The 512,935-nt window shown below is 40.5% G+C and overlaps 3 protein-coding genes and 1 long non-coding RNA gene across 7 annotated transcripts; 2 read left to right on the forward strand and 2 right to left on the reverse strand.

Annotated features, from left to right (window-relative positions):
- Positions 1 to 209,604: 209,604 nt before the first annotated feature.
- LOC126457787 (serine/arginine-rich splicing factor 2) lies at positions 209,605 to 219,672 on the reverse strand. 2 transcript variants are annotated; one of them, XM_050094374.1, is made up of 4 exons: positions 219,318 to 219,672; positions 217,047 to 217,187; positions 216,620 to 216,840; positions 209,605 to 216,529 (listed from the first exon to the last, which is right to left on the reverse strand). In XM_050094374.1, exons 1-3 carry the CDS (start codon positions 219,497 to 219,499, stop codon positions 216,627 to 216,629), a joined length of 537 nt encoding a protein of 178 aa, XP_049950331.1. In that variant the 5' UTR covers positions 219,500 to 219,672; the 3' UTR covers positions 209,605 to 216,529; positions 216,620 to 216,626. The 2 variants fall into 2 exon arrangements, with proteins under 2 accessions (XP_049950331.1, XP_049950330.1); XM_050094373.1 differs by lacking the exon at positions 219,318 to 219,672 and adding an exon at positions 218,732 to 219,062.
- Positions 219,673 to 219,887: 215 nt separating this feature from the next.
- Positions 219,888 to 267,235, forward strand: LOC126457789 (uncharacterized). Of its 2 annotated transcripts, none has more exons than XR_007585527.1 (3): positions 219,888 to 220,229; positions 263,632 to 264,227; positions 266,936 to 267,235. It is a non-coding gene; the product is annotated as an uncharacterized LOC126457789 (long non-coding RNA). The 2 variants fall into 2 exon arrangements; XR_007585526.1 differs by having other exon boundaries at positions 263,632 to 263,708.
- Positions 263,783 to 439,074, reverse strand: LOC126457786 (H(+)/Cl(-) exchange transporter 7). Of its 2 annotated transcripts, XM_050094370.1 has the most exons (17): positions 438,891 to 439,074; positions 417,445 to 417,573; positions 407,224 to 407,422; positions 386,801 to 386,910; positions 371,097 to 371,240; positions 369,105 to 369,282; positions 345,687 to 345,818; positions 332,671 to 332,830; positions 329,408 to 329,546; positions 300,897 to 300,990; positions 290,708 to 290,877; positions 276,373 to 276,552; positions 276,038 to 276,247; positions 275,768 to 275,932; positions 275,597 to 275,680; positions 264,138 to 264,218; positions 263,783 to 263,921 (listed from the first exon to the last, which is right to left on the reverse strand). In XM_050094370.1, the coding sequence occupies exons 1-17, from the start codon at positions 438,957 to 438,959 to the stop codon at positions 263,820 to 263,822; spliced, it is 2,346 nt and encodes a 781-aa protein (XP_049950327.1). In that variant the 5' UTR covers positions 438,960 to 439,074; the 3' UTR covers positions 263,783 to 263,819. The 2 variants fall into 2 exon arrangements, with proteins under 2 accessions (XP_049950327.1, XP_049950328.1); XM_050094371.1 differs by lacking the exons at positions 386,801 to 386,910; positions 407,224 to 407,422.
- A 42,346-nt stretch (positions 439,075 to 481,420) lies between these two features.
- On the forward strand, positions 481,421 to 484,239 carry LOC126455663 (zinc finger protein OZF-like). The gene is made up of 2 exons (XM_050091431.1): positions 481,421 to 481,626; positions 481,709 to 484,239. Exon 2 carries the CDS (start codon positions 481,798 to 481,800, stop codon positions 483,058 to 483,060), a length of 1,263 nt encoding a protein of 420 aa, XP_049947388.1. The 5' UTR covers positions 481,421 to 481,626; positions 481,709 to 481,797; the 3' UTR covers positions 483,061 to 484,239.
- Positions 484,240 to 512,935: the final 28,696 nt, after the last annotated feature.

Genomic DNA, 512,935 nt, shown 5'->3' on the forward strand with positions numbered 1-512,935 from the left:
TACACAAATAGCTACAATGCTATGATTAACAAATGTGCACAAGAATCAGTAATACTGTATTATTCCCACTTAAATGAGCAGAATAGAATTTTAATATATGATCACGAAAACTAAACACTGTACAGCTGTTAAGTATATTGCAAAATGTGTGATAAACACTAACACGTCAAAAACTTTCTTTCCATGGTAATAACTGTAAAAGATTATTTAAATTTTTATCATGTATTAATACTAAAATTCGCAAAGTGGTTAGTATGTTATAATACAACTGCTTAATTCAGTGGAATTTCATTATCACCTATCTCAGTGTAAACAGTAAGATGCAGTGAAGTGTCTGATTTGACAAACTATACCCTTCTAAAGAGCTATTTTGGAAGAGTCATTCTAGGTGTTTGTATATCCAGCAGCAGTTATTCAATGTGAAATCTAAAAACTTATGGTAAACGTGCACAATATGAACACAATTTCCATTTACATAACTGTTTTAAATGTTTTGTTGTAGGATATGGCTCGTGTGATGTTTTTTGAAATTTGTAGGGCAGACATATATACTTCACTTTATGCTGTTTCATTGCCTCAGCTTCTTCATCAGAAACACCAACAGGTAAAAATTAGATTAAGATACGTGAAAGCAAGTAATACTTATTTTTAACTGAACTGATTTGAATTTTTACACTAGTTAGACGTTTTGGAATTCCTACAACTGATAACCCATGGAAACATAATGAATCATTTATTACAGTTGGTACAAGTTGTCACTTGTACATCCACCTTTATACATCGCAAACTATCGTGATGAGCATGGCAAAGAGTAGGCCCCATTGTACCAGTTATTAGGGTTTCTTCCTGTTTCATTTACGCATGGAGTGAGGGAATAATGATTGTTTGAATGCCTCTGCGTGTGCAGTAATTATTCTAATCTTATCCTCATGACCCCTATGTGAGTGATATGTAGTGGGCTGTATTCCTAGAGTAATCATTTAAAGCCAGTTCTTGATACTTCATTAATAGGCTTTCTCAGGAAAGTTTACATTTATCATCAAGAGTCTTCCAATTCAGTTCCTTCAATATTTCTGTGAACTCTCCCACAGATTAGACAAACCTGTGACAATTCGCGCTCCCCTTAACTGTATGCATTCAATATCCCTGTTAGTCCTATCTGGTATGGTTCCCACACACTTGAGCAATATTCTAGAACCGGTTGCACAAGTGATTTGTGAGAATCTCCTTTGTAGACTAATGGCACTTCTCCAGTATTCCGCCAATAAACCAAAGTGTATCACCTGCTTTATCCACAGCTCAGAATGTATTATAAGATTCTACAACAAATCGATGTCAAGGATATTCAATGGTAGTTTCGTGTATCACTTCTACTACCCTTACTGCAGATGTGTGTGACCTTTTTCCTTTTTCCAAGTACTGGACTCAATTTTTTGTTCCAGGGATCTATGACAGACGACAGTTAGAATAGGGGCTAACTCAGCCACAAATTCAGTATGATGATGATGAGGTCCCATACTCTGAGGAACGTAGGGGACGATGTGGGAGACCCACACCAACGTAGGTGGCAACGTCCTAGCAGAGGTGGTTTGCCATTGCCTTTCTCCAACCGTAATGAGGATGAATGATGATGATGAAGACGACACAATAACACCCAGTCATCTCAAGGCAGGAAAAATCCCTGACCCCGGCGGATGTCGAACCCAGGACCCCGTGCACGGCAAGCAAGAATACTACTGCAAGACCACGAGCTGCGGACAGAATCTGACAAAGATTCCATTGGAGCCTATAGCTTTGTTCTATTTCAATGATATCACCGACAATAATACTTATTTCATACATCTTTTCAGTGGCATAAGGATTATTTATGCTTGGTTTTCCTTTATAAAGGAACTTTTGAAAATGGGATTAAGCATTTCAGCTTTTGCTTTGACCAGAATTTCTATGGGTTCTATGAAAGAGCACTTGACAATATCCTGCTACAGTAGTCACTGAAGATAACTCACATTGCTCTCTTGACAGCCAAGCGCATTTCATTCAGTGTCTCTCTATCTATAGCCCCAAGCTTTGTTTTGCACCTATTATGCGGTAATCTCTATATCCTTAGAAGTTTCTTTATAGTGACTCTGTATACCATGGAGGTTCCCTCCCATTATGAACTGTTCTATTGGGTACATACCTATCCAGTGCATGATCAACTATTCTTTTAAACTTAAGACAGAGTTCCTCTAGAAGCTTCTGCCCTGTGCTGAAAGTTTCAAATTCCTCATTGAGTTATGACATTACTGATTTTTATATCTAGTTTACTGAACATGTATATCTTTCTGCTTGTTTTAGTTGCCCTTTGTAGTTTCGTTATCATTGTTGCCACTATAGTATCATGATACTGATACCAGTTCATGATACCAGTTTCGATGTGGATATCTTCAGAGAGGTCAGGTCTACCTGTTGTTATTAGATCCAATATATTTTCGTCGTAAGTGGGGTTCCTAACTATCTGTTCCAGACAGTCTTCAGAGAAGGCATTCAATAAAGTTTCGCAGGATGTCTTATCACACCCACCACTAACAAAATTGTAATTTTTCCAGTTAATTGTTGTATGATTAAAGTTCCCACCGATGATTCTGGTACGATTGGGGAACTTTTGTATAAGAGACCTGAGGTTTTATTTAAAGTTCTCAGTTACATCAGTAGATGAGTCTGGAGGGTGATAGAAGGATGCAGTTATCATTTTATGCCCACTCCTGATACTGAGTCCTGGCCAGACAATCTCACATGTAGCTTTAATTTCTATCTCAGTGGACTTGAGTATCTTGTCTAATGCGACAAATACACCAGCTCCATTTCCCATTTGCCTAGCCTTTCGATATACACTTTAATGTTCCCTGAGAATGTCACTGCTTTCAGTTTCAGGTTTCAACCAGATTTCTATACCTAGTATTATGGGAACTTCATTGTTTTTCATAAGCACATCAAACTCTGAAACTTTATTGCAAATGCTTTGGCAGTTTACAATTAGGGTTTTAATACTCTCACCCATGGAAGGCATTTCTTTCGATCCTACTCTGATACTTCTGGGTTTCCTACAGCTATTGGTATCAGGATTGGATGGAGAGTTGCCTAATATAAAAAAGCCTTGTGTGCACCCTACACACAGTCAGCTTCCTGAGTAGCAGCCTCTAATGTCTCGTGAACAACTGACATATTTAGGTGGCCCTTACAGTTCTCAACCCTATGGCGCAAGTTGCAGTCTAGCTTGTCACAGAACCTTTGAAGTCTCTACTTCAGTTCTTCCATTCATCTCAGAACCGAAGGGCCACGAACAGTTCTGCTGCAAATAGTGAGCTTTGTTGAATCTTCATGCATAACGCTGGTCTTCTCAACCTTCTCTGCCAGTCTATGGAATGACCCAAGAATGACCTTGGAGCCCAGACGACAGGTATCATTTGTTCGAACATGTGCCACAATCTGAAACTCGTTGCACCTTGTTCCCTCAATAGTTGCCAGAATAGTCTCTTCAACATGTTGACTGAGGCACTGAGACATACACTGAGAGCACATGGTGTCCTTTCCTGTCTCTTGCTGCTATTTCCCTAAGGGGTACCAACTAACATTCGCTGTATGTTAGAACTGTCAACGATTAATAGACCCCTACCCTTTTGCATTTGCTTCCTCCTGACACCAGACAAAACAGGTTTCCCCAAAACAGATGAATTGAGTCCCACTGGCTCAGTTTCAATTTCAGTGAAATACAACACCTTTGTTGGCTACGAGGACTGGTACAACACCTTGTATCATCCCTGGTCCCCATCCACCCTGTAAAGGACGCCTAGACCTGCCATTGACACGTCACTTGCAGTCAAGTCTCACTTTCTACAATATTACATACGTCTACATTTTCATACACTTCATTTAAGCTTTTAATCACATTAATGCAGGCCAGTTTCACAGAGCTCATAAATATATCCAGCTTTTCCATGGAATTGCTCTGTGCGCATCCAGATCTGTTGAGAAACAGATTGTTACAGAGTAGCTTTTACCGCCACTGTAACAACTATTTGCATATCTTGATTCAAGATATTTGTACGACATCTGATAAGTGTTATTTGATTAATAATAATAGGCATTTACTATAAGTAACATTGCTTTTTACTAAATGTTACATCTATGAACCTCTTCATACAACACAACTAAGCTCTCTAACCTCTTCGAGCTCACAATGGAGCATACCCAGTGCTTTGTCTTCTGTGCTTAAGCCACATCATACTGACATTGGCACCACACAAGTTCCACAATCTGCTGCTCACATGTGTTTCAAACTAGATCCCATTACTTAGTATGGTACAAGTGCATTTCATACTTCGTTGTCGGACTCCAGTGGACAGTGGAACAGTGAACTGCTTCGCTCATCATTATTCACAAGAGACTGTACACCCTCTGATCATGTATTCTATGCAGCTTGCATTACTGGCTGTCACAGCCACAGTTGTTCCATCTGTGCTGGTCGACCACACTTTCAGGTCTCTTTAAGTCACAATATGGATATGGATAGTGCATCACACAGTGTGTTCACTAAGTTTGTACGCACTTCACGGCCACAACTAGTGGCATTGTTCGTCTCTACAGCGCCGGTCAACAGCATTCCCGCGTCTACGGCTTCATGTTCTGCCAGTATTCACCACATCAACACTGTGAGACATCCGTCGGTACTCAATCAAGATTTCACCTCTCATCATGGACGGCCATGTACACATGCTCCAGGCCTTCCATTTCAGTTTTCTCCCACCCAACAGGTGCCTATTGGTAGGTTCCCTAAATTACCCCCACTGTCGAAAGAAAACCCTCAGACCCAGGTCGCCCCCACTGACAACCTCTTCAACCTTCACAATATTATGAACAATGACATAGGGACTTGATCAGTGATTTAGTTCTGTCCCCACTCACTCAGTGCAACTACTGTATTGCAAACTCCATCATCACTGAACGTTTATCACACCCTCCATCTGAGGTGTTACGTAACATCATACATGAAGAGAACTTGGTATCATGGAACCTATCTCAGTTATGTCGATGCTTATGTGCATTTTTCGATCTAGAATTCATGCCAGACATTATACTGTGGACCTCGTGGCTTGTCAAACTTTCATACTAACTACAACAGCAATTGCTATCTCATGCCTCAGATCCATTGGAGGCTAAGCTGTGGCTCGCCAGCCAAGCTTAGAGCATTCTTTGGCACTACACCTACTCACAAACAAGGGCGCCAGTGGGTAGAGTAGGGTTGATACTGGTGACTACCCCTCCCTGCCACCTCCATTTCAACTGGCCAACAAAGGTCATGTGAGAACACACATTCAACTTCAAGATGACATATAGCCACTTGGTGGCAGCCTCTGCGCACTACCTGCACTGCGCACCTGACCCCCATTGACCTTGGTCAAAGTTTCTTCTGGCCACATGGCAGAGTCCACTCATACTCCAACAGATGGCATACAGGCAGCACAGAATATACCTCATCCTGTGTGTTCAATGTGCTGGTTGACAATGCAGCAAAAAACTGCTGACCTCCATGCAAATTTCCAAAACTCTTCCCATGGACTGTTTTAGGTGCACTGGCCCATGCTGCCTCCTCATCAGACCTCACAAAGCAACAGTCAGTGTATGCAACAGCTGTGTCATGTGGTTGTCTGTGTGTTGGGGACTGTACCTCAGGCCTTAAATATCTGACACTGACGCAAAGGCCAGTATCATTTCCATTGCATTGGCCCTTTGACACATATCGCTGACCAAACTGACTTTATATGCTGTGAACAACTTCAGTACCAACATTCAGGGCTCTATAGGCATTCAAGTTCAACTCATACCTGGCCTCAGTTTTACATGGAGCTTCCACAGCGCAGAAGTCGATGAACCCATGTTAGATATTGATTTTTTTAAACATTTTGGATTTTCCCCTAACATCTATGATGAAGCATTACTACGTCACGCTACCAGCTTCCTGATCCTACACTCATTCTGCCCTTCTACACCATTTTCCCCCTTAAACGACTCTCTCCTCAGCTCTCTTCCTGAGTGCTCCTCTCTAGGCATGACCCAAGAATGACCTTGGAGCCCAGACGACAGGCATCATGTATGCTAATGGCCAAATCCACCACTGCACTAGTCGAGCTTACACTTAAGCATTCTGCTTGTCGTGATTTACGAGTTCTTAATGACGCTCTTTGCCAGTGGATTGATGTAGCATCCACGAAATTGGCACGGGTTCATCTGATATTTTGCCAGTTGTCCAATGCAGTTTCAGCAAGCCCAGCAATGCTTCGACAGCTCACCCCTCACCCCGTGTGGCATTGTCATCTACACAGCTGTCTCAGGTCATTGACATTGTGCCTCCTGCTTTGCTAATGGACAGTATCGTTCCTACCACAGTCTCGAATGATGCCCTGGTAGCTGTCATTAGTGATGGTACTGGTCACAACATCAACACTACAGAGGGTCACTTCTTTCAACACAAGGCTCTGTGCCTCAACCCAAGCACCAACACAAGGCTCGGTGCCTCAACCCAAGCAAACAGAGCCATGCTAAAGCTAATGTCAGCGAGCTATCAAATAAAGGCATCATTCGACTATCAGCTAGTAATTGGTCTTCTCCCATACACTTTGTCCAAAAGAAACGCAAGTCGTTCCCCCTCTGAAGGGATTACAGAGTCCTCAACGCCCACACTGTCATCGACAATTATCCAATACCTAACATTCAGGACTTTTGTCAACACCCCAATTGTGCATGAGTGTTTAGCATACTCAGTTGCCAAAAGATGTGCCCTCAAACACTTATTTTCAAAGACGACATTCCTGAAACTGCTATAATCAATCCTTTCGGACTGTTTGAGTGCTGTTATGTGCCACATGACCTCAAAAATGCGGCATAGATATGGCAATGCTTCATCAGTTAGATATTGTTTACGCTTCCATTTGCATATGCATGTCTGGACAGCATTCTAATTTTTTCCTCTGCTGTTGAGGAATATGAACAGTACATGACTCACATCATGGACATACTTCATAACAGTGTTGAAATCAGCCATGGTAAATTCCAGCTAAGTAGTCTATTATAGCATATAAGCCAAAGATATTCGACCAACATCCAACCACGCTGAATTTATTTGTAACGTCTCTCTACCCATGGACTACTGCAAGCTGTGCAGATTCCTAAGCATTAAAAACATCTACCATTGAGGCCCACCCCCCTTGCTGCCTCCATGCAAACCCACTCATTGACACTCTGATAAGGGAAAAACACATTGCGTGTAAGGAAAATATTATGGACAGACAAGATGCTTCAAGTCTTCGACAACCTTAAGACCTCCCTTGCCCATACCAATCACCATAGCTCACCCAATACCTGATGCCCACATCTCAGTCACTGCCCACATGAGTGATATATCAATAAGCATGATGCTGCAACAGTGTCTGTGTCACCACTGAATCTTTCAGCTTCTTTCCTAAAAGACTCTAACCTGCCCAGTGTAAATGGTCAATGTTTGACCATGAACTCGCTGCAGGCCCAATGCCAGTATTCTATGGACATTAGCTACATACTAGGCTCTGACAATGTGTTCACACACTATCCATCCAGGATGAACATTATTATATCTCCTATTGAGATGGAAGGACTAGTGTGTGTACAAACAAGTGACACTGTGTTGTCAGATGTGCTCAAAGGCACGAATGGCTCATTGACTCTCGATCCTCGCCCCCTACCCAGTTCCCCCATTCCTATCATGTGTAACATCTCGATGTGTAGCCTCTGTCTAGTAGTACCCCCACCTCTTTGGCAGGCAGCATTTACAAAACTACACAGTCTGGCACCCCATGGCATCAAAGCCACTACCAAACTGCTCACTGAACGATTCGTCTGGCCAGGAGCCAAGAATTCCTGCCGCAAATGAAAGCGTGCTTGCATCCCTTACCAGTGGACTAAAGTCAGCAGACATGCACAACCTCGTCTTGGGACATCTGAATCCCAAAAGGGTACCTGCACCATGTACGCATCGACATGATTGGCCCACTTCTTCCTTCTGAAGGCTTCTGCTATATACTCTCCATAATCGACCGAGTTACGAGATGGATCGAAGCCATCACACTAACTGATACCACAGCTGACACAGCCACCCATGCTTTCGTCAATTTCTGGATTTCTCCTCCATTACCACTGACCAGGGCTGTCAATTTTAGTCTTCACTGTTTGCCAAACTTCGGGAACTTTCTGATATTGACAAATTACACACCACTGCCTATCAGCCACTGACCAGAGCATTGGCACTGCATCCTCAAAGCGGCACTCATGTCCCATGGTAGTTCTGGTCAGAGGCACTTCCATAGATCCTCCTCAGAGTATGGATGCCGCCCACAAAGAAGATTTACAAGCTTCACTTGCCAACATATTCTATGGCGAGCCCCTAATCATTCCCACTGAGTTTGTTGAACACACTCACCTCCAAAATGAAGACGTGCTCCCCACACTGCTTGAGTGTGTAGATGATCATATTTCCCATATCCACACCCTTCCATCAAGATCTTATTCCATACCATGAGTCTTCATACAGAAATATCTCGCACACTGTGACTTTGTCAGGCTATGTGATGACTATGTCTGTGTCTCTCTCCAGCCCTCATACTCGTGTGCTCACAAGATTCTCAGCTGAGGTCAGAATACGTTTGACATTTGCTTCAATGACAAATGTCAAACAGTTTCTGTGAATAGATTGAAATTCCCCTCATCATCGGGATGGATGCCCCCTCCCAAAAATACGTACAGACTCTCTTCCCTCTGACGATTCCATCATTACCTCTCTACAAAATACAGCATCACAGATATACTACGATCTTGCACCTCCATGTGATTCCTTGCTCTCCAGGTCACCTACTCCTAAACCCATTGTGTTTACCATCAACATCACTGACATCAGTCTGGATGACCTCTCTGTTTAGGTTCAAGACCATGCTATCTTCATTTTCGCTGTATCTTCATCAGTGCATCAAGATGCCTAAGCAACAACTAATTGGTGGCTATTGCGCTCCTTCAAGCTCCCTGCAGATGCTGACCTTGACCTCCTTGCAGCAAAGGCCTCAGGAAATGGAACACTCTCAGTCACCATCGCCCACTGATGGCAGTTTCTGATCTTCTGTTCTGATCCTTCACTACTGGAAGGAAGGTGGGGGGCTCTGTGGTGACTGTCGATCATAAGAAGATTAACTCTGTTGTTTAACTCATATGTTCTTTTACCAATGTTCTTTGCTTCCCTTCTGTTCACAGATTTTCACATATTTGTTGATTGTGTTATTGCTTTTAGTGAATAAAAGTTTTCTATGCTTAATCGAGTGTTGGTGATTTCTGACTCCCTCATCAGATGACTAAGGGACTGAACTTGTCACAACTTCTCTGTTAGCACTTGGTGTATGACATTAAACTCTCATATTTTTCTAGGTATCTGTACGACAGGTAAATGTAGTTCATTGACATCTTTATCCCATTGAAGTTAAACCTACACAAATCAAAACAAGTTTTGCATCACCTCAAATCCCAGAACTCATGAAGACAGACGTTGACTGTAAATATTGTATCACACACTGTTCAAAGATGTCACTAAACCCGCCCAAACATGTAAACAACCATGAATGAGCAGCGCCCAATAGAGGGGTTCTTGACAGCCGATTAGTTCCAATCATACCACCAGGAAGGAGGTACACGGCTCATGTTGTCTGGAGTTCAACCATGCCTAGACGGTTAATACCGCGGCTTGATCACGTCCACATTGTTACTTTGCGTCAGGAAGGGCTCTCAATAAGGGAAGTGTCCAGGCATCTCGGAGTGAACCAAACCGATGTTGTTCAGATATGGAGGAGATACAGAGAGACAAGAACTGTCAATGGCAGCCTCGCTGAAGCTGCCCAAGGGCTACTACTGCAGTGGATTACCGCTACCTACGGATTATGGGTCGGACGAACCCTGACAGCAACGCCACCATGTTGAATAATGCTTTTCGTGCAGCCACAGGACGTCTTGGTACGACTAAAACTGTGCACAATAGGCTGCATGATGCACAACTTCACTCCTGACGTCCATGGCGAGATCCATTTTCGCAACCACGACACCATGTAGCGCAGTATAGATGGGCCCAACAACACGGATTGGTATCACATTCTCTTCACCAATGAGTGTCGCATATGCCTTCAACCAGACAATGGTCAGAGACGTGTTTGGAGGCAATCCGGTCAGGCTGAACGCCTTAGACGCACTGTCCAGCGAATGCAGCAAGGTGGAGGTTTCCTGCTGTTTTGGGGTGGCATTATATGGGGCCACTGGTGGACATGGAAGACGCCGTAATGGCTGTACGATACGTGAATGCCATCCTCCAACCAATAGAGCAACCATATCGGCAGCATATTGACGAGGCATTCGTCTTCATGGACGACAATTCGCGCTCCGATCGTGCACCTCTTGTGAATGACCTCTTTCAATATAACGACATCACTCGACCTGAGTGGCCAGCATGTTCTCCAGACATGAACCCTATCGAACATTGTAACCTCCCCCTCACTTATCGACCTTAATGACAGTGAAAAATTAAACCACGTGTACCTAACGGAAATTTGGGAAAAGCAATCGCCACCGAAGTTAATCTGTCGGTAAAGAGGGAGGAAGGGTTACATCTAAATGAAAGGAAAAATGCAAATGAAATTGATGGAAATTAATTTTGAAAAAGGGTAAAGTTAATAAAGAAAGTAAATGTGCAGTCGTTACATTAACAATTAACTGGCGTTGATTAGATATTTGAGATTTGGGGAAAATTATGGTCGCCAGTCTTATGGAAAACTGATATAATAACTGAAAAAGAAAGGTTAATGCACATAGAATTAGCACTAAAAGTGTGGCAACTGAAGGTTCACACATGTTGTGTGAAAACTGAATGTTTCTCAGAAGTAATAAATTTCGCTAACTCTGATTTAATTTAACAAAAGAATTAATAAAACCGGAAAATTGAAAGTTAATTTAGTGAAAGAAATTAATAGTGAACTTTGTTTCTGAAGCACTACGAAATTAAATAAAATAAGGTTAGTCTTGGGCTACCTCAACAATCATCTCAAAAGCAACTTGAATCTATGCAATTTAGAGATAAGAGATTTAACTTTGAACTTGAATTAAACGATTTTGAACAATTAAGAATAGTAAAATTTAGTACATACCAAGGTGAGCTGCACTCACAGGTAAGCTAAAATATGGTAACAAAACTCGCACTCTCAATTTTTGCTTGTGTAATCTAAATATAGTTCTGTTTTTTATTGTAGCCAGCTATGAATACTTTAACTGAACTTGGAAATTAAAGCAGTGAAATGGAATGATATTACTTTAATGCTGGCGTTTGGATTTCAACAACACTCGGGTTCATTTCGGAAAAGGAAGGGACCCTGCTTGGTAATGCAATTGGGACAATGAGCAACAAAGGTTCATGCTAAGTTGCTGTATTTTAGTGATGCAAATGGAACAGTTTGAAAAGCTGAGGTCTGCCATACAGTTCTAAAACTTTATGTGCTTTCAGTCTTCCTTGTTGGTTGATTGGAGGTTTGAAGTCGTCGATCGAGGAGGTGGCGACAATCACTTATTGTCGGCCGTCGGTGTTGCAAAAGCTGGATGTTGGCGCGCTTTCTTCTCAACACAGTCACCAGGCAAAATGGGCTCTTGATGTGTGCCAGCTAATGTTTCCCGTCTGCGACACCGTGCCAGAAACTATCATAGCAAGTAGAGCACAATTACATGCTGCCAAACCCAGACGTCTGATGACCCCATATTATCTCAAAAATTGCCAAGAAGTTTGTGTCTGGTAGCACAACTATTTTCTGAAAACGAAATGACATTGTAAGCTTTACAAGGTGATCTAAAGAAGTTCTGTACTTGAAGTAATATTTGCATACTAGTTAAGTTTAACATGTAAATTGTACAATTATGTTATGAGAAGAGCATCAAGTTACACACAGACACTTCTAGAGCAGACTGTAGTTTTCATAAGAACGATCAACACTCTTGTTTTCTCCTTATTTATATAAAAAAATAACTGCCTAAAACCAGATTCATAATTTACTTTCGTGTACCAAGATCTGATTGTTCTAGGAGATGGTAAATCATTATTAAACTTCAATCTAACAAAGTCATATGTCTTAGCGGACTGGTAATGTAAATTGCAGCAAATGAACTCAGATCGGAATCGTGCCTCACACACCGCTTGCTTACATGGTTATCAACAGCATGTGCTGATTTTTCGAGCAAAAATAAACATATGACAATAAAGAATTTTTGACGTTTCAGGACTATTTCCGTTAAGGACCTTATCTTCGACAAGTACATCAATAATTTCCTTGTCCGCCTGTATTCACTTGTCATTTCGCCTAACCTTCTGCTGTAACACTTTTTTTTCTTTGCACCCACTAACTCTGTGCTCCCCCCCCCCCCTTTTGCGTGGTGATGGACCTGCTACATGAGGCCCATCACAACTTCATAATAAATTGTAAAGTTTTGTAACCAGCACCTTCATGAACAGCAGGTTACCTTGAGGTGACCATTTTCTGAAAATATAACAGATACTAAGAAAGTACAGAGGGACAGCTCCTTCTCGAAGTCTCCTTGTCTGTCCAGTTATATCCAAGTCTTCTGGACGAAAGTGCTGTAACAAACCATCTGAAGCAGTTGTAAGTGACCAGCTGGCCCCCGAACTGTTTTTACCCAGGTAACCTTCAGAGATTTCCTTTTTGAAATCTGAAATATCTTAGCCATTGAGAGATAAGAATTAATAATAACATAATTATTAGCAAGGTACCATTGATTAAAAACACATCACTAAGTGACATTTGTTAATACTAGATTTTTAGAATTTTTTGAAATATATATGAACTATTGAGACACTGCTGATACTTCAGGTAAGACAAATTGTAGTGTACTTATTTAGGCTTACATTCAGTGCATAATAAAATATACATTTGGTATCATCCGCAGAGTGAGGGCTCATGCAGTAGTTGGCATCTCACAATGGCACGACAAGTTGTTGCCAGAAACATCAATAAATCAGGGATGTTGGTGTGGGAATGCCACTTTATGTTTCGTTATACCATTGCAGTTGTAACGCTATTTACGTATGAGCTCAGTGCCATGCAGCTACAGTCTCTGTGTAGTCAGCAACCACTTGTCATCTTCACTTACTACGACAGTATCATCTTAACACAGATATGACGGCATACTAATAGAAGAGTTATTCAGAACTTTGTATAGTAGGACTTCACTGGACTTGCTGGACTGCTAAATTGATTTTGCCCTTCACTGTGTTTTTGGTTAGTGTGGGTTAGAAGTTAACACATTTATCAGAATCTAAATGGACTTGAATGCTGCAATAATTTAATTAAATATTGGCCCTGTCGTTATTGTGGTCAATTGTTGATGGGTGATTATTGTATCATCGTTGAATTGATCTTTTATAAAAATTGTGGCACAAGTTTATCGAGCATAAATAGGACTAACAACACAAGTAAAGCATGATGACAAATAAATGATGATCTGTTGGCAACACAAATACACTGAAGAGCCAAAGAAACTACTACATCTACCAAATATTGTGTAGGACCTCTGCGAGCACACAGAAGTGTGGCAACACGACAGGGCATGGACTCGATTAATGTCTGAAGCAGTGCTGGGGGAAAATGGCACAATGAATCCTGCAGAGCTGTCCATAAGTCCGTAACAGTACGAGGGGGTGGAGATCTCTTCTGAACAGCACATCGCAAGACATCCCAGATATGTTCAGTAATGTTCATGTCTGGAGACTTTGGTGGCCAGCAGAAGAGTTTCGACTCAGAAGAGTGTTCCTGGAGCAACTGTGTAGCGATTCTGGACGTGTGGGGTATCACATTGTCCTGCTGGAATTGCCCAAGTCCGTCTAAATGCACAATCGACATGAATGGATGCAGGTGATCACACAGGATGCTTACGTATGTGTCACCTGTCAGAGTCGTATCTAGAAGTATTGGGGGTCCCCCATATTACTCGAACTGCACACACCCCACACCATTACAGACCGTCCACTAGCTTGAACAGTCCCCTGCTGGCATGCAAGGTCCATGGAATCATGAGGTTGTCTCATCCGACGAGGCAACATATTTACAGTCGTCAACAGTCCAATGTCGCTGTTGACAGGCCAAGGCAAGGTGTAAAGCTTTGTTTTGTGCACTCAGCAAGGGCACACAAGTGGGCCTTCTGCATATTGATGATGTTTCCTGACACTTAGCATTGAAATTCGCAGCAATTTGCAGAAGGGTTGCACTTCTGTCACTTTGAATGATTCTCTTCAGCCATCATTGGTATCATTCTTGCAAAATCTTTTTCCAGCCGCAGCAATATCGGAGATTTGATGTTTTACCGGATTCCTTATATTCACAGTACACTTGTGAACAGGTCGTATGGGAAAATCCGCACTTCATCGCTACATTGGAGAAGCTGTCCCCCATCGCTCATACACCGACTATAACACCACATTCAAACTCACTTAAATCTTGATAACCTACCATTGTAGCAGCAGACCCGTTCTAACAACTGCACCAGACACTTGTTGTCTTATATAGGTATTGCCGATCACAGTGCTGTATTCTGCCTGCTTACATATCTCTGAATTTGAACATGCATACTTATACCAGTTTCCTTGATACTCCAGTGTGGTTGCAACAAATAGTTAACACTCCACTGGGTGGTGATAGGTTGACAAAGACTAAGGTTTTCCTGATTAAACTATTTACTCTGGCGCAAAATATGGATAACGCAATCTGAAATTATGTAACACTGAATACAAGTCCTCAGTTAAACTAAGTGAAGTGCTTTTGTATCCTAACACAGACCATCTCATAGCCACCATAAATGTTACATTCCAGTCTAAAATTCTTTTGAGAGTCTAAGACTTCCAAAAAACTCAACAGGCAGAGGGACGACGCAACCAAGTGGCTCCCTCGATACTGTTCTGCCCATGGTGAACATGGAAACTAGTAGATAAATTCAGTAGGTGCTAGCTCAGTTTTGCATAAACTAGCTCACTCACACATTTCACTCACTCCTTCACTAGCTCACAAAAGCTTACCCAGAACCTACTGAATTTATCTACTATAATTCAATCTTCAGGTCTAACTCACATAATTTCATTTAAAAAAGCCTATTTTATATTAAATTACCTAGAAAAATTAGTAAAAATTTATATTTTTTCATATCACATTCACAAATTATAATATTATTTTTATAAAATGTAAGCATAAGAAAATAAATAAAACGAATTTTGGTGAATGTAAATAAGTAAATAAATAAATAAATTCATTATCAAAAGGACCAAAATTTTCACAGAAGGAATTCCGGATCATGAAATTCATTAAAAAATTCATTCTCAAAAAGTGCAAAACGTTTCCTGTTGAACACCTTTCACTTGGTTATTCCTATAGACCGAGCATCCAGTCTCTGACCTTCTGTACGTCAGCCCATCATGGAGACTCTAGTATGATAAAAAAAAATTATTATTACTATTAAATATATTTCAATTCTTTCAATTTAGATCGGTATTTCATACTAGAATGTCGTGTTCCCAGTTTGGCACAGCTTTGCCACAGGAGACACGAAAGCGGTCGAAGACGTCCGTCTTCTGGTCGGCTCCTGATCGTTGTCAGAAGGAGACTAGTTTTTGAATACGCAAAGACTTCTATTACTTGGAAAAGAACAACCCGGATTTCTTTACGTAATCAGTATGATTTTTTAAATTACCTAAGGGACCTTTAACAATGAACAGTAAAAAAAATGCATTTGCAAATGAAATCATTCATAAATGGGGCAGCTATGAATTGTATAGAAGACAAGGAGCGGCCTTCTGTCTACGACCAGGATGCCGCAGTATTCTCTGCTGTAGTAAAGGCTGTTTGACATTTACAAAAATAATATGGCGTGGAGGATAAAAAAAATATAAAGGAAAAAGAACAGAATAAGAAGTCTGGTAAACACTAAATATATTCAAACAATTCTCACTACCAAATTAGGGCTTATTTATAAACAATACAACTTACATAATTACTTTTCTAACAGTATGGTGCGATCAGATTTCAGCCTGTCCTGTGCTGTCTCCTTGGTTCACGTTTTTGTCACAAATTATAGTCACTACTTTTCTCCTTTCGTTGAAGATAATTCTTGCACTGTTCAACACCTCCGATAACAATAACTTGCTGAATTACAGTCTCGAACATAAATTACTTTAATGTTATTAATTAATAATGTTGTCTGCACGCTGGCAAGACCGCTCACTTTTTTAGCTTAAAGTCGACCTCCTTTACGCTTTCACACCACAAGCAGAAGTACATTAAAATCTGAAGATCTACAAACGTTTTCTACCGTCATCTTTTATTTAGATCGAAGCGGAACGACAGTTCAGCTTCTGTTAAAATGTTTCTTTGACTGCGCAATCGATGTATTAGCGTCCGCGCTAGATGCGCATCTTTACAGTTACGTAAATTATACAAACCAAATGTCTTTCAAAGAATACTCAAAGCTTTCGTAGTACGGAAATACCAATAATATTACATCCGCGCTAGATGCGCATCTTTACAGTTACGTAAATTATACAAAACAAATGTCTTTCAAAGAATACTCAAAGCTTTCGTAGTACGGAAATACCAATAATATTACAAGACCTGACTCTGTGTTAACAGAGTGCTCCTTTATCCTGGGCTGAAACACACCATCCACTCTCTAGGACTTACCTTAAACCAGCCCATGGGATGGTGATGAATCATAAAGAAGCAAGAATGGAAAACGTTTTGTCATATGACTAGCTCGCCCCACACCACTGACACACTGATTACTTCGTGAGATAATGTCCAAAATCCTTCAGTCTACATACTTGGTTAAGAGGTTTGACAGAGTATAGAAGCTTGAAGATTCGAGTGACAAAGTACATTCGAATAAACACTACTTTCATCAGTTTACTGGAGATGTAAATAAATTATTTTCTTTACACTTTCGTATTTTATTTGAAGTGGTGAAATTGAAATAATATGTAAAGCTCCTCAAAATAAGATCTAAAAAGAATATTATATGTTAAAATTGAAATATATTCCCATATTTTTTTAAAGGGCGAGTGCTCTGAATGAAGTTATGAACTGCTTAGGTAACGCTGCCAGAGAATGTGTATGCAAGATTAAGACAAGTCAGTTAGCAAGCGGCCTTATCTCTGATGCCAGCACTGATGGAAGCATTGCACTAGGACTGTATTACCTTACTACCAGACAAAAATGTGCTCTAAACTCTCAGAGCTGTCAGTTGCCTGAGAAGACTCACACAGGCAAGACGTATATTGTTTTGTATGGTTGCATGGAGGACAAGCATCGATCTCATGCAAATATTAACCCTATTTGAAAATTCAGAATGCTAACATACTCTAATTGATGTGCTATATTTTTTCAGTTTGTATTTTTTCTATCTTTCTGAAAATATTGCAAAATGAATTGCAAACATGAAGTTAAGAGTTCTATACCTTTTTCCAATTTTTTAGTCATTTATATAGTTAAAAGTTTTCAATAAGTGTTCCGTGTTGTGCATTGTAAGTTAAATTTTTCTTACCATACATTGTTACACACGCTAAAGTATCTGTGGGAATTTTTTCATTAAAAGTTCCACAAAATTTCATAGTCTTTTTTATGAAGATACAATATTCTTTCTACGAGTTATGTTATTCAAATAGATAGGCTATTTCGTTATGAAATTATGTGAAGTTATGTCAGTGTTTGATTTGAGTAGTGGCTCTCGTTTAAAATCGAGAAATGCATAGTATGATTTGACAAAATTATTTGGTGGATTAATATTCCACATCTCTAATGGGAAAATTTCATTTCTTCCATTTTTCAAATATATATTATGTAGATTAACTTAGTCGAATAATGAAGACTCAAGTAACTTCTATTTTTAAGATTTTTCTGAAATGTGACAAATATGAAATATGGTATATCAAATTCTGCAGAGTTATATACTTTTTTTTTATATCAAGTTCGAAATTAGTCTTTCAATTCAATCCTGCAACTTCCACAGTTTGTAGTTCATAAAAAGATATCGGACGTTTGAATTTTTAATAATATTTTCTGTTTTTTTTTTTAACTCGTAAGGTGATCCATATTGAACATATTGTACATAAATTTCCATCTATTCTATTATAAGTTTTCCTTCCCTAGGAAATGTATGTTCAATTTCAACACCAGCATTGCATCTTCAGAACTAGAAGACCTAGCAAAAATAGCTGTTAAATGTGCCTCCCATATAATTGCTTCATAACCTCTAAAAATCCACCAAGTAGTCAAAGTGGATAAAGTACTTCATTTTTCTCACTCCTAATTTTTCCATTACTAAGAATATGTCCTTCCAAGCTTATTTTACCAGTAAGAGATGAAGTCAAATATGACATAGCTCTTGATGAAATGCAAGAATGTTCGATCCCAGATAAAATATTATTTCCTTTCTTTATATTCAGAAAACAAAACACTTTGAAACATAATTACTGACTAATGTTTTTGTTGGATTTTAACTCATACATTGGATAATTTGATTCTGATCCATTTGGATTAGCTACAATAATTCTAAGCCATCTATCACAAATATTTATTTCAATATCTCTGTCCTTATTGCGATCATTTAAATTATTTTTTGGTGTCTCATTCATAGGGAATGAGTAAAATTGATAACTCTCGATTTTGGTCATTATTTATGAAGGATAAATTTATTAAATTTATTAAAACATTTATAAAACAACTCTTACACAAGCACCATTAGAGTCAACCAGATTGTCATTTTCAGCAGTTATAGTAATCTCTAAATACTGAATAGGATAAAAAATAGAAATATCTATGGGACAATGTGGTTCATAAATTATTGGTCTTCCACATTCAGCATGTGGTTTAAAAGAAACAACAATATTAGTTTCTCTATGAAAATGATCAGATTGTTTAACAGACAATCCATTAGCAAAATTAAAATTATATTGATTAGTTCAAATGGAATAATTTTAGCAACATCTTCAGCAACGGTGTTTTCTTAGCTTCAACAACCTGATAACTAAATCCTACTATTTTACCAATACTATCTTTGATATCCATGTATAATTTTACATCATTTTCGATAACAGTTATATTTAAAATCTCATCTGCTTTAATATGAATATTGGGATTTTTCGAATGAATAAATTTTTCTAAACTTTTTTAAACTATACTGCCTATAGGAATTACTGTCTTTTTCATTGCAATATATAGTGTATTATTTTTCAGTGTAATATTTGGAGCTAAGAAAGTTGAATAAAAGCCAACCAATGTAACATTTTATATGTTTCTCTTCTTGGAGTGGTTAATCTTTTTTTGAGAATTGATGACTTACCACTTTATTGAAATAATTTACTAATTGTTAACAATAACAATTTACTTAAATAAATGACAGATTGGGAACCAAAAATAAGAATTTCAGAGAAGAAATTGAAAAATGAACATGGTAAAATTTTACCAAATTCTATTCGATGCGCTGTCATAGGACCAAGTGGTTGTTGAAAAAATACATTATTTATCCACAGTTATATTCTAGCTCCAGGATGGTTGAACAGAAATAAAATTAATCACTTGTATATTTATTCAAAAAAGTTTAGATCAGTGAAAATACCAAGAATTTATAAACAGATGTGAAAAAATTTGAAAATAAAATTAATGAAAAAATTACTGCTATAATGATGAAATTATTCCTTTAGATCAATGTCTTCATAATTCAGTAGCAGAATTTGATGAAGTCATTCTTGAAACTTAGGATATAGTTAGAGAATATTTTACTAGAGGAAGGCATAAAGGAAGTGATTGTCATCATTTAGCCCAAACATATTCAACAATACCAAAGCAATTAGAGATACTCTTAGTAGATGTCATAATTTTAGTAGATGACACAAATTTAAACCATACTTGTCATAAGTTCGTTGGAGGTGATTTAAAATTTGATGATTTTAAAGAAATATGTAGTAAATGTTAGAATGATCAATTCATATTTTTTATGATTGACATGACTATCAAACCGAATGAAGTTAAGTTAAGAAATAAGATACAGAATTTCATAACAATATAAACAAAAAAAGCCATTGGCTAAAGCCAGCTCTTGCTGCTGTACGAAAATTAAAAATAAACTTAAACATTTAAAATGTTGAATTAATGATTTTTTATCTGTATTAAATGTATGCAAAATACGACACAGAATTTGTTAAATCTAAACGAAAGAGAAAGAAAGCTGAAGAAATGAAAGAAACTTTGGAGAAAAAAACCATAAACAGAGTATGAAAAATATAAGAAAGAAAATCAATCAGTTATTGATGCTATTGAAAAGTAAAACAAGGAATCGAAGGACTAGATGATAATATGTAAAGAGCTATTGAAGAAAACAGACAAGCTGAGGAACAGAATCCATACCATCATCATATAGAAGATTTTGGAAACATACCAGAAATTATATCTTATGAAAGTTCACGAGATGATTATACACTAAATGAATCTGAAATACAGGAACTGTTGGAGAAATATGAAGAAGAGACTAAAAGTAAAAGAAAGACAGGTACTGTTAAAATAATAATGGATAGTGATACTATAAAAATAAATGTCTGTTGAAGAATATTAAATTATATTAATTGTAATAAAGATGAAGATTCCAGATTGAAACCTGTTGGTATATTTAAATATGTCGGTAAATGACCAGTTGAATTCAATGGAGATAAATTAATTATTGCCAAAAACACATATGAAGGAACAGACATATCATTGAATCTTTTAACTGAAAAACAGATGATAAGATGATAAGGTGAAAAATTAGATTTGGCTAACTACGCAGAAATAATATTCAGAGGCATTATATTCTGACAGTAACCCAAATAAAATAAAATCGAGTAGCAGTAATAAATACAAATATATGATAAAAAGAATTGTTGATGGCTTTTTGTCAAACTAAAGAAGATCAACTATTAATTCTTCAGATTATTCAGAAATTAGTTCAACTGAGAAAAAGGGTAAATGTCTAGTAAAAATTTTTTCAGAAGAACCCATCATATACACTCCTGGAAATTGAAATAAGAACACCGTGATTTCTTTGTCCCAGGAAGGGGAAACTTTATTGACACATTCCTGGGGTCAGATACATCACATGATCACACTGACAGAACCACAGGCACATAGACACAGGCAACAGAGCATGCACAATGTCGGCACTAGTACAGTGTATATCCACCTTTCGCAGCAATGCAGGCTGCTATTCTCCCATGGAGACGATCGTAGAGATGCTGGATGTTGTCCTGTGGAACGGCTTGCCATGCCATTTCCACCTGGCGCCTCAGTTGGACCAGCGTTCGTGCTGGACGTGCAGACCGCGTGAGACGACGCTTCATCCAGTCCCAAACATGCTCAATGGGGGACAGATCCGAAGATCTTGCTGGCCAGGGTAGTTGACTTACACCTTCTAGAGCACGTTGGGTGGCACGGGATACATGCGGACATGCATTGTCCTGTTGGAACAGCAAGTTCCCTTGCCGGTCTAGGAATGGTAGAACGATGGGTTCGATGACGGTTTGGATGTACCGTGCACTATTCAGTGTCCCCTCGACGATCACCAGTGGTGTACAGCCAGTGTAGGAGATCGCTCCCAACACCATGATGCCGGGTGTTGGCCCTGTGTGCCTCGGTCGTATGCAGTCCTGATTGTGGCGCTCACCTGCACGGCGCCAAACACGCATACGACCATCATTGGCACCAAGGCAGAAGCGACTCTCATCGCTGAAGACGACACGTCTCCATTCGTCCATCCATTCACGCCTGTCGCGACACCACTGGAGGCGGGCTGCACGATGTTGGGGCGTGAGCGGAAGACGGCCTAACGGTGTGCGGGACCGTAGCCCAGCTTCATGGAGACGGTTGCGAATGGTCCTCGCCGATACCCCAGGAGCAACAGTGTCCCTAATTTGCTGGGAAGTGGCGGTGCGGTCCCCTACGGCACTGCGTAGGATCCTACGGTCTTGGCGTGCATCCGTGCGTCGCTGCGGTCCGGTCCCAGGTCGACGGGCACGTGCACCTTCCGCCGACCACTGGCGACAACATCGATATACTGTGGAGACCTCACGCCCCACGTGTTGAGCAATTCGGCGGTACGTCCACCCGGCCTCCCGCATGCCCCCTATACGCCCTCGCTCAAAGTCCGTCAACTGCACATACGGTTCACGTCCACGCTGTTGCGGCATGCTACCAGTGTTAAAGACTGCGATGGAGCTCCGTATGCCACGGCAAACTGGCTGACACTGACGGCGGCGGTGCAGAAATGCTGCGCAGCTAGCGCCATTCGACGGCCAACACCGCGGTTGCTGGTGTGTCCGCTGTGCCGTGCGTGTGATCATTGCTTGTACAGCCCTCTCGCAGTGTCCGGAGCAAGTATGGTGGGTCTGACACACCGGTGTCAATGTGTTCTTTTTTCCATTTCCAGGAGTGTATGTTTCAAAGAATAAGGTTAGACATTTAATCGATAGATTAACAGTAATTCATGAAGAAGAATTACCTGGAAATAAAAATTATCATAATGAAAAAATTGGAATAATACAGATTTTGTTATTAATATTTGATTAGATTTTTCATCTTCCAGGCTACTCATACTGTGGACCTGAGACCAAATTAAAAGAAAGACTAGCAAGTGGGGATCCACGAATTAATCCATTAGATGACAACACTTGCAAAAAACATGATATTGCCTATAGAGATAATAAAGATTTAGAAAAAAGAATTCAAGCATATGAAGAACTTCAGTTAGCTGCAAAAGAAAGAATGCATGCAAGCAATGTGTCAGTAGGAGAAAAATAGCTGCAGTTGCAATTAGAGGAATAATTTATGGTAAGAGAAAATAGGTATGGGCTTAGGTCTCGATGAAAATGGTTGAGGATTATAAAATTAATATTTTTTCTTGTAATAAAATTTATTGTATTTTAAATGAATGTAATAAATGGCACAATTACAATTAACATTGACAATAAAATATATATTGGAAGTACAGCTATGATGTTATACAGAAGAAAGGCTATTTATCGAGACAAGGAATAGAAAACCTATTTTCGCACATAGGAGAAATTTGAGAATTGAGAATTCTAGAACTGAATCCCTAAGGTATATTGTTGTTTCATCAAGGAAAGAACTTAGAACTAAAGATCATAATGAGATGGAAAAGTATGATAATTCAACTTTATTGAATGTACTTTTGGCATATTCTTACAACTGTCAGAAGAAACAAGACCTAGAGAAAAGTCGTAAATTTAGAAGAGGTTTTCATCATAGACATATGCAAGATTCAGAATGGTATGAAAATGAAGAAAATAAAAATAACTGAGAATGAGAATATACTGTACTAAGCAAACCTACTGAAAGAACTTTTTCTTCAGCTATGTAGAATAAAAGTAGAAAAATTATTCATCCTTATAAATTGTTTATCTATATAAACGAATAAGTTTTCAATCATTATACTCTGCTAGCAAATGACAAAACTGAACCAAAGTCAATTAAATTTAAACTGAATAATGAACAATGAAATAGTATTGAACCATTTTTACCTGATGTTCAAAAAAGAACGAAAGAGAAAAAACTGTTGGAAATTAATGTGTTACGTTAGGTATTCCTGTTGTGAAAAAGATTATCGAATATCTAACAAAAAAGAACGAATGTTCTGGACTAACACAACATGGAGAAGGATTTCTTCCATTACTATTAGCTGCATTACCATACTAGCAAAATTTGGTTCACTTGGTAATAGTTCTGCAGCAAACGCAAATGCAGGTAATAAATAAATACAAGCTGGTGAAGAATTAGAAGAATAAAGGCATAATCTTGCCGTGGAAAAGAAAGGTGTTGGATGTAGAAAAAAATTTCAAAAAAATATAATAATTCTTTATCTAATTTCTATATAGGAATATTTGCTAAGGAATTAAAAATTAAATATTGAAGAGGTTTTATTATGATTGATGAATTTCCTAATAAAGCAAAAAATTTAGACTATGGAATAGTTATTATAAACAAATCTGATCATCATGGTACTCATTGAATTTGTTACTGTACAAATAATTATAAGAAAATTGTATTTGATTCATTTTGTGGAAATATTCTGAAAGAATTGGTTAAATATTTCGATACAAGTAAGCTGTGCTGGAATGGACAATGAATTCAATATTTTGATGAAGTAATATGTGATCATTTGCGTCTAGTTGTCTTAAAATTGCTGTCCAGTAATTATAAGTTTAATGGTATTTAAATTTAATAAATGGACATTTTTGGAAATAAGGAACAGCCTAAGGGTAACATGATTAATTGTCACTTATATTAAGAGAACATGAACAATGAATTAGAACCAAAAATTGAAAATTTAATGGAACAATGTCATGATGTTTAACATAACGTTTTTAGAGCAAATAAAGGGTTTATTGATTCTAAAGGTAGTGTAATTGTAGGTATAAAATTTCCAGTAAATGGTTAGAATGCTGTTGCTGAATAATGCTTAGAAACAGAATATGTTACAGAAGCTGAATATACATGTATTCTAACACATTTCGAAAAATATGTCACTTAAACACATATTAATCAAAAATTACCCAGATTCATCAAGATAATTTTACCAATATTCGAATTATTGATGAAAAATGTAATACACGCATACAGATGTTACATTTGATTTAGATAGGTGTAATAGAATAGAAAATAAAGTATATGTTAGATAAAATACTGAATTTACTTTTATGACTAGAAATTTACAAGCCATACACAATTTTTAATATGATTTCATGCTTAAAAGAATTAGTGTTATTGGTAAGACTACAACCAGACATTCAGAATTTGATGATTTTAATATTACAGTAAGTGAATCTGATAAACTATGTCAAATAAATAGTAATTATTAGTCATTAATGGTACACTATCTAGCTGTAATATTTAAGTATAAAGTAGACACTGTTGCAGTTGATGTAATGTTAATTGTATTTGGTGAATTATTTTACATTTAATTAAATTTTTCTTCTGTATAAACGGAAAACGATATCCACTGTTCAAAGTGTAAAAAATTTAGTTACAACTAAAAATGGAAGATAAAGAATCGAAAGTCTTGGTACAGTGTGTAAAATTAAAGAGAGTACATTCATTAAAAAATTAGTAGATGAAGTAGTTTTCTCTGAGACGGCCCATTCAGGTATTTGTGAAGAAATTACTAATGAATTACATAACAGATGGAGAAAATATCTTGAAAGGAAAAACGTAACGTATCCGGTATAGACAATTTATAGTGAGTAGGTCTAGTCGAAATGGATTCAGGTAATTGGAAAGGAATTACAAAAATAAATAAACGATATAAATATTTATTAACTGTTACAGATTTTTTTCAGAGTTTGTTTGGGCTATTTCAGTTACAGATAAAACTGGTCAGAATGTTTTTCATGCTTTTGGAAAAATATTGATGTCTAGGAAACTAAAAAATTTACAAACAGGTAATGGTAAAGAATTTTTATAACAAAGATTTTAAAGGAGTGATGAAAAAATAAAATAATTATCAGTATTCAACTTTTACAGAAATATAAGCATCTGTTCTTGAAAGACTTAACAGAACACATAAAGAGATGTGGAAAAATTTTGACTTCCTAGGATTGAACTAGTTTCGAAATTACTTAATCAATACAAAAACACAAAACATTCAACTATAAAAATGAAACCAACAGAAGTTAATGAAAAGAATTATAATACAACTGTTGTTGTAGCAAAAGATAAAATTAAATTTAAAAAAGAAGATAAAGTTAGAACCCATAAACTTAAAGGACTTTTTGAATAAAATATACAGCGAATTGGTGAAGAGAGATTTTTGAAACTGAATATGTTTTTCATTCTAATCCTGTATTATATAAATTAAGAGACTTGAATGCTTAAGAAGTAATTGGAAATTTTTATGTATATGAATTACAGGAAACAAAATATCCTAATTTATCTCTTGTTGAAAAATTATTGAAAAAGAAAACACACAAAGTATATGTTAAATGGGCGTGTTTTGATGGTTGACTAATAGCTGAGCAAATAAAAGCGGCATTATCTTATAAAATTTTTTGTATAAATGGCTACACTAAGAATGACAAAAGGTGCACTTTCATTGTTTCTCACTATATGTTATCCTAATGCAGATACAACAATATTTATGAATCATTTAGCTGATCAGAACTCGTATTATTTATATTATATGAAAGGTAATGAAATTTTATTGAACATGAATGCTTTAGAAAACTAATAGCAGGCTGAAGCCTGCTTTAGCTGGTGCTAATTATCAATCATTAAAATTATTTAAAAATTCAGTTCTGTCATTCCTTATAATAACTACAAAAAAGTTGAATTTTTATAAAAGGCACCAACAGAATGGGTTTGTTTCTTAAATGATGCATTAACGAAGTTAAAGTACCGTAATCTCTTAAACCTTTCCTCTTGTTGCAATATTAATTTTGTTAATTCTATATATCGAAAACTCTTACTATCATTAATATAAGAATATGCACGAATTTTGTATCATTCTGCTAAATGTTTTAATTCAACAACTTTCTCTTCCTCTAAATCTTTCGGAAATAGTTTTCGTAATGCCATTTTATAGTTTTTTATTAAATCTATTACTTCCTCTCTATGATAGTTATAGTATTTTTCTATTTTTAAAGTCTTTGTAATAGCCAGATGTTTTACATTTTACGATTCCATTTCCGAATGTTTGGGATACACGAGTTTCTTCAAATCGATATGATTGTTTTGTATTTTACCAATACATTCTATTAAATCTAGAGTAAGAATAACCTTTTATGTTTAAATCTATTGCTGTTTCACATAATTATAAACATTGTATCTTTAAAAGTTCTTTATTCTGTACTTCGTATTGTTTATGTGTCTTGGAGAATTTGTTATAACTATCTGCTAATTCTGTAAAATTGTTGCCCATTTATATTAATAAATTTTAATTAAAAATTGAATTTAAGTGGGAGAACTGAATTGGGGTACCACTATTCTTATTTATCAAAAAGTTGAATTTTGTGAGCCAGACAAATAGACAGGTTTAAAAGTACAACTCAACTTGATGAAGATTTCTAGTGTCATTGACCAATTCTTTTTGCGTATATTCATCCATAATACTAAAATATTTCAGATGGTAAATAATCCTCAAATTTTCTTTCATTCTTTGGTATAAATTTATTGAGTTAATATAATATTCAAGTCTTAACAATTCTTCACAGTATAGATGTTAGTCTCCAGTTCTATGTAACTGTCTTCTCCTTTCTATTCTAATGACATAATAATCATATTCACTATAACTGTTGAATAATTTTAGAGGAACAATCATATGTCAAAAATTAATATTGGTGTAACTACATGTGGTTGTATTTCTCTAATTATTTAATTTTCCTCATTAATTTGCAGTTTTAGTTGTTAATTTTGTTGTTCTTCTTTTTTTATTTATTTTCAAATTCTGTAGCTAGTTGTTAAGATTGAAAGACTTTATATTTTTTGTATAGTTAGAATAATCAAGAAATATTTCCTCAGGAAGATGGTGATGATAACTAATTTCCTTGGCTACTTTAGTTCTTAAACTCATTATAAGAGTCTTGAAGTTTTTAACAGGTAACAAAATCCAGAGTTTTTGTGTAAATTATTTGATTTTATTTGTTTAGCTTCGTTTTGAATATATTCAAACTCTAAAGCTTATTGGGCACTATATTTTATTTCAGTATAATCAATATTATAATTTTGAAGTATTTTTTACGAAATATCTTCCAAAACTCCTATAATTTTCAGCAAGGATGCTCATCCTGGCTGCAATTCCATAATAAATAAAACACACAGTATCATTAGTTATTAATAGATTCTTTTTTTCAAACAATGGAACCAAAATATATTTAAACCAACTACCTGAATTTCATTCATAATTCTCTTTCTGTATAAATTCAAATATATTCATTATATATCTTCCTGAACTAGTGACAGCTGCATTAGATGTACTTGAAACAGCAGTCATTTAAGAAAAATAATATTTATAAGCTTTTTAATTTTTTCTAATACAAATTTTGGTTTTTCTCATTCTTCTTTCAGTTGTCATAATATTCGATCCTTCACATTTTATGTAAATTATTTTGTGTTATTTTTTATAGATTGTCAAACTTTTGACAAACTGGGAATCAATATCCTTCCTGGGCTGTAAATCTTTACATACTGAAAATCTTTATGAATAATGTTTAAAATTTCGAGAGGGGAAATTTTTCCCCTCCAGACTACCATACAAAAAGGATTATATGAAATTAGTCCCGTATTTCTCGATTTTACGGAGTTTGGCTTTTTGTATCCTGGAAATTATCTGCAAAGAGCATCTTGGATTTCATAACTAATGAATATAGACCTGGCTCAGTGATAATTTTTGTAGAATTTGTAAATATTTAGGTAGCGTTGTTTCACCACAACTGAATTTTTTTATTTTTTACAATACTTTTCTTTAATTGTTTTAATTGCTTTTCGAGGTAGATTATATCCTAAAGGATCAGCAACTTGACTGGCATAAAACCATAGATTACTGTATTCATCAGTAATCATAAACACTTGCTTATTATTATATGTAAGCTTGTTGCTGATTTGATCTATAATCGACTCAGTTTAAGAGAGAAAATTTTTATTAAATTTTTAATTTTTTAGATTTAAAAATTAATGAACACAATTGTGGTTCATTAATAAAATTCATATCTGAATGTAAGTATAGTTGCTGGCTAAGTAATCAACATAATCACAATCTGGCAGGAAATTTTTCCTATCTGGAGTTACATACAGAAAATATAAAATGTCATTTGTATGTAATATAATCTTTTTTATTTACGTTTAATGAAATATAAAATATCATTTGTTCAAAATTTACACATGGTAAATATTTACCACCTGGAATTCCATGCAGAAGAGATAAAATAACATTAGTAATCAATATAACATTTTTCAATTTGTTTAAATTTTTCAGGGGCTAAATGTTTAGAACCTGGAATTCCATAAAGAAAAATTAAAATATTATTTGTAGTTAACATATTTCATCCGACTTCCGACAGGTCAATAATTTTCCCTGTGAAAAAATAAAAAACACTATGTTAAGTTTTATATAATTATAGGCCTGGAGTTTATGCACATCTGATGTATTATAAAATCTACATCATTGGAAGATGAATAAAAATTATTTCTAATAAATCTTGAGTCTAAATGGTCTGAGACTAATGCAACTTTGGTGCATGATCTTATTGAAATATATAATAACAGCAGTGAAGTGAAAAATGATACTGTAAAAGAATTAAAAGATAAAGCAAAAGAATAAGAATTTAAAGGATATTCTAATATGTGAAAAGAAAAAGTATTGCATTGATTAATTATAATTTTGAAAATTTACATCTTAAGGAATTGTATCAAATGCATTCAACAACAACTGAAAGATATAAAAGTAAATTTGATGAGTTTATTAAAATACATGATCCATTTACTGAATTTGGATCAAAGTATATATCAGGACATTATGAATTATCTGTAGATTTTATGAGAGAATTTCAAGATAAATTAGATTCGAACCTTATATTAGCACTACAACATAATTTACTTGAAGATTTTACTAGTGAAATTCAAGATAAAATTAACCCTTTGAGTGCTGCACCGGCGTGTGTGGTTGGCCGTGTCAAGCCTTCCCTTGGGGCCCTCTAATGCACTGGTAGCCACTTACACAGACTACTGTGTCTGCCTGAGCTCTTTACTCGGCTGTCTTCGCTCTGGCCTGAGGTTTTCCGGAACCACAGCGGTCGTGACAGTCTTGCAGTTAGTGTGATAACCGACATAACAAATAAATGCAGGATATCTCAATACTTATTCCATAGCTTTGAATCTGGATATGAATTGCTTGACAGACATAATGTACACTGAAACTGCTTATGCTGCTAACATGTAACTCCACATCAAAGGCTTTCTTTCCTTTGTAATTAGTTCTTGAGAATCGTTATAAGGTCTCACTACACATCTGTGTTTTATTTGGCATATTGATACTTAATTATCAGATTTTTGTACGCAACTTACGATGTAAACGCTGTAGAATCTGTAACGACCTAACATTGACATTCTTCTGTACTAGCGCACTTCAGTCCAGAACCGTGTGACTGCTACGGTCGCAGGTTCGAATCCTGCCTCGGGCATGGATGTGTGTGATGTCCTTAGGTTAGTTAGGTTTAAGTAGTTCTAAGTTCTAGGGGACTTATGACCTCAGATGTTGAGTCCCATAGTGCTCAGAGCCATTTGAAACATTTTTTGTACTAGCGCAATAATTCGCCTACAAACAACCTTTGAGTGAAGTGTCTGGATGCTGAGACATACTTTTGAAGCTAATCACTATATTCTGAGAGCATTAACCAAATAAATTATCCCCAAGGAAACTTCAAAATCAAAAATTCAATTCTGAATTCTTTTTATACGGGTCGCAATTGTTATCGTACAGTAGAAATAAACAATGATTTATAACTTTTGTTTAGAAATTAGATAAGGAAATACTCAAGTTCCTAAACTACCTAATTAAATGTTACCTTTAATTCCTAATGACCTTTTGTGCTTCAGAAACAGGTGAGTGTGTGCAACTGATCAACATGTGCTGAGATGGCCTTTCCAAGTGTAGGCCTAGAATTTTTTCACATATCCAGTCTCCTGGAAAAATAGGACAGCAATCCATTACTGAATATTACTAGAAAATTGTAGCCTGGGTTACGATAAAAGATATTTATTTAACTGGCGACTAGTTTTGGGTGAAGCCCATTTTCGAACAACCATGTCAAAAACGAATGTGATAAACACATTATGTTGTTGTTGTTGTGGTCTTCAGTCCTGAGACTGGTTTGATGCAGCTCTCCATGCTAATCTATGCTGTGCAAGCTCCTTCATCTCCCAGTACCTACTGCAACCTACACCCTTCTGAATCTGCTTAGTGTATTCATCTCTTGGTCTCCCTCTACGATTTTTACCCTCCACACTGCCCTCCAGTACTAAATATGTGATCCCTTGATGCCTCAGGACATGTCCTACCAACCGATCCCTTCTTCTAGTCAAGTTGTGCCACAAACTTCTCTTCTCTCCAATCCTATTCAATACTTCCTCATTAGTTATGAGATCTACCCACCTAATCTTCAACATTCTTCTGTAGCGCCACATTTCGACAGCTTCTACTCTCTTCTTGTCCAAACTATTTACTGTCCATGTTTCACTTCCATATATGGCTACAATCCATACAAATACTTTCAGAAACGACTTCCTGACACTTAAATCTATACTCGATGTTATCAAATTTCTATTCTTCAGAAATGATTTCCTTGCCATTGCCAGTCTGCATTTTATGTCCTCTCTACTTCGACCATCATCAGTTATTTTACTCCCTAAATAGCAAAACTCCTTTACTACTTTAAGTGTCTCATTTCCTAATCTAATCCCCTCAGCATCACCCGATTTAATTTGACTACATTCCATTATCCTCGTTTTGCTTTTGTTGATGTTCATCTTATATCCTCCTTTCAAGACACTGTCCATTCCGTTCAACTGCTCTTCCAAGTCCTTTGCTGTCTCTGACAGAATTACAATGTCATTGGCGAACCTCAAAGTTTTTATTTCTTCTCCCTGGATTTTAATACCTACTCCAAATTTTTCTTTTGTTTCATTTACTGCTTGTTCAATATACCGATTGAATAACATTGGGGAGAGGCTACAACCCTGTCTCACTTCCTTCCCAACCACTGCTTCCCTTTCATGCCCTCAACTCGTATAGCTACCATCTGGCTTCTGTACAAATTGTAAATAGCCTTTCGCTCCCTGTATCTTACCCCTGGACCCTTCCGAATTTGAAAGAGAGTATTCCAGTATTGTCAAAAGCTTTCTGTAAGTCTACAAATGCTAGAAACGTAGGTTTGCCTTTCCTTAATCTTTCTTCTAAGATAAGTCGTAATGTCAGTATTGCCTCACGTGTTCCAACACTTCTACTGAATCCAAAATGATCTTCCCCATGGTCGGCTTTACCAGTTTTTCCATTCTTCTGTAAATAATTCGCGTTAGTATTTTGCAGGTGTGACTTATTAAACTGATAGTTCGGTAATTTTCACATCTGTCAGCACCTGCTTTCTTTGGGATTGGAATTATTATATTCTTCTTGAAGTCTGAGGGAATTTCGCCTGTCTCATACATATTGCTCACCAGATGGTAGAGTTTTGTCAGGACTGGTTCTCCCAAGGCTGTCAGTAGTTCTAATGGAATGTTGTCTACTCCCAGGGCCTTGTTTCAGCTTAGGTCTTTCAGTGCTCTGTCAAACTCTTCGCGCAGTATCGTATCTCCCATTTCATCGTCATCTACCTCCTCTTCCATTTCCATAATATTGTCCTCAAGTACATCGTCCTTGTATAGACTCTCTATATACTCCTTCCACCTTTCTGCTTTCCTCTCTTTGCTTAGAACTGGGTTTCCATCTGAGCTCTTGATATTCATACAAGTGGCTCTCTTTTCTCCAAAGGTCTCCTTAATTTTCCTGTAGGCTGTATCTATCTTACCCCTAGTGAAATAAGCCTCCACATCCTTACATTTGTCCTCTAGCCATCCCTGCTTAGCCATTTTGCACTTCCTGTAGATCTCATTTTTGAGACATTTGTATTCCTTTTTTCCCTGCTCCATTTACTGCATTTTTATGTTTCCTCCTTTCATCAATTAAATTCAATATTTCTTGTGTTACCCAAGGATTTCTACTAGCCCTCGTCTTTTTACCTGCTTGATCCTCTGCTGCCTTCACTACCTCATCCCTCAGAGCTACCCATTCGTCTTCTATTGTATTTCTTTCCCCCATTCCTGTCAATTGTTCCCTTATGCTATCCCTGAAACTCTGTACAACCTCTGGTTTAGTCAGTTTATCCAGGTCCCATCTCCTTAAATTCCCACCTTTTTGTAATTTCTTCATTATAGCTGTTAATAAAACCATATAATATCGATAGCTATCTATCTTCTATGGTTTTATTATCAGCTACAATGTGGTTGTCAAAGTCTTTGTTTCAGATGGTGGCTTGAAAATGGGATTCACTCGAAACTAGTCGCTGCTTAAATAAATATCTTTTACCACAACCCAGGCTACAATTTTGTAGTAATAATAATGCTAGAAGTTTTTGTTTAATCAATGATATTTGCAGTAAGTTTAAGGTTTAACTTCTACCTAGGAGTTATGAAAGAATTCATAAATTTGTACTTACTTTTTATTTTTGCACCTTCTGTATGAACGTTTGAAGCATCCAGTCTGTGTTAGTCAGCACAGACTGTATGTTTCACATGTTCGTACATAAGTTGTTTGTCAGCAAGGTATTTCATCTGGAGAGGCTCTTCAAGCTCAGATAATTCGCTGACTTTTTTTTTTTTTTGCACACTTATATTTCCCATCCTCCTTTCTCATCTGGGCTTTGGACCGGCAATGGCGCAGTTAAAAATACTTTTTTTAATTTTTGTAACTATTTTTATTTTTTTTAATTTTTAAGTAATTTTTTCAGAAGTAAGGGCTTCATTTCATCTTCCAGCTGTAGCAACTTGGCTAAAAGTTCATCTCTGTGTGGTATCTTTCAACACATGGGTCAATGTTGCATGTTTTGCATTCATATTTCGATTCTCAGCGCACAATGTTTTTGCGAGCAGACTGCACATATACGCCATAGCCCGCGTTTCTTGGGCTGGGCACTTGGAATGACAAGTGGAAAGTGCTTCCTAGCAAAGTGAAGAGGATTCTCGTCATCAGAGGATATTCCTTTCCTACCTCTTCTCCGTTCTGTAGCAAATTTTTCCACAAGTTCGCATACCAGACATAAATGAAAATCTGCTAATGATGTTTTGCTCCCTGTCACCGATCTGTGAAGAGTGTGAGCATTCAAAATACAAAGGTCCACAACATGAAAAATTTTTTTTGTAACATTTAACATATTTATGCACAGATGCAACAGAGCGTAATAGCATATCGGAGTGGTCTACTGCTTCCATATTTGCATTGTAATCAACAACACATAGCGGCTTCATTACTTTTTCGCCAGTCGTCCTGTTTGTCTTTACCATGTCACGCATTTCTGTAGTGTTGCAGGTAGTCAGCATGAACACTTCTCTCCTGTCGCACCACTTGTTGGCAAGCATTGTGTCAGTTGACATGAACTCAACTTCTCCTCGTTTCAGTTTCTTTTGTAGCTTCGGAAAATTGCACCTGTTCCTACATACAGTACCGCATGCTGCTGTTCTCTGGTTGTGAAGTCAGAGGAAAAAGGCTGGACTTGTATACCAATTGTCGACCTACAGAGTATGTCCACGTTCAAGGTATGGCTTTATTAGTGTTGCCACAAAATCACCAGATTTCCCCAAATTATGGACTACAATTTCTGTAGTTGTGCCTGTGTATATAATGAAACCCAAAACGTACCCAGTTTTACAGTTGCACAACACGAATGTTTTGATTCCAAATCTACTTCGTTTCGAAGGAATGTATTGTTTAAAAGATAAGCTACCTTTGAACAATACTAGGCTCTCATCGACACAGAGCTTTCTGTATGGATTAAATGCACTGCAGAACGCCACAAGAACTGTATCAATTATTTTCCTAATTCTAAACAAAATGTCATCTCCACAATTGGCTGAGTTGTCACTAAAATGGAACATTCTCAAAAGTAACGTAAAACGGTCACAGGACATAACTTCGCCAAAAATTGGAGTACTCAGAAGTACATCGCTGGACCAATATTTCTTTATTCTCAACTTTTGAACACAAGCCATGAGGAGCCAAATACCAATGAAGCTATACATTTTCTCAAAATCTGTATCTTTCCAGGTGGATAGTCGAGAACGAACTGATTCCGACGTATTTGCCATGGTGAAAATAAAACATCGGTTTGTTTCAAGTGCTATAAATTTCAACAGATCTTCTGATAGAAGTAGCATGAAAAAACACAGAACGCTTGAATCAGGCGCTAGTTGGCAATTATGTCCTGAATATGAGTCATCAAATGCATGTAGTGCTGGACTGAAATCACGTCTTTACCCATCAGATTTCTCATTCTCACTATGGCGTGGCCTTTTACGAATCGATTTGTCTTCACTTTCAGAATCTGAAGAAGAACTGTCCTGGCGAGCTCTCCTAGGTGAAGTACATAGAGGTGTTTTACTACGACATTCTTCTGATGAATCTTTGTCGTCACTACATTCATTGAAGATACCACACTCACTGACACTGTCACTCCTTGTCAGTATCTCCAGTATCTCTTCGTCAGGGCAATGACGCCGATGTGCCATTTGTCTGTGGAACTCAAAAGTGACAGCACTCTAATAGTCCTGATGAAACAGCAGATAGCTAAATGACACCACACAAGCAGACTACAGAAGATCACACGAACCACCTAGCACAAATGTCTAACAGCAACTGCAAAATCCGTAGCAGAGTGTTTCCCAGATAGCAGGGACAGTGGCAGAGAACAATAAATAGGGTACACCCATCCCAGGTAGTGCACGGGAAAAAAGAACTTGCGACAGGCTGGAATTCAGCCATAAGCGGCTATTGACATCCGCAGGTCCACAGGCAGTGGAACTGGCTGTGGTATAAGCCACATTAGGACTCAAGTAAGGGCAAGGCCGCGTGGCGAATGCCGTCTGCAGGGCCCACGGGAAAGCCCACTTCAGCTGCAAACAATGTCCGCAGGCCACACGGCAAGGTGGAGTGCAGCGGCATATCACGTCTGCAGTACTCAAAGGGTTAATTAGGATCTATTACCAAGATATATAACATTATTTGAAAATTTATGAGATTATTTAAAGACAGATTAAACTGGACTTTAATATCATATTGTAGTTTACACATTTATTTCATGAGAAAATTTCAAGACAAATTAGTTTGTGTAGTTATCTCAGATAAACAAAAACTGTCTCTAGATTTTGTAAGAGTATTTCGAGATAGAATAGATTGGGAGGTAATATGATAATGTAAAATGATTAAAAATTTTACCAGACTATTTCAAAACAAATTTGATTGGACTATTACATAAAGAAAAGAAAATGTATCTAAAAAATTTATAAAAGAATACCAGAATAAAGTAAACTGCGAAGAAATATCAAACTGACAAAAATTGTCTGACAAATTTATGACACATTTTCAAGATTAAATAGGGATGAAATATCGTGTAAACAAAAATTTTCTGAAGATTTTATTTGAGATTTTCAAGATAATGTAGATAGGGATTATATAGCAGTGTGTCAAAAATTATCTGATGTTTGTATGAGAGAATTTCAAACAGATTAAATTGGGATGATATATCACCTTTACTAAATTTATCAGACGATTTTATAATTGAATTTAAAGATAAAGTTAACTGGGTATATATTTTAAAATATTAAAGACTATCTGAATCTTTTAAACAAAAAATATTGAAATCATATTAAAGGCCGATGGAACAATTTGAAGATTACAAGTGTTCTATATGCTCAAGTAATGAAAATCATTAATTTGTAAAAACAGACTGTAATCAGTTTTTTCATAAAGAGTCTATTGATGAATAGTTAAAAGAACAAATTAAACTCCAATGTGTAGAAATTTTATTAAAAGAGATAATGAAAAGATTATTAAAATTCAAATTGATGAAGATTTATTATATGTTGATGATATTTATGGAGATGGTGATGATGATATTTGGGATTAAATTAGTCTTATAACATTTTACTTTCTCAGAAATCTAATAAATTCCTTCTATATAACTGGAGCATGTTCAAATCAAAGTTTTGTAAATATTTTACTGCTGAGAAATCAATTAATAATTTTACTTCCCAGAAATACACAAACGATGGATATAGAACAATGTGTAGACATTTTGTAAATGAATACCATGTAAAAAATTGCAACAATAATCGAATTTCTCGTGAATGTGAAAATAATATTTCTAAATATAATTATAAAAATCATTTTCAACAAATTCCAAGTGAAAAACATTCAAAAGTATGGTTGCCAATGAAAAATGTAATGATTTTCAAGAAATTTGAAATTTAAGTAGTTTTTACGTAAATCCTCCACATAAATATAATAATAAAAACAAAAATGTACTTAAGAATATATTAAAAATGAGACAGGACATTCATCTTGTACTTAATATTTAAATATATATTAAATAGGAAATTTCAGAACTATAAAAAATTTGATCTCTTATTTTTTACAAACCAATTAATTTTTGTTTTCTATAAATACGAGGACCAAAATGGAGCAATTCATGGTTATTCAACTTTGTGATTAATGTAGAAGAAATAATTTGAATGGATATAGCAAATTAAATAAAGCCTATCTAATTAGATTTATTAAAATACTTCAAGTCACCTTATTGTAACATTAAAAATGATAATGTTATTTTCAAAAATATTGAAGGTAAAGTACTGAAAAAAAATTTTCAGTTTCTTATGACAGCTTTGAGAAAAAAATTAGAACTAACAATGAAGATAAAGCATTAACAAATATTTGCATTTTCTAATGACATCTTTGAGAAACGAAAATTGAAACTACTAATGAAATATTGTTTCTTTTGATACTAATTTATTTGAGAGACAGAAATAAAGTTCGATATTATGTAGTTTATACTGAATGTGCAAACAGATTACAAACTGTAAATTTTGAAAATAATATAAACTCTATTGAAACTAATCATTTCTTGACTTCAGTAAATTAGCAGAAATTATGAAAGTTGTTATGGACAATCTAAAATACATCATGGATTGGAAATATTTTTAAAGCTTTTTTGTGAGTACCAAATTCAGAAATACTATGGAATTTCAGTTCCTGACAGAAAACTATAGGATTACAAATAAAAGAGAGTTAAATACAAAATTTAAGATTGGTAAACAAAATATTTTATCAAAAACGGACGATTTTCAAGCAGGTGGATCAGGCTGTACATTAAATACAACTATTGATTTACAACTAGGCATTAACAGATATGTTCCACTGAGCGGATTATTGTGCATCAAATTATCAGCAAAATAAAACATAAAAAATTAAAAAGAAAAAATATACAGACCAAAAAATTGTTTCTGTGGGGTATAAAATGTGCATTGCATCCTGTAAATAAAAATTCAGAAAGTCACGAAACATAAAATGTTGGTCTTGATCTTGATCAGAAACATGAAAATTTTGAGTTTCCTGTAGTGGTTCATCATATTGCAAACATTGAAAATAAAATTAACTTATATATAAATGTCTGTTTGTTTGATGAAAAATATCAAATGTATTCATTAAAAATTAGGAAATGTTATGGTGAGATACAAATAACCTTCTTTATTTCAAGAAAGTACATAACTCATACTACTGTGGTATAAAAAATTTATGTAGGCTTCTTTTGAGTCAAATTAACAATCATGAAGAAGTAAAATTTGTGATATTCACTAGTAAATAAAAATTAGATAATCACACATTAAGCTGCTTAGTTAACGAACTGTTAAAAGGAAAAATACCAAGGAAAGGTTCCTATGTAAGTTTTAAAAATTATCGGCATACACAGAAACTTTCATTCATTATTTATGCTGATTTTGAAAGTTTACTATTGAAGGTGGATAACTGTCAACCGAATCCTGAAAATTCATTTATAATGAAATATCAAAAACATGAACCAAGCAGATTCTCTTATTATATTAAATATGTAAATGGTCAGATCCGGATTAATATCCTGTTGTTTATAGAGGGCCAAAAGTCATAAAAATTTTATTGAATGTATAAAAAAGGGGTTCAAGAAATTGGAAGGATTTATTCTGAAATTGAAGAAATTAAACCATTAACTCTTGAAGAACAATCAATATATAATAAATCAAAACTTTTACATTGTGTAAATAGAAAAGTAACGACATATTTTGTCCTGACATTGCCAAATAATTGATTAAAACGAATCTTCCATAACATGTACACATCGAGCTAAAAATATAACACTGAAGTATTTTAATTTTTAGGTGTCGTGAGAGTAAAAGGACGTCATGATCAACAACATCTAAGTTAGTATTAATTCCCCAGCAGATAAGTAGTGATAAACATACACAGGGTGCCTACGCTAACAAGAAAAAAAAATTCCCAGATTCCCCAGCTAAAAACACAGTTTCTCCTGGATGAAAACACACTTTTTCCGTGTTATTGACAGTATATTTTCCTTCGGAACTGTAAAACTTATCAATCCCTTTGAATGGTTATGTTTTTATACACGGGCAAAGAATTTTCCGGCACTTTAGAAAATGAAACTCAGGGAAGAAAACCCCTTATGGAAAGATTTTTGATGTGCAGCAACATGTACACTGCATATTTTCGTATTACGAAAGTATAAATTCGAATTCCACCCAACACCGCATGTTACTTTCCGAACCATTGTAATCGCTTTTGTAAGCCAGTCATAGCTCATGTCACGTGATCTCGCCAGCCCATGCAGCAGATATTCAGACTCCAGCACACGTGATGTAGTCAGCTAATAATAACAACATTGTTAAATAGCGTGTTGAAACAGGAAAAATTAATGTTTTAAATTAATATGCACAGTGTTGCTACAAGAAAAGCAAAGCTTTCACACATAACATTGGTCTCTAAGGTTAATAAGCTGCAAGAGAAGCTAAGCTTTCACATACAATGTTGATCTTTTTTGCGCATGTTACAGTTTAAGATATATCACACAAATGTGCCAGTAACATTTTTAACCGAGTCCAGTGAATTGTCCTGAATGTCTGATCTTCTGGGTTCGAAATACTTCTAAATGGTTCGTCATCAAATGCTCTATGATTTAAGAAATTCATCATACATTCTCGCACATAGTTCATCTTGCGTAAAAGGAAATTTACTTTTTTCAAACCATCATTCGCAGTATTTTCCCGCGACCTGTTAGAAATAGGTTCGTTTCAGTAGTTGTCAGAGAGCGGCCGATGACAGGCGCCACCGCGCTTTGGCAGCTGCTATGACGCAGGAAGCCCATATGTTCTTACGTGTAAATCATTAAAAGAGGTTACATTATGTCATAAAAGAAAAAAGACATCAGAGAATACTCCAAAAGCATCGGAATTTCGTGAACCATACTAAAATGGCACATTTAAAGTGCATACTTAAGGTGCACATTCGTATATCCAGATTTTCAATGAAGTAGGCCTCGACCTGATATTAAGCTTTTCAGTGTGGGTTCCATCATGTAAATTTTCATGGAGTACAAGTACTGTATTAACTCATTTTTGATTCTTTATTATGGCGTAATGCCACACGTGCTAGAAGATGAAAACGTGCACTTGAAATGGAGCGAGCAGTTGATATTAGCCAATAGTGTGGAACCAAACACTTCGTTTCAAACACATTGACTGCTTCAGCGTAAAAGGTTGATAAAAACTAAATTTCTATAGCAAACCGACAAAAATAACTACATTGTTCTACACGGCGATTAATGCATGACTGTCAGAAAAGTGGATAAAAATAAAATCTGAAACTAATAACATATATTTGCCTTCAGTAATTATGTGAACGTATTTTCATTCACTTGATAGCTCCCGGCCACAGAAATCCGTTTTGTTTTCATTTGATGTAAGAGTAGTAAACGAAGAGGAAACAGCAAAATCACTAAATGTAAACACGGGTCACATGGAGATTACACAATTCCTCACTGTAACTCCATCTGCTCAGCGCACCAGCCCCCGATCTACGATATTTCCGAACCAGGGCAATACTGAGACCCCTGCCCCCCTCCCTCAAGCGCTTGATATACCACGTCGAAACTTTAAGAAAATTGAATTTTCAAAAAATATGTTCATTTTGTAGCGGACATCTTTCTGAAGAGTCTGATACATATGTCCGAGGAAATGTAAGACACGTTATTTGGTCTTAAATGTGCCAGAGCACAGTGCCACCTCTCTTCATACAGATTCTTCTATTGCACGTCACTGTATTTCGCTCCCTGGAATTGAAGCATGTATTTTTTGTACTGATGCCATCAAACTATAATCAGGACAGCGGAAATGAAAATGTCCTGTGGTGCCTCTCCTGCTCCCAGTCGCCCAGTTTGACATCCTGCCCTCTTATTTAAAAAAAAAATCGCAATTAATACTGGATGGAATTATTTGTAATCGGGAGAACAAGAACTCTTCAGAAAATTTGCACTCTTTATTGCGTGTTAGCTAAGAACTTTCTGTTTTAAGTGACATAAAATTAAATATAGGATACATAAAACCAGTAAAGACAAGGGACGCGCAAAGACAGTTCACATTTCTTCAATCCTTAGCTTCTAGCACTGTTTTCTCTCTAATATTGCTACGGTTTACATGGCGTGCTTTCCTTTCTGCGAAAGAATCTATTATCATCAAAGTTCAGCAACGTTTAGCTACATGAAAAATTGAAATATCGTTCTCTAATACTGAGTAAGCTATTAATACAAGTAGTATCCAATACTCGTGTGATTTCTCTATCTGATTAAGTCTATTTTGTCAGTGTCTGCTTGATAAAACAAAATCGGCCTCTCTAAGACTGCAGAAATTGTAACACACACCAAATAAATGAGACTGTTTTTGCGCAAACGGTCATTTTTATAACACGACAGAATATAATTCATGAAGACCAGCATAAAATGCCTATTAGGCCTACTACATGCAAAAAGCTTTATATTAGAAAATAGTTACACATTTCATTCATACGCTCCAGTTTCTCGAGCATGAGATCAAAAAGCAGTAGTATGACATTTTTATGTAAATTTGGAATCGTCATTATCTTCCCTAATTTGTGTGGCGTCCCTGTTTCTTCTCCTTCCTCTTTCTAACAAACAATTTTGTCATGACTAATTCTGGAACTATTCTTGCCTTTGTCAAAACTTATACGCCGATTAACTCCACTAACCCTGCCAGAATCACCGGTTTAGTTATTCCTGATCCGGTTAGGCGTTTATATTTTCGTACAGACCTACTTCCAGAATAGAACTTAAGCGGCTGCTAGACGGGGACTGTACAACTGGCCTTTACTAGTCTAGCGATCTGGCCAAAAATTTTCTGACAAAATTACATTTTCTTGGATACACCGAGAAGATAGTATGTAATCTTTCTTACCTGTTATTCCTGTTAGTCGTTTATTTCCACTCTGGTAGTCTGACTCTATGGATTTCGCTAGTAATTATAACAACGCTTATCATTCGCAAACCCAATCAACAACATAATCAGACAGCGATTGGCCTTCACTCGTTCGGCTTTACTCCGCTCGGCTCGTATAGCCCGGTCCCCTTTTGCCTGCAGGAAAGTTTATTTCTAGATGCGACGAGGATTCCCCTGGCAGACATCACGTACACTATGCACGCATTAAAAAATCAACTTATGATTCATTCAGTAATCAACGTACGGAGTGTGTTCAGAAACCAACAGGGATGCGTTTCAAAATCATATGAGTAATCGATAGTCCAACGTGGGCTGGATGCTAGGCGCTTTGTGAAACAAGGTTTTTTCTCCCGAAGAATATGAACCTGGGGCTCCCCCACCCCGCAATTGTCTCACAGGTCAGAGACCTTGGTTAGCCACCTCCGCCGCCCCCCCCCCCCTCTGTCCTCTCATAGATCCGTGCCTGATGCGCATATGTGAATCTGACAGCTTGGGCGCGGCAGTAAAATTTTTCCCGGTTGCATCTAGCTGCCTGCTGCGACTGCTTACACAGCCAACAGCCACATTTCTGTAGCCAGAAGGGGGAGAAGGTACAACTGAACCTCATATACACTCAACTGCGCATGCGCATAAGCCCACTCGTAACTGCTAAAATGCATCTAATGTAAACAGTTGTGACGTCACGCTCATCGGAAGCAATTTGTTGTTAGGAAGCATTGCATAGTCTTCTTAAAGCCTTTGACACATTTTTCTGTTGGCAAACAGCTTATATGAGCACTGTGTTTTGTTGTTGTATATGGCACATTTCCTTGCATCCTACCATTACCAAATAATCCATTAAAACTTCCGTCTTTCACAACATGTACACATCTAGCTACAAAATATATCTTAGTATTCGAATTTTTGGAGCCAACCAGAAAAGACATCATGATCAGCACCAACTGCACTAATATTACTCCCTCAGTGTAGTAGCAAAAAACCATCAGACAAAGACCATGATGGCAATACTTCCATTCACGTGATCTTCGAAGTGTGATAGGTATTGCACCACGTTGTGTGCCCTGTGATGTGGATACCAAAGCTTCATGGGGTAGAAAGAGGGCGGGGGGTGCGTTCCAGAAATGACAAGCAACATGCATAGTGTTAGTCTGCACGCCAAAAAAGCATACTTAGCCGTGTATGTTTGTTAACGTGTCAACCCTGATGTGAGATGCAGCTCCCAAAGCTGATATGGAAGATTGAGGTCTTGCAACCTCGAATGGAGGGGCATCATAATAAATGAAAGACTTTGATACCATTTTAAGTGGAACTAAAATGTGTGTGTTGATAAATTAATACATGTAATCAACACCTAAGTCCTCACTGCCACTCTTATGCATCCATTGTAACAGTAGTAAATAGCTCAGAATACATTATTATTTATGTGAGCACTCACCAACAGTGCGAGTTTAGATAATTGATTCCAATATTAAACAACTGAAATTATAGACAGGTGGATAATATTCTAGATATGTCAAACATAATTGCCTTGAGCAGCCACTGGTGAAGTATCAGTGCAGTAGTAATGCAGCAGCAGTGCAGTAGGGAGTCGCATATTTAGCTTTCATATTTGTTTTGTAGTTTGATTCTTAATTTCTTTCCGAGTGTTTATGGGCTTGCATATTTAATTACATAAAATCCTTGCGTATTCTCGTATTTGAGAGGAGTAATATTGCTTATTGATAGCTGTAAAGTATAAATTCGCGGAGTCGTTAGTCAGTTGATTGTTTTGGACAGCCAGTGCTTTCTGTTTATTTCGTAGGGTCAGTTAGCAGCAGACAGAGGCCAGTGCAGTTTCATCTGTGCTTGCAGAGTGACGTGTGCGAGCAGCAGTAGCAGAAACTAGTCGTATATTCAGTTTTTCCTATTAGTTCCGCAAGTTTAATTCAAATTACTGTGTGTGTTTGTGTGCTTGCGTGGTGAAATTTTTCGGATCTTTGCGTATTTCCGAATTAGAAAGGGTAGTATGAAATTTTAATAACGGTAGTGTAACATAGCGTAGGCGGTTGTCATTTGTACTAAGACAGGGGTAGGATCGCATTGTAATATCTGTATAGTGGCGTAGTCATGGTCATTCGATTGCTTAGTTCGTAAGTAATTGTTCATATATTGCAGCTCAATCTGGCGCTGGTGACGCAACTGTGCAGTCGCATATTGTTGTTTTATTTGTTGCAACTCTATACGTCCAGACATTAGCAGTAGGATGGATAGGGTGTGTGAGTGCTGTGAGCGGGCGCAGGAAGAACTGGCCGCGGTTCGCGAGCAGCTGAGCGTGATGTTGGCCACGGTCAGCGGCCTTCAGGCTGCTGCCTCGAGGTGCAGCGACGGCGGATGGTCTGGCGCGTCACTTGAGACACCCCAGGTGTGGCTTTCTGCGTCCGCTGACTCAGCCGCCGAGGCACCTTCTAGTGTACCCGGCGCGTTGGGGCCGCCCTCACGTCAAGGTGAGTGGCGGACTGCAACGCGTTTACGACACTCGAGGCGGAGGGTCGATGTGGAGGCTGGCCAGCTGACCCCGCGCGTTCATCCTGTCAGTGGGCAGGTGGCTGCTCCTTCAGTAGGGCCCGAGCAGGCACACGGGGGCAAAGGTTTGCTGGTTATTGGGAGCTCCAACGTTAGGTGGGTGATGGAGCCCCTAAGGGAAATAGTGTACAATACTCGAAAGAATTCCAGTGTGCACTCAGTATGTCTGCCGGGGGGCCTCATCCACGATGTGGAGGTGGCCTTGCCTGCGGCTATCGAGTGTATGGGTGCAGTCGTCTGCAAGTAGTTGCTCACGTCGGCACCAGTGATGCCTGTCGCTTGGGTTCTGAGGCGATCCTTAGTTCGTATGGGTGGCTGGCTGATTTGGTGAAGACGGCTGGCCTTGCATGCGGGGTGCAAGCAGAGCTCTCTATTTGCGACATCGTTCCCAGAGTGGATTGGGGTCCTTTGGTTTGGAGCCGAGTGAAGGGTCTCAACCAGAGGCTTCGTCGACTCTGTGACGGTCTTGGCTGTAGATTTCTAGACTTGCACTATTGGGTGGGGAATCGTAGGACGCCCCTAGATAGGTCAGGGGTGCACTACACAAAGGAAGCAGCTACTCGAGTAGCAGAGTACTTGTGGCGTGCACGTGGGTTTTTTTTAGGCTAGCCAGTAGTACAAGGTGTCCTGATGAACACTCACCAGTCGACGTGCAGGGAGGGAAATCAGGACACGCTCAGTGTAATGACACTTCAGCTATCAAGATATTAGCAGTAAATTTTCAGAGTGTTCGCAATAATGTTCCTGAATTTACTGCCCTCCAGGAAGCGTGTGGCGCGCAAATTATTCTCGGGACTAAGACCTGGCTGAACCCTGAGATACAAAGTTCTGAAATATTTAGTGAGGGTTGGAACGTGTATCGGAAAGACAGATTAGACACTGGAGGAGATGGTGTCTTCATTGCAGTTGACTAAAATATTGTGTCTACTGAGGTCGAAGTAGAGTGTGATTGTGAAGTTATCTGGACACGTTTAACAGGGCTAGGAGAAATAAAGTTAATTGTTGGGTGTTATTACCGGCCACCAGGTTCCACCACGACAGTTCTAGAATCATTCAAAGGGAGTCTACACTCCGTATCGCAGAGGTACCCGGATCATGCTATATTAGTCGGAGGCGACTTCAACCTACCTAGTATAGACTGGGATGTCTATGGATTCATTACAGGTGGTACAGACAAGCTGTCGTGTGAATTACTTTTGAACACATTATCCGAAAACTGTCTTGAGCAGTTAAATCGACAGCCAACGCGTAATGGAAATATTGTAGACCTGGTAGCCACGAACAGACCAGACCTCATCGACAGTGTCAGTGTTGATACAGGGATTAGTGATCATGATGTTGTCATGACGACTATGGTTACGAAAGTTAAAAAGTCGGTCAAGAAGGCTAGGAAAGTATTCTTACTAGAAAGAGCAGATAAGCAGTTGTTAGCATCCCACTTAGTAAGTGAATCGACTTCATTTACTTCTGGTACGATGGACGTGAAAGAATTATGGGCAAATTTTAAACACATTGTAAATCACGCATTGGAGAAGTATGTGCCGAAGAAGTGGGTTACGGATGGAAAAGACCCACCGTGGTTTAACAGCGCAATTCGGAGAATGCTCAGGAAGCAAAGACAGTTGCACTCGCGGTACAAGAAAGATCGGGAGAATGAGGACAGGGAAAAGTTAGTAGAGATTCGTGCTGGTGTAGAAAAAACGATGCGCGAAGCATATAACCACTACCACCGTCATACCTTAGCGAAATATCTTGCTGAAAACCCAAGGAAATCCTGGTCTTACGTAAAATCGGTAAGCGGGTCGAAGGCTTCCATCCAGTCACTCACTGATCAGTCTGGCCTGGCAACGGAAGACAGCAAAACGAAAGCAGAAATTTTAAATTTAGCATTTCAGAAATCTTTCACGCAGGAGGATCGTACAAACGTACCGCCGCTTGAGTCTCGTACAGATTCCCGTATGGAGGACATAGTGATAGACATCCATGGGGTTGTGAAGCAGCTGAATGGGTTGAAAATAAATAAATCACCAGGTCCTGATGGGATTCCAATTCGATTTTACAGAGAGTACTCTACTGCATTGGCTCCTTATTAGCTTGCATTTATCGCGAATCTCTTGCCCAACGTAAAGTCCCGAGCGACTGGAAAAAAGCGCAGTTGACGCCTGTATGTAAGAAGGGTAGAAGGACGGATCTTCAAAATTACAGACCAATATCCTTAACATCGGTTTGTTGCAGGTTCGAATATAATGAATTTCCTTGAGACAGAGAAGTTGCTGTCCATGCATCAGCACGGCTTTAGAAAGCATTGCTCCTGCGAAACGCAACTCGCCCTTTTTTCACATGATATCTTGCGAACCATGGATGAAGGGTATCAGACGGATGCCATATTCCTTGACTTCCAGAAAGCGTTTGCCTCGGTGCCCCACTGCAGACTCCTAACTAAGGTACGAGCATATGGGATTGGTTCCCAAATATGTGAGTGGCTCGAAGACTTCTTAAGCAATAGAACCCAGTACGTTGTCCTCGATGGTGAGTGTTCATCGGAGGTGAGAGTATCATCTGGAGTGCCCCAGGGGAGTGTGGTAGGTCCGCTGTTGTTTTCTATCTACATAAATGATCTTTTGGATAGGATGGATAGCAATGTGCGGCTGTTTGCTGATGTTGCTGTGGTGTACAGGAAGGTGTCGTCGTTGAGTGACTGTAAGAGGATACAAGATGACTTGGACAGGATTTGTGATTGGTGTAAAGAATGGCAGCTAACTCTAAATATAGATAAATGTAACTTAATGCAGATGAATAGGGAAAAGAATCCCGTAATGTTTGAATACTCCATTAGTAGTGTAGCGCTTGACACAGTCACGCCGATTAAATATTTGGGCGTAACATTGCAGAGCGATATGAAGTGGGACAAGCATCTAATGGCAGTTTTGGGGAAGGCGGATAGTCGTCTTCGGTTCATTAGTAGAATTTTGGGAAGTGTGGTTCATCTGTAAAGGGGACCGCTTATAAAACACTAATACGACCTATTCTTGAGTACTGCTGGAGCATTTGGGATCCCTATCAGGTCGGATTGAGGGAGGACATAGAAGCAATTCAGAGGCGGGCTGCTAGATTTGTTACTGTTAGGTTTGATCATCACGGGAGTGTTACGGAAATGCTTCAGGAACTCGGATAAGAGTCTCTGGAGGAAACGAGGCGTTCTTTTCGTGAATCGCTACTGAGGAAATTTAGAGAACCAGCATTTGTGGCTAACTGCAGTACAGTTTTACTGCCGCCAACTTATATTTCGCGGAAAGACCACAAAGATAAGATAAGAGAGGTTAGGGCTCGTACAGAGGCATATAGGCAGTCATTTTTCCCTCGTTCTGTTTGGGAGTGGAACAGGGAGAGAAGATGCTAGTTGTGGTACGAGGTACCCTCCGCCACGCACCGTATGGTGGATTGTGGAGTATGTATGTAGATGTAGATGTAGAACACCATCAGTTGATTATCCATATTGATAACAAAAACATGTGATTAAACACTCCAGATGACCGCACTTTCGGTCATAACCTCTAAGTGTGGTTGCTATTACAGCCTTTTATGTGAACAGCACAATACCAGTGGTAGTGTGGATGCAATTTTATTTTCTGCACGGATGAGAGCTTACTAATGGAAGGAATACCATTAAAAGACACTTTACCATTTATAGCAACAGAATAATTGCCGAAAGTTTTAAATAATAATATATGACAGTAAAATACATTACAGCAGATGGGTACAAAAGTTTGCAGGCAGGCAGATATAACTACAGGATGGCGCATGATAAGTCACCTGATTCGTTTCATGAATACCACACTTGTTGTTGGCAGCATTTGTATTTTATTGATGAAGAAGTAAAGAATACAGCTTGGAAATACAACCTAATGAATCACATCTTCAGCATGACTGCCATTTTGGTTTACAACTTCTTCAAGTCATACAAGTGCATCTGCGACGACTCCCTGACACAGATCTTATGGAATGGTGCGGCATAACTCCACAAAGATGGCCCTAAGGTGCACTGCATTTTCGGGTTCTCTGTGGTACACCTTCTCTTTAAGGAACCCCCAAGGGAAGACGTTAGAGGGTAAATGTCTGGGCTGTGGAGCGGCCACATTCCTCCTCTTGCATAACGTTCTGGAAATCTGTTTTACAATACCCTAAGGCCAAGTCTTCCATGTAGGAAATCAAGCACAACGTTGACAGTATGGGGACGTGCTCCATCTTGCAAGAACTATTGTGTGTCCAATGGAAGACATGAGGCCATGAGTTGGGGAGTGAACTGGTTCCGGCGCATGTGTAAATAGCTTCACCAATTACTTTAGCATCAAAGAAGAATGGACCGATGATTCCATGGCTTGATATCGTGAACCACACGCACACTTTCTCCCATTAGGTGTCTTTTGTATGCATTATTCGCGGAGGTTCACCTGCCCAGAATCGAACATTCTGTTTGTTCACAACACCATTCACGTAAAAATAAGCTTCGTCAGAAAACTATGTGTTGTGTAACAATGCCTCTAGGGCTTGCTCGATTGCCCACCTTGCAAACTGCAGTCTCTGCTCCTTATCTCTCACAGTTAGCTTACGCGCCATGGTCATCTTGTATGGATAGAGTAGAGTGGGGTAAGATTGTGCTGCGGGTAAGACTGCGCAAGGCTTGTATCTCAGTTTTAGTAATGCAGCAGTTAGCTACTATGCAGGGCACGAAATAGCCTCTGTGGCTGACCCTTTATTGCCGTAGTTTGATTTTTGTCCTGGTGTTAACGGCTGCGCAATGCGGTAAGAACTGTTTTACGTTATTTTCATATAACATTTCATGTTCCGGAAATAAGCTATAACTCAGGCAATAATGGGATTATCAATTTTAACTTTATTCCATTATGTACTACGATGCATTGTCAGTCTTGTGGTATACTAACACATCTATATTCCTACAAAGCGTTCCCATGTGCAGTCAAAAGCTGCAGTGCCGCAGTGCGGGGCAAGTTTACGCGTTACAGGTGGGGAAAAACTGCGCAGTGCGTAATCTTATCCCATGCATTATAATTATCAGCTTTTTCATAGACCTAGAAATATTTATGAACGTTGAGGTTATACATCGACAGTAGTCCTCTAAGAATCCTTTTTTATATTTTAGCGTCTACAAAAGGAAAACCGAATGGAAACTATGCTCTCCAGAAATGCTGGAAGCTGCAAAAGAGGGCTTGAAAAATGACAAGTCTATACGACAAATAGCGAGGGAACTTGGAATAAGTGAAGCTGCCCCCAGAAATCGCCTTAAAGAGGGACGAGGCCCTTCCAAATATACTTTTATCTCTATGTTTTTTATTTTGGAAACTTTTGCCTACGTAGGGATAAGCTTAAAATTAATACTCCCACCCTCACCTTTTTCGGGGTTTTGGGGTAAATAAACTGGGAAGATTCAGAAGAACTTTTAATTATGAACAGGAACTGGAACTTGCCGAACACTGCAGATCTTTGGACAAATGTTATTATGGTATTACTCTGAAAGATTTCAGAAGATTAGTTCATGACTACTCTGAGAGGAATAACATAAAAATAAAAATTGACAAAAACACTAAGATGGCCGGAAAGAACTGGGCTTAGCCTTCGGATCCCACAGAAAATTAGTCTCGGACGTGTGATGGGGTTTAACAAACAGCAAACGAGCATCTTCTTTGATAATCTTTCGTCGCTGATGAAGAGATATAAATTTGAACCTCGTCGCATATATAACATGGATGAGTCAGGAATTACAATTGTTCCTAACGAAGTTCCGAAAATGATTGCAACATGCGGCAAGAAGCACATAGGCCAAATAGCATCTGCAGAAAGAGCTCAGCTGATAACTGTTGTATGTTGTATGGGAGCTGGGGGGAGTTACATCCCTCCAGAAATAATATTTCCTCGGAAAAGGATGAAGGAGAGTTTGAAGAGCGGTGCCCCTCCTGGGTTACTAATGATGTATTCGGACACTGGAAACATCAACTCTTATTTGTATCTCACATGGCTACAACATTTTGAAAAACACACGCAGCCAACAGAAGATAATCCAGTCTTGTTAATTTTGGACAATCACTCGTCACATTTGAGTCTGAACGCCGTTCTTTACCGTAGGGACCATGACATTCACGTGCTTACCATTCCTGCACACAGCAGCCACAAAATGCAGCCACTGGAACGCTGCTTTTTCAAGCCACTGAAGGACTTTTATTCACAGGACTGCGACCAGTGGCTCATTAACCACCCTGGATATGTAATGACGCAAGAATGTATCACTGAATTGTTTGGAAACGCTTATCAAAGGACGGCCACAATGACGAAGGCAACAAAGGCGTTCAAGATATGTGGCATTTATCCAATCGATCGTCACATATTCACCGAGGAAGATTTCCTGCCTTCGACTGTTACAGACCAAAGTGACAAATTTAATGATGCATCCACAGTTGAAACTGCATCTCTCCAGAACCAAAGTTCAGAGACATCTACAAATGAACCACAACCAGGACCAAGTACCTACGTTCCCCCGAAAGAAACAATTCCTTTGCCAAGAAGAAAAGAGTGCCAAAAAATACAGAAGTAAGGAAAGAAGTCAGAAATAGTATCTGGGACCCCATTCAAGAAGCAACTGGAATCCCAATCAACAGAACAAGAAATAAAGGAACCAAAGAGGAAACTGTTTGCTTCTGATCAAGCAAACAAAAAGAAAGCAAAGCAAAACTTAAATACATCTAGGGAAAATTCACAAACTTTTCACTGTCCAGGCTGTACTGAAAAATATAATAATCCACCAACAGAAGACTGGATTCAATGTCTCAAGTGCGAGGAGTGGTGGTATGAATCCTGCTCTTGTTATGAAGATTCTGGACACTTCATTTGTGATCTCTGTTAAAAAGGTTTTCGTCCGATAGGAATATTTTTGCCTGTTTTTGATGACAGGCCTAGATTTGTTCAATAGGTCAAATATTGTATCAACAGTAACTGTTATAAGCTGAGAAACAAGATATATTACGTTTATGTACGCTATAAATTAAATAAAAGACGAAGAACTACATGACACATATGTTTTTCTCATTTGATAATAATGCGCAAATTTACCCCACTAGAAACGCACTTTTACCCCACGGTCGGGTAAGATTGCGCATTTGCATTACTTTTTTTACTAAGTGCGAATTGCAGTTTAAATTGTTTCTATGACTTTCGGACTCTGTCATATAACAAGAAAACTTCAGGTGAAATGCCAGTTAAAATATAATTGTAATTTGTGACGTTTCCTTCAGTATATCGCTATTTAAACCTTAAGTGCGCAATCTTGCCCCACTTTACTCTACAAGCGAAGGCTGGATTGAATAATTTTTTTGTAGAGATCGGCGTGAAATTCCCAACTCGGCACTGGCTCTTCTTGTTTATTTACTCGGACTACCAGTCAGAGCCATTCGAACTGCTTCAGTGTTTCACGGCTAATGTATGGTACATGCATGTGGCCACTGACACTACAAAACAGATCCAGTACCTTCAAATTTTTGGTGTAATCAGCGTATTGTCCGTGGGCTGTCTCGCTTCCGTCGGCCGTCGTAATTTAATATATATATTATTATTGTTATTATTATTTTTTTATTGTTGCCGACTTACATGGTGGGCCTTAATAAAAATGATTTTTAAGTTGAACAATGTAATAAACTTTTCATATTAATTTCCTCGGCTAGTCAGTTCACTTTAAAGCAAGAAATCTTTAGTTATTAATTAAAATTGCGGCCCACACACGCGCGAGAGTATTTTTCTTACCTCCGTTAACCATTGTATTGTAGTCAGAGTCCTGGCTCTGTGTCTCGGCTATGGTACTGAAAATAAGAATCTTAAAGCTAAGTATTTCTGCAACTTCGTGCGGCTGTGGAGAAAAATTAATATTATACTAATAGCGGGCGAGTTTTCCGCTTCCGCTAATTTTTCATAAGTTAATATCGCCACGTAATGGCGTCGTTGGCTGCATCGGCCGCTGCGATTGTTGAGCTGTAAATTACTTGAATGCAGGTTAATTCAAGGAAGGCGGACATGAAATCGGGATCACCTCTTACAAATTAAAAGTGCAGAATAATATTAAATCATTATATTATATGTTTAACTCATACAAATATGCTTACATTTGCCAGCACTCGAAAGATGTCCGTCGATACACAATAAAGACAAGAGAAGAAGTAATGAAGACGACTAAAAAATTAACAAAAGAGTGTATCTTGTCACCTCTTTAGATCATTTTGTCATAAATTATTTCTTTGCATTTGAAACTTGGACAGAGAAATTATTATTTTACTGCTACATGAAAAAAAATCTCTTACAAATTATGAATGTCTTCTTTATAAATATTGTTTTTAAGTCTTTTCGTAATATGGCACTGGGGACGCTATATTGCCCCCCGAAATGTTTATGTCATAAAAAATGTTCATGTTTTTTGACATAAATATTTCCTCTTTCATGTCCACAGTGTCCACACGCAGATTTTTCTTTCACAGTTTGCATATGTCACATCGTATATTTAAATCGTTAAATTACTGAGGTGTGTTGCCCACCAAGTGTAATACAGATGAGGTTCAAGGTATACAACCACGAGTTAGTCCGGAATATTTAAAGCCCCAGGGGTGTCAACTGTTCGCTCCCCATTTGGCGCGGCCGTAGGGAAACCTGGGGAAAACCTCGGCGGAGCGACAGACTAACTACTTGGGTCACTTTCACTTAAATGTTTCTGGGATGTCATTGGAGTACAGGATGTGCAAATAATGTTTTGTTGCACCACGCAAAGAAATGAGGTCATTATAACAATTGATTGCGGTGTCGTTGATGATCTACGCCGCGACGTTTAGCTCGACGGCACGTTGGTGTGTTCGGTGCTAGGCAGTCGCGGCGGCTGCGGAGAGGTCAACGCCCGCTCGACGCCAGCGTGTCTCTCGCCGTCGCGGAACGTCAGAATCAGCTGATCGGCTGCACCGTTGGTGATGCGCTTCTGTCTCGCCCGAGCGTGGCGGAGTGGGATGATATTCGCCCCCCGCTCTTGTTGGCTGGAGTTAGCTCTGCTAAGCATCTCCGACGTAGTACATGAAACATATTTAGTACATGAAACATACACACAACCAACGTAATATTTGTTTCCCGCTGCAGATGGTTACGCTAGTGGGAAAGAAGCCTTTATTAGTGTGGCAGAAGTTGTTAAGTTTTCGCCAGTTTCCGAGTGTCAAGCTAGCACTGTCTTGCAGAATACATGACATGGACCTTCTCCCGTGAATGCAGTTTTGATGCAATACTGTTTCCATTACACGTCAGTTTTTGTCTTGACAAAATTATTTGTTTTCGCCGCACTCGCAGGCACTGGTGAGTGTCCCAATACGAGCTTAGCACAAACATTTGCCGTTTCTGCGGTCGCTATTTTGCAACAGTCCACGCGTCGCATTCCAATCTCGCATTGTTACAGTTGAAATTACGGTCTGTCCCAAAAATAGTGAATGTGGGTTCACTTCACGTTAACAGTTCACATTTATAAGCAAATTCACAGTTTTTCGTGGGTAATATTGGCGTTTGGCGTCTTTACCGCTGTTGAACGTTCAATACTAGCACTTCACTGCCCGTATCACAGTTTCACCTTCACAGTTTTTCACACTGTTTAAAGTAACTGTTTCGATTAGTTCACAAACACTAATGTATTTCATTCAGTCTGAACTGGATTTTGGCTCGTGCTGGATTTTACCAGTCTCTCGCACTAATTATCTCTTTTCATTTTCCACTTAGAGTCGTACTTGCCTTCAGATTTTTTGACTATACAATTGTATTTCTGTCTCATCTGAGGTAAGTCCCCATGTCATGTCTGCCCACTCATTGCGTACTTGCCCTCCAGACCCAGGCTCGACTTTACAAAACCTTGCCTCTCGCATTAGTGTAGACATTTTATAATCTAGGCCTAGCGTGCAAGTTCCTAGATTGGTGTTTGATTTGTGACTTTTGTTTACACTATAAATTCGTGTAAATCTCTGCCTTAGCAGATGCAATATATTTTAACAGTGCTTAGCGGTAGTCGCATTTACTGATTTGCTTTGTACCTTGTCCACAACACATGAGGTACCTTGGGTGATGTACACCCTGCACTGATATTGTTTAGTAAATTATGGTTGAGCATATTTCAAGATCGATATAGACATAAATACATGGAACAACATATACACTATAACATTGAATTTCATAAGTTGCGTTACTACTACAGTTCAAAAATATTCATGACACACTAAAGAAAAACTCTGTCATCATTACATGCTGTTGAATTTTTTAAATATTTTTTTTAAGCATTTTTCAACATGAAATTTTTAAAATATTCTTAAATCTACGTTCATTTTTTTTCTTCAAAATGCAATTGTTTAAAAATACTATTATTCCTTAACATCTACTAAATTGAATCGCACTAATCTTGTGTGCCTCATTGTCTTTAAATGTTATACTAAAATCTGAACATTTACTCACAAAAAAATACACTATAAACTTAACCTATTATTCATATATGTAACAGTTGCTCTACTAAGCTAACTTCTTTAAGTCTTTGTAAGCATTTTTTTCTTATTTCCTTGGTAACTGCCTCCTTCTTTGACCACGGGATGGTGTAGTTTGCGTGACAGAAAGTACCGTGAGGTACCACTTCAATGTTATAGGTGTAGCCCTCGATAACACCGGGTTTTTCCGAAAACACATTCTCGTAATCTGTAAGTAGCTGAGTCAATTCGTTTTGTTGTGCTTCAGTCAAATGTTCTGACTCCCTGATTTTCATGGCTATGAGTTTCCTTTTTTCGTCTTTGTCTTCAGTAATAAAATCTTTAAAATATACTTGTCTTGTACTTAAGTCAGAATATAAATTCATTACCTGTATTCCTTCGAATCTCGACTGAAAGCTCCGGCAATATTTACCGTGCACTTCCCGTGTCCTCAACAATGGCAAAATTACACGTCTATCCTCATTCATAAGGCTTACTTCCCCGCACAAGAGGTCGATTTTTGCGTCCCTCTGGCGTAAAAATTCCATCCCCAGGATGCAAGCAACACCTAATCCCTTAATTACTAGGAACGAGCGTTTCATTGCTTCATTTCCTACCGTAAACTCGACTTGCACCTAGTGCTTTATGATATGAGATTGTGCACCTATTGCACCTGTTACACGACAATTCTTCACTGGCAATACTGGTATTCTATTATTTTGACTCAAGTACTTGTAAAAATTTGCACTCATGACATTGGTTGACGCACCGGTATCGACTATTATCTGTATTGGTGCTCCGTACATATCTGCTTGCAATATAGCCTGCACAACACTTTTGTCGGTTCGGTTACATTTCTGCGGTATGTCTACAAGTTCCTTTTCTATTTTTGTTCCTTCATTGTATCTCAGCATACAAAGTTTATGACTGTTATCCGTGAATGTGCCCTCACTACACCATCCTGCAGCCAACAACGGAGAGCGTATTGTGGCTGTCTTTAGTTTAACGGATGAGCATTAGTGGGTTGACAGTTGTCTGTCACTTCCACTAACCTCACATTGTGGTTCTGGTTGTTGTTGTTGCTACTGTTGAGTTGGCCACCCTGCCTCCCCGATGGTGTATTTTGATATTGTGTATGGCTCTGGTTCTGTGGTGGTCGGTTGTAACTCCCTGACATGTTCTGTGACGGACCTGGGTTGGCGTTCCATTGTGGCGCTGTGTTTTGTTGCCACTGTGGTGTCGGTTCATTACAACCACCCCACTGGTTTCGGTTGTTCCGCCATTGCGGATTGCCGTTACCATTATATCCATTACTCATGCGTCCATCATTATGTCTCTTTCGATTTTGACGATTATAACCGTTGCCGTTATAACCATTGCCACTGTTTGTGCCTCGATTCTGATGCCGGTGCTCTTCCCTATTTCCGTTACCATTTGGTACTAAGTTACTACCATTACTGTGGCTGCTATTGTAATCGGCTTTTTGTTGATTACAGCCTGCATGGTTCCACTTGTTTTCGGTTTTCATATCTTCGATCAATAAGTCAACATAATCCACTATTTCCATGAATTGTTCTATATCGTATTCCGGCACATTGATGAAATATCTCTTAATTTCACTGGGCAACTTCATTTTTATTAATCTGATTATGTCACGATCGGACATTGGCTCGTCCCAGTACCTGGTTTTGTTTATATACTTTTCGAAATATTTGCGTAACGTTCCCATCTTAGGATTGTACATTTCTGGACTGTACAACTCCTTTCGTAGTCCTTCTTGGACGCTATCGGACCAGAATTTTTGCAAGAATGCACCTTCAAACTGTTGCATCGTTAGACATTTTTCGGACACGTCGGTGGCCCACATTGCCGCGTCACCTTGAATAAAGGAGACCACGAACTGTATTCTTTGTCTTTCTGTCCATGTCCTGGGAAACACATTCCTGAAGCTCTTAATAAATACAACAGGGTGGACATTTCGTTTTTCGCTATTGAAAGGTTGGAATGTCCTGTGTTTTATTACATTGTCCTCTTTTTTGCACGTCTGATTGCTACATTCTGGGACATTCATCACTTCGTGATGTGCGCTGCACGGTATCGCATGTTGTTCGTGCTCATAATTCGCATTAGGTTGCGGTTGCGCACTCGCACCCTGCCTGTCGTCAGCGTTATTACAGTAATCAGTACGCGGAGTCTGATTCATGATCTGTCCGCCACTGTTTACTTTGCTTTCCAACGCAGACAGTCTCCGCGCGACCTCCTGTTGCCAATTTGGCAACTCCGCAGTCACACGGGACTTAATCTGTGTTAATTCGGCATGTAGTGCGGCAGCGCTAGCGTCAATATTTACACTCACGGCCGCAGTCGCTTGTTCTACAGCTGTTTTTACGTCGCTTTCAATCTTTGCAGATATCTCGCGATCCTTTACATCTAGCCATTCATTTAATTCTTTTTCTACTTTTTGAGCTTGCACTTCCAAATATGCGTCAATACTTTTCCATGCATCTATCTCCACATTATCTACGCGGTTGGTTAAAGTCTGGACATTATCTTCAAGCCTAGCCTGCGATATCTGTAATTTTTGCATTTCGCCGGCTAAGCTTTGCACAAGATCGGGTATTTCTTTGCACGCATCCCGCATCTCGGCTAGTTCGCTTTGGATACTGTCGAGTTTTGCTACACTGCGCTGCCCTTGCTCAATGAGCTTTTGCGTTAATTTTTTCTCCTGCTCACGCAGCATCTGAGCCAGTTTTTCGTCTCTTTGTTTTTCCCTCTGTTCTGACATTCTTTCTTTTTCCCTTTCTTTCTGTTCTCTTTGTTGCTCTTGCTCATAGAGCATCTGAGCCAGTTTCTCGTCTCTTTGTTTTTCCCTCTGTTCTGACATTCTTTCTTTTTCCCTTTCTTTCTGTTCTCTTTGTTGCTCTTGCTCATAGAGCATCTGAGCCAGTTTCTGATCTCTTTCCCTATCTCTTTCTTCTAACCTGCGCAGAAATTCTGCAAATGGGTCTGCAATCGGTGAGCATACTGGTGCCCCACTTAATCTAGCACTCGATTGGCCCCCCTGCCCAGGCAGTGGAGTTGTTACTCTATTTTCATTCTGCTGTGGAGCGTCTTTCACCGTCCACAGATCCTCGCCCCCGCTCTGGAAATTATGTTATCCGAGGCGGTGGCTTGGGATTCGTTTACGTATTGCAAATGATCCTCACTTTCCATATTAACAGAATTTTGTTCTTCTGGTACGGATGCGTTAGGTTGTCCTATCTTACCCATACTAAATTCACTTTAAGCCACTGACGAATCTTTAACACTGATACACACACGATTAATTATCCCCTCCAAAAATAAACACATAAATACACAAAACACCGAAGGTATCTCATGTGCACATGGGTTCGATATTCCGCACAGAGCTACGCAGGATGCTTGCACAATAGGCCTTACCTTACTTATTTTTCTTTCTCGCAATCCTTTTTCTTTTCTACACTTTTTCCACTCCAGATCTCCTCAGGGTGTGGTTTTGTTGTTGTAAATGTACAAGAATTCATACAAGCATTAATATTTTACAACAATTAGACACATACATAATTACATTCAGTACAATAGAGTCAGATTTAGTAAATTTCGTATTTTCTTTAATCGGGCCCCACGCTGGGCGCCAATCTCGCGTCCGTCGGCCGTCGTAATTTAATATATATATTATTATTGTTATTATTATTTTTTTATTGTTGTCGACTTACGTGGTGGGCCTTAATAAAAATGATTTTTAAGTTGAACAATGTAATAAACTTTTCATATTATATTCTTCGGCTAGTCAGTTCACTTTAAAGCAAGAAATCTTTAGTTATTAATTAAAATTGCGGCCCACACACGCGCGAGAGTATTTTTCTTACCTCCGTTAACCATTGTATTGTAGCCAGAGTCCTGGCTCTGTGTCTCGGCTATGGTACTGAAAATAAGAATCTTAAAGCTAAGTATTTCTGCAACTTCGTGCGGCTGTGGAGAAAAATTAATATTATACTAATAGCGGGCGAGTTTTCCGCTTCCACTAATTTTTCATAAGTTAACACCGCCACGTAATGGCGTCGTTGGCTGCATCGGCCGCTGCGATTGTTGAGCTGTAAATTACTTGAATGCAGGTTAATTCAAGGAAGGCGGACATGAAATTGGGATCACCTCTTACAAATTAAAAGTGCACAATAATATTAAATCATTATATTATATGTTTAACTCATACAAATATGCTTACATTTGCCAGCACTCGAAAGATGTCCGTCGATACACAATAAAGACAAGAGAAGAAGTAATGAAGACGACTAAAAAATTAACAAAAGAGTGTATCTTGTCACCTCTTTAGATCATTTTGTCATAAATTATTTCTTTGCATTTGAAACTTGGACAGAGAAATTATTATTTTACTGCTACATGAAAAAAAAATCTCTTACAAATTATGAATGTCTTTTTTATAAATATTGTTTTTAAGTCTTTTCGTAATATGGCAATGGGGACGCTATAGCTGGGAGCCCACTGTGTGCCAAATTGAGCATGAAACCTTCTCTGTGTCAATGTGAAGCTGTTCGTCGCTGTGAACAGTAACACAATCTTCGTCTTTTGTGCAAGGGTAAATCGTCCTTCGTCCGCCATCGCGGCAAACTGAAATGGCGGATTAACAACTGAAGTGATGAACTAGCAACGACTTCTGGCGTAATTTCCATGAACTGCAAGAAGTTGAACGCACAATTGGAAAGCTATTGCCCCAATAGTATACTTGTATGATCAAAATTCAATCCGCTGACATATCATGAGCCATCAAGAGCAGCCCTGCTTGTGAGTGCTGCACAGTTGCGGTGCTCTCATTGGTGCTACCTGTGGATCCAGTGTGGGGGCCGGGCGACGCCTCTGGTAGCAGAGAACTGACAGCAGGGGCAGTATCTGAATGTCCCTGACGATTTAGCAGCAAAATAGTCGTGACCTAGTGTACAGCATTGTACCAAGGACACTATGCTAGTATTATGAGTGCTGGTGCCGTAAGGAGATGCGAATCATGTGGATTATTTCAAGATGTGTGGCGGTGGATACTTTAACCAGCAGCGATTCGCTCATCTAAGTTCGTCCCTGCAGTCTCTCACTATAATTGCCACTGAATCTATATTAATTGACTGATGTATTAACTCTCCTTTGAACAGAGTGATATTTAACTCTTCTTTCTTCAAGGAGAAGATGCAGCATCCAGCTCTGTGATGAAGAATGCAGTATAAATATAATCATAAATAATGTCACTGTGTGTTACAAAGTTAGTGGGTTATCATTCTCTGGATGAAGCAATTAAGAAATGAAAGAAACAGCCTCTCTTCACAGAAGTCATATTGTAAACATTTTAAACAATTATGTGTTGTTGTATGACATACATGCAATATGTCCATCCAAAATCAAGGACGGGAAAAGACGGATAGTTCAGGAATGGAAAATCTGATATCAGCTTAGGGAAACAGTTGTTGTTGTTGTTGTTGTGGTTGTGGTCTTCAGTCCTGAGACTGGTTTGATGCAGCTCTCCATGCTACTCTATCCTGTGCAAGCTTCTTCATCTCCCAGTACCTACTGCAACCTACATCCTTCTGAATCTGCTTAGTGTATTGATCTCTTGGTCTCCCTCTACGATTTTTACCCTCCACGCTGCCCTCCAATGCTAAATTTGTGATCCCTTGATGCCTCAAAACATGTCCTACCAACCGATCCCTTCTTCTAGTCAAGTTGTGCCACAAACTTCTCTTCTCCCCAATCCTATTCAATACCTCCTCATTAGTTATGTGATCTACCCACCTTATCTTCAGCATTCTTCTGTAGCACCACATTTCGAAAGCTTCTATTCTCTTCTTGTCCAAACTGGTTATCGTCCATGTTTCACTTCCATACATGGCTACACTCTATAAAAATACTTTCAGAAACGACTTCCTGACACTTAAATCTATACTCGATGTTAACAAATTTCTCTTCTTCAGAAATGATTTCCTTGCCATTGCCAGTCTGCATTTTATATCGTCTCTACTTCGACCATCAACAATTATTTTACTCCCTAAATAGCAAAACTCCTTTACTACTTTAAGTGTCTCATTTCCTAATCTAATCCCCTCAGCATCACCCGATTTAATTTGACTACATTCCATTATCCTCATTTTGCTTTTGTTGATGTTCATCTTATATCCTCCTTTCAAGACACTGTCCATTCCGTTCAACTGCTCTTCCAAGTCCTTTGCTGTCTCTGACAGAATTACAATGTCATCGGCGAACCTCAAAGTTTTTATTTCTTCTCCATGGATTTTAATACCTACTCCGAATTTTGCGTTAGTATTTTGCAGCTGTGACTTATTAAACTGATAGTTCGGTAATTTTCACATCTGTCAACACCTGCTTTCTTTGGGATTGGAATTATTATATTCTTCTTGAAGTCTGTGGGTATTTCGCCTGTCTCATACATCTTGCTCACCAGATGGTAGAGTTTTGTCATGATTGGCTCTCCCAAGGCCATCAGTAGTTCTAATGGAATGTTGTCTACTCCCGGGGCCTTGTTTCGACTCAGGTCTTTCAGTGCTCTGTCAAACTCTTCACGCAGTATCTTATCTCCCATTTCATCTTCATCTACATCCTCTTCCATTTCCATAATATTGTCCTCAAGTACATCCCCCTTGTATAAACCCTCTATATACTCCTTCCACCTGTCTGCCTTCCCTTCTTTGCTTAGTACTGGGTTGCCATCTGAGCTCTTGATATTCATACAAGTGGTTCTCTTCTCTCCAAAGGTCTCTTTAATTTTCCTGTAGGCAGTATCTATCTTACCCCTAGTGAGACAAGCCTCTACATCCTTACATTTGTCCTCTAGCCATCCCTGCTTAGCCATTTTGCACTTCCTGTCGATCTCATATTTGAGACGTTTGTATTCCTTTTTGCCTGCTTCATTTACTGCATTTTTATATTTTCTCCTTTCATCAATTAAATTCAATATTTCTTCTGTTACCCAAGGATTTCTATTAGTACTCGTCTTTTTACCTACTTGATCCTCTGCTGCCTTCACTACTTCATCCCTCAGAGCTACCCATTCTTCTTCTACTGTATTTCTTTCCCCCATTCCTGTCAATTGTTCCCTTATGCTCTCCCTGAAACTCTGTACAACCTCTGGTTCTTTCAGTTTATCCAGGTCCCATCTCCTTAAATTCCCACCTTTTTGCAGTTTCTTCAGTTTCAATCTGCAGTTAATAACCAATAGATTGTGGTCAGAACCCACATCTGCCCCTGGAAACGTCTTACAATTTAAAACCTGGTTCCTAAATCTCTGTCTTACCATTATGTAATCTATCTGATACCTTTTAGTATCTCCAGGATTCTTCTAGGTATGCAACCTTCTTTCATGATTCTTGAACCAAGTGTTAGCTATGATTAAGTTATGCTCTGTGCAAAATTCTACAAGGCGGCTTCCTCTTTCATTTCTTCCCCCCAATCCATATTCACCTACTATGTTTCCTTCTCTACCTTTTCCTACTGACGAATTCCAGTCACCCATGACTATTAAATTTTCGTCTCCCTTCACTACCTGAATAATTTCTTTTATCTCGTCATACATTTCATCAATTTCTTCATCATCTGCAGAGCTAGTTGGCATATAAACTTGTACTACTGTAGTAGGCATGGGCTTTGTGTCTATCTTGGCCACAATAATGGGTTCACTATGCTGTTTGTTATAGCTAGCCCACACTCCTATTTTTTTATTCATTATTAAACCTACTCCTGCATTACCCCTATTTGATTTTGTATTTATAACCCTGTAATCACCTGACCAAAAGTCTTGTTCCTCCTGCCACCAAACTTCACTAATTCCCACTATATCTAACTTTAACCTATCCATTTCCCTTTTTAAATTTTCTAACCTACCTGCCCGATTAAGGGATCTGACATTCCATGCTCCGATCCGTAGAATGCCAGTTTTCTTTCTCCTGATAACGATGTCCTCTTGAGTAGTCCCCGCCCGGAAATCCGAATGAGGGACTATTTTACCTCCGGAATATTTTACCCAAGAGGACGCCATCATCATTTAATCATACAGTAAAACTGCAGAAACAGTAGAATACAGATATATGTTCATCCTTCTTTTTGTACATATCTCTTTTTGGTACATGCATGTTTATATTGCATTTTTGCCTCACACAGTATTCCAATATTTATTAAATGACAAATACTGTGTTAAACCAAAATAAGATTTATCACTACTGCTCTCCACTGTTTACTGGCATTGTCCATGATTAGTGGACAATAGTATATAGTAGTGATGCATTTTACAAATATACATAACATAAATAATCAAATTTGACATGGAAGTACCACATAAACCACTATTTGGCCTAGTTGGGAATCAAATTTCTTTATGTGGCCAAGTTTATATCTTACTTATTCTTTGAATCCGTCGGCTTTATTATATTAGAATTCATTTACATGAAATTTAAATTATTCAGATTCTGAGAGATCATGTCTCGACTAAGGGCATGACTGAATTAGTCCTCTTTGCTCTGTTATTAAGGTTTAATCGCCAACCTTAGTTTGTATGGCTAAATCTCCACATGTTAAGCGGTGTTCATTGTGTATGTGCCTTGTGGTATCATAGGTGCAACTATGGATAACAGTTCAGTTTTGGGTCTATAACTTTGTAGATGATGACAAACTACACATCATTATAGAGTGCAGAGGGGTTGCCGAGTAGGATAAGTACACATTGATGAGTGTTTGGCTGAAAAGTTCGATGCCAAGTGGAGAAGCCATAAGGTTCTGACCATGGTTATGTAAACTACATGGTCCATTACGTATTTCAGTGTCCAAAAGACCATCCCATATCTTTGGCATCAAGTCGAGAGCTCAACATATTCCAGGTAAATTCCATAAAGTACCTGCTTTAATGCCTCCTTCATAGTGAAGTTGGGCATCCAACGCCACTACAAAGGGACTTAGAACGTTTTTGACATTGTAGGCAGACGCAAGTTTGATCGCTACTTCAGGCGAGAGCGTATCCCTCATTCAACACATGCTAAACATATGATATATGGACAGTTTTCCTTGAAGTCCCTTTTCAGTTCACATATGTTAAACAACCTTTCTTATACAGTTTTCTTTATATGTATTTGGCCAAGTCTGTAACATTTTTTTGACTGACATAAAGAAATTAAAATATGACTTAAATCTGCTTCTTATAACTACACAAATGTCATTTTAATATTAGCTGACATGCAGGATCCAATACATTTTCTTATATACAGGTCTACACATGCATCTGTCACATCATTTTCGATGTTTGCACAAAAATACTAAAATACAACTGCATAACATTTAAGAAGTCGTTTTCGCCTTCAAAATTACTGAGGCAATATTTCTGTGACAAGCTATTTCAGATTAATTAATTAATTACCCATTTACTTTTATGAGTTTTATGATGAGCTAGTACTCCCTTTAACTCTCAAGCCCATGATGTAATATTTGTTTACACAACTAATTTGCAAAACATGTTACATGTCAGGACTGAAAAAACAATATAGAGATATGCAATCTGATGCTATCCCTGAACTACTATCGTAATCTCAATTACCTCAACCGTTTGTAATTCCAGATTGCTAACAAAAGAAATAGAGAACTTCACTCTCATGTTTCCAACAGAAGAAACATAACTCTTAGCTACACCTCTAACAAATTTACCTGATGGTGGTCTACAAATCTACAGGGAGTTGTGAAAAGGAATGGAAAGAAGCATTTAACATCTGTCGAAATCCTTCGTTTGTCAAATAACGCCTCCCGTAACCCGGTAAAAATAATTAATTACTTATGTCTAAAGGAAAAATATATTTTGCATTAACTGCAGTGATCATGTAATGCTGATTGTCTTAGTGTTAATTCCAAGCTTACTGTGATCGGCGCGGCATTAACATCTCTGTTGCTACTATAAATTACGATGCGTGACCGATTTTGCGCTCTCTATTGTTCTAGCGCCTTTCTGTTAGCCTCTCGAACTATCAGATTCTATCTTGTCAGACATTTTAGTTCTGGTGAGTTCTATTTCTTAATATTGTAATTATTCCTTGTGTCTTATGACATATCGTGCATCGCAATTACTGCGATATCATTATTTTCCATGATGATTTCCTCTGCTGATGAGCATTATAATTTCTAAACAGGACTAAACTTTGTAAACGATAACTAATTTTCGCCATAAGTTGTTAAATTCCATTGTGTTTTCTTTACAGAAAATGTCTCCCATGAAACTTGTAAATGTACGAAACAGTTTTTCTAAATAATAATCTGAATTCTTGTATAATAAAACAGGGATGGTTTTCACAAAATTATTTATTAGTTAGATTTCCAGAGTTTCAGATATTCTATATTTCATCGTTAGTCGACCCCACTTCTGGACACTAATAAGAAAAAATATTTTTCTTAGCAAAGTTCTACCCTGCTCTTTAAAAGCTAGCCGGTATACCAGCCAAAAAACAATATATTTACCGCTGAATGACTTCTTCCAGAACTTCGCTACAGAAATTACAAAACGTAAATTATATGTTACTAACTTAACTTATAAAAGTTACTATTTACTGTCAATACAAGTCGTCTCAATTGTAAAATATTCTCTCTATTTAACAAGATTTAACATTCTTTTAAGTAAAATATAAATAGCAAGTTATATTTTATTGGTGCACAAGTGAGTGGCCATGATTTAGTATATCTTGCAATTTTGTGAAAACCAGATTTCTCTAGATCTCATATGAAAATTTTATTCTTTTTCGTACTACAATTTGATGTACTCCATTATGAGCTGCTGCAATCATCAACTCCGTGTATTCGAAACCAAAAAGCAACTAATAAGGGAAAGTCACACAAATGAATTTTTTATTTTTTGCTCTGTATAGTTCGTAGTTTTTTCTCCAGAAAAAATTTCTTTTGATTCTCAGAAGCGAAATCGTAGTTAGAAGTAGTATTAATCAGTGAATTTTGGAAGGGAGTGCTACGGAAAATCAAAATTGTCAAAAGCGACGCAAGATTGTTTTTTCGTGTGCAAAAGGGAAGGCGAAATGGCCGACTTGGCCGAGCACTGATAAATGAACGTCGCATCCAGAAAAATTGATTTATTCATTCTTGTGAATTGTTATTGCTGTGATTATTTTGTGTTAATTTTAAGAGCAAATTTCCGTGTGAAGATTTTTTTGACTTTGAATAATTTTTAGTTATGGTAAAAGTAGGAAAGACAGATAACTTTCCGTCGGTTAATATTGATAGCGAAGCAGAAAATAATAATGATTCTTTAATAGATATGATCTTTGACCCATTAGAAAACCCACTACTTGATTCGAACGTGGCAGCGAATTTAGAAAACGCACAGCCAAATGCCGACGCTAATATAGGCGCCGAGCAGAGCGAACGAGAGACAAGAAAAGACGCAATCTCAGCCGTAACGGATGCAAGCATTTCGCTAGACCCGCTTACCGCTTTCTTACAAAAACTTGAAATACGCGATCGACAGCGTGATCGCAAGCAGGAGGAGCGCGATCGCAAGCAGGAAAAATGCGTTCGCGAAATTAGAGTCGAACTAGGCACAATTAAATGCGAGCTAATTACAATGAAGGCATCTTACGCTCCAATTTTAAATCAAGTCAAGAAACTTGAAACTGATGCTAGCGAGTTGAAAACCTCTCACGATGAAGTGAAGACGAATGTGGAAACTTAACTTCTACAGTCGTCAACATTAAGCTCAACAACCAGAAAATCCTGGACGAACAATTAGATAGTCACAGAAAACAAGTAAATAGAGGTATATCCAGTTGGATAGCGGACAAGAAATCTGAAATTGATTCTAAAATAACTGTAGCAGTCAACAATGCTGTGCAGCGTGTACGCGCAGAGATGTGTTCCGGCGCGGAAGCAAATTACGATGAAGTACGTAACGTACATTCCGATAAAAAAGACACCAACGAAGAAAATCCTACGTGGAAGCAAGAGATAAACACCCGCATGAGGATCCTGGAAAGGGTTATGTCAAATGATACCAGATCGGAAAATAATTTTCCATCTCATTGTGAAAATCCTATCATTGACATTAAACCCACTTATGGGAATAAAAAGTATTTCAGTCACCCGATATAACGCCCGTCCAAGCTAAAAACGAAGATGAACCGTCTGCTAGAATCACCAAGATAGAACAAAGTTTGTTGAAATATCGTCATTTCCAAACTTTTTCCGAAGACAAGAAATCAGTCCACCCCATTGTCTTCATACGAGCGTTCAAGAACATTTTACCCCGATGTTGGACGGAGTATCAGAAGATACAGTTCGTTATGTCGCACATCACACGTGATGCAACTCTGTGGGCGAGCGAAACGTCAGAAGTATGTGACACATTAGCAGACTCTGAAAGAGCGTTTCTTTCTAAATACTGGTCCGCAGATATTCAGGAGCGATTGCACAAAGAAGTGTATTCGCCCGAATTATACAAGCCGCGGAAGGGAAGCTTGCGGAAATACTTTGAAAGATATATTGCGAAGGCAAGGTATTGGTCGGAGCCAATTTCTCACAAAGAAGTGCTCAGCATACTAAAGGCAAAACTCCCTATCCACCTAAGAGAAAAGTTATTTAATGTACCGGATGAGGACTTGGAACAGTTTCTGCCCGTGATCGACTCGCTCGATCTCATCCAAGAAGACGTTAAGTCGTATCAGGTTTATACCAACAACTGCAATAACTATCACAATAGTGATAACACTAACGTCAATGGCGGTAACAACCAACACCAGAGTGGAAAGAACCAGTACGCAAAAGTGAACGCAGCTGCCTATAATTAAAATAACCACCCAGCAAATTAACCAAACACAAATTACGAAAATAATAATTGGAATCATAACAACGGTAATCCGGCAAATGGAAGAATGGTAACGGAATTGGTTGCAATGATCCCAACCACAAAAGGAAAACACCATGGAAAAAACAATCGGGAAATTCCTGTAATAATAGCAGTAATGTACCGCTCCAGCAAGGGGCAGATGACAGGAACAAACGTAGTCAGCGAAATCCTAATCATGGAAATGGTTGGCCTAACTAACAGCCAATTTTATGGTTTGGGAATCCAACGCAAAACATGATGCAACCCATGCCTGTTATTCCGAACCCGAATAGCTGCAATAACCGTGACAACAGCTGCCCTACAACGAATCGCGTATGCGAAGTCGTAGAGCAGGATACCAATCCACAAGAGTTAAACTATAACCGACCGTTCTAAACAGCCTTCCTAATGCGGTCGTATTCTAACGTGGAGGCAACTTCAAATCTGACCTGAACACATTGAGGCACAACGACGGTGTGGATATCAGGGGAAAACTTTTACGAGAGCCGAACGCATGCAAACATACGGAAGATTATGCTGTGCAAGCTGCAGCGGAAGTTTCAATAAATGGCATCAGTGTGGAAGCTATAATAGACACATGAGCAACAACCAGTGTCATGAATTACGCATTATACAACGGAGTAAATCGCATAAGGAGACTTCCCGTTCTGCCTGTGCAAAACTGCCGCGTTTCGGGGGCATTAGGCGCATCTATACAGTGTGTGAAGCAACAGGTGCAGGCCGATTTGGTAGTAGAAGACGAGCACATACAATGCCACACTCATAAAAAAATTTGTCGGTTTCCTGCATTCTTGGCTGGGATTTTCTGCGCAGTAGGGATGCAATGATCCACCTACGGGCGGGAAAATGTGTAGTTATAAATAATGGTAAAAGAATTGCACTGAAGCTCATCAAAACTCCGAGCGTGGACGACAGATAGTGCCGTAACTTTGCTGTAAAATTAGTAGGTCCACGCATACTACATTTTGCGGAACAATTTGAGAAGACAGAATTCCTGCACTCGAATGATTCAGAAGCAGCCATACGCAGTAATCTTGCCACTATCAAAGCGAAAGTATCAGAATCATCCTATCTGGAAAACCTACAGAAGGAAGAGTTGGCCAATCTCAATTCAGGAGTACGCTAGTATTTTTGCGGAGAAACGCGGCGTAATAAAAAAACTTTGAGTATGACAAGGAAGTTGCCCCACATCAGACATTTTGCAGAATATAGTAGACTGTAAAGACGGAAATTCGTCAAATGTTAGAATGGGGAATCATAAACCCTTATACTCACCATACAGCAGTCCCCTTTTAGCGGTTTCTATACCGGGGAGCAAAATAAGATTAGCACTAGACGCACAGATGAGGTGTACATAGGAAAACAAACACTTCCTACACTTCTTGAAGTGAACTTCAGTACTGAAATGTGATTCCGTTTTGATGTGTATATAGTGTACATATCTAACGAACAGTATGTTACTAATGCATTCTATTTCTCAGTACTTAGATTTTAAGTTTGTATTTTTTGAATGGAGTGAAATATGTACTACTTAGAGAAGTGATTAATCATTTAACAAGCCAAGTCATTTTATTCAATTTCTTGGCGAGATTTGCATAGGCATTACTTGTTTGTTTTTCATTAAGATAAATTTAGAAATTACAGAAAGAAATACATAGATCTTCTGTTCTTCTTTTAAAATCAATTATTAGTACTTAAAGAGTTTTGATGGTTCTGATGAACGTTTTCATTTTCTATAGTCATTTAACAGTAGAATTTTAGAACATGTTTTTTGCTCGAGTATCATGTCGTTTTTGGAAACCCAGAATCTACTATGTAGGAATCAACATGGATTCCAGAAACAGCGATCGTGTGAGACCCAACTCGCTTTATTTGTTCATGAGACCCAGAAAATATTAGATACAGGCTCCCAGGTAGATGCTATTTTTCTTGACTTCCGGAAGGCGTTCGATACAGTTCCGCACTGTCGCCTGATAAACAAAGTAAGAGCCTACGGAATATCAGACCAGCTGTGTGGCTGGATTGAAGAGTTTTTAGCAAACAGAACACAGCATGTTGTTATCAATGGAGAGACGTCTACAGACGTTAAAGTAACCTCTGGCGTGCCACAGGGGAGTGTTATGGGATCATTGCTTTTCACAATATATATAAATGACCTAGTAGATAGTGTCGGAAGTCCCATGCGGCTTTTCGCGGATGATGCTGTAGTATACAGAGAAGTTGCAGCATTAGAAAATTGTAGCGAAATGCAGGAAGATCTGCAGCGGATAGGCACTCGGTGCAGGGAGTGGCAACTGACCCTTAACATAGACAAATGTAATGTATTGCGAATACATAGAAAGAAGGATCCTTTATTGTATGATTATATGATAGCGGAACAAACACTGGTAGCAGTTACTTCTGTAAAATACCTGGGAGTATGCGTGCGGAACGATTTGAAGTGGAATGATCATATAAAATTAATTGTTGGTAAGGCGGGTACCAGGTTGAGATTCATTGGGAGAGTCCTTAGAAAATGTAGTCCATCAACAAAGGAGGTGGCTTACAAAACACTCGTTCGACCTATACTTGAGTATTACTCATCAGTGTGGGATCCGTACCAGATCGGGTTGACAGAGGAGATAGAGAAGATCCAAAGAAGAGTGGCGCGTTTCGTCACAGGGTTATTTGGTAACCATGATAGCGTTACGGAGATGTTTAACAAACACAAATGGCAGACTCTGCAAGAGAGGCGCTCTGCATCGCGGTGTAGCTTGCTCGCCAGGTTTCGAGAGGGTGCGTTTCTGGATGAGGTATCGAATATATTGCTTCCCCCTACTTATACCTCCCGAGGAGATCACGAATGCAAAATTAGAGAGATTAGAGCGCGCACGGAGGCTTTCAGACAGTCGTTCTTCCCGCGAACCATACGCGACTGGAACAGGAAAGTGAGGTAATGACAGTGGCACGTAAAGTGCCCTCCGCCACACACCGTTGGGTGGCTTGCGGAGTATAAATGTAGATGTAGATGTAGATTCTCAATTTATGATGATGTATAGTTCTAAGTATGTTTTGTATTTGTCTTAGTGTAGGAAAGTCTCTAAGGAGAATCAAAGGAAATGACTTCCTTTTTTTTACTTATCAGAATATACATTCTTCATATGTGTAAGCGATAGCCAATTGGCTTTTCCTTTCTTTGCTTTTGCTTTCCACCAGTAGGTATAAAGCAGCGAGTTTTTTATCTCTTGGCTGAGCAAGGCTTCCTTTGTGTGAGTACAGTTATGCTTTTTGCGTAAATATGTAAATGAGAGTAATCCTCAAATGACTGAATGTTGTAAACCTCTTGTGTGAAATTCGTGTTAGTTCTGGACGATAATGATGGTCTAATGATCAGCATTTGTTATTGTGAAACTTAACGATGAGACCTCCATCGTGTGGGTAAATATTGTGCACAGCAAGGGACTTCCACATGGACTGTGTTAACTAAACTTTCAGTGGAACTTATATGGGACAATTCACGATGAATGCGTCAATAGAGACTTCCACCATAAAGCATGTTGGTGTATTTTCCTATGGACAAATGTTGTGATTCCATGAGAACTTTACAATAAGGCGTAGTGTATCACAACTAACTGTGTGTTGTGTTATAAAAGTTTAGGACTTGCAAACAGTGTAATCACGTTTATTTTGTGTGGTGACATTTCTCCATACATTGCTACGTGTAAACTGTATGAAGTGCTTGTTTCAGCGAGCAAGGACTGCGTGAAAACCAGATATTCATCTCTGAATCATGTACGTTAGTCTGGTGAACCGAAGACAAGTATGATCATTGGACAGAATCCGTACCGGAACTGCGATTTCGATCTACTTGTGAAAGACTGCTTCGTAAGTGCATCGGAACACTGAGTCGACGTTTTTGCTTCGACATGAACATTCAAATATCAGCCGCGGTCTGCATCGGGATAACCATTATTGACAACTTACCTCACCGGTGGGCGGAGCAACCCAATATTCGCCGAACCACTTATAGTGCAGCTCCGTGCGTTAACGGTAGTCTGTCGCACCCCGCATAACTTAAAATGCACCGCGAGGATAACAAACTTTAAGATTCTGGATTTGTTTAACCACCTGACTTACCTTACAGGACACTAACATCTGAAAATACAGTTTTTATAATATGTACCCGACCTATTTCATGTACATCGCCACCGAGCTGACATCCCTCCTTAATGGACAGCGACGCAGGGAAGTGCAAGAGTTCCAGTCCATTCCGAAGGAAGGAAGGAAGGAAAGTTGCAGCCGGGGGCCAAGGGTAGATTGCAGCCGATTCATCACCACTTACTCAGCATCCGGGGGGTAAATCCATCTTTAGTACCTTTATATGTAGGCCCCTGGACGACGATTCTACACTTCATAACCTTTGTATCAGCACTGCAGTCAACATCCTACAATTAAGCAACGACATGAAGACATCGAGTATGCTTTGCACTATATAGAGTCATTCCAAAAATCAGACTACATCTGACCAAAAATCTGTCTATAAAGTAAACTAACACCTAACTCAAATTATGCAGTACACTCACAGTAAAATTCATGAACGCATTTATTTGACAAAAAAATATTCTGTAGCAAGTATCTTGTGTAACAGTAACATCGCTTCTAATAATGTTTTTGCATTGTATAAAATACCTGAAATATTTAAATTTTCTTTCTTGAGCCATAATAAACTATCACATATATTACTATTTCACAGTACTAAATTGAAATACTTAAGGAGTTTACCTAAGTTATCTTCAAATTTAACCGAGATATTTTTCGAGGGCAAAAATGTATTTCACATCTTATACAGTTTTATCGTAATGAAATATTTACTATAAAGATTTTCTCTTTTGCAATAACAATTCGATTATCCTAATGTGAGGTGTATATGATTCATCTATAAGATACAAAATACTTGTATTATTTAACTCACTCGCATTTACAGCTATAACCAAACTAAGAATGTTGTATCATTAAGCGATGTGAAAATGTTTAAATTTGTTGAGAAAGCATGATGTTGTATATGACACCTATGCTTCCAAAATATTATGTAACTATTATAACTACTGTACTAGAGAACCTGTTGATTTTCTTTGAAATAACTAAGTAAATTATTGGTTTATATAATTTTTTAACCAAGATGGAATCCATAATAAAATATGTAAACTATCTTTGTGAGATGTGTGTTCCTCGGCTCACAGGGACAGTTTTTTTCTCTCATATTCGGTTTTGTTTTTCCCGGTTCCCCCTCTGCAAAATGAGTGAGCCCATCCTGATAACAAAATTGGCAAGTTAATATGAGGATGCACATAGTAGGAATGAGCAGCCAATGAAGGCTTCTACGAATAAGTGACTAAAGACATGTAAACCTGAAAAGGATTTGTAATCGTCTACACTAGGAAATGTTATTTTAAAATTTCAATTACAAATATAATTTTAAAATACCAGTCTGGGGAGCGATGTGAAATAACGCGTCCCATGACCTGGTAGAAATAATTAATTATTTATGTCTATGAAAAGATATATTTTGCGTTAACTGCAGTGATCATATAATGCTGATTGTCTGAGTGTTAATCCCAAACTTACTATGATCGGTGTGGCATTAACATCTCTGTTACTACTATAAATTACGATGTGTGACCGATTTTGCGCTGTCTATTGTTCTAGCGCCTTTCTGTTAGCCTTTCGAACCATCAGATTCTATCTTGTCAGACATTCTAGTACTAGTGAGTTCTATTTCTTAATATTGTAATTATTCCTTGTGTCTTATGACATATTATGCATCGCAATTACTGTGACATTATTATTTTCCACGATGATTTCCTCTGCTGATGAGCATTATAATTTCTAAACAGGACTAAACTTTGTAAACGATAACTAATTTTCCCCATAAGTTGGTAAATTCCATTGCGTTTTCTTTGCAGAAGATGTCTGCCATGAAACTTGTAAATGTACAAAACAGTTTTTCTAAATAATAATCTTTTTTATTGTAGAATAAAACAGGGATGGTTTTCACAAAATTATTTATTAGTTAGATTTCCAGAGTTTCAGATATTCTATATTTCATCGTTAGTCGGCCCCACTTCTGGACACTAATAAGAAAACATATTTTTCTTAGTAAAGTTTTACTCTACTCTTTAAAAGCTAGCCGGTATACCAGCCAAAAAAACAATATATTTACCACTGAATGACTTCTTCCAGAACTTCGCTACAGGAACTACAAAAGTGGGCGCTGATGACCGCGCTGTTTAGCGCCCGAAAACCTCAAAACACACACACACACACAACTACAAAAGGTAAATTTCGTGTTACCAACTCAACTTATAAAAGTTACTATTTACTGTCAATACAAGTCGTCTCAACTGTAAAATATTCTCTCTATTAAACAGGATTTAACGTTCTTTCAAGTAAAATATAAATAGTAAGTTATATTTTACTTCTACACATCATACAATAATTGCGCAAATTCTTTTTGAATGCTTCCTTTGGTTCTCCAACAAATTATTTACTCTGAGTTTGCAGCACTATAGGTAAAGTTCTAACATGATTGTGTCATAGAAGTTTATTAATGTTATTTGCTCAAAAATACCTGTAATGATTATACTTCAGTTTACTTAATTTATACTGCTCACTGTGGGCTGCAGCTGCTGTGTAATATTATATATATATTAAAAAGGGAAATGGATAGGTTAAAGTTAGGTATAGTGGAAATTAGTGAAGTTCGGTGGCAGGAGGAACAAGACTTTTGGTCAGGTGAATACAAGGTTATAAATACAAAATCAAATAGGGGTAATGCAGGAGTAGGTTTAATAATGAATAAAAAATTGGAGTGCAGGTAAGCTACTACAAACAGCATAGTGAACGCATTATTGTGGCCAATATAGACACGAAGCCCACGCTGACTACAGTAGTACAAGTTTATATGCCAACTAGGTCTGCAGATGATGAAGAAATTGATGAAATGTATGATGAGATAAAAGAAATTATTCAGGTAGTGAAGGGAGGCGAAAATTTAATAGTCATGGGTGACTGGAATTCGACAGTGGGAAAAGGAAGAGAAGGAAACGTAGTAGGTGAATATGGATTGGGGCTAAGAAATGAACGAAGAAGCCACCTGATAGAATTTTGCACAGAGCATAACTTAATCACAGCTAACACTTGGTTCAAGAATCATGAAAGAAGGTGGTATACATGGAAGAACCCTGGAGATACTGGAAGGTTTCAGATAGATTTTATAATGGTAAGACAGAGATTTAGGAACCAGATTTTAAATTGTAAGACATTTCCAGGGGCAGATGTGGACTCCAACCACAATCTATTCGTTATGAACTGTAGATTAAAACTGAAGAAACTGCAAAAAGGTAGCAATTTAAGGAGATGGGACCTGGATATACTGACTAAACCAGAGGTTGTACAGAGTTTCAGGGAGAGCATAAGGGAACAATTGACAAGAATGGGGGAAAGAAATACAGTAGAAGAAGAATGGGTAGCTTTGAGGGATGAAGTTGTGAAGGCAGCAGAGGATAAAATAGGTAAAAAGACGAGGGCTAGTAGAAAACCTTGGGTAACAGAAGAAATATTGAATTTAATTGATGAAAGGAGAAAATATAAAAATGCAGTAAATGAAGCAGGCAAAAAGGAATACAAACGTCTCAAATATGAGATCGACAGGAAGTGCAAAATGGCTAAGCAGGGATGGCTAGAGAACAAATGTAAGGATGTAGAGGCTTATCTCACGAGGGGTAAGATAGATACTCTGTACAGGAAAATTAAAGAGACCTTTGGAGAAAAGAGAACCACTTGTATGAATATCAAGAGCTCAGATGGAAATCCAGTTATAAGCAAAGAAGGAAAAGCAGTAAGGTGGAAGGAGTATATAGAGGAACACAAGATAATAATTTTGCATGCAGTATTAGTTTTCTGATGATTCAACAAGAATATGTGTGAAATGTTTTAGTATGGTTCTGTAAGAAAGGAAATTCGTTTTTGTGCCTAATGTCAGGAATTTGCAGAAAATAAGTGCACGTATTTTCTGCCTTTTGCTTCATACAGTACAAATACCAAAACCATATCAAGACAGGAAGCATAATATATTGATTATACTTGTGTAGTATGCTAGGTGCTAACAGTATGTCGTCTCAAAATCTTAATCACTTATCAAGTTTTACATACAAGGACCAATATCCATCCTAACTTTCAACTCATGAAAATTCCTCTGTATGGATTTTGAAACTGTTCTCTTTCACAATTGAGATTTCTATCCGATTGTGAAGTGTGTAGGGTCAAAAGAAGACTTCTCTGGGCATATATGAAGGTCATTAGTTATGCTGCTGATATAAATCAGCAAAATTTGATCTGCAACAAAATTACACTGTTGATGGAGAACCCTCATGGATGTGGAATAGGTCAAGATCTACAGTAACAAGCAAATTGCAGGCAATCTATATTAACAGTAATCTATCTCATCTGCTTAGTTATATTCTTAACTAGAGCAGTTAATTAATAAAGCAAAAAGGAAGTTACTACTTTGAAAAAATATCCTGCATCCACAGTTACACTAAATACTTGCTGTTTGCCACCCACTGGTAGCTTAATACTAACTTGGTTGCACTTGAATTTTTCAAACAAAATAGTCACTTACATCTGCAAAAACTGAGTCTTGCATGTAGTGCATTACTATTTAACACATAGCTTTACAATACACATTTGTACCTCCATGTAATCAACAAAACTCTAGATCTTCAAGTAATAAAAAAGTGGCTAATTTAAATATAGTTTTCTTTTCAGTTACTAGAAATTCCCAATTTCTTGCTTTGTTAAATGGGAGCTTGGTGAATACCTTATCTTCATGGCAGAATCCATTACTCCTCTAAGAATACTGGGCAAGAATGGAAAGTGCACATGAAAATGATGTTGATTGCCTTGTATTGTGTAAAGTATATCATAGTTCAGTTTTGTCAGTAAGAAAAACCATTAAGGAGTACAAGTATTGGTTAGTAAGAATTCCAAGAGCCTTAAAAAGCATTCTGCAGAATTTGGGGTTGTCTACTTTACACAATAATCACACTTCTGGTGAATAGACACTATTTACTACATATGCCAAATCACTGTATTTACTTAAAGCGCCCTGCCCCAAAGGATTCATTTACAGCTGAGTGAAAATATGCCAACACCAATGTTCAACATCCTCCCCCCCCCCCCCAAAGAGAACATTATTTACATGATCAGCAACATACACCCTAAACACTGTACACAGATATTAATCAAGCTTGATGCCACTATTTGTATTGATATTATTCCATATTTCTTTTACATGAACAGCTCTCTCAGAAGAATGAGGTAAAAAGCCTTTTTTAACAGGGAGCAGTAATTTATAATGACAACAGTTTCACTTCCTGACCTGGCGTCAAAAATTTCAACAGAAGTCTAAAATCAGCAGTTAACACAAAATAAAAATGATGGTACTGATGGTAATAGTACAAATTCTTAATTTATTAGAGAAAAACAGCGCTTATGCAGAATTTATATCCTTGTACTGTGAAAATTTGTTACTGTATCACTTAACACATGTCTTTCAGAACAACTTTATTTAATCCAATTTTTGCTGCATTGGAAACTCTGTATGGAGGGAAAGGAGCAGAAAAACAGTCAGTCATCTTAAAAATTAGGATGATAGCACGGTTTTAAGGCATAGAAAATTGGAAACTGATATTCTTAACTACACACTGAAACAAATATAGGGTATTATTTTCTCACCAGTCTGCAACAGAATTTAACACAAATACATAGAACCTTTACAGAATGGGACTCCAATTCATTAATGTATTTCACATGAACAAACTCAAAACTTACAGTTCGACTGTAGGTGACTATTTCTGCAGCTGTAAGTGCTGCCACATGTGTATGTAATTCTATTTTTAAAACAACCACAAAAACATTGATTATCAAACAAAACAATTTTTCATGGATATTTCTAACCAGAGCATGACGAAGCTTCTTGCTGTGGAGTCTCACTTCATCATGTAGCTTTATTTTACAATACTCAATCAGTACATTTTTTTCAGTTGAGAACATGACTATAAAGTGGAGGACTGTTTGACACGTGTTTATTCAGCTCAAGGTAAACATCATCCCTTATGTTCTGTAAAACTGATGTAACTAATTTCTTAAAAAGGATTTTTTACGTTTAGAATGGACATTTGTCTAATACTTTCTGGCCCATTTTGCACAGATAAACATGACCATTGGATATAATACATAAGCTACCTCTGTTTTTTCTGTTCGAGGTACCAGTACCTGTACTATAAATTTTAGACCGTGGAGAAATTTTTCAAATGTACCACTCCAGTTTTTTGTTCAGTTTCATAGCCAAATACAAAGTGTAAGAAACTGGATAACTTATGTAAACACAACACATTTAATCCATGTAAGGACTGAACAACTTTGTACCGCAGCTACTGCTCTCACCATAGCTCTTTCTAATGTCATTAGCAAAATCTTTACGTATTTAGCGACAGAACTGAACTACGCTATACATTAACACTTTTTCATCTGAGCATTCTCTCTGTTAAAGTATACTTCCGCGATAACTATACATTTCAGCAGACTCCAAGAATACACATCTGTTGTAATACACTGCAATATTAGTATGACTTGACTGTACAGCGCCACTTGGGTATTGTTTAGTATTGTTGGACGCCTTCGGTTACGTGTCCACATTTTGCCATCAGCAGTTGTAAAATAAACAGGTAATACATAGTTTGTAAATCCAATGAATGTGCTCTAAGTTATAATAAAAATTACATTGTAATCTTAAATTTTAAAAACTAATATCTAATATTAATAAATAAACAGACTCATCAGTCAGCAATGTTTGCTCCTGGCTTCAAGGGCAGAAAACTCATTGATCATATCTTCATATTTCAGATGGCTTCAGTTAGGAGGTCGGCTTCAATGTGTGGAATGGACAAGGCGTTCCATCTCTCATCAGACAACGTAGGTAAGTACGATTTCAGTCTTTTAAGAGCCGAAAATGAGCGTTCTGCTGAACAATTTGTAAGAGCCTTTCATAGAAAAAAAATTCTAAGAACAATGTCAACATTCGGAAACACGGACTGTAACCTCTCTCTTCGCAAAAATTTTTGCTCATTTCGACAAGTATATCAGTAACCTCAGAAGATTTCAAAAGTTCCACGAAATGTACATATTCACTAGGTAAGGAAGGCTCTAAATTTGTGTCATATGACGCTTGGAGTTTTGCTGCACGTTCAGCAAAATCGTCAGGTGAACTGTTCTTAAGGTTACTGAAAACTGTGAAGGAGTCCAACAGTGATCTATAGCTTTCCTTCCTACTCACTAATTCAGTGTACAAGTTGTCGAGTACTGGGAGAAATATTTCAAATCTAAATTTTTCCCTTCCAGTCAGAAAAACATCTTCAGCGTCCGCTTCTTCATCATCATGAAATTTGCGTTTTCGTGATCTTTTATACGTGCATTCATACTCTATATCAGCCACAATCTCCATGGATTTATTTTCACTATAGTCGAATATGCCGCGAATAGATGCAATAAATCCTACAAGTGATTGATATAATTTGTGCACTATTTTAGCATCAAAATTTACACTATTAAATCTCTGGAGTATGTTCTTCCAAACTGTCATCATGAATACTGTTTCTAGTCTGCTGAGTTGAGTCAATAAAGCTGAAGCCTCATTTCACTCAAGTGGTTTTTAAAACGCATTATTGGCAATATGTGTAAGGGCATCGATAACGCCCTCCCAGTTTTCATATAGACTTACACACGTTTCCTCTCTTGCTGACCAACGTGTTTTTGATAAACTTTTTACCGTTTTGCTTCCTGGTTTTATGAAAGAAAGAGGTTTATCCCAGCACTGTATAGAAGCAGAGAAAGAATTATGAAGGTTTTTCATAAATTGACAAATTAACATGCTTCCTGACAACAGCTTGCAGCACTAGTGCCGACTAAATTCAAAGAATGTGCTGCACAAGCCACAAAATATGCTTTCGGATTTCGTTCTTTAATGTGTGCCTACAAAACCAGTGTAGGTTCCTTACATATTACTTGCGTTGTCATATGACTAGCCTCTACAGTCAGTAATATCAATGGAATTTGTAGACAGGACTTTTAGTACGGCCTCAGCTAAGTTTTCGGACTTGTGTCATGGGTTTGGTAAAAACAGAAGGAAACGTTCAACAGGTTCACCATTCTCGTTCACATATCTTAATATGAAAGAGAATTGATCAAGATGTGAAATGCCTGCAGTAGAATGTATTATTATAGAGAAATATTTGGCCTGTTTTATTTCACTTATGATAATTTTTTTTATTCGTTCAGAAAGAAGCTCCATTATTTCATCACAGATTGTTGAAGAAAGATAACTTGTATGTCTCTGCCCTTGATTTCCACATCGTTCAATGTGCTCTGCGAGAAAAGGATCAAACTCGGCTATAAGTTCAAGACACATCATAAATTGACCAATATGTAATTACTGTAATTTTTCAGTGTGTCCATGTAGGGGAACTCCATGACTTGTTCGCTTCTTCAATACTGCAAGCACGCTTTTCAAAACACTGCGCCAGTACATTTTCTTATGTCCCAATAGATTACTCGAAATGGTTATCTATTGTCCCAAGTGATTTTTTCTCGTTAAGAGAAAGTATCACCTTGTAGTTCTTAGAGTTTATTACTGCTATCCAACACATTGCTACCATCAGTTAGAAGGGCAGAACATACTTCACATACTTCATATACTGATCTGAGTTGTTCATTTCATCGCTTCGTGTTTACAGGAAAAGTCTTTGTGCTCGTGTGCCGTGACGCCTGATGACAAAGTCAAACGCTTTGAATTTTCGGCGCGGTTGCAACAGCTCATGGAAGAGGATGCGTTCAGTGCGAAACTTGTTTTCAGTGATGAAGCAACATTTTGTCTTAATGGTGAAGTGAACAGACACAATGTGCGAAGCTGGGCGGTAGAGAATCCTCACGCATTCGTGCAGCAAATTCGCAATTCACCAAAAGTTAACGTGTTTTATGCAATCTCACTGTTTAAAGTTTACGGCCCCTTTTTCTTCTGCGAAAAAAACGTTACAGGACACGTGTATCTGGAAATGCTGGAAAATTGGCTCATGCCACAACTGGAGACCGACAGCGCCGACTTCATCTTTCAACAGGATGGTGCTCCACCGCACTTCCATCATGATGTTCGGCATTTCTTAAACATGAGGCTGGAAAACCGATGGATCGGTCGTGGTGGAGATCATGATCAGCAATTCATGTCATGGCCTCCACGCTCTCCCGACTTAACCCCATGCGATTTCTTTCTGTGGGGTTATGTGAAAGATTCAGTGTTTAAACCTCCTCTACCAAGAAGCGTGCCAGAACTGTGATCTCGCATCAACGATGCTTTCGAACTCATTGATGGGGATATGCTGCGCCGAGTGTGGGAGGAACTTGATTATCGGCTTGATGTCTGCCGAATCACTAATGGGGCACATATCGAACATTTGTGAATGCCTAAAAAAACTTTTTGAGTTTTTGTATGTGTGTGTGTGCAAAGCATTGTGAAAATATCTCAAATAATAAAGTTATTGTAGAGCTGTGAAATCGCTTCAATCATTTGTAATAACCCTGTAATTTATTTCATAAAGTAATCTTTTATTTTCACTGCACAGGAGCAAGAAGTGGCTAATTAATACGAGAAAGGCCGATCTTATGAAGAAGGATACACAATACCTGTACAAGAACATTAGAATTTGTGCTCTTCATTTTGAGGCAAGCCAGTTCATGAATTCACACAAGAAGAAATTAGTGTGGAATGCAGTACCAACATTGTTTGATGTTCCAAACCAGCCCCCAGCTGTTTCACTCAAGTGTAAATTGCCAAATAGATTTACTGTGTCAGTGCAGAAAGAGCAAAAAGCCACATGCTCTGCAGATGCCAGTGACGAAGGTGAATCAATTGCATCGCGAGTGGCGTCAGACTACAATAGAGAGGCTGCACTAGTTGTTTCAAGTATGCCATTAAGTTCATGAGAAGAAGAAGTAGATAAATTAAATGCAAAAATTGATCAGCTGAAGAAGCAAATTAAAGCTGCTGAGACTGATCGTACACACAGTTTAAAAAGTACATGTACCACCCAAGAACAACAAGAAGAAATGTGACAGCAGCAAATGTGGCTAAGGACAGGGAGATACTTGAAACCATAGGCTATCGATATCTCACAAAGAAAGCCTTCATCTTGTTTTAAACCAAGTTAGGGTGCCTGTTAAGGAAAAATGTGGGCTTCGTTTTGATGACAAAATAAAGGTGTTTCCTCTGAATCTGCTGTATTGCACTACTCTTGCATACAAATATCTGTCAGGATATTTTCATCTTCTATCAGTTAGATCTCTGCAGAAATACGTGGAAAGTATAAAACTAAAATGTGGAAGTAATGAAAAAATTTTTCGTTTATTAAAGGAGAAAGTTAAGCACTTTTCTGAAAGTGAAAAACTTGTAAATCTATGCATGTACAAAATGACATTAATGTCAAATTTATCATACAACATTTCATCAAATGTTGTCACTTAGTTTGAAGACTTTGGTGACACACAAACCCCACAAATTGCCAACATTGTTTTAGTTGTCGTGATAAATTGTTTGTTTTCTAAATTTAGGCAGCCGCTGTCATATTATTTTTTAATGAATGTGTGATAGCTGATGTATTAAGTAAAATATTTTTTACAATTGTATCTAGTATAAGAGAGGTTGGTATTACAGTTAAAAGCTGTGTGACTGACCAAGAGTCAAATTTCATTGAGTGGAGAAAATGTCTGGGTGTGACCTTTTGTTACTTACGAGGCAGAAAATATTTAATTCTTTTATGACACTCCTCATTTCTTGACGAGTGGCAGAAATAACTTATTTGAGTACAATATTTTCCATGAAACGGATAATGGCAACCTCGGTACAGTTTTTTGGGAAGACATACTTTTGCTGTATGACAGTGACAGTAGATGCAATTTCAGGTTAGTGTCTAAGTTAACTAAGAAAGCTGTAAAGTTGCCAACATTTTCAAAGATGAAAATTAGCAGTGCTGCATGTGTGCTCAGTCACATAGCAGCAGCTACAACCGCTTATGGTACTGAAGACTGTTGTAAGAAACTGAACTCAGTGTTTGACATTTTTAATTGTTGCAATTTCAGAGGACCTGTAACTCTGAAAAATGGCATTAAAAGTGATTCAGAGCATTTGACAATCTTATTGAGATTGAAACCGTGGATTAAATCCTGGAAATTTGTTGACAACAGTACTAAAGATTGTACTGAAAGAATCAAATGCAAAAAAGGTTTGCTGATAAATGTCTCTTCACTGCAGTTGATAGTGAATGAGCTCATAGCAGGAAATGACAAGTACCTGTTAATGAAGAAAGTAAATCAAGGTGGGTATGAGAACTTCTTTGCAACTATCAGGCATAGAGGAGGGTTCTGTAGCAGTACCTCTCCAAAGCAATTTACAGCTGCATTTAATAATGCCACTCTGGGTAAGTTAATGTCCATCAGTCAATAGTAATTGTGAAGGAGTGGATTGAGGGAAAGCAATTTTAGATGTAAAGGCTGTGCAGAGTATTGAATCTCCTGTGTGCTACAATTTTGAGAAGTCTGGCATCCCAGTACTGCCTTCTGTAGGCAAACCAGTAGACTTGGGAGAAGAAAACAGTCATAGGTATGTTTGTGGCTTTATGAGGAAAAAAATCTTGTCAATCCATAAATGTGAAGTATGTTCTGCCCTTCTAACTGATGGTAGCAATGTGTTGGATAGCAGTAATAAACTCTAAGAACTACAAGGTGATACTTTTGGTACTTTAACTATGTGCAGTGAAGAGCTGTTCAATTTTTTGGCAAAGTGTGAAGTTGTGTTCGCTAGAATCTTTGAGATGTATGCTCATCAATATCAGTGTGGCACCATGATAGTAAAGCATGTAATAGAAGTTGCAGGATTTCCTGAAGGCTGCTGTGAGGGAACAAATTTGCTGGTTGTAAAATACTTTGTAAGATTCATTCTGAAATTCGGTAATGATGAGCTGTCACAAAACAAGAATAAAAATATAAAATACTTACAGCTCAGGCATTTAGGATGCTAATTGATATCACAAATGTTTTGAGAGCAAAATTAAATCTGTTTGCTCTGCAAATTATGTAGTTCTTTATTTGTACCCATATGTCCTATTCCTGTCCTTTCAATGCTGCTGATTTTTTAAAATAGAGATTACGTATGTCAGTGGATAGCCAAGTTTTAAATGCTGTGTCAGATTACATGTGGTATGTACCTAAATTTTTCTGAAAGACAAGGGAATAATAGAAGTTGGGATTAAGTGAAGGGTAAATTTATTTAATGTCTTTTATCCAAGTTTATAAAATAGCATAAATCTCACAGGAAGTCGCTTTACCTATTTCTTGTGATTTTCATTTGGTGCACATATTTTTCCAACGTTTATGTATCTGTTTTGTGTCTAGGTTCTACAGGTGGTGGGCAGGAAATGAGATTTATGATAAACTTGCGGAAACAAGTGCTAGCTCTAGGTTAAAAAATGCACATAAATAGATCGTGTCTAGTTATGAATGTATTAAAATAAATCTGAAATCTGTTAAAACAAACGAATTACAATAGGCGCACAGCATCATAAAGTAAGCGAAGTATATGGTTGTAAACATAATCAAATCCTTTTAAACGCAAATACGTCCTGTTACATCTCATTTCCCGCCTTATACGATTTTAGACGATACAATTAACGACTCTGCTGCTACTGTGAACCCTATGTATTACACTGCAATGACATTTTATTAGTATAGACTGACAGTAACAAGAGATGGAATATTACTTTATTATTTTAATTACATTTTCCTATTCATATTGGAAAATTCACCACAACGTTTAGTGACAAGGAAATGTGGAATTAACAGCATTAAAAATCTCAAGTTCTCCCTTTATAATATGCCATTCTTTTGCTACTGCAGTTCTGGCACTTGGAGTGCTTCAGCTGTCAAAAGGTTGCACACTCTGCCTATAGAGATTTGCGACTGTTTATTTTAGACTGTGCTACAAAGTTTAAGTAGTCTTGTTGGCAGTTGATGTGGTGTGTTGTCATCTGTGTGAACACTGCTGTTGTGTCTACACACAAATGCACCTTTTGTTCCAACATAAAATAAAAATAACCTTTCCTCGAAGGAAAAAAGCTTAGTCACGAAATTTAATATACAATTTGCAATATCTATACAAGATATTACATTACACAAAATATTACATAACATTTAATTTTTTTTCAGTGGGGGATTTGGAAATTACCCACTTACTATATCCCAAAATTCATCTAATAAGTAGAAGGAGTTGCCATTCAGAAATTCTTTTAATTTCCTTTTAAATGGCTGTTAGGTGATGACCAAAGACTTTTGTGGCAGCATAATTTACCCCTTTCTGTGCGAAAGATAGATTTAATCTTGAGTGGTGAGGATCATTCTTTCTCCTAGTGTTGTAACCATGTACACTGCTATTGCTTTTGAAAAATCGTTCGGATTCTTAACAACAAATTTCATAAGTGAATATACATATTGTGAGGCTACAGTGAAGATCCCTAGCTCTTTAAATAAGTGTCTGCAGGACGATCTTGGATGAGCACCAGCAATTATTCTGATTACACACTTTTGTCCAATGAACACTCTTTCACTCAATGATGACTTACCCCAGAATATGATGCCATACAAAAGCAGGGAATGAAAATAGGCATGATAAGTTAATTTATTGAGATGTATATAACCAAAATTTGCAATGACCCTAATAGCATAAGTAACTGAACTCAAACGTTTCAGCAGATCTTCAGTGTGTTTTTCCCAGTTCATCCCCTCATCAATGCATACACCTAGAAATTTTGAATATTCTACCTTAGCTACCGAATTCTGATCGAAGTCTATATTTATTAATTGTGTTGTTCCATTTACTGTGTGGAACTGTACATACTGTGTTTTGTCAAAGTTTAATGAGAGTCCATTTGCAGAGAGCCACTTATTGCTTTTCTGAAAAACATCATTTACAATTTCATCAGTTAATTCTTATCTGTTGGGTGTGATATCTATACTTGTATCATCGGCAAAAAGTACCAGCTTTGTTTTTTCGTGAATATAAAATGGCAAGTCATTAATATTTATTAAGAACAGCAGAGGACCCAAGACTGAACCTTGCGGCACCCCATTCTTGATTGTTCTCCAGTTTGAGAAATCACCAGTTGTTTGCGTATTATGTGAAATGCTTATTTCAACTTTCTGCACTCTTCCAGTTAGGTATGATTTAAACCATTTGAGCGCTGTCCCATTCATACCACAGTACTTTAGCTTATCTAGAAATATTCCGTGATTTACACAATCAAAAGACTTTCAGAGGCCACAAAAAATCCCAATGGGTAACTTCCAGTTAGTCATAGCATTTAATAATTCATTAGTGAAAGTATATATAGCATTTTCTGTTGAAAAACCTTTCTGGAAACCAAACTGATATTTTGTTAAAACTTTATTAAAACTTTATTTTTACAAAGGTGTGAAGCTACTGTACAGTACATTACTTTCTCAAGAATTTTGGATAAGGCAGTCAGAAGAGAGATTGAACGGTAGTTTTTGACGTCAGATGTATCCCCTTTTTTGTGCTATGGTTTAACAATGGCATACTTCAGTCTATCTGGGAAAATACCATGCTTCATTGAGCAAAAAATATAGAAACAAAAAAGTCTGGGGAAAAAAACATATAGAAGCATGTTCCTGTGAGCTTAAATTAAATAAAAGCACATTTATAATTGTAACTGTATATAGGTCCCCATCAGGAAATTTTTATCTATTTCTGAAAAATTTGGACTCCTTGTTGTGCTATCTGTCAGACAGGGGGAAGCAAATTATTATTTGTGGGAACTTCAACGTAGATTCTCTGAAAGAGGGTAATAGGAAAAATGACCTTGAAGTATTACTCGGTTCTTTCAATTTGACACCTTTTATTGATTTTCCTACTCGGGTGGTAAAGGATAGCAGCTCACTGATAGATAACTTCCTTATAGACCAAGATAAGATTAACCAGATAAATGCTCAGGCCGTTGAGAATGGTCTTTCTGATCATGGTGCACAGCTAGTTACAATATATGACATAGCTCCATTCAGCAGTACTAAACAGTCCTCCAAAGTAGTACGTTCAGTCAACGATTTAACAGTTGTAAATTTCAGGGAAAGCCTACAGCAGCTAGACTGGGATGAGGTGTACCGTGAACCTGATGCCAATTTAAAATATAATTTATTTCATGACACTTTTGTAAATGCATTTGAAAACTGCTTCCCCAAGAAAATAGTTAAATATACTTATAAGAAACCATGTAACAGACCATGGCTTACTATAGTTCAATTCTTTTATCTTGGCGGCTCGCGCATGCCCGCCCAGACTCTGGAGATCGCTGCGTTGCCAGTTGCACACGACGCACGCGCCAATAGAAGCAGCGCCATAGTATAGCATAGTTCGCAAGCTTACGTGTAGGGGGGAGCGCGCAGTTCATGAAGTAAAGCCACCATGGCCGCATTAACCCTTTCGCTGCTACAAAGACGTGCTCCCTGCATTCCGCGCTGTGGGCGATTTTGTCACTGCACTGCTCGCCTCTGCAGGCACATTGTGTTCCGACTGCTTTAACACTCTTTATCATTCGATTTCACAAAAACTATTTGGCTCAAAAATTAGATTTTTACCTATCTTCTTGACTGATACCTTCCCCCCATAAATGACTTAATTTTGTTTCGATGTTCAACGCTGTTATTATGCAGCATTAAATATAGTAAACCTTTGCACGAAATTTTGAAGAGTTTGCAGAGGTCCATAGAGTATAGTTTCCGTATGGTCGATTTTAGTTGCCACAATGTTGAGAATGAAATGTGGACAAGATACCTATATATTTAATTTAATTTAAGTACCACATAAGTGTCGTATGTAATATTGAGAAATATTCCACCTTTCGCGACTGTAACAAAAGTTTTACTTACACTGGGCACGTTTGGCTTTATTTTAAAGCACTTCAATCAATCAAAAGGAAGTAGACAAAATACATTAAACAAAACTGTAGACTTACAAAAACATTAGGACTTGAATATACCGTCTGTCAGTGAAGTGTCGCGCTATTCATTCACGAGACTCAGAGGGCCATAGATACGGGTTCACAGGTAGATGCCGTGTTTCTTGACTTCCGCAAGGTGTTCGATACAGTTCCCCACAGTCGTTTAATGAACAAAGTAAGAGCATATGGACTATCAGACTAATTGTGTGATTGGATTGAGGAGTTCCTAGACAACAGGACGCAGCATGTCATTCTCAATGGAGAGAAGTCTTCCGAAGTAAGAGTGATTTCAGGTGTGCCGCAGGGGAGTGTCATAGGACCGTTGCTATTCACAATATACATAAATGACCTTGTGGATGACATCGGAAGTTCACTGAGGCTTTTTGCGGATGATGCTGTGGTGTATTGAGAGGTTGTATCAATGGAAAATTGTACTGAAATGCAGGAGGACCTGCAGCGAATTGACGCATGGAGCAGGGAATGGCAATTGAATCTCAATGTAGACAAGTGTAATGTGCTGCGAATACACAGAAAGATAGATCCTTTATCATTTAGCTACAAAATAGCAGGTCAGCAACTGGAAGCAGTTAATACCATATCTTATCTGGGAGTACGCATTAGGAGTGATTTAAAATGGAATGATCATATAATGTTGATCGTCGGTAAAGCAGATGCCAGACTGAGATTCATTGGAAGAATCCTAAGGAAATGCAATCCGAAAACAAAGGAAGTAGGTTACAGTACGCTTGTTCACCCACTGCTTGAATACTGCTCAGCAGTGTGGGATTCGTACCAGATAGGGTTGATAGAAGATTTAGAGAAGATCCAACGGAGAGCAGCGCGCTTCGTTACAGGATCATTTAGTAATCGCGAAAGCGTTACGGAGATGATAGATAAACTCCAGTGGAAGACTCTGCGGGGGAGACGCTCAGTAGCTCGGTACGGGCTTTTGTCAAAGTTTCGAGAACATACCTTCACCGAAGAGTCAAGCAGTATATTGCTCCCTCCTACGTATATCTCGCGAAGAGACCATGAGGATAAAATCAGAGAGATTAGAGCTCACACAGAGGCATACCGACAATCCTTCTTTGCACGAGCAATACGAGAATGGAATAGAAGGGAGAACCGATAGAGGTACTCAAGGTACCCTCCGCCACACACCGTCAGGTGGCTTGCGGAGTATGGATGTAGATGTAGATGTAGAAGTGCTCAGAGCTATGTCAAATATAATTTTGTGTGTGGCACACACAAACAGCATTTATTTGCTAAAACACTGATGAGCCAACACAAACGTTGAATATTGTGCTACCGCAGCACAAAACTACGAAAGGTGACTTGGCAATGGAGGACACAAAATACAGTCCTCTTATGATGCTTCAAAAGAGAGAAACGCGTATGGTCTAAATAAGTCGCTTATTACAGTTGCAGAAGAGGGATATATTTCAATACCATTGGTAAAACTGCGACTGTGGAACAAAAACAAGAAATAGAACATGAATACCATTGTGTATGTGCCATACCTTTCACCGATGGAAGTGCTTTAAAATAAAGCCAAACGCGCCGTGTGTATATAAAACTTTTATTACAGTCGCGAAAGACGGAATATTTCTCAATATTACATATGACACCTATGTGGTACTTAAATTAAAATGAGATATTGTTATACAGTAAATATTATATGCAATTTAGGTATCTTGTCCACATTTCATTCTCAACATTGTGGCAACTAAAATCGACCATACGGAAAGTATACGCTATGGACTTTTACCTCTGCAAACTCTTCAAAATTTCGTGCAATGGTTTCCTACATTTAATGCTGCACATCAAAACAAAATTAAGTCATTTATGGGGGGAATGTATCAGGCAAGAAGACGTGTAAAAATCAAATTTTTTGGCCAAATAGTTTTTGTGAAATCGAATGATAAGTGTGTCAATGCAGTGGGAACACCATGTGTCTGCACAGGCGAGAAGTGCAGTGATGACAAAATCGCGCACAGCGCGGAATGCGGGGAGCACGTGTCTGCAGCAGCGAAAAAGTTAATGAAGAGGCAAAGCACTAGAAATTTCATTCAAACGAATAAAATTCGTGAAGTAAGGCACTCCAATATTGTTTTTAAATAAAGAAAATATTAAGCACCGCACAACGCTTGAACCCATAACCTTTCACTTGGCAGCCCAACACCTTAACCATTCCACTACCTCAGCTCATCAAACAGTGTAACTCCATAATGACTCTTAACGGGTGCGGGGCAAAGTCAGGACATGCGGGGACCAAGCAGCAATCGGTATTGTAATTGTCAACTGTCGAAGCTGCGTTGGTAAAGTACCGGAACTTCAAGCGCTGATAGAAAGCACCGAAGCTGAAATCGTTATAGGTACAGAAAGCTGGCTTAAGCCAGAGATAAATTCTGCCGAAATTTTTACAAAGGTACAGACGGTGTTTAGAAAGGATAGATTGCATGCAACCGGTGGTGGAGTGTTCGTCGCTGTTAGTAGTAGTTTATCCTGTAGTGAAGTAGAAGTGGATAGTTCCTGTGAATTATTATGGGTGGAGGTTACACTAAACAACCGAACTAGGTTAATAATTGGCTCCTTTTACCGACCTCCCGACTCAGCAGCATTAGTGGTAGAACAACTGAGAGAAAATTTGGAATACATTTCACATAAATTTTCTCAGCATGTTATAGTCTTAGGTGGAGATTTCAATTTACCAGATATAGACTGGGACACTCAGATGTTTAGGACGGGTGGTAGGGACAGAGCATCGAGTGACATTATACTGAGTGCAGTATCCGAAAATTACCTCGAGCAATTAAACAGAGAACCGACTCATGGAGATAAGATCTTGGACCTACTGATAACAAACAGACCCGAACTTTTCGACTCTGTATGTACAGAACAGGGAATCAGTGATCATAAGGCCGTTGCAGCATCCCTGAATATGGAAGTTAATAGGAATATAAAAAAAGGGAGGAAGGTTTATCTGTTTAGCAAGAGTAATAGAAGGCAGATTTCAGACTACCTAACAGATCAAAACGAAAATTTCTGTTCCGACACTGACAATGTTGAGTGTTTATGGAAAAAGTTCAAGGCAATCGTAAAATGCGTTTTAGACAGGTGCCGAGTAAAACTGTGAGGGACGGGAAAAACCCACCGTGGTACAACAACAAAGTTAGGAAACTACTGCGAAAGCAAAGAGAGCTCCACTCCAAGTTTAAACGCAGCCAAAACCTCTCAGACAAACAGAAGCTAAACGATGTCAAAGTTAGTGTAAGGAGGGCTATGCGTGAAGCGTTCATTGAATTCGAAAGTAAAATTCTATGTACCGACTTGACAGAAAATCCTAGGAAGTTCTGGTCTTACGTTAAATCAGTAAGTGGCTCGAAACAGCATATCCAGACATTACGGGATGATGATGGCATTGAAACAGAGGATGACACGCGTAAAGCTGAAATACTAAACACCTTTTTCCAAAGCTGTTTCACAGAGGAAGACCGCACTGCAGTTCCTTCTCTAAATCCTCGCACAAACGAAAAAATGGCTGACATCGAAATAAGTGTCCAAGGAATAGAAAAGCAACTGGAATCACTCAATAGAGGAAAGTCCACTGGACCTGACGAGATACCAATTCCATTCTACACAGAGTACGCGAAAGAACTTGCCCCCCTTCTAACAGCCGTGTACCGCAAGTCTCTAGAGGAACGGAGGGTTCCAAATGATTGGAAAAGAGCACAGATAGTCCCAGTCTTCAAGAAGGGTCGTCGAGCAGATGCGCAAAACTATAGACCTATATCTCTTACGTCGATCTCTTGTAGAATTTTAGAACATGTTTTTTGCTCGCGTATCATGTCATTTCTGGAAACCCAGAATCTGCTATGTAGGAATCAACATGGATTCCGGAAACAGCGATCGTGTGAGACCCAACTCGCCTTATTTGTTCGTGAGACCCAGAAAATATTAGATACAAGCTCCCAGGTAGATGCTATTTTTCTTGACTTCCGGAAGGCGTTCGATACAGTTCCGCACTGTCGCCTGATAAACAAAGTAAGAGCCTACGGAATATCAGACCAGCTGTGTGGCTGGATTGAAGAGTTTTTAGCAAACAGAACACAGCATGTTGTTATCAATGGAGAGACGTCTACAGACGTTAAAGTAACCTCTGGCATGCCACAGGGGAGTGTTATGGGACCATTGCTTTTCACAATATATATAAATGACTTAGTAGATAGTGTTGGAAGTTCCATGCGGCTTTTCGCGGATGATGCTGTAGTATACAGAGAAGTTGCAGCATTAGAAAATTGTAGCGAAATGCAGGAAGATCTGCAGCGGATAGGCACTTGGTGCAGGGAGTGGCAAATGACCCTTAAAATAGACAAATGTAATGTATTGCGAATACATAGAAAGAAGGATCCTTTATTGTATGATTATATGATAGCGGAACAAACACTGGTAGCAGTTACGTCTGTAAAATATCTGGGAGTATGCGTGCGGAACGATTTGAAGTGGAATGATCATATAAAATTAATTGTTGGTAAGGCGGGTACCAGGTTGAGATTCATTGGGAGAGTGTTTAGAAAATGTAGTCCATCAACAAAGGAGGTGGCTTACAAAACACTCGTTCGACCTATACTTGAGTATTGCTCATCAGTGTGGGATCCGTACCAGGTCGGGTTGACGGAGGAGATAGAGAAGATCCAAAGAAGAGCGGCGCGTTTCGTCACCGGGTTATTTGGTAACCGTGATAGCGTTACGGAGATGTTTAATAAACTCAAGTGGCAGACTCTGCAAGAGAGGCGCTCTGCATCGCGGTGTAGCTTGCTCGCCAGGTTTCGAGAGGGTGCGTTTCTGGATGAGGTATCGAATATATTGCTTCCCCCTACTTATACCTCCCGAGGAGATCACGAATGTAAAATTAGAGAGATTAGAGCGCGCACGGAGGCTTTCAGACAGTCGTTCTTCCCGCGAACCATACGCGACTGGAACAGGAAAGTGAGGTAATGACAGTGGCACGTAAAGTGCCCTCCGCCACACACCGTTGGGTGGGCTGCGGAGTATCAATGTAGATGTAGATGTAGAACACCTCACACAACTACTTATAAACACTGTTGGTATGACTATGAATTACTCACGCTTCGTCGAAGTGCAATGGGAAATAAACAATTACCGCTGTTCTTTATTGCGAAAAAGCAGTTCGTGAGATTGAAACAAACACCTTTCCTTGCTATCGCCTGAATTAGGAGTCTTATTGCTTGTTTGGTTTAATTAATTAATAGAATATGAAGTAATTGGTATAAAGAATGCTTTTTCCAAACGTTTTGTAAAAGAAAGTCTGCTATCAAGACATTGCTTTTGTTCTATTACTTTATTTATGACTGAACGTTTCTAAAACTGAAGACACTCGTCCGTGCTCTGCACTGCTGTCGAGATCTGGCAACGTCGTTCTCTGTTCATTGGCTGACTGTGTTTTGTGACGTCAGATGCGCAGAACGAATCTAAACTCGGCCGCCAAGATATATGACGCGCACTTTAAGGGTATAAAAATATCTTGTAACCGGAAAAGGGAAATGTATCTGACAGCAAGAAGGAGTAGTGACCCAGAAACTATCAAACATTATAAAAACTACTGTGCTATATTAAGAAAAGTTATTAAAAAATCCAGAAGTATGTGTACCATATCTGAAATCAGCAACTCTGATAATAAAATTAAAACAATTTGGAATATTATTAAAAGAGAAACAGGTCAACCAAGAGCACAGGAAGACAGTATTACCATCAAACTGAATGAAAACTTTAAGAACAAACAGTCAGAAGCTGAAAATATTTTTAATAATCATTTTCTAAATGTTGTGGATATAGTAGGATCCAGGTATTCCTTAGAAGATGCTAGGCTGTTAATGGAAGAGGCCATACCTATGCAATTTGATACAATTGAAATCTCACCCACTTCTCCCTGAAATTAGGAAAATAATAAACTTGCTTAAAAGCAAAAACTCACATGGAATTGATGGCATTTCCAGCAAAATAATAAAAGCTTGTTCTCAACAGATAAGTAAGATTCTCAGCCACATGTGTAATAGCTCTCTGGAACAGGGCATTTTCCCTGATAGACTGAAATATGCTATTTTTGTACCTTTGCGTAAAAAAGGGGATAGATCTGATGTCAACAATTACCGTCCAATCTCCCTTCTAATAGCTTTATCCAAAATTTTTGAGAAAGTAATGTATTCAAGAGTAGCTTCACATATCTGTAAAAATGAAGCACTAACAAAATGTCAGTTTGGTTTCCAGAAAGGTTTTTCAACAGAAAATGCCATATATGCTTTCACCAATCAAATTTTGAATGATCTGAATAACTGAACACCACCCATTGGAATTTTTTGTGATCTCTCAAAGACTTTTGATTGTGTAAATCATGAAATTCTGTTAGACAAGCTCAAGTATTGTGGCATGAGTGGGACAGTGCACAAATGGTTTAATTCGTACCTAGCTGGAAGAGTACAGAAAGTTGAAATAAGCAGTTCTCATAATATGCAAAGATCAGCACATTCATCAAACTGGGGAACTATCAAGAATGGGGTTCCACAAGGGTTGGTCTTGGGTCCTTTGTTGTTCTTTATATACATTAATGACTTGCCATTCTATATTCATGAAGAGGCAAAGTTAGTTCTCTTTGCTGATGATACAAGTATAGTAATCACACCTGACAAACAAGAATTAACTGATGAAATTGTCAATAATGTCTTTCAGAAAATTACTAAGTGGTTCCTTGTAAACGGACTCTCACTGAATTTTGATAAGACACTGTACAGTAAATGGTATGACGCCATTAATAAATATAGACCTTAATCTGAGTTCAGCTACTTATGCAAAAAGGATCATTGCAAATTTTTGGTGATAACCATCTTAGTAAATTAGCTTACTACGCCTATTTTCACTCATTGCTTGCATATGGCATCATATTTTGGGGTAATTCATCACTGAGGAATAAAGTATTTATTGCACAAAAGCGTGTAATCAGAATAATAGCTGGGGTCCACCCAAGATCATCCTGCAGACATTTATTTAAGGATCTAGGGATATTCACAGTAGCTTCTCAGTATATATACTCTCTTATGAAATTTGTTATTAACAACCAAACCCAATTCAAAAGTAATAGCAGTTTGCATAACTACAATACTAGGAGAAAGGATGATCTTCACTATTCAAGATTAAATCTAACTTTGGCACAGAAAGGGGTGAATTATACTGCCACTAAAGTCTTTGGTCACTTACCAAATAGTATCAAAAGTCTGACAGATAACCAACAAGTATTTAAGAAGAAATTAAAAGAATTCCTGAATGAAAACTCCTTCTACTCCATAGAGGAATTTTTAGATATAAATTAAGAAAGAAAATTTAAAAAAATAAAGAAGTTGTTATATTAACTTAATTATGTTGTTAAATTAACTTAATTATGTCGTGTATTGGAAAATTTGACTCATTTCACATCATTACGAAATATCGTATTCGTGATCCATGGAACTAGTATTAATCTAATCTAATCTAATCTGATCTATTACATATGTTGCTAAGAATCCCACTTATCTCTTCGGAACAAGCTTTTATTATCCTGGTGGAAATGCCATCAATTCCATGTGAGCTTATATTCTTGAGAGAGTTTATTATCTTCCTAATTTCAGAAGGAGAGGTAGGTGGAATTTCAATTGTATCAAATTGTGTGGATAAGGCCACTTCCATTAACTGCCTTGCTTCTTCTAATGAACATTTAGATCCTATTTTCTCTACAATGTTTAAAAAATGATTATTCAAAATGTTTTCGACTTCCAGTTTGTAGTTTGTCAGCTTTCCATTCGTTTTGATGGTAATGCTGTCATCCTGTACTCTTGGTTTGCCCTGTCTCCCTTGTAATAATATTCCAAATTATTTTGATTTTCTTATCAGAGGTATTAATCTCAGACATGATGCACATGCTTCTGGTCTTTTTAATAACCTTTCTTAATGTAGTGCAGTAGTTTTTATAATATTTGGTTCTTTCTGGGTCATTACTCTTTCTTGTTGTTAGATACAGTTCCCTTTTGTGGTTACAAGATATTTTTATTCCTTTAGTAAGCCAAGGTTTTTTGCATGGTTTCTTATAATTAGATTTAACTACTTTCTTGGGGAAACAGTTTTCAAATTCTCTTACAAGTGTATCATGAAATAAGTTATATTTTAAATTAGCATTGGGTTCCTTGTACACCTCATCCCAGTCTAACTGCTGAAGATTTTCCCTGAAATTTCTAATTGTTGAGTCATTAATAGAATGCACGACTTTGGAGGGTAGTTTTGAATTACTGGATTGATCTATGTCACATATTACAACTAGTTCAGCACCATGATCAGAAAGGCCTTTCTCAACAGGACAAGAATTTATGTTTTTAAACTTATCTTGGTCTATAAAAGTGTTATCTATCGATGTGCTGCTGTCCTTTAATACCCGAGTAGGAAAATTAATGACACATGTCAAATTGAAAGAATGGGGGTACTGTGCAGGCTGCAGCACAATAAATGAGACATACGAAAGTTGGTTTCTTCTTCCTTTTTCGCCAAAAAAGCAAACTAAGTAAATAAATAAATAAAATTTTTAAACTGTTGTGAAGTGTATTTCACACATTATTAGACATTCTGCTTATGTTCTTTCTGTATAAACATGTGTTTAAAAATATAAAACATTCTCAGTATCAACATGTTTTTTTAAACGGATGTTATTAAATCAAAGCTCAGATACTGAAGACCACAGAGCTTTCACATTAATTACAATAATGGAGGGTTGACTTGATACTTCCCTGTAATTTCTACAAGAAATTTAAGTACAGTTGGGGTTTACTTAGTAAGGCCCACACATGTTATAGTATTAAAGAAACTGCTGATTAGTTTATCACAGCTTTTCAGGGGTCCTGATATTTTCATGGGGAAAATATGGGAGGGTTAAGTAGAATTCAACAACATTCTCGGAATAATAACTTTTCAAACATTGTATTGCAGATTACCATCCTGACAGCTTACTTCAAAATACTTTGAACAATCATGAAGATGATGCCAGACAGAAACCCAGTATTAAATTTCAATTCAGTCACAAAATGAACTATGTATATTTCCAAGCTTGTATTGTGGAATTTCGTTCAAAAGACTTATTTAAACTAGCAAGTTGTTTAACAATATTAAAAATTTTTGTCGTTTGTAAGCTCAGTTATTTTAAAACGTAATAGGTTAAAATGAGTACAAAGCCAAAAATGTCGCCCCCCTTAAGGTGCTGGCCCTAGGCCCATGCCTAGTGGGCCTATTTGCAAATCCGCCACTGTGTTTGAGAAGAGGAGGATAGAACAGGCTTCACACATGTGCAAGGTGAGGTGCTTCTTACGTAACTTTCATTTAGAGCAGATTTGTGTTGTAAGTTTAACGCCTTGTAAGGAGAAGAACAACGAAGCTTATTTGCTTCGACAGTAGGATGATGAAATCCTACTCTAACAACAAATGGAAATATGACAGTGAGTAAGAGTGTGAAAAACACGTAGTTTTATTATTTATTTTCATAGTATTTTAGAAAATAATGTGATTTTCGACTTAGCAAGTGTTGTTTTCATTTAACTAAAATAAAGTCAGGCTATTTTTATTCCACTGTTATAGGTGCCTGCAACAAAAAGTTCAGATCACACAACATTTACAAGCATTTGCTCCTAGAAATATAAAAGTGTCTAAAAGTGTCTCAAAAATAGAAACAACTTCTCTATTAGCATTCTCTGTAAGCGGAAGTGGAAATGATGGCAATGATAATTTCTCGAAATACATCTGAAAAGCATAGTTTCAGCCAACATCCCTTTGAATAAATTAAATAATGTAGAACTTCGAACGCTACTGGAAAAATATTCCGCACTAAAAGTTCCTGATCAGAAAACACAACAGACATCCACCCTGACGTCCAATGAGCTTTCATTTGACACTATTGATGTCGAAAATGGCGGTTGTTTGGAGCCAGTGATATGCAAGCTACATGGCGTCAGGCTTGGATCTGTCCTTGAAGTAATTGATTTGTAACAGTTCGTTGTGTCACTGTGGTGCCAACTGCTGCTAAAATTGTTGCTGCAGATGCAGTAAGCTGCACTGGAGCCACACGCCGAACACGATGGTCTTCCCTCTCAATAGTACCATATGCCTATATGGAGCCCAGTCTTCTTGCGACTGTGCATCCTTGTGATCACCACTGCCAGCAATCATGTGCAGTGGCTACATTCCTCCCAAGTCTTTCTGCAACGTTGCAGGGGGAACAGTCACCTTCTTGCAGTCCTAAAGACCTTGTTGAAACTCAGTGAGGTGTTGACAATGGCACCTTTGTCGCCTTAAAGGCATTGACTAACATCAACTCAGCAATTTCTATCTCAAAGTTTTTTTGAACGCTCATTGCATCTGCAGGATCTCCACATCTCGGTGGTGGGGTAAGGTTAGTTTTCACCACTTTATCACACTTGTGAGTGCTACAGGTCCGCAAGTCTCTCCTGCAAGGGTTTGTTTCTTTGTTTGTAGTGTTTCATTTCTAATTTCCTGTTCAGCTAATCCCCTAGGGACCCCGCATCCATGTCAGGGTTTTGCTCTGGTAGTACCTACTTCTCACACATGACACATGACATGTTGGAGTTGGTCTAATTTTTCATAATTTTTTTTAGACCTGAGTTTATTTCTACAGGAGGATCCACATTGAGCTAATCATGCAGTGTCTGAAAACGCTTGTACTATGAAGCCCAAAGTATCCACTAAGGGACTTTACTTTGTAGTATCTGGATTGTTGTATTTGGTTCTTGCTAGCGAGGCCCCATGACTTGCTCCCATATGGGATTTTTGATAGTACATTGCCTTGTAGAGCCTAACTTTCGTTAAGATGTTGAGCTACCTGCTGCGGAACAGTGGCATTAGTTACCTCGCCGTGCCAGAAGCTTTAAGCTTTAGGTCCATTGTGCCTCCCAGTCCATTGTGACTCCCAGATACTTGGCAACTGAGTTCCATGGCACCTCATGTTCCTGGATAGTAAGGTTTCTGTCTAGTTCGCTGAAGTATATTGCCATTGTTTTGATTGGGTTAATTTTGTTCTTGTCTGCAGCACTCTGCATTGAAGTTTAACTGTGTCTGTAGTCTCTTGTTATTGGCATTATGTGGGTTTCCACTCATGTAGTACGCAACGTCATCAGCGAACTTACCAGTCGAACGTTTGCAGTCGTTGGCATGTCGTTGACGTAGATTGTAAACGAGTGGTCATAAGACGGAGCCTTGTGGGATCCTGGACTCTACGAGTCCGACGTTCGATCTGATGCCTTCAGTTTGCACTCGCATCTTTTTGTAGGAGAGAAATCTCGCTATAAGTTTAATATAGTTGTCTAGGAACGTTGTTTGGTCTCATCTTACGTAACAAGTTCTCAAGCCATACCTTATAATAGGCCTGTGCCACGTCTAGGAAAACAGAATTGGTCGAGCTTGTCGTATTGAAATTCAGCATGACATGTTCCATAATTCTTAACAGTTGGAGCTCCGCTGAAATCCTTCGCTGGAACGCATGTTGCTCTTGTCAGATCGTCTCATCTTCAGTTAAAGTGTCCTGTAGTCTGTCCTTAATGATTCTTGCGAAAGTTTTTCCAGAGCTGGTCAGTAAACTGTCAGTCTGTGATTGGTAGATTAAGTCTATCATTAGATTTGAAATAGGAATGACGTGTGCCAGCCCCCTTTTTTCCGAAAAGGTGCAGTTGAGCCAGCAGCTGTCCCCGGCAGTCTCTTCATTTGTTCATTTGATATTGCCTCCAGACCAAATGCTTTGTTTTTCGCAAGATTCTTTAATTTGGTCGCTGGATGTTGTTAGTCGAGGTGCGTTCCTGGTCTATTGTATGGCTTTCTATTGTGCTGTTCGGTTAGTTATTATTTCGTACTCTCTTTCCCGGATGTCCAGGTCTTCCTGTATCAGTCGATTTTGTGTTGCAAAAGCGTTAGCAAAGGTTTGTGCTTTTTTGAATGGGCCATTCGTGAGTCTGTTTGCAGTCTCCAGCGGATGTTTTAGGTTTTTTCTCCGTCAGTCTTCTGACAAGCTGCCACTCACATCTGGTTTGTGGCAGATAGTTCGACATCTTGTCTTCCTATTTCTCAGTTTTCAATTCCAACAGTCCCTCCTGTAGTTCATATTGTAATCTACTGATGTTCCATCTGACACCCGGGTCTCGAAATTATTGTCACCTCTTCCTGATTCTATTTTCCCAGTATCTGAATTCTTGTAGTAATGGAAGCAAGCCTCTTCTCGCAATCTCTCGCGTATAATCGTAGTATTGGCCTCCTTGGTCGCCTTTAATGTCTTTTTGGTGAGGTAGTCGATAGCCATACCTATATCTTCTTTAGATGCGACGTTTACAGATGGTCTGAAGTTGTTGTTCATGTATCTGCTGAGTCTATTCGAATCACTATCAGTCGCCTTCCAGCGCTCTGGGTGATTTACAGGTCTTTGGATTTTCCCAATTGCTGTGTGGTGATCAGAAATAATGTCCACCACTGTCATCACTCGAGGTCACCGTCGAAGCCTTTAAGTATCGCTAGTCCAGTACATCAGGTCGATGACTGGTTGCATTGGACTATTGATAGGCTTGAGAGGTCCCCATACAATGGCGTCAAGGTTTTTCCTTCTGATTAGCTGGGCATTTTGTCTTAAAGAAGCTACTACCAATGTTACTTGTCCTGTTGTTGTCCATGTGGCTATTGCCATTGCCTCAAGTTGTTGCAATGGTTGCAGCCTTTTTTCCTGATGCTTGATGTTGTTGCAAAGGAAAACTGCCGTTCCACTTCCTCTTACATTTTGTTTACCGTTCTATAACTGTCATGTTCGGTAGTCGGGAAGTTTCATACATGCAGAGATGTGTTTCTGTTAATAACAGAGCGTCAACATTGTTAGTGGAGAGTAAGCCCTGTAGTTCTCCTTTCTCGTTTCTAGCTCCACTCGCTTTCCAGATGCAGATCTTAAATCCTCCATTCATCTTCATTCCATGGCGTGTGGTACTTTTAGTCACCAATGTTCACTAGTTCTTCAACTAAGATAATAGTGGCAGCTGCTTTCTTCAGGATCCTGTTGATCGATTTTTGGAACGAGATGCCGTTTTTAAGCGAGGTTAACAGTTTATCTCTGATAGGGCTTCACCAACTGCCATTTTTTCTGTGTTGTTGTCTGGAGCTGTTGCCATCTCGTCTTCCCAGTTGCTAAGTACACTTGAATACAATCTTCCTCTAGAGAGCTTTCTCCTTGATGTATCTTGGTGTTCGGTTTCACTCATTATCGATGTGCTGGCGTGTGTTGTCACGGTAGGTTCCGTCGCCTTTGTTGGTATCATTATTTTCACTGCAGGCGAAGTTATAGCTTTTGGTTTAAATTGGTTCATGCCTTGTCGCCCCGGATGCCTTCCTGAGCTTTCTTCCATCCTTTCCAATTTCCTAGATGACCATCCTCTTTGTACATTTGGCTTCTTTATCCATTGGTTGGGTACAAGATTCACTATTATTTGATCCTCAGCAGTAGTTTCCTGCGTCCGTCTATCTCTGGCAATTTTTACACTGAAAGAGGATCTCTCTATTGTGACTTTCATGCAACTTACATATTTGACATCGTACGTGACATCTAGTTTCTGACATTTTTGTAGAATAGCCGTAAATACAGGTTGCGGAACCAGTTGTCCAGCTTTGGAATCCTTTTTGTGATACTGGTGCACTTCTAGAACCATGTAACCTTTGTTTACTACTTCCTGTAGGGTTCATGTTTCTTCTGTATCTGGTAGCAGTTATTTAATGACCACTTTCAATTCCCTTTTGTATGGTTGTTGATGGGTATAGAATGGTATTTTATTGACTCGGCAAAAATTGAATCCTCCTGCATAGTCTTCCATGCTATCGAAATTGTACGATATGTTGTCTCCTCTGAACAGCGCTCTGTGGTTCCCTTCCATCACGTTTTTGATGGCCTTTGAAAGTTTTGTATGGTTTGCGTCGTAGTGGATGACCAGTGACGATACGCATTGTTTCTTCTCAGCGCTGTCTTGTGGCTCTGTGGTGCAGTTGGCTCGCTTGAGGCTGTTGCCAAGGCGTCGTATTTGTTCGTTGATTCACTGTTTATCTTCCTTTTTTTCGATTTTTGTGTCCTTCGTGCTGTCTTGCGATATATGGCTCTCCGAGGAGAAACTTTGATGAATTTGGTTGGCATCTTCTTGCTCTTCCATTTATTCATGTGAGTGTGAAACGTCGCTCGACTTTCTTTCGCTGCTTTCCCCTGAACTGCTTTTGTCCTGTAGAAGGTCTTATTGGATTCTTCTAATTTCTTCTAAGGCAGTTTTTATTCGTCGCCGTCTCGCTTCTTCTGCTTCAGGTTTGTTTTTTTCCTTGTGTAGGTGTTAGTCCCTAATGGTCTTTGACATAGTTTCACCTACAGGCCCGGACTGACCCCGCCATAGCAGGGGCCCTGGACCTGAGCTTTCCCCGTAACTACGTGACTAATTTCTAGCTAATCAGGAAAAAATCTCTCGTTTGTCACATCCTAACGTTCTACAACACGTCGTAAAAGTAGAATCACGACAGTTGTTGTGCTGCTCTATGTGCTGGCAGGACTACAACCTGACTGATGCGCTCACGACCGTTACAGCGTGTACTTGAAGCAAACCTGAGTTGCATCTTCACAGTGACGCTAGTCATGTGTAACTGGTATAAAATTGGAATAGACAACATCTTTCAGATTTAGAAACATGCCTACCGACTTTCGTTTATGGCGCAGTGTCTTGGTGCCGCGATTTTTTTTTTTTTTCCTTCTGTCTGTGCAGTAACTCATTCCAGCGTTTTCTTAAAATGTATTTTATATTAGTAGTAAGATGTCACTAAAGTGAGAATGCACCGTGATAAGCAGATGGTCTGATGAATCAACACTGCCCCAGACAACATATCTCTGTCAAATGGTAGTTAGTTCAGCCCCGTCGCTAGGAGTGTTCGCCAAATGAGAGGATATAAACCTGAGGGGCCTATTTTCTTGTGAGCTACTATAGGAAAACTGATTTCTTTAACGGTGGAAAGAACAATATACCCGTGTGTATATCAAGATATAAACATAAGTACAGCCCCATTAAAATAATTTCGTACCTTTTAGTTTAATAAAAATGGGTAGAGACAAGCAGTTTTCCTATTGACTTGCTCTGTTGGTGTACACATATCAGCAGGTTTACCACTCTACCCAATTACTCACGACAATAGCAAGGCGTTTGTTTTGTAAACGAAAAACGCTTTCTCTTGCTGTACTGTATTTTATTTTCCCAGACACGTTTCGCATTTTTTGCGCTTTAAGGCATTATCAGTTGGATCTACTTTTTCCTTTTGTTTTTCTATTCAACTCCACTTCAACTACTGAGGAAAGAGCCATTCACTACGTAAGACCTTGATCCAATATTTACTTCTGCATCGACAGCTGACCGTCCTTTGTCATTTGCTGTGTAAGGTTTGGTTTCAGTTATAATCTGAAGAATCCATATTTACAAAACTGACTTCTCCCTGACAAGATCAAAGATTTTTAACTTCAGGAAAGAAAATTTTATGTTAAGTGCTTTCGTAGTGTCGTTCGAACTGGAGGCGTTTTATTAAAAGAGTGGAAAATAAATTTTCTACTAGCGTCAGAAAATCGGTGCCATTTACGAACGCTAGCATCGATTGACAGCTCAAAAAATGGAAATGAGCGTATGGCATCGTTGGCCAGGAGGCCCCATTCTGGGAAGTTCGGTTGCCAAGTGCAAGTCTTGCTTCATTCGACGCCACATTGGGCGACTTGCGCGCCAGTGATGAGGATGCCATGATGATGAGAACAACAGAACACCCAGTCGCCGAGCGGAGAAAATCTCAACACGGACGGGAATCTGACCCGGGGTCGCTTCCATGGGAGACCATGACGTTACCACCCAGCTAAGCACGCTCAAAAACCTGTTTATAAGTCTGTTGAGTTTCGGTACAATATTCGCAGAGTTTTAGGTGATTTTTATAAATCAATGTTGCAGACTGCATCTGTGATAGCATTGTGGGAGACTACACAGAGTTTTAACGGCTGCAGTGATTAATTTTACACACAGGCCAGTACATATATTGTGGAAAGTGTGTAGGATATCACTGGAGGCAGATTACTTGTCCAAAGCCTACTATATTATTCTGCAGTAGCATAAAGTTATGACACCATCAATGTTATGTTTTTTCTTGTTAGAATTCGTAAATCAATTGCATGACACATCTACATTTAAATTTTTCGTACAATTGCTTTTCAAATTGTCTCCCTGTAGTGCAATTTCTTGGAATTAATGCCATATACTAAGCAATGGTCTAAATGTCTAAACTATTAGGTATTTTATTGTTATTAAAATCACAGGCCTCTGTGACACTTTAAAAATGGGAGAAACTGCAACTACAACCGTACCCTCAATGAGCACCTGTTCTGACACTCTCGTAGGGTCATTTCACACAGTCCAGCTACCAAGTAGCAGACATCCCCAAATTTGACAGAGCTAAACAAATGGACCAAAATAAATTAGTTGCGCGGGTATTCCTTTATAGACGCCCGAAGAAAAGAAGAAATATAATGCAGAGGCTTCACCCAACACGATACTGGGACATTCTTTATTCTTTTTGAGGACATGAGAAAATATGGTGATAAATTTTTCAACTATCTTAAGAAGACTATGGAAACTTTTCAATCTCTGCGCATAAAATTAAAGGATTCAATCCAAAGGCACAACACATTCAGAAAATGTTATCTATACACATTTTGGCAGTCACAATCAGAGAAAACGAATCATTTTAAATTTCATTGTAATTTCTATTCACATTCCAAAGGACTTTATTATATTAGAAAGGATCATGTAGCTCAAAGATATTTAAGAATGAAAGACATATGCATTAAAATATAGACTAATATTGTAATAGCCAAAATTAGTAAATACAAAACAACTTTTAAGAAAAAACTTGAAATAACTTGTTAGGTATTGAATGAATTAAGTGATGAGGTTTCTGAGTGGTATGAAACAGCAGACGACATGTAAAATGTTCCTGCGAGGACTTTGTAATGGTCTGTAGTGTATGGCGGTGGCCTCCCTGTGCTGGTGGTGTCCATGCGGTGTGCATTTACTGGCTTTGTGTTTAATGTCGGGAACGATTTGTAACACCATCAGGTGGAATGTTACTACTTCATCGTCGGCGGAGCCGTCTAATGACGGAATAATCTCACTGAAAAAAGTATGCCGATCTGGATTTTTCATCAACATCTTAATTAATTCAAGTTCAACTGGGTCGAGTTTGCTTCCTTTCGTTTTAAGTAATTTTGGTTTCTTAAATGTATCTAGATCCATTACGTCAAAACCGTGTAACAAGTATAACTTCACACGAAAGTACACTCAGATTGTGAAGACTACGACAACAAACTTCAACGGATGCGAACGCCAATAATGCTCTGTAGCAGCAGCACGGCAACTGTGTGCCATTTAGCCGGCACCAGGCAAGAATGAAATGTCTCATACAATGTACCTCCCGACAAAACCATGTACTGGCGACGTTTAGATGGTAGCAGTGCTGCTAAATCAGCTTTTCGGTGCTAATTGTGGCTTTTTATTTCTTCAGCAGGCAAGTGAGTGATTTATCTGGGGTCCCGAAAATTGGCGTTTTTCACAATCACTTTTCTAGCTTTCTCTTCTTTGACTATAGGAAAGCACTGAAATCCATGTTGATTAAAGAAAATTTATTTGCACTGAACTGAGATTTCAAAATATGCTTCAGTATCTCATGAAAATTTATTACAATGTTGAATTAAAAAGCACAACAAAGCAAACTAAGACTGTGTTGATATGTGTTGTGGGCATGTCAGCATACACATACATAAGACCAGACACGTAACTATGAAATACAAACATCTGATAGCCATTTTGGAAATGCTGTTGCACTACTAATGTCATTAGCAAAATTTCCCAACTTCACAATAATGAAATAAGTTTTTCTAAGCAAAGTAGAATTTTATTTATACAGAATGAATCAGAAGTGATAAGGAACCCCCTAGGCCGTTAATAATATTGCACAATTTTTCCTGCAGCGTAGTAGCCCTAATATTGAGTGTCTGGGGAAAAAATTGAAAGATTGTGCCATAATATTGACAACATCAAAAACTTTAGAAAGACTCTGCGCAACCCAGAGATATTGTGCTGTCTGTGGACAGCATTGACAATATCCTTGACACTGTCTTGCGTGCTAGTCTTTGGCGCTGAGTGTGGGAAATTTAAAATGACTGCAAAACAAGGGGGGAGAACATTTTTATTAGAATGCATAGAGCTCTATAAATCGGTGCTGCACAGACTCAATGTTATTGTGCAACATTACTGTGCACTCGAGAGAGAATTTTAATAACATTGAGCAATATAATTTTACATTATACTGCAGGTCTAGGAGCCTCTACACTCTTCACAGCTACAATAAACGATGTGCTAGCGACTGAATTGGAGAAGAATATTGAACTTCTATTCAGTGCAATATAGTTAGATAAGTGCATGAAATAATCTAATATTACAGTGCAGATATTATGAAGTTTGTCCTGTAAGTCCCTAGCAGAAGCATTATTTGTATTTTTACTGTGAGAAAAAAGCTATATGAAAGAAACCAATATGACTGTGTTTATTTAAACACATTTTTGCATCAAAATTCGTAAGGTTTTAAAAATAGGATAATATTTTTAATGCATATAGAAATAAAATGTCAGAATGTTATATCTCCATTTTCATCCAGAAATCCTTTCTCTAATGAGATGCACAAGGCACACAGGTGAATTTTTATTCTTTTGTGCTTTCCAAAAGCACTGCGTTTTTAAATATCTGTACGAGGACGCCAGCGCGTTTTGTTACTGTGGGTTGCCTACATCAGAGGCAGGTATGCACCCAGGGGCAAACCTATTATTCTCCTTTGATTGACAGGTTAGTAACCTACTGTTTATCTTTGATTGACAGGTCTTTAAAATATTGTTCTGCTAAAAGGACCCTTCCTTTTGATTGATAGGTCCTTAATCTATTGTGCCCCTGCCCCCTCCCACTCCCACCTCAGGAAACCTCCAAACCAGCCCCTCCCCCTCGCTGCTACTGGTACACTTTCAGTTCTGAGATATTGAAACAGCCCCTCTCACTATTATCAATTTGATTGACTGCTTAATTAAACTGATCAATTAATTAACCCCTCCCCCTCTTGTAAGATTCCTCCCACCTTCCCACCCGGAAATTGGCGGGAAAAAGACTCAGTTGATCGGACATTTGGAGGGAATTCGATTACAGTGTATGGAATATTGTTTAAACAATTTATGGAATACTGTTTAATTATTTATGGCAGTGTATGGAATATAGTTTATTTAGTTAAAGAATTTGTCTGGAAATCGGTTGCAGTATATGGAACATAGTTTATTTAAACGATTTATGGGATTCGAATTAGTTTGTGGGGGTTGGATTTCTCATACTCGTCATTCACTGCAGTTTGGAAAGATGCAGGTCTTGTAAGAAGTAATTAAATCGATCGCCTTTCTTTTTATTCCGACCTCACAAGGAATACAATCATGAAACACACATCACACATAATTACACAGTTAAAAACATTTCGTACACGAAGCACGCGCCACCCGTCATCCCCTGTTCACTGGACTGCACAGAATGCCACCGCACACGCTGCCAGGAGTCAGAACGCACCGGCGGCCCCCACGAAGTGACGGCGCGGCCATCAGCTGCTGAATCACGCATAGCCGTCAGTTCGGGTCTCGCAAGGATGAGACAGCTGCATCCCTTTCATACTCGACACCTCGAAATACCTGTTGTAACACGTGTTCACCTAGGCACCGTGGCTGGCGCGATGACGCATAGCCTTTCTACCTGCAGTCCATCGAAATGTTTGCATAGCGGATTACTCTCAGCGAAATGTCTTCATAGCAGCTGACCCTTGCAGGTGCAGCTAAAAGGCTATCGCTGTTGTACTGACATCACACGTCTATGTAACTAATAGCTAAGTCTCCCTCTGGCTGTACTGTAGAAACCTCTTACAATGCCCCCTAGCTCCCTAGAATAAAACAGGATGCATTCTTCCTAGCAATCCTAACGGGACAGCCAATCCATTACATATCAGTCACTTCCTGGAAGTCTTAAAGTGTCACAGAAATAGTTAATGATCGCTTTTGTTATTGTTTTAGGAGCTTTTGTACGTCTCAGCTTGCCTGTGTGGAAATTCTTGTTCTAACGGGACCTGTTTACGAAAATAGCCCAGAATAACACCAATTACTTTCTTCCTGATGGTCCTAATGAGACCTCACGTGTTCCCTTCGTGGAAATCGTGACATCCATACTTTCAACATACGTTTCAGAAACGGTAAACGTTCTTACCACTAAAAGCCTTCATCATGTCTGTGCACACTCATAAAAACACTGTTAATCATAAAAGCAGTCTTGTTGTTTGGAAAGAGAGCACTGTGTAAGCACAGTTGGGGGAAATCAGAACGATTACACAAACATAATTCGAAGCACTGTCCTACAGAAGAGAAAAATGGCGGGAATTTTCGATGTCCTACAGCTACTGTTCTGGAGATGTCCTAATGTCACAGTGGCGGATGAGTGACATCATCCCAGAACTTTCCATAGATACCTTGTGATGTGTCTACACAAGACAGCCTAGACACAATGAGAGGAAGCCGAAAGGCATGCGCTAAGTTAAAGCAGGATGGCGTGAGGTCTGAAACAGGATACGTAATGAATGCTATAAAGAAAAGTACGTAGCTTCTGGAATACTTAACTTTAATCCATCCTTTTGGTACATCTGGAGATTGTGGCGATACAAGTGGGACTCTTTAGATACATGCAATGTTACTAATGGCGCCTTGCTAGGTTGTAGCCATTGACTTAGCTGAAGGCTATTCTAACTATTGGCTCGGCTAATGAGCAATGCTTCGTCCATGTAGTCGCTAGCAAAGTCGTCCGTACAACTGGGGCGAGTGCCAGTCCGTATCTCGAGACCTGCCTTGTGGTGGCGCTCGGTCTGCGATCACACAGTGGCGACACGCGGGTCCTACATGTACTAATGGACCGCGGCCGATTTAAAGCTACCACCTAGCAAGTGTGGTGTCTGGCGGTGACACCACATTCCTCTCCCGCAAATCGGCGAACGGTCGTGTTATAAGGCTTCCGCCCGCCGTGGGGAGGACCCCTTGTTGACGTATGCGATGAGGTGGGGAGCTCAACAACAGGCGAGGCTGTGCCACCCGTACCCGGTCATTCGGTCCGAGGGGATCTAGGAAACGCCTGAAAACCTAGTCCAGGGTGCACGTCAACATGCGGTGTATGCGCCCGTAAAGAGGGAGGGGCCGAAGGGTCGACCTCCATTACGTCGGGGTATCCGACGCGCGAAGACGTCATGTGGTCCGGAGCGGGCAAGAGTTCCATGGCGGAGTACGGCTGGTCACAGGAAGCGATCGGCGGCACGTGACCCAGGGAGGCGCGTGGCGGCTGCAGCGAAGCGTCCACTGCGGGCGGCGCCGGCTGGAGAACAGGCGGCGGCGGCGGAGGCGGCGGCGGCGCGTCGCCATGGATTAAAATGGAAGGCATCGTCGGTAACACCTGGGGAGGAGGCGAGCCAGTAGATGGGTCCCCAGGGCGCTGACCGGACGGCACTATCGCTGAAAGCAGACGGGGAGCGGCAGAACCCGTGCGACGACAGAGGCGCAGCTGATTGAGATGCCGACACACCTCACCAGAGGCCCCCAAAACCAAATACATCGCGCGGCCGAGGCAGCGAAGAATGCGCCCTGCGAGCCAACGCCGTGAACCTCGATAGTTGCGATAGAATACAACGTCGCCTGGAGCAAAAGCAGAAGCCTGCCGCTGCACAGGAACCTGATGCGGCGGGTGCAGCAAAGACATCAAGGTTCGATGAGGACGACCGTGGAGCAACTCAGCCGGCGAGCGACCATCTCGGGGCTGAGAGCGATACGATGACAAAAAGAGCAACAACGCATCCTCCCGAGAATGCGACTCTTTCAACTTCAACATCTGTGACTTGAAAGTCCGAACCGGTCCTTCAGCGGCACCGTTTGACTGAGGCGAAAACGGCACGGATGTCAGATGTTGAATACCATTGGCCTGGCAGAATGACTGAAATTCTGCGGACAGGAATTGTGGGCCATTGTCGGAAACAATAGTCTGCACACGTTCAATCACACCTTGCGATTCTAAATCGTGTAATGTTCTTGCGACCTCATCACGCAATGCATGGGGAACATTGCGCGCTCCGAAAAATTTCAGTTGCGCGTTTACTTTCAGTTCCAAATGTGCTTCATAGTTCTTAGCGCAACCAAGGCCCGGTGCAAAAATGTCTGCAAATTCTTCACATAGCCGAGAAACACTGGCGGAAGGCACAGTCTGATTCACTGATAGGACCTGATTTACTATAGACATGTTAAACAATTGAAATAAATCGAAACCAAACAAGTTCACTGCAGAAGAAGAACGAAGAACGTAAAATGACACAAGTTTTGTTTGTCCCTTATATGTTGCAAGAAGGCTGCACTGTCCTAACACAGGGATATTCTGACCTGAATAACTATTTAACTTAACATTTGCGGCACGCAACGGAGGTTTGCCCAGTTGTTTGTACATGTCGTGATTGAGCAATGAAACTGCAGCTCCGGTATCGAGCTGGAATGGTATGACCTTGCCATTAAAGTCCAAATCTACAAAAGGTTTATTGTCCTGCTGACGACAAGAGCGACTGTCTCGTGCAATTTGAACTGATACAGGTACAGCATCACTGACGACTTGACACGATTTCCAGCGACGTCGACGCACAGTATTTGTGGGACGAACACAGGCACTGTTAGAGAAAGTGGCACTGGATGAAGTGGAATTAACTACATGAATGTCCATGGGTGAAGGTCCACGAGCCTGAGTGTCTTTGGTTCGATTCCGGCGCGAAGCAAAGGGCCTGGAATGGTTGTGATTGTCTGATCTGAGCTTTTTCTGGCAAACACTTTGAACATGTCCTTTCTTATTACAGAAAAAGCAAATAGCTTGGCGTGACGGGCAATTTTCACGCGAATGTCTAGTAGCACACCGTGGGCATGATTTCACTGCATTTGTATGCTGGCGCGGCACACCTAGTTTAGAGCGTGGCGGCAGCTGCGTGGACGTGCGCAAGGCCAGTTTACCGGTCCGAGCAGCGCGCCCGGTGGGCCGGTTAATGTTACACACGGCTGGCGAAGTTGCAAATGATTCCTAAGCAAAGTCAAGCGTGTCTTGTCTATCCAATATGTCTATCACTTGTTGAAGGGAGGGATTAACTAGTTTCAAAATCTGTTCCCGTATGCGAACATCAGAAACGTTCTGTGCTATTGCATCACGTACCATAGTATCTGAATAAGGGAGTCCACATTCACACTCAAAAGCACAATCCCTTGTAAGGCCTTGCAATGTTGCAACCCACTCCCTATTAGTTTGACCGGCTGTACGTTTTGTACGAAAGAAAGTATACCGTTTTGCAACTACATTAACTGTTTCCTTGAAATAGGCATCTAAAGCGGACAAAATTTCTTCGTAGGACAGAGTTGCTACGTCGCGTCGGGGAAACAATTTCACTATCACACGGTACGTTTGCACCCCTACACACGCCAATAAATGAGGCTGCCGCTCGTTACCTTGAATTCTGTAGGCGGCGCGATGAAATCCAAACTGGCGTGACCACTCCGTCCATGTTTCCACGTCTGCTTGAAAATTACGGAATGGTGGTGCAACTGCATGTTGTGGCTGCGGTAGCGATGAAGCGGCGGCGGCCGCATCGTTTCGCAGTGCACGTTGACCCTGGACGAGCTGGCCAAGGGCATCCAATAACACCTGCGTCTGCTGATTCTGCAAGCGATAAAATTCGGACAGTACATCTGGCGAAGCCATGACACAAGTAAATGTAAGCAATTAGAAAGAACAAGACCCTTTTTGGACTCGTCGCCAAAAATGTTGTGTCTAGACAAGACAGCCTAGACACAATGAGAGGAAGTCGAAAGGCACGCGCTAAGTTAAAGCAGGATGGCGTGAGGTCTGAAACAGGATACGTAATGAATGCTATAAAGAAAAGTACGTAGCTTCTGGAATACTTAACTTTAATCCATCCTTTTGGTACATCTGGAGATTGTGGCGATACAAGTGAGACTCTTTAGATACATGCAATGTTACTAATGGCGCCTTGCTAGGTCGTAGCCATTGACTTAGCTGAAGGCTATTCTAACTATTGGCTCGGCTAATGAGCAATGCTTCGTCCATGTAGTCGCTAGCAAAGTCGTCCGTACAACTGGGGCGAGTGCCAGTCCGTATCTCGAGACCTGCCTTGTGGTGGCGCTCGGTCTGCGATCACACAGTGGCGACATGCGGGTCCTACATGTACTAATGGACCGCGGCCGATTTAAAGCTACCACCTAGCAAGTGTGGTGTCTGGCGGTGACACCACATTCCTCTCCCGCAAATCGGCGAACGGTCGTGTTATAAGGCTTCTGCCCGCCGTGGGGAGGACCCCATGTTGACGTATGCGATGAGGTGGGGAGCTCAACAACAGGCGAGGCTGTGCCACCCGTACCCGGTCATTCGGTCCGAGGGGATCTAGGAAACGCCTGAAAACCTAGTCCAGGGTGCACGTCAACATGCGGTGTATGCGCCCGTAAAGAGACAGGAGGGGCCGAAGGGTCGACCTCCATTGCGTCGGGGTATCCGACGCGTGAAGACGTCATGTGGTCCGGAGCGGGCAAGAGTTCCATGGCGGAGGACGGCTGGTCATGGGAAGCGATCGGCGGCGCGTGACCCAGGGAGGCGCGTGGCGGCTGCAGCGAAGCGTCCACTGCGGGCGGCGCCGGCTGGAGAACAGGCGGCGGCGGCGGAGGCGGCGGCGGCGCGTCGCCATGGAGCAAAATGGAAGGCATCGTCGGTAACACCTGGGGAGGAGGCGAGCCAGTAGATGGGTCCCCAGGGCGCTGACCGGACGGCACCATCGCTGAAAGCAGACGGGGAGCGGCAGAACCCGTGCGACGACAGAGGCGCAGCTGATTGAGATGCCGACGCACCTCACCAGAGGCCCCCAAAACCAAATACATCGCGCGGCCGAGGCAGCGAAGAATGCGCCCTGCGAGCCAACGCCGTGAACCTCGATAGTTGCGATAGAATACAACGTCGCCTGGAGCAAAAGCAGAAGCCTGCCGCTGCACAGGAACCTGATGCGGCGGGTGCAGCAAAGACATCAAGGTTCGATGAGGACGACCGTGGAGCAACTCAGCCGGCGAGCGACCATCTCGGGGCTGAGAGCGATACGATGACAAAAAGAGCAACAACGCATCCTCCCGAGAATGCGACTCTTTCAACTTCAACATCTGTGACTTGAAAGTCCGAACCGGTCCTTCAGCGGCACTGTTTGACTGAGGCGAAAACGGCACGGATGTCAGATGTTGAATACCATTGGCCTGGCAGAATGACTGAAATTCTGCGGACAGGAATTGTGGGCCATTGTCGGAAACAATAGTCTGCACACGTTCAATCACACCTTGCGATTCTAAATCGTGTAATGTTCTTGCGACCTCATCACGCAATGCATGGGGAACATTGCGCGCTCTGAAAAATTTCAGTTGCGCGTTTACTTTCAGTTCCAAATGTGCTTCATAGTTCTTAGCGCAACCAAGGCCCGGTGCAAAAATGTCTGCAAATTCTTCACATAGCCGAGAAACACTGGCGGAAGGCACAGTCTGATTCACTGATAGGACCTGATTTACTATAGACATGTTAAACAATTGAAATAAATCGAAACCAAACAAGTTCACTGCAGAAGAAGAACGAAGAACGTAAAATGACACAAGTTTTGTTTGTCCCTTATATGTTGCAAGAAGGCTGCACTGTCCTAACACAGGGATATTCTGACCTGAATAACTATTTAACTTAACATTTGCGGCACGCAACGGAGGTTTGCCCAGTTGTTTGTACATGTCGTGATTGAGCAATGAAACTGCAGCTCCGGTATCGAGCTGGAATGGTATGACCTTGCCATTAAAGTCCAAATCTACAAAAGGTTTATTGTCCTGCTGACGACAAGAGCGACTGTCTCGTGCAATTTGAACTGATACAGGTACAGCATCACTGACGACTTGACACGATTTCCAGCGACGTCGACGCACAGTATTTGTGGGACGAACACAGGCACTGTTAGAGAAAGTGGCACTGGATGAAGTGGAATTAACTACATGAATGTCCATGGGTGAAGGTCCACGAGCCTGAGTGTCTTTGGTTCGATTCCGGCGCGAAGCAAAGGGCCTGGAATGGTTGTGATTGTCTGATCTGAGCTTTTTCTGGCAAACACTTTGAACATGTCCTTTCTTATTACAGAAAAAGCAAATAGCTTGGCGTGACGGGCAATTTTCACGCGAATGTCTAGTAGCACACCGTGGGCATGATTTCACTGCATTTGTATGCTGGCGCGGCACACCTGGTTTAGAGCGTGGCGGCAGCTGTGTGGACGTGCGCAAGGCCAGTTTACCGGTCCGAGCAGCGCGCCCGGTGGGCCGGTTAATGTTACACACGGCTGGCGAAGTTGCAAATGATTCCTAAGCAAAGTCAAGCGTGTCTTGTCTATCCAATATGTCTATCACTTGTTGAAGGGAGGGATTAACTAGTTTCAAAATCTGTTCCCGTATGCGAACATCAGAAACGTTCTGTGCTATTGCATCACGTACCATAGTATCTGAATAAGGGAGTCCACATTCACACTCAAAAGCACAATCCCTTGTAAGGCCTTGCAATGTTGCAACCCACTCCCTATTAGTTTGACCGGCTGTACGTTTTGTACGAAAGAAAGTATACCGTTTTGCAACTACATTAACTGTTTCCTTGAAATAGGCATCTAAAGCGGACAAAATTTTTTCGTAGGACAGAGTTGCTACGTCGCGTCGGGGAAACAATTTCACTATCACACGGTACGTTTGCACCCCTACACACGCCAATAAATGAGGCTGCCGCTCGTTACCTTGAATTCTGTAGGCGGCGCGATGAAATCCAAACTGGCGTGACCACTCCGTCCATGTTTCCACGTCTGCTTGAAAATTACGGAATGGTGGTGCAACTGCATGTTGTGGCTGCGGTAGCGATGAAGCGGCGGCGGCCGCATCGTTTCGCAGTGCACGTTGACCCTGGACGAGCTGGCCAAGGGCATCCAATAACACCTGCGTCTGCTGATTCTGCAAGCGATAAAATTCGGACAGTACATCTGGCGAAGCCATGACACAAGTAAATGTAAGCAATTAGAAAGAACAAGACCCTTTTTGGACTCGTCGCCAAAAATGTTGTGTCTAGACAAGACAGCCTAGACACAATGAGAGGAAGTCGAAAGGCACGCGCTAAGTTAAAGCAGGATGGCGTGAGGTCTGAAACAGGATACGTAATGAATGCTATAAAGAAAAGTACGTAGCTTCTGGAATACTTAACTTTAATCCATCCTTTTGGTACATCTGGAGATTGTGGCGATACAAGTGAGACTCTTTAGATACATGCAATGTTACTAATGGCGCCTTGCTAGGTCGTAGCCATTGACTTAGCTGAAGGCTATTCTAACTATTGGCTCGGCTAATGAGCAATGCTTCGTCCATGTAGTCGCTAGCAAAGTCGTCCGTACAACTGGGGCGAGTGCCAGTCCGTATCTCGAGACCTGCCTTGTGGTGGCGCTCGGTCTGCGATCACACAGTGGCGACACGCGGGTCCTACATGTACTAATGGACCGCGGCCGATTTAAAGCTACCACCTAGCAAGTGTGGTGTCTGGCGGTGACACCACATTCCTCTCCCGCAAATCGGCGAACGGTCGTGTTATAAGGCTTCTGCCCGCCGTGGGGAGGACCCCATGTTGACGTATGCGATGAGGTGGGGAGCTCAACAACAGGAGAGGCTGTGCCAACCGTACCCGGTCATTCGGTCCGAGGGGATCTAGGAAACGCCTGAAAACCTAGTCCAGGGTGCACGTCAACATGCGGTGTATGCGCCCGTAAAGAGACAGGAGGGGCCGAAGGGTCGACCTCCATTGCGTCGGGGTATCCGACGCGTGAAGACGTCATGTGGTCCGGAGCGGGCAAGAGTTCCATGGCGGAGGACGGCTGGTCATGGGAAGCGATCGGCGGCGCGTGACCCAGGGAGGCGCGTGGTGGCTGCAGCGAAGCGTCCACTGCGGGCGGCGCCGGCTGGAGAACAGGCGGCGGCGGCGGAGGCGGCGGCGGCGCGTCGCCATGGAGCAAAATGGAAGGCATCGTCGGTAACACCTGGGGAGGAGGCGAGCCAGTAGATGGGTCCCCAGGGCGCTGACCGGACGGCACCATCGCTGAAAGCAGACGGGGAGCGGCAGAACCCGTGCGACGACAGAGGCGCAGCTGATTGAGATGCCGACGCACCTCACCAGAGGCCCCCAAAACCAAATACATCGCGCGGCCGAGGCAGCGAAGAATGCGCCCTGCGAGCCAACGCCGTGAACCTCGATAGTTGCGATAGAATACAACGTCGCCTGGAGCAAAAGCAGAAGCCTGCCGCTGCACAGGAACCTGAGGCGGCGGGTGCAGCAAAGACATCAAGGTTCGATGAGGACGACCGTGGAGCAACTCAGCCGGCGAGCGACCATCTCGGGGCTGAGAGCGATACGATGACAAAAAGAGCAACAACGCATCCTCCCGAGAATGCGACTCTTTCAACTTCAACATCTGTGACTTGAAAGTCCGAACCGGTCCTTCAGCGGCACCGTTTGACTGAGGCGAAAACGGCACGGATGTCAGATGTTGAATACCATTGGCCTGGCAGAATGACTGAAATTCTGCGGACAGGAATTGTGGGCCATTGTCGGAAACAATAGTCTGCACACGTTCAATCACACCTTGCGATTCTAAATCGTGTAATGTTCTTGCGACCTCATCACGCAATGCATGGGGAACATTGCGCGCTCTGAAAAATTTCAGTTGCGCGTTTACTTTCAGTTCCAAATGTGCTTCATAGTTCTTAGCGCAACCAAGGCCCGGTGCAAAAATGTCTGCAAATTCTTCACATAGCCGAGAAACACTGGCGGAAGGCACAGTCTGATTCACTGATAGGACCTGATTTACTATAGACATGTTAAACAATTGAAATAAATCGAAACCAAACAAGTTCACTGCAGAAGAAGAACGAAGAACGTAAAATGACACAAGTTTTGTTTGTCCCTTATATGTTGCAAGAAGGCTGCACTGTCCTAACACAGGGATATTCTGACCTGAATAACTATTTAACTTAACATTTGCGGCACGCAACGGAGGTTTGCCCAGTTGTTTGTACATGTCGTGATTGAGCAATGAAACTGCAGCTCCGGTATCGAGCTGGAATGGTATGACCTTGCCATTAAAGTCCAAATCTACAAAAGGTTTATTGTCCTGCTGACGACAAGAGCGACTGTCTCGTGCAATTTGAACTGATACAGGTACAGCATCACTGACGATTTGACACGATTTCCAGCGACGTCGACGCACAGTATTTGTGGGACGAACACAGGCACTGTTAGAGAAAGTGGCACTGGATGAAGTGGAATTAACTACATGAATGTCCATGGGTGAAGGTCCACGAGCCTGAGTGTCTTTGGTTCGATTCCGGCGCGAAGCAAAGGGCCTGGAATGGTTGTGATTGTCTGATCTCAGCTTTTTCTGGCAAACACTTTGAACATGTCCTTTCTTATTACAGAAAAAGCAAATAGCTTGGCGTGACGGGCAATTTTCACGCGAATGTCTAGTAGCACACCGTGGGCATGATTTCACTGCATTTGTATGCTGGCGCGGCACACCTGGTTTAGAGCGTGGCGGCAGCTGCGTGGACGTGCGCGAGGCCAGTTTACCGGTCCGAGCAGCGCGCCCGGTGGGCCGGTTAATGTTACACACGGCTGGCGAAGTTGCAAATGGTTCCTAAGCAAAGTCAAGCGTGTCTTGTCTATTCAATATGTCTATCACTTGTTGAAGGGAGGGATTAACTAGTTTCAAAATCTGTTCCCGTATGCGAACATCAGAAACGTTCTGTGCTATTGCATCACGTACCATAGTATCTGAATAAGGGAGTCCACATTCACACTCAAAAGCACAATCCCTTGTAAGGCCTTGCAATGTTGCAACCCACTCCCTATTAGTTTGACCGGCTGTACGTTTTGTACGAAAGAAAGTATACCGTTTTGCAACTACATTAACTGTTTCCTTGAAATAGGCATCTAAAGCAGGCAAAATTTTTTCGTAGGACAGAGTTGCTACGTCGCGTCGGGGAAACAATTTCACTATCACACGGTACGTTTGCACCCCTACACACGCCAATAAATGAGGCTGCCGCTCGTTACCTTGAATTCTGTAGGCGGCGAGATGAAATCCAAACTGGCGTGACCACTCCGTCCATGTTTCCACGTCTGCTTGAAAATTACGGAATGGTGGTGCAACTGCATGTTGTGGCTGCGGTAGCGATGAAGCGGCGGCGGCCGCATCGTTTCGCAGTGCACGTTGACCCTGGACGAGCTGGCCAAGGGCATCCAATAACGCCTGCGTCTGCTGATTCTGCAAGCGATAAAATTCGGACAGTACATCTGGCGAAGCCATGACACAAGTAAATGTAAGCAATTAGAAAGAACAAGACCCTTTTTGGACTCGTCGCCAAAAATGTTGTGTCTAGACAAGACAGCCTAGACACAATGAGAGGAAGCCGAAAGGCACGCGCTAAGTTAAAGCAGGATGGCGTGAGGTCTGAAACAGGATACGTAATGAATGCTATAAAGAAAAGTACGTAGCTTCTGGAATACTTAACTTTAATCCATCCTTTTGGTACATCTGGAGATTGTGGCGATACAAGTGAGACTCTTTAGATACATGCAATGTTACTAATGGCGCCTTGCTAGGTCGTAGCCATTGACTTAGCTGAAGGCTATTCTAACTATTGGCTCGGCTAATGAGCAATGCTTCGTCCATGTAGTCGCTAGCAAAGTCGTCCGTACAACTGGGGCGAGTGCCAGTCCGTATCTCGAGACCTGCCTTGTGGTGGCGCTCGGTCTGCGATCACACAGTGGCGACATGCGGGTCCTACATGTACTAATGGACCGCGGCCGATTTAAAGCTACCACCTAGCAAGTGTGGTGTCTGGCGGTGACACCACATTCCTCTCCCGCAAATCGGCGAACGGTCGTGTTATAAGGCTTCCGCCCGCCGTGGGGAGGACCCCATGTTGACGTATGCGATGAGGTGGGGAGCTCAACAACAGGCGAGGCTGTGCCACCCGTACCCGGTCATTCGGTCCGAGGGGATCTAGGAAACCCCTGAAAACCTAGTCCAGGGTGCACGTCAACATGCGGTGTATGCGCCCGTAAAGAGACAGGAGGGGCCGAAGGGTCGACCTCCATTGCGTCGGGGTATCCGACGCGCGAAGACGTCATGTGGTCCGGAGCGGGCAAGAGTTCCATGGCGGAGGACGGCTGGTCACGGGAAGCGATCAGCGGCGCGTGACCCAGGGAGGCGCGTGGTGGCTGCAGTGAAGCGTCCACTGCGGGCGGCGCCGGCTGGAGAACAGGCGGCGGCGGCGGAGGCGGCGGCGGCGCGTCGCCATGGAGCAAAATGGAAGGCATCGTCGGTAACACCTGGGGAGGAGGCGAGCCAGTAGATGGGTCCCCAGGGCGCTGACCGGAGGCACCATCGCTGAAAGCAGACGGGGAGCGGCAGAACCCGTGCGACGACAGAGGCGCAGCTGATTGAGATGCCGACGCACCTCACCAGAGGCCCCCAAAACCAAATACATCGCGCGGCCGAGGCAGCGAAGAATGCGCCCTGCGAGCCAACGCCGTGAACCTCGATAGTTGCGATAGAATACAACGTCGCCTGGAGCAAAAGCAGAAGCCTGCCGCTGCACAGGAACCTGATGCAGCGGGTGCAGCAAAGACATCAAGGTTCGACTAGGACGACCGTGGAGCAACTCAGCCGGCGAGCGACCATCTCGGGGCTGAGAGTGATACGATGACAAAAAGAGCAACAACGCATCCTCCCGAGAATGCGACTCTTTCAACTTCAACATCTGTGACTTGAAAGTCCGAACCGGTCCTTCAGTGGCACCGTTTGACTGAGGCGAAAACGGCACGGATGTCAGATGTTGAATACCATTGGCCTGGCAGAATGACTGAAATTCTGCGGACAGGAATTGTGGGCCATTGTCGGAAACAATAGTCTGCACACGTTCAATCACACCTTGCGATTCTAAATCGTGTAATGTTCTTGCGACCTCATCACGCAATGCATGGGGAACATTGGGCGCTCTGAAAAATTTCAGTTGCGCGTTTACTTTCAGTTCCAAATGTGCTTCATAGTTCTTAGCGCAACCAAGGCCCGGTGCAAAAATGTCTGCAAATTCTTCACATAGCCGAGAAACACTGGCGGAAGGCACAGTCTGATTCACTGATAGGACCTGATTTACTATAGACATGTTAAACAATTGAAATAAATCGAAACCAAACAAGTTCACTGCAGAAGAAGAACGAAGAACGTAAAATGACACAAGTTTTGTTTGTCCCTTATATGTTGCAAGAAGGCTGCACTGTCCTAACACAGGGATATTCTGACCTGAATAACTATTTAACTTAACATTTGCGGCACGCAACGGAGGTTTGCCCAGTTGTTTGTACATGTCGTGATTGAGCAATGAAACTGCAGCTCCGGTATCGAGCTGGAATGGAATGACCTTGCCATTAAAGTCCAAATCTACAAAAGGTTTATTGTCCTGCTGACGACAAGAGCGACTGTCTCGTGCAATTTGAACTGATACAGGTACAGCATCACTGACGACTTGACACGATTTCCAGCGACGTCGACGCACAGTATTTGTGGGACGAACACAGGCACTGTTAGAGAAAGTGGCACTGGATGAAGTGGAATTAACTACATGAATGTCTATGGGTGAAGGTCCACGAGCCTGAGTGTCTTTGGTTCGATTCCGGCGCGAAGCAAAGGGCCTGGAATGGTTGTGATTGTCTGATCTGAGCTTTTTCTGGCAAACACTTTGAACATGTCCTTTCTTATTACAGAAAAAGCAAATAGCTTGGCGTGACGGGCAATTTTCACTCGAATGTCTAGTAGCACACCGTGGGCATGATTTCACTGCATTTGTATGCTGGCGCGGCACACCTGGTTTAGAGCGTGGCGGCAGCTGCGTGGACGTGCGCGAGGCCAGTTTACCGGTCCGAGCAGCGCGCCCGGTGGGCCGGTTAATGTTACACACGGCTGGCGAAGTTGCAAATGATTCCTAAGCAAAGTCAAGCGTGTCTTGTCTATCCAATATGTCTATCACTTGTTGAAGGGAGGGATTAACTAGTTTCAAAATCTGTTCCCGTATGCGAACATCAGAAACGTTCTGTGCTATTGCATCACGTACCATAGTATCTGAATAAGGGAGTCCACATTCACACTCAAAAGCACAATCCCTTGTAAGGCCTTGCAATGTTGCAACCCACTCCCTATTAGTTTGACCGGCTGTACGTTTTGTACGAAAGAAAGTATACCGTTTTGCAACTACATTAACTGTTTCCTTGAAATAGGCATCTAAAGCAGACAAAATTTCTTCGTAGGACAGAGTTGCTATGTCGCGTCGGGGAAACAATTTCACTATCACACGGTACGTTTGCACCCCTACACACGCCAATAAATGAGGCTGCCGCTCGTTACCTTGAATTCTGTAGGCGGCGAGATGAAATCCAAACTGGCGTGACCACTCCGTCCATGTTTCCACGTCTGCTTGAAAATTACGGAATGGTGGTGCAACTGCATGTTGTGGCTGCGGTAGCGATGAAGCGGCGGCGGCCGCATCGTTTTGCAGTGCACGTTGACCCTGGACGAGCTGGCCAAGGGCATCCAATAACGCCTGCGTCTGCTGATTCTGCGAGCGATAAAATTCGGACAGTACATCTGGCGAAGCCATGACACAAGTAAATGTAAGCAATTAGAAAGAACAAGACCCTTTTTGGACTCGTCGCCAAAAATGTTGTGTCTAGACAAGACAGCCTAGACACAATGAGAGGAAGTCGAAAGGCACGCGCTAAGTTAAAGCAGGATGGCGTGAGGTCTGAAACAGGATACGTAATGAATGCTATAAAGAAAAGTACGTAGCTTCTGGAATACTTAACTTTAATCCATCCTTTTGGTACATCTGGAGATTGTGGCGATACAAGTGAGACACTTTAGATACATGCAATGTTACTAATGGCGCCTTGCTAGGTCGTAGCCATTGACTTAGCTGAAGGCTATTCTAACTATTGGCTCGGCTAATGAGCAATGCTTCGTCCATGTAGTCGCTAGCAAAGTCGTCTGTACAACTGGGGCGAGTGCCAGTCCGTATCTCGAGACCTGCCTTGTGGTGGCGCTCGGTCTGCGATCACACAGTGGCGACACGCGGGTCCTACATGTACTAATGGACCGCGGCCGATTTAAAGCTACCACCTAGCAAGTGTGGTGTCTGGCGGTGACACCACACCTTGCCTCCATCTTGTTCAAACCAGTTTGTAGAGGCTGCTATGCCACAGCACAAAGAACGTCTTGTGAATGACTGGAGTATTCTGATTGGCTCTTATTGAATTTACTGATGCTGCTTGTGTGGGAGCACTGTCCGCCACTTTTTTCTGCAAACGATACTTTCAGCGACAAAACTATTTTGTACAGATAGCTATATTGCACTGACAGTTAAACCTCGCAAAAGTGGTCTAGAGATTGTTAAATACATCTCACATACTCACCATCCTGCTGTGCAGCGCCGACGGTAGAAACTGCCGCCATAAGATATAGACTGGAAATTTTCATCTAGAAATCCGAAACTTTATCAAGGTGCTGCATGCTGTAAACAACTGAGTATTTGGAAACTTATGCCATCTGCGAAGATCTTGTGAAAACTCGAAAGCAATAGAGCAAACTGATTTTTCCACTCACAAATATCGGTGTCAGTGATATAGCAGATTCCAAATCATCCTTATAATTTACAAAGTTAACTAAGGTGTTCCTCATGTCTAGAGAACCAGCAAACGTGTCTTCCACCTGTCTTTCCCTGTTAGATGCACACACCACAATCGACGTTTTTTCAACCAAATAAAGGCAGGAAATGTGCAGAAGCAGTTAGTCAGACAATTTACATGAGAGGGAATAATGGTCCAGCGCAAACAAACATCCGTACTGAATCTTCTCAAATATCCATCGAGAACACACGCGATCACGAAGGATACTGAGTATTAGTTCGCCGTCTGGAGGGCGACACGGTTAGGTCAGCTACATTACCGTACCCCATCCGGTCTTTTCATTAGGATGGCTCCTGCTGTTAGTGGGAAAGGTGAATTATTCCCACCACAGGCCACCAACTCCGCTCACCATGCACCCCCAGACAGAATCGTCCAAGGAAACTGGCTACGTATATATTTGAACACTGTACTTACAATTAAATATTACGATCCCAGTCTCTTATATTACATTTGACAATGAGCAAAGTATCAGAAATACCCCCTGCTGCTGGCAGTGGCTCTGGAGACAGAGATATCTGTACTACTGTTGTGGCTTGTCATACTTTTCCAACTAAAAAAAAAAAAAATCTTTCATTCCCTTTGCTATCGCACTATACCATATCACATCCTAACCTTCCTTATAACTGGACATAGTCATTTCCTTTGCACATGTCCGAACACACATCCTGATGCTCAAGGCGAACCTATCATACATCCCCTACTACTAATTATAACACTTCGCCAATAACTGATTGCTGGCGATACGAAACAATGCTGAGAGAAAATCAGCGATGGGTGGACATGTCTCATAAGTTTTTCCTGCAAGTGGTACCACTGTGTCTTACAAAGTGAGGTGTAATCGTCTTACAAGCCGCCAGATGTTAAAAACGCGATCGCGACGACCATGTTACTGTCACAAGTGGTCTTTAATCTACAGCTGCTCACCATTATCCTTGTTAAAAGCTGTACTTGCTTCATAAATGGAGGTATTGCAATACCTCCAAATGAAGTGGTGTTTGCAGACAAATACCGAGACACTGAACACAGACAGTGAGCGCCGGAGTATATATTATCAGACCAACGGTGCAACTTCATAATAAAATTACCGAATGTAGAAAGTAATTTGGCTAAGGAATGTTGTATGAAGCCGGTATTTGCAACTTCCTCATGCTACCACTGGATATTTCTCCAGTATTTGTAACGAAAACTGCTACGGTCGCAGGTTCGAATCCTGCCTCGGGCATGGATGTGTGTGATGTCCTTAGTTTAGTTAGGTTTAAGTAGTTCTAAGTTCTAGGGGACTGATGACCACAGATGTTCAGTCCCATAGTGCTCAGAGCCATTTTTACCATTTTTTTTGTAACGAAAAAAATGGTTCAAATGGATCTGAGCACTATGGGACTTAGCATCTGAGGTCATCAGTCCACTAGAACTTAGAACTACTTAAGCCTAAGTAACCTAAGGACATCACACACATCCATGCCCGAGGCAGGATTCGAACCTACGACCATAGCGCTTACGCGATTCCAGACTGAAGCGCCTAGAACTGCTCTGCCACACCAGCCGGCTATTTGTAATGTATTCTCTCTCTATGCCACATCAGAGGTTCGGTGAGATATCCACTGGATTATAGGCGATGGTTGACTGAGAAGGATCAGATGCAGTAAATGGTGTGCTGATTGAGGTCGTAAGAAATGTACACTAGCTTTTCAGATCTCTAGTGCCACATCTTCTTGTAGAAATGATATCTGTGATTTGGAATCAAGTCTTTCCATTCAACCACATACCTACATTATATCCAATGGAGAAGTCTTTTAATGATTACAGCCACTAGTATATCATAGTTCTGGCACTCTCATGTCTCGAAACTAGTCACCCTTTTCGTACCTATCTGCTACAGTAAAATTTTAGATGGCCCCTATGCCTCTTGCAACTGCTGCTATTTCTGCACCTTTGCACATGTGATCGTTCCAATTTAAGTCAGAACTGAGAAGTCAGAGAGAGCTATATCTACCACCTTCTGCAAACTGTGTAGAAACAGAGTGACCTGGGTTAGTGTGACAGGACCGTATTTTGACCATTCGTTGGAAATGCGAACATGTTGTCGTAGCACTGCCAACAGTGCACGATGTGTAAGGTCAGCACCAAACAAAGTTCACTTCTGCAACACGAGGTAGTATAAAAGACAGTACGGAACTGAGTGAAGTATGAGTACTTTGCTACTGCATCATGGTGCACTCCCAAACTACATACAGGTTCCGCAGTCCAAAGCAGATCCACGTCCTTCAGGGCCCATTCACTTCTATCACCCCAACATGTTATCATCATTATTCTGTACCATCGAACAGAGAAAAATTACAAACTGTAAGAGCTCCACTAACTTCATCTGACAGAAGATTCAGTAAGATTTTTACTGGATCTCTCTCCTCCCATGTATCAAAAACAAATACCGTCTGTGTGCCAGCATCGAGCACAAGTGATGATCCTATTAAATATGCAGGTCTTGACCTATTGCACAGACCAGCCTGTACTGTAGGAGGATGACCATATCCCACAAACTATACCATAAATCGCAAGAGATGCTCCCTGCAAACCTGTGTTATTGTTTGAAACATTGTTTTTTTTCTGCTGTAACACGCTTTGTACACTGCCATACATTTTGTTTTTACTGCCATGACTTCGAGGTCTGTGTGAGGTTCTAAACTGACATTAACATTGCCTCTCACAGAAAACTAGACGTCAGTCGGTATAAATCATGTTGTTGTTGCTGCTACCATAACACAACACACACACTGGATGATTTTAAATAAAAGACAGTACAACATAAGCAAACAGGAAAAGTATGGTGGGGTTCTGGAGCGTTCCAAAACTGCTGTCCGAAGGTGATTGATGACCTCTACATTTAAACTCATCTGTCACAGTGATGGTATAGCTGATGACTCTGTGTTCCATTTCGATTGATTCCTCATATTGCAGTCATGTACACAATCACTCTCTTTGTGCTAGCCATCCCTGGAAGGTGTTGCCCCTCCACCAAAACTCCTTCTCCATCTCAAATAAGTGATGTCAGTCAATCATTATGAGGTAACCAACAGCGTACCAGTGGACGGATGGGATGGAAAAGACACCATTGATGTACTGTAATAAAAAGCAGCACAGTTGATAGTGAGTACAATTTTAGCAATTTTACACTAATTTCATGACCGACCAATGATTCGACAGCATGCTTCCCAATTTCAGTATCATTGGAAACCCTCCTTCTCTACTTTGCGATTGTCATTGCGAATGTAGATAGATAACTGTGCAGTATGTCCATTCATTGTTAATTCTCGAATATATACATCATCAAAGTATACCAGACAGTGATCTACATATTTCTAGCACCTCGAGCATAGTGCATAATGTATGGTCAGTCTCTACGGAGATGGGAGTCACAGGGCATTCTCGCAGTCTGAGGATAAATCTAGAGGGGAGGTGTGTTTATTGGAGGGGGAGAGGTTATTTAATTGATCATTTTAATTAAGTAGTAAATCAACTGATAGTAGTGGCAGGATGTATTCCAATAACTCAGACCTGAAAAGCCTTGAATCCCCTAAAACAATGTTCCATACACAGCAATCGATTTCCCTCCAAATGACCAATCAATTGAGTAATTTCCCCGCCATTTTCTGGGGGAGGAGGAGAAAGTGGGAGGGGAGGGGTTTACCAGAGGGGGAGAGGTTATTTAAGTAGTCAATCAGATTAATAATAGTGACAGTGGCTATTCCCATAACTCACACCTGAAAGTGTATCTGTAGCACTGAGGAGGGGTGAGGGTGGGGGGAGGGGGAACAATAGGTTAAGTGCCTGTCAATCAAAGGGAAATGGGGGTGACATGGAAAAGCACTTAACAGAACAATAGGTTAACTCAGACCTGAAAGTGTACCTGTAGCAGCGAGGAGGGGAGGTTTCTTGAGGGGGAAGGGAGTGGGAGGCGGTGGGAGAACAATGGATTAAGTGCAGTGACATGGAAAACCACTTAACAGAACAATAAGTTAAGGACCTGACAATCATGTTTTTAACATCTGGCGGCTTGTAAGACGATTACACCTCTGAAACTTCCTGGCAGATTAAAACTGCGTGCCCGACCGAGACTCGAACTCGGGACCTTTGCCTTTCGAGAGCAAGTGCTCTACCATCTGAGCTACCGAAGCACGACTCACGGCCGGTCCTCGCAGCTTTACTTCTGCCAGTATCTCGTCTCCTACCTTCCAAACCTTACAGAAGCTCTCCTGCGAACCTTGCAGAACTAGCACTCCTGAAAGAAAGGATACTGCGGAGACATGGCTTAGCCACAGGCTGGGGGATGTTTCCAGAATGAGATTTTCACTCTGCAGCGGAGTGTGCGCTGATATGAAACTTCCTATCAGATTAAAACTGTGTGCCCAACCGAGACTCGAACTCGGGACCTTTGCCTTTCACGAGCAAGTGCTCTACCATCTGAGCTACCGAAGCACGACTCACGGCCGGTCCTCACAGCTTTACTTCTGCCAGGAGAGCTTCTGTAAGGTATGGAAGGTAGGAGACGAGATACTAGCAGAAGTAAAGCTGTGAGGACCGGCCGTGAGTCGTGCTTCGGTAGCTCAGATGGTAGAGCACTTGCCCGCGAAAGGCAAAGGTCCCGAGTTCGAGTCTCGGTCAGGCACGCAGTTTTAATCTGCCAGGAAGTTTCATATCAGCGCACACTCCGCTGCAGAGTGAAAATCTCATTCTGGATTACGCCTCTCTTTCTAAGACACAGTGGTACCACTTGCAGGAAAAACTTGTGACACATGTCCACCAGTCGCTCATTTTCGCTCAGGATTATTTCGTTTCGCCAGAAATAAGTTATTGGCAGTGGCAGTGGCCTGTGGGAGCAATGATTCACGTTTCTCGATAACGGCGGGAGCCATCCTAATGGAAACACTGATTGGGGCACAGGAATGTAGCTGACTTAACCGTGTCACCCTCCAGAAGGCTGAATAGCAAACTAATACTCAGTATGTGTTGGATATCCTTCGTGATCCTGTGTGTTCTCACGGTAGCCAGAAACAGTGACACCTTTTTGCTGAGGAGAACCTACCCAGCCTTTGTAGAACAGTCTTCGCAGTGCATGTACAACTGTCAGGTGGTCGGTACAGTGTGTCCTTCCCGCCATTTTTCTCTATGGAAAGTTCTAGGATGCTGTCACTCATCCATCCCCCCCCCCGCCCCCCCCCCCCCCGCCCCCTGTGGCATTAGGACACCTCCAGAACAGTAGATGTAGGATATCGAAAATTCCCGCCATTTTTCTCTTCTGTAGGACAGTGCTTCGAATTCTGTTTGTGTAATTGTTGTGATTTCCCCCATCTGTGCTTAGACATGCTCTCTTTCCAAACAACAGAATGCTTTTATGGTTGACAGTGTTTTCACGAGCGTGCACCGACATGATGAAGGCTTTTAGCAGTGAGAATGTTTACCGTTTCTGAGGCATTTGTTGAAAGAAAGACGTCAAGATTTCCACGAAGGGAACACGTGATGTCTCGTTAGGACCATCTGGAATATTGCAATTGGTGTTATTCTGGGCTATTTTCGTAAACAGATCCTGTTAAGAGAATAATTTCCATGCAGACAAGCTGAGACATCACGAAAGCTCCTAGAACAACAACAAAAACGACCGTTAACTATTTCTATAACACTTTAAAATTTCTGGAAGGGACTGATATGTAATGGACTGGCTGTCCTATTAGAGTCACTAGGAAGAAGGCATCCTGTATTACTCTGGGGAGCATTGCAAAAGGTTTTTATAGTGCATCCACAGGGAGTCTTCACTGTTATTTACATAGAGGTGTGACATCAGTACAACACTGACAACCTTTTGGCTGCACCTGCGAGTGTCAGCCACTATGCAAACATCTCACTGAGAGTGATCCGTTATCCAAACATCTCAGTGGACTGCACGTACAAAGGCTATGCGTCATCACACCAGCAACGGTGCCTAGGTGAACACGTGTTTCGACTGATATTTCTCAGGTGTCAAGTATGAAAGGGATGTAGCCATCTCATCCTTGCGGGAAGTGAACTGACACTTGTGCATGGTTCGGCAGCTGACTGCCGCGTCGTTACTTCGCGTGGGCCGCTGGTACATCCCAACTTCTGGCAGCATGTGCGGTGGCTTTCTCTGTGGTCCAGTGGGCACGGGACAGTGCGTGGTGCGTGCTTTCTGACCGAAAGATTTTTAACTGTGTAATTATGTGTGATATTTGTTCATGACAGTATTCCTTGTGTGATTGAAAAAAAAAGAAAGGCGATCGATTTAATTACTTCTTACAAGTCTTGCATCTTTCCAAACAGCAGAGAATGATGAGCAAGAGAAATCCAACCGCCGAAAACTGACTTTTTACTAATAAACAATATACCTTTGAATTTCCCTTTGTGAGATCCATCCTCACAACAGCAGAGCCCCCAATTTCCAGGTTGAGAAGAGAGGGGGAGAGGGGAGGGTTGTCGATTTTCTGAAATTTTTTTAAAATAAATAAATAAACTATATTCCATACACTACCTTGAATCCTGTAAATCGTTTAAATAAACATTATTCCACACATTGTCTAAATTGTTTAAAGAATATTCCATACACTGCAATCGATTTCTGGACAAATTCTTTAACTAAACAAATAAACTATATTCCATATACTGCCATAAATAATTTAACAATATCCCATAAATTGTCTAAATTGATTACACAATATTCCACACATTGCAATCGAATTCCCTCCAAATGACCAATCATCTGAATCTTTTTCCCGCCAATTTCCGGGTGGGAGGGTGTTTACCAGTCTGGGAGGTGTTAAATAATTGCTCAATTTAATCAACAGTCAATCACATTGATAAGAGTGAGAGGGGCTATTCCTATAACTCAGACCTGAAAGTGTACCAGTAGCAGCGAGGGGGAGTTTTCGTGATGGGGGGGGAGGGTGGGAGGGTGAACAATAGATTAAGGACCTGTCAATCAAAAGGAAGGATCCTTTCAGCAGAACAATAGGTTAAGGACCTGTCAATAAAAGGAGAACAGTAAGTTTGCCCCGAGTGCATACCTACCCCTTGATGTAGGCAACCCACACTAACAAAACGTGCTGGCATTCTTGTTGCCTTACTACTTACATTTTCTCTCCAGTTACTAAATCCATTAAATTGAAACGCTGAGTGTGCACTTAAGATATGATGCAAAATCCTGTGGAAGAATTATTTTCTGAAGTTGTCTTAAACTGATTAACAATGCTGATGTGAGTAAATCTGAGGAAATTATTTCTTGAGGACTTGATTCCAACGTAAAAATAGAATTCCATCAATATAATGTCAGTGTAGATTATATTTTGGCTTTATAAAATTTGATCAACTTGTTCTTCATACAGTTGGAGTTGTGTAACAATTGTACCTTGCTGCATTTTCGTATACGACCTTCTCCTTAAATACCGTACAGAGTATTATTATCGCAAAATAGTACCACATTTGATTTCATCTCTGTTTGTGCACACATTTAGCTTATTTCCTTTTGGAGAGGAATGAAGTATTATGCAGGCTGCAGTTCTCTTGGTGTTGTTTTATAATAATGTGCATTTAGCAAGTAATAACCGAATTAAAAAAACGTGAACTAAAGTCAGGAGCTTCTTAAGAGTGTAGTTTTCCTGCTCACCAACAAAAAAATATACCGGTACTTACAAGAGAATGGTCCAATACGACACGTCGAGGCCTACACAGGAAGAGCACAACGAAAGAAATGCATTGCCAAAATTTTAGCTGCTAATAGGCACTGCAAGTATTTTGTAAAAAATGTTGAAGTTAACACTTTTTGCAGCACAAAGAAGAGCTTATAATAGCGGTTTGCACAGCCCTGCCCGCCGAGCGCGTGACACAACGAATCACTCACGCAGCGCCCCGTAGTGGAATTATCCAGAGTTCACAGATACCATTTTTAAGCACCTAAAGCCTGGTTTACAATGGAGCGAATGGAAGGGAACATGTGCGAATGAGCATTTGCAGAAAATTCACTACCATTCACTTGTATATGGGTAGAATCGTTTATACTAGAGGGAACAGAAAAGAACATGAGGTAGCAAACATTGCCTATGAGCACAGTGTTATTAGTTTTTAGTTTTTGGAGCTAATATTTGGTATACAGCTCTATCTTGTTAGAGCCACAGTGTGGAACTTTGCTATTCAGTGAGGATTATTTTTCATGGCGAGCGCACTGTACTTGACAGAGTATGCAAAATGGCGCAGGGACGGAAGAATTTAAGTGTCTCAATTTGTATAGAAGCGTGACACGTGTGGAGATCGTGCACTTTTCATGGAACTGGATCTCCATCTCTCCTTAGTACTGGTGCAAAATTTTCCTTGTATATTGGCTGCCATTTTTTCCTGGCTTCTCATTACCACTGAGGGGAAATTTATAAACAGAACACTAATTACCAACTACTCGTGTAAGGTCTAATGGCAAATCGCGCACTTCATGATACAGAGAGTGCAGGACCATATCCTGTTCAGACCATAACTTTTTCACTATGGTTTTTAACCAAGCATTCACTTCTCACAGATGTTGGAGTGGGGACGAAAAACCTGTGCTTCGGATTCTGCATTAAACTGCAGGTCTCCATTTCCCGATTAGGCAATTGGGAAAGGTTAGTGGCACGTAAGTAGCTGCAGTGGTACCCAGTTGAAAGACCTGTAAGAGGCCTACCAGGTACATCAGACAGAATTCTCTTTTGCTCTTGCTTGTTGGCCTGCTTACTCCAGTGAAAACCTTGCTTGAACTATACAAACATGTTTTTGAAAAACTTCATATCGACAGTTCAATCCTTGCACATGTAATTCTAATAAAAGTGGCTAGCAGAGAGAATAAAATCATGCTAGTGTTTGATGTCACAGACGACTTCCATCAATGAGGACTTGTAATTTGTTGAAATGAAATGTGTCGTGGAGCACTAGACTTACTAACAATTCCTGCAAGCCATTCTTTATAGTAATATTTTAATGTCGTACATTTGACTATCGGTCTTTGTTTATTCCCTATAATCGTCACAAAAATGCGAAGTGGCTATTGAAGGACAAAAACTAACATTTTTCTTGTACCAGGCACACTGGGCAAAGGAAAAATCGATGCCGCTAGGCACTTCACAGTAACCATTAGTTTTATTTAGGCAGAACTGGGATGGAGTCAGAAATGACCCCGGCCGTTGTCCAGCATACCAGGCATACTTGATAAATTCGTGAAATGTGGCGAAGAAAACTAGTAATGCACAAATGACTTGAGCTTAAGAATACTGTTCCGCTGATAAACCTGATAATTTCCTGAAACATGCTATCCACTATCGAAAAAATTCTTTATCGAGAGGTTCCAGGCGGAATCTACATTACATCTACAGACTTTTTGTCGTCCTCCACAAAAACAAAGACGTCTCTATGTCCGGACCATGAATCCAACAGAAGCAATGAATTAGTTTCTGCAGCTGGTAGGAAAACGTTTCGAACGAAACGTAATTATTCTTTCCCATTTTTCCAGATTTTGATATTTCAATTACAAGACTTTTGCAACTAAGCTCCCCATTATTTTTATTTTTGGGCCTAATCTGCCTTGCGGATCTTGAAGACAGATATACAGCTGCTGAAAAAGTGAACCACTAATCACTAGCATTCTCGTAAAAATGAAATGTCGTGTGACTAGGGCCTCCCGTCGTGTAGACTGGTCGCCTGGGGTAAGCCTCTAGTTGACGCCACGTCGGTGACTTGCGTGTCGATGTGGATGTGATGTCGGATGAGGAGGACAACACAGCACCCAGCTCCGGAGCGGAGAAAATCTACGACCCAGCCGGGAATCGGGCCATTTTGCACGCATTCCGTCGCGCTGACCACTCAACTATCGGAGCGGACGGCATTCTCGTCTATGAATGTGTCATTCCATTCATTGATTGGGCAACCGACTCCGTCATTTTTCACCGCGCATTGATAAAGTGCGGTGTGCATGCAGTTCTTTCAAGAAACCTGACTGATCAGCATTATAAACAGCAGTTGCGGGTATAACAGCAAGAAGTTTCGTCTTTATGTCAGCTATGAACTTCTCTATAGCATTGTGTATCACTGGCAGCTGCTCTACAAGTTTACGTGACGTAAACGTGGTAATTTTGCGACTTCCTATTCTGTACGATTTCTTTAACCTGCATAGTCAGGTTGACGATGCTTGGAAATTGCCAATGTTCATGTCAGATGCAATTCAGAGGGGCCCCTCTCGTAGATCTCGGTAACGGTGCATAGCCTCTCACAAGCAGTTTCAAATCTTTCGAACAGTTTTTCATTCAGATGGTTTCGAGTTTCCGTTTGGCGCATATCTCTTAGTTTGTGTATCTCATTTTTCCATTAGTATAGTTCACGCTCCGATTTTACGAAACAAAAACGCCTTTGCACACTGCGTAACGTCAAGCGATTTTCCCTGCCTTCGTTTAACCAATATTTCACCGCCTCTTCTTTGTCGCTGAAAGCTGTTGCAGTGCGTGATTTTCTTTTCTTCTAACCACAACTCATGGAATCCTCACAGTTATTTCCTATTTCTTCTAATGTATTCACAATTTTAAACGAAATGTCGATATCATTCGAATGAATGTAAAGCAAATCAACTAACAATTGACACATATGTACGTTCTCAGGATAAGTAGGTGACTTCGGAAGGAAACCATGTTCTTCATATTTCATCATTGCTAAATTGAGAACGTTAATTGGATTCCACATTACTGTGAAACTGGAAGAAAAAAAAGGTGCTACTTACAGGCATGCCTTACGAGAGCACAATAAATATTAATTCAGCTTTATCTGTGTTGTCAGTACTTACTAGTTCTGCAAAAAGGTACTGATAATTTGTAATAGATGGTACTTGAGTGGCTAATTCGAGAGAATACTAATGTGTCCTGTAGTCTCAGAAACTATCAACGAACGGTGAAACATGCGCCCGCGCGCGCGCCTTGATGCGCATGCGCAGTTGCTAAACCGCCACTAGGGGTGTACATTTCTACAGCCGCCTGGTGCGCTACGAATTTGGCAATTTTCAGCTATTTTTCTTTGTAACACTTGTAGTGCCTCTTAATAGCTAAAATTTTGACAGTGCATTTCTTTCAATGTCTTCTTCCTGTATAAAAAATTTCAGTGTAGGTTTCGACATGTCTTGTTGGGTTGGGTCATTCCCTTATTATAGCGGCAGTAATATTTTAAGATGCGCTTAATTTTAATTGACGTCGGCGAATTCGGCCATGAGCAAGTTGGCTGTTTACCTCAGGCGCAGAGGGAGAAGTAGCACGGCCACTGCGGCATTAGAGATGTGCAGTGGAATGTTTTATTGTCTTACACTTTTGACAATTCTAGGGCATGCGCGACTCTTAGCGATCAAGTGCTAAGGTATAATTTATGAACAGAAAAAACTGAGTGTGGCAGCAATATCAAGCAGAGAACACTCGACACGAAGTGTTCCGAATGGTGCCAATATTCAACAAGTACACCGGGGCCGGCGCCAACTTTTCGCGCCTTTATTGTAGTTAGTCTATTAGGGCTCATAACATACTAATTTACGTAGGTTACCAATTAATCATAAGATCGTTACATACACTGCCGGAAGTGACTCCCACAATATCAATATTGGTTCTTGAGCAATGAAGTCTGACGACCACTAGATCCAATATACTTGTCTTGTACTTAAGTCAGAATATAAATTCATTACCTGTATTCCTTCGAATCTCGACTGAAAGCTCCGGCAATATTTATCGTTCACTTCCCGTGTCCACAACAATGGCAAAATTACACGTCTATCCTCATTCATAAGGCTTACTTCCCCGCACAAGAGGTCGATTTTTGCGTTCCTCTGGCGTAAAAATTCCATCCCCAGGATGCAAGCAACACCTAATCCCTTAACTACTAGGAACGAGCTTTTCATTGCTTCATTTCCTACCGTAAACTCAACTTGCACCTAGTGCTTTATGATATGAGATTGTGCACCTATTGCACCTGTTACACGACAATTCTTCACTGGTATACTGGTATTCTATTATTTTGACTCAAGTACTTGTAAAAATTTGCACTCATGACATTGGTTGACGCACCGGTATCGACTATTATCTGTATTGGTGCTCCGTACATATCTGCTTGCAATATAGCCTGCACAACACTTTTGTCGGTTCGGTTACATTTCTGCGGTATGTCTACAAGTTCCTTTTCTATTTTTGTTCCTTCATTGTATCTTAGCATACAAAGTTTATGACTGTCATCCGTGAATGTGCCCTCCCTACACCACCCTGCAGCCAACAACGGAGAGCGTATTGTGGCTGTCTTTAGTTTAACGGATGAGCATTAGTGGGTTGACAGTTGTCTGTCATTTCCACTAACCTCACATTGTGGTTCTGGTTGTTGTTGTTGCTACTGTTGAGTTGGCCGCCCTGCCTCCCTGATGGTGTATTTTGATATTGTGTATGGCTCTGGTTCTGTGGTGGTCGGTTGTAACTCCCTGACATGTTCTGTGACGGACCTGGGTTGGCGTTCCATTGTGGCGCTGTGTTTTGTTGCCACTGTGGTGTCGGTTCATTACAACCACGCCACTGGTTTCGGTTGTTCCGCCATTGCAAATTGCCGTTACCATTATATCCATTACTCATGCGTCCATCATTATGTCTCTTTCGATTTTGACGATTATAACCGTTGCCGTAATAACCATTGCCACTGTTTGTGCCTCGATTCTGTTGCCGGTGCTCTTCCCTATTTCCGTTACCATTTGGTACTAAGTTACTACCATTACTGTGGCTGCTATTGTAAGCGGCTTTTTGTTGATTACAGCCTGCAATGTTCCACTTGTTTTCGGTTTTCATATCTTCGATCAATAAGTCAACAGAATCCACTATTTCCATGAATTGTTCTATATCGTATTCCGGCACATTGATGAAATATCTCTTAATTTCACTGGGCAACTTCATTTTTATTAATCTAATTATGTCACGATCGGACATTGGCTCGTCCCAGTACCTGGTTTTGTTTATATACTTTTCGAAATATTTGCGTAACGTTCCCATCTTAGGATTGTACATTTCTGGACTGTACAACTCCTTTCGTAGTCTTTCTTGGACGCTATCGGACCAGAATTTTTGCAAGAATGCACCTTCAAACTGTTGCATCGTTAGACATTTTTCGGACGCGTCGGTGGCCCACAGTGCCGCGTCACCTTGAATAAAGGAGGCCACGAACTGTATTCTTTGTCTTTCCGTCCATGTCCTGGGAAACACATTCCTGAAGCTCTTAATGAATACAACAGGGTGGACATTTCGTTTTTCGCTATTGAAAGGTTGGAATGTCCTGTGTTTTATTACATTGTCCTCTTTTTTGCACGTCTGATTGCTACATTCTGGGACACTCATCACTTTCGTGATGTGCGCTGCACGGTATCGCATGTTGTTCGTGCTCATAATTCGCATTAGGTTGCGGTTGCGCACTCGCACCCTGCCTGTCGTCAGCGTTATTACAGTAATCAGTACGCGGAGTCTGATTCATGATCTGTCCGCCACTGTTTACTTTGCTTTCCAACGCAGTCTGTCTCCGCGCGACCTCCTGTTGCCAATTTGGCAACTCCGCAGTCACACAGAACTTAATCTGTGTTAATTCGGCATGTAGTGCGGCAGCGCTAGCGTCAATATTTACACTCACGGCCGCAGTCGCTTGTTCTACAGCTGTTTTTACGTCGCTTTCAATCTTTGCAGATATCTCGCGATCCTTTACATCTAGCTATTCATTTAATTCTTTTTCTACTTTTTGAGCTTGCACTTCCAAATATGCGTCAATACTTTTCCGTGCATCTATCTCCACATTATCTACGCGGTTGGTTAAAGTCTGGACATTATCTTCAAGCCTAGCCTGCGATATCTGTAATTTTTGCATTTCGCCGGCTAAGCTTTGCACAAGATCGGGTATTTCTTTGCACGCATCCCGCATCTCGGCTAGTTCGCTTTGGATACTGTCGAGTTTTGCTTCACTGCGCTGCTCTTGCTCAATGAGCTTTTGCGTTAATTTTTTCTCCTGCTCACGCAGCATCTGAGCCAGTTTTTCGTCTCTTTGTTTTTCCCTCTGTTCTGACATTCTTTCTTTTTCCCTTTCTTTCTGTTCTCTTTGTTGCTCTTGCTCATAGAGCATCTGCGCCAGTTTCTCGTCTCTTTGTTTTTCCCTCTGTTCTGACATTCTTTCTTTTTCCCTTTCTTTCTGTTCTCTTTGTTGCTCTTGCTCATAGAGCATCTGAGCCAGTTTCTGATCTCTTTCCCTATCTCTTTCTTCTAACCTGCGCAGAAATTCTGCAAATGGGTCTGCAATCGGTGAGCATACTGGTGCCCCACTTAATCTAGCACTCGATTGGCCCCCCTGCCCAGGCAGTGGAGTTGTTACTCTATTCCCATTCTGCTGTGGAGCGTCATTCACCGTCCACAGATCCTCGCCCCCGCTCCGGAAATTATGTTATCCGAGGCGGTGGCTTGGGATTCGTTTACGTATTGCAAATGATCCTCACTTTCCATATTAACAGAATTTTGTTCTTCTGGTACAGATGCTTTAGGTTGTCCTATCTTACCCATACTAAATTCACTTTAAGCCACTGACGAATCTTTAACACTGATACACACACGATTAATTATCCCCTCCAAAAATAAACACATAAATACACAAAACACCGAAGGTATCTCATGTGCACATATGTTATAGACGGATATTGTAAGATGTTATGGCTTTGGGTAAGAATTGATTAGTGAACATTATTGCATCATTGAGGCGCAGGCTCAGTTACTTGGTATTTTCGTGTTCGTTTGCACGTACTGGTGCTGAATGATGCAGGAGATATGATGCTGAAGTAAGCACTGCACATCCCTGTTGTCATAACTTCGTATGGAATATTTATGTTTCACAGTTTTTGTTTTACAGCGTTCCACCGTAGTTGCCGTTGCAGTAACGTCCTACTACGTGGTCCGTGACGTTATATTAATTGTTGGCGCACAGGAGGTAGCGTCCAAACTAAAAACGTTGTCTGTACAGTTTCGAACACACACTGATCACAGTTTTGTGTTTTCGGTCACTGCACACAGATATGTTTTGTTAATGTTTGTACCTCGCGTTTTTTCAGTTGTACAGCACATCAGTGTTCACTGTCCAAGTTTATCACTAATACAGTTCTCGAAGTTCACACTTCTTCCGCGAATACCAACACACTATTATAGTTCCTGTTAGTATTGCTTACAGCATGACTTTCATACAATTGTACTACACGATTACTGGTTTTTTATATAGCATAGTGACACAGATGTTTGTTCGTTTACACAATATGTTACAATGAAATTTCACAGATCAAAAGCACTTTTGTTCTGTTATTGCATACAATTAAGTGTTACATCATACATGCAACGGATTCTGGCCTGACTTGCAATACTTTTATATTTGTGCATTAATAAATTTGTAATACGGTATATTCATTCGGGGATTAGGACCGCTGCACATGTGCTTGCTCCATAAGCTGTTAGCGTAATCGCGTATCCTATAAAAGGTTTGCAACTGTCAAAAACAGGCTCTAAAGTGGAGCTCTCATTTAATCTCAAATATTGTGGCTAGATGCTTATACTTTCTCATTTATGGTCAAAGCACAGCATCACAGATGTCACATGGTATGTGCACAGTCTTTTGCATACACCTTTCTGTTCATTTTTCATGTGACATATTAGAATATTTAGTGCATTCTTTAAATAAACATTTATCACACAGCATAATAAAATTTATAGTTGTTGTTGTTGTTGTGGTCTTCAGTCCTGAGACTGGTTTGATGCAGCTCTCCATGCTACTCTATCCTGTGCAAGCTTCTTCATCTCCCAGTACCTACTGCAACCTACATCCTTCTGAATCTGCTTAGTGTATTCATCTCTTGGTCTCCCTCTACGATTTTTACCCTCCACGCTGCCCTCCAATACTAAATTGGTGATCCCTTGATGCCTCAGAACATGTCCTACCAACCGATCCCTTCTTCTGGTCAAGTTGTGCCACAAACTTCTCTTCTCCCCAATCCTATTCAATACTTCCTCATTAGTTATGTGATCTACCCATCTAATCTTCAGCATTCTTCTGTAGCACCACATTTCGAAAGCTTCTTACTAACTCTAATAACCACTGAAAAACATCTTACACTTACTGATCATGTTTCTAAACAAATTCTATCATTGGACTGATGGTCCTTTAGCTTCTTTTTACTCACTTTTGAAGGCTGATGTGTAAATCATTCCTTGACGTAAAGACAAAACATCTTACATACTAAGCACAAAAAAAAGCATCAGATTCTTACAACTACACAAAAATATATATTGAAATCTGCGCAAAACCCACATATTACACAAAAATATGGTAAACCATTCACGTCCTATTGTCAGGTACCACAAATTTCTTCAAGTCCTTATAGGGCTACAATCCTTTTATCTTCCCGCTTATCACATCAGCTGTAAGGTAGCTACAACCATGTGGTATTTGTACAATTTTAAAAGGTCCATTATACAGCATTTGCCATTTCTTGTTCTTCTTTGTTATGAGTGATGATTTAGGATGGTTTCTTATCAAAACTAAGTCGTTTATCTGATATGGGACTGTCCGTTTTATTAACTTGTCATATCGACTCTTTCGCTGACTAGCGCAGCTCATCATGTTGCTGATGGCGTCTTTCATTTTATCCTCTTGCCTTTTATCTGTGCGCGGCAATTTTGGTAGCGGCATGATCCATTCATTTAGTTCTGCAGTACTAAATAATAACTCATTGGGTGTGTATCTGGTAGCTGGATGAGGTGGATTGTTGTGTATATTTTCAAAGATGGGTAACAATTCCGGCCACTTTGTATGTTGCTGATGAGTATATGTTCGGATAAATCTGTTGAGTTCCCAAAAAATTCTCTCTACGGGACTTGCTTCCAGATGGAAATGTGCAACTAATATATGCTTTATGTTTTGGTCACGTAGAAACTCCTTCCACAGTTGACCAGTGAATTATCAAGCATTGTCTGTTAGAACGTTTAGTGGTTTTCCTTTTTTCGGTATGAATTCTTTTGATATGCGTTGTATCATCTGTTTGGCAGTAGTGGTTTTCATTGGAAACAATTTCGCATACTTAGTAAAGGTATCTTAAACAGCTAATATATATTTCATTCCACTGCGAGTCATAGGTAACGGTCCTGCGATGTCCGTTGACACAATTTGAAGTGGCTGTATCGGAATAATTGGATACAGTTCTGTTTTGTTGCTTCTATTGTTGGCTTTAGCTTTCTGACAAACGTCACACATTCGTAATATCTTGTGGACCACACGTTTACTATTCGGGATGTAACAATACCTTTGTATTATTGCTACACACTTCTGTATTCCTACATGTCCCCACGCGTAATGCGTGTACCAGATAAAATTTTGTATGTATTTGTACGGGATACACACGCACCAGTTTTCTGAGGCAGTGTCATTTCTGTGGTTCAATATGTTGTTCTCCACTTTGTACCGCGAATTTTCGCTGTTAGCTTGCTCTGATATTAGTGATCGTTTCACTTTCCTCCAGGTATGATCTTCGTCTTGCAGCTGTCCTACATTCTTGCACAGGTGCAAATATTCGCGACGGCATGGTTGCGACGTCATTAATAAAACTTTATATTCTGATGCTCGCTCGATCATTTCATCTAGCTGTGACATGCCTACTGGCAGACGTGATAAAGCGTCTGAAATGACATTAATTTTCCCTTTTATGTAGATAATTTTTAAATTATATTCCTATAGTGCTAATGCCCAACGGGCTAGTCTGGCATGTAATAGTTTTCAGGTTAATAGGAAGCTTAAGGCTTGGTGATCACAGAACAATTTAATTGATTTGCCATAAACATAATAATTAAATTTTTGCAGAGCCCATACAACACTCAGTGCTTCCATTTCGGTCACCAAATATGCTCTTTCACATTGAGTAAGCACTCGGCTGGCAAAAGCTATAACTCTTATTTCCCTGTTCCCATTGGTTTCTTCTACTTGAAACAGACATGCTCCTAAACCATTGGATGAAGAGTCGGTGGCTATACAAAAATACTGGGTCATATCCGGATGATAGAGCATTTGTGCGTTCACTAAGGCTCCTTTGATCTCTTCATAAGCTTGCTGACACTCTGCGGACCAGTTCCATGTGACATTTTTTCGCAATAAGGTGAGCAAGGCTTCATTGTTGAGCAGCTGATTCGGCACAAAACGTCGGAAAAAGGAGACTAGTCTGATAAATGATTTTAACTGTTTTTTGTTTGTAGGCTGTGGGAATTCTTTGATCGCTTGTATCTTCTTGGTATGAGGCATTATTCCGGAAGGTGATATGATGTGTTCAAGGAATTTAAGCTGAGCCCTCCCAAATTTTGATTTTTCAAGATTTGCAGTTATTCCTGCTTCTGCTAGCTTTTTTTAACGCTCTTTCCAGGATTTCTATATGTTCTTCCCATGTGCTTGTGGCGACTAGAAGGTCATCCACGTAAAGAGTAACTTTTTCTAATAAGTCTGCGCCTAGCGCTTGGTCCAATGCCGTAATGAATACGCCTGCGCTTACGTTGAGTCCAAAAGGTAACACTTTGAATTGATAACTCCTTCTATTAAAAATGAAGGCGGTGAATTTTCTAGATTCCTTGGTTAGCGGGATTTGCCAGTAACTACTTCGCATATCTATCGAGGTGAGATATTTGACTCCATAGAATTTCTGTATTTGTTCTTCTAAATTCAGCAGTCTCGTCCTAACGGGTACTATAATTTTATTAATGTTCCTGCCGTCTAGGACAAGTCTGGATTTTCCATCTGGCTTGGCTACAACTACCAGCGGACTGCTGTACGGCGAAAAGGATGGTTCTATTATACCCCATTGCAGCATTTTTTGTATTTCTTTGTTAACTGCCTCCCTTTTCGTCCACGGTACTGAATATGATGCTTGGCAGAATATCACATGGGGAAACACATCTATATTGTCCATGTACCCTTTGATGATTCCAGGTTTTTCAGAGAAAACATCACTGTAGTTATTCAATAACTGTGTGAGCTGCTTTCGTTGGGATTCAGTTAGATAACATGATTCTTGTGCTTTGTTGTTAAGGGTTTCGGTCCAACGAAGCGTTTCGTTGTGAGCTACGTCCGAATAATATTCTCCCTGGCCCCTTAAATTTTGCTTAATTGAAATATGGGCATCTCTTCGCTTTTTACTCGTACACTCAGGTAATCTTTACCGGGTGTACTTACTGTTCATATTAAATCCAGTAAAATCTGCTTATTTTCATTCAGTAGGAAGATCTTCCAACTGGAGAACTCAATTTTTGCTTTCTTCTCGCTCAGGAAACCTCCCCCCAGGATGCAGGTTACTCTCAATCCTTTGACTACGAGAAAGATGCATTTTACGTTATCTTCCCCTAGGCATAAATCTACCAGCACCTGATACTGAACGTTTTGTGCTTATGCTGCCGTGGCTCCAATGACACAGCAGTTTTGTACAGGAAATATCGGTAAGTTGCGGTTTTGGCTCAAGGTTTTGAATAGATCATAGCTCATAACATTAGTAGTGGCACCTGTATCTATGTATGTTTCTACTGACAATTCATTAATTCTAGCTTTTATGATGGTTTGTACTTAAGTTATTTCTTTTTTGTGACATTGTTTTGGTTCCATAAGTAAATCATGTTGTGTACTGTTTCCATCTTGGTACCTCACTAATAATATATTATCTTGGGTATTGTTTATAGGTGTGCCCCCCGTTTTTTCGCCGACCATCAATTGGGAGCTTATTGTGGCCGTTGTTCATTTGACAGTCTTGCACTATGGTGGTTTCCGTCAGTGGGCATTTCTACTATCCTTACGCTGCTATTCGAGTCTGTCCATGTTTGTGGTATTGCATTAGTATTCTGCATAGAATTCCTATTGTCACACTGGTACTGGTTACCGTTAGGAGGCGGTGGTGGTGGCATAGAAGTTTGCATCCACTGCACTGGGTAAGTGCGGTTGGCACTTCTGCCATTGACCTTCATTTCGACGTTTGTTATTGTAGTTATTATTACTGTTACTGTAGCCGGGATGTCCTCTATCTTCCCATCTACGTTTTTGATTGTAAGATGGTTGACCATTTCCGTTCTTCCTGTTTTGTTCTGCGGATTGATCTTCCTTTCCATTCCTGTGGCTTCCAAAATTGGAATTGTTGTTGCCATTTTTAAACTTGCGTGGTGAACCATTACTGTTCTCCCGGTCTTCATTTATCCTATTTTCTTCCTGGGAGAGATCGATTTCGTCCAGCACAGACAAGTACCGTTCCAGGTCATTTTCGGGTACATTTATTAATGTTTCTCGTATATAACCGGGCAATCGTAATTTTAAGATTCTGATCACATCACGGGCTGATATAGGGTCATCCCAATATCTAGTTTTGTTGATACATTTTTCAAAATATTTACGGAGTGTACCTTGTTTGTGATTGTACATTTGCGGGCTGTATACTTCAGTCCTCAGGCGCTCTTGAATAGCCTTAGACCAGTATCTTTCTACAAAAGATTTTTCAAATTGTGCCAGGCTATGGCAATTTTCTATGACTGCATTTGCCCATAAGGCAGCGTCGCCTTGTATGTGTACGATTATGAACTGAATTTTTTGGTGTTCATTCCAGGCACTCGGTAATACATTTCGGAATCCTTTTATGAAGATTAACGGATGTACTGTCTTCTTTTCCGCATTAAATACTTGGAATTGTCTGTGTTTTATTAAGCTTTCATCAATGTTATTGCTTGTGGAAGTAGGATCTGCCCTCACGGGGTTATGAATAGGAATGCTTCCCGTAAATTGTATGTTTTCTCTTTCCGAATCGCTGTTTTGTTGGTATGAACTAAACGTAATGTTCTCATTACCGTACACGTTCCTAACAGGCGTGCCACAGTTGTTGTTAAGCATTTGCAAATGTGCACGCTCGAGTTCCGCAATTCTGTGTGTCATTTCTTGCTGCCACAGCGATACCACAGTCTAATATAACAGTCGCGATACTCACTGCTGTAAAAGTTGTTGCCGTGTGACAGATGGAGCGACACTAGCGCTCCAAGCGGCAGGTAACGTGAACGTCAGATGCGTCGTAAGCATAATATTTGTTTGCATCCATTTCCTACGTAATTTCCGAATCATTTGAGTTATTTTCTGCCCTCCAAGGGTTTGTGTAGTATCAGCAGGCATATATGTTTCTAAAAATGATTCTAAAATAAGTGCAAGTGTGGACAAAAACCATGAATGGAGTGGCAAGCTACAACACATTCGTGAAGAAACACTTGTGACATTGGACAGAATTGCAGCTTACCACGTTGATATCAAAAGAATATAAACACACAGATTCACATGTAAGAAGCATTGACATGAACCTCTACAGCTCGTTTATCGTTCTGTGGACCTACTGTGTTTGTCATTGTCGCCTGTTCCACAAGTACGAGCTTCATCTTTATATTATTCTATGTGGGACAAGCAGCTGCCAAATAGTGGGAGAAATATGCTGAAAACATTATAATGAGCTGATTACATTAAATTTCATGAAAAACCAAATATTTGAATAATTTTCAAACAAGCTGTCAGCGAACAAGATGCTAACAAAATAGTGTCATCACACGAAAGAAGCAAGGACAATGAAGTGACTAACAAGAGAAGTGAATGAAATACATACCAAAGAAATCAGCAGCCCAAATGAGCCAACTTCTTCAGTTTCTTATTTGCTTTCTTGTTGTTAGAATCTAAGTCTTCATTCCAATATTTGAGCCGGTAAACGAGTCTCACTTTAACCAATATCTTGATCAACAGCAGCTTAGTTTCTTTACAACATCCAGGAGGAAAACTTGGGATAGCCATCAACAAGTCCACATATAATTCATCATAGTTTTTCTTGTGAGAATGTTCATCAAAATCTGAAGCCATCTGATTTTCACAATCCCTTTAAATAAACAAATATTTTCACTGAAAATAACCAAGCTTCCAAATTTGTCTTCATAACTTTTGAAATGGCAATAAAAACTGTCGAATCTTTGTGGCAGTTTCCTCTTCATCGTCGGTTGAGGTGGCTTATTTGGAATGTCATCAGTGTGGGTGCTGCATTCCACACGAGTTTGTTGTTGTCTGCGTTCATGAACTGGTTTTGTTCGAAATGTAGCGAACAAAACCTGATATTATTATACAGGTAAACTGGGTCTTTCTTCATAAGGTATTCTCGTCTGCTATTAACAAGTCATTTTCTGCTCCTAAAACGAAACATTCATCATTTATACACATATAGTTTGCAAGTGAACCCTGACAATACAGTTTAGTAACATCATGGTATATGCCTCTCGGGATCCTTAGGAAACCTAAAAATAAAGACAGCTGTGGTGTCGTCTTCCTGTTGTTGCTGCAATTTATTGCGCTATAAACGCTCCCGATGGTAAAAACCATTGTATAAATCAAAATAAACAATCACTATTTGCTTTCACGATCGCTCCGAACTCACAGTTTAACCTACCGGCCGCTTGGGGCGCTGCTGGCGCTGTAGACAACAAAATAGAGGCGAAATCTCGCGACTGTAATGTTAGACTGTGGCGATACTGGCAATTTGTATCTCGCTTCGCTTTTTTCACCTGCGAGTGGTAGTGTGTCTACTGTGGGTTGTTTACATACAGCTGCTCTGTTAGTTACTTTTTGCAGAGCAGACTGTATTTTGCTTCCTACACGTTCTGTGATCTGACTTTCTTTTTCAGTGAGCCAGTCATGGAACTCTTTTTCTACTTTCTGGGCTTGATCATTTAAAGCGTTTCTATGGTTTCTTTTTGTGTCATTTCTAAATTGTCCATTCGCTTTGCAAGCTGTTCTACTTCCTACCGGATGACTGTGTGTGGCGTCTGAAGCGTTTGCACATCTTGTGCTATGTTGCTTAGAATGTTAGGCAGTTCGGCATGTGCTTTCTTTATTTCTGTCATTTCTGAATGTATCTTTTCGAACATTGTACCCATACTTTCTATTAAGACCTTTTCTCTTTCTTCTTTTTGTTCCCTTATCTGATTGACTAGCTGTTGATTCCTCTCTTCCCTTAATCTCTCTCTTTCTTCGTTTTGTTCCCTTATCTGATTGACTAGCTGTTGATTCCTCTCTTCCCTCAATCTCTCTCTTTCTTCGTTTTGTTCCCTTATCTGATTGACTAGCTGTTCGTTCTTTTTCTCTAATTTCCGTAAAAATTCAGCAAATGGATCCGGTATTGGTGAGCATACCGGTGTGGTAGTTGTTCTAATCATTGGAAAATTATCACTAGCCCTACTAGTAGCACCTATCGGTTTTACTGTTTTCGTCTGCTGGCTACTTCCTGGGATATCACCGGAAACTACAATGTTTACATTTTCTCCCCCCCCCCCCCCCCAATCACTATTAATATTTAGTAAGGCAGTGTCACTATCCATATTGCTCAATAATTGCTCATTATTTGTAACATTGGACACATTATCTGGTTGCAAATCTAACACATGTCCAACTTTTCCCATAATGACGATATCTTTCACTGGGCTAACTACAAAAATTTTTCCAAACTACGAATGCGGACTAAGTTCACAAGTCAAACTGCTTATTGTTTCCAAAATCACAAAATATTAATATCTACACCACTGTGTACCATCTATGATACTATACTTTGATGATACGGGCCTATGTAACAAGCTTTTATGCATAGTGGTCCTTAGCTTGATTTCTTTTTTCTTTTCTTTTTGCTATCTCGTCCTCTCAGGGTCTATACAGCTCTTCTCCACTTTCCTCATTCAAGTTTATACATGAAATGTAATTTGATAGACATTAGAATACATACAATACATGTTAACAATTACATAATACAAACCCTAAAAAAAAAATTATCCCTTCGAGCCCCATGTAACAGGGCGCTATTTATTATATCTCTTAAAAAAATAATGTAACTATTTACTTAGAGGAAACACTCTTCTAGTAAATTTGTTTGTCCTTTGATTTATCGTGATCTGTTACTGATTTTCAGTTAAGTTAGTTTGTACGTTTAGCTTTTAAAAAAAACACACAAAAGAGAGATAATAAGCAAAATAATGAATTTTGTAGTTGCCAATTGTGGATTGTATCTGGTTTTACCGAGCGCCAGGCTCCCTACAAATTAGTACTGTATATGCAATAGCGTAGTATTACTCAGCTCTGAAATTATTACTATCACAGAAAATAGACAAGTTTTAATAAAATTATTTCACAGGATTCCTTCAATTAATCTCACTGAATATTTTAACATAATTTCTTCCGCTCCGGCTATCAGACATTGTGCTGTGAAAAAATATTTATAAATGTACCGCGTAATGGCGGCTAATTGTTATCAGTCAGAGATCACTGTTACTCGCTCCACAGCAGCTGGAAACATGCTAAATAATTTTCATTAAATATTCTTTTCATAAGATAAATGTGGCGTAGGTTCTTGAAAAAACACACGGAGATCACTTTATACTAATATATTCTTACTAGGACACAGTTTACACCATTAAACATTTGCAATTACATTACGACAGAAACAAATGCTAGCGCAGCACAATAGCTCACATAGCTTATTCCAGTTAACACCAGAATGAACAAAACAAAACAGACTAGACAGAAGAATGAACATTGCATTGTGTTTTATACTCTTACAAAGATGATAATACTTCTTTTAATTAGTTACACATTATAATCTCATACAGTAAAAATAATGTATTTTCTGCATCTATCGATCTATATTGTTTATTTTTACAGTTAGTGTTATTACCTTTCGCAGATAAATCGATGTTTGCAATTCATTTTGAGTCACATACAGTCATTTTTATTTATGTTTCACCTCGATAATGGTGAATATTGCAGGAGGGACACTACAGAGGTAAAGATTGAAGAAATGTGTATTTTCTTGCTTGTCTCTTGTCTATATTGGTTTTATGTATCCTATATTTAATTTCACATCACACAAAATGGCAGGTTATTAGCTAATAGACAGTAAAGAGTGCAACTTTTCTGAAGAGTTCTTGTTCTCCCGATTACAAATAATCCCATCCACTATTAATGGCAAGTTTAAAAAAAAATAAAAAAGAGGGCCAGGGTCATTCCATGTCAGATCAACAAATGAAACCATCGTTTTCAACCTTACCCTCTTGGATTTAAATGAAATTAAGTATGCCTATAGTATTCATAAATAGTACCACAAATTAATTTTTTCACGTTTTTCTGATAAAAAGTTACCGAGTAATGGACTTTCAAAAATTGAAAAAATGGCAATTTTTAGACTCGTGGAACAATGTTCTTTTCTTTATAACTCGTGTTCTAATTAAGCTAGAACAATAAAATTTACTTCATTGGAAAACTCTTTTAAAGACCTTTTATATGATACCAAACATCGTTAGTTTAATATAATATACACATTGTTTATAAAAACAACATTGTTGAATTTATCGAATTTTGAAAAACTGTATGTTTAAAATTCTCAAAAGAATATAGGTGATAGATACACTTTACATCTACATATTATGAAAGTTTCAACTTGGGATGAGCATGGGATCACTTTCAAAAGCAATGTTATGTTTACCACAATTCTCCAAAATCACAGTCAGATAGGTGACTATTTTGCTACACATGAAAATATTACAGTGTTAGATTTTGTTACATGGTCCACAAATTGTACTTTTGAAATGAATAACTGCTTATTACACTTTAGTACTAACTATTTATTAATAACTGTAATACCACGGGAAAAAAGGAATAAAGGAAGCTATCTCTCATTTTAAAGATTATATATAAAATGATTCTTTGGTGTTACTATCTGCAATCTAATCAGTATTTTATCTCTGGTTAATATTGTCATCAATTTTCACCTATTGTTGAAAGTGACCCACACATTCTTTTGTTGTGAGGCAGCTGTAGTGAAAGTATGTGATTAACTCTGAAATGTGCTTTGAATTTAGCTTAAAGGTACTTTTGTACAAACATCACAAGAGTGTGTAAGTTTGTATGCCTACAACCAGTTAATGTTTGCATACTGTTAACATAGTGAAATATTTTTTACAGGAAGTGAAAGAATAGAGAAGTAATATTGTGTAGTACTGGATATAGAAAGCTAGAGCATTCAACTTCAAAAACATTTTTTTAAATTAGTTTGTTCACTTGAGAAATATAAAAAGCCTAAAATTTCAGCTTTGTGCTGTAATCCATTTGATGAAAAGGGCCACAATAACCACAAGAAAAACTTACGGCCTGTTTCACAATGGATGATAACAAGAAAACCTTTCTTAACTTTAAATCAAAAAGTGTGTGACAACTGCCGTAAAAAATTGCACGAGTAGAAGTTTGTGATACGTCTAGCACAGAAAATGATAATGATCTACTGTATTCTGTGGTGAAACAAGTAACTGAAAAGGTTTTATGTAGTTGTGACGTACAATACATTGCAGCAAGTGAGGCCTCAGAAAGGTTCAATGCTTCTTTGCAGTCCATTGGTGAATCGTCAATTAAGAAGAAACGACTGTGTGAAGCAAAATATCCTAAGGAAAAACTAATTAAATTAACTTCAACAATTCAAACAAAGGTATTACAGCTTCCTTCCGAAATAGAAGAAGAGGTACATGATCATGCAGAATCTGAGATGATCAGTCAGCTAAAAGATAAATTTCATACATGTACATCTCGAAGTAAACAGATGGAAATTCTTACCATTTTACCTAAAAGCTGGAGTGTTAAGAAGCTTCAAGATGAATTTAACGTAACAAATCACATAGCTCGAAGAGTAAAAGGTTTGGTGAAAGCCAAGGGAATTTTGTCTTCCCCAAACTCAAAACCTGGCAAAATTCTTGATCAAACAACTGCTGATTTTGTTAGAAACTTTTATTGACCTGATGAGATAAGCAGTACAATGCCTCAGAAAAAAAGATTTTGTGCTTGTGAAAGATAACAGAGAAAAACTGCAATTACAAAAACGGCTTGTTTTAAGTAATTTGAAAGAAATTTACCCGAACTTTAAAGACAACCATCCAGAGCTCCACATTGGATTTTCGAAGTTTGCAGACCTACGTCCCAAAAATTGTGTTTTAGCTGGAAGTAGTGGTACATATAGTGTCTGTGTGTGTACTACCCATCAAAACTTCAAACTCATGCTGACTGGATGTAACATTCCACAGCTGACAAAGGATGAAGATAATCCAATAAAAACTTACAAAGACTGCATTGCAAGAGTTGTACGTAATCCGTCATTACCTGCTTGTCATTTTGGTGAATGTAAATTTTGCCCTGGCCCAGAAACATTTAAGACATATTTACAAGATTTGTTGAATACTAATGATATTGTGATTCTTGAGTTTCTCCCGGCGTATTTGATAGTCAAAATATCCACGGGTGTGCTGCCGGTCTATAGTGTCCAACAGGCACAATATTTCGGCGATCATACATGTCGCCATCATCAGGTGAACTGACGGACTGAGCTCCTGTGAACGTGCCGGCACGGAGATCCGTACGCTATGGCTGCTCAGAGGGAACTGGGTTCGGTCGCGGCGGCGGCCGATTTAAATACCCTCCGCCCGCGGCGCGCTCCCTCCGCCGTCCGCGCCCAGCGCCACGGTCGCGCGGTGGAACAGATTGCGACGGCGTCTGAGATGACGTCGGAGTGATGGCTCTGTCCGCCGTGGTCGTCACAACTATACGTTTGCTCGATTTACTCTTGATTAACCCGATCGCTGGTTCCCAAGCCTTGCTAAGATTATAGCCACAGTCACGGTTTATGAGGTCGTCATTGGTGCGAATTTCGATGGCCTCTCTAACAACGCTGTCCCAGTATCTCGACTTCTGTACCAGAATCCTCGTGCGGTCATATTCCATGGCGTGATTTTCCGACAAACAATGTTCAGCGACCGCCGACTTGCTCCGATACACCCCAAGACCTAGGGTGCCGTCAGCCCTTCTCTTGACCCTAGGTCATGTGGTGTATCGGAAAACTACGCACACTGATCTGTATTTGCACGCAGACAGCTGCCAACACCCTTCACAAAGGAATGGGGTACTTAAAACTCTAGTACATAGGGCGCGCACTATCTCTGACGCAGAGAGTCTACCCCAGGAATTGGAACATCTGAGAACTGTATTTCGGAAAAATGGGTACTCAGAGTGGCAGATTCAACGTGCTCTCCGCCCAACCACTGCGGCACAACCTCTTGAGATGGATGAAGTCACGAGGGAGGAGGTAGGCACTGCATTTATTCCATACACAGGCGCACTCTCGGGGAAAATCGCTCGCATTCTGAAGAAACACCAGGTCGGAACTGTGTTTTGTCCTCCAAATAAAACTCGTGCACTGGTGGGGAGCGCCAAAGATGACCTCGGTTTGAGGAAGGCCGGCGTGTACCAGATTCCGTGTCAATGTGGCAAGTCGTATATTGGTCAGACGATGCGTACCGTCGAGGATCGATGCCGTGAACACCAGAGGCACACTCGCCTGACGGATCCGAGCAAGTCGGCGGTCGCTGAACATTGTTTGTCGGAAAATCACGCCATGGAATATGACCGCACGAGGATTCTGGTACAGAAGTCGAGATACTGGGACAGCGTTGTTAGAGAGGCCATCTAAATTCGCACCAATGACGACCTCATTAACCGTGACTGTGGCTATAATCTTAGCAAGGCTTGGGAACCAGCGATCGGGTTAATCAAGAGTAAATCGAGCAAACGTATAGTTGTGACGACCACGGCGGACAGAGCCATCACTCCGACGTCATCTCAGACGCCGTCGCAATCTGTTCCACCGCGCGACCGTGGCGCTGGGCGCGGACGGCGGAGGGAGCGCTCCGCGGGCGGAGGGTATTTAAATCGGCCGCCGCCGCGACCGAACCCAGTTCCCTCTGAGCAGCCATAGCGTACGGATCTCCGTGCCGGCACGTTCACAGGAGCTCAGTCTGTCAGTTCACCTGATGATGGCGACATGTATGATCGCAGAAATATTGTGCCCGTTGGACACTATAGACCGGCAGCACACCCGTGGATATTTTGACTATCAAATACGCCGGGAGAAACTCAAGAATCACAATATCATTAGTATTCAACAAATCTTGTAAATATGTCTTAAATGTTTCTGGGCCAGGGCAAAATTTACATTCACCAAAATGACAAGCAGGTAATGACAGATTACGTACAACTCTTGCAATGCAGTCTTTGTAAGTTTTTATTGGATTATCTTCATCCTTTGTCAGCTGTGGAATGTTACATCCAGTCAGCATGAGTTTGAAGTTTTGATGGGTAGTACACACACAGACACTATATGTACCACTACTTCCAGCTAAAACACAATTTTTGGGACGTAGGTCTGCAAACTTCGAAAATCCAATGTGGAGCTCTGGATGGTTGTCTTTAAAGTTCAGGTAAATTTCTTTCAAATTACTTAAAACAAGCCGTTTTTGTAATTGCAGTTTTTCTCTGTTATCTTTCACAAGCACAAAATCTTTTTTTCTGAGGCATTGTACTACTTATCTCATCAGGTCAATAAAAGTTTCTAACAAAATCAGCAGTTGTTTGATCAAGAATTTTGCCAGGTTTTGAGTTTGGTGAAGACAAAATTCCCTTGGCTTTCACCAAACCTTTTACTCTTCGAGCTATGTGATTTGTTACGTTAAATTCATCTTGAAGCTTCTTAACACTCCAGCTTTTAGGTAAAATGGTAAGAATTTCCATCTGTTTACTTCGAGATGTACATGTATGAAATTTATCTTTTAGCTGACTGATCATCTCAGATTCTGCATGATCATGTACCTCTTCTTCTATTTCGGAAGGAAGCTGTAATACCTTTGTTTGAATTGTTGAAGTTAATTTAATTAGTTTTTCCTTAGGATTTTTGCTTCACACAGTCGTTTCTTCTTAATTGACGATTCACCAATGGACTGCAAAGAAGCATTGAACCTTTCTGAGGCCTCACTTGCTGCAATGTATTGTACGTCACAACTACATAAAACCTTTTCAGTTACTTGTTTCACCACAGAATACAGTAGATCATCATCATTTTCTGTGCTAGACGTATCACAAATTTCTACTCGTGCAATTTTTTTACGGCAGTTGTCACACACTTTTTGATTTAAAGTTAAGAAAGGTTTTCTTGTTATCATCCATTGTGAAACAGGCCGTAAGTTTTTCTTGTGGTTATTGTGGCCCTTTTCATCAAATGGATTACAGCACAAAGCTGAAATTTTAGGCTTTTTATATTTCTCAAGTGAACAAACTAATTTAAAAAAATGTTTTTGAAGTTGAATGCTCTAGCTTTCTATATCCAGTACTACACAATATTACTTCTCTATTCTTTCACTTCCTGTAAAAAATATTTCACTATGTTAACAGTATGCAAACATTAACTGGTTGTAGGCATACAAACTTACACACTCTTGTGATGTTTGTACAAAAGTACCTTTAAGCTAAATTCAAAGCACATTTCAGAGTTAATCACATACTTTCACTACAGCTGTCTCACAACAAAAGAATGTGTGGGTCACTTTCAACAATAGGAGAAAATTGATGACAATATTAACCAGAGATAAAATACTGATTAGATCGCAGATAGTAACACCAAAGAATCATTTTATATATAATCTTTAAAATGAGAGATAGCTTCCTTTATTCCTTTTTTCCCGTGGTATTACAGTTATTAATAAATAGTTAGTACTAAAGTGTAATAAGCAGTTATTCATTTCAAAAGTACAATTTGTGGACCATGTAACAAAATCTAACACTGTAATATTTTCATGTGTAGCAAAATAGTCACCTATCTGACTGTGATTTTGGAGAATTGTGGTAAACATAACATTGCTTTTGAAAGTGATCCCATGCTCATCCCAAGTTGAAACTTTCATAATATGTAGATGTAAAGTGTATCTATCACCTATATTCTTTTGAGAATTTTAAACATACAGTTTTTCAAAATTCGATAAATTCAACAATGTTGTTTTTATAAACAATGTGTATATTATATTAAACTAACGATGTTTGGTATCATATAAAAGGTCTTTAAAAGAGTTTTCCAATGAAGTAAATTTTATTGTTCTAGCTTAATTAGAACACGAGTTATAAAGAAAAGAACATTGTTCCACGAGTCTAAAAATTGCCATTTTTTCAATTTTTGAAAGTCCATTACTCGGTAACTTTTTATCAGAAAAATGTGAAAAAATTAATTTGTGGTACTATTTATGAATACTATAGGCATACTTAATTTCATTTAAATCCAAGAGGGTAAGGTTGAAAACGATGGTTTCATTTGTTGATCTGACATGGAATGACCCTGGCCCTCTTTTTTATTTTTTTTTAAACTTGCCATTAATAGTGGATGGGATTATTTGTAATCGGGAGAACAAGAACTCTTCAGAAAAGTTGCACTCTTTACTGTCTATTTGCTAATAACTTGCCATTTTGTGTGATGTGAAATTAAATATAGGATACATAAAACCAATATAGACAAGAGACAAGCAAGAAAATACACATTTCTTCAATCTTTATCTCTGTAGTGTCCCTATAAAATAAATAAAAAATGTGTTATTTTGAATATGTTAATTATTCTATCTGTATGATGGTGATTGTGATTGCAATTGGATTTGCTTATCTGGAACATGGACGTTTAATTATTCAGTATCAGACGCTTGACAATGGCTTTTTCGTAAAGGCAATGTTACTCGTAGTTGACCGTGAAATAAAACTGAATAATCGGACTTCGTAATTAAATCGTTTCCAAAGACTGCTGCGGTAGGTGCGGACTCATAATCTAAATCTCAATATTACAATAATTTGCCAGCCATGCCAATACGTCGTACAGAGGTGATTGTCTACTAAACATAAAAAAGTTACACAGTTAGTTAAATCAGATATATTCAATGAATAAGCCTACAGTTCATAATCCTACTTACTTTTATAAATATAAATTCTTTACAGAATCGAGTGCCTAGTGTGGTTGCAACTCGCAGTATTCTTCTATAACATGAAATATGGCGGTGAGCCAGACAATAAAAAAAAAATACGTGCTTCTCGCACCACTTCAACCAGAGCTCTCTCTTTCTTAATCAAACATAAGAGTAACGTAATTGTGCTTTTGTTTTATCAGCGACACAGCGCTGCAGTTGTGTGCCATAGGCTTTATTTATTTGTCACTGATTATTTATTTAATTATTATTTCGCGTTTCCGAGGAAACTCACGCTCGGCATGCAAATGTGCCTTTATATCCCTTCTGCAATATTCACCATTATCGAGGTGAAACATAAATAAAAATGACTGTATGTGACTCAAAATGAATTGCAAACATCGATTTATCTGCGAAAGGTAATAACACTAACTGTAAAAATAAACAATATAGATCGATAGATGCAGAAAATACATTATTTTTATTGTATGAGATTATAATGTGTAACTAATTAAAAGAAGTATTATCATCTTTGTAACAGTATAAAACACAATGCAATGTTCATTCTTCTGTCTAGTCTGTTTTGTTTTGTTCATTCTGGTGTTAACTGGAATAAGCTACGTGAGCTATTGTGCTGCGCTAGCATTTGTTTCTGTCGTAATGTAATTGCAAATGTTTAATGGTGTAAACTGTGTCCTAGTAAGAATATATTAGTATAAAGTGATCTCCGTGTGTTATTTCAAGAACCTACCCCACATTTATCTTATGAAAAGAATATTTAATGAAAATTATTTAGCATGTTTCCAGCTGCTGTGGAGCGAGTAACAGTGATCTCTGACTGATAACAATTAGCCGCCATTACGCGGTACATTTATAAATATTTTTTCACAGCACAATGTCTGATAGCCGGAGCGGAAGAAATTATATTAAAATATTCAGTGAGATTAATTGAAGGAATCCTGTGAAATAATTTTATTAAAACTTGTCTATTTTCTGTGATAGTAATAATTTCAGAGCTGAGTAATACTACGCTATTACATATACAGTACTAATTTGTAGGGAGCCTGGCGCTCGGTAAAACCAGATACAATCCGCAATTGGCAACTACAAAATTCATTATTTTGCTTATTATCTCTCTTTTGTGTGTGTGTGTTTTTTTTTAAAGCTCAACGTACAAACTAACTTAACTAAAAATCAGTAACAGATCACGATAAATCAAAGGACAAACAAATTTACTAGAAGAGTGTTTCCTCTAAGTAAATAGTTACATTATTTTTTTCAAGAGATATAATAAATAGCGCCCTGTTACATGGGGCCCAAAGAGATAATTTTTTTTTAGGGTTTGTATTATGTAATTGTTAACATGTATTGTATGTATTCTAATGTCTATCAAATTACATTTCATGTATAAACTTGAATGAGGAAAGTGAAGAAGAGCTGTATAGACCCTGTGAGGACGAGATAGCAAAAAGAAAAGAAAAAAGAAATCAAGCTAAGGACCACTATGCATAAAAGCTTGTTACATAGGCCCGTATCATCAAAGTATAGTATCATAGATGGTACACAGTGGTGTAGATATTAATATTTTGTGATTTTGGAAATAATAAGCAGTTTGACTTGTGAACTTAGTCCGCATTCGTAGTTTGGAAAAATTTTTGTAGTTAGCCCAGCGAAAGTTATCGTCATTATGGGAAAAGTTGGACATGTGTTAGATTTGCAACCAGATAATGTGTCCAATGTTACAAACAATGTGCAATTATTGAGCAATACGGATAGTGACACTGACTTAGTAAATATTAATAGTGATTGGGGGGGGGGGGGGGGAGAAAATGTAAACATTGTAGTTTCCGGTGATATCCCAGGAAGTAGCCAGCAGACGAAAACAGTAAAACCGATAGGTGCTACTAGTAGGGCTAGTGATAATTTTCCAATGATTAGAACAACTACCACACCGGTATGCTCACCAATACCGGATCCATTTGCTGAATTTTTACGGAAATTAGAGAAAAAGAATGAACAGCTAGTCAATCAGATAAGGGAACAAAACGAAGAAAGAGAGAGATTGAGGGAAGAGAGGAATCAACAGCTAGTCAATCAGATAAGGGAACAAAACGAGGAAAGAGAGAGATTAAGGGAAGAGAGGAATCAACAGCTAGTCAATCAGATAGGGAACAAAAAGAAGAAAGAGAAAAGGTCTTAATAGAAAGTATGGGTACAATGTTCGAAAAGATACATTCAGAAATGACAGAAATAAAGAAAGCACATGCCGAACTGCCTAACATTCTAAGCAACATAGCACAAGATGTGCAAACGCTTCAGACGCCACACACAGTCATCCGGGAGGAAGTAGACCAGCTTGCAAAGCGAATGGACAATTTAGAAATGACACAAAAAGAAACCATAGAAACGCTTTAAATGATCAAGCCCAGAAAGTAGAAAAAGAGTTCCATGACTGGCTCACTGAAAAAGAAAGCCAGATCACAGAACGTGTAGGAAGCAAAATACAGTCTGCTCTGCAAAAAGTAACTAACAGAGCAGCTGTATGTAAACAACCCACAGTAGACACGCTACCACTCGCAGGTGAAAAAAGCGAAGCGAGATACAAATTGCCAGTATCGCCACAGTCTAACATTACAGTCGCGAGATTTCGCCTCTATTTTGTAGTCTACAGCGCCAGCAGCGCCCCAAGCGGCCGGTAGGTTAAACTGTGAGTTCGGAGCGATCGTGAAAGCAAATAGTGATTGTTTATTTTGATTTATACAATGGTTTTTACCATCGGGAGCGTTTATAGCGCAATAAATTGCAGCAACAACAGGAAGACGACACCACAGCTGTCTTTATTTTTAGGTTTCCTAAGGATCCCGAGAGGCATATACCATGATGTTACTAAACTGTATTGTCAGGGTTCACTTGCAAACTATATGTGTATAAATGATGAATGTTTCGTTTTAGGAGCAGAAAATGACTTGTTAATAGCAGACGAGAATACCTTATGAAGAAAGACCCAGTTTACCTGTATAATAATATCAGGTTTTGTTCGCTACATTTCGAACAAAACCAGTTCATGAACGCAGACAACAACAAACTCGTGTGGAATGCAGCACCCACACTGATGACATTCCAAATAAGCCACCTCAACCGACGATGAAGAGGAAACTGCCACAAAGATTCGACAGTTTTTATTGCCATTTCAAAAGTTATGAAGACAAATTTGGAAGCTTGGTTATTTTCAGTGAAAATATTTGTTTATTTAAAGGGATTGTGAAAATCAGATGGCTTCAGATTTTGATGAACATTCTCACAAGAAAAACTATGATGAATTATATGTGGACTTGTTGATGGCTATCCCAAGTTTTCCTCCTGGATGTTGTAAAGAAACTAAGCTGCTGTTGATCAAGATATTGGTTAAAGTGAGACTCGTTTACCGGCTCAAATATTGGAATGAAGACTTAGATTCTAACAACAAGAAAGCAAATAAGAAACTGAAGAAGTTGGCTCATTTGGGCTGCTGATTTCTTTGGTATGTATTTCATTCACTTCTCTTGTTAGTCACTTCATTGTCCTTGCTTCTTTCGTGTGATGACACTATTTTGTTAGCATCTTGTTCGCTGACAGCTTGTTTGAAAATTATTCAAATATTTGGTTTTTCATGAAATTTAATGTAATCAGCTCATTATAATGTTTTCAGCATATTTCTCCCACTATTTGGCAGCTGCTTGTCCCACATAGAATAATATAAAGATGAAGCTCGTACTTGTGGAACAGGCGACAATGACAAACACAGTAGGTCCACAGAACGATAAACGAGCTGTAGAGGTTCATGTCAATGCTTCTTACATGTGAATCTGTGTGTTTATATTCTTTTGATATCAACGTGGTAAGCTGCAATTCTGTCCAATGTCACAAGTGTTTCTTCACGAAAGTGTTGTAGCTTGCCACTCCATTCATGGTTTTTGTCCACACTTGCACTTATTTTAGAATCATTTTTAGAAACATATATGCCTGCTGATACTACACAAACCCTTGGAGGGAAGAAAATAACTCAAATAATTCGGAAATTACGTAGGAAATGGATGCAAACAAATATTATGCTTACGACGCATCTGACGTTCACGTTACCTGCCGCTTGGAGCGCTAGTGTCGCTCCATCTGTCACACGGCAACAACTTTTACAGCAGTGAGTGTCGCGACTGTTATGTTAGACTGTGGTATCGCTGTGGCAGCAAGAAATGACACACAGAATTGCGGAACTCGAGTGTGCACATTTGCAAATGCTTAACAACAACTGTGGCACGCCTGTTAGGAACGTGTACGGTAATGAGAACATTACGTTTAGTTCATACCAACAAAACAGCGATTCGGGAAGAGAAAACATACAATTTACGGGAAGCATTCCTATTCATAACCCCGTGGGGGCAGCTCCTACTTCCACAAGCAATAACACTGATGAAAGCTTAATAAAACACAGAGAATTCCAAGTATTTAATGCGGAAAAGAAGACAGTACATCCGTTAATCTTCATAAAAGGATTCCGAAATGTATTACCGAGTGCCTGGAATGAACGCCAAAAAATTCAGTTCATAATCGTACACATACAAGGCGACGCTGCCTTATGGGCAAATGCAGTCATAGAAAATTGCCATAACCTGGCACAATTTGAAAAATCTTTTGTAGACAGATACTGGTCTAAAGCCGTCGGCACACGGACCGTGCTGTCGAACGTTAACGTTGAGCGTGTCAAGTTCAACGTGCTGCTGAACGCTCAGGAACGATGCGACTTGTACACACGGTACGTGGGCCCCAACGTGGTATACGCGATCGCAATGCACTCCAGCGGCAGTTGAGGGATGTTTCTAGTTCGTAAATCACAGTATTTACTCAACGGGCGCGCGTAAAATTCCCACGTTAGCTCTATTAAAACGCACATTTCCTCCATCGTCCACAAAAAGGAAAGTACCATGTCCAATCAATAAGGACACAGACTTATAAAAAGCTCCATTACAAACAGTGCGGTACAAATTTGGAACACTTCTCCGCATAAGATAAACATTATTTCACCATTCCAACATTTTAGTAAAACCCCAAGGTCAGTCTTACCTGATCACTGTTCCTACCCAGTAGCAGAATCTGTGCAACATGTGAATTACGAAGCGTGAAAGAAAAAGGAGCAAAATATCTTTATACAAGTAGCGCAAGCTGTCCTGTAGATCAAGCCAATCGAACAAAGTCGTCCCTCAAAAAAAGGTGAACTTATATTTACATAACATCAACTATTATAGTATATACTTATATTAAACTAATAATAAAGTATCAGAACCTAATAAAAAGGAGAATGTTAGGAAAAATAATTTGGATATTGTAACAAATAAAAAATATAAAATAAAATAATAATATAATATAATAATAATAATTTGTAATAATTATAATTGTTATTTGTTTGGATAAGTAATTGAGGATTAAAATTTTACGCCGTGAATTAATCGAGCTTCGCACGTCCGAAGATGTACGGAACGTAGCCAGGGCTCATTATGTATTTTTTTTTTGTAGACAGAGTCTGATATTTGACCTCAGCATCAATCATGAAAATGGAGTGACTAAAACTACTAAAACAAAGCAAAGCATAAGATTAAATAAACATATATTCATTTCAACATATACATTACGATATAAATTACACTTACGTAAAATTCTAGATAAATAATGGCAGATCATTCACAAATGAGAGCGACTTATTAATTCTGCGCCTCTTTTCTGCTAATAAATATCAATATGGCTAACTGTGGAGTCGCACAAAATATTAAGTCCTTCTAGGACAACGAATGACATGAGAGTGTTGATGCCTACTGGCTGTGACAAGAGAGCGGTGTTAATTGCTTTACTTTGCATTCTCTTGTCTTAAAAAATCGATAAATATAATCTAAGTTAACTAAATTAAATATTGTCTGTGCTCGAGTGCAAATGGTTCCTTAAACTGCCCCCCAAATTGCGAGAGCAATGGTGTACCACCTGCAGCTGAGCGATTTGTTGACGTATTTTCTTTATTTGTCATGTCATGAATCATAAGTTATTACGTATCTTGTTTCACAGATTCAACATACTTAAAATATGATAAAATGTCATACATCCACAAAAATACGTAAATAATATTTACATACAAGATCAATGAAAGTGAAAAGAAAAAAGAAAAATATTTGATTCCAAGCAGTATTGAACCCGGGAACTCCAGTACCAAAGACCAGTGTAGTGACTCATTGCTATCACTGCTAACCCGCAAGAAGTTTGCAGTTTTATGTAACAGTTTTACACAGACTGTAACGAATTTCATAGTTCGTATTCACTTGTGCTGTTACTTTGTAAAAATTTTGTTGGGCGTATAGTCCGTTGTTCTCTTTCACTTCAAAATGTTATTACACATGTTCATTCAATAAATAAAATTAATTAATGGTTTTGCGCATATTCAGAGATATGTGAACATATTCTCTTTAGAATGTCACTTGTTATTAAAGGTTTATACTGTGCTAAAGTCTTTGCACTTTAAAATAAATGTCACGTGTCACACGTTTTGTTTACATTGAGACGAAAGTTCTTGAAGAAACAAGTTGGAGATCAAGAATCTCGCAGCGAAGCGTGCTTTGGAAGACATAATTAAAATGTGGTTTCGTCTTGGTAGGAATTCATGGTGTCAGTGGTTCCATACTGACCAGTCCGTGTTACATCTACTCAATAACCTCCATATTTCGTCTTCCAAAAAGCGTATGTCGTCTCCTGGATATTGTGTCGTCGTTTCGTCGAAAAGTGTGCCGTGGTTTTGCTACTCACGTCACCTATAGTGTCCCATCATGAGCGCAGTGAACCGTTTTTTTTTTAATATTTGCACACTACTTGTCCATACATTGTTCGTTGCAAAACAAAATGTTCGTTCACAACAGAGAGCACACAAAACATAACAAATACCACTTCACTTTGAGTACAGTTTTCTGTTACATATTTACATAGATATAAAAATTTTCTGTGAAACATGTATCTATACATTTACACTACATTGTTTCGTAATACATATACATATTTTATATTTTTCAGTTGCATTAAACTAGATATTTACAAATATATATGGGTCAGACATAAAAAAATTATCTAATAGGTTCAGTGTATTGTGATACATTCAGAAAATCCATTTTCTTTTATAGGTCTCTTCCCCTTTTTAATAAAGTTTTCCTTTCAAGTATATTTTCCTTTACATCAGTACTACACAATAAGTGTTCTTCCTCATTAAATGTTTCCTGCAACATAAACTTTCATAATAGGTTAGAAAACATCCTTGAGATGATCTGTCCTGAAAAGTCATGATTACAATAAGACACGACACGTCACATCCACAATCAATTCCAAATTAGCACATGCACAAAGTATCATTTACAAATAAAATAAATTATATAGCCTTGCTCAATTAATCTCATTTGTCATTTCCTGTAGAGTGTTTTTTTTTTTTTTTGTGGATCGTGGTGTGAGTGTGAATAGCAAATCAAGTGTCTATCATGCCAATTAATATATCAGGTTCAGAGCAGCAATTGTCTCCGGTCATTTAGTCTGTCAGCTTGTCTGCAAGGTATTAACAAATATAATCAGTAACTGTGCTTTGCATGAAAATTGTTAGTTCTTCCTGTGTCTTATCTTCTTGCTGCTGCTGCTGCTGTTGCTGTTACTGCTGGTGCTGTAAAATGTAGGTACTTAAGATTATAGCTTATATCTTCTTCTTCTTCCAGCTTGAAGTACCAGATGTGACTTACCTTGTTTTTCTATCAGCATACTCTGCTAAGGGCTAAAAGTTTTCAAATCCTTGTGAGGGTACAAACCTAAAATTCTCTTATTCTTGGGGTTTTGTAACAGATATGCTCCAGGGTGTGGTATATCAATGATTGTGTAAGGACCTTCATATAGTGGACGCCACTTAACATTACGTTTTAGAGGTAATGACGATTTGTAGTGGGTCTTAAGTAAAACTTGCATGCCTATTGTAAAGTTTTGCCTTCTTTTCAGATTAGCACCATAGTTCTTATTTCTAATGTCAGCTTGTTCAGTAATTGCCATGAGTACTTCCCTTACCTTTTCCTCGTGTGAAGGTTTGGTGTCAGAAAATTTTGGTAGTGGGTTGCTCCATTCATTAGTTTCCTTTGTGTCAAACATGATTTCTCTGGGAGTGTAGGGTGTGTTGTATATATTTAAATTGTTGTGTATTTCCTCAAAAAGTGCTAGGTAATGTATCCAGTTTGTGTGCTGTGTTGAGGTATAAGTTCTCATGAATCTATTTAATTCTCTAAAAACTCTCTCACAAGGGTTGGCTGATGCATGAAACTTTGAAATAAAGATGCTCTTAATGTTATTGTCCTTTAGAAATTTTCTCCAGGTGAATCCTGCATAATACTTGGCATTATCTGATAGAATGGCTTTAGGTTTTCCACAGTATGGCATGTAATCATTCGTGAATCTTCTGATGATGGTGTTTGCTGTGGGTGACTTAATGGCAAAAAGTTTGATGTGCTTAGAAAATATGTCATAAAATGCTAGAATGTATTTGCAACCTCCGATGCTAGTTGGATGAGGTCCGCTAACATCTGTACAAAGTATCTCTGTAGGTCCAGTAGGTAAGATAGAGTGCAAATCTGTTTTGGTGGATTGATTTTGTGGCTTGGATTTTTGACATATGAGACATTTGCTGATAACATCATGTATTTTTCTTCTCATGTTTGGAAAATAGCAATATGTATGTAACTTGTTTAGACATTTCTTTGTTCCGTAGTGTCCCCAAACTGTGTGAGTGTGTGCAACGAGATTGTGTACAGAATCTTGTGGTATGCAAACGCACCAGTTAGTAGCATTTGTGTGTCTTTTGTAGAAAAGTATGTTGTTGTGTAACATGTATCTGTCTTGTAAAGTGTCATTGTGTTGTTGTACTATGATTTGTTTTATTTTGTACCAGTGTGGATCTGAATCTTGTAGTGTTGCCATGTTCTTGCATAGGTCTATGTAGTATTGTGTAAACTGTTTGTCTTGCATGAGTAGTATTCTGTAATCGTGTGTGTTCTCAAAGTCTGTATTGTTATGGTGTAATCCTTGCGGTAGTCTTGAAAGTGTGTCAGCTATTATGTTGTCTTTTCCCTTGATGTGCTTGATTTCAAAAGAGTAATTCTGTAATGCAAGTGCCCATCGTGTAAGTCTAGGATGAATGAGTTTACATGACAAAAGGAAGGTAAGTGCTTGATGGTCAGTGTATATAATGGTGTGTCTTCCATACAGATAATAATTAAACTTTTTAAATGCCCATATAATAGATAATGTTTCCAATTCTGTGGTGGAGTAAGATCTTTCACATTCCGTTAAAGTACGACTGGCAAAACCAATAATCTTAATATGTTCTGAAGTTTCTGTATTAACAAGTTGAAATAAACAACATCCCAAACCAATGTTTGATGCATCACAAGCAATACAAAAGTTCAAATTGAAGTCTGGATGTTCCAGCATGTTAGAATTTACTAAGGCTTCTTTGATTTTAGTAAAGTCATTTTCACAGTCTTGGTTCCAAATCCATACCTGGTTCTTCTTTAATAAGTTTAGTAAGTATCTGCTATTGAGTAACTGTTTAGGTATGAATCGTCTGAAAAATGAGCATAGACCGAGAAATGATTTTAACTGTTTCTTATTAGTGGGACTGGGGAAATGTCTGATAGCATCTAATTTTGAAGGGTCAGGTTTAATGCCTTGTGTGTTGATGATGTGTCCTAGGTATTTGATCTCACAACAAGCAAATCTAGATTTACAAATATTGGCAGTGATACCAGCTTGTTTGAATCTGCATAGTAAAGTGTTCAGGGTATCAGTGTGATCCTTCCAGGTTTTTGAGGCAATCAGTATGTCATCTACATAGTGTGTAACAGTTTCTAGTAAATCATCACCGAGTACAGAGTTTAGTGCAGTAATGAATACTCCTGAGCTTACATTTAGGCCAAATGGTAATACACGAAATTGATAAGTTCTGCCACCAAACATAAAGGCTGTATATTTTCTGGATTCTTTGCTTATTGGCACCTGCCAAAAGGTCTATTGTAGAGAAATATTTTGCATCCAAGAACTTCTGAAGTTGTTCGTCAAGATTTTCTGGTTGTGTCCTCACAGGTAAGATAATTTGGTTGATAGCTCTTGCATCTAATACTAACCTGATACTTCCATTGTGTCTTTTCACTACATGCAAAGGGCTACAATATGGAGATGTTGATGGTTCTATAATATTCCATGTAATCATTTTCTTTAGTTCTTCCCAAACTGCAGGTCGCAGAGCTAGAGGTACATTGTATGACTTGTGGTAATAGATTTGGTGAGGCTTGACTTCAGTCGTATACATATATGTGTTGATCCTATCTGGCTTACTAGTGAAAACATCCTTATTCCTAAGTAAAATATGTTTAAGCTGGGATCTCTCCTCTTCATTAATAGCATCACATTCTGATAACTTAGAATTAATTTGTGTAAATACATCATTCACTACCTCACCGTGTGATACAGGTTGTTGTGTGGAATCTACATCAGTCTCACGTATAATTTGTATCTTGTAGCCAGAACAGTGCTTGTTATGGTCTACTAGTCGTGTGTCCAAGTTCAAAACCATGTCTCTGCCTTCATACTTAAAATAACAAATGCCTTTGGAGAAGTCTATAGTACAGTCCTTCTCGCAAAGAAAATCAATACCCTATATACAATTGGCAGCAAGGTTTTGGACAACTAGGAAAGGCCATTGTACGATTCCATTTCCCATATTAACAGTCACAAATACCTGCTTATTAACTCTACTTGACTTATTACCTAATGCAGTTAATATTAAACAGTTCTGAACTGGGAACTCTGGTATCTTAGAAGTTTTCTTCATCATAGTATAAAAATTGTGAGAAATCACACTGACAGCAGCTCCTGTATCAATAATTATGTTAGTGGAAGACAGTACAAATCTTTTCTTTACATTGTGACATTGTGTGTTGTCATTTATCAGATCATCAGCTAAGTTTCCACTTTCATTATATCTTAAGAATAGTGTAGGCAACTCTTGTTGTGTAAATGTTAATTTTTCTTGTTTCACAGTTTCACTAGCAAGTGTGTATTCAAACATAGTTTCTAAATTGAAGTTGCCCCCCAAATGTTCCTCAGTCACGACCTGGGGCTCAGTAATGACTGGTTCTAGTTTACCTGGTTTGTCTGGTCATTGGTAAGTGTAGTTGTAGTTTCATTAGCTACCTCAATAATATTTACATTTGGATATTGTCTTTGCCAATCACCTGTCTGGTTTCGTTTGGCTGAAGTCACTTGTTGGTTTGTGTTGCTTGTTTGCGCAAAATTCCCTTGTGGCATCTGAATATGATTTTGTGGTGGCGGTTGCGGTGTTTGCCACTGTCTCACATAATACTGGTTGTCGTTCTGATTAAAGTGCGGTGTAAGTGTTCCATTTCTTGTGTAATCTGTGTTGTTGTTTCTTTGCCAGTGTTTCTGTTTTGCTTTGTGTCCGTTGTTGTTTCCATTATTCCTTCTTGAATTAAAATTGTTGTTTCTTCGTTTTTTGTATGGGTTATCTCCCTCTGTATAGTTGTAGTTGTTGTTTGTGTGCAGCTGTGAGTTGTGGTGACTGTTTTGCATGTTTACTGTGTGTTGCGAATTTTGCTGTGTGTTTGGTAATGTAGCAATGTAGACATGTTGATTCCTACTGCGTGAGTTGTGTGTTGGTTCTCGTTCTTCATATAGTAAATCAACAGCATCTAACTTTTCCAAAAAATATTCAGAATCGTCGTCCGGTAAGTACAGTAATTTCTCTTTAATATTAAAAGGAAGTCTTGCTTTCAGTGATCGGATCACATCTTTTGGTTTCACTGGTTCATTAAGGAAGTGTGTCATGTTTAGGTACTTCTCGAAATATCTGCGCAGGTTGCCGTTTTTAGGATTGAAGTGTTCGGGTTCAGTGACTTGTTTGCGGATACGTTCCTGCACAGTGGGTGACCAAAACTTATTCAAGAAGGCGCGTTCAAACTGCTCGTATGTTACACATCTGTCGCTTTCATGGTAAGCCCAGACAGCAGCGTCCCCTTGAATGTAATCCACAACGTACGCAATGCGTTTGTGGTCGCTCCACGAACGTGGGAAAGCGTTCCTAAAAGCTTTTAAGATGATGACAGGGTGTACAGCGTTTTTGCCTGGTATAAAAGGTTGGAATTTACGGTGCTTGAATAGACTTTCTTCTTCTTTGTTACGTGTTCGTCTGTTTCTTTCCGTGTAATCATTGAATTCTTCCCTGTGTGTACATGGTTCTTCATCAGAATAATTGTATTGTATTTCAGGTGATGGGTATCTGTTGGTATGCGTGTCAGTGTATTGTGTATTTGAGTGTTGAAATTCGTGTGAGTACATGTGTTCATTCCCGAATCGAGATTTTCTTCTGTGTGTGTAAAAATGTGTAGTGGGTGTACTATTGGGTTGTACCTGACATTGAGTTGTCTTTGTTTGCATATCGTCATCGATTACTTGCCTATTGTTGTTCATGTATTCCACTACAGAATCGTGCACAATATGTGGCAATTTGTTTTGTATACATTCTTCAAAAATTTCGTCTTTGTGTGCCATCCATTCTTTAAATTGTGAATTAATGCGAGACAAATGGGGTTCAGCCTCTATCTGTATTGTTGTGTGAATCTGTTTGTGAATGTCAGCTACGTTTGTTTCTATTGTATTCACCTTTAAATTAATTTCGTCACATGCGTGCGTGTTTGATTCTAGTTTGCAATTAATAGTTTCACAGGTTTTTGTCAAGTCATGGATGTGATTGGCATTGTCGCTTTGTCGTAATTCTAAATTTTCGAATTTTTCCGTAAGATCGTCGACCTGTTTGGAAAGACGTGTATTAATTTCCTCTACCTTTTGAGTCAGTATGGCGAAGTCTGATTTTATGTCATTTCTGAAGGCTGCATTGTCTGTCATTAATTGTGAGAATTTTTCGTCATTATCTTGCTTAATATTGGATATGCCTTCCAAAATTGAATTCAGTATAGCGCCAAAATTTTGATTGCAAAATGAGCTTGCCCCCGCCGCGTCATCAGACATAACGTGGTCTCTCAGGTTTGGTTCTGAATTGCTCCTCTCGGCGTTTATTTGTGTCTGTAGCGGATTATTTTGATGTGTTTGCGTGTCTGTATTAATTTCTGTGTCTGAATGTGTCTGTGTATCCATGTTTGCATTACTTGATTGTTGTTCCATTGTGTACTGGTGTCGAGTTTTTACCATATCGTGAATAAATTGTGTGCAAGAAAAAAAATTGTTTAAGCGCGTAGTGTGAAAATGTACTGCCTATGTGTGTGTTTAAATGACTGAGAATGATTGAGAGATGACTTTAAAGATCGAAAGTAGCATACGTGTTAATGGTGACTAGCCATGTTGCTTGAATCTTGTACAATGTCGGCCATATTGTGCAATGTAACTTGCGTATTGTTGGATCGGAATGTAATCGTCTGAATAATGAGATTTCGCGGAATTTGGAAAAAATTACTGAATCGAAACTGAATATTGAATTTAATGCTGAGAAAAATAATTTTGAATGAAAAATGTGCTTGGAATCAATTGTGGATGCGCAAGTGCTGCGTCTTACCGTACATGTCGTCTTGATGCGAAGATGGCATTTCCAGTCCAAATTCTCTCCAGATTTTATTCGTTTTCTTCAATATTCTCGTCACCGGTCAGGATGTACATGAAAAAGAACAATTAGTTGTAGTACAGATACAATAATGAGTCCTGGCACATAGTCGCCAGTGTAACAAATAAAAAATATAAAATAAAATAATACTAAAATATAATAATAATAATTTGTAATAATAATAATTGTTATTTGTTTGGATAAGTAATTGAGGATTAAAATTTTACGCCGTGAATTAATCGAGCTTCGCACGTCCGAAGATGTACGGAACGTAGCCAGGGCTCATTATGTATTTTTTTTTGTAGACAGAGTCTGATATCTGACCTCAGCATCAATCATGAAAATGGAGTGACTAAAACTACTAAAACAAAGCACATAAGATTAAATAAACATATATTCATTTCAACATATACATTACGATATAAATTACACTTACGTAAAATTCTAGATAAATAATGGCAGATCATTCACAAATGAGAGCGACTTATTAATTCTGCGCCTCTTTTCTGCTAATAAATATCAATATGGCTAACTGTGGAGTCGCACAAAATATTAAGTCCTTCTAGGACAACGAATGACATGAGAGTGTTGATGCCTACTGGCTGTGACAAGAGAGCGGTGTTAATTGCTTTACTTTGCATTCTCTTGTCTTAAAAAATCGATAAATATAATCTAAGTTAACTAAATTAAATATTGTCTGTGCTCGAGTGCAAATGGTTCCTTAAAATATGCTAAGATGCGAACCACCACCCTAATTATCATCATCTTACAGGTCAGCGACGCTTCTCATTACGCTAAACCAACACGAGGTAAATAATGTCAGTGACGCTACTCATTACACTAAACCAACACTAGGTAAATTATGTCTAATCGTATTGTATTACAGCTTTCTGAAAACATTAATCGTAGATATGTTACCAAGAACAATGCGTTTTGGGTGGATCTTCAGTGTGTAGCTGACTTCAAATAGCCTACACTCATAATATGCAAGTTACAATAATTCTCTTGGCAGGAATATGATGTTTCTCATTATTTTATTGGAACGAATCACACAGTTAACAACGGTTTTTCCAGTGATTCTCAATTTGCTGGTGCTCAGAAACGGCATATATACATATAGGCTTGAAATGAATGCCAATATGGCGCCACACAACTCCGTACTGAAGGGAGACGGCGTGCGTGTGACGTAGGTGGCGTTCTGCCATCTCATTGGTCAACGCTCAGACGCACGCTCAGAATATCTGACACGCCAGATATTACTCTGCACGTTCGGAAAGACTCCCGAACGTGCTGTTCCACGCTATGACGTCAGAAACTCGGCACGCTCAACGCTCAATGTTCGGATGCACGGTCCGTGTGCCGACGGCTTAAGGCTATTCAAGAACGCCTGAGGACTGAAGTATACAGCCCGCAAATGTACAATCACAAACAAGGTACACTCCGTAAATATTTTGAAAAATATATCAACAAAACTAGATATTGGGATGACCCTATATCAGCCCGTGATGTGATCAGAATCTTAAAATTACGATTGCCCAGTTATATACGAGACACAATAATAAATGTACCCGAAAATGACCTGGAACGGTACTTGTCTGTGCTGGACGAAATCGGTCTCTCCCAGGAAGAAAATAGGATAAATGAAGACCGGGAGAACAGTAATGGTTCACCACGCAAGTTTAAAAATGGCAACAACAATTCCAATTTTGGAAGCCACAGGAATGGAAAGGAAGACAATCTGCAGAACAAAACAGGAAGAACGGAAATGGTCAACCATCTTACAATCAAAAACGTAGATGGGAAGATAGAGGACATCCCGGCTACAGTAACAGTAATAATAACTACAATAACAAACGTCGAAATGAAGGTCAATGGCAGAAGTGCCAACCGCACTTACCCAGTGCAGTGGATGCAAACTTCTATGCCACCACCACCGCCTCCTAACGGTAACCAGTACCAGTGTGACAATAGGAATTCTATGCAGAATACTAATGCAATACCACAAACATGGACAGACTCGAATAGCAGCATAAGGATAGTAGAAATGCCCACTGACGGAAACCACCATAGTGCAAGACTGTCAAATGAACAACGGCCACAATAAGCTCCCAATTGATGGTCGGCGAAAAAACGGGGGGCACACCTATAAACAATACCCAAGATAATATATTATTAGTGAGGTACCAAGATGGAAACAGTACACAACATGATTTACTTATGGAACCAAAACAATGTCACAAAAAAGAAATAACTTAAGTACAAACCATCATAAAAGCTAGAATTAATGAATTGTCAGTAGAAACATACATAGATACAGGTGCCACTACTAATGTTATGAGCTATGATCTATTCAAAACCTTGAGCCAAAACCGCAACTTACCGATATTTCCTGTACAAAACTGCTGTGTCATTGGAGCCTTGGCAGCATAAGCACAAAACGTTCAGTATCAGGTGCTGGTAGATTTATGCCTAGGGGAAGATAACGTAAAATGTATCTTTCTCGTAGTCAAAGGATTGAGAGTAACCTGCGTCCTAGGGGGAGGTTTCCTGAGCGAGAAGAAAGCAAAAATTGAGTTCTCCAGTGGGAAGATCTTCCTACTGAATGAAAATAAGCAGATTTTACTGGATTTAATATGAACAGTAAGTACACCCGGTAAAGATTACCTGAGTGTACGAGTAAAAAGCGAAGGGATGCCCATATTTCAATTAAGCAGCAATTTAAGGGGCCAGGGAGAATATTATTCGGACGTAGCTCACAACGAAACGCTTCGCTGGACCGAAACCCTTAACAACAAAGCACAAGAATCATGTTATCTAACTGAATCCCAACGAAAGCAGCTCACACAGTTATTGAATAACTACAGTGATGTTTTCTCTGAAAAACCTGGAATCATCAAAGGGTATATGTACAATATAGATTTGTTTCCCCATGCGATATTCTGCCAAGCATCATATTCAGTACTGTGGACGAAAAGGGAGGCAGTTAACAAAGAAATACAAAAAATGCTGCAATGGGGTATAATAGAACCATCCTTTTCGCCGTACAGCAGTGTGCTGGTAGTTGTAGCCAAGCCCGATGGAAAATCCAGACTTGTCCTAGATGCCAGGAACATTAATAAAATTATAGTACCCGTTAGGACGAGACCGATGAATTTAGAAGAACAAATACAGAAATTCTATGGAGTCAAATATCTCACCTCGATAGATATGCGAAGTAGTTACTGGCAAATCCCGCTAACCAAGGAATCTAGAAAATTCACCGCCTTCATTTTCAATAGAAGGAGTTATCAATTCAAAGTGTTACCTTTTGGACTCAACGTAAGCGCAGGCGTATTCATTACGGCATTGGACCAAGCGCTAGGCGCAGACTTATTAGAAAAAGTTACTCTTTACGTGGATGACCTTCTAGTCGCCACAAGCACATGGGAAGAACATATAGAAATCCTGGAAAGAGTGTTAAAAAAAGCTAGCAGAAGCAGGAATAACTGCAAATCTTGAAAAATCAAAATTTGGGAGGGCTCAGCTTAAATTCCTTGAACACATCATATCACCTTCCGGAATAATGCCTCATACCAAGAAGATACAAGCGATCAAAGAATTCGCACAGCCTACAAACAAAAAACAGTTAAAATCATTTATCAGACTAGTCTCCTTTTTCCGACGTTTTGTGCCGAATCAGCTGCTCAACAATGAAGCCTTGCTCACCTTATTGCGAAAAAATGTCACATGGAACTGGTCCGCAGAGTGTCAGCAAGCTTATGAAGAGATCAAAGGAGCCTTAGTGAATGCACAAATGCTCTATCATCCGGATATGACCCAGTATTTTTGTATAGCCACCGACTCTTCATCCAATGGTTTAGGAGCATGTCTGTTTCAAGTAGAAGAAACCAATGGGAACAGGGAAATAAGAGTTATAGCTTTTGCCAGCTGAGTGCTTACCCAATGTGAAAGAGCATATTTGGTGACCGAAATGGAAGCACTGAGTGTTGTATGGGCTCTGCAAAAATTTAATTATTATGTTTATGGCAAATCAATTAAATTGTTCTGTGATCACCAAGCCTTAAGCTTCCTATTAACCTGAAAACTATTACATGCCAGACTAGCCCGTTGGGCATTAGCACTATAGGAATATAATTTAAAAATTATGTACATAAAAGGGAAAGATAATGTCATTGCAGATGCTTTATCACGTCTACCAGTAGGCATGTCACAGCTAGATGAAATGATCGAGCGAGCATCAGAATATAAAGTTTTATTAATGACGTCGCAACCATGCCGTCGCGAATGTTTGCACCTGTGCAAGAATGTAGGACAGTTGCAAGACGAAGATCATACCTGGACGAAAGTGAAACGATCACTAATATCAGAGCAAGCTAACAGCGAAAATTCGCGGTACAAAGTGGAGAACAACATATTGAACCACAGAAATGACACTGCCTCAGAAAACTGGTGCGTGTGTATCCCGTACAAATACATACAAAATTTTATCTGGTACACGCATTACGCGTGGGGACATGTAGGAATACAGAAGTGTGTAGCAATAATACAAAGGTATTGTTACATCCCGAATAGTAAACGTGTGGTCCACAAGATATTACGAACGTGTGACGTTTGTCAGAAAGCTAAAGCTAACAATAGAAGCAACAAAACAGAACTGTATCCAATTATTCCGATACAGCCACTTCAAATTGTGTCAACGGACATCGCAGGACCGTTACCTATGACTCGCAGTGGAATGAAATATATATTAGCTGTTTACGATACCTTTACTAAGAATGTGAAATTGTTTCCAATGAAAACCACTACTGCCAAACAGATGATACAACGCATATCAAAAGAATTCATACCGAAAACAGGAAAACCACTAAACGTTCTAACAGACAATGCTTGATAATTCACTGGTCAACTGTGGAAGGAGTTTCTACGTGACCAAAACATAAAGTATATATTAGTTGCACATTTCCATCCAGAAGCAAGTACCATAGAGAGAATTTTTTGGGAACTCAACAGATTTATCCGAACATATACTCATCAGCAACATACAAAGTGGCCGGAATTGTTACCCATCTTTGAAAATATACACAACAATCCACCTCATCCAGCTACCGGATACACACCCAATGAGTTATTATTTAGTACTGCAGAACTAAATGAATGGATCATGCCGCTACCAAAATTGCCGCGCACAGATAAAAGGCAAGAGGATAAAATGAAGGACGCCATCAGCAACATGACGAGCTGCGCTAGTCAGCGAAAGAGTCGATATGACAAGTTAATAAAACGGACAGTCCCATATCAGATAAACGACTTAGTTTTGATAAGAAACCATCCTAAATCATCACTCATAACAAAGAAGAACAAGAAATGGCAAATGCTGTATAATGGACCTTTTAAAATTGTACAAATACCACATGGTTGTAGCTACCTTACAGCTGATGTGATAAGCGGGAAGATAAAAGGATTGTAGCCCTATAAGGACTTGAAGAAATTTGTGGTACCTGACAATAGGATGTGAATGGTTTGCCATATTTTTGTGTAATATGTAGGTTTTGCGCAGACTTCAATATATATTTTTGTGTAGTTGTAAGAATCTGATGCTTTTTTTTGTGCTTACTATGTAAGATGTTTTGTCGTTACGTCAAGGAATGATTTACACATCAGCCTTCAAAAATGAGTAAAAAGAAGCTAAAGGACCATCAGTCCAATGATAGAATTTGTTTAGAAACATGATCAGTAAGTGTAAGATGTTTTTCAGTGGTTATTAGAGTTAGTAACTATAAATTTTATTATGCTGTGTGATAAATGTTTATTTAAAGAATGCACTAAATATTCTAATCTGTAACATGAAAAATGAACAGAAAGGTGTATGCAAAAGACTGTGCACATACCATGTGACATCTGTGATGCTGTGCTTTGATCATAAATGAGAAAGTATAAGCATCTAGCCACAATATTTGAGATTAAATGAGAGCTCCACTTTAGAGCCTGTTTTTGACAGTTGCAAACCTTTTATAGGATACGCGATTACGCTAACAACTTATGGAGCAAGCACATGCGCAGCGGTCCTAATCCCCGAATGAATATACCCTATGACAAATTTATTAATGCACAAATATAAAAGTATTGCAAGTCAGGCCAGAATCCGTTGCAAGTATGATGTAACACTTAATTGTATGCAATAACAGAACAAAAGTGCTTTTGATCTGTGAAATTTCATTGTAACATATTGTGTAATTTGATAAACACTTTCATATTAAATCTATATGTTTGTTTCTTTTTCAGAAAATTTTATATTTTATGTAAATACTTGTAATACCAAAACATGTAGAACCAACTTATGTAAGTAACACAAAGGATTAAATCTATCAGCTCTGCCGAGGTTTTTCTGGGGTTTTTCTGCGGCCCTCGTCCAAATGGAACAGCTTGTTATATTGTAACTGTCCCCAGCCATGTTATGTAAAAAGACTCAAAATGAATCTGTACCCATGACCTAATAGACGGTAAAGTGAACGGAAAGTGACCAACGAACGAAAGGAAAGTGACACTCGTGGTCTACAAGGAACAAACATTAGGTAGTGTGTTCCTTGTAGCCCAGGGGGCCGTGTAGTGTCCCTTTTGCAATATTCACCATTATCGAGATGAAACATAAACAAAAATGACTGTATGTGACTCAAAATGAATTGCAAACATCGATTTATCTGCGAAAGGTAATAACACTAACTGTAAAAATATACAATATAGATCGATAGATGCAGAAAATACATTATTTTTATTGTATGAGATTATAATGTGTAACTAATTAAAAGAAGTATTATCATCTTTGTAAGAGTATAAAACACAATGCAATATTCATACTTCTGTCTAGTCTGTTTTGTTTTGTTCATTCTGGTGTTAACTGGAATAAGCTACGCAAGCTATTGTGCTGCGCTAGCATTTGTTTCTGTCGTAACGTAATTGCAAATACTTAATGGTGTAAACTGTGTCCTAGTAAGAATATATTAGTATAAAGTGATCTCCGTGTGTTATTTCAAGAACCTACGCCACATTTATCTTATGAAAAGAATATTTAATGAAAATTATTTAGCATGTTTCCAGCTGCTGTGGAGCGAGTAACAGTGATGTCTGACTTAACAATTAGCCGCCATTACGCGGCACATTTAAAAATATTTTTCACAGCACAATAGCCGGAGCGGAAGAAATTATGTTAAAATATTCAGTGAGATTAATTGAAGGAATCCTGTGAAATAATTTTATTATAACATGTCTATTTTCTGTGATAGCTGAGTAATACTACGCTATTGCATTTGCAGTGATTTGTAGGGAGCCTGGCGCTCGGTAAAACCAGATACAATACGTTATTAGCAACCTACGAAATTCATTATTTTGCTTATTATATCTCTTTTGTATTTTTTTTTTTAAAGCTAAACGTAAAAACTAACTTAACTAAAAATCAGTAATAGATCACGATAAATCAAAGGACAAACAAATTTACTAGAAGAGTGTTTCCTCTAAATAAATAGTTACATCATTCTTTTTAAGAGATATAATACCTCCTAACCTTTTTTTCCTCTCTAATCTTGCTACAGCTTTACATGACGTGCTTTACTTTCTGCGTGTAATATCTCTTTATATTCGATGAATTATTCAGGTACAATTCTACCCTTGAATGACGTTTACTAATTTTCTATCTTCATACTCACAGAATCCATGCGAAAAGTAGTTCATACAATAGCTATGCCATGAGCGCATAAGTATTCTTTGTAGTACTCTCTCTGGTGGTTGTTAGAAAAAAAAGAAGGAGGGCTTCCGAGATTGTCTTCGTGCCGATTAGCCTGAGCTTGGTTTGGGTGAACTGTAATCTGATTCTTGAGATTTGTCACAGAAGATAACTGATAAGAACTGTACGATTAAAAGGAAATTTATATAGATTGCTCCTTCACGTAAAAGGTGTGTATTTGAAATTTGAGAATTAATGATATTTATCGATATATTGCGTAGTTGTTAATCAGAAGGGAACTTCCGAAAGACTGGATACGAACCTGCATTTAATAATCCAAGAGCTCCATTACTTCTTCAGAAGGTTAAACTTCATCAAAGCCTAATATCCGCTTGATATGAGGTTTCCCGACTGATTATACAACGCTCCCAAAAATAATGAGGCATTTTATTTGTACAGATTAGCAGACTGCCGCAAAGCATGAGCCTGCAGAGAAGATGAATTATCGCCTGATTTCATTCTATCAAGTAAAATTTCAGAATCATTTTGAGTGACTGAACTATGACTGTGTTTCCTATCATGAATGATTGATTGCTCAAACGAATTGAGAGCTACAGAAAAAGAAAGAAAAAAATTACAGTGGCGCCAATGTGACAGGACTCTCTTGGATTGTTATATAATATATGTATTTTTTGTTTCATGAAAACCAACGAGAACGAGAGGTAACTAATCTGAAGAGAGATTCGGTGCCCATAGTAAAAGATTGCTGATACCAAGAAATGATGTCAACTATTGGACAACACCGAGACTACAGAACATGGCCAGAGAAATCTAATTTTTGTATCCTGTAGTTAAAATAGTTTGAAATCAATTTAGAAAGAACTTTTTTCCAGATAGTAGTTAGATTGTAGAACTGTATATTGTGTGATTTACGTATCTGGACATTGAACTTTATACCATCTGTGAAGTAATTTGAAAGTTAAGTGTGTCTACGGCAGTAAATTTGAAACTGTATTTAGTGATTAGAACCTGATATTGACAGTTATTTAATGGTATTGACTAGAGCGGCATTTAAAATGTCATTGAATCACAACGAGAAGTGCAATAGCCTTCAGCTGTTTGCGCAGGAGCAGAGGCCACGGATAACAATTCTGAGACTGTTGTGGCTAGCGGTAGCAATATAAATAATCCTGCTGGTTCAGAAAACATTCATACAACAGCTGATCAGACTGTTGTTGACACATTAGTTGTTATTATGCAACAGTTGTCTCTATTAGCCGAAGGCCAAGCGGAGGTAAAACGAGACTTATCCGTTATACAAAATGAATTCAAAAATCAACTAGCCGAAAATCAAACAGAATTACAAAATCAGTTAAGAGCAACCTTTACCGAATTAGATCAGAGATTAAATACCCAGACACAGGAAATAAAGGAACAGGCAGAAAGGACCGAACAGAATCTTATTGCTCGAATTGAGCAGGTCCGCCAACAATGCCAAAATTGACACGATACAAAAACAAGTAGAACTGTTTCCTCAAGTAATACAAGCTCAAAAGGACATACAGTGTTCCGTAGCTATGATACCAGAAATAACAGAATCCCAAGATAATCTAAAGAAGCAATTTGACGAAGTGAAGGAAAAACAGGAGACAATGGAACATAGAATGAATGTACTTGCGGGAAAGTTTTCGGAAATGACATTAGAGCGGCAAAAATTTCCTTCCGAAACCGTAGAAGAAACTGTGGAAGTAGCTTTACAGTCTATTTCAGAGAGTCCCGACGAGAATTTTTTCAACAAAGGGTTAAAGGAAGTTCGGGAACTACTTGACGAATAATTCTCGCGTTGGAAAGAAAATATCGAAAGATCACTAAATCTCTCGTAGGAGGATTTAGAAACAGCGAGAAGTAGGAAACAACATTCTCAACCTGCGCGTGAAATTCCTTCCACGTCAAGATCCGATGAAGACAGAACTGGAACATCACAAGTTAGATTCGATATAACGGATAGCCACAGGGAAGAGTACGAACAGGATGATTTTTGGAATCGTAGTACCGTTGAGGAAAAGATGATTAAACAGAGACAATTTCAAATCTTTAACCCTGACAAAAAGAATGTTCATCCTGTAGTCTTTATTCTAAGTTTCAGAGGTCTATTTCCACGATCTTGGACAGAATGGCAAAAGATTAGTTTTGTATCTGGATATATACAAGGAACAGGAACATTGTGGGCATCCGAACAAACATCTTCTTGTAAATGTTACAAAGAATTTGAGCAGGCTTTTCTAGCAAAATATTGGTCTGCTGGAGTACAAGAAAGACTTAGGCAGGAAGTATTATATCCTGAGCCTTTCTCATTTTCTAGAGGATCTCTAAAGAGATATTTTGAGAAATACATTAATAAATCTTTGTATTGGGATGTACCGATTCCTTTGCCGGATATACTTAGAATACTCAAGTCCAGACTACCCACCAGTATAAGGAATCAGCTGTTATATATAAATGATAAGGATATAGACTCATTTATGACTACGCTTGATCATATTGATATAATTGAGGAGGACAATAAAAGGGCAAGAGAAATGTCATATCAAAGAAGAGTAACAGAAGCGAATCCGAGCTGCAACTCGAATGGGAATGGCAGTAATGGTAGCAGTAACAATAATCATAACCAACTACACTCTCCGAGGAGACTTAGAAATGGACAAAGTGCAAACAATAATTATTACCATAATGGAAACTTTAGTAATGGTGCAGCGAGGGGCTATTTTAGGAACAATAGGAATTTTAATCGGTATAATCCAATGTATGGCAACACAGGACAGTTCTACCAACACCAGCAAAACAACAACAATAATTACACAAATCAAGCAAGGCAATATAGTCAGAATTCACCACAACAACCGATAATCACTAAAGTAGCTGAAGAGACAAATACCAATCGGACCAACAATCAGTCAAACTGAACGTGACCGCATCGTGCCCCGGAGGAGCGGTCAGGGGATCTGTTAGGGGCGAAACGGTAAAATTACAATTGTTAAGATATAATGATGGTGAGCTGTTGACTGAAGAGTTAACAAAGGATTTAATAACGTGTCATAATGACAGATGGAGTGTTCCAGTACCGGAAGTATTTGTTGAAATAGAGGAAGTTCCAACGAATGTGATATTGGACACCGCCGCTTCCGCCAATGTCATCTCAGGCGCTCTTTTTTGGAGAATTATTAGGAAGAAGAAGGTACCAATTTTGCCAGTACAGAACTGCAAAATCATCGGAGCTGTTGGAGCACGCTCTACCAATGTCAAAATACAAACACAATTAGAGATGAAAATGGGAAATGTAGCAATAAAATGCACGTTCCTTGTAGTGGAGAAGTTATTAGTGGACTGTATTCTTGGTATTGGGAGTATGCAGGAGTACGACTGTCAGATTGATTTTTTGGACGGAATAGTTAAATTTAGATTAAATGGAGAAGAGATAGCACTGGATTTAAATAGAAAGGAAACGGTGCATGAGAAATATTGTCGCGGTGCCATAGTTCAATTAATTGACACTACAAACGGTCGTTGGAAGGAGCTTTCAAAGGATTTGATACAACAGGAGGACTTTAACCAAACAACAATGATAAAAGCTAGTGAATCAAATCAGCTTACTGCAGAACAAAGGCAGCAGCTTCATTATTTGTTAGAGGCATATGAAGAGATTTTTTATGAGAAACCAGGAATTATTAAAGGGTATATTTGTCACCTACAAGTGAAGCCACACCAGACTTATTGTTACACGCACTATCCGATCCCCTGGCGTTTAAAACAATCCGTTCAAAGGGAGATAAATAGAATGTTAGAATGGAACTTGATTGAGCCATCAACTAGTCCATATTGTTCTTCGCTCTTAGTCGTTCCAAAACCTGGAGGCAACGGACGAAAAGTATGAAGACCAGAATTTAAAATGGGAGGAAAAGATTCGACTCGCACTTGTCAATTTAACTAAAAAGGCAATACAACAGAAATTGACATATGATAAACGGATTCACCGGATTCAGACGTTTCATCTTAGAGAAAAGGTTTTTATTGAGGCGACACATCCATTCCTCGAAACTGATAAAGAACATAAAGAAATAGAATCTTATTTATACCGGACTATATGTTATTGTAAACATACCAAATCCTGGATCATACTTGTTGGCATATCCTGAATCGAAAAGAATAAAGGGATTATTCCTGCATAATGATATTAAGAAATTTTTTAAAGGATCGTATGTCTGTGATACCAAATATGGAGAAGAATTTAGAGTGGAATTTGACTATGAGTCGAATGTGTATATAAATATCAAGAAGTTTATGTTGTCTAGAGGTTAAGAGACAGTGAGATTACTCCTGTGATAGGTTAAGAGACGGTGAGATTACTCCTGTGATAGGTTAAGAGACAGTGAGATTACTCCTGTGATAGTTTAGCACAAAAATTTAAAGATAGGTAGAAGAATTTGTTAATTACTAGTGTTTGTAAGTGTGGACTATGAGCAGAAGCCACAGTGATATACAATGAAAGTTCATCTACATTTCCTCAAGACACGGCACTTATGTGAGAATTGCGTGTGAAACTTGAACAGTGTGGGATATGTAGGTAAATACGCTGTGAGTATGATGTGGGCTGTTCACGCAAGAAAAAAAATGAACTGTGAAATGAAGCAACAGTCGATAATGTCACTGTTGCAAACAATTGAAGAAACACTCTGGTTGCACGAGAGAAAATTATTATAATTTTTAGATTTTTCATTATGCCTTCTTTACCAGGAGAATTAATTTAAGAATTTTAATTAACTTTTTAAGAATAGCAGTTTGTGTGTTTCATATTATGGACATAATTGTTGAAATATATTTCCATAAATGTTCATGAGAGGATGAAGAAGATTCTGTGATTGGATGATTTGTTAAATGAACATACATCATCATTAATGATATTTATTTGCAAGTGGATCTATAAATCAATTAATTATAAGAATAATGAAAATTTTTCAAATTATTCCTTTTGTGGAGTCAGTGTCATATGCCTATGTTTAAAATTTTTCATCAGGTGTAAACTTAAATTTTATCCATAATTTCGTAATTGAAAGCAAACCTCGGACAGATTCAATGCTCTACTTCCACCTGCACTATAACAAAACGAAGATTTGATTAAAAATTTTTTTTTTGAGAGGAATACGTTCGATATGAGCTACAACAACATTTAAATGCCCACAGTCTATTTGGCAATGTTTTGCACAATCAGCAGTTGTAATGCAAAACAACTTTGGTATTGAGGACTACAAAAAAAAAATTCGCGATTGTCAGGACTGATGGATGTTCCAGTCCAGTACAGATGGAAGAATATAAGAGTCCACTCCGATTTTGAGTTCAACGATGAAATATGAACTTCGTTGCCTTAATCCACTCTCTTCCAGGGATTTATGCAGTCAGAACCTTTTCTTATTCCACTTTAAACCTCCTTCATGTTGACGTCCCTGACCATCTGTTCCTGAGATAATCTTCCTGTTTCTACGGCACATTACCGGCTTCTATCCTGTACCATAAGCCATCGCCTGTCCTCCGTGCCACGTCCACCAAACGCTGTACGTCGCCTACCCGGTGTCCGTACCCAGTGTTCCTGTTCCATCGACTTCACAACGAGATCGCCGACTACATCGTCGAAAGAAGAATTTTGAAAATTTTTTTTTTGAGCAATATTGTAAAATTTTTTTTGGCTATGAGGCACTTTTCCTTCGATCTATCTATGGAGCTTCTTATATTTCAAAATTACTGGATTTAGGCTTTCCTATCTTCTTTAATACCTGAGCTGGCGTCTATTCTTCCGGGTTTTCCAGGGTTTCCCTGTGAAGGCCAGTTCCCAAATGGGTAGACCTTTTTCGTAATTACACCAATCTACATCTTCCCTGGTTATGTACTCAGGATGCGGGTATACCCCGGTACATGTAAAAGCTACAGCTTAGGTATTCTCGTAACTTATTGTCTTAACATGTTACCCATACTGTCTATAGTAAAATTCTACTAATTCAAAATATTCCTCTTTTGAATAAACGACCCAACAAATTTTTTCTGTTAGCTCGCAAAGTGTATTATCATTAACTTTGCTCACTGCGAGGGGCAATTGTAATATCTCTTTATATTCGATGAATTATTCAGGTACAATTCTACCCTTGAATGACGTTTACTAATTTTCTATCTTCATACTCACAGAATCCATGCGAAAAGTAGTTCATACAATAGCTATGCCATGAGCGCATAAGTATTCTTTGTAGTACTCTCTCTGGTGGTTGTTAGAAAAAAAAGAAGGAGGGCTTCCGAGATTGTCTTCGTGCCGATTAGCCTGAGCTTGGTTTGGGTGAACTGTAATCTGATTCTTGAGATTTGTCACAGAAGATAACTGATAAGAACTGTACGATTAAAAGGAAATTTATATAGATTGCTCCTTCACGTAAAAGGTGTGTATTTGAAATTTGAGAATTAATGATATTTATCGATATATTGCGTAGTTGTTAATCAGAAGGGAACTTCCGAAAGACTGGATACGAACCTGCATTTAATAATCCAAGAGCTCCATTACTTCTTCGGAAGGTTAAACTTCATCAAAGCCAAATATCCGCATGATATGAGGTTTCCCGACTGATTATACAACGTTCCCAAAAATTACGAGGCATTTTATTTGTACAGATTAGCAGACTGCTGCAAAGCACGAGCCTGCAGAGAAGAAGAATTATCGCCTGATTTCATTCTAACAAGTAAAATTTCAGAATCATTTTGAGTGAACTATGACTGTGTTTCCTATCATGAATGATTGATTGCTCGAACGAATTGAGAGCTACAGAATTACGTAGAAAAGAAAGAAAGAAAAAAATTACATGCGCAAGAATCTATTACCTCACCAAATTTCGTCAAACGTTTTGCTACATGAATAATCGAAATTTCGTTATTTAATATTGGAAAAGCTGTTAATACAAATAATACCCAAGACTGGTGTGATTTCTCGATCTGATTACATCTATTTCGTCACTGTATGCTAGATAAAACAAAATAGGCCTTTCTAATATTGCAACAATTTTGTAACACACACCAAATAATCGAGACTGTTTTGGCACAAATGGTCATTTTTATAACACGAACTACCAATACCAAATGCCTATTAGGCCTACTACAAGCAGTTTCACATTTCATTCATACGCACGAGTTTCTCAAGCATGAGATCGAAAAGTGGTATTAAGAAATTTTTATATAAATTTGGAATCGTCTTATTCTTCCATAATTTGTGTGTCCCCGTTTCTACTGCTTCCTCGTTCTAACAATTTTGTCACCTGGTGATGTTCTGTAGCTATTCCTGCCATTGTCAAAATTTGTTCGCCGATTAACTACACTAACCCGGCCAGAATCTTCGGTTTAGTTACGCCGCGATTATTCTGCAGTTAGGCGTTGTTACATATTCGTACAAAACGTTTTCTGCATTACTTCCGAAATAGAACTTAAGCGGCTGCTGGTCCGGGACTATACAACTGGTCCTTAACTAGTGTAGCGATCTGGCCAAAAATTCTGTCAAAATTTCATTTTCTTGGATACAACGAGAAGATAATAGTAATCTTTCTCACTTGTTATTCCTGTAGTCGTTTATTTCCATTCTGGTAGACTGAACCTATGGATTTTGCTAATAATTATAACAACGCTGATCATTCGGAAACCCAATCAACCACATAATACGACAGCGATCACCATTCATCCGTTCGGCTTTACTCTGCTCAGCTCGTATAGCCCCATCCCCTTTTGTCTGCGGAAAATTTATTTCTGGATGCGACGAGGATTCTCCTGACAGAGATATCACGTACACTATGCACGCATTCAAAAATCAACTTTAATTCATCCAGAAGTGAACTTAAAAAGTGTTCAAGAACCAACAGGGATGCGTTTCAAAATCATATAAATGATCGATACATCAAAGTGCGCTGGATGCTAGGCACTTTGTGAAACAAGTTTTTTTCCCTCGAGAATATGAATTTGGCGCCCCCTTTTCTCGGTAGCATCTAGCTGCGACTGCTTGCACAGCCAACAGCCACATTCCTGTAGCAGTCAGAAGCGGAAGAATTTACTACTCAAACGCGACTCAACACTGCATGCGCATGAGCCCGCTCGTAATTGCTAACACGAATCAAATGTAAACAGCTGTGACCTCACTTCACGCTAATCGGAGGGAATTTGTTGTTATGAAGTATTGCATAGTCTTCCTAAAGCCTTTGACACATTTGCTGTTGGCAGACACTTGCATGAGGACTGTGTGTCGTTGTATATGGCGCATTTCCTTTACAATTTATTTTACTTTTTTTTCTCTCGTTTATGTTTAATTGTTGAAGTATTAATTAGCAGAATTAATTGTTAGAATAACTGTTCTTACCAGTCAAAATTACAAAAAATTAATGAAAACTAAAACAATGAAAAATTCCCGCGCTTTTCCCGGATGAAAAAATCCCCGGGTCGTATACACCCTGTTTTAATTACCGTATGAACATCTTCATTTGTTCTCATTCCTTCTTTATATAATTCTTTTCTTACTCGGAATTTTTGTGAATGAATTTAATTATATTTATCTATTACAATACTTAAATATTTGAAGAGGTTTCACTATCGTTTTAAAGACGAAATAATCTATTTACATTAACTGTATAATGGCGCCAGAAACTTCTTTCTCAATACAAAATGCGCATTTTTTACTACAATCGCACTACAAACACTTAAAACATATCCTAAATTCCAACTGTACTATTAACAAAGTAACGTTGTGAAGATGTAAACAAAAGGTGGGGCTATAATTAAAACGAAATTCAAGCAAAATGAATACAAATAGCGAATACAGTAACATGGACGAAAAAAATAGCACGATGAAACGAAAGAAATTAAATCAAAATTAAAATCACATGAACAAAGATTTCAAGCGGTAAAAGAATGACAGGATGAAAAACGAGAGCAAATGAAGTTGATATGGTGATTAAAATGATGTGACAAAGGAACAGAAATAAAAAAAATATCTTTACACCAATTAATTGAATATAAACTCACGGACTTTTGAACGTGAAGGTTTTGCCCTATCCATTATACCCTTAACCAGTCAATGAAATTCTGCTCTTTTTAATGCCGTCGAGCGTCACGCAGAATTCCGACGTTTTTGTTTATGACTCTCAAACGAGAACCCAGCATGCTGTGAGGCGTTTGATCCTACTACATCACCGGATGGAAGGTCTCAAAAAGACGATCCCACTGCTATGGACCTCTCCGTGTTTTAATTGATTATACTATTATATTTTAATTGGTTAATATGTGGTGAAAGGTCGCACATCAGTTAAACTAAAACACTACCTTGTTTCCCAAAGTTTTAAAATGTTTATACAATTGAAAATAAACTATATTGTTATGTATTGTATTTTAAACTAAGGACTATTAAATTCACTTTCCTGACAGCCACTGGGTATGTCTCAGACAGCTGGTGCAGCACTCCGAGCAGTGTGTGTGTTGAAGTACCACTGCGATAAGTGTTGGTTTCTTGTTCTATTCCTAAGCAATTTACAAAACAGCTGCTATATTTTTACCTCTAAGGCGCCTGTCTTACATTTTAGGCACCTGAATGATTGTAGATAACTGTACATAGAGCAAAAGCTCTGGAAGCAAATGACTTTATATTCCTTAGGGAAAAGGCACAAAATTCACAGTAACTGTGGATACTCTGTTGGAACAAAAAGAATATAAACAATACTTTATATGCAGCAAGCATTGACATGCTCCTCCGTGTGTAATAAATAATGACACCATACTGATTTTGTTCTGTTTCATTATTACAGAACTACAACTTTCATCTTTATTAGTACATTATGAGGTGTGAGGTGCTTCAAATTAATGGTAGAAATGTTATTGTAAACTTTTATTATAGTATGCAGATTACATTACATTTCACTTAACTGCACATGACAAAGATTCTCAACAATTACTATGTCACTGAAAAGGTACCAGGCAATATAATCAAATTAGTGAACCAAAATCTATCAATAGACATATTTATATGCATTAGTAGTGTCCATTCGTAAAAGCAAACCAATTTCAAGACATATAAATCAGCTGTTGGGGACAAGAAGAATGTGTGTGAAAGCTGAAACCAGTTAAAGACAGATGCCATTGTGATCACAATAACAAAAATATTAAATTAAAATACAAGATAAGTTTATTCAGCAGTTGTCAATGAAGTATGGGGTTAGGCCAAAACGAGATCTATAAAATGACAATATCTAGTTTTCGCGATAAATAAGTACAACAAATGACAGATTATTACCATAAGAGTAAACAAAGTACTGTTATAAGATTTGTGTTCTTACTGTGCTTCTAAACGTCGCCTGGAACCTATGGTGAATGTAACTAGCTCTACGTGCCCTGCTGAATTAAAACTGAAAGTGTTGACAAATGGACAGAGTTGTTTGTTTTTATGACAGTATGAATAGCAGGTCTTGATTCCTGGATAAACAGTTGCAACTTTGTTTTTGCACATCATAATGGATTTTTATGTTTATGCAGCTATTGGGTTCTGCTGATAATGATTACGTACCACCCTAAAGCTGGTGACCACTTTAGGAAACACAAAAATGACCACCATTATGTTCATTTCTACAATTTTTTGCATTATACAAGCTTTCATATGGAAAAACAATTATGGCAGCCTAATACTGCACATCAACAGAACATAATGTCAAACACAGGTGTGTTCACACTACATAGTCAAAAATGGTTCAAATGGCTCTGAGCACTATGGGACTTAACATCTCTGGTCATCACTCCCCTAGAACTTAGAACTACTTAAACCTAACTAACCTAAGGACATCACACACATCCATGCCCTAGGCAGGATTCCAACCTGCGACTGTAGCAGTCGCGCGGTTCCGGACTGAGCGCCTAGAACCGCTAGACCACCGCGGCCGGCACTAGATAGTCAACATATCTTAACGATGGAAGTGAGGTTATGGCACATAATCCATGACATAAAAAGTCAGAATGTTTAATTTTCCACACTATAGAGGGAAAAGTGTCATCCAAGTACTGATCTGCTCAACGCATTATGCAAGGTGGTCAGAAACAACTTGAAAAGCTTGTAAGGATGTGCTAAGCAATAACTAATAAGAAAAAAAAATAGATATGTTGCAGTGTTTCAGACTTAATTAGCATTTCTGTTAACCAATCAGGCCATTACCACCATAGATGCATTGCCAAACATGTTCTTAGTTCGGCTTCCTAAAATCGATACAGTAATAATGATGGTACCCGACCCAAAGGCTTGGCAGTCTAATGTGCTATTATTTACACTATGAGAAACACTTGACATCATATTTGCTGAGCCACTTTAATTTGCAGACGCAACAGCCCGATTGGTTAATTTCAATGCTAATTAACTTGGAAATGGTGCAACATACAGAATTTTTCTCAGCACAAACTATCCTACAACCCTAGTACAAGATTTTCATACCACCCTCTATAAACATACAATCTCATCAAATGCTATTTACAAAATAATATATAGCACTTGTTTAATAATACATTCTCTCTTTCTCAGCTGAATCATAAGCACAGCCAATTACTTCATGGGGGGGAAGAGAGAATTGGGTCCAGTTTCTGGCTAGGCTGGAGATTTTATCCCATGTGACTGGGTGTCATTATCATCAGTGACTTGCACTCGGTGGCGGAACAATCCGAGGAGATGGGGGCTTCCAACCAGTAATGCCATATGATCATTTTATTTCATTTTTCTTTGTTTCTTCAAATATATTAGTAAACATAATGTTTAAAAACACCAAACAATGGAAAATCCAGAATGGAATACAACAGTGTTATGAAAACGATACTTGCTACTCATCTTGTAGCAAAGAGGCTGGAGTCGCACATAGGCACAACAAAAAGAAGTCACAAAATAAGCTTTCGGTCAACAAGGCCATCGTGAAAAATAGACGACGAACATGAACGAACGAACGAACGAACACACACACACACACACACACACACACACACACACACACACACACACACACACACACACACACACACACAATATGGTGAGTTTCATCCTTTTCATAATATTTTTTTTTTAAATCACTATTTTTCGCCACCAATGAAGCCAACTTTCAATTATTAATGAGAATTGTTTCATTTGTTTATGCTGCATAAACTTTTATTTGCCCAGAGATTTTAAAACCTAATTTCTTTTTCCTCTCAGGTATGTAGGTTCGTAGAACTATTGTAAGGAAAATGACTTCCACACGGGCACGAAAACAAAACTGAAAGATTAAAATTATATAAAAGCCCAATGTCCACCACTTTAACATGGATGTGCAACATGAATAGTTTTCGTGTTAGCAAACAACACCTCTACTTACCTATCAACTTTAAAGTTCCTTCCCAAGAATTCTTTTTGTTATTTGGGGGGGGGGGGGGGGGGGGGGATACTATATCGCTAAAATGCATTGCAGTATTGTCACATTATGTGAGATCCCATGCAAACTTACATTCATCATTTCAAAAATCACCTGTTTCTGAAGTTGGGGGACACTAACAAATTTTCTTCCTGCTGCATTCTTTTTATTTTTTTTGCAGTCAGTATGTTCTCTAAGAGTCATTACTGGCATTTTCCATTCATTAGTAATACTGAACATCTTTTGTGACTAACTTTGAAGACATGTGGGAGCTGCATTTAAACAGAATTTACACTGTATCTGAAAGAATATCATACATATATGTCACAATAAATGTTACTAGATATCCTGATGCACAGGTGCCAGTATGATACTTCTTACATTTCTTTAAGCTTTCCCCACTGATAGAAAACTCCCTCACCATTCAGGTTTCCATCTGGTACAGCGTTACACATTTTTTCTTTCAATATTTCATCCGATAGTCGTACTGCCATGTTCAAGGTGCCAGGTGACAAAATTAAAACCACTTGACACAAAACTGTCAAGTGTAAATGCATGTGCATCAGAGAACTTTAAGCATCTAAGAATAAAACATAGCAAGCAGTCAACTGATCCACAGACGCAAAGTTTAATCTATGACTGACGCAGTTTACGCTGACTATGTTATGTGTGATGTACACACATTTACTTCATAGTATTGTAGCAAACTGTTTTAATTCTGTCGCCTGTCTAACATTGACTGTCGCATGATTATCTGCTGAAATGTCTTAAGAAATAACACATCTGGTTGCACACCCCAATGATGATAGAATCTGACACACTTCGTTTAATGATTTCTATACATTCCTTCCTTAAGGTCTCCGATTGCTGACCACAAAAGTGGTTCAAATGGTTCTGAGCACTATGTGACTTAACAACGGAGGTCATCAGTCCCCTATAACTTAGAACTACTTAAACATAACTAACCTAAGAACATCACACACATCCATGCCCGAGGCAGGATTTGAACCTGCGACCGTAGCAGTTGCGTGGTTCCAGACTGTGGCGCCTAGAACCGTTTGGCCCCGCCAGCCGGCAGCATTGTGTATAACCCGTTGCCAGAGATGAGGAAGTCGTAGGGCACTCTTAGCAGTGCCAGTTGTGTTGACAGTTCGAGTGATGCAGTCTATTGCTTGACAATTTGTAGCAGTTCTGAAGCGAATGCTATGAAGTGTTTTCTTCAGTTTAGAAACTGAGTTGTTTTGTAGGTGGCATAGCACTTAGCAGCCCAATCAGTCAAACAAATCAGTAACAGCTTGCACTGTATGTGTTTCAGCATTGTCCTGCAAAATGATGGTCAAGTCCTGCAGAAAGTGTCATCACTTCTGTCTCTAAGCTGGTCGTAGGTTGTGTTCCAAGCACACTCATAGTGTTCCAAAAATGAAAAGCATAAACAATGCTTGTGACTACTTTGAAGGTCAATAAAACTTGGGAAAAACGCATCTATTTTGTACAAGCTGTAAATACATAGTTGTCACTATTAAAGTTCCAACCCTCATATTAATAGCATATACTTTCAGATTTAAATATTATTGCATTTACGTTTATCACCACTTGGAAATGTCGCATCAAAAAAGATTTATGTAAACTATCAAAACAGGACACTTTTCCAGCGTCAAACTTATTGAATCTTCTCATCTTTTTAGAATTGTGTTCAAATGTTATAAATGCCAAAATACCCTAGGGCCAAGCTGGGAAACAACATGTATGTGTGTGTGTGTGTGTGTGTGTGTGTGTGTGTGTGTGTGTGTGTGTGTGTGTGTGTGTTGGGGGGGGGGGGAGCACCTGAAAGGCATAATATTCCACTAGAACCTTTGCAAATAAAAGGCCTCCCTTCAAAGCCACCAAGTTGCCAGACTACACTGAGCAATGACGACATGAGACTCAATCTTTTCAGCTCTACGGAGACAGAGTTCATGCCAACACATCTTCAAAGTTACAGTGAAAGGTTTTTACTTCCCAAAGATGCTGATGATAAATTAACTAAATGTAGATGATGTTACACATATAACTGACACCCTTAAAATGAAATCTGATGAACACTTCAGAATTTTCAGTCACAAGTATGTAAATTAATGCCGCCTATTTTCATGTTCTGAATATTAATGATAAAAATTTGTATTTGTGTATTCGCCTTCAATGCATTCCTATACCACTAACCAAATTGCGACGAAACTTTGGTGTGAGATGTGAACACAGACATGAAGTTTTCTGTGGATATAAGAACTACCTACCCACCAGCGCTTGATTTGTGAATGTATGTTAATTTCTATGTACCAGTACCTCTGACGAAAACATATTTCAACGACGAAAGTGTTAAAATGTTTTAAGAAGCATAACATTTCTCTCCCCTCCCCCCCCCCCCCCCCCCCCTGCTCCTGAGAAAGTCAGTACCAGAACTTTTTCTTACAAATCAAGCACTGCCGAACTCCCATAGGGGTGCGGGTAAAAAATTGGAGTGAATACGAACTTTAACTCAGGACCATCTGCAGCAATTTCAATCACATTTTTCACATACGACATTTGTACAAAATTTTTTTTTTTTTTTGGGGTGTAATATATCTCACCCAGCATTAGTATTAAGGATGAGAAGACGTGATATTTAACATAAAAAAAAAAATTAAATAAATAAATTCGATAAATACTGATAATATCGAATCCGCCGTTTTTGGGGTGATTAAAACTTCTGCGTGACAGACCAGACAGCATTTCATCACATAGAACTAGGGTGGTGCTGCAAAGACAGTGGCATATCACAAACTTGAAGGAATTTCTACCACCATTAGCACATGTTATTACTTGCTGCCTGGAAACATTTACTGACAGTAAAACATCCCTACGACTGAGGGTTTGTGGGAACAACGAGCGATGAAAGCTATATACAAAAGCACAACCTGCAGCATTTTCATCCAAATTTGGTATACAAATAACTCCTGCAATGTATAAAAATACTTGACAAGCAGTGAAAGAATAGAAACTGCACCTTCATGGGTGGTAGGCTTGATTATTGCAACGCCTGTATAAAGAATTGCAACAATGTACAACTTACATTCACTGTTGACAGGCACCTGAATTGGTCAGTGTATCGATTGTGATTGAAAATTGAGAGAACCGCGTTTCCTACTGATGATATACATTTTCATTTGAGGTTGGACTGCCACACAAATCCGTACACAATTGGATAAAGTTCACAGGGTGTCTGCACCATCATTGAAGACGATTTACTCTTGGATTAACAAATCTAAACATGGTCAGACATGGTCGTCCAACTGTGATCATCACAAAGGAAACCACCATGCTTCGGTAATGCAACGCGGCCAAATAAAAATTTCAGAAATTGCAGAGACTTTAGGTATCTCTATTAGTGAGTGCGTAATATCCAGCGTGGAGAATTGGCTATGAAGGTGTGTATAAGGTGGGTGCTGCAATTGCTCAGTTGACCAAAAGCACATCCAGAACAACATTTCAGCAAACTATCTGGCAATGTTCAAATACAATACATGAGACCTTTTGCACCAATTTGTGACTGTTGATAAAACATGGATCCATCATTACACACCACAGAAAAAAATGATAGTCAAAGGCTAGTGAAAGTACACTGAGGAAGGTAAAGACCATTTTGTCAGATGGTGACATGATGGCCAATGTTTTTTGGGATTCCCAAGGAACAATCCTCACAGACCACTTCGAAAAACACACAACCACAACTTGACTCTACTATGCTTCATTGCCGGTCACGATATCTGACCACTGTGGGATCAGTGGTGTGCTGACCACATGCCCTTCCATATCCATTTCCAGAGATGCCTTAGAGCTTATGATGACACAGTGGCCGGTTAGTACTGTTGGGCCTTCAAGGCCTGTCTGCACATGTTTCTTTATTTTATTATGCTTCATTGCTGAATTGTTTGGAACTTGCATTAGCTGGAAAAAGACGAAGGTTGGCACGGAAAAAGTGCACTTTCAAAAGGACAATGCACCATTCTGCACATCCGCGATAACAATAACAAAAGTACATGAATTGGTTACTCATCCATACTATTCATCAAATTTAGCCCCAAGTGTCTTCTCGCGGTTCCTGAACTTGAAACTTAAGATTGCTGGGAGATGAAGTGATAGTTGCAGTCAATGAGTATTTAGCAAAGTTGGACAGACCCTATTTTTCGATGGGATGCCAGAGGAGCACTGGACCAAGTGTATATCCCTCAAAGAAGACTGTCAAGAAGTAAGGTTAGTTATTTACAAAAGCAAACACATTTTTTCCCTTTTTTAACCACAGAAAATAGCAACAAGCTGTTTTGGACTTACACACTTGTCAAATCCTCTCACTAAAACAGCTAACCTATTTGTAGTAAGAGTACAAGCTTGGTTTGGCAAATGTGCCAAACCAAGCTTGTACTCTTACTACAAATAGGTTAGCTGTTTTAGTGAGAGGATTTGACAAGTGTGTAAGTCCAAAACAGCTTGTTGCTATTTTCTTTCAATAAATAGTTCATTTGGAACACAAAGAATATAGTGCAATCTGCCTCTCATTTACGTTGTTCAATGCACTGAACACAACTTGAGAATGAGCACTGCAGTGAGCCAACAATACTGCCACCATGTTTTGAGGCCAAAAATCATACCATATGGCTCAATCTCACGGATATGTCCTGATATCCTCTACAGATGCATTGTGTAAAACTCAGAGAATCAGTTATCAACAAATTTTTCTCAAAACAACAATCAGTGACCAGCAGAATACAAATCTCCTCCGAAATCAAATGTAACTGCGAAGTGAAATTTGTCACCATATTTTCCACCTAGTCTAGTCAGTGTAAGATTATCTCAAATAGCTGGCAGTAATGCTGCCAGCTTGCAACTGCTAAATGGAAGCAGCTGCAGGGAAATACCATAGCTCTCTGTAGAGTTGTCCCAATACTGACGCACTGCCGTACAAACTTTTAAAAAATCAAGTTACCTGATTGGTTGTGGTCGGCGTGCGCATTTGTCACAACCTGCCTACCGCAACTGTCAATCCCCGACTTCAACTTACCCAGGGGAAGAGGATAAAAGGGTGATGCACTGCTCATTTTAGACCATTTTCAGCCAAGTTCACTGGGCTCAACTGGCACTATTTTGAAGACTACCCAATTTCTAAATAATTACTGATATAAATTTGTAATAGAATAATCCAAATTATTTGTGCGTCCATGTCTTAAGTGATGGCGTTCTGTGAGGACTCATTCCATTGTAAACAAACCCACTTCATTACACAAGACACTAGACACCGCTGCGAAATTAATGACATTATTAAAAGTTATAATTTTCTAGAAGATTTCACTTGATATTAATCACTAGTCAGTCAACTTGCTTACAGCACAACTCCAGAATGTGATACTGTTACAACATATGATTGTAGTAGTAGGCACAGTCAGTCAAAATGTTGGTATGTCATGGAACCACCTACTGACAGTACGTCATGAGCAGGGAAGGTGCATTGCATGTCAGTGTCTGGCATTAGCACAATAGTGCAGGGCAATCCAATATTCTCTGGACATATATCTGTTGATCTTCCACAACATGACTTGACACCTTGCTTGATGTCACAATCACTCAAGTTTAAAGCAACACTTAACAGGTGCCCCCACCTCAAATTCTACTACATACATTATGTTCCCACCAAGATGTATTCTATAGTAATGCACACAAGACAGGACTTGGGGTAATGGCTTTTAGCGCATGGAGCAGTGTACCAAGTCACACTCCAATGCAGTGTTACCTACAGCACACACTTGGGTTGGTGGGTGGGTGGGTGGGGGGGGCATAGTGCACTAGGGGTTTATTTCCATTTTACTGTAGGTAGTGTTCAGAAATTGAAGTGCTCATAGTGTAAAGAAAAGGATAAGCATTACATTAGTAAGCAACAGCTGTAGCTTTTAGAGTGCATAAATTTTTCAAGCCAGTAGCAGAAAAATATTCTCACTAAATGTTGGGGTAGTATAATTATGACTCGCACCAGATCCATACAGTTATCTTGTATACTGGATCTATAGAACATGAATGAATGAACAAAGTAGAAAACAGCTTTCCTGCACATGTGCCGTTCCACCTGCCCATTTGCACCACCATAATCAAAATACTAGCAACAATTTTGGTTTATTAATGATTAATGAAAAATTCTGTCTGTGTGTGTGTGTGTGTTCCTGAAAACTATATGGAATATTTCCACACCATTGCCAACACATGGATTAGAAGTTGTATCTGAAGCGTTTAAAAACTTATGGTATCAATTAATGTACTTCTCTCCTCATCAAATCAAACCACAGCAGCCACTTTCAAACAATGGAAAATCCAGGACGGAATGTAACTCTTGTTGTTACCTGTTCGTCAGTCCACTTAATCACCTGAAGAATGAATGCTTTCCTCATCAGGCTGATTATAGATGAGCCAGTCATTTATTGCTGTCACGTCTAGGATACTGTAAACAACATGCATCAGCCACCTCCTGCAAGCGTCCATAGTTGCATATTAACAAATAATTTGATCAATGTCTATATCACACTTTGGGACTTTGTAGAAGGTAAGAATTTCTAAATTCTAATTTCTTCACTGTTACACTGAGTAGTAGTGTGCTGAGAATGACTTTTATGCTTAGTCCCTTGGTACATTATCCAATTATGGGTTCCCAGTCTTTTTCAAGATGGAATATCAGAATTTTTGTTTGTGCAGATGGAATTTGTCAGATTTGGTTCACTGTTCTCACAACCAACATTTTCCTCTACTTAAGTTCCTTGGCAAGCTGAAGGAATGTGAAGATGATTATCTCCACATCCGTCCTTGGTTTAGAAATGGTTCAGCGAGGTGATGAATAACACTATCCCAATGACTGCTCAGCCTTCCTCCTCATGAAGTTACAGGAAGTATTACAAATATATGTCTGCAGCTATCCAAAACTTTAGAGTGCATCAGGTTGGTTTGGTATAAACTGAGTAAACCTATGCCTTGTTTTACTTTCCAGTAACTGCCCATGAACAGCAATATTTTCACCAGGGTGTACCAGCAGGGGAAATTTTGAACAAATTGGATGAATGTCTCAGAAATAAGTGGAACTTGTTAGCTAGAGTGCATACAGAGCTCAGGATGACTGCTCATCAAAGTGGAGGAATCTTTTCTGTTCATTTCAACTGTTTAATTTCATCCCTGGTAAAATTAGGCCCCAAAGAAAGAAACTAAGGCAACAAAAAGAAAAACATTTAGCAAATCTATCAAAAGTGAAGTCCAACTAGCATTAATTTCATTCCAAGCCTTTGATTCTGTGTGCTCATACTTTACAGAACATATGTTCATTAAAGTCAGGTGTTGGCGAGTCATCCACACAGTTGCAGGCATACACTATTGGCCTGCTCCCCCTTCCAGAAATTAAGTCGCTCTCCTTCCATATGATAGCTGAGATGGGGAGAACCCTACAGACAGTAATTGCTCTTCAGCCTCACTACTTTTACTGTCAGTTGACAAGTACAATCATCTGAATTCAGTAAACCACTTTTTAATTTAATTTCCATTCTTCTTCAGAGTATACAAAATCCCTTCATTAAACACCATGCAGTCCAGTGTGGACACCTTTCCAACAAAGTGCCTATCATTTGAGGCACAGACTTAACCTTAGCAAAATGCGGTGCAAGCACCTCTAATTCTGAGAACAATACTTTGAGGAAGGGAGGGGGGATAGATGGATGGGTGGATGGATGGGGGGAGGGAGGGGGGATGGATGGGGAGGGAGGAAGGGAGGGGGGGATGGATGGGGAGGGAGGAAGGGAGGAAGGGAGGGAGGGAGGGAGGGAGGGAGGGAGGGAGGGAGGGAGGGAGCCGCCAGGGGTCAACTGACCCTCCTATTCTACGTCAGGGTGTATACATAGAGAAGAAATAAAAGTTCCCAGACTTTCCAGTTAAACACACACTTCTTCCTTGTTAAATAACACTATATTTTCCTCGGAGCTGTAAAATTTATCAATCCTTTAAATGGTAAAAGTTTCATGCACTTGTGATGCACGTTTGTCAATCATAGTGGATCACATGACCTTGCCAGCCCATGAGAGCAGATATTCAGAGCATAGGGCACGTGTTGTAGTCAGCCAATAGCAACATCACTTAAGTAACATGAACAACAATAGGAAAAATTCATGCTTTAAATCAATATACAAATAGTACAGCTACAAGAAAGGCTAATGTTTCACATGTAATATTGGTCTTCTTTGTGTGTTGTCCTTTAAGATATGTCAAACACAAACGTGCCAGTAAAATTTTAATGACATATGGCTGGTCTCCTCGATCCAAAATTGTTCCAAGTGGCTGGTCCTCAAAGTGCTATGTTGAGTTAAAACATTCTGCGATGTAAGAAATCCATCACACATTCTCACATGTATCATAATTAATCTTGCATGAAAGAAAATTTACTTTTAAAGTAACACTTCAAACCACCATTCGCAATATAGGTTCATTTGAGCAGTTACTAGAGAGCACCAGAAAACAAGTGTTACTGCATAATGGCATCTATAACGATGTCCTCTGCTCATAACACCTTTTGTTGCATTCCTGTTTGGAATTTCGTGTGTACTATGTCGTCATGTGTGCAGCACTGTCTCATGTTGTTCTGAGGTGACACACACACAGTCATTGTATTGAATGGCAATTGTTTTTACTTGGGGAATTTATCATATCCTACTCAGATAAGGAATGCAAAATAAGAAGAGTCCTTAGCATAACATTCATTTCAAAATGAGACTCTACCCGACTCACAAGTACCCTAATATTTTGCCAAGTGGTGCCTTTATCATAGATTTTTTTAAATTCATGCATACTCTTATGTAGCTTTTCCAATCAGGTTTACATCCACAAAGCGTTGCAGAAAGCTAGTAATAAGTAATACAAAACTTTTGCAAAAATAAAGACAGACATTTGTATAAACCAGAACTAAAAACAATAAGTTTTTCATGACTTGTTCAAACAGTATAAAGAATTAACAAGGTTATCTGTGGAGCCAAGAAACTGACAGCTCTTATTCGACTTGACAAGTAAATACAAAGCCTTGTGGGCAGATACAATAATAAAAAATGGTATGCTGCCAGCTTATAATTTACTGAAAAATGGCATTCTGTAAATATATGGGGGCAAACAACAGAAATTATGACAGTGTCAAGCCTAATGGAAGTATCTAACTAGTGTTGAAACATGTCTTGAGAACAAAAACATTGTGTTTCAGGTATGACACTTTTGTAAAATTCTGCTGAAACTGTTAGTATATTTGAAATGAAACATCTTATTCCATACTACTGACCAAATTTGCCAGCTTTGTCATCTTCAAGTGAAAATTTACTAGTTTGTAAATATACGGCATTAAAAGAGACAAACCAGAACGTCAATGAATACTCCCCAAAAGCAATGGAATTTCATAAACCCTACATCGACAGCCTCAGCAGAAAAGATTAATAAAAGCCATATTTCTTTAGCGACTGGCTAAAATAAAATAACTTTTCTGCAACACAATTAATGCTCGATTGCCAATAATGTGGAAATAAAACAAGAAAACAAACCAGCAACATTTGTCTTTAGTAATAGTAGTTTTTGATCTCCCACACTTCCCTTCAACACTAAATTGGCAATCCTGTGATGTCTCAGTGTGTCTTATCAATTGAACCCTTATTCAGGTTTTGCCACAATTTCTCTCCCCCAACCCCCATCTCTCCAATTCCGTTCAGTACCTCCTCAGTAGTTACATTATCTACCTATCTAATCTTCAGCATTCATCTGCGGCACCACATTTCAAACTTTCTATTCTCTTCTTGTCTAAACTGTTTATCGCTCATGTCTCACTTCCACACATGGCTACATTCCAAACAAATACCTTCAGAGAAGACTTCCTGACACTTAAATCTGTACTTGATGTTAACTTTCTCTCCTCTCAAATGCTTTTCTTGCCTTTGCCAATCTACATTTTATATCCTCTCTAATTTGACCATCATCCTTATTTTACCAGCCAAATAGCAAAATTCATCTACTGCTTTAAGTGTCATTTCCTAATCTAATTCCCTCAGCTTCATTTGATTTGATTCAACTACATTCCATTAGCCTTGTTTAGCTTTTGTTTATGTTAAATCTTATATTACCTTTCAGCACACTACCCATTCCATTGCCACTGCTTTTCCAAGTCCTAAGCTATCTGACAGAATTACAATGTCACTGGCATGCCCCAAAGCTTTTAAATCTTCTCCCTCAAGTTTCCTTCTCAAAAATTTTTCTTTGGTTTCTTTATTGATTGCTCAATGCATAAATTTAACATTGGGGATAGGCTACAACCCCTTGTCAACCACCACTTCCCTTTCATGTTCATCTACTCTTGCAATTGTCATCTGGCTTCTGTACAAGTTGTAAATAACCTTTCCCTCACAGTATTTTACCCCTGCTACCTCCAGAACTTCAGAGATCATGCAAGTCAACAATATCAAAAGCTTTCTCCAAGTCTGCAAGTACTTTAAATGTGAAGTTTATCTTTCCTTTACATATCTACTATAAGTCGTACGGTAAGCAATGCTTCGTGTGTTCCCACATCTCTCCAGATTCCAAATTTATCTTCCCTGCAGTCAGCTATCAGTGTTTGCATTCTTCTGTAAAGAAGTTGGGAGCATTTTTGGAACCATGATGTAAACCGATAGTTCAGTGATATTTGCACCTGCCAGCAACTACTTTCTTTGGAACTGGAATTACTACATTCGTCAAAGTCTTAGGGTATTTTGTCTGCCTCATACATCTTGAGCACCAGATGGACAGGTTTTGTTATGGCTGGCTCTCCCAAAGCTATCAGTAGTTCTGGCAGAATGTCATCTACTCCCAGGGCCTTGTTTCAACATATGTCTCAATGCTCTGACAAATTATTCTCTCAGTGTGTCTCCCGTCTCATCTACATACTGTTCCATTTCTGTAACACTGACTGCGAGTTCACCTCCCCCTTCTTCAGATCCTTCTATATATTCCTTCCCTTTCCCCCTCTTTGCACAGGATTGGTTTTCCATCTTAGCTCTTGATATTCACGACACCACTTCTTTTTTTCTCTAAATGCATCTAATTTTCCTATAGGCTTTATCTATCTTTCCCAAGTGATATTTGCTTCTTAACCTTTACCTAACATAGTGACAAACATGGGACACTATAACACCATAGTGCGGTCCATCTGACCTCTTAATTATAGGTGGGTGTAATGTTAACAATATGAATCTCTTTGAAATTCTGTTTTGCATATGGCAGAGTCTTTAATACAATGTAAATAAACATGAAAATACAATACATTAACATCAAATAATTATTGATAAACTGGCATTCAGATATGTTTACTCCACATCTCGTAAACTAATACATTTATGTGATTTTCATAAGCTATTAATGAAATTAATGCTTCAATAGATTTTGTATTTCTTGAACTAATGGAACAAAAAAAGTAACTTTTTTACCTGAAAAAATACCTCATGAAAAATCAGAGCCTTCCATATCACAACAGTGCTTGCAGGGCTGGGAATAGATGTAGCAAATATGCGAAGTCTTCCTTTTCTTGCTGGCTGGGCAGATTCTGCAAGTTTTCCTATTCCTAGGTCATTCTGCTTCTTCTGTTAGAGCATCAGGGCCTAAAATCCAACAGGTCATTAGTCTTAACTCCTGTGGAAGTTGTGGGTTCTGAACTCGTTTTTGCGTATGTTTCAGCACAAGACTACGGGCCAGCTCTTTCAGGATAATACCTCTGTCGACAGGAGCTTCATCTGATCCACTCTTCTGAAGAACATATGCATTTACTGTGCTGGTGTCCAATAAACAGTAGAATAAACACATCGACCAACGTCGAGTTCTTCGACTGCAGGAGTATATGGAGCACTTTTTGTCCAGTTCAACACCTCCTTTAGTGCCGTTGTTGCGGCAACAGAGTGGTGCCTTGCGCAAAACCGTACAAAGACAAACCAACTGGACTATGCTTATTTGGTTGGAAGGCTTGAGGAATCTCATTCTTTTTAAGAGTTCCAACAAAAAAATTCTGTTTTCCTTAACTCTTCTACAGCCTGTATTGAGCTGAACCAACTGTCAGCAGTAATGTTGCTATATCAGTTTCTTATTATCTGGAAAAGTATCGCCATCAGAGCCTTTTCCAGTGTACATACACCCATTACAAAAGCAACTGGTCCTTGCATCACACAAGAAAATTATTTCTAAACCGTATTTAGTGTCATAACATTTGCGATCTAGCCATTCCCACTTGGCCATTTTGCAATTCCTATCAGTCTCATTTAGAAATTTGTATTCCCTTTCAGCTGCTTCATTAACTGATTATATTTTCTCCTTTAACTGAAATTCAACGTATATTGTATTACCCATGAATTTTTACTACCCATCATCTTTTTACCTACTTGATCTGCTGCCTTCTATTTCATCTCTCAAAGCTACCCATTCGTCTACTACTGTATTCCTTTCCCATTCCTAGTCAGTTGTTCCCTAATGCTCCCTCTGAAACTCTAAACAACCTCCGGTTCTTTCAAATTATCTAGGTTCCATCTCCTTAATTTCCAATCTTTGTGCAGTTTCTTTAGTTCTGATCTACAATTCATAACCAATGAACTGTTTTCATGTGCCCCTGGAACTGTTTTAAATTTTAATATATTACCCTCATATAATCCATGCAGAATCATCCACTGTCTCCAGGACACGGAACAAATAAAACTTTCTTTCACGATTGCTGAACCAAGTGTCAGCAATTTAAATTGTGCTCTGTGCAAAATTCTCTTCTCCTTTCATTCCTTTCCCCCAGTTCATATTTTTCCTTCTCTACTTTCTATCAAATTCCAGTCATCACAAATTTTCATCTTCCGTAACTACCTGAATAATTTATATTATCTGATCATACATTTCTTCTACCACCTCAACTGCGGAGCAAATTGTTATAAAAACTTTTACTATTGTGGAGGGAGAGGACTATCTTGGCTATGGTAATGTGTTCACTTGTTGTTCATAGTAATTACCTTGCATTCCTATTTTTTTGATTAATAATTAAATCTCCTCCTGCATAACCCCTATTTGACTTTATATTTATAAGCTTGCATTTGCCAACAGAAGTCTTATTCCTCCTGCCACTTAACTTCACTAATTTCCACTATATCTAACTTCAACTGATCCATTTCCCTTTTCAAATTTTCTAACCTTCCCACCATATTATGGGAATGCCATTTTTGTTTCTCTCAAAGACAACATCCTCCTACGTAGTCCACACCCAGAGATCCGAATGCGGGACTATTTTACGCAATGGGACACCATAGATTTAAGCATGTAGCAGAGCTGCAAGCCCTCGGGAAAAATTTCAGCTGTAGTTTCCTCTTGATTTCAGCCATTTGCAGTACCAGCACAGCAAGGCCATTCTACTTGACATTACAGGATCAGATCAGATCAATCACACACACTGTTGGCTCTGAAACTACTGAGAAGGCTGCTGCCTCTCCTCAGGAACCACATTTGTCTTGCTTCTCAACAGGCACCCCTCCAATGTGATTGCACTTGTGGTATGGCTATCTGTATCACTGTCTCAGCCACCCCACCACTGGCAAGGTTCACAGAGGGACGGCTGTGTATTCATCTGAATATATTCTGATTCACTTGATAGCTCCCACACAACACAGAAATCAGTTTAGTTTTCATTTGACATGAGAGCTATAAACTAGGACAGCAGAATCATGAAATTTAAACGAGGGACATGTGGACACTAACCTCACTACCCCTCCCCCCTCCTCCTCCAATTGAGAATGTTCTGCACATACGCGAGTCTAGCTGCTTCGACACAAGAAAAATTTTTCTAGGGAGCATCTGGCTACTTATACAGCTAACACACACACACACACTTCAAGGAGCCAAAAGAGGGAAAAGGTGCCAAACACACATTAACTTCAGCTCTGTCCAAGAGCCCACTGCCAATTGCTCGAACATACCCGATGTAAACAGTTGTGCTGTCAAGCTTATCAAAAGTAGTTTGTAGGTATGAAGTACTGCGTAGTGTCCATCTTAAAGCCTCTGATACAGTTTGCTGTTGGCAGATCCTTTGTTGTAAATGGCACAGTTTCTTGGCAATTAAATTTATATCTTACTGTTATTCTTTCACTTATGTTTTATTGCTCCAGTATTATTACGAAGGACAAAGTAAAATTCTTTTTTAGCATATCAGTCCATACCATTCAAAATTAGAAAAATTTCCGAAATTACAAAAATCCCGCTTTTCTCCGTTTCCTCCCAGATGAAAAAATTCCCAGTTTTCCCCATTGTCTAGGTGCTTAGACACCCTGTTTCTGTACATAATGAAACAGTTTAAAATCAGTACAGTGTATTGTCAAGTCAAAGTTTCGTGAAAAAGGATCGAAACTGTTGTTTAACTGAAAGTTAGAAAAGTGTCAACGTCTTTTGTTGTTAAATCACATTGTTAGCACACTTGCAGAAGTGCAAAGCTTATCTTACAAATATGGCTGCCAGAAGTACAATTAATTGTGCAATACAGACCTTGCAACATTAGACTTTTTCTGTTTCACCCATCTACACAATTCCCATAATGGGCCAAAGTTAAACTTCAATGGACTGGAATACTGTGTTCATGTTGATATTATTCCAAATAAATGAATCTCAAACTTAACAGACATGCCACAACACAAGAAATTTAATACCACTTTTCACAAACTGAGTAACTTTGGTCAGTTGTAGGAAATTTGTTTATAAATGTGTTCAAACCATAATGAAAAGTGTGGAACAAACATGCAGTTTGGATGGGAAAATAGTTGTTCAAAATCCCAGTTAAGTGTTAATTCTTAAAAGTGTGTTGAGCCTCTATGGAGCCATCAAATGATAATTTCAAAATTTTTCTCCATAAATTTAAAAAGGAAAATGGTTCTTAAACCTGAAACTACATCCAAAGTTAAAATACAGAACAGGGAGAAGTCTGTTGGTGCACAGACATTAAATTACTGGACCTGTAATGCTTTCCAAGTACACAATGACAGTTGTCGATTAGAAACAATATTAAATGTTCAAATAACTTGCGGAAAATCCAGCTGAGTTACGTTGCCGACAATTGCACCAAATATTTTGGCAGGAGCAAACCCTGCCATTTTCAAGGGAAAAGTAAGCTTAGTTGCTGCAGTGTTGCCTTGAAAATGGTGGAGTGTGCTGCTCCTGAAAGATTGACAGTTGTCGACATTACCACCCAGCTGCATTCCTGTACGTTATTTGAACACTGTATACGTCAATAGAAACTAAGGTCTCTCAAATACTAAACCTGTTACCACATTTAAGTGCAGTAGAATTGTGTTAAGGGATGAAGTAAGTTCCCAGCATGGAGGCAGATGTGTGGGGGTAGATGGCTTCCTCCATGTGCACCACTAAATTTTCAGTGTACAAACCATAGCTCCCACAGCATTTCCTGTCCAGTTCTCTAACAGAAATAGAAAAAGTAATTTCACAGTGCATGTTCATATTGGGGGAGTTATTTTCTGTTCATTAAATGACTTTACTTGCAGTTGTTACATGAATGTTTAGGTAAAATTTGTTCCTGTATGTCTGTGTGGCATTGTCAGTGACCTACTTATAGTGCTGTTGGGAAAAATATTGATACTGTGGTGGCACTTTGCTGCTTCCTAATGTTGACACCATAGTCTAAAGCTGTGTAATTGTTTTTGTCCTTTGGCTGATAAAATAATGATTGCTCAGAAAGACACTGAACTTCTAAATATTGTTAAAAGGAAACTGCACAAATCTCTCCTATTCAGGAATTGCTGGCAATGTTAGTAATACATCTTCCAAGATGGCAGTGAATATATCTAATGCAATGGGACTGATCACGTTCAAGACATTAACAGTAATCTGTTGTAATGCATTGTTTGATTAATGTTGAAAGTTCTTTAACACCTTGATGACCCAATTCTTTTTCAGATTATGGGAGAGCTGAGGTGCTGCATTTGTTCTATCCTTATGCTGTGGAAAGTATTCTAGACAGCTGTAGTGGAGACAATGGAACGACATTATTCAATACATAATAACAGCAAGTTACATTCCAATAGTTCATTTAACAACACTACACACACACACACACACACACACACACACACACACACACCTCAGTGAAGTTATCTGCTCACAGGAAGAGAACTGTTCAAAAAAATGCTGGGGATGTACAATACAGGAGCACCTGACCAGCCCGAAAATCCGACACCCGTAATTTTATGGGCGTGCGCGCTTGATCTTCCATTTCGTTCCTTTGTGTGTTCAACGGGCTCCCAATGGTCTGGGAGCCACGGCAGAGGCTATAGTTGAAGTATCGGTCACTACATGGTGCGGCATGCTGGACAAGGGAGAACCACTCTTTTTGTGAGGCTTTGCAAGAAGGAATATTCTGCCACGCACTAGCTGAAGTGCATCATCATGGTAAAGCGTGGTTTGACAGATGATGAAATCGCTCGACTTATCGCGCAAATTTGAAAGAAGTGATGTTTACTTTTCTGAGAATGATGAGTTGCTTGATTCTGTTGATGCAGACTATATTCGAGAAGAAGATTTCGAGTCTTCAGGTAAGGAATGCAGATACAATACACAATATTTTCATTCAGGTTTCAACTGAAAGAGCTTTCAATACGTAACTACTGTAGTAAGAGATTTTATTTGCAAATATTACTTTTATGGTAGATTCAGACGAGGAGAGCGAGTGTCCAAGTTCTTCAGAAGCACGTATTGCCATTGTTCCTGTTGATACCACACTAAGTGCGTGGGCGACCAAGAGCTTCGCACCGTACCGATTCTGAGGAAGGCTGGACGATTACTGATCATCTGACAAATATCTATCCATTCTCAGGACACTCTGGAAAGTGCAACCTTACCAGTTTAGACTAGAATAGCACACCTCTAGACTTCTGTGTGTGTTTACTTACAGACAGTACGGTGAATCATATAAACAAGCAAACAAATCAGTATGCACAACAAAGCATAAGGAAACTACGAAGCACAAATTCCCTTTCCACTACCTGCTCACTATCAAAAGTGGAAAGGAGTTACTCTCATAAAAATAAGAAAGTTTCTGGCAATTGTAGTCCATGTGTGTGTTAAGTGTGAGGCCCCATATACAAGAGCACTGGTCCTAGAATCCTGTTGTGTCATGTAATTTCTGTCCATACATCCTGAGCCATGACAGGTTTCTTTCTATTTTGAGAAACTTTCACATCAGTGATAATTCAGTTGCTAAGAAAAAAGGAAAAGCTGGCTATGACCCACTGCACAAGATGAGACCCCTCCTAGATAGTGTCTGCTAATTTCTAGCAAGCATATACACCCTCTCAAAACAATTAATGAAGGCGCAAATTTCGTGGCAATTTGTATTCCAAGCAGTACATGCCACAGAAGCCAAATAAATATGGTATAAAACTGTACATATCAGAGGCAGGTTATGTCTGGAATTTTTCTGTCTATGCAGGTGAGAAGTCTGACACAGTGACACTCAAAGACATTGCTTGGAAATCTGTCAGGAAAAGGTTACACTTTGTTTACAGACAGATTCTACAGCAGTCCAGTCCTTGCTTCAGAACTGGAAGCTGCAAAAACTGCTCTTATGGGAACAACAAGAAAATCTAGACAGGGATTACCTTTGCTAGAAAACATCTGAAACTTCAGCGAGGTGAACTAACTTTCAGGTGTAAAGAAGATATTTTGGCATTCTGTTGGAAGGACAAAAGAAATGTGCACATGATAAGTACAAGGCAAACTGCTGAGATTGTGATGTATATTGGTAAGAGAGTCAGGCAGAAATCAAAACCAGCCTGTGTGGTGGGCTATAATAAAAACAAGTTGGGTGTTGACTTTCAGACCAACAACTATCATACGAGGCTTTGGAGCATCGAACTGTGAAGTGGTGGAGAAAGTTGTCATTCCACATAATACTAATGATGGTGATAAATTTAAGTATATTGTAAAACAAGGTAATTAGAAAATGCCTCAAAACATCACAGGTTATGACAACTATCTGTGCAGGTCTTTCAGACAGCTGAGATCCGAACTACAACCTGGTACACTGGGACTCCCCAGACTATCAACTGGAAACCATTTTCTGGAAAAGATTGAGACAGAAATAGGCAAGAAACAGAAGGAAAAACAATGTGTAGTGTGTTCTCTGAGGGGCAAAAAGCTTACTGGGAAAGTGTGGCCAAAGACACAAGCTACCAGTGTAGTGAATGCAAAGTGGCACTGTGCAAACTACTGTTTCAAAATTTGTCATACAAAGACCAAACCTGGCTCTTAAAATAAAGCTAAAGGAGGTTACTGTATATAAAACAAGCAGTATAGATTATTAAAATTCTTGTTTAAAATAATGTAGTATTCCTTCTGAGCATGAAGTGCATATATCCTTGACCAATTTTTCTTCTTTTCAAAAACAATGCTATAATCAAAAGGTTCATGAAAGCAAATATTAATTAAAAGAACAAAGTATTATACACAGCCTCAAACTAGAAAGTTCAGGCTTTTCAATAAGGGTAATCTCATTACTATAACAAAAATCATTTAGAGTTGTTGTAAATTAAGAAACACTAAAAAACAGCTAAGCCTTGTGATAGAGCATAAGGCGCTATGGCTCAGGGCCCAAAGCATTAACTGAATGTCCGTCACTTCTACCATATGCATCTCCCCTTCACCCTGTTACATCTCTGGAACAATTTATTACTCAATATGGCTCTACTGCACTTCAATGAGGTACTAATTAGTTTTAACCCAATTCATTCAAAAATAAACAATTTTATGCCATCACAACAATTTTTAATAATCTAATTTTTCCACCTCCTGAACACAGAAACTGTTAGTTCTACATGAAAAGGACTTTTTTGCAGAAAATTTATGTTAATGTTCGGACTGGGTAAACATTTTCATTAAGAAAAGCAATTTTTAGAGTTATTTGCTAAAAACTGAAAAATTACCTTACCCCTCTCCCTACTTGAATGCAAACATGCACACGTCAGGCTTTATATGTTGTTAATGACACTCCCCATAACTGCAAAAAATGCAACTACACATCTTTCCTCATAATTCTCCTTTGCTGATTGTACGATAAAAATGTTTTTTCAATACCACCATTAAACTCTGAACTACAAATGATCAAGAGCACTCCCACAATCAGGATACGAGGCACAATTTGCAATACACACACAATGGATTTCATAATAATGGTTGTGTGCACATTCTGCATAAGTCTCAAAATTCTTGTTAGAAGATGAAGGGACGTACTTTGCCTCTCTTGCCCCTTGCTAGATACACACTTTGAACTGTAGGATGTTCCCATGGACTTGTACCTTTGTCCTCCAAAATACAATTCCAGTGACTGTAAAATTGTTATCATTCACAATGATTAAAAAATTGCTAAGATGCAAGTTCAGAGTTGGACGACTATTGCGAACACCAGGTGTTACATGTAGTTAAAATTTCATTTAAAGTAGCCAAACACCACAAATTAACTGAAGAGTAAAATCCCATAACACCCGCTACCTTTGAACATACTTAGATTGACAAGTAAAATTAAAACTTTCTAACCATATGATTCCAATGTGGCTTTAGGAGCCAATATCAGATGGTGAGTATTCTCAAATGGAATCTTACAATGTATTCTGTCTTCTGCTAATGGATTGCAACAGCACCTCACTGGTCAATAGTGTGGTTGTTCTGTTCACGGCACATTCCTATTTTGAACACCTTCAACTTTATAAAATAACAACATGTAATTATTATAAACAAGAAAATTGCTTTAACTTGTTTCCACTGTTTACAGAAGTGGAGAAAGACTTAGATATTTTTAGAATATATTTCCTAAATTAGAATTTTCATCATTATCAGTGAGTCTCTCTGTAGTTCTTTTCCATGTGCATAATTAGTTCGTAATATCCACATTTCACTTTCAAATGCAGTAACAACCGTAAGTGTAATATAAAGTATGCATCATTTGAATAGATATTTTTTTTTTTAAGGTAATGGATTAAAATTTGCAGCATATCAGTCACAATATAAGAATTAGTTTGATTTTATTTATTTATAGAAGTCATGGCCACTGACAAATTGTTACAATTTTAGGTGACATATCTGACATTGAAGATAGCTGCTCCAATGCCACTGCGAGGCTACAAAATGTTTATTTACACAAGTGATTTTACACAGGGATTTATTCATAGTCAAACAATAACATGGTTCCTATAGACTACAACCACTGTTCAAAATCAAATATTTTTGATCCTCAAAGAATTTTTTGTTTTTGCAGTATCTAGAGTACACCCTATCAATTTAGAGTGAAGGTATTTACACAACACCGAGCATCTGCTGTTAAGAATGATATCAAAATTTATGTGGAAGAGCAGTTGAATGGAATGGACAGTGTCTTGAAAGGAGGATATAAGATGAACATCAACAAAAGCAAAACAAGGATAATGGAATGTAGTCTAATTAAGTCGGGTGATGCTGAGGGAATTAGATTAGGAAATGAGACACTTAAAGTAGTAAAGGAGTTTTGCTATTTGGGGAGCAAAATAACTGATGATGGTCGAAGTAGAGAGGATATAAAATGTAGGCTGGCAATGGCAAGGAAAGCGTTTCTGAAGAAGAGAAATTTGTTAACATCCAGTATTGATTTAAGTGTCAGGAAGTCATTTCTGAAAGTATTCGTATGGAGTGTAGCCATGTATGGAAGTGAAACATGGACGATAAATAGTTTGGACAAGAAGAGAATAGAAGCTTTCGAAATGTGGTGCTACAGAAGAATGCTGAAGATTAGATGGGTAGATCACATAACTAATGAGGAAGTATTGAATAGGATTGGGGAGAAGAGAAGTTTGTGGTACAACTTGACCAGAAGAAGGGATCGGTTGGTAGGACATGTTCTGAGGCATCAAGGGATCACCAATTTAGTATTGGAGGGCAGCGTGGAGGGTAAAAATCGTAGAGGGAGACCAAGAGATGAATACACTAAGCAGATTCAGAAGGATGTAGGTTGCAGTAGGTACTGGGAGATGAAAAAGCTTGCACAGGATAGAGTAGCATGGAGAGCTGCATCAAACCAGTCTCAGGACTGAAGACCACAACAACAACAACAACAACAACATGAAGGACTGAGTTTTATTCTTACTGAAGTTTACAGAAATCCTCCATAAGATGAGCATAATGATTTAACATTTTCAGTGGCAATTTGCCAGGAAACTTTTACATTTTAGTGAAGTTGTGATGCAAGTGAGATTTTAAATTTCAATTTCAGATAAAATATTGTGGTTGTAAAAGACTTGGTCATCATGAAAGAGCCAGAAATATTTTCAGAATAGAGCCATTTTACTAAAGAAATTTGCTAGAATGTTTAGTAGAAAGTCTTTATACCTCCTTTGAAGGACTGCTGCGGCAATGAAGTAACAGTTTCGGGCAAGACAATTGAAAGGAGCGTACAGTAGGAAGTCATATGGGGCACTGTTTGTTGCTTTTAGTATTTGTTAAGTATCATTTACCAGCTGTATGTGCTGCCACTGTAGAATGAGAATGGGGAAGAATGCTGAAGATTAGATGGGTAGATCACATAACTAATGAGGAAGTATTGAATAGGATTGGGGAGAAGAGAAGTTTGTGGCACAACTTGACCAGAAGAAGGGATCGGTTGGTAGGACATGTTCTGAGGCATCAAGGGATCACCAATTTAGTATTGGAGGGCAGCGTGGAGGGTAAAAATCGTAGAGGGAGACCAAGAGATGAATACACTAAGCAGATTCAGAAGGATGTAGGTTGCAGTAGGTACTGGGAGATGAAAAAGCTTGCACAGGATAGAGTAGCATGGAGAGCTGCATCAAACCAGTCTCAGGACTGAAGACCACAACAACAACAACATAAAGGGATGAAAACAATGGCCCTTTAAATATGAGTGGCAATGTCATCTTGAGGCTTGCAGATTTGCCTGACATCAGAATAAGATATTTGTTGAAATTTGGTTTGCTTCTACAATCTGGTTCCAGACCTAAAAAGTTGAGGATATATATGATGGGAACCCTGAGAAACACCTGACTGGCACAGTGCTCTTTGCAGACATATGGTCCATTTAAAGTGATGAAGGACCTATCATGGTGTTAAATTTGTTTGACAATACAGGAGTGCATCTAATTTCTTCATATAAAAGTCAAAAGCTTATTGAAGTTCAGACGAGGGTCATCTGCTGCTAGGCAATAAATGGAGTCCCTTAGCCTGCATAGCAAAGGGGTGCAACACTTACGAGATGTGCATGACATGGTAGTCCACCTATGGAACAAATATCAAATTGAAGTTCAGACGAGGGTCATCTGCTGCTAGGCAATAAATGGAGTCCCTTAGCCTGCATAGCAAAGGGGTGCAACACTTACGAGATGTGCATGACATGGTAGTCCACCTATGGAACAAATATCAAATGTTTGCATTTAAAAGCGTCAGTTGTATCTCAGAACAATATTTCATTCAGCCAACATGCCTTGGGTATCAACACCTGGCTACTGTATAGGAAGACTTCCAGAAAAACATATTGCAAAAATACAGACCACTACTTGATTTTGTCCATTGCAGGATGTACTTTGAAGAGGGGGGAAAACTCTTGTTCAGTTGCTGATTTACACTACAATGGTACAGGCCATTGCCTAGAACACACCTCTGACATTGCGAGATACTAATTGTGTGTAGAAAGCTGTTCTAGAATGAAGTGTATGAAAGAATGTTTTTCTATCGTTAAAGTTTATTTATCCACATTATTACAAAATGATCACGTGGATAAAATCTTTATTATTGGTTACTATTTTGGCAGATTAATGTGTTGAATTTGTGGTAAAACTGTTCAGGATTTTTACGTTAATATAAAATGCCTATTACCATGTGTTAACTACAAAAAATTAAAATTTCCGCAATTTAATGTGTATTCAGTAAAATATGCTCTTGATTTAAATAAAATGGTCAAAAGACAAAATTTTTATTTTTGTTTAAACCTGCCACACTGGTATTCCAATGATTCTAATTATCATACACTACAGCATTTTTCAAAAATATATTTACAATTCTTTGATGTAATTTGAAGTCATTATAATGTAAGACAAAAATTTTTCATTGTTCCAATAAATTCACCCCAGAGAGGGTTAAACCAAGTTACAGAGTTTGCCAAAAATCCTGTTACTAGTACTAAACGTTTTAACCCTAAAGTATTACACTAATAACGGAACTTTACTTACCTGCCACCAGAATACCACACAGGCAGAGAGAGAGAGAGAGAGAGAGAGAGAGAGAGAGAGAGAGAGAGAGAGATTAAACTTACCTGAAAACTTCCCATTATATATTCAGGACACATGGATAATAACAATGTTAGTATCTGTTCATGTTGCTTAACAAACCTTTTGAAAGCAAGTAAGCAGTGTAGAATATCTTACCTACTTTTAATTAACACAATACCTTATTTAAAGATTCTGTGGAGCTACCAGAGCAATTTTACACTCCTACGGATAGTATCTGTCACAATACGGCAGGACAATCTGTAACATTTTGAACTCGTTCAACAATGAGACACCATTTATTGGTATTTGCTACCTACTTATGCCGTCTAAGTAAATCAAAATTTCCATATCTTGTATTTCTCAGAAACCAGAGACTTCACTTGATATAAACTGATCCCATACTGGCAGTGGCACCAAGGAACTTGCATTACACTTCATCTTCAAAAAGTGTCATCACGCAGATTCAACGGTGAACAGCCGTTATGAACAACCTGCCAGTATTAAGTGGTGGTATAAAGGACTAGCAATTGTAGATTGACAAAAGAAACTTACCTTCCATTAACTAAATAAATAACATGTACTAGGGAAAAGAATGTAGCAGTACAAGTGATGGACCCTAATGTGCAACATGTAACACACGCTACACGTAAAATTGTTTCTACTACAACTTTCTTCCATTTCACAACCAACAGGATGAAAGCCTGAAGAGTTCCATAAAATATTTCACCACTGAAGTAATAAATGCGTTCGTGGCTCACATGCCCAAAAATTCACAGATCAATTACTTATCGATGCTATAATATCCCTCTGATAAAAATTGCAGAAATTGTTATTAACATCCCCATGTCACATTAGACCACCATACGAACTAATACACATACTAATTATATAGAATCTATCAGGGTAATAATGGCATCCCAAATATCAAGTGAACACCTAATTTCAAAACAGAAAAATATTTTACACATTCAACACCACGGAGTTAGCTATTGATTTGTGTGAAAGGAAGTGGTACACCTGGAATATAGTACTTCTGGTATACACCAATGAACCACTACTTGCACGTACTGGATCATTATTAAAAAATAAGTGTAATACGTATGAAATCAGTAACTGGAGTTATGCAGCTGAATTAAATGTATCACTTGTTAGCAGTGATTTTGAACTAGAACTCTGAGTAGAAAGTACAAATGAAGCAAAATCCACTGGACAATACTTCAAAAGAAGAGAATGAAATGAACAGTTAGAAATGGAGGAAGGCACTATCACCCCTACTATTACACATTCGACATGTTCAATAGTTTTTAAGTGGCAATACAGAGAATTTTCGCTTTGAAAATTATTTTAGTAACTGCAGCATCCAGAACTTCACATGAAAGAGCTGTACAGCAGAACCTCACCTCTAAATGAAACCAGAATGAACAAAACACAGTTTCATGTCTTGCACTTTAACAGAATAAAATGGTACAACAAGTGAAACTGGTCACATTTTCAATATTTCACAACACCAGTAAAAGGTTTGGTCCTTCATTGCCCACCTACAAAAATTTGCACATTTCTATGAAATCCTACACAGAACAATTGAACTATGAGAAACCACAGGAAGTCCTAATCTCCTGCCATTAGATAAACACCTTTACGAACATATTAACTCAAATCATTAACTACATAACCTGTAAGTTTAACTACCTACGCATAACAAATTCTCTATCCAGACATACATGTTTCTTACTTAATAATATAGTAAACAGCTTCGTAATGTAACTGATCTCTGCAGACAAATTAAAATACTGTATAAAAACCAGCAGTTTGGAAACCTACCTTTTCAAACTTATTTTCTTAAATGTTAACTTTATTCCCGATAAGCAGAAAAATTCATTTCACACCCACCCTCCTCAACAGACTAACATAAATTTACGCTCATCTCCTTAAGTAAGAAATATTTTCTGAACAAAAATAGTATATACCATACTTTCGATGCTCGCCAAAATTGCATCAGCAGCAAGTGTACCACATGGCTCAGCTTCTGCAGACAACACGTGCGGCGGCTGCAGCTGCCAATCCCAGTACAGCACGCTCCAGGAGTCAGGTAAATGGGACAGTTAGGAGTGATGCTTCTTAAAAAATTTGAGATCCAGCAAAGTGAAAGTCTGGCAACAACATTCCACCAAATATTTCAGCTTGTAGCCAGTGTAATTTGGTGGAGTAATAAATCAGCATCAGTGTAGGAATGGTTCAAGTCCGGAGAGGAAAAATTGGATGGAAGGTTTAACTGCAACACTGCCATCAGCTACCCGCAACAGCTAACCCGCAACACCGCTTACTCAGCCACCGAACGACCCCAACACAGCCTCTGCCACTCTCACTGGCTTGGCAGCACTCTCAGCCACCCGCCCTGCGGTAGCGGAAAAACATCGTTAGATCTCATATCTGAGCTCTGTGGCAACTTTTAGTCACCAAACAGTATTTCATCAGTGATATGTCCAAAATTTAGTCTCGTAACTAATAAACTCCCTCATGATCAAACTCAAATTAATGTTTATAAATACTGGAAGGAGTACACAAGATGAAATACTGTGAGGTTAAGTAGAAAGGGAGACAAGGAGTCATTATGAAGCATATGGAACTACACTTCTTATACAATGAGTGTATTAATGCAGTAAGGTATTAACCTCCAAATCCATGCTCTTGCCTTAAACAAAAATTCAAGTTATGTGATATACAGAGGTGACAATCAGACTAACACTGACATTCCAGATTATGTGATATTGAAAACTCTTATGCTGTTATTACAGGACGTTACAAAAATTACAGAATAGTACGCTGTATAATGAAAAATGAAAAACTTGAGAAAACTACTGTATGTATATATATACTGTCATTCAGACCTACATTTAAATAGCATGTTTTGTTACACTGAACACAAATGTTTTGCAATTCCTAAAAGCACTATAAGTAATCTGAAAAATAAGATATTCCTTAATGTTTCCTTGGAAATATGAATTTTCCTTAAGCACCTACCATCTGAAAATTTACGAAATGAAGCACTTTTACACAATAACACTCACTTCCTATAATTTACACAAAGGGTGGGACAATAGTGGAAAATTTGTTAACTGATCAAAGTAGCTTAATGTTTAATGCACAAACATTTACCAGTTACACAAATAAATTCACAATTCCTGTGAGATTGTTACAAATAAGAAATTCAAAACATTTTTAAAAATGCTACAGGAGATACATTACTACAGGCAATTCAGATTTCATTCCTACTCAGAACAATAAAAAATTTTAACAATATGTATGAAACCTATAAGAAAAACTTTTCTTGTGATTTAACCAGAAAAACTTCGTGATTTAACTGTTTCCCAATTGATAAAAACAAAAGTTTCAGCTCTGGCATATAAAATATTGAAGGGGGCCTCAACAATCAATGCATATGTAGCATTTCTGTCCATGACAAGCAAATAACCACCACAACTTCAGCCAGAAAAAGAAAGTCATGTCCAGTCAACTTTTTTATATCTATGTAGTTCTTTTGAAGATGAAAACTCAAAGTTTCAGTTACAAACACTTAACGCTTTCATCATGACAAATCATCAATACCTTTCCTTGCAGAAGACTGCTTCCACCACTAATCCACTAAAATGTGCAGAAACAATCCAACTGCAGCAAGTAACCTGGAAGCAGAAGCAGTGAACGAAAATATGAAATACAATTTGCAACCGGGAAGCGGGAAAGTAAAAAATGCAAGGTTCATCAAAACTTACCTATTATTCACTTTGATCTTGATCGAGATTTGCTCCTGCTGTCGCGAGCAGATTTGCTACGTGAGCGTGATTTGCCACGTGAACTCTTGCTATCAGAACGTGATCTGGAGCGTGATCGAGATCTTGTGTATGAACGACGACGGGATCTTGAGCGAGAGTAACGTGATCGTGAGCGCGAACGGCTCCTTGAGCGGGATCGGCGCCTGGAGCGTGATCTCGACCTGCATAATATGGAAGAAGGGCACAAACAAAATAAAAAGCATAAACGAATCATAAAGATCTCATATGTGAGCTATAACCAATGCCCACATGAAATGAATCACTTCCGGATTTATCACAGAAAGCAGTTAAGGAAAGTGATAGCCATGTGTCAACAATGAAATAGTTTTGGAATAAATCAGCAAGTGGTGCACTGATCTATACTTACCTCCTGCTACGGCGACTATGCCGACGATATGGCGATGATGGTCTTCCATAACGTGCCATCTGCACTCTGAGCTCCCTACCATCCAAGAGACGTCCATCCATGGCATCAAGTGCATCCTCTGCATCTCTCTTGTCATAGAATCTGAGAGAGCAAAAACTTCAGTTAGCAATAGGCACACTTATAACTTCAAAAATTAAGTTACACTGCCACTAATGCGCTGCTTATTATTGCACCATGTTTGAAATAAAGAGGTACACCACACACGTCAAGAACCCTCAGGGCTGCAATTAACATCTAAGCCTGTGTTAATCCAGCAGCAATGTGTTAATTGAATACACATTGCTGCTGGATACTGCCCAAAACCTGAACAGGCAAGAGGAAGGTCAAAGGGTAATGAAACCACAATTAACTAAGAAATTTGATACTTCTAAGAGTCTAGAACACAATTCTAATGACCATCTCACAAGGATAGCATTTGAAGTTTGTATCGATTTTTCTATACATTTGGACAAAATGTAACTGACAAATTGCAATGGCATTGTCACCATAAGCTAGAAGGTGCAATCACACCAAGTGATCTATTTTACAAACATTGGTGTAGTTATGCTGAGTACATTAGAAGTTCAGTCACATGCACGGCCTACCGACAAAGTTACAGCAGATATTCTGGAATCTCTGAATAAACTTACACTGAAAATGTGTGCCAATACGAAAAATTTATACTGCAGTACTTTATAAGTTCACAAGGACGCAGAACTAAAAAAGGAATACAAAAAACAACAAAAAATCAAATGTACTTCTTTCCTCACAATCGCAATCAGATTTAGCTGACATTCTCGAAATGGTAATTTAAGACTTCTGTTAAGAAGGCTTTCACAAAGTGTACCTCCACATGATGTCAAATCAACTCAACAAACACAATAGGAGGAAGACCGTAACTTAGCGTATTTCCATATCACACTTAATAGCTAGCAATTGAGCGTACTCCCAGGTATTTAATACATCATTTCCGGATACGCCATGAACTAAAGGCCGAACAACAATTTTTACAAAAATTTAATCCAAAGGCAAATAGATTATTCCCATAAAAACAAAAATTGGCAGTCAAAACGTTGAAAAGGAGTGTCTGGAAATTCAGGAACGTTATATATCCTGATTACATTACTAACATCGAGGATTTCCCAAGGGGAAAAAACTGAAATAATTTGACGGCTGAAATTCACAACACTTGAAAATATTACCTTCGCGTAACTGTACTAGTCCTAGAATCAAGAATTCAGCTGAATGATGTGATTATACAACTGAGGAAAATACTTAAAACTACTCATAAATTCACATAAAATTCACATAACGTTTATATAAGAAAGGGAATTTGTTAACATTTTATATGCGTGGCTAAGGTACATGCAAAGGACTTTCCAAGACCAACTCAGTGAAAACGAGAGAAACTGCGTAGTATTTATGTCAAATAGCTCACGACTGTTTAAAGTTTCAATTTCAACCGCCACACGATAAAACATAGATTCAACAATGATAAACAGTATAAATCTTCAAAAGTATCATAATCTTGTAAATGATATGTGTTATCTGCAAGATGGCCGAAGTGCACAAAAGGGGTCCTTCTGACGCCATATTGCTTTCAGGAATATCACACTTTGATTAGTATTCCATTTCATCTCTCTTACCTTACAAATGCGAAACCTCTGCTCTCTCTTGAAAATCTATCACGCGGTATGTAAATATCACCCACTTCTCCACATCTTTCAAATACGCGACGCAAATCTTCAGGTGTTGTTCGGTAAGTGAGATTGTCTACTTTCAAAGAAACCATTCCCTCTATACGAGGGGGCGGCCTACCGTAACTCATTTTATTTTTCTCTTGCAAAGAGCTATCACTATTACTGACAAGTCTACCTCACAGCAAACTCCCGCAGCAACAACGGCTACAAGCCTTTTCCTCCTACCAGCCCTACTGCCCGCAACAGATCAATCTCCACAATGGCGAACCCTCTAGCAAGATCCTGATACCGGAAGTAACAAATATGGCGACTAGTCAACACAACAACTTACTATGTTGTTTCCATTAGAAGAGGTCGCCTGAGACATAATATTTAAAAATTGAAAGCAAGAAAAGCCGTTTCCTTATGATTAATATAAGAAAAAAAAACTTTAAATGTAAGAAGTACTCTCAACATTTTATTTACTTTTTACAACTACCATTGCATGTCTTGAGAGACTACGATAGTCAAAACGAAAATAAAATTTACTCACCTCACAAATGCAAAACCTCGACTTTCTCTAGAAAATCTGTCTTTTGGGATATAAATATCCCCGAGCGTTCCAAATTTTTCAAAAACTCGCCTTAAATCTTCAGGTGTCGTTCTATAGGTTAAATTGCCCACTTTCAACGAAATCATGCCATCTATTCTTGGTGGCGGCCTCCCGTAACTCATTTTGATGCTTAATCGTAACAACAGCCGTTTCAGGAAACAAATATTACCTGTTTCTTATTCGCGTGGGTGCTAACAACATTGATATCAACTTAAACACACAGATATTGTCTCAAACGCAGTAGATAATCACTCGCTTTACAAAATGGCCTCCGTTAGAATACGTATGACGTCAGTTGCTATGGTGATGTACAGCGTCGTAAGACTACGGTCGTCGTGTAAGCACATCCTTTTTAGTTGTTTCTATTTTTCTGGATTACTTTTGTAAACTGAAATTGTATCAACCATAGTTTTTATTAATATTTAGAATTAATTAATTTAGCAATGCTGTGAGTAATATCTAATATTTTTAGACAGATATCTATTAGGTCGGTATACTTGATTTGTCATATTTTGGTAATGCGCCATAGATTGCATTGAAGCATTTTAACTGCCGTGTATGATCGAAATAATAAGATATTATTTTGTACTACAATCATAAATCTCTCTCTCTCTCTCTCTCTCGATGGTAGGCTCTTGGCGTTCAAACAAAATAACAACAGTTCGAAACTGTGAATGCATAAGTTCTGCAATCTGCAAACGCTAAGAAGAAACAATGACAGGTGAAAGACTTGTCGTTGTAAAGAGCGCTAGCCAGGTGTATGTTTGATTACGTAAGTGAAGTACCGCAGTTAGGAAATTAAGTGTCCGACAACACTTCAGATTGACAAAACGTGCTGTTCTATAGTCTCAGGTAATACCTGCGCGCGCTCGTTTTTGCATCAGTTCAGCTATGTAATGCCCTCAAATCTTTTGTCTAATCCAATGAAATACTTTCTCTCTCTTTTCTCTCCCCTACTCCACTCGATGTTATAATGCAGAATTTAACCACAAACAACTATGACAGTTGCTGAGAAAGCCTTTATTGTATAACTGGCAGTGAATTATTAGTAGCTGCACATCCACTCTTGCGACAAACCGTCAAGTGGTCAGTTTGCGAAGGGCTCTTGGTTCACTACAGAAAACAGATTTAATTTTCTCTTGGACCATCTTAACAGTAGTATTACGCATGTGATTCATGAGACACATTTACACGTAAGGATGTAAGAGTATGTAGTTTTGAGTTAATACTGACAACCGTACAGTAATAGTTGATTTTTAACAATATACAGGTAATTGGAAAATTGTCATGAAAACTTTCGGTGGGCGATTGTGATGTCTACCAGACAGAAGGAAGGAATTATTAATTTTTGTCGATTTTAGTGTAAATTTCGTAAAGGAGTCTGACGTACTCGTGAATTTTTCTAGCAAAGTTGCTCAAGATAGTATCCTTATATAACAAGAGGAAGTTAAGGAACCCCATGCCTCTCCTGTTAATCAAGATACACAGCTACATTAAATAACTTAGTTCACTGTACAGTTCAGAAACATTAAAAGGAATCAGCGAATGTGATTAATGACAGAACGATTGAAGATTTAAGAACCAGGAAACGCACAGCTGCACAGGATTTTTGGTACACAGTTTCAGTTGCAGGACTGACTTGAGACAAAAATCTGCAGGTACACTGACTATGATCTCTAACTTCAATTTACAACAAACAGTGACATCAGACCAAATAGTTTAGGCAATGACAAACTTTATATTTTTCATCAGAATGTATGTAATGGATCTAAGTAACAAACTGGACCAGTTGTCTGTCTGCATTAATGACACTGATGCAATATACAATGCCCATATGTTATGTTTGACGGAACATCATTTGACGGAAAGGATTGAAATGGTGCAACTATATACGTACAACCCAGCCAGCGATTTATTTTACTAGAAATACAATAGATAAAGGTGGAGTAATAATGCATGTTAAAAATAATATAATGTACAAGTCTGTAGGTGTAAAAAAATCTGCCTGTTATGTGATTACTGTTTACAGAGCACCCTCAGGAAAGCTTAGTCTATTCCTCAAGCAAATAGAATCACTTTTAACTCGCCTGTTCTCAGAAAACAAAGAAATAATAATGATTGGCGATTTTAATGTAAATTTTCTTACTTGTAATAATGATAGAACAGATTTTGAGAATGTAGTGAGTTGTTTCAGTCTGAGGGCAGTTGTTGGCTTTCCCACAAGTACTGCACAAATCTGATTGACAATATTTTTGTAGACAATAACACACTTGATAACATATGTGTAACAAAAATCTGAAATGGCCTTTTCAACCATGATGGGCACTTGTTAAAAATGCATGATGCAATACTCCGGCAGACAAGAGTAGTTTTACCAATCGAGCTTTTATACTAATCAATAGTGAGAACCTGGAAACCTTCAGCAGACATTGGCAGCAGTTGGAATGAGACACACTATATCAGGCTAAAGACGCCAGTGATAAATTTAACATATTCCTGAATGAATTTGTTACCATTATTGAAGCTGTATTTCCCAAGAGAATTTCAGAAAGCACCAATCTGAGTGTTTACAGGAGACAATGCATCGCTAAGGGAATCAAAACAGCCAGTAAAACAAAGAGAATGCTTTATATGTCTCACTCAGAAATTGTAACAAACCTCAGGATAGGGAGCACTACAAATTATACTGTAGCATCCGAAAAAGTGTAGCCTAATAAAAATCCAAGAGCATGTTTATTAATTCTGAAGTTAACAATAAAAATATTTGGAAGGTGGTCAAAAGGGAGACAGGAAAAACTGCAGAAGATACAGACAGTATCGAAGTGTGTCATAATGGAAGCTTGGTAGGTGAAAGCATTATAGTTGCCAATATCTTCAACAACAATTTTTTGACAATAGCAGATCAAATTGGTTGTAAAGGGTGTAGAGTTGAAGCCACGAATCTTCTACAAAAAGCAATGCAGAACAAAATTAGTCAGATGCCTGTACCCTGTATTACAACTGAAGAGATTGTGAAGGTAATAAGGCAAATGAAAAATAAAAATTCTACAGGTGTGGATAATATATCTATCAAAGTAGTATAGCACTGCTGCAAATTTATTCTTGAAGTTCTCTGTCACATATTTAACGAGTCCATAAATCAAGGTACCGAAACTGGCCCTAATAGACTCAAATATGTAATTGCGAAACCACTGTTCAAAAAGGTGATAAAGCTGATTTTTGCAACTACTGGCCAATTCCATTGTTAATAAGTATCTCTAAAGCCCTCAGAAACTACTGTTCAAGAGAATCATGGACCATCTGAATAAAAATATAATCCGTAATAAAAATCAGTTTGGATTCCAAAAACAGTACTTCAACTGAACTCGCCATTTTCTCATTTGTTAACCAACTCCTTGAATCTAAACAACAAAAGGTCTGCAGCTGGAATCTTCTTTGGTCTGTCTAAAGCATTCAGCTGTGTAGATCACAAAATTCTACTTACGAAGGCTGAGCACTATGGATTAAATGGTAAAGTAAGGATGTGACTCGAGTCATATCTAGAAGGCAGAAGGTAGTACTGAACAATTCTGCAATGGCATCTGCCTGCTCTGTCAGAGGCACAAGAAAATGTGGGGTGCCACAGAGCTTGGTGCTTGGTCCCTTACTTTTCCGCATCTTTAGTAATGATCTTCCATGCTGTATGACACAAAAATGCACTTCACCCTGTTTGCTGATGACACAACCATTATGATTGACAAAACACCCAACTGTAGTCTAGAGAACACTGCCACCATTGTATTCAAGGAGGCTCTAGATTGGTTCACTTCAAATGGTCTGTCACTCAATGTTAACAAGACTCAGTTCATTCAGTTTCAAACGGCAAATAAAAAAAATAAATAAATAAATAAAAAAAAACAGGAAAATATTGAAATAAAATGGGGTTACAAAGAAATATTGGTAGTTGATCGTTCCAAATTCCTGGGATTACACATAAACAACAATCTAAACTGGTCAGTTCACATTAACAACATATGTGTAAGATTGAATTCAGCAGCATGTGCCATTCGCTCTATTTCATCTGTTTGTGATTTGGAAACAAAGCTGTGTACCTACGATATTTCCTTTCACTCATGACATATGGCATCATGTGCTTCATGAACAATAACAATACAGTTTACAAATCAAACAGTGAATATCGTGATCATGATACAAGAAGTAAACACAATCTTCACAAAAATATAAAAAAATCTCAGCATGGTAGAGAAAGGAGTACATTATTCAAGCATAAAAGTATACAATAAACTTCCATCTCATGTTATATCAGTCATTGGGGATATGACTAAATTCAAAAAGTAGCTGTAACTTTATATTTTGAATAGTTCTTTTTATTCTTTACAGGCATTTTTTGACTGTGTGTAAACTTAGTACAGTGTGTTTAATTTTAAGCATTCCTATAAGAACTGACTATGTAGCTCTGGCGTATCAATTGGTGACATAATGTTTTTTATATGTATTAGAAGGTAAGACTTATAATTTGTTTGCGTATCGTTATTACTACTGTAATCTGTATTATTGTTTTAACACTTGAACCTCATGTATCTTTTTATATATGATTTATTTTGTAATCCTCATGAATGTTTAGATATGGTTATGACTAATAATCTGACACATTCTACATCCTAGTGATACACTTGCTGCAAGGATCTATGGAACACGAAAATAATTAAATAAATAAAATAAAATAAATAATAGGTGAGTCTTACAGTGAGCCTAATGCTATCTCTAATTTAATGTATTCTGTAGTTTGAAGTAATTTGTAATGAGTTTGTATTCACTTTTAAAAGAAGTTTTTCTGAAAAGATATCGAATGCAAGACTTAGAAGTCATTAAAAATACATTGGGTCACTTCATGTGTTGTAGTCTCCTCACAATGAAAAAGTGAGGCAGTTGAAGGCATTTGATTGTGCCGGTCAAAAATATATTGGAGAAGTTAAATGTTTATGGAATATGTAATTCAGTACACATCTGCTTTACTTTATTTTTTAGAAACAGAATGCAGAAAATAATCATGGGCTGTTCGAGTAGTACAAAGAGAGACCCACACAACATCTAGACGGAGAGAAATCACAGTGGGAGTCTGACAATATGCGGTTATTGGTTCTTTATTATTCTTGCTTTATGTTAGTAATCTACCATCTCATTTGAATCATGAGGCAGAATTAGTACTGTTGGCTGAGTATACAAACATTGTTGGGAAGTCAAGAAAGAACCATCAAGAGAGAAAATAATAAATGATGATTTTGTAAAGTTACTGACTGTTTTTGCGCAAAGGGACTAGCTTTAGACTTTGAAAGAATGCAGCTCATTCAGTTTTGTACTATCAAAAATATCCCCCCCCCCTCCTCCTCCTCCTATTAACATACCAGTGGTATACTAACAAGAAACAATAAACAGGGTAGGAATTTTTAAGTTCTTACAGGTGTGAATTGATGAAAATTTAACTGGAAGAAGATGGAGATGGAGATTGAGAATCAATAACCTCCAGATTAAAAGTATCATTGTTACACTGCAAAAACATTTCTGTTCGACTACTTTTGTTATAAGAACAAATATTAACATTGGGGACATAAGAGTTAACATATTTTACTCCACCTTAGACAGAAAGTATTCCTTGCAAAATAGAAAGCAATTAAAATTCTATGTGGGACCCACACACATCTTAGTGGCACCTCTTTAAGGAGCTGGGGATATTAGCCTTAGCCATGAACTAAATTTATTCACAATTAACTTAGTTGTCAGTATTCTACCTGAACTTAAGGGTAACAGAGATATCTGCATTACCATATTATCATTTAATGAATTTAACTTTTACGCAGAAATAAAGTGTATGATCGGGATATTAGCCTTAGCCATGAACTAAATTTATTCACAATTAACTTAGTTGTCAGTATTCTACCTGAACTTAAGGGTAACAGAGATATCTGCATTACCATATTATCATTTAATGAATTTAACTTTTACGCAGAAATAAAGTGTATGATCGGTAGAAGTGTTTTCATATTTAGCTTGGAACTTTTTTTTAACACCATAGAGGAATTATTGACTAAAAAAATTGAAATAGCAAGCATGTTACCTTTAAATATGTTTTCATTTCCTTTTTTTAAAATTTGTGTTTCATCTTTGTTCAGTTGACAGAAGTTCTTAACAACGTGAATAACCAACTACAACCTTGAATACAAAGTACAAGCTCAGACTGCAACTAGAATGAGGCAGCAGCATTGGAAAGTCAACCATTACCTCAACAGAGGAACCATTTTAGCATTTGCCCTGAGTGATTTGTGAAACCAATAAAAATCTGATCATGTAACCACCAGATTAAAAGTATCATTGTTACACTTACTTTGCTCAATACATAGTAACCATGTTATATTTGCAGTATCAATTTATATTATAAGTGTATCATCATAAAAGAGCACTACAACAGGGTCATTCCATGTCAGCCCCCCCCCCCCCCCCCCCCCCGCCCCCTCCCTGTGGGTCCGGGGGTTAGAATAGGCCCAAGTTATTCCTACCTGTCATAAGATGGGACTAAAAGGAGTCTCACACTTTTCAGCCCTTTGCGTTCAGGTCCCATTCTATGGTTTGAATTGCCACTTTCAAAATTCTATGGAAGTGCGGGCCATATTGGGAAGGACGCCTTACGTGGTGCACAAGTTATCCATAGTGCTCTTAGTTTCGATCTCCTGACTGTTTTGTCATGGCTTTGCATCTCCACCTGCGATTCAACTATTTGGGCGAGGACAGTTTCCGAGGTATGTCATCTTCTTCCGTTGTCTCCAGTCTTCTTTCGCCCCATGACGATAATGGATTTCTCTGTGCCCAATATCCAGCACAGTAGCCAGTCCGTTGTGGTGGGGCCATCATGTACCCATTTGGTGGTACCCCCTGACAACACAGAGATTGCACTGCTGATGCCCAAGATGTAAACTCCCCACATATGCCAAGGAGTAGATGCCTGTCTTCCTGGGGCATCAGGACCCTCAGCAATGACCACCATGCCAGGTGGCCTTTGCTGTGCCTGGGTGGCGCCCATGGGGAGAGCCCCTGATCGGAGTGGTTGGTATCAGGGCAGATGATCCACAAAGAAGCAAACTAAGTCATCTCTTGCTGGTGACTGTACGGCACCAGCAGTCCCTAGGAAGGGTAAGATCGAATACAGTGCCAACAGGTATGACCCTAAATCATTTCCCTCCCTCACTACAGTGTGGGAGGAACGTAGAGCTACAGAACAGAGAGAGCCATATTTGCCTCAGTTTTTAGAATGTAGCAGAACTGATGGTGACTCCTTTCTACCTATGAAGCCTCAGTTTTTTGTTGAACACCTTGAGGATAAGTTTGGAGAAGTGACAGCACTGTCCAAGATGCTAAATGGCGCAGTCATGATTCAGACAGCATTCACAGCCCAATACCAAGGGTTACTTGCCTGTGGCAAGCTGGGTGATACTCCTGTTTCCGTCACTCCCCATAAAAGCCTCAACATGTTCTGGGGCATCATTTTCCATCGCAAGCTCCTCTTGCAGTCTGATGACGAGCTTTGCGTCAACTTAGAATGGCGGGCTGTTCATTTCGTCTGGCGCATTTACAGTGGACCCAAAGACAACAGGGTTGCTACCGCTGCCTTCATCTTGGCCTTTGAGGGAGATTCATTGCCAGAAAAGTCAAGATGATGGTTTACCATTGTAACGTTAGACCATACATGCTGTAAGTGCTGGCACATGTCTTCCCACTGCACTTCCAGTGCCGCATGTTGAGACTGCGAATGTTCACTGCACCCATATACTCCATGTGCACCTTCTCTGACTTGCATCAACTGTGGAGAGCACCACTCCCCCCTCCCCCTGCGGGTCTAGGGGTTATAATAGGCCCAAGGTATTCCTGCCTGTCGTACAAGTCGACTAAAACGAGTTTCACACGTTTCGGCCTTTATTTGATGGTCCCCTGTAGGGTTTGACTTCCATTCTTCAAAATTTTCCCCAAGAGCGAGCCAATTGGGGAAGAGTGCATTACAAGGTGCGTCGTGTCCATTGTGCATTGAGATCTTATGCCTACTTTCTCGTTGTCGCATTGCAGTACTGCCCATTCTCCATCTCTTGGGCGAGGACACCTTCCTGGGTGTGTTTTCCACCATGCACTATGCAGTGTCGATTTCTGCGTCGACGATGACCACGGACTTCTTTGCACCTGATTTCCAGCACGGTAGCCAGTCTGTTGTGGTGGAGCAGCCATGTACCCTGTTGGTTGTAGCCCCCTGACCACACAGGGATCGCTCTGCTGATGCCTGCGCCATTAACTCCTGACGTATGCCAAGGGGTAGATGCCCATCCCCCTGGGACATCGGGACTCCTGGCAATGGCCATCCTGCCAGGTGGCCTTTGCTGTGGCTAGGTGGTGCCCGTGGGGAGGGCCCCTGGTCGGAGTGGGTGGCATCAGGGTGGATGACACGCGATGAAGCATAGTCCATCATTCTTGCTGGTGGTGAAACACCAGCAGTCTCTAAGCGATCACAAGCTCAATTCAATGTACAGAAGTACAACCCCAAATCGATCCCCTCCCTGGCCACACCATGGGCGGAACATCAGGCTAAGAATGCCAGCGGATCTTATTCGCCCCAGTACCTTGTATGTTCGAGAGCTGATGGGGAATCTTTCATGATGATGAAGCCTCAGTTTTTTTTTTTTTTTTTTTTTTTTTTTTTTTTTTTTTTTTTTTTTTTTTTTTGAGCATTTAGAGGACAAGTTCGGGGAGGTGGAGGGCTTGTCCAAAATGAGATCTGTGTCAGTCTTGATCAAAACAGCATCCTCTGCCCAGTCATGGGAGTTACTCGCTTGTGACAAGTTGGGGAATGTTTCTGTAACCACCATGCCCTATAAGAGCTTAAATATGGTCCAGGGTATCATATTTCACAGAGACCACCTTTTGCAGTCCGACGATGAACTGTGTGCCAGTTTAGAGCGGGGAGGTTTACATATCGTCTGGGGTGTCCACCAGGGTCCGAGGGTAATCAGGTTGCCACCAGTGCCTTCATCTTGGCCTTTGAGGGTGATACATTGCCTGAGAAGGTCAAGGTGATGGTCTACTGGTCTGATGTAAAGCCCTATATCTCTCCCCCGATACGGTGCTTTAAGTGGTGGAAGTTCGGCCGTATGTCTTCCCGCTGTACTTCCAGCATCACATGCTGAGATTGCAGACACCCAGCACATCCCAATACTCCATGTGCCCCGACTCCCATCTGTGTCAACTGCGGAGAGCACCATTAGCCTTGCTCGCCTGATTGCAGGATTCTCCAGAAAGAAAGGAAAGTTATGGAGCCCAAGACCCTGGACCAACTGACCTACATGGAGGCTAAGAGAAAATTTGGACACCTGCATCCTGTGCGTGTGATATTGTCTTACGCCGCCACTACTACAGTTCTGGCACCATCAGCTCTGCCAACCCAGGTCACCTCTCAGAGCCGGAAGACAACACTTGCCCCTTTGACAATGGGGGGCATTTCCCTCCCTGTTGCTCCTGAGCCACCTACTTCGGAAGCACCCCCCCCCCCGCCCCTGCCCCCCCCTCCTTCAACCATCGTAGATGTCCGTCCCCTCTTAAGTCTTCTTCGGCTTCTCTTGCTAGAAAGGGGTCCCTTGGGTCACTCCCTTCCCAGGTTCTTTCTAGTGGGAAAGACGACACACCCGCCAGTTGCTGAAGAGCCCAAAAGCAGCTGGTCGTAGGGCTTCACGGTTATCCTCAGTCTCGGAGCCTGAGCCAATGAAGTCCCCCAGGCCAGGGAAACTCAAGGATCAGCGAGAGAAATCCAAAAAGAAAACCTCAAGACCAAGGAAATTGTGGTGGCACCCACACCACTGCTACTTACAAGCTCTGCAGCTGAGGATGGTGTGGAGATTTTGGCGTCCGCTGAGGACCAAGATCTCGCCAAATCCTCAGACACAATGGATATAGAGTGCTCAGGCAATAAACTGGTGGCAACATGTGACTCTGAGGTGTAAACTGCCTCATTTAATGTTCCACGGCTTCCCAGTCTCTCAATGTCATCCTGCAGTGCAGTTGCGGCGGTTTTTTCCACCACCTGGCTGAGCTACGGCAACTGCTAAGCTTTACAACTACTATCTGCATTGCCCTCCAAGAAACCTGGTTCCCAGCAATGCAGAAAGCTGCCCTCCACAGCTATAAGAGATATTACAGGAACCGTAGCGACTATAATCGAGTGTCAGATGAAGTTTGCATTTATGTCCTAAATGCAGTCTGTAGTGAACATGTGCCCCTTCATACTCCTCTTGAAGCTGTGGCTGTCAGAATAAGGATGACACAGGAAATATTTCTCTGCAATGTATATTTTCCTCCAGATTGTGCAGTACCCCTGAATGTATTAGCTGCACCGATTGATCAGCTCCCTAAAACTTTCCTACTTCTGGGAGGTTTTAATGTGCATAATCCCTTGTGGGGTGGTACCATGCTTACTGGCCGAGGCAGAGACATCAGAACTTTACTGTCGCAATTCGACCTCTGCCTCTTAAATACTGGGGCCGCCACACATTTCAGCGTGGCTCATGGTAGTTACTCAGCCATTGATTTACCAATTTGCAGCCCAGGACTTCTCCCATCTATCCACTGGAGAGCACCTGATGACCTGTGTGGTAGTGACCACTTCCCCATCTTCCTGTCACTGCCCCAGCATCAGGCACATGGACGCCTGCTCAGATGGGCTTTGAACAAGGCAGACTGGGGAACTTTCACCTCTGCTGTCACCGCAGAATTTCCCTCACGCAATAACATCGATTGATGGTTGAGCAGGTGACAAGCACAATCGTTTCTGCAGCAGAAAACACGATCCCTCGCTCTTTAGGGTGCCCGAGAGGTAAGGCAGTCCCTTGGTGGTCGCCGGAAGTCACTGAAGCAATTAAAGAGTGTTGGCGAGCTCTACAGTGGCACAAGCAGCACCCTTCCTGGAGCACCTCATAGCCTTTAAATGGCTCCGTGCCCGTGTTCGCTAGCATGTCAGACAATGGAAGAAGACGTGTTGGGAGAGATACATCTTCACCATTGTTTGCCACACGTCACCTTCCCAAGTCTGGGCAAAGATTAAACATGTTTTAGGGTACCAGGCCCCAACAGGTGTTACCATAAATGGCGAGTTATATACCGAGGCAAATGCGATTGCCGAGCCCTTTGCTGAGCACTTTGCTCAAGCCTCTGCGTCAGAGAATTACCCCCCGCCTTTCGCACACTCAAACGGCGGCTGGAAGGGAACGTCCTCTCATTCACTACATGCTGCAATGAATCATATAATGCCCCATTTGCAGAGTGGGAGCTCCTCATTGCCCTTGTACATTGCCCCGACACAGTTCCTGGGCTTGATTGCATCCACAGCCAAATGATTAAACATCTCTCATCTGACTACAAGCGACATATTCTCGTTGTCTTCAACCGGATCTGGTGCGATGGCGTCTTTCCATCGCAATGGCGGAAGAGCACCATCATTCCAGTGCTCAAACCTGGTAAAAACCTGCTTGATTTGGATACCTGTCAGCCCGTCAGCCTCACCAACATTCTTTGTAAGCTGCTGGAACGTATAGTATGTTGACGGTTGGGTTGTGTCCTGGAGTCACAAGGCTTGCTGGCTTCATGTCAGGGCGGCTTCCACCAGGGTCGCTCTACCACTGATAACCTTGTGTCCATCGAGTCTGCCATATGAACAGCTGTTTCCATACGGCGAAACTGGATTGACATCTTTTTTGACTTATGTAAAGCATACGACACAACTTGGCGACTTCGTATCCTTGCCACATTGTATGAGTGGGGTCCCTGGGGATCACTCCCGATTTTGATCCAAAACTTCCAGTCACTCCGTACTTTCCGTGTCCATGTTGGTCGCTCCCATAGTTCCATTCATATCCAGGAGAATGGAGTTCCACAGGGCTCTGTATTGAGTGTTGCTCTATTTTTAATGGCCATTAACGGTCTAGTAGCAGCTGTCGGGCCCTCCGTCTCACCTTCTCTGTATGCAGACGACTTCTGCATTTCATACTGCTGCTCCAGTACTGTTGTTGCTGAGCAGCACCTAGAGGGAGCCATCCACAAGGCACAGTCATGGGCTCTAGCCCACGGCTCCCAGTTTTCAGCCACAAAGTCATGTGTCGTGCACTTCTGTTGACGTCATACCACTCATCCGCAACCCGCACTTTACCTTAATAACGATCCACTCACTGTAGTGGAGACATGTCAGTTCCTAGGGCTGGTTTTCGACACACGACTGAGTTGGCTCCCTCATCTTCTTCAGCTTAAGCAGAAGTGCTGGCAGCACCTCAATTCCCTCCATTCCCTGAGTAACACCAATTGGGGTGTAAATCGCTCTATGCTGCTGCAGCTCTACAGAGCCCTTGTGCAAACCCTAATTGCCTATGGGAGTGTGGTTTATGGTTCGGCAGCACCTTCAGCATTGCATTTACTCAACCCTGTGCACCACTGTGGGGTCTGATTAGCGACAGGAGCTTTTAGGACGAGTCCAGTGACCAGTGTGCTGGTGGGGGCTGGTGTACCTCCACTGCAGATCAGATGTGAGCAACTGCTCACCAGTTACGCAGCACACATTTGTAGTTCCCCTGAGCATCTGAATTACCGTCTCCCGCATTGGCAGCCCAGATTGGGGCTAATGATTGCGGTTCGCGTGCGGTCCCTTCTCTCCGAACTGCAGTTCTTCCCTTTATCACCTCTACTTGCGGTGCATTCACATACGCCTCTATGGTGAACGCTTCGGCCGCAGCTTCATCTGGACCTTTTGCATGGCCTTAAGGACTCCATTAACCCCCCTACTCTCCGCTGTCACTTCCTCTCGATTCTTGACGTGTTCTGGGGCTCTTTAGTTGTTTACACCAATGGCTCAATGGCTTATGGTCACATAGGCTTTGCATATGTTCATTGAGGACATACTGAGCAGCACTCCTTGGCAGTTGGCCACAGTGTTTTCACTGCAGAGCTGGTGGCCGTATCTCGTGCTCTTGAGTACATCCGCTCCTGCCCTGGCGAGTTACTTCTCCTGTGTACTGACTCATTGAGCAGCCTACAAGCTATCGACCAGTGCTACCCTCACCACCCTCTGGTAGTGTCCATTTAGGAGTCCATCTATGCCCTGGAACAGTCCCGCCATTCCGTGGTGTTTGTGTGGACCCCAGGATATGTCAGAGTCCCCAGCAACGAACTTGCCGATAAGCTGGCCAAACAGGTGACGCGGAAACTGCTTCTGGAGGTAGGCATCTTCGAAGGTGACCTGTATCCTGTCTTACAACGCATGGTTTTCCGGCTTTGGGAGACAGAATGGCGTAACAGCACACACAACAAGCTGGGTGTCATTAAGGTTCAAATGGCTCTGAGCATGCGTGTCATTAAGGAGACTATGAATGTGTGGAAGTCTTCCATGCAGGCCTCTCATAGGGAATCAGTTGTCCTCTGCGGGCTCGGCATTGGTCATACGTGGCTAACGCATGGTTACCTACTCTGTCGTGAGTACCACCTCCGTGTTTCTGTGGCTTCCAAATGACAGTCGTCCACCTCTTGCTGGACTGCCTACTTTTAGCCGCTCTGCGGCAGACTTTTAACTTTCCCAGCACCCTGCCTTCGGCGTTGCGCAGCAATACCCTCACAGCAGCTTTAGTTTTATGTTTTATCCGCGAGAGTGGATTTTATACTTCTATGCAGGTTTTAGCGCATGTTCTTTGTCCCTCTGTGTCCTCCACCCTAGTGCTTTTAGGGTGGAGGTTTTAATGTGTAGCAGAGTGGCTGGCTTTCCCTTTTTATTCTCGTGGTTGGCCAGCCGCTGCAATCTGCTTTCATGTTTTACTCTCTTCTTTTTCTTCCGTCTCTCTCTTGTTGTCTTGTCCTCTTTTGTTTGTTTTAGTGTTCTTTGCCTTCCCTTCATTGTTGTGGCTTTTTCTTTCTTTCCGTTTTATTTTCACACTTGTGGCATTGTTTTATTAGGAACAAGGGATCAATGACCTTGTAGATTGGTCCCTTCTTCCACCTTTAAACCAACCAACCAACCACTCCCCCTTCTCGTCAGAATGCCCAGTATTCCAAAAGGAGTGGAATGTCATGGAGTACAAGACACTGGACCGGTTGACTTACACAGAGGCTAAACGTAAATTTGAAAGATTACACCCCATTTGGTTGAGGTCGACATATGCTGCAGCTACATCACCATCTCCGTCCCAATTGCCAGTGGTTCCTCACTCTGTGCCACGGATAGTGGGCCCTCCAAGCCACCACAATACAATCGCTTCCTTGGTGGTAGGGGGCAAATCTTCCTTCGTTGTTCCCAAAGCACCTACTTTGGGAGCAAGGCACCCCCAAACATAGGGTACATCGGTCCCCTCCCCACCACTGGAGAAGCAACTGCCTCCTCCAGCTCCTCTCTTGTGGAAGGGGTCCCTTGAGGTCCTCTCTCCCAAGGTCTCCACTGATGCCATGGCGGACACTCACCAGTGGCTCATAGAGCCAAAAGCTGCTGGATGAAGAGCTTTATGGTCTTCGTCTGTGCCTGAAGCTGCTTCGGAGTAGTCTTCCCAGCAAGCCCCCAAGTGAAGCGAGCGAGCAAGCAAACTAAGAAGTAGTCTGCTAAGAAACAGGACCCTCTGGTGGCCCCAACACCACCACTCCCTATCAATTCTGCATCTGAGGATGTGGTGGAGATCTTAGCATCCCCTGTGGACCTGGATCTCACTGATGCCTCATCCACCATAGAAATGGCTACAAATACTTAATCGGTGGCAGCAGGTGACCAGGAGACATAACTTGCCTCTTTGCGCGCTTCATGCATTCGCAGCCTCATGATAATGTCATCCTCCAGTGGAGTTGTGGTGGATTTTTCCACCACTTGGCTGAGCTACAGTAACTGCTTTCTGCATTGGCCTTCAGGAAACCTGGTTCGTGGATATGCGGACCCCTGCCCTCCGGGGTTATAGGGGATATTACAAGAATCATAGTGACTATAATAGAGTGTCAGGTGGAGTTAGTGTCTATGTCCTGAACCTGTGCCCCTTCAAACCCCTATTGAAGTTGTGACTGGCAGAATAAGGACGATGCAGGAAATATCTGTCTGCAACGTATATCTTCCTCCAGATGGTGCAGTACCCCTGAACACATTGGCTGCACTGATTGATCAATAGCCTAAACCTTTCCTACTTTCGTGAGATTTTAATGCTCATAACCCCTTGGGGGGCACCGTGCTTACTGGTCGAGGCAGAGATGTTGAAAATTTGCTGTCACAACTCTACCTCTGCGTCTTAAATACAGGTGCCCCCAAACATTTCAGTGTGGCACATGGCACATATTTGGCCATTGATCTCTCAGTTTGCAGTCCTGGCCTTCTCCCATCTATCCACTGGAGAACACATGACGACCTGTGTGGTAGTGACCCCTTCTCCATCTTCCTGCCACTGCCCCGGTATCTGGCCCATGGACGCTTGTCCAGATGGGCTTTAAACAAGGCAGACTGGGAAGCCTCCACCTATGCTGTCACCATTGAATCTCCCCCACATGGTAACATCAATGTGGTGGTTGAGCAGGTAACTACAACGATCATATCTGCAGTGGAAAACGCGATCCCTCGTTCTTTACGCTGCCCCCAGCAACAGTCTCTTCTTGGTCGCTGGAAGTTGCTGAGGCAATTAAGGATTGTCGGTGAGCTCTACAGTGGCACCCTTCCCTAGAGCACCTCATAGCTTTTAAACAGCTCTGTGCCTGCATTCGCCAGCTTACCAAAAGACGGAAACAGGAGTGTTGGAAGAGATAAGTCTCGACCATTGGGTGCCATATGTCACCTTCGCAAGTCTGGGCAAAGCTCAAATGAGTTTTTGGGTACCAGACCCCAACATGTGTTCCCGGTGTTAACATAAATGGCGTGTTATCTACTGCCGCAAACACAATTGCCGAGCACTTTGCTGAGCACTATGCTCGTGCCTCTGCATCGGACAATTACCCCCCCCCCCCCAGTCTTTCACACTCTCACAAATCGGATGGAAGGGAAAGTCCTCTTGTTCATGTTCACTACATACCACAGTGAATCCTTTAACGCCCCATTCACAGAGTGGAAGCTCCTCAGTGCCCTTGCACATTGCCCCAACACAGCACCTGGGCCAGATCGGATCCACAGTCAGATGATAAAACATCTTTCATCTGACTACAAGCGACATCTCCTCATGATCTTCAACCGGATATGGTACAATGGCTTCTTTCCATCGCAGTGATGGAAGAGCACCGTCGTACCTGTGCTCAAACCTGGCAAAAACCCACTTGATGTGGATACCTATCGGCCCATCAGCCTCACCAACATTCTTTGTAAGCTGCTGGAACGTATGGTCTGTCGGCTGTAGGGTTGGGTCATGGAGTCATGGCCTACAGGCTCTGTGCCTGGGCGGTTTCCGTCTGGGTTGCTCTACCGCAGATAATCTTGTGTCCCTCGAGTCTGGCATCTGAACAGCTTTTTCCAGATGCCAACACCTTGCTGCTGTCTTTTTTGACTGACGAAAAGCGTATGACACCACCTGGCCACATCATATTCTTGCCACATTGTACGAGTGGGGTCTCAGATGCTCGCTCCAGATTTTTATCAAGCATTTCTTGTTGCTTCTCATAGTTCCCCCATATCCAGGAGAATGGGGTCCCACAGGGCTCTGTATTGAGTGTATCTCTGTTTTTAGAGGCCATTAACTGTCTAGCAGCAGCTGTTGGGCCGTCCATCTCATCCTCTCTGTATGCAGACACATCTGTATTTTGTACTGCCCCAGCAGTACTGATATTGCTGAGCGGCACGTACAGGGAGCCATACACAAGGCGCAGTCATGGGCACTAGCCCACTGCTTCCTGTTTTCGCCCTCAGTCGTGTGTCGTGCACTTTTGTCGGCATCGTACTGTTCATCCGGAACCAGAACTTTACCTTACTGTCGATCCCCTCACTGTAGTGGAGACATATCCATTTTTAGGACTGGTTTTTGAAGCCCAATCGACTTGGCTTCCTCACCTTCACCAGCTAAAGCGGAAGTGCTGGCAGCACCTCAATGCCCTCCGCTGCCTGAGCAACACCAACTGGGGTGTAGATCGCTATACGCTGCTGCAGCTCTACATAGCCCTTGTTCAATCCTGCCTTGGCTATGGGAGTCTGGTTTATGGTTCGGCGGCACCCTCAGTGTTGCATTTACTTGACCCAGCACACCACTGTGGCTTTTGACTAGCGACGAGAGCTTTTAGGACGAGTGCATTGACCAGCGTCCTGGCAGAGGCTGGAGTCCCTCCATTGCAGGTCAGGCATGCACAACTGCTCGCCAGTTACGTTGCACATGTTCGTAGTTCTCCTGCACATCCAAGCTACCGTCTCCTTTTCTCACCCACGGCAGCTCATCTCCCACATCGGTGGCCCAGGTCAGGGCTTACAGTTGCAGTTTGCGTCCGATCCCTTCTATCTGAACTGGAGACCTTGCCTTTACCACCTATACTCTAAGTCCATTTGCATACAACTTCATGGTGTGCACCTATGCTACGACTTCGCCTGGACCTTCCACATGGCCCAAAGGACTCAGTTAACGCTGTGGCTCTCCGCTGCCACTTCCTCTCAATCCTTGACATGTACTGAGGCCATGAAGTGGTTTACACCGACGGCTCTATGGCTGATGCTCACATTGGCTTCTCAGATGTCCATGGAGTACATATTGAACAGCATTCCTTGTCTGATGGCTGTATCTCATGCCCTTGAGCACATCCGTTCATGCCATGGGGAGCAGCCTACAAGCTATCGATCAGTGCTACCCTTTTCATCCTTTGGTAGCGACCGTCCAGGAGTCCATCTATGCCCTGGAACAGTCCGGTCATTAAGTGGTGTTTCAGTGGACCCTAGGATACGTCAAAATCCCAGCCAATGAACTTGCTGACAGGCTGACCAAACAGGCTACATTGAAACCACTTATGAAGATTGGCATTCCAATAACTGACCTGCGTGTTTTTTTTTTTCTCTCCTGGTTGACAGTGGCCCATATTCTGATGCACTGTCCCACTTTGACTGCCCTGTGATGAAATCTTCGATTACTGGACTGGTTTTGTTGCCACTGTTTTATCTGACAACACCTCATCGGCTGATTTAGTTTTACATTTTGTTCGTGAGGGTGGGTTTTATCATTTGATCTAAGTTTTAGCACATGTCCTATGTCCCACAGTGTCTGCCACCCTAGTGCTTTTAGGGTGGAGGTTTTAATGTGTTGCAGAGTGGCTGGCTTCTCCCTTTTATTCTCATGGTCAGCCAGCCATGGTAATCTGTTTTGTCACTTTAATCTCTTCTACCTGTTTCTTGCGTTTCTTCTTCCCTTTTGTTCATTTAAGTGTATGTTGCCTTTTCGTCATTCTTGTGGTTTTTTCTTTCCTTCCGTTTTGTGTTTTCAGTCTAACTTTCTTTTTTTTTTTCCTCATCCTTGTGGCATTGTTTTATTTGGAACAAGGGACCGACGACCTAGCAGTTTGGTCCATTTCCCCCCCCCCCCCCCCTCCCCCCCGTTTTAAACCAACCATGTCAGGGGAACTAGGTGTCCCCAGTTGACCACCCCCAAATGTGTAATAAAATTTAGTGTGAATCTACATGGTCTCTGATGGTTAAATATGAAATTTCAGTCCAGTATCTTCTGTGGTTGAATTTTTAGGGGCTTTTAAAGAGAGGCTTTTCATCTTTGCATCACATACAAAGGTGCATATATGCCAGATTTGCTAGTCTGTCTTAAAAGTTCTAGAATACATTTTGTCATTTGCTGTAATATATATGGACAACTTTTTAAGCTGAATCACACCATGCCAAAGCTAAAAAAATTCATTGCACTATTCTGAGAGCCAAAGGGTGACAGACTACTGCTACTTTTCATATGAACCAATCACACCAAAACTTCAGAGGATGCTTCCTACCTGTGATGCCTACATATGGTTCAAATTTAATTAACACTGGATGCCTAGATGAAAACATATACATCTGCAAAGTAGGCCAAAATTTCCTATGTGCAATTTTTAGGGAGCAGTATCTCAACTGTGTCTTGTTCAATCCTTTTTTCTTGCCACAGCTAGGAAGAACATGCTTTAAGATTTTCAGAGCTATATTAGACCTATTTAATTTCTGTATCTCGCATTTTGATGAGCAGGATTACGTTTCAAAAGTTATTATTTTAGCACTTCGAGAAGATTGAAAAGTGAAATATTTTGCTCATTAAATCCTATAATTAATTTTTTATTTAAGTATATAAATCAGTTTCAAGCATTAATTTAACACGTGCCATAAAAACAAGTATAATACATGACACAGCAAATTTACAAAACAAAAATACTAAATTGTCAGTTCCAGTTTTTATTAAACAGTTCTACAAATTTATGAAGGCAGATTGTGGATAGCTGTATTGTCTTCCTGATGATGATGTTGGTGGTTCTTCTGAAGTCGTGAAAATATGTTGCTCAGGAGTCCAGCAGGTGTCTTTAGCAGTTGGCCAGTGGAAGGAATGAGCAGAAACGTGTAGGTGCATAAAGCTGAAGAGGACATCTTGTTGTTCATGTGAAACATCACACGTTTCCAGCCCACCAAAAATTGTCATATATACATGCAACATATTGTCCTGATTGTAAACTGTAGCATCATTGTAAAATCTGCTTACTCTGAGCTGATTACAATTAATGGGCTTGAATTGATGATTTTCTCTTGTTGCGGATATTGTATGTCCCATGGCAAACCTTGTTTCATGATCAGGCTGAATTTGTTCAATTTCTTCTATTGCTACATAAAAGAACTTTATGCCTGGAATACTATCATCACAGAATTTGAACAAATCATATGGAGTCACTATTTGGTTATCGTAGGGCCTCAGCAGACTAGCATGGGCTGCTAGTCTTTTTGCTGTTCCCCAATGCTATCACAAGGCGATTTACTGTGGCTTGTTCCAAAAAAAAATTCCATTCGGCAGTGATGCCAAAATCCTTTTCGTGCAGACATAAATCGATGAAATTTTGGAAATTCTTATATTGAGTAGCTGTACCATTATTAAAGTAATAAATGTTCGTACTGTTTTCAATCTTTGTCTTTAAATAAGCTATTAAATTTATTTGAAAAGCATGGACAGCAATGGTATCGTGACAGAGACAGTTGCTATCGTACAAATGCTAATACTTTGACATTCTTTGCGACCAGAATAAACAACAAATGGATGTAATGTGACCCGACTATTCCTCCACTCAAATCCTTGCACAGCATCATGAACATCAAATGAATAATTCTCAGCAAAGTCCATAAATATAATTAATTCATTTTATGCAAGGTTTCTTTTTAGCTGCTTAGGGTATAAACTTTGGTGTTCTGACAGAATGTGATGGCTTCTTAAACATGTAATTTTCAGCATCAGTGTGTCCATGAAATTTTCAACAGTTATCTGACATGTCTCTAATGTGTCTGTCAGTATGGACCCATTGCTTGTATTCCATTGTTTCTTTGGGGTCATAGTCTTTAAAAGCCTCTCCAAGAAAAGCCTGTTGTTGCATTTTTCCTGGATGTTCCTCACAATGTTGCAGTATACAATCTATTGTTTTCAAACTGCATGCGGTTTTTTTTTTTTTTTTTTTTTTTTTTTTTTTTTTTTTTTTTTTTTTTTTTTTTTTTTTCATCAAATCCTTGTAGTCATCTTGGATGGATGTTGCTGAAGCCAGCATTAATTTGTCATTTTGATGAATTGCACATACACATACTGAATGTGATCCAGAAGCATCAACTGTAGTACACTATTTCAGCCTGAACTCACAAGCACAGTTGATTTCCCTATTGCTTACAATAAGCAATGAACGCTCTTTCAGGTTACAAAGTAGCAGGCATTTTTTGCTTGTGATTTTTTTCCCTTTTGTTCTTACTGTAACACAATCCTTTTTACCTGGGCATAAACAAGAAAACTTACCATCTTCAAAAATGTGAGGACATTTTGTTTTACTTAACATCATTGAGCTTTTCCCCTTTTCAGTTTACAGTTCTTTAGTTTCCTAGCCTTCTTCACCATTTTAGCTGAAACAGCAAATTCTTTATCTGTTTTTTTTTCAGTAGTCCAACTGTTTTGGGCTAGGGTCAAAATTTAAATTTTACTGCAGTTGCTTGAAGTCTGAATCTTAATCTGAAGTTCTTCAATTAATATGTCCTTATCTTTACATTTTTGGCACTCTTCTGTTTGTGTTTCAGTAATATCTACTTGGCACGTTCCAGCAGCTGTGGCAGTTACCTTAGTAATACTGCCTTGGGCTCTTAGAACTTTGCACTTTATGTATCCCATTGAATCCCTTTTGCTGATCTGTTGAAGCTTTAATGGTGACTCTCCAAATGATGATAATGAAGTATTAGCAGTAAGCATCAGCAACATCAGTGTCTTCAGTAGGTGGTGATTCTTGCTTATCAAGGTGCAATGATTCTTTATGGGCCGCTTCATGTCTACATTTGGTACAAATTTTCTGACCAGGTTTAAAAACTTCATTAGTCAGTAAATTCAACCTCTCAAATATTGCAATGGTTACTGGTGTTAAAGCCTTACTGATTACTTGTTTTTCTTTACTAAAAGGGGTTGTAGCAAGTCTTCTGCAGGAATTGAAATTGTGTCATCAACAAGGCATTATGGTATGAACAAATTTGGGCATCTTTAGTAAAACCAAGCACAGACCTACATCAGAGAAGCTCCTTGTTCACTGGTGACATTCCCGTAACTGATTGTAGTTGACTTTTGCCATAGAGGAATGGTAAGACTTATGACAGTCAGCTCCATCAGATCCAACAAAGTAGCAAGGTGCAAGGGTCTCGTGGTTCATTTTATTCAATAGTTTATTAACCTATAACGAGCAATTTTGAAGGCTCATGAATATCCTAGTTTGAAGCATAGCAGATTCAACCCACCAGGGTAGCTGAGAACGCTAATGCGCTGCTTCGTGGATTCAGGGAGGTGCACCAGCCTCGGATCGAATCCACCCAGTGGATTAACGAGGGATGGTGTGCCGCCGAGTTTGGATGTGGTTTTTAGGCGGTTTTCCACATCCCGCTAGGTGAATACTGGCCTGGTCCCCAAGTTAAATTCACAGAGGCTTTCTGGTACCCCAAAATATGTCAACTGACTTCAAAATGCTACCTTCCAAATTGGAGCTTACGGATCAGGGCTGGTGGAATTACTTAGAAAATCAGTAAAATAGCATGAATTTCACGTATTAATTGAAATGCACAACTTTCTCAACTCGTGCAGCTGTGTAGAAACATGCTGTGATGTAATGGAAATAGATATCTTGCTTATTAAACAAGAATTGACATCAAAGGGAATAGTTCATGTGAAACAAATAACACAATAAAATAACAGAAAGCTGGCAAAAACTGCCACCTCATTGTGACTTTCAGTAGTCTATTGCTACCTGAATACATCACGACAGGCTTTCTGGAGCATCAAGATTATGTTTTTCATCCGTAACTCTTTGAGGTGTTTTAAGTGCTGTTTTGGCCCTATGAACAATTAGTTGTAAAGGAGAAGCAACAAGCAGAATGGTACCCCTGAACTTAGCACTGACTGCCCATCTCCAGCTGTATGCATCAGCTGTTCTGAGAGCCATCCGTTATGGAGTCGAGCTGCCCCAGACTGCCCAATGTTCACTTAGTTAACTGCATATTTTCATTATATAAAAGTATAAATACGAATTCCATCAAATACAGCTTCTGGAGCACTGAAGTCGAAATTACATTGCGCAATGCACTTTTGTGAATCGATCATAACTCATGCCACGTGATCTCACCAGCCAATGGCAGCAGATAAGTGGAGCATAAGACATGTGATATAGTCAGCCAACAGTAACACTGTTCAGTAGCACAAACTCACAAATACAAAAAGTTAATGTTTTCAATTAATATGCACACCCTATAGTTGCAAAAAAGTGAAGCTTTTGCATATAATATTGGTCTTCAAAAATTTTTTGCTGTTTCTCTCGGCATGTGGTTACACCGGATCCTAACAGCACAGCTTAAATTGCAGCAGCTGAATATTTTTGACATGTTTGCTCAACAGCAATCGTGTCTGGTTGCTGCATCTGCCAGTTTATTTCCCCTAATTCTCATATGGCCTGGTATGCACCGGGGTCCAAAGGATAATCAGGTTGCTACCGGTGCCTTCAAGAGTGATACATTGCTCAAGAATGTGAAGGTGATGGTCTACCGGTGTGATGTAAAGCCCTATATCCCTCCCCCGATGCGGTGCTTAAAGTGCTGGAAGTTCAGCCATATGTCTTCCCGCTGTACTTCCACCGGCACATGCCGAGACTGCGGACACCTATCACATCCCAATACTCCATGTGCCCAGCCTCCCATCTGTGTCAACTGCGGAGAGCACCATTCGCCTTGCTGGCCTGACTGCAGGATTCTCCAGAAAGAAAGGAAAATCATGGAGCACAAGATCCTGGACCGACTGACCTACACGGAGGCTAAGAGAAAATTTGAACGCCGGCATCCTGTGCGCATGACATCGTCTTATGCCGCTACTACAACAGTTATAGCGCCGTCAGCTCCGCCAACCCAGGTCACCTCTGAGCTGGAAGACTACACATGCCCCTTTGACAGTGGGGAATTTCCCTCCCTGTTACTCCTGCACCACCTGCTTCGGGAGCGACACGCCCCCCACCCCCATCAGGGATGTCCGTCCCCACCTGTAAGGTCTTCTTCAGCTTCTCTTGCTAGGAAGGGGTCGCTTGGGTCACTCCCTTCTCAGGTTTCTTCTACTGGGAAAGACGACACCTGCCAGTTTCTTTCTAGTGTGAAAGATGACACCTGCCAGTGGCTGAAGAGCCCAAAAGCAGCTGGTCGTAGGGCTTAACACTCATCCTCAGTCCCGGAGCCCGAGCCAGTGAAGTCCTCCCGGCCAGGGAAACTCAAGGAGCAGTGAGAGAAATCCAAAAAGAAAACCCTAAGACCAAGGAAATTGTGGTGACACCCACACAGCTGCTACCTACAAACTCTGCAGCTGAGGATAGTGTGGAGATTTTGGCGTCCACTAAGGACCAAAATCTCGCAAGACCCTCACACACAATGGATATAGAGTGCTCAGGCAATAATTTGGTGGCAACATGTGACTCTGAGGTGTAAACTGCCTCATTGAATGTTCCATGCCTTCGCAGTCTCATGATGTCATCCTCCTGTGGAATTTGCGGCGGTTTTTTCCACCGGCTGGCTGAGCTACGGCAACTGTTAAGCATTGCATTTACCATCTGCATTGCCCTCCAGGAAACCTGGTTCCCAACAATGCAGAACGCTGCCCTCCACGGCTGTAAGGGATATTACAGGAACCATAGTGACTATAATCGAGTGTCAAATGAAGTTTGCATATATGTCCTAAAATTGGTCTGTAGTGAACATGTGGCCCTTCAAACCCCTCTTGAAGCTGTGGCTGTCAGAATAAGGATGACACAGGAAGTAACTGCCAGCAATGTATATTTTCCTCCAAATGGTGCAGTACCCCTGAATGTATTAGCTGCACCGATTGATCAACTCCCAAAAACTTTCCTACTTCTGGGAGGTTTTAATGTGCATAGCCCCTTGTGGGGTGGTACCATGCTTACTGGCCGGTGACTCCCATGTCAGAACTTTACTGTTGCAATTCGTCCTCTGCCTCTTAAATACTGGGACCGCCACACATTTCAGTGTGGCTCATGGTAGTTACTCGGCCATTGATTTATTGGTTTGCAGCCCAGGACTTCTCCCATCTATCCACTGGAGAGCACCTGATGACCTGTGTGGTAGTGACCACTTCCCCATCTTCCTGTCACTGCCCCAGCGTCAGGCACACGGACGCCTGCCCAGATGGGCTTTGAACAAGGCAGACTAGGGAACTTTCACCTTTGCTGTCACCACTGAATCTCCCCCACGCAGTAATATCGATTGACGGTTGAGCAGGTGACTAGCACAAATGTTTCTGCAGCATAAAATGCTATCCCACGCTCTTTAGGGTGCCCGAGAGGTAAGGCAGTCCCTTGGTGGTCGCCGGAAGTCGCTGAAGCAATTAAGGAGCATCGGCGAGCTCTACAGTAGCATAAGCGGCACCCTTCCCTGGAGCACCTCATAGCCTTTAAATGGCTCCGTGCCCGTGTTCACTAGCTTATCAGACAACGGAAGAAGGCGTGTTGGGAGAGATAAATCTCCACCATTGGTTGCGAAACGTCACCTTCCCTAGTCTGGGCAAAGATTAAACGTCTTTTTGGGTACCAAGCCCCAACAGCTGTCCCCGGTGTTACCATAAATGGTGAGTTACGTACCGACGCAAACGCGACTGCTGGTCCCTTTGCTGAGCACTTTGCTCGAGCCTCTGCGTCGGAGAATTACTCTCCAAGCCTTTCACACATTAAAATAGCAGCTGGAAGGGAACATCCTCTTATTCACTACATGCTGCAATGAATCATATAATGCCCCATTTACAGAGTGGGAGCTCCTCTGTGCCCTTGTACATTGCCCCGACACAGCTCCTGGGCTTGATCGCATCCACAGCCAAATGATTAAACATCTCTCATCTGACTACAAGTGACATCTTCTCGTCATCTTCAACCGGATTTGGTGCGATGGCGACTTTCCATCGCAATGGCGGAAGAGCACCATCATTCCAGTGCTCAAACCTGGTAAAAACCTGCTTGATTTGGATACCTGTCAGCCCATCAGCCTCACCAACATTCTTTGTAAGCTGCTGGAACGTATAGTATGTCGGCAGTTGGGTTGTGTCCTGGAGTCACAAGGCTTGCTGGCTCGATGTCAGTGCAGCTTCCGCCAGAGTCACTCTATCACTGACATTCTTGTGTCCATCGAGTCTGCCATCTGAACAGCCGCTTACAGACAGCAACACCTGATTGCTGTCTTTTTTGTCTTATGTAAAGCATACGACACCACTTAGTGACATCATATCCTTGCCACATTGTATGAGTGGTGTCTCCGGGGACCACTCCCGATTTTTATCCAAAACTCCGTACTTTCCATGTCCAAGTTGGTGATTCCCATACTTCCATCCATATCCAGGAGAATGGAGTCCCGCAGGGCTCTGTATTGAGGGTATCTCTGTTTTTAGTGGCCATTGACGGTCTAGCAGCAGCTGTCGGGCCCTGCGTCTCACCTTCTCTGTATGCACACAACTTCCGCCTTTCTTACTGCTGCTCCAATACTGTTGTAGCTGAGCGGTGCCTAGAGGGAGCCATCCACAAGGCGCAATCATTGGCTCTAGCCCATGGCTTCCAGTTTCCAGTCGCAGAGGCATGTGTCATGCACTTCTGTTGGCGTCTTACCGTTCATCTGGAACCCGCTCTTTACGTTAATGACAATCCACTCACTATAGTGGAGACATGTCAGTTCCTAGGACTGGTTTTCGCTGCTCGATTGACTTGGCTCCCTCATCTTCGTCAGCTTAAGCAGAAGTGCTGGCAGCACCTCAATTTTCTAAGCAACACCAATTGGGGGTACAAACCGCTCTACGCTGCTGCAGCTCTACAGAGCCCTTTTACAATCCTGAATTGACTATGGGAGTGTGGTTTATGGTTCAGCAGCATGTTCAGCATTGCATTTACTCGACCCTGTGCACCACTGTGGGGCTTGATTAGCGACAGGAGCTTTTAGGATGAGTCCGGTGACCAGCATACTGGTGGAGGGTGGTGTCCCTCCACTGCATATCAGACGTGCGCAATTACTCGCCCGCTACGCAGCACACATTCGTAGTTCCCCTGAGCATTCGAATTACAGTCTCCTTTTCCCGCCCGCAGCAGTCCATCTCTGCATCTGCGGCCCAGATCGGGGCTAACGATTGCAGTTCGCAGATCGGGGCTAACGATTGCAGTTCGCAGATCGGGGCTAACAATTGCAGTTCGCATGAGGTCCCTTCTCTCCGAACTGTAGTCCTTGCCTTTACCACCTCTACTTGCAGTCCATTCACGTACGCCTCCATGGTGTATGCCTCGGCCACAGCTTTGTCTGGACCTCTTGCATGGCCTTAAGGACTCCGTTAGCCCCGCTGCTGTCTGCTGTCACTTCCTCTCGATTCTTGTCGTGTTCTGGGGCTCTGAAGTGGTTTACGCTGACGGCTCAATGGCTGATGGTCACATAGGCTTTGCATATGTTCATGGAGGACACATTGAGCAGCACTCCTTGGCAGTCAGCCGCAGTGTTTTCACTGCAGAGCTGGTGGCCATATTTCGTGCTCTCGAGTACATCCGCTCATGCCCTGGGGAGCTATTTCTCCTGTGTACTGACTCATCGAGCAGCCTACAAGCTATTGACTAGTGCTACCCTCGCCACCCTCTGGTAGCGTCCATTTAGGAGTCCACCTATGCGCTGGAACAGTCCCGCCATTCCGTGGTGTTTGTGTGGAACCCAAGACACATCGGAATCCCCGGCAACGAACTTGCCGATAAGCTGGCCAAACAGGTGACGCGGAAACCACTTCTGGAGGTAGGCATCTCCGAAGCTGACCTGCGTTCTGTCTTACACCACCAGGTTTTCCGGCTTTGGGAGACAGAATGGCATAACAGCACGCACAACAAAATGTGTGCCATTAAGGAGACTATGTATGTGTGGAAGTCTTCCATGCAGGCCTCTCGCAGGGAATCAGTTGTCCTCTGCCGGCTCCACATTGGCCATACGTGGCTAATGCATGATTACCTACTCCATTGCAAGGATCCACCTCAGTGTCGCTGTGTCTCCCAAATGACAGTCATCCGTCTCTTGCTGGACTGCCTTCGGCGTTGGGCGACAATACCTCCACAACAGCTTTAGTTTTATGTTTTATCCGTGAGAGTGGGTTGTATACTTCTAGGTAGGTTTTAGCGCATGTCCTTTGTCCCTCTGTGTTCTCCACCCTAGTGCTTTTAGGGTGGAGGTTTTAAAGTGTTGCAGAGTCTTGTGGTTGGCCAGCCACTGTAATCTGCTTTCATGTTTGACTCTCTTCTGTTTCTAGCATCTCTGTTTTCTTGTCCTCTTTTGTTCCTTTTAGTGTTCTTTGTCTTCCCTTCGTTGTTGTGGCTTTTCCTTTCTTTCTGTTTTGTGTTATATGTTTTGTCTGTTTTATTCTCAGACTTGTGGCATTGTTTTATTAGGAACAAGGGACCGATGCCTTTGTGGTTTGGTCCCTTTTCCCGCCTTTAAACCAACCAACCAAATGCAACTCACACATACATGACCAATGACCACAGTCTGTGGCAGCTGAAGCCACACTACGTTGTTGGCTAAAAGCTTATTTTGTGACAGTCTTTTTGTTGTGCCTATCTGTGACTGAGCATCTCTGCTATATGGTGAGTAGCAACTATCCTTTTCATTATGTTATTACATTCCATGTAGGATTTTCCATTGTTTGAATTTACCATTCGAAAGGTGGCTAAGTTTTACTGCTCTAATGGAAAGTATATTGTCACTTAACATGGGGAAAAAAAAGGTTCTTCCACCCAGGAGTATTTCTTTTTTGTCGGTTTATATACCCAGATGAGTGTAATTTTTCCTCCTATCTATGTAATTATGTAGTTATGTAGTTCTCAATCATTCATAATAGGAAACACAGTCATAACTCAGTCACTCAAAATGATTCAGAAATTTTACTTGTTAGAATGAAATCAGGCGATGATTCTTCTTCTCTGCAGGCTCGTGCTGTGCAGCAGTCTGCTAATCTGTACAAATAAAATGCCTCGTATTTTTGGGAGCATTGTACAATCAGTCGGGAAACCTCAGATCCAGCGGTTATTTGGCTTTGATGAAGTTTAACCTTCCGAAGATGTAATGGAGATTTTGGATTATTAAATCCAGGTTCGTATCCAGTCTTTCGGAAGCTCCCTCCTGATTAACAACTACGCAATATAATCGATGAATAGCACTAATTCTCAAATGTCAAATAATGTAAATTGTTACACACCTTTTGTATGAAGGATATATATATATATATATATATATATATATATATATATATATATATATATATATATATATATATATACCCTTTTAATCGTACAATTTCGTATCAGTTATATTTTGTCATAAATCTCAATACTCAGATTACAGTTCTTCAAACAATGCTCAGGCTAATCGGCACAAAGACAATCTCGGAAGCTTTTTTCTAACAACCATCAGAGAGAGGACTACAAAAAATAATTACGCGCTCATGGCATAGCTATTGCATGAAACTACTTTGCGCATGGATTCTGCGAGTATGAAGATAGAAAATTAGTAAATGTCATTTGAAGGTAGAATTGTATCAGAATAATTCATCGAATATAAAGAGATATTACATGAGCCATAAGGCAAGGGGGTTGGGAGAAATGGTGGAGTAGGAATGGACAAGGATATCGTGTAGGTTTCGTGGTTGGTGAAATAGCACTTTTGGAGTGGTGGGGAGAATAGTGGGAAGGATATTCCTCATTTCAGGGCATGAGAGGTATCAAAACCCCAACAGAGAAGATAATTCAGTTGCTCCAGTCTTGAGTGGTACTGAATCATCAGAGGAACGCTCCATTATAGGTGGACATTGGGTATGTAATAAGTTACTGGAGAGACAAAGCAATGGGGATCTATTTCTGGACAAGGTTGGGAGGCCTGTGAGGGTCTCAGTGAGATACTTGGCCAATTTGGAGAGGACTGCTCATCACTAAGATGCAATGACCACAGGTGGCTGGTCTGTACCAAAGGGATGGCAGCAGTTGAATTATGGGTATTGTTGATGGTTGGTAGATGTGATGTGGATGGAGGTAATGCTGTAGCCATTCTAGACATGGAGGTCAACATCAAAGAAAATGGTTTGTTGGTTGAGGAAGACCATGTGAAATGAATGGGTCAGATGTTGATGTTCTGGAGGAATGTGGATTGAGTCTCCGCAATCCTAGGTTCAGATCATGAAGGTGTCAACAGTGAATCTGGACCATGTGAGAGGTTTGGGATTCTGAGTGATTATGAAGTATTCTTCTAGATGGCCCATGAGTAGATTGACATTGAAGGGTACCATGTGGGTGTCCTTTGTTTTATCATGGATTTGTTTGTATGTGATGATTTCGAAGCAGAAGTAACTGTGGGTGAGGATATAGTTAGTCTTGGTGACCAGGAACAAGCATAAAGGTTTGGAGTAAGTTGAGCATTGGAAGAAAGCATGGGCATTGGGGATTTTAATGTAGAGGGAGGTGGTATCGACAGTAGTGAACAGGGTGCTGGGTGGTAAACCAACAGGGACAGTGGAGAGTCATTGGAGGGAATGGTTAGTGTTAATTTATATTCGAGGGTAGGGTAAGGGTAATAGGCTGAATGTGTTGGACCATGAGAACAGTGATTTTCACTGTGCGGGCACAGTAACCAACCACAATGGGGTGTCTGGATGGTTGGGTTTATGGACTTAGGAAGCATGCTGAAGGTAGGAGAGCAGGGAATGTGAAGATAATGAGGGAGAGAGAGAGGGAGAGAGGGGGGGGGGTGCTTATTGCAGCAGATGTTCTATGTTCTGGGATGGGCCAAAGGATTTGGGAAGTGACAGGAAGTCCTGCTGGATTAACAAGGAGTGATTTAGGGGCAGCGAGGGAGGAATGAACTGAGTCAGTGGTTGGTACGATTGGTGGCAAGAAAGGAGGAGGAGAGAATGTGCCTATTTAGCTCAGTGTGATTGAATATGGGCTGGGGCAAAAGGTAAGGCCTTTGGAAAGAACTGACACTTCTGTGGAACTGAGGCTTTTGGAGGACAGTTTCAGGACTGTGTTTCCGGTCTGTTTAAGTTCTGGATAGTGTATGGTTTTGGTAGGGAGTTTCTGAGATGGCAAATGTAGTAGATCTGCAAGGCAGGGTTTGGCAGCTATTAGAGAATACAAGAGAGGTTTGATGGAAGTTCTTGTGGTGATTGTGGATAGTGGTGGTCAAGGTGGGAGTAGAAGGTAAACAGGTAGTAGAGCTTTTGAGGTTGTGTTGTGCATGCTGCTCTAGGTCCTGGAGGAAAGAGTTTTAATCTGGGAAATTGGATGCAGAAATTTGGGATTGCAGAGAGGAGAATTTTATGGATGGAGATAATGTATTGCACGGTGGTTTGGTCATGATTTTTAGGGGTTTCCAGGGCTAAGATGGTGAGGGCTATGTACTGACAAAATCTGAATGGACAGAGGTCATTGTAGGAGATCAGTTGGAGATGCATAATTTGATGAATCCATTTTGAGAGATTCTAGGAGATAGGCAACACAGGAGAAACAGTATGTGGGACTGGATTCTGGCCAAGGATAGGAAAACTTCCCTGTACTAGCACAGATGAAAGGGGCAAGGACCATAGTGAAGAGTAAAAAGATGCATAAAAATATGTGGGAAAGAAACGGAAATGACAAAACACATGAAGTGAAGGGAAAGAGCTGAAAACTGAGGGAGTAGGGCCTATACTGAAAGATTAAAGTGAACTAAAATCAATGTAACGGCACAATAAGATCAAGGAGAAAAATAAATAAGAAGACAATAATAGTGAGATGCAGGTCAGTGGGTGGATGAAGAGAGGAGGCAGTGTAACTGGCTTCCGTGACATCAGTACATGCGTGTTCGAATAAGGGAAAAAGGGGGAGGGGGTGTTTGTTAGGTATGGGGTTCAATGAAATACATGTGGCACAGGAAGGTACAGAAAAACACATGAAAATATATGAGGAAGAGGGAGGAAGTGTGATCAGTTTGTAGGTCCACAATAATTCTATCAGCAGGAAGAATATATGGCATGAGACACTGCACCAGCAATCCATGCTAGCTATCTGTTGTGTGTGGAAAAAGATGCAATCTTTCTGATCTGGTCTGAGAATGAGGACACCCTATTAACATTTCTCCAGGTCATCATCATCTTCCCCATTTGCTTCAGCTGGTCTTCCTCAATGCAACAAGCCATGTCCACATCAAATGTACTAACCACCAACAATATTTCCACTTTGACAACTGCCACACATTCCATATCAAAAAGTCTTTTGCATCTGCAGTGATGAGCAGTCACACTAAAAATATAGCAAGGATTTCACTGGGGTCTCCAAAGAGTGAAATTACCTTCCCAACCTTGTCCAGAAACAGATCACCCATGCCTTCTCTCTCATCACATACCACACAGTTCCACCTATGACTGAAGCAGCTGAATCACATTCTCTGCCAGGGTTTCGACTACTACTTCTCATGCCTGGAAATGAGAACTTTTTCCTTCCCACCCATCCCAAAGGAGTATTCTGCTGCCCACCGAATCTACACAATATCCTTCTGTATCCCTATTCCACCATTACTCGAAACACCCCTTGCCTTGTAACTCGTATCCCTGCAATGGACCTAGATGCAAAAGCTATCCCATACATCCTCCCACTTGTCCATAGTTGCCAGCTGACTTGTTGAATAGTTCATTATTTGTAATTCTAAATTTGTGTGCACTGTATATAAAGCGTGTTGTTTTGATATATATTTTTAAAAGCAATATATCATGAAAATAGTTTTGCAAAATAAGTAATTAAATGGTTTGGAGTTGAAAAGTGTAACTGTTCATTTATTGTCTTCACTGTCTGTGCAATGATTAACTTTGAATCCTTGATTTATGTATCACAACAGCACTGCAGTTCCTCCTAGTAAGATCATATTACATACAGGTATATAATTAAATGCTGAGGCAAAGTTGTGTGCCAACAGAATTACTGTTCATGTTTACCCTTGCCATGAGTGAAGTCATTTCAAATGTGGGCAACCACAGAAATTAAACTAAGAGGGGGCAAGATTCTAAAACTGTGATTATTGTTATAATTGATTTGGTGAGTCTGAAGACATGTCCTATCCCAGGAACTAAATAGTACAAGAGAAATACTAAACTTATTCATACAGTGAAGGCCTTCACAGTCAGTATTTACATTATTGGTGAGTTTAGTTGTACAGTCATTAGGCCATGGTCTAAGGTATGTGTCTGTGTCTAATGTTTTGTCTCATAATGCTAAGCCTACTTGAGTTTCAGTAACAACTCATGCGGCCTCTGAAAGTGTGGCCATCATTGGGAGACTAAATATTAGGCACAGAAACATCCCTTAGACCATGACCTAACAACTAAAATCAGCAAGAAACTAAACTTATTGTATTTCCAAGGAGTGACAGACGTCTAGTCAATATTTTTTTGGAGGTAGGTTACTTTGATACCTAATGGGTGAACATATTTCTTTATAGATTCTGGTTGCCACTTTTTTGAAAATGCTGATCCTGAATGACATCTATTCATGACTAAATAAAAAATATCCAACGAGTTAGGAAATAAAGCTAGAAGGCAGTCACAAAAGATATTACCTTTATTTACTAGTAACATTAAGTTGACACTGAACATTTAAAAGAGATATTTTTGAAAGGAGGGGGGGGGGGGGGGGGGGGGGGGGACTGAGAAATTTATGTTGAATATTAACAGGTATTACTAACAAAAGCTACCATTGAGCAATATTCCTCAAAATGGAGATACAGAAATAAATTAAAAAAAAAAAAACTGATTTAATTCTGATGCTATCGACAACACCGTTTGTTTACATAACTTCTCATCTGATCAAGTTAGTTGGGTTTTTGCTTATTTTGATGTATTCTATTTCTTAATGGTCTGAATTCATTAAAGCTTAAACAAATGTGTCTTGGAAACAGTATTTTTTGAGTTGCTTGACCCATAGGAGTGTGTCACTGGGATGCTAAAGAAATTGCATTGGCAGACTCTTTGAAGATAGATGTAAACTATCCTGAGATAGTCTACTAACAAGCTTTCAGAACAGGCTTTAAGTGGTCACTCTAGGAGTGTACTACAATCCTCTTTGTATCACTCACACTGTGAGGACAAGATTAGAATAATTACAGCACAGACACATTCAAATAATCTTTCATTCCACGCTCCATACATGAATGGAACGGGAAGAAACCCTAATGACTGGTACAATAGGATGTACCATCTTCCACGCATCTCACAGTGGTTAACAAGAATGTTTAGACATTGATGTAGATGTAGAACTGCATGCCAGGCCCAACATACAATTAGAAGAAAGTGGTAAACCTTCCAAAATCACTTTCACATGGGCATGTAGAATCAGGTTATAAAAGCTTAGGACTGAGCGAAAACTGTATTTGCCTCCCTGCTTTACACCATATTATGAAGCCATGATCAGTGAATTTACATCTCTTTGACTGCATGTTGGACTGTGTCACAGCCTGTAGAGATTGAAAAATGTATGTGGAGGCGACATCTCTTTGTCTGTAAAATTTCACACTTTTCTTTCATTTTCCTAATGCAGAAAATTGCATCTCTCTGAGTGTTGTATTTTGGCTTGTCCACAAATGAAGCTGAAATGAGAGATGAGTGAGGTTTCTTCCACTGATAGTTTACGTCAATCAAACTTGAAGTAAATTTTGAATGCTATCTATATCCGTGGTTCTCACAAAGTTTTTCCTCAGCCCCCCCCCCCCCCCCTTTTCACTAGGAAAAACAGTATCAGCCCCCCCCCCCCAGCCTATTGTTATTAAGAAAAATAGTCATGTTATATTTTTTCCTTATTCTGTTTACTAAACTCAATTTAAAAGGATATTATGCAGCAGAAACCAAAAATGACTCATTATAACAAAAATATGGAACAATTTTTTATCTACCACATTTTCATTTATTCATAAACTATGAAATGAATATTATTGACACTTCAGCAAACAAGAATTACAAGAGAAATAAAAAATTAAATTAAAAAGTTCATAGTGATGGATGAGCTTGCTTTTGAGAATAAGCTTTCTCAAGATGTGGAGGATTAGAAGAAAGAGCCACTGGAAGTTCTTTGTTTACATTTAGCTTTGATTGGTAGTTCGAATTCATAGCTGACAAAACTGAAAATCCAGTCTTGCACGAGTACATTGCTGCAAAAGGAATCAGAATCTTTATTACATTTTGGTTTAGCGTTGGGAAGTTCTTTCTAATATGTATCCAAAACACCAACAAAGCCATTTAATTAAATTTACTCTTCAGCGAAGTATCACAAATGAGTTCAATAATTGTTCTTGCTCTTCTGTGTTTAGAAATGATGACCCAGGAGCATTTATGAATGGGTTTTTAATCCAATTAAATTTATCGAAATTGTTGCTGAAATATTTCTCGAAGTGAACTTTTAACGTTGCAAGATGATGATGATGATGAAAGCAAGCTTTTATCGCCATTGGAAGTATCGGATTATCTGTATCCTCTACCAATGACATAGTAGGGAACATATCTAGTACACTAATCTCCATTCAGTTTTTGCGACAGCTCTAATTTCTATTTGAATGCCTTCACCTTTTCATTCCAAGACAGTACAGTTGCCTGATTACCTGGAAGTGAAGTGTTAAGAATATTTGGTTTCTCAAAAATATCAGTGAGGTAAGCCATTTTACATAAAAAATCTCCATTGTTGAAACAGTCGGCCGAAGAGGGCTTCTCTCCTATAAAAAACAGAATACCTCGTTCCTCAGTTCAAACCTTCTTTTCAGTACTTTAGCCCTTTAAAGCCATCAAGCATTACTAAAAAAAGAGCAACTGAATTTGTTCAGCACCCATCTCCTCACATTTATAGATTTTGCCTTAATAATATTAACTGTTTGTATAATGGTTTTGAGGACTTCATGAAGATTTGGACTAAGTTTTTTAGTGGCCACAGCCTCCCAATGTATCATGCAGTGAGTCCATATAGCAGCAGGAGCTACAGCTTTAACTTTGCTGGCAATCCACCATGAATTCCGGACATTGAGCGAACTCCATATGTGCATACTCCAATGCACCTATTTCATGATATACTGTTTTGATTTAAGAAAGTATTGAGCATGTCAAAGAGGTTTCAGCTGTAGCTGTTTTCAGTAACAGCTCACAGAAAATAAATTCCTCTCTAATGTTAAATTCATCAACGAAACAAACATAAGTAGTCAAATGAGCATCTTTATAAATGCCAGTTGCTTCGTCCACTTGAAGTTCAAATAGTTTTGTGCAATTTACAGATTAACTGCTTGAGTAAATCGTCAGAAATGCCTAAAATTCTTCTATGCACTGTGCCATTAGAGACAGGAATACTTTCCAACTGTTGAGCAAATGAGTTGCCAAAAATTGTTGATACTATATCAATTGCTGCTGGTAAAACCCGAGTTTCTACAACTGTATATGGTTTCTTGCATTTAGCAATTCTACGAGAAATTTGGTAAGAGGTTAAAAGTGCTTTAGATGTTACATTCGTCGTTATGATAAAGTTCTTCTGGGTAGATAATAAAACATTTAGTTTCCAGACAAAAAATGTTTTGGTTTTTCTGTTAATTCAGGATGTTTGGCTTCAAGATGTCTCTTTAACTTGTCAGGTTTCATGCTATCAGCAGTTAAAATAGTTGAACAACTGTACACTGCCAACGCTCTTCTTCATTGATTGTAGTTTTAGTAAAACCTAGCAATAAATAGTTCTCATTATACCTCCTCATTGTCGCCTTTGGGGTATCTCCCTCTCCTCCGCCAGTTGACAGACCACTGCTGTCTTGATGTTTGTCACTAATCAGGAACTGCTTCATACTGCAGTCAAGTCTTCCTCGCAAAGTCTTATTATAGACTATAATTATAGTCGCCACTATAAGGGTCCCCCCCATGAACCATGGACCTTGCCGTTGGTGGGGAGGCTTGCGTGCCTCAGCGATATAGATAGCCGTACCGTAGGTGCAACCACAACGGAGGGGTATCTGTTGAGTGGCCAGACAAACGTGTGGTTCCTGAAGAGGGGCAGCAGCCTTTTCAGTAGTTGCAAGGGCAACAGTCTGGATGATGGACTGATCTGGCCTTGTAACAATAACCAAAACGGTCTTGCTGTGCTGGTACTGCGAACGGCTGAAAGCAAGGGGAAACTACAGCCGTAATTTTTCCCGAGGGCATGCAGCTTTACTGTATGATTACATGATGATGGCGTCCTCTTGGGTAAAATATTCCCGAGGTAAAATAGTCCCCCATTCGGATCTCCGGGCGGGGACTACTCAAGAGGATGTCGTTATCAGGAGAAAGAAAACTGGCGTTCTACGGATCGGAGCGTGGAATGTCAGATCCCTTAATCGGGCAGGTAGGTTAGAAAATTTAAATAGGGAAATGGATAGGTTGAAGTTAGATATAGTGGGAATTAGTGAAGTTCGGTGGCAGGAGGAACAAGACTTCTGGTCAGGTGACTACAGGGTTATAAACACAAAATCAAATAGGGGGAATGCAGGAGTAGGTTTAATAATGAATAGGAAAATAGGAATGCGGGTAAGCTACTACAAACAGCATAGTGAATGCATTATTGTGGCCAAGATAGATACGAGGCCCACACCTACTACAGTAGTACAAGTTTATATGCCAACTAGCTCTGCAGATGACGAAGAAATTGAAGAAATGTATGATGAAATAAAAGAAATTATTCAGATTGTGAAGGGAGACGAAAATTTAATAGTCATGGGTGACTGGAATTCGAGTGTAGGAAAAGGGAGAGAAGGAAACATAGTAGGTGAATATGGATTGGGGGACAGAAATGAAAGAGGAAGACGCCTTGTAGAATTTTGCACAGAGCACAACATAATCATAACTAACACTTGGTTTAAGAATCATGAAAGAAAGTTGTATACATGGAAGAACCCTGGAGATACTAAAAGGTATCAGATAGATTATATAATGGTAAGACAGAGATTTAGGAACCAGGTTTTAAATTGTAAGACATTTCCAGGGGCAGATGTGGACTCTGACCACAATCTATTGGTTATGACCTGTAGATTAAAACTGAAGAAACTGCAAAAAGGTGGGAATTTAAGGAGATGGGACCTGGATAAACTGAAAGAACCAGAGGTTGTACAGAGATTCAGGGAGAGCATAAGGGAGCAATTGACAGGAATGGGGGAAATAAATACAGTAGAAGAAGAATGGGTAGCTTTGAGGGATGAAGTAGTGAAGGCAGCAGAGGATCAAGTAGGTAAAAAGACGAGGGCTAGTAGAAATCCTTGGGTAACAGAAGAAATATTGAATTTAATTGATGAAAGGAGAAAATATAAAAATGCAGTAAATGAAACAGGCAAAAAGGAATACAAACGTCTCAAAAATGAGATCGACAGGAAGTGCAAAATGGCTAAGCAGGGATGGCTAGAGGACAAATGTAAGGATGTAGAGGCCTATCTCACTAGGGGTAAGATAGATACCGCCTACAGGAAAATTAAAGAGACCTTTGGAGATAAGAGAACGACTTGTATGAATATCAAGAGCTCAGATGGAAACCCAGTGCTAAGCAAAGAAGGGAAAGCAGAAAGGTGGAAGGAGTATATAGAGGGTCTATACAAGGGCGATGTACTTGAGGACAATATTATGGAAATGGAACAGGATGTAGATGAAGATGAAATGGGAGATACGATACTGCGTGAAGAGTTTGACAGAGCATTGAAAGACCTGAGTCGAAACAAGGCCCCCGGAGTAGACAATATTCCATTGGAACTACTGACGGCCATGGGAGAGCCAGTCCTGACAAAACTCTACCATCTGGTGAGCAAGATGTATGAAACAGGCGAAATACCCTCAGACTTCAAGAAGAATATAATAATTCCAATCCCAAAGAAAGCAGGTGTTGACAGATGTGTAAATTACCGAACTATCAGCTTAATAAGTCACAGCTGCAAAATACTAACACGAATTCTTTACAGACGAATGGAAAAACTAGTAGAAGCCAACCTCGGGGAAGATCAGTTTGGATTCCGTAGAAACACTGGAACACGTGAGGCAATACTGACCTTACGACTTATCTTAGAAGAAAGATTAAGGAAAGGCAAACCTACGTTTCTAGCATTTGTAGACTTAGAGAAAGCTTTTGACAATGTTGACTGGAATACTCTCTTTCAAATTCTAAAGGTGGCAGGGGTAAAATACAGGGAGCGAAAGGCTATTTACAATTTGTACAGAAACCAGATGGCAGTTATAAGAGTCGAGGGACATGAAAGGGAAGCAGTGGTTGGGAAGGGAGTAAGACAGGGTTGTAGCCTCTCCCCAATGTTGTTCAATCTGTATATTGAGCAAGCAGTAAAGGAAACAAAAGAAAAATTCGGAGTAGGTATTAAAATTCATGGAGAAGAAGTAAAAACTTTGAGGTTCGCCGATGACATTGTAATTCTGTCAGAGACAGCAAAGGACTTGGAAGAGCAGTTGAATGGAATGGACAGTGTCTTGAAAGGAGGATATAAGATGAACATCAACAAAAGCAAAACAAGGATAATGGAATGTAGTCTAATTAAGTCGGGTGATGCTGAGGGAATTAGATTAGGAAATGAGGCACTTAAAGTAGTAAAGGAGTTTTGCTATTTGGGGAGCAAAATAACTGATGATGGTCGAAGTAGAGAGGATATAAAATGTAGGCTGGCAATGGCAAGGAAAGCGTTTCTGAAGAAGAGAAATTTGTTAACATCCAGTATTGATTTAAGTGTCAGGAAGTCATTTCTGAAACTATTTGTATGGAGTGTAGCCATGTATGGAAGTGAAACATGGACGATAAATAGTTTGGACAAGAAGAGAATAGAAGCTTTCGAAATGTGGTGCTACAGAAGAATGCTGAAGATTAGATGGGTAGATCACGTAACTAATGAGGAAGTATTGAATAGGATTGGGGAGAAGAGAAGTTTGTGGCACAACTTGACCAGAAGAAGGGATCGGTTGGTAGGACATGTTCTGAGGCATCAAGGGATCACCAATTTAGTATTGGAGGGCAGCGTGGAGGGTAAAAATCGTAGAGGGAGACCAAGAGATGAATACACTAAGCAGATTCAGAAGGATGTAGGTTGCAGTAGGTACTGGGAGATGAAAAAGCTTGCACAGGATAGAGTAGCATGGAGAGCTGCATCAAACCAGTCTCAGGACTGAAGACCACAACAACAACAACAACAACAACAACAACAACAACAACTATAAGGGTGCTTTGAGATACATGAGCCAAACTTTCCACTGCACAGGAGACAAAGGGTGTTCCGCCGACTATTGAAGGAAGCAACGCCACCTAGGAACAAAGCCTACTCAGCTTGTGCGTGCAGGCTTTGTTCCTAGGTGGAAAGAAGTCACCCGAAGTGCGACAATCATTTCAGACAGTGCTGAAAAATGTGACATCATTTTCATTGTTGTCGACCACTTCTGGCGTTAACACTGACATCGGGCAAAATTTAAACCAGATCAGCGGCATGTTGTTTGTTCGACAAAAGATAAGGCTAATCCAGTTCACGATGCACAGTCCTGGCTACAGGTCACCTATCTAATGGCTTTCAGTGGCAACAAATTTGAATTTCAATATTTCATTTAATTGCTAGATTTAAAAATGCTAATCATTAAGAAGTTTAATATTATGTTTAATATTAGACTTACTGTGTTGGACCTTAGAGTTAGAAATTGTGTCTCTTGAGAGAGTATAGCTCATGGTACACAAATTATCCAGTATTTGAGAATGAGAGCAATTACTAACTTCCAAAAATTTTAAACATAATTTCAAACCTATTTGAAACTTTTGTCACTTACATGCTTACTGTCAAATATTTAAGACATTAACTCATTTATAAAGAAACCAGACATTTGAAGCTGTTTCATTAGCAGAGTTTGGTTCCTTAAAGAATCAAAAGAATCAAGAGGTTACTGCTTTATTAATATAACTTAATTGTCCACCGTACCAACATTTCAGACTATCTCATCCCCCCCCCCTCTGTAAAAGTGGAGCTGTCTTTGCGTCCTAACTGGTCTGTGACACACATACAGAAGTGGCCGTTTGGCCCCCTTCGTTTTTCAAGCCCTCCAAAAAAGCATTGTTGGCTTCAGCCATAATACTACCCTCCTATGTAAGAGTACTGTAGCCTTATTAACTCATGTGGAGTTCACAGCAGTGCAAATGTTAATTCTTATACGTCTTCACTGCCTTTAGTTTCAATCAACTAAATGATCATAGTTTGTTGGCAATCATTAGAATTTTGCTGCTGGACTTATTTTAGACTTACAGATGGTTTTCCTTACAGATAAGCTGTTTCCTATTATCAAGATATCCAGGAAATACAAATGAAAACTTTTTTATTTGGCTGTTGCCTGATCCCATGATACTCTTTAGTCGGAATTTCAGGGAATTTACAGCTTTTTTAGTGGTGTCTTGTGTGCCAAACACATTAACCTATTTGAAGACCAATTACTTTCTTAAACAACAACACACAGAGATTATAACATCCACCTTCAAACATTCTACGCTGGAAGAACTGAATTGTTCTCATATTTTCTGACCCATATCCAGATTCCAAGAATTTAAACTGTCACTTGATGTTTGTCATTTGTGGCTGCTTACAGATGGCATAAGCCAGTATGGATTGTATGTACGACAGACAGACAGTAAATAGTGTGGCCATTAAGACTCAAGTTTATAATTAATGAAGGGGATCTTCACGGTGAATCACCGAATACATTTCTTCCATTAATACCATACCCACATTTACAACTGCTCTATAGAACTAGAAAATTTCTGGCCTTTAACTCAGCAAATTAAAGTATACTGTACTTCTGATACACACACACACACACACACACACACACACACACACACACACACACACATATATTACTCCAGGAAATTGAAATAAGAACACCGTGAATTCATTGTCCCAGGAAGGGGAAACTTTATTGACACATTCCTGGGGTCAGATACATCACATGATCACACTGACAGAACCACAGGCACATAGACACAGGCAACAGAGCATGCACAATGGCGGCACTAGTACAGTGTATATCCACCTTTCGCAGCAATGCAGGCTGCTATTCTCCCATGGAGACGATCGTAGAGATGCTGGATGTAGTCCTGTGGAACGGCTTGCCATGCCATTTCCACCTGGCGCCTCAGTTGGACCAGCGTTTGTGCTGGACGTGCAGACCGCGTGAGACGACGCTTCATCCAGTCCCAAACATGCTCAATGGGGGACAGATCCGGAGATCTTGCTGGCCAGGGTAGTTGACTTAAACCTTCTAGAGCACGTTGGGTGGCACGGGATACATGCGGACGTGCATTGTCCTGTTGGAACAGCAAGTTCCCTTGCCGGTCTAGGAATGGTAGAACGATGGGTTCGATGACGCTTTGGATGTACCGTGCACTATTCAGTGTCCCCTCGACAATCACCAGTGGTGTACGGCCAGTGTAGGAGATCGCTCCCCACACCATGATGCCGGGTGTTGGCCCTGCGTGCCTCGGTCGTATGCAGTCCTGATTGTGGCGCTCACCTGCACGGCGCCAAACACGCATACGACCATCATTGGCACCAAGGCAGAAGCGACTCTCATCGCTGAAGACGACACGTCTCCATTTGTCCCTCCATTCACGCCTGTCACGACACCACTGGAGGCGGGCTGCACGATGTTGGGGCGTGAGCGGAAGACGGCCTAACGGTGTGCGGGACCGTAGCCCAGCTTCATGGAGACGGTTGCGAATGGTCCTCGCCGATACCCCAGGAGCAACAGTGTCCCTAATTTGCTGGGAAGTGGCGGTGCGGTCCCCTACGGCACTGCGTAGGATCCTACGGTCTTGGCGTGCATCTGTGCGTCGCTGCGGTCTGGTCCCAGGTCGACGGGCACGTGCACCTTCCGCCGACCACTGGCGACAACATCGATGTACTGTGGAGACCTCACGCCCCACGTGTTGAGCAATTCGGCGGTACGTCCACCCGGCCTCCCGCATGCCCACTATACGCCCTCGCTCAAAGTCCGTCAACTGCACATACGGTTCACGTCCACGCTGTCGCGGCATGCTACCAGTGTGAAAGACTGCGATGGAGCTCCGTATGCCACGCAAACTGGCTGACACTGACAGCGGCGGTGCACAAATGCTGCGCAGCTAGCGCCATTCGACGGCCAACACCGCGGTTCCTGGTGTGTCCGCTGTGCCGTGCGTGTGATCATTGCTTGTACAGCCCTCTCGCAGTGTCCGGAGCAAGTATGGTGGGTCTGACACACCGGTGTCAATGTGTTCTTTTTTTCCATTTCCAGGAGTGTATATATAAAAACAAAGATGATGTGACTTACCAAATGGAAGTGCTGGCAGGTCGACAGACACACAAACAAACACAAACATACACACAAAATTCAAGCTTTCGCAACAAACTGTTGCCTCATCAGGAAAGAGGGAAGGGGAGGGAAAGACGAAAGGAAGTGGGTTTTAAGGGAGAGGGTAAGGAGTCATTCCAATCCCGGGAGCGGAAAGACTTACCTTAGGGGGAAAAAAGGACGGGTATACACTCGCGCACACACACACACATATCCATCCACACATATACAGACACAAGCAGACATATTTAAAGACCATAGTCTTCCCCCTAAGGTAAGTCTTTCCGCTCCCGGGATTGGAATGACTCCTTACCCTCTCCCTTAAAACCCACTTCGTTTCGTCTTTCCCTCTCCTTCCCTCTTTCCTGATGAGGCAACAGTTTGTTGCGAAAGCTTGAATTTTGTGTGTATGTTTGTGTGTCTGTCGACCTGCCAGCACTTTCACCACATTTTATGAATCTTTTTCACAGTTAACATGGCAAAAAGAAATTTTATGAAGATTATTCAAAGCAATATATGTGATACAATTTTTGTACTTCCCTTTCACGTAGTGTGATGCCGAGACCACACATATACCTGAAAGGAATAAGGCTGGTTGCCTTGTCATAATACTTTTCGATGTAGAGTAAGTCACCTAGTGTGACACTTACACACTAGGGTTTTGTATATCTAATAAAACTGCTACACAGCTGGGGTGTTTGCATGACAGGATTTTAGTGGAAAATTGCATATTTATTTTAATATTAGATAATTTATTGGTCATACAATGCTTGTTTAAAAAAGTATATAAAATATATTTACATACACTTGATAAATAAATATACTTCACAGCCATAAACACACATTACCACTCAAAGATTAAGAAATTCACAATATCTCAATGCATCATTGTACGTAGCATAAACGCCATAAAAATACTTGTGCATCGAAACATACAGTATAGTGCATTAAATGGTATAGATAAAAGACCACACTCAGGTTGAGAACGTGGCTGGTAAGAATTGTTATTGTCTTTTAGTTTCATGCAGCAACAGCAAATTTTGCTTCCATTGTTTTACAAAGTTGTTACTATAAAAAGTGCTTCATACTGGAATCTTATTTTTGTTTTGTTGTTTGGCTTACAGGTGCAGTGTTCACACAGACACATAGGTGATGGAAAGCGATGGAGCAAACATTAACAGATGGAGAATATTACTTCCTGGTACTTCTGATTACACTTCCTGTCAATTTGTTTTTCTGTCTGTGGGCTTGGCTTGGATGGGAGCTTTTTAAAAATAATTAGGGCTACATTGAAATAAAACTATCATGCCATTCAAATTTTTTCCGATATTACTAGTTCATCAAGTCCCATATTTCCTCTGTGCTTCCAGACTCTGTATCGCGCCAAGTCTTTCCGTGTAACCATACCAACCACCTGAAATCATTCCATATTAAGTCCAGATAATGATCCTACTCATTATAGTATCAAATACAGATAATTTTTCAACTTATGAACAGATACAACTAGTGTGCAAACAAAAGTTTCACTTGTGACCCTAGAAGATGCAGTTTTATATTATATTAAGTGTATTACTGTAGTAGAGTAGCATGTGACAGAGAGATATATATCCAACTTAAAACAACAACTTACTTCATTGGCATCATTAACAACAGGCAAATGTCTGAGCCCCAGAGCACGAAAGAGTCTGAAGACGCGAGGGAGTGAAGCTGACTGCAAGAGGTAGAAATTCTGAGTTATACAATTTGTAGCAACTGTTCATATTTGTCGTCATTTTATTATGTAGTATGAGATGCACACATTTTAAGAGTTGCTGTACTGTTGCACACAACATAGCAGTAATAGATGGTTATATAAACGATGATGAGCCAAGCAGGTTGACAGAATTGTCAGTAACAGAATTTACACCAGGCTTCCTTTTTTAATTCTCGTTGTTCCAGACAGTTAATGCATAGTGCTTAAGCACGAACAGCAGGTGATTTGAAACTGTACACCACTCGACTAAACAATGAACTGTGGAGCAGAGCCAAATACAGGAAAATGTGTTTTAACCATTTCAAGCTGGGCTCAGGCAATCACAGTACTGCCTGTGACCTACAAGAAAGCTCAACTCATTTTACATTCATTTGACCCATACTGTATACTTTAGTTATCCTAGCTCTCCCATTGTTATTAATTATATGAACTACTAACAAAGAACAAATGTTTAAAAATCCTGCAGCTAAACTAATTTTATTGTTTCTAATTATGTCTCCACAAATCGGCTATGGCACAAAAAGCTGTCTTGAAAAACAGGAGTTTGTTAACATCCAATATAAATTGTTGGAAAGTTTTTTCTGAAGGTATTTGTCAGGGGGCGTAGATTTGTATGGATATAAAATGTGGACAACAGACAGGTCAGAAGATAGAAAAGCTTTTGAAATGTGGTGCTACAGAAAAATACTGAAGATTAAATTGGTACATTGAGCAACTGATGAAGAGGTACTGTATTGAACTAGAGAAAAAGAAATTTATGGCACAACTTGACTAAAAGAAGCGATTGACTGTTACGATACACCCTGAGGTAACAGTCTGGTTGTGGGGGGAGAAAGGGGGGGGGGGGGGAGGTAAAATTGTAGAGGGATGACAACACAAGCAACTTCAAATGCATGCAGGTTGCAGCAGCTATTCAGAGATAAGGTGACTTGTACAGGATAGAGTAACGGGGGAGCTGCATCACACCATTCTTCGAAGCGAAGAGCACGACTATGGTGTCTAGTAATTAAGTTTATTTAAATATGTTAAAAGCTTTGGCAAGCTGGTATATGAATCAACAGGACATTCTAACTGCAAGGAAGTTTTATAATGAAATACTAGTAACAATTTCAGTTTTGTCCAGGTATGTGCAGTCAAGTGTGTTATTTTGCTATCAGAGTGAAGAAGAAATTTTCTTTTCCAAAATATGCTTTAATCTGCAAGAATGATGATGAAAATGGTATGTTAAAAACAGATAGATGCCTAGGATTTTGTGATGTGCAAGCTTCAATGTGCCAGGAAGTCAAACTGTAACCATTGTTGTATAAGGGGCAATCGAATGAAAATGAGACAGATTGGGGGAAAAAAAGTAAGTAAATTATTTGTTTCAAAAGTAATCACCATTATTGTTCTTACATTTATCCCACAGTGAGGCAAGACTGTTATTGCCTTCATGGAAAAATGTTTGCAGTCGCCTATGGGACCATAATTGTACCCAGGCATGCACTACTTCGTCCACAGCAAATTGGTGGCCATCAGTGTCTTTCCTCAGGCCTCCAAAAATATGAGAATCATGTGGGGAGAGATCTGACTGTATGGGCTTTCCAGTGAAACTTTTTCAGTGAACTGGCTCTGAGCACTATGGGACTTAACTTCTAAGGTCATCAGTCCCCTAGAACTTAGAACTACTTAAACCTAACTAACCTAAGGACATCACACACATCCATGCCCGAGGCAGGATTCGAACCTGCGACCGTAGCGGTCGCGCTGTTTTCAGTGAACTCTATACTACCTTGGCAACATGTGGGTGGGCATTATCCTGCAACAAAATGAATGATGCAAGTTTGTTTAAAGTATGCTGCAGAAGTTTCGCTGGGAAGCCATTACACATCCTCCATACAGTCCTGATTTTCCCCATGCAATTTTGTATTTACTGAGCTCTGGAGAAAGACGTTCATGGCCACTGGTTTGCTTCGGACAAAGAGGTGTATGCATGGGTACAATCTTTGTTTCATAGGCAATGGCAAACTTTTTCCATGAAGGTGCTGGGTGTCTTGTCTCAGTGGGATAAATGCATTAACAGCTGTGGCAATTAATTTTGAAATAATAACTAGTTTACTTTTTTCTGTTTGTCTTTTACTTGACTGGTCCTTATATGTAGATATTAATTGTAAAGAGTATTCATCAATGTTAGTCAAAAATGGGAATAATAGTCACAAAAAAAGTCCTACAAGAAATGTTAACCCAGACTTGGTATAATGCAGATTTTGTGGATGAGGAATTGGAGGTCATAAAATCAAGTTACAAGTTTTATCTGAACAATGTAAATGGGATTTGTGAAAACTGACTGACCAAGTATCCCCTGCAGTTTTATGAGTAGTGTGGCTGCTCAGTGCTTCAACTAAATGGTTTTTCTGTTTTATAAAGTATTTCAACCTTCTTGTTCACTCATCCCAGTCCCTCTCTCTCCTTTCATGTCATACTCTCTATTTCATATCTTTGAGAAATTTTATAACAAACTAAAGAATGCATATACCACTGATACTGGATGGAAAAACAAACCCATTTTGATTTTTCTGTGAGACTGAAAAATTTAACTTAAAGATCATATTTCTGTATTTAATAATTGGCTCTTGAGACACTTAATTGTAACTGTTCCTGGTTGAAGTTCTAGATTCTTGTCTGCTTTGTTACAGCTCCAGGACTTAAAGAATGCTACTATCACTGTGGAACTTTTCAGAAGCAAGCAGAATACAGCCTCATCTGAATGTGGAATGTGATTCTGAACATGGTTATCTGTCCTATCTCTGAATTTACTCTTTTTCAGTTATTTATTATCTGCTTTCTGTCTGTCTGTCTACCTATGGCAGAGCTACTTGGTCATGACAAGTTAGTAGACAGTATACAGAATGCCAATTAGAAAATTTGTAAAATAAAAGAATTAATAAAAATACAAATTTGAGAAGTATACAAATAAATAATACAATACAGAGAAACATTCTCAACACTGCAAGGAATTTTTTTGCCTTGGATTTAAATACATAGGGTTTATAACTCAGGTCTCTCTTCCCTCCCCTCCCCTCCCCCTTTGCTGGAAGCCTATTAAAAATGAAACTTGCTGAACAATTCACACATTTCTGGACAATGCTTAAGGAAGAGTTACTGAGTGCAGATCTTTTTTCCATCAAATGTTCACTGTGAGGAGGAGTCAATACTGTCAACAAATCCCATCATGAATTATATGTATAAGGACAGCAGAGTCAGAATTCCAAGACACCTCAACAATGGCCTACGCAAAGTCCGCAGACAGACACCCATATCAATCTGTTCACCATTTTCTAAGCTAAGAATATTCTTGCACATGCACAGAGTTGCCCCAAAATATAACTCTTAACAAGGTTATACCAGTAGAGTGTAAAATACAGCAAGCTGGAATTACTCCATCTGCTATGATTAAAACTCCTGATAACTTTTTTCTCTTTCTCTGATCTTTAGTGCACCTTGATACAGTTATCATATGTGGCATGTGTGAGGGCAGTCGTAAAGTTTCTTACCTGAGACAATTACTGTAATGTCTCGAACAAACGCCACCACCTACTTTTATGGTGACCCTTTGTGGGTGTGCGAATCAAATTTCGCGGCTCCAGCTTCATTAATTTTGCTGCTAAGATGCATTGTATACCATGGTGTACGCAAAATGGTGTGTATCGAGAGAACCAGGAACCGTGCTGTGATTAAATATCTTCAATTGGAGAGAATTACGCCCACGAAAATTGCAGAGGACATGCAGAATACACTTAAGGACACTGGTCTGTCGTATGCAACAGTGAAAAACTGGGTATCCAACTTCAAACGTGGAAGAAGGAGTGTGGAAGATGTGGTAAGGAGCAGAAGGCCTGTCACCATTGATGAAACAGTGACTGCAATTCATGATATGATTTTGCAGGATCGTCGAACAATGTTGTATTGAAACCACATTTGGAATCTCCCATGGACGTGCTCATCACAGTGTTGTAGATATTTTGGGAATGCGAAAAGTTTAATCTCAGTGGGTCTCAAAAGTTTTGACTGCAGATCAGCGATAGGAGCGTGTGCAGTGTTGTGAAGAAATCATCCGCCAATTTGAAGCACATGAAAATGGCTTTCTTGCAAGGTATGTTACAATGGACGATATGTGGGTTCACCACTTTGATCGTGAGACAAAACAAGTCACAACAATGGAAACATCCTTCATCCCCTACCCCAAAAAAAATTTTGGGTGCAAAAAATCAGCCGCTAAGGTGATGGCATTAGTCTTCTGGGATGCAGAAGGGGTAATTATGGGGGATTACTTGCAAAAGGGCATAACTATCAATGCATTATACTTTGCACCTTCCTGCACTGTTTGAGAGAAGAGATAAAGAAAAAAGGTGCGGAAAATTGGTACACAGAGTTCTTTTGCATCAGAGCAACACACTGGTGCACAAAGCCCTCACAGCACTGAAAACACTGTCTGGCCGCGGGTTCGAACTGTAATGTCATCTGCCGTATGATCCAGATTTGGCTCCATCAAACTTTTTTCTTTTCAAAAAAAAAAAAAAAAAAATTGAAAAAATGATCTCAAAGAGCGATGATGATACAGTGATTGATGCCATAAATGCTTGGTTGGACTCGAAATCTAAGACCTTTTATTTGAATTGTTTGTAGAAGTTATCCGAGTGTGCCCGCAAGTACACGGGTATTATATTGAAAAATACAATTGGTATTATGAAATTTCTGTCACTCTTTTATTTGTTAGGCTAGAAACTTTCCAACCCCGTCGTACATAAATATTTGAAAATGTTATCTAGGCATAATTGCACCCTGATCTGCTGTTCAGCTTATTTATTTTAATGGGCTGATTCTTCTAGTGCATAAAGTTTTGATAATAAAAAGATATAGATAACTGAACTTCTTAATTTAACACCCAGGAGTAAGTATTTAGTGGGCTGATCAGTAGATCCAATCATCTTGCGAACACTCATCAAAAATACTGGCATTGCAACTTTTCAGTGACATATTTCCATTTCTTTGAATCTAATTAAAGTTCAGAAGTAACCCCATTTTCCATTGCAGATTTTGCCTCTGCTTGTTAGATTCCATCATTATTCCTTCACTGACCTGAACTTTATGCACAATGTGGTATACTTCACTGATTGATTAAACCTAAAATTTTTGCATAGTTTATCACAAATTTTTAATATGACGTCTATGCCTGTGTGTGGTATTCTCATTGTGGATGGATAAAATGGTTTCATAAACTTTTCAAATTTCCTAGACCACAACATATTTCATAAACAGAATTACTGTTAATACCTACAATCATCCTGAATAGCAAAATCTGACCTAGCAGTTTTGCAGGCAATTGTGCAGTTTCTGAAACAATAATTTCTTCATATGTGAGTGCCACCCAAATTCCTCAGTCCACTACCAGTAATCACTTTGCAAAAGACATTGACTGTGGTAACATTTCCACAAGAGAATGTACATTGATTTCAGCAGAAAGAAAGTAATGTCTGTGTCTAAAAACACCCTAGTGTCTCCTCCAATTTAAGTTTATGATTATTTTTATTAAACTGTGTTGTAAATAACAGTCAAACCATCACTTTCATTGGAACAACTGATTGCTGTATTTTGTGACCTTCATTAAAAAACAGGACCAAGTCAAATATGTATATGTAATTATCTTGGATGGATGTCTACAAGACACAAAGTTTACTGTGACACTTCACGTAAATTTGAACTTAGGTTCTTTCTGTGTCACACTCAATAATTTTGTTTTGGCGACTTGTACAGCAACTATCAATTCATTGATAATTTTTCCAAAAACTACGCTTCAACAATTTTATAATTAAGCTAATAAATTCTGCTACTGGACTTTTGTCAAATATGAGAGCTAACCTGATTTATGTACTGCTTATGTTGCAAATTGAAGGAACTGGTCATTGTCCCAACAGTATAATATTGAGATATGTGAGAAAGTGAATACAAAACTGTGGAGTTGTGTTCATTATCAAACAAACACTATCCATTATTCATTAAGGATTTCAGTTTCAGGACTGCAGACTGGGGTGCTACCAAAGAGGTAGAGAAGAAGAAATGACATGTAAAAGCTAGCAAAGTAAACAAGCCTTTGCATTTCAGAGCCAGAGACACTGGAGATCATTCTTGTAGTGAAGATAGCTACATTCTGTTCCTGCACAAGATCTTTAACTTTATACTTCCAACAGTGCCTTCCACCTACTCTCAGTCCTTAGACTTTCAATGGGCAACTTCAGTGACTGGCCAGCTTGGGACAATAAAATTTCACGTTCACAAGAGTTCCACACCAGAAACAGCATGTATTGCATTTTGTTGCAGTTAAGCATTAATCTGTTTTCTAAAAGCCAGATGCTGAAATTACTGACTCTCCTATGTATTATTTACATTAAGTTCCATGTTGTTTTTTTTTTTTTTTTTTTTTTTTTTTCATTGTTTAACTTCTCCCTCATTCCATAACATTTCTACTTATGCAGCCCACACAATCAAATGCCTTTTTTACATCAAAGAAAATGTCTTCTTTTTTGAACGTATTGTTTAGTCCTGATAGTGCCTGAAACACGAAAGAATTAGTTGCACCCTCTGTGGATACCCTGTTCCTGGAGCTGAACTGTGAATCCGACAGCTACTTATCTGTACTGAGACCTTCCACTTCTCTCCTATATGTTGCTTTCTCAAGAACTTTTGAAGGCACTAGTTGCAAAGAAATTGGCTCGTAACTATCTACATTACCTGTTTCACCCTTTTTGCAAACTGGTATTTCAATCTCTCAGGAAACTGGCCACTCATGAAAGACACATTGAAGAGATGGCTGAACAGAACTAATGTGCAGTGCAGTGATCATTATCCTACTTGCATTCTCTAATACCAAAAATAATCTTTACTCCTTCATGATGTAATAATTGATTCAATTTTGCCTTTGCGTGTTTTATGTACACGCGTATGATGTATATGTCTCAGAAACTAATTTCTAAGAGTTCTGCATATTTGCCTATACCAACAAAATTTTGATTTAAGATGCCAACTATTGACAATAAATCATTAAATATTTTTCACAACTTTGGTCAATCACCAACAGCTACATTCTCACAGAAGAGAGGTGTAAAATGTTGAGCTCTCACATTCTGCCCCGATGCCTCTTTCACAATTGGCCATATAGTTTTAATTTTGTTCCTAGACGTTTCTATTCTCTATGGTCTAAAGCACTGTTTCAGCACGTTTCAATACTGTCTGTGGTGGAATTCTGTTACTGTAATCTTACTGTTCTTCAGATTGTAATACAACTCCTGGCTTCTCCTACAGGATAGTCCCACATCATTAGTTGTCCTTTGTCACTTATTGATATAGCGTATCTGCATGCAATTTTTAAATAGGAAAGAACAAACAAAGAATATGATAAAGATATGAAGAAATTTATTACATTTATTCTTCAAGTTGTGTGTATTGTAGACCTCTTGCCAAGTTTCTCCTTGGAGATTGGCTTTAAATGTCTGCATCACAAGCTGAGTCTTATATTTGAATCTTTTGTTCACTACTTTGGGGTATGACTTTGCCTAATTACTTTCAGTTCATCATGCTCTAACAAGCAATTAGTAGTTTTTCTCGCACTGTTCCCTTCAACTAGAGAACAACCTATGGATAAATCTTCTATGATTGTGCATCTGTTTCCCTGAACTCTAGATGGAAAGTACTTTCCATAGCAAGTTATTACATTGAAATAAGTCAATTAACATTGGTTTCTCTGGAGAAGTCAGTCAGAAAGTTTATACTAAAATTCACACACAGATTATATGAAGAGAGGTTTTTCAAAAGTAGTAGTTAATGTGTCAGTCACCATACAATTATTAAAGACAAGTGGTAAAAGTTATGAAGCCTGAGACAGACAATAAAAATCATGCTGGCAATTGCCTGAAGTTATTTTTAAAAATATGATGGAAAACATATAGATTGAATGACTTTTGAGGCCATTTTATTGACAATGACAGTGGTCATGGTGTGAGGAATGGAGTTTCTAAGAGTTCAACTGTGTTATTGGCCCCTTTATAGTAGTAACCAGCAACAAAAGTGTACGGATTAAAAAATCCATCTTGTGGACTTTACTGAGGCAGAGGTTTAAAATGAAGAAGTAATGTTAACACCAGCTACACGAGTTGAGACTCTCATTCTCATCATAAGGTTATCCTTTTTTAAATCATCAATTTGAAGTACATGAATTTTTTGAAGTAGCTGGCATGAAATGAACAACAAACAAACAAAGTAAAATTTTGCAGGTAATTTAGGATAGATTGGACCAAGAGCTCCAGGGTTGTCACACGTAATAACATATGGAATACCACAAGTTAAGAGTAGATAAAATAAGGTGTAGGATACATACAGATGAAGGTAGATCAGTGGGAAGAAGTCTACAGACAAAGGCTCCTACAAGGCAAGTATACTGTATGAAAGATGTTTTGCTATCAATGTAAATAGTACGTACAGTGGGGAGGGATATTGTTCATAAAAATTTGTTAAAAAATCCCTAGATGACTTTCTCACTGTCCTTCAATCCATCAATATTACTGTACCAAACGTTACACGGTCACTTAGGATCAAATGGGGAAATAGGTTAGTATTTAATGTTCTGCTGATGGTGATATCATTAGACATGTAGCACAAACTTGGAAAGAGGAAAGATGAGAATTTGAGCCCTTGTCCCCTGTTTCCATTGTACCAGCTCACTGAAAACCAAACAGAACGTAGAGCAATCAGTATTGTGATTTCTGAAATCTGTGGTGCCACAGTGAAGATCCACTCATACAACATGGGCAGACACCACAGGGAACCTCTGTCTGCAGAGTAGACAGGCAAAAAAGCTCCCTGTCATTGTTACCCTCTTGTTTTCAGGAAGTCCAGTTCTGTAAAAGAATCATGTTGTGGTGATTTTCTGCCTTCTAATGAATCTTAATTGTGTAATTAGCAGAAAATGTTTACAGCTTACTTTAAAAGATGAATACCTTCTGCTTACACAAGGAGACTGTCAACTGTGCTACTAGTGTGGAAAGCTCTAGCCACAAGGCAGGCCAGAGTCCAGTAGGCCTGTAACAGATGGACTGATGCATTGGTATTCTAATAGAGTTAAAATCAGTGAATGGAAAAACTTTGTTAGAACCTGTCAATCTGCCCCAAGGAGGTGTGGTGTTGCCACATTGCATCACATGCCCTTTGTATGTCAATGTGTAAAGGTTCTTGACAGTGACTCCAATAGCAGAGGGTGCTTTCTTGTCAATGTAGGCTTTTAAAATCTGCAGTTAAACAGTGGAAGCATATTTCATGTTTCCAGAACCTGGAAACTCTTATAGGCTATCTGTTCCAAGAATTTGTTTAGGTTCATTGTTAAACATGTCAGTCTGCTGCCTGGGGTTTTTACCAGGTTTCAGAAATGGTAATATGATACTGTCTGTCTTTTGTATTGAAGACACTCCTTTTGCCAGATCCTGTTAGTCATCAGGATACTCTGTTTGGTATTCCCAGTAAGGTGATTCAGCATTTGATTGTGCGCGACATCTGTTCCTGAGGAATTATCTTAGCATTGCACTAGTACAATGTTGAATTCTGAATCTGTAAAAGGGACATAGGATACAACATTTTAAAGTTTGGTGCTGAATACAATCAGAGAAAAAATTATTTGAGGCCAGCATTCCAGCATAATGTGTCACCAGTAATTTGGCTACATTGAAAATATCATTGTTAAGAACTTTGTTTAAAATTGCAGGTATTCCAGTCAACAAAGACTGGTTGTTTGTGTTTTACAGTTTGATTCACACTTTGCCTTCTATTATACATGTATAACTGAAGCAACATACGAACAGTCTCACTTCTGCTGTGTGATTAAATAACATGCTTTTACTTGTAGTCATGTGTGTAAAGTATAGACTATTATCAGAGAGGTGACTTGTTTGGCATGACAATGTTCCCTAGATTCCTGATGGCTCAGTTATCTTGACTCCAGACGACTAACTCCCATCATGGTACTGCATTACTGGGTATTCACATTTGTTTTTAGTAAAAGTGTTTTCAGTAAAAGTTATGCCATCAAGGAGATAACGCAGTGATCTGTATATTCAAATGGTCTGAGTAAATACTGTCTAGATCACAATCAGACAACCCCAGATCATTTAAAGATTCAAACTCCCATAAAATAACCTCAAATCTCTGATTACAAATGAGTTAATTTCTTAAATATTTGCCTTTAAGAATGTTAAATGAGAAAAACTTCAGGAAAGATTTAGAATAATGCTTAAGGTATGTTGGAAGCCACAAAGTGCTTTCATTATGAAACAGTGGATGAATATAAACTGGGTAATTTGTACTCCAGTTTAAGCAAAACCTAGTTTTTCATGCATCTCAACATTTATGACATCATATGTCCTCAACTATTCATCATAAAGTGACAGAATTTTGTATGTACCTTCAGTGATGTATGTGGAAACTATTTGTGAACAGTTTTGCAAATAGAGTTAGTAGTAAAGAACAAATAAATTGTCACACCTGATGCTGACATTTGACAGCATGAACAATGAAAATGTAGTAAGCATTAAACTTTTTGCTTTCATCATTTTGTGTAGAGTATTAGTTTCAAACCTTTTATGAAACTTTTTGTTGCTGTGTGTAAACTATGTTGCTCTCATTTTCTCAAATACTGAATTAATGAAGTCCATTTATTTGTGTACCGTAACTTATGCTGCCTCGAGACAAACTCACATTCTCTGACCGTAATACCTTTCTTATTGTGTTATACTTTTAACATACCTCTTAATGTGAGTACATTGTGACAGCATTTTAAATGTGGTCAATAATTGTGTGAAATACCGAATATTGAATTTTTGTTGCCCCTACACTGCATCTGGCATCAGGTTCTGGGATAGCATTTAAGTAATATTAATATTATTTATTTTCGAAGACCAGTTTTAGCTGTATAGGCCATCTTCAGATCTAGTTGCCTAAAAGCTCTTTACTGCAACTGTTGCACATTAACTTTTTTAGGTAACCACACCTGAAGACAACCTAAACTGGCTGACATTGGTCATTGAAAACAAACAATATTGTGGTCTAGGTTGTGTTAATGTGACTTAGACTTTCACAGCAGTGCACTATTTGCGTAAACCAAAGTATAAAAAACTTATTTCCAAGACTTTAACTTGGAAGCAGTTAGCTGCTTTCTTTACTCAACACACTGCTCCAGCTCTGCACACTCTCAGTGGAAGCCATTTTATGTAGTTTACAATAATTCAAACAGAGTATAAGAAGTGTTTATCACTTACATGCTGAACAGTGTAAGGTGACTGATTCATAAATGGCCGCAAATCCACACTGTATGTCCTTTCTGTTTCTGATAACGAAACCTCCTGCAATTCATAAAAGATTTATTTGTTTAATAAATTATTACATGAGGCATTATATGTGTATAAATATGATGTGGAGCTCTGACTTACATCAATACTTTCATAACGTGGATAAGCATCTCTAAATAGTTTAATTGGAAGCTCTTTAAAATTCCATATTTCACTAGATTCATTAAAAAGCTTATTTTTTAAAATGACTATTAACTGAGACCTCAGGATCATCCCTCTGAGTGTGCCACACGATCTTGAGTTTCCCTGTGAAAAAAATTCTCATTAAAGTTGAAAAATACAGATTTTTAACTAGTATAATCAAGTGAGTAAATGTCATTAAGATATATGGAAAGCATTATGTTTACTAACTTCTTTGCTGAACTCTGGATCCACAACAGGAAAACCATTATGTTCTTCCAATTTTAATACATCAACTATATGACCCACATTTTCAATGGTCTTGAGTGTTACAACAGGGTGACTCATAACTTCACTGGCATAAATGTTGTTAGATAAAGGAGGTGGTTCCCAAGGCAAAATAGGCACTCCACAGATCTGAATATGTATGTCATAAATTCCCTAAAAATATATATAGATGCAGCACAGTATTAATGATTAAAAGTTTATTAAAGGCTAGGCAGATTATTTCCTATATAGATAACCTACACAAAAGTGTTAGAAATACAGTACTTCTCATCTATTACCTCATTGAAGAAGTCTCCAAACCATTTTGCAGTAATTAATGTCAGCATCAGAGGTAGGCCAAATGTGATATTTCCTGTAGCTTCGATTAATATGACTGTCAAGCTGATTGTCATTCGCACAACTCCACCAAGCTGAGCTGCAGCCCCTATTACAGCATACTTTCCAGGGTCAATGGTGCCCTTCAGAAGATAAGTCACAGCTAGTGAATGGTAGAAAGTTTAAGCATATGAAATTCATAAGAAAGCAAAATTAAATTATTAGTGCAGCGGCATTTCTGAACTTGTGACTGTTACTGACTTGCAGAAGCTTTGAAGGGAAACTGCATTTACACATACTTTCAGTATGACAATGTTGTTTCAGTTGGGGATTTTTATTGTAATCAAATGACTAAAAAATAATTTTACAAGTATAAATGTATGGATACCCACTCTTGGAAACTTGTCTTTAGATTTACCCACAAATGTCCAGAATCTAATAGAAAATAAAATTAATTTCAAACAAAAACTGAAAACACATAATTTTGACAACTCTTACACATTTAAAAATTATTCTCTAGAGTGGAAAATACAGCCAGGTAAACGGTCAGCATATTGTCAAGTTTTTCATTGTCAAAGTGTATTATGATAACTGTAAACTGGCGTGTACCACACCACAGAGAGAGATCCATTCAACATTTAAATAACTAGCTGTGCACAACTACAAACTGCTCAGTGGCAGGTAATCTTGCATTAACTAGTGGTAGGATCTCGTTCTGAATAATGATGATGAAAATGAATGTAAAGATTGATTCTACATCTGCATCTACAGAGGGTCTCACCTAAAACTTGCACCACAAATATTACACAAATAGAAAATGCTATTGGTGTGTGGTTTTCACTGTATGCATTGGTAGTCAGGGGCTCATATTGTTAGCCAATAAACAGATTGTACTAATGTTTAGGAAGTGTATTTTCTGTACAAATATACACTTTTTAAAATGGAGCAACACTTATTGACATTATCAAACTAAAAGCGGAGAAAATTAGGATGTCAGTGACGTTTATTACAGGATTTTAGTGCAAGTTACGAGATACCGTATTTTGGAAAGTTCCCACACCAACACTTGCGCAGTACCTATGGTACTACACACTAAAGAACAACACAAGTGCATACACTAGTTATGTGGATTCTAACCAGTGATGGTACTATTGACCATCGCAGGTCGTGTTCAAAATGACTACCGGCACCGGCAATACACACTTCCAATCTGGTATGGAACAATTGCTGCACATGTGTTAGCATTTCAGCAGGCCGCATATCATTGGGTGCAGTTGGTGTGTCCTTGTAGACAGCATCTTTCAGCTTTCCGCACATAATCAAAGTCCACAGGAGTCAAATCTGGGAATGGGCTGGCCAAGATACAGGTCCCGTGTCCTATCCAATGATTTGGAAACAATTCATGAACGCATGCTGTAGTACTTTGTACACTGGACATTCATTATGTTGGTACCACGGGTTCCTCCTAGTCTGCAGAGAAACGTCTTCTAGCACCCGTGTGAAGCATTACATGGACAACTCACTCAATTTTATATAAATTTAACATCACAAAACCCAAGGAAAGCACAAAAAAGTGCATTTATCTGTTAAATAACTTCAAATCTAAATAACTTATGTCAATTAATCTTGTGAAATTTAATTATAATTCTGCAATTAACATTTCAGAGAGAGAGCAGCAGTCAGTTTGTGGCTGATTGCAACTGATTATGACACTTGTTTTTGTTTTAGAAAATAAGCGAAGAGCGTTCCTGCTCAGATCTCTCTCTCTTGTTTGTTAACCTTTGTACTGATAGAATGCACTATAACCGCATTCCTTGCATACCAGCATCTAATCTTTCTTTCGTATAGACAGATCCGATATTCTGCCACTTTCTCATCTGCAACTCCCTACAGTGTCCCTGAGATTAACTGCTGATCATCACGAAGCGTTTTGCAAACTTGAATGCAAGCACGGAACCTTAAATGATCTGGCCACCATCTCCAAGCTACGATTCCATTTTGCCCTAAATAACAGATATTGGCCCTGCAAAATTGACGGCGGTATTATAAGGTGTAATCTTCTTTAAATTTACAGCATTTCTCTAGGAGTCAATTTGGCCACTAACAAAAATGCATCCATCATTAACAATGGCCATCTGCTCCAGTTATTTTTAACAGTTTTCCAGGAGACTGTGATAGTTGTGCGTGTTCAGTGTTCAGTCTATGAAAAATGGGCATATGAGCTGATAGTTCGCTATCCTACACCACACATTTACACTCCTTGGACACTGACCTTCCACCCGACAAAGCCAATGTGGATTGTCAATGGGCACATTTCCGTGGTTTGCCTGGCCACAATTAATAAATGTGGCTTTATCACTAAACAAGATACATGATACACCTGGAGTGTTCTGTCTTAATACCCATGTAGAGAAGTTAACACAATTCTCAATCATTTCCATACAGCTTTTGATGGAGAGCGATGTGACAGGGATGGAACTTATGTCAACTGTGAATGTGCAGGTCACTTACTTGACTCATGCCACTTCCTCGTGCAACTGTGCATGATCTGACGTGTAGATCCACTGCAACAGCAGCAGGAACATTAATTTTTCCCTCTTCTGTCATCACTTGTTTGTTTCTGTTACATTGTCTGTGTGTTACACTACTACTTTTGTGTAACTAGTTGAACAGATTGATAAATAATTGCTGAGATGGTTGACATCTATTAGGATATCTTGCCACATACAAGATACATGAATGAACTCCATTCTTCCTACTCTCTCCCTACATCATGACAGGGTGTATACGACCCGGGACAACCGGGAGATCCGGGAATTTTTTCATCCGGGAGAAAACCGGGAAAAACCCAGGATTTTTTTAGAATTCTGGGAATTTTTCATTGTTTTAGTTTTCAGTTAAATTTTTGTGATTTTGGCTGGTAAGAACCAATACTCTAACAAAGGATATTACTGTATCCCACTTCTGCAGAATAATGCTGCAGCAACAAAACAGCGTCTGCCAACAGCAAAGTGTGTCAAAGACTTTAGGAAGACTATGCAATGCTTCCTAACAACAAATTGCCTCCGATGATCGTGACGTGATAGCTGTTTATATTAGATTAGTTTGAGCAGTTGCCGGCGGGCTCTTGAGCATGTGCAGTTGAGTCGCATATGACTAGGACCTTCTCCCGCTTCTGGCTACAGATGTGTGGCTGGGCTAGTATTGCCCCGGTTCGGAAATATCGGAGATCTGGGGGTGATCCACAGAGCAGTCAGAGTTTTAGTGGGGAGGTGGGTAGTCTCCACGTGACCTGTGTTTACGTTTAGTGATTTTGCTGTTTCCTCTTAATTTATTGCTCTCACATTAAATGAAAACAAAACGGATTTCTGTGGCCGGGAGCTATCAAATGAATTAAAATACTTTCACATAACTACAGAAGGCTAAAATATGTTATTAGTTTCAGGTTTTATTTCCACCTTTCTGACAGTCAAGCATTAATCACCTTGCAAAACAATGAAGTTATTTTTGTCGATTTGATAAAAAGATTTGGCTTTTATCAATCTTTTTCGGCTGAGGCAGTTAATTTATCTGAAACGAAGTGTTTAATTTCACACTGTTGGCTAGTTTCAACTGTTTGCTGCATTTCAATTGCACGTTTTCCATCTTCTAGCTCATATGGCATTAATAAAGAACCAAACATGAGATAATACAGTACTGGTACTCGAGAAAATGTACACCCATAACTAAGTTGTGCCACAATTTTCTTTTTCTCCAATTCAATACAATTCCACCTCATTAGTTAATCTACCTAACTAACTTTCAGCATTCTACTGTAGTGCCACATTTCGTTTCAAAAGTTTCTTCTCTCTTCTTGTATTAACCAATTATCGTCCACATTTCATGTCTGTACAAGGCTGCACTCCTTCCGAGACCTTCATAAAAGACTTCCTATGACTTAAATTTATATCAGCTATTAAAATGTTTGTTTTTCAGAAACACTTTTCCTGTTATAGCCTGACTGTCTTTTATATCCTCTCTATTTCAGCCATTGCCAATTATGTTGTGCCCCATTGCAAAACTCCATTTACTACTAGCAGTGTATCATTTCCTAAAGTAATTCCTTCGCATTAATCAATGCAATTTGACAACATTTATTCACTTTAGAAGATATTCATTTTATAACTTCTTTTCAAGACACTATCCATTCCACTCAACTGCTCCTCCAAGCCCATTTCTGTTTGTTACAGAATTAAAATGTCACGGGCAAACCACGAAGAGTTTTTACTTCTTCTCCTTTACATTTAATTATCTTCCCAAATTTCTCCTTGGTTTCCTTTACTGCTTGCTCAATGTACAGATCGAATAACATCAGGGATAGGCCGCAGCCCTGTCTCTCAACTTTCTCAACTACTGCTCCCTTTCATGTCTGTTCATTCTTAACTGCAGTCTAGCTTCTGTACAAGTTGTAAGTAACATTTTGCTCCCTGTATTTAATCTCTGTTACCTTCAGAATTTCAGAGAGTGAAATCTGTTCAACATTGCTGAAAGCTTTCTCTGAATGAACAAATGTTATATATCCACAGATTGTTTAGTATATCTTTTAAGATAAATGGTAAGGTCAGTGCTGCCTCGTGTTCCTACATTTCTATCGAACTCAGTCTGATCTTACCTGATGTTAGCTACCAATTTTTCCATTCTTCTGTACATTATTCATGTCAGTATTTTGCAATAATAACTTAGTAAACCGATAGCCCAATAATATTCACATATTAGTCATTGTAAATATAGCAGAAATACATAGCATTTAAAGGGAAGAGGAGATGGGTCAAATTGACTTTGAACGTTGAGTCTCAAGGTTGAGGCTGTACTTGCACCTAACTCCACCAATTGCCACCAGCACTGCAAGTGACATGTTTGGTGGGCAGTCAAAATAACAGGGGCCACCATCATCTAATTGCATCAATGTAGTGTTTACTTTTCATTTCTGATCATCATTTTGTTTACCACACACATCGGCTTCTGCTTATCAGATCACAGTTTCTGTTCGGCTTGCACTACGGACTGCTTATGATATTGTGTGTTCCATCTTCAGTTATAGACACAAAACTTGGGAGTGGCTTTGTGAATAAATATTCACTAGGTAGAGTCTCTGTCTGTTCACTGTAATAAAGTAGGGTCTGTGTGAACTCAAAGTAGCAACAATGACTACTATGCACAAACTGTGATATGTGGGTTGCATTCACAGACAGGTCAAAATTCAGCATGGAAATTATGGCAGGAAAGTCCATTGCAACAGCAAATGTTTTAGGACTTCTGTTGGTGTAACAACTGCAAAACTAACAATTTTTAATGATGTTTGGAACAGTTAATACAGAAGACTATCTGGATAAGATTGTCACATTATGGATAACTTGTGAATATCACATGGCTACCCTATGAAAATCATTCAGCACCCAACAATAGATCAGTCTTAAAAGTGATCTACAGATGTACAATCTTTCTACCAATGCTGGAATACTCAAGGCCACATCCTGAGCAAACGTAGGCTTAATCCAACTCAAAAGCATGTTTTGGCAGAAATTAAACTCACTCCTCCATAAAAACACAAATAGCTGTAATCATTTTGAGAAAGTGAACTACACTGTTGGCTCTTAAAACCCTCTGTAAGGGTGACATGGAACAAAGATCAGATTGGCATGAAGTGTAATTCATGCTTGAATAATCAAATGATTAGCATTTCAGCACAGCCATAAAAATCAAGTAGTAGTGGCATATACAGATATCACATTCGAATTTTAGTTTTTTTTAGAGAGATCGGGTTATGCTTCTTGTAGGAAGGAAAAACATCCATTAGCATGTCTCATAATTTGACAACAGCAGGATCGTGGCTTATCAAGACTTTGATTTATTGTTTTGTAACATTGCTGGGCACATCAGTTGGGATCCCATGACTGTCACGCGAATATGCTGTCTTCAAGATGAGCATGCTAAATGCCATGCCAGATATCAACTGTCGGATGCAATTAGTGTCCGAGAGGACAGAAATTGTTCACTCAGCTATGCAGGGTTGTACAGCTGTGCAACATACCATGAGTCACTAAAGGGGCTTGTTTTCAGTAAGACAAGTATCCACATAGACACTGAGACAATATCTGTAGTATCACAGACTGTCAAAATGGCTACCATAGTTGCTACTTCCCTTGATGCAGCACCAACGAGGTGTGCCAACAGTGGTGCACCCGCCGCCGCCGCCACCACCGCCGCCACCACCACCAGACACAGAAAGGGACCATGTCATCTTTTCAGATGATTCCCAGTTCTGCATACTCCATCCAATACTACCAGGCCTGATCACATAACCAGTAATTTGAGTAGCAGCTGTTGCATTTCTGACACGTTAAAGCCAGTGGTTTTGATCAAACATTTCCTATGCTATCCTGACCTACCTCAATGCAGAGAATGTTCAACTGATGCCATGCTAATACTTTATCCAGATCTCTCAACTACTGGAAACATCTAGCTACATCTTGTCAAGTTAATGGCTTGCCATCACTCACCAGCCACTACAACTAATGAACTATGATATAGACCTGAGGCAGTTGAGGAGGGAATACTCGCATCTGTCATTTAAACTCTATTTGAATTGATGTCCAGCCAGGTGAGAGCTGTTATTTCTGCCTGATGTGGCAGCTCTGTGTACTAAATTTCACATGCAGTATAGCCACAGATAACCTATGCTATGTAATTAAAAGTATTGGAGCACCTTGTGTAATACAAAATTGATCACTAGATAGTGACAGAAGCAAACCCACCAGTGTAGGAGGAGGCGACTAAAAAAGCAGCAGTAACAGGATGGGTTAGTCGGATAGCAGCTCAGTGACTTCGAATGTAGACTATACTTCGGATGTCACCCCAGTAATCAATCCATCAGGGACATTTCAACCCTTCTAAAGCTGTTGATGATGTGATTATGAAGTGGAAATGCAAAGGAACAACCACAGCTAAACCAAGACCAGGCAGTCCTGTAATCACAGACATGGACTATTTAGCACTGCAGACGGTGGTTGCAGAAAACAGCATGAAATAAGAGAAAGGAGTCACTCATGAGTTCCAGAGTGCTACCTGTTGTCCAGCTTCACAGTGACTGTGCACGGTGAGTTAAAAAGAATGGGGTACAATGGTTGTGTAGCTCTACATGAGGCATCCATTTCAGTAGACAGTGGTACATGATGCACAAGATGATGTAAACAGCAATGCCACTGGACAGTGGATAACTGGAAATGAGTGGTTTGAAGTGATTGATCATGTTACACATTGTGACAACTAGATGGATCAGTGAATTTGGTGAATGCCAAGAGAACATTACCTGCCATCACGTGTATTGTTAACACTGAAGTACAGAGGAGATTGTGTTAAGATATGGGGTGTTTTTCCTGGTTAGGGCATGGTACCTTACTGCAATTAGGAAAATGCTAAATGTGAGAGGATATGAGCACATTTTGCAGCATTGTGTACGGAATACACTAGAGAAACAGTTCAGAGCTGATGCTAATCAGCATGACAATGAACCCTGCCACAAAGCAAAATATGTAAGGCAAAGGTTTATGGCCAGTGACATTCTTGAAATGGACTGGTCTGCCCAGAGTCACAAACTGAACCCAATGTTAACACCTTTGGGATGAGCTGGAATGTCGACTTTAGTCCAGCATCCAACATCATTACCTTGTCTGGTTTCAGCTCTTGAAGAATGGGTCACTATTCCTCCACAGACTTTCAGACACACCACTGAAAGTCTCCCTAACAGAGTTCAAGCCATCATAAAGGCAAAGTGTGCCCACACCAAATTTTACAGTTGACTAATAGGTGTTTGGATACTTTTGTTAAGATAGTGTATAACTTGAATCACGTATTATCCCAACTATACTGTGTACACACAGTAAGCAAAATTTTGTTGTATTTTAATTATTTCCAGTGTTTCAATTTTTAATGGTCAGCACTGTGTTATGGAAGATTTATTCCAGAAATAGCTGGCATCTGGTAAACTAATTAAAAAGAAAATGTGTGAAGTTAGTTTGGTTTGAGTTCTACTTTTTTAACCCTTTTTAACCTTAAGAGTCTGTCTAGAATCTGCCCCATCTGCTTGGCTATATTCAATCTAAATAACCATTTATTGGCATATGAGCAATGCTATCCCATAAACAATTATGGTTCACAGCAACCCACCACTTTTGCATCAAATACCTTAAAGTCAGCTCATAGAAGCTATTTACAAATAAAGAAGGAAGCATTGTATGATATTTACAGAGATCAAAAATTTAGTCTCCATGTATATAAAAAATAAGTTTTATCCGGTTACAGACCTCACTCCTTGGTCTTTGCACTTGTTTCCCCTGACAAAACAGCTCAGCAACTGCAGAGAGGGGCACTACACCTTAGCAATTTTCAATACATTACAGCCCCATGGCACAGCACAGGAACAGTGATGCTCTTCCACATCTTTCATTGGCCCTGGATGTGAAGTTTGACTTAAAAGAAACTTTTTTTCCCAACAAGATCATAGTTAGCAGAAAACAATACAGTAGTAGTAGTAGTAGTAGTAGTAGTAGTAGTAGTAGCAGCAGCAGCAGCAATACCAGTAGTTGGCACTGTCCTCTGTCACAACAGGGGTTGCAGACACCTCTTCTGCATTATGCACTTTTTATACAGTGCCCAAGGACCTCAACACTCTGAAACACATTCTGCTGCTGGCCACTGAGCCATTGCAGTTGAGGGTTATATTTCCAAAAGCACTTCATCTGCTGACCAAACTGCTACACCAAGGACAGTATCTAAATGGAAATAAAGATCATCATCTGGCAATGCTGCACCTGCCGGGAACAACAGTCACTGTCACTGCAGATACAGAAGGCACCCTACACCACATCATGGGATAATGCCTGAACAAATGTCCTGATCACATATTTGTCCAGATCGGTCAACAGACACAGCCAAGCCATGATCCTAATTGGCCACCTTCAGCAGCAGTACAAGAGCAGCATCTGTACTTCGTAGGACTCGACTGTGGGCCCACATATTCATGTGTACCCCCGGCTGCATACTGGGCACAATTATAGGTCATCAAGGATGGCAAATATTCTCAGTCACAGCTCAAAATGCATACCTGACACTCCACGGGAACTAGTTGAGGCTGTGGTATCCAGAGGATAGCTCACCATCTAGTTTCAATTCAGTTAGTAATAGTTCTCAGGCATGTTAAGGGTTTATACTGAGGGCAGCATGATCACATAACAGAATATATAAAATCGAATGACACACATTGGCCCATGTCATCCAGTTTTGTACCTTCTACTATGTGATTGTTCTGCCCTTTGTATAACTATTTACCACACTTGAGAATGATTCATAACTTAAATTGTAACTTTATTATTGTAACTTTATTAGCATAACTGGTTTCAATTAATTAACAATTGGAGGAGTTCTTTCCAGAAAAATGGAATCAATGGTTACATAAAAACTCCATTGCTTCTAGGAGTCATAACTCAACTGCCTTCTCATGAGTGTGGTAATATGCAACCTTCCCTTTTAGTGAAATTAACTGACAGCTCTTGGAAAGCTCTAATGAGGGCATTGTGCATTTTTCAGTCTGATTGATGGGACCCTGTAATAATATCTTATGCTGCCTCTTCACAAGACACTGTTCTGGTTTGAAATTTAATTCAGGAAACTGGTACATTATGTGGTGTACAGTACTTGTATAATGCCCACATTCTCTTCTTTGTTCTCTCTATTTGCTGATAAAGACCCCTTCCTCCACTGACACTAGTACTGGCTTGCTCCAGGGCAAAGTTACCAGTGACCATGACCAAAGAAGTATGTGATGGTATGTGGACTTCATCACTTCTGTCTTTGGCTTTGCTTTTCAGTTTTCCCATATATACTGAGAAATGTTGGCCAAGTGACTGCATACAGTTACATGACATGGATCATCTATCAAATGTTGGATGTAAATTTAAACCAAGTAAATGACTGATAGACACTGTAGAATATTGTGCAATCTTTATGTGACAAAGGGTGTCTATATATAGCTGTCATTTGTTACTTGCTATTTTTTTCTGTACTCTGTGTGCCTACTAATCCTGGGTTAGAGCAACTTTTCCATCATCTATGTATACAATTTTCTTACTGTTACCATCATTATCCAGTTTGCCAAACTTGAGAGGTAGAACCATATTTTTAAATGTTTTCAGTATCGACTTTTCTTCCATGTTTCTCTTATGCCATCATCATAATTGTCATCATCATTAACTCAAATAAGACATACCATGAGTACAGGTACCACGAAGGAAAATTCGTACATAATCCCAAGAATGTAGGAACACTAAAGTAATTTGCATTCACTTGATTCTAAAATATGTACGACATTTGCACATGTCATACTAAATTAGTTGTACAGCCCTTTTTAAAACAGACTGTTAAAGTAATGTGTGTGACACACTGTGATGTTCACTTTTTTCATTAAATTCAAAAAAGAACATTTACCACCACCATTAGCAACCATCAGACAGGCAGTAATCTCTTAAGAATTATCATGTTTCCAATTTTTATGCTTCTGGCTTAAAAACTCCTCATGACAGTGATGACAGTCAGTAATGTCTTTCACCTTATACTGAAAATTAAGAAACTTTGGTCCGAGTGCTTCAGTGTCTCCATGCAAACATTCATATAATAAACTTTCACAATTCAGGTCTTTCTTTACAAACTGTAATGAAACACTGGTGGCCTTATATCTGTTTACTATCTTATCCAACTGTAATATTGTAAGTTCCAGCATAATGTTTTCAATAAGTGGAAAGGTCATTTAGTCTGTTGTCTGATCTTTGCTATAAAATCAGTGTTCATGGAAATATCTTCCAAAAATTGATCTTGACAGAATATCTCTTGCTGAGGCTGAAGACACTTCCCCTTGAGCACTCCATCTACAAGGTGTTAAAAAAGTACCATATTTTGAGAGGTGATGGAATGGTCCAAAACAGCAAAAAGTGTTCAGTAAACATGGGCTCTCCAATGCATGCCTTAAGAGCTATGAACACTTTCATCTTCACTACTGTGAAACCCATCTCTCCTACTGCATGCTCTTTGCTATTAAGAATGGCTTGCAGAATGCAGCAAATAGACGAAAACACTATTCTGTCACTATGAAACAGAAGAGCTTCCTTCTGTAATTTGGGAAACAAAGATGGGTTTGATTTGAAACAGTGAATTATGAAATGAATAGGACCATGGTATGCTATATTAATGGGAATAATAACTGCTGTTTTATAGAGACAACAGTAAAGAGCAGAGGGAAGAAACAATTTGTAAGATGGATGCTATTTTGGTAAACAGGAAGTTTTGGGCAGGTTGGTTATAGTGATAGAAGAAAGTTAAATGAGGGTAAAATGCTTATAACTGCTGAATAATTGTGCAAATGGCTGGATATTCTTCAGCATACAGGAAATGGGCTTGAAAGCTGCTTGCATTTACCAGACCATAACAGAAGATATCATCTTCATTTTCAGTGTGGAATAATAGGCTTCTATTATGCTGGTAAATGCAAAAATAAAACGATGCGAAAGCATTCCAGAAACTATTCAAAACATAAATTGGTTCAATTAGCACTAATGTGTGCACTGCACTGAACAGAACTGAACTGTGATTAATATTTACAGTACAAACACTTACAGATGTTTACTAAATGCTGTATCCATAGGCAATAACAGATGAATGCGTCATTTGTTTAACACACTGTGTACGTCATTCGTAACAACAAAGAGCTTGCAGTAAATGAGAAGTGTTACACAGTAGTGAACATGAACAGGCACTCATAGCTCTTAAGGTATTCATTTTAGAGATCATGTTTACTGGACATTTTTGTAACATCCTGCATGTGAGAATTTTTTGGCCACACAAAGGCGATATTCACAATTTGACAGTTTGCTTACTCACTAGTGGGTGGAAACAGAAAACTGTATAAAGACTATACATAAAAAAAATAAAGCAGACAGCATATATCTGACTATGCATTTTCTCATCAAATTCAAAGAAAGTGCAAAGGGAGGGTATGATTCAGTACATTATCATTTGTCTTGGATTACGGCCCAAACATTATATTCACCACCAATTTTACTGGCATTATCATCATTCTTACCTCTACAATCTATTATGATGACACACTTTCTTTTTTAAAATTCTAGCACCCAGTGGGCAAATTGGACAGAATGTGTTCTTCCATGTCTAAGAAAGAAGTAAAACATGTTGCACATTCAAAGTTAGTTGTTATACCCAGTGCTGAGTTTAATGGGATTTAAAAATATTTAACTTTTCAATTTAATCCATTATTCTGTTACTCATGTTGGCCCCAATAAGTGGGATAAATTCAAGTGCACATTTGTGGACAGATTTGAAATGAAACTTTTCTCCTTTGTTTCTGTAAATACTTATTTATGTCTTCTTTTTCTTGGCCTTATCCAGTATCTGCACGCAGTTAGCGTACTAATTGGGAGCTGGCAATGTTATTGGTAGAGGGTAGCTGGACACCATTCTTGTTATCTCCCTTTCTTCCCTGGGACCGAATTTGTGTCTCTTCTGTCTGCAGCTAGTGTTATCCCATGTAAAAGTGTGAGAACATTTTTCAAGTGCTTGTGAAACACTTAACTGAGATGGAACATGAGTACCAGCTCAGTATTCACTTAATTGAAACCATCTAAAAAAATCTAGGATGGCTAGCACACCAGCCCTCTTTGCTACTCCACCAGGCAGATTTGATCCAGGACTGGTCACCATCACAACCACAGAAGCAGATTGCTAACATGCACAGCTATCTGGATGGGTCCCTATGAATGCTTATATCATCCACTAATAAAGGATCAAATTTGTAAATAGTTCTAGAAGTACAAGATCCTTACTATTTTATAGATAACAAGTTTCATCTCTTCTATTCAAAGAAGACAATGTCCTAGCATAAATTTAATAACTTCTACTAGACACTCAAGAACTTTTTACCGGTGTTGTTTTTTCTATCCACCTATCTGATAATTTTAGAATGATTTGTCCACCTTTCTTGTTCAGAGATGACAATACAAACTCGTTTTTCTTCTCTCAATACTATCATCAAGTTAAACCAATTTACTATTCTTACAGTTGTTGAAACCTGCTCCAAAAATACTCTGGTATTCAAGATCGAAATTAGATGACTTACTTTGCGAATATCAGAGCCAACTCTGTACCTGTTTGTTACTCTTGGTAAAGTAAGATTTGTTACAATGCCCGTTTTATTTTCATTTATCCAGTACCTTCTGGAGGTACAGTTAGTTAACTCACAGTTATTATTCTAAGTGATTACTTCATTTTGCAATCAAATATTATTTTGCATTTGCATCTAATTTTCAAGACCATTCTCTTATATCAGATGAAGAGCTGTCTTTTACTTCTTTTCTGCTCAGCCACACACAATTTATTTCATTTTTTTTATGAATTGTCTCTCACTGGATAATTAGTTCTATTTTTTGACCAGAGAACTTGTCAATTTTAGTTATACTGAAAGCAGTGTTTACAACAATTGAACATTCAGCAGCAAATGTGGACGGATGACAAGATCCATATAGAGGTTCAGATATCTGGTTAGATCATATCCAGGGAAAAAAAACGTCAAATTTGTTATTTTGCATACGATTACTTCTTTCCTTAACTACTAGCTTTTTTTTTATTTTTAGACAGCACCAGAAGAATTTATTAAAAAGTACATCCACACATGCTCTAATGGCATTCACCATAAATAAATTCACAACTGAAGATGATTAGATGTCCACAGCTACAACAGTAGAAGAAAATATGACTATTACTTGTTACTAAAGCTGTCAGTGGCTCTGAAAGGAGTTCAATAAGCAGCCACAAAAATCTTTGATCTTTTACCAGCTGACGTAAAATGTCTGCCAAGTAAGAAAGCAAATTTTAAACCTAGACAGACCCAACTTCTCCTGGGAAACTACTACTGTCCCATAATGCATTACTAGTTACAAGATCTGTGTCAGAGATTGGTATGGTAATTCTTATCACAGGTGACCAGTGTGCTATTTAGTAATCTGTAAATGTCTAGCAAGCAGCCAAATTCACAAACAAATCATGTACATGTAACCTGTAAACTGACTCATTCCGTATCATTGTGATAAAAATTACACAAATGTTCTACAGATCATGAAGAGAATGAACTATAAGTTGTTAAAAAGAGTGGAGGAGGAGGAGGAGTAGTAGCGGGGGAAGAAATGAAGAAAGACTCACCCATTCTGGCCACATAGCTTCTAAAGCCATGCCCATTAGTCGACCCCATGCTGCTCCTGTCAGGAGAGAGGGAATAAACAGGCCACTGGAAACGCTCAGCCCATATGTCCAGCATGACAGGAAAAAGTAGCATGTGAAGAACACTGCAACGGAAAGTGGCTTGTGGGAACCTGAAACATACATTGCTGAACAGGATGGTAAAAGTGCGAAGGTGAAAGACAGAATCACATTTTAACTAGATTTATTGTGGGAGGGAAGGATGCTACAAGTTTTGCCCATTTTTCTCACGGTTTATTACATTACACAGCATATGTTATTTCTTATTTCACTACCCATATGAGGAACAGCTGTCAGCAGCAATATCTAACTTATATTGTAAAAATCTTGAAGGCTGAGAAAATTTCTCAAGGAGATAGACACTGAACCACAGGAGGGATATGAGAGGAAGTGAACTGAAGAGGATCAAGAACAAATATCAGTTTGATTAAATATGGCTCACTGGTGAACAAACTGTAATTATAAGAACAAGAGCAACACAGGATTAAAGCAAAATTAATGCTGCCACAATGACTTCCATGATTAAGTAGATCTGGATGATACTAATAAAGGAAAGAAGGTTGAAAAGCTAAGGGATTGTTGTTGTCAGTCTTGTGGGAAGGTTAAAACTGCATGCTTTAATTTCTGAAGTGGAAAGTCAGGCTGTGAGTAACGGTCACAATTTACAGAGGAGATAGGAATGGAAAAGACTTTTACTTGAAACAATGATAACTTTCTGTACGTAATTCTACTTTAGGAAGTGGGAATTAGTTAAAGTTACCCTCAGACAAGAGAAGTTTAATGAGATGAAAGGCTACACTTACATACATGATGCTGCATTGTGAGGGGACATCTCAAATATGGGCAGGCATCATAGATTAGTTTGATTGAGAACAACTTCTTAAATTTCGCAAAATAAAATTTAAAAAAAATAATTGAAAGAAGTGTTTATTCTCTGGATTAATTGAGAACTGGCTCCACACCAAAGGTGTAGATCAATACCTTAATGGCATTACAGTTATCAGAAGCAGATTAGTGTCTCTGCCTGGACAAGGGGACCAAAAGGTGCCTGGGGCTCCACATGTGATTGGCACATGCATTTCAGTGGTCTCAAAACAATTTATGTAGCTGTAGATGTTAAAGGAACCAGCTCAGTTTTCTGTTAAAGTGGTTTAAGGTAACCACAAATAAGCTACATATGGATGGTAGGATTTAAATCCTATTCTGAATCCGAGTTTAATTGCTTAACCACTGTGGTACCTAACTCAATGAAATTACAATTCCTAAAGCTGCTGCATTCAGATTACAATGTATATCCAATTCATATGAATTATTTCTCTTTCCAAAGAAGGGAAAAAACTACCTCCAGGTTGCACATTGTTATAGATGTAGTATTGAATAAAGAGCAAAACATTGGTAGATCAAAACGGTCCACAAACAGAAAGGCTTAAACTGACCTTTTTAATGAACATGATACTTTGACACCAAAAGTGGGAATACTTAGCACGCTTCCTTGAAAGAGACTGCCTCCTACTCAGACCTGTTAGAAAGAGTCAGTAAGAAAAGTGGGGCATTATGAAGATAAGAGTATGTACTCATAGACCCAATGGTGAACCTGTCCAATAGCATTTATGCCTCAACATGGAATAAAAGTTCTTATTATTTTAAAATGGTACCATTGAGGTCTTACTTACGCAAGAAAGCCTTAACCACTCAAGCAGAACCAGATTATCAATTGTGAAATGATACCTTGTAGTCCATTACAGGAAAGTTATTTAGGAGTTACACGAATTAGAGAAAATGGAAGGAACAGTGCTTTATCAATTTCTCCTATATCTAAGCAGTTGGCAAGGGCCACAAAACAATAACCACTTAGTTAGTGTGTGAACTATAATCCAGCTGATCCTCTGAGCAATGGCTCCCAGGTACCAGAAGACTAGATCCCTGGTTGGTGGTGGCAAACTACAGTGATATGTCCCATCATTGCCTTTACTGTGTATGTAAATCCGAATACAACCCCAACACATTACACCACAAACTGAGTAGTTCCTGTCACACACATTCATTTGATGGCTTCCAACACTATTGCAGATTTTGTGGAATGAGTTACAGATGTCACAGATTTGTTTCTTGTACCCTTATTACTCTCCTTCATGACAGCAATGTGTGATCCCTGATATTTGAAATACATGGGGGTTCTCAGCAGATGGTCACCATTTGATGCTGCAGGGCAACATATCTGCCCCTGGTTGCTGGGTCACATTCCTCACTTGTGAAACAATGTCCTTAAAGGTTGTCTGTATAATATACACATTCCTAGGTGCTGCTCAGATGTATAAATACAGGATTTTGATTGTGCAGCTGCCCCAGTGAATTTTAAAACTGTCTGGGTAAATGTAGTTCAATTTCTTCTCAGTTGGATCAGGTAGTAATACTGAATGTACTAGTCCAGAAAAACCAATAAAAGTAACTACCAGCACATCCCACTGTGAATCTATACACAAATTTCAACTACATTTTAGCTGCATTTTGTACCTAAGCATCTCATTTTAAATTGTGTAGGTCTGATTATGACTGCCACTTTGCATCACAGTTGTCTGCATTGTTTTCACAGCAATATTGCTACAGAAACGTGTATGGATGTGGAAGGCATACATGGAGAAGAACGTGTGGGTAAACAGGCTATTTCTGTTCTGGTTCTTAAGCTCTGCGATACGGTTTCATTGTGAAGAAGCCAGCTCATTACAGACTTACGAAGGACACACATCAGTACAAAACTGTTTAGGCTTCCACCCCCAATCATTTACTGATGTATTGCTTGCTGGCTTTTTTATCGGAGTCTGTAGCAGATGTTTGGTTAATGATTTTTCTGATATTTCATCAGCATGAGCGGCTGCTAGTCAAAGGTTCACCCTCCTCTACCAGTTGCAAAGATCCTGAGACAAAAGCCAGCTGGCAATAAGAATTACTGTAGAACACAAAGCCTCCCTTTTGTATGGTGTGTGCCATTAAAATTACGAGACAGATCCAATTCTAAAGTTGGTCTGGTAAAAAACTTTAATACTATTGCAAAAATAATTTTTTCATGCCTCGTTGTTGTTGTGGTCTTCAGTCCTGAGACTGGTTTGATGCAGCTCTCCATGCTACCCTATCCTGTGCAAGCTTCATCTCCCAGTACTTACTGCAACCCACATCCATCTGAATCTGCTTAGTGTATTCATCTCTTGGTCTCTCTCTACGATTTTTACCCTCCACGCTGCCCTCCAATGCTAAATTTGTGATCCCTTGATGCCTCAGAACATGTCCTACTAACCAGTCCCTTCTTTTTGTCAAGTTGTGCCACATACTCCTCTTCTCCCCAATTCTATTCAATACTTCATCATTAGTTATGTTATCTACCCATCTAATCTTCAACATTCTTCTGTAGCACCACATTTTGAAAGCTTCTATTCTCTTGTTGTCTGAACTATTTATCGTCCATGTTTCACTTCCATACATGGCTACACTCCATACAAATACTTTCAGAAACTACTTCCTGACACTTAAATCTATACTCGATGTTAACAAATTTCTCTTCTTCAGAAACGCTTTCCTTGCCGTTGCCAGTCTACATTTTATATCTTCTATACTTCGACCATCATCAGTTATTTTGCTCCCCAAATAGCAAAACTCCTTTACTACTTTAAGCATCTCATTTCCTAATCTAATTCCCTCAGCATTACACGACTCAATTCGACTACATTCCATTATCCTCGTTTTGCTTTTGTTGATGTTCATCTTATATCCTCCTTTCAAGACACTGTCCATTCCGTTCAACTGCTCTTCCAAGTCCTTTGCTGTCTCTGACAGAATTACAATGTCATCGGTGAACCTCAAAGTTTTTATTTCTTCTCCATGGATTTTAATACCTACTCCAAATTTTTCTTTTGTTTCCTTTACTCCTTGCTCAATATACAGATTGAAAAACATCGGGGAGAGGCTACAACCCTGTCTCACTCCCTTCCCAACCACTGCTTCTCTTTCATGTCCCTCAACTGCCATCTGGTTTCTGTACAAATTGTAAATAGCCTTTTGCTCCCTGTTTTTTACCCCTGCCACCTTTAGAATTTGAAAGAGAGTATTCCAGTCAACATTGTCAAAAGCTTTCTCTAAGTCTACAAATGCTAGAAACGTAGGTTTGCCTTTCCTTAATCTTTCTTCTAAGATAAGTCGTAAGGTCAGTATTGCCTCACGTGTTCCAATATTTCTATGGAATCCAAACTGATCTTCCCCAAGGTCAGCGTCTACCAGTTTTACCATTAGTCACTAAAGTATTCACGTTAGTATTTTGCAGCCGTGAATTATTAAACTGATAGTTTGGTAATTTTCACATCTGTCAACACCTGCTTTCTTTGGGATTGGAAGTATTATATTCTTCTTGAAGTCTGAGTGTATTTCGCCTGTCTCATACATCTTGCTCACCAGATGGTAGAGTTTTGTTAGGACTGGCTCTCCCAAGGCCATCAGTAGTTCTAATGGAATGTTGTCTACTTCCGGGGCCTTGTTTCGACTCGGGTCTTTCAGTGCTCTGTCAAACTCTTCATGCAGTATCTTATCTCTCATTTCATCTTCATCTACATCCTCTTCCATTTCCATAATATTGTCCTCAAGTACATCGCCCTTGTGTAGACCCTCTATATACCCCTTCCACCTTTCTGCTTTCCCTTCTTTGCTTAGAACTGGGTTTCCATCTGAGCTCTTGATGTTCATACAAGTGGTTCTCTTTTCTCCAAAGGTCTCTCTAATTTTCCTGTAGGCAGTATCTATCTTACCCCTAGTGAGACAAGCCTCTACATCCTTACATTTGTCCTCTAGCCATGCCTGCTTAGGTATTTTGCACTTCCTGTCGATCTCATTTTTGAGACGTCTGTATTTCTTTTTGCCTGCTTCATTTACTGCATTTTTATATTTTCTCCTTTCATCAATAAAGTTCAATATTTCTTCTGTTACCCAAGGAGTTCTACTAGCCCTCATCTTTTTACCTACTTGATCCTCTGCTGCCTTCACTACTTCATCCCTCAGAGCTACCCATTCTTCTTCCACTGTACTTCTTCCCCCCCCCCCCCCCCCCCCCCCCCCATTCCTGTCAATTGTTCCCTTATGCTCTCTCTGAAACTCTGAACAACCTCTGGTTCTTTCAGTTTATCCAGGTCCCATCTCCTTAAATTCCCACCTTTTTGCAGTTTCTTCAGTTTTAATCTACAGTTCATAACCAATAGATTGTGGTCAGAGTCCACATCTGCCCCTGGAAATGTCTTAACAATTTAAAACCTGGTTCCTAAATCTCTGTCTTACCATTACATAATCTATCTGATACCTTCTAGTATCTCCAGGATTCTTCCATGTATACAAACTTCTTTCATGATTCTAGAACCAAGTGTTAGCTATGATTAAGTTATGCTCTCTGCAAAACTCTTCCAGGCAGCTTCCTCTTTCATTTCTTAGCTCCAATCCATATTCACCTACTATGTTTCCTTCTCTTTCTTTTCCTACTCTCTAATTCCAGTCACCCATGACTATTAAATTTTCATCTCCCTTCACTACCTGAATAATTTCTTATCTCATCATACATTTCATCAATTTCTTCATCATCTGCAGAGCTAGTTGGCATATAAACTTGTACTATTGTAGTAGGTGTGGGCATCGAGTCTATCTTGGCCACAATAATGCGTTCACTATGCTGTTTGTCGTAGCTAACCTGCACTCCTATTTTTTTTATTCATTATTAAACCCCCTCCTGCATTACCCTTATTTGATTTTGTGTTTATAACCCTGTATTCACCAGACCAAAAGTCCTGTTCCTCCTGCCATCGAACTTCACTAATTCCCACTACATCTAACTTTAACCTATCCATTTCCCTTTTTAAATTTTCTAATCTACCTGCCCGGTTAAGGTTTCTGACATTCCACGATCCGATCCGTAGAACGCCAGTTTTCTTTTTCCTGATAACAACGTCCTCTTGAGTAGTCCCGCCCGAAGATCCGAATGGGGGACTATTTTACCTCCGGAATATTTTACCCAAGAGGACGCCATCATCATTTAAACATACAGTAAAGCTGCATACCCTCGGGAAAAATTACAGCTGTAGTTTCCCCTTGCTTTCAGCCATTCGCAGTACCAGCACAGCAAGGCCGTTTTGGTTAGTGTTACAAGGCCAGATCAGTCAATCACCCAGACTGTTGCCCCTGCAACTACTGAAAAGGCTGCTGCCCTTCTTCAGGGACCACACGTTTGTCTGGCCTCTCCATTGTGGTTGCACCTACGGTACAGCCATCTGTATCACTGAGGCACGCAAGCCTCCCCACCAACGGCAAGGTCCATGGTTCATGCCTTAGACGATGAAAATAATTACATTTGTGGCACAATTCACAGTTTGTGTGCATTTAAGCTTATTATTCTTAGTTATCTTTGGGGAAATCATCTGTGAGGGATGTAAAGTGATATAGAAAACCTCAATGCTGATGATGTCCAACTAAAAGTTATCAGTTTACATCATACTTCCTAGTGAGCAATATAAATTATTACAAAAGTGTTAATGGGAAAATTAATGAATGACGAGAGAGTGAACGACTTTTGATATGCAGTGTAGCCACAAAACGTGGTGATCATTGCTTACAAGGATTTTAATTTCATTCTTGTTCAGTTCTGCAATATTAAACATACAGATTCATTTATGTATTAGGTGTCACATACACTCCTGGAAATGGAAAAAAGAACACATTGACACCGGTGTGTCAGACCCACCATACTTGCTCCGGACACTGCGAGAGGGCTGTACGAGCAATGATCACACGCACGCCACAGCGGACACACCAGGAACCGCGGTGTTGGCCGTCGAATGGCGCTAGCTGCGCAGCATTTGTGCACCGCCGCCGTCAGTGTCAGCCAGTTTGCCGTGGCATACGGAGCTCCATCGCAGTCTTTAACACTGGTAGCATGCCGCGACAGCGTGGACGTGAACCGTATGTGCAGTTGACGGACTTTGAGCGAGGGCGTATAGTGGGCATGCGGGAGGCCGGGTGGACGTACCGCCGAATTGCTCAACACGTGGGGCGTGAGGTCTCCACAGTACATCGATGTTGTCGCCAGTGGTCGGCGGAAGGTGCACTTGCCCGTCGACCTGGGACCGGACCGCAGCGACGCACGGATGCACGCCAAGACCGTAGGATCCTACGCAGTGCCGTAGGGGACCGCACCGCCACTTCCCAGCAAATTAGGGACACTGTTGCTCCTGGGGTATCGGCGAGGACCATTCACAACCGTCTCCATGAAGCTGGGCTACGGTCCCGCACACCGTTAGGCCGTCTTCCGCTCACGCCCCAACATCGTGCAGCCCGCCTCCAGTGGTGTCGCGACAGGCGTGAATGGAGGGACGAATGGAGACGTGTCGTCTTCAGCAATGAGAGTCGCTTCTGCCTTGGTGCCAATGATGGTCGTATGCGTGTTTGGCGCCGTGCAGGTGAGCGCCACAATCAGGACTGCATACGACCGAGGCACACAGGGCCAACACCCGGCATCATGGTGTGGGGAGCGATCTCCTACACTGGCCGTACACCACTGGTGATCGTCGAGGGGACACTGAATAGTGCACGGTACATCCAAACCGTCATCGAACCCATCGTTCTACCATTCCTAGACGGGCAAGGGAACTTGCTGTTCCAACAGGACAATGCACGTCCGCATGTATCCCGTGCCACCCAACGTGCTCTAGAAGGTGTAAGTCAGCTACCCTGGGCAGCAAGATCTCCGGATCTGTCCCCCATTGAGCATGTTTGGGACTGGATGAAGCGTCGTCTCACGCGGTCTGCACGTCCAGCACGAACGCTGGTCGAACTGAGGCGCCAGGTGGAAATGGCATGGCAAGCCGTTCCACAGGACTACATCCAGCATCTCTACGATCGTCTCCATGGGAGAATAGCAGCCTGCATTGCTGCGAAAGGTGGATATACACTGTACTAGTGCCGACATTGTGCATGCTCTGTTGCCTGTGTCTATGTGCCTGTGGTTCTGTCAGTGTGATCATGTGATGTATCTGACCCCAGGAATGTGTCAATAAAGTTTCCCCTTCCTGGGACAATGAATTCACGGTGTTCTTATTTCAATTTCCAGGAGTGTAGTTACATTCAACAACAGGAGTGATGCAGTATGAGTATTGATTAATGGAAAATCTCATATAAAGATGTGAAACAAATACTAACAAAGAGAAAGAGGGGCTGGCCAGTACTTACCTCAGCTCAGTACAGCCGATAGATACACAAAACAGAACAGAAAATTTACATTCCTAGCTTTCGGAACTTTGTTCCTCCATCAGGGAGGAGAGAGGGGGAAAAAAGGGAAGAAGGGAGAGTGGATTCAGTTACTCACAACCCAGGTTCTGAAGCAATAGGGAAAGGTAAACAGGGACTTTGTGAATCTGAATTTCACCTGGTCCTTCTCCAAAACCCAAGCCGCCTTCCCGGATGTTGACCATCATCTTGTTGAAGCTCACATCCACACCTCTGTCCACATCAAACCCATGAACAAACAACAGTACCTTCACTTTGACAGCTGCCATCCATTCCACATCAAACGCTCCATTCCCTACAGCCTAGGTATTCGTGGCAAACGTATCTGCTCCAGTGACAAATCCCTCAACAATTACACCAGTAACCTTACCAGTGCTTTCCTCTCCCGCAACTATCCTGCAGACCTTGTCCACAAACAGATCTCCTGAGCAATATATTCCTCCCCGTCCAACAACAATGTTCCTACACCCAGACCACACAAAAGCATCCCCCTTCTCACCCAATATTATCCTGGCCTCGAATACATCAACAAATTACTCCACCAGGGATATGACTTTCTCAAGTCAAGCCCTGAAATGAGATCATCCCATGACAATACTCTCCTCACACCACCCAGAGTTGCCATTTGTCGCCACCCTAACCTCCGTAACATCCTTGTCAAACCCTACAATATTCCCAGACCACCTTCTCTACCCAGCGGTTCCTACCCCTGTAACCGACCCCAATGCAAAACCTGCCCCATGCATCCCCCACAACCACCTACTCCAGCCCCGCTACTGGTAAAACATACACAATTCAAGGCAGGGCCACATGTGAAACAACACATGTCATTTATCAGCTGACATGCCTGCACTGCACAGCCTTTTACATCGGTATGACGACAACTAAACTGGCTGAGCGCATGAATGGGCACAGACGAACTGTCTGCCTAGGAGATGTCCAATACCCAGTAACAGAGCATGCTCCCCAGCATAATTCTAGGGACCTAGGAACCAGCTACACCGTACATGCCATTTGGCTTCTCCCACTCAACACCAGTCCCTCGGAACTGCAGAGATGGGAACTTGCACTCCAACACATCCTTTCATCCTGCCATCCCCCTGGACTGAACCCTCATTAACCAACCTCACTCCCATTTACTCTTCAGTCTTCTCCATTTTCCCTCTCCTCTTTAGCCATTCACGCATCTTTTCTCCTACATAGTTGTGTTTATCTTTATACTATAAACCTCTTTACTTCTGTATGCGTCCTCTTTGGTTTGAAGCTGGCACAGTACTTACAGTAGAATATCTTTGGCCTCCCTCTGACGACCATGCCTCCATCCTTACTACCCTGACTGTTTACCTTTCCCTATTGCTTCATAACCTGGGTTGTGAGTAACTGAATCCCACTCTCCCTTCTTCCCTTCTCCCCCCCCCCCCCCCCCCGCCCCCTCCTCTCTCTTCCCTGATGAAGGAACAAAGTTCCGAAAGCTAGGAATGTAAAGTTTCTGTTCTGTTTTGTGTATCTATCGGCTGTACTGAGCTGAGGTAAGTACTGGCCAGCCCCTCTATCTCTTTGTTAGTATTTATTTCACAGCAGTATGAGTATTCTTGTTTAGTATCTGTTTTATACTATGTGTTGCAATATTATTGAATTCTGATCGTTTATATTTAAATACTTCTGCTCATTTTATACATTTTTTTATAAATCCAACAGAAACAGTTATGTATCTGTTTTAGAAAAATGCTAGACCTCATAACATACTATGAATTGTTGATAATGAAGAGCAGTGTAGAAATTCATTGTGCAATTACATATGATCACTAGTTCTGGGACATTATCTCACCTGGTGGATCATGAAAAAATGAACGTACACTTGCTTCTGGAGTTTGAAACCAGATGGCTGCTAGTGCATTGTATTCTCCATCTCCACAGTACATCTGTAAGCAGAACTAAAATATTAATTTGTCAAAAAAGTTTTTAAGATATGTTACCATTAATCTTCAACCTGAAACAAAATTTTAACCTGTTACTTCAATAGCAGTAATATACATGATAAATCTTCCAATGAGATTACTCACCAGTTTTCTTTATTCTTTATCGCAGCCACTATATAAGAGTAAGGCAATTATTATCCACGATTTAGTTATATTTTTGTTTATTTTCGTAGCACTGTCATTTTACGTTGATGACGCATGCTTTGTTTATTTGTTGTTATATCTTTGCAATTTTCAAGCTGCTTTATGGCTGCTCCGCTGACTATTTGCACCAAAGAAGAGCAACTTCCAATGATTCGTTTTTTTGTGGTCGGAAGGCGTATCACGGGCTGAAATTCATTGAAGACTTTTGGTACAGTACGGGAACACTATTTTGCCACAACAGAGTGTCTACAAATGGATTGAAAAATTCTGAAATGGTCGCAGAAGTGTTATGCATGATGAAGGAGCCGGACGACCGTTAACCACCACAAATGAAGAAACCACTGAGCAGTCACATGTAATGATTCTCTTAGAAAGACAATTTACTATTGACGAAGTGGCAATCGTTGGCAAATTAGTCATGGTTCTGCCTACAAAAATCACCCACAACAGACTTGGGTTTCATAAAGTTTGTGCAAGATGGGTCCCAAAACAACTCACACAGTTGCATAAACAAACACACTTGGACATATGCAAAAAATATTTGGATCGCTATGGTAATGAAGGGGACTTCTTAGACAGGATCATTACTGGTGACGAAACATGGATCCACCATTACGAGCCAGAGAGTAAATGGCAGAGTACCGTGCCAGAAAAAGTTCAAGACCCAACTGTCCGCAGGAAAACTGATGCTTACAGTTTTTTTGAGACGCACGAGGTCCAGTACTGAAACACTATGGGGAAAGGGCACAACAATAAACAGTGTGCATTATGTGAGATGCTTACCGCCAGGCTAAAGCCTGCAATTCGAAGAAAACACCGAGGAATGCTGTCAAAAGGTGTTGTGTTGTTACACGACAATGCCCGTCCACATACTGCTGCCCACACTGCTGAAACGCTCCAGAAACTCAAATTTGAAGTACTGGATCATCCTCTATATAGTCCCAATCTTGCCCCTTCTGACTATTACTTGTTTGGTCCACTCAAACACGCATTAAGGAGCCGTCGATTTGCTTCACATGAAGGAGTGAAAGAAGCGGTACATTCCTGGCTCGCAGCTCAACCGAGAACCTCCTTTTGTGAGGGCATCAGGAAACTTGTACAATGATGAACCAAGTGTGTTGAAACACAAGGAGACTACATCAAAAAATGATGTTCTTGTAAGTTTCCTATTTGATTACAAAAAAAATTTATAGCTAATTTGTGGATAATAATTGACTTATCCTCATAATTTTCTTTGAGCACTGGTTTTCTAAGTCAGTAAATAGGCAGCTAACATTACTAGCACAATTGTAGAAGCCATTACATAGTGGATACCAATTTATGCTGTCAGCGTGCTGGTTTTGAAATGAGTCATAATTTACTAGGAGGCCCATAGGAAGCATTGGCTTTGACTCTTCACATTCCAAAAACCTTTAAATGTCCATGGCTTTTGCTTGTAGCTACTGCTTTCATAGGATTTCAGTACACAGCAAATGTGTAAAACAACACAAGAAGAACACAGAGTTTGTTCCTACCAGAAATAAAATGTGCTATCAGAAAAAACACAAGTGTGGTCATTTGTTTACACATGGGAACATCTTACAACATGGAAAACATGTCACCAGCACTGCACAAGGACCACTGCTACTCTTATTATACAAATTGTATATTTCTATTAATACTATAAACTGACGAAGAAAGAAATCCTTTTTCCTAATGATTAAAGTGTCAATCCATTAATCAAAAGATACAAAAACAGAACGTCTAGTAAATGTAATTTCTACAGAAATGGATTATGCTTCTGTTAATAAAGTATGTTATTGCTGTTAGGTAGTATTTAGGTTTCATATAGAGACATTTTCTTCTTACACAGGATATTTGTAACCTGATGCCACTGTAACAAAGCAAGCAGCATCCTTCGACACCCATTGTGTTTCTTTCCTTCCCAAAATTATTATTTTTTTCAGATATCTTCAATATCATTTACATGATATACACAGTACCCAAAATCTTGACTCTTAATTCAGGACTTAGCCAACCTAAATTTAATATCTATTAGTCTTGGTTATTTAGTATAATTAGCTTACCTAAAAACCATGCTAATTACAAACACCAGTAATATCATATTTCGTTGTCACTGTTCACTTGTAAGCACATATCTAATTACTGACCTCCTGATAAAGTAGACAATAGATGAAAAATATATATAAATAAGAGAAGTATCCCTACAGCTAATGACAAAATGATGTCAGTCATTTGTACTCATTTAATTCTGGAGTAATTAAGATCATTATTTAAAACATAGTTACAGAAACAGAATAGAACATTTTGGCAAACTAGTCAGCGGTGCTCAATAGAAATTAACATTGCATCTAAAAGTCCTTTTCAAAACGAATGTCACTTAACTATTAAGTTACTTGGAAACATAAATCTTTAATTGCAATTTACAAAACTCCAGCAACACAACAATAGCTAAATTCAATTCTAATTATTGTAAATCTACATAAGAAGCTTATTGGAAGCCATTTTAAGTAAATTTGTGGCGAGTTTGAAAGCAGCAAGACCTATGTCCACCAATACAGGGAAATGCACTGAAGACAGTATAGTACAAATTACAAGTCAGAAAATGTACCAGAATTTATGTAGATTTCTTGCCAGGAGTTTGTTTAATAATTCAGAGACTGTTGTAAGCTGGCCTTACACGACTGGATTTCTGTAATGAGCCAGAACCATGGGTCAGCTCTGCAGGTATCTCTGATGGAGCTGGCCTTCCAATCTGAGGTCCATTATTTCCTACTAACAGATCCTACTGTCAGATCTAGCACTCTGCTCTGCCCACAAGCCACGTCCATTCATGTGTTGGGGCAAATCAGTGGGTTTTCGTGGACCCAGGATTGCCATGCATGCACAAAAGGCCAGAGGCCATGGATGATAGATTTCAGGAGTTGTGACTGTATCTCATGGTAAGTATGTTGTACAGTATGACATTTTATAGGCATTTTATTTATTGTAGCACATTTTCATATTTTGAAAGTAGTTTGTATCTTTGAGAGAAAGTGTGGGCACTGCTAGCAAGAAAACTGTGGCAGTTGTTGGTTGTTCTAGCCTTTGTAGAGTATAGTACAAGGGAAGAGTGGAAAGTAATGCACAATAATTTTATTACCGAAAAGTTTAATAGGTAACAAAACAAAAAGAAATCACAAATGAGCTTACATCTTTTACCTACTTTTCTATAGAGCTACCATTGTTCTCAACACACTTCTCCTATTGCGGTACCAGTTTCAGTATGCCTTGTTCGAAGAAATCTGTTTGGCTGGAGTATAGCCATTTGTGGACTGCTGATTTCACTTCTGCGTCTGCCGCAAAGCATTGGCCAGCCAGAAGTTTCTTCATGTGAACAAATAGATGAAAGTCCGATGGTGCAATGTCTGGACCGTATGGTGAATGCTGGAGTACCTCCCACCCAAATTTGACAATTTTCTCACGAACAGGAACAGCAAGATGAGGTGAGCATTGTCATGAAGTTTGATACCATCAGCATTAATGTTGTGGCATTTGAAATGAGTCACCATTTACTAGGAGGCCCATAGGAAGCATTAGCTTTGACTCTTCACATTCCAACAACCTTTAAGTGTCCATGGCTTTTGCTTGTAGCTACTGCTAATTGGATTGGGCATATATTAAGAAAGAATGACGGACTGATAAAAACAGTTTTAGGTTATGTAGAAGGGAAAAGGAAACGAGGAAGCAAGAGATTCCAGATACTGGATGACATGATGGACGGTACAACATACAGCAGCCTTAAGAAGGAAGCAATGGATCACAGAAAATGGAGAGGCAAAGGACCTGCTAATATAGCAGATAACTGATGATGATGATGATGATGATGATTTGTCATGAAGGGCACGATACAACTTATCCAAAGTTTTAATTTAGGCTGCAACCTTCACAGTGGTCCAGTGTTCAGCAAGTCCACCGGTAATACACCACGCGTATCCCAGAACACTGTCACAAGCCCTTTCCTAGCAGACTGAGTCACCTTGAGTTTTGTTTGTACTGGGAAACCAGCATGTTTCCATTCCATAGGGCCTACTTTGTTTAGGGCATGTAGTGGTATGCCCACAACTCATCACCAGTGACATCCCTGTCAGGAAGTCACGCATTTCTGCAGTGTAATGTATCAAGTGATCCATGCTTATCATCATTTGCTGGCTTTTGTGGCTGTCTGTCAGGTTCTTAGGCACTCAGCGAGCACAAACTTTACGAAATTTCTATGTTTCATGAAAAATATTGTCCACTGCACCATAGGAAATGTTGAACTGCTGCGATGAGGTTTCGAGTTGCACACACCGTCATTCAAAGTTGCTGCCTCAATGGCTCCAACATTGTACGGTGTTGCAGCTGTTACCAGCTGCCCGGAGCATGGCTGTGGATTCACATAGAAGAATGCACACCATCTAGAGATGTTGCTATGGCCCATACATGCCATGCATGTCCTTGTGTATTTCACTCAGTTTATGCCCCTTGGCCCACAGATACTGAACTAGACTTTGCTGCTCTTCACAAGCTGATGACAGTAACAAGCGTGCCATGCTTGTTTTGTAGTTCAGACGTCTCTTGCCAGAGCTGCTCATGAAAACAAAATACCCTCTGTAGTGCAAACTTCATAATATACTGTCATAAAATTTCAACATTCCAACTGCAATATCAGGGGAGAAAAAATTATTGTGGATTATTTTCCAATCCTCCCCCATAATTTGTATACTATGCCTGTTAAATAATGGATGCAACACACTTACGGGAAATAGCCTACAATAATGAAAATAAAGCAACATTTTATTGGCGTTCACTATAATGTCGCTTTATACAGCTCTTTCCCAGAGAGAAAAAAAACCGTCCTTAATCCTCTGTAAGAGCCCACATTTCTCTCATATTATCCTCGTGGTCCTTACATGAAATGTACATTGATGGCAGTAGAATCTATCTGCGGTTCTCTATAGTTTTGCAATAGTGCCTTGTGAAAATTAATGTCATCTTCCCTACACTGATTCCCATTTGAGTTCACAAAGAATCTCTGCAATATTTGCATGCTGATTGAATCTACTAGTAACAAATCTGGCTGCACACCTCTGAATTGCTTCGATGTCTTCCTTTAATTTACCTCATGGGGATCCCACAACCTAACAGTACTCAAGAATGAGTTGCCCTAGCATTCTATATGCTGTCTCCTTTATGGATGAGCTGCATTTTCCAAAAATTCTCCCAATAAAACAAAGTCTAGCATTTGCCTTCCATACTACCAATCTGATGTGCTCATTTGATTTCATATCACTTGCAACATTATGCCTGGATATTTAATCAATGTGACTTTGTCAAGCAGCGCCCTTCAAATACTGTACTTGAATGTTACATGATTTTTTTCCCTACTCATCCATATTAACCTACATTTATTTCTACATTTAGAACCAGTTGCTATTCATCATACCAAATATATATTCTGTCAAAGCCATCCTGTATCATCCTACTGTCACTTGACGACAACATCCTCCCATACACTACAGTGTCATCGCCAAACAGCTATAAATTGGTGCTCACTCTGTCCATCACAACATTTATGCATATAGAGAATAAGAGTGGTCCTATCACACTTCCCTGGGATACTCTGAACTCACCATGGAGGACAAAATACTGGGTTCTATTACTTAAGATGTCTTCAAGCTGCACACACATCGTGAAACTCAATCACATGCTCAGATCTTCGTCAGCAGTCTGCATCAAGGCACTTTGTCAACTGCTTTCCGTAAATCAAGGAATATGGAATCTGCCTGTTGCCTTTCATCCATGATGTGTAGAATATCATGTAAGAAAAGAGCAAGCTGATTTTCACACAAGATACACTTTCTAAATCAGTGCCGATTTGTGGACGTAAGCTTTTCTGTCTCAGAGAACTCGGCATCCATTAAAGAAGTTCCCAGATACTGATCAGTTATTATGTGGGTCCGTTCTTTTACTTTTCTTATATACAGGACTTTCTTGTACACAGGAGTCATCTGTGAACTTTTCGAGTTGCTTGGAACTTCATGCTGGGTACAAGATTTACGAGAAATGCAAGCTAAGTAAGGGGCCAGTGCTGCAGAGTACACTCTATAAAACCGAACTGGAATTTTGTCTAGACCTGGCGACTTATTTTCAACTCTCTCAGTTGCTTTTCTATGGCATGTATGCATATTTCTACATCCTCTTTGCAGGAGTCTGTACGACAGTTAAACAAAGCTCTTTATGATCCTCATGTTTGAATGATTTCTTAAACGTGACATTTAAAAACCTCTGCTTTACTTCTGCTATCTTCTGTTGCCACCCGAGACTGGTCGACGAATGACTGGATCGAAACCTTTGAAATGCTTTGTGATTTTACACATGACCAGAATTTTCTTGGGTTCTCGCGAACTTTTACTAGCATATGATGGTGGGAGTAGTTGTTTGTTTCATGCACTGATCTTCTTATGGACACACAAATTTCTACTTGCTTTTGCCTGTCAACATTTGCATTTTAATTTGTTTCCTCAGCATTTTCCAAATTTGACTGTTAAACCATGGTAGATCCTTTTCATTCCTAATACACTTACTTGGCACATACATCTCCAGAGCATGATCTGCAATCAGTTTAAACTATGCCCATAATTCATATTGGGGCTAAATGATATCTATTCATTGTCTATGTGGGATATTAACAACTGCTTCTCTGCTTTTTCCAACACAAATACTCTCCTAGCCATCATGACCAATTTATTTGCTTTAGTGACCACTGTCACTATGACATCATCATGTCAATGTCAATAAGGCCAGGCCTATTTTTAGCTACAAAGTCTACAATATTTCTAATGTGTGTGCGTTGGTTAACTAGTTGCTCAAGGCAGTTTTCGGAAAAGACTGACTGTCTGTACCACCTGCAGTGAATCCATTGATGTGCCAGCCCATACTCAGTAGATTAAAGTTGGCTCCAATTAATACTGCATGATCTGGGTATTTCTGATCAGAGAAGTTCCTTGAATGAGTCTACAACTGTTTCAGCAGAAACAGGTGACCAGCAAAATCATACAATAATTAACTCGAGTTCACCTAGGCCTGTTACTCATGTCCAGATAACTTCTCTGTCTGTAATGGAACTGCAATGGTTTTTTGTATGGCATCAGTGTTACACTTTCTGTGTGCAATCTGTAACTCTCTTATGTTTGGTTCAAATGTGTGTGAATTCCTAAGGGGCTAAACTGTGCAGGTCATCGTCCCTAAACTTAAACACTACTTAAAGTAACTTATGCTAAGAACAACACACACACACTCATGCCCGAAGGAGGACTCAGATCTCTGGTGGGAGGGGCTGCGCAATCCGTGACATGGTGACTCAAATCGCGAGGCCACTCTGCGCAGTTCATGTCTGGTGCCAGTAGATTTATTTAATAAAGTTTCTTTAGGTCGCCTTTCTCGATGTTCACTGATGTGTTCCTGCTATTCAGTGCCACCTAACCATGTTTCTGCAGTCTTCACAGAAATACTTCACCTTACGCATGGATGGATGCTGAAAGAGCATTGATTTTCTTCCAAGCTACTTGAATCATGTACGCAACTGCACTTTAAACACATTTTTACAGCAGTAGCATCTTTCAAAATAACCTTGTATACTAGGCGGGTTGACAGATCACCTTAAACAGATGGAGCTTGTGTAAGATAAAGACGAGAAGTATATTTTAATGTAAACCAATTCTACTGTCACTTGTCATGTAATCCATTTTTTGCCAGGATCTTTTTCTTTTTATCATTGTCTTCTAAAAAATTTTCAAAGCCTGATGCCAAGGCACCCAGCAGCCCCACACAGCAGGTGGAGACGCTCACTCACCATCTTCGTTTGCAGAAGTGATAGGTTCAAGCAGTTCTCCAATCCAGATATATCTTAATAATATCTCCTGCAGTGGGATGGCCTGATCCTCACTCACTATGAAATATCACAGCATTTTTCATCATCACAGGAGCTTGCTTGGAAGTGAGACGTGCCATCATAAAATGTCACGTAAACCTTTAAGTCTGACACAATTTTGACCTTGATACAGACAAAATTTTTTGTTGACGGTGATGAACACACCCCCTCCTATGGCATCTAAATATGTCTTTTTTGATATACAGTCCATGCCTTGCTAAATCCTTTGGCGCTTTCTACTTTGGGTGTCCGTCAACTCTCAATTCTGAGAATAGGTTGAGTGCAATAACTTTCCTGGAGGGTAGTAAATTCAGAATATTGTTTTGAATACTTCAACAATTTACTGTTAAAATTTCGACAGTCAAAATGTGTTTACTTTGCAGGCAATCTGATTTCACACACTGCGTATTGAGAGATCATTCAGGTGATGTCAAACTACCACCTAGCGTAAAAAAAGAAAAACCCATGCTCACTCTACAAGTACTCCACACTACCACCTATCTAGGGCCGACCTACAAATCTCCACCGTATAATACAGGTCCAGAAATCTGCAACCTTGACTGTCACAGAATCGATGGAGCCTCTGGCTAAGACCCTTCACTTGATTTCCTACCAAAGGATCCTGATCGACTTAGGGTACAATACTGAAAATTGTGAGCCCTGATTGCATCCCACAAGGGAGGTCAGTCTTCACCACTTCCACCAGCCACCCAAAGGAGCTGAGGATGTCCTCAGAACCCAAGCAACAGGTGTCACTGGTGCCAACATGAGCAACAACTTGGAGACTACAACACACTCACTCACCCTCAATAGCTGCAGGCAGTGCAGCATCCACATCCCTGATAAGGGCCCCATGGCAGACACACTGGGTGCACATTGGAGTTATTTTCAGACCTGGATGCTTTTTCTGTAAAGAGCTACAAATAGTGCCTAACACTGGTGCTCCCAATAACTAATAAGCCCACCCTTTCATGGGCCTGTTCAGACCCTGCTAAAGGAGCAGCCATCTGTCCATTCACGAAGTGAATGGACAAGGTCAAATGGCCAGCCTCCAGACTGACTCCCCACCTTGAGGCCATGACTATGTAAAAACTTGCCACTCACCTTACAGTGAGCATGAATCACCCACATCAGGTGTGGTGGAAGGTGCCTCGAAAGCAGAACCTTTGGACAAAACAAGCAACACCTGAGGTGTTGCATGTGACACCCCAATTATTCCACTACCACCACACCCTGAGGCAGCAGCCTGCAGATGGCTGACCATGGCCATAAGCATCTTCAGCTGTTTTCAAACTGCCACAAGCTCCTCTTGGACCCATCATACTACTACAGAGTGGTGCACAATAAGTCTCCTGATTTGTTTTATGAATAACACATTTGTTGTTGACAAGATTTGAAATTTATTGATGTAGAAGTAAAGAATATAGCTTGGAAATACAACCTACTGAATCACATGTTCAATATGACTGCCATTTTGGTTTACAACTTCTTCACGTTGCACACGTGCATTTGTGATGACTATCCGACACAAATCTTCTGGTAGTTTGGTTTAAAAGAGGGGGGAAGGGACCAAACTGCTTAGTCATCGGTCCTTTGTTCTGAATAAAACTATACACAAAAGGGAGAATAAAACAAACGAGACGTACAACACAAAACAGAAAGAAAGGAAAAAAAACACAAGAACAAAGGAAAGGTAACAAACACTAAAAGGAACAAAAGAGAACAAGAAAACAACAGAGACACGCAAGCAACAGTTAGAAGAGAGTAAAACAAGAAAGCAGATTACAGCGGGTGGCTGCCCACGAGAATAAAAAGGAGAAGCGAGCCACTCTGCAACACATTAAAACCTTCACCCCAAAAGCACTAAGGTGGAGGGCACAGAGGGACAAAGGACATGCGTGAAAACTTAGATCAAATGATAAAACCCACCCTCAAAAAGAAAACGTACAACTAAAGCTGCTGTTGAGGCACTGTTGCCCAACAACAAAGGTAGGGTGCTAGGAAAGTTGAAGTCCAGCGCAGAGCGGCTAAAAGTGGGCAGTCCAGCAAGAGATGGACAACTGTCATTTGTGAGCCACAGCGACATCGAAGTGGGTCCTCACTGCGGAGGAGATAACTGTGCATTGGCCACGTATGGCCAATGTGGAGCCAGCAGAGGACAACTGATTCCCTGCAAGAGGCCTGCATGGAAGACTTCCACACATTCGTAGTCTCCTTAATGACATGCATTTTGTTGTGCATACTGTTATGCCATTCCGTCTCCCAAAGCTGAAAAACCTTGCAGCGCAAGACAGAATGCAGGTCAGTTTCAGAGAAGCCAATCTCCATAAGCGGTTTCCACGTAGCCTGTCAGTAAGTTTGTTGCCTGGGATTCCGACATGACCTGGGGTCCAGACAAACACCACTAAACAACTGGACCGTTCCAGGGCATTGATGGACTCCTGGATGGTTGTTACTAAAGGATGACGAGGGTAGCACTAGTCGATAGTTGTAGGCCACTCAAGGAGTCAGTACACGGAAGAATCAACTCCCCAGATGTGCTCAAGAGCACGAGATATAGCCACCAGCTCGGCAGTGAAAACACTGCAGCCATCGGGCAAGGAATGCTGTTCAATATGTACTCCATGGACATACAAGAAGCCGATGTGACCATCAACCATCAAGCTGTTGGTGAAAAATCGCTTCATGGCCTCAGTACATGTCAAGAATCAACAGGAAGTGGCAGCAGAGACCTGTGGGCTTATTAACTGAGTCCTTAAGGGCATATGATAGGTCCAAGTGAAACCACAGCCTAGGTGTACAACATGGAGGTGTACGTGAATGGACATCAAGTATAGGTGGTAAAGGCAAAGACTCCAGTTCGAATAGAAGGGATCGGATGTAAACTGCAATTTTAAGCTTTGACCTGGGCCACTGATGTGGAAGATGAACCACCGTGGGTGGGAAAAGGAGATTGCAATTCAGATGCACAGGAGAACTACGAACATGCGCAACGTAACTGGCGAGCAGTTGTGCATGCCTAACCTTCAATGGAGGGACCCCAGCCTCCACCAGGACACTGGTCACCGGACTCGTCCTAAAAACTCCCGTTGCTAGTCTAACGCCACAGTGGTGCACTGGGTCGAGTAAATGCAATGCTGAGGGCACCGCCAAACCATATACCACACTCCCATAGTCAAGGTGGAACTGAACAAAGGGCTCTGTAGAACTGCAGTAACGTAGAGTGATCTCCACCCCAGTTGGTGTTGCTCAGGCAGCGGAGAGCTAAATGCTCTCCGCTGCCAACACTTCCACTTAAGCTGACAAAGGTGAGGAAGCCCAGTCAATCGGGCATCAAAAACAAGTCCTAAGAATCTATATGTGTCCACTACAGTGAGTGGATCATCATTAAGGTAAAGTTCTGGTTCTGGATGAACAGTACGATGCCGACAGAAGTGCATAACGCACGACTTTGCAGCTGAAAACTGGAAACCGTGGGCTAGAGCCCATGACTGCACCTTGTGGATGGCTCCCTGTGGGTGCCACTCAGCAACTACAGTACTGATGGAGTAGTATGAAATACAGAAGTCGTCTGCAAACAGAGAAGGTGCAGTGGATGGCCCTACAGCTGCTGCTAGACCGTTAATGGCCACTAAAAACAGAGAATGGACCGATGATTCCATGGCTTGACATCGCGACCCCCCACACACACACTTTCTCCCTGTAGGTGTCTTTCGTGGGGATTATACGCGGAGGTTCACGTGCCCAGAGTCGAATATTCTGTTTGTTCATAGCACCAATCACATAAAAATAAGCTTCATCAGAAAACCATGTGTTGTGCAGCACTGCCTCTTGGTCATGCTCGGTTGCCCACCTTCCAAACTGCAGTCTCCGCTCCTTATCTCTCGCAGTAAGCTTACGCACCACTGTCATCTTGTATGGACACAAGCGAAGGTTGGATTGAATAATTCCTTGTACAGATCGGCGTGAAATTCCCAACTTGGTACTGGCTCTTCTTGTTGATTTACTCAGACTACCAATCAAAGCCACTCTAACTGCTTCAGTGTTTAGCGGCGAATATACGGTATGTGCATGTGGCCGTTGACTCTCCAAAACAGGTCCAGTACCTTCAAATTTTTGCTGTAATCTGCGTATTGTCTGTGGGCTGCCAAAATGAGCTTGAAGCCTTAACTGTCTCAATGTAACACTGTTCGTCACCACAAACAGTAACACAATCTTTGCCTTTTGTGCGACGGTTAACTGCCCTTTGTCTGCCATTGCAGCAAACTGAAATAGCAGACTCAACGGAAGCAATGAACTCTCAACAATATCTGGTGTAACTGCCATGAACAGCATGAAGCTGAGCGCACAATTTGAAAGCTATTGCCCCAATAGTATACTTGTAGGATCAAAATTCTATCGGGTGACATAAATCGTGCTACTACTACTACTACTACTACTACTACTACTACTTGAAAACTAAACTACGAAAATACACAGAAAAAAGCGGGGGGCGAGAGGGAAAGGGAGGGGGCGGGGGCGGGGGCGAGAGGGAGGGGGCGGGGGCGAGAGGGAGATGGCGGGGGCGGGGGCGAGAGGGAGAGGGCGGGGGCGGGGGCGAGAGGGAGAGGGCGAGGGCGGGGGCGAGAGGGCGAGGGCGGGGGCGAGAGGGAGAGGGCGGGGGCGAGAGGGAGAGGGCGGGGGCGAGAGGGCGAGGGCGGGGGCGAGAGGGCGAGGGCGGGGGCGAGAGGGCGAGGGCGGGGGCGAGAGGGCGAGGGCGGGGGCGAGAGGGCGAGGGCGGGGGCGAGAGGGCGAGGGCGGGGGCGAGAGGGCGAGGGCGGGGGCGAGAGGGAGAGGGCGGAGGCGAGAGTGAGAGGGCGGGGGCGAGAGGGAGAGGGAGAGGGAGGGGGCGGGGGCGAGAGGGAGAGGGAGAGGGCGGGGGCGAGAGGGAGAGGGAGAGGGCGGGGGCGAGAGGGAGAGGGAGAGGGCGGGGGCGAGAGGGAGAGGGAGAGGGCGGGGGCGAGAGGGAGAGGGAGAGGGCGGGGGCGAGAGGGAGAGGGAGAGGGCGGGGGCGAGAGGGAGAGGGAGAGGGCGGGGGCGAGAGGGAGAGGGAGAGGGCGGGGGCGAGAGGGAGAGGGAGAGGGCGGGGGCGAGAGGGAGAGGGCGGGGGCGAGAGGGAGAGGGCGGGGGCGAGAGGGAGAGGGAGAGGGCGGGGGCGAGAGGGAGAGGGAGAGGGCGGGGGCGAGAGGGAGAGGGAGAGGGCGGGGGCGAGAGGGAGAGGGAGAGGGCGGGGGCGAGAGGGAGAGGGAGAGGGCGGGGGCGAGAGGGAGAGGGAGAGGGCGGGGGCGAGAGGGAGAGGGAGAGGGCGGGGGCGAGAGGGAGAGGGAGAGGGCGGGGGCGAGAGGGAGAGGGAGAGGGCGGGGGCGAGAGGGAGAGGGAGAGGGCGGGGGCGAGAGGGAGAGGGAGAGGGCGGGGGCGAGAGGGAGAGGGAGAGGGCGGGGGCGAGAGGGAGAGGGAGAGGGCGGGGGCGAGAGGGAGAGGGAGAGGGCGGGGGCGAGAGGGAGAGGGAGAGGGCGGGGGCGAGAGGGAGAGGGAGAGGGCGGGGGCGAGAGGGAGAGGGAGAGGGCGGGGGCGAGAGGGAGAGGGCGGGGGCGAGAGGGAGAGGGCGGGGGCGAGAGGGAGAGGGCGGGGGCGAGAGGGAGAGGGCGGGGGCGAGAGGGAGAGGGCGGGGGCGAGAGGGAGAGGGCGGGGGCGAGAGGGAGAGGGCGGGGGCGAGAGGGAGAGGGCGGGGGCGAGAGGGAGAGGGCGGGGGCGAGAGGGAGAGGGCGGGGGCGAGAGGGAGAGGGCGGGGGCGAGAGGGAGAGGGCGGGGGCGAGAGGGAGAGGGCGGGGGCGAGAGGGAGAGGGCGGGGGCGAGAGGGAGAGGGCGGGGGCGAGAGGGAGAGGGCGGGGGCGAGAGGGAGAGGGCGGGGGCGAGAGGGAGAGGGCGGGGGCGAGAGGGAGAGGGCGGGGGCGAGAGGGAGAGGGCGGGGGCGAGAGGGAGAGGGCGGGGGCGAGAGGGAGAGGGCGGGGGCGAGAGGGAGAGGGCGGGGGCGAGAGGGAGAGGGCGGGGGCGAGAGGGAGAGGGCGGGGGCGAGAGGGAGAGGGCGGGGGCGAGAGGGAGAGGGCGGGGGCGAGAGGGAGAGGGCGGGGGCGAGAGGGATAGGGAGAGGGCGGGGGGGATAGGGAGAGGGCGGGGGGGATAGGGAGAGGGCGGGGGGGAGAGGGAGAGGGCGGGGGCGAGAGGGAGAGGGAGAGGGCGGGGGCGAGAGGGAGAGGGAGAGGGCGGGGGCGAGAGGGAGAGGGCGGGGGCGAGAGGGAGAGGGCGGGGGCGAGAGGGAGAGGGCGGGGGCGAGAGGGAGAGGGAGAGGGCGGGGGCGAGAGGGAGAGGGAGAGGGCGAGAGGGAGAGGGCGAGAGGGAGAGGGAGAGGGCGAGAGGGAGAGGGAGAGGGCGGGGGCGAGAGGGAGAGGGAGAGGGAGTGGGCAGGGGCGAGAGGGAGAGGGAGAGGGCGGGGGCGGGGGCGAGAGGGAGAGGGCGGGGGCGAGAGGGAGAGGGAGAGGGCGGGGGCGAGAGGGAGAGGGAGAGGGCGGGGGCGAGAGTGAGAGTGAGAGGGAGAGGGCGGGGGCGAGAGGGAGAGGGAGAGGGCGGGGGCGAGAGGGAGAGGGAGAGGGCGGGGGCGAGAGTGAGAGGGAGAGGGAGAGGGCGGGGGCGAGAGTGAGAGGGAGAGGGAGAGGGCGGGGGCGAGAGGGAGAGGGAGAGGGCGGGGGCGAGAGGGAGAGGGAGAGGGAGAGGGCGGGGCGAGAGGGAGAGGGAGAGGGCGGGGGCGGGGGCGAGAGGGAGAGGGCGGTGGCGAGAGGGGGAGGGAGAGTGGGAGTGAGAGGGAGAGGGCGGGGGCGAGAGTGAGAGTGAGAGGGAGAGGGCGGGGGCGAGAGTGAGAGTGAGAGTGAGAGGGCGGGGGCGAGAGTGAGAGTGAGAGTGAGAGGGCGGGGGCGAGAGGGAGAGGGAGAGGGCGGGGGCGAGAGGGAGAGGGAGAGGGCGGGGGCGAGAGTGAGAGTGAGAGGGAGAGGGAGAGGGCGGGGGCGAGAGGGTGAGGGAGAGGGCGGGGGCGAGAGGGAGAGGGAGAGGGCGGGGGCGAGAGGGAGAGGGAAGAGGGCGGGGGCGAGAGGAAGATTGCGCACCTGCTTGCTCTTCAGTTTGCAGACACAGTATACAGAACAAGCATGTTAGAAACATCAAGAGGTGCAATTTGGATGAAAATTATAATGAAAGTCAGAGTAAGAAACAAGAATGAAAGTGAACACAAAACTATGTCTACCAAGTTAGTGGTTAGCAACTCGAGTCTGCAAGCCCAGCCTGGTAAATATGCGTCTGTTATGGCCACTGATGCTTAACACTACAACAATGCCAGTTTCCTAGAATACATGCTGTATCCAGGTTTATGGTAGCAGGTAACAGCCAGATCAGAATCCGAACAAATAAGCTCTGAGTAGGAGGAATCAAATTGCTTGCTAGCTGTTTCTTGCCTGAATGTTCGGAGCCCTAGGCACATGCACCATCCGCATTATGCATTGGTACAAGTGCTCTCAGATACAACACCAAACCAAAGAAACCTTAGAAATCCATTAGGTATGCCATATTGTATTTATCTGCTGACACTGAGCAAGTGATTTTCAGTTAAAATATCTCCCTTGTATGGAAATATATATAATGAATGTACGAGTGCAGGCTGTAAACACATGATTGACAACATATTGAACTTTGGCTCTTGCCATGAGTCGTGCTGTGATAGAGTAATGGTACAGCGATTGCTCGTGATAAGCAGGACATCCACGTGCAGCACGCATTTTCATTGTTGTCATTCCATTATATAACTGATGGTTGTCCATACTTGCAAATGTGAATACATTTCAAATACTTATAATTCAACTACCTTTGTAACCAAATATTCTCCACCACCACCACGTTAACAGGCCTTTTGGGCCCATAGCAGAAAACAATGCTACAAGAAGAAAGTAAAAAATTGCAGACAATAAAAAAATTAATAAGGAACACAATACAAAAATCACAATAAGAAAGAGAAGTTAATCAGTTACAATGGTCTACTGCAGATGGTAATCCATCTTTGCCAGTCTCTGGCTTCATCTTCCACTGCTGTTGGCTCTACTATTTTAAGTGTTGTTAGTACTATGTCCTATATCTAGATACATACTCCGGAAGCCACCATATGGTCATGGCGGAGGGTATCTTGGCCACTACTAGCCATTTCCTTTTATGTTCCATTCACTAATGAAGCGAGGGAAAAATTACTATCTATTTGACTCCGTGCAAGCCCTACTGCCTCTTATTTTCAAGGTCCTTATGCAAGATGCATCTTGATGGCAGTAGAACTGTTCTGCAGCCAGCTTTAAATGCTGGTTCTCTAAATTTTCCCAATAGTACCTTGCAAAATGAATATCATCTTCCTTACAGGGATTCCCATTTGAGTTTACCAATGATCTCCATAATACTTGTGTACTTACTGAACATTCTGCTAACAAACCTTGGAGCATGCCTTTGAATTACACAATTTAGCAGTACTCAGCAGCAGTGGGTCACACTGGTGTTCTATACGCTGTCTCCTTTACCAATTAACTACAATTCTCTAAAATTCTCCCAATAAACCAAAGTCGACCATTTGTCCTCTCAATGCCATCCTGACATGCTCATTCAATTTCATATCACTTCCTTGGACATTTTACAGTAGGTTGAAACTGGGGAACTGTCCGGGAAGGATTCATCAGCTTGAAAGACATGTCCAAACCACTCCTGCTTGTCCTGCCCTAATATTTGCCTAATATTTAGCTTTCCAGACTGTTGGTATAGGTTTTCTTTCATTCTTCATTCCCATTTACCTCCCACACTTCTGTAGACAGGTCCATAGATCTTTCGAAGTAACTTTCCCTTGAAGGTAAATATTGCTTCTTTAGTTGTTGTTTATGTCACCCAGGTTTTACAACCCTATAAAAGTACCAGCAATTAACAACTTGGGTATGCCGTAGTGCTTATAGTGCTGGTAATGCAGAGTGTTGAATTTGAATTTTGCTAGTAAAAGTGATGTGGTGCAGGGTTCTTTTTTTCATCATCTCATCTTCAAAGAAGAAACTATCAGGGGATGTAAGAGAGCAATATCTGTTACATTAAAGTTTTTTAGTTTCATCATTAGTTGCTAATGTATAGGGAAAATAATAAACTGACTTGGACTTGAGAACAGTAATTTTTAGTAATAATGAATACATATTGAGATTGAACAATAGGGAGGAAGCTACAACGAAATAATTAAAAATAATTCCTTAGCCTGTACTGCTATGGCTTTAAGAGAGGTGAATGTTCATTCGATGTAGGGCATTGCTGAACTAGACAGTTTCTACGTGAGAAATTAACTGTGGGGTGTCACATGAGAGCAGTCACGCTGTTTGGCTGCATCAGTTTATACATTGACAAGTTGGTTCCAAGCCCACATACAAATTATATACTTGTGAAGAGTGAAACTATTATGATAGTACAAGGTGGCACAGATAAAAGTAGTCTGCCTCCCTTTTAAATGCAAATGCAATATTTCAACTTCTGAAAGAGTAAACAGCTACAACAATGGACAGTTTTGTGCAATAATCAATTGTTAGCATTCTTCTGTCAGCATTTCAGTTTATTTCATCAGTGAAGTTAGACACTTCTGTTTTCGCTCTGCAAAACGACTTTCTCGAAGGAAGAAAGAATTTAAATTGTGGAAGTATACGTGAAAACACATTCAATTAAGGAAACTACTCAGGAAATTTTTGAAGTCAAGCATCCAGATAGGGGACTATCAGCAAAAAGAGCAATACAGAGATTGTATAAAAACTGGTGCACCAACGGATATGTGCAAAATGTAAAACAACAATGAATTCCTTCAGTTTGCACACCAGAAGTTATTGCCGACATTCGCCAAAGAATTATTCAGAGCCCAAAAAAGTCTACATGTAAAATGGCCCAACAAGCATATGTAAGGAAGAGAAGTTGCCAGTGGAAGCTATTCGTGTGTAATCTGTGCAGAATTACAGGAGGATGACGGACAGTAACATGTAGGTTACTGCATATTGCTTCTGAATAACATGAAATGATGGTCTGTTAGGACCTTTCTATTACATCATGAAAGATGAAGCATGGTTTCATCTTTCCGGTCATGTTAATTCAGAGAACACCAGGTACTGGACAATGGAGAACCCTAACATTGTGCCAGCAACCACTCCATGATGTAAACATGAGCAAAAGATGAGCACTTACTGCAGTGTTACTGCAGTGTTACTGCAGTGTGCATCTTGGATCGATATTTTTTGACACTACCCTCAATACGGTTTCAGTATATGTAAATTTCTGATATATTTTGTGCTCAACTCATTGAATATGAAACACAATATTATTTCTTTCAGCAAGATGGAGCAACATGCCACACACCTAAAGTATTCATGGAATGTGTCCATGAAGTCTTCACCGAGGAATGACCTGTCAGCGAACAGTAATGGCCACTTTCACCAGCTCTAACAATATGCAATTTTTTCCTGTGGGGACACACTAAGAACAAGGTCTATGAAAAATTCACACACAATACAGGAACTGAAAGACAGCATCATCCATGAAGTTACCACCATTGATATCAAAACTTTACACCGATTGTATTTGAATATGCTTAGACGTGCACAGTGTGTACTGCTGTGACAAGAGGTCACTTTCGGCATCATCTATAAATATATTTTTCTTTTTTTTTATTGTAAATAAATGGTAAGTCAATTTCAGCTCTTCATTTCAGTAATTTCACTGCATCGCCTTTATGCATGGGCTATTTTTACCGGCACCATCCTGGATCACTGAAGAAACACGATTCTGGAAATTCATTAGCAGTAGAATGTGTTTACTTGATTTACTCATATTTCAGAAATGACCACACCTGACGACTGTTGAACAGAATTAAATTAGAAGACAAAGTACCGTAATGGTGCCTGTTATATTGCTTATTCCATCCAGGGAATGCAAATTAAAGCAGTGGCTGTGTCAGAAATGAATGTTAGATATTCTCCTATCAAGCTCTAGTCACATAATGCATAGTTTCTATGTTATGGTCATATAATACTATTTTTTCTATTTTGTGAAGTGCACAATTTTACATTTCTGAACAATTAAAGCAAGCTGCCAATCTTTGTACCACTTTGAAATCTTATCAAGATCTGACTGAATATTTATGCAGCTTCTTTCAGATAGTACTTCATTATAGATACATGTATCAGATGCAAAAAGCCTGAGGTTACTATTAATATTGTCTGCAAGGTCCTCCATATACAACATGAACAACAAGGTTTCCAACACTTCCCCAGGGCACATCTGGAGTTAGGTTTCACATGATCGATGTTTCTGGAATCCATGTTGATTGGCATGGAGGAGGTCATTCTGTTCAAGACATCTCATTATCTTTGAGCTCAGAATAAGTTCTAAGATCCTACAACAAATCAATAGTTTTGCAGATCACTTGTACTACCCTTCTTGTAGATGGGTCTGACTTGTGCTGTTTTCCAACTGGGCACAGATTTTTGTTCAACGGATTTATGATATATTATAGTTAGAGGAGGGACTACCTAAGCCACAAATACACTATAGAATCTGATAGGGATTCTAGTGGGGTCTGTACCTTCACTTTTAACAATTTCAGCTATTTCTCAACAACACTGGCATTAACACTAATTTTATTCATCTCTTTGGTGATACAAGGCTTAAATTGAGGCAAGTATCCCAGGTGTTCCTTTTTAAAGAAACATTTGAAAACTGAGTTAAGTGTCTCAACTTTTGCTATGATAACCTCAATTTCAAGTCCTATCTCATTCACTAGGGACTCGACACTAACTCTGGGTATTATGGAAGGTCATTGAATAATATTTTGCTGTGATAGTCAATGAAGGCTTCGTGCATTATTCTCTTGACAGCCAATGCATTTCATTCTTTATAGTGACTCTATACCATGGAGGGGTTACTCCCATTATGAGCTGTTCTACTGGGTATATGTCTATCCAGTGCATGGACAACTACTCTTGCCCTGTGCTGAAACTTGCAGTTCCTCATTGAGATATTATTGTTGTTGTTGTTGTTGTTGTGGTCTTCAGTCCTGAGACTGGTTTGATGCAGCTCTCCATGCTACTCTATCCTGTGCAAGCTTCCTCATCTCCCAGTACCTACTGCAACCTACATCCTTCTGAATCTGCTTAGTGTATTGATCTCTTGGTCTCCCTCTACTATTTTTACCCTCCACACTGCCCTCCAATGCTAAATTTGTGATCCCTTGATGCCTCAAAACATGTCCTACGAACCGATCCCTTCTTCTAGTCAAGTTGTGCCACAAACTTCTCCTCTCCCCAATCCTATTCAATACCTCCTCATTAGTTACGTGATCTACCCACCTTATCTTCAGCATTCTTCTGTAGCACCACATTTCGAAAGCTTCTATTCTCTTCTTGTCCAAACTGTTTCACTTCCATACATGGCTACACTCCACACAAATACTTTCAGAAACGACTTCCTGACACTTAAATCTATACTCGATGTTAACAAATTTCTCTTCTTCAGAAACGATTTCCTTGCCATTGCCAGTCTACATTTTATATCCTCTCTACTTCGACCACCATCAGTTATTTTACTCCCTAAATAGCAAAACTCCTTTACTACTTTAAGTGTCTCATTTCCTAAACTAATCCCCTCAGCATCACCCGATTTAATTTGACTACATTCCATTATCCTCGTTTTGCTTTTGTTGATGTTCATCTTATATCCTCCTTTCAAGACACTGTCCATTCCGTTCAACTGCTCTTCCAAGTCCTCTGCTGTCTCTGACAGAATTACAATGTCATCGGCAAACCTCAAAGTTTTTACTTCTTCTCCATGAATTTTAATACCTACTCTGAATTTTTCTTTTGTTTCCTTTACTGCTTGCTCAATATACAGATTGAATAACATCGGGGAGAGGCTACAACCCTGTCTCACTCCCTTCCCAACCACTGCTTCCCTTTCATGCCCCTCGACTCTTATAACTGCCATCTGGTTTCTGTACAAATTGTAAATAGCCTTTCGGTCCCTGTATTTTACCCCTGCCACCTTCAGAATTTGAAAGAGAGTATTCCAGTTAACATTGTCAAAAGCTTTCTCTAAGTCTACAAATGCTAGAAACATAGGTTTGCCTTTTCTTAATCTTTCTTCTAAGATAAGTCGTAAGGTTAGTATTGCCTCACGTGTTCCAACATTTCTACGGAATCCAAACTGATCCTCCCCGAGGTCCGCTTCTACCAGTTTTTCCATTTGTCTGTAAAGAATTCGCGTTAGTATTTTGCAGCTGTGACTTATTAAACTGATAGTTCGGTAATTTTCACATCTGTCAATACCTGCTTTCTTTGGGATTGGAATTATTATATTCTTCTTGAAGTCTGTGGGTATTTCGCCTGTCTCATACATCTTGCGCACCAGATGGTAGAGTTTTGTCAGGACTGGCTCTCCCAAGGCCATCAGTAGTTCTAATGGAATGTTGTCTACTCCCGGGGCCTTGTTTCGACTCAGGTCTTTCAGTGCTCTGTCAAACTCTTCACGCAGTATCTTATCTCCCATTTCATCTTCATCTACATCCTCTTCCATTTCCATAATATTGTCCTCAAGTACATCGCCCTTGTATAAACCCTCTATGTACTCCTTCCACCTTTCTGCCTTCCCTTCTTTGCTTAGAACTGGGTTGCCATCTGAGCTCTAGATATTCATACAAGTGGTTCTCTTCTCTCCAAAGGTCTCTTTAATTTTCCTGTAAGCAGTATCTATCTTACCCCTAGTGAGACAAGCCTCTACATCCTTACATTTGTACTCTAGCCATCCCTGCTTAGCCATTTTGCACTTCCTGTCAATCTCATTTTTGAGACGTTTGTATTCCTTTTTGCCTGCTTCATTTACTGCATTTTTATATTTTCTCCTTTCATCAATTAAATTCAATATTTCTTCTGTTACCCAAGGATTTCTACTAGCCCTCGTCTTTTTACCTACTTGATCCTCTGCTGCCTTCACTACTTCATCCCTCAGAGCTACCCATTCTTCTTCTACTGTATTTCTTTCCCCCCTATTCCTGTCAATTGTTCCCTTATGCTCTCCCTGAAACTCTCTACAACCTCTGGTTCTTTCAGTTTAGCCAGGTCCCATCTCCTTAAATTCCCGCGTTTTTGCAGTTTCTTCAGTTTCAATCTGCAGTTCATAACCACTAGATTGTGGTCAGAATCCACATCTGCCCCTGGAAATGTCTTACAATTTAAAACCTGGTTCCTAAATCTCTGTCTTACCATTATATAATCTATCTGATACCTTTTAGTATCTCCAGGATTCTTCCAGGTATACAACCTTCTTTCATGATTCTTGAACCAAGTGTTAGCTGTGATTAAGTTATGCTCTGTGCAAAATTCTACAAGGCGGCTTCCTCTTTCATTTCTTCCCCCCAATCCATATTCACCTACTATATTTCCTTCTCTCCCTTTTCCTACTGACGAATTCCAGTCACCCATGACTATTAAAGTTTCGTCTCCCTTCACTACCTGAATAATTTCTTTTATCTCGTCATGCATTTCATCAATTTCTTCATCATCTGCAGAGCTAGTTTGCATATAAACTTGTACTACTGTAGTAGGCATGGGCCTTGTGTCTATCTTGGCCACAATAATGTGTTCACTATGCTGTTTGTAGTAGCTAACCCGCACTCCTATTTTTTTATTCATTATTAAACCTACTCCTGCATTACCCCTATTTGATTTTGTATTTATAACCCTGTAATCACCTGACCAAAAGTCTTGTTCCTCCTGCCACCAAACTTCACAAATTCCCACTATATCTAACTTTAACCTATCCATTTCCCTTTTTAAATTTTCTAACCTACCTGCCCGATTAAGGGATCTGACATTCCACGCTCCGATCCGTAGAATGCCAGTTTTCTTTCTCCTGATAACGACGTCCTCTTGAGCAGTCCCCGCCCGGAGATCCGAATGGGGGACTATTTTACCTCCAGAATATTTTACCCAAGAGGACGCCATCATCATTTGATCATACAGTAAAGCTGCATGTCCTCGGGAAAAATTACGGCTGTAGTTTCCCCTTGCTTTCAGCCGTTCGCAGTACCAGCACAGCAAGGCCGTTTTGGTTAATGTTACAAGGCCAGATCAGTCAATCATCCAGACTGTTGCCCCTGCAACTACTGAAAAGGCTGCTGCCCCTCTTCAGGAACCACATGTTTGTCTGGCCTCTCAACAGATACCCCTCCGTTGTGGTTGCACCTACGGTACGGCCATCTGTATCGCTGAGGCACGCAAGCCTCCCCACCAATGGCAAGGTCCTTGGTTCATGGGGGGGCATTGAGATATGACACTACCAATTTTTTTATCTAGTTTACTGAAGACTTGCAAGGTTTCTTCAAAAAATTCCGGAACATTCATAATTTTGCATCAGTAGTGTGTTGGATGAAAATGAGTTTGGCATTCCTGCAGATGCCTGGGTTTAATGTGTAACTGCCAGAAGTTTCATTGTTGTATGTATGTTAGTCGTTGCTAGGCTTTACTAAGTAGAATATTGTGTCACTCAGTTTGCGAATTTTGAGATGACAGAGTTAGAGGAGCAATGCGTCTGCATTAAATTGTGTGTGAAACAAAAGAAAATCTTACAAATGTGTAGGAAGCCTATGCTGATGAGTGCTTTAGCTGTACTCAGTGTTATGAATGCTTCACATGGTTTAAAAATGGCTGGACTAAAGTTAAAGATGCCCTTTGTCTACCAATGACACTGATGTCAGGAACATCAATGAAGTTGTGCATGCCAATCAAAGACTGACTGTCAGGGAGATTGCAAAAGAGTGTAACATTTCAGCTGGATATTGTGAGGAAGAAATGGACTGAAATATGGCTCTTGCATTACAATAGTGCACCCACACATTCATCCCTGTTGGTGCATGACCATTGCTCAAAAAATGAAATCTCTGTGCTACCTCATACTCTGTACTCTCCAGACTTGACCCCTACGGACTTTTTTTTTTTTATTTCCTTGCCACAACCGCATCATGTTCACTGATACCAGTTTTGATGCAGACACAATCAAATAGGTCAGGCCTATTTGTAGCCATTAGATCCAATTATTTCCATCATGAGTGGGGTTCCGAACTATTTGTTCTAGGTAGTTTTCAGGGAAGGCATTTAGTACTGTTTCACAGAATGTCTTATCATGGCCTTGACTGACAAAACTGTAATTTTCCCAATTGATCGTTGGATGATTTAAGTCTCCACCAATGATTACAGTATGACTTGGGAACTTGTGTACAAGTGAACTGAGGTTTTCTCTTAAGTTTTCAGTTACATTAGTAGATGAGTCTGGTGGGAAACAGAAGGATCAAATTATAATTTTATGCCCACCCCTGATACTGAGTCTTGCCAAAATAATCCTCTCTGTGGATTTGAGTTTCTTGTCTACTGTGACAAATACACCACTTTCATTTCCCATTCACCTATTCTTACAATACACACTTAAATTTTCCCCAAAAATCCCACTGCTATCAATTTCAGTGTGTTTCATTGCTTCTCAGAAGTACTTCTAAATATGGCACTTTGTTGCTTATGCTCCAACAGCTAACAATTAGGGCTTTAATCCTACCACTTACGGGAGGCATTTCTTTCCCTCTTACAGTGATACTTCTGGATTTCCTACAGCTATCATTATCAGCATTGGAGGGAGAGTTGTCTACTCTATAAAGCCCTTGTGCGCACTCCACAGAGTCAGCTACCTAAATAGCAGCCTCTGATGTGTAGCGCACACCTGACCCATTTAGTGGAACCCTACAATTTTCAGCCCTAGGGTGCAAGTTCAGGAAGTTGCACCTAGTTTCTCACAGAATCTTAAGTCTCTGGTTCAGTCCTTCCACTCAACTCAGAACTGAAGGACCACGAGCAATTCTGGCAATGCTGCTGCAATTGTAAGCTTTGTTGAGACTCCATGCACAAGGCCAATCTCCTCAACCTTCTCTGCCTGTCACTGGAATGACCCAACTATGATCTCTGATCCCAGATGACAGGCATCATTTGTTACAACATGTGCCACAAAATGCAGTTGGTTGAACCTGTTCCCTCAATGGGCCTCAATGGCTGCTGGAATAGCCTCTTCAACATGCTGAGTAAGCCTCCCAGGCATACACATTGAGTGCACCTGGTGTCCTTTCATGTCCCTTGCGGACATTTCCCTAAGGGGTACTATCATGTGCTGTATGTTTGAATTGCTGATGATTAATAGACCCCTACCCTTTTGAGTTTGCCTCCTCTCAACACTGCTAAAACAGGTTTCCCCAAAACAACAAAATGAGCCCCATTGGCTCAGTTTCAGTTTCATTGGATGACAGTACCTCAAACTTGTTGGTTAGGGGGATCGGTACAACACCTAGTCTTCTATGAGTCCTCCCTGATCCCCAGCCACCATTTACCACTGACATGACACTTGCAGTCAAGTGGAGAAGCAGTGACATATCCCTTACTTTTTGCAGAGGACCAAAGTTCCACAGGAGTGGATAATACTTGAGGTACTTTACCTCTGGTATCGGTACCACAGGTACGCAGCTATCAGGAGCACTTCCAACACAACAACTCATAGCAGCTGCCAACTGTTTGACAGTAGACAAGGCGATTTACAGCTGCTTACAAATGTCAACCAATTCATTTCGTATTCAAGAAGAGCATTCAGTGTGGCTGCATTTTAGATTGTGTGAGGTATTGCAGCACAGTGAACAAACTACTTTAAGTTAAGTCCTCTAATTATCTTACAATTTCAGAGGGTTTGAAGTTGTTAATTTCCTATAAGAATTGATGCAAATACACAAAATGAGATTTATATCAAAGCAACAGAAAAACCTGTAGTAAAAACTACTAATTTCCTAAAACTTTTTGAGGTTAATTATAGTTCGTTGGTTAATTAATTTGGAGGAGGGGACCAAACAGCAAGGCCATCGTTCCCATGATCCAGGCTGGCAGAAATCAAGGGAAGAACAATACAAACAGCACAGTCCAGTGAAGGGGAAGGGATAATGTGCAAACAGAGAGAGAAAACAGGACATCAGTGCAGAAGGAAGAGGAGAGAGAACAGGAGAGGAGTGGTTGGAAACAGGGAGAGCAGAGGTGCAGTGGGGCACCAGCACAGCTACCAAACTGTCGTAACACCCACATTATGCCATACCATTATTAAGATACAATGGGGTCAACAACAGAGGAAGAAGCTACAAGGAAAGGGGAAACAAGATAGCACAGCAGAATAAACAAAATGTAGGGGAAAGATGGGGAGAACCTGGCCGGTGTGAAGGCAGGATCAAGGCCTCAATAACCAACACCTACACTAACTGAGGATCTCAAATGCCAGAGGAAAATTCCTGAGAGTACAAACCACTTTCAAGAAGAAAACTGAGGAGAGGTGTAACCATGTGAGGGTCGTCCAATACCACTCGAGACAGGGAAGGTGTGAGGGCATATTAATTGTGTAGTGTGAAGAACCAAAATGCAGGGGCAGTCCAGCAAAATAAAGATCACCTTGAGTGATGAAGGGGGGGGGGGGGGGTTGAGGGGGGGGGGGGGGGGGGTGGCGAGGCTTGGCTCATTGCAGCTTATAACCCCTTTGTTCAACCTAGTATGGTCAATACTAAAATGGCACCGGATGGTAGATTCCCATCAGGAGAAACAGAGAGAAGAATGGCAGGAGTCTCCTTGATAGCTTCATTAGACAGGGGGTAGCCTTCCGTGAGTCAGCCCACGATTGAGCAAAAAGGGATTGATGTAAAACCTCAACCTGCCCCCAGAGGGGTCACAGGTAACAGAGGGTAGTTCCAATGCTCCAGAATCACAAGCAACCTCTCCTAGGTATACAGGGGGAGGCAACAGCTCACGTATCAGAAGAGTGATCCCTGTGCTATCAGAGGGCTCAGCCTGATGGGTATATAATGGCCTCACCAAACGGACTGGCTCCACGTGCTGGTGACGTGGCAGGGCAGAGGGGGCTATGGCAGGCAAGGAAGAGGCGAAGAAAGGGGGATGAGGAAGCCATGCCTAGATGCTAGGGAGGGAATTCTTTCCGAAATGTCTCACACTACAGTGAGAGAATTTAGAAGTGAAGGTCAAATCCCCAGGGGGACCAAAAATGCCAAAAAGGAAGGATGCCAGAGAAAAAGCAAGGGGAACAAATCCATAAGGAATAAAGGAAACGAGTCAGATAGCCAAGGAACACCGAGAGAGGGAAAGGAGGTGTTGGAGGGGGAGGAATGAGGACAAAGAGGGAGAGGCACAGGGAAGTAAATGCAGCCCAGGAGCAATGAATGGGCTGCAATCGCTTGGAGGCCCCTTGTGTGCCATACACACACTCACAAAAGAACCGTGAGCCCCCTGGGGGAGAGGTTAATTATAGTTATTAGCAAACTCGAAAATAGATTTAATTTATGATAAATGTAAACATTATATACCCCTCTTTACCGGAAAGCTAGAGGTTAATTATAGTTATTAGCAAACTCGAAAATAGATTTAATTTATGATAAATGTAAACATTATATACCCCTCTTTAAGGGAAAGCTAGATGTAATATCTGCTACAGTAACTAAATTACAAATACGAATTTGCTAAAAATTAGATTATGCACAGAACAATGACAACTTCTGAAAATTCTCAAAACTACACGTTTATTTGCATTGATATACAATAAAATTCAGGAGTGGTCTATTCTTTGGCAGTAAGTGTGAATGACAAACTGATGCATTTTTTAAGAAAACTGCTGGCATTATTTAACTCAGAGAATTTACTCAAATTTTCTAGCAGTTATCACAAAGCAGTAATTGAAATCGGGAAAGTGTGAAGCCTCTAAATCAAAAAGGAATGTGTTTCTACTGGTGTGATGTGTGCCTGACGGGGGGATGTGCAAGAGAACTGGATGGAGAAACTAACAGGGGGGCAATAGAAATTCAGTGACTATTCTCTAGATGTGGGAAGCAACTCACCCACAGGCAGAACAGAGGTCAAGCTCATTAGCTGAACAATTGTTTCCAATATTTCCGATTCACAATATGCCAGTTAACATTTTCATCTTCTGGTAATGGTATCATTTGCAGACAACTACTATGTAATGAAACCAGGTTTATCCAGTCACTTATCCACTTTATCAGTTACATACCGTCATTGGATGTTTTGTAGGATCTTGACCCAATGGTTTGCAATCATTTATAAGATAAATCATTAAGAAGCCCACAGTTGCAGTGAACATGGCAACTATTGCTGCTTCTACGACCTTCAGTGATCTGTATGGTAAGTACCTGTAAATTTTTGCAGGTTTTGTTTTAATGAGGACATTTGGAATATAACAAATAAACACAAATAATTTTTAAAAATTGTTTTTTAAATACATTTCATATTCAAAAATTGTTATTGCAGAATGAAAGTATTGATCCACTTTAGCTAGAGCTATAAAGATTATTGGAACATTACATTCCTTCATTCAGTCTTTACCATTTCCTATGCAGTTTAAATTCAGTAGAAAATATGCTGTTATATAAGCTAGAATTATGTTATCATAAATATCTGCATCATCCACTACTTCAGTGAGGGGTAGTAGTAAGAGTAGTATTCATCTGTTGGTTACCTTTACAAGGATATTGGACATATTGTGGTATTGCACTTCAAGAAAAAAGAAACAATTATTTTAATTTACCTGCACTCTTACATGTCCAGTATGAAATGAGTGAAATAGGTAGTAAGCTATAGCCTTACAATAGGAACAATACCAGTATTTGTCCAGTATTTGCCCAAAGTAATTTGGGGAAACCACATAAAACATCAGGATGACAGATGCTCCCGCTGTCAGTCTCCTTAAAACAGTTCAACCTCATTATTTATCCATAGTGTACAATATTACTTTCTTTACACAGTCTTCCAAGTAAGTTATTTCATAGACAAACAACTAAACATGCCTACTGAATTTTTAATGTACCAAGACAATCGCAAGACACACAAATAACTATTGTTATATTGATCTGATGTAGAAAATATGTAATCTGAAGGGTAAACTTTACAAATATAGGTAAGGGTTTGAAAATGAAAGAAAGTGTTTGAAACTAGTCACTAATAAAAATATTATATGCAACTCTGATGGAAATCCTAATTAATAAATTGCAAACATATTGAGTTGCTGCCCCTGATACTAACACAATGTTGGAATTACTTAAATTTTGCATCTGACTTAATAAAAGCCATTTTCAGGTCTGTAGTTTGGGGATTTATTTTCCATGTCTAATTTTACTGTTGTTTGGCATAAATGATCTACAAGTCCAAGATTTTTTTACTGTTAAGTTTATCTCTGTCTTTGTTGCTACACAGCCATTATCAATGCTGTAGTTTTAGTTACCCTTGTTCCACTGTTGATCAGTGTAATTTCATGCAGGTACGTCCATTAGTGAATATACAGCCAGTTGAGTTGCAATTCTCTTTAACAGGTGGAACAGTCAACGAATGCACCGAAGGTGTTCGTGTTCAATACTGTTGCTAGGTCTGGTAGGGTATATAAGGGGTGTGAACAGTGTCAGATGAGTGATCACTGAAGGACACGGAGGTGCTGTGAGATAGTGTCATCAACAGCTTACAGAGTTTGAAGTTGGCCTCTTGAAAAGGGTCTTCATTTGCCTGGTTGGTCAAATCACGCAATATCCACAGTTGTTGGGCATTAGTAAGTAACAGTGGCCCCATGTTGGACTGCTTGGGAATGTCAGGGCAGGCATACTTGCCATCAATGTTTTTGGTCGATCATGTCTGACTACTATATTGGGCAGAAAGCACACTGTAACATCTTCACATCTGCACCTGCCATCTGAAAACAACTACTGAGCTCCATGCAATATTCTGTGTCACCTCACACTAGCAGCAGTCAGACTACCGTCCTATGCATAGCCTGCCATTAACACAACACAGATGGCTGCATCTGGAACAGTGCCATGACTAGGACGCACATACTGCTGAGTGGTGTTGCACTGTATGCAGTGATGAATCACAGTTTTGCATTACCTCATATGACCATAGAAACGAGTATGGCAATGACCTAGGGAGAAATCCCCCTCTTCTAATGTTTTTGAAAGGCATAGTGGTGTTACTGCTGGCATCATGGTATGAGGAGCCATCAGATACGACTTCAGGTGGCAAATGGTAGTGACAGAGGGAGCGCTGATGGCACAACGGTAGGTTTCTATGTTACAGAGGTACTGTGTCCTCATATGTTACCCATCATACAACAATATAATGGTACCACTTATCATATGGACAGTGCCTGTCCACATATGACCCATATCTCTACAAACTGTGTATATGATACTGAGATACTTCCACAGTTAGCAATATCTGCAGATCTGTCCTGACAGAATATGTGTGAGACCAGCTCAGTGTCAACTCTGTCTCAGTGTCAGTATCTTGGATATCCAGCACCAGTTACAACAGACTTGCTTCAGGAGTGGATACAATGGATTTATGATAACCTCCCCAACTGAATCAGTGCAAGTGTTCAGGCCAGAGGTGAGGTAACATTATACTGATAAGTGGGCACATACTGGTAAGTTCTTTGTAAATTTCACTCAATTTTCCAATCACTGAAATAATGTTACACATCCTCTGAACCCCTGACGTTTTAATTTTGTTTCCTCCTTCCCTACTCAATGCTCTATTCTTTTTGTCAGTCTGTGTTTTTTTGTATATGAACGAATCTTTCAGAGGTGAAAGATTTCCAGATGAATCCTCTATATATGCCGCAGGAGTTCTCCAGCAGATAATCTATTCCTGCAATTGTCCTTGCCGAAACCTCCACTAGACCCTTTCCCACTTCTGTAGACTTACTCTCACTTTTGTTGCTCTCCTGTCATTTTCCATATCACCAGTCCCCTGCTCAAACCATCCTGGTAATTATTATCTACCCTTCACCTACACGTCCTCACCAAGTGGCTCCTCCTTCAGGCAGAAGGGCTGAAGAGGAAGGAAGAAGGGTGAAGCAAAAGGACTGGAGAGGTTTACGAAAAGAGGTAGATGTTGAGAAAGTCACCCAGAACCGCAGGTCAGGGGAGACTTACCGTACTTACCGTACGGGATGAGAAGGAAAGACTGATTGTTGGGGATTTCCTGGGTTCAGAGGATACGTAAAACTATTTCAGTGATTGGAAAATATACACACACACACACACACACACACACACACACACACACAGCAGTAGCTAGAAAGCTAGTAGAGTGCGTGCGTGTGTGTGTGTGTGTGTGTGTGTGTGTGTGTGTGTGTGTGTGTGTGTGTGTGATGATATTTGTTAATAAGCACCATATATCAATCATCACTACGTCAGTGGTTGCCTTTCTCCCTGTTAGTTTATAATAGATAACAAGCTCTACACAACTGATTACAGACACATTTACCTCATACGAAAAACTGTGAGTTTGTAATTGATGTGGTTGAAGAGAGATCCCAGCAAACCACCAATAATTCCCATAACAACAAAAATCAGTAGTTCAGTCATTTCATACGAAATATTTTCAAACTTCCCAAAATTCAGAAGACCAGAATATGTCAGTTCACCTGTAATAAAGTTTACAATTAGTAACAGCACAAGAATTTTACATTTTCTGAGTCTCTGTCATATTAAGCTGTGTCAATAAGCAAAACTTCAACAATTTTGGCATAAATATGAATTTCCAGAATATAAGAAAAAGACTGAATTATCCATTAACAATGTAGAAGGAACTATTCTCTGTCAGGAATCATTCTAACATTTGCTGTAAAATATTTATGCAAATCACAAAAAATCTAAATCTTGACTGCTATATTTGTACCTCCCTCCTCTCACACAAATTACAGTTACTTATTTACTTAGAATGAAACTATTCTCTGAATGAAACTACAATATGCCCCATAAGACACACACATGTACAAAAAAGGGATAGAGGTAAGCAGTCAAGGAATCGGGACCGTCAACAGCAATGGAGCCCTACATATTTGTGTATGCTTACTGTTTGGATGGAGTAAAAAAATTGTAGAGCTGCATGTGTAATACCTTTGAAGGGGACTAATATTTTCAACTTTTTTCTCATTTCTTTGAATGGTGGAGATGTAGTGATGGTGACAGGCATGAGCAGATATGTCCAAGAGCTGAGAGACTCTCCTTTCACTTACTCCTGCCAGTCAAGTCCTACAGAAGAGGACCCACCTTTGTTGGGAGGATAATGATAGAGTAAAGAACCATTGATTTAGCAATGGGTAATTGGATAATTGTTCAAGGCATTTGAAAATTGTGCTGGAGCTACAAAATTCCTGAATGCCCAATAAGGCAATGGCAAACCACCTCCACTAGCACCTCGCCTAGACGGCGGTGCGCGTTTCCAGCATCATCTCCTACACTCTTCAGAGTATGAGACATCATCGTCATCATCATCATCATCATCTTTATGTGTGTGGGGGAGGGGGGGAAGGGGGGGGGAGGGGGGGGGTTGTATGTCAAGTTTGGTTTATGCTTGAAAATGTGTGCATGGTTCAATGTGATTCTTAATATTAGTATACTACAGTGCAATCTCAGATTCTGTCAGAGTAATATAACAGTCCCTTATAAATGACTGATCTGACAGACACTGAAGGTATCTAAGGACGAAGAGGGTTCACTTACTGGATAAGCCTTTTCACTTCTAAAAAGGTGCAGTTGACAAAGCAAAACTGTTCGGCACATCTAAATATGCTCGGGTCCTTCAGCTGTGTACAGCTTGCACCAGTGGGAATGCAATGCACACTGGCAACAGCAGCAGCATTTCACAGTATTTGTTCCCTTCTTACTGCAATGATTTGGCTTATAGACTTTTTTTTATTTTCTGTACTTCAATATAATTACCACATTTTTATACCTACACCATAACACTGTAAACTGTTTGAAATGCCAAGACATTTCTGCCTTGAATATACAAATAAGAACAGAGCTTTACAGTTATGTTGTGGTCGGGTGCCAGAGTTTGAAGATCTTGATTTCCTTGGACACAATTAAGGTTTGTGTCATCTCAATACCATTTTATTTTTTACACTGCACTGTTGATCAGCTGCAAGAATAACATGAAGATAGCCGAGGTATGCCAAAATGTATGTTGCATCATACAAAGGTCCCAAGAGAGAGCGTCCTGGCACTTGTCCAGCATAATGGTTTCAGTGCACTGTCCCAGTGAAATGATCAAGTTCCAGCAGGACCACTCACCGATTCACACAAGTCTAATCATTCAGCAACAGTAATCAACAGTCTGACATTTACCTGATCAAGTGTCAGACTTTATCCCATTGAAAATCTGTGGACCAAAATGAAGTGTCCCTTGAGCTTATAGTGGCCCTGGTCCTTTTGTTTGATACATGGGAGGGTCTCACAAATGATGAAGCACATTTTCAGAGGCTGACCTCCTCCATGTCTCATTGGATGAGGCAGGTAACTGATGCTAGTGGTGCGTAGACCTCATAATAGTCTCATCCATGATGTGAAACTTTCATCTCACTAATCCATTTTACGTTACAACATTTGGTAATACTGTATGTTTGTTAATTGTAAATCTTCATATCATCACTGTACTTAACATTTTATTTATTAAATTCATGCTACTTAACATGTGTAAATCTGAAAAAAATCATAAACAAATAATTTTGAATTGAAATAGGAATGGTGTCGTAATAGGTGATATCAACCAAAATCACACAGGTAAACCCCAAAATAAGATTATTCACTTCCTTACTACCTCTCCAACATTTCCCATATTCGTTGTGCAAAATAAATGCAGTCAGAGCACACAAAAGATGGAGAGAGATGGAGAGAGAGGGAGAGAGGGAGAGAGAGGGAGAGAGAGAGAGAGAGAGAGAGAGAGAGAGAGAGAGAGAGAGAGAGAGAGAGAGAGGGGGGGGGGGGGGCAGGGGGGGGGAAAATCACATGAAAAATAACATTAAAGCCCTACAAGCACATACACTCCAAAAACTTTAAATTCAACACTTTTAAATGAATCAAGGATTCTGGACCTAATCCAGCACTGTAATGGTCTTATTGTTGCTGCTCTATGGCTTAGACAACGCGAGAACAAAGTTCTTAGACTTGCCAACAGAACTGAGCATTTACTTTAGTCAGAGTCTAGCTTTCTCATATTAGCAAACTCTCTTGTAATACTCAAAATCATTTTCAGTAATGATAGTGTCCTTTGGGTAAGTTAAAAACAATTGCAAATCAGAACATAAATATTCATTTTCTCAAATTAATTTTTAATTGCAGTGAAACAAGAGTACTGCATCGCATCATATGGTATCTGTAGTTTCACAACCAGAGATGAACGACATAAATGAGTTGTCTTTTTCCCCGAGAGCTACAGAGAAACAAGCAATAAACCATATTCTACACTTGTCCTGTCAAGTGTAAGGTCATTCAGTTTCATACCCACTTATCTCTTTCTGATCATTATACACATCTGACCAGTGGGGTTTCAGATGCCTGAGACTGCAGTTGTGTGTGTGAGTTGCATTTGTGTGAGTGAGTTGCATTTGTGGGGGTAAGTGAGTGAGTGTGCGCACACGCATGTGTGTGTTTATTGTTGACGAAGGCCATTGGCCGAAAGCTTTAAGTGTGAATTTCTCTTCATTGTGCCTATCTGCAACTGAGCATCTCTGCTATATGGTGAGTAGCAACTTCCCTTTTCATAATATTGATACATTCTATCCTGGATTTTTGATTGTTTGATTTTCATCTTGAACCTTGTTATACTGATATTAAATGCATATAAGGTACTACTGCTTAAGGATTTGCAGGGGGGAGGGGATTGGGGTGAAAGAGCAGTAGTAACACCGAATATCGGAGAGGTTTCTTTGAAGCTACTTTCTTCCTGATTTTAATGATCACTTTAAACCCCCTTTACAATGAAGAGGACAATAGCATATATGCAACAGCAAATGAGAATTCTCTCTGGTGTAAAGCTAGATGCTCATGAGTGAATAACATTCATTATATTCGGTTCGTATTTGCTTGTGTTTGCTCATGCTCTGTTGGTTGTCTGTCTTTCAGTAAACCAATCAAACACTGAAAAAGTTTGACTCTTCTCCACTTCAGTGCTAGTAGTACAGAAAGCTTTAGTCTGCTATCTTGCCTACTTTCGTTGTCATTGTCATCAAGTTGTGTGATGATGGATGGTCCAAAGAGAATTTAATGTAGCTGAAGAAAAAAATAGATACAATTGTGCTTCTAGGATCCAAGAGATCCATAGCACAAATGCTGAAGGAAAATAAATATGACTGGCAGAAAATGGTTGAAGCACTCAAAGGTCCTATTGGTGACACGAGAAAGACGAATTCATTTTATGCTTGCATAAGGCGGGAAAAGAGTGAATAAGCACAGGCTTTGTAATTCCTTTTATTAAAAAAGAAAAAGCACAACTGATTTCCCCTAAAGTAAATAGCGCATATATGTGATGTCTTGTTCTTTTGGACATGTCATAAAGGGCAGCCACCATTTTCATCCAGTAGTCATTAGGAATTAAGACACACAGGAATTACAGATATTGGCTGCAAGTGAGCATTGATTGAAACCATTGGGGAAAGGTGAAAATCTGTGCTGGACTGGGATTCGAACCCCAGAATCGTGCTTACTAGGCTGATGCCCTGACCACTGAGTGATCCAGATACAGTGGTCATAGCTACTGCATGGACTACCCTAGCACACCTCTAATCAGATGCAAATTCCCAACTTATCCATTCTCTACTAATACAGAGAATGAATATATAAGGTGAGACGAACAATGATCTCTTCAGTGCAGATGCACAACAGGCTAGAACTGTTACAGGAATGCGCAAAATGCCATGAGTAATGAGGATAATGGGTAAACGGCATTACATTAGTGGTGTGTGAATAGGTTGAGAACTTTTGTCTGACAGGAGGCGTGCTAGGATAATCCTTGCAGTTGCAATGACCACTGTGTTGGGGTGGCTAAATGGTCAGAGCATCTGCCTAGTAAGCAGGAGGCCCAGGTTCGAATACCAGTACAACACAAATTTTCAACTTCCCATTGATTTCAACCAATGCCCTCTCACAGCCAATGTCAGTAATTCTTTTGTCTTCGTGCATATATGTACCTATTACGCTGATAAAAATTAAAACTATACAATAGGCCTGACCATTCTTGTTGCCTGCATTGACGGCATCTGTAATGACATAGCTGATACACCACGGTTATGTTAGAGATTTCTGATGATAAATAAAAATGATTTACCTGAGAGTACATTAGTTGTCCTCTAAGAAATTAAATGGCAGATTTTATCAATAGTGCAAGTTACAGGTAGTATGTGTAGTTCATATATCAGCCATATTTTACTAGCATTATCTTCCTTCTGCATACTTCAATAATATTCTGGAAGTGCTTTGGATATGTCACTGCAGACATCATAAACTATCTGTTATATAGCAACTATTGAAATTTAAACAATCACCAACATAAATGCCACCAGTTACTAAAAGCCGGAGTGTAAATGCTGGTCTTTTTTCAGGTTATGTTGGTTGTCAGTAATTAATGTTGGGCTTTGAAATTCCCTCCTCAGTTGTCATGAGAAGGCAGTGAAAAGCATCAGCCTACATATGTGGAAAGTTTTGGACTAATGCTAAGGAACATTGTAGCCACAATTCAGTGTCAAATGCACAACCTCCATGCATTTCACATTTATTACAGATTGAAGCAGCTAAATTCTTTCTTTCCTATGTTGTTTTGCTTACTATGTTAAAAACAGTGTCTCATTTTGCAAAATAATCCTCTCTGAATCTCAGAGCTTTGTATCGTTGCTCTAAGTATATAGTGTTGCATCCCATGTGCCGATCATTAGCACCAAACAACAATAAAGTAGCATTCATAGGCTACGTTTGTTACCTGTTGTTCTCTTTCATTCCCTCAAGTGTAACCGCTAGCTCACAGATGCAAGTAAATGGTAGTGAACATGTAAATTGTCTGCAAATGTGCATTCGCTTGTGTTTGCTTACATTTGTTGCTTTGTAAAAGGGGGCTGAACACTTGTTTTAGGAGTTATTACATAATGACACCATACACCGAGAATTCATGGACTTACTCTGAAAATAACTTGATTATTCAACTAAAAACACAGATGATGTGACTTACCGAACGAAAGTGCTGGCAGGTTGATAGACACACAAACAAACAGAAACATACACATGAAATTCAAGCTTTCGCAACAAACTGTTGCCTCATCAGGAAAGAGGGAAGGAGAGGGAAAGACGACAGGATGTGGGTTTTAAGGGACAGGGTAAGGAGTCATTCCAATCCCGGGAGCAGAAAGACTTACCTTAAGGGGAAAGAAGGGGTATACACTCGCGCACACACACACACACACACACACACACACACACACACACACACACACACACACAAGCAGACATTTGTAAAGGCAAAGAGTTTGGGCAGAGATGTCAGTCGAGGCGGAAGTACAGAGGCAAAGATGTTGTTGAAAGACAGGTGAGGTATGAGCGGCGGCAAATTGAAATTAGCGGAGATTGAGGCCTGGCGGGTAATGAGAAGAGAGGATATACTGAAGGGCAAGTTCCCATCTCCGGAGTTCTGACAGGTTGGTGTTAGTGGGAAGTATCCAGATAACCCGGACGGTGTAACACTGTGCCAAGATGTGCTGGCTGTGCACCACGGCATGTTTAGGCACAGGGTGATCCTCATTACCAACAAACACTGTCTGCCTGTGTCCATTCATGCGAATGGACAGTTTGTTGCTGGTCATTCCCACATAGAATGTGTCACAGTGTAGGCAGGTCAGTTGGTAAATCATGTGGGTGCTTTCACACGTGGCTCTGCCTTTGATCGTGTACACCTTCCGGGTTACAGGACTGGAGTAGGTGGTGGTGGGAGGGTGCATGGGACAGGTTTTACACCGGGGGCGGTTACAAGGGTAGGAGCCAGAGGGTAGGGAAGGTGGTTTGGGGATTTCATAGGGATGAACCAAGAGGTTACGAAGGTTAGGTGGACGGCGGAAAGACACTCTTGGTGGAGTGGGGAGGACTTCATGAAGGATGGATCTCATTTCAGGGCAGGATTTGAACAAGTTGTATCCCTGCTGGAGAGCCACATTCAGAGTCTGATCCAGTCCCGGAAAGTATCCTGTCACAAGTGGGGCACTTTTGTGGCTCTTCTGTGGGAGGTTCTGGGTTTGAGGAGATGAGGAAGTGGCTCTTACCAGGTCGGGAGGGTAGTTACGGGATGCGAAAGCTGTTTTCAGGTTGTTGGTGTAATGGTTCAGGGATTCTGGACTGGAGCAGATTCGTTTGCCACGAAGACCTAGGCTGTAGGGAAGGGACCGTTTCCTCTCTAACCTCAACTCCTTTGGTTCCATCAGATTCATCTGGTCCTACTCCAAATCCCATGCCACTTTCCTTGACGTTGACCTCCACCTGTCCAATGGCCAGCTTCACACGTCCGTCCACATCAAACCCACCAACAAGCAACAGTACCTCCATTATGACAGCTGCCACCCATTCCACATCAAACGGTCCCTTCCCTACAGCCTAGGTCTTCGTGGCAAACGAATCTGCTCCAGTCCGGAATCCCTGAACCATTACACCAACAACCTGAAAACAGCTTTCGCATCCTGCAACTACCCTCCCGACCTGGTACAGAAGCAAATAACAAGAGCCACTTCCTCATCTCCTCAAACCCAGAACCTCCCACAGAAGAGCCACAAAAGTGCCCCACTTGTGACAGGATACTTTCCGGGACTGGATCAGACTCTGAATGTGGCTCTCCAGCAGGGATACAACTTCCTCAAATCCTGCCCTGAAATGAGATCCATCCTTCATGAAATCCTCCCCATTCCACCAAGAGTGTCTTTCCGCCGTCCACCTAACCTTCGTAACCTCTTAGTTCATCCCTAAGAAATCCCCAAACCACCTTCCCTACCATCTGGCTCCTAGCCTTGTAACCGCCCCCGGTGTAAAACCTGTCCCATGCACCCTCCCACCACCACCTACTCCAGTCCTGTAACCCGGAAGGTGTACACGATCAAAGGCAGAGCCACGTGTGAAAGCACCCACATGATTTATCAACTGACCTGCCTACACTGTGACACATTCTATGTGGGAATGACCAGCAACAAACTGTCCATTCGCATGAATGGACACAGGCAGACAGTGTTTGTTGGTAATGAGGATCACCCTGTGCCTAAACATGCCATGGTGCACGACCAGCACATCTTGGCACAGTGTTACACCATCCGGGTTATCTGGATACTTCCCACTAACACCAACCTGTCAGAACTCCGGAGATGGGAACTTGCGCTTCAGTATATCCTCTCTTCTCGTTACCCGCCAGGCCTCAATCTCCGCTAATTTCAATTTGCCGCCGCTCATACCTCACCTGTCTTTCAACAACATCTTTGCCTCTGTACTTCCACCTCGACTGACATCTCTGCCCAAACTCTTTGCCTTTACAAATGTCTGCTTGTGTGTGTGTGTGTGTGTGTGTGTGTGTGTGTGTGTGTGTGTGTGTGTGTGTGTGTGTGTGTGTGTGTGGGCGCGCGCGCAAGTGTGTATACCCCTTCTTTCCCCCTAAGGTAAGTCCTTCCGCTCCCGGGATTGGAATGACTCCTTACCCTCTACATCCTTTCGTCTTTCCCTCTCCTTCCCTCTTTCCTGATGAGGCAACAGTTTGTTGTGAAAGCTTGAATTTCATGTGTATGTTTCTGTTTGTTTGCGTGTCTATCGACCTGCCAGCACTTTCGTTCGGTAAGTCACATCATCTGTGCTTTTAGATATATTTCTCCCATGTGGAATGTTTCCCTCTATTATATTCACATCATTAATTATTCATCTCTAGTTCTATTACTGCAATCTGGTGCTCACTATTAATGTCAAACTAATGGGTGTATTTAACAACATTCATCAGTTTATTAGACAGTTAAGTGCTGATATGCCTTAACTTGAAGTGAGAAAGCCTTGTTGAAGACCAAGGTAGAATTCATCTTTTGTCATCATTAGAACTTGATTCCATCATATTCACAAAGTTTCATCATAATGGGATCCAGCTATTTTAGTGTACATTATTATTATTAATATTATTATTTCTCAGACGTTATGTCTGTTTAAAAATGGAAAGTGACGCGGACCTTGATCAAGCGTGACTTCCTTTTAATTGTACGGTATATGTTACAACATTTAGGAACTTTCGCGTAATTGAACAAGTATCAATAATTACAGATTTCTGTAGCTGTATATATAAGTTTGGATGTAGCTGTATTGCTTTGATATACTGGTGGATATTGTGTGGTATGACTCCTGTAGTTGATAGTATAATCAGTATAATGTCAACTTTATCCTGATGCCACATGTCCTTGACTTCCTCAGCCAATTGGATGTATTTTTCAATTTTTTCTCCTGTTTTCTTCTGTATATTTTTTGTATTGGGTATGGATATTTCGATTAGTTGTGTTAATTTCTTCTTTTTATTGGTAAGTATGATGTCAGGTTTGTTATGTGGTGTTGTTTTATCTGTTATGATGGTTCTGTTCCAGTATAATTTGTATTCATCATTCTCCAGTACATTTTGTGGTGCATACTTGTATGTGGGAACATGTTGTTTTATTAGTTTATGTTGTATGGCAAGTGGTTGATGTATTATTTTTGCTACATTGTCATGTCTTTTGGGGTATTCTGTATTTGCTAGTATTGTACATCCACTTGTGATGTGATGTACTGTTTCTATTTGTTGTTTGCAAAGTCTGCATTTATCTGTTGTGGTATTGGGATCTTTAATAATATGCTTGCGGTAATATCTGATGTTTATTGTTTGATCCTGTATTGCAATCATGAATCCTTCCGTCTCACTGTATATCTTGCCTTTTCTTAGCCATGTGTTGGACGCGTCTTGATCGATGTGTGGCTGTGTTAGATGATATGGGTGCTTGTCATGTAGTGTTTTCATTTTCGAATTTACTTTCTTCGTATCTGTTGATGTTATGTGATCTAAAGGGTTGTAGAAGTGGTTATGAAATTGCAATGGTGTAGCCGATGTATTTATATGAGTGACTGCTTTGTGTATTTTGCTAGTTTCTGCTCGTTCTAGAAAGAATTTTCTTAAATTGTCTACCTGTCCATAATGTAGATTTTTTATGTCGATAAATCCTCTTCCTCCTTCCTTTCTGCTTAATGTGCATCTTTCTGTTGCTGAATGTATGTGATGCATTCTATATTTGTGGCATTGTGATCGTGTAAGTGTATTGAGTGCTTCTAGGTCTTTGTTACTCCATTTCACTACTCCAAATGAGTAGGTCAATATTGGTAAGGCAGAAGTATTTATAGCTTTTGTCTTGTTTCTTGCTGTCAATTCTGTTTTCAGTATTTTTGTTAGTCTTTGTCTATATTTTTCTTTTAGTTCTTCTTTAATATTTGTATTATCTATTCCTATTTTTTGTCTGTATCCTAGATATTTATAGGCATCTGTTTTTTCCATCGCTTCTATGCAGTCGCTGTGGTTATCCAATATGCAATCTTCTTGTTTAGTTTATTTTTCCCTTGAATATGCTACTTTTCTTACATTTGTCTGTTCCAAAAGCCATATTTATATCATTGCTGAATACTTCTGTTATCTTCAGTAATTGGTTGAGTTGTTGATTTGTTGCTGCCAGTAGTTTTAGATCATCCATGTATAGCAAATGTGTGATTTTGTGTTGGTACGTTCCAGTAACATTGTATCCATAATTTGTATTGTTTAGCATGTTGGATAGTGGGTTCAGAGCAAGGCAGAACCAGAAAGGACTTAATGAGTCTCCTTGGTATATTCCACGCTTAATCTGTATTGGCTGTGATGTGATATTATTTGAATTTGTTTGGATATTAAGTGTGGTTTTCCAGTTTTTCATTACTATGTTTAGGAACTGTATCACTTTAGGATCTACTTTGTAAATTTCCAATATTTGTAGTAACCGTGAGTGGGGTACACTATCAAAAGCTTTATGGTAATCAATGTATGCGTAGTGTAGTGACCTTTGTTTAGTTTTAGCTTCATATGTCACCTCTGCATCTATTATCAGTTGCTCTTTACATCCTCGTGCTCCTTTGCAACAGCCTTTTTGTTCTTCATTTATAATTTTGTTCTGTGTTGTATGTGTCATTAATTTCTGTTTAATGACTGAAGTTAATATTTTGTATATTGTTGGTAGGCATGTTATGGGGCGATATTTAGCTGGGTTCACTGTGTCTGCTTGATCTTTAGGTTTCAGATATGTTATTCCGTGTGTAAGTGTATCAGGGAATGTGTATGGGTCTGCAATGTAACTGTTAAATAATTTAGTTAGATGTGAATGTGTTGAGGTGAACTTCTTTAACCAGAAATTTGCTATTTTATCATTTCCAGGGGCTTTCCAATTGTGAGTAGAATTAATTGCTTTGGTGACTTCATGTTGCAAAATTATCACTTCAGGCATTTGTGGTATCATCTTGTATGTGTCTTTCTACTTGTATCCACCGTGCATGCCTGTTATGTTGTACCGGATTTGATCATATGTTGCTCCAGAACTGTTCCATGTCTGTTATGTTTGGTGGATTGTTTATTTTAATGTGTGTGTTATCTATTGTCTGGTAAAATTTCTTTTGGTTTGTGTTGAATGTTTGGTTTTGTTTCCTTCTATTTTCACTTTTTTTGTATCTTCTGAGTCGTTTGGCTGATGCTTGTAATTTCTGCTTCTTTTCGTCTAATTGCTCTGTCGCTTCTTGTTGTGAGATTTTACCTAACCTTTTTCGTTTAATTTCCGAGATTTCATTTCTTATAAATTGTGTTAGCTGTCCGATGTCTTTTCTCAGTTTTTCTATTTTGATCTGTAGCCTGTGTTGCCATACTGGTTTTGTGGGTTTCTTCTGTGTGTTGGTTGGTTCTGATCTCTGCCTAGTGTGTATATTTAGTGTAGTGAGTGCTTCTATATAAACCAGTAGTTGTAACTCTTCCATAGTTGTGTTTTCATTTATTTTGTTGTGTATGATTGTGTTGATAGTTTTTATTGTTGTTTCGACTTGTGGGTTATTTGGTGGTCTATGCAAGAATGGTCTTATGTCTGTATTTGTGTCTTTGTATTCTATATATGTTAGCTGAAATTTTTCTTCTATATCTAACATCTGTGTCACTTCGTGTTCTATTTGTGCTTGTTCTGGTGGCTGTCTTAAGATTTCGTTTTCCTCTGATTGTTTAATTGGTGCGTGTTGTTCTTTGTTTGTTTGCTCTGGGATGTTTGAGTCCATTACTGTATTTTCTTCTTCTTCTGATTGCACATTATTTTGTTCCAGTATTTGTTGTACTTGTTGTTTGATGTTTTCTAATTCTGACTGGGGTATCCTGTTATTTTTTATTATTACACGGATCTGATCAGCTAGTCGTTGTTCTGTTAAAAATTTTAATTCTGGGTATCTGGTAATAAATGTTGTGTATACTTGTGATCTGTATCCAGTTGTGTTGGTTCCTAGGTTTGTTGCTTGGTAATAACAGAACATGAGGTGTCGATTAACTTCATCTGACCATCTCATCCTCTGTCTTTGTTTTCCTTCTAGGGTGGTTGCAGGAAGCATATCCTGCAAAACACCTCTGTTTGGATTTAAATCATTTTCCAGTTGGCTAGCAGTGTCGTTACCATTGTGGGCGGGCATAGGGTTCAAGCGTCGTCCCCGACCATGACGGCGCTTGTCCGAGGCTTCTTTAGTTCTGTCCTGAACCAACTAATCACACTAAAAGGGGGGTTAGCCCTATTAGTGGTTTGTTCTTTTCGTCGCCTTTTACGACTGGCAGAACATACCGGAAGCCTATTCTTTTCCCGGGCCTCCACGGGGATTATTATTATTATTATTATTATTATTATTATTATTATTATTATTATTATTATTATTATTATTTCCTTCACTTTCTCAGACGTTAAGTCCGGTTAAAAATGGAGTGACACGGACCTTGATCAAGCGTCACTTCCTTTTAACTGTACGGTATGTGTTATATTGCATTTAGGAACTTTCGGGTAATTGAACATGTATCAATTATTACGGATTTCTGTAGCTGTATATATAAGTTTGGATGTAGCTGTATTGCATTGATGTACTGGTGGATATTGCGTGGTATGACTTCTGTAGTTGAAAGTATAATTGGTATAATGTCAACTTTATCCTGATGCCACATGTCCTTGACTTCCTCAGCCAGTTAGATGTATTTTTCAATTTTTTCTCCTGTTTTCTTCTGTATATTTGCTGTATTGGGTATGGATATTTCAATTAGTTGTGTTAATTTCTTCTTTTTATTGGTGAGTATTATTATTATTATTATTATTATTATTATTATTATTATTTACTTTTAATAAGCTTATGAAAGACTAATTACATTCATTCCCAGAGATTTTCACTACTATTTACCTGGGTGCCCATGATATGTACTCAACACTACATTGAGAGTAAATGCAGACACCATTGAAGCAAAAAAAATTCTCCATGTAAGGCTCTGATTCCAGAAACTGCTTCCTTCCTCTAAACTGAAGAGCACACCACCTGTAAAATATCTCAATTAGGAAATCGAATTGCATATAGACTAGTGACATAAAATATTTCAACTTTTAAAAACTACTCAGAAACTTTATTAAAAATCAGAAAAAATAATTACCACACTTAAAAGATGAATGCTTCTTTTAAAATATTTTAGTGTGTTTCCACCACATCAATTACAACATTGTATACTTTGCACTACTTTAGTAGTTTTTGTGCTGAATTCAGTATGAATTATAGCATATTTATTACATAAGACAAATTTAGTTTTGTTAGTCACAATAAATTTACACAACCTATCATGGAAATAAAACAGCAATACATAAACAACATCTGATGAGAGGTGACCACACATTGTAAACAAATATACAAAGGGAAAACAAAAATACCATACTATTCCAAATTCTGAAAATACAAAAATACACCACTGGGCAGAAGCTGCACACTGGCGAGTCAACAGAAAAATGCAAAAAATTTATTTTGTCTCTCAGATGCTCACTGGACTATGAGAAAAATAAGCAGTTATTATAATAACATCATTATTAGTAGTAGTAGATGCTGCAGCAGGTCTGCAGATGGTGCCATTTGTGATGCAGCACACTTGATCAAGTAGCAATGATGTTCTGACGATTTGAGTAAAGGATCCATGGGTGGCGGGATGTGGATCTGTCTACAAAACTTCACATCGGTACTGTAGTTCAGCTTTGCTCAATTACAAATAATCCATTTTAATTTCAAAGTAAACACATACATGTTATATAAAGGAATATGAATAATTTGCAAAACCAGACAGACTAATTAAAAAAAATAATTTGCTGTAACATAATAATAGGATTGTATTGAGGGTGGCTGCATAATTTAAATCTCTAAATTAAGGACCCAGGAGAAATCAGTGATGGACCATGAACAATGAAGTTTGACGTAATCAATCATGCAAGGTACGTGTTTTACGAATTTTGTTCTGCTTTCCATTCTAAAGTACAAATTTTTTTACATAAACTGCATCAAATCTGCTAAAGTTTGCAATAATGCAATGAATTTGCTATTTACACACTCAGAGAACAGAGGAGTTACAAGCTGCGTGCTGTAAGTCAGAATATTTTTTATAATTTTCAAGCACTGATTTTGGTTTTAATATTTTTCAAATTAGTCATTGTTGTAATGAAGTTATTGACTAGCAAAGAAATAATATGAGGGTGGCATCCAAAAGTTCCCAAATTTGGATTTTACATGTAAATTGTTGTAAGTACACTGAAATATCCCAAGGTGTCTCCTCATACATCCTTCTCGAATCAGTGTGTCAAGTGGCTGCGAGTTGAGTGGGTTGGTTAGTAGTTACTGCTTTTCTATGATTTGATGATTTTGCAATGGTTGGCTGAAAGAGCAGTGTGTTTGTATATATTTTGTTTTAAATTTGGAAACATCTTGTTAGACACGCTTTAGATGTAAAAGTAAAATTTTGGAGACTAAGCTTGAGGTCACACAAAGATGACTCACATAAGCATATCCAAAATGGACAAACTTCAACTTCTGACCATTCCAGTCAGCTGTCAACTGGTAACACACCATAAAATCTTCAGCAAAGTGGAATCTGATTTTACAAGATTGTAAGAAGGCCATCCAAGACCGTTGGAACATGTTTGGAATAAAAGTAAGGAAGTGTCGAGTTACGTATTCCATCAACAGCAAGGTCATTCAAGTTCATTGGAGCACTAGCTCTTATCACGAAACGATAGGGAAGGAAATCAGCCATGGCTGTTATTCAAAGGAACCCTGGACAGGTTTGTTTGACTTTGTTGCAATGATGACAGACGCCTCACCAAATGACTCGCCATGCTTTTTTTCACTGCCAGGCCTCCATAGACATTCTGCAAGCACCTATGAATATCTGCGATGCCCTGGTTTTCTGCCAAAAGAAACTCATTGACAATTCTCTGCTTCCACAATGAAATTTTCACTCCGTAGCAGAGTGTATGTTGATATGTAACTTGGTTAGTTAATTATTTATATGTTCCAAAGATCATTTGAAGGATTCTTCTATCAAAATGATGTGGAATGAGTCAGTTTACAGAATATGTACACATGATCAGTCTTAACATTGATAAACACATTATCGTTTTGTCCCGTCTCATTCAGCCTCGGTTACAAACACCATTTTGAAGGCTATGTATAGTACCATCACCTGTCTGAACTTCATGAAACTATACGAAATGAAGTGGGAATATTCTATCACATTCCACAACAAATTCTGCATTCTTTTAACCGAAATGGGATAAACAAAGTGTTGCATTACTTACTGAACACCTCTTGTATTTTGTCAAAAGAACTGAACATGAGATGGACTGCAGCAAAGATTTAGCCACAACTGCTTCAAGTCAGAGGCAGCTTCACATGGAAGTCAGAAGGGAACTTAACTACTTCGAGGCAATACAAATTTAGTTTCAAAGGTTATAAATGATGACAGAAGATGAACTTGGGTTTATAGCCATGGTCCCGAAACCACGAGACATTTATAATAATGGAATAGTCCTTCACTTCAGTCAAAAAAGTTTAAGAAGCCAAAAACAACATTAACTCCTTATTGATTGAAAGAATTTGTTCCTCCTCACAAAATGGGTTGATAATGAATTCTATTGCAATACTCTACAGTGTTTGAAGAAGGACATGAGAAAAGTGCACGAAAGTGGTGAATGAACAATTTGACACTCACCTACGAAAAAGCATGAAAGTATTCAGTCTACATGATTCAGAGATTTTACTAAAAACAACATGACAGTGTTCCCACCATGACATTTATTCCCCAGCCACCACACTCACCAGACTTAGCTGAGTGTGACTTCCTTTTTTTCCAAACTCAAAATCAAGTTGTTGGGGTAAAGAATTGACATAGTGGAGGATATTCAATCAGAATGGCAGAGATTACTAAACAACCTAAGAAAGAAAGTGTTTCAAGACATATTTAGAAAGTTGTGAAAATACTGAGGTCAATGTATCTGCTTCTAAATGGACTACTACTATGGAGGCGATGGCACAGAATAAGATCTAGGTACAACATCTTTAATTAATAGACACGACACTGCCTGACAATAAAAATCAAGCAAATTAAGCACCAAGAAGCTGAAGAGCAAACAAAATTAATCTTCACTAAATGAGAGCACAAGTGATGTTATTCCAGCAATTACAATGAGTGAAACTTGCTAAGAACTTTCTAATACGAGTGGCGTTGCACTCCCTCTGGCCTAGACATATGCACTAATTTAGTTGGAAATGACATCAAAAGCCATTGCGTCCTCTCCTTAAATATGTTGGTCCACAACTGATTTAACTGGTCCTTGATATCCTGGATACTGGTCCCGGGACACAGTTGACTTCTAAGCTGGTCCTACATGTGTAGCAGGACAAATCTGGAGATCTTTCTGGCCACAGGATACCCCAACATTACACACACAGCTCACACACATGCAGCATATGTGAATGAGCACTGTTCTGCTGAAAAATGACACTACGATAGTGTCGTAAGAGAGATAACGCACGAGGGCATAGGTTGTCCATGACATCCTGTTGTGTCGTCAGAGATTCCTTGCTCATTGTCAGCCATGACCCGAAGTCATAGTGTCGTAAGAGAGATAACGCACGAGGGCATAGGTTGTCCATGACATCCTGTTGTGCCGTCAGAGATTCCTTGCTCATTGTCAGCCATGACCCGAAGTCATATCTAATGGCTTCTCACACCATGACAACAGGAGTAAGATTGCTGTACCTCTCCAAAGACCAAATGAGGTGACACAGTGGTTAGCACACTGGAACCACAATCAGGAGGACGATGGTTCAATCCCGCGTCCAGCCATCCTGATTTAGGTTTCCCGTGATTTCCCTAAATCATTTCAGGCAAATGCTGGGATGGTTCCTTTGAAAGGGCACGGACGACTTCCTTCCCCATCCTTCCCTAATCCGATGTGACTGTTGACCTCTCAGTTTGTTCTCTTCTCCCAAATCAACCCAAACACTCTCCAAAGCATTGGAAGAGTGGAACCACTCCCCAGGTCGCCATCATGCTCACTAACAATGGTCATCCGGGTAGCATAGTACTGCAATTCATCACTGAACACAATCATCAGTAAATTCTTCTCAGTCAGGGCAACACTCCCAATTCAACCATTTGTGTTTTAGCGTTAAACAGATGTAATTCCATAGCCTGGCAGCTGTCAGTCAACAATCAATGTGCAGCATGGCACAGAATGTTGCAGGGAATCAATTACTTGTCTCCAATGGCTGGCACAAAGGTGAAGTGGTTACGATGTGCTTGGTGTGATCCTTCCTTGAGGTCCTCAGACATGGTTCACCAAAACCTTGACAACAAGTAACCTGCCCTCATGCTCCCATGAAGTCCAACACCACTGCACTGTCACATACAAGAGCCCCACAAATTTGGATATAGTGTGATTTGATCACTGGCCAAATGGACACACACAATGAAGCCCCCTTTCAAACTCTGACACATGTTGATAACATTGACTTAGACAAGTACAAGAACACGCTGCACAGTGATAATTCAACATGTGGTGCAGTTCACACCTCTTATATACCATTACCAGTCCTGGTAAAACACTGAAAACAAACAACAATTTTACAAACATGCCAATGGTGCATACGAGTATGCATGAGCATGTAAGGATTGTAACAGGGAAGACTTTGGTTTATTGGGAAAATTTTTAGTAAAGTGCTATTCATCAGTACAGGGGACTGCATGTAGGACACTAGCGCAACCCATTGTTGAGTGACTGTTAGTGTGTTTGGGATCTGCACCAGGTCGGATTAAAGAAAGACATCAAAGCAATTCAGACACAAGCTGCTCGATTTGTTACTGGTAGATTCGAACAACACGTGAGTATTATGGAGATGCTTCAGGAACTCAAATGAGGCTCAGTGGAGGGAGATGACATTCTTTTCGAGGAGCATTACTGAGACAATTTAGAGAACTGGAATTTGATGCTGAGTGTAGAATGATTCTACAGCTGCCAAGTACTTTGCCTGTAAGGACCATGAAGATAAGATTAGGGAGATTAGGGTTTGTACAGAGGCACACAGATCGTACCGTACAATGGCTTGTACGTAAATGCAGAAGAGGTTACATTAACATCTGACTGTCTTCTGGGTGCTTCACTTTTTTGTCCAGCAATGTATTTCACAAACTTTTGGATACAATCTTGTATATATTAAAAGGGCAATTCATATCCAAATGACAAGATTACTGCAACTTATTATCGGCAAGTACAAGGTGTTTTGGCAAAACATTGGGGGGGGGGGGGGGGGGGTGAAGAAGAAGAACTGAAGAACTTTGAACTTCGACTTTTTTACTTGATAACTACTGATTTAAAATCTGACCTGGGACCATAAACAATTGGAGTTGGTGATGATTCATGATAAGATAAAATTAATTTGTATTCAGCAGGAAATTCTGTAGTGGAACAAATGTTTAGAGATATATAAAGTAGAATCAAAAAGTAAACTGTTTAGTCAGACAGCAGAAACAAAGAAGAATTAAATGACAAGGTAACACAACTGAGCTGACATTGAAGAAATGGAAAAATGAGTAAAGTTGATAAACTGCTTTGGAGAATAATAATCCAGAAAATTAAATAGATAAAGTAAGTGATAGAAATGACAGAGAGGCCAACATAGAATCCATTTGGATCAGAAGGTGACCGAAGTACAATTTGGTTGGAAAGGTGAGTTGAATACAGTATCTCGCGTCAGAAACCTTGATGTGTCCAATATGGACACAATAAAAAAAAGGAAGCAAGTAATTATGGTAAAAATTGTGTAATTATAAAGAGGAAACTACGATTAAAGTACAGAATTTTTATGAAGATGTGACATGGTTTGTTGATTTGGCAGAGAGGTTTTGTCATAAAAAGGAGATGATGATATGAAGCTGTCAGAAGTGAATGGGTTTCCAAAGTGGAGGTCTGAAAGTAACTGAAAATGTGTTTTATCAGAGGAATCAGTGTGACAGATAAGCTAAATTTTGCAAACAACTATATATAGAGTGGTGGAAGAAGTATATGAGTAAATTTAGTAAACAATTTAAAGATTATTGATTTAACTAAAATCTTTGCTTTTGTTGTAAAGATTCATAACTTTTGTAAATTTTAGCATGGTTGCCCCATACACAAGAGTCCTGTAAATATTGTCCAGATACAACACCCACAGGCCACACGCGACTTAATTTTATACCTGGGTTAGGTCTGTTTGGAATGTAAGTCTCCCCATCTTTTCCTGTCCTCCCACAACATTTCTCTCCCCTCTCTGTTCCAGTATTTTCCTCTCTTCTTCACATGTTCCTTCACTCAAACGATCCTCTATCTGTCTTCCTCTACGTATCTTACCTCCTACTGTAATTTCACGAGCCTGTCTCAGTATCCTGACAACTCTCATTCTTTTAACTTGCTCATACCATTTTAATCTTTTCTTTTCTATGGTCTCTTGTGTGGGCTTGTCTTTTACAATTTCTCTAACATCTTGTTTCTTCTCATTCCATTCAATAAGTCCCATCCTGCTTCCCTGAAATTTTGTCTTGCACGCTTGTGCCCTTCTCACCTGCCTGTTCTTCATTTCCCAAGTTTCTGATATATATGTAAGTACTAAAACATAATATGCTCGATACAACATTTGCTTACTTTTTGGTGGTACATCCGTAATCCATATCAGGCTTCTTACACTTTGCAGGAATCCACAGGCTTGCTTTCCCTTTCATTAACCTCAATCATTCCTCCTGCTGTCTTACATAGTGCACCTAATTACTTGAAATTTCTCACTTTCTTCAGTACTTGCCCCATAAACTTTTATCTCACTTAGGCAGTGAATCGGCATCACTTAGTTCCTGTAAGATGGATGTACATTACTTATGGGCAAATTTTAAGCAGACTGTTAATCGTGGTCTGGAGAGTTATGTGCCTAGTAAGTTGATAAAGAATGGAAGAGACCCACCATGGTTTGATAACCAAATTTGGCAGATGCTGCAGAAGCACAGGCTGTTGATCTCTAGGTTCAAAAGGGAATGCACAAATGACAACAACTGAAGGTTAGTAGAGATTTGTGCGTTGTGTGTCAGTGAAAAGATCTCTGCACGAAGCATATTAGTACCACTGTCACACCTTATCAAAAGATCTGGCAAAGAACCCAAGAAAATTCTGGTCTTACGTAGAATTGCCAAGCGGATCTAAAGCTTTCATTCAGTCACTTATTGGCCAGTCTGGTGTGGCAGTTGAAGATAGCAAAATGAAAGCCAAAGTTTTAAATTTCACATTTAAGAAATCGTTCACCCAGAAGAATAGTACAAACATACCATCATTTGACCATCAGACAGACTCCCGTATGGACAACATAGTAATAAGCATACCTGGCTTAGGGAAACAACTGAAAGATTTGAAAGCAAATAAATCAACAGGTCCCGATGGAATCCTAGTTCAGTTTTACAAAGAGTACTCTACGGCACCAGCCCCTTACCTAGCTTGCATTTAACACGAATCTCTCACTCAGCAAGAAGTCACAAGCAACTGAATATATAAGAAGGGTAAAGTAATGGACCCACAAAATTACAGACCTATATACCAACTTCTGTTTGCTGCAGAGTCCCTGAACATATTCCAAGTTTGAAATAACAAACTTTCTTGAGACTGAGAAGCTTATGTGCATGAATCGGCATGGTTTTAGAAAGCATCACCCGCACAAAACTCAGCTTGTCCTTTTCACATAATACATTGCAAACAGTGGATGAAGGGCAACATGCAGATTCCATATTTCTAGATTTCCAGGAATCATTTGATAAGGTGCCCCATTGCACGCTGTTAACGAAAGTATGAGTGTATGGACTTTGGTTTATTGGGAGAATTTTAAGAAAGAATGGTTCACCTGTAAAGGAGACCACTTGTAGGGTGCTGGTGTGACTTATTCTTGAGTACTGCTCGAGTGTTTGGAATCCGTACCAGGTCGGATTGAAGGAAGACATCGAAGCAATTCAGAGGCAGGCTGCTAGATTCATTACTGATATTTTCGAACAACATGTAAGATTTACGGAGATGTTCTAGGAACTCAAATGGGACTCATGGTGTGAAGGACACATTCTTTTTGAGAAATAGTATTGAGAAAATTTAGAGAACTGGCATTTTCAGCTGACTCCCACGCGATTCTGTTGCTGCCACCATACATTGTGCTGAGGACAACAAAGATAAGACACGAGAAATTAGGGCTCATATGGAGGCATACAGGCAGTTGTTTTTCCCTCACTGTATTTGCAAGTGGAACAGGAAAGGAAATGACAAGTAGTGGTACAGGGTACCATCTACCACGTACCTTACGGTGGCTTGCGGAGTATCTCTGTAGATGCAGATGTAGATCCATTGCTACTCCCCTCTTACTCCCCATTGTCATAATCATTAAGTTTCAATCCATATGGTCCCACCATTTACTTCCATATATTGAGCCCTTCTTTTGTCTCTCCTCCTTAATTCTGCCAGACAATTAAATCATTTTCAAATACCACTGCTTCAATATTTTCATCTTCTATTCATGCCACCACTTCTGCCATTACCTCATCCATAACAGTCATGAAAAATTATGTGGATAGCATTTCTAAATGGTCTGTCTTCTCTCCTCCAACATTTACACAACACAAACTTCCTTGATTCATTTCCTTTGTTATTCTCATAGTCAGCCTTCAAATTACATAATTGTTGCCTTGGTGACATACCACTGTGCTTTACTGTTGTAGTAAATGGTAATTTTAAACTAAACAGTACTATTAAACCTCTAACATGATGCCAACAGTCCAATAATTATGTGATGATACTCTCATCTCAAAGGTGAAAGCAATTTTACAGTAAGAGGGTCTGCGACCGGTCGATGTTCTATATGATTATTCTTAATTTTAATTTTTCTATTACAAAGAGGACCAGAGAGACTGCATTATGTGCTAGGCTTAGAAGAAAAGGTACCACAGCACATTTTAGACCAGAGGTCAAAATACCATGTGAAAAATTAGACTAAGGCAGTTAATAACAAAAATGAAGTAAACTTTTGTTATGTAAGAGACTTTTCGACCGTATAATTTGTTAATTATGTTGTTTTGAGTCTTACACTTGAATTTGGGTTACACCACCAGCAAGTTTTTGTGGTTATATGGTGTTTTATTTTCATAGGATTTTGTAGTACAACAAACTGATATGTAGGATTATAAATTTGAATTAGTAAAGATGATAACCTTCAAGGCAATGACTATCTGTGAGCTATGTATAGCAAGCACAGGATTCTGAGTCATTTAGTATTATTTCCCAGTTTTCACTCTTCTGCACTACATCATCTCTTCAACTTCTCTCTATCGACATGTAGACATCTCATTCGATCTATGCTACCCAGTTTGTGCAGGGATGTAATTATGATTATGAGAATTATATAACTTAAATACATACGAGGTTATTACTGACTAATGCAAAATACTTTTCCATTTACGGACATGTGATGTTATTCAGTATTGCTGCTATTACGTATTTTCCTTTTGATATCAATGTTGTGAGTCAATTATTTTGACTATTTGTTTTTCATTCTGGAAGAATCAGGAAACCTCAAAATATTCAAAAAGATTGAAGAGAGTACTTTATTTAACATTACTTTTATGACTGATCAGATTATTTAAACTGGAGGATGAAAAATTCCAATTAACAGTAATGTTCATATAGAACAAGTTTTAATTTTTCCAGTAAACAGGCAACTGAAAGGGTTTCCTGAAATCAATGAAGTTACAGAAATGGTTAAAGTAGGAGTGGATAAAGCCAATGGCAATGGCAATGGAAATGGCAACACTGGTTCTGGTTCCCGTCAGATCACCAAAGTTAAGCACTGTTGGGCTTGGTTAGCACTTGGATGGGTGACCAAGTCTGCCAAGGGATGTTAGCAAGCAAGGGTGCCCTCAGCCCTTGTGAGGCCAACTGATAAGCTACTTGATTGAGAAGGGCAGTTCCAGCCTCCCAAGCTGACAACTGCCAAGACACTGGTGTGCCAATCATATGCACCACACTACGTCGTATGCCAAATGTAGGTCAAAGAAGACAGTGACAAGGTGCAGGCAGTTAGTAAAAGCCTGTCAAGACTGTTGTGTCCAATCTGAGTAAATGATCAGTTTTAGATCACCCTTCCCAGAAGCCACACTACTATGGGGGAAAAAGCCCTGAGATTTGAGTACCAGCATGAACTGAAGATAACCATCCTCTGGAGCAGTTTACAAAGTATGTTGGTCAAGATATGTTGGTTCTTCTCGGGTTTAAGGACGGGGATAACTATGCTGTCACGCCATTGCTGTGAGCAAAATGTGGTTGAAGACCCTGAGTAGATGTTGCCTCTGGGTAATGTTTAGGTGCTGAATCATCTGGTTGTGGATTGAATCCAGGCCTGGGGACTTGTCATATAAAGAGGTAAGAGTCTGCAAGAAACCCCATTCAGTGAAGGTTTCATTTTAGGCTTCAGCTTGGTAGGGCTTGAAATGAGGGATTCCTTCAACTCCTCGTTTCTGCCAGAGGAAGGTAGTAGGGTACAAAGATGACACCGATGCTGTCGCAAAGTGTGTCATGAAGTGTTCTGCAAGGACGGATGGATGTAGACAACACAGAGCACTCTGTAGGACAAAACCCTGGACAGTTGATTGTCACTGACAGCCCAGAAAGCTAGGAATCTTAGATCAAACCTATGATAAAGAGGCATATGTCCCCAAGGAGGAAACATAGCACTCCCAGCATTCCTTTTTGCTCTCCTTGAGCCTTAGCATGGAGATTGTTAAAAGTGATAAGGTTGATCTGTGAAGGGTGTTGTTTACATCACTGCAATGCTTGTCTGTAGTCCTGCATAGTGACTGCTATGTCCACCACAGTACTGGTCAACGACTAGGAGAACCTGTGGATAGGGGGATAGCAGTGCCAGCGGCATGAAGAACAGTGTCAGAGATGTCTTGCATAACCGCATCAATGCGGTCCGAGAGAGAGGTGTCAAAGTGCACAACAGATGTATATAAAGGCCAACTGGCCATGTGGACTGTCCTTTGTGGGGGCCGTCTGCTTGTTTGTGGCAGGGGAAGGCTAGCATCACTGGGAAGTTGTCACTGTCACAAAGATCATCCTGGGGTGACCAATGTAGTGAAGCCATGAGAGGAGGTCATGAGATCAATAGCAGAAAAGGTGCCATGAGCAGCACTGAAGTGGGTAGGGGACCCGTGATTGAGAACATACAAATAAATGTCCGTAAAAAGTTGGTCAATACTGTGGTAGAACTTCGCTTTATTAAGGTAGGCAGTTCAGCATAAGGAAGTGGCCTACCTGGAGAGAGGTGGACATTGCAAACGGTGATTGCTGGGGTCATTTGCACTCTTACTGCTATTGCTTCCAGGGTGGTATGAAGGGGGATCCAGTCACTAATGACATGTAATGACATTTGTGTGAACTAAACTGCAGACCCCTCTAGATGCTATCGCAGGGCCTGCATGGTTCCTACAGTTTCTCTGACAGCCAAGAATCGTTAGAGAGTGCTCATCATAGGAATTGTAGTGCTTCGAGATTTCTGCATAAATTCTAGAACCACTTTGCCTTCCTCCATCTCAAACTCACGATATTTTAAATAGAAGTGTGAGGGAGACTAATCTGACCTACTGCGCACTGTGTGTGTGTGTGTGTGTGTGTGTGTGTGTGTGTGTGTGTGTGTGTGTGTGTGTGTGTGTGTGTGTGTGCAGGTCTGAAAACAGTCACGAGCAAATTGTGGACGCAGCGACCAAACGGCAGCCGACAAGTACCTTCTGTACAATCCATACAGTTTCAGTGTATGTGTAGAGAGGAACAAAGAGTTTTTATGAATTATTCTCTGCTTTTAGTGACTGTGACTGTGATGAAGAAATGAGGTTAGACTTTCAAGTAATCCATGTGTTGGACTTTCTAGAAGCAAGACATGTTCATAAATTATGAGTGGTTCTTAAAACAACTCGCTTACGAATGTTAATTTAATGCATTTCTGAAGATCCAAATATGAGTGAAATACATGAGATATTTACATGTGAAATGCGAGAATGTTATTCTGCATAATCCAATACATTGTGAATTGGTGAAACCATAAAGTTTGTACATTTACTCCACACGTTCTACCGTCTAAAGCGTTAGAGCATGGCAACCAGTGGAAAGGACTCGAAAAACTGTAATTTTGAGAAGAAATCGAAGAAGTAGTTATGATGTGTTGCCATAGCAACCAGATATAACAAGACAAGAGAACTGTTTCGTGTAATTGGATTAAGTCCAAAAATCAAATGGAAAAATTTGCAGATGCAACAAAAGGGAAGATGTACGGAAGTAATAACAATAACATTAAAAGAACAGAAAGAAGACCTCGATGTATTAGACTAAGAACAGATATAACGAGAATAATTCAACTATGAAGGTGCAGTGGAGAGAGCACACAGCTCTCGCACACATCATGGCAACACTGATGCGGAAACAACACCCAATGCCACCAGCACCGATTGTGGTTCACCAGTGCTGACCTGCTTCCACAGCTGCCTACTGATGCCGATGTCGACAGAAACCTCTGACACCGCCAGGTTGCTGTTCACCAGTGATGACTTGCCGTCACATGCACTTACTCACATTGCAAGAATTCTACGTCGGGTGAGAGCAAAATAGAACTTCAGTACCTTAGCAAGAAGTGATACAAACAGTAGAGTGACCTTTATTGGCATAGTTATTATACTTAGAGTTAATTCGTTAAATGATTACTAGAACAACAACTAATAGGAATATGGATAATACACAGAGAATTGGGGAAACATTAGAACCAGCCATAGCTACGAAAGTGAGTAAGGAAGTACCAAACTGATCCAAATTAGTAAATTTAATCAAAGCCCAAAGTGCAGATTCAGCGGCTTTAAGAAAGGTAGAAGCCCAGGGTTTACAGTTAAATGAAACTTTAAAAGCTCAAAATGCCTTGAGTGCAGCTTCAACTGCTCAAAATGCTACTTTAAGTAAAGAACTATGCTCAGTAAATTCTCAATTAAATTTGTTAAATGCCAAAGTAGAATCGCAAAGCAGAGAATTTGGTAGTCTATGCGAAACGTGGGGGGCTTTTAAGATTGAATTTGGTGATTTAAATAATAAAGTGTTGTTGTTGTGGTGGTCTTCAGTCCTGAGACTGGTTTGATGCAGCTCTCCATGCTACTCTATCCTGTGCAAGCTGCTTCATCTCCCAGTACATACTGCAGCCTACATCCTTCTGAATCTGCTTAGTGCATTCATCTCTTGATCTCCCTCTACGATTTTTACCCTCCAAGCTGCCCTCCAAAACTAAATTGGTGATCCCTTGATGCCTCAGAACATGTCCTACCAACCGATCCCTTCTTCTACTCAAGCTGTGCCACAAACTTCTCTTCTCCCCAATTCTATTCAATACCTCCCCATTAGTGATGTGATCTACCCATCTAATCTTCAGCATTCTTCTGTAGCACCACATTTCGAAAGCTTCTATTCTCTTCTTGTCTGAACTATTTATCGTCCATGTTTCACTTTCATACATGGCTAAACTCCATACAAATACTTTCAGAAACGACTTCCTGACACTTAAATCTATACTCGATGTTAACAAATTTCTCTTCTTCAGAAACGCTTTCCTTGCCATTGCCAGTCTACATTTTATATCCTCTCTACTTCGACCATCATCACTTATGTTGCTCCCCAAATAGCAAAACTCCTTTACTACTTTAAGTGTCTCATTTCCTAATCTAATTCCCTCAGCATCACCCGACTTAATTCGACTACATTCCATTATCCTTGTTTTGCTTTTGTTGATGTTCATCTTATATCCTTCTTTCAAGACACTGTCCATTCCGTTCAACTGCTCTTCCAAGTCCTTTGCTGTCTCTGACAGAATTACAGTGTCATCGGCGAACCTCGAAGTTTTTATTTCTTCTCCATGGATTTTAATACTTACTCCGAATTTTTCTTTTGTTTCCTTCACTGCTTGCTAAATATACAGATTGAATAACATCAGGGAGAGGCTACAACCTTGTCTCACTCCCTTCCCAACTGCTGCTTCCCTTTCGTACCCCTCGACTATTATAACTGCCATCTGGTTTCTGGACAAGTTGTAAATAGCCTTTCGATCCCTGTATTTTACCCCTGCCACCTTCAGAATTTGAAAGAGAGTATTTCAGTCAATATCGTCAAAAGCTTTCTGTAAGTCTACAAATGCTAGAAATGTAGGTTTGCCTTTCCTTAATCTATCTTGTAAGATAAGTCGTAGGGTCAGTATTGCCTCACGTGTTCCAACATTTCTACGGAATCCAAACCGATCTTCCCCGAGGTCGGCTTCTACAAGCTTTTCCATTCGTCTGTAAAGAATATGCGTTAGTATTTTGCAGCTGTGACTTATTAAACTGATAGTTCAGTAATTTTCACATCTGTCAACACCTGCTTTCTTTGGGATTGGAATTATTATATTCTTCTTGAAGTCTGAGGGAATTGCTCACCAGATGGTAGAGTTTTGTCAGGACTGGCTCTCCCAAGGCTGTCAGTAGTTCTAATGGAATGTTGTCTACTTCCGGGGCCTTGTTTCGACTCGGGTCTTTCAGTGCTCTGTCAAACTCTTCACGCAGTATCATATCTCCATTTCATCTTCATCTACCTCCTCTTCCATTTCCATAATATTGTCCTCAAAAACATAGCCCCTGTATAGACCCTCTATATACTCCTTCCACCTTTCTGCTTTCCCTTTTTTGCTTAGAACTGGGTTTCCATCTGAGATCTTGATATTCATAGAAGTGGTTCTCTTTTCTCCAAAGGTCTCTTTAATTTTCCTGTAGGCAGTATCTATCTTACCCCTAGTGAGATAAGCCTCTACATCCTTACATTTGTCCTCTAGCTATCCCTGCTTAGCCATTTTGCACTTCCTGTCGATCTCATTTTTGAGACGTTTGTATTCCTTTTTGCCTGCTTCCCTTACAGCATTTTTGTATTGTCTCCTTTCATCAATTAAATTCAGTATCTCTTCTGTTACCCAAGGATTTCTACTAGCCCTCATCTTTTTACCTACTTGATCCTCTGCTGCCTTCACTATTTCATTCCTCAAAGCTACCCATTCTTCTTCTACTGTATTTCTGTCCCCCATTCCTGTCAATTGTTCCCTCATGCTCTCCCTGAAACTCTGTACAACCTGTGGTTCTTTCAGTTTAGCCAGGTCCCATCTCCTTAAATTCCCACTCTTTTGCAGTTTCTTCAGTTTTTATCTACCGTTCATATCCAATAGATTGTGGTCAGAGTCCACATCTGCCCCTGGAAATGTCTTACAATTTAAAATCTGGTTCCTAAATCTATCTGATACCTTCTAGTATTTCCAGGATTCTTCCATGTATACAACCTTCTTTCATGATTCTTGAACCGAGTGATAGCTATGATTAAGTTATGCTCTGTGCAAAATTCTACCAGGCGGCTTCCTCTTTCATTTCTTAGCCCCAATCCATATTCACCTACTATGTTTCCTTCTCTCCCTTTTCCTACTGACGAATTCCAGTCACCCATGACTATTAAATTTTCGTCTCCCTTCACTACCTGAATAATTTCTTTTATCTCGTCATGCATTTCATCAATTTCTTCATCATCTGCAGAGCTAGTTGGCATATAAACTTGTACTATTGTAGTAGGTGTGGGCATCGAGTCTATCTTGGCCACAATAATGCGTTCACTATGCTGTTTGTAGTAGCTAACCCGCACTCCTATTTTTTTATTCATTATTAAACCTACTCCTGCATTACCCCTATTTGATTTTGTATTTATAACCCTGTATTCACCTGACCAAAAATCTTGTTCCTCCTGCCACCGAACTTCACTAATTCCCACTATATCTAACTTTAATCTATCCATTTCCCTTTTTAAATTTTCTAACCTACCTGCCCGATTAAGGGATCTGACATTCCACACTCCGATCCGTAGAACGCCAGTTTTCCTTCTCCTGATAACAACGTCCTCTTGAGTAGTCCCCGCCTGGAAATCCGAATGGGGGACTGTTTTACCTCCGGAATATTTTACCCAAGAGGACGCCATCATCATTTATCCATACAGTAAAGCTGCATGCCCTCGGGAAAAATTACAGCTGTAGTTTCCCCTTGCTTTCAGCCACTCGCAGTACCAGCACAGCAAGGCCGTTTTGGTTAGTGTTACAAGGCCAGATCAGTCAATCATCCAGACTGTTGCCCCTGCAACTACTGAAAAGGCTGCTTCCCCTCTTCAGGAACCACATGTTTGTCTGGCCTCTCAACAGATACCCCTCCATTGTGGTTGCACCTACAGTACAGCTATCTGTATCATTGAGGCACGCAAGCCTCCCCACCAACGGCAAGGTCCATGGTTCATTGGGGGGAGGGGGGGGGGGGAATAATAAAGTAGAGGGTTAGAAATTAGAATTAAAGAATGAAGTAACTAACTCTTTAAGCTTCCATGTAAATCAAATGTTCACTGACTTTAATCAGAAACAGAATGATCAAATTCAGGCTTTGGTAAAGAAGTTAGAGTTTGATATTGAAGATAAATGTAATAATGTAGAATCAGAACCTATTGAAAACTTAGCATCTTTGGAAGACAGGTACAATAGTGAGTACAATAATGTAAGACAGGGAATGAATACTTTGGAGTGTAGATCAGCCTAAGGAATTGATGTCGATTATTCAATCGCAAATTACAGTTGTCAGTGCACGAGTGGATGATGTCAATAAATACTTCAAAGAGACCATATCTAACTTTGATATTATAAATGTATGTAGTTTGTAGGAACCATTTGAACAAATTTTAGATCGAAAAGTTACTAAGAGTATAACCTCTTCTTCCAAACTTATACTAGCAAGGTTATAGATGACATGTGGAAAGAATTCAAGCTCATCCAAAACAAAGTAGAAAAACAATGTATCATCAACTAATGTTGTGTTAGCTAGGGAAGTGGTGATTGTGTTACCTAGGGAAGTGGTGATACTTTCAAACAAAATTTAATGAGAAGTACTGGTCTGCACTTGCTCAAGTGAAGTTAATATCAGATCCATGGGACCCGGGCGAAGTCACATATCCCCCAGGGACGTTAACGTTCTGTGTTAACGGGCGGAGTGACGACCGTCTGATCCCGAGAGTGGTTTTCGATGTTTCTTTCAAAATAGTTTACTGCACCGAATTCCCTTCAAATCTTAAACTATTCTGTAATCTATTCTTGAATTTTTAAACTATCCTATAATTTTAGTACTGAGAAAACTGGATATGACAACAAAATAGAAAACAATTTAAGAGAATCACACATAAACAGTGATCTCTAGACGAAATGAACAGAATAGAATATTATATTTGTGGAAAAAGGTAATATCATATAACTAATTGAACAATCGTTATACTGCAGTGTATGGATTTTATATTTTGTATATAATATTTTGTGCCCTTTATGAGATGTGATGTAGAGAGGAATGTTTGTATTGATTTTGAAAGGGGTGGACAGTGTAAATAAGAGCATGATTTACACCAACAGATAAATCATGGTTAAAACAGAACACACATCACACTTTTCAAACAACCCTCACAAACAAGTGTAACTGGTTCTTCACCATTTGCCATTTCCATAGGGTTGCTAAGATTTTCTTCGGGGACCTCAAGGGTGAAGGTGGGAATGTCTGTTCTGTAGGAGACGATTTAACACCACACCTCCTCTGGCTTCCCACTCAAGTACTGGCAAGGTAGGGATCCTGGGGAAGGTGAACGGGAGGGGGGGAGTGTTTGGAAGAGTTTCTTCCTGTCTTTGGGGCTATCTTCTTTCACTTCTTCGATCTTAGCAACCATTTCTATTTTTTCCTTTCTTACTTCTCTTTGGAGGACCTAACTTTTTTCCCTCTTTCCATATTCATATACTTCTATCGCAGAAGTCCTCCATAGTCTCCGTGGTTTCCTATAACCTACAACTTATTTTCACATGAGAAGGCTGAAGAATCAGAACACACAAACACACTTACACATACCCACAAAGAAATACGAATACACAAACAATGAAGTTACAGATTAGAAGGATGTAAGAACCGCCAAGGGTTGTAGGGGAGAAGATATACGTACATCTAGAAAGACGCACACATTGTTTTTATTATGATGGTTCTACATTGCCTATTTACATGAAAAGGTATCATATAAGAACAACGAAGATTCCATATCGCATATGTCCATAAGTATAGAAAAACTATGATGATCTTACAATGAGTATACATAAGCAGGAAGCATGAGTAATGTAAGTCAGTGTAGCGAATACTCATATAAATTGATGAATAGTAGGCTAGTGCGGCTTGAACAGAATAGGTAGACGTAGTATCTACCATGAGTCGAATAATGTGTGTAGACATAGTATCTACTAAGACTATAGAAGTTGAAAAGTAGAGGAGAACTCTAGGGTAAATAAGGTACTAAGAAGAGAGAGTGAAGTGTAAAATAGATTTTTATTTTACCAGGAAATATTTAATTATAGTGTACCTAAAGATGTATACTAGGGCAATGAACCGTGAGGCCTACTCAGAGGATAAGGGGGGCGTACCCGGAATTTGCTAAGGATATAGGGCAGGTGTACCTACATAGAGATAGGACGACCTGTGGCCTCATGAATAGGAATGTTTTATAAAGGTGCGTACCTACCAGAACAAAAGGAGGAAGTGAACTCATAGGGTCCACACACATGTAAGGTATAGGCACTGATCCTAGGGGAAAGGATAGTATCCTGACAGAAGTCACACATTTAATAGGAAGTATTCTGGTAAGTTTGAATTCTATATACCACTAGCTTTATTATGTTTTATGCGAGTTTACAAGTGTCGAAAAATTCAGTTTCCCAGAGTTCCTCCGGACTACAAATTACTATAAATAATGATACTAGTATGTACTAAGGGAAAAATAGTACAAGGAATTAGAATAAAGAATAAAGTACTTAAGTGTCATGAACACCTGGAGCTTACAATGGAAACTAAAGGTTTATTCCTCACAATTCCTAGATATACGAAAACGAACTCCAACATTGATTGAAATATTCACATTTTATAATTAAAGTAAAATGAAAAAATAAGAGCTAAATAATAAGAAAAAGAGTATTCCCGGTTATGTAAAGAACAAGGTATACTGTTGAAATATGAATTATTGTTATATGTGATATAGATGTACATAAAATATTGCGTGTCCAATCTGGGGGGGGGGGGGGGGGGGGGGGGGGGGGATATGTAGTGCTTCAAGAATTTCTGTGTAAATTCTAGAACCACTTGGCCTTCCTCCATCTCGAACACACAATATTTTAAATATAAGTGTGAGAGAGATGAATCCGACCTACTGCGCATTGCATGTTTGTGTGTGTAGGTCTAAAAACAGTCACGAGCGAATTGCAGACGCAGCGGCCGAATGGTGGACAGCAAGTACCTGTTGTACAATCCATACAGTTTCAGTGTATGTGTACAGAAGAACAAGGAGTGTTTATGTATTATTCTGTGCTTTTAGTGACTGTGATGATTTTTAAGGACAAAGGAAGAAATGAGGTTAGACTTTCAAGTAATTCATGTGTTGGACTTGCTAGAAGCAAGACATTTTCATAAATTATATGGTTGTTAGACCAACGCTATTGTAAATGTATTTAATCGAGTCTAATGTGAGACAAATCGGTTAACTTACTTCCGAATATTTATGTGAGAAACTGTGAATTTGTTCTTTGTGGAAGTTGAAATATACCAAGACTAAACTAAAAGTGTTCTGCAAGTATCCACTTATTTCATGGGAGGGAGGGGGGGGGGGGGGAGAGAGAGAGAGAGAGAGAGAGAGAGAGAGAGAGAGAGAGAGAGAGAGAGACTTTGATAAATTCCGTTAACCAGCAGTATTCTTCGGAGAAGTTTTAGGAGATCGACGTGGCCGACTATCCAGAGAAGAAGCTTGGCAGTGCTTACCAAGTAAGTCAACCGATGTGAGAGAGGTGTGCAGTTGGCAAATCAGCTCCACATCGATTCTTGTCATCTAAAGCATTAGAGAGTGTGTTTCTTGAAGAGGAAGACAGACTGCAGAATAAGAGGAAGTAAGTTGTTCTATCACTGGTAGGTGACGGTAATATCCTTTGCAATTCCACTGGATTATCATGTGGCGAGATTCCAGGTTAGACATAAAGAAACCAACAGCAGGTCATGTCACTGGGACAGTGGTCGTAACTGATGAGGACGAATTGACATCCATAAAAACTGGAGCTGATTCAAAGTGAGAAGGAAGGGGTGAAGCCCCTCCAGGATGGCTGGGAAGCCTCGTCCTTGGACTTGTGCTGCTGCTTCTTCTTCCTTGGAAGGAGAGAGGATGTGTTATCAGAAAGGGAACAAACGGTAGTGATGTTCAGATTGGACAGAGAACAAGTGGCTTTGGGGCCCTCGGAGTGTGGGGCCATCATCCGACCCGACGTAGCAGACTTCCTATCTTGAGTATGTTGTGGAAACGTGTTCTGAGAGGGTGCTCCATTCCAGCAGGAGCCAGAGAGGAGGATTTCTTCTCTGACTGAAGAGGAAGAGGAGCAACAGCAATTCCTTGAGGAGAAAGTGCGGGAGATTCCATGGGGGGAGGGGGGGGGGGGGGGGGCAGGGAAGAGGGGCAGGAGAGGGAATAAGGTGGGGGGGGGGAGGGGGAAGTAGGCGAAGATGTAACTGAGGCAAGGATAGATTAGAGATTCACAGGGTGAAGTCTGTCAAACTTCTTCTGGGCCTCAAAGTAGCTGAGACAGTCAAGGATATTTATTTCCTGGATTATTTTTTCCTTTGTATACACTGAACATTCCAATGAGTGGGAAGAATGTAGACCAGAGCAGTTTAGTGTCTACATGATTGGCTTTAGAGCATCTCAGGACATGCTGGACGAAATGAAGGCTTCATCATTCCAGATTGGCCCTAAGTTCATCCCTGGACTGAAGAAGAAGGTGGAAAATTACACCCTGTGTCATACTGAGAGATTCGTGAAGAGTGATATTCACTGGGATGCCTCCAAATGTTTGCAGCCATGGAGGAAGGCCGACTTGCTGGCAAAAGTTGACTTTATACGGAGGGGACCAGATCTCATCTTGATTAAGGACTCTGTTTCACCAAACTTGTACTCATTGTGATCCACAAAAGAAAGGGAGTCTGGTGGCCACAGAAGTCTCCCCGTCACTCCTGAAACAGACCAGGAACCATGGAAAGGGTTCACTCACGCTGGCAGGCTTGGCCCCCCTCCCAGAGGGAAGCCAAGGAGAGAAAGCCTGAGAAGGCAGAATCAGGAACTGAGACAGAACTATTCCTAGGAAGAGACACAGCCACGGAAGAGCAGCCAGAGAATATAACATGTTCGAAGTGCCAATCGTCCACCCTGGTACCATCCTCTCCAATCAGGGGTTCACATCAAGGGTATCACCCATCCCTGCAGGGCAACCACTCTTAGGCTTTCAAGGTGTTCACAGCGAAAGTACCAGCAGTGAGATCCCTGTAGTGTCAGGGGGCACAGCCAAATGGGTGCATAATAGTTCCACCATGCAAGAAAACGGTGGTGGGGGGGGGGGGGGGGGGGGGAAGAACCCTCACCAAGGGAGGGAGTTCTTCCGCATCTGGCTCACACTACAGATGTCAAATCCCTAAGGGGCCCCAAAAAAGAAAAGCGAAAAATGAGGAGCAAAAGCAAAGAAACCAAAACAGCAAGACAAAATTAAGTCAGTAGGATACCTGGGCCTACATAAATAAGAACACCAAGAGAGGGAAAGGTAGGGGTAATGGGAGAGGAATAAGGACTGGGAGGAAAAAGGAAGTGGAAGATAAAGCAACCTGGAAAAGAAGAAAGGCTGCAATAACTCGGGCACCAGTGCACACCACACACTTATTGGGGGAGGAACATGCAAAATGACAAAAGCAAGAAAACCATTTCTGAAAAGAAATAACATCAAATACAAATTTGAACATTAATAAGTCTTTTCTGAAGGTATTATTGTCTGGAGTGCAGCCTTTTATGTTGTGAAATGGGCACCAAACAGTTCAGACAAGAAGAGAAGTGAAGCTTTTGAAACATATTGCTACAGAAGAATACTGTAGACTTGATGGGTAGATCAAAGAACTAATGAGGAAAGACAATGAGTCTACTTAAAGAAAAAAAATTATGGCACAGCCCACTGAAAGAGGTCTCAGTTGATAGGAAACATCCTGAGGCAACAAGAAATTGTCAATTTGGCATTGGAGGGAAGTGTAGGGTGGTAGCACTTATAGAGGGACACCAAGAGATGTAAACACCAAGCAGTATTTATTCAGAGATGAAAACTTACAGAATACACTGGCATGGTGAGCTGCAACAAACCAGTCTTGGGACTGAAGATGACCATGACCACAACAACAACAAAACTACAACAATGATAACGATAAGAACAAGGGTAGATAGCATTAAGCAGGACAATAATAATTTATAGTTAATACAGCATGTAAATTATGTCTCTGTGATGTCTTTCTGTTATGTTCGTGTATACCTTGACTCGTTCCACATCCCTGAAGGTTCTCCTTGAAGTGATCTATTACATGAAACTAACATACATATGTAGTGTAAAGAAAAAGAACAGAAATAGATGAGAGAAAATCCAACAAAAAGTAGAAGAAGAAAATTGTCATTAGACAACAAGAAATTTTTTTAAGAAGCATCAGAAGGGACAAAACACAGGACACAGAAGACAATAGAATGCAATAAACAAGAATTGTTGAAAAGTTGTGAACTTTTTACTGTTCATGTCTGTATTACACATACATACCTGATGAAGACTGAAATAATTATAATCACAACGTACCACTAACATTTTGCAAGACACTCAGTCACACGAGATGACTATGTGAAAGTAGAATGATTTAAATTTAAGTCACAAAAAACTTCATCACAGCAACACATTATTTACAGCTTGTTACATATCAAAAATTAATGAATCAAGAAGTTGGAAACTATATTGAAAGTAACAACAAAACCAAATTGAAGTAGCATACAATGGTAGTCTTCAACGAGATTGAATGCCATAGGGGGCACTCTCTGCACAAATGAAAGCAGACGATCTTTTCATCATAAAGCTGGTGACATTCTTCTCCCCATAGGACTTTTAGTTATTTTCGATCACAGAAAGAGACTCTTACAAGGAGGCCAAATGAGAAGGGGAAAAAGCGTCAACCTAATAAAGTGTGAAAGATTATCAGAGGTGTAAACTTACCAACAGGTGCACCAAAGGCTGCAGCAACACCTGCTGCTGCACCTCCACAGACAAAGTCTCGTTTCTCATGGTCCTCCCTGAAGTACTGTAATATGTTGAAGTCTTGACGCAATGTTGTGCTCTTTCCTTGCGAAATGCCTGCAGCCACAACAGCTCCTGAGTGTATCATGGGACCTTCCTAATTAATGTGTAAAATTAGACAAATGAAAACAACTGACTTCTTCACAGATAGAAAATGTACAAGGATTGACTGAGATTTTTATTATAAGGATACAGTGTGAAAGTACTGATGCTTGCAAAAAGATGGGTGAGAGCACCTTGGGAGAGTAGGTGGGGGAAGTTGGGAGGATTGAAGGGAGTGTGGTGGGGGGAGGGGAGTTGGGAGGATGAAGGGAGTGGGGTGGGGGGGAGTTGGGAGGGTGGTGGGGACGGGGCATTACGAGTGTTTGTGTGTGTGTGTGGGGAGTTACTAGTGTATGTGGGGGGGGGGGGGGGAGTGAAGTGGGTGTGGGGGGAATGAGGTGTGTGGGGGGGAGGGGGAAGTGAGGTGTGTGTGGGGGGGATGAAGTGAGGTGTGTGTGTGGGGGGGGGGATGAAGTGAGGTGTGTGTGTGGGGGGGGGAGGGGATGAAGTGAGGTGTGTGTGTGTGGGAGGGGGGGGGGAGGGGATGAAGTGAGGTGTGTGTGTATGGGAGGGAGTGAGGGGTGTGTGTGTGGGACGGGAGTGAGGAGTGTGTTGGGGGGGGGTGGAGTGGGGGGGAGTGTGTGGGGGAGGGGGGGAGGGGGGGGAGGGGGGGAGGAGTGTGTGGGGGGGAGTGAGGTGTGTGTGGGATACATAAATTTCTGTTGTGTGTGGGGGGAGGTGTGTGGGGGGGGAGTGAGTGGTGTGTGGGGGGTGGGGTGAGTGAGGGGTGTGTGTGTGTGTGTGTGTGTGTGTGTGTGTGTGTGTGTGTGTGTGTGTGTGCGGGGGGTTTGAGGTGTGTGTGTGCGGGGGGGCGGCGGGGGGGGGGGGGGGGGGGGCGGGGGTTGGCGTGTGGGGGAGGGAGGTTTGGGGGGGCGTGTGTGTGGTGGAGGTGTGTGTGTGTGTGTGTGTGTGTGTGTGTGTGTGTGTGTGTGTGTGTGTGTGTGGTAGGTGTGTGTGGGGGGGAGTGAGGGGTGTGTGGGGGGTAGGGGGGAGTGAGGGGGGGGGGGGGAATGACGTGTGTTTGTGGGGTGGGGGAGTGAGGGGGGGCAGAGTGAGGAGTGTGTGGGGGGGGGGGAGTGAGGGGTGTGTGTGGTGGGGGCGGGGGGGGGGGGAGTGAGGCGTGTGTGTGTTGGGGCGGTGAGGTGTGTGTGGGGGGGCAGGGGGAGTGAGGTGTGTGTGTGCAGGGGGGGGGGGACTGAGGTGTGTGGGGGGGCACTGAGGTGCGTGTGGGGGGGGGCTGCGGTGTGTGGGGGGGGGGGCGCCTGAGGTGTGTGTGTGTGTGGGGGGGGGGGGCCTGAGGTGTGTGTGGGGGGGGGGGGTCTGAGTTGTGTGGGGGGGGATCTGAGATGTGTGTGGGGGGGGGGGGTTGGGGTGTGAGGTGTGTGGGGGGGGGGGTGGCTGAGGTGTGGGGGGGGGGCTGAGTTGTGTGGGAGGGGCTGAGATGTGTGTGTTGGGGGGGGGGGCTGAGGTGTGTGTTGTGGGGGGGTTGGGGGTGTGAGGTGTGGGGGGGGCGTGGTGTGTGTGTGGGGGGGAGGTGAGGTGTGTGTGGAGGGGGGATTGAGGTGTGTGTGGGGGGGTGAGGTGTGTGTGTGTGTGGGGGGGGGGGGAGTGAGGTGGGTGTGTGTGTGTGTGGGGGGGGGGGGGGGAGTGAGGTGTGTGTGGGATACAGAAATTTCTGTTGCATTTCTACCTCGCTCACCCAAGTATATTTTGTAATCCACTAGGTTATAACTTCATTTTTAGCAGTCCAAGGAACACCACATGCACTAGTCCCATTCTAAATCAAAATACCATGAGAGCCATACATACCTTACCAGCAGCCAAGCCTCCAACAACAGAGCACACTACACCTATCACCTTTACTAGTAGTGTCTTTATGCGTACCACTCGAGGAATCTTTATGCCATTTAAATAACATTTCACTTGGGGTATCCCACTCCCTGCAGCTGTGGGCTGCAAAGCATAAGTTTATATTTCAGTACATATGACAATGAAAAGCAATTTCCTTGCAAGTCATTTCACATTAGAATTCATCTCTTGCACACATATCATTGCATGCATAGTTATTATTTTGCATATTAATTTAATTAGAACTACATTTACTACCCAATAATCCATATTAATGTAAGTTTTGACAGTACAAAATAAAGAACATGAAATCTAATAGAATATATGGATATCTAATAGTTTCTATTTAGGGAAATATCAACTTGGCTCACTTATATAAAACTTGATACATTGTCAGTTTTATACATTTAAGAAGAAATTTCTAAAGCAAGTGGAATGTTCTCGTAGTTGTACATCATAGACATTAAAATGACAAATGTTAATTTTCAATATGTATTCCTGAAATCAGAATTCTAGAGATTTTTAAGAGAAATGTGCACCGACTCTTTTAAACGGTGTTTCACAACGCATACAGTCCCAATGCTCAATGTTCACGCAAATGTGGATTGGTTGGTTGGTTGGTTTAAAAGAGGGGGGAAGGGACCAAACTACGAGGTCATCATTCCCCTGTTCCTAATAAAAAAATGTCACAAGTGTGAGGGGAAAAAAAAAAAAAAAAAAAAAAAAAAAAAAAAAAAAAAAAAAAAAAAAAACGGATGAGACATATAACACAAAACGGAAAGAGAGGAAAACCACAAAACAAAGGAAAGGTAACGACCACTAAAAGGAACAAGAGGACAAGAAAACAACAGACAGATGCTAGAAAGACCCTAAAAGCACTACGGTGGAGGACACAGAGGGACAAAGTACATACACTAAAACCTATATAGAAGTATAAAACCCACTCTCACGATTAAATGTAAAACTAAAGATGCTGCTGAGGCATCGAAGCCCAACACCAAAGGTAGGAAACTGGGAAAATTAAAAGTCCGCCAAAGAGCAGCTAATAGTGGGCAGTCCAGCAAGAGGTGAACAACTGTCATTTGGGAGCCACAGCGACACACAGGTTGGTCCTCACGAAAGAGTAGGTAACCATGCGTTAGCCATGTATGGCCAATGCGGAGCCGGCAGAGGACAACTGATTCCCTGCAAGAGAACCACATGGAAGACTTCCACGCATTCATAGTCTCCTTAATGACACACAGTTTGTTGTGCATACTGTTACGACATTTCGTCTCCCAAAGCCAGAAAACCCTGCTGCGTAAGACGCAGGTCAGCTTCGGACATGCCTATCTCCAGAAGCGGTTTCCGCGTCTCCTGTTTGGACAGCCTGTCGGCAAGTTTGTAGCCTGGGACTCCGACGTGTCCTGGAGTCCACACAAACGCCACTGAATGACGAGACTGTTCCAAGGCATAGATGCACTTCTGGATGGACGCTACCAGAGGATAGCGAGGGTAGCACTGGTCGGTAGCTTGTAGACTACGCAATGAGTCAGTACACAGGAGAAATGACATGCTAGAGCACGAGTGGATGTGCTCAAGAGCATGAGATATGGCCGCCAGCTTTGCAGTGAAAACACTGCAGCCATCTGGCAAGGAGTGCTGTTCAATATGTCCTCCATGAACATACGCAAAGCCTATGTGACCATAAGCCATCAAGCCGTCTGTGTAAACCACGTCAGAGCCCCGGAACATGACAACAATCTAGAGGAAGTGACAGCGGAGAATGGGTTAACAGAGTCCTTAGGGCCATGCAAAAGGTCCAGACGAAGCTGTAGCCGAGGTGTACACCATGAAGGCATACGTGAACGGACCGCAAGTAGAGGTGGTAAAGGGAAGGACTCCAGTTCGGAGGGAAGGAACTGCAGTCGTTAGCCCCGACATGGGCCGTCAATCCTGGAGATGGACTTCTGCGGGCAGGGAAACGGAGACTGTAACTCAGATGCTCAGAGGAACTATGAATGTGTGCTGCGTAACTGGCGAGCAGTTGCGCACGTCTGATCTGCAGTGGAGAGACACCAGCCTCCATCAGTACACTGGTCACCGGACTTGTCCTAAAACCTCCTGTCGCTAGTCGAACCCCGCAGTGGTGCACAAAGTCGAGTAAACACAATGCTGAGGGCACTGCCGAACAATAAACCACACTCCCATAGTCAATTCGGGATTGGACCAGGGCTCTGTAGAGCTGCAGAAGCGTAGAGCGATCTACACCCCAATTGGTGTTGCTCAGGCAACAGAGGGCATTGAGCTGCTGCCAGTACTTCCAATTAAGCTGACAAAGACGAGGAAGCAAAGTCAATGGTGTCCTAGGCATCGATATATCTCCACTACAGTGAGTGGATCGGCAGGAAGGTAAAGTTCTGGGTCCGGATGAACGGTATGACACTGACAGAAGTGCATGACATACGACTTTGTGTTTGAAAACTGTGAACCATGGGCTAGAACCCATGACTGCGCCTTGTGGATGGCTCCCTATAGGTGCCGCTCACCAACACCTGTACTGGAGCACCAGTACGAAATGCAGAAATCGTCTGCATACAGAGATGGTGAGACTGAAGCCCTTACAGCTGCTGCTAGACCGTTAATGGCCACTAAAAAGAAATAGACACTCAATACAGAGCCCTGCAGGACGCCATTCTCCTGCTTATTTGGGGGAGATGGGGGGTGGGGGGGTGGGAGGACTATGGGAGGCACCAACTTGGACACGGAAAGTATGAAGCGACAGGAAGTTTTGGATAAAATTTGGGAGCGGTCCCCAGAGACCCCGCTCGTACAGTGTAGCAAGGATATGATGTCACCAGGTTGTGTTGTATGCTTTACGTAAGTCAAAAAAGATGGCAACCAGGTGTTGGCACCTCAAAAAGGCTGTTCAGATGGCAGACTCGAGGGATTCCAGATTATCAGTGGAGGCTACCCGTTTCCAGGACCCAACTCAACCGCCGACACACCATATGTTTCAGAAGCTTACAAACAATGTTGGTGAGGCTAATGGGCTGATAGCTATCCAAGTCAAGCAGGTTGTTACCAGGTTTGAGCACCGGAATGACGGTGCTCTCAGGCCACTGGGATGGAAAGACGATGACATCGCATCACATCCGGTTGAAGGCGATAGGGAGATGTCACTTGTAGTCAGTCATAATTATCTGACTGTGGATCCGATATGGCCCAGGAGCTGTGTCGGGGCAAAATGCAAGGGCGCTGAGGAACTTCCATTCTGTAAATGTGGCATTATAGGGTTCACTGTGGCGTGTAGTTAACGAGAGAATCCTCCCTTCCATCTGTCGTTTGGGGACGTGAAAGGCTTGGAGATAATACTCTGACTCAGAGGTACGGGCAAAGTGCACAGCAAAGTGCTCAGCAATTGCATTTGCGTCGGTAGACAACACGCAATTGGTGTGAACACCAGGGACACCCGTTGGGGTCTTGTACCCTAAAAGACATTTGATCTTGGTCCAGACTTGGGAAGGTGACGTATAGCACCCAATGGTTGAGACATTTCTCTTCCAGCACTCCTGCTTTTGTCTTTGTATAAGCTTGCAAACCCAGGCACGGAGCCGTTTAATGACTATGAGCTGCTGTAGGTAAGGGTGCCGTTTATGTCACTCTAGAGCTCTCTGACGCTCTTTAATGGCCTCAGCGACTACTGTCGATCACCATGGGACTGTCTTTCACTGGGGGCACCCTTGAGAATGAGGGATCGCGTTTTCCACTACAGAAACGACCATTGTGGTGACCTGGTCAGCTACAACATCAATGGCACCTTGTGCGGGAGATTCTACAGTGACAGCAGAGGTGAAGGCTTCCCCATCTGCCTATCTCAAGCCCATCTGGGTAGACGTCCATGGGCATGATGCCGGGGAAGTAACGGGAAGATGGGTAAGCAGTCACTACCACACAGGTTGTCATGTGCTCTCCTGTGGATATATGTGGTAGGAGTCCTGAGCTGGAGATTGATAAATCAAGGACCGAGTAACTACCATGGGCCATATTGAAATGTTTTACGGCCCCAGTATTTAAGAGGCAGAGGTCGAGTTGGGACAGTAAATTTTTTACTCCTCTGCCTCGGGAAGTAAGCATGGGACTACCCCACAAGGGGTTATGGGCGTTAAAATCTCCCAGAAATAGGAAAAGTTTAGGGAGTTGATCAAGCAGGGCAGCCAAGATGTTCAGGGGTACCACACCATCTGGAGGAAGATATATGTTGCAGACAGTTATTTCCTGCATCGTCCTTATACTGACAGCCACAACTTCAAGAGGAGTTTGAAGGGATACAGGTTCACTACACACTGAGTTCAGGACATAGACACAAACTCCACCTGACTCCCTATTATATTCACTACAGTTCTTGTAATATCCCCTATAGCTGCGGAGGACAGGGGTTCGCATTGCCAGGAACCAGGTTTCCTGGAGAGCAATGCAGAAAGCAGGTATACGGCCTAACAACTGCCATAGCTCAGCCAGGTGGTGGAAAAAACCACCACAATTCCACTGGAGGATGACGTCATTGTTAGGCTAGGTAGGCATGAAGCGCTCAAGGGTTTATGCCTCAGGGTCACCTGCTGCCACTGATTCAGTACCTGTGCGATCGACATCCATTGAGTCTGAGCGTCCGGCGAGATCTAGGTCCTCAGCGGATGACAAAATCTCCATCACATCCTCAGATGCAGAGCTTGTAGGAAGTGGTTGTACGGGTGCCACCGCAAGGTCTGGATTCTTGGGTGCCGCCTTCTTTTTTGGTTTCTCTCGCTGTTCTGTTTCTGGCTGGGAGGGCTTCAGTGGGTCAGTCTCAGAGACTGAGGAGGACCGTGAAGCCCTACGACCAGCTACCTGTGGCTACTGGCGGGTATCTACTTTTCCACTGGTCGGAACCTGGGAAGGGAGTGACCCAAGGGACCACTTCCTGGCAAGAGGAGCCAAAGAACACTTACGCTTCTCTGGCTGAGAAGTGGGGACTCATGTCCCTGATGGTTTGGGGGGAAGAGGGGGTGGTATTGCTCCCGAAGTAGGTGGTGCAGGAGCAACAGGGAGGGAAGTGCCCCCCAAAATCAAGGGAACAGGTGAAGTCTGATGGCTCTGAGAGCCAACTGTGAAACAGGAGATGGTAGAACCGTTGTCATAGCAGCGGCGCAGGTCGATGTCATACACACAGGACGGAGCCTCTCATATTTTCGCTTAGCCTCAGCGTAGGTCAGTCGGACCATGGTCTTATTCCATTATCTTCCGTTCTTTCTGCAGAATCCTACAGTCTAGCAAGCAAGGGTAATGGTGCTCTCCCCACAATCTCGACATGTAACACGTTGCTTTTTTTTTTTGTGGTTTCAGGGCGCACAACTACAATGGTCATTAGCGCCCAGACTAAGTTAGGAATGCACTGCGAGGCACAAGGTTAAAACAGCAGCTAAAAGGGACAACACTATAAAAGACATATTAACAGGCATAGGATTAAAACACAGCATAATTAAATGTCCTTAGACAGGTTTGTCAAGTGGATAAAGCGAGGAACACGAGCAGCTGCTCCTGGGTCATCCGCTAAAATGGCATCCAGAGTACATGGCAGGCGAAGATCAACGCGCAGTGTATTAAAATTCAGACAGGATGTTAAAATGTGGCGTACTGTCAGCAATTGCCCACATGGGCAGAACGGCACCAGCGACGGCGCAGCCATCAGCAGATGGCGATGGCTGAACTGGCAGTGTCCAATTCGTAACCGGGCCAAAACGACCTCCTCCCTCCGAGAAGGGCGTGAAGAGGTCGTCCAAGCTGTGGGAAGAGGTTTCAAGGCCCGAAGCTTGTTGTCCGTAAGTGTAGCCCAATCGGCATGCCACAGCGATAAAATGTGCTGACAAATGACCCTGCTACAATGTGATGAAGGGACACAACAAGACGCTGTCCGAGGCTGGAGGACCGCAGCCTAGGCCGCGGCATCTGCAGCTTCGTTCCCAGGGATACCAACATGGCCAGGAACCCACATAAAGGTAACCGGAGAACCAAGTCATCCGCCAGCTGCTGAAGAGAGCGTTGGATCCGGTGCACGAAAGGGTGAACCGGATACGGATCACTGAGGCTCTGGATAGCACTCAGGAAATCGGAGCAGATGACATAAGCAGAATGTCGGTGGCAGCAGATGTAAAGAACAGCCTGTTAGAGGGCAAATAGCTCAGCTGTGAAGACCGAACAATGGCCATGGAACCGGTATTTGAAACTGTGTGCCCCGACAATAAAAGAACACCCGACATCGTCATTGGTCTTAGAGCCATCTGTATAAATGAAGATCACATTAATGGACTTCGAACGAAGTTCGACAAAACAGGAGCGGTATACTGAAGCTGGAGTAACCTCCTATGGGAGGTCAAGGTGAACGCGAACCTGAGCCTGGAGCCAAGGTGGCGTTTGGCTCTTGCCCACTAGAAAGGTTACAGGGAGTGAAAAATTAAGGTGCTGAAGGAGGCGACGAAAGCGAACTCCAGGGGGTAGCAGGGCAGAGACATACAACCTGTATTGACGGTAGAGAGAGTCGTCAAAAAAGGAACGATAAGACGGGTGGTCGGGCATTGACAATAGCCGACAGGCATACCGACAAAGCAGTATATCGCGCCGGTAGGTTAGTGGCAATTCACCGGCTTCAGCATGAAGACTCTCGACGGGACTAGTATAGAATGCTCCGATCACAAGACGTAAACCCCGATGTTGTATAGAGTTGAGACGGCGTAAGATGGACGGCCGTGCAGAGCAGTATACGAAGCTCCCATAATCCAGCTTTGAGCTGACGATCGACTGATATAGGCGAAGTAGGACGGCTCGATCTGCTCCCCACGACATACCGCTGAGAACACGGAGGACATTTAGGGAACGGATACAAAGGGCAGCCAAATATGACACATGTGGAGACCAGCTAAGTTTCCTGTCAAATGTACGACCTAAAAATTTTGTTGTCTCCACGAATGAGAGAGCAACGGGACCGAGTCGTAAGGACGGTGGGAGAAACTCTTTATAGTGCCAGAAGTTAACACAGACCGTCTTCTCGGCAGAAAAACAGAAGCCATTGGCGACACTCCAGGAGTAAAGACGGTCAAGACAACGCTGAAGACAGCACTCCAGGAAACAAGTACGCTGCACGCTGCAATAGGTGGTAAAATCGTCCACGAAAAGGGAGCCTGATACATCAGCTGGGAGGCAATCCATTATTGGATTGATCGCTATGGCGAAGAGAGCGACGCTGAAAACTGAGCCCTGTGGCACCCCATTCTCCTGGCGAAAGGCGTCGGACAGGACAGAATCCACACGTACCCTGAACTGTCGATCCATTAAAAAGGCACGAATAAAAAGAGGGAGGCAACCGCGAAGGCCCCACGTATGCATGGTGCGGAGAATGCCCGCCCTCCAACAGGTGTCTTAAGCCTTCTCCAAATCAAAGAATACAGCTGCGGTCGGGCGCTTCCGCAACAAGTTATTCATAATGGAGGTCGACAAGGTAACCAGATACTCAACAGCAGAGCGGCGCCTACGAAATCCACATTGTACATTGGTAAGTAGGCGTCGAGATTCGAGCAGCCAAACCAAACGAGAGTTAACCATTCGCTCCATCACCTTACAGACACAGCTGGTAAGGGAGATGGATCGATAACTGGAAGGCAAGTGCTTGTCCTTCCCTGGCTTAGGAATCGGGACAATAATAGACTCATGCCAGCATATGGGAACAAGACCCTCAATCCAGATGCGATTATAAGTATGAAGAAGAAAACCTTTACCCGCAGGAGAAAGGTTCTTCAGCATCTGAATATGAATAGAATCAGGCCCTGGAGCGGAGGACCGTGACCGGGCAAGTGCATTTTCGAGTTATAACTTTCACGATTCGAGGAGCAGAAGGTAGGTGGCCTTGCCTCCTCTGCCTGTTTGCGGGGGAGGAAGGCAGGGTGGTAATGAGCGGAGCTCGAAACCTCTGCAAAAAAGCAGCCGAAGGCATTGGAGACATCCTCAGGGGCCACAAGGACGTCATTCGCGACCATCAAGCCAGAAACTGGTGAGTGGACCTTAGTGCCAGATAGCTGGCGCAGGCTACCCCAGACAACAGAAGAAGGAGTAAAACTGTTGAAGGTGCTTTGAAGCAGCCCAGCTGGCTTTCTTGCTTTCTTTAATAACACGACGACACTGAGCACGTAATCGTTTATAATTGATACAATTCGCCATCGTAGGGTGGCGTTTAAAAGCGCGCAAAGCACGTCAACGAGCACGTAAAGCATCTCTACATGCTGCGGTCCACCAGAGGACCGGTACGCGACGTGGAGAAGAAGTAGTGTGAGGGATGGAATATTCAGCAGCAGTGAGAATCACTTCCGTGAGGTGTGCGACCTGACTATCGCAGCTTGCGAAGGTTTGATCCTGAAAGGTCGCCCTGGAAGAGAAGAGCCCCCAGTCTGCTTTGGAGATGTTCCAACTAGTTGAGCACGGAGAGGGAGTGTGATGCAGGAGATGGATAACACAAGGGAAGTGGTCGCTCGAATATGTATCAGAAAGTGCGAACCACTCAAACCGGCGTGCAAGTTGGGTAGTACATATAGAGAGGTCTAAATGGGAATAGATGTGAGTTCTGTCCGAAAGAAAAGTAGGGGCGCCAGTATTGAGGCAGACAAGATTGAGGTGGTTGAAAAGGTCTGCTAACAGGGAGCCTCTCGGGCAGGATGCTGGAGAGCCCCAAAGGGGATGGTGGGCATTGAAGTCTCCAGTTAACAAAAATGGTGCAGGTAGCTGAGCAATAATTTGCATCATGTCTGCCATTGTAACGGCAGACGACAATGGAGTGTAAACAGTACAAATGTAAAATGTAAAAGTGGGGAGAGCAATTCGGACGGCAACTGCCTGCAGGCCGGTGTGCAATGTGATGGGATCATAGTAAATATCATACCGGACCAGCAACATAACCCATCCATGAGCCGGAATACCTGCCACAGGGGGTAGGTCACAGAGGTGTAGTCTGCCAAGTCAATTTGATCGCATGGGCGTAGCTTCGTTTCCTGGAGAGCTACGACGAGCAGACAGTGCAAGCGTAGCAGCAACTTTAAGTCCTCTAGGTTGGAGCGAATGCCGCGAATAGTCCAATGAAGAAGTGCCATCGTGAGAAGAAAAAGAAAAAGGAGAAGCAAGAAGGGGTCACCTCGAAGGCCGCTGAGGGCCTGGCTTCGAATGAGCACTGCCGCCGCTATCAATAGGCGGAGAGTCATCGTCCATTGGTTCAATAGGTTCATCGGTCATCTTGTTAAGAGAGACGGGAGGAGGAGCTTCCTCCACCCGTGAACGGCCAGATGTTCGGCTACCAGCAGTGCGGCCAGGCAAAACGAATGACCGCCTGGGGCGGCAACCGCCGAGTGGCAGAGGAGAAGAAACGCGCCGTGGCGGAGAAGGAGAACATTGCTTCCTATAAGCCTTCTTCGAAGGTCGCTTAGTGGAACTACAGATCGATGGCTGGGAGTTCGAGATACGTAGGAAGTCTGCACAGGACGGTTCCTTCTTGAAGGCCCGTGCATCTGACTTCTGGGTCTTGGTCTTGGCAGAAGCTGATGAAGGCACTTGTGTCTTAGGGGTGACGGGAGGAAGAGGAGACGTTGACCGCGCGATCTTAGCACTGGCCGAACGGACGACCGTAGTGCTGAAGGTCAGATCGCATGTCTGCATCGCCACCTCCCTGGTAGTCCGAGAAGAGGCGAGGACAGTACTGTATTTCCCTGCTGGGAGCAGCATGGGCTTCCTACTAGCAAATAGCTTGCGAGCAGCCGAGGCGGACACTTTCTCTTTGACCCGAATTTCCTGTATACAGCGTTCATCCTTGTAGATGGGACAGTCGCGGGAGGACGTTGCATGGTCACCCTGACAGTTCACACAACGAGGAGACGGAGGTGGACAGTCACCCTCATGGGTGTCCCTGCCACAAGTGACACATTTAGCCGCATTAGAACAAGACTGGCGAGTGTGATTAAAACGCTGACACTGGTAGCAGCGCGTAGGTGTCGGGACATAGGGGCGAACAGAAATAAACTCTTTGCCCGCTTTGATGTGCGACAGCAGCTGAAAACTATCAAAGGTCAAGAAAAGTGTCCTGGACGGTACAAGGTCATTGTTGACCTTTTTCATGACCCTATGGACAGCCGTCACGCCCTGCTCAGCGTGGAAAGACTGAATCTCCTCGTCAGTCCATCCATCGAGTGATCTAGTATATACCACAACACGCGATGAATTCAAAGTGCGGTGAGCCTCCACCCGGACAGGGAATGTGTACAGGAGTGTGGCCCGAAGCAGTTTTTGTGCCTGAAAGGCGTTCTCAATTTCTAACAATGCACCGTTACGCATCCTGGTACAAGACTTGACAGATCCGGCTACGGCATCTACGCCCTTCTGGATAACGAAAGGGTTGACAAATGAAAAATCCTTTCCGTCCTCAGATCGAGAAACTACGAGGAACTTTGGGGCACGCGGTAGTACTTTTGTCACTGGTGACTGGTCAAGATCCGTTTTTGGTCAGAAGTCGAAAGAGAAATCCATTGCGGAGGAATCCCCCATGATTGCCAGCGGCTCCGATGGCGCGCTCCTTCCTTGTGGAGACCCTCTCAGAGGGCACTCCCGCCTTAAGTGAATGTTTACACCTCAGGTCACACCTCCCGAGAAACAGACGGAAGGACCAATCGGCATGATCGGAAGGTGTCAGCTCAGGCAGTCACCCCTCCCTGGGCCTGGCCTTTACCCGGGGGTACTTGCGTGCCTTACTTGTCTACCCAGGGCAGGGAATTACGCGTTACCCTGTCACTGGCTATGCATGCCAACCCGTGGGTCGGCCTTCAGGCACACACAGGGAGGAAAGAAAAAGAGGAAAAAAAAGGGAGAGAGGGAGAGAAAGGGCAGACTGTCTCAAACGCCGAGGCCAAGACCAGAGGGTGGACAAGAAGGCAAGGAGAAGAAGGCAAGGAGAAGAAGGCAAGGTAAAAAGTAAGGAAGACAGTGAGAGGGAGAAGGACAAAGAAAGGAACCAAACAAAGGAAGGAAGAAACCAGAATAAGTGAAAAACCAAAATGACCACAAATATAAGTCGTGGAACCATCCGTCTCCAGACGCAGGCGCAAACTATCCCCTTGAGGGGGAGCGACTCCTTTTAGTCGCCTCTTACGACAGGCAGGAATACCTTGGGCCTATTCTAACCCCCGGACCTGCAGGGGGGATGTAACACTGGAAGTACAGTGGGAAGACATATGACCGAATTTCCAGCACTTAAAGCACCGCATCAGGGAAGGGATATATGGCTTGACATCACAGCAGTAGACTATCACCTTGACCTTCTTGGGTAATGTGTCACCCTCGAAGGCCAAGATGAAGGCACTGGTGGAAACCTGATTATCCCTCTGACCCCAATAGACGCGCCGGACAAAGTACACACCTCGCAGCTCTAAATTGGTGTGCAGCTCATCATCAGACTGTAAAAGAAGGTCCCTATGGAATATAATACCCTGGACCATATTTAAGCTCTTACGGAGTGTGATGGAAACAGAAACATCCCCCAGCTTGTCACAGGCAAGTAATGCCCTTGACTGGGCAGAAGATGCTGTTTTTATTAAGACTGACCCAGTGCGAGCTTCGGAAAGACTTCCACCTCCCCAAACTTGTCCTCTAAATGTTCCACAAAAAACTGAGACTTCATGGACATGAAAGATTCCCCATCAACTCTCATACAAACGAGGTACCGGGGCGAATAAGCTTCACTGCCATCCTTAGCCTGGCATTCCTCCCATGGTGTGGCCAGGGAGGGGAATGATTTGGGATCATTTCTTAGCATTGAAGTTAGACTTTGCCCACTTAGAGTGCTGGGGGCAGACCACCAGCAAGAGATGACGTACTATGCTTCAAGGCATGTCATCCGCCCTGGAGCCGTCCACTCCGACCAGGTGCCCTCCCCACGGGTGCTACCCAGCCTCAGTAAGAGCCACCTGGCAGGATGGCCATTGCCGGAAGTCCCGATGCCCCAGGGAGACAGGCAGCTACTCCTTGGCATACGTGGTGAGTTAACGGTGCAGGCATCAGCAGAGCGATCCCTGTGTTCTCAGGGGCCTACAACCAACAGGGTACATTGCAGCCCCACCACAATGGACTGGCTACCGTGCTGGATATCAGGTGAAAATAAGTTCATGGTCATCGTCGGCACAGAAAGCGGCACTGCATAGTGCATGGTGGAAAACGCCCAAAAGATGGAGAATGAGTGGGACTGCAGTGCAACGACGAGAAAGTGGGCTGATGATCTCAATGCACGATGGACACAATGCACTATGTAAGGTGCCCTACCCCAATTGGCTCGCTCTTTGGAAAAATTTTGAAGAATATGGGTCAAACCCTACAGGGGACCAACACAAAGGCCGAGACATATGAAACTCCTGTTCGTCACCTCTTACGACAGGTAGGAATACCTCGGGCCTATTCTTATCCCCAGACCCACAGGGGGAAATGTGGAAGATCTGCAAATCAACAGCACCAGTAAAAAATAAAATAAAATCACCTCCCTGTCTGTCTAATGAAGACAGAAATGAGCTTTGATTCTGAAAACAATAGTTACATGAAACTGGACCTGCATTCTTTATATGTGGTGTCTCAGAAGTCAAGAATTTAATTAAAAATTCTTGAGTCCCTGACTTTTCTCCAGCAATTTATTTAGCCAAACACTGTTTTCCCCTAGAATAGTACCACAAATCAAGAACTACCAGTGCAGAAGGTAATTTCACGGGTGTCTATGCACGAGGCAGTAAGAATGTCATTTACAATCCGCCTCATAGATCTACTGGGCAACACCACTTGGGCCACCACACCATAGGATATTGATCTGATGTCCACATTCTCAATTCATTGTATGTATGGAAAAAACAAAGCTCTGCACATCAATAAATGCCGAAAAGAAATGCTTTGATTGTAGTATTAAGTCCCAACTAAAGCATCTCATATCTTACTGAAAAGTAAAAACATGTGGCATTGCAAGCTCAACCAATCATGCAAACTCATAAGTGGATAAAGCCATTGGCAGGTAAAGATTGTGTTTTAGTTCTCTGAAGAATGTTTTTGCTGTATGCTAACAACTACATATAGGACACATGTATTAGCAGTTACACAATATTAATGTGTCTGGAGTCTCTCATAATTTTGTAGCAATACTGAATATGTGATGCACACGTGGTTTATTTGTTAAAAAATGGAAAATAAAGACTAGTCTATTTGTTAATATTATAGGAATCTTGAACAAAGTAAATTGATAAATACTCAGCTGCCTTTCCTTTCACACTGTTGGAACTAAATGGGCACTTAAATGTACATTACAGTATTCTGTGTCGTTCATTATCTCCTGATATGGACAGCAAATATGTGAAAATTCAAATGTTCCACATGTCCTCATTCAGATTTAGCCATATCTGACTAAGCACAGTGGCATCTATCATTTACAGTTTATGACATCAGCAGTGATACTAATACTGAGCATGGAATGTAAATGTACACTTACTTTGACAGGTTATCAAATGTGATGGATCATTGAAAATTTAAGTAGTTTACTCAACTGTCCATCCATCCATTAATCACCTCACTGTCTACATCTACATGATTACCCTACAATTTGCAACCAAGTACCTGGGACAGGGTTCATCAAACCACTTCATGCTATTTCTCTACCGTTATACCCTCGAACAAGGAGTGGAAAAACGAACACTTAAATCTTTCTGTGCAACTTCTGATTTCTCTTATTTTATTATGACTATGAAAGTTTGTGATCAAAATTTCATGAGAAGATCCTGACGAAATGAAAAATGCCTCTGTTTTAAACATTGACACCCCGATTCACGTATCATATCTGGCAAAGTCTCAACAACCATTCCTTAACACCTTGATACAATTATTCACAGTTTCTACAATCTGCTATTCCTTCAGTATGAGCACCAAGCAGCATCATTGTTCAGATTCCACGTCAAACTATACGTCTCACTATAATTGGCTGAGTACGTCAGTTCAGAAGGTCAGAGGAAGGCACTGAAGATACTGTAAATGTTGTGAGATAGTTCCCTCTTTGAAATTCTGAGGTTATCAAGGATAAAGCACAGGGACCTATTTTCTCTTTTTCAGAAATGCTTTTTTGCTATTGCTAGTTTGCAATTTCCCATCCCCTTTATTTTGGACATAGTTAGTTATTTTGCTGCCCAAATACTAAAACTTCTCTACTACTTTTAATGTCTCATTTCCCAATTTTATTCCCTCGGCAGTACTTGATTTCATTGGATTACATACACTACCATTGTTTTAGATTTGATGATATTCATCATACAACCTCCTTTCAAGATACTGTTCATCTCAAGACCATTGTCATCTCTGACAGAATCACAATAAGATCAGCAAATATCCCAGTTTTTATTTCTTCCCCTTTAACTTTAATTTTCTTTTCAAATTTGTCCTTAGTGTCCTTCACACCTTGTTTATTATACAACTAACAGGTTGTAACCTATTCCCCGTTCCATATGCATGTACAGCAGGTAGTAAAAGAAACAAGGAGAAATCAAGAAACAATATATGTTCAAGGGAAAGAAATACAAATGGCAATGACATTCTAGTTTTGTGAGAGATGGACAATGAATTGGGAGACCAGTTAAACAAAATGAACAGAGACTTGCAAATTGGTCATAAGATTAACAGGGACAAAAGTAAAGCAGGTGATGCAGAGGGAATCAGATTAGGACCTTAGAGAGAGAGAGAGAGAGAGAGAGAGAGAGAGAGAGAGAGAGAGAAGAAGAAGAAGAAAACAAAACAACAAACTTGCATAATTTCGGATCTAGAAACACCAGATCCATACTAACACACCCAAGAAAACATTTCCTGTGTGTTGCAAAATATGACTAGATGAGAAATGGCATTTTAAAGCATTTAGTGACAAGACCCTTCAAGATTAATTTACAGAATGTTTTGAGGAAACATCTCAAATACACCTCCCACATGCCCGAGTAGGGATGTTTCACTGCTTTAGTACATTGACAAGCTGCTTGGAGGGGCAGATAACTAGGATGCTACAGCATGTATCATTTTCTGTAGTCTCACATAAAATAAGCGACAAGCCATACTCTGTAAAAGTTATATGAACATCAGAATTTAAGATGTTTAAAAAAATCCCTTGCATAAATAATGTGACCTATAAATCAGAGCATTCATAGAGCACTGAATATTATAACACAGTAAATAAAGAAATTTGACATATGTCACTAGAGAAGACAGCCTCACCAATAGGCCAAAAACAGATTTAAATACTGGAAGATGCACTAGATGAATACAAGTAACTAAAATAATTATGTATTCTTATTTCAATATACAGGAACTGTGAAGCCTCTAATGGACATCATTTCTTCTCTGCACCATGACTCCTCATCTAAAGTGTGTGTAGTACCATAACTTGTCTCTTATCAATTGATACGTACAAATGAAGAGAAAAATTAAGATTTAACTGACTAAGGTAATGTCCACTTGAGGAGACATTTTAGTCATTTACTGGAATCTAGAGAAATTATTATAAATGTGCAGAATAGCTCCTATTCATAATAAAATGAATCTAAGAATGATATGTCTTAACTTACCTCTACATACGCTACTAAGATTGATCCAATAACAACTGGTATTATGTTTGATGCTATCCAAATCAAGAATGGTATGTAGAGACAATAGTTCCACACACATTTGTCAACATCTGACACAAAAGTTAAGAAAAGTACTTTAATTTAACCAATTCTCCAACTAAGAACAAATTATTCAAGAGTTTCAGAAAGTGGCAGTAAAACCATAACATTACACAAAATAAATAAATAAGATACAATAATATACCAGGAATTTCAAACCACAAAACAAGAAACCTAAATTCTTTCAACAGATATAATAAATATTAACAAACAGCACTTCAAGAACATTTATTTTGAAACATTTCAAATGTATGATAGTTGCTGTATTAGTGAAAGACTAATGCACAAGTGAATACATTCATTTAAAAAAGTAAGACACATTATTATGAGAAGGAAAGTTGCTACTCACCTTATAGCAGAGATGCTGAGTTGCAGATAGGCACAACAAAAAGACTCTCACAACTGTAGCTTTCAGCCATTAAGAGGCCTTCGTCAACAATAGACAGACATGCGCACCCATGCACACAGTCTCAGGCAATTGAAACCAGTGGTTGCAGTTGCCTGGGACTGTGTGTGTGTGGGGGGGGGGGGGGGGGGGGGGTGGTATATGGTGAGTAGCAACTTTCCTTCTCATAATATTGTTACATTCCATCCTGGATTTTCCAAAGTAATAGACGTTACTGATAAGCTGTGCTTCCGGTCACCACAGCACATCATTTCTGATGATAAGGTGGAATGAACTGATATTAAGACTTGTGACAACTGGCACATTTCTTAAAATTTTTGTTAGTATTAGATACACTTACGCTATGGTTCCAGAGGTTCTCAAGAGTCACAACTTGGATGGGGGCTGACAGATGTCTAGTAAGCTCAATGACAAGTTGTGCATACAGACTAGCACATCCATTTAGGCATGACATAACATTGAAATGTACAGTTATCTGCCGTGTTTTATTCCATGAAATTGAACCTGGTTGCAACATTACACTACAGAAAACAAAACGCCATCTATGGAGTGGCAATGTATGTCCTTGTGTGCCAAGAGGAAGTTCAAGCCTCAACCAATCATGACCTTTTCACTCTAATCTCTACAATTCCATACTCATTCACATTCACAAACAAAATAGCCCCAAAGATTTCATAGAGGCATAGTTTCACAGTATTCTCTTGGTGTTCCACTGTACAACATTTAGGTAGAAACTCAACCTTTCAAAGCTTGTACCATATAATCAGATGAGTAACTGTGGAGATCAATGTGCTGTAGTGAGCCACAAAACACTAAATAAGTTACATATAGATACCTCTCTCATTGAAGTTGGTGCAAATCTTTGAAAGGACAGTTTATACTTAAATGTGATGATGTGTGAGCACTGAAATAATTTTATCATATAACAAACTGATGTAACCAATGCCACATATGTCTCATAGTCGCCTAAAATAGAGAGCAGCTGTAAACTGAATAGTCCTGTTTTCTCACATCATAGAACAGGGTCCTAACGAGAGGCACAGTGAAGGATCTTCATCTCTCAATTGTAGACAAAAGTAAACTCACATCTGAATTGTTGGTGCCAAGACTACAGCTTTATAATCGGCATTGTTCACTGAAGCATAGTACGCCCACAATGTGTGGGCAGTGTCCCCAGTGTAGATTGGAGATGCCCCAGCAGCAGTACAGCAGCTTTCCAAACCGAACACTTATCATACATTCTCTTTGTGCGTCTCAGACCTTTTTAAAGCTGAGACAATTGTTTATGAAGTCCAGCAACTCATTCCATGATCGTTTCTGAGCTTAAATGCATCTTACGACTGACAAGCACGGCTTGAAAATTTCTCAGCTTCACTCAAAGACAGCAGCACCACATAAACAATTTTTTTTCCCTGGCTTCAACAGGCTCCATGTGAGACTGTAGAAGAATGTGTGTACTACAATTTGCATGAAGATTTGCAAACAGAAAGCTTTGTGAAAGATTGTTGTATTGCTTGCTCACAAAGGATGAGAAACAAATTCACTTGAGAATTTCTGAACTGTGTTTAGCACATTTTCTTAAAAACATGTGATTTTCTGACTGACTGATTAAGTAATTGAGATGGGTTATGGGACCAAACAGCGAGGTCATCATTCCAGTGATTCCACAGTTACTCACCAAATAAAGAGGGTCCGCTAGAAATGGACGGATCCAGTCAGAGGAGTCAAATTATAAAATAATGATGATTAAACACACACAATAAAAGGCATAAAAGGTGAGACCAAATCTAAAAACTGGATAAAGGGCAGTCTTCCCATGGAGGAGTGGTCATGGGGTCCCAGACCGAGAAGACATGTAGGAGGTCCCAACCACAACCACACTGCCCCTGCTCCAAGATAAAGCAAAGCCTCATATCTGGAAGTAAATACCACTTTCACGGAGGAAACTGAGGACCAGTTCAAGCATCCCTAAATTGTCTACTAATAGTAAATTTAAAGAATCAGGGAGACTATACTTAGAATAAAGGGCCAAAGAAGGGGACATTCCACCAATATGTGGGATAACATCAGTCTGGCTCCACAACCACACTGGGAGACGGTCGTTATGTGGGAGGAAACCATGGGCAAGCCTGGTATGACCAATGCATAGATGGCATAGAACAGTGGACTCCATCCGGGAGGAGCAGAAGGAAGAGCAGCAAACTGCAGTAGATTCCTCGATCGTGTGGAGTTTATTATTATGAGCAGTAGCACACCATACGTCATTCCAGTTTTGGGCAAAGATCCTCATACCTGCAGCTGGAATCAAGAAAGGGAAATGGTCAGCCAGTTCATTCCCTAGGATGCCCACTTGGGACCTAGAGAAAGACAACAGAACAGGTAGCACGGCCAAGGGCAGCGAGAAGGCCATGGATAGCAGAGATCAAAGGGTGGCGAGAGTAGCAATAGTCGATAGCCTGCAGGCTGCTCATTGAGTATGAACAAATTAGAACACTGTGGATGGTGGCCTGAGAAACAAAAAGGAGGGCTCTGTGAATGGCTAGAAGCTCTGATGTGAACACACTACATGATCCCAGCAATAAATGGAGCTGTAAGCCAATAGGATTGCTGCTCAGACAAAAATGTTTAAATTTCTTCTTAGTCAAATTCTATAACTAAAACAACAAGAAAATATTCTGAGACGTGAGATAATTTCGAGAGACTACATTAAAGTTGGAACTGGCTCAAGTTATTATAATGCTACTGCTTCACCCTGTATAATGATGAACCAGTGATAAGAGACATTAAACTGTATTTTTGTAATGTAACTATTTGACTTTAGTGAAGATGAGAAGCTTTGACACTCATGTATGGAGATTGTGCTTACATGTGGAGATTGTGATTATTATGAAACTCTGAATTATTTGGGGCACACAACATAGATGTCTTTAGGGTCATACTGAAGCCTGATTAAATTATTGTGGTTCAGTCGAGTAAATACATTAAAAATTGCACTAAAATAAAAGACGTGAAGGAGACATTCACATGCATGCACATGAAGTGATGTGCAATAAAAGTTTGCCCCATATCAGCTCTTAGAAAAATAGAACTAAAAATGGATGTGCCAGCTTCTCTCAAACACTGTAAACCCTCCAACGACTTGTTTAAGATGGAGTTTTGACAACTGGCAGACTTTTAAAATGCATACCAAACTTGTCAGCAGCTACTAGAGGGCAGGTCTCCACTGAAATTAACTGTCTGTCTTTCAGAATGTAACACACACTCAGTGAAAATTTGATGTATTGAAATAAATACTTCACAAGTTCCATATACTGATAAGCCCTCTCAGTGGAGTAAAAAGCATGTTTTAGAGGACAATGGCTTGTACAGTGATACCACTTCATCCTCTCTCCATGACTGGAAAGAGGAGTGTCACAACCGAACAGCTGGTTTCACAGATGACAGCTTATTTCCTGACACTTCCAGCCACTCGTCCTCCCAATAATTTACATCCCAGTTAAACAGCAAAAGAATGGCTCACAGGGTTACAGCACATGTTATGGCAATATGTCCTCGACATGTTCCCTTGGCTGCAGAGACAGCTTTCTCCTATCCCTGGAATCATTGTCGTCTTAGTATCCTGCAGAATACTACTTCCTCGGCTTGGTCACCAACATGCATAAAGGGGGTCCTGAAGCATCTGTATCATTTTATGGCTACATCTGTGAAATAATTGAGGGCACTGGAATAGATGAGAAAATTCTTCCTTCTACCTTATCTGCCCCAGCACCTCCACACAGCAAGAACAGCAATGAATTTTTATTTATTGTTTGTATTCAGTACAATCAGAAGAATATATTATTAAATTTGTATGTGATTTGCAGCCCCGCAACCAAAATCAGACCACAACTACCGGCCAATGCCCTGCCAGCTCAGCAGCATCAGCAAACATGGCTCTTACAACTGGCACTTCCGCATTAGGAATGTCACATCGGCTTCTGTTGCACGAGCGACCAACTGACCGACCTACCTATTATGCCACACCAGACCATCACCGCGCTCCAGATGTTTCGACGAGTCCTCGATACAGGAGGCCTTCTGCAGCTGTCAGCAAGTGGAAACAGGATTTAAACCAGCAGGACCAGCCCGTCAGTAAATTGCCACAGCTGGGCCATCCAGTAATGCATATCTGAGTTGATCATTGTTTCATCTATGACTCTGCCTCCACTGGGCTGTGAACCAATGACTGCTGCCTGAGTGTCCAACCAGGGCACCGTAACTCTGCCTCGCTGCCACACCACCACAACACAGCCACAAGCTGCCTGTGTGTTGTGGTAGCCGGGCTGCCGCTGCCACCTGTGGAAATCGCCTGCATCAGCATGGCCGTATCAGTGTGATGGGGCCTGAGTATCACTTCCTGTCCTGGCCTACAGCCTGGCTGTTTCAGATGTGCTGAACCATGTCTGTTCATTTTCATCAAAAAAATGTTCTATTACCTGACTGCCTTCTTTGCCCATTCTCTCCCCAACCTCCATACAGAACCACTCACTACCCAGCAGTAAAAGCCTGTTACGGATGACTCTCGAGGTGGAAAAGACCTGGAGACATTGGAAGGTTTCTGCGTGATTATATAATTGTAAGACAGATTTTGGAAACATTTTAAGCTGTAAGACATTTCCAGGGGCAGATGTGGACCACAATTTATTGTGTCATGAACTGCAGATTAAAACTACAGAAATTGCAGAAAGGTAAGAAATTTAGGAGACAAGGTCTGGGTAAGATGAAAGAACCAGAGGTGTTTGAGAATTTTAGCGGGAACATTAGGCAACGACTGACTGAAACAGAGGGAAGGAATACAGTAGAAGACAAATGGGTAGCTTTTAGAAATGAAAGAGTGAAGGCATCAAATAGGTAAAAAAACAAAATCACGATCAGGTAGCAACACAGGAGACACTGAATTTAACTGGTGAAAGGAGAAAATATAAAAATGTAGCAAATGAAGCAGGTGAAAGGAAATATAAGCATCTAAAAATGATACTGACAGAAAATGAAAAATAGCTTAGCAGGAATGACTAAAGGACAAATGGAAGGATATAGAACCACACATAACTAAGGAAAAGATAGATACCACCTACAGCAAAATTAAAGAGGCCTTTCTAGAAAAGAGAAGCAGTTATATGAAAAACCAGAACCAAGCAAAGAAGAGAAAGCTGAAAGGAGGATGTAGAGCAACCATATACGGGAAATAAATTTGAAGGTAAAACTATAGAAAGGAAATATGAAGTAGATGAAGCTGAGATGACAGATTATAATGTGAGAAGAATTTGACAGAATCGAAAGAACTAATTCAAAATGAGGCCCCTGGAGTAGACGATATTCCTTCAGAACTATTGATGTCCTTAGGACAGCCAGCCATGACAAAACAATTCTATCTAGTGTGCAAGCCGTATGAGACAGACAAACTACCCTCAGACTTCAAATAGAGTGTAATTCCAAAGAAAGTAGTTGCCGACAGGTGTGAATAACTATTAGTTTAATAGGTCATGTTTGCAAAATACTAATACGAATTCCTTACGTAAGGATGGAAAGCATGGTACATGCTGATCTCTGAGAAGTTCAGTTTTGATTTCGGAGAAATGTAGGATCACATGAGGCAATACTGACCCTATGACTTATCTTAGAAGACAGGTTAAGGGAAAGCATACCTACATTTATGCATTAGTATATTTGGAGAAACCTTTTTACAATACACTCTTTGAAATGTTGAAGGTAGCAGGGAACACATGATTAATTATAACTTTTACAAAAACCAGGCAGTAGTTATAACAGTAAAAAGACATGAAAAGGAAGCAATGGTTAAGAGGAGAGTGAGACATGGTTATAGCCTATCCCTGATGTTACTCAATCTGTACACTGATCAAGCAGTAAAGAGAAGCAAAGGAAAATTCTGAGTAGGAATTAAAGTACAAGGAGAAGAAACAAACATTTTGAGGTTTGTCGATGACATCGTAACTCCATCAGAGACAGCAATTTGGAAGAGCACCTGAACGGGATGGACAGTGCCTTGTAAGAAGGTTATAAGGTTAAGCAAGGATAATGAAATGGACTAGAGTTACATCAGATGATGCTGTGGGAATTGGATTTGAAAATGAGACAAAGTAGTAAAATTTTGTTAATTGGGCAGCAGCACAACTGACAATGTCTGAAGTAGAGGATATAAAATGTGCACTGACAATGTCAAGGAAAGTATTTCCGAGACAAATTTGCTGACATCAAATATAGATTTAAGTGTTAGGAAGTCTTTTCTGAATTTGTCTGGAATATAGCTTTGTATGCAAGTGAAATGTGGGCAACAAAAGATTCAGACCAGAAGAGAACAGAAGCTTTCAAGACGTAGTAGTACAGAGAAGACCATATGGTAGATAATTTAACTATTGAGGAGATGCCAAATATAATTGGGGAGCAAAGAAATTTGTGGTGCAACCTGGCCAAAATAGGTATTTGGTTTATAGAGCACATTCGGAGACATCAAGGGATTACAACTTTAGTACTGCATGGGAGTGTTGGAGTAAAAATTGTAGAGGAAGATCAAGAGATTAATACAATAAGCAGTTTCAAAAGGATATCAGTGGGTGGGTGGGTGGGTGGGTGGGTGGGTGGGTGTTTGAGTGGGGGGAGGGGAGGGATGAGAGGGGGGCCAAACAGTGAGGTCATTGGTCCCATGATCCTAGGTAGCAGAAACTAAGGGAACAACAACAACAACAGCAGCAGCAGCACAACTCTGTCACTGGGAAAGGAAAATGGGTTGGTTGGTTGTGATTTAAATGAGAGGGGGGGGGGGGGGGGGGGAGGAGAGAAGGGACCAAACTGTGAGGTCATCGGTCCCTTGTTCCCTGTAAAATAATTACACAAGGGAAAGAAGAAAAGAAAGGAGACATACAGCACAACAACAGGAGAAAGAAGGAACCAGAAGAACGACAGAAGGACGACCAACACTACCATGGACAAAACAGAAAAAGAAACCCACAGAGAGAAGTAAAAAACAGGTAGAAGGGGTAAAAACAAGAGAGCAGATTGATGATCATGGCTGGCTGACCACAAGAATAAAAAGCAAAAGCCAGCCACTCTGCGACATATTAAAACACCTACCCTAAAAACATTAGAGTGGAGAACACAAAGGGACAAAGGACAAGCACTAAAACTTATACAGAATGATAAAACCCACAGTCACGTATAAAACGTAAAACTAAATTAGTCGATGAGGCATTGTCAGCTAAAAATTAATGGCAATGAGTCTGGTAACTCAAGAGTCTATCGCAGGGCAGTCAAAGAAGGACAGCTCACCAAGATACGGGCCACTGTCATCCGGGCACCACACTGACACTGAGGTGGGTCATCAATGCGCAGGAGGTAGCCACATGACACCCAAGTGTCGCTGATGCAGAGCTGGCAGAGGACCACACAGTCCCTGCGACAGGCCCGCATGGAGGACTGTCACACATTCATAGTCTCCTTAATGGCATGCAGTTTGTTGTGCAAGCTGAAGTAATGCCATTTCGTCTCCCAAAACCACAAAACCTTGCAGCGTAGTACTGAACGCAGGTCAGCTGCACAGAAGCTGATCTCCATAAGCGGTTTCCGCATAGCCTGTTTGGCCAGCCTGTCGGCAAGTTTGTTGCCTGAGATTCTGACATGACCTGGGGTCCAGACAGACACCACTGAAAGACTGGACCGTTCCAGGGCATAGATGGACTCCTGGATGGTCGCTACCAAAGAACGATGAGGTTAGCACTGGTCAATAGCTTGTAGGCTGCTCGTGGAGTCAGTACACAGAGGAAATGACTCCCCAGGGCATGAACGGATGTGCTCAAGAGCATGAGATATAGCCACCAGCTCTGCAGTGAAAAAACTGCAGCCATCAGACAAGGAATGCTGTTCAATACATCCTCCGTGAACATATGAGAAGCCAACATGACCATCAGCCATCGAGCTGTCGGTGTAAACCACTTCGTGGCCTCGGTACATGTCAAGAATCAAGAGGAAGTGGCAGCAGAGAGCCACGGGATTAACTGAGTCCTTAGGGCCATGTGAAAGGTCCAGGCAAAGCTGCGGCCTGGGTGTACACCATGGAGGTGTATGTGACTGGACTGGGTGGTAAAGGCAAGGACTCTAGTTCGGAAAGAAGGGATCGGACATGAATTGCAATTGGAAGCTCTGACCGGGGCTGCCAATGTGGAAGATGAACCGCCATGGGTGGAAAAAGGAGACGGTGATTCGGATGTGTAGGAGAATTACGAACGTGTGCAACACAACTGGCCAGCACTTGTGCATGCCTAACATGCAGTGGAAGAACTCCTGCCTCCACAAGGATGCTGGTCACTGGACTCGTCCTAAAAGCTCCTGTCGCTAGGTGAACACCACAGCGGTGCACTGGGTCGAGTAAACGCAACTCTGAGGGTGCCGCTGAACCATAAACCAGACTCCCATAGTCAAGGTGGGATTGAACAAGGGCTCTGTAGAATTACAGCAGCGTATAGCGACCTGCAACCCAGTGGTGTTGCTCAGACAGTGGAGGGCATTGAGATGCTGCAAGCATTTCCACTTAAGCTGACAAAGGTGAGGAAGCCAAGTCAATTAGGCATTGAAAACCAGTACTAAGAATTGATATGTCTTGAGTGGATCATCATTGAGGTAAAGTTCTGGTTCTGGACGAACGGTGCGATGCCGACAGAAGTGCATAACACACAATTTGTGGCCAAAAACTGGAAAACGTGGGCTAGAGCCCATGACTGCACCTTGTGGATGGCTCCCTGTAGGCGCTGCTCAGCAACACCAGTACTGGTGGAGCAGTACAAAATGCAGAAGTCGTCTGCATACAAAGAAGGTGAGACAGGCAGCCCTACAGCTGCTGCTAGGCCATTAATGGCCACTAAAAGTAGAGACACACTCAATACAGAGCCTGCGGGACCCCATTCTCCTGGATATAGGGGAACTATAGGAAGCACCAACTTAGATGCACAAAGTATGAAGCAAGAGGAAATGCTGGATAAAAATCAGGAGTCAGCCGTGGAGACCCCACTCATATAATGTGGCAAGGATATGATGCCGCCAGGTCATGTCATCCATTTTTCACAAATAAAAAAAGACAACAACCAGGTGTTGGCATCTTGAAAAGGCTGTTCAGATGAGACACTAGGTACAAAAGATTATCAGTGGTAGAGCGACCCTGGCGAAAGCTGCCCTGACATGGAGCCAGTAGGCCACGTGACTCCAGGATCCAACCCAACCACCAACACACACCATATGTTCCAGCAGCTTACAAACAACGTTGGTGAAGCTGACGGGCCGATAGCTATCCCCATTAAGCGGGTTTTTACTGGGTTTGAGCACCGGAATGACTGTGTTCTCCCGCCATTGCGATGTAAATACGCCATCGCAGCAGATCTGGTTGAAGATGACGAGGAGACATCGCTTGCAGTCAGATGAAATATGTTTAATCATCTGACTGTGGATCCGATCTGGCCCAGGAGCCGTGTCGGGGCAACGTGCAAGGGCACTGAGGAGGTCCTACTCTATGAATGGGGCATTATAGGGCTCACTGTGCCATGTAGTGAATTAGAGGACTTTCCCTTCCATCCGCTGTTTTAGAGTGCGAAAGGCTGGGGGGTAATTCTCCGACACCGGGGACAGCTGTTGGGGCCTGGTACCCGAAAACACATTTAACCTTTGCCCAGACTTGGGAAGGTGATGTGTGGCAACCAATGGTGGAGATTATCTCTCCCAACACGCCTTCTTCCATTGTCTGATAAGCTGGCGAACATGGGCACAGAACCGTTTAAAGGCTATGAGGTGCTCTAGGGAAGGGTGCTGCTTATGCCACTGTAGAGCTCGCCAACGCTCCTTAATTGCTTCAGCGACTTCCAGTGACCACCAAGGGACTGCCTTACCTCTTGGGCACCCTAAATAGTGAGGGATCGCATTTTCTGCTGCAGAAACAATTGTGCTGGTAACCTGCTCAACCATCAATCGATGTTACCGTGTGGGGGAGATTCAGCGGTGACAGAAGAGGTGAAAGTTCCCCGGTCCACCTTGTTTATATCCCATCTGGTCAGACGTCCGTGGACCTGATGCCGGGGCAGTGACAGGAAGATGGGGCAGCGGTCACTCCCACACAGGGCATCATGTGCTCTGCAGTAGATAGATGGGAGAAGTCCTGAGCTGCAGATTAATAAATCAATGGCCAAGTCACTACCATGAGCCACACTGAAATGTGTGGCGGCTCCAGTATTTAAGAGGCAGAGGTCCAACTGAGACAGTAAGGTTTCGACATCTCTGCCTCTGCCAGCAAGCACGGTGCCACCCCACAAGGGGTTATGGGAGTTAAAATTTCCCAAACATAGGAAAGGTTTAGGGAGTTGATCAATCAGTGCAATTAATACATTCACAGGTACTGCACCATCTGGAGGAAGATATACATTGCAGACAGTTATTTCCTGCATCAGGCTTATTCTGACAGCCACAACTTCAATAGGAGTTTGAAGGGGCACAGGTACACTGCATACTGAGTTCAGGACATAGATACAAACTCCACCTGACACACTATTATAGTCACTACGGTTCTTGTAACATCACCTATAGCCGTGGAGGGCAGGGGCCCACATTGCCATGAACCAGGTTACCTGGAGAGCAATGCAGAAAGCAGGTGTACAGCTTCACACATGACATAGCTCAGCCATGCAGTGGAAAAAACTGCCCCGAATCCACTGGAGGATGATATCATGAGACTGGGAAGACATGGAACATTCAATGAGGCAGTTTACACAGCACGGTCACCTGCAGCCACTGGCTTTTTGCCTGAGCAGTCTATATCCATTGTGTCTGAAGGTCCAGTGAGATCGAAGTCCTCAGCGGACGCCAGAATCTCCACCTCATCTGCAGAGACAGAGGTTGTAGGTAGCGGTAATGTGGGGGCCACCACAATTCCCTTGATCTTTGCAACCTTCTTTTTGGATTTCTCTCACTGGTCTTTGGGTTTCCCTGGATGGGAGGACTTCACTGATTCAGTCTCTCGGACTGACAATGAGCGTGAAGCTGTACGACCAGCTGCTCTTGGGCTCTTCAGCCACTCGGGGTGTTGTCTTTCCCACTAGCAGAAAACAAAGAAGGGAGTGATCCAAGGGACCCCTTCCTAGACAGAGGAGCTGAAGAAGACTTACGTTTCTCCAGCTCAGAAGGGGAGGGGGGGGGGGACTGATATCCCCAATGGTTCGGGGGAGAGTTGCTCCTGAAGTAGGTGGTGCGGAAGCAACATGGAGGGAAGTGGCCCCCCATCATCAAGAGGGCAGCTGTAGTCTTCTGGTTCTGATAGGTGACAGGAATGTGAGGAACTGATGGGGCGACAACTGCTCTCGTAGCTGCGGCATAAGAGCTCGTAGCCACAGGATGTCAGCGCTCAAATTTCCTCTTAGCCTCAGCATAGGTCTGTCGGTCCAGTGTCTTGTACTCCATGATTTTCCTTTCTTTCTGGAGAATCCTACAGTCAGGCGAGCAAGGCTAATGGTGCTCTTCTCTGCAGTTGACACAAATGGGAAGCAGACTACATGGAGTATTGGGATGTGATGGACATCCACAATTTTGACATGTAACACTGGAAGTACAGCGGGAAGACATATGGCCGAACTTCCAGCACTTAAAGCACTGCATCAGGGGACGGATATATGGCTTTACATCACAGCGATATACCATCACCTTGACCTTCTCGGGTAATGTGTCACTCTCGAAGGCCAAGACGAAAGCACCAGTGGCAACTTAATTATCCCTCGAACTCCTCATCACTCTAAACTGGCGTGCAGCTCGTCATCAGACTGCAAAAGAAGGGCCCTGTGGAATATGATACCCTGTACCATATTTAAGCTCTTATGGGGCATGATGATAACAAACATCCCCCAACTTGTCACAAGTGAGTAATGCCCATTACTGGGCGGAGGATGCTGTTTTTATCAAGACTGACCCAGAGCGCATTTTGGAAAAGTCCTTCACCTCCCCAAACTTGTCCTCCACATGCTCCAAAAAAAACTGAGACTTGATGGACATGAAAGATTCCCCATCAACTCTCGTACAAACGAGGTACCGGGGCGAATAAGCTTCACTGCCATCCTTAGCCTGGCATTCCTCCCATGGTGTGGCCAGGGAGGGGAATGATTTGGGGTCATTTCTTAGCATTGAAGTTAGACTCTGCCCACTTAGAGTGCTGGGGGCAGACCACCAGCAAGAGATGACGTACTATGCTTCAAGGCATGTCATCCGCCCTGGTACCACCCACTCCGACTAGGGGCACTCCCCACAGGCGCCACCCAGCCTCAGCAAGGGCCACCTGGCAGGATGGCCATTGCCGGGAGTCCCGATGCCCCAGGGAGATGGGCATCTACTCCTTGGCATATGTGGGGCGTCAACGTCGCAGGCATCAGCAGAGCAATCCCAGTGTTGTCAGGGGCCTAAACCAACTGGGTACATGACGGCCCCACCACACAGTCATCATCGGTGCAGAAAGCGGCACTGCATAGTGCATGGTGGAAATCGCACCTAGGAAGATGTCCTCACACAACAGATGAAGAATGAGTGGGACTGCAATGCGACGACGAAGGGTGGGGGAGAGATGAGGGTAAGGGTGGGAGGTGGGGGGGGGGGGGGGGGTGGTTCTCAGAGCATACGCTGACAAGGCACCAGCACTGTTCCCGACCCATCCCAGTGCTCACACTGTAACTTACTCAGGCACAACAGGGACAACACTGGAGGAAGAAGGCACAAGGAAAGAGGAAATAAAATGTCACAAAAAAGCGGACAAAATGTAGTGAGGAAGGGGGTGGGCGGGGGTGGGCGGGGGGGGGGGGGGGGGGGGGACCTGGCCAGCATGGAGTCAAGGCTGAAAGCCTCAAAACCCCTAAATCTGGGAGAACAAACCACTTTTGTGAAGAAGAAGAGTGACAAGGAGAGTGGGAGCACATATTTAGTTTTAATGGCAGTCCAACAAAATATGGATCATTGTGAGTGGGGGCCTCGCAAATACATAGGCGGGTGGGGGGCAGCTCATTATGTAGTAAAAAGCCATGGGCCAATCTGGTATGGCTGATACAAAGACGGCAGAGGATGGCAGTTTCCCACTGGTAGAGGTGGAAGGAAGAATGCCATGTGCTGAGAGTCCCCTTAATTGCACAAAATTCATTGTATACCGCACCTTTGAAGAGTCAGCTGATGACTCAGCAAAAGGAATTTGAAACAGACACTAATCCACACCTGGAGGGGTCACAGAGAACCGAGGAAGGGGTTTGGGGAATAGATGGATGGGTGGTTGGATGGTTAAAGGGACCTAACTACTACATCACCAGTCCCTTTTTTCTCAGACAGGCATGTCTATATGACTGTATAATATAGATAGTCTGCCACACGAAACCCAGGCGAAGAAAACCCCAAAGTCTATATCAAAGGTCAAAAAAGCTGAGATACAGGTCAAAAAGAAGAAAAAGAGACAGAGGATGAAAGTCAGGCAAGGTGCCCAATCTAGGAAGCAAGAGGGAGCCACTGAAAGCAGGGTGCAGTGAGGGGACATACACCCCTAACCCCACCGCTTACCAGAGGTATTCCACTCAGAAATTGCATAGGGTAGACTAGCAACACAGACTGGGCATGAGAAGCACACAGAGAGAGAGAAGATAAAGAAGACTAACAAATAACGCAAGAGAAAATAAGAAGAGTAAAAGCACAGATAGGGTGACGACTGGGCTGGACCACCAAGTTCAGACAGCTACAGCCTAATCTGGGCAGAGGATGCAACAAAAGTGTTCTACCAATGACAATGGGGTGAGTCCTTGTGACAGAGCAGATGACCATGAGTCAGCCAGGTATGACCAATGTGGAGCTGGCAAAGGACGGTAGCTTCCTTGCAAAAGTAAACTGATTGTTGTGAATATCAAGAGTACCAACCAACAAGAAACAATCTTGCATTGTTGTAGAGATGAGAAATACGAAATCCTACTAAGGGAAATTTTCTATAGCTTGGAAGCCTAAGGAGGGGGGGGGGGGGGGGGGGGGGTTGTTGGACCCATAATAAGTTTATTTATTTTTTCTTTCAAAGCAGGAATTTTCTATAAAATATATTGACACTAACATTTCATAAAATAGCCTACAAATAACAACTCAAAAGGAATATGTAGTATGCAAGTTACTTGGGCAAAATCAGGGGACATAAAAAAATTGTGGGTTCAACGAACCTCCTCCCCCCCCCCCCCCTTAGGCGTCCTAGGGTTAACAGAGAAAAATGGTGTGACTTACTGAGTGATAACTGTCCACCTCTAGAGAGTGCTTACCTGGTTTCAGTACTGGGACAATGATGCTTTATCACCATTGCCATGGGAACTCACCCTCACTCCAAATGCAGTTAAAGATGGCAAGGATAGGACTGACAATCCACCGGTAGGTGCTTGGTCATTTGGTTGGGGATGTGGTCCAGTCCTAGGGCTAGGCAGAGAAGAGTTGAACGATCTGCGTCCCAAGAGGTGTGTGTGGTCAAGGAAGTAAAGGACAGAGTTTATGCAAACAGCCATTCTTCATAAAGCAGATACGGGGCAATCAAGTAAGCTTGTTGTCAAAAAGGAGACCCAAGAAATGAGACTGGGGGGGGCCATGGTCAGGTGTTGGGCATAGAGATAGAGCTCCAGGTCAGGATGAACCATACTGCAGCGACACGTGCACCACCTGCAATTTAAGAGAGAATTGAAAACCGTGTGATCGAATCCATGCAGAAGCAAGCTGGATGGCACCCTGGAGCTGTTGCTCTGCAGAGGCCACCAAGTGGGGACTAGCCTAGACACATATCACCCACATACAGAGCCGGGGTGACCAATAGAGATGAGGAAAACAAAAGGACACTTAATATGAAACCCTGTGGAATGCCATTCTCCTGGTCTGTGGAGAGTTCACAATGGTCCCAGTCTGAACTTGTAATGACCATGGATACAGGAACTGGGGAATGAAAATTGGGAGGTGGCCCCAAACACGTCACTTGTGGAGTGTAAGGAAGACGTGATGGCATTAAGCTCTGTCTTCGGCTGTACAAAGCTCGAAGAAAGCTGCAACGAGATGATGGCACTAAATAAAGACCTGCTGAACAGTGATTTCCACCTGAAGCAGATGATCAATCAGAGACCATCCTTTAGGAAAGCCACACTGGAAGGACAACAGGTCCGGTAATTTGAGGACCGAACAAGTGCCCTGAAGCCACCAACCCGTCAAATAACTTGCAGGGCACATTGGTCAGACTAACTGGTCGATAATTATCAAGCGACAACAGACTTTAACCGAGCTTACGGACAGGTACCACAATATTTACTCTCCATTGAGAGGGAAAAAACACCTAGGAGCCATAGTTAAACATCCAGAGGAGGTACTGTTGTCATGGAGGATTGTGATGTTGAAGCAACTGATTATGAATATGATCAGGGCCATGGGTTGAACTATGGGAAGAGGGTAGGGCCAGAAATAGTTCACATTCAGTAGAAAGTTTATTGTAGGATTCCACATAACAAGTGTAAAAACATAAATGGAAGCTTTAGCCCACTGTTTCCAGAGGAGGAAGCTGGCCAGTAAAGAGGATGATACAGATGTCATCACAAAATGGATTGCAAAGTGTTCTGTGAGAACCAATTGATCTGCACAAAGGCCAACCTGGGGGCCCAGGATGGAGGACAGACACTGGCAACCTCAGAGGGCGTGCAGCATGGCTCACGCCCATGACAAGGGGACAGAAAAACTTAGTGAGGAGACAAAGCATTGTTCTGTTAAAGGTAATATGACCAGCCAAGGACAGGTAAGACTAAAGGCATTGCAAGGCTCGACAGCCATCACAGTTGGTGATGGCAATTTCCATGCACCACCACGAAACTGGGAGGGGGCGAAAGAGGCCAACTGAGTGGCAGACAGCAATGCCAGCAGCATGAACAATCTTACTGCACCCATCACAAATGACTTCAATACAACCTGACAAAGAAGGTGTGAACATGAACTGAGTGGTATATAGAGGCCAATCGGCACAATGGGAAGCCTAGTGGGGCGACTTGGCTATCGGGAGATGGGTAGGGAATGAGAAAAACGATGGGAAGTGGTCCCTATTGCAGAGTTCATCATGCAGTGACCAGTGTAATGAATGGAGAAGGGGAGGGCAAGTGAGTGAAAGATTAATGGCATACAACCCACATAGGGTGAAGGGCATTAAAATCTGCAAGAGGAGGAAGGGAGGGCGCGGCGAGTTCCTGAAAGAAGGCAGTCGGGGCAGTGGGCTTAGATGGCTTCTCAGGAGGGAGACAGATTGCAAACCATGATTGCAGAGTCCAAGTGGACTCTGACAGCAACCACTTCAACATGTTACAAAAGGGGGACCCATGCACTAACAACATCTGTATGGACAAACATGCAAATGCCACCAGGAGCCCTAGGTTCTGACAGAAAGCTCTAAACCCACAAAGGGTCAGTGAGTGAGCATCAGTAAAACGAGATCCCTGTAGAATGATACAAGCTGCAGAAACAAAAGACTGCTACTCCAGAAGGTACTGGTAGAATGGTAGTATCTGTTACAATTCTATTGCATAAGCACGGAATGGGGATCGAAATGGAAGGCGAATGGGCCAAACTCAGTCCTGCCGGCAGGTCACTATCAATCGCCAAGGTCAGAGCATCACCCAAAAATGAGAGGCCAAAATCAGGTTATGTGTGGAAGGGGGTGGGGGGGAGGGGGAGAGAGAGAGGGGGGGGGGGGGAGAGAGAGAGAGAGAGAGAGAGAGAGAGAGAGAGAGAGAGAGAGAGAGAGAGAGAGAGCAGGCTTCAGCAAGATCTGGAACGGAGAAAGCTGGTGACTTTGGGGGGGGGTGGGGGGGGGGGCACAGACTGTGGGAGGAGGGTTCCATCATTGACAAATGCTTAGGAGGAGGACACTTCCTGACCAGGTAGGGGGAGCGGCACACAGAGGAGAGGATGTGGGACTGTAGGGAAGGGGGAGAGGAAGGACATAATAGAGACAAAGTCAAACATCATAGACACAGGGTGAAGACAGTCATATTTCTGACAAGCCTCGAAGTAGGATAAATGATCAAGGGACTTATACTCCTCCGTGTTCTTTTCCTTCATATAAACTGGGCAATCCGGCAAGTGTGGGGAGTGATGGTGGTGGTGATTAATGTACATGGGCTGCAGAACACAGAGGTTCACCTCATGGACTGGGCATCCACATTCATAGGACATTGTACAACAGGGAGACATGTGCCCGAAACACAAATACCAAAAATACCTCAAAGGTACCTGGGTGTACAATGTACAGCAATAAACTGTAACCTTGACATGTAGGTTCTCCTCAGAACCTCTATACACTGACTCATCCATCATGATGCTGTACGCAGAATCTGAACTCACCTCTAAAAAGACTACATGGTGCCATTGCTGTGACCAGTTTTGTTGTTGTTGTTGTTGTTGTTGTTGTTTATGGGTATGCCACTGTTTACACCCCTAACACTACTGTTGTCTGAAGGGAAGCTGTGAAATGGTGGCTGTGTTTACAGTCCACAATACTCCAGACTTCACCACCGTCCGTGTGGATGTCTGTCTTGCTCCAAACAGGCCCAGTTTGTGATTCGAGCAAAGCATATGCCATGGCTGTATACTCCTGCTCAGCCGAGGGCACAATATGTCTGTCACTCTGGGCGCTAGGTGCATGGGGTCTTCGAGATACTAGATGATGCTGAGTATGGCCCTCCTGAACCCATTGATTCCATATTCACATAGCAGACACACGATTTTTAATATACCAAGCAGTAATATCACTGAGTGTCAAACAACATTCTCAATATGTCACAATCCTACAGCAATATAGTTCTGAAACATTTTTATGTTTCTCCTTCTTACACGAGATCTAACACGAGCTTCTCAAAAACAACCAACTTTCCTACCTAACTTACATGGTTGCACTGAAATCCTGATAATCTGCCTATCCAAACATGCAGTAAATTTCTTGCCAATTTGAATGTCATCTTCATGGTGATGCATTTTAAAGGCCAGCACCACATTTTCAACACCAGTTTCTAAAAGACAGCCCTTTGCACAAATCACAATGGGCCTCGTTGCTCTCAAGTAGTAATTAGAGATTTGTTCCATAGGTGAGTGAGCAGTAGTATGGTGTACAAGTAACTGCGGAACTGTAAAGTCTTTTATGCTTGCCACACCATGAGGATTTGCCATCTGACAGAGTAGCAGTTCCCGAGCTTTAGCACAGATTCTGTGAATGGACTGATCCTAAAGGCTCCACTGCCCAGCCTGATTCTCTAATGGTGAAACACATCGAGAATCTGCAAGTATGGAGGTCGAGCAGACACACACTATTTAACAAGCAAGCTACGGTTGAAAAAATGCTCCATAAAATTGGAGCAGACATACTGTCTTCTCCACATGCTTGGTGGCTTATACGTTCAAAATACTGAGTGCTTTGAGAGAGAAATCGGATTCCTCCAGTGTTCCAACCAGCATAATTTTTCAACAAATATGAGTCTTAGGAACCTGACATAATTTTTTAAATTTAAACCAAAGTCAAACTCTATGAAATTTCCAAATCTCAAGGTTTGTACATCAACTACAGTTCTTGTTGTAATCTCTGTCCAGTGTAACCACCTACCCCCACCTAACTTCTGCTAATTCATACTGTATTGAAGGTATGGCTAAACGCAAAAATGGATGAATTTTTGGAGTGGGGAAAGGGACTAACCATTGAGGCCATCATCCTTTTTTCTTCCTTTAATAATCAAAGCCTGAACGTTTCCAGAGAGGGAAAGAAAAAGAATGGCCTGCCGATTTTATGTTTTTTGTCATCTGCGGCACACATATTGGCTGAAGGTGCACATCACAGAATATGGAAAAAGGAGGTAGGACTATGGTAACAAGTTTAAAAGTACTGTCTACAGACCATTCTCTCTAATAGAACTTAAGACCATATTTACCACTTGGACTCTGCAGCATAACAGTGTAGAAAGGGTTGCCAAGCTTCAGTGTTTGCTGCCAAGCAGTGAAATTGGGACTACCAGGACATGGGCCACCAATAGAGGAGTGTAACTAGACAATGGAGTGCAATCTCTTGCCTGAGGATGTGACCATGATTCAACCACTTATGGCTGATACATAATCAGCAAACATGATGTATTCCCACTGAGAAGGGCAAAGGGAAGATCACTGTGTGGCTATGGCTCTCTTTATGGTATGTTGCTTTCCAAAAACTACTCAAGTGTTTTACCGGTTAATTTGTGTTCGCTCTCCATCATCCTCCTGAACTTAACATACATTAGCTTATCATTCTGTTCTTCCTCAATTAGCATCCTTTATATTCTTATTTTGTCTAAACAGCAACAGTAACCGAAGCAGGGAACTATCAGAACTACACAAGATAGCAATACTATATTAGGCTCCTACTAATGTTACTTTGATGTTCAATAAAAGAGAGAGAACCACAGTACACTGCAGCTCTCAAGATCATAACAGTGAGAGTATGTGAATGATCTCCTCTACCATCTCCCCCCCCCCCCCCCCCCCCTCCTCCTCCCATTATTTGTGTGGAAATTTAAAAAAGCAGAGCTAACAACTCTACCAGCATGACGAAAAATTACTTCCAGTTTAACTTTACTCATAACAGTTTTCTATATTAGTGATGAACTAAGATCCATCTAAAACAATAAAATGATTTGTCATTTTATTAGTTATCCCATATCAGATTTGTTCATAAATCAATGAACTCCAACAGTTTTATCCAAAACCATGTGCACCAACAACACGGAAAGCACAGTGTATTAATACATTCCTACTCAAAAGTTTAATAGTTTTCCAAATGAATATAATTAGCATCAGAAAAGGATACAGGACTTCATGTAGCTGTATTTTATGTCTGAAAGTTCTTCAACTGCAACATCAACTGAACAACCAATAAAAGCTGTAAGTATGCCAATTAGAAAGAATATTATCCATCTAGCAACATTTTTTTTCACAACAAACTTATATCCTTTTCTTCTTTCTTCATCAAGAAGCAGATAGTTTTCACAGATATCATAGTCAAGACTCTAAAAATAAATGAATAACATAAGTAACTAGAACACAAACATCAGGGATTGTTTACACACAGACAGACAGAAGATCAAAATATTTAGGATTATTTGTGGATGTTAGAATCTCTTTAATCATATGATAAATGAAATATCAAGACAAGATCTAGTGAGCATCTTACAATGCCAGTTATGGCTACTAGGACTGAGAAATAACTGTTTTAAACATTATGGTGCACACAGATTTTATATCTAATTGTGAAACCAAATATGTCTAATGAAACGTATTCATAAAAATCAACCAACTGTCATTTACTTTTCAAATTAATTGTTGAACATACACTGATCAAACTTCAATAATGAAAAGTCCTGATAAAACGTTAACAGCATCGCATTCCTATCCCATACACACCTACTGACTCCTCCTCCTCCTCCTCCTCCTCCTCCTCCTCCTCCTCCTCCTCCCCCCCCCCCCCCTTCCCCAACAGTCCCTTCCACTCTCCACCACCTTTCTCTGCTTGCCAGACATTAACCTGAACAAAACACTTCATACCAACTGGGCAAATTATCCATCTTGCTGGTTAAAGACCTCAAACCTGATGTCCTTCACATCCTGTCACACAACCAGAAACCCACATCTACCAACCTGTTTTTCACACTTTGTTTCCCACTTCCAACATATTTCCTATTCAAACCAAACAGTAGATACTATCAGACTCCAGCAACTCACAATCCCAGTCTCCATCCTCTCCTAAATCTCTCATCCACTTCCCTCACTGATCCGGAGACCGCCATTCCTTCAAAAGACGTAGCCTTCAGTCCCTATATCCAAATTCAATCACAATGCCATAATAAAAAATCTTTCACTCACCTGTAACCTAAATTCGAAATACAATTTAGCTGCTCATCTGAAAATCACAACCAACAGAGCAAGCATCACACCCAGCCTAGAACTGTTCTAACACAAATCTCAACCTCTATCTTTCCCCAAGACTGGACACAATAGGCCCATTAGGAATTCCTCACTTATAGCACCCTTACCAAATCTCTCTTGGAAGCACTACCAAAACTCCAAACCTTACTCAAACTAAGTCGCTATCTACCTGTGACCTGAAGGTAGGCTGCTCAATCATGAACCTCTCTGTGGACAAATGTTCTATTACTGTTGCGCTTTACCACAGAGGGTACGTGGCAGAGGGACTTCGTCAGTTCTTTTATACATCAACACACAAAACTACTTTAATGACCCAATCCTATTCAGACTGATCTGCAGAAAAACCCCCACAACCTAATTCAGGGATGCTCAATCTTTTTAGGCTTGAGATCAATTATATGCAGTTTATTCAATTTACAGATCTACAGACTTAAAAATTCATAAAATTTTAAGCACAAAACAACACTGTAGCCAAAATTAATCTTTTTTATTACACAGAATACATAAAATGTAATTTTCTCTCCATAAAACTTGTAGGCTTACTATTCAATTTTTAGGATATTACAAACATGAAAAAAATTAAAATATACAGTACCATAAACGCTAAAAAAAGTTTAGTGAGCTACATGGCTTTGCATATCTTTGACAAGCTTTTATAATCTAGTGAATAGTTTGTCAGAGCCAACCGTACAAAGACAAAGACGAGGATCACGTAACTATTTCTACACTTAGATTTCACCATATTCACCATCGAAATCATAGTCTCAAAATAGATAAGGTGATCCACAGATGATAAAACATATGATGACACTTTTACAATTTTAGAGTAAATTTTTACACACACTGATTTCCAAAAGTTGTCTTCACTGTTTTCTGACTTATTGAAATGTCATTTTGACATTTATTATTTCAAGTTCAGCCTCACTACAAGAGAAAACAGTACTCATTTTACTTTAAATACCTTCCACATTCAATTTATGGAAAGGCTGAGCTACGAACAGGTTCCACTGAACTGAAATCTGAAAACTGGTTTTCAAACATTGTCTTCAGTGCTGTCAGGTTGGTCATATACTTCCTTGCAGCTTCTTGATCCAATGATGTTTGCTGATCTGACAGTTCTGACTGTATTTGAGGAAAGTATTTCATGTTGGATTTCTGTTATTGTGGTATTCAAAGATCAAGTTTTTTGATAAACACTTAACAGAAGATTTAAGACTTATGACAGTTTGATTTTTTCCTTCAACTTTTTTGTTCAACTCATGTAGTTAACTGTCACATCAATTACAAATGCCAGATCCAAAAACTAGCTCAAATCATACAGTTGTGAGTAATCTTCCTCCATTTTGACACAAAAAATTTGATCACTTGCAGAAGTTTCCTAAATCTTTTTATAACCATCCCCTACTGAGCCATTGAACTTTGGTGTGGAACAGCAAGTATCCATACTGGCTATCCAATTATTCTAATAGCACTCTACACTTTATTCTCTGTTGTGACTGTGAGCAAACTGAATTCACATTTTTGTGACAATACTCTTAACATGGGTCATTTTGAAAATACAGCCACAAAGCATTTGTTCATGATAAATAAAATGATACTTAAAGGAAGGCGAAAAGAGATTTGTCACTCGCACACAAGATAATAAACCCTTTGTGTTCACCTACCATGCAATGTGCTCCATCAGTAGTAATAGACACAAGTTCCTGAATTGGCAAATCATATTCAGAAATGGGGGATTCGAATTCATTGTAAAAATCTTCTCCTCATCTAGTGTCTTTCTAGGTCAAAATTCTAAGTAAGTCATCTTTTAGAGTGAAATCAGAAAATATCAATCTCTCAAAAATCATAACTTGAGGTGAATCAGCTACATCTACTGACTCATCTAACTGCAATGAGAACCATAAGTAGAACTGCAAGTCTATTACCAGTTGACCTTTTATATTTTCTGCCATTAATTCAAATTTCCTTGTTATTGTAGGTCTTGACAGAGGCATGTCTCTAAGGTCAGTATTTTTTTTTTTTTTTATTTATTTATTGTTCCGTGGGACCACATTTAGGAGAAGTCTCCATGGTCATGGAACGAGTCAATACATGAAATTATAACACGATTGTAGAAACAGATAAAATGAAATATAAGAAACATATTCAGGCGACAAGTCGTTAGTTTAAATAAAGAAAATCAAGAATGTAACACTGGAATTTGCTTAATTTTTAGCTCTTCCAGGAGCTTGTTTCTAAACATGGAAAATAAGGACTCACTAGCTGCCAGAAAGCACTCCTTTATAACAGTGCTATCATCAAATGGTTTTGTATTTCTGGTACACGAAACGATGCTATGTTTGATGAAAGACTACAGTTTCTTCCAATTCAAAGTCTTCGTAACTGTTCTAAAACAGTATTCAATATTTCCCTTTTCAGATATGGCTAAAGTAGCATTACACATCAAAAATATACACCTATCTTTAAGCATTAAACACAAAACTGTTCTTCCCACTCACCATGGAACCAGTATGTTTTCCTGTGTTTAGCTGCACTCATTTTTCAGTTTTCACAAACATGTTACTAAGTGAGAATTATAACTTGGCATGTTGACTGTCTAGTTCTGATTGGTAGCACATGGCAGCAGTCAGGAGACGACATGCCCTAGTGGTCTGGAGATGTTCTATGTCAACTGTACAGATACTATTTGCACTGTCATTGAGCTGTGCTATCGCTGTGTTGTGTACTGTTGTGTTATACTGATCGGTATTGTTCCAAAAATGAGTGATAAGATAGTTATTGGACATATCAATATAAACATCAACCTCATTTTAAATAACACAAAGTATTTAACAGAGAACTACCTCCATCACGCACATTATTACCAGTCACATGGAAGAGGCGTTCATCAATGCACAACCTGGCTCCCTGCACTGGTACAGATTTACTAATGACTTTTCATGGTTGGGATTTATAATGAAAAAGAAATTGTCCCCTACTTAAAATAACTAAACTCTCTTCCGCACTCTAGAAGACCTGGTCCTTTTCCAAATCTGAAGACACCTTCCTTGATACGGACATCCAAATCATTGATGCTCACATTCAAAATTTAGTCCACATAAAACCAAATAATAGATAATACCTCCACACCAGATGGCTGTCTCCACTTCCACATAAAACACTCCTCCATTTACAGCCTGAACATTCGAGGTAAGTTTATTTGTTTAATCACTGAATCTCTAGATGCGTACACCAACAATTTCTCCCAGGTTTTGCTCTCTCATAACCACCTCAGATATCCTGTCCTTTTCCAGAAACATATACCCCCAGCAATCCCTTGCTCTCACCCTCTGGTACAGGGCAGTTCCCACATCCAAAATAGTCAGAAGCACCCCATCAACGCTCAGAACCACTCACACCTGAAATGCTTCAATTCAGGAGGGGAGAGGGAGGGGGCGAGGAAGGGAGAGGGATGGGATGGGGGGGGGGGGGAGAGAGAGAGAGAGAGAGAGAGAGAGAGAGAGAGAGAGAGAGAGAGAGAGAGAAGAAGGAAGGGCAGAAGGAAGAGGGGGAGGATGACGACGGGGCACAGGAGGAGGAGGAGGAGGAGGACGCCGCCGCCGCCGCCGACGATGAAGACAGGGCGGAGGAGGAGGAGGAGGACGACGACAACGAAGACAGGGCGGAGGAGGAGGAGGAAGCTGAAGAGGCTTGAGGAGGAAGCGGAAGAAGAGGAGGAAAAAGAAGAGAGGGAGGGGGAGAAGGAAGAGGTGGTAGGAGGAGGAGGAGGAGGAGGAGGAGGAGGAGGAGGACAGAGGTAGAAATTCTGTGCAATGTGTGTGCCGTACACGTACAGTCACCAGTTAAAATGTAATGATTTTAATTAATATTAGTTACACATTTTGTTTCCTATAACAGATATCAACACAACTGAAACTGCTTGATATTTTCAGTGTAATTTTCAGAAACTGTTTTCCAGTTTCATTCCCTACTAATAATCCAAGAAAATCCATTACACTTTCCATCATTGTCTTTAATAGTGACAGATACTGCAGATTCTTCCAGATGCCAATAGTTTATTGACATCCAAAGAGATTTGTTTTGTAGTTTCTTCCTGAAACTTCTAAGAAATCTTCACATATTATCACTGCGAAACAGTTATCAATCATTGTCCAAAGTATCAATATGTTCCTCATGATGAATTAGCTATACACAAGCACCTCTATTCACCAACAAACGACAGTCAAAAAATGTCTGGAAAGGAAATAGAATAGCTTTCATCATTTGCTGCAAATGACGTGGTGTGTCTTTGTATCTGAAAACACCACTTAGTAATGATAGCAGAGATGTCTGCTATGTGCAGCAACCGCCACATTACTTGGCCAATATGAGGCACCAATAGAAAGTAGTAAGCATCACTAGTGGCTATGCAAGACGTTGGAAATACAAGGCCTTTCACACATGACACAAACATTGGTCCAGACTTGTGTAGGAATCAATAGTAGGATGGCAAGCTCTAATCATCACATACACCCCAATCCATTCCCTAGACACTGGCAGGTGGTATATTGGTCTCAGAATTAACTAAATGGATTAGAAGTAGCCTTGGAAAGCTGCAACTGATCATCCTTGCAGCATTTAGCTGAATTAAATTAATATTTACACAAAGCGACATGGCCATGAATAGACTAGTGAGCCAGAGAGTGTAGAATAAATTTCTCTTAATTTTCGTCTATTGTCACTAGATTGTTAGGCCCTTAGACACCAGTTTCGCTCAGCAATGACCATCTTAAGATACCAGTAAAATACGAGAAGATACTAAATGCAACTGGTGGACTGTCTCCTCCTTAAAACAATAAAATAGGCCTCAATAAAAATTACTACTGACATACATGCGGAAAACATGCTTGAAACATGACAAGATGTACCAGTTTTAAAACATCTCCTAATGTACGTTAGGCATATTACTCTCGTGTTGACTGGCCCCTCTCAGTTTTATAACACGTTTCATTAACTAGGTATTCTTATTAATTGACTGGTACAGTGTTTTATCATTCTTTTCCTGCAACAGCATGTCGCGTAGCAGTTGGTTGGTTTGGAGACTGAAAGGACTAAATTGCAAGGTTATCAGTCCCTTTGGCCTTAGTCTCGCAGCTCTCCGATTAAAACCATACACCAAAAGAATCTTATCGCCCGAAATCCAGAGAAAGAACACAATGCATAAAACTGTATGTGGAACCAAACAAGTGCAAAACGAAAGTACCAAGCCAAAAGCGAAAACATTAACCAAAAGGAAAAAAAGTGGTAGCAGATGTTAAAACAATAGAGAAGATGGCTTGGGTAGCTGATCACGATACTAAGAAACCTCTACCGTTGAGTACCTCTGACAATTTCTTGCCTATGCGGTATTCTGGCAGTAACTCCAACAAAGGGCAGTGACTGCTTGCTACAGAGTCATTTCATTCATTTGGCTTCTTCCTCTACTTATTTTTTTCCATTTTTATATTGTTCTGTTAGTTCTGCAAATTTATCCTTATGTTTGTTGTCATATTTTTATCTAAATCTCCTCAAGAGGAGCTCAGAATTATGTATCTTGTCATATCACTATTGCCTTTTAACAATCTAAATTCATATCTTGAATCATTTATTTATTGCATTTTATCATTGTAATGACAAACACTTGGTAAGACCAACACACACTACAACTACCGTATTCTTCTTTTATTATGAGGTTCATTCAAATAAAACCTGGTCAGTGTGTGTAGCTTTGCCTTACACATAAGGTGGCACCACATATATGCGGGTATGGTGGCAACAGCTATTGGCAGAGAGACTGACACGTGCACACAGTTTGATGTTGCGCAGCTCCAGTGCGGTTTCATGCCAAAGAGAACGTGGTCTCACAAGTTATTGCCACTACCAAACATGCAGACGAGTAAGCAGGAATAACAAGAAGTGATTCTATTTTTGACAGTGGAGGGAGTTGAAGGGAGTACAGTCTGAGTCGATCAAGTGTTGTGTAATGGCACAAATTATTCCTTGAGGGGTGTGAGTCACTGGAATATGATGCTCGTCCTGGACAGGCTCAACATGTCTTCACACCGGAAATGGTTTGCAGAAGTGAATATTTTAGTCTTGGACAACCGCAGAATCACCATAGACGAGATCCGTCGGTTACTGGGTATTGGCGGGGGCACCACCCACACCATAATGCATCAACAACACTTTAACTTTCAAAAAATCTGTGCGCAGTGGGTTCCCCACCAACTGACCGCCGAACAACACAATACTTAAACGGCACTGTCTTTTAGTCATCTGCAGTGTTATCATGAGGAGGAATATGACTTTTTGTTACAAAACAGTGCCACCATTTTGAACCGGAAAGCAAGCATCAGAACAATCACTGGAAACATGCAACTTCACCACCTCTAAAGAAATCAAAGGCCATGCACACCAGTTCTGGTAAGGTCATGATGTCCATTTTTGATCACAAGGGTCCTCTGCTTGTTGAGTTCCTGGAATGGGGAACCACCATCAACGCCCAGCGTTATCAAGCTGCTTTATAAAACCTTAGACGAGCCATCACGCTGGGGCATGTTGCCCAATGGCAGTATCCTCCTGCATGATAATGCCCACCCACACACAGCCAATGCAGTGAACACGACATAGCAGCAGTTTCAATGGGAAATGCTGGAACATCCACCATACAGTCCCGACCTTTCACCATGTGACTTTCACGTGTTTGTACCTCTAAAAGAAGCTATTAACAGACATCAATTCACAATGGACGACGAAGTCTGTGACTGGGTTCACGTCTGGATCTGGCAGCAACCTACTAGCTTCTTCAAGGATGGAATCTACCAGCTAGTGTCGCAATGGGGTAAATGTGCCAACAGTTTTGACAACTATTTTCGAGTATGTTAATTGTGTATAACTACATTTTTCAGTTAATAAAATCGTCACCATTACTTTACACTAGTGACCAGGTTTCATTTGAATGCCCTTATACATTTGCCCAATTATATAATTGAGGAGTATTTGTAGGCTTATAATAGCGACATCTAGTGACCCTATGGCACAAACATATAGTGGTTATTGTAGAGCATTTTGTTATGAACAATAGCACTGTTGACAAGATGACTCCGCCAACACTGTGGCCTAGTATACACAATATTTTAAGTGTGTGACAATGCTATGCCGATTTGTGTATACCTTTTGATGATACCACTATGGCTTCATTATATTATGACATGTTTTAAAAGAGGTATGTCTCTAAGCAGTTGTTTTCCACATGCACGTCAGTAACATTTTTCACTATGGCCTATTTTATTGTTTTAAGATTTAGAGGTCCACTAGTTGTATTTGGTTTCTATCATGTTTTACTGTCATCTGAAGAAGGCCTTCGCTGACCAAAACTGGTAGACTAGGGACCTAACAGTTTTGTCGTCAGAGGGAAATAAAAGAATTTTAAATTTAAATTTTAGAGCTGCCTTTTTCTTTATTTCACATGTTTCACTTGACCAATGCGAGTACATTCAGATATTACATAGCTGAGGCCACACATTACAAATATGGGGCTGTATATAGCATCGCCGTCATACATTTATGGCTGTGACGCTACTCACAGCCTGAAATTTGTAACATGTGGCCCTCAGCTGTATGAAATTTCTGAAGATGTTTGTGTTGGTCAAATGAAACCTGTAAAATAAAGAGAAAGCTACATGGGACTTGTGGTGGCTCTCTTACTTTAATTTATAACAGTTTCCCTGCAGTAAAATGCTTGTGCTTGCTAAATTTAGCAACTATTGTGTCAGTCACACTTGTTGACAGAGCTATACACAAACTCCAACTGAAACCTTTAAAGTAACATTAGTTTATCATCTAATTCAGATGCTGTTGCTCAACATCAGTAATTTCCCAGCTCTGTAGTCTGTGCAAGATGTAGAGTTTGATCTGAAATGCTCTTCTCGATCACACACAACTGCATTTATGAACTCGCAGAACAATCGACACTGGAGTTATGGGAAGTGTCATCAGTGCCTATGCATGACATGGAAACAGGTGTGTGATGTGCAATTAGTGCAACATGAATTACTGGGCCAACTTTCTCAACCAATCTGAGATCTGACATATGAAAACAATACACTGCAACCTTTTCTCAGAGAAATAACAACTAAAGTACCTACAATTATTTTATGTGGTATAACATCAAGAACACCAGCTCCAGCACACCTACAACAGCAATATGAGGCTTTCTTTCACAACGGGTTTTGTCAGTTGATACACAACTGGTACATTGTAAGTCTTTGAACAGTGTGAGTTATGCTAAAATTAATACACTGTCAGCCACTCTCAGATGAATAGACCACAACATATGTACCGGTAGCAATTGGAGCCTTTTACCTGGTATCAGTTCCCATATAACAGCACTTACTTTGTGCATCAAAGAGTTTGTATTACAAATAACACTTTTCATGTTTATCAGGGTGTTCTGTGTTGCCTGATGAACAGAAATATGAAGAAGATGTTTAAACTTTTAAGACAGTACGTGGTAAAATACTTTCAACAATGTGCTGGTTCCAGTCACTGTGTAGAGAATATCACAAACTTAAGCACAATGTGATGCACAATAATGGAAAATTTTATCTATGAAGATGCAAAACTTTTTTTTTTTTTTTTTTTTTTTTTTTTTTTTTATCACTGAAGTCCATAGCTCTGAAGTGCAATCAGTCAGAAGACTGAGCCACTAATGGGAACCTTAGTAACCTAACACTGCTGGGTATAGCACTGTATTATCCATTATGCAATGAAAGTAATGTAGCATCGGCACTATCAGAGGATTGCACACTTTATTCATTGTTCCACACCTACGAAAATCCTCTCATTTTTTAGGTCTATGGAACAAAAACTGAATCTAATCTAATCTCTGCTCCTCAGCAGTCTGTGTTCCTCAGACATTTTGCTGCCCCCCCCCCCCCCCCCCCCCCCCGACACTAATATCCTACTGACCATGAAAGTTTACAAATTTACAGCACTGAAATAGTAGAAAGTAAAACAAATATTTTTGATTTAATGAGGATACATTCAATTTGCTAAATTAATAAGCATTACCAATCAGGTATCTCACCTCAAATTTCGCTGACAGCACTTTCAATGTTCCAATCTCCAGCCCCCCAGTTGGACGACATTTCCTCCAACATGTTCGTCCTTCAGTTTCACGTGATTCAGAAATATCAGCATTAATCGATAGAGGCTCCTTTAAAAAAAAAAATTATTTTACACACTTGTCCTGTGTATAGACTGCAAATTTAATGCAGCTTATCACACAATATGCATACAAATTAAAACTGTCATTTAAGTTTCTGTACAAACACTACATGTCATCTGCCAAGATATAAATTTTTATACTGACAATATTAAGTCTCTTCAAGTCTCGTACCTCTTAAATATTAATACATTTGCACATTACAGCTCTCTATGCAGTTTTAGTGTTAGTGTTTCTTATGGCAAGTACATGGTGCAAAAATAATCTCTAAATGACAGCTGATCTTTTTCTCAAAAAATAATAAGTTACAAATTTTATTCTTGTAACATGTGGTTGTTTTCTTTTAATCATTCTAAAATGTAACTTCTTCTGATATAAAAATTATTATCTTCAATATTCTATTGTGGACTAGGTTCCAACATACTTCAAACACACAAACGCAACTCCCAATGAGCTACACATACACTAAAGTTAAAGGAAGGAAATAGCTATGAAAATAATAATAAATAATAATAACAATAATAATTATAATATGTATTGCTCACAGAAAAGAAATGTTTCAAAGAATTACACACTGTGATTGTTGAATAACTAGCACTCTGAATACAAAACCAAGGATGATGCCACTGATTTAAGCTCCTAGAAGGATCTCTGATAAATCTGCCATAGTTACTGGAAGTGCAAGTAATAGATTTGTCTCCAAGACACCCATTACAGATCTAACAAGGGAACTACCCAATCTGATATGTCAAAACCTGCCCTGAGGTTTTTTATGTAGGAAGAATACACCCAAAGAAACAGCGTCAAAATTTTAGCTGTAAAGGCACACTGCAAGTTTTAAGTATTGAAAATTGCCAAATTTTTAGTGCACCATGTGGCTAGAGAAATGTACACACTTGCTGTAGCTGTAGTGGACTGCATGCACAACATGGCACCTGTATATCCAGTCTTTAGGTACGGATCTTTCTGTGAGCGAGTGGTTGTATATAATTGCTATTTTATCACTAGACTCTGAGAGGAACCTGACTGGTAAACAATCTGGACCAGAGGCCTTGCCTTTATTAAGTGATTTAAGCTGCTTTGTTACACCGAGGATATCTACTTCTATGTTTCTCATCTTGGCAGCTGTTCTTGATTGGAATTCAGGAATATTTACTTCATCTTCTTTGGTGAAGGAGTTTGAGAAAACCCTGTTTAATAACTCTGCTTTAGTGGCACTGTCATCAGTGACTTCACCGTTGTTATCGCACAGTGAAGGTATTGATTGCGTCTTGCCACTGGTGTGCTTTATGTATGACCAGAATCTCTTTGGGTTTTCTGCCAGATTTCGAGACAGAATTCCATTGTGGAAATTATTAAAATCATTTTGCATTGAAGTACCACCATATTTCAAACTTCTGTAAAACTTTGCCAATCTTGGAGATTTTGTGTTCTTTTAAATTTGGCATGCTTTTTTCGTTGCTTCTGCAACAACTATCTGACCCATTTTGTGTACCATGGGGGATCAGTACCATCACTTATCAATTTATGTGGTATATATCTTTCAATTGCTGTCGATACTATCTCTTTGAAAACATTCCACAACTTTTCTACACTTACATGATCAGATCGGAAGGAGTGAAGACTGTCTCTTAAAAGGGCATTAAGAGCATTTTTATCAGCTTTTTTAATTAGATACACTTCGTGTTTCTTTTTTATGGTTGTAGGTGTTACAGTATTCAACCTAGCAGCAACTGTCTTGTGGTCGCTAATCCCTGTATTCGTCACAACACTCACTATTTGTCCAGGATTATTTGTTGCTAAAAGGTAAAGTATGCTTTCGCAACCATTTACGCTTCGAGTGGGCTCATGAACTAATTGTTCAAAATAATTTTCTGACAAAGCATTTAGTACAATTTCAGATGACATTTTATGCCTGCCGTCAGCCTTAAACGTGTAATTTTTCCAGCATATCGAGGGTAAATTGAAGTCACCATCGACTATAATTGTATGAGCAGGGTACTTATTTGAAATAAGACTTCAAGTTTTCTTTGAACTGCTCAGCAACTATATCTTCTGAGTCAGGGGGACGGTAGAACGATTCAATTAATAGTTTAGTCTGATTGTCAGGTATAACCTCTACCCACACTATTTCACATGAACTACCTACTTCAATTTCACTACAAGGCAAACTACCTCAGACAGCTATAAATACTCCACCACCAACTGTATTTAATCTATCCTTTCTCAACAATTAATACATTTATTCCTCTGCTGATTCCTTAATGAATATATTTATCTGGGCTATAAAATCAAACTTGAAAAAGATGGTTGGTTGGTTGGAGGGGACCGAACAGTGAGGGCACTGGTCCCATGATCTAAGGTGGCAGAAACTGCACAAACATCACAGTCCAGTCAAGGAGAAGGGGGAATGGGCAAACAAAGAGAGAAAAGGAACACTGGGGCAGGACGAAGAATAATGAACAGGGGGGAGCGGGGGGGTGGGGGGGGGGGGGGGGTGGTGGGGGGGGGGGGAACATGGGTGCCCCAGACATACAGGGTTATTACAAATGATTGAAGCGATTTCACAGCTCTACAATAACTTTATTATTTGAGATATTTTCACAATGCTTTGCACATACATACAAAAACTCAAAAAGTTTTTTTAGGCATTCACAAATGTTCGATATTGTTCGATATGTGCCCGTTTAGTGATTCGGCAGACATCAAGCCGATAATCAAGTTCCTCCCACACTCGGCGCAGCATGTCCCCATCAATGAGTTCGAAAGCATCGTTGATGCGAGATCGCAGTTCTGGCACGTTTCTTGGCAGAGGAGGTTTAAACACCGAATCTTTCACATAACCCCATAGGAAGAAATCGCATGGGGTTAAGTCGGGAGAGCGTGGAGGCCATGACATGAATTGCTGATCATGATCTCCACCATGACCAATCCATCGGTTTTCCAATCTCCTGTTTAAGAAATGCCAAACATCATGATGGAAGTGCGGTGGAGCACCATCCTGTTGAAAGATGAAGTCGGCGCTGTCGGTCTCCAGTTGTGGCATGAGCCAATTTTCCAGCATGTCCACATACACGTGTCCTGAAACGTTTTTTTCGCAGAAGAAAAAGGGGCCGTAAACTTTAAACCGTGAGATTGTACAAAACATGTTAACTTTTGGTGAATTGCGAATTTGCTGCACGAATTCGTGAGGATTCTCTACCGCCCAGATTCGCACATTGTGTCTGTTCACTTCACCATTAAGAAAAAATGTTGCTTCATCATTGAAAACAAGTTTCGCACTGAACGCATCCTCTTCCATGAGCTGTTGCAATCGTGCCGAAAATTCAAAGCGTTTGACTTTGTCATCAGGTGTCAGGGCTTGTAGCAATTGTAAACGGTAAGGCTTCTGTTTTAGCCTTTTCCGTAAGATTTTCCAAACCGTCGGATGTGGTACGTTTAGCTCCCTGCTTGCTTTATTCGTCGACTTCCGTGGGCTACGCGTGAAACTTGCCCGCACGCGTTCAACCTTTTCTTCGCTCACTGCAGGCCAACCCGTTGATTTCCCCTTACAGAGGCATCCAGTAGCTTTAAACTGCGCATACCATCACCGAATGGAGTTAGCAGTTGGTGGATCTTTGTTGAACTTCGTCCTGAAGTGTCGTTGCACTGTTATGACTGACTGATGTGAGTGCATTTCAAGCACGACATACACTTTCTCGGCTCCTGTCGCCGTTTTGTCTCACTGCGCTCTCGAGCGCTCTGGCGGCAGAAACCTGAAGTGCGGCTTCAGCCGAACAAAACTTTATGAGTTTTTCTACGTATCTGTAGTGTGTCGTGACCATATGTCAATGAATGGAGCTACAGTGAATTTATGAAATCGCTTCAATCATTTGTAATAGCCCTGTACTATGTGCATTGGGGCACCAGCATTGTCACTGAACCTTCCCAGCCACCATGATCAAGACAACAGGAATAACACCAGAGGAAGAAGACACAAAGGTACAAAAGACCAGACAAAATGTAGGGAAAGATTGAGGGGGAGGGCGGGGAGGGGGGGAGAATCTAGCTGGTGTGGAGGCAAGGCCAAGGCCTCCTAACCAGCACCATCGCTAACCAAGCGACTACAATCCTAGAGAAAAATTCAGGTACTTAAACCAGGAAGGACAGACCACTTTCATGAAGAAAACCAAGGATAGATGTAACTATGCAAGTGTTGTCCACAAACAAGTGGGGGCAGTCCAGCAAAATATGGAACACTGTGAGGGGAATCCCACAACTGCAAGAGGAGGGGGGGGGGGGGGGGGGGGGGGAGAAAGTTCCTTGAGGAGTACAAACCCATGGGTCAACTTAGTATGGCCAATACAATGATGGCAGAGAATGGTAGATTCCTACCGGGAGAGGCGGAGGAAAGAACAATGTTTATTAGACAGTGGGGGTAGCTCCCCCAAGATTTGGCCCATGGTCGAGCAAAAAGGGATTTGATGTAAAGCCGCATATCCAACCCCAGAGAATTCATGTAGAACAGGGTTAGATGGCTGCCCCCCCTCCCCAGCCAGATCAGCAAGTTCCAGGAACCCAAAGGAAATCAACCGAACAAGCAGCAGCACAAAGATTGACAAGAAATTTGTGAATGGCAGATACAGAGGGGTGGCGGCAGAAATGCCAAATGATAGCCTGAAAGCCACCCAGAGTCTATACATAATAAAACTCGGGTGAGGGAGGACTGTTTAATAAAGCACAGGAACCAACAGATGGCCATCAGTTCCAAAGCGAGCACCTCACACATGGCACGCAAGAGATGGTGTTCCATGTCAACAGAAGACATGAAGGCATATCCCAGAGGAACAGTGAATTTAACCTCAGCAATGTTAAAAAACAGCATCCTGAAACACTCTTAAGAGTAGGCAGAACAAACAATGGAACACCATTGGAGTTAGGGAGGCTTCAGACTTCTGAAGAAATCCATCTGAATCCAGAACTGAGGAACTAAGGGAAGGGGGGAGGGAAGGTGATCGGGAGAGAACATGGAGAAGAGGACAAGGAGGGGAGATGCAAATCGTGGTGGACAGAAGTGAGACACAGCCCAACCAGTACACTCACCCAGGGATGGGAAGCAGGTGGGCAATGTCCTGAGGCTACAAAAAGAATAGAATAGGAAGGGTCAGCAGATAGTGAAAGCAGAGGAAACCATGAGCTGAGACCTCTGAACCAAAAGTGGACGGATCCCAACGTCAACCAGAAGTCTATTGACAGGGCTAGTGCGAAAGGCACGGGTGGCTAAAAGAATACCATGATGGTGAACCAGTTCCAAGAGGAACCTACTTGGTACGGAGATGCAAGATCCCGGGATTCAAGGACCTAACTGAGCCAAAGAGCCACCATCCTTTCAAATAACTTGCAGAGGACAGTGGTCAGATTGATTGGCCGGTAACTACCAAGGGATGACAGATTCTCAAATGGTTTAAGGACAGGAACCACAATAGTGTATCACCAGTGAGAGGGGAAAATGCCTTTGAGTCAAATACAGCATAACACCTTAAGTATATTTTGTCGTTATTGAGGAGTTAGGGGCCACACAGTTGGTTACGAATGACATTAGGGCCAGGGGCATAATCTTGGGTATGAGGAAGAGCCAAAAATGTTCCCATTCAATAAATGATTCATTGTAGGATTCCACCTAAAAAAGGGTAAAACTCGAGTGAGAAGCTTCAGCCTGCTGTTTCTGAAAGAGGAAGGCAGCTGGATAGGAGACTGACACTGATGCCGTAGCAAAATGGGTCATGGGGCATTCTGCAAGAACTGACAGATGCATACATAGGCCACCTGGTAGGGGATGGAAGGAAATGGAGGACTGCTGATAACAACCAAGGAGGGTGGGGAGTAGCGCACACCCATGACAAAAGGACAGAAGTATCTAGGGAGGAGACAAAGCGTTTCCAACGCATCTGCATGGGCTTTGACGCAAAAATATTTAAAGGTAGTAAGACAAGTGCCGCCCCCCCCCCCCCCCCAAGGAACCATGGACGTTGCTGTTGGTGGGGAGGCTTGCATGCCTCAGCGATACAGATGGCCGTACCGTAGGTGCAACCACAACGGAGGGGTATCTGTTGAGAGGCCAGACAAATATGTGGTTCCTGAAGAGGGGCAGCAGCCTTTTCAGTAGTTGCAGGGGCAACAGTCTGGATGATTGACTGATCTGGCCTTGTAACCCTAACCAAAACGGCCTTGCTGTGCTGGTACTGCGAACGGCTGAAAGCAAGGGGAAACTACAGCCGTAATTTTTCCCGAGGGCATGCAGCTTTACTGTATGGTCAAAAGATGATGACGTCCTCTTGGGTAGAATACTCTGGAGGTAAAATAGTCCCCCATTCGGATCTCCGGGTGGGGACTACTCAAGAGGACGTCGTCATCAGGAGAAAGGAAACTGGCATTCTGCGGATCGGAGTGTGGAATATCAGATCCCTTAATCAGGCAGGTAGATTAGAAAACTTAAAAAGGGAAATGGATAGGTTAAAGTTAGATATAGCGGGAATTAGTGAAGTTCGGTGGCAGGAGGAACAAGACTTTTGGTCAGGTGAATACAGGGTTATAAACACAAAATCAAATAGGGGTAATGCAGGAGTAGGTTTAATAATGAATAAAAAAATAGGAGTGCGGGTAAGCTACTACAAACAGCATAGTGAACGTATTATTGTGGCCAAGATAGACACGAAGCCCATACCTATTACAATAGTACAAGTTTATATGCCAATTAGCTCTGCAGATGATGAAGAAATTGATGAAATGTATGATGAGATAAATGAAATTATTCAGGTAGTGAAGGGAGACGAAAATTTAATAGTCATGGGTGACTGGAATTCGATAGTAGGAAAAGGGAGAGAAGGAAACGTAGTAGGTGAATATGGATTGGGCGTAAGAAATGAAAGGGGAAGCCGTCTGGTAGAATTTTGCACAGAGCATAACTTAATCATAGCTAACACTTGGTTCAAGAATCATAAAAGAAGGTTGTTTACATGGAAGAAGCCTGATACTAAAAGGTATCAGATAGATTATATAATGGCAAGACAGAGATTCAGGAACCAGGTTCTAAATTGTAAGACATTTCCAGGGGTAGATGTGGACTCTGCCCACAATCTATTGGTTATGAAATTTAGATTAAAACTGAAGAAACTGCAAAAAGGTGGGAATTTAAGGAGAGGGACCTGGATAAACTGACTAAACCAGAGGTTGTACAGAGTTCCATGGAGAGCATAAGGGAACAATTGTCACAAATGGGGGAAAGAAATACAGTAGAAGAAGAATGGGTAGCTATGAGGGATGAAATAGTGAAGGCAGCAGAGGATCAAATAGGTAAAAAGACGAGGGCTAGAAGAAATTCTTGGGTAACAGAAGAATAATTGAATTTAATTGATGAAAGGAGAAAATATAAAAATGCAGTAAATGAAGCAGGCAAAAAGGAATACAAACGTCTCAAAAATGAGATCGACAGGAAGTGCAAAATGGCTAAGCAGGGATGGCTAGAGGACAAATGTAAGGATGTAGACGCTTATCTCAAGAGGGGTAAGATAGATACTGCCTACAGGAAAATTAGAGAGACCTTTGGAGAAAAGAGAACCACTTGTATGAATATCAAGAGCTCAGATGGAAACCCAGTTCTAAGCAAAGAAGGGAAAGCAGAAAGGTGGAAGGAGTATATAGAGGGTCTATACAATATTATGGAAATGGAAGAGAATGTAGATGAAGACGATATGGGAGATACAATACTGCGTGAAGAGTTTGACAGAGCACTGAAAGACCTGAGTCGAAACAAGGTCACGGGAGTAGACAACATTCCATTAGAACTACTGACGGCCTTGGGAGAGCCAGTCCTGACAAAACTCTACCATCTGGTGAGCAAGATGTATGAGACAGGCGAAATACCCTCAGACTTCAAGAAGAATATAATCATTCCAATCCCAAAGAAAGCAGCTTTTGACAGATGTGAAAATTACCGAACAATCAGTTTAATAAGCCACAGCTGCAAAATACTAACGTGAATTCTTTACAAACAAATGGAAAAACTAGTAGAAGCCAACCTTGGGGAAGATCAGTTTGGATTCCGTAGAAATGTTGGAACATGTGAGGCAATACTGACCTTACGACGTATCTTAGAAGAAAGATTAAGGAAAGGCAAACCTACGTTTCTAGCATTTGTAGACTTAGAGAAAGCTTTTGACAATGTTGACTGGAATACTCTCTTTCAAATTCTAAAGGTGGCAGGGGTAAAATACAGGGAGCGAAAGGCTATTTACAATTTGTACAGAAACCAGATGGCAGTTATAAGGGTCGAGTGACACGAAAGGGAAGCAGCGGTTGGGAAGGGAGTGAGACAAGGTTGTAGCTTCTCTCCGATGTTATTCAATCTGTATATTGAGCAAGCAGTGAAGGAAACGAAAGAGAAATTCGGAGTAGGTATTAAAATCCATGGAGAAAAAATAAAAACTTCGAGGTTCGCCGATGACACTGTAATTCTGTCAGAGACAGCAAAGGACTTGGAAGAGCAGTAGAACGGAATGGACAGTGTCTTGAAAGAAGGATACAAGATGAACATCAACAAAAGCAAAACAAGGATAATGGAATGTAGTCGAATTAAGTCGGATGATGCTGAGGGAATTAGATTAGGAAATGAGACACTTAAAGTAGTAAAGGAGTTTTGCTATTTGGGGAGCAACGTAAGTGATGATGGTCGAAGTAGAGAGGATATAAAATGTAGACTGGCAATGGCAAGGAAAGCGTTTCTGAAGAAGAGAAATTTGTTACTATCGAGTATAGATTTAAGTGTCAGGAAGTCGTTTCTGAAAGTATTTGTACGCAGTGTAGCCATGTATGGAAGTGAAACATGGACAATAAATAGTTTGGACAAGAAGAGAATAGAAGCTTTCGAAACGTGGTGCTACAGAAGAATGCTGAAGATTAGATGGGTAGATCACATAACTAATGAGAATTGGGGAGAAGACGAGTTTGTGGCACAACCTGACAAGAAGAAGGGACCGGTTGGTAGGACATGTTCTGAGGCATCAACGGATCACCAATTTAGCATTGGAGGGAAGTGTGGAGGGTAAAAATCATAGAGGGAGACCAAGAGATGAATACACTAAGCAGATTCAGGACATCGGTTGCAGTAAGTACTGGGAGATGAAGAAGCTTGCACAGGATAGAGTAGAACGGAGAGCTGCATCAAACCAGTCTCAGGACTGAAGACCACCACAACAACAACAACAGTTCCTCCCTGGCTTATGCTCAATAGTTCTTCCATAGTTTCTACTCTCCTTCATTTCTCACACTTCCTTGTACGATATAGAACCGTCTCTGTTCTTATACCTATGTATAAATATATAAGAAGCGAGAAAAGAAAAAAAAAAAGGGACGATGCAGAACTGTCATACACCAACCATACAATACGTGCATCTACCCAGATGTACACATGTCTTTATTCCCCTTCAACCCTTGGCAGTTCTGACATCGCTTTAGGTTTCTAGCCCATAATTTTCATGTTTGTGTCTAAATGTAATTTTTTGTGTATGTCTATGTGTGTTCGTGCACCCTGATTCTTCGGCCTACTTATTTGAAATAAGTTGAAGGTTACAGGAAACCAGGGAGAATGAGAAGAACTTCAGCGATAGAAGTATACGCATATGGAAAGAGGGAAAGATAGACTGGTACTCAGATGGGAAGTAAGAAAGGAAAAAAATAGAGATGGTTGCTAAGATTGAAAGAGAAAAAGAAGACAGTCCCAAAGACGGGAAAACGCTTCCCAACTCCCTTCCCCAGGATCCCTACCTCACCGGTACTTTAGTGCGAAGCTGGAGGACGTATGATGTTAAATGTCTCCTGCAGAACAGACATTCTCACCTTCACCTTTGAAGACCCCGAAGAAAAATCTTAGCAACACGTATGGGACGGTAAATGGTGAAGAATCAGTCACACTTGTTTGCGAGGATTGTCTGAAAGGCGTGTGTGTACGTGTAGTGTTAGTCATGTCTTTACCTACACTACCCACCCCTTTCAAGATCAATACAAACACTCCCAACTACATCACATCTCATAAAAGGTATAAATGTTCTATAAAAATAGGAAATTATACACTACAATAAGATAATTATTTCATTAGTCACCCCATATTATATTATTCTTAAATATAATATTCTATTCTGTTCATTCCATCTTAAAGTCAGTGTGTTTACATAGTACCATCATATTATACCTTCTACCAGAATATTACTCTGTACATTCCATTTTATGTTTAGAGATCACTGTTTATTCATGATTCTCTTAAATTAGTCACAAACTTTCAGTCATATTTAGCCACTTAAATACTAACATGATAGGATAGTTTAAGAGGTTACAAATAGATTACAGAATAGCTGAAGATTTGAAGGGAATTTGGTGTAGAAAAACTAATGTGGAAGTAACACTGAAAATAACTCGGGAGCCTATGGTCATCACTCCACCCGTTAACACAGAATGTTAACGTCCCTGGGGAATATACAACTTTGGGTCCTTTATGTTTTATTTTCCCTTTTCCGATCCAGTTATAGGATCTACTAAAAATAGTGTCTTGGGATGGATTACTGTTTGTACCCAGAAAGGTCCATCATATTTCCGAAAAAATTTATGTAACTCTTTCTTTAGGGCCGAGCTCTGAAGATGCTGCTCTACAATAACTAGATCATCAAATTTATATTGTGGTTTGATAGCCTTCTCATTATATTTGCTCACTTGTTGTTGTGCTCTGTTAAGTATGTTCTTACAGACTATTTCTTGTTTAAGAAGGAAGTTGTCTATAGGTTGCTCCAGCCACACGAAACATCTAATAAGGTGTTTCCCTAAAAAGGGTTTACCTATTGCCTCCAAAGGTGTTAGTCCAGTTGATAGATGTGGTAATTCATTTAAAATAAGTTCAAAGTTTAACTTTCGTTGCCCATGACATATGTTTTTCGTGGCAGTAGGTGCAGCATAGTTTTCCAATTTCTTTCACAATCCTCTCACACAGATTTGAAGATAGGTTATAGTTCGATATTAATATTTGACGAATACCTTCCCAAACTAAAAATTGCTTAAACTCTTTATTAATAAATTGAGGATCATTATCAGTGAGGAACTGCCTCGGTTTTTGTACTTCCACAAAATATTGTTGCATACGCTGAGTTACAGTTGGTGTATTTGCTTTCTTAATATGGTATAACTTAACATACTTAGACCAACACTTTATGAGGACAAAAATATGGGCCACTCCTTTTCCTTTTGGAACTGATCCAAATAAATCTGCAGCTGTTAGATCGTGTAACACTTCAGGAATAATTGGATACATTTTGTACTTAATGTCAGTGTTACTCTCTTTCACCTTTTGACAAATTTCACAAGTTTTAATGACAGATGTTATTCTATGTCCCAGCTTTTTAAAGCAATAGAACTTATTCATGTGAGCAATACATTTCTTTATTCTGAAGTGTCCATACCCCTTATGAATGTACCACACTAACTCGTCTTCTACTAAATTCAGTATGCATAAATGCCAATGTTGGGTTGTCTTACCATCTCTCCAGAACAAATGATGTCCTATAATCTTCCACTTTCCATCTTGATTATGAGCAACGACTTCCTAACACATATAGTGAATATATCTGTAAAATTAGGATCATGTTGGATGTTATTTTTTATTTTCTGAGCCAATTCTTGAACCTTGTTAAGTGGATATTCTAGTGTTAAAAAATTAGTTGCAAAAATTACGCCAGGTCCTTCCATATGCTTTAGTTCTTTCATGCCTACTGGTAGCAGAGGCAACGTGTCAGGTACAATATTCTTCGAACCCTTTATATACTGGATTTTAATGTAATATTCTTGAAGAAACAACATCCACCCCATCTACTATGTAGTAATCTACTATTCATTAAAAATGACAGAGCTCGGTGATCTGTATAGACATATATTTCAGACCCTATTTATGGCATCAAGTGCATCTGCAAAGGGTAATAATTCTTCTACCATTTTCCATCCACTACACAATATATCCTTTCTGGCATAAATGGTTAAACTTCTTCTAAGAATCCTAACCAACCCTTCTTCTTCCCTCATTCAATGCCAATCAAAGTATCTTCTCATTGTATCCCAGGAACTACTGTAATATTTTGGGTCCCAAAAATCCTATAGTAGTTTCTCCTGGGCATTGGCTGACCAATACTTTTCTTTGAACTACTTCTGAAAGTCTGCCCAAGAAGAAATGTTTTCAATGTTTACGGTACCCCACTCTGAGGCTTCCCCCAAAAGAAACCCCACTGAAAATTCAATATTTTTTGTGTCTTCCCAAGACTTGGGTAATGCTTGCTTAAATCACTTCAGGAAGTGAGATGGGTGTACCTCACCATCCAACTTAAACTTAGAGAACTGCCTTGGTAACCCAGAATTCATTCCCCACTCTAAATCAGTCATGACTTCACAGGTTAACACTACATTAGCGGAAGTACCTCTGTTCCCTACTCAGTCCTGCATAAGTTTGAATTCTTTCCATAACTCATCAACATTTCTCTTAGTGTCATCAAGTTCATAGGATAGCTTTGTAGACACGTTGTCAGAGTTTACTTTCGCGGCAACTTTTCTGTCTATTATCTCCTCTACCTATTCCTCCAGATCACCAATATTTATTATATCTGATGTGTCTAGTTTTTCTTTAACATTTCTTTCTATGTTATCCACACGAGTGTTGATGTCTGCAATTTGCAATCGGACAATAGGGATCATCTTATCCCGTTTCTCTATGTTGGCTTTTTCGACAAGTCCCATTTCTACATTAGTACATTTATCTCCAATGTCAAATTCTAATTTTTTAGTTAAATCCTGAAATCGCTCATTCTGTCTTTGGTCAAACTCAGTAAATAGTTGTTCCAACATGGATATTCAAAGAACTGGTGAGTTCACTCTTTAAATCTAATTTCATATTTTCTACCTTATTACTTAAAGAGTCAAATTCAGTCTTTAACAAAACTACATTAGCTGCTTGACTGTTCAAGGTTTCGATTTGGCTACTTAAAACCTCACTCTGAGCATTTAATTTGATGTTCAATTGCGTATTTACTGAATCTAACTTAAGACTTTCATCACTTAGTTCTTGTCTTAAAGAGGCATTTTGAGTGTTTAAATCTGTTCTTTGAGCATCTAACTTAACATTTAGTTCTTTTCTTAAAGAAGCATTTTCATCACTTGGTTCTTTTGTTAAAGCCGCTGAATCTGCTCTCTGGGCTTTAAGTAAATTCACTACCTCAGACCAGTCTGGCACCTCCTTACACACTGTCATAGCAATGGCTGGTTCTGAAGTTTCCCCTGATTTTTTAATGCTATCCCTATTGATTTTCGACCTAGTGATCGTCTAACACAACTTCACCTCTAAATGTACTAACTACAGTACTATAGTCTTCGAACAGTTTCCTCTTTCTTTTTATTTTCTACTCTAACAATTATTGTTGTTCGCTCACCCGGCGTAGAGTTTTATGCTGTGTCGGTGAGCAAGTGTAGAATCAGCACCGGTGAATAGCACAGGTGCCGGCAGCACTGAACATTGGTTGCAGCATCAGCATGCGGATGTGAAGTCAGCAGCAGTGAACATCAGCCGTTGCAGTCATCAATGGTGGCGGGTTACTGCATTGGCATCGGCGGCCGGTTACTGCGTGTGTGAGAATTGCTTCCTCCTCACACATAAATCATCTTAATTGAAAAGTTGAGATCTTCCCTACGTTCTTTTGACGTTATTACCTTCTCCCCTCTTATATTGTGTTGCGTTCACAACTTTCTTCTTTGGTTCAGTAGATACAATGCAATTACTAGAAACAGTTTCTCAATCTTGTTATGCCTGGTTGCTATGGCAACTCCAATACCTTCTTCCCGTTTCTGGCTTACAATTTCCCTTTTTCTTCGAGTCCTGTCATGGTTGCCACATTCTAACGCTTTCTTGGACGACAAGAGACAGTGCTGAGTTGGGTTGCACGTCTCGCATGTCTCTTCCAGTTGACTCATACGTTGAGCATGCAGCCGATTCTCTTCTTTGGATCATCAGCTATGTCGCTCTCATCGTTTAATTCTTCTCCGAATACTTTATCAGGTTAAAGGGAATAATATTAACCAACTCTCTATTCTTGAAATAAATCATGTTCTCGTAGAATCTTTTCAGTTCAACAACAATATATTTTTAGCTCTCATCCCCAAAGTAACAATTATTCTATACAAGCTCCAGCTAGACAACTGGTTCCAAGATAAATGTCAGAATCGACAAAACACCCATACAATTGCATATGTGTTGCCCCATGCAGAGCCAAGACATGAAGTAAGAATCTCAATATATGCTTCATCTGTCTCTGTGACTTTTTTATATAAATTCCAAAGCGCTGCTCATCTGACGCAGCTCCTGGCTTCTCATGACAGCTGTCCCTCCTGTGCACACAAATGTGTGTGGCACAGTAAAACAACCCTCTCACCTTCGTCATTAAAATATCGGTTGTTCGAGACGGAGAGCCTAGTGTTTCTAGAACTTATCCCAAGTTCTCGAAGCACTACAAGTACTTATTTCTGTCCTAGTTTCTTTTGGAAACTCACAGTAGGGTTTAAACACAGTAGGATAGCTCAGAAGCTTCATAAGTTTGTCAACGACTGTTTTAGACAACTGTGGAAATTAAACAGTAATCTGCCAGTGGTACAGCATCACTCATAAGTTCCGCTCTTTCAAATGACTGTTACACATCCAATCTCCATTTTGACGTACCTACAAATGTTTAATTTCTCACTATATATGTATAAAACTTACTTTTGGATGAGGAATCTGCAAGTTTCTATAAACTTCAATGCATCAGCAAAAACAATTGACATGTTGACAATACTTCCCTAACCATTGCACAGGAAACTGTGCACTGTTAACAGATTTCATTTTCAATAGGCTCTCAGCAAAACTGGGGAAGAAGAAGAAGAAGACGATGGAGACGAAGACTGATAAACACAAAGTCTTCAAATGTAAGTTGAGTGGTTTCCTTGTGGTACGCTTCTGTCCAGTACGATAATTTCTCCCTGTAACATATTATTTATTCATATATTCTCAATTTTTCCTGTTTTATTGATTATTTACTTTCTTTTGTTCATAACTTCTCTAAATCAGCATTTTGTAAACAGTATTGACTTGTTCCATGGTTGAGTAACCTTGGCACACACGGCACCAACAAACCAAACAAATAAATATTAGAAAATACAGTTCTAAAGGCCTACCTCCATCTTTAGCCAATTTTTTTTGTTTTGTTTTAGGACACAAAAATAACTAACGTCGTATGCACCCATGTCAGAATCTTAGAACACTAATATGAAAAAAAGAGTTAAAAAATGACTACATATTAAGCCCAACCAATGGGCGGAAAGAGCGCTAAGAACAAGGACTTCCTCTTGGAAAAAGGTCTATAAAATAAGCCGTGGAGACAACAGAGGTTCCAAACTAAAGATTAAACTCCTTTCACCATAGTGTTACAACAGATAAATAGTAAAATACAGGTTTGCTAAAATGTACAATACCTCAGACAGCAAACATACATTAGAACATAAATGGTTAAAAAAAAAGGGGCATTTGATCAGGAAATGGTGAACTGTCAAAGGTTGATGACAATTAGCACAAAGTGGTGGGGAATTACAACCTAACGAATGGTGATGGCTAAAACAGTGCCCAATATGCAACCTAGCTAAAATGGTCTTCTTGCAGTGAGAGAGCCGAGAGGAGGATGGCCAAACTGCTGGGAGAGGTTTAATTCCCCGGAGCTTGTTTCTGAGAGGGGAAGACCAGTGGTTATGCCAAAGTGACACCATCTGCCGACAGACAGCAACACAGATATCAGAAGCAATGGTAGAACTAGCAACCTTGACAGCACCATCAGCAGCCTCATTTCCTGTCAGATCAAACTAGCCAGGATCCCACATAAAAGTCACAGTGATTCCCTTAAGATGGAGCAAGTGGAAGCTTTCTTGGAGCCGTTGCACAAATGGATGGAATGTGTACAGCACTCAGAGGCTCTGAAGGGTACTGAGAGAGTTGGAGCTGGAGCCGATAACACAACTGAAAAGCCTGTGTCACTGGCTGTACTGCGTGGCCTGACACAGGGCGAAGAGCTCTGCTGTAAATATATAGCAGTGTTCCAGAAGCTGATACCAAAAATCATCTGTGCCAATGGCGAAGGCATACCACTACCACAGTCAGAGAGCCATCAGTGCACACAACGGTACTATCACTATGTTCTGTGCAAAGGTTGAGAAACTTGCAGTGATAGATCTTACCTGGAGTATGTTCCTTAGGAAGTGAATAAAGTCCTAGGTGGACACAGGCAACTGCACAAAGCCAAGGTGGTGAAGGGTTCACACCAATTGGGAAAGTGGTAGATAGCATGAAGTTAATTTGCCGGAGCAATAGCCGAAACTGAACTCCACAAGGTAACGGAGAAGAGTGACATGCCCTATATTGGTGGTCAAGGGAGTCACTGAAGAGGGAGGCATAGGACGAGTGGCCAGGCATAGCAGACAAACAGCATGCGTATCTGCTGAGTAGAATATCACACCAGTATGACAGCAGTAGTTCAGCAGCTTCTGCCTAGACACTCTCAACCGGGCTAGCGTAAAAAGCACCAATTGTCAAATGGATTCCATGTTGGTGGATTGTATTTAGATAGCACAAGATGGACAGATGCACTCTCTGGGACCAAGGTCCATTCTCCAATTTCTGGCCTGACTGTAGTGGACCATGTCAACGTGTCACTGTGGAGCTCATTGCAATCTCCAACACATTAGGCCGCTATTTTGCATAGATTTTGATCTCTACCCACTATCACCCTGCCTTCCTCCATTGGAAACAAGTGGGGGTGGCTTTGGTGACTCCCCTGAGAATCATGAATTCTACAATGTCGCATTTACTGTGAGGGAGCTAGATCACGCTCTCACTTCATTCTGATTTTCCACCCCAGGGCTGGACAATGATGTCATTCAGATGTTGCAGCACATTTCTCTTGCAGGCAAGCACTTTCTGCTTCATACATACAATCTTATCTGGGCAGATGGCACATTTCCCAGATGCTGGCAAGAAGCCACTGTTATACCCATACCTAAGCCCAGTAAGGACAAGCACCTTACTTCCAGCTAATGCCCCATTTCTCTCAACAGCTGCAATTACATGGTGATGGAACATGTGATTCATGCCCGGTTGGTATGGTGGCTCAAGTTCCGCAATTTACTAACCGCTGCACAGTGAGGATTCAGAGAGCACCATTCTGCAGTTTATCGTCTTGTCAAATTATTATCCCATGTCACGAATGGTTTTCTGCAGAAATTCCAGACTAAGGCTGTGCTATTAGATTTGGAGAAAGCCTGTGATCTGGAGAAAGCCTGTCGGACTGGTATCCTCCGTACTCTATACAAGTGGAGCTTCCACAGCCACCTACCTTGTTTCCTTCTAGATTTTTTCATGGTCCTTGTCGGTTCTGCCATTAGGGAAAGCTTCAAAGCCACCATAGTCAGCATGGTTCCCCCATATTACAGCCAAGGTCAGCCACATACTGCCTCCAAACACAGCTTGTACGTCACACATGAACTGCATTCGTAGTCCACGAAAAACATTTGGACCACCCATTAGCTGCTGCTTATTAAACTGACCAACCAAGTCAATCTCTATTGCTCTCAATGACTTGTACAGAGGAACACTGCACCACAAACGGCAACGATGTGCACATCGCACAGGCATTGCAGAAGCATGTTAACACAAGTGAACATAGCAAACAAACACCCAGCTTCCGCACTCATCGACATTCGCAGAATGAATGATGCTCCGCGCTGCGGCGCAGGTCACTCCTGGCAGGCTGGAAGTGTGACGCTTATCGCTCCCCTCCACCAAGCCACAGGCGCTCCCGAGTCCTTATCGCTGACATGTCCATGTTATAGCACGGCCGGGGACAAGAAAAACTAGAGGCCCTGGCCCCCCAGGTGGCCAATAAAGCTAACATACCTTTAAAAAAAAAAGAGAGAAGAAGAATAAGAAGAAGATTGAATGCGAAGACATTTTCTTGTATTGAAATTTCATGAATCCAACCATACTTAAAAGTAACAGTGATTCCAGTTCTGTGATTCCATGCACACACTGATTACTGTTATTGTTTCCAAGTCACATTGTGCCCCATCACTAAGTAACATACTGTTTATTGGATCCATAGACAATGGTACAGCACATGAGTGGAGTCAAATTTATATCACAAACATGGAAAACTATACCTATGTATAACAAATAGAATTTAGCAAATTATAATTTTATATTTCAGTATTGTTGGTCTTTGCCACATTAAATTACGATTTCAGAGTTTATTTCTCTCTTCTTCAAGAACATACTTTGTGGCTTACATATGCTAAATCTCATTGTGTACGCAGTATTCCATTGCAACTTGCCTTACACTGCAGTAGACATAAAATCATTTATACTATAGAAAGTTTTAAATCAAAAATTTAAGGTTTTTTGAAAATCTTTTTATTGCTTCTCTCTAAAGTTTGTAAAGTGTTTTTCCTAGAGGTCACGGCTCTATGTATGATGGCATTTAATTGAATTTCATGCTGTTGTGTGAACTCACATTAGAAGTTCTCTTTCCTTATGTTGTGGTTCAGCCTCGTCTCGATACCTTGAGTATCGAGTACATATTTGAATTATGTGTGGCATAGTTCATTTAGGTATACATTTCAAAGTGTTAATATTGTAAGTGCTGTAAATGTGGGCCAACATGATTCTCTCCATTTAAGGCTGCCTATCATTCTTATGCCACTTTTCTATATTTTCGTTTGGAAGTGTCTCCCCACAGAATTATGCCACACCTTAATGTAGAATGAATTAATGCACAGTAAATCATTCTGACAATATCCCTGTGTTTCAGATAGTTTAATCTGAGCAGAACATACAGACTTTAGTCTTCCATTTTATATATTCTAGGTGGCTATTTCAATTTACGTTTTCATCAACTATCATAATCCCAAGAATTTTTTTTGCATATGCAGGTTTCTGCTATAAACCCATCTATGTACACATTTATAGTTAAACTGCATTAGTTATTTAGTATGAAATTTGAACAAAGTGTTTTAACAATGTTGTTACACAAATTAATTTCAGCAAACCTTAAGATAGTTTTATTTACTCCCAAGTCTGCTTTTATTTCTAGATTTTCTGTGTCATTGTCCTTGAGTAGTTGGGTTGCACATCTGCGTAACTAACTATATTGCCATAACTGAGAAAGTTTGGGATGTGGGTAGGTATCAAAATAAGACCAATGGGCCAAGTATGGGTCCCTGTGGGACAAAGTTTAATTCTATTTCAGATTTTATTCTTTCCTATCATTTCTGTAACTTTTACACATAGTCTTCTGTTTTTGTATATGACTGGATCTAATCTCCTGCCTGCCCTCTTGTATCATATACATCTAACATTGAAACTGTTATGGTGTCAACAGTCAAAAGTCTTTATGTTTACACATTTATTTTTAGAGTAAGTTGTTTATTACATTCTCAATCATATATATGACTGCATCTATAGTAAGCATATATTCATCTTCCTGGAAGCCAAACTGCTCTTTATTAGTTACCTCATATTTCATCAGAAATGCATAATCTCATTTAAATATATATCACGTGACTGATAGAATAGCTATGAGCGTCTATAATTTTCCCTCTTTATATATTTGTTTCATCAGGGCTATCTTAAAGCAATCTGGAAGTACTGATTCTGTGAATGATGTTTCGATTAGTTGCATATGAGGTTTCTTGAATTCCTGCATAAAATACATAATTTCCAGAGATAGTATTACATTTTGTTTTAAGTTTTTATTATCTGTAGCAACCAACGCCGTCCCCTCGCTTCAGTCTTGGGATGTAAACTTGACCAGAAGTTGAGAACAGTGTGACAAGACTCATCCTACCATGTGACAATCTTCCATTGCCCCCATAGTCCTGATTTTATGGCTTCAGCACTACGATTTCCCTTTACGGGAATATGCATCGTTGACCAGTGGTTCTGGAATTCCAGCTCACCTGCAATTCCCTGCTTACTGAACACCCTTTGCGTGCACACACAGCCCTTTTTTTTGCTAGTCGAGTTCACAAGTTGATATTTACTTATGCAATGACTTTTCAAACTGTCAATATTTTAGTTTTTCCTCTTCAATGGCGGTCACAAACACAAATACACTTTCTTCATTGAGTTCACCTTGTAACACAGTGGATGATGTTTTCCTGCTTTCCCTGTATACAGTTCATATCTTCTATAGACAGCCTCTGTTATTACCAAACACTTGGGATACTTTGATTACAATACATGTACCAAACAGTTGCCCATGTTCTAATTCACTTAGCTCTGGCATAATGCACTCACTGCTACAGATAACACTGCTCTAACCATGACTGACACTTGCAAAATATTGGGAACGTTGCACAGCTAGTGTTTGTGGTCAAATACAAAAGTGTGACCCACAGGCTTGGCTAGCAACTGCATTTATGTTCAAGGATGTATGTCTTGCAGTATTTTCATATATTTGTACAAGTCCTGTAGATGTTTAATATGTACATATAATTTGCTACTGTAAGACATCTAGGAAAAGTTAGTCAATTCCACAATCAGCACATCACAGAACTGAGTCACCAACCACACCACAAGTCAACACTATTTTGTCCTGGCCTGCTGCGAGAATAGTTTCTCCCCACAGCAGCCTGAGGAAAACTGGCCTTCACATCACCACAGGCCAGTCTTGCTGCGACAATTTTCTGCGCAGCAGCTTGAGGATGAGCATCTTCACATTGCCTGAGGCCAATCCAGCAAGTCAGGTAAAAATAACACCACACAGAGAGCTACAACAGGTATAACATTTTAATGTTTAACCTGCATACATGGCAAGTAAGGAATGCTCGATAGATAACAGTAGCTACACTAAGATCTAAAATTTCGAGCTCATTTGGTACACAAACAGATTGTTTGTTACAACGGCAAAGCGCATAATGTTAATGAAGTATATGTATTATTCTTTAAGATCTTCCATAAATGAATTATTGTCTGTCTCTTAGTAACATTAAAAGCATTCTGGCAATTTAACTACTGCGTTTCTATTATTAATGGGAAAGTCACGAGAAAAACAGATTTTCATAACTGTAATTGATGAAGTTTACGTACAGTCGATTTCTTCTTAAATTGTCTTACATATTTACGTTAAGTTATGAATGAGTACAGACATTGATGAACGTATATCACACGCATAACTAACCTCACTACTTTCGGCGGCTGCACCGTAAGACGCTGATCCATTGTCACACAATAACCTTCTTCGCTCCATTGTATTTCCAGCCACTGACACAATTTACTGTGGTGTCTACATCTAGCTCACCACCTTGCCTACAAGTTGACGGCACATGACAACTGAATCAGCTGCTCACAGTAGCGCGGGTATTTTGAAAGACGCAAAAACAATCGCTGATGTAACACGTGACCTTGTACGAGCATCATAAATGTCGATACATACTCGGTGCTGCTTATTTATTCTAATTGCTTTTAGGCGCAACTGACATACTTTGGCTTCTTTCTGAAATATGTACTCGTCATCCTGACAATTAACGACTTGACATCCACATACAAAAAGGAGACCCTCCATGCCCGTACGCCGCACTTACATGGTGAAAATCACAGAAAGTTCAACTGCCACCTATGCGAGGTGATTTATTCTAACTGCTTTTAGACGCTACTGGCATACATTGGATTCCTTCTAAATATGTATTCCTCGTCCTGACAATCAGCTATTTCACAGCCACTTCTCTTTTATATGCATTAAAAGAAAGAAATAGAGACCCTCCATGCCAATACACCATACTTGTTGCATCGTGAACACTATAGAGAGTTCTACTGTCACCTATGAGAGGTGGTTAGTATCTCTAACGAGGAATATCACAAGATGCAGGACTTCGGTGTTGTCTGGACGTCTTGTTGCGATCGCCAACTAGTGTGGCTCCATCGCCAAGGTAATAGAAAGCGATTAAAGAATAGCGGTTGTTGGTCAGAGGAAAAAAGCGGCACTGCAAGTATCGTCGGGGAGAAAACCTCTGCGACAGTCTGTACGGATAGTACGTAGAGCTAATGGCTGGTTTATGCTCCCAGCAGCAATAGTTCATGCACGGGTGTAAGAGTATGTTCATACTGGGCAGATTACCGTTGTTGCTGGGCACTGACGATATCTCATGGGTATAATTCATCTTTCTCTATCATTAGAGGACTAAATGTAGATTATATTTCATTTCTAGCAAGAAGAGACAGCGGAATCATCATAATAATGTGAGTAAAGGGAGAAATTGGCACAATCAGGACCACCGACTCGTTGCTTACAGGATCGTGCATGACCATGAATCGATATTTCAATGCATGTATGGGCTTTGCAATGCAATGATCCTTTATAAGGCATCGGATTTTGTGTGATAAATTTAGGATAAATGCAGGTTCTATTATTGACGATGTGATATATACTTAAGGCTGCTGCAGTGGCAGCCAGTTAATAGCATCACCATATCAGCAACATCCAGCTTAACTCGTTGCTCACTATCACAAGAAGCTGCAAAATTATTTAAAAATCAATGTTAGGACAAGGAATTATGATACTAGTAAATAAAAACATCATCTCCATCAAGTTCATAATATTAATGTAAGTACGAAAGCCAGAATGTAATCACCTTACGCTAGTGTTTCAGACAGAAGACGCGCTACAAAGAGAGTGTTATAGAAAGATGAGTTTGATTCCCCAGTTGTATACACACACACACACATACACATATATATATATATATATATATATATATATATATATATATGTGTGTGTGTGTGTGTGTGTGTGTGTGTGTGTGTGTGTGTGTGTGCAGCTTCCTTGCTGTTGTCAGTTTGTGGGCTGCATGAGCACAACTGGCGTGCCATTCAGATTTACTGCGATATATGAGATCGCTGATGTTGTATTGTCTGTGTGCTTAGTTTAAGCTTGCCCTGGGTGTTGTAGGGTGTATAATAATTAGGTGTTATTTATTGTTGTTCAAAGGAGAAAGACTTATAATAGGTTAAGTGAACATTTTAGAGACTTTAATACTTTAAGCCACAGTATTCGGAAGCGGCAGCAGCCGAACAAGGAAGGCCGACATGTGTGTGACATTGGTCACGTTTCTGCTCAGCGTGAGAAGGCCGATAACCAGTGGATTTTGCACAGCAGCTGTCAGCACTTCGACAGATCAAAGACCGGGCAGATGGGCAATGCTTCCTTGGAGAACAACGACCAGCGCTGTTTGCATATTGTTGGTCAATGCTCCGGGAACTGCCAGCTTAATGAACACACGTGCATGACATATCTGGCGATGCAGAGGAGATTACAGGGCGATGCCCGACCACACCGACATAGAGGTAAGACAATGGAAAGCCAGCACGTGTGTCGACATCGATCATGTTTCTGCCCAATGTGAGAAGCGTAGATCAACGACCAAAAAGTCAGTCGCCACCCTAGAAACTTGGCGACATTGGCAAAAACACCAAATAAATACCTCCAACAAATGGGCTCGAGGTGGTGCTTTGAAGAAGTCCTTCGATGGGAGAAAGAAGATTCAAAGAAATGGCTAGTCAGCGAACGTCGTACTTCGCTACAACGACTTAGCCGCTATGCTGCACCAATAAGTCAATGCAGATAATGCCATTCCAGATGTTACCAGAAATAAGTACCTGTGGTACCTACCCAGGTGGCTGGTGAGGGCAAAGGGACTGCGGCCTCAACAAATGGGTCACCTGTGAACTTAAAGATTGATGAACTCCGCCAGAAGACGCCGAACATGAGGGACACTGGTTTGATACCGGGTTGGAGCACCCCACGCCATCCTGTAGCCACTTGTTAATAATGCAACGAGCGAATTCACAAGAAGGCAGCCACCGCTGCAGTGAGTCATAGGCACTCTACTGAATGGTGGAATACACTGTCACCGTTGGCGTGCCACTGCAACACGAGCTGTCACAGCATCAGCTGTTACCAAAGTCTGCATGCCACGCCGCTCGGCCACCATGAGGAACTGAGCGAGTTAAAATACAATGTATTAGTCTGTTTGTATAAAGGGACTTATATCTCAATAAATGACTGTTATTGGAACCACCAATGTTTTACTCACACCTCACCAAACGAGCCCACTCCGCCACCCACAATATGTCGCTTTCCTACCTGCCATCCCTGACAAAATAATGACCTTTGTTCCCATCTGTCACTGACGCTCAATATCTAGTGTCACTTAACCCTGACCTGCTACAGTGGTTAAGAATCACTAAGGCATAGTGGTTTTGGGCAATTATGCTTCCAATTATGGTTATGACCACAGTTACCCACATCTGTGACTAATGGATTGTTTGAATGTCTCTAGTTCCTGTATAATTGTGTGGCGAATTTCTTGAATATCTCCATCAGGGTCTCAAGGAAGAAGTCATTGTGCATTTCCATGGCGTGTGTATGAAGAAGCAGTGTTTATGATTCGTCGAACCTTGGTTCCATATGACCTCTAGATGGCGCAGATGTGTTGGAGATGCATAACTTCAGACTGGAGCTGCGAATGTCATCATTGGTTTAATAGGGGTAATGTACATGGCCCGTGATACCCTTCTGTTTAGTGTACTTTTGCTGTTAAGCATTGTACAGAATTGATTAAGCCCTGCAAGTGCTCTGTTGGCAACATATTTTATGTGGTCCATTCAAGCCATTTTCCGATCCAGCCACACACCAAAATACTTCCCTGTGTCGGGGCTGTACGCCTCTTTACACAATAGTCAGTTATACATCAGCGTCAAGTGGGTGACCTACATAGCAAAATTACAGGGGCCACTCCAGCAGACTACAGCCATAAGGTTTTTGCAGTAGTAGGTCATAACATTCCATTGTATTGCAATCCTAAACACAGCTCAACAGTGCGTTTAAAGAGACAAAGCTCTCATCATCAGGTTGTAAAGCTTAGCTCAGAAGGTTTTACACACCTGCTGAGCCAGCAGGTGGCAGTGTGGTCACCACAAGAGGTCACTGATCCTGTCAACTGCATTGAGATTTGTGACATCCCAACATTGACATGTCATCGCCACACGGTCACTACATAACACTGCCTACTCACAGCCAACAAATCAAATGCACATCTGTTGTTTGCAGTTAGTAGTTCAAGCTGCCAGCATAGTTACTGCACTGAAACAGCTTAAATATCATGAATAAAATCAGTCTCGTAACTTTTAGGACAAACAGTGGATGAAATAAACGAGTCCATACTAGAAACCAGGCTCTCTCAGTTTACTGATGAGGCCATTCCACCTGAAATGGTTGAAGGCCTTTTCGACGTGCAGGAACACAGCCCCCATTGCCTCGATAATGTTGTAGCCATCTGTTATATGTTCAACTACACTGAGGGGTTGTTGTGTTATCGAGTTGTGATTTCTGAAGCCGAATTGCTCTGGCATCAGTGTGTCATTGTTAGTGCAATGCCTAGTCATTTTAGAATCACCTTCTCAAGAATTTAGCTCAGCAATCTGAGAAAGCTAATGATCGATAATTTGTGGGGGGTAGTGGTTTTCCTCTGGCTGCCTAAACAACAGTGACATTGCTCTCCTTCCAAAGGGCAGGCAAGTATTGGTTTCAGAGGATGATATTCGCAATATGTGTTAAGTATTCGACAGCTTTATTCGTGGACTCCTTGATGACAGGGTTTTTTATGGCATCTGGACCAAGAGCTTTCATATGTGATGTGAGCTCAATAGCCCATGTTCTCTTGTGTATGGTAGCACATCCAATTTTGTTGTCCGCTGGCTGAGCTAGAATTCATGACATATCACGGTCCATTTCAAGTGTGAATACAGAATCTGAGGGATTCAGGATCAGCATGAAAAACGCTGCTAGTGTTCTGGCCATTATTTTCGCCTTCTGCTTAGTAGATCAGGTAGGTCCATGCTCTTATAGCGTCGGTGTGTAGTGTATGTCCGCGATGTTGAGCTGGATTCCACACACCTGAGCACATGGTACACAGCTCAGCGAGCTTCTTGTACCATTGTGCGTTTCTGAATCTTCATAAAATAAAGCCTAAAAAGACCACTAAGTACGAAATTCACTACCATAAAATGAACGAGCGTGGCAATAATAGGATATTAGCAGACAAAGCTACTGTTCCCTTCCACCACCGTCAAAACTTTCTTCTGAAGAAACCGTGATGGTCTCGTGCCGTTTTGTTCCTTTGAGAGCCTGTGTGAATGCCACGATTTGAAATGCATTCTGGAATGTTTTGACATTTCGTTCTGTAAAGGATAAATAGACCTACAAACTGCAATGGTGTCGTGAGCAGCCACTTGCTTAAAACTTGGAGCTGGAGTTTGAGCAAAATTGTAAAATCTGTAGCTGTAGATCACATCTGGTTAGGCACATTGTTGCATGTGGATCAGAAAACACCAAAAATTTGAAATGTGAAACATATAACTGTTTACTTGGTCTAATATTTCTCCTCTTTGTATGCACACTGAGTCCTAAAATGATTGATGTGCATGAGTTCTCTAGAAAGTTCATTGCTGAATTTATCAAGATATATTGAAATCACAAATGTTTGTTGAAAGTTAAGAAAAAGTGAATATATTGATCAGCACAAGGAGGTGGCTTGTTATAATTTTAAAAGTCTTTAAAGATTTTGTGGCAAATTTTGAGACAGGGAACTGAAAATATCCAGATACTCATAAACAAAGTAAAATATGACTCATGGCCCATTCCAATAATTGATTTGAGTATTTGGAGTTCCAAACACTCCTAAATTTTAAAAAAATTATCAGTGACTTGTCACACTCGATAGATCATATAAATGAGTTACTTTAGTTGACATAATGAAATGCTTCTTCAGAAAAGTGTATACAGTTTCGTATGTTAGGTGTTATTTTCGTCACTGCTTACATACACGTTACAATCAAATAGTCAAAAGCTTTAAAATTTCATTCAATTGTCAGGAACTGTTCATTTGCAGCCAATCAGTTGGTGAATCTACTATTATATTTTGCAGCATTGTGTGAGGAGCTACAAGTGTCAGTAGATATTTGACCATCTCCATGTATATTATCAAATAATTCTGCCAGTTGTTGGGTTTGCCCAACAACACACAAAAATAAAATAATATCTAAAAACTGGCTTCTATTAAGAAACCACTATTTTGAGCATTTAGGTAATTCTTTCTGCCTGTGAGATCATTCACATTTTTAAAAAAAATTGCAAACACTGGTCACAGAACAGTTTTATCCATTACAGGTCAGTGTACTGAACTGAAATGTCCTTTTTTTTTTTTGAAAAAAGAGACAGCATTGGTCGTATATATTTTACTATTGCAAAATCGATTTTCTGTCACTGAATGACCGTCTTCAGTGCTATATTGTATAACTTAAATTGGGATGCACTGTTGTCACTAAGCTTACGGCAATCACATAGACTGAGCCTTTTACTAGAATGTAGCTGCTTATAGTCCAAGGCATGGTGGGTAAATGCAGACTGAAACTACGAGACGTAAATCCACGAAATTTGCGGTGATTTATTTTATGTACAAACATTTGTGCAGATATATTCACAGACAGAATGTTGCATATGTATTGACTTTGATACACTAAAGTCAAATTTCTGTTGGCGCAACTTTGAAAATGCCACCAGCTGAAATCTAATGAATTAGCAGGAATGCAACTGCATAGTCTACAATAATAAAATTGCACAGCAGCTAAGTAAAAGGAATTCATAATGAGAAGGTATTTGAAGATTTGCAGAGTGAGAAGATGCTGATGTCATGAAATAACATTTTCATATTTACAAAGGAAATCATAATGAGAAGGTATTTGAAGATTTGCAGAGAGAGAAAACGCCGATGTCATGAAATAACATTTTTATATTTACTAAATGACTAGATTATTTGAGTATAGTACCTTCCTTAACAATCGTTGACTTAAGGCGAACTATATAACTTTTAGAGTAGCTCCCTCCGATTTTCTTTATACTTCGTGATCAGGCACTGTAGTAATGATTTTACTGACAACATACAGTGCTCAAAGTTTGTATGTTAGTGGTAAGTTCACCAGTATATGTTTACTCTTTGGGACTGCAGTAGTTCACAAATACACTTTGGGGTCACCAATAACCCCAGTGTGATCGAAATACGTAACATGATCGGAAGCAACCACATCACGCCGTTTCGACCGCCATGTCAACCATGCCAACTGCATCATGCTATATGTCTGTTACAGGTCCCATTGTCATATCCCCATGACGGACATACCACCTAACATGGAGCCGTCTGCAGACACAATAATCAGCATAGTCTCGATTAAACCCCCACAGTTCTGGCAGCAAAGCCCTGTTTTATGGTTTACGCTGTTTAAAAGTCAGTTTGTGTCGGCGCAGCTCACAGTGGACGAGACTAAGTACAGCTATGTCGTTGCAGCACTGATCGAGGAAATGGCTATGGTGGTGTGAGACATTCTGACTGTTCCGCCAAGCACTGTTTGATATGTGACAGTCTTCTGCTCTAGACACCCACCTGTCACAATCCAAGGCAAAAAGGCTTGAGAAATTGTTGTGTACAGAGGAGCTGCGAAATCGCACACTCTCGCAGTGGCTTCGTCGCCTGAAGATGCTTGCGAGTAATGCCATAAGCGATGGTCTACTATGGAACACTTGGTTTTGCGCCTACCACCTGAGGTGCAGGAAACATTACAGTATGCATTGATTTTCATTTTAGATCTATGACAAAAGTTCGATTGACAGTTCATAGCGGCAGACATGGAACACGCATTTCTCAGGTCCATTTTCTTGTCATTTGATAGTCTTTCACAAGACCTCAAGCATCACTATCTCCTCGACACTACTACCAGTTTAACCAGCCATGGAAGATTATACTGTATCACGAGTCCAACTATATGTGCTATCACAGGTGAATCGCTTTATGTAGTGCTTCACAAGCAGTTCCCAGAACTTACTTGACATAAGCCCATGCTAATGCTTGTACAACGTAACACGTTGCACTATGTAATCACTACCCCAATACTTGAACTCAGCCTCATCGATTAACATCTGAGAAATTAAAGTTAATGAACCAAGAGTTTTCATCCATATTGGCACGAGGAATTAGTTGACACTCAAGCAGTAGCTTGGCCATGTCATTACTCGCTGTAGCAAAGAAGAAAAATGGCTGGCGTCCATGCAGTGACTAACGACAACTCAATTTGAGGAAAATCCCAGAGAGGAATTTAGTACCACACACTGAGAACTTTGCACAGCATACATGGCAAATGCATCTTTACCACCGATGATATAGTGCATGCATATCATTACATACACATTATACTCAGAGATGTAGACAAAACTACTGATATTACTCTGTTCAGCCTCTTTGAGTTTATAAAAATACCATTTGGACCATCCAACACTGCACAACATTCCAACATTTCATGGATGAAATAACATATGGTCTTGATTTCTCCTACGTTTATGCTGACCACTTTTGGTGATGTCTGTTTCGAAATCAGAGCATGTGGAGGGTTTGTACGAGGTCTTTAACCGCCTTTGTTAACAGGGACTGTTTATTAACCCTTCAAAGTCTGTATTTGGAGCAACAAATGCACAGTTCCTCAGATATGAGGAAGTGGAAGCCATACTCAAATGCCATCTGGGCACAGTCCAAGAATTGATTTCAAGCACTATATATTTCTACTGCTATTTCACATATAACCAAACACAGTTGGCAGCTCCAATAGACGACTTGTTGAGAGGTGTTCCGAAACTGAAGGATGAAATCTTGTGGACCATTCAGACTGTACCAACTTTCGCAAAACAGAATCGAAATCGCTGAAGCTGATGTTAGTGAACCTGGTCGCTTAGGTCCCCCTTGCTGATGATGTGTCAGCAGTAGCGGTATGTGCTGTACTACAGCAACAAATAGACCAGTCTTGGCACCTCCTGTGTTTTCAACCACAAAGCTTCCACCAGTACAATAAGTCTAGTCAACATATGATCGTGAGTTTTGTGGAGCATATGCTGCCATAAGTATTTATATTCATTGATAAGGTCAGTGATATACGTTTACTCTTTAGATTTGTAGTAGTTATTCCTTGATCTTCAATAATAAAGGTTGTATGATAACTGGATACATAGCTTTATGAGTACTACAGTTCTAATATAGCACAAGTATGCAACGACACTTGCAGGCTTTGAATGCTAGCGCCCACATAACATTTTCATAAAGCAGTACAACACAGTTCTCAAATAGAAAATCGAAAAAAAGAACTTCAGATGATATCTGAGCCTTTTAAGTACAAAAAAAATTGAAACTGCATAAAGAAATGATTGGAAGCCAAACATGTAGTTAAATCGGATTTATAGAATTCCATATTTATTATTGAATGCAAATGATAATTAACAAAATATGGAATAACATTTTAAAAAATCGTTTATTTTTAGTTGTTATTGGTATGAGAGTATTCACAATAAAGTGGAATTTGATACAAAAATGCAAAACATCAAACAGAGAACCAAATAAATTTTTATTTCTAGTGTTGCTGGTGTGTCTCATTTTTTCATTTATCAGAAACGCATTTTGCATGTCTTGATCAATTTTAATTTATTTTCATATGACAAAAAAGATGTTATTGTTATTACCAAATTATGATTCCATGTTAATAAATATGTAATTTAAAAAGTACGCTACTAGCAAAATTCAGACCAGTGATTTCATGACTACAGTTCAGTTATGCTAGACGATAAGCTACTGACCAAATTATTAACATTTTTCCAAATCTTTGTACATAGCAGCACTTGGAACTCTAAACTTCAAAGCTGATTTCTTCGACTTTTTTTCAGTACTGCATTATACTGCTTTAGAAAATAGATGTCAGGACACTAACCTCGAAATTTTGTAAGTGTGAAGTAAAGTGAAGGGGGCCTGTTTATGAAGTCCCCTTGTATGGCCAAGATCAAAGAAGTGTTTTTCAAGATACTTTAGTCTTTTTTTCGTTAAAGTTATTTTTATGGTAAATGTTTTGGTTTACTCAAGGTACACACGTGAATTCGTAACTGTGTATCGCAGTTTCCATGTGGGATAACTAGCTGAAGAGTATTTTTGGAAACTAGTTTGAATTTCTTGATGTTAAGTAGTCGAAGTTCTTCTTGTGATAACTATTTCGATTTACTTCTAATAAGTCCATATACTTTCTTTTTAAGAGGTGGACGCCTCTTCATCCACCCTGGCATAATGGCCAACACAAAAGGTCTACTGTCATCTTTGCATAATGGTTAGTTTTCACTAAAGTGCGGTTTCGCAGGATGTGGGTACTGTGATGCTTGTGTACACCCAGTTAAGGTTAACCATTAATACATGATCATCTGGAGATAGATTGGGTCGAAAATTGAAAGAAGGATAGTGGTTTAAAGGGCAGAAGGAGTGAAGTGCCAAGGCAAGTGCCAAGGGAAAAAAACCTTTGCGATAGTTGGGTTGGGTAGTAAGAGCAGTAGCGGATATCTTGCTGACTGCGACATGTCAAGCAAGGATAGGTTAAGTTAATAGCAGGTATCACGCAAGCGGATACTGTGTCAGGGTCACCTGTTCATCATAAGAGATCAATCAGTTACAGTGCAGTCGCACAGTGTGCTGCTGTTTGAGCTGTGTAGGCCCCCTGCTGCATAACATCAGTAGTAACTGGGCATGGGGGAAGGCCCAGAGCGGCCATCGGTGACTGGTGGACGTGCTTTGTAGCCAAGTGACTAGATATGTATGGCCATATAGTGGCACCACTCCTCCTCTATTGGATGCATTGACAGGCTCAATGAGGGTCGCCGCTGCGTCTCCCCTGTGCAGTGGACGGTGCAGCTGACACCCTTGAGAGTCCTGATCGCTGCAGCAACCCACTCATCAGAGTAGAGTTGCTTGGAGCCGATGGGTTTCAGTGCTTTTGTGCCAGCACACGTGTTCTCTTTTGATGTGTCTGTCGCACTGTGTTTCTTCACTAGCTGCTCCGTGGGTGTAGCGGTGGCAGATGTTGTCTCTCCTCCTGTGGCGTCTGCATGGAGGTCGTGTGCCAGCTGCAAGTGCCATTGTCGTAGCTGGCTGCATGCCTCCTGCCTCTCTGCAGACAGGGTGGCCTTAAGAGCTCTCTGTATCCATGGCGGCTTTGAAGGCCGCAATCGTCTCCTCTGTAGTGGCCCCCAGCATGGCGCGCACCTCCTGCACTTGTGGCGCCTCCTATGTTACCGCCGGCGGCCAGTCCCCAGCGTTACTCTCGCTTGCGCGGTATTCCGACCCCCTGTGGGCACTGGAAGCTGTCTTTTCGCCTGTCAGTTTCGTCTTCATTCGGCAGCGCTTAAGGCGCCATCGTCGTCTCATCTTGGCTTGTGTTTTGTCTCCAGTGCAGCTGTCGTTGGCAGAGGCCGGGCAGCCACGCCACTTGGCCACATGTGGCCTGCTGCAGTGAGCACAACTTTGCATCTTTTCTCGTCGTGTGTCGCAGACTCGGATGTCCCACTTGCCACACCGCGGTGAGTTGCAGCAGTATTTAGCCACGTGCCCCTCAGCCTGGCACCTAAAGCACTGGCGCTCAGGGTCCGTGTCGAGGAGGAGAGCTTCAATGGTCACAGGCAGTCGTTGACCGCGAACAATTGCTTCCTACGTCACGCGCCTACAGCTGATCGAGCGCTCAGTGCGAATGCACTGACAGCCGTAAACAAATACACAGTTTAATTTCTCCGATTAAATTCAGTATAAAGCTATAGTGACTTGATGAATTATGTTATTAACATTCAGTATTTTTCAGGATACGGTTCTATAAAATATTTAAGACCTTCAGGTAAATTCTGTGCGTGTCCGACGTTAAGACGACTTGCTATCGAGAAATTTTCAGGAAGAATGTAATTTCAAAGAAGAAACTAATAAACTAAAGAGGGTAACTATTAATTGAGTTTATTTTTCAGGTAACATATTTCCACTTAGGTACGTACTTTAGACGTAATTTGCTGCTCGCGATTACGTGATTCATACTTTGTGCTAATTTCATGTTCTATGAAATTACTTGTGAAGCGACGTGCTTGCATACGTTAACTGATTTTTGTCAATGTTTTATTAATGAACAGGGTTGTTATTTGTATATATTATGCATCGCTTGGCTGCTATGCTTTTTCACTGATGTCATATTTTATAATTATGTGCCTGCTGTGCTTATTTATTTAAATTATAATTGTCACCTGATTAATTGTGCTGACTGTGATTATGTAAGTAAGTTATACTTTGTGATTTATCTGCTTACACCTTCATGTTTACTTATTAAGATGACATATGAATATTTATTTGCTTATGCTGATATGATGCTAATGACCTGTTTATTATGTTAGATAACATATGTTTACTGCTATGCGTATGGATTGCATATTTATACATATCTTGTTGTCATAACTACTCTTTAATTTGGTGTATAGAAATACTGATATACTGTGTGCAAACAGAGAGTTTAGGTCACACTATTGGATTAATTATAGATTGTTCGCTTGGCAGAGCCTCGTTGTAGGAATTGTGCTGCATCCACTTGTTGACATTCTGTTCTCTACTGGTATATTTACTCCCTAGTGCTTGTTTTGCTTACGGTCAGTGCCTTATATTTTTAAGATAAGAAAATGAACTGCTATAATTCGACGAACGACATTAGTACAAGAAACTTCATAGAAGTCACATGAGCTGGAGGTTTTATGGAAACTGTATAACTTTATGCTAATAGGAAGGAAGCTAACGACATGACATACCTTTACTAGGTTTAGACCATTAACAGTTATTACACTGCATTTTTCGTGAGCAATTGAAATAGGAAGTGACACTTGATACAAGAAATACTCCACATGTTTGCTTCTGCCATAATTCTTGAAGTGGTGTACACACTGTGAAATATTATGATCATTCACACTCCGTAATCGTACTTAATTACTGAGAGTTATTCGAACTAAGTCTGTTAGAGGTCATGTATGCATTTCTTTTGTTTATAATTCATAATGAGTAGAAGATTTGGCTCAGATGGATTACACAGAGGTTGTGTGTTGGCAATGTGTCTTCAGATTGTATGGGATGATGAATTGAAGTTTGCATTAGGATTTTATCTGTACTTGTTCGAGGAGACTGACTAGAGGAAAGAGTTGTTATGGAAGTGAAATGAGATTGGTAATAAGGTTTATATGTATTGTCGCATTGAAGAGGTATTATTGAGATATTATTGAGATTGTGTGAAGTTGATGATTATTGGAGTTTTGGTGGACAAGAGGTAAGGTAAATGCTATTAATGATAAGGTTTATATGTATCGATGTATTGAAGAGGTATTATTGAGGTATTATTGAGATTGTGTGAAGTTGATGATTATTGGAGTTTTGGTGGATAAGAGGTAAAGTAAGTGAGATGCATATTTTTTTTTGTTGGTCTTATGGAACAAGGAGGATGAAGATAGCAGACTAGAACACTAAGTAGAAGGAAGATAGTCTATACACACACTTTGTTAAATCACTAAGTGGTATATACTTTTTTTGAAGAGAGGAAGTATTTGCATATCTTGGCACACTGACAGTTGTTCAACAACAGTACATTTGATCTGGCTTGGCAAACATTGGTCTTGACATGATGACTATGACGTTGACCTAACTATTATTGACTGTTATACATTGCTGCCACTACTACTTGATACACATGATGAACATCAGATTTTGACAGAATTACATTTACACAGTTAACACCATTCAATTACACAGTAGTACTTAATGTGGATGAAAGATGAGTGAGTATGTTTTGTGTGTTTTCCTTTCCTAATCTTACCCACCTATCTCCTAAATATTATTTTATTTGTTTGTTGTGGCTTGCACTGACACCCATAAATATTATAGGTTTACTGATATTTGAGTATTTGTAATAGTTAATATGACAATTATCTGACATCATTTGTGTGTTTGTTATGATTTGTATGTTTAGTGTAAAAGCATTTGTATGTGCATTCAAACTATTGTTCATGCCTGAACTGTCTGATTAGTGATGGTACATATTATGAACTGTTACCTGCACTTTTCAACATGATGTGTGGCACTTAGAAATGTTTAATTTCTGCTGATGAACTGTGTGATCAGTGATAGTGAACATTATGGACTGTTACTTGTACTTTTTCTACATGATTGGTGGCACTTAGGAATGATTAATTTCTGCTGATGAACAGTGTGATTAGTGATAGTGAATACCATGGACCGCTCTCTGGACCTGCTCATCATTGCTAGGTGCAACTGATGGACTACTTGTATGGAAATGAAGTCACTTGTTGGTGTCTGCACCTGCTCAACATTACTGGGTGCACAGATGAGGCTACTTCTATGGAAATGATGTCACTTGCCGGTGTCTGCACCTACTCAACATTGCTGGGTGCCACTGTTAGAACTGTTTATACTGAAATGAAGTCACTTCTTGCTGTCTGCACCTACTCAACATTGCTGGGTGCCACTGATGGACTGCTTCTACTGAACTAATGTGACTTGTTGCTTTGTGTACCTCTTCAACTTTACTGGGTGCCACAGATGGAACTGCTTCTACTGAAATGATGTCACTTGTTGGTGTCTGCACCTGCTCAACATTGCTGGGTGCAACTGATGGACTGCTTCTACTGAAATGATGTCACTTGTTGGTGTCTGCACCTGCTCAACATTGCTGGGTGCAACTGATGGACTGCTTCTACTGAAATGATGTCACTTGTTGGTGTCTGCACCTGCTCTCAACATTGCTGGGTGCAACTGATGGACTGCTTCTACTGAAATGATGTCACTTGTTGGTGTCTGCACCTGCTCAACATTGCTGGGTGCAACTGATGGACTGCTTCTACTGAAATGATGTCACTTGTTGGTGTCTGCACCTGCTCAACATTGCTGGGTGCAACTGATGGACTGCTTCTACTGAAATGATGTCACTTGTTGGTGTCTGCACCTGCTCAACATTACTGGGTGCAACTGATGGACTGCTTCTACTGAAATGATGTCACTTGTTGGTGTCTGCACCTGCTCTCAACATTGCTGGGTGCAACTGATGGACTGTTTCTGCTGAAATGATGTCACTTGTTGGTGTTTGCACCTGTTGACCATTGCTGGGCTGGAATTATCAACTATTTGTTTTTTTTTTGAATAATTAAAAGTATTTTATGTGAACATTTGTATAAATTGATTTTTTATGTATTGTGTAAACTATTATGTAAAGCCACATGTATGAAAAGAATTTGTATTGCTTACTGTATTTCATATATTAGGTTATTGAAAGGTCAGTGCAAAGCCAAAATTTTAACTAATTATGTGATATGTAGGTATTAATATTATCTTTTATTTTTGTCTGTATTTTTCTGGACGAATTTGGTGGTATTTTCACCACCAATGCTGGCAAAAATACCATCAAGTTCTGGCCTGTGGAGGAGGGGCATATGAAAGGTGGCTACACTGAGCCACTGCGCCAGAGATTGCGCCAAAGAGTATTATTAAGCCACCTCCACAGTAGTGATGGGCTAAACTGCGATTTTCCGATATCAGTGATTTCTGTGAATGCTACTTTTCAGTATCTGTTATTCTTAACTGTGATTTGTCGCAGTTAAGAGTCGCAGTTAAGGAACGTAGGTCGTGTATCCCTCCGCCACTGCTACTTCTGCTACTTCCGCGATTTCTGCGACTTCTGCTACTTCTGCGATTTCTGTGACTTCTGCTACTTCTGCGATTTCTGTGACTCCTGCGATTTCTGCGACGTACCACCGTATGAAAAAGTTACATCTGTCCACACAGAAAATTGCATCTCAACAAACCTGTCATTGGTAAGTATGTTTTACGTTTATTCTTCCGTTGGCTTTAATTTTGTATTAAAGAAACAACTGTGAAAATATTAATAGTGTAATTAATATGTAAGTAGCCGCACAGTACCGTAATAGTTCGTGTTTAGAAAATGAATTCTAACATATTGTTGTGTTCATAGGTACCTGAACTACATTTCAGTCACTCAGTAAAGTGATAATTCAAAATATCATTGTCAACAGATCTGAAGAAATTGCCAGTCTTTAGACCGTTTTCGTCAGACGAGAGGTTAGTTTCTAAGCGTTTTGATGGACTTAATTACTTCAGTGAGATCGTTCTTGCGAATGTGATATAGCAAATATTAGCAAATGTGATATAGCAAATATTAGCAATCTACTCTGTCAATTATATTGCTAGTAATTAGTGACAGCAAAAATTGTTTAATAATCCTTGTGTTTTTGCAGACGCAGTTCTGACTGATTACTGGTTGCTGTGTATATCTATCCACATCAAGGCTGTTGAGAGAGACTCGTGAAGATTCAAGACAGCTCTTAGAGGATTTGCAGTTTAAAAGTGAAATAATTATGAAATAAGTGTGTGACTGATTAAAGTGTTTTATTGAAGTAGTTGTGCGATTTTAAAGGAATAATAAATGTTAAATACATTGAGTGAATAATAAAAATCTCATTTTCCACATGTTAAGCCGTCCTATACCCGTAATTTTCCGCCACTTATTTATTGGTAAACACTTGTTGGAGAGCGGCATGCCGCCCCCCCCCCCCTTTCTCCACAATCTTGGTGTGACACTGACCTGTAACATATCCCGAAGTCTACAATATGCATTTTGAGGCTGTTGATATGAAAGTGGGAAGTACAGATCTTCCAGTTAAATCAGGAATAGCTTAAGTGCATTACTTGAAAGTGACACAGGAAAAGCTTACTTATGTAGGTGGTAGTAGTGTCGGCAAAAAGTTCTTGTGTCTGAAGTTGCCACGTAGAACACCAGGTGTAAAACTTTTCTCCCGAGTCTTGAACTGTGTCAGAACAAAAGTGAGGCATTCATATGACTGTTTTCATTTCTCTACACTTATACAGATGTCTGAGTTCTGCTGTGTTAACATTGCAAAGTCCTGTAGTCATGTGGAGTATTAACCAAAACTGTCATATTGAAAGCAGAATCAAACACATTTGTTACGTTACTTGATATTTTCAGGAGAAAAAGGTAATGTTGCTTCTTATTAATATAATACATTCAGAGTCACAGCAGTATTTGACCAACCATAACTGATGCGGAATGTGCATGTCGTCATATAATATGAAGGGCTTATTTCAATAGTGGTACAAGTCCATTACCTGCACTTTTCTGTCTATAATGCTTCTGAAATTAGTGATCCAAACAAACATAAATAAAGGTTCATCTCTAGCAAGAAGCCATATGCTTGAATATTTCTGGTATCTCAACTGCAGATTTTTCAGCACTCATTTAACTTTACGACTCTATATCTCAAAATTAACAAAAATGGACTTGTACCACTATTGAAATAAGCCCTTCATATGCACACACAGCACATCGATCTCGTGAGGCACAAGGCTCTCATAACGAAGTACGTACGTCGGTCAACAGATGACACTAGGAAAAGTATGTTAACTGCGCTTTTTAGTTGCTACTTGCGACTCTTAGTTGCGATTTGTCACAGAAATCGCAGTTTGACTCGGTAGCGAATAGCGTAGTATGAACTTTGCTCAACAGATGGCAGTGCTAACTGCGCTTTTTAGTTGCTACTTGCGACTCTTAGTTGCGACTTGTCACGGAAATCGCAGTTAGACTCCATAGCGTACCGCAGAGATGGACGTAGTACGAACTTTGACCCACAGATGGCACTGTTAACCGCGCTTTTTAGTTGCTACTTGCGACTCTTAGTTGCGACTCGTCACGGAAATCGCAGTTAGACTCCATAGCGTACCGCAGAGATGGACGTAGTACGAACTTCGGCCAACAGATGCCACTGTTAACCGCGCTTTTTAGTTGCTACTTGCGACTCTTAGTTGCGACTTGTCACTGAAATCGCAGAAAGCAGTGCTAAATTCGACCAATAGATGGCTCACGTCTTTGAATGTGAAATACTACTTGCGACTGCTAACTGCGACTGAAATCGCAGTTAGATTCTGTAAAGTTGCTACTGTGATATCTGTGACTTCTCAGTCACTGCGATTTCTAACAGATACGCGATTTCCTGCCCACCACTACTCCACAGTGCTTGGAGAGAGCTCGTAGTAGTCAGTGCCTGTTAAGAACTCGTAGTAGTGAGTGCTAGGAGAGAACTCGTAGAAGACAGTGCCTGTTAAGAACTCGTAGAAGTCAGTGCCTGTTAAGAACTCGTAGAAGTCAGTGCTTGTTAAGAACTCGTAGCAGTCAGTGCTTGTCGAGAGCTCGTCGTAGTCAGTGCCTGTCGAGATGTCGTGGTAGTCTGTGCTGAGATGTTGTAGCAGAGAGTGTTTGTTGAGATGTGCTATTAGGCAGTGCTTGCTGAGATGTGATATTGGAGAGTTCTGGTTGAGATATAATGTAAGGATTAGAATGATTTTCATCAATATAAATGGGGTAATTAACTCAGTTTGTTTTTATTTTAGTGTTCTAAATAATGTGTCATTACAGGTTCAGTCAACAAAGCATCTGGCATGTGTTCTGGTATTAGAGTTTAATTCTGCTTTCCTTATGCAATTATAGTATTTGTAATTTTCTTTTATCACGTCAGTATAAATGATATTTAAAAATTCTTGTCTTGTTGAAGAAGAACCGTGCCAGATGTGTACGTTGAGTCACACTCCCACACACAGAACAATTACATTTGTGCTTTAGTTTTGTAGGTTTTATAGTTGCTGGGGACTTAATTAATTAACTGTGTTTATGAAAATTTTCATTTCATTCTTTGTTGTTGTTCTTTGCAGTCAGATAGCGTAATAATACTAGTCAGGGTCAACCGATTACGAGACACAGCGTAATCGGACATACAGCTACGAAAAATAAAAAATATTTTCAATCATATTTAATTAAGCCCCCCATGCAGTAGTTCTCCATGAATATTAAGAGGCAGTTTTTTTGGCTTCTATTAGAAGAGCATTTGTTGGTGATGACTTCATTGCTCCTAGGCATTGTCTGATAGCTTGTTATTGAAGTACATTTAGCTTTTCTAGTATATTTTGTGCGGTATTTCCGAATAGAAAATTTTCATGGTCCATTACAGAGCATGTACAGAATAAGCAGTATGTTTGATTGGGCTCCCCACCACACTTCGCTTACAGCACATAGGACATTCAGAGCTTCTTCTGTTTTCATAACAGTTTGATTAACACATTCTGTCCAGGTTATTCCTGCTATACATAAAAATCCCCAACACCTTTGTTGATGTTTGTGCATTAAATATGGAAGCTTCTAGGCTTTTCATTGGGTATTTTCTGTGTTTTCATACCAAGAAAACTACAGAAGATTTTGATTGTGACAAATTAGACCATTCCTCAGCAAACATTCAGACAATAGATCAGTAACATTATTCACCCAAGAGCAACATGATTCCAGGCTGATGGATGCTATATAAATCCAGATGTCATCAGCATATGGTAGCACATGAATAGTGGAGCCAAATGTGTTTTCCAAATCTGCTACAAATAAGGCACATAAAAGGGGACTTAGAATAGCATCTTGAGGTCAACCTTCCCACACCGAGAAGAGTCCATATAAACTGTTGTCTTGCTTTCTAATGTAAGCAGTTCTATGGTATAAATAATTTAGAAGAAAATGGAGGCAAATGTGCTCCTCCCTTTCTCAAAGCCATATTGTAATATTGGCAAAATTTGATTTTGTTCTAACCACCACTCAAAACGTTATTTGAGAAGGCATTCAAAAGTCTTTGTCATGCATGATGACAATGCAATTGGATGATACAAATCTTCTGTTGAAGGATCTCTAGTCAGCTTTAACACAGGTACAATACTTTGTTTGCTCCACTCTTGAGGAACTTCGTTTTCAGCCCACATGGCATTAAAGATCTATGACAGCATGCTTTTTGCTGTTTTCAGTAATTTGAATGTCAAAGGGTAAGTTATTTGATCATTTCCAGGTGCCATGGATGTAGAATACAGTTTCTAATTATTGGATTCTAAAAGGTTTTGTAAATAATTTGCTAGATGCCCGTGCTTCTTTGTGAGCACTCTTTTCAAACAGTATGTTTCTCATTCTGCTGATGGAGGTGCAATAATATCTGTGAAGTCCTCAAGCCAGGTGTTTATACATTTTGATATTAGTGGTTTATTGTTGATTCTTCTTATCATTGCCCAGACCTATGAGAGAAAGGTCTTTCTAGCAATACTTTTACAGTATTTTTTCCAGAAAGATTTTTTTTTTAGTTTAAGAAATCATTTGGCTTTAGCATTTTCCGATGTGCTGTTGCGCTTGTACTGTATATGTGCTAATTTACAATGAGTAACTACAGGTGAACATTCAGAATTTCACCACAGTACACTTCGAAAGTTTGGATGCTGCTACCACTTGGAAATTACTTATACTATTAAAATCTATATACTGTACAGTAAAAGCAACTGAAGATCTAATTAACAGAACTATGCCTTCTTTTCTGCCATTTCTACCTTGACGGAGAACATGATACCCTTTAAATTTAATATTTGATTTCAATTTGAAACATATTTCACAAGTTACAGTGATATCGACATTTTTCAGAAATAGTTTATGCTCTGGAGAGTCCTTGTTTGATATTGCTGAATGGGCATTCCACTGTAAAATTTTCGTTAAATGTATTTTTTAAGTTAAAATATTAACAATGACCTGATATATAGCTGATGAGTCTATTAGTACCATGTTTGGTGATTAGGCTTCTCTTATAGGTCCAGCAATAAGGTTCACAAGTTGTCTTGTCTCCCTCTTCTGAGAATGGAGGCTGATGCTACTGCATTAATCATATTTACAAATTTACTGTTCATACTATGGTAGCCTTCTGACAGATCAAATTTATTATTTTCTATGTCTGAGAGTCTTTGGTATCTAGTCCAATTTCCTTTCCTTACATTCCATCTCAATTTTGGTTTGAAGGTAACATTAACTGGGGAATTATATACTGATGTTTCAATTGGAAACTGATCATAACCTTTTGGATATGAGTTAACTTGCCCTTGAAATGTGTCTGCTAGCAATCCTGAACAAATAGATAAATCAACAGCCAATTTTCTCTGGTGTGACATAGTAAGCAGTGTCAGAGATCCATCATTTAAATAAATTAAATTCATCTGTTGCTACTAAAAAGGCTTCTCCAAAAGTGTCAGTGAGTTAACAACCCCATGAAGAATTGTGAAGATTAAAGTCTCTTTATACTAAAAATGGTGGATTTAACTGATTAAATAATAAGTACCATTCTCTTATTGTTATTTTAGATCACAGCAGAAAATACATCAATGATTTCACCCATAAATAGAAATGTTAAAAAGTTAGGAAGATTTTTCTGCTTAGCAAATGTGACAAAAAGCAGATTTCAGAGTACCTGACGGCTCAACACAAAAATTTTTGTCTCTAGTACAGATAGTGTTGAGGATCAGTGGACAAAGTTCAAAACCATCGTACAATATGCGTTAGATGAGTATGCGCCAAGCAAGATCATAAGAGATGGAAAAGAGCCACTGTGGTACAACAACCAAGTCAGAAAACTGCTGCGGAAGCAAAGGGAACTTCACAGCAAACATAAACATAGCCAAAGCCTTGCAGACAAACAAAAATTACACGAAGTGAAATGTAGTGTGAGGAGGGCTAAGCGAGAGGCGTTCAATGAATTCGAAAGTAAAGTTCTATGTACTGACTTGGCAGAAAATCCTAAGAAATTTTGGTCTTATGTCAAAACGATAGGTGGATCAAAACAAAAAGTCCAGGTACTCTGTGACCAAAATGGTACTGAAACAGAGGATGACAGGCTAAACGCCGAAATGCTAAATGTCTATTTCCAAAGCTGTTTAACAGAGGAAGACTGCACTGTAGTTCCTTCTCTAGATTGTTGCACAGATGACAAAATGGTAGATATCGAAACAGACGACAGAGGGATAGAGAAACGATTAAAATCGCTCAAAAGAGGAAAGGCCACTGGACCTGATGGGACACCAGAGTAGGGGGACTAAGTATGTGCCAGCGCACGTTGCATTGTTGCCAAATTTATTCAAGATGGCGGCGACGACGTCATCCATGATGGTGACATGTAGACTTGGCAACATCGCATGACGTCATCCAAGATGGTGGCTTTTGGCGGGAAAATAGGCCAATTGTGCTACGTCCACTAACCTAACCATCAGAAAAAATGACGGGAATTTTGAATTTTGGCGGGAAAATAGCCCAGTTGTGCTGTGTCCACTAACCTAAGCCTCCAGAAGGAAAAATGGCGGGAAGTTTGAATTCCAACAGGATAATGCATGCAAAGACCTTACTTGTCTTATTATGTACTTGTATTATTATTCATTATCATTTATTAACATTCATTATCATTCATTGTCATTTATTATCATTCCTTATCATTTATTATTATAGGCCTACCGCCACTCGAAAATTGCTCCAAATCAAATTCCGGCAGCAAAACCTTAGTTTTGTTTATCATTATTCATTATTATTTATTATCATTCATTATCATTTATTATTATTTATGTTCATTTATTATCATTTATTATTATTTATTATTGGCCTACCTCCACTAACATAGAAAATCGCGCCAAGTTCAATCATTTATTATTATTTATTCAATACTCCTGATTTTGGCGGCAAGGAAGCAATTTCTGTTACAACCATAACAAAAAAAATAGGTCACAAGTTCAAATTCCAACACGTTAATCGGTCACACATACTAAATAGGCCACCTCATCGTACTAAGTTTGAATTTTCTCGCTGTCACTTATTGTTTCACTCCCAAGCTATCAAAATCTCATCAAATAGTAATAATAATAATAATAATAATAAACTCCTCTTCCACTAATCTAAGACAACTCCTGTGAATTATTGGGAAATGGACTGAGGTCTTTAGTTCAAACAGTACGCTCATCACTAGTTCTCCAACATCACATCTTCGAGATGTTTGGAGTCCAACTGTATGTTAGTTCGTATCTCAGCCACCCGAGGACGTCACCGTGACGGCATTTAAGATGGCGGCAAGAAAGCCAATTGGGTCACGTCCACCAAGTTTGAATTTTCGTGGTTACTTATACTTCCACCGCTAAATTATTAAAATCGCGCCACTTGTACTAACCTAAGTCACCAGGCAGGGAAATGACTGTATTTCAGGCATTACAGTCATGCAGCTGTGTCCTAACTAACTTCGAGATGGTCACACCGGGAACTCCAGAGCCCAAATGGTGTAGTTCACGTCGTTGCCAGCAGAGGTCGGTTGGTAGTAGCCCACGCGCGTCGCTGGTCCAGCCAGCAAGACACCGCTGACGTCACAGGCGCCACTCGGCCGGCGTAAACATCAGCAGGTCGGTTCGTGATCCACCAAGCCGCTTTGTGGGACAAGCAAAGTGCCGCCACACGTTTGCCGCCAAATTCGTTTGCTCGAAAGTGGAATCTCCCCCGACGTGACACCCGTCGATAGGCCAGTCGAATCTGTCCACGTATTTCTAAATCAGCACCCGCACATACATCATTAAAAGCTCGTAACTTGTACTACCCAAAGTGACAAGGTGGGGAAAAGGACTCATTATTTCAGACATTACGGTCATGCAGGTGTGCCCCCAACTGACTTCTCCATGCTCACACAGCGAAACTCCACAGCGCAGCTGACGGCCACACAGAGGCATACCGACAATCCTTCTTTCCACGAACAATACGTGCCTCGAATAGAAGGGAGAACCGATAGAGGTACTCAAGGTACCCTCCGCTACACACCGTCAAGTGACTTGCGGAGTATGGATGTAGATGTAGATTATAGTTAAAAATTGTGATGATATATTTACTTATACTGCTATTGCTTGGAAATTACTTATAGTGGTAAAATCTATATACTCTACAGCAAAAACCACAGAAGATCTTATGAACAGAAATGCGTCTGTTTTTCCATCATTTGTATCATGGTAGAGAAATGGTACCCTATTATTATTATTGTGGTCTGCAGTCCTGAGACTGGTTTGATGCAGCTCTCTATGCTACTCTATCATGTGCAAGCTTCTTCATCTCCCAGTACCTACTGCAGCCTACATCCTTCTGAATCTGCTTAGTGTATTCATCTCTTGGCCTCCCTCTACGATTTTTAACCTCTGCGCTTCCCTTCAATACTAAATCGGTGATCCCTTGATGCCTCAGAACATGTCCTACCAACCGATCACTTCTTCTAGTCAAGTTGTGCCACAAACTTCTCTTCTCCCCTATCCTATTCAATACCTCCTCATTAGTGATGTGAAGTACCCATCTAATCTTCAGCATTTTTCTGTAGCACCACATTTCGAAAGCTTCTATTCTCTTCTTGTCCAAACTATTTATCGTCCATGTTTCACTTCCATACATGGCTACACTCCATACAAATACTTTCAGAAACGACTTCCTGACACTTACATCTATACTCGATGTTAACAAATTTCTCTTCTTCAGAAACACTTTCCTTGCCATTGTAAGTCTACATTTTATATCCTCTCTACTTCGACCATGATAAGTTATTTTACTCCCCAAATAGCAAAACTACTTTACTACTTTAAGTGTCTCATTTCCTAATCTAATTCCCTCAGCATCACCCGACTTAATTCGACTACATTCCATTATCCTCGTTTTGCTTCTGCTGATGTTCATCTTATATCCTCCTTTCAAGACACTATCCATTCCGATCAACTGCTCTTCCAAGTCCTTTGCTGTCTCTGATAGAATTACAATGTCATTGGCGAACCTCAAAGTTTATATTTCTTCTCCATGGATTTTAGTACCTACTCCGAATTTTCTTTTGTTTCCTTCACTGCTTGCTCAATATACAGATTGAATAACATTGGGGAGAGGCTACAACCCTGTCTCACTCCCTTCCCAACCACTGCTTTTCTTTCATGTCCCCCGACTCTTATAATTGCCATCTGGTTTCTGTACAAATTGTAAGTAGCCTTCGCTCCCTATAAATTTAATATTTGATTTTGTTTCAACAATGTGCGCCTCTTTTTCCATCATTTATATCTTGGTGAAGAAATTATACCCTATAAATTTAATTTTTACCCTACAAATTTAATATTTGATTCTGGTTTCTACCATGTGCCTCGTTGATATTGACTTTTTCAACAAAAAGTTTATGCTCTAAAGTGTCCTTGTTTGCGATTGCTGAGCAGAGGTCCTGCTGTAAAATTTTCATTAAATATGTTTTTTAAAGATAAAGTATTAGCAATTGCCTGTTGTATAGCTAATGAGCTTATCGATTCTATATTTGGTGCTTATGAGTCTAGCAGCAATGTTCACGAGTTTTTAATAATTTTTGTTTTGCTTGGCACATCTGAAGAAGAAATGCTGCTTATGTTTGCTTCCTCCCGAATAGGAAATTTATGAAACTCTGAAAATACTCGTATGTATCTGCTGCAGTGGGTGCTAATGGTAGTTCACGTTTGCGACAAACGTTTGGGAATCGCGGTACAGTAGAAGTTATTGGATGTTTTGTTTGTTGCTGGGGCTGGGTGTACATTGTGAACCTATGTTGAGTGTGAGATAAAATGGGATAAGCTTGCTCATCTTCTCTCGGCCACTGAACCATTGCAACTTCTGCATAAGGTTTGCGAGTTACTAGATTACTGGCTTTTTTGTATGGAATGTTGAGTTCAGAAGAAGTTTCTTTATTTGTCTCTGCTTCCCATACTCTCGACACCTAGTATCCATTGAGTTCTGATTCTCTTTACAATGAATACATAAGAGATTTGGGTTTGAGCACTCATTTGCTGAATGATTGTCATCACAATTTTTATGATGTTTCTGAGAATGATATTGACTACTAATGAAACACTACTGAAACGTTGTCAGACTTGCTACATATGGTGGAATCCTCCACGACGTCACAACAAGTGGTCCAGCCCATGCACTCACCACGACGTCCCTCGCTAAGTTAATTGATCAACCGACTCTCATTATTCAATCCACATTCTGCACTTACCTAATCGAAGATCGTCGCGAAAACACACGCTCGTACACGTGAGCCTTCGCGCGCGCCGACCGTAGTACCTCCGCAAGTGAATGTAACAAAGTTCCCATGACTACTTAATTAAATTGATCAATTAATTAACCTCTCTGATGCGTAAAACTTCCGCGTCCACCTAGACCGGCAATCACCAGTACCACGCCCACCTAGACTTGGAATGAAATAGGTAAAGTCCCTACCGACCACCACGGCCCCTTACCGACCCATGTTCGTCGGCTAACATGTACTAATGTGTACTGCCGTTTGCTAATGTGCACCAACCTAAATTAATGTATATCACATTTTTTCTATACAAATTAGCCAAGTTTGAATTCCGATGGTCAGTTCGTGTTTCGCTACCAAGACAAGAAAATTATTGCAAACGAAGCCACTAACCTAAGTTACCTGTGATTATTCAAAATCGTCTGCTTTGCCTCTCACACATCACGAGCGCGAGACCGCCCACGTCACAGCCTGGACCTTCATACTCGCGTCAGACATACTCCTCTGTAAATATTCTAGCTAAACTATGACCCGAATACTGTTCTTCAATCCACACGGTCTAGGACATGCCCAGAGCACACCCCCAGTACCTAAGTCGAGAACATCGCTCGCTCCACCTGTAGTTAACCGCTGAGAGACGGATATATGCTGCAATCACACCCCACGCGCTCTCGTAGCTACTTGCCTCAGCAATTCGATCTAACAAAACCTCCAAGTAGAAAAAATAATAACCAACTCTCGCATATTCTATATCGGCCCACAGATACTTAAAAAGCACTCCATCTTCAGGCTGCAAGTGGCCCATCGGGACCATCCGACCGCCGTATCATCCTCAGTTGAGGATGCGGATAACAGGGGCGTGTGGTCAACACATCGCTCTCCCGCTCGTTATGATGGTTTTCTTTGACCGGAGCCTCTAGTATTCGGTCGAGTAGCTCCTCAATTGGCATCACGAGGCTGAGTGCACCCCGAAAAATAACAACAGCGCATGGCGGCTGGATGGTCACCCATCCAAGTGCCGACCTCGCCCGACAGCGCTTAAGTACGATGATCTCACGGGAACCGGTATATCCATTGCGGCAAGGCCATTGCCACAAATACGTAACCTACATTTTATTTAGGCATCGAGTATGTCTATCACTCTCAAACAAAAAACACTCGCCCTGACTCCTGGTGTCATGTTGCACAGTCGGCAGACACGCAAACAAAACCTAATTTCAGTGCACAATATCAAACTGCTCCTACATAATGCAGTACACATAACACGCGGTCGACAGGTTCAATCCTGTCCAGCGTTAAGTGCTCGTGGGCGCGGAAAGATGTTTACGTAGTCGGACTCTGAGGCGAGCGCGGCTGACCGTTTGTGGCGGGACCCTGAGGCGCCGCTCGCCACCTACCTAGCGCGCTGGCCGTGGGGGTGTGCGGGCACCGCTGGTCGCTTGACGTCAGCCGGCCCGCCGATGGAGCGGGCTCAGCCGGCCGCACGTACGTCAGCTGCGCTCTGGAGTTTCGCTGTGTGAGCATGGAGAAGTCAGTTGGGGGCACACCTGCATGACCGTAAAGTCTGAAATAAAGAATCCTTTTCCCCACCTTGTCACTTTCTGTAGTACAAGTTACGAGCTTTTAATAATGTTTGTGCGGGTGCTGATTTAGAAATACGTGGCCAGATTCGACCGGACTATCGACAGGTGTGACGTCGGGGCAGATTCCACTTTCGAGCAAACGAATTTGGCGGCAAACGTGTGGCGGCGCGTTGCTTGTCCCACAAAGCGGCGTGGTGGATCGCTAACCGACCTGCCGATGTTTACGCCGGCCGAGTGGCGCCTGTGACGTCAGCGGTGGCTTGCTGGCTGGACAAGCGACGCGCGTGGGCTACCACCGACCGACCTCTGCTGGCAACGGCGTGAACTACACCATTTGGGCTCTGCAGTTCGCGGTGTGACCATCTCGAAGTCAGTAGGGACACAGCTGCATGACCGTAGTGATTGAAGTAAAGTCATTTCCCCGCCTGGTGACTTAGCTTAGTACAAGTGGCGCGATTTTGATAATTTAGCGGCGGAAACCGCGAAAATTCAAACTTGGTGGACGTGACCCAATTGGCTTTCTTGCCGCCATCTTAAATGCCGTCACGGCGACGTCCTCGGGTGGCTGAGATACGAACTAACACACAGTTGGACTCCAAACATCTCGAAGATGTGATGTTGGAGAACTAGTGATGAGCGTACTGTTTGAACTAAAGACCTCAGTCCATTTCCCAATAATTCACAGGAGTTGACTTAGATTAGTGGAAGTGGAGTATATTATTATCATTATTATTTGTCGAGATTTTGATAGCTTGGGAGTGAAACAATAAGTGACAGCAAGAAAATTCAAACTTAGTACGATGAGGTGGCCTATTTAGTATGTGTGACCGATTATCGTGTTGAAATTTGAACTTGTGACCTATATTTTTTTTGTTACGTTTGTAACGGAAATGGCTTTCTTGCCCCCAAAATCAGGAGTATTGAATAAATAATAATAAATGATTGAACTTGGCGCGATTTTCTATGTTAGTGGAGGTAGGCCAATAATAAATAATAATAAATGATAATAAATGAACATAAATAATAATAAATGATAATGAATGATAATAAATAATAATGAATAATGATATACAAAACTAAGGTTTTGCTGCTATTATCGTGTTGGAATTTGAATTTGGAGCAATTTTCGAGTGGCGGTAGGCCTATAATAATAAATGATAAGGAATGATAATAAATGACAATGAATGATAATGAATGTTAATAAATGATAATGAATAATAATACCAGTACACAATAAGACAAGTAAGGTCTTTGCATGCATTATCCTGTTGGAATTCAAACTTCCCGCCATTTTTCCTTCTGGAGGCTTAGGTTAGTGGACACAGCACAACTGGGCTATTTTCCCGCCAAAATTCAAAATTCCCATCATTTTTGTGATGGTTAGGTTAGTGGACGTAGCACAATTGGCCTATTTTCCCGCCAAAAGCCAACATCTTGGATGACGTCATGCGATGTTGCCAAGTTTACATGCCACCATCTTGGATGACGTCATCGCAGCCATCTTGAATAAATTTGGCAACAATGCAACGTGTGCTGGCACATACTTAGTCCCCTTACTTACCAGTTCGATTTTACACAGAGTATGCAAAGGAACTTGTCCCCCTTCTTGCAGCGGTGTACCGTAGGTCTCTAGAAGATCGTAGCGTTCCAAAGGACATCCCCATTTTCAAGAAGAAACGTCGAACAGATGTGCAGAACTATAGACCTATACCTCTAACGTCGATCAGTTGTAGAATTTTGGAACACGTATTATGTTCGAGTATAAGTACTTTTCTGGAGACTAGAAATCTACTCTGTAGGAATCAGCATGGGTTTTGAAAAAGACGATCGTGTGAAACTCAGCTCGCGCTATTTGTCCACAAGACTCAGAGGACCATAGACACGGGTTCCCAGGTAAATGCAATGTTTCTTGACTTCCACAAGGCGTTCGATACAGTTCCCCACAGCCGTTTTATGAGCAAAGATAGAGCATATGGACTATCAGACCAATTGTGTGATTGGATTGAAGAGTTCCTAGATAACAGAACGCAGCATGTCATTCTCAATGGAGAGAAGTCTTCCGAAGTAAGAGTGATTTCAGGTGTGCCGCAGGGGAGTGTCGTAGGACTGCTGCTATTCACAATATACATAAATGACCTTGTGGATGACATCGGAAATTCACTGAGGGTTTTTGCGGATGCTGCTGCAGTATATCGAGAGGTTGTAACAACGGAAAATTGTTCTGAAATGCAGGAGGACCTGCAATGAATTGACGCATGGTTCAGGGAATGGCAATTGAATCTCAATGTAGACAAGTGTAACATGCTACGAATACATAGAAAGAAAGATCCTTTATTACTTAGCTACAATATAGCAGGTCAGCAACTGGAAGCAGTTAATTCCATAAATTATCTGGGAGTACGCATTAGGAGTGATTTAAAATGGAATGACCATATAAAATTAATCGTCAGTAAAGCAGATGCCAGACAGATTCATTGGAAGAATCCTAAGGAAATGCAGTCCGAAAACAAAGGAAGTAAGTTACAGTACACTTGTTAGCCAACTGCTTGAATACTGCTCAACAGTGTGTGATCTGTACCAGATAGTGTTGATAGAAGAGATAGAGAAGACCAACAGAGAGCAGCGCACTTCGTTACACGATCATTTAGTAATTGTGAAAGCGTGTTGGAGATGATAGATAAACTCCAGTGGAAGACTCTGCAGGAGAGACGCTCAGTAGCTCGGTACGGGCTTTTGTTGAAGTATCGAGAACATACCTTCACTGAGGAGTCAAGCATTATATTGCTCCTTCCTACGTATATGTCGCAAAGAGACCATGAAGATAAAATCAAAGACATTAGAGCCCACACAGAGGCATACCGACAATCCTTCTTTCCACGAACAATACGTGCCTCGAATAGAAGGGAGAACCGATAGAGGTACTCCAGGTACCCTCCGCTACACACCGTCAAGTGGCTTGCGGAGTATGGATGTAGATGTAGATTATAGTTAAAAATTGTGATGATATATTTACTTATACTGCTATCGCTTGGAAATTACTTATAGTGGTAAAATCTATATACTCTGCAGCAAAAACCACAGAAGATCTTATGAACAGAAATGCGTCTTTTTTTCCATCATTTGTATCATGGTAGAGAAATGATACCCTATTATTATTATTGTGGTCTGCAGTCCTGAGACTGGTTTGATGCAGCTCTCTATGCTACTCTATCCTGTGCAAGCTTCTTCATCTCCCAGTACCTACTGCAGCCTACATCCTTCTGAATCTGCTTAGCGTATTCATCTCTTGGTCTTCCTCTACGATTTTTAACCTCTGCGCTTCCCTTCAATACTAAATCGGTGATCCCTTGATGCCTCAGAACATGTCCTACCAACCGATCACTTCTTCTAGTCAAGTTGTGCCACAAACTTCTCTTCTCCCCTATCCTATTCAATACCTCCTCATTAGTGATGTGAAGTACCCATCTAATCTTCAGCATTTTTCTGTAGCACCACATTTCGAAAGCTTCTATTCTCTTCTTGTCCAAACTATTTATCGTCCATGTTTCACTTCCATACATGGCTACACTCCATACAAATACTTTCAGAAACGACTTCCTGACACTTACATCTATACTCGATGTTAACAAATTTCTCTTCTTCAGAATCACTTTCCTTGCCATTGTAAGTCTACATTTTATATCCTCTCTACTTCGACCATGATAAGTTATTTTGCTCCCCAAATAGCAAAACTACTTTACTACTTTAAGTGTCTCATTTCCTAATCTAATTCCCTCAGCATCACCCGACTTAATTCGACTACATTCCATTATCCTCGTTTTGCTTCTGTTGATGTTCACCTTATATCCTCCTTTCAAGACACTATCCATTCCGATCAACTGCTCTTCCAAGTCCTTTGCTGTCTCTGATAGAATTACAATGTCATTGGCGAACCTCAAAGTTTATATTTCTTCTCCATGGATTTTAGTACCTACTCCGAATTTTCTTTTGTTTCCTTCACTGCTTGCTCAATATACAGATTGAATAACATTGGGGAGAGGCTACAACCCTGTCTCACTCCCTTCCCAACCACTGCTTTTCTTTCATGTCCCCCGACTCTTATACTTTCCATCTGATTTCTGTACAAATTGTAAATAGCCTTCGCTCCCTATAAATTTAATATTTGATTTTGTTTCAACAATGTGCGCCTCTTTTTCCATCATTTATATCTTGGTGAAGAAATTATACCCTATAAATTTAATATTTACCCTACAAATTTAATATTTGATTCTGGTTTCTACCATGTGCCTCGTTGATATTGACTTTTTCAACAAAAAGTTTATGCTCTAAAGTGTCCTTGTTTGAGATTGCTGAGCAGAGGTACTGCTGTAAAATTTTCATTAAATATGTTTTTTAAAGATAAAGTATTAGCAATTGCCTGTTGTATAGCTAATGAGCTTATCGATTCTATATTTGGTGCTTATGAGTCCAGCAGCAATGTTCACGAGTTTTTAATAATTTTTGTTTTGCTTGGCACATCTGAAGAAGAAATGCTGCTTATGTTTGCTTCCTCCTGAATAGGAAATTTATGAAACTCTGAAAATACTCGTATATATCTGCTGCAGTGGGTGCTAATGGTAGTTCACGTTTGCGACAAACGTTTGGGAATCGCGGTACAGTGGAAGTTATTGGATGTTTTGTTTGTTGCTGGGGCTGGGTGTACATTGTGAACCTATGTTGAGTGTGAGATAAAATGGGATAAGTTTGCTCATCTTCTCTCGGCCACTGAACCATTGCAACTTCTGCATAAGGTTTGCGAGTTACTAGATTACTGGCTTTTTTGTATGGAATGTTGAGCTCAGAAGAAGTTTCTTTATTTGTCTCTGCTTCCCATACTCTCGACACCTAGTATCCATTGAGTTCTGATTCCCTTTACAATGAATACATAAGAGATTTGGGTTTGAGCACTCATTTGCTGAATGATTGTCATCACAATTTTTATGATGTTTCTGAGAATGATATTGACTACTAATGAAACACTACTGAAACGTTGTCAGACTTGCTACATATGGTCAAACTTCATACACTGATGTATTTCGGTGAGTTTTGGGAATCAAAATTCACAATATGACTTATGTGACACAAATGACAAAGAATTCTCATTTAAAACATGCTTTGTCATCCTTCTGATACTGAGGAATTTTGTTTTTAGTCTATGGCTTGAAATAATTCTTTATCTGTAATGATCAGATCGACATTATGGATTAGACTGTGCCAGGTAAATTTGTGATCTGGAATGTAGGCTAATAACTGTTTACTATGAAACAGCAACAATATTACTAAATTGTTCACAGCTTGTGCAGAATTTTGGTCTATTCTAATTCTGTTTCTCCCCACAGGTCTGATATTTGTTATGTTCCTTTTCCAGTTTGGTTTTGCTTTTAAAACAATTTTTCCCAATGCCGTCAGATGCATGTTGCCAACATTTACGAGCTTTTCCTCTATGTACAGTATATGTAAAAAGGACCTGATGAATCAACTTTGCATCAATTAATCTTGGATATCATCTGCACAGATTATACTACTGTCACTCTAACAGTCCAGCAATGTTGACCACATGATGTATTACAGTGGTTTCTACATTGGTTTTGGAAGACTTCTTATTACGGAAAGCATTATAACTGGTATCTAGTTCCACAGAGTGTTCCATGCTAAGGACTATGAACACTGGTTGCCACATTACGCCACATCCCGTCTCATCAAAATATTCTGCAATGCATTTCAAATGGCAGCATCCAAACTGGCTGTCCTGATCCATCACTTCATGCCACAGCACCATCAAAGTTTCTTGGGAAGGAAGTTTTGCCAGGTAACATCATCAGTCTGTTGTTAATCACATAAACCCCAAGTGCATTTCCTCTAGGTACACGGCAATGCACAGATCTCCATATTTCATTTCGTTGTGGGCTTAGTGGTTAGTATAAGTTGTTTTTTGTTCATTATTTGTTAAAAATTGTTTCGTTTCATTGTCTCTTTTCTTAAAATTTATAATAAATGACAGAAGTTCAATTGAAGCAGTGAGGTAGCAGTCTGAATTGTATGACATGAACATATTAACTACTTGCCCTTACTGTTATATTCACTGATCAACACCCACGTGATAATAAAATTTGTTTTATTAGGTGTAGCCAGGACACCACTTAATTTTACAACAGATAACCTTTGGAAAATAAAAAGGCTTTGATCCTGCCCAAAAATTTCGTATCAAAACACGAATATACAACCTTAATAAAATTGACTTTTAAAGCTAAACTGATTTTATGTTCCTTGGTAGTGTTCTCTCGATGCTCTCCAATGGATGCCGAGGAGTTAGACGGGCGTCGCTTCCGGGTCGAAGACGATTTCAACTTCTTTTTAAGTAGTTGCATACACAATTTCCTCTTGTTTGTAAATTTCTTTTCTTTCACATACTTGTATATTATAAATGGAATACTTGTCTTCAGAAGTCTCTCTTCAATGTCATGTTTATTACAAATTGTTGTATGAGACAGAACAAATTTTTTTTTTAAATTATCATGTAGTTTTGTTGTGTGACCATGACTACTTAGATACTCATACAGCTGATCATGGAGTGGCCTTAGGAAAATTATGACTCTTTCACTTACATATTTCAAATGAGAATGCTCCTCACTATTCTCTTTAAATGAGGTAAACAAATGATTTTCAGTCACAACAGAGGAGTAGAGACTGGTATTACATGTTTCACAATCATCTGGTACATCTATGGCTTTTAGTACATAGCCTGCTACATAGGCTAAGTATTGTTGATCTTCTACAGACTCGATGATACCATCTGAGTAAGAATAAATTTTCTCAGGTGCATCAGAGTCTTTCATCTCACATTCAGTTAAATGTTCACTCCTACCACTAGCTGCCAAAAAGTGACACAAACTTCTCAAGGGAGTGTAATCATCATTTTCACAGTTACTTACACTCATGGCTTTGAAAGGCAAAGTCATATGATTGACAACACAAGTCTTCAGAGCTTGTACAAACTGAAAACAAGTTGGGTTTGTATTAGCAATACCATATTGTCTTATACAACAAAAGAAATTTTCTAAAGCATCTTGATTGAACGCCTTTAAATTTAAGTACTTAAAGCCAACCACTTTCAAGGTCTTCCACAAGAAAATAATAGACTGTAATGTAATCTGCCAACCTTTTATGAAGCTAAACATATTAGTCTTGTTTCTTCCCGTTTTTAAATCTATTATTTGCCAGCTGCCTATTTCCCTCAATATGCTATACCACATTTCTAAATGCGGCGAATTTTCTGATAAAGCACACCTAAATTGTTTTCCATCCCTGGGATATTGCTCATTACTGTTGAGTGAATCAAAGAGATTATCTACCTTTTCCACAAACTCAGCTGTGTGTATAGCTTCAGATGGTAATGTGTGAGTAGAAAAATATGTTTCAATTGCAGCTGCAACAGTATGGCTCATTTGTGCAGCAGCAACTTTTACCTTCATTTTGACATGGAAATCAGAAAAGTTAAAGTGTTGTGCTTTTAATTTGGGCAGAGTTTTGAACCGTTTTTTTTTTCCAAAAAGAACACTGTACTGATGTACTCAAACTTTGCTGCTTTGTGAGGTTCAAATTGAATTTTATTATCTATCAAAGCATTTCTAGTGTTTTTGAGCAGATGTGGTACATCATAAATGGTAACAATTGGTTGATTATTGACAACAAAATGAAATATACTGGGCTTCAACAAATTTGCTTCACACAGTTGCTTAAGGGCCTTTTGGTTTGTGGCATTCTGGTCACATACAGTACAAACCACTTTGAACCCAATATTCTGTAGTTCACTTATGATGTGAACAATGAGTGATTTCAAATGGGTGTAGTGAAAAGTGGTTGCAGTAAAGTAATATGCTAGAACTTGTTTCCAAGTTCTGTGAATGCCTTTCAGCATAAAAACCAATGCTTGACTAGCAGCTACAGGTGAATGTCCTAAATGACCCAAGTCCTCATACCCATAGATTAGCTGTTTGTGTGCATCATAGTACATACCATCATCCAGAGACATTTCATCAAAAAGTAGAGCACAATACTTGTCATTTTCATGCATATTACTTACTTCCCTTGCTAAAAAGTTTAATAAAGCTGGATTAAGTCCTGTATCAAATGGTATGTGGGAAAGCACTCCCTTGAGCAGCCTGACAGATGGAAGGGAGAAGTATGTGGCCAAATATCTGTACAACCGGGGACTACACTTATAAATAGGTAAAGCAAATGTCTTATCTTGTATAGACCACCGTACTGCTGTGGGCTGCATATTGGCATTTCTTAACTGACTATTAATAAAAGTTTTAGTCACATCATTCAACTCTTCTTCAATTAACTGAAATTTCCTGTCGTCATACAACTCTTTTAGAATTTTCAATTTATTCCTCTCATTCTGTAGCTGTTTTTTCAATTTACACACTCTGGAAACTGTAATTCTATGCAATTTATACATTTTGTGTTTTCTTGGAGTTAAATCACGTTTAGGAACGCCAGATCCCATTACACCTGGACTACTTTCAACATCATAAACAGGTGAGGATAAAAAGCTGTACTCACCATCATCTGTGCTCTGTAAAGGGGGACTGCTTCGTTGTATTACTGTAGATTTTGCATTGTGACCTGTCTCGTGCACACTTATATTTGCACCCGATGTGGTGAAACCACCACCACCACCACCACCAGCACCACCAGTGTAACACAGATGGGTGGGAGGAGGGTGATACAACACCAATTCCATGTGCTTTGGTATAACACCAGGATTTAGCCTGTGTCTAGTAAAGTTCACAAAATCTGCTTCATAAAAATTATCATCACACACATAATAATAACTACAGTTGACACCTTCATCTATATTACAGATCAATTTCCGATTCTTTAAAGTCTCACTTTTTGATGCAGCTGGAAAATTATAGAAATGTTTATTCTTGTGTTTGGAATTTATTTTTACATAATAACTACTCCTGCATCAAGGAAACTTGCACGAGTATTTCAATTTCAATCTCAAACTGGTTTCTTCTCTTCCTGTATGATCCATCCTCATGTGTCTGAAATGTTACTCAAACCAAAAATTAGGAACGAGAAAAAAGATCAGGTATGGTTTACATTGATTAATGTTAAAGAAAACTCAATGTGAAATTAATTTCACTATCAAAAATCATATTAGCTTTTGTCTAAATGCAGCTATCCTGTACTGAAGTATTGATAACTGCTATCATGGCTTGTAATCTGATGTGTTATTGCTACAAAATCGTGAAAAAACGAAAGAAATTCTCATTTCTACTACGGATATGCACATCACTCTATATATATCACATAGTTGCACTATATTCTATATTCAACACTACTTCGTTAAACAGTGCTATCTGGCGGTAGAAACACTGCTTATTGTACCATTTCAGTATATTTCAGCATCTAGATACCATGGTAGATACCAAATTCAACTGTACATTATCAGTAACAGTTACAGCTGTAAATCTGTATTACATTGTGTTGAGCATTAAAGTGCAAGAAGATTTCTACTGCATAGGATATTGCCACAATAATATGTGTAAATGTTCAACTGCTTGAAGGACCTGCTTTGTGTGACTTCGAAACAAATGTCTTATTATGTGAGAACACAATCTTTGTCGATACAACAGCAACAAACACTTTTTACCTGGATAGAGTGTTATGTACTGTACAGAATATTTACTGTCGAAAACGGGAAATAGAACACACTCAAGGCATTACGAATCAATTGTAACACGTCCAATATTTGGTATGTAGTAAATGGCACAATAAATGATACTTATTATGTCACTAAGAGTACTTCGTAGCAAAAAGGAAGACCAATCAAAACCAGAATTATATTCCATTACAGGATTCGGAAAGTTGAATACAAACTATGTCAAAAGCTGCTAGCATGGGATTCTCTATGAAATACAACGAAATATTAACAGAAATAAGAAATATACTTACCCTTTAAGGAAAAAGGGCAAAGGAAATTGTATTTCTTTGCAGGAACAAATATACAAGAGTCCACAGAACGTAATGTGATGATACAACCTCGTGTTTTATATGAAACAAAAGTAAAAAAGTAAATACTGAATCATCACACCATCAAATATTACGAATGCATCCAAAAATTAAGCAGAATAATAGCAACATACTTGAACACCAATTTAAACGAAAAATCACGATCACGTTGCTACGATACCAAAATAATTATGGAAGACTACGTCATCCAATAGGAACACGAGACTATAAATTGCTAAACTTGCAGCGCTCCAAGTGGCCTGGGACCAAACCAAATTCGTGTTACCGGAAATCCCTATATGAGTTTCACCCCCGTGTCGGAAGCCCTCTGTTTCTTTTTTTTTTTTTTTCTTTATTGATTTTCAATTCCCCCCGAAGGGGGCGGGCTGGCAGCAGCTTACTACGCTGCTCTACAGCCTACAGACTTTTGTTAAATAAAGGAAGAAGAAAGAAACAAGGAAAAACAGGCGATAAAATGGTGATTTAAAGTGTAAAATGGCGTAAAATTGCGGAAAGTTAAAACAGAAAGCAAAAGGGGTTGGCAATGTAGATAAAATACACAGGAATCAGACAAGTAACATAGTAGACAGACAATTAAAAAACATGGCGACAGTCTGGTTTCTGTTTGCAAGAGATAAAAGGCACACCCAGCGACAGTATGAAGGCCGTTCGCAACAAGTCCCAAAAAACACAACACGTAACACTCACTGTAAAACACGCACTGTAGAACACTCACTGTAGAACACTGCACGAAAGTGGCAGCACAAAGACGACACTCCCGAGCCAAAGGCAGATGGGGGGGGGGGGGACCTGCAGGAGGGGGAAAAACAAGGAGGGAGGAGAGGAAAAAACGAAAAGGGGGGGAACCAAGGAGGGAGAGGACTAAGAAAGGGGGAGAAGGGCAGACGCAAGAGGGAATGAGAGGAGGCAGAGGAGGGAAATGGAAAAGGGCGCGGGGGAGAGAAGGGGGCAAAGAGAGGGGAGGTGGGGAAGAAAGAGGATGGAAGGGGGGTAGAGGGAGCCCAGGAAAAGGACAGAGGGAAGGAGGGGGAGTGAGGATCAGAGTTGCTAGGAGGGGTAAATGGAGGGAGAGAGGGCATCATCCGGGAGGGGGAGTTGATGGAAGCCACCTTGGGAAAGGAGATGTAGGGTGTAGAGATGGAGGGTAGGGGGGATACAACGGTGAAGACGTGGCAGTGGGAGGGGATCGGAGAGGAGAGGAGCAACCAGGGGGTGAGGGGGTTCAAGATGGCGTGATGTGAAGAGGATGCGGATATGTTCGAGGAATAGGAGCAGATGGGGGAAAGGAATGAGATCATAGAGGATCTGCGTGGGGGAGGGGAGGCGTATACGAAAGGCGAGGCGGAGTGCATGACGCTCAAGGATCTGGAGGGACTTATAGAATTTGGGGGGGGGCAGATATCCAGGCAGGACTGGCATAACAGAGGATGGGACGGATTAAGGATTTGTAGGTGTGGAGGATGGTAGAGGGGTGCAACCCCCATGTCCGGCTGGAGAGGAGTTTGAGGAGTCGGAGGCGGTTGTGGGCTTTGGATTGGATGGAGCGGAGATGAGGGATCCAGGTGAGGTGACGGTCAATGGTGAGGCCAAGGTAGGTGAGGGTGGGGGTGAGGCGGACAGGACGGGCACAGGCAGTAAAGGAGAAATCCAGGAGCCGGAAGGAGAGAGTGGTACGACCGACGATGATTGCCTGGGTCTTGGAAGGGTTGAGTTTCAGGAGCCACTGGTTACACCATGCAGCAAAAAGGTCAAGGTGATTCTGGAGAAGGCGTTGGGACCGTTGGAGGGTAGGAGCGAGGGCGAGGAATGCGGTGTCATCAGCATATTGTAAGAGGTGTACTGGAGGGGGGGGGGGGTTGGGGCATATCTGCCGTGTACAGGAGGTCCCTCTGTTTCCTTTCCTGCCGGCTATTTAACCCGGCAGCTGTAGTCTTCATCCGCGGATTCTGTCGTGAGGATTGGCGATACCCGATTGGCAGATGGTGACCTCATCGTATTACCATCCGCGTCGGAAAAAGGGGTCGCGCGCTTGCGTATTCCGCGGCTGCTTTCATGTTGAGGGAGAAAGGCCTCTAGTGTCGGCTGGCTGAACGCGCCGGAAGTACGATGCAGGTGCGGCTTATTCTGCAGCGGTAGCCGCCCGTTGTATTTGCGTGGCTGTGCGCGCCACGGCACTTACTACATTTATAAAGAGGATTTTTATACATACCGGTACGGTATTTAATATCTTTCAATGAAATGCATTGCAATATGCCTCCAACTTGATGCGAAAAAAGTACTGTGCAGAGGAGCAGATTGATCAGTAGGTGGAATTTATTTGCTTGTTATCAGGTATTTGTACTCTTTTGTAGAGAAACGCATTGAAACATTTAGACATTTCAAGTTGTTTGTTTAAATATATTTTTGTGGCAGACCCATTTATTGTTAAGCAGCTCTGGATTGTGTGTGAAACAATTTAGCATGCATCAGTGGTTAATTTTTGCATGGTTTCACTAATTAACTCGAGTATAAATAAGGCACGTGAACTATTAAAGGCCAAATACAAGACATAAAGAAAACCTATAAATCTTGAAAGTAAAGGTATTGAGGGAGATATGACTATTGCATAAATATTTTCACTGGACCAGCAACGAAACTTAACCTTAAACAAATCCAGAGTGTATGGCACGTGATAAACTAAAAATTAGTTACTCGAGATGATATTCAATGACTACAATAAGATTATAAAATCTTGGAAGAGCTACATGATTTCAGGTGATATTTACATGTTTGCCATTACAGACAGTATTTTCATCTCGTGTATTATTTCTTTTATGCATGTGTTTGTTTCCCCTGGTTTATGTCTGTGCGAAATCAATTTTCGGATTTAACATTCGGGTTTCATCTTCCTTGAATTTAACTCTTGTCACAGCTCTAAAGCCATAACCTACACTATAACATTCATACCCGCCCATGCGATTTCAGTTGACGCCATATTCAAAGCCGTGCAACTACGTAGAATTTGTGCCGTCCTATTTGAACGGTAGCTTACGAAGCCACTACAGCAAGCCAAAAGCTATGGCGTCACATGAGATGCGTGTGTGAAGCCAGTGTTAGATTGCCGTTCAACTGATTATCTTCGAAAAGTCAAAGACATTATGCTGCGTGGTAGTTGAAGTGAATGTACACCTTCGACCATAGATATTGGTAGACTGGTCATGACGTATATTTCGCGGCACTAACATCTCTCATTAGTTTAATTTAGCGGCATTTCTTGAATACTGATAAGCTATTGTGTGTATCATATCCTTACCCAGAACGCCACAGTTACGTAAATGGCGGTTTGAAGTGCTGTGTGTGTTTCCAGGCGCACATTGCAATCGTATATATTTCTTGAAATGGTAAGCTACAAAGCTGCTTTTTCTCTTTCGTATAGGTTTCCAAAGGATGAAGGGCGCAGGCAGATGTGGATACAGGCAGTGAAACGAAAAGATTTCAAGCCTACTGCGCACACACGCATCTGTTCGAAGCACTTTGAAGAATATATATATATATATATATATATATATATATATATATATATATATATAAACAAAGATGATGTGACTTACCAAACGAAAGCGCTGGCATGTCGATAGACACACAAACATACACACAAAATTCAAGCTTTTGCAACCAACGGTTGCTTCGTCACGAAAGAGAGGAAAAGACGAAAGGATGTAGGTTTTAAGGGAGAGGGTAAGGAGTCATTCCAATCCCGGGAGTGGAAAGACTTACCTTAGGGGGGAAAAAAGGACAGGTATACACTCGCGCGCGCGCGCGCGCGCACACACACACACACACAGCTATATATATATATATATATATATATATATATATATATATATATATATATATATATATATATATATATATATATAACCAATAACCCTTCCCACTCCAAAAGCAATGGCAATGTGCATTGCTACTACATAAGAAGAAAGGATGATTTTTACTATCCTGGATTAAATCTGACTTTGGTACAAAAAGGGGTGAATTATGCTGGTATTATTTTAAAGAACAATTTGCAAAAACAAGTTTGGGGTTTGATTTCTCATCAGGGTTTTGTTTTATTTTGTACTTCCCAGTTACAAAACATACGAATATCAGAAACAGATACTGAATACCATTTGCAAAAATGTAGTTGTATGGCCTATGTTAGTTTTCAGATAATAAGCTGTAATGTATGGGATAAATAATATGCTGCTACAAAAATCTTTGGTCATTTACCAACAAGCATTAAAAGCCTGACAGATAGCCAACCAGCATTTAAAATCAAACTAAAATAATCTATGAATGGCAGCTCCTACTCAGTAGACGATTTTTTAGGTATAAATAAGTGATTGGAAGAATTGTCATGTAATGATAGGTCTACCTTTCATTAAACTGACACATCATTGCGAAGTATCGTATTCGTGATCTGTGGAACAAGTATTCATGTAAGTAGGTACTGATTTTGTAGATATCTTATTTGATACATCTACGAAACAAACTGTTTAAACAAAAAAAGAGCTTTCAAATGAAACTGCTTTACGTTTTGTGGGTGAACGACACAACTGAGTTCGTTACATGCGATGTGAACACGTGTGTTTACGTTACAGGTTTCGTTGTTTATGCCGATTTATGAAGTCTATAACACTTCCTACAACCAAGGCACTAAAACACACACACGCAATATTTACATTTTATGCAGTGCATAACGCGTATTGTTAGTAGAGAATGCATCTCATAATTGGTAACACTGAAATATTCGCGGCGAATATATTGCCGAACATCGAAAGTGTTTCAGCAGTTCACAAAGTTCATTGTGAAGTAATGGCTGTAAAACTAAATTTGTACAGTGGTTACGCAATAATTTATCACTTCTAGCTGTGTTTACATAAGCTACATTTAATGTGGTGAAGTTAGCAGGAAATCCACTGAGAAATACTGGAAGTGAAATCAAGAATCAGAATGCTGCCTTGAACTCCCGCCGACGTTCTGCAACAGTCACGTGATTCTATGTTGCAGCCACGGCAGATGTATAGCCGCTGCACTGCTTGCCCAGTCTATTAGTATCTATGGTCGAAGATGTATACTTGTGCATCAGTTATCTTTGAAATGAGCGGCAGAGTTGCATTCGTATTTCGAAGATGTTTATATGGTATAACTACACTTACAGTTGTAAATTGTTATTTCCCTACTGTACAAACCTTTGGTGATATTATAGTGTCTTAATAACTGTGTGCAGAAAAATGTTTTCATACTTCTCTTCTGTCGGATAAGTGCGTTTGACATATAGCGTAAGTAATAATTGTGTTACATTCTCTCATGTTCTTCAGATTGTGGGTGAAAGATTGATTTTGTTTTTGTATGTTGATGCAGACAGCATGTTCTGGAATTCTTGGAGAGGCTGCTCGTCAAAGAGATCCCTATGCCTTTAAATTAATATAGTAAGCTCGTTGATTGTAGCTATGTTAGCTACAGATTTGAAAACTGAAAACGTATTTCCCGATCTCACAACAGAAAATGAAAAGGGAATTGCTGCTCGTGTTAAGGAGAATACAAATCAGAATGTCTTATATACAGATGATGCAGAATTTTTCGCAACGGTGAAGGTAGAGCCAAGTGATATCTTCTTGACTGATTTTGTGTATGATCCCAGCAATGACGATTCACTGGGAGTTTATTTTAGCACTGACGATACGAAAAAGCAAAATAAAAAGAAATTTAGCTGTTCGATATGCACCAAGCATTATACCACTAATAGAGCTCTTAAGGGGCATATACGTTCTCACACAGGGGAGAAACCCTTTGTTTGTAATGTTTGTGGGAAAAACTATGCTTTGAAAAGAAATTTCGAGGTTCATACTGCACTCCATAAAGGAATTAAAAAGTATGAGTGCGAAACCTGTTGTAGAGGTTTTGCTCGCAAAGAACATTTAACTCTTCATGTAGCTAGAAAACATTCAGATGACAAACCATATGTTTGTACAGTCTGTGGAAAACAGTTTGCTAGCAGTTTTGACTATAAGAATCATGTTTTGAGACATGCTAAAGGAAAGTCTTTCTTTTGTTCTGTATGTGGTTCTGGATTTTCCCAGAAAAATGATATGTTACGTCACTTAATACTGCATACTGGCATCAAAGCTTATCAGTGTAATGTATGTAACAAGAAATTTTCGGCAAAATCTGCTTTAACTGTTCATTTAAATGTCCATAACAAGAAACGCTATGCTTGCACAATTTGCTCAAAGTCATATTCATCAAATTATTTGTTGAAATATCATTTACGGCTCCATGAAGGAGAGAAGCCAAATGAATGCGTAGTTTGTAAACGAACGTTTTCCTGCCGCTCCGCATTGATTTTTCATAAACAAGGGCATGCTGGTGATGGAAATTACCAGTGCCAGTTATGTAATAAAAGATTTACTGTACCATCAAGACTGAATTTGCATGTTAGGTCTGTGCATACCAAAGAAAGATGCTTTGAATGTGATGTGTGCAAAAAATCATTTTTTGGAAAAGCAGATCTTGCTAAACACGTCCTTATTCATATTGAAAAGAGATATGAGTGTAATATATGTACTAAGAAATTTGTTCGTTCATCTCACTTAAAGAATCATATGAAAATGCATGTGAAACAAGAAAATTTTGAATGTAATTTATGTAATAAGAAATATGTACGGAAAGGCTCATATGTAAATCATATGAAACTTCACAGAGAAGATTGTTAAACTGTTTTTTCATAAACTTTAGTTCACAAAGAGCATGTTTATTGTGTGTTAGAGTGGTCTTTTGTTCTGAGGTTTTAGAACACAGTGCCATGTTCCTCAGGCAACAATACTATTAATGGACATATTTCCTTCAGCATTAATGGTTGAGATTGTATGATGACAGTAATATATTATGCACTGTGGACTACAGCTGATGAAAATTATTTCATATTCCTGTTAGCACCTTTGCCAACTCCTTTTGGCGTTTAAAATACTGTTGGTCATGTTTAATATGTAGTCATGATTTTGCTATATCTGCTCCACCTTATGTTTCATATAGTTTTATTAGTTGGAAAACAGAGTAGATTCTGGAGCAAACAGGATGTATCCGTATATGTCTACTTAAATTGTAAGTCTGATAGTAAAAGAGATGCACATCAGTTTATAAAATAACATGTTGGATTTTTCTACTTAACATATTCTGGAGATGTTAAGATACTTAAAGAAATTGATCATTGTGGCTAAAGTGTAAACTCATGCCGTAATTTTGAATTGTGCTGTCTTATCAACTACCTATATGTTTGAAAATATGAAAGTTAGAATTCCTCTTTTTGTATGTGCATAATTTGAACTTGAAATGGAATTACTGTTTTATTTACAGTATTGATTATATGAGAATTTCTCTTTATATAAAATGATTCTATTATTTTGGTTACTGCTATAAATTTTTATGTTAAGTGACTGGCTGTATAAAAACAAATTGTATAATAAATACTATATAACATGCTTTCGTATGAATTGTCTGTATTCTGTCTTCAAAATTGAAGATACCAAACACAAGTATCAATCAGTGTGAGAAAGAATTTATAGTAATTACCCTTCTTTTGTTAGCACAGATGAGTTCCGTGTTGCTTCTATGTTTATTATAGACTTTAGATGTGAGTTTGAAAGAGCAAATATGTACTTTTACCGTTCACCTCATGTTTGTGTACATCAGATACATAAGGTAATAAATCATTGTTATTATGTTATTTGAAAAGAAGCTTCTCACTTCTGTGAACCAACTTGTGTGTGTTTCAAATCTCCCACTTTCTCTGCTGAGCAGAATAATAATAAAAAAGTGCTTAGTGCAATGCTAACGTACACATGCAAGTAGTGAGAAATATGGTACAACCCATCAGCATTGGGCGGTGATATCGGCAACATGTCTGTTTGCCAGTAGCCAGTATAGCGTCACATATCCACTTGTATGTTAGCTGTCAGAATATAAGGCCATCTGGACAAAAAGAGATGGTTTAGATTCTTTTTATTGTTGCCGTCAACATAATAAAAACTTTAAAGTATCAGACAACAAACCACAGTGGGGAAAAAAGGGTTCTGGAGGGGAAGGGAGGGGTGCTGTAACTATTAATGCTAAATATGCAGTGTCTAAACAGAATAGATTAGGCCTACCTTGATAACATATTTGTATACTTCACTAACTCACAACTGAACCATGACTTTCCAGCATAAACTGGTCATGGCCGCCAAACATGTCACTCTGTCACTGTAACTTTCATTTAAAAAGTTGTTTTTTCATGTGACACATACTGGAAGAGGTGAATAACAGTGTTCTCACTCAAAACCTCCCCATTGCTATGAGTGTCCTGATGCTTCAATGGCTGTGATACAAATGATTGTGTGACAACATAAGTTGGTTATGTAATACCAACAGATATTTTCCTTGATAGGTTCATTGGTTTGAGCTAATCATTCCATTGTCCAGGAAGTGTTGGCTAGGCTGGCTGTCTTGTCATAAATGTATGTTTACAGTCAGAAAAAGAGGAATTATTTTACCATATTCAATGCTGGTTAAAAGTTAAGTGGGAGGAGGGGGGACGTGCTTCCTTGCATTTTTTGTAGTTTATATATGTATGTGTGTATGTAATATGAGTCAAAAATATGGGGCATTCCACATAAATCAACTACTAAAAAACAAATTTGAACTTCAATGATTTAGAATTTTGTAATTGCTTGTCATTTTGTTCTACATACCAGCGTAAAGTAAAATCCAGAATTTGAGACTTTGACGTTCTGTTTTTGTATTATTAATTTTTAATATGTTGGTGCCACAGCAGGGGCTCAGTGATTTTGTACTTTTGAAACCTTAAGATGACCATTCTCAAAATCTGACACACTGATCTGAAATTTATACCATTTTACTTGGTTTCTTATAAACTCTAAAATATGTGCTATTTGAATATATTTCTAAAAAGGTTGAAGTATGAGAGTTGTACACTACTTGTTAATGTGTGTGTCAAAATTCATGATGGTATTCCAGTGAGAGTACATGCTACATCACTTAATAATCTGCGTTTTCACTTCTCACTGAATTTTACATGAATATTTTACATGTATGAGTAGGGTTACTTTGAACATCTGTACCTCAGAAATGGAGAAAGATACAAAGAAAATTTTTAAGGTTGTTCAAGATCAGGATTTTAGGAATCCATCACAAAATTTGCAGCCATTTGCTGTGCATAGCCGTCTTGGAATCCTCAGCTGGGTTTTGGTCCATTTGTGATGTGAAAAAGTAGTAAAAAAACCTTTTCATAGGGTTTTCTGAGGAACTGTTCATGAACTATTGGTGCCTCCGTAAGTCCCATCAAGCCCACTATAAACCACATCAAATGCAAAAAGAACCAACCAGTTTGGTACATTTGCCTAAGCAGGAGGAAGTGTGTAATATTCATACTTTGACCCTATACTGTAAGATAGTGACACTAAGGTGATCCTTCTGTTTGGTATCCAAATGGTCCATAGCCTTTGGACTGTCTAAAAAACCTTGATCATACCTTTTTATCACCAATTTAATCTGAGGTATGAGCACCAGAAAATCCTATTTTTATGCGCGGTGTTTTGGAACATACGAGTTACACATGCTGCATACCAATAGTTAAAATTAAATTATTGAGTAGCCTTCTAATTAAGCACTCATCAGTTTATTTTATAAATGTACAAAATTATGCTCGTAGCCAGTAATATAAGGGATGTTGTCTTTTTCATTTCGTATAACTTTTGTTTTAGTTATTTGTGTTTACAAAACAACAGAAAAAACATATTACCAAAATACAAGAAAAAAACCAAACTATGGAAACTCCAGGATGGCATAATAACAGAATTATGAAAAGGATAGTTGCTACTTTCCATATTGCAGAGACACTTAATCACAGATAGGCATAACAAAAAGACTGTCAAAACAAGTAAGTTTTTGGTGAAAAGGGCCTTCACAGAACTAAGAAGAAGGGGGGGGAAAAAAAAAAAAAAAAAAAAAAAACACACCACACACACGAGACCACAGTTTCAAGCTGCCGATGCTAGACTGCGAGCAGCAGCTGATCTCCACTACATAGTGAGTAGCAACTATCCTTTTCATAATACTGTCAGAAATGGAAAACATTCAGTTTTATTGACAGTAATTTGCTTCTGTGGAGATGAATCGTTGAAATAAAATCACCAAAGTACTGGAGTGGGAAGAGGGAGCAGGTTGCTACATGCATGTATTATCGTAAAGAACACGTTCTCTAGAGGTAAAGGGACGGGAAACGTATAGTGTCATGATTTAAAATGCTTTGTTGTCCAACGAAACATTTAAAGGCAGGTGTTCCAATATGATAAGTATCACGTGCAGCCACAAAGTTGAGTATTGTAATTGTATTCTAACGAGTGCTTTTCAATATTTTATTGGGTGACATTTCAAGTTATAACACTGGTTCATTTTTGCCACTTTGTCATTTAAGGATATTCATATAGAATGGAACCAGTGGCTTATCAAATGCACCTAAAATTACAGTTGAGGCAGTTTTCTTAAATTAATATTAATATCTTGTTGAAGCACACTATGATGAAGTATTCACACCCTTCTAATTCTAACTGCTTGAGTGATACAAAGCAAGTATCCCGCCAGTCGCTTTTTTCTATGTGATAAATGATTAGCTTGCAGTGTAAGAAAGTAACTTGCGGAAAGAGTTTTTGTGAAGCGATAGCAGTTACAGAGCCTCAGAAGTATGCATTTATTTCTATGAGACTAGGTAAATTTAAAGAAAAAATGTTTCTTATTTTAAGGATTTTGATATTAATAAAAGTCAAATGAGTCTAGATACAGTTGGCTTGCTTTTGAACACATTACAGGATTCGGTTTTTGTGTCTTTGACAGAAAATGGTGGATGACTTATGTGCTATCAAGAGATGAAAAAGGAGAAGTAAACTTTTTATTTATGTATCTTTCTTGACCAGCTCAGTCCTTTTCATAATGAAGAATACCAGATAAATTGACTGTCTCAAAAAGCCTTCATACTTTGTGAATTAAATCCTACAGCTGCCACTGGGAGCAAACTTTACAGCAAAAATCTGTCATTGTTGCTTAAGAGAACCTAGTTATGTCTTGTAAAGAAAGCTGCATTACATAATTTTAGGCTCTAATAAGATTTTTATTGGATTGCTATGAGCCTTATGTTTTTCATTGCATGGCACACACATAATAAATCATTGTTTATTGATAAAAATGATCAGTGTTATGTATTTGCAAAATAAAGGTACAGTTAAATAATCTATTCACAGTCTGTTGAGCATGTGTTATTATGGTATATGTTTAAATACTTTCTTAGTTAACATTGGCTCCTAAATCAGAGTAGGAATTTAATTATATAATTTTAATAATAGAATAAATTGATTGTCATGAAATAAAAATAATAATGATTTGACAGTCTTATTTGTTTTTCTTATATTTAAAGTTAACTCTGTAATACACTACTGACCATTAAAATTGCTACACCACGAAGATGACGTGCTACAGACGCGAAATTTTACCGACAGGAAGAAGATGCTGTGATATGCAAATGATTAGCTTTCCAGAGCATTCACACAAGGTTGGCGCCAATGGCCACACCTGCAACGTGCCGACATGAGGAAAGTTTCCAACCGATTTCTCATACACAAACAGCAGTTGACTGGCGTTGCCTGATGAAACATTGTTGTGATGCCTCGTGTAAAGAGGAGAAATGCGTACCATCACGTTTCCAACTTTGATAAAGGTCGGATTGTAGCCTATCAAGATTGTGGTTTATCATATCGCGACATTGCTGCTTGCATTGGTCGAGATCCAATTACTGTTAGCAGAATATGGAATCGGTGGGTTCAGGAGGGTAATACGGAATGCCGTGCTGGATCCCAATGGCCTCGTATCACTAGCATTCGAGATGACAGGCATCTTATCCGCATGGCTGTAATGGATCGTGCAGCCACGTCTCGATCCCTGAGTCAACAGATGGGGACGTTTGCAAGACAACAACCATCTGCACGAACAGTTTGACGTCGTTTGCAGCAGCAAGGACTATCAGCTCGGAGACCATGGCTGCGGTTACCCTTGACGCTGCATCACAGACAGGAGCGCCTGCGATGGTGTACTCAAAGACGAACCTGGGTGCATGAATGGCAAAACGTCATTTTTTGGATGACTCCAGGTTCTGTTTACAGAATCATGATGGTCGCATCCATGTTTGGCGACATCGCGGTGAACACACATTGGAAACGTGTATTCGTCATCACAATACTGGCGTATCACCCGGTGTGATGGTATGGGGTGCCATTGGTTACACGTCTCTGTCACCTCTTGTTCACATTGACGGCACTTTGAACAGTGGACATTACATTTCAGATGTGTTACGAGCCGTGGTTCTACCCTTCATTCAATCCCTGCGAAACCCTACATTTCAGCAGGATAATGCACAACCGCATGTTGCAGGTCCTGTACGGGCCTTTCTGGATACAGGAAATGTTTGACTGCTGCCCTGGCTAGCACATTCTCCAGATCTCTCACCAACTCAAAACGTCTGGTCAGTAGTGGCCGAGCAACGGACTTGTCACAATACGCATCACTACTCTTGATGAACTGTGGTATTGTGTTGAAGCTGCACACGCCATCCAAACTCTGTTTGACTCAATGCCCAGGCATATCAAGGCCGTTATTACGGCCAGAGGTGGTTGTTTTGGGTACTGATTTCTCAGGTTCTATGCACCCAAATTGCGTGAAAATGTAATCACGTGTCAGTTCTAGTATGATTTTTTTGTGCAATGAATACCTGTTTATCATCTGCATTTCTTCTTGGTGTAGCAATTTTAATGGCCAGTAGTGTATGTGCAGTGTCCTAAAGGCTGTGCAAGACGCTGCACTTGACAGTAAAATACAATTTATTTTAATATTTTGCCCTTGGAAATGATTGTGAAATTTGGCACACACATATGTGACTAACATACATTTTTCCTAAACAAAAAAATCCCAGTTTTGGAATAACAACATATTTTCCATTGCTTAAATTCCAGTTTCTAAATTTTCAAAATTAAATTCTTTTTTAAATATGTCTAGTACTAATGTGTTTAGAGGAAACTCAATGCAGAGTACAGGATTGTCGGAGCACTTTAAAGTCGGTACTAGCCTTATCTCCAATACTATTTAATTTAATTGTGGAAAATATAATGAAAAAATTAAAGCCAGCTGGAATAAGAGTAGGTAATGAATAAAATGCTGGCTAGCATATGGAGATGATGATGTAATAAGTGATAGCAGAGAGGATTTGCATCTCACTGCAAGTTCTTACAGAAGTATTGCTAGAAAATCAGCGTTATGAATTAATGAGGAGAAAACTGAGCACGTGGTTATGAGTAAGGTATCCATTGACAGTTTCTGAAGTCATTTTTAAAAGAAGTTGTAGGAAAGTTCTGGTAGGACATAAATACTTTTCAAAATTAAGTAAAGTTTACATTTTAAAAGTAAATACTTTAGGATTCAAGGAGATCACTCTTCAAAAGGTGCTGCATTTTGGCATTGTTCGTCAAGGTGGCACCATGTAGCGACATAGGCATGTGTATGGATGCACTTGTATGTGTGTTTTCTGTCTGTTTTACTCTAGCTCTAAAAATGATTACTCCAAAAGCTAGCAAGTTTTCTTTCTTTTGTGTGTACCTAACAACAACTCAATGCTTCTGCTTTTCAGTGAGTGGTGCCCTGGATTCCAAAAGCATTTAAAAGAGTAGACATATTTAAATAATTGAGAAGCATGGTTAATTAGCAGAATGGAATGGAAATTAGGATTGAGGCAAGGATTGCAGCACCATATAGAACATATTTTGGCTTATGGGATGTGCTCTGCAGTGGAGCAGTTTTGAGAAATTTTAAAAGCAGACTATCACAGGGAGTAATTTTCCTTGTAGCTCTATATGGGCCTGAAAAATGTATGTTATGGAAAAGAGATGAATAAAAGCCACTAGTCTTTGAGAAGACGATATTAAGGAAATATCTGGCCCAATGAGCTGCCTCCAGTCACACAAATGAAGGATATTAAAGACCAAGGAACTGGCAAACATATAGTCACTAGCTGTTATTGGGTGAAGGACGAAAAAAGGAGGTTGATGTGGGCAGGACACCTAATTGGGAAGGAAGAGGGAAGACTACAATGAATAGTGTTCTCAGGATCTGTGAAGGGCAGAAGGAGCCAGGGAGGCCATGGACAAGATGGAAGGATGACAACAGCGGGGTATGGAGGCAATGGGACTGAGGAAAGGAGAATGGACCATGAAGGTGGGGAACAGAAATGATTGGTGGAGGAATGTAGAGAATGTGTATGGTCTCCCAAGCCAAAGTGGCAATTAAGCAGAAGAAAAAAATTTGGCCTGGAAAAATTAAGCATTTTTGTTAATGTTGCTGTATTTTAAAGCTTATAAGGAACTGAATAAAATGCCACAAATTTTAAGTCTGTAATTCAAATAGTTTTTGAGATATGGTGATTGTAAGATTTTGGAAATTTAAAAAATGAGTAGTTGAGAAAAATTAGGATATTTCATGCAAACAACTGTTATCGGTTTACAAAAAGTTGTCAAATTTTGAGATATCAAGAAGCAGATAATTGGTTGATTTCACATGGACTGACCTGTGTTGGAGAGTTGTTCATTATTAAATACAAGTTTTCTAAACTTAAACTGCTGTTTAATTTTTATGACGAAAAGTGCATTAAGCACTCTGCAAACATAGGTGTCAGGCTAAGCTACAGATCAGTGTATTAACACAACATTTATTTTGCATTCACATTCCTTGGCTTCGTCAACTCTCAAGCAAATTATCATCTTTCAACCTAAGCTAGACCTTGGGATACAGCTTGGAAGATGTGGTAAGGTCAAGAGGTTTTGTGGACTATTAGTGTAATGTTGAATAAAATTTATGTCAAGCACAGCAGGAAGCAGAGACGATGAGTTGGATTCAAATGGCAGCACCAGTTGGAGTTTAATTTTTATTTTTTATCGCTATGACCAGTTTCGGCCAAGGCAATTTTGTAGTGCTTATATGTCTGTTGCTGTGAGAGTAAATAGACATTGTGTGTCCTGTGATAGACCACCATGTTCCATATGCTTGACAAGAGATTAAATAATGAGTTGTTACTCTTTTTGCAGATATGCTGTTGAAGTTATAGGGAGAATGGTACACTGAAGAAATAGAATCACTTTGTATTTGTTTAAACTGTATTAGGAAAAATATATATAAAGTTGACTTTCTGAGTGGGAAAGAAAAGCAGTTTACTGAGACAGTAATTTAATGACAAAGGAGAGATCACTGTTGACAGAAGTGAAGTATCCACATAATGAAATATCATTTGTCCAGAGTCTGAAGGGTTTAGACTTCTAGTCAGCATACTATTGGCTGACGGTCGTCTCACAGCCTTCTCTGCTTTTGCGTTCTTCATCTTTGTGCCAGCGGTTGTGGTTACGACGCAACATTTATAATAGTGTCTTTTATCACATACAGGTAACGGCGTACACTTTCTTCTGGAACTAACTACATAAAAATATCTGCCCTTAATCAATTACACCTTACTGAGACAGTAATTTAATGACAAAGGAGAGATCACTGTTGACAGAAGTGAAGTATCCCCATAATGAAATATCATTTGTCCAGAGTCTGAAGGGTTTAGACATAGTAATGTGAAGACACCCCATTCCCAGACTACATTTTTATTTTTTCCTTGTGTTATAGTATCCTTGTAAATATTCAGTGCTGCCCTTGTCTGATTATTGTGATACTGAATTAATCTTCCAAACAATTCCAGGTTGGAATATCAACAATATTATGACAAGAATATATTGTTACTCACCATAAAGATGACATATTGAGTTGCAGATGGGCACAATGACAAGACTAGTACACATTAAGCTTTCAGAAAGGAAACAGCACACACATTCACATAAGTGAGCACACCTGATGCATACATCAACACAGTCTCCAGCCTTTCGTTTCTGAAGGAGGATTTGGCTGAAAGCTCAGTGTTTAAAATACTTCTTGTTGTGCCTGTCTGCAACTCATCGCGTCATCTTTATGGTGAGTAGCAATCTATCCTTTATGTAATGTTATGTCTTCTGGCAGGAGGATTGAAGGATATTGAAGAGGGTTGAAGGAAAAGGACTGGAAGGTTTAGGAAAAGGGTTAGAGTTCGGAAAAGTCACCCAGAATCTTGGGTCAAGGGAGACTTGCCAGATGGGATGAGAAGGAAGACAGACTGTTGGGGACTGCACAGGATGAGATGTGAAAACCTTTTCATAATATTGTTCCATTAATCTACCATCTCGTCAGACCTTACAAACATCTAATGAAGATAAGTTGTCAGTGTCTGCTTATATATACAGTAGATGCTTGATGTCAGTTGTTAATGGTATCTAGACCTATTTTCATCTAAAATCATGGCAGCAATTTGTGTACAGAGGAAAACTTCATTTAGCATCTTGGAGCAATTAAAGATGGCATCACCACCGACTTCAAGAGTGTGGAAATTATTACTGCAGTCTATTTGCATTTAAAGAAATCAATAAAAATAGGACAGAAACTGCGTAAATAATAATTCATGATAGAATTACTATTAATAATGTCGTAAATCAGGTGAATGGAAAATTGTGTGAGTGGTGTAGTAAGTGTACAAAACAAGCTACTGGCCAATTCAAAGACAAAATGTGATATGGTGAGTCTGCTTATGCAAATGCAATGCTGACTCCTCATCTTGGCCTCAGAGACACGTCATGCAAGCAGTTAATACGTACATGAGCTACATAAGTGTGATACACGATTTTCTTCACTTATGGTAACTGACAAGATGACAGGAATAACATCTGGCCATCAAATTACAATAAAATTTCTGAATCATGAATGGGTAGTACTCCTTTATAATAATGGAACTTTAATTGCTGACATTAAAAATCCTTCATCAGGAATGTGCCTCTGAAACTGTCAGGAAACAATTTTTTTTACATAGGTGTAGTCAGTCACTAATTGAGGCAGGGAGGTATTGTGACTATGACTAGGGAACATTCTACGTCTACAGCCATATCCTGCAAACCATTGTGAAGTGCATTGCAGAGGACACTTCCCAAAGTTTCAAATATTAGATTTCTTCCCTTTTTCATCTGTGTTGAAAAATGGCGCCATGATACTGTCACATGAAAAGTAATGTACAGCAATGCAGGGTGTCTGGGATGTACCACTGTGGTGCCAGAGTTTCCTCAATTACTACCAGCTTAGGTTAACAATAGTGTTACAGGAATGTTTAAGCTCTTTATTTGGTGAGATGTTGGTGGGGAGTTTTGGGGATGTGGCAAGTTGAAAAGGCAGCTAAACAGGGTTTAGGTGCTGTGAGGGATGGATGAGGAGGAACACTGTGGGTAGGATAGGGGATTGATAATGGTGCTCTGAGCCGACAGTAGGATGTCAGCAGGTTGGATAACTTATGGAGGTGGTATCTGGAAATCTCCTCCAGGTGCTGGAGAGCAAGGGATTCAGTTTCAGATGATGTATGGAGTAGTGATTGTGGAGTAATAGTATCTTGCAGAGGGAGCGGAGGTGGTTCTGGAAATTTTGGAGATTTGTGGTATGTTCCTACGGGACCAAACTGCTGAGGTCAACAGTCCCTAGCTTACACACTACTTAAACTAACTTACGCTAATGACAACACACACACCCATGTCCCATGGAGGACTCGACCATGGCGATGTGTTTTTGCTGTACCAGTTTTGTGAGTGCCAGAGACTGGCGGAATCTGAGAAGATGCAGTCATTGTCAAAGGAGGTGTGGGATACAGAGAAAAGAATCTTTACAGTTAGGCCTTTTGGGGGGGTTCCACAGTTTAGGTAGCATTTGAGAAAGGGGATGTAGGACTGGATTTTAGCCAGGGAAAGGGATACATTTCCGAACTGGTGCAGAAAGATGGAGCAGTGCTCCTTTGTGCCAGGAATGGTGTAAAAGAAAATGCTGAAGTACATCAGGATGAGGGATGAAGTGGAATCAATAGGAATAAATATAATTATAACTATCAGAGGAATCAAGCTGGAGCATCAGATGTTGCCTTGACAATTCAAGCGGACATGAAGACTGTTTTGTGTGGGGATGATAGTTGATACAGTGTGGCTCAAAGCATGTTCAGTTTGGGAGGTGGTGAATAAACACAGGAAAAGAGTGGACACTGAGATGAGTATGCTATAGAGAAGAGTAACAAAGGAAAACATCATAGGTTTGTAGAATGCAAGGAAAACCATTCAGAAAAATCATACAATGGAAACTCCAGGTAGAAATATCAATAATGTAGGAAAAAATAGATTGCTACTTATCGTAAATAAGAAATGTTGAATTGCAGCAGGCACAATTAAAAGACACTTCACAAATGTTTCAGCCACAGCCTTCATCAGCAAAAGAGAAACACACACACCATTCATACAGATGAGCAAGCACATCTCACACATGACCACCAAATCTGGCAGCTCAGGTCAGAATGCAACTGTCATGTGGGATGGAAGGAGCAATCTGCAGGGGGCACAGAATGGGAAGGGATAGTACTATATGAGTGGGGAGAGAGAGGAACACTATCTGGCAGTGTGCGCAGGATTAGAATGCCAGCAGATGCAGTGTAAGGAGGTTGTGGAGCTAGGAGGTGGGGAGAAAAAGGAGAGGAGCAGGAAAAGATAGACGGGTGAATTGGCAGAGAATGCATAACAATGAGGGTGGGAGATGAGAATGGAGAAGAGATGATAGGACAGCGGGGGTGGAAACTGGGTGGAGACTGTGGGGACAGTATGTTACCATATGTTCAGGGCCTGGTAATTATGGGAGCGGGGAATGTGTTGTAAGGATGACTCCCATCTGTGCAGTACAGAAAAGCTGGTGGTGGACGATCGGATCCAGATGGCTCGGATAGTGAAGCAGCCCATGAAATCAAGCATGTTATGTTCAACTGCACATTGTGCCACAGGGTGGCCAAGTTTTCTCTCAGCCATAGATGGTGCTGGTTGTTCATTTTGGTGGACAGCTGATTGGTGATAATACCAATATAAAAAGCTGTGCCACTATTGCACAGACCTGGTAAATGAGATTGCTGCTTTCACAGGTGGATAGAAATGTTGATATTTTTAAAAATATCGGGAAACCGCTATATCAATTTTTAAAAAAATATCATTATTGGCCTTCAATATATGGAAAGAAAGTATCAATATATCGACATAAAAAATACTGATGTACTTGTGTGTAAAAATATCAGCTGCACACTGTAAATATATTGCCAGTTTTAGAGCTGTACATCTAAGTATTGATTGATTGTTAGATATCCTGTACATCATGAAGCTAGCAGCCTGCCTATCTCCCTTCGAGCAAGAATTGAAAGGAAAACAATCCACATTCACACTTGGTGACAACCACGTTGCTAGCAGTGGTAACTGTATGTAAGTGGCACAATAAAAGGTGTCTGCTGGGTCCGTTGTTCGGTTTCCTCACATATCTTTTTGAAGAATGCCAATGTGAAGAAGTAGCACACTAGTTGCATTAAAAGTTGTTTTTAATGCCACGTGTGTGCTATTTCTTCACATCAGGAATCCTGTTATTCCACTCACACTGCCCCCCCCCCCCCCCCAGTGCAACCAGACTTTTTCTTCTTCTTTTATGCCATATACACTTGCTCCACACAGTCAAAGTGAAGATGGGATGTGATGAAAGCTCAAAAATTATTAACACTACTTCACACAGTGAAAGTAAAATTATCTTCTTCTACAATTTCAAAAGAACAACTTCATATAGCTACCAAAAATTGTTAAAAAATATAATATAAAAGAAAAATATCAGTACTTGATATTGCCATTTCAATATTGATGTTTTGGGGGAAAAATATCAGCCCCCGATGGGATATAATATCTACATCTGCATCCATCCTCTGCAAACTTCCATGATGTGCATGGCAGTTATTAGGATTTCTTCCTGTTCCATTCACATATGGAGCATGGGAAGAATAATTGTCTGAATGCCTCGGTGTGCGCAGTAAGTATTCTAATCTTATTTTCACGAACCCTGTGTGAGCAATATGTAGAGCTTTTAGTATATCCCTAGAGTAATCATTTAAAGCCGGTTCTTGAAACTTTGTTAATAGACTTTCTCGGAATAGTTTACATCTGTCTTCAAGAGTCTTTCAGTTCAGTTCCTTCAGTAGCTCTGTGACACTCTCCCACAGATTAAACAAACCGCTGACCCTTCTATGTATACATTTAGTCTCCCCTGTTAGTCCTATTTGATACAGGTCCCACACACTTGAGCAATATTCTAGAACCAATTGCATGAGTGATTTGTAAGCAATCTCCTGACTGATTGCACTTTCCCACTATCCTACCAATAAACCAAAGTCTAGCACCTGCTTTACCATGACTCAACCTATGTGATCATTCCATTTCATATCCCTACAAAGTGTTACACCCAGGTATTTGTGTGGGTTGGCCAATTTCAGCAGTGACTCATTGATATTGTAGTCATAGGATACATTTTTTCATTTTGTGAAGTGCAAAATTTTACATTTCTGAACATTTAAAGCAAGTTGCCAATCTTTGCATCACTTTGAAATCTTATCAAGATCTGACTGAATATTTATGCAACTTCTTTCAATAGCACTTCATTATAGATAATTGCATCATCTGCGAAAAGCCTGAGGTTACTTTTAATATTGTCTGCAAGGTCATTACCATACAACATGAACATCCAGGTCCCAGCACACTTCCCTAGGGCACACTTGAAGTTACTTCTACATCTGATGCTTACTTTCCATCTGAGATAACATGCTGTCTCCTCCCTACCAAAAAGTCCCCAATCCAGTCACAAATTTCACTTTGCAATAAGCGTAGGTGCGGTACTGAGTCAAATGCTTTTGGGAAGCCAAGAAACACTGCATCCATCTGGTTGATTTAATCCAAAGCTTTCAGTATGTCAGGTGAGAAAAGTGCGAGTTGGGTTTCACATGACCGATGTGTTTGAAAACCATGCTGGTGGGCATTGAGGTGGTCATTCTGTTCAATATACCTCATCGTGTTTTAGCACAGAATATGTTCTAAGATTCTACAACAAATTGACGCCAAAGATATTGGATGGTAGTTTTGTGGATCTTATAGAGGGGTGTGACCTGTGCCATATTCCAAGAACTGGAATAACCCATGACAGCACTGGAATAGGAAATGTTGAGTGTGTGCTTTGGGCAGGTCTTGTACCTGGGACTCCCACTGTGATCTCTCCTTGTGGCAAGAGGCTGGGTATGGGAGTGGCATAAGGATAGACTAGAATGTTGTGGAAGGTAGGGTGGGCAACGGAACACCACTTCAGGAGGTTTTGGAAACATCTTGGGTAGGATATCCAGCATTTTAGGGCATCTTGATAGGTCCAGGTCAGTACTGGGTGATGGGGTCATGAAGGTGGCACTCGTTTATGGCTCGTTCTTGGGGTGGTGGGAGGATTGGGGATGTGAGGGGAAGTGGCATGGGAGATCTGTTTGCTGTCTAGGTCCGGGGGATAGTGCCTGTCTGTGAAGGACTTGGTGAGAACCCCAGAATACTGGGAAATGGAGTTTTTGTTACTGCAGATATGCCGTACCTAGGTGGCCAGGCTGTAATGGGAGGGTTCTTTTTTGTGTGTGTGAAAGGGATGGCAGCTGTTGAAATGCTGGTACTGTTGGTGGTTGGTTTGTTTAATATGGACAGATGTGTGGATAGAGTGATCAGAGAAGACGAGTCAACATCTAGCAAGGTGTCAGGCTTGATTGAGGATGTTAAGCCTTTCCACCAAAATCCTCAGCTCCGCAAAAGTTTCAGTCCTATCCAAAGTCCTCACCTTTAGCTCTATGCCCAAATTTCACCATGCTGGACATGTGAAAGACCTACTCTCATTCTCTTGATTCCTGCAATGGAAGCACTTCTTTGCCACCTGACACTGCAACCAAAACCAACCTAATTCCAGTATTGAACCCTGCCTCACCCAGTTCATACCAACATCCAACCATGACCCTCCAACCTAACCATTCACTGGTCATCATCCAGGAATTGCTTACTTCCAGCTTAGCCTCACCATCCTTTCAGCAGAAAAAAGAAAAGCCATACAAAACCTCAAAACAAACCCTGATCTGAAACTTCCTGCCAGATTAAAACTGTGTGCTGGACTGAGACTCAAACTCGGGACTTTTGCCTTTCGTTGGCAAGTGCTCTACCATTTGAGCTACCCAATCACGACTCACGCCTCATCCTCACAGCTTCACTTCTGCCAGTACCTCATCTCCTACCTTCCAAACTTCACAGAAGGTTTGCAGGAGAGCTTCTGTGAAGTTTGGAAGGTAGGAACAAGGTACTGGCAGAAGTGAAGCTGTGAGGACGGGGCGTGAGTCATGCTTGGGTAGCTCAGAAGGTAGAGCACTTGCCTGCGAAAGGCAATGGTCCCGAGTTCGATTCTCGGTCCGGCACACAATTTTAATCTGCCAGGAAGTTTCATATCAGCACACACTCCACTGCAGAGTGAAAATTTCATTATGAAATCCTGACCTATTCATCCTACATACACCATCTCTCTATACACCAACATCCCTCATGCCCTTGGTCTGCTATTAACACTACCTGCCCCAATGTCCTTCAGGGTCCAAATCCACTACCTCATCCCTTATACTAACTTTATCCTAACCCACAACTATTTCTCCTTTGAAGGGGACGTATACAAACAAATCATGGCACAACCAGGGGCACCCACATGGCCTCCTCCTATGCTAACCTGTTTATGGTCCATTTAGAGGAGACCTTCCCAGCCTTCCAAAACACCAAACCTCTAGTCTGGTTCATTGATAATATCTTCATGATCTGGACTCAGGGCCAAGGCATCCTATCGTCATTCCTCCACAACCTCAACACCTTCTCACCCATGTGCTTCACCTAGTCTTCTTCAACCCAGTGTGCCACCTTCTTAGATGTCGACCTCCTGTATGATGGCTCCATCCACACCTCTGTCCATATTAACACCCCCCCCCCCCCCTGTCCACTTTAAACTCACCAATAGCACCTGAATTTTGGCAGCTGTCATCCCAAAAAGATCTCTCCCATACAACCTGGCCACTCAGGGATGGTGTATCTGCAGTAACAAGAACTCCTTTGCTCAAGTATGCCTAGGGTCTCACCAAGGCCTTCACAGATGTGCATTATTCCCCAGACCTAGTCAGCAGACAGACATCCCTTGCCATTTCCCCTCACACCCCCAATCTTCCCCCCTCCCCCCCCCCCCCCCCCCCCCAGGCACCAGCCACATAGGAGTGGCCCTCTCATCACCCCGTACCACCCCAGACTGGAACAACTGAACAATGTCCTTTACCAGGGCTTTGGTTACCTACCATGATACCCTGAAATGAAGGACATCACACTTGAGATTCTTCCTACCACTCCCAACCTCCACAACAGCCTAGTCCATCCCTATGCCACTCCCAATCTCAGCTCGCTGCCACAAGGATCATATCTTTGTGGAAGATCCCAGGTGCAATACCTGCCCAATCCACTCACTCAGCACTTTCTATTCCAGTCATAGGTTTAATCTACCACATCAGGGGCCAGGCAGGCCGCCTGTGGAAGCAGTTATGTCATTTATCAGCTATGCTGCAGTCAGGGCACAGATTTTTATATTGGTATGACTACCAAACAGCTGTCCACAAGAATGAACGACAACTACCAAACAGTGGCTGGAGCAAACTAGACCATCATGTAGCTTCATGTAACATCCTTGATTTCAATGGCTGATACACTACCCATGCCATCTGGATCCTCCCGTCCTCCACCAAATTTTCTGAACTGTGCAGATGGGAGTTATGCCTACAACACATTCTCTGCTCCCATAATTATCCTGCCCTCAACCTACAATAACGTACTGTCCCCACACCCACTACCCAACAGTTTGCACCCTCTCTGTCCTATCATCTCCTCCCCATTCTGGTCTCCCACCTTCTCTGTTTCCCACCCTTTGTCAACACACCTGCTCCTTCCCCCCCTCCCCCTCCTCTCCTTCTTCCCCTATGTCCCTACCCCACAAGCTCTTGACAATGTGCCTATTGTTGGCATTCTAGTCCCTGCACAATCCACCAGACAGTGTTCCTCTCTACCCCCACCCTTACGCTACCAGCACTTCCACTTCCCTGGCCCCTCCAGATTGCTGCTTCCATTCCAAGTGATAGGTGCACTGTGCCCTGAACTGCTGGAGTTGGTGCTCACGTGTGTATAATGTGAGCTTGCTTGTGTGTGTGAATGTTGTTTGTTTCTCTCTTGCTGATGAAGGCTGTGGCCAAAAGCTATGTGTAAGTGTCTTTTGAAGTGTGCCTATCTGCAACTTAACGTGTCTTCTTTTTAGTAAGTAGCAATCTATCTTTTCCTACATTGTTGATATTACTATCTGGAGTTTCCATTGTTTGAAGCTTCTAAGTCACTTCAGTCAAAAGATAAGGCCTTTTATGTCACACTTTTTGATATTCAGAAACTCACCCATTAAAACCTGTAGGGTGTTTCCATTGACCTAGAATCACGAAATTTGGCAAGAAGCAAGGTTTCACAGTATAAGTAAGGGGAAAAAAAACCGGAAATTGTTAATTTGCAACGACCACATATGAAAACGTGTTTTTTATTTTTTATCTGGGCGTATGTTTGTCTGTCTGTCCATCTGTTAAGATATTTTTTTTCTCTGAAACTGTTATGCATATCTAGTTCAGATTTATGTCATGTACAAAGGTCTGTGGGCCCTTGGCAGTATAAAAATTGTAATTATATCACACGAAAAAATAGTTTTCGTTGTTTTTTGTCTGTCTGTCTGTCCATATTTTAAGAGCTCATTTGCTCTTGAACAGATTGGTGCATCACATTCAAATTTATGTTACATACTAAGGTCTATTGTGTGAAAAATTTAAGCTTCTAAGTAAGTGCACTCAAATGACCAGTCATTTATGTCACATATTTTGATACTCACAAACTCACTCGTCAAAACCTATATGATACTTCCCATTGACCTAGAACCATGAAATTCAACAAGAAGCTACGCACTCTTCATCTGTCAAAAGCCACTCGTCATCTGTCAAAAGCATAATAGATGAACATTACTGCACACAAAGATAAAAAGTAAGCTGCAGTTATGTTTATGATCTCCACAGGTATGCTGCCGGATATGATCGTCTTCACTACACGATATTTCGGCGATCCATCTGGTCGCCATCTTCAGGTGCGATCGCTGAGACACAGTCATGCCGGAACTGAATCAACATCAGAAGCGGATGCTGCTTTATACTCTGGGTCCAGGTCACTGCACTTGCCTGAGAAGCGGAAGAGCTGACGCCTGCGAAGTGAAGAATTGCAGTGCCACCGGCAGTAGAAACTGGCGAAAGCGATAAATCGCAAATTAGGATGTAGTGGGTCGAAAACCAGATCATTGTTGTTTTTTATCAGAAAAATAGGGTTCCATGTCTAACTTAAAGGAAAACCGTTATCTCTATTAATAATGTCATCAGATAATCATATTTTGATGGATTCCTTGAGGAGACGATGTTGGACGACAGCAGATTTTTCAGGCTGGAGCAAACGTATGTGACGCTGATGTTCCACACATCAGTCATGAACAGTACGAATAGTCTGTCCAATATAGGCCTTTCCGCAATGACAGGGAATTTTATAAACTCCAGGCTTTCTCAATCCCAAATCATCTTTAACAGATCCACACAGGGCTCTAGTCTTGGCAAAAGGCAAAGGAACACATTTAATATCATATTTCCTGAGAATTTTAGAAAGTTTTGAAGAAATACTTCCAGCAAAGGGTAGAAAAGCAACTGATTTACTAGTATTTGGTGCTGGTTCACTTGATGGTCCAAAGTGAAACTCATGATTAATTTGATGATCAGTATATCTGTGGAGCTTGAAGACAGTCTTAAAATGATCCAGTTTCTGTGTTAAATTTTCGGAATCAGAAATGGCATAAGCTCTCGACCGATGTACGTAGAACTTCCATGCGCTGATGTAGTGGATGGCAGCTCGTAGAATGAAGATAGCGATCCATATATGTGGGTTTATAGTATACACCACATCCCAAGGTTCAATTTTCTTTTTTGTGTACTATAACATAAAAAAAAGTAATTTGCCATCTATTTCAATTTCCATCAAAAATTTGATGCGTGGATGAAGACAGTTAAAATGATCTAAAAACCGATTAAGAGCTTCCATTCCATGTGGCCAAACAATGAAAATATCATCCACTTATCTCCAAAAACATGTAGGTTGAAGAGAAGTAGTCCTGAGTACAATATCTTCAAAAACTTCCATAAAAAGATTGGCGACAATAGGGGTAAGAGGACTCCCCATAGCCACACCGTCAGTTTGTTAAAAAAACACATTACTAAATAAAAAATATGTCGATGTCAACACATGGCGACACAGCTCAGTAGTTTTGTCATCCAGAAGTTGACCAATTAACAAGGATTCTTCCAAAGGTACCTCGGTGAAAAGAGAAACCACTTCAAAACTAACAAAAAGGTTAGATGTTCCAGTGCATAAGGACTTCAACCATTAAATGAAATCAGTCGAGTTGGATAAATGATGTTCACATTTCCCAACGTAAGGGCTGAGGATGGAAGTAAGATATTTAGCTAAATTGTAAGTGGGGGTGCCCACATTACTAACAATAGGACAGAGAGGAGTTCCAGGTTTATGCACCTTCGGTAAACCATACAAACTGGGTGGTACTGCTGCCCCTGGATGAAAATTTTTTGTTAGTGTCCTTAGGCGGGGCACTCTCCTTAATAACTGAAATAGTCTTCCATTTTATCCGGTCTGTAGGATCGCTCTGAAGTTTACGGTAACCAGAATCATCCACTATACAGGACATTTTAGCCAAATAAAATTCACAAGACGAAAGAACAGTGGCACTACCTTTATCATCAGGAAGAACTAAAAGATCCTTATCTTCCCTCAGTGACCAAATGGTCTTCCTTTCACTGGAAGAAATATTACTCTGTGGTGGCAGTGCATGACGAAGATGATAAGAAACTTCCTGTCTAATTTCCTCTACCAAATCTTCAGGAAATTGAACAATGGCCTGCTCAACAGTACTAATAAAATCAATAGTAGGCAGGTTCCTTGGTGTAGGAACAAAGTTCATACCTTTCTCCAAAACCGACAAAGTAGTAACATCCAATTTCTTGTTGGTTAAATTAATAACAGTCCGACAATGAGTAATGTCATTGGATGTGGATGGTTGTTGGCGAAGTCAAAAAATTTTGAAGATTGTTTCTTAATAGTATTCTCCTGCGCAGAATCCGAATAGGCACACAAAGCTTCATCAACCCACTTCCAGGATGCAGGAGACAGATGAGAAGAAAGCTCTAAATGCAAGAAACACAATTCTTTGGATATTAGATCCTATCTGTTGACGTGTGAAATGAATTCTCTCCCATACTAACAGCAAACTAGCATGTTTCATGATCCTTTTTACCATTTTTGTATCAATAAAGTGAGAAAATTTAGCAAATTTCGGAACAATACCTTCATCACAGCATCTCAATAAAAATACAAGTGAACTCAGCAACTTCCCTTTCTTTTTGCGAAATTTATCAAACTTCTTAACAAGAATTACCATCTCCTCCCCATAGAGGTTTCTGATGTCATTCCGTAGATGTTCCCGGGCGTCTTATACTTTTATTCTCTTCATGGGTATGCAGCTGAATATGATCGTCTTCACTACAAGATATTTCAGCGATCCATCTAGCTGCCATCTTCAGGTGCAATCACTGAGACACAATCACACCGGAACTGAATGAACACCAGAAATGGCAACATATCCGTGAAGAGCATAAACATATGAGACGTCGGGGAAAATCTACGGAATCACAAGCAACAGTTATGTTAGTAAGCAAATAAAAATGTTTTAATAAATCTTTTCTCTCTTACATATATAAACCGAAGCCCCTCTGCTCACTCCTTTTTATATGTCTGGGCTAGTCTGAGGAACTATTGTAGAGATTTTGACACTGTCTTGGATTCCTGGGACCAACATACTTGTCAGTATCTATATTGATAACAGGCAAAAATTGTTGAGATTCTTGATTCAAAGGATGGGTGAACTATATATTTACATAATTAAGTTTTTACAGAACCCTCATTAAGCGAGTCCTGTTCGCACTTGGCCAGTTATTTTCCTCTATAACATCGAAAACCTGTTTGCATGCCAGGTGTGAATGTCCAATTACATGGGATTTATGATCAATTTTTTCCAGCATGAAACCCGAATGAGCAGTTAATATGTAGACACAATAGAGTGATGTTTCAATTTTGATCACTGCACTAGTCTTAGTACATAATCATTCTCTTTGTTGCAGCTTTTTATTAAATATAGCAGGCACATCCTATTTCCTGCAGTCCTTTGGCTGCATTGCATTCATTCTACAGACACATTTTGGCTTCATTTGTGCCTGTGGTTTGGGATTCCAAGACAGCATGTCCACAGCTACCTCTCGCGGTAAAAAATACTTGTAGTCAATATTGGCATCAATAACATTTTCATCGAATCAACAATATTATGAAAAGGATAGATTGCTACTCATCACATAAAGGAGGTGTTGAGCTACAGACAGGCACAATGAAAAGGCTCTACTAAAATTTAAGTGTTCAGCCAAAAGGCCTTCATCTTGTGCGAATATGTGTGTGTGTGCTTTCTATTTTCAAAGAAGGCCTTTTGGCCCAAAGCTTAAATGTTAATAGTCCTTTCATTGTGTTTGTCTGCAACTTAACTCCTCCTCTATGTAGTGGGTAGCAATCAATTCCTTTCAGAATTATGTTGTTATTCCACTCTGGACTTTCTGTTGTTTGATTTTCATCAGATCAACTGCATCAACAGTCGGGTCCACATCTTCTTCTGAATCCTGTTGCATTCTTGTTCACAAGCTGTTGGTCCTCCTTCAGTGTAACGCTTTTTCACATTCTCAGTTAGTCTGCTCATCATGGGTGTCAACTGTCAATTTTTATTTTATAGAAGTCACATTTTGTTCAGGAATCACTTATAGGAGGATGGAAAGATAGATTATAGGTTATACTGAAAATAGAAGCACATTGTAAGATACTAGGTCAATATGTTCATCTTTACACAGACAAGATAAGATGACAAATAATTACAATTCCCAGATTTATGCCTTGTATAATGTGATTGGGACGTTAGAAAACATTTTATAAATTCCTGTACATCAAGTATATTTTCCATTGGTGTTTATTTTTAGCAGGATATTAGCCTCTCTTGCTACAGATGTGGACTTGTGGGTAATTTCATGCATAAGAACTTTTGAGGTCAATATTTGTAAAGAATACTTTACATGCATGGACTTATAATACCTTTCTTGTGAAAATGATCTAGTTTGGTGTTATTATGTCATGAATCCTCTGCAGCAGGTACATGCAAGTGTGACTTAACACCACCTCTTACTATAGAAATAATATATGCTGACTGCAGGCCAAATTTGCTAAATTGTGGGATGAATCGTATAAGCACTGTTGATGCTCAAGTGTAAATTTCCAATAACATTGTTTTACAAGAGTATGATCTGAGCTTAGGGTATTGTTTTGGTACAACATAGCCTTTAGCAGCAACACGTTCTTTATTGCCCACTTTTCTTTATGAATATTTCATGTCCAGTTCTTTTCACTCCAGACTTGTTTCCTTCTGCCTTGTATTCTTTTACATTAGTGGTAACAGGAGATGCTTTCAATGCCACTGCGCCTGTCTGCCTTTCATATATCAGTACTAGTACCAACAAGATTTTCAGCAGATAAAACAGTCAATAATCATGCAATGTTGGACTCTCAATATGTCCATATGAGTGGTTTTTTTCTTCCATAAAAGGTTGGACAATATTTATCAAAAAGAACCAGGAAGTTTTTCATTGCTCCATGTTTTGTGAACCCGTGTTCTCTGTAATATAGTAATATGGAAGCTTAAATATTTGAGAAGTTTGTTTGAGTGTTATCACACTCTTCTTTTGTTTCTCCTTGTCTGTGTTGTGAGGGTATGCATTATCTGGCTATTACTAAATTCTATCACTGGCGTTTGTCCAAATTTAGATACTCCTGTAATGGTTTACACTGATGAGCCAAAACATTATGATTGCCTGCTTAATAGCTTGTTTGGAGCAAAATGCATCACTGATTCTGCATATTAGGGATTCACCACTTAGTTGGTAGGTTTGTTTAGGTATGTGGCATTAGTTGACTATGTACAGGTCATGTAATTTGCGTAAATAGCAGGCCACTGATTTGTGTATGCAGTGATAACACCCGATAGTGACCCAGATGGGTTTCATAGAATTTATATCAGGTGAATTTGGTCACTGAGACATCAACATGAGTTCACTATAATCCTCCTCAAACCAATATAGCACAATTCTGGCTCCGAGACATGGATAATTATACTGCTGAAAGATGACATCGCTGTTGGGGAAGACATTAGGCATGTAGGGATGCAAGCGATCTGCAGCTGTCAGTGTGTCTTCAATTACTACCACAGGTCCCATGCAAGCATGGCAAATGTCTCCCATAGCATAATACTGCTACCACCAGCCACTGTTCACCTTGATGACGGCATTTGTGGAGATAACTGTTGACCTAGAGTAGCAAAAATATGATTGACCCGAAGAGCTAACAGTTTCCATTGATTAACGTTCAAATCCTGATGGTCTCATACCCACTTCAGTCATAACTGATAATGTCGTAGGGTCAACATGTGAGTTGGCAGAAATACGACAAACCACCATCTATCCTACTTTACAGACCAGACAGGCCTCCAAATCCCATGTTCTGTGAAGAGTCGTGAACGTCCAACCACTTAGAACCTAGTGGTAGTTTCACTGCCCTCCAACCTCTTTCCACAGATGCTCGCGACAGCAGTATGTGAACATTCGACTGGCTTCACCATTTTCCAGATACTTGTTCACAGGCTCTGCGTGATAATAGTCTACCCTTTGCTAAAGTTGTTCACCTCAATGGATTTCCCTGTTTGCAGCCCATATCTCCACTAGGGTGATCCCCTGTCTGTGTCTGCTCTGCTTACACACTTTTGTTACTGTGGCATGTGCCCATAGCGCCACCAGGTGGCATCCAGCATCTCAGGGGGCAGTGGTCATAATGTTTTGCCTTATCAGTGTACAGCAGTGTTTTGCTGTCTGGACCACAAAATTTTCATCAGAAACGATTGTTGCATCTTGTGGCCAATGTCTCATGTTGAGTTTTTTCCACAGTGTGAACCACAAAGATTCATTTTATTTATTATGATAAGTTTCAGTTCTTTTTAAAAAAATCTTGTGGCCTATGTTTCTTATGAAATTCCTGTACTAGTCATAATAAATAGAATGCACCCTGTGATTATAAATCATAAGGACTGTGGATCCCGAAACACTATTTCACAGCTTAAAATATACTTGGTTTAGTCAGTGGCATAGATCTAAATTTTCATTTGCAGGTATCAGTTCTTTAATTTAAAGTTCATTGAGTGTCAAAGTAATCTTTAGTAAAGGCTGTTTCATTGCTGTGGCAAATGATTTCACAAAAGGAGTTGGTCAGTTAACCTCAAATGCCACTTTTGGCAAACAAATAAGTTACCATGATTTCCTAAATGTTTTTCCTCAAATTCTATGTTCCAGATTGTTTTCTGGAGCAAGGCATGCACACACAAATCACACCTTGCAAACCCTGCAGTCACTTTGAGCAATGCACGGCATTAGACATAGCCACCAGGTGCAAACGCAGTTATGTGCTCGAATAATTTTGATTCCTTTCTTCATAATATTCTCGGCTTCACTACTGATGTCTCAACCAACTTTCATTGCATAATCTCAAAATTGATTTTAGTGGTCTTGCAAGTACCTCTATCACTTCAGAAAAGCAGAAAGTTGGCATTTTCAAAAAAGTGCCTTCCTCTTGTTTAATCACAACACATGCATCATTTATCACAACAAAATGTTACTAATATTACTTTATATAGTTTTGAAAATCTTGTGGCTATTTAATTGGGAATATTGGCCAACAGACCATGTGAATCACAGGGATTATTTGTAGTGGAGTTGTAGGTTCCACACAATTATCACGAGTAGAACTGGCATGTGAGGACATCTTGATGTTGAGATTTGTACCGACCACGACACAACACTGCTGTCACACATATTGTTCCAGTGACTCACTGCATGGTAGTCACTCAAGAATGTACAGTGCTTAATGCGTATTTGTCTGTCTACTCATGTTCCTTGGGATCATGTGAGCTGCAGCTGCTTGGTCATACCACAACCAAGAGGCTTGTGACACCAGCAGCCAGCTCAGAAACTCTGGGTCCACCAAACCTGTGCACCTACAAGAGGAGGTTGCGTTCCTTAATATGATCATTTGGCATGACTTATTGAGTGCTATAGGTGTGACAAACACTTTCAACTCCCATAAAAGCACCATATTAACGTGTAGTACTAGGCCAGATTTGCATTTGTAGAAGGCTCCGAGAGCTTAAATTAAATGGGACAAAGAGCTAGATATATCACTGTGCTATTTCACTTGCATCCTGTTCCATGTATCACAATGTTCTGTTATGGGATTACCTCTTTTTAGATGAATCTGGCTTGTATGTAATTCTGGTCACTGTGTAGCATTTTGTGGGCCAGCTATGCTGTGCCACATCCATGTGGACTTCTGAGAAGCATCTTCTCAGCTGCAGGAAATTGCTAAAGCTTTCTGACTAACAACTTGTACCAAATTATCAAATGACAACTGAATGTGTATTTCACTTCCCACCATCCATTTCCAGATGTTTATTGCATAACTGTATTTACAATTAAGTCCATTAACATGATGCTAGTGCATTCTTTCTCTACAAGAACTCAAACAAGGGTGCCGCCAATCTAACAGTAATACCAAAGCTTTCTTACATTACAATCAAAAACATCATTTGTTTTTCTCCTAAGAGATTCCATAATCCCCTTTATTCTGTGTGCATCTTCTGGGTCCATGGACTGCATACCAGATGCTCAGCAAACAGTCTGCATTCTCCTGGCTTCCTTCTTCCCTCATACGCTCTCGCTGTAGGAACAGATACAATATGCACAGAAGGTCTGTCGATATTTGACCCTCCGTACATTACTTAAACACCGCAAACATCTTTAGCCGACATGACAATTCTTCAGATAGCAGAACAGGACTTGATCCACAACATCCTGTTACATTGCAGTTGACACCCTTTCTTTATTTCACGGAAGGTTGTTTCGACTTTTCTATATACTGAATCAACCTTCCAATGACCATTAATTTTTTGATTAACACTTTTCCTTCTGCCATTTAGCCTTGGCCTCCCTGCACTTCCTGTTTATTTCATTCCTCAAACCCATAATGGTTGGAAACAGCATAGGTAGTGTGCTGCTTGACAGCCACATTGATTAAATATCTAGGTGTAATACTGCAAAGCAATAGGAACTTGAATGAGCATGTAATGCGAATGGTCAGATTTGGAGAATTTGAGGTAAGTGTAGCACGTCTATAAAGGACACTGCATATAGAACACTAGTACGACACATTCTTTGGGACTGCTGAAGTATTTTGGATCCAGATCGGATTAAGGGAAGACATCAGATCAATTCACAGGTGTGCTGCTAGATCTGTTACTGCGAGGTTCAGTCAACAAGCACATGGAGATGCTTCATGAAGTCAAAATGGGAATCACTGAAGAGAAGAAGACATTGTTTCGAGAAAATCTGCAGAACTGGCATTTGAAACTGACTGCAGAATGATTCTACTGCCACAATGACATATCTCACAGGACCACGAGGATAACAAGAATTTAGTGCTTGTACAGAGGCATATCAACTGTCATTCCCCACTCCTATTTGCAAGTGGAACAGGAAAGGAAATTACTGACTGAGGTGCAAGGTACCTTCTGCAATACACCATATAATGACTTGCAGGATATGTATGTAGATGTACATGTAGATCCTAACTAACAGAATACAGAGGCAATTATCAAACCCTGTTGATAACAATCAGTTTTGAGCCCAACTTGTACTTGTGCTGTCAGTGAAGGCAGGTTCAGCTCAACCTGTTTTTAAATGAATGCTGAAGGGAGGTCCAATGGACATTTGGAATTGGGTTCCTTGCAAAAAACCACTGCTCACTGCAGCATATAAAAGCCGCTTCTCTTCAGTGTACCTAATAATTCAGAAACTAGACAGTATCTGACTGGAAGCATGTAGCATGGTCCGACAAGCCACGATTCTACCCTTTTGCAACTGTTGTGATGTTTTGAGTGCACTAGCGATCCAAGGCCTTTAAGTCACAATATATGGAGTGGCAGACGAGGTTCCACGATTTTTTTGTGTGTGTCAACTTGGGCCCAGTAAATCAGGTTACAAACATAAACAAGGATACGTTTCGTAAGTTTTCCCAGTGGATCGAGTATTCCATCTTTTCTTCAGGTGGACATCCGAGATATTTTTAATTCAGGTCCCAATATTTCAGCTGACAACCTTTTACCACTCTCAAGGTGAGTCACTCAAAAGTTTTTAAATAACTTTGCACACTGTGGAGTAAATGCTTATGTGCCAGAGATAACACTGACTCATGCATGTTTACTCCACAGTGTGGAAAGTGATTTAAAAACTTGCAAATGACTCACCTTGAGAATGGCTGAAAGGGTGTCAGCTGAAATATTAGACCATGAATAAAAAATATTCTGGATTCCTGCTTGAAAAATGATGGAGTAAAGGAACAGGCTATTTATTTCAACATTCTTCATGAACGGTATTGACCAGTCGTCTACGTCTTAACAAGTTATGTACTCTCCCATCTTCCAGGACGATAACATCCGCGTTCTCAGGGCTTTACATGTATGTTCTTTGTCCAACAAAAACTCGGGCACCCTATCACACCTCAAATGGCCTGCTATATGCTGTGATCTTAAGCCCACAGAAAATGTCAAAAATTTACAACAGTGGATGGGAGGTAACATTTAATATCTCAAAATTTGGCAGCTTACGGGGTGTAATCATCAATGTGGAGCTTCAATTAAATGCAGCATTCCATAGAAAACTTATGGGCTCTCTTTCTTGTTGGAACTGATACCAGTTTCAAGGTTAGAAGCAGTGTTACAAGGTATTATTGTGATGTCTCATGGGAGTGATTATTTTTTGTCTGATGTGCTTATCTTTTATGGAATAGTATTCTCACATGGACAGTTTCCATCTCTGGGTTATTACTGTAGTAATAAGAATTTTAACAAAACCGCCAAATATCCAAGGATACTTACAGAGATTTAGGAAGCGATCTCACAAATCCATTGAGGCTGATCAGAATATGCAGTGGAACTTATCATTTCTGCAGATATTATTTTCAAGTTTGTAGTGGGCTACCAGTAACATGATACTCAAAAAGTGTTCCTCATAAACACTTCACATCAACTTCTGGTATTATGGGCACTAACAACATCCACACTGTGAAGTAACTCATGGTAGCATCCAAGGTACATGTTTAAAAGGTAGGCCACTTCAAACTTGTACAATGCCATTGGAACAGTATCAGATCAATAAGAATACCATTTTCACCATAGTAATGTTTCACATCAGTTATGTTACAAAAAAACTGTTGGTTTAAACAATATTAGCACAAGATGTTTACTCTGTGAAAGCTAAAAGGTACACAGTCTGAAGCTGGATTCTACTTGCTGTGATCTTTATAGTGACATTTAGCAGCATTCCTGTTTAGATATCTGATCTAAGTGCAAATTCTTGGCCACTACCTACAAGAAAATGCCTTTTTTTGTTATTTCTGTCAAATCTAGAATGAGTATTTCCATCACATTTTTGTAATTAGAAATCTTTTCCTCAAGGAAAGTTGTGAAAACATGCTCCAGTTCTAGCAATATAATCAGCCTTTCAGTGTGATAGATATGTGAGACCATCTTTCTTGATCGTTGAATTTGTTTAAAGCAGGTTGACAATTTACTGTTTGGTCTTCCAGTGAACTGCCAATGTTCTTGCATTTGAAAGTGAGGTCAGGCACTGGGTGTCACATCTTCAGTGAGACATGCTTAACTGTTAAAGTCAGTATTTAGAACATAACTCTCTACACTTCTGTTTGTGCAATTATAATTGATTAAACTGGCTCAAAACTGACTGGAAAGAAAATTTTCATAATCTGTGTTGGAATTTCTGCTAAGGTGCTTCCATTAAGAGCAGCAGTATTGGAGGAGACAGAAATATCCTTCGACTTGTACTTCAAGACTCCAATGAAGGGCAAAGCATCTTGACAGTAATAAAAGAAGAAACTACCTTAATTAGAACAGGAACTATAAAATCAATAGTGACAGTCAAACAAGCTGCATGAGCTGATGTAGATGGGCCACAGTTTACTCGGGACAGGGAATGATGTGTCACAATGACTAGAGCGCACTTAGGAATAATAATTAAAAAAGTGAAAGGTGCTACGCATTTCTGTATTTCCTTGTGATGTGGGAGCAAAATATTTGAAA

The sequence above is a fragment of the Schistocerca serialis genome, chromosome 2, assembly GCF_023864345.2.
Source record: "Schistocerca serialis cubense isolate TAMUIC-IGC-003099 chromosome 2, iqSchSeri2.2, whole genome shotgun sequence".
NCBI lineage: Eukaryota > Metazoa > Arthropoda > Insecta > Orthoptera > Acrididae > Schistocerca > Schistocerca serialis.

Coding starts and splice junctions, on each gene's coding strand:
- LOC126457787 (XM_050094374.1), bottom strand. CDS start 219,499: ATGAGTTACGGGAGGCCGCCACCAAGAATAGATGGCATGATTTCGTTG. Junction 217,188..219,317: donor CGAGGTTTTGCATTTGTGAG/GTGAGTAAATTT, acceptor TTGCTCTCTCAG/ATTCTATGACAAGAGAGATG. Junction 216,841..217,046: donor CATAGTCGCCGTAGCAGGAG/GTAAGTATAGAT, acceptor CATATTATGCAG/GTCGAGATCACGCTCCAGGC.
- LOC126457786 (XM_050094370.1), bottom strand. CDS start 438,959: ATGGAGCGAAGAAGGTTATTGTGTGACAATGGATCAGCGTCTTACGGT. Junction 407,423..417,444: donor TGCTGTCAGCGAAATTTGAG/GTGAGATACCTG, acceptor ATTTATTTTTAG/AGTCTTGACTATGATATCTG. Junction 263,922..264,137: donor TTGTTAATGATGCCAATGAA/GTAAGTTGTTGT, acceptor GAATGATTTCAG/GTGGTTGGTATGGTTACACG.
- LOC126455663 (XM_050091431.1), top strand. CDS start 481,798: ATGTTAGCTACAGATTTGAAAACTGAAAACGTATTTCCCGATCTCACA.